Consider the following 576,716-nt stretch of genomic DNA (forward strand, 5'->3'; position numbering starts at 1 on the left):
TCCCCATCCATCGCTGCCTCCCTCCCTGCTTCTGCTTGTCCCTGCAGCAGCCTCCCCGCTGGGCCTGGTTATCTCTAGTCACCGTCTGGACCCCTCTTCCCTGGCTGCCTCTTGATCATGCTGGGGTCTCAGACCAGAGGCCCTTCTTGCTCTGACCCCACCACCAAACCCACTGCGCCACACTCTGCCTCCTCTGTCTCGAATCTTCCACTGTCATGGTCAGCTGCTCACCTGTGAGTTATCCTAAGCCCCTCATCCCTCAGAGAGCAGCTGCCACGTTCTTGCAGAGTCCTGAGCACTTGGAATAAATCTTGACTGGTACGAAATAGATGCTCAATGGACATTTGTTGAGTGAGTGAACCAGTGATTGGAAGCAGGTCTTTTCAGACTATTCTGGTCGGAGACAACAGAATCCTTTCATCTGCACTTAAAGAAGATAGAGATTTCATAGGAGCTGATTGAAGAAGTAAAACCATTTTTTTTTTTTTACCCAGGAAGACTTTCAAAATGTTGTCCAATGCCCAAGGAGGATTTTGCTCACTGCTCTCCCTCTTCAAGGTTACAGAATTCAAGGTAATAGGATTGATTTGCTTTTTAAGAAAATATGCCAGATCTTTTACATCCAGGGCTTCTGGTGTCAGGCTTCTTGGCAGAAATAAGTGACACATATTGACCCAAAGGTCATGGTTGGAAAAGTTTCTGACCAAGCCAGACTGCCTGAAACCTGCTCAAGAATGGAGATGGCTGTCTTTCCTGTTGGAAGGGTCTGGAGGCCCCTGAGCGCCCTTGGAGGACCTGCCTGTGCTGAGCTGGGGGCACCATTCCCTGCCGCTCAGGCCACAGCGCAGGAGCCAGCCAGAAGGTCGGGTGAGCCTGGGTCTCAGGCAGGCAGGACCGAGCTACTCTCTCTTGAATTTGCAAAGGCGCTGCATCTTCACTGTGGAGAGGATTCCTGTCTATAGACATGTGCAAAGTCCATCAAGCAAGCTGTATGTGTCACTGTATGCTTCACTGTGTGTACGTGCACCTTGATAAGCGTTCTAAAAGAGAAAAGAAGACTACTGGGGCAGGCCCAGCTCTCCAAAAGCACAGCACTACTGGGTGCCAGCCAGTTTGAGCCCCCGGGAAGTCCAGTCCTATCTGCTGCCCTACAGCTTTCAGAGCAGAGTGGGGCACATGGAGGACTTGATGACCGGAATCCCAAATCCTGCCTTCCACTGGCATCCCGGGGAAAGTGTGTGCCAGGCTGAGACAAGCAAAAGGAACATTTTGCCCATTGGGGATCTGGACTCAGCGGCAGTGCAGGGCTGCCTGGGGACACGTGTGGGAAGACGCTGAGGGCTGGGAGGCTCTGGGTTCAAAACAATTCCCTGCTCCAGGTCTGGGGAGAAAAGATTCCAAGGAATGGGGGTAGGAAGGCTCTGCTCCCGATAGATACCAGGCCCTCCCTACCTTATGTCACTCTAGGCTCCTGGCTGGGGAGGCCCCTCCCATGGGGACTTCTGACCCCTTTGCTCCAACACCTTGGCACAGGGATGTCCCCATTAAAATGACCCTAAACATGAACTCATGCCTGGGAGGCTGCTCCTTCTCCCTCCCCTAGACAGAAGCCACACCTGTGAGGGGACTGGGCGGCAGTTAGCAGGCTCAGGCAAGACCCAGGACTCTTGGGACAGTGGCATGCGCACAATAGGCCTTGAGGCCAGGTCAAAAGAATGCGCAGGAAGTGCAGGACCAGGGTGCCCACAATGCAGTGAGCCACTGGTGAAGTTGAAATGCCCTGTTTGCTGGAGTGAGACCTGGGCCAATGGATGTAATCCCTCAAGGCGGATTTGGACCAGGTCACAGAGTCACAATCCCCAGAGCACCTGGGACTGTTCTGAGGCTAGGCTGCTGCACAATCCCACTCAGGGCAGACGCTGGCTAGTCCCAGCCTCCCGCTCCTGCTCCGCTGGGCCCTGAGAGGTGACAGGGATGTGGTCAGACGTACACACTCTGGCGGTGGGGCACGGCCTGGCTCCATGCCCAGGCTCTGCCATGCTCTTGGGCAAGTGGCTTAGGTGCTCTGTGACTTGGTTTACCTATCTGGACACTTGGGGTAATGATGGCAGTTACTTCAAAGGGTTCTTTGTTCTGAGGTGAACACTGGTTATGAGATGCTTTGAACAGTGCTTCACACATAGCAAGTACCCAATGGTTAGCTGTCATCACAGGTGCAGTTATAGGGAGACCAGGTGGGGGGTGGGTGAGACACCCCGTGGAGCTGTAGGCCCATCCTTCTCCCTTCTCCACGCTCCTGAAACAGCCTCCTCCCTGGGAATTCCACCAGAGAATTGTGCTGCGGTCTTTCTGCTTCCTGGCTGCGAGATCTGGAAGAACAGAGCCTCCCTAGCATGTCCTACTTCTAAGCATTTTTATGTTCTCATCTGTGCCTGGCATATGGTAGGACCTCAATAAATACTTGGATTAAATTAATTTTTTAAGGAAAATGACCACTTAAACTACTAAAAAAAATCATGGGGTTGCATAAGCTCTCTGATGTCTGCAATGGAATATGACACCTTTATGGTGTATTTTAAGAATGGTGACCCAAGTTTGATCTTGTTTAGCCACTAGATAAGGGGTGATTAGAAGAGCTAATTCTTCCCAAATCTACTTTAAGAGATGAGGTCGAGTGGTTACTATAATTCTGCCTTTCTGGGTCCTTTTCAGTAATACGTGTAATCACTTGATAACATGCCCAGAAACAAGGGCCTTCAACATTCTGATATATTATATCTTATCCTTGGTAATAAATTCTCCTAAGTACTTAGGGCTTGCCTCAGGAAAGATGGAGTTTCTAAGAAAAGGAGAGCAAGTGATAGAAGTTACCCCCCAGAATGAGAGGCCATCCTCTCGCTTTGCTATTTCCCCTTCTGGTCTCACCCAGTGGGGAATTTTCACAGTCAGCCCATCACCTCCACCCTCTGAACTCCTGTTGTTTATAGACAACTTCATGCAACCATTTTATTCAGTCCTGAAAGGTAGGGATGAGTCAGCGTTTTGGCAGCCAGCAACAGAAACAAAGTCTGGCTAATTCAGCTCAAAGAGAACATCCTGTAGGCCTGGGCGCCAGGCTCAGCATCCTGCAGGCAGCCTGGAGACCCGGCCCCATGCGCTGTTGGCCCGGCAGCCGAGTACCACGGCCACGGACACCGACATGCTCCTGCAGCCTCAAGGATGCTGCCCTGCAAAGGGCCCTCCTGGCCTTTCGCTCTATAATCAAAATGCTGGGAAAGAGCTTGGATGGGCTGAGCTTTAGGCCCTGGGCCTGCCCTCAGCTGCAGCACAGAGAGAGGAAGCTTCCAAGGTGGCAGGGGCCGTGGGTGGCAGGCACACAAAGGGAACTGGTGGGGATAAGGGCTGGGGACTGGGTGCTGGACATCCCTCCTCCTGGAAAGGGTGAACAAGGAATGTGCAGGATTTTTAGGAAGAAAAGTCAAGTGTACTAAAAGCATCAAAACCCAAATGTGCTTGGTGGATAAAAACACCACACACCTCAGAAACCATCTAGGAAAAATGACAATTCTTCCTAAACTGATAGATAGTCATTGTAATCCCAAACGAGAACTCCAAATAACTTTTTGGGAAGCTTAAACTAATTCTATGATGCATATAGAAGAGAAAAATGTAGAATAGCCATGGCAATTTTGAAAAATAGGGACAAGAAATTTAAAACATATACAACTATAGTGAGTAAAACAATATAGATTAAAGAACAGGATCAATGGAAGAAGGAAGAGTGGAGAAATAGCCACCTATATGAGAGTGTATTGTCAAAGGGCCATTTCAGGCTGGTGGAGAAAAGATGTCAGGACTGGCTATTACGGGAAAAATTATTAGATTCATACTGTGTATCACTAAAAAAATTAATTTCAAGTGGATTGAGATTTTTAAAACACCAAACTGTAGGGTTACATGAATAAATACAAGAAAATATATTTAAAACTTTTGCATAGTGAAGTCTGGCATCTTAAGATACAAAATACAGAAACCTTTGTAAGAATGACAAATCTGACTTCTGAAATGACAACTTCTACATAAAGTAAACCACACGCAGTTAGAAAATATGCAGCAAAATAAAAACATGTTCACAAAAAAGGCTGTGTATGCTTTGAATACTTGTAGCTGCTTTATTTATCATAGTCTCAAACTGGGAAGAATGCAGGTATCCCTTAGTAACACAATGGACAAAGTGTGGTTTGTTCATACAGCAGAAGACTACTCAGTAAGAAAAAGGAAGAAATTATTGTTGATTGTAACATGGATCTCAAAAATACTATGCTGAGCACTGTATGATTCCATCCCATAAACTTCAGAACCAGGTAAAACATAATTTCATGGAAAAAAATCTCAAAATAGAGGTCACCCCTGGGGGCAGGAGGGGAGGGATTGCCTGAGAAGGAACAGGAGAGAACTTTCTGGGGTGACAGTAATGTTCTTTATCTTGATAAAGGGTTGGGTGACAGCTGTATCCTTGGTCAAAAGATGTGTTTTATTGTATGTAAATTTTATCTTTGAAGAAAAAAAATTATAAAAAGTTAATGAACTCTAAATGATAGGTATGCTGATGCAAAAAATGAGGATTAATGGATGGATATAAAATGCAAGTGTAGCAACACATTAAAGGTAGAAGCTAGGTAGTGAGTATAAAACTCTTTCAACTCTTCTGTACATTTGACATTTTTCATAACAAAGTGTCAGGGGAAAAAGATAAGCAACAGACCAAAGGAAAAATATTTCCAACATGTAAGAGATTTTTGCCCAGAATTTTTAAAAAGCTAATTATCAATAGAAAAACTAAAGACTCAATTGAAATTTAGCAAAGACCTTCCAAAAAAAGGCAAATGCCAAAAATGCCTAAAACCACCATCCTACTCATAAATAGAAAAATTCAAATTAAACCAACACTGCCGCTCACTCCTCACCCACCAGGCTGGCATCAGCATGCAGGTGTCTGACGGTGTTGCAGGGTACGTGGGTTTCCTGCCTGCTGCCGGGGGCTGGGTGAGGTGGAGCAGCCGCTTAGACAGTGCATGTGAGTCTGCTGAAGCTCATCGCCCACTTCCCTCTCCCATGAGCAGGGTACCGGGGAGCAAACACTTACACCCGTGCTCCGGCCCTTGCCACAGTCGTTAGAATGAATTGGAGTCACCATGGCCAGATCTGACCTATTGCTAATTGAGAACCACACATGCAGTTACAGCACTTACAGAAACAGCAAAACTGCCACCGTACAAGTACCCACACATACACTCTGCAGGTGACAGGGTTGGGCAAGATGCAAACTGATATCTTGATGAGGAGGTAGGACTGGGAGTGGCAGCTGGAACAACTTGATTTGAAATGAATATAATTTGAAATAGTGAATTAAATTTACAAGACCATATTCATGTACTGCTCACTTAATTAAAAGCATTAATGTATTACTAGTTTAAAACAAAGCTCAGTCACTTTCCTAGCGCTTAAAGTAGCTAGCTAATTATGTACTTATTAGGATTTTATGGCCTGTATCCCCAAACCAGGACTTCATTTCTCTCAATCATCCCTAAATCAATTCCCATCCCCTGCACACGCTGGGAGCTCAGATCTCCGAGGTCCTTTGTGAGGCTGTCAACATTGGGGCCCACGACCTGTTCCATCCTGAGCAGGTGCTGCAGACAGTCCTTTCTTCTACTGTGAGATGGGTTAGATGGCCGGGCACCTGCCATAATCACTCATCGATACAGTGCAGAACTGGGTCCTAACTCTTCCCACCCACCCACCCAAGAGCTGAGTCATATGGCACTACGTGGGCAGAATACTTTGTCACCAGTCACTTCAAATCTTTAGAGTGGTTTGCTTTTAAGTATACTGCACAGATTCATCTTCAAGCAAGCGTTTACAAGAGCTACTCACAGCTAATACAATCTATGACTGATAAAGACAGATGTGTGCGGGTGTGTATATGGTGTGTGTATGTTTGTATATAACTTCAGCTGCTTCTCTGCCACGCTGTGAAAAGAAATCAAACAGCTCACCAAAACTAGTTGAAAGTTTTATTTATATAAAATTCATTAAGGACATAAAAGATTGAGTTTATTTAAAAAATCTGCAGTTATTTACAGCAGTATTGCACAAGTAAAGTGGCAATTACCCTGTCAAAATTCGTCAGTGCAAAACACAAGTAAGCCAGGGAAATTGCAATACAAATGCTACATATGCTGGGTCCTAGGAAACAGGTTAGTGAAGGATCAGTATACAAACAGATCAGTGCTATTTATAAATGGGTACCTGATGAGTTCTGATACAGTAACTAGTGGTCACAGAACCTGGACATAAAACCTAAGAAAGCTTCTAACGTCTGAAAGTCCCAAATAAAAGTAGTCAAGTTACTTAGCTGGGAGCTTGAGGATGCTTCTTACACACAATGCTGTTTGAACTAGACCCCAAATGATTCAGCGTTGCGTGGGGACAAATCCCGCACACACGTGTGTGCCAGATGACACACACAGGCACCAGGCTAAATCAGCAGGGATGGCACAACCACCCACACGGAACCACTAGGACGTCTCCCTAGAGCTTCCATGAGCTTTCACATCTTGACACCCAGTCCTGGGGTCCCCCAGCCTCTCTGGAAGTGGAGGGCATGGACCTGAAGAAGCAGGCTGACCAAATGCAGTGACCAAATGGGTGGGGAAGGGGATGTACAGTTTATTCCACACCTCAAAGCACAGGGAGCCACACAGCAAGGGCAGGGGGACCCCAACTATCATCAGTTGCCAACAAGGAACTGGTTAGTGGCACGAGGTGGTCTTAGGCAGGAGCCCCCTGACCCACCTTGCCCTGGACAACCAACCCCAAGGCAGCATCTCCAGAGGTGGCACATTTTCATGTCTCTCAACACTGAGCAGTCAGGGATAAATTTTTCAGTGACAAAAATCTTTCCCATTTGCCAATAATACACTTTATAAGATAAGGCCTGGAGTTAGCAAAACTCGCTTCTATGAGAAGCTAGCTGCTCTGAACAAAAGGAAGGTTGCTAGGTATTTCTCCGGCGTGGACTTTTGTAGCCTGCCAGATTGACAGCTTCTCATTGGCATCTAAACACAGACTTTACTAGAGGGGCAGCAAAGCCCAAGAACTGAAACCCATTTGGCTGGAAACACCAGGACCCGAAGCTGGAAGACCACGAGGTCTGCAGGGAGCTCACCAGTCTCCACCTCACGCCTTGGGGTTAAAGCAATCTGTGGGGATGGCGGGGGTGTGGGGGATGGGGATGTCAACACTTTCCAGAACTTAAGACATTAAATAAGCAGAAAATAAATATACAATATTTCTACAAGTTACAGCATTATGAAACAGTAGGACACATTACACAGAAAAAGAATCTACAATATTTACAATCCTCAGTTCTGAAAAAGTTTAGAAAAACAGTGATTTTTACTCATTTATGCTGTACAAAATTTTACAAGAAAAGGTAAAGAAAACACAATTGCACACAGACATCTGGCTCAGTTGATAAGTAAAATATGACAAACTAATCTAATAAATAGTCAAAATATATACAATATTAAGAAGGGGAAACAGCAGAAAACTGTATTCCACTGTGTACTGTTTTTTTTTTTGTTTTTTTTTAACTCAGAAGGAATTTTAAACTAATTTCTCCACATCCCTCTCCCGCCCTCAAATTCTTCATCAACTCGTTTCTGGGAAGGAAATCTGAAGAATCACTCATGAAGTTATTTTGTGTGTGTTTATTGCATTTCGTGTTGAGTCACAGGACACTTTTTACAAACCTCACATGGGGAGAGGTTGTCAAGGCACAAAACCCGCATTAAGTTTTCAAAAAAAGGGATCTAGTTAATTTTTTTTCTACAAAAAACATTAAAAAATTATAATAAAAAATAAAAAGTCAAAGGTATACCCATGGTAGGTAGGCATCCTTTCGGTAAGGGAGGCATCTTGATAAACAGATACATACAGTACAGAGACAGCCAGCCAGCTCTCTAAGTTCCGGTGCCAACATCCCGTCCTTTAATACTTCTTCAATTCATAGAATCTCTTATTTCCTCAGGAGCTGCCTCCACAGCCATCCTGGAGGCCGAGAGGGCTGCTGGGCCAGAGGTAAACAAGCCCTTGGGCACCACCGGCAAGCCGAGCCTCCTGCGGCCGCACCCCGGGCTCCCAGGAGCCCTGGAGCTGAGGGGACAGAGTAAAGTGCTCCGGTCGCAGAGAGACTGGCACATGAGCACGCGGGTCCTGGGGGAGGGCCCAGAACCAAACTCGTCTTTGGTGTGTGTGTCCAGCAGGCCCACAGCTGCCGCTCTCCCACCACTTACAGCCCAGGACGCGGTGTGACCCTACAAGCGGGTTCAAGACACGCCAGGGAACGAGCCGAACAGCTTTACAAATATTCAAAAGCCCAAGGACGATTTTGAGGAAAAGGAAAAATTTTTAAAAAGAATTATCTGGAATCAAATCACCTCTACCCTAAAAGTATATATGCAGTATATATATATATATATATGTATATAAAAATTATGAAGATACAAATGAATAGATTTTTCCACTTAATTTAATGATGTGAAAACACTAGTTTCTCTACGGGGCAAAAGTAAATATGACTGTTGTTGGCACTGCTGACTCATCTGAAAAGTCATGAATTTCTTTTAAAAAGTTGCTTAATGACTGAAAGTTTTCAAAAATTTTAAGAGTTACAGGGCTCACAGAATCCTCTCCCCTTCCTTCTGCAGCTCCCTCATCTGTCTCCTTCCTGGGTCTCCCCCGTGTCTGTCTACCTTTGAAATGACTGACTGGGCTTCCTGCCCACCGCAATCCAAACGGCAGGTACAATCCTAAGGGCAGGTACGAAGAAAAGCGCCCCTGCAGAGGCGGGGGCATGAGTGGCCTGACAAAGCCCAACTAGCCCAAGAAGAATGGAACAAGAGACTTCTGCCCAACGAAATTCTTCTACAGTTGGTGGAAGAGGGATTAAGCCTGTATTTCAAAGTGGGCTGTCAGGAATGGGGACCAAGTGCCAGGCATCACAGGCCAGATAGACTCTGGCCTGTGGAGTAAAAGCCAGGAGGCCTGGCAAGTGGCCATCTGAAGCCCCACCCAGGGACTGTACCAATCCCCACGAGGGCGCGAGCTTGGACACCTGCAGCAGGACTGTGCTGCACGTGGGCATGGTGACCATCTGCAACCTGCTGCTGACAATACATCCTGTGACCACGGGAAAGCCTGCAGCCAGAAAAGCCAACAGCGCAGAGGAGCGTGACACTTGTCTGCTGTTAGGACTGCTATTACCCCTTCAGAATACTTGTGAACGATGCCCCCACCAAAACTGAATGAAAACCAGCACCTGGTGCTTTTGTTAATAATAGACTGATGGATCTGTGTGATACAGGCAAATATTAACTCTTGTTCTGATCCCATTACATTTTATCATGAAAACGCACTGGACCAAATTTGTGCATCTGAGTCCAGACTAGAGGAGCATCACAAAAAGTAGATCAAGAAAGATACACAAAAATAGTCTGAAATTTTGCCACAGATGCAACTGAATTTAAGGAGCTACATATTTACAAAAAGGGAGTGGCATACTAATGCAGGCTGACAACAGACCTTTTGCCCCTTTAATCAATTTCATTTCACAAGAATTCTTTTGGCATTAATAATAATTGAAAAAAAGATGAAAGAGGCAATGGCAGGGAAGAGAGAGGGCATATCATACTTCTCCCTGTTTAAAACTTCTGTAATCTCTAAAAATAAACTAAGGCAGCTTTGTAAATTAGCTGGCTCAGTTTCCACTGCAGGGTTTACATAATCCTCTGAGATTAGGCAATAGGTTCTTAAATTTTTAGTACAAAAATCGTTCATGAGTTGGTTAAAAAGTTTCCATTTCCTTTTTGAAAAACCTGTTCTTATTAAAGAAGGTGGGGGGGGGAAAAACACACCACATGTAAACACCATTCTTGCATAAAATCCTGCTCCAAAGAACCATGGTTTGTACATTTAAAAAAAGAAATCCTCCCTCATTTACATTCACAACTTCCATTAGAAAATTCTGCTGTGTCGAGGAACAGAAAGGTCAAGTTCACATCCAGCTCGATGTCTTCTGACCACGTGGCCCGCCCCTCCGCAGGCCGCCTCCTCTGGGAAAGAACCGCTGGCTGCAGAGGAATGGCACCAAGAGACGGCGGTGCTGGGGCTTGTGGGTTTGAGCGAGTGAAATGTCTGCACGGATCCTGGCTCCGCAAAGAGCTCGTCAATGCCTCCTCCATATCAGGCGGACAATGTAATGTAACAGTCGCAAGATAACCATTTGAGGGTGGTCTTCGTCTGCTTGGTAATTATTCAAAAATACCTGAAACAAAAGAAAAGAAGGCTTTTCTTAGTTTCTCCCTGATTTTGCGGGCAGGGAGGAGAGGGGAGGGTACCCATATTTAAGTGAATGACCAATCCCATCTTAATTGCTATGGAAGGCACCCCTTAAAGAGCAGTGTGTTGTCTAAGTGCAATTCCTCCCCGAGACTGCTACAGGAACTTGTTTCCATCTCCCCTGCAAAGGGAAGATGTCACCATAGAAAGGGCAGGCATACCAAATGATTTTTTTTTTCCTTAAAAATAGAAAGAAAGAAAAAAAAAAAGCAACCAAAAGAACGTTCAGGAAACTCAAAGAGGGACCCTGAATCCCAGTGCTCAGGACGGCAGACTTGGAACAGAGCTGGAGAACAGCCGCCCTCAGTCACTGGAGCTGGTCTGTCATGGAAAGAGGCAGGGCGGGCGCAGAGGGACAGAAGGAAGGACAGGATGCGCTTGGTAGATGTGTAGGAACCATCTTACCACCCAAGTCAGCTGGCATTCAAATATGTTTCAGACTCTCCCCAAGGGTGAATTTCTGGTAGCTGTAATTTATTTGAGACACCAGTGATTTGGGGTAATTTGCCCTAAGAAGCTAAATAAAGTGGTGCAGCAATGCACCACTGCGCCTCTGGCCGCTCAGCTGCGATAAACACTGGGCCCCAGCGGGGTGCCCACCATCACAGACACCCCCACCCTCCCATACTCCAGTGTTGTGGGGGGAAAAGTGCAATTAAGAACAGAAAAAGCCTCTCTGCCAGTGACCACTGTATGTGGATTACAAGCTAAGAAACTGTGCAAAAGGAAATCGCCGGGTTACTCAAAGCTTTCAGAGTCCTCAGGCCTTCCAGAGCACCCACCTTTGGGTTCTAATCCATTTGGTGGGTAAGTGCAAGGTGAGGATTCGGCGTGGCCGAAGAAAGCAGCAGAACACATCTGCCCCAGCGCTATGAGCCACCACCCGTTTCACTGTTCCAGTCTGAGATCTGCCCCGGTCATTTCCTTAATGACTAACCCACACTTAAGACCAGCTGTGTGACTGTCTAGTTCTCCACGAAGTTCTTTCTCGTTCTGGTGGGGGAGGCTTCCAACACACCACTGTGGGAACCACTGACCATGCATCGGGCTGAGACAACCCTCCCCTCGCAGACCCCAAACGGCCCCCACGGACACCAGCTGCAGCGGGAGCTCCCTTCTCTCCACTGTTTACACAAGCTCTCCAGCGCTTGTTTGACAGAACGGGATTGTGATAAGGCCAGGGCATTTCCCCTTTTCCTTCCATAACAAGATTGGAGGAAATCAGCTTTATGTAAGCGATTCCTGTAGAGGCACCCTGTAACCACAGTCTGTGATTTTTATCTGTTTTACACACAAGATTGCTTTGTTTTGATTTAACTTTCAAAATTACTCTGCTGCTTCTGTGTGAGAATAATTTAGGGGAAGGTTAATTTTAGTGTAGACTAATATTAATAGATTGAAAGAGAGGCTTATTCAAAATAAAACCACGACTTACTAAAACGAAGAAAGGGTGTGCTATGATGGGCTAAGTCATCAATCCAAGGTGGGAAGTCTCGTGACAACCTAGCGTCATCGCTGTCCTCAGCGTGTCCCGAGGAGGGGGCTGACTGGGTGTGTACAGTCAAAGTGACACCCACAAGGGGACTACTGGGTCACGGGAAGGCCAGACCCCAATTGCTTACACTTGGCAAGTTTCATGTTCTAGCACAGGCAGCTTCTGAGAGCAGAACTCTCCCACCCACTGTCTGAGGGCAGTAGGCGGCGGTGACCAAGGGTCAGTAAAGTCACCTTCTAGGAGAATCTTACCAAGCTTCTAGAGGTCTGCTTCCTGCTCAGCTTTAAGGGATTCAGAGGTAGTATTCAATGACATGCGGGAGGGGGGAGGGGGGGAGACGGAGGAGATTTTGGCAAAAAGAATGCCCAATCCCTAACCAAGGAGAAGATGCTGCAGCTGTCTGTGGGGGCACCGGGACGCCTGCCCTCTCGGACAGTGGGCCTGACAACACGGCACACGCTGTTAAGCCGACGAGCAATTGCTTTTGGACAGCGTTCAACGGGGGAAGCCATTACCACTGATTCCAAGAGCTGTGCCAGCCCAGAAAGCCCTTGACAGCTGGCACAGCCGGCTGGGGCTGCTGCTGGCGCAGTGCGTACGGCCCGTGCTGCGGAAGACAGCTGGGGGACAGGCAGCTCCTACTCCTGGCAGACTCGCTGCCCTCTAATTCCTGCAGCCATAAAAATTAGCATGGCTTACAGTCTGGGCCTGACGACACTAAACTGGGGCAGGTGGCCCAGAGCCGCACAGAGTGAGGATGCAGAACCCAACACTCAGCACGTGCGGATCGCCGAGGGTGCCGCCAGCTCCAGTGGGAGGTCTCCCTAGGATCCAGACAGAGGAGGAGCTGCTGCTACGATTCAGCTTCTAAACCAGGGCCTTTGGGGTGGTGTAAGGGGTTAGGAGAGAGTTCAAACGCAATTAGAGAAAACCCCTAAGATGAAGCACATTGGTGAGAGGTCAAAGTCAGCATATACCTGGCGGGTTCTAGCCAGAGAAGCACATCCAAGGCAGAATTCAAAAGTCGGATCTAAAAATGACAATGGCAGCATCATGGGGCAGTTATCAGTTGCATGCAAGTGTGACAGTAAGGCTGAGACAAGCACTGTGATTTGCAGTGCCAGTGGTCCCTGACATCTGAAGTGGGGCTAGGACACTCAAAGCACCATAGGAGCAGCAGCGGGGCCACCTGGCCCTCCCTCCCGACACCTGCTGTGTCTGCGGGGCCCGCCCCGCCTGCTGTCCCAGAGTCTGCATCGGCTCCAGTGGTTCTTAATCAGATGGAAGAGGCATCTGTGTATCAAAGGTGCATTTATGTCCTGCCACTCCAAAAGGGGAATATAAAAAAGACAGACTGCCTTTCCTGATTAAAACATTAAAAACAACTAAAATAAGTATAATCAGGAAAGAAGTTCCACCTCCCTCCTGAAACTTCCCCTCTGTGACAGGCTAAACTGCATCCCCCAAACTCATGTGCTACAGTCCTGAGCCCTGTACCTCAGAGCGTGAGTGTACTGGAGGTAGATGGAGTCTTTGATAAGGAGATCAACTGAAAAGGAGGTCACTGGGGTGGGCCCCAATCCAAGCCATCCTCACGAGAAGAGACGGCTGGGACTCAGACACGCACAGAAAGGGAGGCCACGGGAAGACATGGGGAGAAGACAGCATTTACATGCAGATCAAGGAGTGAGGCCTAGAGGAGCGAATGCCCATGCCCAGACCACAGAACCAGCACCCCATAGCCGTGAGCAGACGAGTTTCTGCCATGTGAGGCCAGTCTACGGTGCTGTGCAGGGCGGCCCTAGCAGACTCACACCCCTTTCATTCATGCCTGCCTGTCCTTCTTGGCCCATCGCTCTTTCAGTGAAACTAATACTTCGTAGATCAGACTTTGGCAACTAACAACCTTTGAGTCTAAATTGCAAAAATGCTTTAAAAAGTTATATTACAATGACTCATTCGAGCGAGGGAGATAATTTTAACAAACCAAATGTGCTTCTGGGTACAACTCATGTGATGGTTGTCCAAATTCCGTTCTCCCCTCTCTCAGGTACACGCAATCTCACGTGTACCGGAAGAGGAGGGCCCCGTCCTGCTGGGTCCCATCACCTCCGCGCCCTCAGTAAGGGCTGCATGTGGGCTGGGCCACCTGGGTAGACGACCGCTATGGTCACCCCGCATGCCCACAGATGACTCTCCTCCAGGAGCCGGCTCCCGACAGTCCCTGCCCGTCTGGGCAGAGGCTGCGGCAGCTTGGCCCTGATGCCAGCCTGCGTGAGGGCAGGGCCGGACTCCACGGCCTGACTGTGTACCTAACCAGGCCTGACGGGTGACAGCGGTGTCGCCAGCACATGACAGTAAACAAGACAATACGGCAAGGAGAAGCACCAGCCAGAGAGGTGAGTGGGAGAGCCAGGGCAGGAAGGTGCCAGCGCTAATCCCGGCACTGGGCTCTGAAGGGAAAAGGGAGTGACTCGGAAGGACGAGAGGAGAAAGGGTGCTGCAGGTGGAGAGATGAAGCTGAGCAAAGGCAGGAAGGCTGGGGGCACTGAGTATGAGAACGGGCAAACAGCAAAGAGGACATTCTAAACAGTGAGTGTCTGACTTCACAAAAACCAGAAGGAAAAACTTATGCCAAGTCCCAGGACTGTTCCTATGGACGAGTTCCCTCAGAGTGGAGAGATGCCGCAGGACTCAGTCTCCAAGCTTCCCTGGTGTAGACTTGGCCACTCTAAGGTATCTTTTCGTATCTAGAGATGTGAAAAATCTGAGATGGTGTCTAGTGCACATGGCAGGGAATTCCTGAATAGTTCCTGATACACCCGAGTGACACCAAATGACGCAGACTCACCTGGGTGGCAGCTGGGGAGGGGCTGTGCCAAGGGAAAGCCCTAGCATGGGGTTCCCACCGACTCTCCAGGGTCTGGAGTAGCCCACGCAGCGAGGAACTCTGAGTGCAGGACAGGAGCGTGCAGGCTCTAAACTCCAACCATCACTACCCTGAGCCATGCCACGTGGGGCTAAGGACAGGGCTGGAGGGTGACTAAGCACAGCCACAAGCCACCACCACAGCCTTAGCACTGGGACATCCTCAATTTACACGTGGGACCATCAATCCAGTATTGGGGAATTTAATTACATTTTAGTGCCCAAATAATCACAGCCAAAACAATGCTCTCTTGCTCCGTCCAGGGAAGCAGGTGTTTGGGAAACAGAAGAGGCCCTGACCCCAGGGAATGGATCAGGCTGACCACCAGAATGCAAAATGCAGCTTTGGATTCGGCTTCACCCTCCTGCAGGGAGAGATGAGCCTGGTCTCTAAAAGGCAGCCCGGGACACAATGAGTTGTTGGATTTTGTGTGCCCGAGCTTAGCCATAGGAGAATCATCACCCATAGCCGCCACTGAATAAGACAACTTAGCACATGATTTTCAGTCTTCACGACAACCCCAGGAGCCAGCGTAGCTCTCCCCATGCTGTTTCACAGACAGTGTAACAGGCCAAAGGCCCAGCAACTGGCTGGAGGTAGCAGTACAAGATGGTGGCAGGGCCAGGATGGGTACTCTGGGGCCCACGCTCCCCGCCAAGAAGGCACACACACCCATCACCTAAGACGATATGCAGGCTCCCAAAACAGAGGCGACACTGAATACCTGAGGAAGCTGAATACCTGAGGAAGGACAGAAGTCAAGAGGCATCTCTGGGGCTAACACCTCTTCCTCCTCCTCACAGGTCACATGCCTGAGCCCAGGGAGGGCTCATTGCTCCTCAGACCTGAGGAAAGCCTTGTTTTAGGCTAAGTGAGGTCACAGACAGAGCTTGGGGAATGAAAATCAAGAACGACCACCTGATCCTAGCACAGCAAAGAACGCAGTCCAGATCTAGGCTCCAAAGGCAGGGCCAAAATCCTCCGAGCCAAACAACAATCAATACAATACACACGGACACTCAGCATTACTTGAGGGGGACTTACAATAAAAAACACATGGGCATGTACAACATAATAAAAAAACATTAAGGGAGATCAGAAATGACATCAAGAAAGACAATTATCCTAAGAACTAGGGGTGAGATTTGCTGCAACAGAGCCACACTGTCAGGTAAGAGTTTCCTGACAGGCAAAGTAACAAGGGAAATGTGACATCATCTTCATTGTCATATCAAAGTGAGCTCAATTCCCAATTCTAAGAAACAAATCAAAAAAAAGCAAGGTGTACCTATAGACTCTGAGATTCAGAGGAATTTAACTTGTTCAAAAACCTGCTTCTTATAGAATTTCAAGACTGAATGCTCAAAGATGTCCTGAATTTAAAAAACAAAACACACACCAGATTTATCTCTAAGTGGTAACATGTTATATAGGAGACTGAATTCTGGACTGTGAAACCTGAGAGGACTCTGACAGAAAGATCTCTGCTCCAGGTATGGGCAACTAAGGATGCAATGTAAGTCGGATGGCGTCCGCTCCCCCAGGGACCGTGGGACAGAGAGTTTGGGGGAGACATCCAGGAGCTGAGAACACCCAGGGGCCATCACAGTATCTTCCGTGACAGTGCTGGGCATTGGCATAATCAAAGGTGGTGGGGGGTAGGGGACAGAAGTCACCCCGTGATTCTGAAGGAAGACCACCATCCACACGATGTGCATCTCTTCAGGAAGATCCGGCCTCTCTCCACTTTCAGACCAAGAACCACAGTCGACCAGCAGCTCAGCTCACGCTGCACTGCTGGTGACACTGCTGCTTTTGGGTGTCAGACCAATGCTGCTGCAACACTGCCCAGAGACCAAATTCACTTTCTATTTATCACCAAAGCAACGGGGGCATTTGCATAACTTGTGCCCAATGCGCTCTGATGTCACAACAGCTGGGGACAGGGCGCTGGGGGAGCTCCTCTACCCAGATGCGTGTGGTGCCTCTACCCCCAAACCAGGAAAGCACTCTTCCCCAACACCGCGAAGCCAACAGAGCTGCAGCTAACCTGCTACGGTGACAATGCAGTGCTCAGAAATCACACAAAAACTACATTTGCATGACCCAAACTTATATCCTATCTTCAATGCATCATTTCAAAGAAACTATTAGAGTTCAGGCTTTTGTCGGGACAAATAATCTCTTTCCAGGTTGCTTCCAGGTGGGGCTGCTGTGCATTGTGGTCTTCAGGCCGTAGGACACACACCCCTAACTTGGTGGGTCTCTCGCTTGTCGGAGGCCAGCCTCCAGCGCTGGAGCTGGCTAAGATGAATAACTCCTGACCACCCCCCCTTCTGAAGCCTGTCACTGCTCTATGGCCAACCACAGAGACGACAGACTGTTCTTACATCCCCTGTGTGAGGCACCATGAAATATTGGCTTCAGAACAGGAACACACTGTTCCGAAATGCTCCAGCCTCAGAAAAATGCTAAGTGAGACGTAACGTACTTTAACCACAACTAAAACCTCTCTGCTTTGGTTCAGCTGGTAGAAGTCTAGCGAAGGATGATGCGAGAGGCTTATTATTTTTGTAAGCCTGCAGAAGGGCCAAGCCTTACTTTGTATGCATCTTCATTTCCTCCTCAAGAGATTAAAAAAAAAAAACCCCAGTTAGACTCCTAAGTCCCCTCCAGGCAGCTGCATCTCCTCGAGGCTACGTGTTGATGGTCTCCGCCCCACCAATGCAAGGCAGCCCTGCGGGGTAGGCACCTGCCCGACAGACGGAGCACTCACACGTGGCGTGAATAAACACAAGGCCTCCAGTCCGACACCCACCCAGCCATTCGAACACACCCCCGTGTTCGCCCAGACAGACTCAGCACACATCCGTAGGGGTGAACGCACAACTTGTTTAAAAAGCAGCTCTGCGTATTTAAAAGACAGACTGGTGAACAGTGTTCCTGGCATCTCCCTTTCCAAACTGTGAAGACCAGCTGAGAAACATTTCAATTCTAGTTCAAAGTAAGAGGAAACAGAATTATAGTGACAACAAAAGACAACATTTTCTAGCTCTGTCTCTATAAATGTTCTCTTTAATCTTTACCACACCCCTAAGGGACAGACCAAAGAGCGTCCCCCTAAAGGCTAAGGGGTAGATCTGACTCCGATCTCCTCTAGCTTCTTTGGGACGCATTTTCCCATGAGATGCCAGGGTCCTCAAGCAGCACAGAGAGCCCTCCTTTGGAAAATCAGCCATCCATAGTCGAGATGATCTGAACCACATGCTCTCCCAAAAGCCTCAGAGGAAGAACCAACGGGGCTCACCACCTTCCTGTCATTGCATGTGAGTATGGGAAAGACCTGCCACAAAGCAGGCATGAAAGGCTTCTAAAACCAAAACACTGAACTGCCTCCTCTAACTCTAAGGAAAACAATGGCTGAACCTGAAAACTGTCACTGATAAATGGCGGGTAACAGTTCTTTCAGGCTATTTATGACTGCTTTTGTATGAAAACTGGCATTCTATAAACTCACGTGAGTAAGTGTGGGGGGCAACCCATCATTTCATGAGTTAGGTCTACTTTCGATTTAATATTTTTCACAGACAGTAACAGAAAGCAGCTTATTTTATTAAACTCCAACAATCAATTAATGAAGCCCTCCAAAGAATGCTGAGAACACACATTTCTGGGTGTGTTTTCCATTTGTGCAATTACCAAGCAAGCTATATGATTTAGGCCTCTGCCTTGTATCCTACTTATAGAAGAATGACTATCATTTATAACAACAAGAATGAGACAGCACTGGGTACTTCTTACAGTCACTTCTTACAAAGGAGGGTACATAAAGACTGCAAGTTCATATATAGTACAGAAAACTGTTAATGTATTGATACTTCAACTAAACTTTTGTTTCCATCAAAACCAGTCTGCAGGCCGAGTTCTACTTTTTCCCCCCTATTCTACTCTGTCTGATTCAGGGCTATCCTCTGGTCTACGTGCACTTCAATCAATTCATGCCTGCACATGCCCTGCACAAAGTAGGAAGTAGGCAGTGTAAACAAAGATGCACTGTTTCTCCTGATCAAACTATGAAAGGGTTTTCACTTATCTCTTGCCCCATCTAGAGACTCTGCTGTGGCTTCACGTGCAGCCGTCCACTGTGGTCCACCACTAGGACATGCTCAAGTCACTGATGACCAGGAGCAGTCTACCTGCGCAAGAGTGACAAGCTGGATGGACTGACTGAGAAGCACCTAGAAAGCCACAGCAGGTAAATGATCCCAGCTTTGGTATCAGGAGCGGTCGGTGGGGATGTCAGTTGTAGAAGGGATAAGTTACTCCAAGAGCAAGTGTTTTTATATTCTGAAGGGCCTCACATCTCCTCCAAGGCTCAGACCACAGCCTCAGCCCATGGCCAAGAATCCCACCCAAGCAGATGCCATCGCTCCAGAATTGTGTTCCATACCTGCAGAGGAACTCACCATGACCTACATACAGGTGCTGGCACTGCCTCCCGCAGAGGAACCTGCATGTGCACTCACTCACGCAGTTCCATGAGTGATGGAAGAAACTGGCAAAGGCTGTTCAAGAGCAGTAAGAACCTGGCTGTCTCGTGCTGATGCATGCACCCCATTGGTGAAGAGAAGGTGGAGGCTGTGCCACTCAGCTAAAGGCAGGCTGCTTGCCTTCTTCATTAATTCCAAAATAAAGATTTAGCTTTTCAGAGAACTTCTCTTTCCTCCAGGCCTACTAACATCCCTATGCTACCCAGACTTCACCGACAGCCCTCCCTCTCCTTGCTTTGGAGTCTCCCAAATGTGCCCCCCACAGCAGCGCCTTTCTAAGGGCTTTATCCCACAAAACGTTCTACATATGCCTGTACTACCGAGGCACCAGAGGGCTGCCACGGGCCAAATCTGGACAAACGGGCATCATGGGCCTCCTGAAGTGCAGCACTGACAAGGACAGCTCACTTCTGCAGTATTCTTGCCAGAAATGCAACACTTGACTCCCATCATGCAGAAACATCAGACAAATCAAATCTAGGCAGTCTATAAACCACAACTGCCTTGACCCTTCAAACATGTCATTGTCATAAAAGACAAACAATGAGAAACATTTCCAAATTAATGGAGCCAAAGAAGTAAGACACTTAAATTCAATGCATAATCTTTGATGGGATCTTGGGCCAGAAAATTCCTTTTTTTAAATTTTTTTTTTTTGCTAAGAAGGATATTGTTGGGACAGTTGGTAAAGTCTGAATAACAGCATACATCAGATGATAGTACCATAACACTATTAATTTTCTGATCTTGACAATTACACTCTAGTTATGTAAGATAATATTCTTATTCTTAGGAAATATACACTGAAGTATTTAAGAATAGGTAAAGGGGCATCAAGACTGCAATTTATTCTCAAATCGGTCAGAGAATAATATGTACACGTGTATAAGGAGGGAGAATGTTAAAACAAACATGGTAGATATAACAGGGTGGCTCTTTGTACCATTCTTGCAACATCTATGTAAGTCTGAAATTATTACCAAAAATCCATGTAACTTGTAGTAAAACTCCAGCTGAACCAAGGGGATGGGCCATTCTGTCCAGCAGGGCCATCTGGGAGAGTCACACTGAATCGGAGGAGAAAAGGGGACATGCACCGACACTTAGCGCTCACCTGTGCCTCTCTCACCTGCTCCTTCAAGGACTCAGCCTCCACAGCTCCGTCTCATACGCTTCCCCACTGCCCTTAAGTGGACAGAATACATGACAACTACACGACAACTTCCTCTATTTCTCTAATTGGAAAAATGGGAAAATATCCTGTCAGGCTTCACAAGGCTCATAGTAATAAAAGACTAATACTTTAGAAAAGGCACTGTGTCAGTTTAAGCAAACAAAGACAGTAAATATTTAAGAGGCTAATATCCACCCTAAAGTAGCCTGGCAATGTACACTAGCTCACTAAGAGGTGGTAATTCCCTCATAAAGAGAGCACATAATTTTTTTTTTTTTTTTTTTTTGAGACAGAGTCACACTTTGTTGCCTGGGCTAGAGTGCCGTGGCATCAGCCTAGCTCACAGCAACCTCAAACTCCTGGGCTCAAGTGATCCTTCTACCTCAGCCTCCTGAGTAGCTGGGACTACAGGTATGCGCTACCATGCCTGGCTAATTTTTTCTCTATATATTTTTAGTTGGCCAATTAATTTCTTTCTAATTTTAGTAGAGACGGGGGTCTTGCTCTTGCTCAGGCTGGTTTTGAACTCCTGACCTTGAGCAATCCACCCACCTCCGAATTCCAGAGTGCTAGGATTACAGGTGTGAGCCACCGTGCCAGGCCGAGAACACAAAATTTTAATTCATTATTTTCCAAACTGGGTCCCCATTTCCTCCCCTGATTTCTGCCCCCAATTTTCAACAATGGAACATTAGCATGATTATGGACCATGGACTGATTTTAATCTAATAATGATCTAGACAACATCTGTCTGTGGCTTTCAGGGGTCCCTGTGTCACTAGCCAGAGTTTCATCCAGTGTCTTCAACTATCTATTTATAAAATCTGAAGGCTATGGGGGGGGGGTGGTAAACTCACAACTAATGGACGCAGTGAGCAGTGCAGAGGGGAAGGGCATGCCCATAACCCTCACTTGGGTGAGGCAAAGACATAAAATGTAAACAAAATGTTTGTACCCTCATGATATCCTGAAATAAAAATTAAAAAAAAAAATCTGAGGGCTATATTGGCCTTTGTTTTAGAAAAATGAGGTTACAACCTAGAATCTATTCCCACTTCCCCCCAATATATCTCAGCCCACCAAGAAAGCTAAAGTCCTTTAATTATTAGTGACTGCATTTTTTACATTGGATTATTTTTTAAGATACACAAAATAAGATACACAGTAACACAATCTTGCAAATAATGCAATGAAACTAATAAATTTATTTTACCAAAAATATGGGGAACAGTAAAGTCTCATCTCATCTGAAAAAATGGACACGACCATCTTGAACGCACACTTAAACATTAAACTGTGAAATAACGCTGGGAGAAGAGGAGGGAGGCAGGTTAGGAACTTGGTAGATGCTACTCTCTTGTCCTCAATGGAGAGGCACGGTAACGACGACAACGCAAAGGACCATGTTTCACTTGCACGTGACAAACTACTCATCATGTGACAGCCTTTATGAGAGGACAGCCAGGGACTCAGATGTGCCCCAATCCTCATGCCACTCTGTGCTCATGTCTTATCACTGGCTGCTGTGGAGGTGCATCAACCAGGCCCACCTGGGCAGGCCCACAGGAAAGCCCCTGGAGTCATCCATTCACACTTTGTGGTGTAAAGAGAAATTTTACAAAATATCCTTAAACATATCCAGCTGTGTGGCCCAAGGCTCTGCTATAATCCCTGAGAGTGGAGCACTGTGCTGGTTCATCTCAGCGTCCAGAGTTCCTGGCAGTATGTGGGCTGCCTCCAAGGGCACCAGGGCCCACGGCCTCATCCCTCTCGGGCAGCCCCATCTAAGTCAGATCCAGCCCCAAGCAAAGCCCCTTCCAGACTGGGCAAGAAGACAGGCTGGCAGGACGGGCAGTTCACTGCCTAGGCTGAGAGAGGTCTCCAAGCCCATCAGAAATCATCTTCCCTGCTGGACTCTGGACACAACCCCAGAATCAGGACTCAAATATATTCTCCTGTCCTTCTGAAGGACCTATTTCCTCCCCACCTCCATCCTGAATACACGGAGGTCCTGCTTCTCATAGTTCCCCCCGTCAACCAGGGGATAGCCAAGTCCAGTCACACACACAGCAACACCAGAGTCCCTTTGAGGAATAATAACTTTAGTGACAAATTACAAAATCAACCAACCTTCCAGATGGAGGGTACCAGGCGTTTTGCCAGCTAAAGACAATATCATAAGAAATTCCTAAGCCCATTTATCAATGGGATGCTTCCGATTCAATGACAGCATCATTACTACAGCACACTTCTCGTCAAACACACACACACCCCCCAACCATGGGAAAGTAAAAGTATCTGATGTGTTTTCAGAAAGTTTCTTCACTTCTTATAGAGATTCTATACTGAAAACTAAAAGACTCCTTTGTAATGGGAAAATGTCTCTGCTAAAAAAGAGACTAACTTTTAAAGTGAGATAGTCACTGGGGTGTCCTAAGTACCACCTCCCTCCAGAATAAAAAAGAGATTTAAAAAAATCTTTAAGAAGTACTTATATGAAACAAGAATGTTCAGAAAAAAAAAAAACAGAGCTAGAAGAGAAGTGACTAAAACAAGAGTGAATGAAAATTAACAACCGTTAACACTTTCCACAACATAAGACTAAGTGTCTTCCCTTTGGAAAAATCCACTGAAATATCTTCATATGAGGTGTTTAAAAATGTGTGAACAAGTCAAAATCACATTACATCACACATCTGCTAGTGTACCCCGAAGAGGAGGCAGTCACACATGCTAATGTTCCTAACTCCTGGAGTTAAAGCTTGCACATTTAAAAATACCTCCCGTGTGAAAAATGTGCCCAAATGGTCACTTATATTGCTACCAGGCAAAGCAAATAAACGAACAAACAAAAAATACACAAAGATGATACAGGGCTAAATTTAAAAAAAAAAATCAAGAACACACCTCAAAATTTAAGTAGTACTCAACTACCATTATTTATACACCAAATTACAGGCTATTAATTAGTGGCTTCCTAATACATTTCAATAAATGAATCCCCAAGGACAACAATGGCCCAAGAGTCGGGCAGCGGCTCCAACTCAGGTCACCCGGCAGGTCCCAAGAAAGCCCTTTATATTAGTGCCAGCACTGCACCCTTGGACTGAGTGACGACAGAAATTTTAAAACTTCTTTAACTTTCACCCAAACTGCCTAAAGGGAGTGCAGAAACACCCTATATGGATTGAAAACTTTATTAATAATATTTAGGAGGGAATATTTCAAAGCCGATTTTAGCACCGATGTTTTAAGGTCTGTGCTCACAAAACTCCTTTGCTGCCTCCTACTGTATTTCACTTAATTGCCATCTCTTAAATCCAGCCATAAAACCAATGGAAAATGGGAATGGAGAAACAACGGAAGGCCACACACACAGAGGCAACACCTTTCATTTCTTCATTTCCAGAATTAGCATGGAATTGTGACCCATCTCTTTCTCTCTTTAAAAAATATGGTGTGGAGGGGGAAAGGGTGAGGACAAACAGGGGAAAAGAAAAGATCATTACCCTCCTTGAGTAATAAGCGTTAAACTCATCTCCGATACGCCGCAACTCCTGCGCGATCCATATCTCCGGGCGCATATCTGCAGGTTCAGCCTGAAATTGCCTCATGGAAGCTGCATTAGGAAAAAAAGAAAAAAAATCACATTGCGGTCCATGAAGCACTGAGAGAGTCCCCAAAGTAAGTTTCCAGAAGCAAGCCCATGTCACATACTGTTCCATGTCTCTGGAAGCTCCCTAACTTCAAGAACTACTATCATGCATTAAGGATTACTGTGGCAGAGTCAGCGACGTAACTTTGGCTAAAGAATAATCTCCTTTTTCAAAAGTGGAGATTCAGAGTTGCAAGAATTAAAAACATCATGGCCTAGTCACATATACTTCCATTTCAAGAAGGCACTCATAAAAAAAAAAATGACACAGTAAATATCCCTAAAGAAATATGCTTGAAACATATTAGAACATAAAAATGCAATATGCCAGTAAAATAACCATATTGATTTTATTACAAGGTAAAAATTCCTACGAAAATTTTAAATATCACCAAGGGATATGAGAGGAAATCCCTGTCCCATTCAAAGCAAAGTAGGCGAAAACCTGAGAAACCGGAATGAGTTGGCTCCTACCGAAGTAGTTACAGTGTTACAAACAGCCAGTCTTTAAAAGTGCTACCAAAGGGCCTAATGATAGCGTAATTGCATGTTTTATCTCAATATTAATGCAGCCAATAAAAATGGGTTCAAGTCTGCAAACACCACATGGGGAGAGGAAATGTTTTGGTCTAAGAGCAATGGCATTTTGAAAGGAGAAAAAAGAGGGAGGATCGACCTTTCATTAAGTTGTCACTAACACTCACACCCAGGATATTCATCCGTTTGCTAATGAAACCATTAAAAGCCATGTGCCAGCCAAAACTGAAGGAGAACATAAATGTGAGTTGTCAAGAGAGCCCATCATGCATTAGAAGAATAATATTCTCCACGTACCACAAAAAAAGCATCACACTCAGGGGCCAACAGTTCAGTAACAGGTGTACAGGCAAAGAGGTAAGATTCTTGGATTTCGGCTAATGTTCATGTGCACCCATGTTAACTTACTGTGAAAGGGGGCATGTTTAAAAACGTGTTATGTTGGCCGGGCGCTGTGGCTCACGCCTGTAATCCTAGCTCTTGGGAGGCCGAGGCGGGCGGATTGCTCAAGGTCAGGAGTTCGAAACCAGCCTGAGCAAGAGCGAGACCCCGTCTCTACTATAAATAGAAAGAAATTAATTGGCCAACTGATATATATATAAAAAATTAGCCGGGCATGGTGGCACATGCCTGTAGTCCCAGCTACCCGGGAGGCTGAGGCAGAAGGATCACTCAAGCCCAGGAGTTTGAGGTTGCTGTGAGCTAGGCTGACGCCACGGCACTCACTCTAGCCTGGGCAACAAAGCGAGACTCTGTCTCAAAAAAAAAAAAAAACAAAAACAAAAAACGTGTTATGTTTTAACCAGAGCAAAATATGTAAAAACCTATGATGATTGGACTTTGACATAACATGAATATAGCTTCCTGTTTTGTATTTTTGTAAAAGGTCAATAAAACTGATGCTGATTTATAGCTCTATAAAAGCACTTAGAAGGGAACACTGTGAAGAGCTTTTGACAATCTTTCTCAAAACTCTTGCCCTATCTTCTCTTTCCCCCCATCCCCCATCCAAGTGAATTCAGCAATGATACCACGAAGACTGGGGGCCTGAGAGAGGCAGGGTATCACAGGAACCGGTAGGTGAGGGTGGATGGGTGGGGGGCACATGCAGACCCCCTCCTGAGTTCTCTGTACTCTGCTAACAGGCCAGAGGGAAAGACGCCAAAGGAAGCTGTGGCGGGGAACACAGAGGCTGATGGGGGCAGGGGGGAGACTTTAGGACAAGTCAGGCATGGCCCCTGAATATACACCCAACCATATAAAAAATTACCTTGGCTGTACCTTTGTTGCCCAAATAATCCTAATGTTGATCTGTAAAAGTCTGTTAAAATTACATTTTGAATAATTAAAATGGTAGGAAACAAAATCCCTGGGTAGATGTGAAGCAGGTGACGATGCTGTCATAGGGAATTCATTTCCTTTTCCTGAGTTTACAGCCTTTTAAGAATTTCCTCTGTCACGGGTACCGAATCATAACTCTTCTTTCTACACTCTCAGCCATCAAGTGTTCTGACTCAGAAGCTTTTAAGAAGTTAGTTCACCTTTAAGGGGAGGGAAACGGTCTTTTGTTTTGAGTGTTCACTACACGAAGGTCTCACACAATCCTCCTTAAGGCCCTGGAGGGAGACGCACCTGCCCATGTACTCAGGTGAAGTCCAGCAAGCAGGATGCCGTGTGGTCACTCACAGGCCAGCACTGCCCACCTCTCCCGGGCTTCAGAGCCCACCTGTTTCTCACTGCACATGGTTGAGAAAGAAAACTGCCTTCAACTCAGAGTCAGAAATGAAGAAAACACCAATTATCAAAAGAAAATCTGGGAACTATAGACTGATGCTTTATAAAGTTGGCTGACCGGTAGAAATTACTGGCCAAGTTACTCAATATTTAATAAATCAAAATATTGATTTAATAAATCAAAATAATCTACCCCACAAACATGAATGTCCACAGGCCAGATACTGTTCCAGGAGATCCTCTGGGTAGAGCACCCAAGGAGACCACGTCCTGTCCCCATGGGGCTTATGTTCTTGTGGACTAATTTCAACTAACTGCTCAATTTCTTCTGGACAAGGAAACTTAATATTTTACAATTCTTATAACACAAAACAAAATAACTCCCCCTGTTAATTTCCCCCAGCCCACAGATGAAGCCTACTGAATTCTACTTAACACCCTTACTTCTATGTGTGGTTTAGAAAGTTCCGTCTGGCTCGTGCTTGGGCTAGCAACTTGAAGCACCATCAAAGGAGCCAGTCAACTTATCAAAACTACACCTAGTGAGTGCCTCAACCTAACCAGCCACCAAGAGGAAAATATCCAACTTGTTCATCTTAGAGATAAATGCCCTGCTGATTTTTGGAGAAGCAGATAAACAGATGGCCTGTTTCTTCTATGGAAAGAAAAGTCAACCTGCCAAAACTTATGTTGACATTCCCAGTCTATAAGAAAGCTAAGTTCAAAAGCATAAGTGTTTTATTTTGTTAATCTGCAATGTGTCTGACAACCATAAGTGTTGATACTTAGACATTAAAATTATTCTTTATTTGAAACAAAAGCTCTTATTACTAAGTAGATGCATTTTTATCCACAGAAAATGTAGTTTCAGCATTTAAGAAAGCACTTTATTCCATAAACCTGACACTAAAATGTAAAAACAATAACAACAACAACAAAAACCCCACAACCAAACAAACAAAAAAACCCCAGCACAATGAACTATAAACAGCTCTCAAGGGAAAGCTATTCCAAAACTGTAATCTGCAGTGAAAGCTCCAATCCTACAAAGTACCAGACTGCGCAACAGGGGACTTCCTAGGTCCAGGTTTTCTTTCTCTTCACTCGTAACAAAAGGCGCTAGTCAAAACTTTCGTAATGTAACTTGTCACACACAGGCAATTTCATCAAAAGTGTGTTATGTCAGCTGAATTTTCATTGAAACTCTTAGAAGTAATTTTTTGAAATCCATAACTTACTGGTAACATTATTTCCTATGGAGAATACCATGTGGTATAATCAATCCATTTTTCTTTATCAGTGGGGGTAAGGGAAGGGGCAGAGGAGGGCATTATCCAATGCCAAACAATTTAGTTACTCGAAGACACACATTTCTTAATTAACAGCCTGCTCTGGTTCAGCTATGGAACTATTTTCTAACTCATAAGGTAATCTAAAAATCTTAAAAATTCAGCAATTGAAAAAATGAATACCGTGGTTAAGTGGTTGGTAGCGAAATCAGGCTGGGGCTTTCAGAAAGGGCTTTCTGTAATGCCTCCAGCCAAGGCAGGGGGAAAAAACCAAAACAATATGAGATTGTCAATTCATAATGAGCTCAACATCAGTCAAACTAAACCTTCTGAACTCTTTTAAAGCCCACGAGCTTCCACCCCACTGTAACAAATGGCAGGTGCTCAAAGGAACTGAATTCACATCATGACATTCACCTCATCTTTCTGAACCCAGCGTCCTTCGCTCTGTGACAGTGCTGTGAAATGACATCTAATGCTGGGATGGGCGGGGGATGGGGGCATGTCACACATAAGCATTCTCTACTTATTATCTGGGGATGGGATTGTCACAACCCTTAATGCGTCCCCAAAGGGCAGCCACTGTTTTAGTTCCCACCTTATTAACTGGAGTTTAAAGTACAGCACCAGAAACCAAATTAAAATTCATGGGAGTGCTTCACTCTGTACTGTTTTCAGATGTTCAGTCATCTACAAATACTCGGGCAGAATCGAGATTAGATTTTAAAGTCATTGACATGAATTAAGCTCTGAATCAATATTCAACTCAGAACTGAGAAAAGGATTTCTCAGTCCCCAGAGACATGGAATGTGTGACTTGGAAGAAATGGCTGTGTATTTTAAACACACAGTGGAACACACTTAGCCAAACAAGTGCACACTCATTCAGCACTTGTGGGACCCAAGTCAGGCCCGGCCAGGGACTGAGAGGCTATGAGTGGAAAGAAGGCCCCTCCTTCAGACGGCGCTGTCCATCTTTATTCCCTGAGGACATTCTGATTTAACCACCAAAAGCCATAGGACTATTTCCCTGGGGACTCTGAAATCAGTTTTAAACCAATTCCAAGAGATACTCCAAGAACATTTAGAGGAGACCCTGCCTCTGCCGGTGGCCACCCGGAAGCTCAACATGCCTTTGGAGAAATAAAAATTCTGGGATGTTTATGCAACTCAGCAGTCCCCTTACTTTTTAAAAAATATATTTCAGAAATATCTTTCTCAAGTTATCCACAGCTTACAAGAGGAAGGAAGCCATCAAGCCAGCCCACCAAGGTTTCCTTACAAAACCCACCTGAGTGACCAAGCTGTCGCTATTCCCAGTTAGCCATAGGGCAAAGGAGAATAAATGCCATCACAGTATGTTTTACTTCAGTAAACACTTTCTGCTAGCATCACCTGTTGGAAATCTCCAACTCTGATGGTTTTCAGAAATAAAATGAGCCAGAAACCAATCACACACACACCCTTTTCCAGGTGTCTTTCTCACTTGCGTTATTTTATTTTTTGGCACATCATCTATCAATTCCACTGAGCCACTGGATGAAAATGAAAAACTATTAGAAAGAAAATAAAGCATTAGTATTTAGCATTAGTACTCAGTTTCCTCAATCTGTTTTTCCCCAGCACACATTTGTGTCAAGCCTGGGCAGTCACATGAATTTAAGAGAGCGCTTTAAAAACAGCTGCTAGGATAAAATACCACCAATAATAGTTTATGAGACGAAGCCCGTGTTTTCATACTTACTCTTTCTATGTGTACTGCCCATTCCCATTACGTGGCCATGAGTTAGAAGGTCAAAACAAGCTGCTTTCATCAAGTTCCAGTCTAACCATTTGGAAGCTGCCAGTAAACCAAGGCTGAGAGGTTGGACAAAAGTTGGAAACTAGTTGGAAACAGGTTGGAAACTAGTGTTCTTGTGACTTTCCCTCTTTTACCATTATCTGTTTCTCATAATAAAGTCCAAGGTTAAAGGCATTAAGATTAATGTGCTATGCCTTTTTTCTCATTTCTTATTCATCACCAGAAGATCTAATCATCCATGTCACCTGAGCTGTCCCCAACACACATATTAACATGTTTACTAGAAGCTGAGGACACGCCAGGAGCAAACCCGGACCCTGAGTTGTGATCCCTGTATCCAAGGACATCCCTGGCTGAGTCACAGCAGAAGCCACCGGCTTGTGCTAGGTGGGAGCCCTTAGTGACTCCTGCCCTGTGTGCCCTCTTCCAGGGCAGGTGTGTGCTGAAGGACACTGAGTGCTACAAGGTTACCCCTCACAGGGAAATGTTCCCTTCAAACCCCCACCCTAATCTTGATTCTGCCCCCTGGGACTATAAAGATGCTCTATGGTCCCTCTCAAGCATCACCCTTCTTTTTGTCAAAGAAGCTGCTACCGCATGCCCCAAACATGGTCCTAAGCCAGTCCTTTCCATGTGCCTTTTATGATGTCCCCGCCCCCCACTACCCTGGTCCCCTCCCTGTGCTATTGAAATTGCTACTCTGAAGAGTGTGTGCGGTGGTCTTCGTTCAAGCCAGCTGGGGCAGGACACAGGGTACTACTACTTCTCCCTGACTGACGCTCATCCCACTCAGTCTCTGGACAGATCCATCTCTGTTTCTGTAGACTTGGATTACTTTCAGAGGATTAAAAGGATCTGACTAGGACATCTTATTTTGAAAAACAAAAACTCCAAAACAAAGGACAGTCAAGTGAAGACCAACTCTGAACACGCTTAAGGACACACATATAAACCTCACATCCCTTCTACTGACAGTGTAAGCAACTTCCTACCCAGGCAATTTATTTCACCATTTTCTCCACCCAAACTATAAAAGAAATGCTTTTTAGAGGCCTTTAAAAAGCAAACACACAACTCTATACGTGTTAATTTACTTAAGACTACTCCTTCAAAATGAAGTATTTAAAAATTTGAAGTTACTAGCTTTTGGTAGCTGTAAGTTGCTTCTAACCAAAAATCATGGCTCACGCCTATAATCCTGGCACTCTGGGAGGGCGAGGCGGGCAGATTGCTCAAGGTCAGGAGTTCGAGACCAGCCTGAGCAAGAGCGAGACCTTGTCTCTGCTAAAAAAAAAAATAGAAAGAAATTAATTGGCCAACTAAAAATATATATAAAAAATTAGCTGGGCATGGTGGCACATGCCTGTAGTCCCAGCTACTCAGGAGGCTGAGGCAGAAGGATTGCTTGAGCCCAGGAGTTTGAGTTGCTATGAACTAGGCTGACGCCACGGCACTCTAACCCAGGCAACAGAGTGAGACTCTGTCTCAAAAAAAAAAAAAAAAAAAAAAATCAGATCTTCGTGGTGGTGGTGGTAGGAGAGGGGGAAAGACGAGAATTTAAACTACAAATATCAAAATTTGACTACAGAGTAAGTGTGGCTTCCTCTATGATATTTAACACTGGCAGCAGGAAACAGGTGACAAACATCTTTGCTCCTAAATTCACATTAAAGTCTCAAACATTACTGTGTTTTCATCTCGAAGACAGGGAAGACCAAGACATGGGTAAAAAAACAAGAGCAAAAACAGAATCCTAAACTGCTCCACCTTAAACAGTTTATAAAATAAAACATGAAAAAAGTCTATCAATTTTACTTACACAGCTGAAATTGATAATGGCTATATACAAAGTGAGGTACTAATTTAACACAGATACATGATTATTGATAACACACTGTAAAGATCAGATATAATGAAAACTTCTCACTTAAATTCACAAAAGGCATTTTATCCTATTTGGTATAAAAAGAAAAATTTGTCACTTGATTCCAGATGCTAGTTTACATAATCACAAAGATGTAATCGTTGTGTTTGGACATTTAATGGCTTAAATATTTCTCCTTAAAACCTACGTCTGTCCCAGTTGGGCTGTTTGACTCCTCTCTAGAAAATCCAAAAATCTCGTGTATCCCAAGCAAGCACATCAGGTGCATTTATGCTGAAGGCAGATCCCCCACCACTAAGAGACACAAGCTAACACAAGCCCCACTACAATAAAAAGAAATGTAGTAAGAACTAAACACGGCTTTAAAAATAAGACACTGAAAGGTTAAAGTCAGCAGAGCATCTGGTGGTATAATGGAAAGTCCGCCCAGAAGGCTGGTTTGAGCCGAGCTCCTCTGCCCGCTGACCAGCCTGTGCTGGCCCAAGCATGCACTGAACCCCCGTACAATGGGCAATTCCAAGGGAGGAGCTAGTGGCCGCATCTCTAAACCTTTAAAGTGTCATATAAATAAACTGTGCCATGTTTCACCACATCGGTGACTTCTTTTGTGATAGAAGGAAAAGAACGGAAGGCAGAGTCACCATTAGCAAAAGTCTGAGTTTAAAATGTCTACAATTCTGTGCTGAAAGACCCTGTGGTCTGGTGGTTTTGAGGGTCCAGCTATTCAGGCTCACACTCTTCCTCCTTACCCCTCCAGGGCAGGCATGGCTGCTAGCCCAGATCTGTTGCCTAAGGAGTCTGTATACTAGGGTCAATGTCCATGTTTCTAAGTACGGGGGTACGTACTTAGAAACACACTCTGTGACACAGAGGAAACTGGGGTTGTTCTAACTCAATGCAGGCTGCTCCCCAGTCCCCCAACCTCCTACAGTGCTCTGGCTGCTACCGAATGGCCGCAACACCCTCCGATTCCAGGTGAGGACGCTGCTCCCTGGCCAGGTGGAGGGCCTTGCCCCAGGGCTGTAACAGGTCAGTGGAAGGACCCAGACTGGTATGGGTCACCTGCTGGAACTTTCCACTGCCACACTTCATACCATACCATCAGAAGAGAGGAATGAAGAGAACACAAGGTTGGCTGGCACAGTGCATTGCATATGCTAGGCTTTCTATACAGAGAAAATGGTGCTGAGCTTCAAACTAGCACACTGCTAAAAATCCAAGTAAAAAAAAAAAAGAGAAGGATTTGTTGGCACTCATACATTGCATTAAACATCACTCAGATTTTCTTTAAAGCAACTAATATCTGCACTCCTGCTATGGACCGAACTTTTTTCTTAAGTTGGTGAGTTGTTTTGACTAATTTAGCAGAATTTATGCTCACGTACAAATGAAGTCTAAATTCACATATATATTAACAGTGCATATACCCACAATTCGTTTCTCGACCACTTTGTGTTAAAAAATTTCTCAAGGGACCAAAAAACAGACAAATCAACAAGAAAAGAAACGTTTCGGCCTCTTCTCTAGCACACTTATCCCATGGAAAAGTAACTCACTTAACAAAAGAAGGTTTTCAAGCTGAGCTCATCTCACACACTCTCACACTCATGTTCGTAAGAGAGAAATAGACCCCTCCGCTTAAGCTGGCTTCTTTAACCACTTCAGTACGGCGCTCACCGGCCGCGAAACCTTGCCCACAGCCGGCACTCACAGTCCGCACGACAGTCTGTGCTGTGCATCGACGATGAATCCGTTTTGCTCTTGTGTGATGAGGAAAGCTTTAAAGCACTGAAAGATTGTTTAACTTTACAGGCAGCTTTACTTGTAATGTAAATCAGAATAGGTAACATATACATGTATGTTTTTATTATGTTATTTTTAAATGTTCACACTTTTATTTTGATAAATGGAAAATTAGAAAAGTCAGATCACGGCTGTCGGCTAAAGTCGATGCTCGCTGTGCGTGTTCATCTGTGGCTATCGACTATAGTCGATGCTCGTATGGAAGTGGTTAAAGAAAAGTCTCAAATTAATCATAAAGTCTTCTCTGAATTGCTTATATTACAATGTTTTAGGAGCTGGAATGGGAGGCATGCTCTGGCCCAGAAACATATTTTTTTGGGGGGAAAAAAAGGCTCCAAGGCACTTCAAATAGTTGAGAATCATTACATTGAACTTGTTTTAATTTAACATACATACCCTATTGGATTGAAATGGTCAATTCCATTTTTTCTTTTTTTAAATTTTAGCTTCAAAACCATTTTCATTTCTAAGGAAGGGTAACAAAGCCAAACTAAACCAAGCATTACCTAGTGTGCAGAGGCAGGGGGCTAGTGCCAAAGACCCAAGAGTTCAAGCGCTGGCTGCAACACTAGACATGGCCAAGACCCACGTGCAGACACCCAAGTTCTGCTTCCTCACTCTGAAAATGATGTGAAGTCCCGACTCCCAGGTTTGCAGACACAGCCCATGAGATCGGTTGGCCGGGGCGGCTGTGACTGAAAGGGAGATGCTCCCACAGCCCACCACTCCTCTCCCGTGGGCCACGTGTGAAGGCAGCAACAGGAGGAGGGGGCTGCCGGCCAGCAGCCCTTTCTTGGGGCTCATTCCCCCCATCGCTGTCCGGACAAACCACAACTCTATTTGTGAACCACGCACATCTGGTCCAGGCAGAGAACTGGGAAAATACAAAGTGAATTTGGGTTTCCCAGAGAACACTCGGGATGCCAACTCATTCTAAGCAAACAATTTAAAATCTCAAAGACCTGGCCTCTTACAAAGTGGGGTCAAGCTCATCTACCAGGGAAACACCGTTTACACTGACTGCCAACCTCAGCCACCTCGGTTACCAAGAAGAAGGATCCACAACTCACTCAGAAATACCAAAATCTAAATAAATCATGGCTAACAATCTACGTTATTTTCTCACCAAAGGAGTTTAATTACCTCGGGGAATGGGAATGGGGGGAAAGCAGTTTTAAAATTCTCAATTCTATCCACATGATGATGGGCATTCCTGATGTTAATTCAATGAGCAACCAATGCCACCCCTATTCTGAGAAAAAATTACATAACTTTGGCTTGCAGAAAAAAGTAGTTCAGTCTATGTCTCAAGATCGTTCTTTCTCCAAATACACATGTTGAACTATAATCACGTTTCTGCCAAATCAAATGGGTGGTCTCCAGCAGGTGTCCCCGATTCAGCTCCAGTGCAGACAGAGCCAGGCAGGACGGGGCTTCCAGATGTCTCTCCATGCTCCAAAGATTTGCCAGTGAAGCTACGGTTCTCAGGGTGATGTTCAGGTTCACTGGCAGGTTAGGGGTGATGCAGACCTCCCCTCCCTACCTGGCCAGTGTCTAGAAAAGATTTTCTTCTCTTTTGCTTGTTTGTTAGTTCTGGGACCCTGGGGATGAGAATTCTAGCAGCATTTCGATATGAATTTCACTTCCCCATGAGTTTTCTATACTTCTGAAATGACAGCCGGAGAGAACACTTCATTGCAGTCATGCTTCCTGACCTGTTGGGGCTGTGATGTGCACTGAGGAGCAAGGAGAGGTTGTGGATCAAGTTTCTACCAGACATTTTCTATTGGCTTATTTAAAAACTGCCCATGGCCCTCAGAGATGAGCACTGTGGTCCTCACCCGATGATTATGGGAAAGTGAAGCTCAGACAGACTCACAGATCCACCCAGGTCCCTCGGTGGGTGGAGAAACAGCCAGAATCCCACCCAGCCCTGCTCCGTGGACGAGCAGCCTGCAGGGGGAGTGAGCTACCAAGAGTAGCCCTCGGGTACCAAATCACCCATCTGTGGTCCCACTCGATGGAGACGTTCCACAACAAAATACTCACTGTGCTAAGAGACAAAGGCAGACCCCAGAGGAGTAAATTAGGGGACAAAAGTCCATTTGGAGTACTTCTGGTGACAGACCAAATGGCCAAAATCTCGATCTCACCTGGACGAAATCTTCACCAACACAAAGGAAGTTAATACTGAATCATACAAACAAGACATGCATGTCCACTGACAGGCTGCGGGGTATACAAAAAACTAAGATTAAAACTAAAAGAAAAATGTGCACTACATGTTATTTATTAAATTTGTTCTAATTATAAATACTAGTTATGACAATTTTGCAGATATAGAAAGGTATGCAGAAAAGATCACCTGTACCCTGAATACAATATCTATTAAAAGACTGGTGCATTCTCTTTATCTTACTGTTACGCCCGTGACCTTCTTTGATACCAAACTAGGCTATCATCAACAATTCTGCAGCCTTTTTAAACTTAACATTAGCCAGAAGGATTTCCCATGTCATTATTCTTTTACCAGCACAAGGAAGAGAGCACCACAGTCTGTCAAGGAGATGCAAAATCATTTAGAGATTCTCCCATCTCATTAGAACTGTTGATATAGTTCTTTGGCTGGTATAAATAATGCCGCCACGAACACCTTTGCTTATACACTTCTGCTAGCATTTCCTGCAAAAGAAGGGAATGCCAGGTCCTTTGCTCTATGCCCACAGAGCAGGGTCTGAGGGTATGTGGCCGGCACAGAGCTTACAGCATGGCATAGGACAAGTCCACAAGGTCTCAAGGGACAGATGTTTGCCTTGTGTCAGCAGTGTGATGAGACTTTCATGGAGGAGGAAAACAATCTGAAGTCCTATGTCTCAAAACATGGCACAGCCACTGACCCAGGAAAAGCTCTATAGGACAGTGATCAGAAGGTGGAACAGGCTAGAAATGTCATCACACAGGGGATATTTGGAGAGACGGAGGCTGGCCTAACAGAGCAGTAATGAAGACAACTTTATTCTGGTATGGGAGGTGGCAACAGGGGTACGGAGAGGCAGTGGTCCACAGGATTCCTGTCCCAGCACACGTGGGAGGACCACAGACCAGGGGTGCAAGGAGATGGGGCATTTGCTCTGATTTGATGGCTTTAAAAAAGGTCAAGTGACAAAGCATCAGACTGCCCAGCATCCAACTGGAAAGTATAAGTATCCAAACCTTCCATCACAAAACCCTAAATATACAATGAGTTAGATTAATCTCTTTTTTTCCCTGCCTTATAGCCTAATTATATAGCACTCCCAGGACTTATGACTTTAATAAGAAGTTCCCCTAAGACAAGTAAAATCAGACTTGAGTTACCCACGTGTTTTCAGGAGGGATGTCTGAGAGCAGCACGGAGCACACGCTGTGGGCACACCCCCAGAGCCACGCATGGCGGACTTACAGGACAGACTCGTGTTATCAACTCAAGAAAGTGGCTTGGATTATGGCCCAATCTCTTTCCAACATTAAACATCTATTATTCCATATAGAGTAAAAATAAAGGGTGAAGGAGATGGTTTCTAAAATTTAGAGTAGTCTTTGCAGCCAGAGCCAATCGACGCTACTAAGATCTGAATGTTTATGGTCCCCCTCAAATTCCTATGTTGAAACCTAGCCCTCAAGATGATGACATTAGCAGGTAGGGCCTTTGGGATGAGATTAGTGCTTTTCCAACAGAGACCTCAGAGACACCCTCACCCTTTCCTCCATGTGAGGACACAGCCTGGAGGTGTCATCTATGAACTAGAAGGTGGCCCTCGCCACACACCGAATCTGCCTTGATCTTGGACTTCTCGGCCTCCAGAATTGTAAGAAGTAGATTTCTGTTGTTTGTAAGCTACCTAGTTTATGGTATTCTGTTATAGCGGCCTGAGTGGACTAAGATAAATATCAATCATAAATATTTAAAAGGAAGATATACATCTCTAGTTCCACTAAGGTGGAGAAGCTCTGTTCTTCTATCTCACAGCTAAAAGCCCTGGACAGAACACAATAAGCAAGTCCAGGAAAACTGAAAAGAGGAAAGAGGGTGGGCTGGGGACCTCAGGACTCCACGGAAGACAAGGTGGCGAGTTCTCTGGTTTTCTCACCTCCCATACATCCAGGATGGGGCACTACAGAAGCCTCCAGCTAGGAATTTCCAACAGGCACAGACAGAAAAAACCGTCTGTTCTTCCCGGCCAAGGACCGGGGAAAGGGTGGCCCAACAACAGAAAACCATTTGACAATGCCATGCTCCAGCAAAACAACCACGGAAAAACCACAACAGCCCGACACCTGCCCCAGTTGCAGCGTGGCCATGTGGGGAGCTGGTCTTCCAGCCCAGAGGAAGCAGGAGGAGCTGATTCCACCACCAGATGGTGTCAGCAGGCAGATCTCCCAGCCCCTCCCTGGCAGAAGCAGGCAGAAGCAATCCTACTGCCCTGCTGGAGGGAGCCGTGTTAGTGGGACTGCGTAGGCACCTATCTCATATCCCCTACCACCTGGAAGCTGCTGATGCTCTAATTCCCTTTGTAGGGTAGCATTAGTGGGGTCCAGCAGTGAGCTAAGCCTCCACCCTAACTGAGTAGCAAGAAGAGGGTGCACGGCAGGGGCAGGTAACACCACACTACACTACACTGTTCACTCAATGAGGCCGTGCAAAACAGGGTTCTAGGCCCACCAGCTCGCCCCGCCCCAGCCTTGGATGTCAGTGGGTACCTAGTGGGGACTGAGTCTCCACCCCATCTGGCATTAAGGAGAACTCCCCCACCCAGCATCAAAGTGGGAGAACCAGGTGGCAGGAGGCGGGGCTAGATGACATGCTGCCACCCTTTCCTTGGTGACAATGGGGGAGGGGAAGCTGAGTTTTCACCTCCACCCTGCAGAAACAGGGAGGTGTGAGGCAGCCCTCCACTGCTTCCCCCTTCTAGGTGGCAGCAGCTGCCAGGGGAGCCACACTCACACCCCCAATCAGACACAATGAAGCAGTTCACTCTGTGCCTCACTTTTGCTGGGACAGTATCCACAAGGCCGAGGAGGGAGCTGAACTTCCACTCACCCTGCAGGAGCATGCAGAAATCATAGAATTGAAAAATAAAACTAAACATAATTTTAAAATCTCACTAGATGGGCTCAAGAATAGAGTGGAAATGATAGAGGGCAGAATCAATGAACATGAGGCCAGATAAATAGAACGTACTCAATCTGGAGAGAAAATAGACTGGAAAAAAAAAACGAACAGTCTCAAGAAAGAACACAAATGTACTAACATTCTTATCATCAGAGTTCCAAAAGAAAGAGAGGAAGGGACTGAAAAAGTATTCAAAGACATAATGGTTGAAAACTTCCCAAACTTGGCACAAAACATACAACTAAAGAGTCAAGACGATGAGCAGACCCCCAAAAGATAAAGCCAAAGAAATCCATGATAAGACATGTCATAATTAAACTTCTGAAAACTAACACAGAAAAAAATCTTGAAAGCAGCCACACAGAAGCGACACAACTTATTTGAAAACACCAGTTCAAATGACAGCAGATTTCTCATCTGGAACCACGGAGGTCATCAAGAAGGGCATGTTTTCCATGTACTGATAGAAAACTGTCAACAAGAATTCTATCTCAAATAAAGATATCCATCAGGAAAGAAAGGGGAAATAAAGACATTCTCAGCAGCCAAACTAAGAGGATTTGTTACTAGCGGACCTATTACTAAAGAGTGACTGAGGATGTTCTCTAAACAAAAAAGAAATGGTAAAAGAAGAAAGCTCAGAACTTCAGAAAGAACATTGGAATGGGAAAAATGAGAGTAAATATAATATATTCTACTTCCCATAGTTTTATTAAATCATATTTGACAGCTGAAGCAAAACTTATAACACCAGTTGATATGGTGCTTAATAGAAAGAGAGGAAACACTTTAGACAATTATACTTGAAAAGCAGGGCAGGTAAAGGAAACTAAAGGGAGGTAAGGCTTCTATGCTGCTGTTGAAGTCATAAAGAATTGATCCTAGTAGACTTATAATACATTATGCATATATTATAATACCTAGAGCAACTACTAAGAAAACCATACAGAGTAAAATATTAAAAAGCACTACAAATAATTCAGATGGAATCCTAAGAAATGTTCAAATAACCCACAGTAAGGTTAAAAAAAGAGAGAAAGAGAAATAAGAAACAGAAAACAATAAAATGGCAGACTTCCATAATTACCTTAAATGTAAACGATCTGGATACACCATTTAAAAGGCAAATTTGGCAGAGTAGGTCAAACAATTTTATCTAAAGATATGTTGTCTACAAAAAATTTATTCCAAATACATAATAGGTAGAAAGTAAAAGGACAGAAAAAGATATACCATGTAAACATTAATTTATATTAATTTTAAAAAAGCAGAAGTGGCTACATTACTATCAGATAAAGTAGATTTTACAGCAGTGATAAAAGGATCAAGTCAGCAGGAAGACATGATGAATCTGTTTGGTGTAAACACCAAACAACAGCACTTCAAAATACATGAAGCAAAATCTGATAGAGCTGAAAGGAAATGGACAAACCCACCATTATAGCTGGAGACTTTAACACCACACTCTGAGCAACTGACAGAACTACAAGACAGAAATATCAGCAAAGAGATAAAAGAACTGAACAACACAGTCAACCAATAAGATCTGATTGACAAATACATAATGAACACTCTACCCAAAAGCAGCACAATAAAGAATTTTTACAAGCACCCACGGATAATTCACCAAAATAGACTAAGCTATAACACCAACCTCAACATATTTAAAAGAAGTGAAATTATACAGAGTATGTTCTCTGACCATAATAGAATCAAACAAGAAAACAGTAACAGAACACAGGGCCATCTCTACACACATGGAGATAAAATAGCAGACTTCTAAATAACCAAAGAGTCAAAGAGGACATCTCAAAGGAAATTGAAAAGAAAAAAAAAGAACTCAATGAAAATGAAAACATAATAATATACCACAACATGTGAGATGCAGCTAAAGCAGTGGTGAAAAGGAAATTTCTAGCACTAAATGCTTACATTATAAAAGAAAAAAGGTCTTAAAGCACTATTCCAAGTTTCTATCTCAAAAAACAAGGAAAAGAATATAATAAATACAAAGCAAGCAGAAGAAGGAAATAATTAAGAAAAAAAGTGAAAATAGAAAAAAACAAAAATCAATGGAACAAAACACTGGTTTTAAAAAAAATCAATAGAACTTATAAACTTCTAAAAAACTGATAGAGATAAAAAAAAGATAGAAATTATCAATATCAGATGAAGCAAGATAATAACGGAATATTACAAATACTTTTCATACTCATAAATTCAACAACTTAGAAGAAATGGACCAAAGGCAGAGTCTACCAAAACTCAACCAAGATGAAACAGACAACCTAAATAGTCCTACAAACACTAAAAAATTACATTTGTCACCTAAAAATGTCCCAAAAAGAAATCTCCCAGCCTGGATGGTTTCACTAGAGAATTCTACCAAACTTTTAGAGGAGATTCAATATCATTTTTTTACAATCTCTTCTGGAAAACAGAAGAGAACCCTTCCCAACTTACTGTTAAGATCCTGATATAAATAAAAACCAGAAAGTCCTAAAAGAAAATGACAGATACCTTTCAAGAACTAACTTTGGCACAAATACTCTCAACAAAGTATCAGCAAATTCAATCCAGCAATGTTTGAAAAGAATTACATACCCTGCCCAAGCAGGATTTATCTCAGCCATGTAAGGTAGTTTTAACATTGCAAATCAAAATAATACACCATATCAACAGGCTAACCCTAAGTAAAAAAATATAATCAGATCAAGTGAGACAGAATAAACATTTTATAAAATCTAACACTCATTCTGTTCATGATAAAAACTCTCAGTATGTTTTTTATGTACCGAGTAAAGGTAAAACTTCCTCATGTTTTCAAAGAGTAACTACGAAATACCTGTGGTTAACATCGTATGTAATGGTTAAAGACAGAAGGCTTTCCAACCCTAAGATTCGACACAAGGATATCTGCTCTCAACACTTCTAGTCAACATAAAGTACTGGAGATTCCAGCTGGTGCAAGAAGCCAAGAAAAAAAAAATAAAATGTAAACAGATCTGAAAGAAATGAAACTGCCCCTATTTGCACATTACACAACTACATGTATCTCCCAAGAAATCTACAAACTCCTAGAATTACTGAGTTCAGCAAAGCTGTAGGTTGCAAGATCTACACAAAAAACGTCAATTGTATTTCTCTGTACTAAAAGTGACCACGTGGAAACTGAAAGTAGAAATACAATACCATTAATATTTCCTGATTGTCAGCTGTGTCAGGGTCCTACCAGAACCTGCAAACAACACAGTTGTTCTTCAACAGGTGAATGGTTAAGCAAACTATGGTGTACCCATACTATGGAATACTACTCAGCAACAAAAAACTAGGCTCTTTTGATACACACATCTCAGATGGTTCTCAAGAGAATTATACTAAGTGAAAAAAGCCACTCTCAAAAGGTTACATGTGGTATGCTATTTATACAGCATACTTGAAATGACAAAAGTGCAAGTATGTACATCAGAGTAGGCGTTAGGAAAAGGTAAAGACGTGACTGTGTCTATAAAAGGGTATCCTGAGAAATGCCTGTGATGGAGCTGTTCTTTATCTGGACTGCGGTGGTGGCCACACAAGTCTATACATTTGACAAAATTGCACAGAACACACACTCACAGCCTTACAAAACAGTGCATGTAAAACTGATACAAATATGAATAAAGGTAGGTGGACTACCAGAGTCATTTGTTGGTTGTGACACTGTACTATAGTTACACAAGATGTTACCCTTGTGGGAAACTCAGCAAAGGGAGTACAGGACCTCTTTGTGCAATTTCTTACAAATGCGTGTGAGTTCAGAATTACCAGAAAACAAACAAAAAAACTCTTTCAAGAAGATATAAAACTTAAAACTGGACAACTATCAATTACTAAATTTTGTGTGGAACCAGTGAAGGAAAGTATCATTCTCTTTTGTCACTTTCTATCCCGTTTCTCCTGGTATCCAAACGAGGGACTACGGGGCATGAGGCCCACGTCTGGCCCTCAGCAGAGGCAACTCTCTTGGGAGCCTCCGGGGCAGCAGAACCAAGCTGCTCTGCCTCCCACTTTTCCAAGCCCAGATACACCATAGAGCAGGCCTCCTCAAACTACAGCCCTCGGGCCACATGCGGGTGTTTTTGCTCGTTTGATGTTTTTACTTCAAAATAAGATAGGTGCAGTGTGCATATGAATTTGTTCATAGTTTTTTTTTTTTTTTAAACTGTAGTCCGGCCCTCCAACAGTCTGAGGGACAGTGACCTGGCCCCCTGTTTAAAAAGTTTGAGGACCCCTGCCATAGAGTTTAAAGAGATAAAACAAAACTCCCTGTTTGCCTGGAGAATACAGCTGTTTACAAAGCCCGTTTAATGTTTAAGATGTTCGTAAGATTAGGTTAGCCACTTTCACTCTAAGTCAACACAAACCACCCCAGCAGTGAGTTCCATGGAAACCATGTGCCGAGAGTGAGAAGAATAAGGTCTTGCTTGCTGAAGCTCCACTGCACATTCCAGCTCATCCATCTGCAAGGAAAGCCTGTCCAGTCAAAACAGAACACAAGCCACAGGCCTAATTTTACATTTTGCTGGTAGCTGCACTTAGAGCAAAAAGAAATAGGTAAAATTAATACTATAAATATATTTTATTTAGTAGCTAACCTGCATGTGAAAAGATGCTCATAATTAGGTAAATATAAATCAAAATTGCAATGAGCAATGACCCACATCCATTAGGATGGCTACTTTAAAAACAAAAACAAAGACAAAACAACCACCAAACAAAACAGAAAATAGCGAGTGTCAGTGAGTGAGAACATGGAGTGATTGGAACCTTTGTGCACTACTGATGGAAATGTAAAATGGTGCAGCCTTTATGGAAAACAGCATGGTGGTTCCTCAAAAAATTAAAAATAAAATTACCATATAATCCAGCAATCCCACTTCTGAGTATAAATCCAGAAGTCAAAGCAGAATCTCAAAGTTATGCATTCCCATGTTCATAGCAGCACTATGCACAAAAGCCAAAAAGGCAGAAGCAATCTAAGTGCCCACTGATGGAGGAATGGGTGAACAAGATGTGGTATATATCATGCATATATTGGAACACTGTTCAGCCTCAAAAAGGAAGGAAATTCTGACATGCTACAAGATGAAATGAACCTTGAGGACATTATGCCAAGTGAAATAAGCCAGTCAGCAGAAGACAAATTGTGTCTGATTCTACTTATACAAGGTACTGAAGTAGTCAAACTCAGAGACAGAAAGTAGAATAGTGGCTGTCAGGGGCTGGAGGAAGGAGCAAAAGGGGAGTTGTTTAATGGGCACAGAGTTTCAGTTTTGGAAGATGAAAAAGTTCTAGAGATTGGCTGTACAATAATTGGAATGTACTTAATACTAGGTGAACCACAAACTGAGAAATAAATGGTGAAGATGGTTTTATGGTTTTTTAACTACAATAAAAAATGTATATTTTTATTTAACCCATATGTGTAAAACATCATTTCAACATGCAATCCATATGAAAATGATTGAGATGTCTTTTTGTGTACTCAGTCCTCAAAATCCAGCATGAGCTGACACTGATAGCACATCTCAATTTGGACTGGTCTCATGTCAAGGGCTTAACACACATGTGGCTTCCTCACTGGGCAGTGCTGAGACAGACCTTACTTGCCACCCCTATGTGACAAGCTTACAGCTGGACCCAGGCAATTAAGAGCGGGACAGGAGACAGGGTCTTTACTTGCTACCTGCCTTATCTGTCCTCAGTTAAAAACTGCTCCTTCAAAAGGCTACTAGGATTGACTTTCCTAGTAGGAAAGGAGCTGGACTGACTTTCAACATTTCCTGGGCTCTTCCTCTTTGTCAGGCACTCACTAGGATGTGTAGGAGTTCATACCTCTTCCTCTAAAGGAGAGATCGGACAATTACCAGCTACAAGGGAAGTACCCACAAGACTCTGAGGGGCACAAAGAAGAAAGCAATTTACTTGTGGCAGGGAACAAGTACAAAGTTTAAAACATTTACAAACATGGCATGAGGGAGTTATTAATAACAAGAGTACATCCATATCCTTAACATTCTCAACACGGATTTCCAATTGTACTGACTACACTTTAGAGTATTTGTACAAGATTTAATATATAATTTGCATTATAAACAAATATGGCATAAAAACACTCACCCAAAAAGGGACTTGGTAAACCAACACATGTGGGTAATTTTGATTAGAAGAATCAGTTATTCACAGACAAAGAAATCACTTGTTAAGTTAATCCTCTAAGAGTGTAAGGAGACTAACATTGAGGAAAAGTGTAAAAACTGTATCTATCCCCAGATAAATATAACATTCTTTGAACATGTCTTCAGAAAAAATTAGAGACATGAGGGAAAACATGAAGACATTTCTAGTATAAACACCTAATTGCTGTGCATCCCACATAAGACTTTACTTTCTCATCAGAACAAAGATGCAAGAATAAAACTTCAAGACACACTGTTCTCTACCCCAAGTTGCTGAGAAGAAAACTATTTTGTGGCTGAAGGAGCCCCTAGCTAAGGAGAACCTCTTTATAACCCTCATATTTGTGTTCCACTGGTTCAAACCAATCATAAAGACTTCTTTGTGAAAAATGTATTTTGCAATACATTATTCAAAAGCTTCATTGAAGATCTTAATGGATACGGTTGAGTAAGGAAAACTAAAAAAGGCTAAAAAAGATAAGAGAACCACTTATCAATTCAGCATATTTCAGAGGACTTCAGGCACTGAGCTAAGACTCTGAGAATGGCAGAGAAAAAAGTTAGTTACAGACTACAAAAATTGTAAATTTTATGCTTCAATTTAATAAACTCACATCTGGCTAAGCCCTTTCCTTCCACCAGTAATTCTCCCCTCCCCTGACCCCAACTTGTCCTCTACCAAAACAAATCTCCCAAGAACACTGAAAATTTACCTTGGTACACTAACTTCAAACAAAGCCCTTACAATTTCTCATTTAATCCCATGCATTAAACTCTAAGTTATCACACCAATCTACTGAAATGTAGTTAATACTATAAAATTACACATCAGGATCCATTATTTTACTTCATAGGTATAACCATTAACTTTGCTTAATAATTTAGATTGTGATCTTTAAAGCTGTCATCTCAAGTAACGGTGCATACCTTATAATTATCTTGTTAAACAGTATCTGTCACCAAGAAAAGCATTTGTGCCTCTGTTTACAGTAAAGAATACACTAACTCACTGACTATTCCTAGTTACCAGAAAAGGAGAAGCTACTTCCATGCAGTAAGCCACCACCTGATGTGTATAGGTCTGCAATGAAAAACTGTAATAGCTTCTAGAGGGTCCTTAAAATATCCAGGTTTTTAAGCATACATACCATAAACCCTGTTACTTATTTAGTATAAGCAACAATGCTATAGGTTCATACATATACTGGAACATTTTCACAGATAGAAGAATAGTTACAAGCACCAAGAACTTCCAAGGCTGAAATGAGCTAAGGAGCAACAGTAGTAGCAGTAAGAAGACTTCTAGCTCCTTTCCTTAAGGAAGGGCCATAATAAAGTATCCCCCAGCATTCAGCAGGAGGCATGCAGCCAACACATGTAGCTGTTGGTATTTTTGCCATTTCCCCGGCCATTTTTCAGGTGTGCCCAACTTCTGACAAGCGATCACCCCTCTGACACCCAATTCTGTAACGCGTGACAGGCCTGCCTCATTTACCTCACTGAGGATTACAAAGACATAGCTTTATGGTACTTACAAATGCAAGATCTGTCAGTGTGTTCCAGAATTCAACTGTCTAATCTGCTGACTTTTAGCCTTTGGCATGATAAGTGCGACCTAAATTTTAATAGTCTATACTGGATTTCCTAATCAATAACACTACCAACGTACTTATCTCATTTATGTAGAGCAGGCTAGTCTGGACAAATGATTAGAGTGATTGTGGTGAATACTGATCAAGACATGAACCTTTTCCATCAGCAGGGAACAGCAAGTTGAAGCAACACAGACTAGCACTAACAGAATTATACAAAAAGTCATGTGTGGGAGGCTCAGGTGTCAAATCAAGCCTGCAGATGTTTGTTTGGTTTGTACAATGTTTTCAAAGATCTACATTAATTATCAATGTTCAAATAGGATATTTGGCATCAAAGTCTGCATTCCTGGATTATCTTGCAATACAAGAAAACCTGCCACTCTGAGACCACGTGTCCTCACAACTACAATTAGGGGCAGCGCTAATGCAGAAGGTGCAAATGCTCTCCAACTTGCTACAACCTCCACCAGGTCAGATCCCTCACTGTATTACTACAGGCCTCTCTGGGTACTTAATGTTTGCCACTCTTGATTCAGAACCTGCAACTGTCTTTAATTCCTAAAATAAAAATCTACAACCTAATCTCGTGAGCATTATGTCCAAACCCTCTAAGCAACAAGCCCAAAGAGGAATTTGAGTAGAACACAAACCATTTTCATGGTTCTATGTTAGTATTGTTGACATGAACTAGTCCATTTATCAAAAATTTTTGTCAGTTTTGGAAATAATTAAGTTGTCTAATCTTTCTTCACAATTTTGGTACTGTTATTAAGCTATATTCTGTAACTGACCAGATTCCTTTTAAGCAAAATGACATTAATATGGAAAGGCTAGTGATTAAAACAACACACCATGGTTATTATGCTGTAGCTTAGTGAAGGCAGCTGAGATTCAAGCTGTACCTCCCCAAAGGCTAATGTTTGGACCTCTACTCATCGCTGCCACAAAATTTAATAACATTTACAAAAAATGCTAATTTGATATATTTGACACATCCTCCATTCCCATCAAAAAAATGGAACAAATCAGTTAAGAGACACTAAAAAGGGGGCTTTAAATACTACACAGTTTTTAAACATTCAAAATATTTTTAAATATTCAAACAACCACATGCCAACTGCCTCTTACCGGGGTATTGCTTACCCATTGCACTGAGATAATGGTTGAAGGCCTGGCAAGGAGGACTTGGGGTTTGTGTTGATTTGTCACAACTCATGGGTGCTGGGCTCCTGTCTGTGTCAAAAGAGAAATACCCACTGGAGGATCGAGACAGCAGGGAGGATCTTCTCACAAAGATGAAAAGCGGGGATCTGGTAGCAAAAGGGCCAGGGCTGGCCGGTGGGGCCAGCGGGCCCTGAGGGCTGCCGTGGGGGCAGCGGTCCCCTTCGCCTTCCCGACTGCCTTCGGGATTACCTTGGGGCTCTGTCTGTAGGGAGGTAGGGGCCCCAGGCCTGAGCTGGGGCGGTCTCTCCACAGGTTGCAACTGTCCACCTTCTTGGTCACACTCAGAACCTACATCAGAAGGTTGCTTTGCCATTTGGTCTTTTTTTCTGCAAGTAAAAAAAAAAAAAAACTATTATCTTAGTCAAAATAGTAATTACAAAGAATAAATAAATTTGCTACCTTTCACCTATTAATTAAAAATTCTTAAGAGTTAATCTCAAATACTTTAAAATTAAGTTGCTACATTGTGTATACTTCTCTGACACTCACCCAAATAAGAATAAAAATGCACCTAAAATAACAAACGTATGATTATCTTTTTTGGTGGGGGAGGGGGATGGAACTAAACTTCATACCACCAAACAAAACACGGTAACAATGTCAACTGCTTGTGGAACTGGTGCTTTTACTTACACACACACACAAACACACACACAGACACACGCAAGCTTGCTCTTTGCTCAGGACTGACTGGAATAAGTCAAAAACTCCCAGCGGGCTCTGATTTCCCAGGATCAGATACCGCACTAGAGCACAGGAGCGGGTGCAGATGCAGCGATTGCAGGCGGCTGGCCGCGTTCCCCGCTCTGGCCCCATTGTTTGCTGAAAATGCTGAGGGCAGCAAGTCTGGGGAAGGTTTGGCAGCGGCCGTCAGTCGTAGTAAGTGCGTCACAATAGAGTTTGTAACTCAGACTCGGCTCAGCCTGGCTCTGGCGCTCTGCACCCGCGGTCCCTCCTGCTCTCGGCTCTCGCGCCGCACCGAACCGGACAGAACTTCTCCGAGGTGCAGCTGTACTGTAAGGTGAACAACTCCAAATAAGGGACCCCAGAGGCCGTGCCCTGGCACCTCCTGCAAGGTCCACAACTAGTTCTGCACGGTAGGCGACACCGGCGCGCGCCTCCTTCACCCCAAAGACCCTCCCCTCAGAAGGCAATCACGCCGAAACTCACAGTCCGCCCCTTCCCTTCCGAGCGTACAGTCCAGGCCCGGGTCCCGCGGCGTCCGGCCCGCGCCCTTCGCCGACCGGGCGCCCCCTGAGCGTCCCCAAGAAGGCAGTGCGGGAGACAAAGCCCAGGACTGGGGTTCAGAGTCCCCGGGGCAGCGCAGAGCACGCGCCTTAACGCCCGCCAGCCGCGCTCCGCCGCCGGGCACCCAAGGACTCCGCGCGCCGCGCTTCTGGCCCGCGCCGCCCCGGCCGCCGCCGCCGGGAACATCCTCCGCCTCCTCCCGCTCCTCCCCTCGCGCTCTGCGCCCGCCGCCGCCGGCACCGCCGACCTCCCCGCGCCACTGGCGCCGGGTGCCCGCGCTCCCAATTGGCTCGCGCGCGGTCTCTCCCTAGCCAAGCGGCCAATCGGCAGCCGTGGCGGGGGCGGCGCCTACGGGTCAGGCCGCCAAAGGCGAGGCGATTGTTGACAAACTCGCCTCCGAGCGCTTCTCCGGCCGCAGAGGCGGCGGCGGCAGCGGCGTTGGGGGCCGGGCTGCCCCGCTACCCCGCCCTGTCCCTGGGCTCTGTCGGGACACCGCGCACACCTCAGCAGCTCCGGCCACCCCGGGCAGCCAGTCACCTGGAGACAAGGCAAGACCTGCACTCTGTATGCACCGGCAGGGAGGTCCTCCCTCTGGCCGGTCGGGCTGATACCCCAACAGCCGTCCCCGCCCAGGCTTGCTTATCCTTCTCCAACAACTTCCTCCCCCTTTCTTCCCGTGCACTGCAGACACGCGCCAAATCTGAGCAGCCACCGCCGGCCAAGGACGTTCACATTCGCGACCACGGCGGGCACCAAGCAAATCCACACCCCCAGTGTAGGCGTCCACCCCCCAGCAGCGCCAACCTTGGGATAACAGGCCCCACAGGGCGCGGCGCTGCCAGGCTGCATGGCAAATGGGGCCGGGTGCTCTTGGGCACGCTATAGCCACTAAGACAGCCTGGCCCCACAAACTGTGCAAGTTCTGGCCGCAGCTAGTCCCCTGCATGGCCCCGGTGGTCAGGGGAGGACCTAGGTCTCTTGCTGCCTGTGGACTGTGCAGCTGGCACGGTCCGCAGGACGCCCGCAGACCAAGAAGGGCCCCCAGGCACATCTAAGAGGGCGAATGCAGCAGCGGCCCCGAAACCTCGGCCTAAAAGAGTAAAATGAAAAGCTCAGTCTCGTGAGTTAAACCACTGCCGCAGTTCCGCAAACCCTCTGCAACAAGCCCGCGCGCCCAAGAGCCAAGACATGAAACCCGCTAGCACCGCGCGGCCGCTACTCGGGGTCGCTGGGGCAGGCGGCCCGACTTCCCGGCTGGGCGCTGAGCCCCGTACTGCCGAGCGGCCCCCAACTCCCGGGCCGGTGCCGAGAGCACGCGCCACCTCTTCCATCCCGGCCTGCGACCCTTCACCGGCCCAAGCCGCACTCCGGCCAAGTGCCCACAGCTTCTGCGCCAACAACCCTTCCACAAAGTGGACCTGCCCGGGAGGCAACCGGGCCCACACTGATCGCCACCTCCCGCCAGGCGACAAGCGGGACCAGTACCAGCGTCTCCTCTCGCACGTGCGCGGGAAGCGGGCAGTAGGTGGAGCCGTTCGGGCTCCGGCGCCTGTCTTCCATCCGTCCCCGCCCGCTCCCCGGGATTCGGAGGTATTTACCTTGCGTTTCTCAGTCCGAGAGTCAGAGTCAGACATTGGGGGGACGAGGGCCAGGGGAAGGGCGCCGAGGGGGCGGCGGCGGGAGCGGGGTGAACCGAACAGCCCGAGACGGTGCTGACTGCAGTGTGGCAGGGTTCGCAAGGTGGCTGCAAGAATCTGGCGGCAGTGGCGCTGGACGCAGCGCTGGCTCAAGCTCGAATCCCCGAGGCTGCGCGGAACGAAGTGAAACCTGCACGGCCCTGGAGCCCAGTTCAGGCTGGCGGCCCCGCACCCGCGCCCAATCACCGCGGGCCCCGCCCCCGCTAGGTCCCGCCCCGGCGCGCGGGCTGGTAAGCCCCGCCCCCGCGGCGCCGCGGCTGCGGGCGCGTGCAGGCTCGGACAGGTAAAGGCGCGGGTGTCCTCGCAGGCTTTCCCGCCGCGCGCGCCCCAGTCCCTGGCTTGTTTACTCGGCGAGTGACTCGGCCTGCGGGCGGCTGTGCGCCCGCCCATCCCCCACTCCGAGTGTACCCTCGCCTCGCCCAACCCGGCGGCGGCCGCCGCATGAGCGCACAACAGAGGGGGCGCTCGGAACACACTCCAATCCCGCCGACCGCGGCCGCGGAGGAAAGCCTCCGAGGCGCCCCGCGCCCTGGCTGCGCGCGGACAGTTTCTCAGCCGCTCCAGGGCAGGCGCGGGGACGGGGTTGGCCCTCGAGAAAGCGCGGGTGCAGGGTCTTTGAGCTCTCCTCCCTCCGAGGGTCCGTGGCGCCAGACTTTTAGGCACCCTCTTCCTGCCACCCCTCAGAGGCTCTCCATTTTTTCTGTCGCGCTCGGTCTGCCTAAGAGACGAAGCCCGTGGGGGGAGGAGGAGTCGAGAAAAGGGCAAGGAGCGACCCGGTGAGGGGCGGGATGCGGGTGTGTGTAGAGCAGGTAAAATATGGAAATGAAAAAAGAACTCAAAAAATAAATTCTTTGGGGGAAAAAAAAGACACCAAGGAGAGTCACAGCCTCTAGGTGAGAGACAAGGTTGTGCCTACGCCCGGTTGCGAACCTCGAGATTTGCTGGGCTCCCAAAGAACCGCCCGGGAACCGTCCCCCGAGAGCTGAGGCTAGTGATGGCGGAGCGGCGGAGTGCAGGCTGCCGTGTCGGGGGCGCGATACCTGCCGTCCCTGCAGCCCTCGCGTCTCCATCCCTCTTCCCCTACGCTTCTCCGCGCCCGCTCCGGGGCTCCTCCGAGCCCGCACCCCGACCCGCCCCTCCTGCCCACTCCCCGGGCGCCTCTGTGCTCCAGCCCCGGGCTTTGGCACCACCACAGCAGGGGTGTAGGAGGTTGGGGTGGGGAAATGGGACATCCTGCAGGGGAGGTCAGGCGAGATGGATTAAGGAAAAGCAATTTAGAGACCGCCCTGACCCGCACCCTTGCCGGCAGGGAGAAGGAAGGGGCCTCGGCGTAGAGGAGCAAGCGAGGAGACGTGGTCCCGTCGTCGGGCCACCTTGGCCAGTCTTTAGGTTCATAAGCAGACCTATAGCGTCAGCGTGACACAGCACAGCCCCAGGTCAAAGTCTCCTCAGAGCATTCTCGGGTGAGTCCCGTGCGAGGTAAAGGTTCCCGGGGCTGGAGGACGCGCGCCGAGCCCCGCCCGGTGATTTCGCTGCAAGAGGGAAAGGGCGCGGGCCTTGCCGCGGCGAAGTGAACTCGGACGCCGAAGGTCTGGCCTGAGCGCGGCTCGGAGCTCCTGCTCGAGACCTTCGGTGGCAGCCGCGAGCGAACTGCGCCTTGGCTGCCCCGCATCTCACGCGGGAAAAGCAAGGCGACCTGCTGCGCTGGCCGAGAGCCCCAAACCCACCGCACGGCGGAGTGCTCCACGCTCTCCGCGGGGTCCGGCGACGCAGACGGGGACCGGAAACGGACCACGCAGGCTGAAGAAAGCCCTGTTGTTTGTTCCTGTGCAGCCCCGCCGCCCCCGCGTCTCTCGCTCTCGGGACCCTGTAAACTCTTTGAAAAACAAAGGCGTCGGGGAAAGCAGCTGGCTAAGCGCTCGGATTTGGGGCGTAAAAGGGAATCCGGTGCGAAGGCAGTGGTTCGTGCGTCCGCCGCGACGCAGGGTGTGCTAAGGAGCTTCGACCTGGCGTCCTGCGTCGGGAGAGCGCGAGCGCTTGCGGCCTTCTCCCGCGGCGTCGGGAGGTCCTCCCGGAACAGGGCCGAGCGCGGGGCAAGGGCGGCGTGGGAAGGCCCGCGGGCGTTAGGCCACCGGTCCTGGACGCCGCCCTCGCGGACGCGGGCAGAGCGCTGCCCTTTCCTACCTCTGCCAAGAGATGTGGAGGGAAGGAGAAGAACTGAGAGAAAGAAGAAAGAAATCGGGCTACAGGGACCTGGGAAATGGGAGATCCATGGCCCTTGCCTTGGCCCACAGGCATCGCCTATGTGGTCTCTTCTAGTTCCGAAACCGACTCACTGCGGTGTATTGCCCCAGCCCGCCTCTCCGTCCTCTGCAAGCAGCGGGAGCGCCTTCCACGTCGCTTAGCTTATTAAACTTTGTGTCAGTGCTCTTCTAAAGGACAGATTACCGCTTTATATGGTAAAATGTTTTCCCGCGCGTTGTCTTGCGGCCCGGAAACCGCCGGTCTGGGAGGACAAGCCCTAGTTCTTGCTTGTCGAGAGCAAAACTCCAAGCTCCCACTCCCCTCTCCTCGTCCATGCATTTCCTCGGGGGGAGGGGAGGAGAGGAGACTAGAGGGTCTGATTAACTGGAAAAGCGCCATTTGCTGAAATGAACCTTTTTGCCCGCGCTCAGAAAGAATGGAGCTTTTTTCTTTTGTCTGAGAGTGATTTTTTTTTCACCCAGCACCACAGTTTTTCGAAATCACAGGGGGCGGGTGGGGGGGGCACCAGGGGGATCTGAGTCATCGCTGACCGCAGGAGACCTTTGGCGATACCCGGCTGTGGGGCAAGCTCGCGCGGTTGGGCGGGAGCCCACCCTGATTGTCTGGGGGGATCGGGTGCCCCGAAGCTAGGAAAGGTTGCGCCAGGCCAGGTGAGGTTACAGGGATAGGCTAAAGGGGGCCCCACACAGGGCGCCCGCACGGCTCGCTTTCCCAAGAGTCTGCCGCGCGCCTCTCCAGCCTCGGCGGGACCTCTGCTCCGTGACCAAAATCCCCGAGGGCGGCGGCCCAGCGCGTGCCAGCCCGCCCTCAGCTCCGGCATCAGCGAGGCGAGCGTCGTGGCAGCTGCGCGCGGGCCACTGCACTTCCCGCCGCCACACCCGTTACAGCTTGGCTGCCAGCTCCGGCCTCTGAGAGCGCGCCCCGTCCCGGGCCAGCGGCTGCAGTGGCGCAGGGTAGAAGGCCCAGGCGGCCCGCGGGTTGGGGATTCCGGCGATTGGTGCGTGGAGGTTGGTGTGTGGAATGTTAAAGGCGGAGATCACCCTCAGGGCATCATCTTTCACCGAGTCGCACAAATCCAGCAACTGCAAAACACGACACAAGGGGACAGGTCAGATGTTGGCGCACTCACAGCGATCTGGTGCCAGAGGCTTTCCGCCCACCCCAGGCACCTGCACACCCAGCGGCCACGGAAACTAGTTTCCCTTCGGATTCCAGGAGACCCAGGAGGGTAGAAGCCATTGGTCAAGAATAACCCTCGGTAGCCTTTTCTATCTTAGAAATTGCTGACTCTTGACACCTAGTCCGGTGGAAACTCAGGCTTTTTCCATAAAAGGGTGGGAACTCGAGCCCAAAGTCTGAGAATTTATTAATGTTCCCCTCTCCTCTCCTTCCCTCCTCTCTCCGCCCCACCGCTTTTCTTCCCCTCTCGTCCCCTCCTCTCCACCTCTGGAGTGCCTGGGGTGCCACCCTCTGGTGCTCAGAGGCAACTGAAGAGAAAGAGTCTCAGAACAGGTGAACCAGTGGAGACCTGCTCTAGTCTCCCCAGACTAGCCCCTTCAGATTCCTGGCAGGCCAAAGCCCAGGGTTCTTGAAACCTGGCATGGTGGGACGGGCGGATCAAGGCTAGGATTCCTCACCTTCCACCTGGCTGCTGCAGAAAATCTGTTAATACAAACACCAAGGAACCCCCGCAGATACCCTCAGTTGCTCTGGCATCCGTCGGAAGGCATGGACAAGACATTCACAGCAGAAGGGAGGGGAAGATGCAGGCCAGTGTTTTGGAGAAGCTGGACTGGGTGTATTTTTATTTCATTCTCCATGGTTTAGGTGCTAGTGAATTTTTTTTAATTCACAGAAAAAAGAAAAGTACCAGAATAATAGATTGTTTTTCTAAAACTAAACAAGGGCAGAGGGACTGCTTGTTTTCCTTTCCCCTAAACTGCTACACACTGTACTACTCCGTTCTTTCAGTTTTCAGCCAGTTACAATTTTCTTTTGCTCCCCAAATCACAGAAAACCCCCAGGCTTTCATGGTTTATTTTTATGGTTTTAAAAACATCACTTATATCAGCTCCACCTTTGCCCTCATGTGATGGTCATCACTGAGGTGCACTGATGTTAAGACCACAGTTTTCTTTGCAGCAGTCCAAAATGCCATTTCAGGTGTTCAGAGATGAAGGGGTCCCAAAAATGGGGTGGGAGGAGTAGGGGGTAGAGATAGAGTGGGGAAAGAGCATTAAATGTAATTAATAGTCCAACAATACAGCTTGTTCTCTATAGCATCAGTAATTTCTAATGAAACGCTTCATTCTTCACACACTGTGGTTAAGCATCATCAAATCAGTACTGAAAAGACTTTGATCATATTTGCAAGATACACTAAAATGAACTTTCACTGGCCAAGATTTCAATGTTTGTAACTAATACTTGACAAATCCCTGATTAATCTGTCAACTCTCAATGTCTTTAACCACACAGTTCAAAACCATAAGTTGTGTATACAGCCCCTAAACTTTCCACATATTGCCATATAATTATTCAAGATAATTTCCCCTTTGAGTTTGCATTATGAAACTCAACCAACTTTTGTCATATATTCGCCAGTGGGGGGAAATCCAACGATTTGAATGAGTGTTGTGTAGAAGAGAGTATGGGTTTGATCTGCCTACTGCCAAATACAGAATTATGGGCCAGAGGTAGAAATTACAGGAGGCAGATTTCTATTCAATATAATAAAAACATTTTTTTAAAAAATAAAAAGAAACCCAGTGGCTGGTGAAAAAGAGGTTTTCTTTACTGTAAGTGTTCAGGGAGTGTCTCCTCCAATGACACTCTAAATCTAAAGTTCTGAGACTGTCAAAAATACTCCTTCTAGCTTTCTCCATTCTTCATAGACTGCAACAGGAACCCAAAAACGATTGATGTTTAGAGGGAAGGATCAGGCATCATTCTTGTTACAATGACTGTTTGACTCTGTTTTCAGGTACTCGCCCACCTCTGTTTCTGCCTGTCAGGATAAAGGATGACAGTAGTTGCCATCCTTTTGCTCAAAAAGTATGTAGTGCAGTCCTACCTTGTGTTAGGTACAATGCTGGGCTTTAGAGGTTTAGTGGTGCACACTGCCAGCACAAGTCGCCTACATCATAAGGCTGTTGAGGAGTTTTAATGACTTTTAAAAAATATAATCTCCTTAATACAAAGTAAACTTGAGAAGCTAATGTGCCACTGATTATTATATAGTTATAGTATTTGTATTACCAGGGAGTATTTTTATTTAGGGCTAAGCAAAGTATTATTAATGTTTAGTTTTATTATCAAACATATACATCCATTCTGTAAACATAAAAATGGCACAAATTGGAGGGTTCCCCATGCGCTGCCACTTTGTGACCTACTTGTGCCAAAGTACCCCAAGCCTACCCACATCTTTACAAAGAACATTCACCAGCTTTTGAAAAACACAAATGAAGAAGTGTTCTTTAAAAATAAAAGAACATAAACAAGTTATATGTCCTTGTAAAAAAATGTTAAAAGGGCAGACCTAAACATGAGCACTATTGCTCTACAAACAATAAGTATATAAGATCCATTGGAATAGCCAGTGAGTGAGATTAGAGAATATCTAAAGAAAGCAGAAGTCCATTCAGCCCTCAAGAGATATTGTGTGTGGCTATATTAATATGTGTATTGGGGGGGGGGGACAGGGAAATTTATAGTATCAGCTGGGCTTCTTACCTCCACCTAGTTGCAGTACTCAATTTCTTTTTGTCCTCTTTTTAACTCTCCCTGCATTTTCCTTTTTCCAGTAGGAACAGTAGGATGGCCTAGGGTGGGCAATGACTAAGCTTTGCAGCCTTCTAAGCAAACTCAATTTTTCCAACACAGCATGGTGTTAATTTTGAGAACAGATTCTCAAGGTGTAAAGTGCCCAGTACATTTGCAGTGACACCCCAGCCATTCCTAGGACTCTGTGCAGGGGTTTTTCTGCCTCTTCTCTTATATCCCACCTCTGTTTCCAGCACCAGATGACCTCATGCTGTTCTCTGTATCAAATCCTTTACCCCAACTTGAACTGTCTCTCAATTATCCCCTTTCTTGCTTGGGCACTGTGGCAGAGTCTATTTCTCCATCCCATAAATCTGAGCTGACTTGTAACTTGCTTTGCAAATAAAATGTAGAAACTGTCACTGGGTAAATTCTAGAGCTTAGGCCTTAAGAAACTTTGCAAGCCCCATTCTCAGTCTTCTGTCACCCTGAGACTACTTGCTATGCAGAAGCCCAGTCTAGCCTGCTGGAGGATGAAAGACCATATGGAGAAGGACCAGGGTGCCTTGGCCACCAGCCAGCACACACTGCCGGATATGAGAAGCCATCTTGGACCTCCCAGTCCTTTTGAACTCAGATGGTTGCAGCCACTGGAGTAGTCCCAGGTAAGATTAGCCAAAGAACTATAAAGGCTGCCTACGCATAAAATTCAGTATCAATCACTATTGCTGGTTAAAGCATAGTAATGGAAACTTTTAACCCTACTAAGCAAACAAATAAACTTGCTATAAGGTATCAATGACACCTTGTTTTCAAAAGGAATCTCTATGCAGCCAACTCTCCTTCTAAAGGATTGTTAGATATTAGTGGGCTATTAATATAATTTCATGTTTTGGGTTTTTTTTTAGCTAATGAGTTAAGATTAACTAGATATTGAGCCAGGAACTTTAAAAGAAGAGGAACCTTAAAACAACTAAGCAACATTTAATCGAAAAATGTGATAGATTGGCAAAATGAGGTTTCTGTATTACTTGTAGCTGTCATTTATCCATTTATCACCTTTGTGATAAATGGTGACACATAACCAGCATTATGGCATCTTCTGTGACACATAACCAGCATTTTGGCAGGGGCCTCTGGCCACCTTTGCCTATCTTTAACCTCCCCCATGTTATTTCATGCTTGTGTTGTCCAACCCCAGTCCCTGATCAACAATTCTTAGATTGATATTCCAGCCTTTGCCAAGCATCCAAAGGATCTAGCTCTGCCATGCAGTGTCTGTGATCTCCACGTTCCGTCCCAGATGGCTGTGTAGGTAAAGGTAACAAGGTATAGAAGGGAGCCACTTGGCTGCCCTTGACTAGGCTGCCTGCTGCAACTCCAACATGTCTATAACAATGTCATGCAGCAACAGATGGCACTTTACATACCAAACTAAGATCTTCTGTACTCCACTCCATGCTACCTTGGACTGGCATTTGCTGCACACTATCGTGTGTCAGATTACAAAGGAGGTCTTTTTGTTCACTGTCTGTTTCAATACCCTTACTGACCCCATTTTACAGATGAGGAAACTAAGGCTTAAATAATTTAGCTCCTTGCTCCAAGTCACATACCTCATAACTAGCACAACTAGGGTTTTAATCCAGAGCCTTCTGCTCCCACAGCTCTGTCTACCCATTATGCCTCCATCTTTTCTCCAGTGCTTCACTGTTCCCAGTCACCAGAGGATCTGGGGTGTTGCACTGAGGAAATGCCTCCATCACTGGAGCAGACATGTGACCCTCGATGCTCTCCCTAAGTTGGAATCGGTATTATACATGTGCCCAATGTGCCCAGTCTGGAGAACTTGGGTCTGCCCAGCTGCCCCAGCTCAGATTACCCAAGAGGACCATGGCAGTAATGGGGCCCAAGGGCCTCTATGATGCCGCCAAAGACACTGGCTTCAGAGCCAGCCCCCATGATGCAAAGGGCCAGCTTGATGCTGCAGAAGGACAAGTCTTCAATTCTCCAGAAAATGCAGCCATCCCAACAAGATTCTGATACAAGGGCATTCAAAACACAATGGATTCTCTTCCTGTGGAGGGAGGGCCACTTGCTCTGCAGATTCTCCTTCAAGAAGTTGGGAGGACTCTTCTGCACTTGGTTGACAGGCCCTCCCTGCTCCTCCAGGCCACCACCTTATGTCATCAAACACAATTCAGATCCCTTCAAAAGGGCGACATGCAGACTGCCAAATATGACCAGCGAAAATTGCCATAATCGAGTAATTTGCCTGCAGCTATTCCCACTTCTTGCAGACTTCCAGATTCACTCAACACACAGAGGCCTTGATCTGACTTATCGCCCCCTTGCTCACCTCTCCTGAAGAATTGCTTTCCCTTTAGACGTACATTCCCTAAAGGGCCAGAGTGGTAGTTCTGTGATGGCTCATTTGCCATCCTAGCCCCTAATGCCTGACTAATGGTCAAAGTAAAGAAAAACAAACCTGAAACACTCACTTGTGGCATAATCTCAAACCTCATGTAGTGATTCTATCTGGCTTTACATGACAACCACTGGAAAAGGGACATTCTGTTTTGACTGACCTTGGGCCAGCTCCTCAAGGTAGGGTCAGGCCTTAACTTGCTGGGGTCTCCTGGTCCCAAGGATACATACGTTCTTGTGGTTTTCTCTATGGCCAAGCTTCATTAGCATGAAACTAAACTGTGGTGCTAGTAAATAATCAGGACTCCAGCTTAATAGTTTCTCTGAATCAATTATTATATTTTATGTTGATTAGTTCTTCAGCTGATAAAAAAATATTTAGCATAATCTGAAATGTTAGAATGGAGAAACTGCCTTCATTACCAAAGAAAAACAACAAAATTACTTTCATCTGGCCTAACTAGAGAGTTTTAAGAACAAATTTACCTTCAAAATGTTCTTCCTATTGCAGTTTTTTTTTTTCATAGAGTACACGATTGGGCTATTTGCTAATTATTACTGAAAATGCCCACCTCAGTAGAGGAGTGTGGCTTTGAACCCTGGCATTGCTGCTTCTACACCATAATACCTTCCTTGTCTCTAACATGAAAGGATGAAGTGAGTTTGGCACAGGCTGAGTATATATAAATATTATTGTTATTAATATAGTGAGTTCTCTAGTTAGTAGTAAAGACAATATCTTTATAACTCTGGCATTTTTATGACAAAGTCTGCTTAATCATCACCACCTAAAACAAGAACGCCGAGGCAGAGGCATCCACTTTAACCACTTAATAAGAACATCTGACATTTATTCATACTGCTACTGATTCATAAGAGGAAAAGTTTAAAAAGAAGACAAGTGCATATAGCTTTCCCTTTAGAATACAGGAAACCATATAAAAGTTTTGGCAATGGAATTAAAGTAACCACAATGCCGCTCTTGGTAGCATTTTCTACAGACAAAGACATTTACATGAAACGAGAAAGAATATTCAATTAGGTGGTTATAATAAAACTTCACTATTAGCTTCACACCTTTTCATAAAAAAGAATATGGCTTTTTAATCAACTGATAGTTTAGCTTTATGAGCATAAACACAAATGTGAACATGCCCAAAAAGGAATAATTTTCAGTCAAAAATTTTCTTCAAGAGGCAGAAGTGCCACAAACTGCCGGAACTAAATGTACAATAGATTCCAAGGTTATGGAGCAATTCTATGGCATTGGAGTTTTTTATGGACACAAATGATTTCAAAAGCAATTGGGGAGGGATCCTACTTCTATCTAAAATGTGAAAGGATTCAAGAGAACTGTGCTCCCATGGTAATGAGCAGAAGAACCTGGGCAAAGTAAAAATCAAATGTTTGATGGGGCTCCCGAAAAGCACTATACTTAAGTAAGCATTAATGAAGTGATTTCAGAGAGAAATGAGCTCTTAATAGGTAAGCAAAAGGCCACAGGAGCTTCCACACATGGGGGTAGATGCCCATTATGGGTGCAGGTAGATGGAAGAGTGGGCCTGCCAGAGATGGAGAGATTCTGAAGAGGTAAGAAAAATGGCCAAAGGGACTGGGATGGGGAAGAACACTGAGCACAAAAAAAGCAAACATTTGGCCTAAGGATCCTCAACTCCAACCCAGAATTTTGCTATGAAAAGCAGCAGTTCATGGGGACTGGAAAGCAGAGGAAGGATGCATGGTCCCGTGCATCCTTAGGGTACCTACATCTGGGGCTGCACTGGAGTTGAACTCAAAGGTGAATCAAGATATCTGAGACTACAGCATTCCTGCAGCTCAACCGCTGACAGGATCAAAAAGGCAGTGTGGGTTTGGGTGGGGGTCAACTAAGCACAGTGATCTCAGTTTAATTAAAGCAGCCATTGCTTAACTTGACTCCAAGAGGAATCTTAATAATCAACCCCTCACCCTAACCATCAGACAAAAGAAAAGGAAATAAGCAAAAGAAAATAAAGTCTGTTACAGATAATGTCAGGAGTACAATAAAAAAATTATATAAGACCTACAGAAAAGCAGGAAAATGTGACCTCAAATCTAGAGAAAGCACAACCACTAAAAGCAGGCTTAGAAATGACCAGTTATTCAAATTAGCAAAGATTTTAAAACATTTAAACATATTATAAATGCGTCCAAGAATTTACAAGGAAAAATTGATATAATGGATTAATATGGTATATTTCATGAGATGAATGTAACTCCTATAAGAGAATGAAAGAAAAATTCTATAATAGAACTGAAAAATGAAATATTTGAGATAAAAATTCACTGATGGGTTTAACAGCAGAATAAGCATTGAAGAACATAGATCAGTAGTCTTCAAGACAGATCAGTAGAAATTATTCCAAGTAGAAAAAAAGAAAAACAAAAACAAAAACAGAACATCAGTGTCCTGTGGGATTATATTGCCAAACTAACTAACATACATGCAGTTTGAAATCTCTGCAGTCAGAAAGAATGAGACATAAAATACTTGAAGTTGTAATGATTGAAATGTTTCTAAATTCTATATAATAGAACATCTTCCACAAAAATATTCCTGATAATCTTACTCATAATAACAAGAGTCCATGAACACTCTAAATGTCCATCAACAGGAGAATAAACACATTTTTTTTCACCACAATCAAACTGTGTTGATGCAAGAAAAAAGAAGTATTAAGTCCTCGGTTGTTTTTTCTTCCTGCAGGTGAGTAATAAGACACTGCACCTTAATACCTGCGGAATGATGCAGCTGAGGTCAGCTGGAGGTAACAAGGCCAGTTCCTGGAGACTCTGACCCAGCAAAGTCCTAGAGAGATGAGTATTTGGGAGGGGGAGGGGTTGGATCTATATAAGGAAATACTACCTAGCAAAAAAAAAAAAAAGAATGGACATCTCACAAACATGCTGAACACTTCTATATGTTTTTCCGTTACTATGAAGCCTTGGAGCAGGCACATGAGCTCTTGTGACAATGCCAGAAACTTGGGGGCCAGGGCAAAGGACTGATGGAAAAGTGGTGAGGGACATTTCCTGGGTGATGGGCGCTTTCTTTAACGTGACTGAGGTATGCATTGCTCAGTTTACCATTTGTCAGAACTCACTGAACTGCACCATTAAGATTTGCACACTTCAATGTTTGTAAAATGGACCTCAATTTTTAAAATTAAAAGCAAAATAAAGGGAAAAAAAGCAATTTGGGGGGAACCAACATGTTATTGCCAACTTTTCCTTTTTTTTTTTTTCAAGTAAAAATAACCAAAAAGTACTTTCTACAATCATTATTTTATTTAAAAGGTAATTTTTGGCACCTAAAACATAGGGTGAACATAATAATATAATTTTTAATAAAAATTATTTTGCATTTTGAAGAATACAAATACATTTAATTTCCTCATTTTGTCCTAGGACAACTCTTCCCTTAGGAAATTCCTTGCATGCACTTATGGGAATAAAGATTGTGTGGTTCTTAAGCCAGCAAAGATTGTAAAGGATCCTCCAGATGAAGTTCCGTATTGTCACTAGATGAAAGACTGGCAGGCATTCTCTTTAGCATGAGAACAGGCGGATTGGGGATGGCTCAAGTGAAAGAGACTCGAAAAATGGAGTTCCATGAAGACCACTGATCTAGGACCAGATGAACACAGAAAGCTCTCTGGAAAGCATCCTACCAGATACCATTTTCTTTTCTCAAAAATCATAGTCAAGGTCACTTCTGAGAAGATGGACATGTTTTTCCCTATTCCTCCTACTAAGCACAACTGAAAACCCTGGACATTATATATAAAACAAATCTTACAAGACTCTGAAAAGTGAAGAGAAGAAAAATGCTATCTGAGAATAAAGGAATGACACAGTGGTAAATTTTTTGGGTTTTCTTTTTGCTGCATATATCCCACCCTGGAGCTGAAGAAGCTGGCAACCTGTAAACACCAACAGATGTAGACAAAAATCCCAACAAAAGCCCACCTGTCTACCCAAACACCAGGAAAGGGGCAGCCCAGCAAGACAGAAAGGTTTCAGATAATAATTGCTCTACTCCAGCCAAACATCATAGAAAAAAAATTATGTTCTCCTCCCCCACTCATGGCTCTAAAGGCTGAATAGGGAGCTTAGTCTTCCGTCCTCAGTGGTCGATAGTGAGGTGACCACCATGGTGTCAGTGGAGACCACAGGGCAGCTACAGCCTCTACCTCCACCTGGCAGTGGAGAGGCCCCCTACCTTCTACCAGATGGAGAGCTGCCAGAGGAGGCCTAGCGAGAGTCAGGACTGAACCACCACAAGGCAGTAACAAAGCCACTGCCAGTGTCAGTGGAGACCACTTGGGGAGCAGTAGGGAGGCTGTCCTACCCTTGCCACCAGGGAGGTGTCAGCGGGGGCCTAGTTGGTAACTGAAACTCCCACTTCCACCCAGAAATAGCAAGGAGTCCCCACCCCTTTGGGTGCCAACACAGGCTGAGTAGAGAATCTGTACGGCTGTATGCCTGTGAGGCAGTAATGAGGTCATGTGCCCCTTCTCTCTCCCAGAGCAGTGTTAGAGAAAGCCAGCTAAAACAGAGGTTTGAATAAGATCCAGAGTCTCATGATATGATAACCCAAAACATTCAGGTTTCAATCAAAAGTCACTCATCGTACTAAGAACCAGCAAGATGTCAAACCAAATGAAAAGAGACAATCAATAGATGCCAGCACCAAGATGACAGGGGTGCTGGAGTTATCTGACAGAGATGTTAAGGCAACCTTATGAAAATGGTTCAGTGAGCAATTGTGAATGTGCTTAAAATCAACGAAGAAACCAGTCTCAGCAAAGAAAATGGAGACATAAAAGAGGCCCAGATGGAAATTTTTAGAACTGAAAAATACAATGACTAAAATTAAAAATTCAGTGGGTGGATGGTCTCAACAGCAAAATGGAGGGGACAGAGGGAAGAATCAGTGAGCTGAAAGATAGAACAATAGAAATTAGTAAATCTCAATAATAAAAAATGGACTGGAAAAAATGAAAAGAGGCTCAGGACCTGAGTGATTATTTAGAAAAAAAGATTTAACTTGGGCTGGGCGTGGTGGCTCATGCCTATAATCCTAGCTCTCTGGGATGCCAAGGCAGGAGGATCACTTGAGCTCAGGAGTTCGAGACCAATCTGAACAAGAGCAAGACCCCATTTCTGCTAAAATTAGAAAAGTTAGCTGGGGTGTTGTGGTATGCACCTGTAGTCTCAGCTACTCAGGAGCCTGAGGCAGGAGGATCACTCAAGTACAGGAGTTTGAGGTTGCTATGAGCTAGGCTGATGGCACGGCACTCTAGCCTAGGCAACAGAGTAAGACTCTGTCTCCAAAAAAACCCAAAGATTTAACTTAGGTGTCATCAGTTCTAGAAAGAGGGCAGTACTAAAACGTACTTGAAGAAATGGCTGCAAACTCCCCAAATTTGGCAAAAGGCAGAAACCAACAAATTCAAGAATCTGAGATAACCTGAAACAGGATAAATCCAAAGAAATTTATTCCAAGGTACATCATAAACTTCTGAAAACTGAAGATTTTCTTCTTAAATCTTGAGAGCAGAGAGAGAGAAATGACAATTTATGAGAGAAAAACAATTTGAATGACAGCAGATTTTCATTAGAAACCATGGAGGCCAGAAATGCATTCAAGTGGTAAAAGATAAGAACTGTCAACACAGTATCCTTTAACCAGTGAAATACTGTGTCCCTGTTTGCAGATGATATGTTTGCCTATGTAGAAAATTCCAAGAAATCTATACAAACTTCTAGATTTGCCAAGTAAATTAAGAAAGGTCATTAGATATAAGATCAATATATAAAAGTTAATTATATTTTCCTAAAACAATAATGCACATGTGGGCAATGAATCTAAATATGCAATACCATTTACAAACACTCAAAAGAAATACTTAGATGTAAACCCAACAAAACATATATAGGACTAGGCCTTATCTGCTGAATGCAATAAAGTACTGATGAAAGAAACCAAAGTGGATCTATATAAGTGGAGAGACATACAATAATCATAGACTAGAAGATTCAGCATAGTAAGATGTCATTTCTTAACAAATTGATCTATAAGTTTAATGTTATTCCTATCAAAATCCCAGCAAGATTTCCTGTAAATATAAGCAAGATAATCCTAAAATGTATATGAAAAGGCAAAAGAATTGGAATAGCTAAAACAATTTTGAAAAAGAATAAAGCAGGAGGAATCAAGCTACCATTTTTTAAGACTTAGATAATTACAGTAATTAAGATCAAATGATATTGGCAGAGAAATAGACACATAGATGCATGGGTCAAACAGGAGAATGCAGAAATAGAACCACATAAAGGTGTTAAAGCAATTCAATGGAAGAAAGATAGCGATTTCAACAAATGGTGTTGGAGCAATGGGACATTTGTGGGCTAGTAAACAAAGATGAACCTTAAGTCTCCAACCTTACATAAAAATTAACACTATTCTTAAACCCTAAAGATTTTATCCTGTGAGTTTTTTTTCTAAACGTTTTATACTTTTACATTTTTCATCTAAGTCTATTATCTTGCTTGCGAAATTATCACAACATAAAAACACTCATGTAAACATCACACACATTAAGAAATAAAACACCCACATCCCAAAAGACCCTGTAAAAAATCATACATTTGACATTGGATATTTTTACGTACATTGTCTCAGCAGGAGCCAATTAGGTTAATGGTTTGTCCAAAAAAGGAGGATGCAAAGGAGTCTCAGTTTTCCATAGATGTAGGTTCTCACAAATAAGTCCTGTCCCTTCTCTGTGCCTCAAACTGGGACCACCCTGCCAGGCTGTCATTGTATGGTTACTAAGTACCAAGTGCTATGAGTCCCCCAGAGAAGGGAAGAAGTGGAACAGGCCACAGCAATGTTTTGACTTGAAAATCAAAGGAAAAGCTAACTGATCATCAGAGAAGTGAAAAACAACTACAAGCACATTGTATTTTATAAAAAGTGTTGATTTTTAGCTAGAATATTAATTTATACCCAAATGGATATAGGAGGGATCACTACTGTTTTAAGTTCAGTAATTTATTTAAATTCCCTGGAATCATAATAAAATCCACTTTGTTCTTAATTTCGACTTGGGTCTGGTTGGACTCTGCTGAATTCCATCTCCTGAGATGTCTATTTTGTGTAACACAGATACTCTTAGGTACAAATTTTGCCGGTTGAAAATTCTCACCGTGCATCCTGGATCAAGGATATGAACCCAAAGACACAAAGAAAGTGCCCCAATCGCACAGCACTTTAAGCCTTGCCCTGAGGAGCCCAGGATAATGCAGCTGCCAGAATGCAGAGCCTGGAGCTCAGCAAAGCAATCTGCTTTCTCCTGTGGCTATAACACATTACCCTTGAATGAAGGAAACAGGATCATCCCAGCTCACTCATTCCCCAGATGCACAAAGCTGTCCTATGGGGTGTAGCATGAGGGTTGGCCAGGTGGCTGCCATGCAAAAACCAGGATTGCAGGGGGTGACCACAGCTGTGGTCTCTTTTACTGAAACCAAATCCCATCTATGTGTCCTTCACCTGAGTTGCATGGCCTGCATTTACAGGTTCAACAATGTATTTTATGCCACTGAGTAGCATGTTTGGGTCAGGAGTAGAGGAAAGGAGGAAAGGAAAGGGGGAATTTCCCCCTTTCTCAGCTGCACTCCGTCAATAATAATATTTTCCCCATCCCCCTGTTTTAGAGTCTGGTGCTGGGAATAGAAGATGGACCAGGACACACTCACATTCTGGTTGGTCCCTGCTGTCCCCTGTAGGTGAACCAGGAGTCCTACAGAAGAGCGAGGAGGTTCAACCAATTCTGGAGATGCTTTCAAATCAAAGAGGATTTTAAAATTTGACTCCCTGGAATGATGACTCCATTGCAATGTCATTTTAGTAACACCTCAACTCATTGGCCACAGCCACCAGACAGGGGCTGTCCTTCCCCACCCTTGGACCTAGAATAGGTCCCTATGCTTACGCCCCACCGCAGCTCACCCACTCAGCCTGGAGGACACAGCCAGGGGTCCTCACAGCCTCATCACCTGCTTGCAGCCACGTCAGATGGGCCTTACTGGGTGAGTATGTGGGTGGGGTGGGTTTTTTTTCTCTCTTTCTCTCATATTCCTTACAAATAAAAGCAGGAGTCTGTGGGCAGTAGGTGAGGCTGAGGGACTGAGAAACCCCACCTCCCTTTCCCAGTACAATGAATGTTTTCAACATGCTGTGGATAAAACCTCAGTTCGTGTTCCATTTGATTCTGATATCTGAACATCTGCTAAGCCGCCTTGATCCAGGTGGTTTGGGGAAAGGGAAATAGAAGGATGGGAAGTCTGGGTGTTCATTAAAAAGAAACATTCAGTGCAGCATGAAAAACAGCCAACACTACATTTGCAGGAAGGCCGGGCACATGTATTATCTCTAAGCCTCTTCAGTATGGTTGTGGGATGCCTGCTTTCCCTGAAGTTCAACTTTATCAGGAGAAGGGCTAATAGCCCAGCACCATCTTTCCAGCTTAGAACTCGCCCCTAATTTTCCCCCTGTGTTGTTTCTTCCACCCCAAGCCTTTTTTGCCACTAAGCAATGACTGCATTCTATGCTTAGCTCAAAATAGTAAATGAGTTTAATCCATCTTCTAAATTCAAAGGAACCAAGCTGCATCCTGGCCTTGGGGGCCTGGTGTCTGCCACACTTCTGCACATTCTTATTCCAAGCCTCATCTGCTAAGAATAAAGCAATATACCAATGGCTATCCCTACCCAAAACTATTTAAACAACCCATAGAACAATGGCTCAAATGCTTTTCTTCCTCTATGATTCAACCATTTGATTGACTGAACTGAAACTAAAACTCAAGCTCTACTGGTCCTTTTATGCTTGAGCAGGCACATCCAGAGTTCAGATCACATGCTGGGCTCCTGAGCAGCTCTCACCCCCTCAGGGAGAAAACCAACAGTGCCTTTCACTGGGGCAGATGTAGGCTGCGGGCGTTTGTGTCTGTCCCTGTGTCTACTTAAAGGCAAGGGTGCAAAACAGGACTTGGGTTTGCGCTGGTGAATCTTGGCTTCACCTAGCACACCGGTGGGCACACCCAAATGAAAACAGTTTTATAGGCATGGGAGAAAGGCTCAGGTGGGCTAAAGTGCCAACAGAAACAGTGCATCTAGGAATTGACAGATGAAGACTCAAACAGGACATGAAGGCAACATTTGGGTGAAGAGGTGACAGCTATGGGTAAAAATGTGATCAAATATCGGGGGAGGGTGTCCAGATTTCTTGGTCCTGATTTATTTTCTCTCTTCCTGAATGAATTTTTGGTTTGCTAACACTGCTCTTCTTACAGGCAATTCCCCGTGGCCTCTGGGAGGTGGAGGAGTGGCCGTCCTCCCTGCTGTGCCCGGGCAATGCAGCCGCCACACTTCCCTGCAGGTCCTTCATCACCTGCACGCTCACATGGTTCCATTATTTGAGTTCAGGGCAGGAAATAGAACCTGATTCAACATTTTGCTAAGTATTATTTTCACCACAATGAATAGGGTCCTTTTTTGATCTGTAACCCACAGCTGGGCTGTGGTTCTCTCAACACACACAGACTGAAAAGCTTCCTTCTGCGTTGATTTCTTAGAGTGGGCTGACCACATGTCCACATGTACTCACTGCTTCTCCAAACGTCCCAATGGAGTCACCGTCCCAATGCTGGTGGCTGCTGACAGAGCAGGGCAGGTAGGGCAGCTGTGCCCAGGAGTTCAGGGAGCAAAAGGAGGCCACACTATCTATAACTCCAATCTATTTTAAAGGATGGTGTAAAATCAAGTAAGAGACTAACACAGCCCAGTTTTCATTTGCATTAAAATATACCACTCTAAGAAACTAAGATTCTTATCTTGTTTAATTTTTCCAAAAGCAAAATGAAGTTGGTTTGAATGAGGATACACAATGGTTAACTGTTGTGTTATTTTGAAAGGCTTCCTTCCTTAAAATGAGCCTCAGTTGACGGTTACTCTCTGATGCTGATAATTATCTGAAGCAAAATAAATACAAATGTCTGGGTTAATAAAGACTGAAACAGGACAATGCCTGGACACTAAATTTTGTAAAGAACAAAGAACACAATTGTTCTATACATACCCTTGCAAAAACACAAAAATAATAGTGGACAGGATACGGCAGCCTTGTATACTTAAGAACCTTGTTATGATGGAGCCCCCGGGGCACCACCACTGGACGGACCTCATTCCAGCCAAGTCCCACAGTGGGGACTTCAAGGGAGAGCAGCTCATCCTGCTCCTCAGTCTTGGGGACTCTAGGACACAACCCATAGAACCAAAGACCAAATGATATTGGCAGAGGAATAGACACATAGATGCACGGGTCTAGCACAGCAGTAGAGGGGAGTCTAAGACCTGCCATGGAAGCCTCAGCTCCAGCACTCACTAACTGAGTAGCAAGGAGGCCTCAGCTTCCTAGGGCCTAAAGTGAAGTAAGAGTTGTTGACACGAAAGGATTACATAAGTCAATGCATAATGGACCTGCTTTGTCAACACTGAAGTTCCAGACAAAAGAAAGGCATTAGTTATCATTTCTGAAAGGCTGTGACAGATTGGCTTGAACTTAAAAAAATAAAACAAACCCTAAGCCAACCCTCTCTCTTCTGGGCCTCAGTTGGACAACTGGGCACTTGTGCTACCTTCTGAATATGCAGATGGGTTTTGCGGGTTTGGGGACATCAGGTAGGCCTTTGGGGAAGCACTTGAACTTCTCAGGGCTTTCAGTGCTTGCAGTACTCCAAGCAAACAAGCAAGGCTACAAATGAGTGATGTCTTGGCTTAATCCACCTCCATTGGGGATTAGGAGTTCAGATTGCTATACTCAGCCAGAATCGTGGACAATTGTTTAACTTCTCTGTTTCTTAATTTTACTCATTTGTTGAATGGGGATTATATCAGTTTTATTTACCTTGAAAATCTTTATGAAAATTAAATGAGATAACTTTTTAGTATAAATATATGTATTGCTAATTATCATTAGACAGAAGCTTCAGCATAACTCCCATGTGTTCTGGAAAGTTTTATTATTTACAGTCAGTCTAAGCTGATTGTTATCTCTCTCTGCTGGCTTTCTGTGTTTTTTATAAGCTTTTTATTTTGGAATACTTTTAGATTTGCAGAAAAGTTCCAAAGATCACAGAGAGTTTTCAGAGGACCTTCACCCTGTTTCCCCTAATGTTAACATCTTATGTAACTATGGTCCATTGTAAACACTAAGGATCCAATATTTGTGCATTACTATTAATGAAACTACAGACCTTATTCAGATTTCACCAGTTTTTCTATTACTGTCCTTTTCCTGTTTCAGGACACCACATCGTGTTTAGTCAGCATGTCTCGTGGTATCTTCTGATCCGTGATGGTTTCACAGTCTTTCTCGTCTTTCACGCATTGCCAGTTTTGAGGGGTACTGGTCAGGTAGTGTGCAGAACATTCTTCAGTTTGGCTTTGTCTGATGTTTTCTTCTCAAGATTAGACTTGGGGAAGAGGAAAGTGCCGTTCTCATCACATAACATCAGAGGGTACAGCTATCGCCATGATGTCCCACTGGTGATATTAACCTTAATCACTTGGTTAAGGTGGGATCCAGCAGGTTTCTCCACCGTAAAGTAACGATTTCCCCTTTCCATACTCTATTCTTTAAAATAAAAGCAAATCCACTAAGTCCAACACACACTCAAAGGAAGAGGAATTACATTTCACCTCCTGGAGGGATGAGTATCCACATATGTTATTTGGAATTCTTCTGTAAGGAAGACTTGTCTTTTTCTCCCATTTATTTATTTAATCATTTATATTTATCCTTATGAACTTGTATTTAATTGCTTTATACTTTGAGTCATTATCCAGCACTACTTTATTTATTTGGTTGCTCTACTGGCAGCTCTTTCAGTTAGCTCCTTCCTGCGTCCCTTGGACATACTCCTATTGTTGTGGGTTTTTTGGTGGTTTTTTTTTTTTTTTTCCTTAAGCACTTTCTTACTTTCTGACACTAGAAAAGGCTTCAGGATCATCTGGTTATTCACTGCTCCAGCCCTAGAATTAGCCATTTCTCCAAGGACCCCTGTTCCTTTTATTGGAAGATGGTATCAGAAACCAAGAACCGGGCACTGGGTGTGGTTGCTGTTTTGTTACTGGCTGATGCTGATTTTTATCTAAATAAAATAAATGAAAATGTCTAAAGTCAAAGAGATATGGGTTTTTATTGGCTGCATTAGTTTGGCAAAGTCATTTTGGTCACTTTGGGCCTCATCTATATGTAAGGAAAATGAAAATCATGCCCAGGATTGTTGTGGGGTCGTGTGGAACAACACAGAAAGGACTTTGTGTTTTTCAGAATAGAAGGCTCAGTTATTTATTTATTTTTGACCAACTTTCCTCCTGAAAACAATCAAAACATTTGAAGAAAATATGGGAAACATCTTCAAAACATCAAAAAGTAATAAAGCCAAAATTTAAAGGCAAATGAGGACCTAGAGAAATAAACAAGAAAATTGCATTTGCCCTAAAGACATTTGCCATTTCCAGCAAATTGGAACTTTCACTTTGACAGCTTGATGGAGGTTGTGCAGGGGGTAGAAGATAATGATAGTCAAACATCAGGGATAGAACTAGGCAAGAAATTTAACAGGAGACCCTTGCCATGTTAAGCTGGGATATCAAAGAGCTATAACACTGGGGGAATGTAAAGAAATTGCTACCTTTGTTTTAAGTGTTTGAATCTTCTAGGAAACCTCAAGCCTTGAATTTGGTTTAAGGAGGATCTCAAACTCTGAGTGCTTTCAGAAGCCTTGCAAAGACAGGTACGTTCAATATGGCCTTCATATAAATCTGACACATTGTTTAAAAAAAAATGACCAGCACACAATAAAAGATAACCAGACACATAGCAGAAGCAATGGACAAAAGGAAATAAACCTGAAGAGATTTAAGATGTTGGAATTATTAGCTACACAGATTATAAGAAAGTATGTTTCAATATATAAAAAATAAAAGACAATATTAAATATATCTTTGGGGAACAAGAAACTAAAAAGTAACGTGATATAATGAAGAAAACAAAAAAGAATTTTACAAACAAAAATTAAAAATTAAAAATTTTGAGAATGAACTAACCAGCACATTAGATGTACCTGAAGAAAGAATCTGTAAACTTGAAGAGATAGCATATAAAAACACCTAGACCAATCATCACAGTCTGCTTTATTCTTCTTTGCAAGCACATCCCTATTTAGCACCACCAATTGACCAAGGATCCCAGACATTTTAGTGAAGAAAAAGCTGCTAATATTAACAATTTCTCTAAAGGCTTGAGATCCCTGCAAAGGGATGTAGTGGAAGAGGGAAAGGAAGGAAGCTCCACTCTCTTCTCCCCTTTGGGGACATCAGAAAGGAGTGCTCAGGAATGGCAGCTCAGAGATCTGACAAAGAAAACATGTCCTGTAGTCCTATAGATAAAGCTTGTTCCAAAGTGGCTGGCTCCTCCCTGCTTACCTCCCAGGCTGCTGGGATGGTCCAGTAAGTGAAAAGTATGGAAAGCATGCTGCACTGTAAGAATACCAAAGCACTGCAACGTTGCATATGAAAGTTCATTTCTTTTTTTTTTTTTTTTTTTGAGACAGAGTCTCACTTTGTTGTCCAGGCTAGAGTGAGTGCCGTGGCGTCAGCCTAGCTCACAGCAACCTCAAACTCCTGGGCTCAAGCGATCCTCCTGCCTCAGCCTCCCGAGTAGCTGGGACTACAGGCATGCGCCACCATGCCCGGCTAATTTTTTATATATATATCAGTTGGCCAATTAATTTCTTTCTATTTATAGTAGAGACGGGGTCTCGCTCTTGCTCAGGCTGGTTTTGAACTCCTGACTTTGAGCAATCCGCCCGCCTCGGCCTCCCAAGAGCTAGGATTACAGGCGTGAGCCACAGCGCCCGGCCCGAAAGTTCATTTCTTTTACTCAACATTCCTCTGATGGATTATGTACCTGATGCTACATCACTGAAATACCTGATAGCACAAATTTAAAATCTTTTCTTATGTAGTCTTTTTTTTTTTTTTTTTTTTTTCTCTGTTTCAATTGAAAAGTGTTCCTCCTTCTTCCCAAAGTAAGAATTCTCTTTGTGGAAGGCAGTCTCCAAAGATAGCTGCTATCAATTCTTTCCTTCCCGACATATACATGCTAATCCTCACATCGAGAATGACGTCTCCCCTCCAGCCCTGAGTCTGCGCTGGTGTTGTGACATGCTCTGCTAATAGAATTCAGTAGGAGCAACGCTATGCTGGGTTCTGGGCCTCAACTATAAGAAGACTGGCATCTTCTACTTTCTCCTTCTTGGAAGCCAGCCATCATGTAAAACATCAACCACCCTGAGACTCCCATACTGTGAGTCAGCCCAAACGAGGCTCCCTGGAAAGAAATAGTTGCCCATCTGTTTGAGGTGCCAGCCATGAGGCTGAAGAAGTCACCCTGGATACCTACCCCCAGCAAACACCATGTAGAGGAGAACTATCCAGCTGAGCCCCGTCCAGACTGCAGAATCATGAGAAATGATACTATGAGTTGAACGTGTCCCGCAAAGTTCATGTGTTGGAAACTTAATCCCCAATGCAGCAGTGCTGGTGCTGAAAGGCGGGACCTTTAAGAGGTGATTAGGTCCTAAGGGTTCTGCCTTCCTGAATAGATTAATGTCATTATCACAGAAATGAGTTCCTAATAACTCCCTCTCTTTTCTCTTGCTCTCACCCCCTTTTGCTCTTCCTCTTCCTACCACGGATGCTGCTGCACAAAGAGCCTTGCCAGATGCAGGCCCTTTGACCTTGGACTTTCCTGCTTCCAGAACTATAAGAAATAAATTTCTTTTCTTTATAAATTGCCCACGCTGTGCTATTTTGTTGTAACAGCAAAAAAATGGACAAAGACAAATAATAAGCCGTGGTTGTTTTAAGCCTTAAGTTTGGGGTCATTTGTTAGATAGCAATACATGACTGAAACATTATTACATAAACTTTTCTCCATAATTTCTGTTTCCCTGAAAAGGAAAAAGATTCTTCAAGGTTCTTCAGGGGCCACTGTCGTCTGGCCCCTGCACACTTCTCAAGGTTTTCCATCGGACAGGTGAAGTCTTCATTGTTTCTTACCACGTCTGTCCTGTGTATTCCCAATCTCCGTGGTCATGCTCACCTCATCAACCCTGTCTCTGCAGGTTCAACTGCATTTCCCCTCTCAATTGAACTACCACCTCCACTTTGTGTCTTAATTGTCGGCTCTTCAAGGTCTAGCACAGAATGACATTCACTCCTAAGACATCTGACCTCTGAACTCTGAACTCTCATGGCCAGGTTCATTGGGAAACTTCCACTCTTTGGTGAGGGTATTTGTGTTTTTAACGTTGGTTTTGTGTCCCCAAATATAATGAGCTTCCTTGAATGCAGAAACTGAGCCTGTTTGTTTTTCAGCATCTAACAGAGGACCTGCAAGAGAGGAGGCATTCGGAAACACGTTTTGCTGATGAGTATGCTGTTCACATTCCGTTTCTTTAGCATTTTGGTGGTGATTCACTGGCCCCACCTTCATTTTCAGGTGCGCTGTAGCTATCAGATTGAATTCTCATTGTTACCACTGACATAAAAATACTACAGGTCTTTTTTCTGAATATGAAGAAGTAGAAAAACGAAAATCATTAATACTTTTTTTGGCCAGGACAAGAAAATACTTTGATCCTCTCCTCCACTTTTCATGTCAGAAAGTGCACGTACAGTGAGTCATTCCCTTGTCACTTAAACTCTGAAGCGTAATACGATCATGGTAGGCAATGAAAACATGTATGTGAAGTCCCAGAGGCATAAGAATTCATGAGTGGAAACCACTAAAAGATTGGCAGGACTGTTTTCTAAGAAAGCAAAGAGCCCAAGGCTGATGTTCAAAGGGTTTCTTCCACACCCCAGGGACCCTTACCTGGCTCCGGATCCTCACGCTGGCTGTGGGAGTCAAGTATTTATGTTCTAAATACCAGGCCCGCTCCTGGAACACCAGCCTGGTCCCATACAACAGACAAAACTAAGGGATTGGGGAAGAGGAAAGAAATGGACAAACAGCAATATATTAGAAAACGCAGAACCTAAGGAGGTGAAAAAGACATAACATAATATTACATTTCATACAATCATAACTGTTAATGCTTTCTCAAGGCCAAATGGACATGCAAGTATATGTTTTATTTTTTTAAACCATTCTATGGAAAATTTAAAGCATATGCCAAAGTAGGACAAATAGTATAATGAACTCCCATGTATCCATGCCCCCAACTAAAGAGATATTAACTTGCATTTCACCAATACCCTCGCCTAGTTCTCCTCCACCCCAGGTTATTTACAAGCAAGGTCCACACAGGGTATCTTTTAAAACATACATGTAGGATTTCTGTTTGCCTTCCATCTCAATTCATGGAAGACTGCTCTAAATATACATTCTCATTAATACGATGTTGATACTTCCCATTGAGGATGGTTTGATTAAACCTTCACAAAAAAAAAAAAATAGCATTCCTCATTTACATTTTGTTTCAATACATTTTTCCTATTACTTTTCTGAAACCTGCACGCGGAGTTTCTACATGACATCAGGGGCCCCAAGCAACAATACATGAGTTTTCCTATAGGAAGAAATAACTTTTTATTTACTTTTTTTTAACTTAACTTTTAATTTAATTTTTTTTTTTAAGACACAGCACCTCGCTCAGTTGCCCCAGGCCAGGGTGTGGTGGTAAAATCATAGCTCACTGCAGCCTTAAAATCCTGGGTTTAAGCAATCCTGCTGCCTCAGCCATCCAAGTAGCTGGGACTACAGGTGGACACCACCATGCCTGGGTAATTTATTAAATTTTTTGTATATACAGGGTCTTGCTCTGTTGCCCAGGCTGATCTTGATCTCCTGGCCTCAAGCAATCCTCAGCCTCCCAAAGTGCTGGAATTATAGGTGTGAGCCACAATGCCCAGCCTCACTTAACTTTTGATATCCAATAATTCTAAAATCACACAGAAGTAGAAAGCATAGTATAACAAACCTTCACGTATCCACCACCAGCTTTGATAGTTGCCAGTCTTGTTTTGTGTCTACTCCCACCTATCCCCCTTTTCTGTATCATTGTGGAACAAACCTTCAGGCATATAATTTCATACATAAACATCTCACTGTGTATCCCTAAAGATGTTGATTCTTTAGAAGTAAGATAGTTTCAAAATCAAACTGAGCAACAACAAAACCCTCCTATTTGGAGCAAATGCAGTTGATCTTCAGATGAGAAGGCAATATGTCTTGTATGGACTATCAGAAGTCACGTGGTTCATAGTGATGCAGACAATGCAGTCTGTTCATTCTTTTCTTGAGGTTCTGAGACATCCTGGGAATAGCATCATTATGAGAAGCCTCAACTATTCAGTCTTCCCAGAAAGGGTCACAGTGTGGCTAGCAGCTTTTATTATTACATAAAAGATATTTAAGATTAATTATAGCTCCTTTATGAAATTGCTGGAGTATGGGCAGTCATTGCTTGGCCAGTGTAAGCTTCCTTTGGCTCTTTTATATAACACCAGTAAAGATGTTAGCTGATCCTACAGACCTGGTAAGAGTGACTGAAAAATACTGCCATTCATCCTGAAAACATATATTCTTATAAAAATAAATATCTGTTATGCGATTCAGCTAAATCACATGTCTCACGACGAACTTCATATACACTACAAAAATATTTGCTATGAGTTTCTAGGTGAAGAAAGTTAATCCTCATTGCTCAGGTGTACAAAAATATAAGGTCAGTGATAAGAAATCAAAAACTATAGAAGTATAAAAAAACTCAAAAGTAGATAACTCTTTCTAAAGATACAGACTATGGGTTCTGGGTCTGGGTAACAGGAGAGACGACTTCCTCAATCTCTCTCATTGAATGTAGCCATAACTCCTGAGCAAAGTGCAGGAGAAGTGATTTGAGGACTGAAAAATAAACAGTGGCAGACAGATTGGGGAAGGATATCAGAATTCAAAGTACTGTAAAACTGGCAGCAAATTTAACTCTTTTTCCTCATGCTACTCATGTCCCTGGAGGCATGTGTAGCAGAGAGGGATAACTAAACCCCAGATTTCTGGCTGGAGAATGAAGCAAGGAAGGCCCAGAAAAGCAGAAAGTGCCAGGGAGGTCATGAATAAGGAAGACTTGGGAAAGCAGACTCAATAAAGTTCTTTATGAACTCTTGGGCTCAGCCCCAGTTATGCATGCATGGATTTGATGCTAATTAGCATACAAAAGAGTCTGAGAACTGAACTAGCGGACAGATGAGAATCCAGGTGCCAGAACAGCCAGTGAATGGTGGATGGAATATATCCGAGCAGTGCTGCAAAGGCTTTCAAGACTAAACTGACGTTGGAACCACAGTGAATAGAGGGTACATTGAAACTTGTAGCCCAAACATAACCAAGTACATCACATGCTAAAACAAAAATATCAACATTCGTCATAGGATTTAAACAAGATCCAGAATCTCATAACATAATATTCAAAATGTCTAGGAAATTATCCAAAATTTTTCAGCATATGAAGGAAAAGAGAAATATAACTTGCATGAGCAAAGACAATCAACAGATGCCAACAGCAAAATGACACAGATGTTGGAATTATCTGGCACAAACTTTAAAGCAGCTGTTATAAAAATTCCCAAACAAATAATCATAAACCCTTTTGAAACAAATGATAAAACATCAGGTTTCAGTAAAGAAATAAAAGATATAAAGAAGAAACAAATGAAAATTTTAGAATTAAAAATACAATGATCAAAATAAAAATGAGCTCAACAGAAGAATTGAAAGGACAAAAAACAGAAGCAGTGAAATAGAAGACAGAATAATAGAAATTATCCTATCTGAACAACAGAGATAAAATAGACTGAAAAGAAAAAAGAACATATCCTCAGGGACCTGGGGGACCCATGGGACAATAACCAATGATCTAACCTTCATCACTGGAATCATGGAAGGAGAGGAGAAAGAAGGCAGAGCTGAAAAGTACTTGAAGATATAATAGATGAAAGACTACCCAACTTTGGCATAAAACCAAATGTATAGGTTTCAGAAATTCAGTGAACTCCAAACAGGGTAAACACAAAGAAATCCATGGCCAGACACAATATAATCAACATCTGGAAACTAAAGACAAAGAAAAAATCTTGAAAGCATCTGGAGGAAAAAAATAACATGTTACCTACAGAAGAACAGCAATCTGGATGACTGGATCTCTCATAAGGAACTATGGAGTCCACAAAGAAGTGGTACAACATTTTTCAAGTACTGAAAGTAATAACTGTCAACCCAGAATTCCATATCCAGTAAAAAATATCCTTCAAGAATGAAGGCGAAATAAAGAAATTATCAATGAATAAAAACTGAGGGAATTTGTTGCCAGATCTTCCCAAAAAAATTGTTAAAAGAAGTTCTTTAGTCAGAAGAAAAATGAAAGAAGCAGCAATGAAATGGGAAATATCAATTAGCAATGATGGAAGAGCAAAAGAAAGGGTAAATATCTGCAATATAGAATAAATATGATGCACTATTCTCCTCATGAATTCTTTTAAAATACATTTAATGCTTGTAAGCAAAATTTGTAATATTATCTATTATGGTTTCCAAAGTATATAGATGTGCTTATAAGATGCCTATGACAAAAAATGGGAAAGGAACACTTTGGTGGTAAGATTTCTATGTTCTACTTGAAGAGATAAAAATATTGATTTTAAGTAGACTGTAAAAGTTAAGTATGTAGATTGTAATCCTTAGTGCAACCATTATAAAGAAAAAATATACAAAGGGATTTAAATAGATCAAAATGAAATCCTAAAGAATATTTAAGTAATCCAAAAGAAGGTGTGTATTGTAGGCTGAATAATAGCCATCCAAAGATATGGGTCCTAATTCCTGGAATCTGCAAATATTACTTTATAAGGAAAAAGGGCCTTTACAGATGTGATTAAGTTAAGATGCTTAAAATTGCAAGAGTATTTTGGATTATCCAGTGGGTCCTAAATACAATCATATATATCCTTTTAAGAGAGAGATTTCATAGACAAAAGAGCAGGAAGCAATGTGACCACCAGAGACAGATGTTGGAAGGAGGTGGCCACAAGTCAGGGAATGCCAGTAGCCACCAGGACCAGGAAAATGTAAGAAATAGATTCTCCCTGAGAGCTGCCAAAGGCAGTACAATCCTGCCAACACCAGGATTGATTTTGGCCCAGTGATACTGATTTCAGACTTCTGGTCTATAGAACTGTGAGAGAATAAATTTCTGTTGTTTTAATCCACCAACTTTGTGGTAATTTGTTAGAGCAGCCATGGGAACCTAATACAACATATAAGAGGAAATGCAGGCATGAAAAGCAGAAGAAACAAACAGAAAAAATAATAGATAGACCTAAATGTAAACCTATCAATAATCATATTAAATGTCAATAGTCTAAACAGCTGTTAGAATGTTCCTGCCAAAGACAGGAATTTTAAGAATGAATTTTTTAAAAACCTGAACTGTATACAATAAAATTACTTCAAATACAATATCAGTGGCAAGTTAAAACTAAAATTATTTTAAAAGATTTATAAGCAAAAACTTATCCAAAGAAGCCTGCAGTGGCTATGTTAATATCAGATAAATTAGACATCAGAGAAAAGAAAAATTCCAGAAATAAAGAAGTTATTACATAATGATAAAAAGGTTAACGAAGCACGAAGATGTATAAGGCTAAATGTAAATTCACACACACAGAACTTTTACATGAAGCAAAACCTAGACAGAACTGAGGAACTGGACAAATCCACAGGCATAGTTGGAGATGTCAACATTACTCTCTTAGTAAGAGACAGAACTGAGACAGAATGCTAGTGGACACACTATCAGCAGGATACAGAAAAATCGAACAACATTATCAACCAACTGGATCTAACTGACGTAGCATTCTACCCAAAAATAGCAAACACACTTTTCTTTTCCAAGGGCACATGAGACATTCACCAAGATAGATCATATCATGGGTCATAAAATAAATTTTAACAATTAAAAAATGTAAATGTAAAGCATACCTGGTATGTTCCCTGATTATAATAGAACTAAACTTGGAATCAGTAAAGATAATAGGACAATCTCTAGACACCTGAAATTAAACCACACACTTCTAAATAATTCATGGGTCAAGGAGGGAGTCTCAAGGGAAATTATAAGAGAAGAAAAATGAAACATATAAATAGATGTGGAATGCAGGAAAAGCGTTGCTCAGTGGCAAATTTATAGTAGGAAATGCTTGTTTAAAATAGAAAAGAGAAAAAGTGACAAGTCAATAACATAAGCACTCACCTAAAGAAACCAGAAAAATAAGAGTAACATAAACCCAAAGCAACCAGAAAATAATAGATACATATCAGAACAGAAATCAACAAAATAGGAATATAATAGAGAAAAATAAATGAAAACCAAAGCTTGTTCTTTGAAAAGACAATTGATAAAGTTTTTACAGGTTTACAAAGACAAAATGGAAAGACACAAATTACTAAAATTGGGAACAAAAGAGGGAAAAACACTACAGCCTCTCATAAATCAAAAGGATCAGAGGGAAACTATGATCAGCTTTACTTACATACTTTGATAACTTAGATGAAATGAGGCAATTCCTTGAATACTTCATATCACCAATAATCATACAAGATGGAATAAATAACATGTCTTAATAAAGATTAAAAAAATTGAATTCATAGTTACAAAATGTTATGAAAAAGAGACCTCTAGGCCTCAATGGTTTCACTGGTGAATTCTACCCAACATTTAAATAAAATTAACACCAATTCTACACAATTTCTTCCCGGAAATAGAAGAGGAGGCAATCTTTCCCAATTCATTTTATGACATCAGCATTGACAAGATACCAAGACTAGACAAACGATAGTACATGAAGAAAAAACTGCAGTCCAATATTTCTCATGAGCATAGACACTAAAATCTCCTACAAAATATGAGCAAATTGAATGCAGCAACATATAAAAAGAATAATATACCATGACTAAGTAGACTTTCTCCTGGCAATGCAAGGCCAGTTGCATAATCAAAAATAAATCATTGTAATTCAGCATATTAACAACGTAAAAAGAAAAAAACACCACATAATCTTATCAGTTTATATGACAAAATGTTGACAAAGTTTAACATTCCTTCATATTAAAAAAATACTCTTAGGAAACTAGGAATAGAAGGGAACTATCTTATCCTGATTAAAGACAACTACAGGAGAAAAATACAAACAAACTCCCACAGCAAGTATCATATTTAGTGGCAAAAGGCTGAATGCTTTCTGCCTAAGATCCAGAACAAGGTTAAGATATCAATTCTCATCACTCCTATTCACAGTCATGCTGAAAATCCTAGCCAATGCAATAAGGCCAGAAAAAGGAAACAAGGGCATAGAAATCAGAAAGGAAAAAATGGAACTGTTCCTATTCACAGACAACATGATTTTTTATACAGAAAAAAATCACAAGAAATGTCCTCCAAAGTATCCTCAATCCTCTAGAACTAATAGTGAGCTTAGCAAGGTCACAGGATACAGGGTCAAAACAAAAAACATTAATTATAGTCCTAGATACTAGCAATGTACATTAGAAAGCAAAATTTGAAATAATATACCTTTTACACTAGCTCCCCCCAAATTAATCAGTTATAAATCCACAAAAATGTGTACATCATCTTTACACTGAAATCTAAAAATTCTGGTGGAAAAAAACAAGGAAGAACTAATACAAAGGATTGGAAGTGTTAATATAGTACAATTGTCAATTCTCTCTGACTTGGTGCATACATTTTACATAATTTCAATCAAACTCACAGCAGAATTTTTTGTAAAGACAAACTGATTCTAAAATTTATATGAGAAAAGGAAAGAAACTAGAATAATGTAAACAATTTTCAAAAGAAGAGTAGTCAGAGAAGTCACTTTATTTGATTTTAAGACCTATTTATAGTATAATATAAAGTAATGGTAATCAAGATAGTATAGTCTAGAAATAGACACACACATTAATGGAACAAAATAGAAAACTTAGAAATAGGCACACACAAATATGCCCAAATGATTTTTCACAAAGATGCAAAAGAAATTCAATTAAGAAAAGATAATATTTTCAATAAATGATACTGAAACAATTGGATATCAACAGTCAAAAGATAAGCAAACCTTGATGTAACCTTTACATCTTATATAAAAATTAGCTCAAAATAAATTATAAACCTAAATGTAGAAAAAAATGGGAAAAAATCTTCATGACATATGATTAAACAAGGTTCTTAGGTATGACTCCAAAAACATAATTCATAAAATAGAAAAACTGATAACTTGGACTTCATCAAAATCAAAACTTTTGCTCTGCAAAAGGCACTGTTGGGGGAATGAAAAGACATGCTAGAGACTGGAAGAAAATATTTTCAAATTTCATATCCAAGAAAGAATTTGTATTTAGATTCTATAAGGAACTCTCAAAACTCAACAGTAGGAAAATAAATTGTCTAATTAAAAATGGAAAAATGATTTGAACAGATTTCACTAAAGAGCATATACAGATGGCAAATAAGCACGTAGAAAGATTTTCAAAGTCATCAGCCACTGGGGAAATGCAAGTTAAAACCACAGTGAGATGCCTCTACATTCCTACTGGAATGGCAAAAATAAAAAATACTGATGCCATACCAAGCATTAGCAATGATGTGGAGCAACTGAATCTCTCGTACATTGGGAATAGAAAGTTTCTTACGAAGTTATACACTTCCCATATGATCCGGTAAATCTGCTCTTGGATATTTACCCAAGAGCAGTGGTTCTCAGTCATGGATGATTTTTGCATTTGTCAATGTCAGCCGACCCCCCAACAACAAAGGTGTATCTGGCCCAAAATATCAAGGTTGGTAGCGCCAAGATTGAGAAGCTCTGTTCTTGAGAAATGAAAACTTCCGTTCACATACTATTAATAACTTGTACATGAATATAGCTGCTCTATTCACAATTGTCAAAAATTGTATGTACACAACCCAACTGTCCTTCAGTGAGTGAATGGATAAACAAACTGTTACCTCCATGGGGTGGACTACTACTCAGCAGTGAAAAGGATTAACTGCTGATGCATAAAACGACTTGGCTGAATCTTATGACATCGTGCTGAGTCTTTGGACCCTGAGGAGCCAGGATGGCTCTCTGGTCACCACTGTGTCCTATGGCAGAGGTGCCTGTTTCTGTTGATGGGGGACTAAGTATCCCAGTCAGGTGACGGTGGGCCACGTGCTTATGTCATAGGGGACCAAATATGCAGCCCATCATAGAAGGCAAGATGGGCCACAGACAGCCAGCCCCTAGGCATATCCTGTTTTCTGCCTTATTGAAAAGCCAAGACGCTGCTATATCCTGGCCTCCTCAGACGACAGGAAATGGAAAGTACAGATAATCCGCCTGCAGGAAACAAAATCTACAAGCACAAATGGAGATGGAAGGAAAGCTCTGGGGAAGGTAAGCAAAGACATCTTTTTACTGGTGTGTGGAGTAAGCTTGGACGGAGAGGCCAGTGGAGCCCTGCTGCTTCTGAGCCCTCAGGGCAGGCTGCCAGGGAAATGCGCTTTTCTCCTTGTGGGGGTGGTGGTCATACCGCTGGCTGAGCACCTGTGGTTGACGTGCTCCGGCGAACCCACTCTCCACCTGTTGTGTTGCAGTGCCCTGGCCTTGCCACGTCCAGTGGGAACGAGCCAATTCAGAAAGCTCAGCTTTGCAGGCAGAGATCTCTCCGGGGCTCCTACGTTACCCACTGTGTAGACGGGCTCAGAACGGTACCCCTGCTGCATGCAGAGAGGTTGGGCGACTAAAAGCATTCTTCCAGACTCTTTCCCTGACTTTATTATTATTATTGGAATTGGTTTGATGCCAACTCAACTTTCTACCACCCCCAATTCCCCGTCTGTCCTTGGCCTTGGATTATACCTTTTACTTAGAAAGTTAAAAGCCGTATGTAATGGGCTGAATTGTGCCATCCCCCCAAATGTATATGTTTAAGTCCCACCCCCCCAGAAGTGTTTAAAGATAAGATCTTTAAAGGGGGTTTTAAGTTAAAATGAGGCTGTTAGGGTGGGGCCCTAATCCAGTATGACCGGTGCCCTTGTTAAGAAGAGGGAGCCACACCAGGGCTCACGTGCGCGGAGAGAAGGCCCGGGAGGACACGGAGAGAAAATGGCCATCTGCAAGCCAAGGAGAGGGGCCGTGGGAGAAATCAAACCTGCTGACACCTCGGTCCCAAAGGTCTAGCCTTCAGAATATGACAGGGTAAATTTCTGTCGTGTAAGCCACCCAGTCTGTGGTATTTTGTTATAACAGTCCTAGCAAACTAATATACCATAGGAAGGGCATTAGCGGTCAGGAAGCAAAGACCATGGAACCTTTCCATTTCACAGATCCACTTGTCTTTCAGGCAAATTCAGATGAAATCTCTGTCCCTCGAGCACGGGCCATGTATGTATGTATGTATGTATGTATGTATGTACTCATGCATCCACCCATCTATCCATTCTCGATAATTTTCCCACATCATCAAATACAACAGCAGCTAGGGAGGGAAGGCCAGAATGAGCTGAGAAGACGCTTCTAGATCCTATGGGGAAGTAGAGGAGTCCTGCATTAGTGGTGATGAGGTCAAAAGGAGGTTTCAAGAATTTATAGGTACAAGGAAGCCCTCAGTGACCATCTGGATTAATTGTCAGGAAAGCCTTCTTGAAGGCAGAACTGGAAGAATGTACTGGGTGTGGCCCAGCCATCCAGTCTTCGCTCTGCTGGCTCTAGCTGTGGGGCCACAGGGAGGGGCAGACCAGGGCCTTCTCTGCATCCAGGAGTTTGCCCTTCAGACTCATCCTGAACCTCTGTGGAGCAGCTTAAGATGGTTCATTAATGGACGGTGTCAGGTGCTGAAATTTCCAGGCTCACCTGGTTTACTTTATACCTGTGTATCCGGGAATATTCAGCTGAATCTCATTGACTTTACCACAGCATACGAGGCTCTCTGTGACCCCTCCCACCGGGCCCCCAGGCCACTCCCCTTGCTGCTGTTTTCTCCAGTCACAGAAAACCATGTGGGAGATGCCCAGTGCTCCCCGCTGACTCTTCCTTCATGTCTGCTGCACACGCTGCCCCGCAGCCTGGAACGGGCTCTGCTTCCAGCTCCTCCTTCAGGATCCTGACCCATGCCACCTTCCCAGGAAGCTTTCCTGATGGCCTTAGAGGGCAGCTCCCCATCTGCTGCCAAGAGCAGCTTCCATTTGTGGGGTGTTTTTCAGGCAGGCGCCAGGCTCTGGGGACCACATGACATACATGATTCTTTATCTTCCCAACAGTCCGAGAGGGAAGCGCCAGGGACTGCATTTCACCCTGCTAGGAAACAGAGGTTCAGGAAGGTCCTGGGCTTGATGGGAGAGAAAGAAGTCAGCTGTGAAGGGCAGTGCCATCAACACACTGGGGCCTCTCCCTGCTCCTCCATCCGGCCCCTGGCCACCAGCTCTTATGAACCTGAGGTTTCCTTATTTTCCCCACACCCTCAACTCCCTGAAAGCAGGGCCTTTTCCCCTCCCCTGGATTTCCCAATGTCCTGGCAGTGAACATTCAGTGAATGTTTATTGAATGCACTGGTCTTCGATACTTTATTCCACTGTCATGAAACTCTTAGATTTTCAATTTCTTCCAGCAACTTATATTTTCCTAGAGCAACCACTCATTGCACCCAGCATTCAAATTTTAATTATAAATAGTGCTATAGAACACTCTTCCATGTTGTTTACAAGTTTTTTGGTACCTGTGTTTATTTCTCTCTTTTTGTTTCCACTTCCGGGTTATCTACATGATCTCCCTTTTTCTCTTGACTAAGTGAGCCAGGGGTTGTTTTAGTTCATGGTCTGCTCATTTATTTTCCAGGTAATTAGCTTGGGCTTCTACTCTTTTCTATTTTGTTAGTTTATGTCTTTCATATTTATTATTTCTTTCCATTTTCATAGCACTTATAAAAATGCACTTTAAATTGGATCCTTAATTCATCCTTTCTCATCAAGGTTTAAAGGTGTGTTTTATTTTTCCTTTGTTTCATGTTTCCATTATTAATTTTAGCAATTTAGCCTTTTCAATTTAAATTTCTTCTTTGGTCAAATATTAGTTTCAAAAGAGTGTCTAAATTGGCAAGTGAATAAGCTAGAGTTTTTTGGTTCTATATTATTATTGCTAATGTTATGTTACTGATGTAAAGAATGTTACCCAAATTATCTTTACTTTGTGGAATTTATTGAAGTTTTCATTATAGATTAACATATGATCCATTTTGGTAAAACAAAACAAAACAAAAAAACCTTTCATGAGACATTGTAAAGATGTAATATCTATTGTCAGGAAACAAAATTCAATTTATGTCTGTTAGCTCAACTTTATTGCACTCAAAAGTCTCTTCATGGCTTGGCAAGAGGTGAGTTAAAATTCTCATAACACTCTAGAGTCTCTGCGATTGCTCCTGGATTTTTCTACAGTTATGTCTTATATATATCATTGTATTATTTCATATTGTGCACAAATGTATGATATTTAAATCCCCATTATAGACTCTGACCTTTATAGTATTTTTGTCTATACACAATGGTTTTTATTGCCTTGAATTCAACCTGGAACAGTGTTTAATACTATACCCATACTGTGTTGTTATTATTAGAGTTTGCTTGGTCATTCTTTGTTCTTTTGAGCTTTTCTGAGCCACTTTGTTTTTCATGCATTTTTTTTAGCTTCTGATTTTTTAAAAATTAAATGAAACTTTTTATTTCAAGATAATTATAGATTCACATGAAATTGTAAGACATTATGTAGAGATAATGTCGTATATTTTTTCCCAGTTTCCCCCAGTGGTAACATCTTATAAAACTATAGTACAATGTCACAACCAGCATATTGACATTGATAAAATAAGATCCATCACTGGCCAGGAGCAGTGGTTCATACCTGTAATCCTAGCACTCTCAGAGGTGGAGGCAAGAGGATCCCTTGAGGTCAAGAGTTCCAGACCAGCCTGAGTGACAGTGAGACCCCACCTCTACCAAAAATAGAAAAAATTAGATGGGCATGGTGGCTTCTGCCTGTAGTCCCAGCTACTCAGAGGGCTAAGGCAGGAGGATTGCTTGAACCCAGGAGTTTGGGGTTGTAATAAGCTATAATGATGCCACTACACTCTACCTGGGGCAACAGAGCAAAATTCTGTCTCAGAAAAAAAAAATCCATCACTGCAAAGATCCTTTATATTGCCCTTTTATAGCCACACCTACTTCCTTCCTGTCCCTGCAAACATCTCCCCTTCTTACCACTGGCAGCCACTAATCTGTTCTTCAAGTATTCATATTTTTGTCATGTCAAGAATGTTACATAAACAGAATCACAATATGTAACCTTTTGGTGGTGTTTTTTTTCCACTCAGCAAAATTTTCTAGTGATTCACCCAAATTAATGTATCCATAGTGTATTCCTTCTTATTGCTGAGGACTGTTTCGTGGTATGGGCATACCAGTTTCCTTAACCATTCGCCCAATGAAAGACAATTGGGTGGTTTCCAGTTTTGGATTATTATGAATATAGCTACTATGTATATTAATACATAAGTTGTTGTGTGAATATAAGTTTTCATTTCTCTGGGGTTAAATGCCCAAGAGTGTAATTTCTGGGCTGTATGGTAAGGTTTAGTCTTCTAAGAAACTGCCCTACTCTTTTCCAGAGTAGCTGTATCATTTTATGTTCCCACCAGCAATGTACAAATGTATTATGCATTATGTTTATCACTTTTATTTATTTTAGCCATTTTGATAGGTTAATAGTGGCATCTTATTATAGTTTTAATTTGCGTTTCCCTAATAGGTAATGATGTTGAATGTCTTTTCATGTGCTATTTGCCATCTCTATCTTCATCAGTGGAATGTCTGTTTATAGTTTTTGCCCTTTTCCTAATTGGATTATTTTAACTGTTGAGTTTTGATTATTCTTTGTATATTCTAGGAACTACTTCTTTCCATGATACGTGGTTTGCAAATATATCCTCCCAGACTGTAGCTCATCTTTTCATTATCTTAACATGGTCTTTCACAAAGCAAGTGTTTTTAATTTTGATGAGGTCCAGTTTATTAATTTTTCCTTTATGGATCATGTTTTTGGTGTTGAGCCTAAGAACTCTTTGTCTAACCATAGTTCCAAAGATTTTCTCTTATGTACTTTTTTTAAATAAAAGGTTTTGTAGTTTTACGTTTTATGTACATTTAAGTCCATGATCCATTTTTAAATAAAGTCTGAAACTTAGGTTGAGGTTCTTTTTTTCTTATATTGCCAATGGATGTCCAGTTACTTCAGCACCACTTGCTGAAAAGGCTATCTTTTTCCACTGGAATGCTTTTTGCCACTTCATCAAAAATTGGTTGTGCATATTTGTGCGGGTCTATTTCTTCATTCTGTATTTTGATCTTGATTTATGTGTACATTCATCTGCCAATACCATATCATCTTGATTACAGTAGTTGTATGTCTTGAAATTGGATAGACTGATTCCTCCCACTTTATTCTTTTTCAAAATTGTTCTAACTATTCTAGTTCTTTTACCTTCCCATATACATTTTAAAATAATTTTGTCTATAGCAATAAAAAATTTGGCTTAGATTTCGATAGAAATTGTGTTAAACATATATATCTATGTGGGGAGAAATAACAGCTTTACTATGCTGAATCTTCCAATTGATGAATATGGTATGTCTCTCCATTTCTATAGCTCTACTTTGATTCGTTTCACCAGCATTTTGTAGTTTTTAGCATATATGTCCTATATATGTGTTGTTAGATACCTAGGCATTTGTTATTTTTTGAGAAATTGTACATGATTTTTAAAAATTCTGGTGTCCAGTTTCATAGTACAGCCTGCCTTCCAGTATCCATGGGTTCCATATGCATGGATTCAACCAACTGTGGATCAAAAATATTTGGGGGTGGGGTGGGGAAGATGGCTGCATCTGTTCTGAATGTGTACAGATTTTTTTTCTTGTCACTATTCCCTAAATAATACAATATAACAACTATGTACATAGCATTTACATTGTATTAAGTATTATAAGTAATCTGGAGATTTAAAGTGTACAGGAGGATATATATAGGTTATATGCAAATACTCTACCATTTTATATGAGACTTGAACATTTTGGTGGATTTTGATGTCTGGGGGGGGTTCTGGAATCAATTCCCCCCAGATAACTAGTGACAATTGTATGTAGAAATACAATTAATTCTTTAACATTCACCTTTTATCTGCAACCTTGCTGAACTCACTTATTAGTTCTAGGAATTTCTTTTCCTTTTTGCCTTCTTTCCTTTTCTTTTTCTTCCTTCCTTCCTTCCCTTCCTTTCTCTTTCTCTCTTTCTTTCTCTCTCTCTTTCAACTTTTTTCCTTGTTCCCTTCCTTCCTCCTCCCTCCCTTCATTCTTTCTTTTTCATAGAACCTTGAGATTTTCTACATAAACAATCATGTCCTCTATAAATAGAACTGTTTTTTTTTTCTTCCTTCCTGATCTAAAAGTATATGCGTTTTATTCTGTTTCTTACTGTATTGCACTGGCTGGAAATTCCAGTAATCTATTGAATAGGAATAGTAAGACCAAACATCCTTGGCTTGTTCCTGACATTAAGGGGAAAGCATTCAATCTTTTATCACAAAGTGTGATGTTAGCTATGGGATTTTTGTAGATACTCTTTATCTAGCTGAGGAAGTTCTACTCTCTTCCTATTTGTCTAAAAGTTGTTATTATGAATGAGTGTTAAATTTTGTCACACACTTTTTCTGTATCAGTTGATATGATAATGTGATTTTTTTTCTCTTTTGCCCTTCACTATGAGGAATGAGATTGATTTATTTGTGAAAATTGGACCCACCTTGTATCTTTGGAGTATACCACACTTGGTCACAGTGTATAATTCTTTTTATATGTTGCTGAATTCTATTTATTAATATCTTTAGGGATTTTATATGTATTTATAAAGGATATTGGTCTGTAGTTTTCCTTTTTTATTCTATCTCTGTCTAATTTTGGTAGTATCAGGAGAATACTAACTGCATAAAATAAATTGGTAAGTATTTCTCTCCTCTTCTACTTTCTGGAAAAAATTATGTAGAACTGGTGTTAATTCTTCTGTAAATGTTCAGTGGAATTATCCAGTGAAAGCATCTAGGTCTGGGGTTTTCTTTCTCTGAAATATTTAAATTATGAATTTAATTTACTTAATAGTTATGGGGCTATCTAAATTATCTATTTCATGTTGAGTAAGCTGTGGTAGTAAGTGTTTATGAAGAATTGGTCTACTTCCCCTAAGTTGTTAAATTGTTGTATTAATACAACATTTAACAATACAAGTTGTTAAATGTGTGTATTAACAGAATTTTTCTTAGTATTCTCTTACTATCACTCAGATGTTTTCAGGGTCTATACTGATATCATTCCCTTCATCACTGATCCTGGCAATTTGTGTTTTATCTTTGTTAGTCTTGCTAGAGGGTTATCACTTCCACTGATTTTTATTTAAAGATTCAGCTCTTTATTTCATTGGTTTTCTCTATTTTTTTTTTCCTGTTTTCAATTTTACTAATTCTGGCTCTTATCTATAATTTTTACTTCCTTCTGCTTTCTTTGGATTTACTTTGCTCTTTGTTTTCTAGATTCTTGAGGTGGGAGCTTAGGTTATTGGCTTGAAACATTTCCTTTTGTTCATGCAAGCTGTAAATTCCCCTCTCAACATCGTTTTAGTTGTATTTCACCAATTTGACATATGGTATTTTAATTTTCATTCTGTTCTATGTATTTTTTATTTCCTTTGAAAAGTTTTTGAGCTTTGCTTTATGTACCAAGCTATGGTCTGTGTTGGGTTATGTTCCACGGGCACTTGAAAATAATGTATTGTGCTGTTGTTAGGCAGAGTGTTCCATAAATGTCTATAGATCCTGTGTGTGAATGGTGTTGAGTTTTTCTACATGTTTTGATTTTCTGTCTAGTTCTGTCAGTTGTTGAGAGAGCGGTGTTGAAGTCTCTAACTATGATTGTGGGCTTGCCTATCTCTCCTTTCACTTCTCTCATATCAGTTTTGCTTCATGTATTTTATAGCTGTAATCTTTGGTGCATACATTTAGTGTTGCCATATCTTCCTGGTAGATTGACCCTTTTGTTATAATATATTGTTTTAATCTGTCTCTGATACTTTTCTTTGCTCTGATGTCTACTTTATCTGATACTAATACATCTAACCTTGCTTTCTTTTGATTCATGTTTTTATGATATGTCATTTTCCAGCCCTGTACTTTCAACTTATTTATATTATCCTATTGACAGCATATAATTAATTCATGTTTTCTAATCCACTCTGACCATTTCTATCTTTAAATTCTGCATTTAGATGATCTAAAACTAATATAATTATTGCTATATTAGAACTTCAGGCTGCCATTTTATTTTCTTTTTCTGTTTGTTTCCTGTGTTTTTTCATTTCTGTTTTCTCTTCCTTGCCTGCCTGTGCGTGACCTGGGCCTGTTTTAGCATTTCATTCTGATTTATTTAAAAAGAGTATTTTCGGGTGCATCACTCTGAACAGTGTTTTAGTATTCAGAGCTCTAGGAATTACATTCTGTATATATTACTTATCACAGTCTACCTGTATCAACCATTTGAGTGAAGTGTAAAAGCCTTACCATTCTTTCATCCCGTTATCCTCCCCTGCATACGGTATAATTATCTAAAATATTTTCTCTACATCCATGTAGAATCACAGCAGATAGTGTTATAATCTTCACTTCAGTCGTCAAGCATAATTTAGAAAACTCAAAAGGAGAAGGGAAGCGGGTTGAACTTAGTCCCTTTGTTTACCACATTCTTTCTTCTTTCCTAATTTTCTTGATCCCTTCTTTTATCATGTCTCTTCTGTTTAGATAACTTCTCTTATCCGCTTTTTTAGGGTAGCTATTCTGGTGACAAATTCTCTCAGTTTCCTTGCTCTAAGAATATCTTGATTTCCTCTTAATTCCTAAAGGATATTTGTACTGGATATAGCGTTCGGGTTGACAGTTCTTCCCCCGCCCTAACATTTCAAAAATGTTGTGTCACTTCTTTTTGGCCTCTGTGGTTTCTGACGAGAAGTCTTCTGTCATTTGGATTGGGTTTCCCCTAGAGATAAGGTATTGTTTCTCCAACAACTTTTAAGATTTTATATTTGTATTTAATTTTCAGAATTTTAGTTATGATGCACCTTAAGTTTTTGGATTTATCTTATTTGTCACTCAGCTTCTTGAATCTGTAGGTTTATATGTTTTGCCATATTGGGAGACTTTTCAACTATTATTTCTTGGAGTACTTTTTAGCCCCACCTTCTTTCTTTTTTTTTTTCTGAAACCACAATAATGTAAATTTATATATTTCATCATAATCCCATAGGTCCCCGAGACTCTGTTCTTTTTTTTTTTAAGTCTATTTTCTTCCTGTTGTTCAAATTCAGTAATTTCTATTGTATCTTCCAGTTCACTTATTCTTTCCTCTGTCCCCTCTATTTTATTGTTGAGCCTATCTACTGAAATTTCTATTTCAGTTACTATACTTTTCAATTCTGACATTTCCACTGGGTCGTTTACATTTTCCATTTCCTTACTGAGACGATTTCTTTGGTCATACTTTCTATTGTATTATTTGTTTCAAGCATGCTCATAATTACTCATTGAATCCTTTCTAACAGCTGCTTTAAAGTGTTTTTCACATAATTTTAACATCCTGACATCTTGGTGTTGGTGTCTGTTAATTGTCTTTTTTCATTCAGTTTGAGATTTTCCTGGATCTTGGTATTATGAGTGATTTTTGATTGAAGCTTGCACATTTTGACATTTTGGGTATTCTATGATGAGACGCTGGATCTTATTTAAAGCTTGTCTTAGCTAACTTCCTATGACACTGCCCCTTCAGGGAATGAAGGATGCATTGCAGTCTCTAGCGACACCCAAGGCGGGGAAGTGCTCCTCAGTATGGCTTGGGTGGGGAGGAAGGTCCAGCTCCCCACTGGGCCTCTGCTGCTAGCACCTGGTGGGAGGGCAGGAGTGCCTCCTTTCTGCTCTGCTCAGCTCCACTGACCACCAAGGAGTGGTCTCCTTACCACTGGGTGGTAGTGAATGTCCTGACCCTTTCCATTTGGCTTCCTCTGACACTACCACAGTGGGAGAGGACAGGGCGACTCGTGATTGCTGAGTGGGGGAATAAACCCAGGCTCCTCACGTGGTTTCCAATGACACTGCAGTGGACAGGGTAGAGACCTCGTTAACTGGCAAATAGAGATGAAAACCCCTGCTCGGTGCTAGGCTTCCTTTGACACAGCCCCGGTGGCAGGGCTGCATCGCCTCGTGACAGCCTAGTGAGCGTGGGCGGCTGTGCTTCCCACGTGGCCTCTCCTGGCATGGGCGGACGTGCGGCCACATTCCACGGTGCTGGGCTAGAATAAAGCGTTACCTTCTAAAAATCTTTTGTCTTGCCAGGCTCTGCCCCTTTCCTTTGGCTAAAGTAGGCTTCTTCCTTTTCTTCTTCTTCCTTGTTGTCGTTGTGTTGTTGCTGAGCACATTAGCCTTTTCCTGGTTGCTGGCGTCTGCAGCTCCAACTCTGGAATACGTGGGGCACACAGGAAACCCAGGGGGTCCCCCGCGGTGTCATTCCTCAGGTCCTGAGGCTCCTGGCTGGTCTGCCTTCTAAGCCTCCACCTCTCAGCAGCTTCTTATGCGCGCTCTGATACATAATATCCGGTGTTTCTAGTCCTTGGCAGAAAGGATACGGGTGAGCATGCCCACTCCACCTTCTTGGGAGCAGACATTTGCATTTTTCGTATATGTCATATTGTTGGGTGTCATTTTTCACCCAATCCGAGAGCCTTTCATTTTAGTAGGAGGTTTGTCTTACTTGTCTAATTGGCCCTAATCCTGACATTGAATGATATGTTTTCTGTGAGTTTTTTTCAAAATGCAATACATTAAACAATTATCCACAGGCTATTCTTCCCATCAGGCAAAGGTTTCAGTGACATACCAAGTTGCCCACCCCTATCCCATCTTTTTTACAGCCCTAGAAAGAGAGAAAGGTGGAGAGATTTTCCAGAAGCTGAAAACGTTCCATCAGGAGACCTGAGACGAGGGAGTGACTGGCCGACTGGTGCCCTCGCGCAGGCTGTTCTCCGGGCACTTCATCCACAGCCAATTTCCTCCCTCCTCTTTTTCTCCTTTCCCCTCTTCCCTCCTGTGTGCCAGCCATCTTCCTGGGCTCTGGAGAAGGAAGGAAATAGATCTCACTAATGGTTTTCTTTTCTCCTATTTCAAAGTTGATATGCATAGTGTTTCATGGTGGTTTTTTTTTTTTTAATAGACATTTAGACATTGTAAAATTAACCAAAAAGAGAGCAGCAAAAATTTAGTAAGGCTGAGAGAAAGGGTTAAGCAGGTGCGGAGAGAAGAAATCTTCAAGTGTCATACATCTTCAGTTTTTAGTTAGGGTGCGAATGTGGTTGGTTGTGGGCAGGGAGCTGCCTTGGTATGGGTGCTGGGCTTTGCTGCCGTCCTCAGCCCCATCCGGCATAACTTCCCACAGAACTTTAGCGCTAACGTCCCCTTCACTGTGTGCTGGGAAATCTGGTGTTCCTCCAGCCACTTGGTAATTCTGTTCATGTCTGGTGGCCTGGGTCCATCTCTCAGAAGTCACTGGGTAAGTCACACAAGAGATGTCTCCTGGGCACTTCAGCATCTTGATCTCTATTTAAATGGTGAAATGACAAGTCTGGGCCAGACCCTGTTGTCTCCTCCCACAAACTTTATTCTCCTGGCGCCAAATTTTGCTCTCAGTTTCCTATAAATGACTTCCATCAAATGCTTCTCATTTTCTTTCCTCTAAAGCGATTTCCTCTCCTGCTGTCCTGTCTTCTAAAGAAGCCTGAAATAAAATCTGCCCCCCTGGAATTGTGCACAGAGGAGTTGGAGAACACATGGGCAGACAGCCGCAGAGGCTGTGCCCTCCATGCTCAGGGCAGCCGCTGCTTTTCTGAACACCAGGACTTGTGCTTCCCAGCTGGTTCTCCACTTAGATACTTATTTAGATGCTTGGCAGTGAAGCGTCAGGGCAGAGCAGGTGTAATATCCTCACATACTGCTGCCATCACGTGATCATACACTCCTCTTAGGGGTTCGGGCACAGGAAGAGCTTGCTCCTGATGGCATTTTGGACTGGAAAGACACAGGCCCATTTCTCCTGATGGGAGAGCTTTGTGGAGGAGCTCGATGAAGTGCAGACTGTCAGACAGCAGAGCAAGTCCCCTTGTGGCAAGACAGGAAATCCCTCTGCCTTTCTCCTCCTAACCCCATCTCATCCCTCCCCTTCTTTCCCTCTGGCTCTGGCCCTGGCCCTGGGCCAGACACCATATTTCCAGAACAATTCTAGAGCAACTATTAGCTGATGATGGCTTCTGCTGCATTCCCTCCCAGAGACACCTGACTTTGACAATAACCACTGGAAGACCATAAAATCTTCCAAGCCAAGGAAGGAATACTGAATGCTATAATTTCCAGATAGCTATAGATCAGTTAGAGAAATGTGCACAGCAAGATGGAAGCTTCTGGATACCCCTCCCCTGGAAAGCCAACCATCCGGGCCCCATAGTTTGGTAGTCAGCTCTCAAGGTACGCATCAGCGCATCTGAAACACTCTATAAATGGAGAACTCAGAACACAACTTGTCACATCAACACGACCACTAAGCTCAGTGGAACCCACACAGTTAGTTAAATTTAATTTCCTGAAGAGACATGGAGGCTTTGCTCAAATGCCATCTCCTTGGGGGAGTCTTCCCCAAGCCCACGTTGAGTCGAGTGCCCAGCTAGGTGCTCCTCTGGCTTCCCCAATTCCCCCCTCTCAGCACTTACCCGACCCCAAGGTGCTGAGGTGTCTGTCTCACCTGTGTCTCAGAGAGCTCTCTGAGGGTGAGGACTGGGTCTCAGCAATGTTTGCACCCCCAGAGCCCAGCACAGTGCTGCACACACAGCAGGTACTCCTAAATGTTTCCGGAGAGTGGCTGTGGCAGGTATGTGACTCTTCTGCTGATTTATTACGCAGCCTGACATTCTACCGTTAGATACCTATTATTTCAAAGTAAAGAATTAGTCCTATGCCCCAAAGATCCTTTTCCAAAATTAAAGTATCATTGGAAGAGATAATTGTCACTAATATTTTGAGGGCTTGGTTTGAGCTGAACCCTTCAGAACCTTGGCACAGGCTTGGCATTTGTGGAGGGACCTCCAGGAGTGAAAGCAGAGAGGCATTCCAGGGTCCCAATGGCACAGAGGTGTAGGAATAAGAGAAAACCATTTGTGGCTGGAAAGATAGGTCTGAAATTTGATTTCTATGTCACTAATAGCTCTTTCCCCTTATGAAATATAAAAGCATTAGAATATATTCTTCAAGTGAGTCGGGTACTGGAAAAACAATACCTGGTGCACACTAGGTTCCCGGTAAACATTTGTTGAACAATTTATCTTAGGAACGCTGCCAGCCACACACTCACCCCTTTCTATGTGGCTCTAGCTTGCCAGGAACAGAGAAGAGGGAGGGAAAAGGCCAGGGGACCAGGGCTGGATTCAACACCACAGCCCCTGCCACCCCTCACCACCTGTGGTACAGGAATTCAGACCAGGGACTGGCACTATTTACCCTGGACCGGGTTTGGAAATGCAGTCATGCCCCAAAAGAGAACCACTTTTCCTGCGTGGTCCCATCTCCAGCCGTAGGTGACTGAGTGGGCCATGGGTGTGTATGGTACACCACAGCGGGCAGTCCCCGAGTGCCTGGGCCTGCAGGGCAGAGGGAAGCCCGTGCTGTTTGGGGGCCCAGGGCTCTCTCAAGGGCATGGGGGTGAAGGTGGGGCCCTCGAGCACGACAAGGGCTATCTGCAGAAAGAAGGACATCACAGCTTGCCCTGCGTGTGATAGGAGGTGTCTGTCATTAACCACTGGCTGCTAGATTTGGTGCTCAAACTAGCTACCACCTACACGTGTTGAGAAAAGGAAGAAAGAGCAGTTAGAAAGCAGGAAAGAGGGAAAAACCCCACCTCGCCCACTTGACAGGCTCAAACTGCCACTGCTAGCCGCCCGTGAGGCCGGGACAGTCCCCTGCAAATGCCTGGGTTGCGTGGTGAGCACCCTATGAGAACCGACAGCGCTGAGGCCTTCCTTGAGCACAAAGGCAGACAAAGGGCCCCTGCATGGCCGTGTGGGACCAGTCCCCACGCTGGGCCCTGAATGGCTCAATTACTGTTCCTAGGACCCAAGGGGGGGCATTGAGAGGAGGACTTTGGGAGAAGTGAAGCAGAAAGAATCTTTGTGACAATGACAATTTAAGAAACACTAGACAACCAGCTTGCTGGGGCGCATCTAAACCTTCTGCGGGGAGCGAGGCGGTGGAGCGGCCATGTGGAAAATCCCCTTTCCCCTCGGAGCACGCTGGTCACCACGCTGAGGGAAGGGCATTGTTTCCCTTGTGAAAACCCTCATTCCTGACAGGATCCCATCAGGGTAGAAGAAAACAACGCCTGTTCCTGAGAAGAAGCCGTATTTGGTCAATTTGGAGGACTGAAGGGTGGGGTCGGTCCTTCAGAGATTTCTTTTTTCAAGAAGGCTCAAGTGTGTCTGACATCTTAAAACATCACTGGGCAGAGAAAGAGTTGCATCTGGCCAACCAGGGTGGGAAGGGGGCATGGGAGGGAGACCTGGCGTCCCCCTTCCACACCTGCCCAGGTTCCTCTATGCCCTGGGGGCAGCTTTAACACTTGGCTGGTAAGAAATGCTAAGGAAGCCTCTGGCAGCATTCAGCCCCCCAGGCTCCTGTCCATGGATCCTTCCTGGGGAATCGTCTCTGCAGGTTTGCCTGACCTGGGCCTCGGCCCCCAACCTTGCCCACCTACCCTGATGGGCCGCCGCAGGTACCACTGGGTAGACAGCACATACGCAAACCGCTCTGCGTGTCTCCCCAGACCGAAGCATCCTCCCTCTCACCACCACACGCTGCCCGCCTCAGCCAGCGCTCCACGGAGACCGGGTGGGAGCACTGTGGCTGCTGGCATGTGACAGCCCTGCCACAGGTCTGCAACTTGGGAGCAGAGATCCAAGGTGGTGCTAAAATGGGCCCAGCCGGCTGCTGGTTTATTTACTAATTTTCGTACAGGTGCCTTGGGTTTTGTTACTGCTTTCTGCAGTAAATGTGGTATGATAGCAGATCCCACCTACAGAAAGGCCTGTCTTCACCCTCACATGGTGCCCCTGGACAAATGGCCAAGTGGACCGAGTCAGCCGAGTTGGGGGGCGGCCCAGTGGGGAACATTCCGGGCACCTGCTCAGCATCACTGGAGCGGGAAGCCTTGCTCTGAACCAATCTTTTCCTACTGTCTTGCTCTAGATATGACACATCAGCCAAAGCTCCTTCAATACCAGCTCCTGTCTCCTGACCCGGGGAGCAGCATTTCCAGCAAAGCCGCACACCCAGAGCATCCTGAGGGAGGAAGGGAGGTCCTGCAGGTGGTGGCCTCCAGAAGTTTTAGGCCCACTGAAGACCCTGTCTGGGGCTGCTGTCTCCCACTCAGATTGGAAGCAGCTACTTCCAGGGTGTAAGAAACTCCCAGATGTGTAAGAGCAAAATGAGGAGGTGTGATCGTTTATATTCAGCTTAGGAAATCATGGTCCAAATGCAGATTGGCACCAAGAAACCTGTCTTCCTGCCAATTTCCATCCAAAAAAGAAGGTATAATTTTTAAGACGAGACAATCCTGGGGGGAATGGGTGTAGGGTCAGAGAGAGCAGCCTGCTGAGCAAGGTTGAGCCATGTGGTGGAGGGAGGGGTTTGGACTTGATTAAAAACTAGGCCGACCTGGCATCCTAGAATGCCTGGGACAGTTAGAACTGTGCCTGTCATCCAAGCTGCATTTTTAATGGTACCCCTTTCACTCTCAAGAAAGTCTAGGTTTGGAGGATTTCTGTGATCACCCTATTCCACAGAAGAGAAGCAGTTAGGCTGGAAAGGAATGCAGAGTGACATGTGGAGCCTCAAGAAGGTGCATTTGGCAGCACCTGGAGGGGAGGGACAGGGGGAGAGGGCCAGGCTGGTTCATTGCCAAGAGTATTTAGAACTACAGGTTGTTGGCGATGTCCAGTAATAAATATGCAGAGTATAGATGTTGGAATGGTCTTTGGAGGTCTTCTAATTGATGTCTTTTACCAGAAGAGGACCCTAGGCTAAAAAAGATCAAAGCGACCTTCCCAAAGCAACGCAGTGGTCCCTGGCAGGCTGGGGACTAGAACTTGCCCCTTTGGGATCAAGCCCAGGTGCTCTTTTCTGGGACAGAGGGAGAGGTTGGCTCTGGAAAAGGCTGCAGAGGATGAACAGACGAATGGGTTCCTGAGCAGCAGCGTGGGGACAGGGACACGCCACAGGCTGTCCCCTGGTCCTCATGCTGGGGGTGGGGAGGACAGAGACTGGTGAGGTTTAGACTTGCTGAGTGGAGCTGAGGCTGGGGCTTAGGCGGCACCTGGAGTCCCCGGGGAGTGTAAGTGGAGACAAGGGTGGAGAACGGGTCCCCAGGGCAATGATCACGAGGGACCAAAGAGATTAACTGACAGATAGAACTAAGAAACGGGTAAGGACAGAGCTCAAAAGTGAATGAGGACAGATATATAATGTATGGAATCTAAATATGTTCTAGAGTTCAAATAGTAGTGAAATCTCACCGAAAGGCAACTCTTAATAAAAGCTATCTAACCTCGGGGTACCTCTTCCCTACCTAGCCCTTTCCCCGGGCTGCAGTGGGGTGTGCAAACCTTCAGTTAGTAACAGCCTTGAGCTCTGCTTGGCAGATGGGGAAACTAAGTCACAGAGAAGCTGGCTTTTTCCCATCTTACAGTACTCTTAGCAAGAAGGTGTGATTAACAAGACAGCTGCAACAGTCCTTCTTGTGGTTCCGTCACAGTCTCACCTCCTGTGTGTGCTCTTGTGGTGCAGGGGTGGGGCGGTAGATTTTTCTATGAATTCAGTCACCTGAGTGGACGCCCCAGGAAGAAGCCAAGCCAAGAATCTGGGGACCCTGGTTTTCTGGTCCTAGTTCTATTTCCTGCTAACTAGCTGTGCAATGGTGGCTAGTCACTTCTCTCCCTTTCTCTCCTGCCCTTCCTGGTCACCAGATGAAGGCTCTGGCCTCCACCATCTGCAAAGTCTCACTGTGTCTGTTTTCCTGGGGTATCTGACCTTGGCCCAGTGATATGCTTAGCTGTGTGTTCATCTTTTGCATTTCGTTGGTGGTCAGTGTGCAGAGCACCGTCACAGATTAGAACCAAATATTCCTCTTCAGGTCTCAATTTCCTTTGACTATGTAGGGATGCAGCAATATGCGTGCAAAATATAATTTTTAAAAATAACATATTTGGCCCAGATCTGTATTTTTTTTTTTTTTTTTTTGCCTCCAACCAGTTTTCATGAGGTTAACTAAATCTGTAACTTGACTGCAGATGGTCACCAGAGCAAACACAATCATCTCACCATAGTGGGGAACCTGTGGCCTTCTAATTTCAAGATTGTTCTTTTTAAACACCAGCGGAGGCAAGAACAGCTCCATCTTTCTCTGCTGCACCCCTTTTGATAAAAGGATTCGTTCTGTACAATTTGGATTCAGTCAAAAGGCTGCACTCAAGGATCTAGAATGCACATGTGGCCCCAAGGCTGCAGGTTCTCCACCCCTTTGTGGCAGGCTACACACCACTGTCACACCCACATGGTATCCTCCAATATGCGACATTGAAAAAACCTCAATCTCCTGAAAAATAATTATGAAATAGTTTCAGTATATATGAACTGAGAACACATTTTTATTCAGTGAAACTTCTTTGATGATGCCTGTTCAAATATCTGCAAATATTGAGAAAACACCCACAGACATCCTCGGTTACCGTGGCCACACAGTCTGCAGAAACCAGAAGGGAAGACACCAAATACTAAATGTCACCGAGGACCGTGCAGGGTTCAGGACACCTCAGGCCATCTTAACCTTCCTCTCCCAACCCTAAACTGTTAGTTTCTAACCAGATGTGCTAGACAAGCCAGGACAGCAGGAGTGTGGGCAAGTGGTGAAGCTGTGGAAGGAGGAGAGGGCTTTGGGTGATATATTTTTCCACTTTCTCACTCTAGACATGAAGGGAATCAAAGAGGGGCTGCAGCGTCCCAAGCCGTGGAGGCGGAGGAGAGCTGGAAGCAGGCCTGGAGGTGTGGTTGCCTGGGGCTGGGCTCTGAGATGCCCATGTAACCTCCAGGCAGGGCACAGGGGCTTCACCTCCTGAAAATGGGGGAGTGAAGGATAGTGGGAGAAGAGCAAGAGAGAAGCAAGAAGGAGCAGATGGTAGATGACAGGAGAAAATGCCAGACAGAATGGGGAAAAGAGGCCCTGTGTCCTTGTCACCTTGAACAGTTAGTAGGATAAAGAAGTGTGGGGGACCAAAGAGCAACTTCAGGGTCACAGAAAGCCAGGCTGCACCTGGTAGGAAAGGTCCTTCTGGAATAGAGCTTGGGGCAGGGAATAAAGAATTAAGTGTGCAAAAATAACCTCCAAATACTAAGACAAGCTCAGATGTGCCCAAATCTGTGCCATTCCACGTGAGCGCATCGCACACTCAGGACTGTGGTGAACCAGAGCTCCCAGATGACCCCAGCACTTGGTGTCTACAGCACGTCTTTATCATAAAACTAACATCACTGAAAGCTTAAAAAAAATAAGACAGACCAAAAATATCACATCTTAGGCAAATGAGTTGAAAATCCCTCAGAGTGACACCTATTTTTTCCCACCCATTTCTAAAGTCAGAGGACACCTGCTGAAGAAACTGGTCTCTAGGTAAAGACATGCAATTCCTGGTACAGGTGGTCTCTTGATGGCACAGAATGGAAATGACATCATGGAAACGCTTGTGGCTCAAGGTCAGTCTGCACAGTTTCTAGGTGAGCACAGGAGTCTCAGGCATTGGTGGGAAAGTGTGTGTGTGTGTGTGTGTGTGTGTATGTGTGTGTACCTCTGTGATCTGCTGGCGCCCACTGCTCTCTGCCTTTAAAGACAAGGTTTAATTTAACTCATGTGGCTGCTTGCCAAGTTTTTCTTTTGGCTCACCTAGATGTGCAACCTAAAATGTAGGTTATGCCATTTGGAGACGCCTCTGCTCCTGTCACTTGGAAGGAAATAAAACAATTGTTACTGGGGGGGGGGGGAAGAGTGTGTCTTCCACACAAGGGCAAGGAATCGATGACATAAGATGCTCATTCCAGTGGTTAATATGAGCAGTCTAATTTGTGTAGCATTCCCTATGGTGACAAAAGTAGGAGGTGGCAGACTGGGGACGTATGGAATCCTTTGTCTTAATTAAAAAGTATAGTGGGAGACGTGGAATTTGGCCAAGCCTCATAAATCTGCTAAAAGAATCAAGACTCTTGTCAGATAAGTTTAAATAGAACCAACAGAGCCCTCTGGGGAATTAAATAGATTCCCTGCTAGTAGTTGACACCCACTCTCCTGTCACTTTCCTGCTCTCTGCAGACGGCAGTTGTGCTCATTAACCGGCAACCCTCCTACTCACCGATGACAAGTTTATCCCCATGGAGCACAAAATTCAGAGATGATAAATCTACTCCCGCTTGTAAAAATGAAACTCTCCTTGGGGCAATAAAAATGCTACGAGCCTTTAGGAAATAAGTTCTTTATCTGATAACCTACCTTCATTAACAAAGCCTGGTCCTCTTGGTCGGGACAGCTCTTCACTGCCAGGGAGAACTGCTCCAAGGTAACTGCAAGGGAAGAAATAGAAATGGTGAGCAACCTCACTTCAGACTCTGAGCACCTCCGATACGCAGGAGAACGTTATGGTTATAAGAGATACACGTGGCATGCTGGCCACCCTGCCTCCGGGGGAGGGCGGGAGAGCTTGCCAGCTGTCCCCTGCATGGGTCAGGGCCCTCACACAGTGACTTCTGCACACGATCAGCTGGGACAGTCCCATCAGAGCACAAAGACATTCCTGTCAGCAAAGCTCCCCCCTCAACTGCAGGAGGACCTGGGTTCAGCCCCCAGGTGGGCCATCTTGTCCTCCAAAGACCACGCTGTATCCCTGTTTCCTGTGACGTCCATCCTAAGGACTCCACATGCCTTTGTAAATTTGGCAGAGCTACATTTTCTGTCTCCATCTTCTATCATGATTTCCATGGCTTTGACTTGACTCTTCATGCAGGCATGATATGACCCCAAGCGTTGACTCAAGCAAACCCCACAAACTCCCCAAAATATACCAAGTCGTCTTTCTCCAACCAACCTCCTCCAGTAGAATGGTGGAGAGAAACCCAAGGTTCACAAAAAAATGTCTTAACTATCATTTATATTGGCTAGGAAAGCTCCAGGAATGTTAATGCAGACAATTGACACAAATCACACTCCCCTTCTCCATCTCCGTGGCCAAGCTCCCGCCAAAGACCCACTTGTGTGAGCACCAATTTAGACTGTGGTCTAAGTAAGCACCAAGCCACAGACTGCCTTCCATGCACCCTGTGTTGACAATAGTTTCACTCTTGAACATGCTCCCACAACTCCTTGCCACCCTCAGATTTCAGTCTGACATGCATGAGGGCTTTTACTAAGTTAACCAGTCTAGACTTCAGCCTTTTATTGCTACATTCCAAGTTGCATTCATCCTTCTGTGATAACCCTTCAGTGCTGCCTGCTGGGAGCAGTTCTACCTCTTGCCTTTGAGGAGAGCAGAGCTCAGGCCTCCACCTGAACACCACGGGCCTGCCCATCCCGCCGACCAAAGCCACTGACCTCCGGGGTCCCCAACCTACACAGACCCCACAAGGGTGAGCAGAGCTAAGCCCAGACTCCAGAAGGAGGGACGGTCTGATTCCACAACTTTAACCCCAAGCATGTCTGGATGCCATGTTTATAAATACAGATATTTTAAAGAGAATTATATTAGCAATAAAGAATTTTCATCAAGAAGACATTGGGCAGGGTTTTTGTTTTTGGTCATTTTCAATGTTCCCTATAAAATACAATTCTTGAAACCGTTTTCATCTCTGACGAAATTACTCTGTGTAGTCTCCACTGCTATCAGTCGATAGTATCCTATGCTGATAATTTCCTCCAAGTCTAAATTTTTGCTCTTACCTAGTCAAAACATGTTCAGGATCAATAAAGTGATCAACGTTGCCAGCTTTACACACTCTCTCCATTGCATATATCCATATTAATTACATAGAATATTAATTGCTTCATTACATAGAATCTTCAATTTAACATTTTTTTAAAGACTTAACTTTGTCCCTAAATGGACAAAAACTTGTAGAATGAGGTAGGAGCCCCAGCTATACACAAATGCATTTGTCGTCTCCATTTGGAACACATTAGCCCATGGAAGACCCTGGGAGCAAGACCACTATTCCCCAAGCCTGCTGCCAGCTCCACTGTGGACTTGTGCTGTGGACTGGTTTGGTGTGACAATGTATTGAACTCTGACTATTGGCTGAGGATGAGTGAAGAATAATCTACAAATTCAGGCTAGGTTTTCTTTAGATATTTTTAAAGGTGGTTACTTTACTTGGGAAAGGTATAAGCTCTGACTTAGACTCTTACTTGCTGCACCTGGTGGAAATCAGTGCCCTTGCCCTGGCTTCCTTAGGAGGCTGCTCGATTCTCAGCCTCAGCTCTCTCTTCTCTGGGGGGCCCTCACATTCATGCTCTAATTGCCCATGCACTGGACTCCACTGTGACACTTCTAGTGGTTCACAAGACATGACACCCAGTTGAGGTTACTTTGAACTCCATATGTCTAATCCGCACCAGTAGACTTCCACCCCAAGCCAACCCTTTCCCGCATTTTCCTATTCCAGCCACTGCGGCTCCAAGCCTGCATCTTGGATTCTTCTCTCATGCCACCAAGCCTGCTGATGCTTGCTGCACGGGGTCTCTCGGATGCACTTCTCTCCCATGGTACCTGCACTGTGATTCCTGGAGAACTTTCTAACTCACTCCCCAGCCGTAATGCCCACTGCTGCCACCACACCAAACGTGGCACGGCTAGAGGCCCCAAGCTTGTGGCTGGCATTCCCCTTCACCTCTCTAGGCTTAGCCCCTCTTCCCCACTGCAAACCACCCTCTCTGACAGCCCCCCACCATTCATCCAAGGCTCAGTCCCCGGCCCACGTGATCCCTCCCTGTTTCCCTCTGGTCTGCCCAGATCCCAGCCTTCTCCTTGGCGTACCAGGTGGAGTGGCGGCCGGCACAGGCTCAGAGTCAGACAGAGCTGGCTTTAAATCTTCACTCCGCCACTACTGGGCGCATGACCTTGGACAAGCCACATGTCCTTGCTGGACCTCTAGTTCCTCCTCAGTCCCATGTGAAGCCCAGCGCCTTGTGCTGGAGCGGGCGTGAGGACTAACAGAGGGGACTGCAGGGGGAGGAATGATGGCAGCACCGAGTCAACACTCTGTCTCATGGTCCTGTCTCTTTCTTCTCTTTCCCTGTTTGATGCCTCAGCATGACACGTGATACTTGGGGTTTTACCTTCCCAGTCTCTAGTTCTTAGTTGTAGGTGCCGCCCTGGCCTCAGGACCTATGTCCTAGCCCAGACTCTGTTCTGTCCCCAGCATGTCCAGCGTGCCCAAGGTCCTGACCCTGTTTTGTGGGACGGGACCAAAGTGCATTTGTAGGAACACACAGCCACACGGATGGAGTTCCCCCTAACACTGGCTGAGTTCCACGAGGCTAACACCCCATGACTCTCTCCACACAGACTGCAAAAGCCAGCCTTGGGAACGGAGGTCCGGCAGACGCAGGGTGCACCTGTGCCCCGGCTATCTTTCCCTGACCTCAGGTGCCATTGTGGCGCGGCCCTTATGCCAGCAGTGGGTCCCGCTGGCACCTCACACTGCTCTGGCCCCTACAAATCCCCGCAGAGGACAGGGTGAGCACGGCTAGGCACTTCTCTCTACCAGGTCCGTGCGGCCACTTTCCCTGCCACCTGTTCACTGTTGACTTGTGGGGAGATGCACCATGAGTGACAAGCTGACATTTTAGGTCCCTCCCCCTCCCTGACTTTAAATAGGAAAAAAACTCAAACTGAAAGCATCTGTGGTATCTGCCCTCCTCCACCTCTGTTGCTGATTCAGGGCCCTGACTGCCTGGTGAAAACAAGACACGCAGCAAAGCAAGTGCCAGCAAAGCCAGAGGTCCCACTGGGGACACGATTTTCCCTAGGGGACTCTCAATGGAATCATTTTCTTGCTTCACCATCTACTGATTTAACCGCCAGCATGAGACCAGCATGAAGTGCTTCCCCGTCTGGGTATGTGCTGCCACGGCTTGCAGGAGTCTGACGGCTCAGTGCCGCTGGGCCAGCGCCCTTCTCTGGGAGAAGAGGCTTCAGGAGCTGCGGGTCCCACATCCCCTGCTGGCCTCGCCCTGGGAGCCTCGAGGGTCAGGCTGCCCTAGCGTCCACACCAGAGGCTCCTGGCCAGGGGCCTCGTCACTCAGGACTCCTTTCTCCATCGAATCTGTGGCACAGGGTGGGACACCATGGCCACTGTCTCTCAGCCCTCTCCTGTCACCTGTGTGTGACAGTGGTGCTCTCAGCTCCTTCTGCAGAACTGCCTGTCACTCCAGGCCTCTGAAGTCCCCCACCCACCTCTGCTTCACAGCATAACAGGGAAATGTTGAAAGAGAGAGAAACAAAAGGGCTTCGTTTTGCAGAAAGAGCTCTAGCTTTGTTTTCAAAATCAACACAGAGGATAAGGGGGACCTTCAGCTTCTTGGCAAGTAGCAGTCATGGCGAATCCAGCCTCCTGTGCAGCGAGCCGTGCGAGGGCTGTGGAGCTGGCCCTGGGGGGACCTCTAGGTGAGGGCGAGGGCCCAGCTCACTGCCCTGTACCCCAGCCTGCTCTGCCAGGGCCACTGGCTCACGCCCTCCGTTCCAGAGAGCATGGCGTGTGTGGGCCTCCCTTCTCCACCCCCATGTCTGCGAGCCCACGGGAGCCAGGGGCGCCTGCTCTCCGGCAGAGAAGCCCTCGGCCTATAACCAAGTCTCAACATGTTGTCTGCTCGAGCACTGGGATCTCAGCACTTCCCAAGCACAGCCTCCTCTAGGAGGGAGATGGGCCACTGCTTCTCCAATGCCACCCTCCTTCCAGGCCCCTGCCACCACCTCCTGGCAGGGCTTTGTTCTCTAGCCTGCTGGTCACACTCACTTATTTTAGTCTCCACCCTCCACTCATCCCCACCCTGGGTCTCTTTCTCCAAAGCACATGCCCCCGAGGCCAGGAAAATTCCCCTCTCGGGAGCCAGGGTGTGACGGTCACTCTCCAGCAGAGGCCCCGCTCCCTAAAGTGTCCAGCACGCCCGCAACCCACCCCAGCCTGCTTTTCTGGGCTTGTTCTGGCTTCTCCTCCAAACACTTCCCTTCTGAAGAGGCAGGCCCCTTGCCATCCCCCGAACGAGCCGTCCACTGTGTCACCTCTGCCTCTGTCCAATTGGCAGCCTCTTCCCACCACGCACGGCCATGTCCCAGCTTTGGGATCCCATGCATACTTCAACACCCAGTACCGACGGGTCTTCTGGGAAACCGTCTGGGGCCTGGGCCTGTGCAAGCGCCCTGTACCTCTCACGGGCTCGTCCCAGTCCACGCAGGTGAGGGCACCTGTGTGCACATCTTTATGCCCTCTGCTGATTGAAAGCCACACACAGTTCTGATAACCTAAGCCCTATGTCTTACAGATGGGAGGTACTGAAAACCTAGTAGGTGAATACAAGGTGAATTTCCCCCGCTTCTTTGAAACCCCTAAGAGGGGGGCCATGTTGATTGAGACTCTATTTATCCAGGCAGGCAAAACACCAGCTCAGCCGATCCTGGGATGAGAACAGTGCTGGGTCTCGCTGACATCTTGGAAGCCTTGACCTAGTCTATGCCATGGGAGAGCCACGGGTAACAGCTGCCAAGTCCTCATGGGAGCTGCGCCCAGAGCAGGTGGCATGTCTGCAGGGGCCAGACCCTATCTGCAGGGCTCTGGGCCTGGGGACAAAAGTACCTTCTCTCTCTCCACGTGCCGGGCACGGCACACCGAGACACTCACCCTCCTTCTGAGGGTTCAGTCCTCCAAAGCTGGCTGCTAAAGGAGCGTCCGTGGCCTTTGTCTCAAGCACAAAGTCAGGAGAGGGAGCACGACAGCCACCCCCTTTCCTGGAAGGCAGAGTCCCTTCCACCTGGGGCCAATGTGGCTGTTTGCTCAAGGAGAGTCGGGGGCACAGCTCATCTGGGCCCCTCTCAGGGGCACGTGGACCCTCTGTGCAGGAGGCTGGCCTCCCTCCGGTGGACGGGGCACTGGCTCCCTCATCTGACAGGGCCGCCGCTCACCATGGCTGGCGCTGCTTCCTGGGGCCTGCTCGGGCTCAGCTGCGAGCCAGGCATAGAGCCAGAGGCGACCATTGGCAGAAGCTGCTGCCACTGCATCTTCTGCCTGGTATTGACACCACCCGCCAGCAGGAGATTTCCCCAGGGGACTGCCCCATCCCACCTGCAGGTCCCCACGCGCCTGCCTAGAAAGAAAACTCCAACAGCGGTATTGAGTTGGAGGTCATCTCACCACCACTGTCCCATCAGGGGAACAGAAGTCGACCACTTTTAGAAAACAAGAAGCCGTGGACTCTGGGTGTCACGGTTAAATCGGGAAGTTCAGGGACAGGGTAGCCATGAGAGATTGCCTAGGGCAGCGACTGGTTAGCCGCTCTGCAGGGATTCCCCTTTCACCTTCCAATCTACCAGAACGCTCCTGCTCGGGGCCTGGATATCTCTGGGCCCTGCAGGGTCCTCTGCCACACACCTGCCGTGGTGTCTGCATGTGTGTGTGCCCCTGTCCCGTACCCTGCACACAGCCGGGCGGAGCTGGATCCGGATCTCTCGTCTCCACCGTGGTGCCCAGGACAACCCTGCTCTCATCACTCCTGGCTGTTGCTCCGCCCTTGCCCTTCACAGCCAGCCACCCCAGACGCCCTACAGACTCCTTCAGGTCCATACCTCCAGGGCCCAGCCCCCGCCCGGGCCTGCCGCCCTGGCTTCCCAGTTCACGTCCTCAGAGCACCCCCAATTTACCTGCACCCCACCGTGGGAGCAGCCTTCCCTAAGCCTTCCCCAGAGCCCCCGCTGTGGGTGGGAGGTGACAGTGAACGCCGCCGGCCTTGGCACACAGGCCCCTGGGACTCTGAAGCTCGCCCCCACGTTGGCCCTGCGCACTGGCCACCCCCAACCACAGCCCCTTCCCAAATTGTTCATGCGCATCATGCCTCCCTCCTGGCTCTTCCTTCTGTTTGGAATGCCCTCTCCACCTCCGTGACAGGTAAATTGTACTTGCCCTTCAAAGAGCAAGATCTCAGATGGTGCTTTGACTGGGACTTTGTGGGGAGCCACATGTACCCTGTACACCCTCCCCCTCCCCAGTCTGGCTGATGTCACTTCCATGTTCTCCCAGGGTACCTGGTCCATGGGAGCTCTTGGCCCAGTTCTCACGGGTGCTCCTTGGGAACAGAGGCCATTTCTTACTAGACCTTTTATTCCCAGAGCTTAACATGCTCCCTGGCACACGGTAGGCCTGCAGCGAATGCAGGATGAGAATGGGTGGATAAGGGAGTGAAGGAAGGGTGTTCCACACAGGGACTGTTTCCAGAGGACAACTGAGTTGTCCAGATTGTCCAACCGATCAGTTGTCCAACTGATACCAGATACAAGTGGGGCAGCTCCATAGTCTAAATGCTTCTTCTTCATGCAGCAATAGGAGTCTGAGAGACACAGCAAGTCTCAGTTTCCCCAGGACATCCTGCTGTTTCAGTCCCACAGTTTGAGGCAGTATCTCGATTCCATTCCTTGGGACCAACTCGTGCTTCTTGCAAGAGGAGAGAACAAAGCAGGCTGAGGTCAGCTGCTCACAGCTGCCGCTGGTCCTGTGCAGCTGGGACCCCAGGCACCTCTGGTGCTTAGGACAGAACCTAAAATAGCTTTTCCTAACAATTATCAGAAAAACTCAACTACATGCCCACGGCCAGCTGGAATAGGTTTGCATGAAATTTAATTTGTCTTAAATTACTCAGGACTGAAGAATGATAAAATATGCACAAGGCAAGGAACTCTAATATCCACTGCACCGAGGAACTGTTTTACATACTGGGAAACAGCTATTTTGAATATTTTTAAAAGCCATTTTTTTCCTGCCATGGTATTGACTAACTTAGTTGATTTGCACTTTAATAATCCAGTTTATAGTAAGAATTGGTCAGAAACCCTTTTGCTGCATTCTTGGGTTATCATTATAAACATCTATGAGAATTTCTTATTTTCCAGGCTGCCAATTAATGAGAATTTAATGAGTGATTTTCAGGGGCAAAAGAGAATCACAAAAATCTCTACTTTCACTAATTTAAATAAAATTTCCCCATTAAGTATTCAGTATCCACTTTGATACGCCAGATCAGGGGTTCTACATGTCAGCAGATGAGGGCGAACTACTGGTGAAAACCTCACTTCTGGTTATCTCATGATCTCTTTCCCCATATAACATTCTGTGCCACTTTAAACAGATATCAAAACTTATTAAGCAATTATAGCTCCAAGGATGAATGCTTCTTTTTTTTTTTTTTTCCCCTTTTCGGTTCTCACGTTTCTGAGTAAAAGCCATCATTTTCAAGTTAATAGAGCATTATGTTTTCTCTGCAAATAAAATCTCATAAGTCATAAGCAAAGAGAGAGGTAAATTCATAAAGAGGAGACACAGCACTGTTTTTCCTCCTGGCACTTGGGATCTAAGATAGGTTAAAAATGATGTTTTTATCTATGGTGATTTATCAAACTTGAGATTTCACAAAAGATAAACAGATGCACTGAAGACAGAATACATCATTTTAATGCTTCATTTTGACACTTTTGGTATCTAAAAAGCATGTATCTTAAAGATCTCGCCTCCAAAAACTCAATAATTTTCATGATTTACACATTTAATTCTTGTTTTTAAGACTCACTGAAATGAGAATATGCCAAAGAGGCACCTTTAAAGAAAATGGTCACATTTGAAACATACAGATTATTTATAGACAGAAAACTCAAAGAGCTGAAAGAAAATCTGGTTGTCAACAGACAGTTGCTTTTTCTATGTTTTTTTTTTCTTTCTGCAGTTCATTTTGGTTTTTGTGTGGGTGGCTCATGTGAACTCAAAGGTTATTTGCTAAATGTTTTGTGAGATTAGAACATGTTGTCCTTTAAAACCTAATTTTAAATTTATGTTTATTGCAAATAAGTTCAACTTTACAATATGTGGTATAGAGTAATATTTTTAATCTAAAATTGTACCTGGAATTACTATGATAAATCAAGAGTTCCTATGCTTCTATTTTTATTCATAGTTTAGAAAGTCTTAATCTTATTTCTGGTGGAAAACTCATAATATAGTATAAAGTTACTCAGTGCAAACTCTGTTTTTTTACTTTTTGTGTTACTTTTGTCCCCATTAATTTGAGTACTAATCTAACCTTATTTTGAAACTACTTAACTATTAGAAGATGTGAAGTCAGCATGACTGCAGACCAGATCTTTGCCGTATATCATACAAGATACAATTTTTCAATCACAGGACAGAGAACAAAGGAGCAAAGATACATTTAAAAAGTGGGGAGTGCTTATTTTATTTTATTTGACTTTTTAGCAATGCTGAGCTATCAGATTCAGGTCCAACAAGCACTGTGGGCCCTGCAACGTGGGCAGATAGTCACAGTCTGCTGGGATTTGAATCTTCCTTCTGCCCCTTCTAGCTGTGTGATCATGGGCAACTTCCTTAACCTCTCTGTGCCTCAGTTTCCTCAGATGGAAGTTGGGAAGACAGTGATTCTTTCCCCATTGCCTACTGGAAGATTAGAGTCACCCCATCCATAGCATTCTGCAGCAGAATCTGATACGCTGAGCCCTCCCTGAATGTCAGCTCCCCTTGCAATTATATGGCCTTTCCGCCCATGCTATTTTATTTAATCCTCACAGAAACCCTGTGAGATAGAAGAAAAAAAAAAAAAATAAGAAGCAGCATTACTCAGAGGCAAACCCAGTAAGAGCAGTGAGAAGCGGTACTTAAGAAGGAAAGCCCTTAGGGAATGCGGTGGATGGGGGGGGGGGCTCTGATGCCTGTCTGAGCAAAGCTTTAGGGTCAGCCAGTGCTGGGGCAAAGTCACAATGCCACAACTTATTTGTGTGTGTGACACCAGGCAACTGTCCACCCCTCTGAGCCTCAGCTTCTCAGCCCTCTAGCAAAGACAGCACGATAGCACTTCTTCAGAAAACAGCACTTGGGGTCCTAGGGCCCAGCCGACCCAGACCTCAAGTTCACCTACATGGCCATGGGAGGGTGGCAAGGCTTCGGGGAGGAGCCTCAGCATCCACGGATGGGCACAACCTGCAGGACGTCAGAGAAGAGTTCTTCCCAGACATCCTCTCTTCTCACTCATGTTCCCAGTGGAAGAGCATCCTGGAACGCGGTAGGACGTTGGGCAGTCTATGTCCTTAAACCTTCTCTTTTCCTGTGTCCCCTTGCTGATGAGGCACAAAATTAAAATCCAACTGGCTAAGTTGCATGCTCTGCCAAATGTTTACGACTGCAATGCTTCAGGTTCAGTCAATTTTTTTCCTCATCTTTTTTTTTTGTAAGAGCCATGCTTGGTGTTAGCATGAAATGCCCCCACATTTCTGCTTCCAGCAGTCTCTGTTTCACTAGGGGCCTTTTTCACACTTCCTTGTGACTGCCACCTTCCTCGCTCTAGCCTGAGGCAGTATTGTGCGGGTGTAGTCAGAAGGCAAGTTCTCACTTCTGTTTCCCCTCATAATCTTACCAGCTTCTAGGTTTCCAGACTTCCGGCATCAGAGACCAGGGGTCCCTGGACCCCCTTGACTCTGGCAGAACATGCAAGCTTCCTTCCCACTGCTCCTAGCCACGGTGCACTCTGTGAAAGGTGACCCTCAACTCCCACGTGCACCTGTTGCTCACAGGCACTGCTCAGAGATCTAGGATTCAGCCGTGTGACTAGGATGGAAAAACCAAAGCCAAGGACATTCCTACTCTTCCCCAGTGTTGGGGCCTGCTGCATCTGCCGGTTCTCTGCTCACTAGACCTAGACGGCCTTGCTGGCTTCCACCACCCACACACTTGATGGGTGTGAGACAAAGGGAGTGCCTGGGGCTCCCTCCCTCCCTCAGGCCACCTGCATGGGGCCACACTGAGACTCATCCCTCCAGCAGATGGGTGCCAGTGGGAGAGGAGGAACACAGGTGTCACTATTGACATGGCACCTCTGCTCCTCCCCCTCATGGCCACGTCCCCAGGCCTCCACCTCCAGTAGTATCAGCAAAACATTGCAGAAGCCCATCAGTCAAAGAAGAAGCAGCCCTGACTTGCAACTTCTGGCTCCACCCCAGGTCAGGTCTGCCCTTCTGCTGAGAGGACTCAGGGTTTTAGTTGAGTGTAAGGGGACAAGTATTCAGATTTGCACAGGAACCCTGGTTGATGCTATGGCATTTTCCTTTTCTGAGCTTGCAGAATGTAATGCACATTCAAGGAGGTGGCAAGTATATTCCCATAATTTCCTAGAAGATGAATGCCAAAGTTAAAACTAAATCAAGGTGAATGTCATTTGTATAAAGAATAGCCCCATTAAGAATTGGGAGGAAAATGCTGATCCCTTGAAGAATACTGGAACAAGTGCTAATGGATAAGATACAGAAATAATGCTTTAATAATGCATGTGATCATGTTTTTATTAACAAAGAAAGTCTTGTTCTGAAACAAATACATCCTTGAGAGGAGTCTGAAATTAATCCTCGATAGGCAGAAATCCACACTATTATATATTCTAATTATAATTACAACCTGCTCTTAATGTGAACATTCTAAATTATTAGTCACTTTATTAAGAACCAGAAAAGGGACTTCCTGCTGCATAATGAGAACGACTCACAGGCTTTGAGAATGAGAAAAGAGACAGTTCTGCACAGAGCTGGAAAATGGTGGATGCAATTTATTTAATAAAAGTGCTTAGTTTCTCCCTTTTTGTTTAGGAATTGGGACACCCTTAGGGGTTCAGACAGCACCAAGCTTCAGAACTGCTATTTCTAGGGCAAGATAAAAATGTGTATCACAGAAAAATAACGATTTATCATTGTAATGGTTACATCCCACTACAGAAACCACTAGAGACTACTTAACATTTTTATTTCAAACATGGTTTTCCCTAGTCTTCAGGTGACAAACGAATACAGATGCCAGAAGACTTTTTTTCCATTTGTTCCTAATAAAAATGGCTAGATTCTGAGTTCATTTTCATCTGGGGTGACATTAAGGTCTGTATTTTAACAGACTGATCCTTCTCTTCCTTCCTAGGTGATCTTCCTTTGAAAGTCTCTGAAGGCAACATCTGGGCCCAGTCACCGAAGACAGATGGGCTCCTTCTGCCTCTTCTCCCATCCCCTGGAGACCCCTGCCAGAGGGGTACATGCTATTTGAATGTAATGACACATTGACGAAATTCTTCCTGGCTAGTGTGTGCTCAGTACTTTCTTATCTCAGGGCCCGTCCTGCGTCTGTACAGACCCCCTCGTCATATATGGATTTCTCTATTTCTAAATTCTGTCATTGAACTAATTCTTATTATTTTTTCCTCTGTTACTTTATAAGTCCAAATCCTCTTTACCTGGCATTGAACCTGAAGCCAATTTCCTGAACACAATCACTTTTGCTACTGTGGATATAAACCCATAAAAATGTTCGGAATCAATCTGGACTCCTTTTGTGCTGTGGCAACATTAAATCTTTGATGTTTCCTCCTGGTGTTAAGACCTCCTACATTCAGACTTAACCTGTTTCATCTTCCTCTATTTTTTTCCTTTCAAGGAACAAGGCTCAAAACACTCTACTTTGGCTTTGGGAACTAAGGTTTTCATTGAGTGGTGATTAATTAACAGTAATAATTTTGTTGTTGTTGTTGTTGAATGCTAACAATGAGTCAGATGCTAAAGTAAGAGCTTTGGAGCATTCTCTCATTTAATCCTTCCAATAGCCCCATGAAATAAATAGCATAATATCTACATTTTATAAATGAGGGAGAAACTGAAACTCAGAGAGGTTGAGTAACTCACTCACCGTCACACAGCCGGTAGAGGTAAAGTCAGGATCTGAACCCAGATACCCTGACTCCAGAGCCCACATGTTCAATCCTCACACAAAGCTCCATTATGCTATAAATAAACAGGCTGAGTGGCTTGAGGCTGAACTTTAATGTTTCTTTGACTTCCCGCCCCCCTTCCAACTTAATCACATCTCGGAATGTTTAGAAGCTTTTTACCTGGAGTCCATATGGTTCAGTCTCATGTCCCAGGATGGGTGATATCTGAGGTCAGTACCCAGGGACCCAGAGGAAGGGACCCCAGCACCTGGGCCACGGCACCCCTGAGAGTGAAGCCAGCACAAGTCTACACACAGTGGACGGGAAGGCCTGAGACATGCTCGCCTTCAGAAAGGGTGTCTTGAGTGCTATTTCATGTCCCAGATAAGTTTCAGCGTGATCAAGAAATCCGAAAAAATAACTGACCAACAAAGAGGGCTGGTTCATATAAATTTCTTAAAGTGGTGAGGCTGGTGCTAAGTGCACCAAAATAGTCCAGGGAAGTAGAGGCCCTGTGGACTCCAGGATCTGGAGCAGGTCACAGTGGACACTCAGGTCTCCAGCCAGGCCTGAGGGCACGAGCCGTCCAGACGGTGCGACCTGCTGCAGCCTCCTAATTATAATTGGATTCTATATGGAGAGTTGCCCATAGAAGAGATAGGGCATGTCAGGATAATTCACCTGTTGGATTTTAATTTGTGATGAATAAACTGGCATTCAGATTTATATATTAGCCACTTTTGAGTTTGATTAAGATGAGTCAATTTCCCTGAGCCTGAGACACCGGGGGTGTGCAATAAATTAAAGTTTCTGGATCTGCCAATGAGGGAACCCAATCTTGTACCTAATGATCCCCAGGGGAGGGACCTTCCACTCTGTCACTGATGCTCCTCGTTCCTCTCCTGCATCCCAGAGAGCAGAGGGTGGAGCTCAATCAGAATCAGGAAGGCTGGCTAACGTGGCCACAGTAATTCCGGGGGTTCAGTACAAAGGCTGGTCTCTGGGGTGGTGTTCCTGTGGGGCTCCTGCTTCCTGTCCCCATGAGGAACCTGTGCTCTCAGCACATTCTCACTTACCCAGCCCTTACTCCTGAACCCTATGTTAGGATGCTCACCCAAGGGTGCAAGGTCCCAAGAGCTGGTCCTTAGACAGATGGAAGGGGCCAAGATCTGTCTGTGCTCAAACCACTCAACTCCAATCCAGCTCTCATCTGAGCTCTGGGGAGGGGCCCAGGCATTCCTGCAGCTTTTAATCATGTGGCACTTTGTTCTTTTGGAACTGCCTGGTTGGGGAGGGAGGGTGTGGCCAGGCTGGACAGCTGGGTCAGATGCAGGCATGCCTGGGTTCCTGGCCATAATATTAACATCTACCCTGACCCTTAACAGACCTTATCAAAGAGGCCGTATCCCCACCCCATGAGATGCTACTCAAAGATGCAAGCTGCAGTGGTCACCAAAGCTGGCCCTCTGGGGGTCAGCAGGGACCCTGTGTGATAGAAAACCCACACAGCAAACCAGCTCAGTAAGCACCTGGCCTCCTCTTTTAATACTTTTGCCTCACATAGTAAGGACATGATGATAAATAAAGCAATGATTAAATAACAATTTCAATGATAATCTGTCACGGATCTTACTTGGTTCTCAATGTTTCATTTTGTTGTTTTGGTCTATTGAGGCCAAAATGAATATTCGGGTTTGTCAATCTCAGCATTATTGACATTTTGGGCTGGGGAAGTCTGCCGTGGGGGACCGGCCCGCATACGCTACGGTACTCAGCAGCGTACTCGGCTTCTGCCCGCTACGCACCAGCAGCACGGCCCCTGCCAGCGCGACGACCAAAGATGTCTCCAGACATCGCCATATGTCCCCTGGAGGGCAAAATCGCCCCAGTTGAGGACCACTATTTTAAAAGGCTGACCCAGTTTCTTGCTAACTGGAGGGTTAGGTTTAAGTAGTTCTGGTACTTAAAATTCTTCAGGCTGTGGCCCTATTAAAACACGCCTACTCTATCTGTGTACGCACCTCCCATTTGCTTATTTAGGAATGACGGGCATTGTTGGGCAGAGACAGCCACTTCTGAGAGGCCGGGGTTTTGCCAACTGGCTCCCGTCTGGTGCCATTTGCGACTGTCGGGTTGTATTAAGTGAGCTGTTCCTGACGGGTTTAGCGCCGGGCTTGGCGGCGTCATTCGGTCAGTGTTCCTAGCTAGTTGAGAGTTGATTTGCCACAAGCTTTAAGTCTCTGTAAGTTATCGGGGGCCCTGAATTCAACATGAGGCCTCAGGCTGGTGTGGTGACTGTCCTTTCTCTGCAGAGTTGTGCTTCCCGATGCCCCGCAGGCCCCTGACTCGCTCAATCACAAACATTCAACAGGAGCCACTGACCTCGGTGAGTGTGCGCCAGAGACAGGGAAGCCACGTGGTGCAGGCACGAGTTCCAGGCACTGAAAAAGTCCTCCTTCTTGGTCATCACCTGTCAGATTGACGGAAGAAAAACACCGCTTGGTGATACTCTGAAAGAACTGACCTTAGCAGCAAGACAGATGGCAAATACCCAAGTGTTTAACACCACGTTAAGCACGGGCATGACGGCGCTGGCCTCTGAGAGCGGCAAAAGCAACTTGTTCCGTGAGTAAATGTCACGCACGTACCGCGAGTCCAGTTTCCAAGTTTACACTGATTCCTCACACATATCAAACGCGGGGCTGCCCGTTGCCAATTCCTGAGAGGCGGCAGACATGCGAGGAAACGACATGAAGGGGAAGGCACGAGAACAGAAAAGTGAGGCTGTTCTAACCGGGTCACTCACTGCCCGAAGGATGCAAAATCCCAGAACTAACTACGTGGATCTCACCCCCAACCAACCAGCCCTCCTCCCGTCCTTCCTCCGTTCCATTGTGGCCGTGCTTCCACTTGTTTTCACAGTGTTTCTGGGATGTCTGTTACCTCTCAAGAACTGGCACTGGGTGGTCGCCACGTGTGATTAACGTAGAAACAGAAGCCACAGTAAGGTGACATCATTTGTTCATCTAGCGAACAGCTTTTGTGGGTCTACTCTGTGTGAGATGGGGTCTTCCCATCGCTCTAACAAAGGGAGTCTTTTTTTGTTGTTGTTTTTGCTTTGTGTTTTCTAGTTGGAGGGAAATGAGGAAATAGAACTGGAGTGAAATAAGAATGAAGAGGATACACGGAGAAGAAAAAAGCTGCTGAATCACAAAATTAGTAGTTACAGTCGCTCGGGAGGCTCGAAAGGCAGATTCTTATCTGACCAGAGAAGACAGTTAAATTTGGCTCTTCTGATTTTTCTTTGTTCCTTCTTGCCTTTCTTTGTTTCGAAAACCTAATGGTTTGATATTTAAACGTTTAGTAATTTTTGTGTGTGCTCAAGGAAATAACACTCAAATAGAAAGTTACACTCGATGTCTCTGCTTCCCATTTGTTTTAAACTCACACCCTGGTGAGCCCTCTCAGCTGGAAAGTAACCTGTTTCCCCGTAGCTCTGCAGTTTCTGCAGGGCCTGGAGGACCCGCTGTGTCAAATCCCTCCTGTAACAGAGCGCTTTGTGCTCCAGTGGAAAACAAGCGCTGCAGAAAGCCTCTACCCATGTATAATTCAGGACGATCACCTGGGGCAGCGGGCACGGTTTGGAGGACAATGTCATATGTGCCTTGGGTTCCGCACCTAACCAGGGCATCTCTCGACAGTCGAGAAAGAGGATAATGTCTGCCTCAGTCCCTGCATCCATCTCTCTCTGCATCGGTGCCACAATTACAGCCGAAAAGGTGTAGCAAAGGCATGCGACTCTCAGAGAACAGCCTGTGGAACATCCTTGGCAGGGGGAGGACAGGAGCTGGCCAAACGCTCCTGGAAATTCTGGAAAGATGTGCCAAAACTCTATCTATCACACTGTACAGGATAATGTCAGGAAACCCTGGTGGGCAGGTTCTCCTAATCACACACTGACTGCTCCCCAGCATTGCATGGGAAGCAGAGAAGAATAAAACGCTGTGCAGATGTGGGCAAATAGAATTTAGGGTACTTTTCAATTTTTTTAAAAAAATTCAGTGTGTAGAGTAAATTTTTCACTGGTCTGCTCAGGAGAAAACCAGGGACAGACAACCAGCTGGACAATGCAGAACCTGGCTGAGAAAAGGACTTCATGTGGGAAAACCTTGCAGACAGCCCTTTGCAGAGCGGGCTGTGACTGCACCCCTCAGAAAGTAGGAGGGAAAAAGAAAAAACAAGTTCAAGTGAAGGGGAAAGGCCCCTTGAAGGCCTGCCAGCAGCTCCTAAGTGCTTTTCCTTATATGTCAACATCATGGTGTTGCTGTAGGCTCAGCAACGTCATCCCTGCTGGCAGCAGCCCCCACCCCAGTTCCAGACCCACCCAGACAGGAAGGAGTGCACCCAGGCCTCAGAGCATGTTGATGGAAAGGCAGCTTTCCTGCAACAGATGCCCAGGAAAGCAACTGACTGAGAAGCCTCTGTCCCCTTGAATTAGGATTCAATGGCAGGAAATAATAGGCTGAAGCCACCTGGGGGCTTCACAGGGGTCCATACGCCCACTTAGGCTGACCCAGGAGCAGAGCTGGGGCCACAGTTCATCCCACTGTCAAGTGATCAAAACGAGTACATCAGAAGGTCAAACTCCAGATCGGCCTCCAAGTGTAGAGACAGGGTTAGACTCCACGAGGGTCACTGCCCACAATCATAACCCTATAATTGCCCATGCAATGCACAAGATTTTAAAATTCACTTACTGCACAAACAATATTGTAAAACAGCAGAAATCAACCCTCCCATCTTAAGAAAAACACACACACACACCTTAATATGAGGTTTCAGACCAGAAGATTTTAAAAATGATATGGTTGTGCTTTACTTTGGGCAATAAACCTGCTACTAAGAATCAGTGTGTAAATATAGCCTTATGCAAACTGAGTCCTTCTTAAAATGCACCAGGCAGCAGGCACTGTTTTAAGCACTTAATTCCATTTGCTCATTTAGTCTTCAGAAGCCCCAGAGGTAGGTTTTATTGCTATCTTCATTTTGCAAGTGGGGAACTGTGACGCAGAAAGGTTCAGTAACTTGCCTAAGGTTGCAGAGCTGGGTTCAGACCAGGCGCCCAGGCTCCTAAGCCCACACTCCTAACCACGGGCTACACTGCCTCCCAATGGACTGAGGGTGAGTTAGTTCCCTGGCAAAACCTGCCCCTCCCAAACATACTATTTATAAAGATGTATGATCACACATGGTCACATGTAATGTAAACGACAACCCACACCGAAAGCCTCTACTGAAAAGATATCTCTGTTTCCTAGTAAATCATCACACAGCTAAGAGCTGAACACATGAGGAAACACCTTTCCCATAGTGGATGCCTATATCCACTCCCCCTTCTTTTCTAGAAAAACCTCAAATAGATGTGGGCAGCAATATACCAAGTTAAAAATATTTATTCTCTACATGGGATCTATGAAATACCTCCGCTAACATCATACTCAAAGGCTGAGTGTTTTCCCTAAGTACAAGAAGAAGATAAGGATGTCCATTGTCACCACTTGCTTCAACCTTGAACTGGTTCTAGCCAGGGCAATAAGGCAAGAAAGGGAAATTAAAGCCATAGAGATTAGAACAGAATAAGTAAAACTGATTTCATTCAAAAAGACATGATTGTCTATGTAGAAAAATCCTAAGAAATATATAGTAAAGCTACTAGAACTAATAAGTAAATTAAACAAAAGTCACAAGGTATAAGACTGATATACAAAAATCAGTATTTCTATATACTGATACATAATACAAAAACCTGTACTAATACAGAAGTACAAAAACCTGTATTTCTATATTCTAGCAATGAACTGGAACTCAAAATAAAAATGCCATTTACAATAGCATCAAAAATATGAAATACTTATACATTTTATAAATACATGCAAGAACTATACACGAAAACTAAAAATACATTGCAGAGGGAAATTGAAAGGACCACCCAAACAAAGGGAGAGATATGCTGTGTTCTTAGGTCAGAAAACTCGATATTGCTAAGATGTCACTTTTCCGCACATTGATCCACAGATTTAGCACAATGCCAATCAAAACGAAAGCCAGCAAACTTTCTTTTTGTGTGTGTGTGTGTGTGTGGTAGAAATTTACAAGCTGATTGTAAAATTCGTACGGAAATACGGAGAACCTAGAGTAGTCAGAAGAATTCTGAGAAAAAAAAATTTGGAGGATTCACACTACCCAATTTTAGGACTTACCATACAGGTAAAGATAAAGCTCAGGGCTCCCGCTGATTCTGAATTATGGTGAATTGTATAATCATTTGATTATATATTAATATATATATTAATAATATATATGTGTAATAATAATAGAAATAATGAACAATAAATGTAATGCCCTTGAATCATCCTCAAACCACCTCCTTCAACCTGGTTCCATAGAAAATTGTCTTCCATGAAACCGGTCCCTGGTGCCAAAAAGGTTGGGGACCACTGTTAAATGACTTTTAAACAGAATTTTTTTATTTTTGAGACAGAATCTCACTCTGTTGCCCTGGCTAGAGTGCCGTGGCGTCAGCCTAGCTCACAGCAGCCTCAAACTCCTGGGCTCAAGCAATCCTACTGCCTCAGCCTCCCGAGTAGCTGGGACTACAGGCATGCACCACCATGCCTGGATAATTTTTTCCTATATATTTTTAGTTGTCCTGCTAATTTCTTTCTATTTTTAGCAAAGACGGAGTCTCACTCTTGGTCAGGCTTGTTTTGAACTCCTGACCTTGAGCCATTCTCCTGCTTCAGCTTCCCAGAGTGCTAGGATTACAGGTGTGAGCCACCACACTCAGCCTTTTAAACAGAATTTACAAAGACATCTTATAATTCAATAGTAGGAAAACAGAATCCAGTTTAATAAATGAGCAAAAAAATTGAATAGACACTTCACCAAAGAGGCTACCATGAATGGCAAATAAACACATGAAAAAGATTTGAGAAATGCAAATCAAGACCACACTGAGATACCACCACACACCCACTAGAATGGCTCAAATGAGTAAGACTGGCAAGACCAAGCATTGGGCAGCATGCGGAACAACCAGAAATCGCTACTGGTGGGAATGCAAAACATTACAACTACTCTGGAAACATTTTGGCAACTTCCTATAAAGTGAAATACATACCTACAGTGGAACTCAGCCACTGCACTCCTAGGTATTCACACAAGATAAATAAAAACACATGTCCATGTAAAGACTTGTACGCAAATGTTCACAAAAGCTTTACTCATAATAGCCAAAATGGAAATCAATCCATATATCCATCACCTGGTTAATGGGTAAACAAATCGCATACATCCTTACAAAGGAATACTACTTCACAGTAAAAAGAAACCAACTATTGATGCATACCACAACTTGGATGGATCTTAAAAGCATTTTGTTAAGTGACAGATGACAGATACAAAAGACTGTGTACTGTGTCATTCCATTTATATTAAATTGCAGAAAAGGCAAATCTATAGCAAAAGAAAGGGAAGTGTTTTTCAGGGGCTGGGGTTGGAGGAAGGTATTGACTACAAAGTTGTGTGAAGGAACTTTTTGGGGTGATGGAAATGTTCTATACTTAGACTGTGGTGATGGGTTATATGAGCATATGCATTTGTCAAAATTCATCGATTAACTTTTTGGTGTCATAGGCCCCTTTGTAGACCCGCCTCTCCCAATCACCCTTAATTATCTGCTAAAATGTTTCTTCTCCATAGTGTTTATCATCTGCTAACATATTAATACTATAGCATAGCTGACTTATTTCATGTCCTGCTGACTTTTTTCTCTCCTTCCCCAGCTTTATGGAGGTATACTTGACAAAAATTGCATATATTTAAGGTAAAAAAAAAAAAAGATCCACTGATTGTACACTTGAAATGAGTTAATTTTAATATATGTAAATTATATATATCATGCGTTGATATTATTTATTTATATATATAATCTATATATAATATGCACTAATTTTTTTTTTTTTTAAATGCTCACTTCCCCAGACTCCGCAGCTGTAACCTCCATGGCCCATGAGTGCAGGCAGCTGTCTGCTGGGCAGTGTTTCCATGAAAACTGCTGTTTTCCTGATAACAAGAGATGGCCTGAGCTGGCACGTGCCCTTTTCTCTTTGTCCTTTCCCCGTCTACCTGCCAGGAACTGTGACTGTGAGCCATGCTGTGACTGTGAGAACAGGTGAGAGCTGCACTCTGGGGGTGTGCTGGTTTCCTGGGGCTGCTGTAACAAGTTACCGCAATCCTGGTGGCTAAAAGCAACAGAAATTATTCTCCCACAGTTCTGGAGGCCAGAAGTCTGAAATCAAGGTGGCAGCAGGGCTGTGCTTTCTCCAAACGTTCTTACTGGCTCCTCCCAGCTTCTGATGGTTGCTGGCGACCCTGGGAGTTTTCCAGCTTGCAGCTGCATCACTCTAACTTCGGCTCCACTGCCACAAGGCCTTCCTCCCTGTGTCTCCTCTTTTCTCCTTGTAAGGACACCAGTCACACTGGATTAGAGCCCATCCTACTCCAAAATGACCTTGTCTTAAACTTGAGTTCATCTGCAAAGACCCTATTTCTAGATAACGTCACATTCACAGGTACTGGGGTTAGGACTTAAATATATACTTCTGGCGAACACAATCCAACCCACAATGTGGGGACAGAGGGAAGGGACAGCAAGAACCCTCTGTGGGGACAGAGGGAAGGGACAGCAAGAACCTGGGCCCTGCTTCAGTCACCTAGCCACAGCATGGGCCCTGCCCAGAATAGCAGCCCTTATTTTGTTAGACAACTGTCGTCAAGCACCTTATCTGATGCACTCTCCCTCCTCTAATGTTTAAGGGATATAACAGTCCCTTTTTGACCTATTCAGTGGAAAGACGGGGTGCCCAGCACTAGCATAATGCCAAGCCCCTGGTGGCAGTTGATTGATCATTGCTTGGATCAATGCTTGGATCATTCATGCAAAGTTCTCCCAGCCCAGCCATGTCCTTTTCCACCATCTCAACCCTGAGCTCCTCCTCAGTCTGCTAAGTCTTGTGGTGCCCCTAGGCTTCTCCCCAGCAAGGCATTTTAAGGACCCTGCGGTGAGTTCTCCAACTGCACAGCCTCAGTTTCCCAGTCTGGCCTGTGTCTTCCTCTAGCCCTGGGCTCCGTGCCTGCCATGTTTTCCAGCCACCCTGATGGGCTCAGTGTCCCTCTTGGCAATCACCCTCTGTCCTGCTCTCTACCCAGGCCCACCCGAGGCCTAGCACCATGCTCTTCATCCCACTGTTAATTCCCACAGAAGCCCCTCCTCCCACACGTCCTCATGCCCATCCAGACCCACGGGCATTTCCTGGCCCCTTCCTCATCCAGCCTGCTAGACCCACACCTCTTCCATGGGCTGCAGATGTCCACCTGGACGTGCAATTTTTTTGCTTCAAATAAGACAAGCAGAAACCCAAGCACAGGATCCTCTGTCAAAGGCATCAGGCCTTTTGCATGTCATCACTGCTGTGCTTCCCCCTTCTGAATCCTTCAGGCTCCTGTCTCTGCAGCATTTAAAAATTCCTCCCTGTGTACCCAGCCCCAGATCCATCTGTGTGTCCTTGTGAATTACTGTACTGTGCTTGTTCTGAGATCTGTCCCCTCCCTTTTAATCTCGCTGTGGAAACAGGATGCCACAGAAGGGAAGAAGAGCCCGATCCTGACCAGTAGTAGCACTCACACCTGGCAGAGAGAAGCCCTCACTGAGCTTGGATGTCAGCTTCTGTGACCCCTCAGGGGTCGCACATCTTAAATTACGCCCGTCACATACAGAAGATAGTGCCATATGCAGGTATTTTTAAACATTTTTAAAGATAAGTAAAAGTAGGTCAAACTATGATTTCTTCCCCACTTTTTGCGCTTTGCCCTCAGGAGAGCTTCTCAGGCTGTCTGCAGACTGGTCCAGGGACTGAGCCCTGCCCAGCGACAGCCACTTCGGAAAGTCATGGCAAATACTGCAAATCAAACCTTCCTGGGACACACAGTCCTTTCTCTTTCTCCTTCTCCTTCGCCTTCTTTCTCCTTTCTGTAGCAGCTGTCGCCTGCGGCCTGGGCTTCCAGCCTGGCCTCTCCGGCAGAGCACGAACCTGGCCTCACCTCCACTGCTGCAGACCCCGAGGGCCCTCTGCCTCCCGCTCAGCCCTGGCTGCCAGGCCGGGGCCCCACTGGGTCCTGCCCACATCTCTCTGCGACCACACTGGCCGATGTAGGCAGAACACAAGGCTGACGTCCCCCACAGTCCCCAGGAGTTTGCCTCGGGGGTATCAGATATAATGCCCACCTGCCCAGGCCAGGGCCAGGAAGGGACCCTTCCTCACCTGCTCAGCACCCATCACTGCCTTCCTGTCTCTCTTCCTGTTTGACTTTCCGTCTTTCGAGTGTGTGTGTGTGTGTGGTCTCTATATATTTGTCTGCCTTCCTGTATTTTTCTTTCTATGTCTATTTTTTTCTATTCTATATTTTTTCCTCTCTCTCTCTCTCTCTCTCTCTCTCTCTCTCTCTCTCTCTCTCTCTCGTTTAGATGAGTTCTTCTTTCTGTTTGTCTTTTATTTTTTTCCTGGGCTTACTTAATCCACTTGTTTTCTCTTCTGTATTTTTAATTTTCTGTATTTTCTGCCTTTCTGTATTTTTTTTTTCTGCCTTTTCAGGGTTGTTTTTTTCTCTCTTTATATTTTTATTTCTGTATTTCTATCTCTTTTTTCCTCGCATTGTTCTATCTATTTCCCTGGGTTAATTCAACTGCTTCCTCTTTCATTTCACTCTCATGTGTTTGTGTCCTAAATTATTTCTCCCTTTTCTCTCTAGATTTTTGTCCCCATTAAACTTGGTTTCCTCAGCATGGCTTTGGGAAGAGGGCCCTCCCCGCTCCACCAGTAGCCTCTCCTTCTGAACCCTGCCCTCCCCAAAAGCCTGCACGGAGGGCCAGGTGCTGGGCTGTCCTCAAGGAGAGTCTCCCAGACAGCAGGGGCGGCTGGGTCCAGCAGCTGGAGGCTCACTGGTGGCTTTCTGAACTGGGAATGTGGGATTCTTTGCACCTTTGCCCTAAGCTTTGAACATGAGCTACAATTCCAAGAGAGGGAGATAAACAAACCTCACTCAACATCCTGCTACATATGAAAAAAATATGGGAGAAAGGACACAGAGGGCATCCAATGTCTACAGTTCCAGCTCGTTTCCTATGAGAAGGAGAAGTCAATGTCCTCCCAATGCTCCAGACAGCACTGTGGCCTGCACGTGGGGGCCAGCTGCAGGGCCTTGTCTGGCCTCGGAGGCGCAGGGAGGTGCTTGGGCCCAGGGAGGCCCAGGGTGCTCTCCTCGGCTGCCTCACCTCCCGCCCCCTCTCAGACCCTTGCCTGCCCCCAGCTTTGTACCAGCCTTAACTGTGCCAGAATGTCCCCTCCTTTGGAAGGTGGCAGCTCTACAGAGCAGAGCAGGTGGAACAGCCCTTGTCTGGGGGGATGTGCCCCTGCGGTGCAAGGCTGGAGTTCACAACACATTTTCCTAGAAAAACACGATGCCAAAATTGTGGGTGACATGATAGTATGAAGGGATGCAACAACCAGGACATACTGAGCACGTTCCAAGTGCCAAGCTCCTGCACTGAAGTGCTTGCCCTGAATAAGGAAGAAATCCTGATTTTACAGAGGAGTCTCAGAAGAGTCCAGTAACTGTCCCTGGAACACAGACAGATCTAGCTCCGAAGAATATGATCTGTGGGGTGAACCCCTACTGGCCCTCCTCATTTCTGGGCCCCAGAAGAGCTGGCTCAGCACAGCTGTGTTAGCACACACGCCACTGTTCACACAGAGGTCTCCACTCCCTGACAGCCGGGTCCACAGCAGCAGAAATATGACCTTGCCCAGCGGTGCTTGGTGCAGGGTAGGTTCTCAACAAAAGTGCAATGACACATACGGCTTTTCTTTAACTGTGTCCTGTTCAAGAACACACAGCACCCTTTCTTGCTTTAGGTATTTGCATATGGAATTCTCTCCACCACAATGCCCTCCTCCTCCACCTGGCTCCCTCCTCCTGGTTTCAAGAATGTCACCTCTTCCAGGAAGTCTCCCACCATCTCCACCTCCCCCAGAGTGGTTCAGGTGCCCGCCTCTCGGGGCTCCCGCCAAGCTGGCACACCCACCGTGGAAGCCCTGGCCGTACTGCCAGGGGGGTACTGCTAGGACCAGAGCAGGACTGTGACCACCAGAGCACTCAGCACAGTACTGGGAACCTGCCAGGACCAACAACCACACGAAGGGATCCCCTTCTGCAGATGGGTGGTGGGAGTAGACGTGGATGCACCAGGTGGGAGTGGAAAAGAAACTGGATTCGGAGGGCAGAGAGATAGTGTAAATTCAGGAGAGAGGGTCAACCACTCGCTGCAAGGCAGTCATGGGGTCCACTAGGGCGTCTGCAGCCTCTTCTCTCACCAACACTGTCCTCCAAGGTCTGGTCTTGGGCTCGGCAATGTGAACACACCCCAACGACAGAGTTCATTGCTAGTGAAGACGCGACCATGTTTGTCACACACCGGAGTGCCAGCAGTGGGAATCTGCATGGGCTTGATCTGACCTGTTTCTGAAGCTTTTCCCTGTGGAGGCTTAACTGAAATTGTCAGAACATGAAATCAATAGGGTCTTGGCAAAGGGCTTCTATAATTGAATATATTACTTCCCAATTTCTCGTCCTTTTCCCCTTTCGTGTCAAATGAAGGGCCTGCTTTTCATTACTGAGCCTTTCAGAACAGAAAATGATTGTTGGATGATATATGCTCTTTGGTCATCTAGTGCACATTTGAACTCCATGCTCCTGAAATCGATCTCGATAATTTCCAATAACAATGTTTGATACCTTCTCCCTCTCTTAACAGCTTCCTCATTTTGAAAGTTCCTCCTTAACTGTTCTGGTGGATGGAGGAACAGAAGGGGGAAATCAGAAGGCCTTAAATAGATTTTACAGGCACCAAAGCATGCATTTGGAGTACCGTCAGCTAGAAAGATCTTGTTTCAATAATATGATCTTCGCGTTCAGCTGAAGACTGTGTTATGGAACCTGACTGCCCTTGGTGACTGCTTAAAGCTGACATAAGGCAGAAAAATGGACATTTAATATGGGAAAGAAATTAGTCCTCAAGATCTTTGTTTCCTGAATCTCTGCAGCAGCTCAGCTGGGGCTGGGCCCATGCAGCAGCTGCGGGAGCTTTCCTGGGAAAGGCGCTGGGTACGGCGTGCAGAAAGCCCACCCCACAGGGGACTTGGGGTGAATCAAGTGAAGGGGGCTGGCAAGGAAGACCCTAACACCCACTGCAATTTGGGGCTCCTGAGGGCTCTGAGTTTCCAGGTCCACTAATGGCACCCTGTGTTCCCAGCGTGGAGCCCTGGGTCCCCTTCTCCTCCCCATGGTTCCCCCTCTCAACTTGCCCCAAATCCCACTGACTGCCTCTCTGGCCTCTGCTGCCACCCCGGTTTGGGCTACAGCCTCCCTCTTCCAGCCTTAGTTACTGTGGCCTTCGAACGGGTCACCCCGTCAGCACCGACAGTGGAAAGACCTTCCTGTGACACCCCAGTGATGAGGCCACTGCCCCCTCAGGGAAGGTGGAAGGTCCACAGCCCACGCGGGAGCACAGACAGCCACCCGGGCTCACCAGCCTCTCCGGCGCATGCCAAGGGCTGCCGTCTGGCTTGATGCTCAGGTTGAAAGTGCCAGGCACTCGCTGACGTCCCCAGCCTTCCCTGGGAGGCCGGCCCCACTCCCCGCCTGGGGACGATGGGGCGTGGCTTGCTCTGCCATTTATAATTCAGACTCTCCAGGCTCCAGTCTCACAGCCGGGCCAGCCCCAACCCACAGAACAGGCAGCCAGGGCCCCACACCCTCTCCCTGCACTCCCCCTGCCCAGTGTTCCTGCCTCCCATCCCGCCCACGCCGAGAGCTCCTTGGGGACAGAGACTGTGTCTTCGCCACCCTCACGCCCAGAGCTCACACAGCAAGTCACTGCGGAGCTGCGTTTTTCAAACAAGGACCTAGTGAGTGGAAATAAAAACGTTTACAGGTCTCTTTTTCCTTAATAGTTCATTTAAATATATATATGAAGCTTCAGCTAAGCATTTTTGTTTATCTCACTGTCACTAAGGGGCTTATATTTTTGGCTAAGACTTTAGGAACTCTAAAACCTGCACACATTTCAGAACTTTGGGACAACTCATGAGCTTCTGTGCTCGTGGTAGGGAGGGGATTCGAGATACTTGGAGTGAAGCAATTACCAGGGATTAAGCAGCAACAACTGAACAAGGCTGTCTTAGCTGCCTGAGGTTCTGTCGAGCGCGGAGCAAGGACAGGAGTCTGAGCAGGTCACCCAGGACTGCCCTGTGGGATTCTGGGTCAGTGAGTGGCCCTGGGCCGTGGCCAAGCCACTAAGCTGGAAGGCTGGAGTCCGCAGTGCCCTCAGAGCGGAGCCCTCGACAGGGGCAGGTTTGACTTTCTTCTCTGCACTAATGCTGTGTCCCAAGGCCACATGTCACCCGTGTGCTTGGTCCTAACTGCCTTGTCCCAGATGGGGGCCACTGCCCCAGCTTAGCTTCTGGTTGCAAAAGTTTCCCCACCCTACCGCAGTGCTGGAGGCGGGAGGCTGGCCACCGTGAGCTTTCGCAGAACCAGCGAGGGCAGACGGTCTGACAGCTCTATCAGTTCCCTTTTCTTAGTCCTACAATCAGGTTGCCAGCTGCGCGGCAAGACGCGGTGCTCCGAGTAGCAACTCACCATGGCAGGACCTCAACAAATGCCTGTGATAAAGCTGACCGGGGGAGCCCGCCCACTGGCCTTGTGACAGACAGGATGAAATAGGATAATGGGATCCTTCCTGTGTACCCCAGTACTGCCATCTCTAGAAGTGCCTAGACCCCGGACTAGTCTACTCTCTGATCATGGGGAACTTCAAGAAACTAGCATAGTGTTCAGCCACTTACACTAAGTCAGAGTCACTAACAATCCGTTTACAGTAAGCTAGAAAAATGTCATTCCAACAATATGCTCTTCAATCACCATCCCAGTGTTTGGCGCACATCCCCATAGATTTGCCGTATCTGACACTGCACTCTGTCTTGTCCCCTTTTCCTGTCTGGCAGCTTGCCCACCTGTCCATGACCAGCCCTTCCTCATTGCCTTGCCAGGGCCCTGCTTCCTGGGGTCTGTCCTCCCCGATGAAGAGAGCACACAGACTCTCTAGGGTCTTCCGGGCCAGCCCCTCACAGCTCACCGCTGGCCAGACTTCTGTGACCCTGGCTGCTGGCTCGGACCACCCCCACTGTCTGTCACTGTGCTGCCCCGATTCCACGCTGCTGGCCAGCCTGGCCACCCTCTGCTATATTTTGGTGTGACACTGAGAAGTGCCTAGCATGAAGCCTGGCCCAGAACTGACACGTGGTGAATGTTAGCTGTTGTCATTAACCATTGCTTCGTTCCCCTACTTGGTACATGACGATTCAGCAGCCGAGGCCTCCCGTTCTGGAAGTCTAAGTTTCCAGTTTCTTACATAAAAAGATAAAGTGCCTAACTGCCGTAAGGCACTGCTCAAGTTATATCTTTAAATGTTTCCATTGAAGTATAAAACATATACAGTCAGATGTGTAGCATGTATCAATCTTAAGTTTACAGCCCAAAGATTTTTTACATATACATGTACACCCATGGAACCACCCAGATGAAAATATAGAGCATTTCCCACACCCCTTTATGCCCCCCCAGCAGCACCACCTCTGCCATTCTGACAGTGATCACCATGTTACCATCAGCTAGCCTTGCCCCTCCTTGGATGTCATATAAATGGAATTATATAGTATTAACCCTTTTATGTCAGGTTTCTTTCACTAAGCATGTCTGTATATTTACAATCATTCACATATGTTGTTGCATGTAGTGGTAATTTATTCCTTTTCATTGTTGAGTAGTATTCCATTATGTGAAATATATTACAATTTGTTTATTTAGTCCCATGGTTTTTTGTTTTTTTTTTGAAGTAATTAACGTAACATCAAGATTTTATTGTCTTCATAATAAACAAAAGACGCTTAGAACTGGATCACTTGGCCCTTTCTCTTCTTATCTCCTCCCAGTTCAAAATGCTTGCATCTCTTAATAGCCAGCATTCTCTTAGATCTGCAGTTGGGCTCGACACACTCAAGCCTCAGCACAATTTTCTTTGTAGTTTTAGCCTTTTTCCGGAAAATCGGCTTAGTCTGCCCACCATAGCCACTCTGCTTTCTATCATAACGCTGCTTTCCCTGGGCATACAGAGAATCCTTGCCCTTCTTGTACTGTGTCACTTTGTGGGGTTGGTGCTTGCCACATTTCTTACAGAAAGTCCGGCGGGTTTTAGGAACGTTCACCATGTTTGCGTGCGCGCTATTGGCCTATTTAGTCCCATGTTGATGAACATTTGGTTCACAGCTCCTGGTTTTTGGTTATTATTATATGAATAAAGCTGCTATGAACATTCCTGTACAAGTCTTATTGTGAGCATATATTCTCATTTCTCTTGGCCAAATATCTAGGGAGGGAATTGCTGGGTCATACCTTTAACCTTATCAGAAACTGCCCAACTGTTTTCTAGAGTGGTCATTGCCATTTCGGACTGCCAACAGCAATTGGAAGAGTTTCAGTTGTTCTGTGTCATTGCCAGAACTGAATGCTGTCAATCATTTTAGGTTACCCAGTTTAGTGGGTGTGGTATTTCACAGTGGTATTTCACTGTGGTTTTAATTTCTATTTCCCTGATGACTAATAATATTAAGCAAAGTTTCATGTGCTCATTAGCCATTTTTTAAATCTTCTTTTATGAAATGTATTTTCAAGTCTTTTGAACAATTTTTCATGGATTGTGTCTTTTCATATTATATTGTAGGAGTTTCTTTATACATTCTGGATGGATATGTTTTGTCAGATATGTGTATTTCAAATAATTTCCCCAACGTTATAGTTTGCCTTTGTATGTCCTAAAGGGTGTCTTTTAGCAAACAAAAAGTTTCACTTTTGGAAAAATTCCAATTTATCAATATTTAATTTAATGATTAGTACTTTTTGTGTCTCTCTAAGAAATCTTCCCAAAGATATTCACCTATGTTTTCTTCTGAGAATTTTAAAGTTTTCCCTTTTACATGAGCGTACAATCAGTTTCAAATTAACTGCTATGTATTATGTGGGAAACAGGTCACAGCTCTTTTTTTTTTTTTATTCAGTTATCTGGCTGTTTCCTGCACTATTGAAAAATGATCCTTTAATCATTGAATTTCCTTCGTACCTTTGTCAAAAATCAAGTGAACATATGTGTGGGTTGATGTCTGGACTCTTTAGCGTTCCATTGATCTATCTGTGCATTCTTATGCCAACACCACATGTCTGTACCATTGAAGCATTAGCACAAGCTCTGAAATCAGGTAGCACAAGCCCTCCACATTTCTTCAACATTTTTCAAAGTGGTTTGGACTATTTTAGGCCATCCTCATTTCCATACCAATTGTCAAATCAGCTTGTGAGTTTCTACAAACACTCCTGCTGAGATTTTGACAGAGACGGTGCTGAATGTGCAGACCAATTTGAACACACAGCCATATTGCATCTTCCCATACACACAACATACTCTCCAGTTATTTAGACCTTTTGCTATACCCCACAAAATTTGGTATGGTGTTTTCACTATCATTCAGCTTAAAATATTTTCCATTTTCCCTTGTGATTCCCTCTTTAATTTGCAGGTTATTTAGAAATGTGCTTCTTAATATCCACATATTTGGGAGATTATTGCAGATATGTTTTTGTTATTTACTTATAATTTAATTCCCTTGTCAACAGAGAATATATTCTGCATTGTTTTAATCTTTAAATCTTTCAAAAATCTCTCTGGTTTAATTCAAATGATTTCACAGACACGTTTTTCAGTTGTGCCCAGTGTGTTGTTAATCCCCTCTAATTAATTTTTTTTTAGTAATAGCATTGTATTTCTCAGTTCTAGAATTCCTATTTGATTTTTTTTTTTACAGTTTCCAAAAATCTTCTGAAATTTCCTATCTCCTTATCCATTATATCCATTATATTCATATGTTCCTGACTGTTCTTTAATAAGTTCATCATATTTTTTAAAAAGCCCTTGTCCACTAATTTCAATATTTGGGTCATTTGCAAGTTCTTTTCTATTGAGTGATTTTTCTCTTGACTAAGGATCACATATTCCTATTTTTTCACATATCTGGTAATATTGTATTAGACACTATGATACTAATTCTGTATCCTCTTCTCATCCTCTAAAGAGTGTTGAGTTTTATTCTAGCACACAGTTAAAACACTAGAAGATAAACTTGAATTTGTGGAGGCTTGGTTTTATGCTTGTCAGGAAGAATCTATTTTGGTTCGCCTATAGTCTCTTTTAATTTTATCTTTAGTCCTTAGGTTATCCCTTTTATTGGGCCCTTGGGCCCTTGAAGAAGTCATTAACTTTTTTGATCCTCAGGTTGCCTTTCTGTAAGTGAGTGGGTTGGACTATATGACCCCAGGGTTCCCTTCCAGCTCTCGCATGTATTTTTATCAGGAGTCGAACTTCCTCTTCCTTTCCCTTTCCTTCACTTCCCCTTCCTTCTTTCCTTTCCATTTCCTTCCATAATAGGTTTCCCTAGAAAGAGAATTTAAGAGTGCTATCTGTGAGAGAAAGATGGAAAAAGTTAGAAGTGAAGGAAAAAAGAGGAAAAAGAGAAAATGCAACTCCTAATATTAACTGTTGTCTGGGAAAGGGACCAAGGAAGACAACACGAAACAGGAACATTTCTTACGACCAGCCACACACAACAAGGGGAGAAGTGTCACGCTAAGGCTAGGGAGCAGTGTACACATGGGACATGGGCACAATCCGTGGGGGGAGTCTTCCCACCTGTCCACCCCTGGGTCTCTCCAGAGCACCATCTCTCCCTTCCTGAGCCACCATACCGTGACATCACCTTTTCCCTCTTTCTGTAGTTTCAGGATTTTAAGCCTTATCTCTCACGGAGCAATGGGAATGATCCCTATTACAGGACTTGCAAGCACCACTCCGCAGAGAGCCAGGCTCACTTTTGCACATGGAAGCCTTTACACAGGCAGCCACCCATGCTCTGAAGATGCAGAGAGGGCTCCTCCCCCAGGTGGTCTTCCCAACCCCACCACAGGAGGAAGAAAATGCATTGAGCTTGATGGAAACTACAAATTCAGGAAATTTGGTTTCTAATCCTATTTCCCGTCTTTGATGATCTGTCTCTGGAAGAAAGCTCTTGGCGTTTCTGTGCCATGAGATTTTTAGCAAAATATCTGCCATTTAGGCCACTGTATTGGTTTTTAAAAATCTAACAAACAGGCCGGGCGCGGTGGCTCACGCCTGTAATCCTAGCACTCTGGGAGGCCGAGGCGGGCGGATTGCTCAAGGTCAGGAGTTCAAAACCAGCCTGAGCGAGACCTCGTCTCTACCATAAAAATAGAAAGAAATTAATTGGCCAACTAATATATATAATATAAAAAAAAAAATCAGCCGGGCATGGTGGCTCGTTCCTGTAGTCCCAGCTACTCGGGAGGCTGAGGCAGGAGGATCGCTTGAGCCCAGGAGTTTGAGGTTGCTGTGAGCTAGGCTGACGCTACGGCACTCACTCTAGCCTAGGCAAGAAAGCGAGACTCTGTCTCAAAAAAAAAAAAAAAAAAAAAAAAATTCTAACAAACACTGACCAGCTGCTATCACTCTCTGCTCCCCGTCCCTACCTGCAAACCAGCGCTGGATTTTCTCTCTGGGTTCAAACAATGGCATTTCCCAGCTTCTCTCCTGATCTGCAGCCATCACCTGACCAAAGCTCTTGGAGGCCCCTGATTGATGCACATCCTGTTGGCCTTTTCCCAGGCACTTGCCATCTGTGTGCCATCCAATCACCAACACAGACAGCTTGCATTTTCCACAGATGAGAACTTAGGTGAGATTCCAATCCCTCAGTAGGTAACCTGAGCAAAGACACTGTCAGTCTAAAATTATAACAACCAGAAGAGCAGCAGCATCTGCTAGAAAACCAGCCTTTATAGAAGTACTGTGCTTTTTATCACGACTTGAAGATCTAAATTAACAGCTTTAAAGTCACACACACAAACAGAGTAGTCAGGTTGCACACTGACCACAACAATAAAAACTGTGGGCGACTGTAATTTTTCTATACAGGAAGCTCTAGAAAGTTACATTTCTAATAATCTGACTTCCAGCCTCTACCAATTCTGCATCCAAGTCTCCAATTCTGAATGAGGAAAAAATAATTTAGGATAGTTGTTTCCAAATGAGTTTACTGCCCCTGGACTTTGAGGATAATTCATGATGTTCCTTTGCAAACCACTTCCCTTCTCGTTTAGATTCAGACTTGCGGTGTGCTGGAGGGAAACCTGCGTCAGATTTTCAAAATCCATCTTTTCCAGGTGATTCTTCTATGTTCTGAAGTGGAGGGCATTGGCGTGAAGGAGAATATTACAGGTGATGAGAGACACAACAGGAATTAACTGCTGGAAAGCTGGAATTGTTTTATGCTCATCCTTTTACCTGCCCAATTTTTGTTATGCACATTGGCAATAAACAGTTGTCTGTTAAACATATCGATCACTGAAAGTCTATCTTTTTCTCCATAGATTTACTCCATAGAAAGACAGAAATTCCTAACAGAATATTCTCAGGTGACAAGCCATTGCTTATTGGTTTATTTTTTCTTCCCACTAATGGGGAAATGATGCAGCAACTGTGATGAGCAGCCGTTTGCAACAAGATTTTGGAAAACTGGAGAGTGGAAAATCCAAGGGCTAGGCACCTCCATGACCACCAATGCACCAAGAGGAGGGCATTTGCTGGTTCCATTTTGAGTAAAACTCCAGCTATTCCAAGGAGGGGAATGCATTATCAGCTGACAGCAAAGGGTTATTCTTTCATGAAGACTCGGGGGTCTTCTTCTCAATTCTCTGACTCTGACTCTGAACTACTTAGCCCTTAGCACTAGCTCCAGGGTAAGCGACAGATGGGGTTCCAGTGTGCTGAGAAGGGTTGGCCAAGCATCTCTGATGTGAAATGTGCTTTTGAAGAAAATTAAAAGAACATTACTAAAAAGCTGAGAAGAAAAGCAGATTTCTGAAGCCCACTTGTGTTTTTTCCTCTTTTAAAGATTCCAAGCCAAATCACAGGGTTATTTTTAGGAGATACTGGAATTCTAGATGAAATCATCCTCCCTTGGACACTGTCCAAAGACTATTGTCCAGACTCTGTTTGAGTCAGATGTTCAAGTTGCTGAACAGAATCATCTTATTTTAAGATACAGCAAACTAATGCAGGTAGACAGAAGCCAGCATGCTGCTAGCTGAACAAAAAGCTGGGCCAAAAATACAAGCTAAAATATAGAAGTCCATATTCTTTCCTCTAAGCTAGTAGGCTTTGTTTTAATTGAGCACGTATTTTATTTTGCCTTGGGCTAAAACTGGATGTGGATTTATCCCAAGGCAGGAGTATATCTAAATAATCTTTATGGTCTTCTCATGCCTAGCCCTAGAAAACTATCTGTGTTCAATGAATATGTAATTGAATTGACCATAAAAATGGTTAAATTAATGGTAGCAACTAAAAAATTAAACTTATAATTTTTTAAAAAATGCTTTTTTACATATTCTATCTTATCCCATCCTTGCAACAAGCTTGAAGTATACCCACTCTTATCCCAAATTACAGATGTGGAAGCTGAAGCTCAGAAGTGATAAGACCTTATTATCTGATTCTAAAAACCCTTGTGTTTTTTTTCACCACACCACATGCCTAATATCTGGAAAATGCACTCGTATGTGTAAAGGTTTTCTTCTCTCAAAATTAGAAAATACATATATATACAAAATGAACAATTTGTTCTTCCACAGAAAACAACTATAAGCAAAAAATACTTCTGATACTTTATTATTATTATTACTATTATTTTTTTTCTTGAAACAGGGTCTCCATCACTCTGTCAACCAGGCTAGAGTATAGTGGTGCAATCATAGCTCACTGCAGCCTCAAACTCCTGGGTTTAAGAGAGTCTCCCACCTGGGCCTCCCAAGTAGCTGGGACTACAGGCATGTGACACTGAATGGGGATTTTTTATTTTTTTACTTTTTGTAAAGATGAAGTCTTGCTGTGTTGTCCAGCTGGTCTTGAACTCCTGGCCTCAAGTGATTCTCCCACCTCAGTCTCCCAAAGTGCTGGGATTACAGGCATGAGCTACTGTATCCAGCAACTTTTGAATATTTAAAAAAGTACCAGAGAGCATCTAATATCATGCCAAAAATAAAATTAAATGTAAATATTTTACAGGGGACCTATTTTTCTAACATATGTTGAGCACCCCAATTCCAAAAATCCAAGCTCTGAAATGCTCCCAAATCTGAAACTTTTTGAGTGTTGATGAGATTCTCAGAGAAATGCCCATTCTCTTTTGGATTTCATATTTTCAGATTCAGTATACTCATAATGCAGGTATTCAAAAGTCCAAAAAAAGCTAAATTCAAAATCCAAAACACTTCTAGTCCCAAGTATTTTGGATAAGGGATACTCAACCTATATCAGTAAAATGAAAATATGAGAAGAATATGATAGACTTCTAAACCCTGAAGATAAAAAGATAGAAAGTTGGAGAAATAAAGTGCTAGGAAAAATAAACGTTGAGAAATGTGGACCCTGATACAGTGCGGGGGATGTAGCATTTGGTTCAACATTTGTAGAGCACAATATGTCAGCATATAAAGTCTACAAACTGCACACTATAAAGAATGTTCATTATGGCATTCTCTATGATAACTGAAAAACTAGAAAATCAGGATCTTGTGTGTCCCTGTTCTTACTGACATAGAAAGAATGCCACCCTGTATTACTGAATGGAAATATTGCTTAAATAAGATTATAATCCCTTTTTATATTTTGTTTCAAAAAAGTATGTATTAATGCCCAAACTATTGAACAGTTCTTGCTTTTGGATGCTGTATTAGCTATCCATTGCTGTGCAACAAAGTATCATCAAATTTAGCATCTTAAAACAAGACATCTTTTTGTGATTAAAGTCCAAGATTAGTTAAAAAATTAAAAAAAAGAAGGAAAACAAGAAATCTTTTGTTATCTTACACAGCCTCTGAGGCTGGGGATTTGGACATGTCTCATTAGGGCACTTCTGGCTCAGACTGCCTCATTGGGTTGCAGTCAAGTTGTTGCCTGTTCCAGGCCCTCTGAGGAGCCAACTGGGGCTGCAGAAAACACTTCCAAGTTCATTCACATAGCTTTTGGCAAGAAGTTCTTTGCCACACAGGCTGCTCATGACATGGCTTCCCCCAGAAAAAGAGAGAGAAAGAGAGACAGAGAGAGAGAACATGCAAGACAGGGAGAAACTAAGGCACAAGCCACAGCCTTTTATAACCCAATCTCAGAACAACCTTGATACAATGTGGGCACCATATAAGGGTGTGACCAGCAGGAGGCAGGGACCACTGAAGGCCCCTTAAAGCCTAGCCATCACAGCCCATCTTATGCCCCCAGTGAGTCACATTCCTCTAAAAACATACTCACACCTTCTGGAGGCCTACAAACGTTTTATACCGTTATAGCTTCAGCTCAAAATCTGGAGTCTTGTTGGCTACATTTAGTCTAGGTGCAGCTGAGACTCCGTAGGCGTTGTTCTGTAAGTACAGTTCCTTTCAATTTGAAGGCTGTTAAGTAAGGACACAAGTTATCTGTCCCACACACAGCCAACTTACAATGGTGGGACAGGAGAGGATAACTGCTATATATATTCTTGATCAAAAAAACGAAAATAGGAAAATAGGAGGAACATGGGTGTCAGTGGTCCATATGAATCCTGAAGTCCAGCTGGGCCAGTGTCTGACATTCCTTGATTAGGACTCAGTCTACTCATGCCCAAGCAGTTTTATTCTCCATGGCTCTTGGCTCCACTCTCTGGGTTCTTGGTTCTTCCCTCTGAGGCATCCTTACTTTTTCATGAAAGGTAGCACATGTTTGTAGCTGGGTGGTTTTCTCAGCTTGCTTCCTGACTGTAGAAGCTTGGTGGCTCTATTCATTTTGTGTTGTCTCTGTACCTTTCTGCACAAGCTGAAAGATGTTTGGCTGGTATAATTCTCTTAAAAACTTTGTGCATCTCCTGTGAATCTTATCGGGGATTCGCTCCATTCGACAAAAGCTACACCCACAAATCTCATTGACATAGGCCCATGGGGTGCAGAGAAGGCTGAAGGACAATGCCTTCAAGCTTCCTAGAAGCTCTATAGTTTGATTTGGAGTCTGTGATACATTCCCTTAATCTCTTCAGAAGGTCTTTTGCATGACTAAAGACTCACCTTTGCTCTTTCTCAATTCTTAAAGGATTTTACAGTCACCCCTTGGGCTTTATGCTTAGAGTATGCATTTCCAAGAATATCTTGAATTACATCTTTGCTTCGAAGCCATTTCTTAATATTTTTTAATTTTAGCATTGTTTGCTGCTATGGGTTATATTGTGTCTGCCAAAAGGAAATGTTGAAATACTAACCTCTAGTACTTGTGCATGTGACTTTACTTGGAAATAGGGTCTTTGCAGATGTAATCAAGTTAAGATAAGGTAATTAGGGCAGACACTGATCCCACACGACTGGTGCCCTTATAAGAAGAGAAGACAGAGACACACACGGAAACATCACATACATGCCATGTGATGACACGGGCAGAGAAAGCCACAAGCCCAGGAATGACAAGGATCGCCAGCAATCACCAGACTCTAGGAAGAGGCAAGGAACGATTCTACCAGAGTCTCAAAGGAAACATGGCCCCGCTGCCACCATGGTTTCAGACTTCTACCCTCCTGAACTGTGAGGGAATACATTTCTGTTGTTTTCAGCCACTTTGTTTGTGGTGCTATGCCACAGCAGTCCTAGGAAACTAACACATGTACCCCACGGAGAGCTCGGCAATCTTCAAAACCACATCAAGTCCAAGTCCCTTAATGGTAAACACCCTTCCCTTTAGGCTTTCTCTCTCTTCTCCACGGTACTATAAGCCGCAGTGAGAACACAGGCAGTGTTCCCAGCACTGAGGTTGGAAATCTCCTTAGCTAGATCGCTTAGTTGATTGGGTACATTTTCTACTTTCTGCGGGTAACAGTGTGTTACTACAGTTTTGCTCTACATAACAAGGCTCCTTTTCCTCCCATTTCCAAAAATATTCACCTCACTTTCCTGCAAGTCCTCACCCATAGTTCTATCAAAGACCATAAGACTTCTAGTAACAATTTCTTTAAGGAATTTTGGGTTTCCACTAAATACTCTTCTCCAAGCTCATTGCCCACTTCCAAGTCTTGGATTGTTCTTGCATCAGCAGCCATCTTTCAGGTACCTAAATCCATATTAGTTATCTGTTGCTGTGTAACAAATCGCCCCCAAATTTAGCCAATTAAAATAACAAGCATTCGTTATTCACACAGTTTCTGAAGCCCAGGAATCCAGAAGCTGCTTAGCGGGGTGGTGCTGGCTCCAGGTTCCCAGGTTGCAGCCAGCTGTCAACCGCCCCAGTGTGTTGCCATTTCTGAAGCTTTGGCTGTGGCTGCAGGATGCACTTCCAAGATTACTTGTGTGGTTGGGGACAGGAAGCTTCAGTTCCTTGCCACATAGACCTCTCTATAGCGCACATTTATGACATCGTTTTGCTCAGAGTCAGTAATGAGAGACAGAACGCAAGCAACAGAGTAACCAAGATGGAAACTGCCATGTTTTCCCTGGGACAGTGTGGGACAGAACTACCCAAGCACATGACTATCAGGAGGTGGGATTTGGGGGACCATATTAGAAGCTGAATACTATAGATAATCTGTCTCTTGGCACATACACGTCCATCATTTTGGCTTTGTTTGGTGCTTTTAATTCTATTTTATAAGATTAATATTGCCAACAATTATGGGCTAAATTATATCCCTCTATATTCATACATGGATGTCCCAATCCCCAGTATCTCCAGGTGTGACCATATTTAGAGATGTGGGGTCTTTAAAGAGGTGATTAAGTTAAAATGAGGGTGGTAGGGTGTGGCCCTGATTCAGTATGACTGGTGTCCTTATGAGAAGAAGGGACATCAGAGCTGTGGATGCACAGAAGGATGGTTGTAAGAGGCAGTGCGAGGGTGGCCACCTGCAAGTCAGGGAAAGAGGCCTCAGAGGAAACCACCGCTGCTGGCACCTTGATCTTGGACTTCCAGCCCTCAGAACTGTAAGAAAATAAATTCCTATTGTTTAAGGCACCTAGTCTGTGGTATGTTGCTATGGCAGCCCTAGCTAACTAATATATCAACCATTTTCTAAAAGATACCTGAAAATATCTTGCTGTTGCCTGATATGTATTTATTCATCTTTTTTAAATCAGTTAAAAAATCATTTTTTGTTCTGATGCATATAATTAGATTTGTTTCTATATCAAATGTGCAATCTAATGTAATCTGAGAGTCTATGCTTTTACTAGGGGGATTGAAACCTATTTCATATTGTAGCCCATTTGAAATCTAATCCTCCACCTTCCAGACAGAGGTAGGGGAGCTGGAGGGATTTATGGCCTTCCAAGATGGAAATGTGTCAGAAGCTGCCTCTCTACTGCTTATTGTGGCTGAGTGAAGAAATCACCTTGTAGTAGAAATGTTGTTTTCAAGAAATTATCAGATCAGCTCGGTTCAACATCAAAGCGTTAATCTTCCAGGGAGGAAAGGGGGTCTTGTATTGAACCAAATTAGAAGAGACAAAGGGGTTATCACAATTAATAGGAAGCAGATTTAAGGAAGCAATCCTGGAGAAATTTGCAAACCAAAGAGCAACCTGCAGTTGGGGCTGGTTACTCAGCTCTCCCAGCCTCACTGTGGGTATGCTTAAAGGAATGGCACTGGGGTGTCTTTGAGTCCTCTGAGAACATGCTTTCTGATCTGTTCTTCTTCGGTCTACCTCTGATTACACAAACTTCTGGCCCCTTATTTACCTTCTTTGCTTTGTCTTCTGCAGGGATTTGGAAAACAAGCCTCCTGTATTCATTACTCATGTTAGCTTTCAAATTAACGAAATATATATTTTAACCCATGCTTCTCTAATTATCAAAGTCAGAGCAAAAAAACAAGGTCTTTTTGCCTACCCTGCAATTAAAGTAAGAAATTCAGCATATTTTTACTTCATCTTTCATCTTACCTTAAGAAACAGTACAGACCCAGTCTATTATAGAACCAGTTAGTCAAGTTTTTAAAAAACTGTTTTTTTAAAAAAAAAAAAAAACATGTTTAGCTTCTGTATTTAATTTTGTAAATATTTTTTAAAAACACATATGTATTTATGGGGACCACCAATCTTTTTATATCTTGACTTCCTTATTTTTAAGTTATTCATTTTTATTCTTTTTGGTGTTCTATGAAGTAGGTCTTTGAATAATTTTTTTAAGGAAGGCTGTAGAAGTGAAATTGCTTCTGATTCTTAGATATCTGAAAATACCTTTCCATTGCCTGTTCTCATGAATTAAATTTGGCTTGGAATAGTATGCTTAGATTATGAAGTATTCTCTTTAGAAGAGTACTTACTACTCCATTTGGAGCTAGTGAAAAAGGATAGGACCTAGCCTAACTTTTTCAATTTTTGAATACATTATTATTTTCTATCTGGTTGCTTAAATAATAGTTTCTTTATTCTAGATTTGTAGGCTATGTCCAGGTATGGGACTTTTTTCCCATTAACATCTGGATTTTTTTTTTTTTTTTGTACACTGAGGGAATTCTTCTTCTACTATATCTGTGATTATTATTTCTGCTTCTTTTTTCCCAGCATTTCCAGGAATATTTGTTATGCACAGGTTAGATTTCTATTAATACCATTTCACTCTGCATCTATTATCTTCTCTTGCCATTTCATCTTTAGCTTTTTCTTCTATTATCTTGGCAGACTAGTTCACAGATTGCATTTTCTCCAGTATTAATTCTGTTTTCTACTGCATTTATAGCATTTTCCCCTTTGGTTGCCTTTTTTTCTTATTTTGGCTGGCTCCACATTTGATAAGGGCAGGATACATGGAATGTCTTAGACCTATCCTTAATGTGTTCCTAGGATCTGATAGAGCCTCACCTCAGACCTATGATGGATTGATTTTCACAACCCCTAGCTCAGTTTCCAGCAGGTTCTCATCCAGTGTGGCTCTGTTCCACAAGGGTGGATCCTGACCACTTTCTGTTCCCAGGGCTCTTCTGCCTCCAAAGCATTTCCTAAGAGAAGACCCATCCCCATGTGCCTGCATGGGGATGTTTTCCCTTGTACACTCTGTGCCTCTCCCCACCGGGTGTTGTACTGGGAGACATGATATTGAAATTGATATAAAAAGGGAAGAACTGGAGGGGCAGAGTTGCAGGGGCCCAATTCTGGCTCTCTTGGAACCTAATTCCCATGCAGAAGAAGAGAAGCAGCCTGGATTCTGGTTACAGCAGCCCTGAGCCCCTGGGCTTGGAGGCCGTGTTGGCTATTCCATGTTGGGTCAGAAGATGAAACAGATATTGCTGGGGTGTGTGTGTGGGGGGGTTTCCTCAAACCACCACATTGCCACTGTACTTGGTGGGAATTCCCTCTAGATTTTGATACAAGGTTTTATTATTTTTGTAGAGCTTTGTGGGTATTTTAATAAGAAATAGAGGGCATCTCAGATTAACCCAATGTTAATTTTTACATATGCCTGATGCAGTTCCCCACCCCCAATAATGTATGCATTGCACATTTAAAACAATGAATTTTCAATTCTAATAAAGGCTAAACACTACTCCACTCATTAACTCCCATGGCAGCTAAATGATAGTTGTGGGTGAGATTCTAAAGGACAATATAAAGGGGGTTGAATAGCAGCATCATGGACTCCAGAGCAAGAAACTATGATGCAAAATGGCTGTAAGAACTTTCCAGACGCTTGTAATTAAGTTGACTCATCCTCTACTAAATTTAGCAGAATAGTTCACCAGCAAGCATATGCCTCAAACATATGGCAAAAGGAAAAATATAACACAGCATATCTTTACCTTATGATACATTCTGGCCACCAAACCCCGCTGTAGAACCCTTTCACGAAAATTCACTGCTTTCAACAGAAAGGCGAGACTACCAACTGTGTCCATGTTAAATGCCAGGAAACTGAAGGAAAAACACAATGACCAACATTATTATTTTGGCCTCACCAAAGAACTTCATTTGAAAGAGAGAAGAGGGTTGTTTTTTCAAGAAGAATTTTCTTCCAACAGAAAAATGGTGTAAATACATATAATCTCCCCATCTTATCTCTCACTGGCTGTATTTGTGCTTCTTTTCAGCACTTTCCCGATGAATGCTTGGCTCTAGTTTATTCTATAATATATGGTTGTCCTTGTGGTATAGAGATAATTTGGTTTCCAGCTTTTTCCACTTACTATTGTATTATAAGTAGTGTTCAATATTTTACATAGTCTTTCTTCATGAATAAGAGCTATTAATTTCCATCAAGTGAGTTTGTAATAATTTACTCAATGACTGTTGGAGATTTATCATAGTTATTATAACTGAATATCAATAATCAAATATATCTGTTACAAAGTATTTGCCAATGAATATTATTTATTAAATACCTTACATATCAGGAACTGTGCTAATTATTTTCTATGAATTATTCAATAGTCTCAATAATTCTAGGATACTATAATTATCAAATGTAGAGTTCAAGAAACTGAGGCTCAGCAAGATTCTGTAAATTGCTCAAGGTCACCAGGCAGAACACAGTAAGCTTGGGTTTTGTCTTGGAGGACACCAGTCTTTAAGGGAAGAGGTGCCCCACAAGGCAGTTAGAGCTATGAGAAAGCCCAGGATAGAGTGTGCCACAGACATGGTGACCTACTTCAAAAGGAATAATTTCCACCCACACTGGAAAATGAGGAAATTGAGGCACTGGGGAGTTAAGAGACTTAAGCACGAACAGACTCAGAGCAACCAAGTTTCCTTTAAAGCCCCATTGGCTTTTCATCATGCAACTCTGCCTTTTGTGCTAATTTTATGCCCTTCCACACCATGAAAACTTTAGGTAAACTTGACAAACAGGTAAGGGATTAATTCACACTTAGGGTTTCCCATAGGATACCCACTTCTTGCCTTCTGCTTTCCCCATATCCTGGGGAAGTAAGTTATTATAAGACCCAAATAACTTAGATTTCCATTGATTAAAATTTTTTAAAAACCCAAGTAGTTGTTGTTGCTTAATCAGAAAGCAGGAGAAAAACTTTAAGAAGCAATTGATGTAGTACTCTTGAGAATGCCAAAGTGCTGAATTAATAATTTCCTTCCATTTAGACAGGGAAGAGGGGAGATTATTTACACGCCAATTACCAGGAAATGTAAATGATATGAATGCCCATTCTGAATCTGGGCTGCAGAAGGTTGGGATTCTGCCTCAGTCTATTTAACTAAAGGCAAAAAGAACTCTCCTATTTTATTAAAAAGTATGTTTAGGCATTCCCAGGGCTGCTACTATGAAAACCGGAGATGGCAAATGGAAACAAGCTTTCTTGGGGTGCTGATCATGGAATACTGTCACCCAAGGATGTGGGCTGCACGTGTGCAGGAAACGGACCTCACCCACTCACCCTGCTGTGAGTCACATGTCATCCCCAAATGCACCATGTGGCTCTAGGAACTCACCCAGTGCAGAAAACTGAGCAGACTCTTAAAAATAGGAATATCGCTAGAGACAACCTCCTTGTAATTCCGTATTTTACAAGAAGATCCAAATGGCCATTTTTAAATAAAATTTAGATTAAATTAAAATTCCTATCATTAGTCATCAGGGAAATACAAACAGAAACCACGATGAGGTAGTACCATACATTCACCAGAATGACTAAAATTAAATACACTGACATCAAATGTCACTGAGGATATGGAGAAACCAGAACTCTCATGCTTGTTGATGGGAGTGTAAAACTGTAAAATCACTCTGGAAAAAGTTCCCATAGCTTCTCATAAAACTAAACACATAATCTATGATCAGCAATTCCACTCCTACTATTTGCCTAAGAGAAATAAAAACATATGTTCACAAAAAGGCTTGTATAAGAATGCTCATAGCAGTTCTACTCATAAGAATGAAAAACTGGAAACATCCCAGTCGTCTATCAGTAAGAGAATGAAAAACAAATTCTTACTACATCCATAAAATAAAATAAAATACCACTCGGTAATAAAAGGTAATGACAACATGGATGAATCTCAGAAAGCATCATGCCAAGTTCATAAGCCAGCTACAAAAGAGTATATAGTATGTGGTTCCATTTATATGAAGATCTGTGGTGGAAAAGTATCAGAATAGTGGCTGCATCTGGGTGGTGGTCACAGGGATTGGCCAAGAAAGGAAGTGAGAGACTTTTTGGAGTAATGCCCCACACTTTAATAAGAGTTTTGGCTACACAGGTAAATGCATTTGTTAAAACTCAGTGAATGTACACTTAATATTTGTACATTTCATTGCATGTATATTCTCCATAAGAAGAATAAGAACTATTATCTAACATTAAACTCTAATTAAGGAGGTTCAAGCTTCATTATCTAGAAGTGCTGATGTCTATAGTTTACTTTGAAATGAATCAAAAAGAAAAGGTGAATTTATGGGTGAGTTGACTGATTGACACATCAATATATTTAACAGTGCAATGGCAAGTACGATAACATGTAAATGGTAGAATCTTCACAGTGGGTATGTGAATGCTCACTGTAAAATTCTTTCAACTTTGCTGAATATTTGGAAATTTTCAAATCACAATATGGAAAAACTTTAGAGTGCAAAGCAAAATCTTGCCTTTCTTTCTCCTGACACCCACTGACTCCTAGAGGTCTGTGGGCTGATGAGAGCAGTGAGAGCCCCAGTGGCAGGCTCCCTTTGGGGAGGGAGAGAGGCAGGCCTCGCAGGGACTGGCAAGGGAAGAATGGGACTGTTTGCAGAGCCACTTTCTTCCAGGACTTCTCTCCCGGCCAAGCCCCACCTGCCTCACCTGGTCCCAGGCAGCCTTTTCACTACCATGATCGACTCCTACCAGGTCCAAATGAGGGGTAGTCTCTGGGTGTCTGTACATATGGCTGACCACTGCAGGGGTTTCAGGGTACTGGGAAGTTCTCAGCCCATCTTTCCTCCTGTTCATAAGTACTTCTTTTAGGGTTGTCACTGTGACTGCCGATCTACTGCTCTCTTGGAGCGTAGGCTCCATGAAGGCCAAGTGCCCCAGTCTCTGCTGTGCCACCAATGCACGGAGAGGTGCCCAGTACACAATGAGTGCCGAAAACATGTTGGACGGCAAAGGCTTTTGTTAAACATAAAAGTCAGAGTAAGTAAAATTTGGGGATTTAAGTGGATAAACATAGACAGACTGAATCGAGTAAAACCTGGATGTGTGAAAGAGAAATGTGTACTGTTTTGGAGGTTAATAACCAAGACCAAAATAAATGAACTGGAACTTTCCAAATATTTACAATTGGAATACTGCCTTTGGCACTTCTCAAATCTGTCCTGGAAAATGTGCTAGGAATATAGATTTGCATATGGGTGAGAGCGTATCATGCTTTCAAAATGATGGAAACAAGCCCTGCTCTGCTATCTGGAAAAGAAATGAAAGGGCAGATGATTTGTGGTCAGTTGGGGAACAAGTTTCCTGAAAGGATGGAACTGATTCTGGTGGGGAATTGTACTCTTCTTTCAACTCCTTATATATTGGACAACTTTCAAACTAATAAGTTGAGGGGAAAGCCATTAGTACTATAAAATTCCCACTCAGGGTCTAGAAATATTAAAAAGATGTACTGACAGTCCGGAGTGTGTTAGGAAAAACTGAGACATTAAAACTGAGAGAGACTTCTGTGACATAGTCCTAAAACACGGGAGCTCATGTTTTCGAGCTTTAAGGGAGTGTACAGTTTGAATAAACAGGAACAGGCAGCTGCAATTACAAAAGAAAAAAAGTTCAGATTTCTTAATTTCAGCTCATCCTCATGGTTATAAAAAAGTCCCATACCATCATTTATGGTGTTTTCCAAGTGTTTAATCAGGATCCTGGGATTATATTTTCTAATGAACAGTTTCTTTGAAAATTATTTCAATACATTTGGATTGTGGAGACCAATAATCTCATTCCAAATAAAAACAATTGTTAAAAATATACAAAAGGAAAAAAAAAGCATAGTAAACTCTCCAAAAGTAGAATAAAGGAGATAATACATTTATGAGCATAATTGATGAAGTAGAAAACAAAGGTACAACAGATAGGATCAACAAAAGGAAAAGTTGGTTGTTTAAAAAATAATATTAAGCCAGGAAAACATCTGTGAGCTTGAGCAAGAAGGAAAGGAAAGTGCACAAGAAATGACTTTAGGAATGACAAATGAAACACAACTGTAGATCTGGCAGAAGTCAAAAAGACAATGAGAGAATAGTAAGAAAAACCTTACACCAGTAAATTCAAAACCAAACGGATGAATGGGTAGAAAAACATAATTACTAAAACTAACACAAGAAGAAAAAGCCTACTCCTAAAATAATTAATTAAATAGTTTAAAATATTCTCCCCCCAACCCAGATCATTTCAAATAACGTATTAAATTCTTCCACAGAATAAGAAACCACTCCCCAAATTACTCTATGAGAGCAATAAAACTTAAATATAAATCGAAATCAAGGAAATACAAGAACGGAAAATAAGAAGCCAGTAAGTATACAACCCTCTCCACCATCCCCCAAACACTAATGAGCTAAATCCAAGAAGATAAAAAGATGATAATACGGCATAACAAACTTGAGTGTTTCTTAGCTATACAAGGGTAGTTTAACATTAGAGGATTTGCAAAGATTTTTAATCAAATCAACTAATAAAGAAGAAATATTAGAAGATCATTTCAACAGATGCAAAAAAATCATTCAATAAAATTCAACTAATAATGATAAAAACACTTTAAAAATGTGTGAGCTTCTTTAGGAAGTAAATTATGTCTATCGAAAACTTCAGCAAATGTCATTCATCATAGTGAAATGTTTAACTATTTTTTTTAAAAAAAGAACAGCAATAAGACAAAACAACATCTATGACTGCTTCTGTTTAAATTATATGGGAGTTTCTAGCCCTTGAAGTATGACATGAAAAGAATAAAAGGAGCAGCAACTAGAAAGAAAGAAATAAAAAATTATTACTTGCAAATGGAAAAACCCAAAGAATTTATAGACGCATTTCAATGAAATTTTTTTACAGTCAGATTTATATACAGAAGCCAACTTCATGTATAACAAACTGTTAACAACAAAATAGTTTAAAATATTCTTTTAATAACAAAACTATAAAGTAACTGGTAATAAATCTATGAAAGGATATACTATGTTTGGGAAAAAATTATAAAACACTGGAGGACACTTAGAAGACTAAAATCTTTGTGAGAAATGTATGCTTTATAAATATGTCAAATTTTCTGCAAATCAACAGATCAAATACATCTTTGAAGAAAATTCCAGTAAGTTTTTAAAACTAGGAAAATACACATGACAAAACAGTCACTATTTTAACCAGCTCAATGGTATTCAGTACATTCACACTGTTGCACTGCCATCACCACCATCCATCTCCGGAACTCTTGTGTCATCCCAAACTAAAACTCCGTATCCATTAAACAATAGCTATCCGTTCTCCCCTCCTCTTAGCCTGGCGTAACCAATATTCCACTTTTTATCTCTACAAATTTGACTACTCAAGCTACTTCATATAAGAGAAATCCTACAATATTTGTCCTTTTGTTTTGTTGTTGAGGAACTTGATAAGCTTATTAAAAAACTTACATGAAAGTGCAAAAGACCCAGCATAGCCAATACAATTCTGAATTATATTTCAGATATAATAATATAATACTATAGTAATATTTTATTGTAAAGCCAGAGTGACAGTGTATTGTTCGATCAAGAACATACAAATGGAATAGGAAAAAAACAGGCCCCAAATGGAGTCCCACACATATGGAAATTTAATAAATGCCAGAGGGGGCATTGTAGATCACTAGGGAAGGCGGCCAATTCAGTAAATGGGGCTAGCACAACTGACAATCCCTAAGGGAGAAAAAAAATAGTAGATCCCTTCCCCAAACCACAGACAAAAATTGTCGATGGATTTAAGAATTAAATGTGAAAGGTGAAACTTCCAAACTTTAAAAAATATATATTTCGTGGCCTCAGAGTAGATGATGCAGAAAGTGTTGAATATAAAAGACTGATAAATTCAAATATAATTTAAGAATTTATGTTACTCAAAAGACACCATAAAGAAAGTATAAGAAAAGCCACAGACTTAGAGAATATAATTATAGCACTTAACACTACAAATGACAAAGAGCCCCTAAAAATCAATAAGACACACACACACAGAAAAAGAAAAATGGGCAAAAAACATGAACAGGCATTTTGTATAAGAAGAAATACAAGCTACTCAGAAGGCTGAGGTGGGAGGATTGAGGCTGCAATGAGTTACTGCACTCCAGCCTGGGCGACTGGGCTAGACTCTGTCTCAAAAAAAACAAAAAAGAAGAAGAAGAAATACAAATGGCAAACAAAAACATGAAATCCTGCTCACCCTTAATATCAATAGCAAAAAAGGAAAATGCAGTTTCAAGTCATGGTGAGATCATTTTTTTATATTGTATTGACAAAAAATTAAGAAGTCTGATAACACCAAGTGTTGATAAGGATAGGGTATGGCTCCCCAAGATACATGCTGCTCATAGGGGTGTAAACTTATACAAATGCTTGGAAAAATAAGTTAGCACCATCGAGCTGAACACTAGCACACTTCACAGCATAGCACTTCCACTCCTAAGTTACCTATGTCCTGGAAGAGTGTTTCTCAAACAGATTGCAAATTACTAAAGGGCTATAAAATCAGCTTAAAGTACTGAGATCAGTATTCTTAAAAAAATAAAACTGAAAAATATCAGAGAGCATCACTAGTACTAATACATAGGGTTAAGTGAGCATTGTTTCAGGGAGAGCTTGCTCCAGCTGTGTCCGAGGCGGGGGTGCTATCAATGTCCGGGCATCCACGATGATGGGAAATGTATTTCTTGCTCTAAGTAATGTTACTTGAGTTTGAAAGCCCTGTACAAACACTTGCACACATTTCCCAGAAAACATGTACGAGATTTTTTCATAGTAGCTTTGTGCAAAATATCAAAAAACCAGACACAACCCAAATGTGCACTAATATTGGAGACTGGAATGGGTAAGGAAATTATGGCATATACACAGGATGGAATATTATGAAACATTGTGAAGAACAGTTTTTCATCTGCACATAACAATTTGGATGAATCTTAATATTGAGTGAAAACAGAAAGTTACAGAATTCCACATATTATGCTTTATTTATGAAGCTGAGAGAGAGTACTAAAAGATCAATAAAAACAACCAAAAGCTTAGATTCTGAAGCCACACTGTCTGGGTTCAGACCCCAGCTCTGCCACTCACTAGCCATGTAACCTTGAGCAAAATGCTTAACCACCGTGCCTCAGTTCCTCATATGTGAAATGGAAATTAGAACCTACCTTACGGGGTTTTCAGGGTTAAAACCTGTAAAGTGCTTGGAACAGTGAAAAAGTAATAAGAAAGAACCTAAGTACAAAGAAGAGAAGTAGCAATGTCTTAATTCTTAAGTTTGGTAGTGGGTATGGCATATGAGCATTAATTTTACATATTCATGGATTTTTTTGCATATATCAAATATTTACAATTTCAAGCAAGAGTGAGTTGTGTTATATCAAGGCTCTATAAACTCAGGCTCAATGATAACACCCTGAAGGAAGGTGATGATGGAGGCCTGAGCAATACATACCTGGTTCTCAGCTTGTCACCCACAGACTCAGCCCAGTTTTGGAGCAGGCCAGAGAGTGGCTTTTCTTCATAGTGTTTGGTGCATTGGGTCAGCAGTTCCCGCCCTACAACCTGTGCAAAGAGTTTATCACTCATCAGCCATGACTCAGCAACATAAAAAATGCCAGAGTGTCATCAAATACTGCAGCCAATCAAGACTATTTGCCACTAGCAAACTCCTCGGAAGGAATCAAATATAAGACCCCATCCTTGTGGGGGCAAATGTGGGGAATTTACCACACCACCCTCAATCCCTCCCCATGGCAACTTCGCTAACTACTCTCAGCTCTCTCTCTCCTTGCCTGTATCAGCCTCTAACACTTGTCCTGGGGCCAACTATTTTAGTTGACACTTCAGATGAAACCTGCTTGCCTTCCGTGGACCAGATGGCTGGTCCGTTTTCTTTTTTGCCTCTGGCATTCTCTGGTCAAGTGGGCCTTTGGGAAATAATATTAAAATGCACAAATAAAACAATCTCTATCAATCTCCTCCCTCCATCAGCAGCTCTAACGTTATAATTTGAGCCTAAAATCCTACATACTTTTCCAGGTTTGTTCAAAGAAGACGTCCATGGCTAGCCCACTGCAGGGAAAGGGTCAAGTGACAGCAACAGCTGCTAGATGTGTGAGCGAGGCCACCTTGGACCAGCCTGTCCCCTCCTGGCCCCCATGTGCTGCTGCCACAGCATGAGTGAGCCCAGGCAAGACCAGCTGAAGAACCTCACTGTGTGAGCCCAGCCCAAATTGCAGACCTGCAGAATCATGAGCTAACAAACTGTTGTCTCAAGGCACTAAGTTTTGGGGTGGTTTGTTACAAATCAACAGATAGCCGATTCATTCTCTTTCAACTATCAATTCAGAATATTTCTTCTTTGCTTCATATGCATGCATGTTTTACATGAATCATATAAAATGTTATATATTAATATGATTTCAATCAACAGTATATCACACATGACATTTTTGGTTTGTATTGCTGTATAGGATTCTATTTGTGTGTTTAATGGCTGTATAATTTACTTTGATCAATTGTAGCTAACTACATATTTCCATTTGGCTGAAGATTTAGGTTGTTTCCAATTTTACTGTCATAATAACCTTAATGTCAATATAGTCAGACAAATAGCATCATCCTTTCCTGGATTATCACCTGAGAATCAATCCCCATGAGCTTGCCTGATACAGAGTTTCTTAAAGAGGGCCATCCTACCTACCAGAGGGATGCTGAAAACCTGTCCAGGCATTTTTGCCTGGGGGAGCTTTATTGGCATTGGTTGGTACAGCCAGCTGTGCAATGCTTGGGGCAGTCTCAACCAATGGAGAACTGCACCATGCCCAGTGTCAAATGGCCATGCAGTCAAATGCACGCAGGCCATTGAGTGCCCAGAGCCCAACTCAGTTCCACCAAAGCTTTCAGGTTCTCCCAGTCCCAAGCCCTTGGAAGGAGTAAACTTCCCTGCCTCTTTGAAGTTAGAGGTACAGGTTAGGCCAGTGCATGAATGTCTCAGCCATCCTCTCCTTTCCCATTGCCATGGCAACCTGCAATGTTCCTGGTTGTGAGTCATCCATAAGCCTGGGCCTCAGTCAGCATTCGAAGTTGCCATGGTAATTCTGTGTATAGACGCATGCATGGTTTTGTCTTGCTGTGTTTGTGTTTACTTTATTATAAATTATTTTCCTTTGGTTTCCTCGAAGTATTGTCTTGAATTCTTGAAATTATGTCTCTAGATAGGTTATGAGATCCATGATTTTATCTCTGGTTAGTAAAGGGAGTGTTACAAAATATTTATTGTCAAAAAGAGGGCATTATGTCCGATGGGACTGAAAATCGCTGTATTACAGGTCAGAGAACATGAACATTTTTAAGACTGCTGCTGTAAAAAGTAAGTGTGAAAATCAAACACTGCCAGGATTGGGGAAAATGAGCTAACATTAAGTAGAATTAAAATTAAAATGGTATAGCATTCAAGTTGTTTGAGTAACACAACACTAGGATTAACATTAACATTTTTTGTTTTTGCTAACCAATTAAATTTCTGATGGCTCTGGCTCTGTCTCTTTCTTGCTACAAAAGCAACATCATTCCAAGTATTAACAAATTGCTTTTTCTGATTCCTGCCCCTACATATTTTTCCCTTACTTCATTTTTCTCCATAGCATTTATTGCTACCTGGTGATTACAGAGCACAACAACTTGTTTCCTGGCTTATTAACTTTCTGCAGCCTGGAATAAGAGTGCCTGGAGGTCACAGTGTGTTCATCCTTGTACCATCAGACGTTTAGGACACAGAGTTGGGAGCTGAATGAGTGAATGGATAAACAAATTCTTTTCCTGTTCTCATATCTTATGCAATATGTTCAATTCCTTGATAATCTCTTTTAACTTCTGTCGCTACTTCCGCCTTTTCCATTTAAGCAATTTAAATTGGGAAAATGAACTCACTCTAACTAGAATTAAAATTAGAATGATATAATCATCAAGTTCAGGTGCTAAACTTAAGAGAAAAGGGAGATAAATTGGGTCTTGGCTAATATCACAAAAGCAAATCTCTCATTTCAGATCTTTTCTCCTTTTCTAGGTCATGAGACAAGGAAATATGATTTTAAAAATGAGTTTATTGTCTGCTGTTGATGCCCTATTGGCGAAAGACTAGGTGATTGAAGCTATCAGCTACCGTGGGATTTGGCCATCACTGACTCTAGATTCAGTGCTTTATTTGATAAATTACCAGGGGGAGGTAAAGATAGATCGGTCACCACCTAGAGCAGGCATGCAATGAAGATGTGCCTGTTTCACCTCATGGATGTGTTCCTGAATATATTATGCTAGGTACTGTGTGTGTATATACATATATACATTTTAAAATCTCTGTTTTAAAATAATCATAGACTCACAGAAGTTGCAAAGTTAAAACAGCACAGAGAGGTTCTCTCCAGACATCACCCAGATTCCCCCAAAAGTGATCTCTCACATAACAATAGTGATTATCAAAACCAGGAAATTCAGTAAAATTTTTATTCATTAAATGTTTTAGTTTTTGCAGAGATTTTATTATTTAAAGTGGACCTAGGAGTGGGTCATTTTGTAAAGTGAAACACTATTTTTTGCAATACAAGTGATTACATCCTTATCTAAGCCTGGTGTTTTATTTATACCAGATTTTCTTAAGACAACTTGTGATACTATTTCTTTCTAGGTGATTTTGGGTGGCATTCCTGTGCTTCTTTATATAGCTCGTTTCTACATGTGAATACTCTTAATTTTCTTATATACCTGTTCAGGAGCCCCTTTCTTAACAGAACTGAATAGTCAGAACAACCATGTTCTTTTCCTTTAAAAAAAGATCCCATCTGCAGGAGGAATCAAGTTAATGTACAGCCAACATTTGGAAACTGAGAGTCTCAGCAATTGTGCAGAATGATGACATCATAAACATGCACTTATAATGAATATCATATCCATCACGTAGCACTGATTATGTAACACCAATAAAAGTTATTTTTTAGGTCAAATCGCTTTTCAAGGCATCCACGAAGCCACTAGCATTTCTACACACTAAGTATTTCACTGATTTATGCTAGGTACAGTGAGACTTGGATTAAAAAGTCTAAGAAGTGGGGTTTGCTGCCAAGGCAGAAACACTTAGAGCCAATTAGAATAGAAAAATACAATTCCTAAGGAAAAACCACCAGATATCCATCCTGGATCCAGGCAGCGGGGCCGCACTTGGGTTTGTACCACATGGGGTAATGGATCAGTTCAAAGCGGCAGTATTCACGGCACAGGGTCCCAAATCATGCTCTAAACAGCCCGAGGCAGGACTAGCTACATAATTTGGGGCCTAGTGCAAAATAAAAATGTAGGGCCCCTAGTTCAAAAATTAGTAAGAATTTTAAGATGGTGAGAACAGAGCATTAAACCAAGCCTGAGCCCTTCTGAGTGTGGGGCTTGCACCACTGCACAGGTCTCTCCCCATGAAGCTGGCCCTGGCTCTAGGGGCTCCAACAGGATTGCCAGGTAAAAAAACGACACCCAGTGAATATGTGGACACCCATACCTGCATACTTATACTAAAACACTATTTGCTGTTTACCTGAAATACAAATGCAACTGGGTGTCCTATGTGTCCAGATGTCCTTGCTCCATCTGGCAAACTAGGTTCCCGAGGGACAGTTCAGGGGTCACCCAGAGGTGCAAGGATGAAGAAAAGACCAGGTGGACATGATTCTCCACCAAGCATTTTAACGTTTCACCTCTTTTAGATGCTGGACATCCTGTCAAGGCAGGATTTCTGTAAGGAGAATCTATAAAAATTCCCTGGCTAGATGAAATGAAAGAGATAGAAAGAAGGAGGGAGGCTAGAGGATGGGAGGGGAGGGGAGGAGGGAGAGAAGAGAAGGAGAGGGGAGAAGGGAAGGGCTGGCTGGATGGAAGACAGCAGAGGAGAGGAAGGGCTACTTTAAATTAACACATACACCAACATGTAACATGCTCTGAGTAATCGCTGGGCCTTAAACATGGATTTTAACTTTAAGGAGGATGGATGGATGTGAAGCAGTGATTTAGGCCTGGCGAAAATTCATGCACAGTTCAGTCGAACTTAAGAGTGATTAGGTTTTGTTGTTGTTGTTGTTAGTTAAATCTGAACCCAATTTAACTTTTCTTCTTAGTGTCTCTTCCCAGTTAGAAAATAAAGTGTCTCTTCCCAGTTAGAAAATAAACCTCCTTTGTGGTTTCTCTCCTTCACTCTGCCCACATTTATGGAGCACTTACTGTGTGTAAGGCACCTGCTGTCTACATTGAGGGTGGAGGGCTAACGAGAAGACCAAGATCCAGCTGTCTCGCAGGAGCTTCTGGCCCGACAGAGACGAGCATCTGCACACACGGCTATGTGGCCTCCGTGAGGAACACGCCAGGCACAGAAGCACAGCAACTCAGCGGCAGATCCCCTCCGTGTGAGGACTCGGGAAAGCCTCACGGGGGAGGGAGCTTTTGACCTGAGTCTTAAAGAACGGATGAGTTCCACACGAGTAGAGTTTATAAAAATAAAAAAAAAAAAAAGAACGGATGAGCTTCCTGCATCTGTTCATTCGCTTATTCAGCACTTAATGGTTTATGGTGGCAAGAGCCATGTTCTCTGAGCACCTATCAATACTAAGGGTAAACCCTGTTCCAAACTCTTCATACGGAACAACAAATTTAATTGTCACGACAACTTTGGGTAGTTAACAGAATCACCCCACTGTCCACACAAGGCTACCAAGACCCAGAAAGGTTAAGCCAGTTGCCAGGGTCACACAGCCAGGAAGTGGTGGGGCTGGGGCTTCAACCCAAAGTCCCTGCTCTTAGTAATTCCACACCTAAGCTGTGCCTACTGTATGCCAGGCTCTGTGCTGGCTGCTGGGGATACAAAGATAGTGCAGGGACCCATGGCACGCAGGGGGGCCGGGCAGGAACAGACGACAGCGTGGTATAATGTGATGAGGTGACAGAAGTGAACACAAAGCTAAGTAGGCACAGGCAGGTGATCACACGTGACATAAATTCTGAATCTGAGACAGAGCAGGAGGGGCGGCAAGGACATTCAGGGCTGGAGACAGAGTGCCTTCAGAGGCACAGAGGCAGGGAGAGGCGGGAGCAGGAGGGCTGGGGCAGTGCCGCGGCTGTGGCTGCCCTTATGGGGGAGTGGGGAGCTGGGCGACAGCATCAGCCCCGAAGCCGGTCTGGAGGCCACCAGCGGAGCCATCTCTGCTATCCCCTGTCAGAAGTTCTGGCCCAAGGAGTCCAGGGGCCCAACCAAGTGGTCGGTTTTATGCCGCTTAAATTTGGTGAACTCCCAGGAATGCATTGGCCCAAGGAAGAGAACTCAAAATGCTCGCCCGGCCCTTTTCACTTCTCCCCAGGGACGGACACCAACTCCTTCCATCGCCTCCTAGGGCCATGTTGTCTGGAGTAGAAACGTTCTAGAGTCTGGGGTTAAGGGTCTGCACCTACTGTACACAAGGCTCTGCGGCTCCCCCTACCTCACAGGTGGCCTTTGTTTGACTTGCCCTCTGCTATTTCACATTAAAAACAAATTGTGTGCTTACTTCTGTTGAACACTTGGACGCCCAAACTCACGTTCTCCCAGAGCAACTGTGTGTGGGAGCTGAGGAGCAGCCGCAGCCCCCCTGAGAGGGGTCAAGGGCCTTCTGTGTGCACTGGTCCCCGCAGAGCCCTGGGACTCAGGGGCTTCTGCAGTGGTTCAGGCTCTGCCTGGCCCTGAAGGCAATTGATCTGGTGGCCCTGGTGTGGGCCTGGTCTGAGGATCCCATGCAGCTGGCATGAGGAGCCTGGGATTGTGTCCCTGCCCCACCCCTGCCCTCTTACCGTCACCCTCATCTGGCCCAGTGCACCCTGAACTGTGGAGGCCAGCTGAGGAGCGCCAGCCCCCAAGCCCCACACAGACTTTTCTTTCTGGCTCAAACCTCTCACTAAAGAGGGAGAAATGCCAGCTGCTCACCCCCAGCCTCTCGTGCACCGGGGCACTGGCACCGACCTGGCCAACGGGACCTGAGAGGACCTCAGCTGAAGTCTTCCTCCTAGAACTGTGGCAGCTGTTTGAACACACCACTGAGATGACCGGGCACTGCTCCCGGGCCAGAGGAGCTGAACACAGGAGAGATGCCAGGGATTCAAGGACAGACAGGCCTCTGAGCCAGCCCTGGGGTCACCAAGGAGGATGGCAGGTGTTCTCACGGTTTCAGCCACTTTAGACGGGTAGGGATGACATGCAGACAAAGGTGTCCTGACAGCCTCACTAGCAGCTGGGTCCAGATTGAACTCCTAATGCTAATGTGCTCACCTGCCCCAGTGCAGATGGGGCAGCTGCTGCCATTCCCAGGACATCCCATCACTAAGATGGGATGGGCCTTCCCATCCCCCCTCCTGCCCCTGCCCGCTGCCCCCCGTATCTCCCTCACTGCCAGCAAGTTTCCCCACAGTGCACACACGTGTCACTTCCCTCCTGACACTCAAGCCCTAACAACACTGTCCAGTGTAGCTGGGATGGATGTGAATTGTGAAGTTAACTTTTTTTATTAAAAAGAGAAAGTAACTAAAATCCTAAATCTGCAACAAAATAAATATTTGAATGGCAACCAGGAGAATGTTAAAAAAAAATAAATCTTATTTAGTTTTTTATAACTTGAGTAATATGTAAACCCTTTTGAAGGGAAAAAAAAAATTCTCCTTAACCCCCAATGTTGACTTAAGTTGTTTCAGATTATAATGTTACTTAAACATGTTCAAACATAAAACTAGATATAAACACCGTCTGTTTATAGCTCTTGTTCAACTATAAACTACGAAATTAAATACAAGCAAAACTACAAAACCGATGAGATTCAAATCGACAGCCCTAATAGCATGTGGCGGACTGTGTTTGACAGCATGAACTTGGTCCTTTCTGGCCCGCGCGGGTTCATATGGGGGGATTATACCCGTGAGGGCTGGGGAGAGAGGCCCCTCTCCCCCACTTCTCTCTGTGGCCTGCAAAACCCTCTGCTATGATTTGAATGTGTCCACTCCAAAAGTCAGGTGTGGCCAACATGGTAGCATTAAGAGGTGGGGTCTGTAAGGGGCGATGAGGCCACAAGGGCGGCTCCCCCGTGAATGGGCTCGGCGCCTTGACACAGAGGCTTCGTGAAACATTCCCCTGCTTGCCTTTCCGCTGCCTTCTGCCATGGGAGGACGCTGCATTCAAGGCATTATCATGAAAGCAGAAAGCAGCTCTCACCAGGCAACTTGATCATGGGCTCCCCCAGCTCCAAAACTGCGAGAAATAAATTTCTGCTCTTCACCACTTGCCCAGCAGTATTCTTTTCTAGCAGCACAAATGGATAAGACACCTGTTCAGGCAGCACATCCCCTGGCCCTCGCTAAACACATTCTTTTAATCATAGAAAACCTACATCTGTTCTTTCCTCATTGGTTCCTGGTGATCGAGGCGGTGTTATCTGGTACCAAAGCGCTTACAAATGCAACACAACCCGCCATCTCTGGTTATACGGTTGCTATCCCGATGATCTACATATAGCACTTAGACTATTTCTGTTCAGATGATCGTCAAAATTAAAATGCAAAATTAGCACATTCTTGTCAAGAATTCATAGACCCCAATTTGAAAAACAAACGATAAAATCAAACTTGTTGCAAAACTCAGAATCTGTATAGAAGGCGTGACTTTGGGGAGAGGAGAAGTAAAGATAAACAAGTGGCACAGATTCAGAAGGCCCCTTTCTCCAGAGTCTCACACGGGGAGTCCTTGAGGACAGCTTTAAATATTTAGATGCTGCAACATCTGGTTCTGAAAAAATGAGTGCCAGCTTTGCATACGGGTCAATGGATTTAGAAAGAAAAATACAGAACTCGTCTGTTCAAACTACCTTGGTCAGCTTTTCTAAAATCTTCTCAAAGCCCCTCCAAATTCTAAAAAAATAAACAAAATCAAAACCATCCCAAAGCTTCTCCAACCTCCCCCAAATGAACGATCACATTTTGGAAATGCGTCGTATCAATCCTGTGGCCCAAACAGATCCTCCAGGCCGCCTCCTCACTCCATTTCCAATGGCCCCACCACCCTCCTGCAGACTGAGACATGGGCCCAGGCCCACTCTTGGCCTCCTCCCACCCCGTGGGCTTCAAGGCCATCCCTAGCCAGGCCTCTGCCAGCCTCTCTGGCCCCATTTCATACACCTGTAGCCCTCCTCCAATTTTTTCTGCCATCATCAGAGATGACTCTTTCCCTATCTGTAGGGCTGGGGAAGGTCCTTTGAACCATTTGCCCTTGATTCCGTGTGGCCTCAGCCCTCCCTTGTTTCCTCTCTAGGAAGGCAGCTGATCTGTCAGAGAAGCAGAACTGTCACCCATGACCCTGTCACCCCCGGTACTTGCCACTTCTGGCATCCTTGCTGTTGCCATCAGCTCTCAGGCCCTTTAAGACTGGCACTCCATGGCCATGTGATTGGATGGACCCAACCTTCACCTCTGATTTTAGGAGTATCTGCACTTTCTCCTTCTGGCCTCTCAGAGTCTTCACCTGCTGGCCACTGGGCCTCACCTGCAGCCAGAGGGCTGGGGCGCAGTGAGAATGTTCCTCCAGGTTCACTACATGGATCCTTCCTGGCACAAAAGGAGTTCGAGTTCTTCAGCCCAAGGTCCTGTGCACAGCCACTCCCTAACCTGGACTGGCCCCAGGGTCTCAGTCTAGCACCTAAAGTCCTGCTTATCTGGGGTAAGAATTTGGAATTCTCCTCCTGGTGGGAGTGGGGACAGCAAGCATGCTGAGGGGCCAGGGTGTGCCTGAGCATGCCACACATGGGCCTTTGTTCTCTGGGAAAGGCCTTCCTTTCTTTGTTACTCTTCATTCCTTCTCTTCCCTCCCCTGCTCTTATACTTAAGGGACGAACTATTCTTTTAAAAATAGTTTTAAATATACCGGATTTTTTAAAATTGAAAACCACATTGAATGATCTTAAAAAGTAAAAGTCTCCTACTCAATCCTTTACTTCCAGGCCCTCACTCTAGAAGTAATCATTTTTAAATAGTTTTTGTTCTGCTAGAAGGAGAAAGCTTCCAAGTGTCAAGGTCAAAGAGATTCTCATGTCATGTTTCAGTTTGCTTCGTAGTCGGGGCATGCTTTTCTTGAGTGGTTTTGTTTTTCCTGGAGTCTTAATGGACTTTTCTTTCTCTCGTTTCAAGAAGAAACATGCCTTTTCCATCCTATCACTAAGATCTTCTTGCTTCTTTTTGTTGAACAGAAATCATCTCCTTCTTAAAGTCATTATTTTGATCCCTCTGGCCGCCCGTTCTAATGTGGACTAATTGTTTTTTGGGCTTGCCACGTTGCTAGCATCCATGTGTTTCTTTACACATGCTCCTCTTGGGTCAGTTCCAGGAAGCACACAAGTCTTTGAAATTCTTAATTTCTTTCATGCTTTTCTGCAGTTCACCCACAAGTAACATTTCTCGGAAAAAGCGTGACCAGGTTAATTTATTGTGCATTTGAATGTCTGTCTTTATTTTGCCTCATATTGGATCAATAATTTGGCTAGCTGTAAACCTTTACATTCAAAATAACTTTCTTCAGAATTTGGAAGGCATTGCTCCAAAGACCAGCAGCCACGGCATCACCTAGGAGACCGATGGGAATGCAGAATTCCCCAACCCCGGCATCTGAATTAGAACAAGATCTCCAAGGATGTACGAGCACATTGGAATTGAGAAGCACTGTTCCGTCCTTCAGTCCCGCAGAAAGGTCTGTGGTCAATCTCTTCTCCCACAGTAAGTACTCACACATGTTTGTAGCCTGAGGCTATGAGGCTCTCTCTTCGTCTTGATATTCTGAAATCCTCCAGGCTGTTTTCAGGCTTTTACCTTTTCTGGTGGGTCCTGCCAATCTCAAGACGTTTGTCTTTCTTCAGCTCTAGGGAACTTCCTTCTATTTCTCCAATTGGCCTGCCTCTGTATATTCTCTGCCCCCTCTCTCGGGAACGTTACAGATTTCCTAGACTGATCGCCCATACTTCTTAGTCTTTCTCTTTAATTTCCCATGTTTTAGTCTTTCTGATCTTCATTCTGGGAAGTTTTCTCAAGTTTGTTCTTTAGCCCTTATAGTGGATTTTTTTTATTTTGTAAGAGTATACTTTTAATTTGCCAGGCACTGTTATGGTTCTCTGAGTGCTCCTTTCTCATAGTAGGCTGTTCTGGTTTTAGGGGTACAATGTCACATCACACATCCTTAGGGTAGCTGATTAGTTTTTATTTCTCTGTTTTGCTTCCTCTAGTGTCAGTTATCCTGTTTGTTCATTTTGCTCCTTCTTTTTAATGCTGCTGATTTTTCCTTTTATGTCCGATCATCCTTTTGGATAATATTATGGAATTATTGCTTATTTTCTTAGGTGTGATGACAGTATTGTGGTTTTATAAGAAAAGGTCCTCATAGAAAATGAATGTTGAAGCTTTTAGGGATGAAGTAGCTTGATATCTATAATTTACTTTCAAATGGTTTCATGCACATACATACACACACACGCTCGTTCACTCACACACACAGACAATTAGAGGGTAAAAAAGAAAATATTAATATGGAAAAGTGTTAAAATGTGATGAAACCAGGTGGAGAGTATGTCCAGATGTTCACTGTACTAGTCTTTCTACTTTTGCCTTGAGATTTCTGTCTGAAAAAATTTCATTGTAAAAGTTGGAATCCAGAAAAACAAAACAAAAATATCTGTTAGTGCTTGATTGCTGATTCTCTGAATAACCTTAGGAAAATACACTACAGGGTCCGACATCCCCAAGGAATCAGCTTTCTTATAGGAAAACAAGATGTCTGCTTGGTCTTTGTTTCCTCCCTCAGTTCAAATTTAATAGAAAGTACAAAATATCACCGGGCCGATGCCCCAGCGGTACATGCCCTACATGGCACACATCAGCTGGCCTGCCCCAAAGCACAGCTCAGGCATTCCCCCCAGGGGAAGAAGAGCTGGCCCTCCCAACCCCTGCAGGAAAGCCTGTCCTGTCCCACACCACATCTTGGCTGAGTCTGAGGTTGAGTGTTTTAAGCACAAAAATAGTTTGATTCTCACGGCTGCTCGCTGCAGCCCAGCACTAAAATGAGCCAGCACTTCCTTCTGTTTGGAAAAATATCTTTTGCTCTTTTGGACATTGGGCTTGGTGTTATCACTGCCAGGCTCCCAGTTACTAGGCACACATCTTGCCATCAGCAGTTCCAAGACAGAAGTCTCTGGAACAGAAGCCACCCAGACCACTCAGGAAGAGGAGTCCTTGCTTGGTTTTTAAGCAAGTTAATGGCAGGTCATTTGCATTTTTGCATATTTGCACTGTGGGGCAATGAGCAATATATGCAAAGCTTCTTACTGACATTCTTTAGGAAATCTACCAGAATGGATTAGGAAGGGGCCTGTCTTGGAGTATCTCTAATGAAGCAAAAGAAAGTTATAATGGGATTTCATGGGTGTGGGTAGTAATTGGATTTGGTGGAGGGTATAATCAAATTTCACCAAGAGCCTACAACCTCTGACCCTTGAAATAATGAAAGGGTCAGGAAACCTTCCATCATGTGTAAAGGGAAACATGTAAGGCCTGCAGAAACTCCACAGCACATCTCCTCCGTCATGGAATGACAGCCCCAGCACTTTAGAATCGCAGAGGGGTTTCACCCTCAGGGAGGGACTGAGGGCACAGTAGGTAATGCCAGAATGTTGTGAAACTCATTGGCCAGTTTCCACCCTCTAGTATCCTGAAATTTCCATCTCTGCGTCAGTAAGGAGAATGAAAGCAGAATCCAGCGGGAGAAGGGCGGACTCCCCAAGGTGGGCGGGTCCCAACACGCAAGGATGAGGCCTCGTGGCCCAATGCAGGCAACCAGCACCCCCGCCTGTCATCACGTAGGCATCACCCCGGATGCCCGGCAGCCAGGAACTCTGGGTCCAACCCACAGCGTGTCCACTGACAGGATTCCAGCACAGGGGTGTGTGTTGACCAACGGCAAGCATGCAGGCTGACCCCCCTTCCCCAGCACTAAACCGTGTGCTCAGGGGTCTCGGTCTCTCACCCCTGGGGACCAAGCTCTCCCCACACAGGCGGTTAAGCTTTCTTCCCAGAGCAGGTTTCTGGAGCTGTGGCAGATGCCATTGCTGTGGTCAGGTGCTCTGATTTGGGAAGCTGGCCGTCCCGCTAATAGGCAGACCTTTATGGAAACACCTGACTCTGCCCAAATGCCTCTCCCGCTCCCAGTGCCTGTGACCCAGTGTCCCTCCAGAGCCGTGCAGGAGAAACACGTTCACCCTCTGGCTGTGTCCACTCAGCTTCTGTCTTGGTCAGCTCAGGCTGCTAATAAAATACCTTAAAGTGGCTGGCTTATAAAGAACACAAACTTATTTCTCACGGTTCTGGAAGCTGAGAAGTCCAAGATCAAGGTGCTGGCAGACCCAGTGTCTGGTGAGGGCCCACTTCCCGGTTCACAGATGGCACCTTCTCGCTGTGTCCGCACACGGTGCAAGAGGCCAGGCAGCTCTCTTTCATAAGGCACTAACCCCAGCCGGGAGGGCAGAGCCCTCATGACCTAATCACCTCCCAAAGGCCCCATCTCCTAAGACAATCACCTTGGGGATTAGGTTTCAACACATGAATTGTGGGGGGACACAAACAGTCAGACCACAGCTGGTTAACCCATCCATCTCATCCCAATTTCAGGCCGTGCTTTCCATTCTCCAGAAATTGGTCGTCTGATGGCTCCTCTCCCACTGTCCGTGTCCTTGCAGACTATTCCCTTTTATTATTCCTTCTAGTCATTTCAGTAGGATTTGAAGAGGGAGGAGCATCAGCGTGGGTGCCCACATCGCCACCCTCAACCCGAAGTCCTCCCCTCGGGGTCCAGTCCTACTTGTGCTGCAAGGTCTGCGTGCCCCCTGCTTTCCCTCTAATTCTGGACGCCCTGGCGTTGCTTCCCCGGCAGCCACCACCACGCTTTATCTTCCCTCTGCTTAGCAGCACAGTCAGGAAGGGCACAAGCCTTATCACAGGGCAGCATGTGCACAAAAAAGTTAACACGGCAGGCCCGAGACTGCTCCCCTTGGCTGCCATCCTCCGGAACCGGGATGGGGGGAGGGTTCCCACCACTCCCTCACTGATAAGGTGCTCACTGTGCCCGAACCGTGTGTGCAAGCCAGGTAGTTTGTGCTGAACACCTGCTTTCCTTCTGAAAGTCTGACATCTGATACGTCCCAGGCAGAGGCAGAGGGTGCCTACCTGACCAGCCCCCAGTAAAAACCTTGGATGCTGAGTGTCCACCGAGCATCCCTGGTAAACAACATGTCACGGTATTGTCACAATTTGTTGCTGGGGGGAATTAAGCATGTCCCGCATGGCACCATGGAGAGAGGACTCTTGGAAACTTGCTGTTGGTTTCCTCTAGACTTCAGTCCATGTGCCTTTTCCCTTTGCTGATTTTTCATTTTGTGTTTGTTGGGGGGATAGGGTGGTGAGAGAAAGAGCAATGTGGATGTGTGATGTGTGTGTGTGTGAGTGAGAGAGAGAGAGAAACATACAGAGAGAGAGATGTGTGGGATATGTCTGTATGTATGTATTTTTACATGTGATTTTGCTGTAATAAATAATAGCCAAGAGTGCAACTATATGTCCAGTCCTTTGAGTTCTCCTAGTGAATCATCCATCCTGGGGGTGCTCTTGGTGACCCCCAACACACACCACTTATACAAGAAGTGTTTCCAGCTGCATCATGGTTTAAGGTAGCATTTTTCCAGTATATGTCTGGAAGATAGTTGTCTGGCAAAATGGCCAAACAAGGCTTACACAGTCTGGACTCAAGTCTCTGGTTATCTCCTTAGCAGACTAGGAAACTGGGTCATCCCCTGGTTCCTTCCTCAGCCTCAGCCATGGGGCACCTATATGTGTTCTCAGTGCACTGGGTGCTGCTCCGCTCTTGGTGGTGGTGACCATCCTCCCTGCCAGGCACTCAGGCTCCCTGCAGCCCGGCGTCCCTGCATGCCACTGCTGTCTGTGGTCCAGAGCTCCTACTTCCATTCCCATCTCCTGCTCACATGATACACAGAAGGAGGCCCTGTTTCTCTCCACGCTTCCACTTTTGTTCACAGTTAGAAACTGTGACCACTCCCATCACAAATTAAACAGCCTTTCCATAAAGCCCACAAATGGGAGTTTGCAATTAAAACACTAAATCACAACTTCAGGGTCAAGCGATGTGGAAAAACATGTTGAAGTTTAAAATATACTCCCAACGAGAAAGTTGTCAAAAAAACTTCACACACTTGGATCACCAGCTGAGATGTGAATTAGTGGAATGTGAATTAGTGGAATGTCTAAATTACTAAATATTCTTAAGAAGTGGTTTTGTTACAATATTTAGGCAGGAGGGAGACCAAAGAACAGACAAGTTTTAACCTAGCCCAAGTTAAATTGCAAGTCTTAATTCCCCCCCAAATAATTTGCTTTACTATAGATATCTCTAAAAGCTAGAATAATAAGGAAAGGAGATCTGCCACTGAGTACCACGAAATACTTTACTTCTCAATGGACTGTGCTGATACCTGTAGATTGTTCTTACATGTCTGAATTACTCTTTAGGTAAGCAATTCTTCCATTATAAAAATCAGCCACCCTCATTATAACATATTCTAAAAATACATAAAAATGGAAACACTATTCTTTCACCCAGAGCCCTTACAACATAGAGATACCAATATTTTGCTGTATTTCTTACTAAACTTATACATGCATAGATTTTTGTTTTATTTCCTCTTTTCTAATTTTTTTGATATAATTGTAGATTCATTTGCAAGAATGCAATTGTAATAACGCAGCTGTAAGAAGTAATTTGGAGATCTCATGCACACCCTTTACCCAGTTGCTCCTAGACGTAACACTTCGCGTAACATTTAACAGCATCCCAACCAGGGAAAATGATGTTGGTACAATCCACAGAATTTATTTAGTTTTCACCAGTTTAACATGCAGTCACTTGTGTGTGTAGGCACATGTGTGTGTGTTTAGTTCTATGCAATTTTATCATATGCGTAGATTTGTGTGACCACTGCCACAGTGAGGATGCAGAACAGTTCCTTCACAGGGCCCTGCAGGCTACCTTTTCATGGCCACATCCACTTCCCTCTCTTTTCTGTCCATCACTCCTGGCAACACTGAGCTGATCTCCATTGTTACAATTTTGTCATTTCAAGAATGGTGTATAAATGGAACCCTACAGTATGTAGCCTTTTAAGATTGGTTTCTTTAACTCAATATCCAAGTTGTTGTGGTATCAACAGTTCCTTGTTTTTTACTACTCTGTAGTAGTCTACGGTATGGATGCACCATGGTTTCTTGAAGCATTCACCTACTGAAGGACACTTGGGTTGTTTCCACTTTCAGGCTATTATGAATAAAGGAGCTATGAACATTCGCATGTTTTGTGTGAATGTAACTTTTCATTTCTCAGGGAGTAAATACCCAAGAGTGTAATTGCTGGGCTGTACAGTAAACACATGTTTAGCTTTCTAAGAAATATCTATACTTTTTTCTAGAGTGGCTGTAACATTTTATATATCCAACAGTAATGTATGAGTGATCCAGGTTCTCTCCTTGTCAGCATTATACATTATTAATATTTATTTATTTTAGCCATTCTGATAGGAGTGTAGTGATATCTCGTAGGAGTTTTAATTTGCATTCCCATAATGATTAAAATGACATACATATTTTCACCTGCTTATTTGCCATTAGCTTATCTTCGTTAGTGAAATGTCTGTTCATGTTTTTTGACCACTTTCTAGTTGGATTGTTTTCACTGTTGAGTCTTGATAGTTCTCTATATTCTAGACCCAGGTTCTTTGTTGGAGGTGTCACTTACAAATATTTAATATCTTCTCCCTGTCTGTAGCTTGTCTTCTCATCCTCTTCATAGGTTCTTTCACAAATTTTTAGTTTTGATGAAATCCAGTTTAATCAAGTATTTCTTTTATGAATTAATGCTTTTGATGTCAAGATTAAGAATTTTTCCTTAGCTCTGGGTCTCAAGGTTTTTCTCCTAAGTTCTTTTTTCTAAAAGTTTTATAATTGTATATTTTCCATTTAAGCCAGTAATCTATTTTGAGTTAAATTTTTAATAATGTAGGGAGACTTTGGTTGAGGTTCATTTTATTGCCTGTGGGTGTTCAATTACTCCAGCACTAATTCTTCCATTGAATTGCTTTTTCAACTTCATCAAAAATCAGTAGGGCATATTTGCGTGGGTCCGTTTCTGGGTTTTCTGTTCTGGTCCATTTGCCCATGTGTCTATCTCTTCACCAGTAGCACACTGTACTGATTACCGTAGCCACAGAATGGGCCTTAACATTGGGTGCAGTGACTCCTCTCGCTTGATTCTTCTTTCTCAGAATTTTACTTTAGCTACTCTAGGTCCTGTGCCTTTCCATATAAAATTTAGAATAAGCTTGTCCATGTCTGCACAAAACTTTGCTGTGATTTTCCAGGAATTAAATTAAATCTGTAGGTCAATTAAGGGAGAAGTGACAGCCTTCCTATGCAGAGGCTTCCAGTTCATGCACACAGTACGTCTCTCCATTTGTTTAGGTCTTCTTTGATCTCTTTCATCAGTATTTTATAGTTTTCAGCATGTAGACCCTATACATGCTGTGTTAGATTCACACCTACATATTTTATTTTCTTTTTTTTCTTTTTCTTTTTTCTTTTATTTTTTGAGACAAGTCTCATTCTGTCACCCTGGCTAGAGTGCAGTGGCGCCATTACAACTCATTGCAACCTCAAACTCCTAGGCTTAGGTGATCCTCATGCCTCAGCCTCCCGAGTAGCTATGACTACAGGGGTGTGGCAGCATACCCAGCTAATTTGTGTCTATTTTTTGTAGAGATGGGGCCTCACTCTCACTCAGACTTGTCTTAAACTCCTGACCTCAAGCAATCCTCCTACCTAGGCCTCCCAAAGTGCTCGGATTACAGGTGAGAGCCATCATGCCCAGCCATCTCTTTTTGCAGATTCTTTGAAATTTTTTATGTAGACAAATGTGTAATCTGCAAATAGGGGCAGTTTTTACTTCTTCCTTTCTAATCTCTATCTTTAATTTATTTTTCTTGCCTTACTGCACTGCCGAAACTCCAGCACTATATTGAAAAACAGTGCTGACAGTGCTTTTTTTCCTGATCTTGGGGGAAAAGCATTCGATGTTCCACTATTGAACATGATGTTAGTAATAATCTTTGTAGATGCTCTTTTTTAAGTTGAGAAAATTCCCTTCTTTCCTAGTTTGCTGAGAGTTTTTATCATGAATATTTGTTGGATTTTGTCAAGTGCTTTTTCTGTGTATTTTCATGTGTATTCTGCTATTGTAGGACTGCCTGTTCTATATATGTTAATTAAATCCTGTTGGTTGGTTATATCATTCAGTTCTACCATATCCATCCTGACTTTCTCTCTAGGAGTTCTGGCAACAGCTGAGAGTGATATGTTTAAGTCTCCAACTATAATATGATTGTGTGTGTGTGAGAGTGTGTGTGTGTGTGTGTGTGTGTGTGTGTGTGTGTGTGTGTGTGTGTGTGTTTGAGTCTCGTTCTGTTGCCCAGGCTAGAGTGCTGTGGCATCAGCCTAGCTCACAGCAACCTCAAACTCCTGGGCTCAAACAATCCTCCTGCCTCAGCCTCCTAAGTATAATATGATTGTTGATTTGTCTATTTCTTTTTTCATTTCTATCAGGATTTTTCCCAGTACATCACAATATGATGTTGTATAGTTTTCTTATTTATATATATAAATTGACATATATATATATTTTGTATATATGTCTGTCATCAATCTATATCTACCTATATCTCATCATAGTCAGTGTTATTGATGTTTTGCCACTTTGAGTGAAGTGTAGAAACTTTACTTACATTTAGGTCTCTTCATCTTCCTCACTTTTTAAATATACTTGTCTGAAGTATTTCCTCTACATATGTTGAGCAATATAATTCTCTCCTTATGAGACTGACAATATAAGTGCTAGCTCTTTTGTTATTGTTCCACAGATCCCTGCATTTCTGCTCATTTGTTTTATTCTCTGTTGTTCATATTGGATAAATTCTATTAATCCATCTTCAAATTCACCAATTCCATTCTCTCTCATATCCACTCTATTATTGGGGTCATTATGCAAGTTTGTTATTTCAGTTCTTGTATTTTTCAATTCTATAACTTGCATTTGGTCCCTTTTTATTCCTTTATTTCTTTGCTGATATTTTTCCATTTTTAAACTTTGTTTCAAGAGCATTTGTAATTACCTTTGAAGCACTTTTATGACAGCCACTTTAAAATCCTTGTCAGATAAATCCAACATCTGATTCTCTTGGTGTCAGTATCTATTAATTTTCTCATTTAGGTTGTGATTTTCCTGGTTCTTTTATACAAGTGCTTTTTCTATTGTATCCAGGGTATTTGCATATTATATTATGAGATGCTATTTAATCTTGAAGTATAGCAAAAGGTGGGTATGTGTATGTTCATCTTCCTGCTAAATCCCATCAATATCTCCCCTGGTGAAAAAGGAGCACTGATTCCTTTTTGCAGATGGGTAAGGTATAAGCTCAGCTCCCTCTTGGCTCTGCCGACACCATGGTAGCAGAATGGTGAAGCAGAGTGCCGACTAGCCCTAGTGCCCACCACCTCACTGTGCCTCACTGATGCTGGGTGAGGTGGAGGCTCAGCTCCTCACTGGCTCCTGCTAAAACCAGGGGAGGGGGAAGCAGAGTATTAACTACCCCACCTCATAGCTCTTCATCCTACTGATGCCATGTGAGGTGGAGGCTCAGCTTCCCACCATGTCCACTTTAGGGGTTGAGGGGGCAGGGAGGGGAAGGAGCAAAGTGGCCACTAGCCCTGCTCTGTACTGGACCCACTGACACCAGGGGTGGGGAGAATATAGAGCGGTGACTGGTCCCCACTCACACCTCCCGGTTTAGTCTAATTGATGTCAGGGGACTCAGCTCCTTACCGGACCCCTGCTGACCTCAGGGTGGGTGGCTGAATCATACCGGTAATGACCCCCGCCATACGGCACCTCATTGGTTCTTGTTGCTGCTGGGTGGAGGTGGAGGCTTGGTTCACCCATGGGCCCTGCTGACACTACTCTAATGGAGGAATCTAAGCACCACTTATTTCCACAAGGATGGGGATGAAAGATTAGCTCCCTACTCAACCCAGCCAACATCACCAAGCAGGGCAATGGGAGTGCTACCCTCCGCTTCAGCCTACTTCTTTGGGTCAGGGTCAGGTGGAAGATCAGCTCCCAGCTGGGCCCTGCTGAAACTGTTGGGGGCAGCTGGAGGTTAGGTTTTTCTGTTGTGTCTGATGTAGAATGGATATTGACAAAAAGGTTTTCTCTTGTTAGGCCACCATCATCCTGGTCCTTCGACTAGAGACATTTTTTGTCTGCGCCTGCTAGAGATTTAGAGAGGATACATCCTGTCTGGGGTATATAGGAGGCACCAATAAAGAAATTCAGAGAACTTACTGCTGTTTCACTCCTCAAGTCCGAAAGTCCCTAGGCAGCTGCCTTCCTCGTTCCCCCTTTTAGAGTCTTCCTATGTTTGTCATGTTATGTCCAGACAGTTTAATTATTAAGAGAGTGGATTGGTGAGCAATGGGGCTATCACATCTTGGGAGGCCAAAAGTCCCTATTATTCTTTTTTAAAAACCTAAAATTGTGATCACATTCTATATATGGTGATGAGCTGCATAATGACATTTCAGTGAATAATGGATCGCATATACAGCTGTAGTACCATAAGAGTATAATGAAACTAAAAAATTCGTATCACCTAGTGACATTATAGTGGTTGTAGCCATCGTAACATCACAGTGCAACATATTACTTTTTCTATGCTTAGATATGTTTAGATACACAAATACTTAAATATAAAAATTGTGTTATAATTGCCTAAAGTATTCAGTAAGGTAATATGCTGTACAGGTGTGTATCTAGGAGCAAACAATAGGCTATATACCATATAACCTAGGTGTGTAGTAGGCTGTATCATCTAAGAGGATGTAAGTACACTCTTTGATGTTCACACAATGACAAAATCACCCAACACATTTCTCAGAACTTATCCCTGTCATTAGGCAATGCAAGACTGTATAATCATGTATTATTTTTACTTACCATATCATAAGTTTTAAATTTCTGTTATAAACAGAACTCTTTGCAAGTATAATTGTAAAGGCTATATAATTCCCCACTGACTGGTCAGAATATGATTTATACAGTATAATCATTTTCCTATTGCTGAAAATTTAGATTCCCATATTATTGCTATAATAAATAATGCACTGATGAAATGTTTGTGCCTTAAAGTTTTCTATATTTAAGATTATTACCTTAGGATAGCGTCCTAGAAGTAGAATTACACATGGTCCAACAGCAACATGTAAGAGAACCCCTTGTGCCCTCGCCAACACTGAGACTTCAACATACTTAAACTTTAAACTTCAAGTTTAAGGTTTGAACATGAGCCAATTTGATAGAAAAAAGAAAACAATACTGCAATATGTTCTAATATGCATTTCGTTGATCATCAGTGAGGCTCATCAGCTATCCTCCTTTTGAAAATGGGCTTTTTATGTCTTTTGCCTATTCATATTCTGTATGCTTTACATACTCTTTCAGTAGAAGAAACTGACTATATATGTACAAGTAGTTTCTTAAACCAAAATATAATTCAATGTCAAAGATCAGCTAAGAGGAAAATAATCTAATCCTCCATTCAGCTACTACAAATATCAAGTGCCTAACAAGAAAGTACCTGCCAATTCAATAAAGACATCAGATAAAAATAAAACATTTGGAACACTTCAGCTTTCTGGATAACTCCTGATCTTGCAAATTATGTCGTTTAAAAAGAATAAACATTCCCTGAATCTTACCTGTAGCATAACAACATTGTCACCTTCAAAAGTGACAAACACATCTGTGTCACACTTTAAGCCTGAGATTCGGTTTTCCATCATGTAACCCTATGGCAGAAAAAAAAACACACACACATTTTAAATTTGCAATCCCATCATTATACAGGACTAACATTTTCTTTGAAATTAAAAAAATATACAGAAAATTGAAAAGAAGAAAATAACATATTTCTCCTACCCAGGACAACCACTGTAAGAATTTAGATCCCTCGTATTAGCTTTTGGTCCATAAATATTATTTTGAGTCTTGCCTTCACTAGTAGTAAAAACATTCAGAAATAGTCATGTCATATTTCTCTAAAATATTTCAATGCATTATACTGATTTTTTTTATATCTTTCTTCCAAATCTTATAAATGCTAATAAATGGCAAGATATTAGTGATTATACTTACCATATGCAGGAGAATGATGCCTGCCCCCCCTCCCCACAACCCTTCTGAAAATTAGCAAGTATATCTACAAAAATTCTTGGGAGGTAACACAAAAATCCTAAATTGCCAATTGTCATTCTACATCTTAATATCTTAATATCATCAAATACTCAGCATCATAAATTCACACTCCAGCTAATTTTTTTTCTTTTTTTAACTCTCCGACATCCTTATTCAAATGGCAGTAAGCTGCCGCTCGTTTTCAAAGTGTTGCCAGTGTTGCTGCACAAATGAGAGGATCAGCAGTACAAGGGAAAGCAGGCTCCACCCCAAGCAAAACAGAAGGAAGCAAAGCTTGTTTTTGTTTGGCCCTGGGTCCCTCCCCTCTGAAGGCCCCTGCACCACTCTCCCTCCAGCTCACTGCTCTCCCCACGACATCTCCAGAACCTCTCCCATTGTCCGCATCTACTTCCACAAATCACTCTTGCCTAGAGATCACAAGCAACTGTCCTGTTACTTCTCCCGGGAGTGCTTACAGCTAGCGCCTAAGTTCTGAATGAGAAATGACAAGTTTCACCCCTGTTAAAATTTTCAAACCACATGGGCCGGCGGGGAGTCATACACTCCAATCTCCAGGCCCCTTAATGCCTAGGACAACCTGCTCCATTTCTGAAAATGGCCACAGGAGTCACAGGAACCTGGACTTGCAGAGTCCTGCTGCCTGCAGAGCCTCGCAAACCTTGAGCGTTAGCCCTGCTCCTGCAGGACGGCCTCCCTCTAGGGCCCGGCCGCCTTCCCCTCTTGCCCTCGGCATCACAGCCCACTGGACACTGTTAGCACATAGACGCAAATATATCACCACAAACCCAGCAGAGTCCTGAATTACTTTCATAAGGTTAAAGTGATTTTATTCACAGATAATAAATCAATAACATATCCAAATCGAAGTTCATTTCTCCCAACCCCATCATCACAGAGTTAAACCCACTTCATAGACAAACCACGTGAAATCCGGTTCTGACAGAAACGTATTCATGCCTCAGAGTGCCCTCCACAACGCTATAGCTGACTCACTTTCATCCTTCTAATTCTACCATATATCAAGTGCCCACTACAAGCCAGATACTGTGCTGGGGCTTTATACAAACTTAATTTATCTCACTCAATCCTTTTCATCCTCACAGCAGCCCTGTGAGGTAGGCATTACCCCATTTTATAGATGAAGAAAGTGAGATTCAGGGACTGTGTTGGAATGTTCTTGAATCATCGCTCAAGTTCTGGTGTGGAAAAAACTAAACTAAAACTAATTAACACTAAATACACCACCTCAGTGTTGAGAAGAAGCAGTTAAACCTAGGCAGCACAGCTGCTGAGCACTCAAAATATTATAATAATATTAAAGAAATAAAGCACTTTTTTTCCTGCACATTTTGCTGTGGTCTCTTCCCGTGGGGAAGAGGGCAACAGTTCCTTTTAAACTCGTTCTCACCCTGTGCTGGAAACTACACAGCCAGAGGGATGACGTACTCAAAGGGAAGAACCAGCAAACAGATACTAATAGTCTCTCAGAGAACAGGCAATGGAGTCCTGTGAACATACAGATGTTTCTTCAAATGCAATATAATTTATTTCTCTCCTATGTGGAGAGAAACTCAGAAACTCAGCTTTAAACTCCACTTCTAATTCTAAAGTCAAGTAAAACTGCATGTTGATGCTGGACTCGCCATGGCCCTCGAGAACTAAGGTAACAAGGCTTGCGGCCCTCAAAGAGCTCGCAGGCAACTGAAAATGAAACAGCAACGAGAAAAACCAAAGTCCAATCGTTTCAAGGGTGGTGGGGGGACAGCTGTGGTTGGCAAATTACTTCCCATCTCCTGAAATCACCAAGGATGTATCGACACCCCCTCGTGCCACTCCGGCCTTTAGATGATGCCCAACTTTGACTCTGGAATGCCGCTCAGCCCTGGCCGTGGGGCTCTGCGTTATATCCCATGTCCACCGCATTTGATCTCTGTGTTCCCTCTCAGAGTGCCCACCCAGGACAGGGCTGGTGGTGCGATCCAGGTGGCATGCAATGCTTATCTCCTGGCCTCTCCATTCACTCACATATTCCTCTGTCTGTCCAGCTACCTGCCCGCCTTGCTGAAGAGAAGAGTGCACCTGACTGAGCATTGAGTTAGAGGGCGCAGGGCTTCAACCCCAATCTGCCACTCACGCGCAAGCTGACATCCATTCAGCAGCAAATACTGGACTTTGCTCCTACAGTCCAGGCCCAGTTTTCATGCTGGGGATGCAACAGACAATGGGATAAAGACCATGCCTTCTTGGGCTTACAGTCTAGAAGGGGCAGACAGGCAGTAAAAAAAAATTTTCAAAAGTAGATGATGGCACTGACATATAATTATAGGAGAACGATATGCTAGAAAAAAATAAATCAAGGTAAGAAGACGGAACATGAAGGTGGCTGGTGAGGCAGCCGTTTAAGACACAAGGTTCAGAGCTGCTCCCTGTGCTGGGAATTCTGACCAGAGATAGAATACAGCAAGGAGGGGCCCCACCGAGACCCTGGAGGCAGGGCAGACACAGCCCATGTGGGCTCGCACTCACTCACGGTGCTCTGAAAGCTGGCTGAACACGGCTAACGGCAGCGCAGCCCGGCTGCAGGAAGAGCAGGTGCAGAATGGCTCATGCAAACCCGCCCAGCTCCTGCAGCCTGGGTGCCGTATGGTAGCGGCGCTGCCGGGCAGTGTCCTGGCACCCCTGATTCCCATGGGGAGGGTGGCCCAAACTAGAGGTGGCACAGCTCTCCCAGAGGATGTGGAGGTGGCCAGCCCTCACAAAGACCAGGACAGGCACGGCAGGACAAAGAGTCCCGGGCGAGGGGGAAGGAAGGAGCCTTTCCTGGGCCCTGGCCACAATCAGCGATCAGCTCTTTTCAGGGGGGTGAGGCAGAGGAGGAAACAAGGGACCGAGACTCTGCACCTTCCCTAGGTATCTCGTGGTCAGAAAAAACTCTGCACTTAAAGGGCCTTGAGCAAGTGCCCAGGACACAAGAAGTCAGAGGGCGCCTGCAATAGCTGCATGACACCCAGCGAGCTGGAGTCACAGGGCTGGAGAACATGACCCGGGGGCGCTGGGCGGGAGCTGACAGCCCCCTGCCTGGGGCTCATGGTGCTGGCAGGGCTGTGGCTGCAGGTTCAGAAGAGAAGGCTGAGCAGCAGAGCCATGCTGAGCACCCTGCGATCCTGATCCTTGATTAACTCTCCATCATCTTCTCCAAGCCCTGGGTAAGGCCCTGAGCCAGGCCTGGGTGAGCCAGGATGAGGTGTCTGGACTGAGTCCACTTTTGCCTCAGGTGGAAAAGACCTGTTGGGCCCGGGGCGGGGGAGGGACCATGCTGCAGGGAGTCGTGCGGTTGCCATGCTTTCTCCTCTCGAGTGCATCTCCCCGGAGGGAAACAGCCTCGGTGAGAACCTGCTTCTGCCTCCTTAGTGCCACCGAGTGCCAAGGGACACACCCTTCCCATGGTGTCGTCCAGAGGGAGCTGAAGTATTCTGGGGAAACAACCGTGGCTGCACGTCAAGTTCTCCACTCCCACCCCTGCCGCGGGGCGTTTTCCCTCCCACTGCCAGCCTCGGGCTCCCTCGCTGCCCTGGGATCCGCCTCCTTTCTGGAAGCCTCAGGACGGTCGCGGCTGTAACTGGGGGGCCACAGGTGCCCACTCAGCAGGAAGCGTGCCACCTCACACGCGATTCTCGGGCTTCGGCTCCCCCAAAGCACATGCCCGCCCTCCTCAGCTGAGGTGGCGCTGGTTATGGCGTGAGGGGCTCCAAACAGCCGCGGTTCTTCCAATGGCGACGGACAGCTCTGCTCACCGATGGCCCTAACAGCCAGGACGGCCGGATCTCCCCAGGGCTCTGTTGGGAATCTCTCCACTGCAGGGCCTGGTCAGGTGGCCCTCAGCATAGCTCAAATTAAAACTAAAAGTGTGCTTTGGAGAAGCCTGTACAAACAGCACAGAGAGCATGAGCGCGTATGGTGCAGGCTGGATCGTGTCCCCTCGACGTTCACAGGCTGAAGCCCTAAACCCCAGCACCTCAGGACGTGGCTGTATTGGGAAATAGGCCCTTTAAAGAGGTAATTACGATTAAAGGAGGCAATCAGTGGCCCTAAGCCAATATGACTGATGTCCTTATAATATAAGGAGAGCAGGACACAGACACACGCCGAGGATGACCACTGCAGACACAGGCAGGACACGGCCACCTACAAGCCGAGGAGACAGGCTTCGGAAGGCACCAACCCTGCCGCGCCGTGGTCTCAGACGTCCAGCCTCCAGAGTTGTGGGAACTTTAATTTCCGCTGTTTGAGCCACCCAGTCCACGGCACTTTGTCTGGCAGCCCTGGCGGGCCGATACAGTGCGTGTCTGAGGTGTCCCCTCAAGTCCGGCTTGTTCCTGACCAGAGCAAACCAATGTCAACTGCGTCTCCAACGTGAACGAATCTTTTGGAGTCTGAGGAAATCGTTTTCCACACCATCACCTCCAGGCACTCAACAGCACCTGAGGTTTTTATTACAAAATGAATTTTTTCGTCTTTCCACATTGGACTCCCGAGTGGAGGGGGGGGGGGAGCATGGACTTGTATATTCTTGCTGAGGTGGGGACATGGTAGGGGGAAAGAAACAGGTTTCATCCAGAAAAAAAAGTGAGTAATATTTTCCAGGAGCTGACTTTACTCCTAGGAAAGAAAGTAAGAAAGAAAAGCGGAATAGGCAGAGGGAACTCTACACTCACGCTGCAAAGCCAGCAGGATCCTCTGAGGGCGACACAGCCCAAGTCCAGGATGTGAAGAGGGAGTGAGCTGGGTCCCCGAGTCACTCTGCTCTCTGCCTTCTGCGTTGCATCGAGCCTCTTAGCGACTAATTGTGAGTGTCATTAAGGTCATGTCCCCTTTCAGTGAGATTCCCCACAAAACATGTTTTATGATTCCAACTTTGTACATGGAAAGTTTAATATTTTCCTGCTGTTTTTAACATTGCTGATTTTTTTTTTTACTGTATGATTACATTTAATAAATGTATCAGAACAAATTAGGAACAGGCTTTCTTCCTCCTTTCTAAACAAATTGAGGGCAAATTTTGTTAATGCGAGGAAGAAGAAACAGATGAAAGCAATCTTATTTGTTAGGGGAGGGCCAATTAAAAATATAGACACTAACCCACCGACCAGGAGGGAGTGGGTCTTAGAGCTGTATAAACTTTCTACCTGTGCACCTGCACCTGCCCCAGCCCCGGCGGTGGAGGACCGGATACATGGGGAACTGGGTGTGTAGAGATTCGCTGCAACACCTCCTACAGCAGCCAAGACCTGGGCTGGGTCTTCTCATCCAGAGTTCAGGGTCCAGCAGAAATGATGGACCCTGTTGCTTTCGTGTGACCCCGTTGCTCTTGTCCTGCACTCCCAGGATTTATGACCTGGGGAGAGTGTGTGGGAGGGAATTCCTCATGGATCTTGTCCCCAAATGCACACCACAGCTCCCTACATCTCAGGCACTAACCTGCCCCATGGTGAACCACAGACATGGCCCCATCCTCATGAAAGAGAAATGCACTGGTCAGGTAGACAAAAAAAAACAAAAAAAACAGGTAATTCAAAGTCTATGGCAAGTTCTAGAAAGGAAAAGATTGGGGTTCCTGTGAGAAAAAATAGCAAGAGAGACATCCTCCAACCTGGATGCCACAGAAAGTTTTTAGAAGGACTTGTTTAACTTGGAACCTTAGAGGAGGGAATTTAGCCAAGCTAGGAACGGGGCTGAGGGTGCTGCATGTGCAGACTCCTGAGGCATGGAGGGGCACAGAGCAAGGCTGGGCTGCAGGTGGCGGGGAAGGAGAGTGGCCCAAGAGAAAGCTGGGGGCAGACAGGGGTCAAATCACTTGCAGCTTCAGGAGCATCTTGGGGATTCATTTTATGTTAGTTTAAGTGCAATGTAAAGTTAAAAATAAATTCTAAGCCTTGGGGTAAGATGACTTGTGCTTTTAAAAGATGACTCTAGCTTCTAAACAGAGCACAGACCATAAGTGGTGAGAGAGAGAGAGAGAGAGAGAGAGAGAGAGAGAGAGAAAGAGAGAGAGAAAGAGAGAGAGGGGCCAGCTGGTGGGGTGGGGCTGGGGGTGTGGGTGGAGGGCTGGGCAAGGGGCTGGGTATTCATGCAAAAGAGGGAGGTGGCCTGTGACTAGCAAGTGACAGGGTGGCGTTGGCTGTTTGGAGGGCCCTGTCTATGGAGGAGGAGTCTGTCTATGGGGAAAGATCCAATGTTGACAATCTGTAAATGTCAGGTAGAAGAATGGGGGAAGCATCCCAGCGGGCCAGTCAAAAGGAAAGTTAGATACAAGAATCTGGAGATGTGAGATGTCTGGGATGGAAATAGAAACTACAGCATCCTCACCACAGAGGTAGTATATTTAAAACCTCGGGAAGGGGCAGAGCACTGGAGAAGCACAGATACAGAGGGGAGAGGCCCAGGGTCACGTGCTGGACAGTGCAAACCTGGAGAGACCAGGTGGAAGGACACAGGCAGAGGAGACCATGAAGGCAAGTGGCGAGCAAGAGAAGAGCTGGTGTCCTGAAAGCAGAGCGCAGGCGTGTCCAGGCGGGAACATCTGCAGCAATGCGTGCTGCTGAACGCTCAGGCAGGTGAGGGCCAAGAACAGTCCTGTGCCCTGGGTCACCAGGAACCCGCAGTGACTTGACAAAAGCAGCTCAGGTGGTGTGGAGGAGGGGAGACCAGGTTTGCTTGGGACATCACGCTCTGGCAATATGGAAAATTAGATATTCTTTTTAAAAGAATGAAAATATGCTTTATTAAGTATTCTTTAAAAATCATTTTGAATGTTTACTTAGGCAAACAGAGAAAAATACTCTTGACACCGAACACAATGAGAGACACGGCTTCAAAGAGGTTAATAGGTGTTGAGGCCCGGTAACAAATTATCTGAAGACATCTACATAAACCTGGCCCTCTGAAAAATGATGTCTACTATGGGTGAAATAAGCAAACATCATTACCCACGCAAGAAGGCAATATGAGAAAATTTACTAGTCTCAGCCCCAGCTGGGCAGACGGGGGAAAATATCTCTCTTTAGAATTTCCAACTGTGGCTCTGGGGCCAGAATCCACACTTCCTAGGAGGCCCTTGAACCTCCGAGGAGGGGAGTCAATTTCAAGTGACCCTGGGTGGTAATCTCCAGGTACCTGCAAAGCAAACATAGGCCCTCTCTGGCCTGAAAGAACTACCATAAAATTCCAAAAATAATGAGCTCAAAAAATGAAATGAAATAAAATAAAATAAAATAAAAATCACAAATACAATAGGAAATGAAGGACAATCAGAAGAGATAACAACCAGCAGACTCAAAACTGCACAGGCAGCAGATACTGACATTAGCATAACACACCCAGAAGGAGATAAAGAAGGAACATGGATAAGCAATATTCAAAATGACAATGGTCTAAAACTTTCCAGAATTGTTGAGTGACACCAATCCACACATTCATCAAGTTCAACCAAGCCCAAAGAGGAAAAACAAAACTAAATTCATACTTATACACTTTGTGGTGAAACCACAGATCACCAAAACAAATAAAATATCTTGAAAGAAGCAGAGAGAAAAAAATAGATTGCTATAAAAAATTACAAACAGACAGCTTATTTCTTAGCAATAACAAGAGAATCTGGAGTCATAGTAAAAATGTAAGTGCTAAGAAAAAAACCACAGGCAACTATGAATTCTGTACCTAACAGTACTTAACCTTTCTCTATTGAGCATGAAATGAAGACATTCAGACAAATAGGAATCACAGACCCACACTAAATGGTATTTAGAAGAAAGTACTCCAGGAACAAGGAAAAGGACTAAAGAGATGCAAGAAGGACTTGTGAACAAAGAAATTGGTAAAAGTTGTTAAGTCTGAAGAAACACTGGCTCTATGCAACGATAACACAATGGCTGATCTGTGGGGTTAAAAACACAGTACTGAAGTAGTGGACAAAAGGGTGGGAGCTGGTGAACAGGTAAGGCAATGTGTGCTATTGCATTGTTGGGAGAAAAGAAAGGTGATACCTAACTTTAGACTTTGTAAGTTAAATGTGCATGTTAAAATTGCCAGGGTGACTACAAAAGGAGAGGGACAAATGGAAAGGGGAAAAAACACGATAAATTTGAAAGTTATTAAGTCCAATCAGAGATAAGATGCAACAAATAAAAAAGCATAAGATGGAAGACATGAATTCAAATATATCAGCAATGACAATAAATATTTAGACTAAACAAGTAAAAATCAGGTTGTTGAGGTAAACTGAATTTTAAGAACAAACAAATGTTGTTTACAAGAAAAATAAATGAAACAGAATAAACAGAAAGCTGATAGTATAAGGATGTAACAGGTAAATACCAACCAAGTGGGAATTTTTGTCTTTATATTATTATTGGACAAAATGCATTTTAAGGCATTACTAGAGACAAAAGGAATCATCACATAAGGATCAAAGATTCAGTTCATTAGGGAAATATAACAATTCTAAACTTGCAGACTTCTAATAACAACACAACTGCAAAATAATAAGACTGAAGTTGGTAGAATTACAAGGAGACACTGACAAATCTATAGTTAACAGTGGAAGATTTTGGCACACATCTCTCAATAATTGACAGATCAGAGATACCAAAACCCCAGGAAGAAGAGGGAATATTTGAATAAAGCCATAGATAAACTTGATCTATTGGTCATATTTGAAACACTGCATCTCACATGGAAACTAACGATGCTCTCAGCCACAGGGTAGGCCATAATAGATTTTAAAAAAATCTATATTGTGCTGGCCATTTTCTCTGCCTGTGTTGGAATTAAGTGGAAAAAGCAATATAACAACAACTATTATTATTATAACAACACCATGAACAGTAACTAAAAAGTCAACATTGTACAGTAGTTTTACTCCCTAGCCAAACCACCTGGGTCTGAAGCTTGGCTCTGCCACCTGAGGAACTATGTGATGATCCTGGGTAGACTGCTTAAACCCTTGGTGTCTCATTTTCCACATACAAAATATTGGGGTCAGAACCTACTTTGCAGGGTTGTTGTGAGAATTTGTGTTAATCAATGCAAAGTGTGAAGACTAGTGCCTGACACATAGTAAGAATTCAACAAATGTTGGCTATTATTATTATTATTACTTTAAAATACTAAACATTAGGAAACTGCAAAACACACTAAACTAATTCATGGGTGCAATAAGTGATCATGAAAATTAAAATAAACTTAGAATCAATAAACTAAAAATCTCACATATCAAATCATGGCTGATACAGACAGAGCAGTATTTAAAAAGAAAAGTTACAGCTTTAAATGTTTATAATATAGAAAGAGAAATGGAGAAAATAATAATATTCAAATTAAGATACTATAGGAATGAGCAGGAGAAGAAACCAAAGAAAGTAGAAGGGGACAAGTACTAAAGAGAAAACTCAGTGAAACAGAAAAACCCGGTACAGTGGAAAGGATCAACAGAGCCAAAAGTTTATTATTTGGAAAAAAAAAAAACACAAAAAACAAAAATAGATCAAGAAGTAAGGAGGGTGGGGAAAACAAACAATATCAGAGATGGCAAAGGGGCTACAGATACAGCAGGAATTGAAAAGATAAAAGGGTATCATGAACTTCAGCTGACAAATTTTAAAACTAAGAAGAAATGGACAAATTACTAGAAAAATACAAATTATCAAAATAGACACAAAAAGGAATAGAAAATCTGAATAGTTCAGTTTGTAGAGGCTAAACTGTAAAAAAAAAAAAAAGAAAATCTGAATAGCTTATAAGCACTAAAGAAACAGAATGAATAATTTTAAATGTTCTCAGAAAGAAACTACAAGACCTGTTTAGCCTTACAGTTATTTGTAGCAAATAGTCAAGGAACAGATAATTCAGTTCTGTACAAAATCTTCCAGAGAACAGAAAAAGAAGGAACACCCCCAAGTCATTTAGTGAGGGTGGTACAACTCAGATATCTAAACTAGATATGGGTGGTCCTAGAAAGGCCATCAGCCCTCATCATTGCAGATGGGAAAATATTAAACAAATATCAGCAAACAAAATCAGCAATGTGATAAACACACACACACACACACACACACACACACACACCATGATGAAATTGTATATACCCCCAATTTGTTAATAGTAGAAAATTTGTTAATGTAAATTCACAACATTAACAGATTAAAGGGAAGAAAAGGTACAATTGTCTCAATAAAACAAAACCACATAAATAATTCCATAAAATTCAAATATGTTCAAATTTTAAAACCAACCCAAAAAGATGAACACATGCACACCCAAGACTCTATAACTTAGGGTAAAACAGACTTTCCTTAACATGATAAAGAATGTCTTCAAAATACCCACACCAAATAATATCCTTAACGGTGAAACAGTGAACCACACTCCCTTTAAAGTCAAGAATAAAATACAGGTGCCTGTTATCAACCACTTCTTTGAACCACTGCACTGGAGGTTCTTGCCACTTCAATAATACAGACGAAGAAACAAATGTAAAAAATTGTAAAGGAAACAAAGCTAGCATTTTTCATAGATGATATGACTGTCTTCATAGGAAACCCAAAAAAACTATTATCCAGATTATTAGCATTAATATGAAAATTTAGGCTGGGCGTGGTGGCTCACGCCTGTAATCCTAGCACTCTGGGAGGCCGAGGCGGGTGCATTGCTCAAGGTCGGGAGTTCGAAACCAGCCTGAGCGAGACCCCGTCTCTACTAAAAATAGAAAGAAATTAATTGACCAACTGAAAAATATATATACAAAAAAAATTAGCCGGGCATGGTGGCGCATGCCTGTAGTCCCAGCTACTCAGGAGGCTGAGGCAGTAGGATTGCTCGAGCCCAGGAGTTTGAGGTTGCTGTGAGCCAGGCTGACGCCACGGCACTCACTCTAGCCTGGGCAACAAAGTGAGACTCTGTCTCAAAAAAAAGAAATAATATGAAAATTTAACAAGGTTGTAGGATATAAAACGAACATGCAAAACTAAACTCCATTTTTATACACCAACTACAAAATGCTATTCAGAAAATATTTTAGAAGCTATCTTACATGTCGTCATAGGTACCTGTTCAGCTACTATGCTCCGGGCGCTATCTCAGCACCCAGAGACATGGCACCAGCAGGCATGTTCGCGACGCATGGGCCCAGTCCCTAACCAAAAATGACTGAGTTGGGAAAGACTCCAGCTCAAATCGAGTTGGGAATTCAACATTGGATCCACCAGACACCATCTCAGAGTGTAGCCAGAGAGGAGATGCCATCAATTCCACAGCCAAGGGGCAGTCGCAGATGCAGAGACGAGCAAGGGGAACGGGTGGAAACCAACAGACGCAAAGGCCGAGACCACGGGTCCCAAGAGACGAGACATCTCCAGCAGAGACGCCTGGAATCCAGACCCCTGCCCAGCTCAAGAGACCTCAATTCCAGAACATTCTCCCTCTCTCCCCTTTCTTGGATGGATTTTCCTCCTTTCTGGCTTGAGTAGGTTTATAATGGGCCTTTCTTTATTTGCATCCAAGAGAATCTTAACCAAGCTGATTACAAATTCAGAAGTCCACTTGCGAAGCTTCATCTCCCTCCTCCTCCTTGTTTTCCTTCTGTGATATGGGGCGAATCCTTCTGGAGAGCTATGAACCGTCTCAAGGGAGGGTAAAATGAGAATGATAAACAATATACAGTAGATTCAGAATTTGGCAAATTGGCCCAGGATTGACGCCAGCTCTCTCCATTACTGTCTCACAGATCTGGATGCTGTCCACTGCGTACGAAATTTATAATGGCCTTGTTTATGCCCTTAAGAAGTTTGGGCTGAGACTTCCAAAGGAATTTTGCCAATAAAATAGATTATCCTTGGGTCATTCTGGCAATCTCTCTTTTCTTTATCAGGTCACTGGTAAGGGTCAATTTTACTGCCTGCTACTCTCTCCCACTAATTTGCCTGACAAGATAGGACCTGCTAACATAAGACACTCACAAAGATGACATACAGACTTGCTCACTGGGGAGCAATTTTTTTCCAGGGACCACAGATTAACAGCAGAAGACACAGATTTGTTTAAAAGCCATAGATTATGTTAAATGAGGGTTAAGTGTAGAACATTCATTAAGACAGAACCCAGAGGGCCAGTGAACAAAGTTATCACCCCTAACAGTGCCAAAAAAAAAAAAAGGGCAAGGTCCCAAATTAGGGACAATAGCCTTGCATTTAGAGGCCTGAATTAGAACCTTTGCCTCTGCCTTTTGCTAGATCTGGATAAATTACATCTCACCTCTGGTTTTAGCTCTTCCATCCATGGGAAAGCCATAAAGATAATAATTCCTACTCACAGCACTGTTGTAGGACCTAAGGTGGCAACACGAATAGGCCTCCAGCACTTTATCTAGCAGTGGCTCTGAGAATTGTCAGGGAGTTAGAAATGAAAACTTCTTTCAGAAAATAAGAGCTGATTACTCTAATCTTAGTGCAAAGTTCTTTCAAAGTTGAATCATTTATAGTCACAAGGTCATTGTTATTGTGAGCATAATGCTCAGTGTTATAGCAGCAGAGATGAGGAGAAGCCTAGGTTTTAATCCAGAGCCCAGAATGTTGGGATTCTTCTTGAAGGCCCTCAACCCTTCTAGAAAAATGGATCTCTGACTGATGAGATGGAAAGGGAGGGAATTGGAAAGAAGCCAGGTGGTACCCTAGAAAAATGCACTCGAATGTTTATAGCAGCACAATTCACAATTGCAAAGATGTGGAAACAACCGAAGTGCCCATCAATACATGAGTGGATTAATAAAATGTGGTATATGTATACCATGGAGTACTATTCAGCTATAAGAAACAGCAGGGATATAGCACCTCTTGTATGTTCCTGGATAGAGCTGGAACTCATTCTATTAAGTGAAGTATCCCAAGAATGGAAAAATAAGCACCACATGTACTCACCAGCAAATTGGTATTAATTGATCAACACCTAAGTGGACATACAGGAATAACATCTATCCGGTGTCGGGCAGGTAGTGGGGGAAGGGATGGACATATACATACATAATGAGTATGATGCGCACCAACTGTGGGATGGACACGCTTCAAGCTCTGACTCAAGAGAGGAGAGAGGGCAAGGGAAATATATGTAACCTTAACATTTGTACCCCCATAATATGTTGGGAAAAAAATTAAAAAATAGAACTGAAAAAAAATGAGGATGGAGCTAAGCAAAGAGTCTGGCTGATGACGTTGTCATAGCAACCACTGAGCAGGCCTTTCTACTTAGGGGGGCTATGTCAACCCTTGGGCCCCAGACAGATCCTTCTCAGGAGGTTTTCCAGACCCTGCCTTGGACCTTGAACTCCTTCCGCCTGTCACCGGTTCCTTGGCGTCATGGTGAAGCCCCACTCACCCCTGTCCCACTCACACATGCAACCCCGGCCAGCTGGACTCATTGCTACACATAATGCAGGCACCAGCCAGCATTGTTCTTGGCTCGGTTTCTTCTTAAGATACTGGATGAGGAGCAAAGTGGCCTCTGCCATATCAGATCTGAGTCAGGCTGACCTACTGGACTGTTCTGAAAGATACGTGTCCAGGGCATTGGAGGGAGAAGCTCAGCACTGAAACAGATACCACCTATTTTATTCCAGGGAACAGTCCAGTCTGCAGCATCCAGCAGGGAGAGGTGGCCTTCAAGTGACTGTCCTGGAGGACTCAGTTCTGGATGAGCTTTGAGTCCCCCTCGGGGCTGGGCAGAAGCCCACCACGCTCTGGGATTTCTGAGTCTTGTTTATGTTACAGGTCTTCTTCGGTCCCCAGCACGTGCTCCTGAGTGCTCTCAGCACATCCAGAGTCCCTCTGCCCCTCCTCCGCAGCCACGCGTCAGTGTCAGCAACTCCAGCGGAGGAGGCCAGGCCCCCTCAGGAGTGGGGCAAGGGCTTGCGCTGCAACGCACGGGCTTTGTGACACCTCTCCGGGATTCCCAGAGATCTGTTTTGTTTATTTCAGGCCTTGGCTGTGTTCCGAGGGTTGGCTGATGCCAGATAATCGCGGTAGTGCTGAGTCTCCCCAAGGAATCAGTCCTGGGACTAAGTCCACTGAATAAGCAGGGGCTCTGCATCCCGCCACTTTTTTAAAAAAAAATTTCCAAATGCTTGCGATTGTTTCGGTGCTCTCTTATGCAATCATTGAATGTAATCACTCAGTCATCGCCCAGCTGGATCACATCTCCAAGCAGCAAACAGCGGCTCCCTGGCTCACGTGAAAGGAACTGATAACCTTATCATCGAGCCGGGTCTGGTCGCAGAGCTTTCCTGAGACCTCAGCCTGCTCCAATTTTGTCCAGATATTTCTTTCCTCTGCTTTGGCCAGTTCTGCTTTACTTGGTGGGATTCTGGAACACACTGAGGAGAAATCGAGCAGCCAGGAGCAGAGAGGAGGAGGACAGAGGGCACATCCCTGGCCTGGAGCCTCCAACCTAAGGGACAAGAGACACTGCAGAAGGCCCAAGGCCAGCAGCTGGGCTCCAGCGCCAGCTCTACCCCAGAGGAGGGCAGTGGGAACCACACGGTGTGTCACGGCCCCAGGCCTGCCTCTTCAGACGCTGATGCTTTGGGGCCAGCACTAATGGAGGACATAACTCACCTCCATGGTTCAAAGCTGCACCTTGCAGAGCCCCCAGCCAGGCAGCTCCCACATGTGTCTAATGGGTCACAGTGGGGGAGGGGAGAAGAGAGGAGGAGAGTTGGGATCCTTCAGTGTGATCTGTTATCACATCCAGCAAAGAGGAGGGAGGGAGTAATATTTTAAGATTTCTTTCTTTAAAACGTCACCCTTTTTGGGAATTAAAACCTGCACACCTACAGGAGGCCAGTAACCAAAGGGGCCGGAAAATGTTCTTTGCTATCTGTTTTCTAGCATCTTAAACCACAGGAGATGGCTCTACAGAATTGCCTGGACAGAGGTCTCGAGGTTGTCTTCAGAAGGCCAATGGAAACCACCAACTGTAGTTGAACAATAGCCCGAAGCCAGGACATGTGACACTGGTCACAAAAACCCGAGCCCAACCGCCACCGCCACCACCATCACCACCCCATCTTTTAAAAGCCTGTATTTCTGCTTAAAGGAAGGATGGTAGTCTTTTGAGATGATAGTCTAACATCCTCCTCATTTGCTGGCAAATTAATAAACTTCTCTTTCTTTTTCCTCAAGCCATTCGTCCTCGTTCTTCATTCTCATGGATTTGGCCTTGGGGACAGGTATCACACTTTTGGTAGCAGGAGAAGCAAGTATTTATTGAATGCCTATCACATTCTAGGCCTCAAGAGACAAGGAAACAGAGGCTCCCAGTGGTAAAGTTCAAGGTCACAGAGCCCTGACCATGCGACCTACCCACACCAAACCCAGGGGCACCCCTTCCATGACAAGTCATCTCCCCATCTCTCAGAATGCCCCCTCTCTCTGTGAGGCAGAAACGTGAGATCCAGGGCTATTTCTCCTACTCTTCTCTCCCAGGGAGTTTAGGAAATTCAATCTAGGTTTGATTGAATATGGGGAAAGAGGCAATGTGAAAGCACAGCTAACTATCAACAGTCTTGAGAACTTTCTGGCCCTGTCAATCCTTAGAGCAAGGAGGTGAGAAACAAAGAGAAGCAGCCCAGGCCTGGGTCACGTGGCTCATCGTAGCCAGCAGGCTCGGCTCTCAGCTGAGAACTATGAAGGCAGCATTCCCATGTGGGCAGGTGAAGGGTTTTCATCACATCCAAATGAGGCCAGTTGGGTTCTCCACTTACACACTGAGATTAGAAGCCAAAATGCAGAACATGTGTAAGCATGAAGCACTGGCCACTGGGACTGTCACACGGCTGCGAGCCAAAGCCAGGCTGGGCCTTGCCAACTCCTGTTCCAGTCTCTCTCTGACTCACCAGCGAGGTCTAGGGTGAGTAATCCAACCAAATCCTACCTCACTTCCCTCAGCTGTACAACAGGAGGAAACAGCAGGAAATCATCAGAGGATCTAATAGGATGAGGAAGGGCTTGGTCCTGCCCAGTGACTTCCACCACTCTAAGAAGGTCCAGTCTAACGCTAACCACCAGCAGCTCAGCAGGACACGTCCAGGTACACATGGGTACCTGGAAACTGAGGCTCAGGAAGGGAGGGACCTGCCCAAGTTCACATATTTGTGAAGTCACAGGTTAGACTCAAACTGTCCTCATCCCATTAAGGAGAACTCAGCTATTTTCTGGAGCAGAGAGGGCAGAAGCCAGTATAACCCAATGTGCAAAACGCAGAGTGGTTTGGAACACGAGCTCTAGAGACAGACTTTCTGGGTTCGAAGCCTGGCCCTGGCATTTCTTAGTGCTTGTCCTTGGGCAAGTTATTCAGTCTGTCTGGCCTCAGTTCCCTTTCTGTGTAAAGTAGGGCTAATAACCATATTCACTTAATTTGAGAATTAGATAAGTTGCTCTATGTAAAGCATTTATAAAGGTGCCTGCACATATAGGAAGTGCTTAATGACTATTAAAAAAACAAATAAAAAGCAAAGAGCCCCTGCAGCCCCAGGCCAGGCCATGCTTGGGTCCTGGTCCCTATTGTGTCTGACCTGGGAAATAGCTGCCTTTTCATCAGCACGAAGAATCAGTAGGAAAGGTAAATCCCGGGTATCAGAAGCACAAAGGCCCATGGAGTTTAGCACCTCCTCTTTGGGAGGTTTGGACTTCCTCACATGAAGAGGATCGTAGGACCTGAAGTAGGATCTGTGCACAAATGCAGGGAGCAATTGAGTCTCTTTTACCCGGTGACTTCTGCTCATTCCACACAGGGAAGCCAAGCCACGCCTCCTTGGGGAAGTGTCCCTGGGCACTCCATGCGATTTCCCACTCTCCTCCTCCGGACCTAGCTTCACCACAGCAGCACGTGCTCTGAGGCCAGACAAGTCAGGCTTTGGATCCCTTAGCAATGCGTGGAAGCTCAGGTCTGTCCAACTGCCCAAAGCCTCAGTTTCCCCATCTGTAAATTGGTGATAAAGTAGCCACCTCATAGGTTTGTTATTTGGTCTATAACCATTTAGGATCGTTATATCCTCTTGATGAATTGGTCCCTCTGTCATTATGAAATGACATTATTTGTCCTGGGAAATATTCTTTGTTCTGGAATTTACTTTGTCTGAATAATCACTTTAGCTTTCTTTTGTCTAATGTTAGCATGGTGTCTGTTTTTCCATCCTTTTACTTTTAACCAATTTATGTCTTTATGTCTTTGAAGTGTGTTTCTTCTAAGCATACAGTTGGGTCTTGCTTTTTTATCCTTTCTGACAAACTCTGCCTTTTAATTAGGATATTTACATTTAAAGTGTTTATTAATATGGGCAGGTTTAAACCTATCATCTTGCTATTTATTTTCTATTTGAACAATCTTTACATTATTTCAAATTTCCTCTTTTCTTGCCTTCTTTAGCTTGCCTTAATATTGTTATAAGTTCGTTTCATTAGCTGTAAGTCTTTGTTATATTATTTTATTTATGTATTTTTGCAGCAGTAGCAGTAGCCTCAAAGAACATGGAGTATGTTTTTTTAGAGGTAGCCTTAGGCTTTTTGGTATAAATCTTCAACTTATTACTATCTACTTCCAAGGGATACCATATATTTCACATAGCATACTTCCTTCTCTCCCCTCCTGGCCTTTATGCTGTGGTTGTCATGCATTTCACTGTTACATAGGTTATAAACCTCACACTACATTGCTGTTATTTTTGTTTCAAGAGTTGATTGCCTTTTTTTTTTTTTTTTTTTTGAGACAGAGTCTCACTTTTGTTGCCCTGGCTAGAGTGAGTGCCGTGGCGTCAGCCTAGCTCACAGCAACCTCAAACTCCTGGGCTCAAGCGATCCTCCTGCCTCAGCCTCCCAAGTAGCTGGGACTACAGGCATGCACCACCATGCCCAGCTAATTTTTTGTATATATACTTTTAGTTGGTCAATTAATTTCTTTCTATTTTTAGTAGAGACGGGGTCTCGCTCTTGCTCAGGCTGGTTTCGAACTCCCGACCTCGAGCAATCCTCCCGCCTCGGCCTCCCAGAGTGCCAGGATTACAGGCGTGAGCCACCGCGCCCGGCCAAGAGTTGATTGTCTTTTAAAGAGATTTAAATACTAAGAAAAAAATCACATACTTATCCATACAGTTACTCTTTCTTGGTGCTTTTCATTCCTTTGTATAAATCCATATTCTATCTGCTATCATTTTCCTTCTGCTTGAAAATTTTTCTTTAATATTTCTTATAGTAAAGATCTATTGGTGATGAATTCTTTCAACTTTTGCAAGTCTGAAAAATGTCTTTACTATACCTTTGTTTTTGAAACATACTTTTGTTGGATATAGAATTTTAGATTGATTTTTTTTCCCTTTCAGTACTTTAAAGATGTTGTTCCACTGTCTTCTTACTTGTCTTTTTCTAATGAGAAATCTGCTGTCATCCTTATCTTTGTTCTTTTCTACATAGCATTCCAATTTTGTTCTCAGGCTGTGAGTCTTTTCCCAACTGGCTGGAAAAGGCACTATTCCCAGCCCTGTGTGAACACCAGACACTGTTCCCTATAATCCTTCCGGGTGATTCTTTCCTCATGCTTGAGTTGTTTCCTCACACACATGCACTGATCAGTGCTTGGGTGACATTCAAGTGGGACGAGCTGCAGATCTCTGAGTTCTCGCTCTATCTAGTTCTCTCCTGTCGACTATTCTAGCCTGTGAACTCTGCATGCTTTGATCTCATTGGACTCTCAGCTCCATGTCTTCAACTCAGGGAGTTTGCTGGGCTCTGCCTCAGTTCCCCCTCCTCAGGCATGGCCTGCAAACTCTCTCAAGGCGGTAAACGTGGGAAATTATAGAGTTCACTTGGTTTATTTCCTCTCTTTCAAAGATTACTGTCCTTCATTGCCTGATGTCCAGGGTCTTATAAACTGTTTAGTGCATGTACGTTGTGCATTTTTGGTTGTTTCAGTCAGGAGGGTATCTGCTGCCTGTTCCCTGGCATCTTGGTCAGAAGTCCCCGAATGTTCATTTGGCTGAAATCTCAGGGCATCCCAATTCCGTGCAGTGCCCAGTGCCCCCTCATGTTACCCAGCCTTTGGGGTACCTAGTATATGTTCCACACATAAGGAGAACCTAGCAATACTTAACAATGATTCATAAGCAGCAGTCATCAAGGCTATGAAGTGCTTATATGAACATGAATTATGAAAATTCCAACCTGCATTCATTTTATAATCACATTTTGGAAAAATTTTTCTTCTTTGTGTAAAATCTTTTTTATCCCAGGTTTTATGCCCAAAAAGTGATAGACCATGCTGCAAAGGTAGAGATCATTAGAAACATTAGAGCTCAGAAACAAAGGAGTTAAATAACTAAAATATGATTTAATTCCAAAGTTTCTTTTCTATTTGTATTCTACATTTGCCTACTTCACTGCTAAGAATATTCTTTTTTTTTTTTTTAATTTCAGCATATTACAAGAGTACAAATGTTTAGCTTACATATATTGCCCTTGCCCCACTGGAGTCAGAGCTTCAAGCGTGTCCATCCCCCAGCTAAGAATGTTCTTCAAGCAATAAATTATTACTCTTGCAGCATTAGGACCATCACCCAAAGAAAGCGAAAATTGCCAAGGCTTCTGTAGAAATAGCCAAGCTAACACTTTCTCGTGATTTTCTATACAGGGCAATAATGTTACTAAAGTCAACCAAGTGTTATGGAAACATCGATTTGTGACGCTAAAGAATCTCAGAATGCAAAGGTTTCCACTGAGCAGTTCAACAGCAACACTGTCGGGATCACAAACTGCCCTCGCCCCAGGCCAAACTGAGAAGCTGCTGTGCACATTCATTCCTCCTCCCCATGTCCAAGGTAAGCCAAGCAGGGAGAAAGAACTGATCACTTTTTGTAAGTGCTGTTGCTTAGGAGACATTTAAAGGCTTTTATTTCTGTCCCATTTTCAAATACAAAAGCTTAAGTCCCAAAAAGCCAAATTAGAAGCATTCCAGAGAAAAACTAAATTATCAGAGATTTTGGTCTCAGCAGAGGCCACCCCACAGCCTGGGCTAGAAAACATATTCCCCTGAAACTCCAGCTTCTATAATCACAACAGACACAGTCCGCTGACCTGCAGCTCTCAACTATGTATAGCAAGATGCTTTCTGTTTGATCAGTGAGTCTGTTCTGTGTTTTGCAAACAGTAGAATATGCTACCCTAGGGGGTCATGAAATCAATTTAATGCACCACAGCTACCTTCTCTTAAAATTACATAAATTAAAATGTGAGAATATATCACAATCGTGAGGCCAGTATTGTTTCATGAAATTTCTTTTTTCAATTTTATATGTGTATGTTCGTAAATACTGGGTTGTAATGAAAAGTGTACCTTTTAGTTTGGGTCATGATCAAAAGGATTTGAAAGCCACTGGTCTAGAAACTATTAAGCATTCTGTGTTCAACTGCTGGTGGGAGTAGACATTGGTATAACCTCTGTTAACAATACCAATATTATTTAAATTCTTGTTCCCCAAAAAACAATCACAGGTATACAAAAAACAAATTAGGTACTAAAGTGCTAAAATGTTTTCTATAGTGGCATTTATAATAATGGAAAAAATTGGCATAACTTGAAGGACTGGTTGAATAAATTATGAGACACCTACATGATAAATGGTACCAAGCCATTAAAGCTACTTCAGAGTAAAGTTGTAGGAGAGAGTTGAAGGCATATCCATGTCACCTCTTAGGTGAAAAAGGGAGGTGATAAAATTTTAAATACACCCACACACAATGCATAGAAAGAATATAGTGCAAATACTAACAATCATCTTGAAAAGTATAATTGTATATATTTACTTTCTTTGTGCTTTTCTGTACTTTCAAAAATTCCTACAGTAGATATGCACTACTTTTGTAATTGATAAAAATAATCCAATGAATGCTTTATTCAGCAAAAAGGCAGCTCTCCACATATAATGCTCACTTTAGGCAACAGCAACAGACATTAAAGCTAACAGTTTAGAAAAACAGGATTTCACACGGCTGTATGTTTAGAGTAGAGGCAAAAACATTTAGAGACTAGGTGCACACATATCTGGGTAAATTGTGCAATGATTTCCCATCTTCCCCTCTTCTCAAGTCCCCATGTCCTAAACCAGACACATTGACATCAAAATTTGTCCACAACAAACAGGCTGTCAAGATGGGCCTGTGCAGGTTTTAGTGCTAACAAATATGAACAGCCTGTAGGCAACACCAGTGTTTTTCTCCCCCCAAAAGTAACAAAGTCTGTGTTTAAAAAAAAGTGTTCAGGGTAAAAATATACTAATAATAAAACAAGAAAAAAACCAAAGGGGTCAAGTTTTGTGGATTAACTTCAAGTTCTAAGGGTAAGAAAAACAAACAGATATATATATTTTTCATTAATTCATTCATTCAATGCCTCTGTCCATCAGCCCACCTGTCCATCAGTTTGTTCCTCAATCTGTCAGTCTGTCTGTCCATCAGTCTATCCATCAGTCCGTCAGTTGGTCATCGCTCAGTCCACAGCCACCTGCCAACTACCCCACACGACAGTCAGACTTAGGCTGTCATGATCGAGGACTCGGTCCCTGCCCTCACTGCCTTCATGGTCCAGTCTCAGTTTACTCACCTGTAAAATGGCAATAAATGAGCATAGCTGGCACTGCCTAGTGCTCCATAGGTGCCAGGCACAGTGCCGAGGGCTTAGTCTGTGCACTCAACCAGCTGTACCAATGGGTCAGGCCTGAAGGCACCTTCAGTGCCTGCCATAGGCAGCTGCACAGGACAAGGCTGTCCCTTCTCCCAGGGCTGATTCCAGCTTTCTGTCTTCACTCCTCCCCTGCGCCTCCACTGGGACCCATCCCTTGCTCATCGTGGTGTCCCTCGATGTGCCACACACTCCCACACCCTCATCCTGTGTTCAGGTGTCCCTGCCTGCAGGCCCTCCAACCCCCATCCGGAAGGCCCTTGCACATCCTCTGAGTCGCTAAAATGGCCCTGCTTGGGGACCCCCATATTCTCACCAAGGCCTCCAAGCCCCTGTGTCTGTGCAGGGCCTGCCATGTCCTGCCGGGCTCTGTGGCCACCTGTCCACTTTGTACAATGGCAAGCAAAAGAGACCACATGGCATTTCCTTCTCCAAATCCCCAGGCTAGGCACATGATAGAGACATCAACACCTGCTTCCTGAGTCCAGGTGTAAGGCATTTTACACTCATCGCCTCACATAATTTAACCCTCACAACCTCTGCAAAGGAAGGCTTGTTATCCCACTTCATGTTTGGGAAAGCTGAGGCTAGAGAGGGGAATAACTTGCCCAAGGTCACACCTAGGGTTACCGGCTTCAACGACAGTAAACGTGCATGGAAATACATTTTTCAGAAGCAAGATCTACTTAGCCCTACAGACCACAAAGGAGGTGGTCTTTGGTACCCCCCAGCCACCCCCAGATTCAAGTCCACACTTTACTCTAGAGAGCTCCTGCTTGAAGAAGATGCAGTGAGTGGATTCTGAACTTCAAACAAGCCAAAAATGTTCATGCTTTTCTTTCAACAAATATCCATGTCTCTACCAATAGCCCTGTGCTAGGTGCTGGGTGGACGTGGGGGTGGAAGGAGAAAGGAAGGAACAGAAATGGAAATCAGGGCTGTGGTCCTGTGCGCTCCTAAGAGACATACATTTGGTCTTTGTCCCTGGCTCCTGTCCCAGAGCTCCTGACACAATACAACAGTTACACAGCTGGTCAATGCCCCAGTTCCTGACACAGCTCCTGAACCCCTTGGCATTTCCTGGGTGATGGGAGTATCCTTTGTCCTGCTGAGACTACTCCTTGTGGCCTCCTGGGCAGCTTCAGGGCAGGGACTGGTCACCAGAAAGACCAAGCCATGACGAGAAGCTTGGAACTTTTATCCCCACCCATCCTCCGAGAAGGGAGAGGGGCTAGAGGTGGAGCTACTAACCCATCGCACCTGTGTGATGACGCCTCCATGAAAATCCCTGTTCCGTGTGGACCCCACACAACATCCCCATAGGAACGAAGCCCACACATCACCCCGCCCACCATCAGGGACACATCTCTACGCAGCCCCTTGACAGGACGATCACACTGACTGTCACACAGGCAGACACACTGTTCCCGTGGGAGAGACCCGCAGGACCTGACCACAGTTCACCTCCCTTGAAGGCCCGGCTGCTCCTCGCCCCTCCATGGGGTCCCCCGGCTGTGGCGCAGACAGCAGGGTGTTGGCTCTCCGGAAGCCCATCCTTGCCCTTTCACTTTCCACAGCTGCCCTCGACGCGCTCGGGCCCCCTTCCCCCCTGAGCCGAAACTCCCCATCCTCCCCTTCAGTTTAGCGCTGCTGTTTCGGGGCAAATACTCAACCACGTTCAGCACTAAATTCAGACCAAAGGCCCACCAGGGGCGCCCTTCTTCCCTTCTCCTCGAGGTGTGGTCTGGACGAAACGGCGCAGACAACACCTGCAGTCCTGCCACGCCAGCGTGTCACGAGTCCACCACCCATTGCCCCGGGTGTCCTGCCCTCAGACACCCCACTTGGGTCCCCCTTCTCATGGCCCCCACAAAGGTGCAGAGACCCGCTTAATACTGCAGGCACCTCTGCTCTCAGAGCTGTGTGGACTCCGAGCACAGATCCCAGCTGTTCTCAGAGTCCCCCTTAATTCCCCTCAAGTCATACTGGGATCTCTCACACCTTGTGCTCCTCACTGCACTACCCAGTCTGCGGCCCGGGGCTTGGGACTCGGTGGGCAGCCTCTAAATGCTCTGCCTTCTGCCCCACCCCCACCCCTGGGGGTCATTCCCTGTGTTCTCCCCAGGGGATGAAAACAATGGAGCAGAGCTGCGATCATTAGAACCCACAGTGGCCCTTTCCCACGCAGTCAGCCACCACACCACCAAGCTTAGTGACATTTACTGCGAGCCAAACATTTATAAACATAGTCTATACCAGTCCTTGCAGCACCATATGAGGAGGACAAGCAATGACTACAAGGCAAACAAGTAAGGGACCCAGAGCTACAGGGCGGTCCGAGTTCCATCGGACCCCAAAGCCTGTGCTCCGCCCGCCGCAGGCTGCTCCCCCAGGGCCTGCTGCATCTTGGGGACCCACTGGACCTGCCGGCCTCGGGGCTCACCATGCCTCCGGTGCACTCGCGGCAGTCCTGCAGGCAGCTGATGTTCTCCCAGGTGCTGTAGGCCTTCAACCCAGCCACCAGGGCCTGCAGCGAGCGGCTGTTGACCAGCTCCTTCCCCTGGAAGACATCCTCGTCCAGCAGGGCCCCAGCGTACCTGCGAGACGAAGCAGAGACGTGTGAGGGACGCAAAAGTCAGTGCACACGTGTGGAGAAGCACGCTGAGGCACGTGGGGGTCGGAGGTGGACTGCAAGGCCGGAACCTGCTCCTCCAAGGGCACTGCCAAAGGCTTCATGGGCCCTTCAAAACCATCACCCAGCACCAAGACCATATCCACAACCACGAGTCTCCACTGCACCGTCCTCCCCTTGGAAAACCTGTCCTTTGCTTTCTGTCCCTGTTTACTTTTCTGCCAGTCCATCTGTAGGCCCCATCACTCCATCTGTCCAGGCACTCCTTGACCCAGCACAAGGGACACTATGTTTAAGTCTCTCCCTCTTTTGGTCTACACAGATAGGATCATATTCTGAATTATTTTATTTTATCCACACAAAAAAATTTCATGTCTTTTATATTTGTAATTGTTTAATCCCACTTCCATTGGAAATTCTGCAATGGATTATGTGGTAGGCAGAATAACGACCCCTAAAGATGTCCTAATCCCTAGAACCTGTGAATAGGTTCCCTCACCTGGCAAAAGGGACTTTGCAGATGTGATTAAATTAGAGACCTTGAGATGGGGAAATGATCCTGGATTAAACAGGCGATCCAGTGTAATCATAAGGGTTCTTAGAGCAAGCAGTGGCAAGAAGAGGACATGTGACAATGGGAGCAGTCAGAGGGTACAGCAGGAGAAAGGGTCAGCTGGCCATTTGCAGACAGAAGGAGCCACAAGACAAATGGGGAGGCCACCTACAGCAGCTAGAAAAGGTGGGGAAGTGGGTCCTCCCTAGAGTCTCCAGGAGGAAGACAGCCTTGCTGACACCTTGATTTTAAACCAGTGAAGCCTGTTTTGGATTCCTGACTTCCAGAATGGTAAGGAAATAAATCTGTGCTATTTTAAGCCACCAAGTTGGTAGCAATTTGTTACAGCAGCAATACGAAACTAATACAGATTGTGGCCAACTTCTTCCTTCAAGATGATGTCACCGTTCTCCTTCATTTTTCAGCCACTTGTGGGTATGATCCCTGTGCAGTGTGTAGTGGTATTGTTTGGTCTCCCTCCAGATGTACTCCTCCCCCTCAATAATGAGTTTCATTTTCACCATATTTCAAAACACCATAGTTAAAGGGTCAGCTCACCCTCTGTCTCCCTTCTTTTGAACACCTTCCTATTCATCTTATTTTTAAAGTATTTTTTACAATAAGTTATTGTCTGGATCAACTACTGGGAATAAAAAAGCTTTACTGAACTCTTTTTTTCTCTATGTTCAAACTCCAGAACACAAAAGAAGCCCTAGAACCAAGCATCAAAGTCAAGGGTGGTCAACACACTGAGCTCCTTGGAAGTGCCTCAAACTCCCTGGAGGAATTCGGAGAAGTACCATGAAGTTTGATCTCATGGGAGGCTGGAGATAACAGTGGTGGTGGTTAGAGGTGGTGACTCATGGGTTGTTCTCCACTGCCTGAGTGCCACCTACTGATACGATGTGATTTGCTAACCGTTTGTTCATAAGGAACGTTGGTCTCATAATGTTTTTGTCTGCTTGTTGGTGTCAGGATAATACTCATAAAATGGTTTGAAAAGTTTTCTCTTCTCCTTTATTTTCCAAAAGGGTTTGTGTAAAATTGGTATGTTTTCTTTTCTTAAATATTTAATGGATTTCACTAGTAATGCAAGATAGGGATATTCATATTGCTATTTCTTTTTGAGTCATTTTTGGTAATATGTATCTTTCAAGAAATTTGTCTGTTTCATATATGTTGTCTAATGTATTGGCATTACATTTTTATTTATTTTTTTATTTTTATTTTTATTTTATTTTATTTTTCTTCTCAATTTAATAGTTCTCTATTATCATATTTAGTGTAGTTTTTTTTTTGCATTTCATTATGAAAAATTTCGAACATACAGAAAATTTGAAATATTTGTACAGAGAACCCTCGTATACCCATTAACTAGATTCTAAAGTTGACAACATTTTACTAAAGTTGCTTTATCACGTATCTATCCATCTAGCCATCGGATATAGTTTGGATGTTTGGCCCCTCCAAATCTCACGTTGAAATTTGATCCCCAGTGTTGGAGGGGGGCCTGGTATGTGTTTGAGCCAGTGCCACAGATCATGAATCGCCTGGTGCCCTCCAGATAATAATGAGTAAGTTCTCATTTTATTAGTTCACGTGAGACTGAGACGTGGTTGTTTCTTTTCTTTTCTTTTTTTTTTTTAATTCCCTCCCCTCCCCCATGCCAAGAGGTGGTTGTTTAAAGGAGCCCGTACTACCTCCGCCCTCTCTAGTTCCTGCTCCCTACAGGTGACACACCTGCTGCCCTTGTGAACTGAAATGCTCACCCCCCCACCGGCTGACTGAATGGACACCCTGGTGGCCAAAGGCATATCCTAAAGCAAAATTGCCTGCCAGGAGGAGAGAGGTCAGACATGCCTTATCTCGTCCCCCTCCTTTCTTTGTAACCCATTAACAGGCCTAAGGGTATGCAAGACAATCCTGCAGGTCCTCAATTTATGCAACAAATGGTGGCTTATCTCTGGTAGACAGTTTATGTTAAAACATTCCAAGCCTTTAGACAAAGCTTCATGTCTTTAGCCAATTACAATCCAAAGAATCTTTAAACCCACCTATAAACTGTAAGCCAACTAAAAACATATAGAAATATAATGTCAATAACAATATTTAATTTTATTCTTTCATTGTCTATAAGATCTGTACAGATGTTCTCTCTTACAAATATTGGTAATTTGTAGCTCTTTTTCTTGATCAGTTTATCTAAAGGTCTATTAAATTTAATTACCTAGTGAAAGAAAAAAAATGATTCTTGGCTTCTTTTTTCTGTCTTGTTTAGCCATTTCTAATTGATTTCTTTTCTTCTACTTTGGGCTTAATTTCTTCCTCTTTTTCTAGCTTCTTAAAATAGAAATTTACACTATGGGCTTTTGGCCTTTCTTGTTTTCTAATGTATGCATTTAAAGGTATACATTTTCTTCTGAGCATTGCTTTAGCAAATTTTGATATGCTCTGTTTCATTTTAATTTACTTGAAAATATTTTCTAATTTCTCTTGTGATTTCTTTTTGAATCTATGAATTATGTGCACTTTTTAGTTTCCTAATATTGGGGGATTACTCCAGATATTTTTCTGTTAATTTTTAAATTTAATTCCATTCTAATCAGAAAACATACTTTGTATGATTCCAATCCTTTTAACCCTTTGCACTCGCTTCCTTTTTTCTCAATTCCTTTATTCTACTCGGGATTTAATTTTTTAAATACCCCAGATTTTACAAAGCGCGGCAGTAGAATAAAAAAACTGGAGTTTCTTTTCATGCAAACTTATTTATTTGGATTTTTTTTTATATTTCAAATTACTGATACATTCAAAGAGTAATTTTAATCTCTATAATTTTTGCTAACTGTGTCGAGTCACACTTGACATCCGAGTGCAAAGGGTTAATACATAGTCTGTCTTGATAAATATTCTACGTGCACTTGAAAAGAATGTGTCATCTGCTATTGTTGGGTGTTCTATAAATGTCATTTAAGTCAAGTTCATTAGTAGTGTTGTTCATATATTTTATATCATTACCAATTTCCTGTTTATTATCAATTACTCAAACAAAAGAATTGATACCTGTCACTATCCTTCTGGATTTGTTGATTTCCCTTTTCAGTATTGTCCATTTTCTTCATGTATTTTGGAGCTATATTATTAGTCCATACACATTCAGATTGTTATGTCTTCTTAAGGAGTATTCTGCTTTATCATCAGGAAATGTTCTTCTTTATTTCTGGTAATGTGCCTTTTCCTGAAGTCTGTTTTATCTGATGTTAATATGTCCACTCCAGTTTTCTTATGGTTAGTATTTGCAGGTATAAATTTTTTTATTATTTTTCTTTTAACCTATTTGTCTTTATATTTTAAATAGATTTCTTGTAGAAAGCATCTAGTTGAATCTTGATGTCTTGTAATTCTGTCTGACAACCTCCAAATTTAATAGGACTGTTTAAAACATTTATACCTAATGTAATTATCAGCAAACATGATTGAATTTAAAACTATAATATTATTCTGCAATTTTTTTTCCTAATTTATCCCATATGTTCTTTGTACTCCCATCCCCATGCTCCTGTCATCCTTTGATTAACTGAATAACTTTTAGTATTCCACTGTTAGCTTAACTATGCCACTATTATTTTTCAAGGATCGTTCTAGGGTTTAAAGTAGGCATCTTTGACTTATCACATTCTTCCCTCAAATAGTGTTATACCACTTCACACATAATATAAGAACCTTACAACAATACAATATAGCTCCATTCCACTATCCCAACCATTGTGATACTGTTGAGATTTTATATATGAAAATATATATAATATGCATAGATATAAATATAAACACATATTTTCTACATATGTTACAAACTTCATTGCTATTTTTACTTTAAACACTCTTTTTTCCTAATCAACATTATTGAGGAATGATTTCTTTACAACAGACTACATTCATTCAAATCACACAATCTGAAGAGTTCTGACAACCATACACACCCATGAGAATGACACCACAGTCAAGCTATAGAACATCTCCAAGACCCCCCAAAAATGCCTCATGCCTCTTTGCAGTCCAACCCTTTGTCCATCCCCATCTCAAGGCAACCACTGGCCTGCTCTCTGGCACAATGAATTAGTTGTATGTTTATGTAAATAGGATTAAATAGGATTACACGGTATGTGTTGTGTCTTGCTTCTTTCAATCGGCACATTGTTTTGAGATTCATTCATATCACAGCATGTATTAGTGGCTGTTCCTTATTACTGCTGACTACTACTCCATTCTATGCAATGCACACATCACATTCATTTATGCATTTATTTGTTGATGAACATTTTCGTTGTTTCCAGTTTGGGACTTTTACAAATAAAACTGTTATGAAAATTCATGTATTAATGTAAATTTTAGAGGAGACACATGCCTTCATTTGTCTTGAGTAAATACATAGAGGTGAAATGGCTGGTTCAAATGGTAGATATATTTTTAACTTTTTAAGAAACACCAGAAAATTTTTGAAAGTGGTTATTGAACTTTACATTCCCACCAGCAGTGTATGAGAATTCTTGTTGTTCTTCGTCCCTGCCAACAATCGGCCTTCACAGTCTTTTTAATGTTGGTCATTCCAGTGGGCATGCACTAGTATCTCCTTGTGGTTTGAATCTGCATCTCCCTGATGACCAATGGATTGTGAGCATCTTTCATGTGTCTATTGGCTGACCATTCATATATCTTCTTTTGTTAAATGTCTCTTCAAATCTTTTGCCCATCTTATTTTTAACTGATTGTTTCCTTAATATATTCTGGATATCAACTTTGTCAGATACATGTATTGCAAATACTTCCTCCCATCCCATGACTAAACTTTTCATTTCCTTAATAACAAAAGTCAATTTTGGCTCAAGCTGTTTGCTTTCTTTCATCCATAGTACATTTTCTTATGTCCAAGTATCTTTGTTTCTTCAGTAAAACCTACACATGCAAAACCAACACATGCAAAAGATGTTGCCTTGGACCTTGTCCTACAGCAAAAAGCAAAGGCTGCTATCCAACCTCATAACTAAAATCATTAAGCTAGGGGAAACTGACAAGACATGGAAACCATTATTTGTTTCATTGGCACTTGGATGAGAAGAAACTTGACTGCATTGAGCAACTACTATAAGCAAAGAGCTTATGCATTTATCATCTTGCTTAATCCTTACAACAACCCTATGAAATAGGAAATCATATCTCCATTTTAAAGTTGAGAAAACTGAGGCTCAACTGAGGTGACATACCTAAGTCAAGGTCTCCCATTTGTTAAGGCAGAGCTAGGATTCAAACCCAAGGCTCTCCAGTCCTAAATAAATAATGTGCCTATCAGTGCCCCGAGCAAGTTTATGGCATTTTAATCTATACTATAGTATAGTCAGTCACCCATGCCCTGGGCTATCACTATAATACAATGGTTCTCAGAGAATCCCAGAAATGGTCATTTTAAAAAATGCATATATGATACTCCACTGACCTCTCCAACCACACACACACACACACACACACACACCCCCTCCCCATTCTCCCAGGTGAAAATGATTAGGAAATAAGAAACAAATAGACTTTAAGACAAGAATCCTGACACCACCCAACAGAGATCTGATGAAAGTTCTTGGTAATGCTTGCATGTGATTTTAGTCAACACTGCCAGACAAGGCAGCCTACTGAGCCAACACCTCCGTCTGCCAGATGGAGACATGCACCTGGTGGCTCTGACTCTTTGTCATACCCTTATGTCTGCTTGAAAAGGAAGTCTGAGTAATTCCCCAAGCTTAGTGCATTTCAGAGTATTGGATGAGCATACCTTAAGAAAATCTGATATAAGAAACCCACAGTGGCTGAAAAGACAAATTAAGAAATAACAATTCTTGTAGCAAAATTATCCCTCACTTTTAATACGTTATTTAATACGTTATTTCTTGAGAAATGCAAGGTGTTTGTTTATGGGTTACATTCACACAAAGAATAGATAAAAGAAGAACAAGTATTAGAACTCACCACCCATGGTAAGATTCATGAGAAACTCAGAATATCTCTAAAACCATAATGTCAATGAGAAAGCAGGACTTGATTTACAAAAATTTGTTTTACATAAAAAGACCAAACAAGACTTTTTGGCAATAAGATATTAGAATTATATTTAAAACAGTACAGTGTACCAATAGTAGTGTCCATTTGATGAGGGATGTCTAGGATCCTTAACTATCCTGAACTCCCTTTCTTGACAAAGAAAAGACTAGTTGAGTTTCTGCAAACTGTGAAGTGCTATTCCACCCATTCATTTATTCAACAAATATTAATGAAGTCTTACTTTGTACAAGGCACAGTTCTAGGTGCTATAGAAGCATCAATCAAAAAACAGAGAGAGAAAAATCTCTGTCCTATTGATTTGTCTTGAGACATTAAATGAGTGAGTGTATATAAAATCACAAGACAGTGCCTGGTACATGGCAAGCACTTGACTACATGTTAGCTATTATCTTAATTTTATCATTCTAGGCGTTGTGTAACAAGAGAGTGCCCGAGGGAATGACTGAATCCGGAAGGACAGCAGCACAGACAGTGTTGTGCTCCCTCCTGCCTGGAACCCAGCCTGGACTGCTTGTGCTGCCCATTTGGCCTGGAATAAGCAAGAGGAGAGGCAGACCCAAAACACTCCTTTTGGCTGGTATGCTGCAAATATCATTGGTGTTTCTTTTTTTTTTTCTTTTTTTTTACTTGTTAGTCATTTGCTAAGCTAGGAAATTAATCTTTGTAGCAAATCCTACTAGATGGTTCCAAAGGGAGATATCAGCTGCCAACTTCCCTGGCCAACTACCTCTTGGACTCCTTCACAAAAAGAAACTTTGCTTCAGAGACAACCAAATGATTTAAAAGCAAAGCTCCAACCTAACCCACGGCCAGGTGTGATGTAGTCACACTAGGCAATTTCATCCCATTAGCTGAAGTAACCCATGTGACAGCCAGGCACTACTAGATGTGAAGAGGCCAAATGAGGGATCCACAACTTCTGTGCTCACACAATCTGTAATGGCAAACCAAGATTCATGGTGCAATGACAGGAGGGGCCCAGGACGCTGCTCCAAGAAGCTTATGAGGGGGCTCCTTGTTCCAGGAGAGGCCCCAGGAAGGTGTCTTGAAGATGACAAGCAGAACTTACCAGGGGAAGGAAGGCAAGAGTGTGAGGGGTCACTCACTGGGTGGGGGGTGAAGAGGGCTCGTAAGAAAGGCCACGGCAGAGGGAGTGTGAGCGTAGGATGGGTGTGGAGGCCCATGGGAGAGGGCAGAAGAGCCGACAGGTGAGGGGAGACGGCAGGGCCAGGCAGGGGGAAGGTGCTCCATGGCCATAGGAGGGAGCTTGAGTTTTATCCAGTACAGAAGACACTGGAGGGGCCACAGGAGGGTCCCAGTGGGAAAGTGGGACTTCCGATTTCATTTCAAGTAGAGGGCTGGTGACTCCTGGAGAACAGATTTGAAGAGAGCCAGGCTGGCTGGACTGGGTGTGGGGATGGTGAGGGTCCAGGAGAGATGACAGGGAGGAAGCTTTGAGTGATTTCAGTTTAGCAGGTAAAATCAGCAGGATGTGGTAATTGGTGGGATGGGGGGATGAAAGAGCGTGTAGGATGTGCCCCATCTAAGCACATTCCACACGTGAATTCATTTACTCCCACCATGACCCTCTGAAGTAGATACTGACACTTACACTCTGAGGGTATTCACGTCCAGGAAATTTAAGTAATTGCCCATGTGCCTGGTAAGTGGAGGGGCTGGGATTTGAACCCAGGGCAGTTAGGCAACTGTCCACCCTTCAGTGAGTTCACTCCTGCCCCTCCTGTGAGGCACTCAGCATTGGTCCCTGGGTGGATTCAGAGGGCACAGCGATGCACAGGCCTGGGGGGCACAAGCAAGGGCCGGGTGAGGCCCACTGAGTTTGCAGTGCCGTGGGATGCTCGAGCAGGGGTGTGGAGCAGGCAGGGCTGACCTGAGATGAGGAGATACCAGGTCTTGGAGACTGAGAAGAGGCCCAGGGACGGGAACCAAGTTCCACCCATCTTTAAGGGGTGTCCCAGAAAGACAAGCTCAGGAAAATGGTGACCTGCCACAGGGTCACCACACAAAGGGACTCTGTGGTCACAGTCAGTGAGTCAGAACGCAGAGGGCACCAGCATGTACATCCTGTGAGACCCAGGCGCCAGGTGCCCACTGCTGAGACACTGCAGCTGGCACCCAGCCATGGGAAGCATCCTCAGATGCCACAGGCCCCGTGGAATGAGGCTAAGCAGCTCACCCCAAGCATAGGCACCTATGGCCACAGACAGAAAGCAGGAATCCCACCTGGCAGGATGCCACTCAGGCAGGGCTGCGACCGTGTGGCTGCAGGACCCTCAGGGCCTGAAGAGGCATCCGAGGCCCAAGGGGTGTGATGAAGGCAGGAGGGGAGGGCCACGCCACCTCTGGAGAGGATGGATGGGGAACACCCTGGCTGGCTCCTCGCGGCTGCCCCTAGTGCTGCTCTCCCTGAAGCCCCCAAGAGACAGCCCTCTCCTCACCAAGCTGCACTGCCCAGCACTGAGCAGTCAGTGGCCCCATCGTTTCCGAGGGCAAGCAGGCTCCCAAAGACATCAGGCTCTGTCCTCTTCTTGGCTGAGAGCAAGAGAATATGAGTAGTATGAGGTAGGCCAGGGGTGGGCTCCATGAAGCCCAGCAGGTCCCCCTGTTTCTCGCCCATGGAGGCGGCTGGGGAAGGAATGGGGTAAAACCTCCCCTTGAGCCATGCCTGCCGGCCGACTTGTTACTGTCAGACGCCAGACAGGCATAGTAAGAGCCACGTGGCAAGGTCCACGTCTGACTCAAGCCCCATAAACGGCCAGGGCCTAGCCAGTAGGGCTGCCAGGTTTAATATAAACAGAAGACACCCCACTACATTTGAATTGCAGGGAACCAATGCATGATTTTTAGTTTAAGTATGCTATACATAGACTGAAGCATTATGTGTCGATTACCTGCAATTCAAATATAACTGGGTGTCTGCATTTCACCTGGCAACCCTACTGGCAAGGTGTCGCGCAGTTGCTGAATATAAACACATGCGCACTGAAAGAGCTATGCTCGCTCATGTCTGTTACCTGCCTTTTCACTGCAAAGTGAAGTCTGACTACTCATGTTTTTGTCACATGAAATGGGAGGAGAAGCAGGGGCAGCTGACCTTGGCTGGTGGCCTGTTTCTCCTGCTAATCTAACTCCAGACCCTATACCTAAAGCTCTGGACTCCCCTTTTGCTGGGGCAGGACTGAATGCATTGAATAAACACCTACCCAGTCAAACCTCCAGTTACCCAGACCCTGGACTTTGAAGCCAGGTGACTAGCAGCTTATGTCCATGGGAAATTGGGAGATGGGACCTATAACCAAGGCTTGATCACTTTAGTAGACAGAGAAAAAAAAAAAAAAGGCAAATAAAAGGTGTGTAAGGAGAGGTAGTTAGCATAAAATTTTCTGATTATACAACTAACTTTATGAAGCTGTTTTCTCACAAGCTGGAGGAGAAGCAGCAGGGACAAGAAACCAGAAAGAAACAAGAAACCCAGAATATGTCACAGAAAATGCCAATTTCTCCCTGGACTTGTTTTAAAATGGAGATAACTTCTTCTCCCCACTGCCTTCCTGGGGATTCTTATGACCAGATTTTCCACAGGTTAACTCCCTGATGTGAGGGTAGCTGGAACAGAGGGAAAGAAAGAAGTGGAAGGAAGGGTAGAAGCCACAAAGCTATGTGAGCACACTGAGCTAGGCCAGAGACCATAAGGGCATGGAGGAGGGAAATAGCTAAAAAAATGATGGTTGTTTTCTTACGAGAACCAAGGAATCAAAAAGTCAGTAGAATGACATCTTTAAAGTGCTCAAAGAAAAATAAACTATCAACACAGAATTCTATATTTATTGGCAATGTCTTTTAAAGAAAAAAAAGGAGAAATAAAGACTTTCTCAAAAAAAAAAAACAACTGGGAGGGATTCATTGCTAGCAGATCTATTCCACAAAAAATGTTAAATATGTACAAATATGATATCAGTTAGAAACCTGGATCTACACGAAGAAATTAACAGTGTTGGAAATGGAATGAACTGAGGTAAAATAAAATTCAGTTTTTCTTATGTTTAATTGCTCTAAAACATAACTATGTAAAAGAAAAAGAATAACAATGTATAGTGTTTTGCAGCATATTTAAAAGCAAATTATATGACAACAATAGCACAAAGGTTGGGGGGAAGAACTGGGAAAACACTGTCTAAGGTCCTTACTCCACATGGGAAGAAAAATATAATATTATTTCGAGGTAGTCTCTGATTCATTAAAGGTGTATATTGTAAATCCTGGTTCTACAATTACAATATTTTTAAGAATAAAATAATAAGTCAATAAAAGAGATAAAATGGAATTATAAACTTCAATCTACCCAAGAACAGTTAGGAAAATGGAAAAAAGAAACAAACAGATAGAAAAAATAAAAATCAGGAATCAATATGAAAATTTTAATCCAAACATATCAATTATCACTTCCAATGCAATTGATCTGAACACAACAGCTAAAAGTCAGAGATTGCTAAAATTGGATAAAAAGGCAAGACCCAATTATATGTTGTTTACAAGAAACCCACTTTCATGCTATAGGTAGGTTAAAATAAAAATGTGATGAAACATATACCATGAAAACTACTAAACAAAACAAACCTGTAGTAACTGTATTAATATGAAAAAATAGACTTCAGGACAAGAAATATTTTGAAGGATAAAGAAAGAAAGTACACAATGATAAACAGTTCTCCAAGAAGAAATAACAATTATATGTATGCACCAAAAACTACAACAAAAACCTTCAAAATACCAGTGTTTTTATCATGAAAAGGTATTGGATTATGTCAAACGCTTTTCTTGCATCTATTGAGATGATTATGTGTTTTTAAAATTTATTTTATTAATATGGTGTGTTACATTGTTTGATTTTTTTTGTATGGCAAACCAACCTTATATTCTTGGGATTAATGTCACTTGGATATGAGTATAATCCTTTTTATATGTTTACTAGCATTCAGTTTACTAGCATTTTGTTGAGGATTTTTACATCGATATTCATAAGTGATATTGGTCTACAGTTTTCTTCTAATGTCTTGCCTCATTTCCGTATTGAGTAATGCTGGCCTCAAACAAAAATTTGGGAAGTGTTTTCTCCTCTTCTATGTTTTGAAAAAGTTTGTGGAGGACTGATATTAATTCTTATTTAAAATGTGTAGTAGAATTCACCAATAAAGCTATCTGGACCTGGGCTTTTCTTTGTGGGGAGTTTTAAAATTATTAATCCAATCTCTTTACTTGTTATAGGTTTATTCAAATTTTCTACTTATTCTTTATTAATTTTTGGTAATTTGTTTCTTTCTAGGACTTTATCCATTTTACATATATTACCCAATTTTTGGCATACCATTGCCAATAGTATTCTCTTATATTCCTTTTTATTTCTGTAAAGCCAGAACTACTATCTGATTTCAAGACTTATTATAAAGCTATAATTATAAAAATGTCTTAGAAAAGACACAGAAAGCAATAACCATAAAGGAACAAAAAAGGATAAATTAGGCTTAATCAGTATTAAAGTTTTCTACTCATCAAAAAACACTATTAAGAAAATAAAAAGGCAAAACCTAAACTGGACAACAATATTTTCAATAAGTATATCTGACAAAGAATTTGTTTCTAGAATGTATAAACATCTCTTACGAAACAATCATAAAAAGACAGCCCAATTTAGAAAAATATGTGAGGGATTTAAACACATCCTTCACAAAGAAGACATACAATGGACAATGTGCATGTGAAAAATAGTTCAACATCATTAGTCACCAGGTAGGTATGAATTTAAACTGCAATGTGATACTATTTCACAACTACTAGTCCAAATATAATTAAGAAAGAACTGAAATAAATGTTGGTCGAGGTGTGGAGCAACTGAAACTCTCATACATTGCTTGAGGGAGTGTAAAATGATAGTACCTGTCTGAAAAATTGACAATTTCTTATAAAGTTAGACATTCAATTACCAAATTACCTAGTAAGTCCTCTCTACTTATCTACTCTCAGAAAAACGAAAGACTTGTACAAGGATATTCACTTAGGCTTTTTCATAGTAGTTAGAAGACTGAAAACAATTCAAATGTCCCCCCAGTGGAAGAATAGATAAACTGACTGTGGCTTATTCATTTCATGTTACTATGCAGAAATAAAAACTAAACTATTAACAACATTGAGGAATATCAAGACATTATGTTAAATGAAATAAAATGGATACAAAAGAACACATACCATGTATTAATAATGCCATCTATATCAAGTTCAAGAACAGGCAAAACTAAGCAATGGGAATAAAAATCAGAAAACTGATTGTCTTTGCTATGGCAGTGAGGTAAGGGCCGACCATAAAGGGACCTATGGGAACTTTCTGGGGTTATGGAAATGTTTGATGTTTGGTTTCAGTGTTAGTTACACAAGAGTATATGTGTGTCAAAACTCATTGCACTATACACTAAAATCTGTGCATTTTACTGTATGCAAATGAAACCTCAACAAACATTCAGAAACATTTTAAGTAACAGCTACTGGATGTAAGTGCTTTAACTTTTCTTCTAGGTGGCATGGATTGATCTTGGTGTTCTTACCTGAAGCTCTGCCTGCAAGATTCAGAGTTTGTGCATTGTGGAATACTGACATGCCATCAGCCTGGCCTCAAGTGCAGTAATAACAGCGGTGTACCCACCAACCCTGCCCAGCCAGGCCAAAAATGCGAATTTCCAGGTGCACTTGCTGCTATTCTATTCAATCCCTGACTCCTCCCTGCCCCCCCATAGACACACACACACCCCTTTACCTACCTCTGAAAACTTTACTGTAAATTAGAACCTTTATCGGAAGGTAAAGAAATTTTAATTGTTGGATCTATTACTTTTAGAAACTCTGGAGAAATGCTGGTTGGGTCTTCTCAAATTCTTTGGTTTCCATTTATCTGGCTATACAGACGGTCAAGATTCGGACCTCGTTGTTAACCTGGGCTTTGGATTTAATCACAGACTCTTTCCTAATTACAGTTAGAAGGTGAAGTCCTGTGCCCGCCTCCCCTCTGAATCCTTATTAATGCCAGGGCATCCCACTCACCTTGAGAGAGAGCAAGCCCCGAGAGCCATCTCACCTGCTGGCGAAGGTCAGAGCCAAGGCCGTGGCCAGGTGAGGCATCAGCCGAAGAGTCTGCGTTTGGTGCTCAATGATCTTCACCTCTTCTTTGGCTTTGGGCCCAAACTGCCTCCGGCTAGAGAGAATCAACAGACACAGTGTTTACCAAAATCCAGTCGGCAACTTCATGTCCAGAGCTAAAAGAGCCAGCCAGCCATCTGCCTTTCGAATACCTTGGAACACAGAAACCTGAGTCTCCTACATTGTGGTTAAGACAATAGGATAGCCACAGTGTCTGAAGTTAGCCCAACAGAAAGCTGTTTAGCTCTTCTAGAAATTACCCTTCTCACCATGGAATATTTTTAAAGCAACTTATCTATCTAACACACAGAGTAATTTTTACTCCTTAACATTTACATGACATTTTATAGTTCCAAGTGCCCTATGATCATTAATTATTCGGCTTTACTAAGTTAGTGACATAATTAATAGGATGGGAGCGATACCCTAGAACATATTTCAAAAGGACATTCTCAACAAGGAGGGCGACGGTAACCCGGGAGCTGCTGTCAGATTCACAGGCGGGTCATTACTTTCAGCCACCCAACCCCCCCTGCAAGTCTTCAGGGAAAAGGCGCTCTGCACCTCCTGCCTTAATCCCTGCGCCAGGTAGACAGCAGCTGCACTGCACTTTGAGGCAGCTATGTCAGGTGAACCAAGGCTTTCCTCGGAGCAATTTATAAAGTGGCATGGGATTGTCCCCACAGGCAATGCCCACGGACAAATCCTGCAGAATGCCGGAGCTGCAGACTGCAGAGTCCAGGCCTTTTGTAGAGGTCACCCTCTGCCCCATATAGCGCGATGCTCTACAATCCTGCTTTCGGCGCTATCCTAATTTTGCACAGCTCCGAGTTTAATGTTGATTTCTGAAAGAACATGTCACACACACGTGCACACACACATGCACACATGCATGCACATACATGCACACATGGTGCTGTATTATCAAAAGGGTAGGGCAAACTGTGCTTCGGACACTAGTGGGGTGAGGATACCCATCAACCTCTCAAAGAGAGAGGAAAGGATGAACAACTGTTTTAAAAATTATGTATTTGATAAAGACTTTCTAAAACATAAGTTTATACCTCAATATTGCTTTTATCTGTAATGAATAAAAAGCATCACAATCTTTTTATTGCATAAGACATTCAGGATTCACAACCTGGCCCTGTCTTGTGGGGGTGAGGATATACACAACAAGCACACGCAGGGACAGCTGCTTGCAAGCACTGTGAGCACAGGCTTGTTTTCTAAGAGCACAGACTTGCCCCACACACAGTCTAACCAACCCACAGATGGTTGGGAACGCTACCTCACCCTGCCCTTCAACCACACTCTCCCCTCCATCCTAGTGTACACCCAACCACAGCAGGCCCTGGCTCCAAATGAGAGGCTTGACAGCCTATAGGGAAAACTCTCAGCTTTTGCTTAATCATGGTGAAATTGACAAAAAAAAAAAATCATGGACCCAGTAACAGTGGCATCATAATGTTAGGTAATGGCTATGGGATTTGTGTCCCTCCCAAAATGCATAATAATTTTGAAGCCCTAATCCTCAATGTGACTCTTCGGAGATAAGGCTTTTAAGAGGTAATTAAGGTTAAAAGAAGTCATAAGGATAGGGTCCTGATCTGATAGGATGGGTGACCTTTTAGGAAGAGGAAGAGAGAGTGATTCCTCTCTCTCCACACGCATGCACTGAGGAAAGACCATGTGAGGACACAGCAAGAAGGTGGCCCTCTGCAAGTCAGGAAGTGAGACCTCTCTAGACACTGAACTTGCCAGCAACTTGACTTTGTTTGGACTTGTAGTCTCCAGAACTGTGAGAAATAAATTTCTGTTGTTTTAAGCTACCCAGTCTGTGGTATTTTGGTAGAGTTGCCTGAGCTGATTAATATAGTCATTTTACAACTTCCATTGTTAAATGCTGGGTTATACTGTAGCTTTACCTGTGGTCGTTGTGGCTAAAATCTGATCTACCAAAACCAGACACGGCCACATGCAATCCACTCCTCTGGGGGACATCTGTGTGTCTGCTCTGTACCTGAGTCACACTAGGCGCTGAGTGTCCCCAGGGTCAGGAAGGCCAAGTCCCAGCCTCTGAGCACACGGCCAGGGACATGGAGAAGACCCAGGCAAGGCAGCATGTGCAGAGAGAGCTCTGGGCACAGCCCTGTGCTCCCACCCCCGTCAGTCACCAGCATTTCATCGTGTGCTGCCAGAGCGTCATTTCAGGACACTTTACCCACACAGTGACAGAAGAAATCGATCTCAGCACCTTTTAGGTTTAGTTTTGCTGAAAAATTACTACAATAGCAATACAGTTTTAAATAGCATCCCATCAAATGTGCTGTTTCTGTGAGTGAAGTCTTCACCTTGGCCTAGTACACAGTGACACTCAACATTAGTTGAGTGAATGCAAGAATAGATGAGATTTGCAGACAAGGAAATGCAGATAAAGCACAGCAGAGTGGCCCACTCAAGACCTCAGGGAAGGTCTTTGGATGTCAAATCAGACCCCTGACCTGTTGTGCCTCAGTTCCCTCATGTAGGCACACCATGTAGTAGTCCCATTGTCCCATTTCCTCTTTGACCCTCACAACCCAATTGGGTGAGAGATGCAGAGCAGAAATAGGCCACCAAGGGTCCACACCTCACGGGGCCTTTCACTGTGCTGACAGGAAGGAGTTACCTCCTCCCGATCCACTGCCAAGTTACCAGGCAATTTCACAAGAATCTGAATTTCCAGCCCTAGGAAGATCTGGCAACCCCGGACCTCATTCTCATGATGGGATCTGCCAGAGTGCCGGGGCTTCGTCAAGGCACAGCTGTCCCCTGAGGTCCCCAGAGCCCCTCCACCCGCTGACACTACCTCCTGGCCTGGGAAGCACTGAGTTTTCAACTCCTGCTACAATGTGTGTGTTTTTTTTTTCATCCAGAATAAATTTACATCGGCTTCCTAGCTTGTTAATTATGTTCTGTGACTGTGATGTACAGCCAAGCGCAGGCACGGTGCATGAGTCTATGGATTTATTGGGAGAACTCCTAGGGTGCGCCGCAGCTCTGGCCAGCTCCCAGGGAACACAATCCAAACGCCTCAGCTTGGCAGCCAGCAGCCCACCTCGGCCTGCCTTGAGTGTTCCAGGCGCTTTCCCCGCTAAGCCCCTTCAGACGCTCTTCCCATCCTGGGCGCCCGTCCAAGCAGGACTCTCTGCCTGCAGCCGGCCTCACCCCCGACTGCCAGCGTCTGACTGGACTCATTTTCGGTGGCTCGGCCAACCCCCCCCCCCAATGGAGAGGTCTCTGATGCTCCCCACCCCGGGGCAGGGCCCTGCAGAAACGCACAGCAAACCAGCCAGAGCAACACGCTGGTTCTCCTCGGAGCGCCCCGAGCATTTCATGCTCTCCCTCCCGGGCGGCCCAGCTCCCGTCCCTTTCAGGCTGGCACCTGCAACAGCCACGTGCTTCCGACATTGCCACACCTGGGGGCCTTGCTGACCCTGAAGTGATGGCAGTTCCCGAGGCCTGTTAGTTCCTGAACACAGCAAACAACTCCCCAGTGAGTGCAGTTTTCAAATGCAACCAAATCAATCCAAGGCCCTAGCTGAGGGGAGTACTTTATCTGACTCTTCTATGCGGGGCCTCCGCCCCCTGCCCTAATCTCCCCAGGGCAGGCCCCAGACAACTCAGGGCAGCCCCTTGCCTCAGAGCCTTCTGAAGTTATTCGAATTGGCCAATCCTAAACCCGCTCTCCTGCTGCGTCCATTCCTCCCCGTGGGCCGCAGTAAAGGCTCGTGCCCATGTTTTCTCCTCGCTTCCTCTCTTCCCACCACCCTGCACTTCCCAGTGTGGCCCTGGGTGGCAGATGTGCCCCTCCTCCTGGGAACTGTGAGCAACAAACTATCTTTTTTTCTTTTTAATTTCTGCATATTCTGGGGGTACAAATGTTCAGTTTACGTATGTTCAAGCATGTCCATACCCCAGACGGTGTGCATTACACTCATTATGTATGTATATCCCCAACCCCTCCTCCCCACTCTCTGCCCAATGTCCAATAAATGTTATTCCTATATGTCCACTTAAGTGTTGATCAGTGAGACCGATTTGATGGTGAGTACATGTGGTGTTCATTCTTGGGATACTTCACTTAGTAGAATGGGTTCCAGTTCTAGCCAGGAAAATACAAGAGGTGCTAGGTCTCCATTCAAACTATCTTTTCACTGGCTGTTGTCTCCTAATCTGTCGGCTTCACCATACCTGGGTAATAATGAAGCCTACATTTGAAAACAGCACCTGTCACTGGATTCACAGCTCGCTAAGAGAAAGCCTGCTCCTTCTTCAGGTGCCCCAGCCTGGCCTGGCGTAAGTGCCCAGGAAAGACAGATGGCAGGAGGGCAGATGGATGTCCCGCCAACTCTCAGCAGCTCCACGCCAACCCTCCACCCCCGACCCCCACTCCCTTTGGAGTGTCCGCATGTTACGAGATGCTGAAACAACCCAACTCTCAGGCACCGGCGTGCTGGGTGGGAGTGGGGCAGTAGGACAGGGATGGAAGAGGAAATGAGAGGAAGGTGACCAATCTCCCCTTATGCCCAACAGGCCACACCCCACACCCCACCCCTGCCTTTTTCTCCAGGGACCAGAAGAAACCATGCAGGTGGGCAGAAGGCAGACACCACCCAACTGCTGCCCTCTGGCCCAAGACTCTGGCAGTCCCCAGAGCACTGAGCAGGGAGTTTGCCCTGGCTTATCACCCATCAGATGTGCTCTCCGGCTTCTCCAAGGGGAACCCTGACACTAGGGCTAATGGTGCTTTGCCACCTGGAACACAGCCAGAGGTCGGCCCCGTGACCGCCACCCGTGAGCCTCGGGCTGGCAGCCTGGCAGCAGCAGAGGCAGCAAAGAGAGACTCGAGGCCCAGGGCTCCAAGAGGGCTTGGCCTGTGCAGGACCCTGCCCTGCCACGCTGTGTCACCCTCTCACTTATGCGCACAGGCCCTATCAACTGTACTGAGGGCCACCGCAGTCCAGGCCCGGCCTCTGTCTGCCAGCGTCTTGGCACGCTTCCCTGAACACGGCTCACAGGGCTGCAATCCCTGCAGCCGACCAGCAACGACCACCTGCCAGACGTTTCCATTGTTTCGATTTACAGCCTACATGGGCACAATATTTTTCCTGTCCTTTTCCTACATTGGGTTACTATTTTTCTTTAAAAAACACTTATAAAGTCTATATTTTTTTCTCTGTAAACATAATTTTTATTTTAGTACAAAAAAAAAAAAAAGAACCAAAGTCACTTAGCTCAAATTTCTCATGGTCTTTAAAACAAAAAGTAGTGCGTGTGCACACAACAATACCCGTGTTAAAATAAAGCCCGGGCTTGGAGAGTGCTGTGAATGATGCCATTTAGAATTAGAGATTTGAAAAGCTATTTCTGGATTCCAGCAACTCCTAAGGAATAGAGGAAACATTTATTTTGGGTTGTTTTATTTCATGCCCACTCAATTTCCAATGTGGCTGCTTAAAGCAACATTCGTGGGATGTGACATGGCTATTAATCACCAAGGCAGCTACTGCAGGCGCAGCCTCGGGGGGCCGCGCTCGCCTTCCCTGCTCTCCCTCTGGTCTCTTCTCCCAAAGGAGGCCAGTGACCTACTAAAAAGATAATTACTTCACATGTTTCCTGCTCCGCAGCATCATTGCATCAGTCTGCCGTGAACGGCAGTCACATTGGAAGGAGAGGAGCTTTGGGCTGAGCCTCGGCCCTTGACTGTGACACTTCTTGGGGTGCAAGCTGATTCGCGAGCCCCTGTAGCCAGAGGGTAGGGGACAAACCCTTCTCCTTCACTGTTAAGGTGCTGAGCTCTGCAGACAACAGTGCAGTTCCTTCCTGGGCCCAGGCCACATTCCTGTGTGGCTGCCTTCCTTCATTAGCAACCCGGCCACAGGCTGGATTCCAGGGACCCCGCAAGTGTCCAACAGCTGGACCACGGCACCCTATTCCCAGTAGCCCCTACGAAGACCCTCTGACCCTGCATAGAGTCCATAGCCCATCTATACCTGTTTCTCACCCTTCTCTGGGGCACTCCTGGACATAGAAATTCAGAGAGTAAATTAATGCCACTGGTTGAACTTGGAAGATTTGGCCCAAGAATGCAAAACTCTCGCTTCTTATTATCAAGTGTGTGGGAGTCACACACCCTGACGCTCATCCCCAAGCCTCACCACACCCAACCCCAGCTGACACCACCCTGGGGTCTAGCTTGGGGTGTGGAAGGGGCCAGGCTGCACGCAACTCTGGCTGTTTGTTGGTTTTTGTATTTTTTTTTAAGTTGAACATTTAATGGTTTGCCCTTTGTGCTCTGAGCAATCCTACATGGGAACACCAGGCTCAACATGTTATGTCCACCAAGTTTTAGCTGTCCTTCTTCCAATGGGCAACTTTCAATCCATCTGTAGAGGAGATGGAAGAGCTGTGTGCGTGGGTGTGTACATGCGCATGTGAGAGATATAATGTTTCTTTAACAGTAGGCTTGACTGTGATTAAATATGCAAAACAGTCCCAAGAAAGAGTTCTCAAAGTACCCTATCCTTCGGATCCTGTAGAAATCCCAACAGATAACTTTTGTGCCTTCGAAGCCCCCTTTTTTTCCTCCCAACCCTCAGCAGCCTATCAACCCAACCACCTAAGGATAGAACAGATGATTTACAATAGTTGTGATGAGTTTGATGACAGTGACAATTTTAAAACTTGGGAATATTTCAGATATGGAAAGAAATGAGGGTTTGTTGCCTTGGTGTCAATGTCACAAAGCCTACATAGAGAGCAGGGACAACCTCCCCAAACCTGCAAACACAGACACTAGAGCCCACGTTGCTTGGCCAGAGAGTACAACTCTTCGGAGAAGAAGCCCTTGTCCTTCCTTTTTTGTTCTTTCTCAAAGTTCATGCCAAATCAAAAACCCAGAAACATAAAGACCCTCCCCAACAGGAAGCCCATGGGTCTAAAGTCATGGCCAGGGTCCAGCAGGGACTGACACTCTACTACCCAAGACTGCAAAGACTGTCTACCCTGCCCACTGGCACTGCCAGAGCACTGCTGAATGGAGCAGGCTGAGATGTACAAAGGACTGGGGTCAAGCCACCTCCTCCCACAAGCTGATGAAGGACCCAGGTAGACACCCCAAAAACCCTTCAGGTAAGAGATAACACAACGCAGAATAAGCCTGCAGCACCATCTCCAAATGTCCACTGGGTGGATCATTTCAAACCAGTGTCATAGCCCTGACTGGCAACGACCAGCAGGGTCACCCTGGATCTCAGATTGCCCAAGTCCGGCTTCTCCTTTAAAGGTTCAATTACACAAAGAAGAGTGGGTCTAACCCATCACTCCAAGTTCAAACCTATTGAAAATAAACACTAAGGATCCTGGCTGCCTCTCTACTGCATTTGTCCTTGTCCTCTCTGCTGCCGGATGCTGCCTGTGGGAGACCATCTTGGGACCAAGTCACCACCGGTCCCCACCCACATCACAGGAGGGGTGGCGGAGGATGGGATGGTTAGAAACTTGGGCCGTGGATCAGACACAGCTGGTTTGCACACAGACCCTAACACCTGCCAGTGTGTTATCTTGGGCAAGTCATACAAACTCTCTGAGCCCCGGGTTCCTCAACCATAAACAGGAGCTGATAATGACCAACAGAACAAGTGAGATGTGGCGACTGAGAGACAGCAAGTGTTGAAGGAGAGGCAGGCATCCCTGTCACAGTCATTGCAGTTACTCCCTGAGTCCCCAAGTCCCTACTCATCCTTGATCTAGGAAAGCCACTTTAAATCCCTCCAAAAAAAACACGTTTTTTAACCCAAAGTACTAGCTTACTCTGCATCACTAAAACTGTTGTAAAATGAGTTTCAGGGTGAAGAGGAAAGTCTCTTCTACACAACCTTATTAAAGATAACGAAATTGTCGGGAGAGAAGAAAATAAGTCTACTAACATGTTAGGAAAAATAGTGTGTGTGTGTGTGTGTGTGTGTGTGTGTGTGTGTGTGTGTGTGTGTGTGTTGGAAAGCTTTCTAACAGCACCTGCCTCTTTTATGTACCCCAAAGTATCAGCCAATTTTCTTCTTCCCAAATCCCAGGTAGAGACAAGGTGGGCAAAACAAAGCCAGAAAGGGTGGTGTGGGCAGAGCCTCTCGGCACATGGTGTTGCCATAGAAGCAGCAGGTTCTTTCCAGAGTCAGCCAACCCCAGAGAGGAACCTGAATGTTATTCAGACGGTTCCCACACAAGGGAAATTAACTTACTTTTCAGAATCACAGCCTTCCTTAGCAATACCTGTGAGTGACACAGTGGTTAATGTTAGTCGTCAGGACTGTGATTCCTTGAGATTTTTTTTTTAAAACTGTATACTAATGCATGCAAAACAAAATTATAATGGGAGACGTGGAGCCATAAATTATAGCTCAGGCTGCCTGGGGTGGGTTAATAATTTCACTGTTGCATTATTTTCATATTTCAAAAAATTGTATGGAGAAACATATTCCATCATCAGCACCACTGCGGAGATCTTACAGAAGTCCCAGCCCCTCGGCCATTAGAGTGAGGCAGCAAGAGGGCCAATACCTTTGGGGCCCAGACCTTCTCCCCTCCTTCCCCCCCATACTTCGGCAGGTGCGTGGTGTGTGTGCACTCAGCCTGCTCCGACAGCCAGCCAGAGCCTGCTCTCGTTCCAGAGACAGAGGCCTGACCGCCGTGTGTGTGTGAGCAGTGAGAGGAAGGAGACAACTGCTGGACCCCAGCATTCTCCAGGTTCTCTGCCACTGAGTTTGAGCATCATTGGACAACAGTCAAGTAATGAAGTGCCCTTCAGAGGCAGATCCATGACTTAATGCTTCAGGGTGACTTTAGACTGTTCTTGGCAATGAGAATTGCCCAAAGGGCTTAAGGGCTGGCTGCAGCCTCCACTTCCCCTCTCAATCCAAAGCCTCAAAGGTAAAGGGTGCCCACAGGCCCTCAAAACAATCCAGAAATAGAGTATGTCTCCCCATTTATTTAGATCTTAGATATAAGTCTTACAGGTTTTGTTAAATTTGCATTTCAAATTTTATGACCCATTGTAAATGATATTATATGATTAACTCTGGTACCCTTATGTTCATTGCCAGTATATAAAAATATGATTGATTTTTGTATGTTCATCTTTGCATCCTGTGACCTTGCTGAACTCACTTCTCAGTTCTAAGACATTTTTGTAGATATCTTGGGATTTTTCTACGTAAACAAGCATGTCACATATATCTAGTCTGAATACGTTGTGGTCAGAGAACTTACTCTGTATGACTTCAATTTTTAAAAATTGGTTGCAAGGGTTTTTTTTTTTTTTATGGCATAGGATATGGTGTATCTTGATAATGTTAGGTGAGCACCTGAAAAGAATGCATACTCCACTTTTGCTGCGTGGGGTGTTCCATAAATGTTGATTAGATCCTGTTGGTTGATGGTGGTGTTGAGTTCTTCTGTATCTATGCTGATTTTCTGTCCAGTTGTTCTACCAATTGTTGACAGAGGGATATTGAAGTGTCCTACTATAATTGTGGATTGGTCTATTTCTCCTTTCAGTTCTATTAGTTTTTACTTCACACATTTTGCATCCTGCCTGTGTTTTACATACACATTTAGGATTGCGGTACCTTCTTCATGGATTGACCCTTTTTATCATTATTAAATGTCCTTTCTTGTCTCTGGGAATTTTCTTTGCATAATACATCTTTTCATCCTTTACATTCAACCTGTCTATATTGCTAGATTTGAAGTGAGTTTCTTGTAGACAGCACAGAGTTCAGTCATGTTTTTTAATCCACTTTGTCAAGGTCTTTCAACTGAATTATTTGACTATTTATAATTACTGTAATTATTGATATGTTAGGGCTTAAGTCTGACTTTTTGAAATTGTTCTGTTTTTCATTTCTCTGCTTTATTTTTCTTACCTTCCTTTAGGTAACTGGAACATTTTTAAAAATTTCATTTTGATGTATCTGTAGTGTTTGTGAATGTATCTCTCTGTGTAGCTTTTTTAGTGGTTGCTGTAGGTATTTTATATACGTAACTTATCATACCCTACATGTGTCAGCATTTTAGCAGTTCAAATGAAGTATAGAAAACTTCTCTTATGTCCCTTTACCCTTCCTAAGAATAATATAATTGTCTTAAATATTGCCTGTACTCATTTAGAAACACAACAGACCATGTAACAACTTTTGCTTACTGTCAAATGGAATTTTAAAAACTCAAGAGGAGACGGTTAGTCTATTGTATTTATCTATATTTTTGCTTACTGTGTTTTTTCTTCCTTCCTGATCTTCCAAGTTTATTTCTTTTATTCTAGCTATTCTTTCTGTTTAGAGAAATTTTTTAGCTATTCTTTTAGGATAACTCTGCTGATGATAAATTTTAGTTTTCCTTCATCTGAAAATGTCTTGCTTTCTTTTTCACTCCTGAATAACATTTTTACTAGATATAGCATTCTGATTTGATAGCTCTTTCAGTGCTTGAAAAATGTCATGCCACTTCTTTCTGGCCTCCATGGTTTTGGATAAGAAATCTGCTGTGATTCAAATTATTTCTCTTTCTCTACTATTTTCAAGATTTTTTTCTTTGTCTTAATTTTTAGATGTTTCATTGTGATGTGTGTTGGTATGAATTTCTCTGGGTTTATCCTGTTTAAGATTTGCTCAGCTTCCTGAATTTACAGATAGTGTCTTTCCCAAATTTGGGACATTTTCAGCCATTATTTCTTTGCCTTTTCAGCACTGCTCTTTCTCTTATATTTGTAGGACTTCCAAGGACCCAAATGTTAGATCTTTTGTTATAGTCCCACAGTTTCCTGAGACTCAGAGTTTTCTTTATTTCCAGTCTATCTTCTCTATGTGGTTCAGATTTGGCAATTTTCATTGTTCTATCTTCCAGTTCACTGATTCTTTCCTGTTTTCTTCATTTTGTTGTTGAGATCATCCACTGAGTTTTTTCTTTAGGTTTCTGTATTTTTCCATCCTAAAATTTGCATTTGGTTCTCCTTTATATCTTCCATTTCTTAGACTTTCAATTTTTTTTTTGCTGAGATTTTCTATTTTTTTTGTTTCAGGATGTTTCTAATTTCTCCTTGAATATTTCTATGATGGCAGCTTTAAAATACTTTTCAGATTCCTCTAACATCTCTATCATCTTGGTGCTCACGTCTACTGATTATCGTTTCTCATTCAGTTTGAGATCTTCCTGATTCTTGATGTGAGTGATTTTCATTTGAAACATGTACGTTTTCATGTCATACAGTGGGACTCTGAATCTTATTTAAACCTCTGGCTTTCTCTGACACTACTGTGGCAGGGACAGGCAAAGGCAGCAGTCCAGGTTCCCTGCTTGCCCTCCGTTGACACCCGAGTGATGCAGGTGGACTCCTTATTACTGCTGGGGAGAGGTGGGAGCGCTGGTTCCCCACTGACACAGCAGCACGTGTGGCATCATGACTGCTGGGTGGCAGTGACGGTTCTAACCCTCCACTTGGCCTCCTCTAACATTTCCATAGCAGGAGATGGAAGCAGTTGTCCAGGTAGAGGTAGATGTCCATGCTCCTCACATGGTCTCTGCTCACACCAGAACGGCTAGGGCTTGTTGCCACCTAGCAGGGGGAGCGGGAGGGGGATGCAAGCCCCATCTCCCTGCTTGGCCTTTCTCTGACACCATCCTGGCGATGGAGTTTTGGAGCCTTATTACAGCCTGGGGAAAGCAGAAGTCCAGGCTACCCCCTTGGCTTCTCCTGGTATGGATGGGGGGCTAGGGCCACAGTTCTTTCTGTGCTGTTTGACTGAAGCAGAACATATTAGCTGCAAGTTTTCTGTCTTGGTAGGTGTCCCAGTCCTCTGGCTGGCTAAAGAAAGCAGGATATGTTGTGGCTTTTTGTGTGTGTCTGTTCCTGTTGGTGTTTCTAGGAAGCCGGTTTCACCAGTCTGGGACAGATGACGCAAACAAAAGCCCAGGGAACTCACCACTGCATCATTCTCATGATCCTGGCTGATCTGTCTTCCAGTCTCCACATTTCAAAGGCATCTTAGGTTTGTTTTATATGACGTCCAGGACTTTCAGCTGTCTTTGATAGAAAGAGCAGATAAAAATAAATCTGCTCCATCTTCTTGGAAGTGTAAGTCCTATTGCAAGTTTCTAAACATGACATATTTAGGTATGAATTTTAGAAAGTTCACCTGGAGGAGGTGTGAACTGATAATGACTGATTATTGGCTGATAATGTTAAATTTATTTAGCTTCTATATAATAGAGACAGAGACAGAGAGAAAAAGAGAGGACATCATGCATAGATGTGAATATGTACTACATGTCATATTTTCTCCCTTTTAAATATCTCTTAAAGATGCACCACTGATTTAATAATAATATATCAGAAATAAGGAAGTATTATGTGGTAAATGTGTATAAAATTACAGACACCCCAATGTCAAAAAAGTAAAATAGACAGGTACACATGTTATAATAAGATAATGAATACTTCCAACATACATTAATATATTTGATTATTAATCTATTCAATTATTAATATATTCAATATATCATGGAGAGTTTTATATCTTGCTTTTTTATTTACCTAATGTTTCCTTATATAAAATTTCCCATGTCACTAAATATACTTGAAGTCACAATTTTCATGATTATTTCCTTAGGGTAAATTTCTAGAAAAAAGTATTACTGGATCAAAAACTGTAAACTTTATTTATAGCTTTTGACATATATCACCCCCTCACTTTCCAGAAAGATTATATCAATTTTTATTCCTTCTCCCAGTGTATAAGCTTGTTCCTTCTCCCACTGTATAAGATGTATCCCTAATTAATTTAATGTATCAAAGCTGAGTATTATCCTTTCAAATGGCTTTGCTAATTCAACAAAGTAAAATATTATCTCATTTTAATTTACTTTTCTTTGATTATGAATAATTTATCAAGTATGTTTACATATTTATTAGCCATGCATATGTCTTCTTCAAATTATCTATAGTTTGCCATTTATATACTGTGGTATTAGTATTTTTCTTATTTAGTTACAGAAGCTATTTATATATTAAGGAAATTAAACTACCGCCAGTTATACTTATATAGATATGTCCCTACTGTGTCATGTTTTTAGCTTTGCTTTCAAAATATGTACATTTTAATTTTTATATAAACAATTTAATCTAACACTTTTGCTTTGAAAATTTTTTTTCCTATTAGGAATGTTTTTTAAACATTGTGTGAAAGGATGGCTCACTTTTTTTATTTTGCTATTTTATTTTGTGGTTTGTTTTAACTTTTAAAGATGAGCAGAGGTGAGAGATGTAGGTCTATCCCAGTGGGAAACAGGAATAAATATACCAACATAGTTAACTGTAGCAAGTGCCACTTGGCTGACCCAAGAAGGATCTATGAAGGTGAACAGACTCTTGTTTATATCTGCTTAAAATAGCCATTCCCTCGTCCCAGACAATTCCCTTGATCGTCCTCCTTCCAATCGACTTCACAGACAAGTCCTTGCTTTAACCTCTCTCCTACTTTATTCTCTAATCTACCAGGAAATTAACACAAGTCCTAAAATACTGGGGCTCCTTTCCCCACTCTAGCTCCCACTCATAGAGGAGAAGCTTTTGCCAGGCATCCTTTCATTTTTGATTCTACAATTGAAATAAGTAAAAGCAAACTTTGCTGTTCTATTGACAACAGAATATGTACCTTTGGGGAACAGAAATACTTCTCTAAAGAAAAAAAAAATCTCTGTGGGTGAATCTATTGTAATAACCACCCCTCCCAGCAAAAATCCAAACCCTTCATCCTCCATTTAAAACATTGAAGCTACCCAGTTGTTGGGCTCCATTTATGCACATCATCTGGATGTCAGGTGTTAGATGAACACATCTGTCGCCAAGGCCTAGAGCATAATATTGAAAAGACCCCTCAGTGGGAGTTGGCCAACAGGCCCCCTATTGGTTTGCTGCCCCTCAGCCACAGAGGAACCTGCATGGTGCCTAATACATATGCAGGCTTCCCAGAGATTCATTTTAGGACATTCTTCACTTGCTACTCAGATTTCACTACCACCCTTTGTCTGACTAATTTGTTACCAGGTTCCAACCCTTTCCTGGGCCATTCCAAAGGCAATACCGTCATCTTGGTTATGACAAGCCCATTTCAGTTCTTAGTACTGATGTGTCCTTGCACATAATTGAAAATTAAAAAGAAAATAACCTGACTATTGTTTTCCTTACAAAAGCATTTCCAAAATTAACAATGTATTATGTCTGTGACAAAAATAATTTATCTGCTTTGCAAGGACACCACCTGAGAATAAACTTTTGCAAGATCATTTGAGTTTTTGTGTAAGATCTAAGGATAGCAGAAGTTATCCAAATTATTGAATGCCAAAGAATGCAACATAAGATGGCAGCCGGCGTGAATGCATTTTCAAAGGTTCAGGGAGGCTATGGAAGCTAGTCTATAGAGAACTTGCCAGAGGTCAGGCGGGCAGGGTCCTTGTACCACCTCTGTCATGGACTGGACCTGAGATACAACACTTTTGAGCTTTGCTCTAAAAGGAAACCCAATTTTCATCCCTGCCTGCACTCCACTGCTTTTGCTGACCTGCATACAATTGTGCTGACACAAAGCACTTCTCATCTAATTGTTGAAAATTATTTTTAAAACAATACTTAAGGTCTCTGGAAACTGTCCTAGGGCATACAGAAAGTGGAGAAACATCTATTCAAGAAAATCTAAATTTCAATAAAAATAGTAAGAATTTGTGGAAGTTGAGCCATGACTCACTTATATACACCCCACTCCCACAACAGCTGAGTGCGATGGAAGCTCTACTCTGAGCAGGCCAGGAAGATGAGGCTCCCTCTCCCTTGGCTTTCAGTCCAGAGCTATGGCTTCATCGTGCTAGAAGCAGACCACTGGTATCTCTTATTGACCCTCCTCCCTCACTGCCAGCTCCATACAGAAGTTCTATTCCAGGTACTTACAGCCAAGAGAGCTGGGGCTCCCTTCCCCACACCAAGCCCCCTCTTGTAGGGCAGAAGCTCTCCTCCAGACACAGCATGTCAGGAATACTCCATCCTGAACATCCTGCCCAAGCTTACCAGGGTGGCAATCTTGTACCAGGAAGATAAGCTGAGACAGTCAGGAACTACCATCCCTGTCCAGAGCCCTACTTAGAAAGCAGAGGTGTCACTGCAGGAGAAGCAAGCTCCACCTCCAGCTCTGAAGCAGCAGTACTGAGGTTCTGCTCGGGAAGAGAGACATAAGAAGACTTTGCTCTGTGGGTTTGCCTCAAGAGACTAGCTTTATTTGGAGCAAGCCATATGGAAGATCACGCCTATGAGTGTTGTTACAAATGATGAAGATGGTGATGGTAAGCAATTAAGAGTTGCTAGTAGTTCCATGATTCTTTTAGCAACAAGCTAAAGATGATAGTTCAGCAAAATAGTATATCAGCTAGAGGTTTAACAGAAAAGAAAGAAAAAACAACAGGGAAAGAGACAGCTAGGAAGAGCCCTCTGGGGTGAGAGCAACCTCAAAGACTGGAAATGCTTTGCCTCTACAAAGGGATGCCACCTTAATTGAAACAAAGTATATGTTCCAGGGTAGTGTTAAAAAAAATATAAAGTAACTGCAAGTGATTAATGGGGGCTAAATATTGGTGTGACACCAATAGAGGCAGACCATCCAAAAGTTTATGGGGGAGGTGAGGAAAAGAGATAGTCAAACAGAGCCTAGCTAACACACCAGTCATTCCAGGCACTCAGGGAGACAGTCACATGCTCAAGGTTGTGCCCTCTCAGGAGTGACTCAGAGGCTGAACACTATAGGAAAAATATATTTCATGAAATAGTCCAGCCAAGTCACTAAGTAAATGAACAAGCAGACAACAACAAGCCCCATAAGAGAGGCTCAGTATCCAAAGTTGCTACAATGTGTTATTTAAAATATCTAGTTAAAAAAAATACAAAATATGCAAATAAACAGGTAAACTGTTTTTCCCATAAACAGAAAAAAAAAGCAGGCAATAAACACTGCCTTTAAGGCTACCTGGGTATTGGATTTAGGAAACAAAGACTTCAAAGCCAATTATAAGTATGTTCAAACAAATGAAAGGAAATCATTTTTAAAGATTTAAAGGAGGTATAATAACAATGCTTAATCAAATAAAGAATATCAATAAATAGAAATCATTTAAAAAGAGAAGTTCTGAAGTTGAAAAATAAATAACTGAAATGAAAATTTTCACAAGGAGGGGGAGGATCAAGATGGCGGACGAGAAACACCGCCAGAAAGAGTGTCTCTGCAGAAAAGACAGATTCTAGCAGAAATTAGAAAAAAGAAGCAAGAAGGTGAGCATACAGCAGATGAGGGCCGGAAGGAGGGGTACCAGAGACCCCGGGAGACTCCATGGGAGGAGGCTGCGGAGAACTGGAAGCTGAGACCACCGGAGCAGCCCGGGGACCAGCGGGAAGGGTAGGTAGATAAATCATCTTTCCCCTCCCCTGCATTTGGGACTGCTGGTGGGCTCCCCAGCGGGTGGAGAGACCTGCGGACACCAGCCCAGAGATGGCCGCCGCCAGCTAGCGGTGAGCTTATAGTGGACGCGGCACCAGACTCCCAAATCCATCGGGGCACCTCCGTGTGCACAGACCCAAACCGCGCGTCAGGCGCCATATTGCCTCCTCCTCCCCTCCGCCTACACTACCCGCAGCTGCCCAGAGAGACAATACAGCCACCAGCCCGAGGCACCTCCAGGGAACGGGACCTTCCCTTTTGGGACCCTACAGCTGACTCAGGGGAACTCAGACTGTGAGCTCCCTACCCGCCAGCCCTCCCAGGTGCTGCTGGCATGGTGTCCCAGGAGAACGGTGCCAACTCAGAGGCTGAGAGACATAGACCCAGCTTGGGCTCCCTGTGGGTGAATTGGGACCGGATATCCTCTCCCTGGTGGGGATACAGTTTGAACTCTGGGACCCAGAGGTCGGACCTGCAGACCAGATCCCCTACACCAAGGGCTAGCATTGCCCGGGGCACAGAAGGGTTATACGTGAACAGCCTACTGAGGTGTGTGTGCCTCCAGGGGTGGATCAGCATCCTAGACAACAACCCTCCTCCCAGGAGGAGGCCGTGCACCCAACCCAGGTGGCGTTCCTATACAGGGAACCTCCCTGCCGGCATCACAGTCCGGGGAGGCCTGGTGGCTTGTGGTCTGGCCTGCTGGCAGAGGCCCAGGAGTAGCTGCGGAGTTGGGGAGGGTGGAAAGAAGCGAGGCCTGCTCCAGACTGCGGGTCTCAGACAGCCCCACCCCCACAAGCAGACTTTCTGGCTGAGCGGGACCATTCCAGCCCCGCCCAGACAGCTTTTCCTGGAAGCAGAGAACAGAACTTTGACCCCTGCTAAGGGCATTGGTGGAGCCTGAGGGCAGGCTTTCCCAACCAGCTCCGCCCAGAACAAGAGCTGATAACAGGACACAAAAACAATAGCATAGCTTGTTCCTCCAAGCAAGCGCCACCTACTGAAAGGGACGGCATCCTGCACAGCCTTTTCACGGCACCCACTGACTCATTATACAGGGAGTGGTCGAATCTCACCCACAGACACCACCTAGCGGGTCAGAAACTAAACAAAGCATGTAAATACACAAACAAAAACCTAAAGGAAAGAAACAAAAACTGATTGACATGGGAAGAAATCAGCAAAGGAACTCAGGAAATATGAAGAACCAAACGGAAAACACACCCCCAAAGAGGAGCACCAGCCCCCTAGAAACAGATACCAACCCAAATCAGGCAACCAAAATGACAGAAGAGGAATTCCGTATGTGGATCATAAGAACACTCACCAAGCTGCAACAACAACTCAATAACCAACACAAAGAAACCACAAAAAACCTCCAGGATCTGGAAAAAGAAATTGACACAATGAAGAAAAGTTTAACCGAACTCCTGGAAATGAAGAATCAATTCAGGGAACTACAAAATACAGTGGAAAGTCTCAAGAACAGGGCAGATCAAACAGAAGAAAAAATCTCAGAGCTTGAAGATAACACCCTCCAACTAAATAAAACCATCACAGAGATAGAGCAGAGAAACGAGAGAAAAGAGCAAAGCCTACAAGAGATGTGGGATTATGTGAAGAAACCTAATGTGAGGGTCATAGGGTTACCAGAAGGGGAAGAAGACAACACCCAAGGGTTGGACAAGCTATTTGAAGATATAATAGAGGAAAATTTCCCAGGCCTTGCTCAAAATCTTGATATACAAGTTCAAGAATATCAGAGGACCCCTGGGAGATTCAATGCAAACAGGAAGACGTCACGACATGCAGTCATCAGACTGACCAAAATATCAACTAAAAAGGCCCTTCTAAGAGCTGTAAGATGAAAGAAGCAAGTGACATACAAGGGAAAGCCAATTCGAATAACACCAGACTTCTCTAATGAGACTTTACAAGCAAGGAGAGACTGGGGCCCCATTCTCACTCTTCTGAAACAAAACAATGCCCAGCCTAGAATCTTCTTCCCTGCAAAACTAAGCTTCATATATGAAGGAGAAATAAAGACATTCTCAGACAAGCAAAGTCTCAGAGAATTCACCAAGACAAGACCAGCCCTACAAGAAGTACTCAAGTGCGTACTTCTCAGCCCTACAAGAAGTACTCAAGTTACTCCGTGCATAACACCATAATAAAAACTCACAAATATAAAAACAACCAAAACCCAAAGATTAAAGGCCAGATAATACAATGGCTCAAGAGAGAAATCAAAGCAACAACATCCAACCCAACAGAATGAACAGTAATCTACCTTAACTATCAGTTCTCTCAATAAAGGTGAATGGCTTAAAGTCTTCACTCAAGAGACATAGGCTGGCTGAATGGATAAGAAAATACAGGCCAAGTATATGCTGTCTTCAGGAAACACATCTAACCTGCAAGGATGCATATAGACTAAAAGTAAAAGGGTAGAGATCAGTATTCTAGGCAAATGGAAGCCAGAAGAAGGCTGGCGTGGCAGTTCTAATTTCAGACGATTTAGTATTTAAACCAACAAAAGTAGTGAAAGACAAAGAGGGTCATTATATAATGGTGAAGGGCACAGTTCAACAAGAAGAGATAACAATTTTAAATATATATGCACCCAACTTAGGGGCACCCAGTTTCATAAAGCAAACCTTACTGGATCTAAGCAAATGGATTAATAGCAACTCCATAATCACCGGAGATTTCAACACCCCACTGACGGCACAAGACAGATCCTCCAAACAGAAAATTAATAAAGAAATAATGGACTTAAACAAAACCTTGGAACAACTGGGTCTGACTGACATCTACAGGACATTCTACCCAAAATCCACTGAATATACGTTCTTCTCATCAGCTCACGGGACATTGTCTAAGATTGACCATATCCTAGGACACAAAGTAAATCTCAAGAAATTTAAAAAAATAGAAATCATACCATGTACCTTTTCAGATCACAGTGGAATAAAAGTAGAAATCAACCCTAACAGAAACTCACATTTCTACACAAAAACGTGGAAATTAAACAACCTCCTACTAAATGATTACTTCATAAATGAAGAAATCAAGATGGAAATAAAAAAACTCTATACTCCTACACTGCTGGTAGGACTGCAAATTAGTTCAACCTCTGTGGAAAGCAATATGGAGATAGCTTAAAGCGATACAAGTGAATCTACCATTTGATCCAGCAGTCCCATTGCTAGGCATCTACCCAAAAGATCCAATGACATTCTACAAAAAAAAACCTGCACTCAAATGTTTATAGCAGCACAATTCATAATCGCAAGGCTGTGGAAACAGCCCAAGTGCCCATCAATCCAAGAATGGATTAATAAAATGTGGTATATATATACCATGGAGTACTATTCAGCTCTAAGAAACAATGGTGATATAGCACATCTTATATTTTCCTGGTTAGAGCTGGAACCCATACTATTAAGTGAAGTTTCCCAAGAATGGAAAAACAAGCACCACATATACTCACCAGCAAATTGGTATTAACTGAACAGCACCTAAGTGGTCACATAGGTACAGCAGTAATAGGGTATTGGGCAGGGGGGAGGGGGGCGGGTATATACATACATAATGAGTGAGATGTGCACCATCTGGGGGATGGTCATGCTGGAGACTCAGACTTGTGGGAGGAGGGGGGAAATGAGCATTTATTGAAACCTTAAAATCTGTACCCCCATAATATGCCAAAATAAAAAAAAATTTTTTTTCACAAGATTTGAGCTACTAGAAAAAAAATGAGTAAATTTGAACATAAATCCATAGAGAATATGCCATCTGGAAAACCGAAAGAGAAAAGAATAAAGAAAAGTGAACAGAGCTGCAAAATAATGTGAGACAGCATTAAACATATCAGTATATACATTTATGGGAGTACCAAAAGGAAAGGAAAGAGAAGAAGGAGCAAAAAAAAAAAAAAATTGGAAAAAACAATGGCTGAAAACTTATCAATTCTGATGAAAAACATGATCTGCCCATCCAAGAAGCTTAATTAACTCAAGTAAAATAAGTGCAAGAGATAAGCACACAAACATATAGTAAAAATGTTGAAGATACAGATAAAGAGAAAATCTTAACACAGCAAGAGAGAAATGAATCATCACAGACAAGGGACGACCAAGAAGATTAACAGCAGACTTCTCATCAGAAACAATGGAGGCCCAAGGTCATTCAAAGTGATGCAGGGGGTGGGGAGAGGGACTCATCAAACAAGAATCTTATATCCAGCAAAACTATCTTTTAGAAATTAATAATGACATTCCAAAATAAAAAAAGAAATAATTAATTGCTAACAGACTCACCTCACAAGAAATACTAAGGAAGTTCTTCAAGCTGAAATCAAGTTACAGCAGACAATAATTAAAATCCATACACAAAACAACACGGTGTATTGGTAAAGATAATAATGTAGGCAATGATATAAGAGAGTTTAATTGCATACTTCTCCTTTCTTCTTTTAATTGATTTTTGAAAAGCATTTGAATATAATTGCATTGTGAGGCTATAACATAGAGAAATGTATGTTCCTCCTTCAGTCAGGGAGGAATAGAGGGAAAAAAATGAGGTATAGAAAACAAAAAGCAAAATGGAAGATTTAAATATAATCTCATCCACATGTATATCATAAGTCCTAGAGCAATCAATAGGAAAATAACACAAAAATATAGTTTTTTAATTATTTCAAAATCATTAAAGGTATAAAATGTTATACTAGAAAATATTTACTTAATGCAAAGGAAGGCAGTCAAGGACAAATAGAGTAAAAAAAACCACAAGATATAGAAAACAAAAACCAAAATGAATGGCAGTTTCAAGTTCAACTTCATCAATGAACATTAAATTTGAATGGATTAAACATCCAATAAAAAGGAAGATATTGTCATGCCAGATTTAAAAAACAAGATTGAACTGTGTCTCTCTATAAGTGTTAGAGGCAAGGACCCTCAAAGACCCTCAACTCCCCTATGACTCGACCTACGCACGGGCTTCGCCCTGGAAAATTCCAGCTATAGCTCCAAGAAGAATGCATTCCATGACGTGCTGACCACGGAATGCTCCAGGGAGTGCTGACTGCAATTGTTCCCGACCACCTGCCAGGTTGGGGTTGAGTAATCAGTCACAAACAGCTTCAATACCAATAAGACGCTGATTGGGGCTGATTAGCCCAAACCCAAGACTCATAGTCACCCCACTCTATTTTTCTGTTTCTACTTCCTTGTTTCTGTATGCTTATAAAACCTACAAAGAATCCAAGTAAAGTAGACCTTGACAACCCTTTGCTTGGTCTCATTCCTTTCTCTCGCCCATCTCTTTCAGGCACGGTCCCCCTTGACCCCACAAGTAACAGAAGGTCCCGCGGGCCGGGACAAGTGGCGCCCAACGTGGGGCTCGAGGTACGGACTTTTGTCAGATGCACGCGGTTTACAGACAGTTCTTCGGAGAATCCCTGAAGAGACCTCCTTTCTGCCACTCACAGAATCGACGGTCTGGTGAGTAGATTTTTTACATTGTCATCCCATAGAGATGGGCCAGTCTTTGTCTAAAGAGGCCGTTTTTATCAAGGATCTCAAGGCCTCACTCAGAGAGAGAGGAATTAGAGTTAAGAAAAAGGACCTAATAAAGTTTTTTGTGTTCATTGATCGTGATTGTCCTTGTTTATTGTTGGTGGACCTGAAATTCACCCACGCAAGTGGCAAAAGGTAGGCAGAGATCTAAACAATTTACTTCTGAATCAAGGCCCAGATGCCGCCCCTGTATCCGTTTTCTCGTACTGGGGACTAACTAGAGATATTGTTGAGGGAGCAGATTCAGACCCCAATAAAAAGCAGCTGCTCTCAGTAGCAGAATTCTGCCTCCGACCCGTGTCACGGTCCGCTTCGAGAACGTCTTTAGAGGCGACCAGAGAGTCAACTTCCCCTAATGATCCTGAGAGACCAACATGCCCTTCCCCTTGCCCCTCAGTTTGTATTAATATGCCCCCTCAGGACCCCTCAGCTGAGCTCCAGACATCTAGAGACGAGCCCCCGATTAGTAGGCCAGACACCAAGACCCTCTACCCTCCCTTATCCGAGGGTACAGCCCCTCATGCATTCAATTACCCGGTATTCAAGAAACGACCCCTCCAAGAGTCCCTCGACCCCGCAGAAGAGGCAACCCTCGGAGAAGAAGCGGCCCAATATCACGATCCCAAATGGCCGCCTCCTTACGCACCCAAATTTGCGCACCTTCGTTAATGCCTCCCCTTACAATGCCCTTACTTTGTGCCAAAAAAGACTTAAGTCAAAGGGTTACGCAATTAAAGGATGTCTTACAACTTCAAAAAGAGTTTGCCCAGCTTTCCAAAGACTTGTCCTCCCTCCAAGATACGCTTAAACATTCTGTCTTCATTAGCCACCCACGCCATGAGACCGCCCAGTCATACACCACCTTAGATAAAAAATCCTTAAAGTCCTCCCATAAAGCCCTAGCATTCCCGGTAGTTACCCGGTCTAATAGGCAAGGAGACCTTGCCGCCCCTTCTTCTAGCCAGTCCTCGCCCCAAGATTCAGATAATGAGGATACAGAAGAGAAAGAAAGGGAAAGTGAAAGTGATGACTCCCCGGAGGAGACAGTCCCGGGGCCCACTGCAAAGCCCACTGAATTTCGCAGACTAAAGTTTAAAACCTTAAAAGAACTGAATTCTGCTGTTAGGACGTATGGGCCCAATGCACCCTTCACCTATTCCCTCCTAGAGGCAGCCTCAGGGGGCGGCTACCTGCTCCCCGGAGAATGGGTCAAACTAGTACAGGCGGTCCTTTCTCGCGGGAAGTTCCTCTCTTGGAAGGCCGACTTTCTCTACCGCTGTCAGACCATGGCTGCTAATAATTTAAAAAACCCCAATTCTGCATCTTGGACCTTTGAAAAGCTTAGTGGACAGGGGAGATTTGCCACTGAACAGCGCCAAAGGAGACTTCCAATTGGGCTCTTGTCCCAGACCACCGCAGCCGCCTTCGGCGCTTGGCGAACACTTCCCCCTACAGGATCTGTCCTTACTCCCCTGACAAAAATCACCCAGGGAGCTCAAGAGGGTTTTAGTGAATTTGTGGGCAGGCTTTTAGAGTCTGCTGAACGAACCCTTGGACACAAAGATGAGAATAATAGGCTTATTAAACAATTGGCCTATGAAAATGCCAACAGCACTTGCAGGGCCATCCTCAGGGGTAAACTCAAAAATAAAGACCTTAATGACATGATTAGAATGTGTAACGATTTGACCCCTTTGCCCATAAGGTATCGCAGGCCGTGCAGCTTGTGGTTGGGGCCACCATCCAAGGGACCGCGGCACAGAGGGACTGCTTTAAATGCGGTCAACCAGGGCACTTTGTGAGGCAGTGCCCCCTAGCCGTCTCCTCTGCTGCCCCTAACCTCAGTGAGCCGCCAGGCAGGCCAGCCCAGCCCTCCTCCCTCTGTCCTCGCTGTAAGAGGGGAAAGCATTGGGCCAATCAGTGCCGCTCCAAGACTGATGTCCTTAAAAATCCCTTGCCCCCCATTTTCAGGAAACGGCCTGAGGGGCCAGCCCCGGGCCCCCCGTCCTATTCAATTCCATTCGGCCTCGGGGAACAGCTGACAAGAGAGCCCTCAGACTTTAGACTCCTCCGAGCAACCACAGGGAGCGCAGGAGTGGACTTGTGTGCCTCCTCCGACACAATATTAAGACCTGAGGATGGTGTTCAAATTTTGCCCACTGGCTCCTTTGGACCACCCCCCCCCCCGGCTAATATGTTCTTTTTTATTCTGGGCTGAGCCTCCTCCACTCTTGCAGGGCTCATAGTCCACCCCTCCATAGTAGATAGTGACTTTACCGGGGAAATTAACATCTTAGCCAGTGCGCTTACAGGCCCTGTGTATGTCTCTAAGAGACAGCGCTTAGCTCAGGCATTACCCTAGCCCCTTAATACATCCTTCCCAGCCATCGCCTCTAACTGAGGTGCTTCCTGCCCTGGCTCTTCTGATCTCTATTGGGTCCAAGCTATTACCAAAGAACAGCCCACCCTGCAGCTAAAATTAGATGGTAAACTTTTTGAAGGCCTTCTTGATTCAGGCGCCGATTCCACGGTTATTGCCCAAGATGCCTGGCCCGATTCATGGCCACTGCAGCCCTCCCTTACGCACTTACAAGGTATAGGACAGTCTAGAGATACTCTCCAGAGCTCAAAAATTTTGATATGGGAAGACTCTGAGGGAAACAGAGGTACTACTCAACCCTTTGTAGTCCCGAGCCTACCTGTTAACTTATGGGGGCGTGATATCCTTGCACAAATGAATGTCATTATCTGCAGCCCCAATGAAGTTGTAGCCAGCCAAATGCTTAAACAGGGATTCCTCCCAGGACAAGGTTTAGGCAAAGAGGGTTGGGGACTAAGAGCACCCTTGACCACCCTCCCTAAGTCAGACAGATCAGGACTAGGGTTCAAAGACCATTTTTCATAAGGGCCATTGATCCCCCTGCACTTCAGGCAGATAAAATCACTTGGAAAAGTGACTCACCTGTCTGGATCGATCAGTGGCCCCTCCCATCTAACAAGCTAGCCGCAGCTACAGTGTTGGTGCAGGAACAATTAGCTGCCGGACACATAGAGCCCTCTACTTCACCATGGAACACCCCTATTTTCGTCATTCAAAAAAAGACTGGCAAGTGGCGGCTGCTACAAGACTTACGGGCTGTTAACCAAACAATGGTTCCCATGGGGGCACTCCAGCCTGGTTTGCCTTCGCCCGTAGCTATCCCCAAAGGCTACTATAAAATAGTCATTGACCTAAAAGACTGCTTTTTCTCTATACCATTGCACCTGGATGACTGCAAACGCTTCGCTTTCAGTCTCCCGGTAGTAAACTGTATAGGACCCTCTTCGCACTTCCAATGGCGAGTATTGCCTCAAGGCATGGCCAACAGCCCCACCCTTTGCCAAAAATATGTAGCTCAGACAATTGATTCTTTTAGAATTCAACATCCTCAGCTATATATAATTCATTATATGGATGACATTCTTCTCGCTGGGGCTGACGAGGCAACCTTACATCAAGTTACCATGCAGGTTGTCTCGGCCTTACAAGCTCGAGGCCTCCGCCTGTCCCCTGAAAAAATTCAGGTCTGCCCCCTCACCTGTTCCTAGGCTTTGAATTGTTCCCCAATAAGGTCCTCTCCCAAAAGGTGCAAATCAGAAAAGACTCTCTTCAATGCCTTAATGATTTTCAGCGCCTTCTAGGCGACATTAATTGGCTTCGCCCATATTTGAGACTCACCACAGGACAGTTAAAACCCCTATTTGACATCCTGCAGGGAGATGCCAATCCAACCTCCCCACGCTCCCTAACTAAAGAAGGGCAGCAAGCGAGCAGACCATAAATGCCCAGGCCATTGGCTACTTCTCCCCCGACTCCCCCTTGTACTTCATTGTCCTCCCTACCCCCTTTTCCCCCACGGGACTCTTCTGGCAGGGCGAAGCCCGTGCGTAGGACGAGTCATAGGGGAGTTGAGGGTCTTTGAGGGTCCTTGCCTCTAACATATAAGAGACACATATTAGATTCAAAAATACAAATAAGTTGAAAGTAAAAGGATGAAAATATGAAATATACATACATATAAAAAACCAGCCATAAGAGATGGAGTGAATATATTAATACTGGAAGAAATAGACTTTAAAACAAAAGTATAAGTAGGAATAAAGAAAATACATTTGTAATTATCCTTTAGGTACCGAGAAAGTTTTCTCTGTTTGTTGAAATAATGCTCTGTTTGTGGAATAATGTCTACTTGCAGATAATGTGATGTTGTGCATAGAAAATCCTAAGGAATCTACTAGAAATCTGTTAGAACTAATAAACAAGTTCAGCAAAGTTGCAGGATACAACATAAATATTAATATATAAAAATTAATTTTATTTCTATATGCTAACAATAACAATCCAAAAATGAAATTTAAAAAACAATTTCATTTATAATAGCCCCAAACTAAAATACTTAGAAACAAATTAACAAAAGAAGTATAAGACTTGTACACTACAAACAACAAAATATTGTTGAAAGAAATTAAAGAAGATCTTAATAAATGGAAAGGCATCTCATATTCATGTATTGGGAGATTTAATATTATTAAGATGGCAATACTCCCCAAATTTATCTACAGATTCAATGCAATCCCCACCAGAATCCAAAATGGTCATTTTTCAGATATTGACAAAATGCTTGTAAAATTCACATGGAAATAGAAAGGACTCAAAATAGCCAAAGCATGTTTGTTCTTGAAAACAAAGAATAATGTGGGAAGATTCCCTCTGCTCAATTTGAAAACTTACTACATAGCTACAGTAATGAAGGTAGTGTGATACTGGCATAGGATAGACATGTTTATCAATGGAATAGAATTAAGAGGCTAGAAATAGGCCAGGCACGGTGGCTCACACCTATAATCCTAGCACTCTGAGAGGCCAAGGCAGGCAGATTGCTCGAGGTAAGGAGTTCGAAATCACCCTGAGCAAGAGCGAGACACCGTCTCTACTATAAATACAAAGAAATTAATTGGCCAACTAATATATATATAGAAAAAATTAGCTGGGCATGGTGGCACATGCCTGTAGTCCCAGCTACTCAGGAGGCTGAGGCAGCAGGATTGCTTGAGCTCAGGAGTTTGGGCTCCTGGGCTGTGAGTTACTGTGAGAGCTAGGCTGATGCCACGGCACTCACTCTAGCCTGGGCAACAAAGTGAGACTCTGTCTCAAAAAAAAAAAAAAAAAAAAAAAGAGTCTAGAAATAAATTTTTACATTTATTGACCATTGATTTTTCAACAAGTGTGCCAAGACAAATCAATCGCCACACAAAAAAAGTCTTTCTAACAAATAATACTGAGATGACTGGATATCCACATGCAAAAGAATAAAGTTGGAACCCTTCCTCACACCATACACAAAAACTAACTCAAAATGAATCATAGACCTAAATCTATAAGCTGAAACTGTAACACTCTGAGAAGAAAACATAGGAATAAATCCTCATGACCTTGGATTAGACAATGGTTTCTTAGATATAATACCAAAAGCAAAGGCAACAGAAGAAAAAACAGATAAGCTGGACCTCATTAAAACTAAAAACTTTTGTTCATCAAAGAATATTATCAGGAAAGTGAAAAGACGTCCAATGGAATGGGAGAAAATATTTGCAAATTATATCTCTGAAAAGGGAATGGTATCCAGAATATATAAAGAACTCATGTAACTCACTAATAAAAAGATCAATAACCCAATTTTAAAAATGGATAAAGGACCTGAATAAACATTTCTCCAAAGAAGATATACAAATGGCCAATAAGCACATGAAAAGATGTTTGATATAATTAGTCATTAGGGAAATGCAAATCAAAACCCCAATCAGATTCCATTTCATACTCACTAGGATGGCTATAACAAAAAAAGACAGACAATAGCAAGTGTTGAGGATGTGGAGAAATTGGATATATTCACCTTATATTCTGCTGGTGAAAATATATAATGGTGCAACCACATTGAAAAACAATAGTCTGGTAGTTCATCAAAATGTTAAATGTACAGTTACCATATGACCCAGCAATTCCACTACAAGGCAGAGAAATAAAAACATACACCCACACAAAAATGTGTGCATGACTGTTGATAGCATTATTCACAATAGCCAAAAAGTAGAAGCAATGCAATGTCCATCAATTGATGAATGGATAAATAAAATGTAGTACGTCCACACAAGAAAATATTTGAAATATAAAAAGAATGAAGTTCCAATACATACTATGACATGCATATATCTAGAAAACAGTATGCTAAGTGAATGACATCTGTCGTGAAAGAAAATCATGTATTATATGATTTTATCAATACGAAATGGCCAGAATGGGCAAATCTATAGAGAAAATAGATTAATTATTCCCTAGGGTTGAGGAAAAGGATAATTGCAAGTGAGCACAGGATTTCTTTTAGGAGTTGACAAAAATGTTGCAAAATTAGATTGTGGTGATGATGGTTGCACAACTCAGAAAATATACCAAAAGCCGTTGGGGTATGTACTTTAAATGGGGAAATTTTACAGAATGTGAATTATATCTCAATAAAGCTGTTTTTTATTAAAAAAAAGAAAAAAAAAGCAGTTGGGCAGTTCATTTTACTTCTTGAATTTCCACTTCGACACAACCAGAACCCTGGTGCTGCCGATGGGACGCAGTCTGCGTGCATCATAGATGTATAGACATCCGTGTGCAGCTGTGTGGTAAATGCATAGAGAGCTTGAAGATTCCATAGAGCTGAGTGCAAAAATAGCAATTAAAATGTCCCCAGATGTTCACTTTGATGATAAAATAGAAGACTTCTGAAGTGTAACACAAAACCCACTTCAGGAACACTCCATGCAGAAGGTATGCTAAATTTAGCTGTCCTATTAAGCTAATTTGTTGAACGAAAGCTACTAGGCTGGCATCTTTGGTTTTTCCAGCAATTCTCTTTAGACAGACAGGTTTGCTTTCCTAACTATGAATTTCCTTTTGCTTGTACATTATTCATAAGTTTTAAATGGCACCTTCTGTCACAGTTTTCCCCCAGATACTAAAAACTTCCTTCAAGTTCCATTATAATTTGAATCTGCAATTTCCTCCTCATAAGTAAACCACAAGAGTTACTTATGTTTAAATGAGATTATTGCTCTTTCTCCCTACTCCCTGGCCTGTAAGTGTAGGCATGATTTTAGACAATCACCAGCCCAAGTAATTGGGAAGTAGAAGGATTTAAGGCTCATATAAATTGGAGTCCACGCCAACAACTTCTAGCACTACTGTCAAGACAAATAGTGCAGTACAAACCAAGAGGACTTTTGTGCAGTGCCCCGTGAAAATCTGGGCCCCATTAGCCTGTGGTCCATTGGCTTTTTCTTGGAGTCTAGGAAGAGGGGAGTGAAGAAGATTCTGGTTATTATTGGGTTGTTATGTGTAAGAGCATTGGGGACAAAGAGAGGAAACTAGAATTTATGACGCAATGCCACATGTAGGTACTCTGCTAGGTGCATTCGCAGGGTGACCATAGTTAATCTGCAAAATAATTCTTCAAGGGAGGTATTAGTAAACCCAAATTTTTAGAAGAAACCAAATCCCAGCAAAGCTAAATCATTTTCCTGAGGTCCTAGGACAAGCCAAGATCATGTTGGACCTTGATTTTGAACACATACCATCCCCTCAAGTTCTCTACTAAGGTAATTTTGTGCTGGCACAGGAGCCCTCTGGCCTATGCCCAGGCCAGGGGGGTTGGCTGTGGGTCAGCCATGAGGCCATTTTCTCTGTGAGGAAGCAAATGTCTGAGACTGTATCCACCATAAAAGCCCAGGCTACACAAGAGAGAAAACAGATGCAGTCTAATCATTAAAAGTACACTAAATATTTATCAGCAGGTCATCTTCAGGGAAATCACTTAAAATATTTATTCATTCAAATTATTCAATTGTCTTTCTCTTCACATGAATGTTGGGAATGAATGTGTACTATAAGGAGAAGAAAATAGATGCCCTCCACTGTCAACAAGCAAGTGAGCAATGCTTTCTGTTATGAAAAAATAAAGAAAGAGCAAAACTTAAATATTATCTGAAAGGAGAATGCTGAGCTTTCTACCCAAACTAGAAAAGCAACACACTCTTTTGAAGCAGGAGTACATCAACTCCCCAAGCTGGAATACTAGAACAACCCTGTAGGTTGGATAACACTGAGCTGCGGGCATCCGTGTGCTAGAACAGGCTGTGAGAGGGGGAACACGGTGGGGGCCCAGGGCTGGGTTTTTGCTCTCCGTTCCCATTGAGGAACACGACCAAAAGGATTGGGGGGACTGAGAGTCAGGGACCTGCCCTTTTAGATCAGCAGTCTGGCCCTGCACAAAAGAATTGTGACGCATTGTTTACAAGAAGACAATTTCCACTCCTCATAACAAGATCTGAAAATTCAGACCCTGTTAACAGATTGAACGGTTTCACTTTCAGAGGAAAGTTCGCAGCCCCCCACCCAGATCATCCGTACTACCTGGAGGCAGGCCACCCGCCTGGAGGGACACAGACAGCGGGACCCTGGACACCATGCCAGCCTCTCCCAGACGGCACGCTGCAGACCGCTCACCAAACAACAGTGCTCTCTGGACCGCGGGTCAGGAAACATGGAGGAAAGTTTTGGGGTAACGCACAGACAAGCCAGTAGGAATCTGTCTTGGGGGAAGCCAGCGGCGTAACTGGCTGATTTCATGAGCAAGTATGAGAAACCTTAGCCAAAACCCAGTTTTCAGGAAGCAGACCTGGCCTGCGGGAGGGGCTCAGTGGATCACAGCTCAAAGCTGGGCAGCAGCTCCAGGAGATGACTCTGAGCCTAGAAAGGGGACAGAAAACTGAGATGGCGACAAATTCAGTTCTGCTGCAAGGCTGACTCCCGTCAAATGCTGAGACTCCGCAGTCACAAGGACCTTGGGGAAAGTCCAGAGTCCAGGCCAGGGGTGGGAGCAGAGTGCTGTGATCCACAGGTAGAGGCCATCGGAGAAAATATTTGTTCAGTAACACCGATCCCAGTTGTTTAAAATGCTAAACTAATTTTTAATATTAAAGTTAATATATGCATATGGGCTGGACGCGGTGGCTCACACCTATAATCCTAGCACTCTGGGAGGCCAAGGCCACTTGAGGTTGGGAGATCAAGTCTAGCTTGAGCAAGAGCAAGACCCGTCTCTACTAAAAATACAGAACTTAGGCAGGGGAGGTGGCCAGTGCCTGCAGTCCCAGCTACTCTGGAGGCTGAGGCAGGAGGATCGCTTGAGATCAAGAGTTCAAGACTGCAGTGAGCTATGATGACACCACTGCACTCCAGCCCAGACACCAGAGTGAGACTCTGTCAAAATAAATAAATAAATAAAGTAATATATGCATGTGACTTAAAAGTTCGTATAAAAAGAAAAGACATCCTCCAGAAATTCTCCACACCTGCCCAGCACCCTATAACTAACTACTAGTAACAATCTCTTATATATCCTACCAGATAGCATGTGTGCCCTTCTGTGTGTGTGTGCTTGTGCACACGTATACCCACACTTATATGTGGGTTTGGACCATCATCCCGAATGTTGAAATCCCAAAAGATCAAACTCTTGAAAATATAATTAAAAAAAAATTTTTTTAAAGACATATATTTACATTTTAAGAGGGGGGTTTATTTGAGAAACATAAAAACGTGACGGAACACTTCATAGTTCAATTTACGCAATAAAATAGACAATAATAACATTTTCAAACATACACACTCAGGTATACTAACAATAGCAGTTGCACGGGTAGAGCAGTTATGAGCAGCCAAACCATATTCATAGACATAGCTTGCACAGCTGTGTTCACCTGAAATACCATAAAGGGCAGCTTTCGCTTTATGATGAGATCAATCAAACGCTGGGATGGGTCACTCCCGCACACACAGTCTCCCAGAGAGTCAAGACCCCGAGAAGCTTTATCTCTCACAAACGAGTATGTGCAAAAGGGATGTCTCTTCATTTGTTGAAGAAGCTTCAACTTTTTTACATACAAGCACAATGCTTACGCACACAGCCAACATTGTGATGATGCACTTTTGCAGAGTCACATTTGCAAAAAAAAATGCATAAAATGAATTAGAACTTCCTACAAGTCTTTGCATAAGTTACACTTTCAGTATTGGAAATGCTGCAAAGATGAAATACATAGCATAGTGAAGTGTAAAAAAAATAATGCTGACAATTTAAAATACATCTGAAAACAAAGAAAAACTAAAAAGAAAATTTGGAATATGAAAATGTATTATGGGATAGATTGTGGGCAACTGCACAGAGGTAGTCCATAAGAACTGGCTGACTTTCATGGTCATTAACTATATTTTGAAGTCTTGCATCAAGAGGAATAGCTGCTTTTTTTCTTTTAGGGCATGGCTCTCCTCAGAGAATACATTCACATTCATTTTCTACATGGCACTGCTCTTTTTGAAATTATTTTATAATTCAATATACACTGACACGAGCATTCCCTATTAAATTTTCCCATCTTCTTTGCCATGTGTGGTTTTGGCTACGCAGAGATCCCTTCCCCATGCACACTCATGCAAACCACAAGTTTGGGGAAAACAGCACTGCTGCTGTAGCAGCCTCTCCTACAGTCTCAGAAGGAGTTTAATTGCCAGAGTCTTATGTAGAGCTTTTTGGCAATGTTTAAATTGTTCACACCACTGTATATAGCAGTTCTAGTTCCAGGAATCCATCCTACAGACATAGTCACATACAGGCACAAATATGCACACACAAGGTCATTCACCACAGCGTTGTTTGTGTTATGGTGGAACTACAGCATAAAAACAGAAATGTCTGTCAGTAGAAGGCTGGTTAAATGAATCTCAGTCTATCTAACTATGGAACAATAACATAAACCCTACTGAAACATTTCTAAGCCATACTGCTAGGTTAAAAAAAAAAAAGTAGCAGCACAATCCATACAGTATGGTTAAAAATATAATTTAAGTGCATATATTAATATTTACTGCCCTCTGTGGGAAGCATACTTGCTTCCTATACCTGGGATTATGTTGAAAGGTGTGTTGGGTACAGGAAGAGTACAGGGCAGGTGGGGATTGTTGATTTTCACTCTATTTCTGGATTGCTTCTATCTTGTGCATCTGTTCTTCTTTCCTTTCAATCTATGTCAGCGGTGAGGAACCTTTTCATGTTGGAAGGCCACATTAATTTAGCTGTAGTCAAGTAAGGCCTCATTCAAGAAACTTCAATTTGATATACTTAAAAATGTACAGCATTTTGTAAAAATCTAACTACTACTATGGACTTAATAATTTCAAAAAATGAAAACTATTTGTTAATTTTAAACTTAACTAACTTGTTATTGACTTGGTTTTGTCTGTTTTTTGTTGTAAAGCATTTGAATATTTGGTTGCAGCATGGGGGTCTGCAGTTTCAGTTGGTCCTCTAGATGGGTATCGGTCATTTGTGATCTTAAGTAAAGCTTTCCTTGCATTCTCCAATTAATAGGTCTATAACAGCTGTGTATTTTTCAAATGACTCACATATATCATCCTGTCATCAATGCCCTTTGCTAATTAGGGAAAATGTTCATCTGAAATTTGAAAAAAGATAGCTTTTATCAAAATGCTTGGATTTTTTGGGCACATTTCATATATAGGCTTAGTTTTACCTTGCAAAGAAATATTCGAGTCATTTTGATTTGACATGATATCACATAGAAATGCTGCATTCCTACAGAAATCTTCTTTCAATAATTCATGTTGCTGATTCTGTTCATAAATTTCATAAATTTTAACTTCATAAAATTTAACTATCCATTCTCATAAAGATAAAATTTCAGCTAACACCTGTCCCTGTGATAGCCAAAGCACTTTAGAATGATACAGCAAATCCACACTCATACCTCATGGTTCAACTTTAGCATGCTACAAAACTGACCATGCCATGTTGCATTTGCACAAATACAGCTAACAATAGTTATAACTTGTTACTGAGTGTTACTTAAAATAGCTTTAGCACAGAGGTTTTGCTGATGCAATATAAAATGAAAAGAAATGAGAGTATCTGGATCTGCTAATACTTTTTTTTTTTATCTGTGCAACAAACCCTTCACGTTTTCCTGTCATGGAAGGTGCGCCATCAGTACATACACTCACTACATTTACCAAATTCAGTCTAACCTCATGACATTTATCCTGAAAGTTGTTAAGGATACCTATTCTCTGGGTTCTTTTCCCAAGAGTGCCCAAAGCAAGGAACTCTTCACAGCACAGAAAATCTTCTGTTTTGACCAGAATGAAGTATAAAACTTGTGCTGAGCCAATAGTATCAGTTGATTCACCCAAAGCAATTGAATAATATATTTTTTCCTTTTGAAGTATTGCATGAACTTGCTCTGTTAAGTTGAAGGCTAATTTATGTTGCCAGTCAATTATGGTTCTCCTCCAAAGAGGCAGTTGTCTGCACTTTGAAACGTTGTCCAGGTCCAAGCATCCTACAGCTTTGACGATTCTATCACAATTTCTGCATCACTGAATGGCTTCCCTTCCACCCCACCCCACTCCCACCCCCGCCCCCCAGTATATGAACTACTTTATAAGTTGCTTTCGCGGTCTTATTTCCAAGTCTTATTGCTGCTTGAAAGAGATGTCTTTGCTTGACCTTCATCTTGGCAGCAGTGATCTAAGCCCTGTTGTACTCCTCCACAGTCAGCTGGGGACTGCCCTTGAGTCATTTGTTTAAAATGTGAATTTGTTGCTAACAATTAAGAATTAGAAGATTTCACTTTTTAAAAAAAATATCAGATTTTGGGTTAGCTTTGAAAAGCAATGAGATGGGGCTACTACACAAGGCCTTCTGCAAAATGGGATGTTATGTGTTGTCTAGCAGGTATGTGTTGGCTCCACGTGGCCGTTGAACACTTGAAACATGACCAGCGGGACTCCGGGAAACAGCTCGTGGGGAAGACTCCGCTCTAAATATCCAGAAAAACACATGGGGACAGCCCTAATTTTCCCCCAGGCATAGGAGAACTTGTCCTCTGTCCTCTGTCCCCCTATGTGTTTAAACAGGATGTGAAGGAATTACTCAAGTTTTCTGAAGGGTCCCATGAGACCTGCTTGCTCAGTGCAGCTATTACAAGCCACCTGCCTGAAGGTCACCCTGAAGGGGCTCCACCCAGGCCTTCAATTAGAAAGTTAGTCCATGCAGTGACTTAGGGGAGGTGGGTAGGGGCTATTGGGGTCTAGATACACACAGAAAGAGGTTCCAGCTGCCCCATCTGCTCACCTGGGGACAGTGAGGGGCTAGTGGCAGCTCTGCTAGGTGGCTGAGGGTCAGGAGAGTATAGTGGCTCTCCTGAGTGGCTCAGGAATGAACTCTGGAGACAGACACCCTGGGCTTGAATTACTCACTGGTCATTTGCTCGTGTGGCCAATAAATAAGGGGAGGGTCACTCAGGCAAGCATAGGGCTTGCAAGGACTCCAGTGCAGCACAGAGTCACTCAGACCTAGTCCTGGCCTGGCCCAGCTGGAAGAGACATGAGCCACAATGAGTGCTGGTGTGTCCCCCTGTGGTGGCAGGCCCTGCGGGAAGGAGCAGCAGAACAGAACACAGCCACGCCAGTGAGCTCACCCCTTACACTTTCACCATTGTAGGGAGTTGAAAAAATGGTGGTCTACTCAGTTGATGCCCCCCAAAGAGAAGGTTGATCAAAAGATAAAGATATTTACTTAGCAAGGCTTTTGGGATGACAGAAATGCAGTTTCCTGGAAACTTATGAAAGTTTCCTAGACTGGAAGTGTGTGGCCAGCCCATGCCTTAAATAATACTATCAACCACCACGTTTGCACAGAGTTTACGATACACATAGCCATCCCTGGGATGAGACTGGAGATGTTGAGTATTCACAATGTCAGTGGGCTCCAGGGGCAGGGGCGAGGGCAGCAAGTGAGGGAGAAGCTCTCCATCTCCTGACTGTGTGACCTGGGCCAAGTGTCCTACCCTCTCTGTGCTTCAGTCACCTCAGCAACAGAGTGGGACAATCAGTACCTACTCCCAGGGTTGTTACAATAATAAAAATGAATACTATAGGTGAAGTGCTCAGAGCAGTACCTGGCCCACGGGCAAGAATCCAAGAAATGTCAGCTGCCACCATCACGATGTTACCTCCATGCCCATGGATGGTTTTTCCAGAGGGACCACTTTGGGAAACACACCAGACCTGCCTATATGTGGTGTTGGCAAGATAAGCAACTCCAGCAGAGCCATGGAAGGACAAGTGAGTAAGATGTCTATGTACTAGGAGAAGAGACTGGAAAACAAAGACCAGGTGAGTGAGATCTGAAAACTGACAGCGAGTGAGATTCCTTCCAGGATTCACATGGGCCAGCAGGAAAGAGCATTCATGTCAAAGGAAATCAATCCCTCGTGTGTACTGTTGATGGCGACTTCTTTTCCCAGGAGGGAAAAGATGCTTCCACTAATCTTGAACCAGGAGTGGGGCGCAGCCAGCTCCAGAGAAAATGCGGCAGGGCCACAAATGACAGTCCCTGGAGGAATTCGTCAGGGGAAATGATAAAGCAGGACGGAGCAACCACAAAAAACAAACTTTTAAAATAAGTTTCACTTAGATACTCTCTGAACAGCGTGGTACTCACTTTATGCTTAAAATAATTCTGAAGCTTAAATACTTTTTCTCTGTGGACTACATGAAATTCTTCATACAAAAAGAGAGTCTCCAGAAAACATACCCACGTGTAAATAAATCCACTCCCCAGGACCCTCACTGACACTGCTGTCCGGAGGCCACCACGCCCTGCCAGCCACAAATCAGGTGCCACAGCCTGCCACTGGCTTACACGCTCTAGCCGTGGGTGAGCCTGGCTAAACCCTCCTCCTCACGAATCATTTTCTTTAGTTTTTGCTTCTTTTTTAAAATAGTGCCCACTGCTCTGGAGACAGACTAAAAGATGATTTTATTTTGTCACTGAAACAAAAACTTCACTCAGATACACTGAGAAATACAATCATTTTCTGTCCATCAAGAGGGGACAGGCTGAATAAATCCACCATGAAATACTGGTCAATTTATAAATAAGGCAGATCTTGATTCAACGACATGCAATGGTCCCACATTATTCTGTGGGAACAAGCCAAGTTGTAGAACAATGCACAGATGATGCTATCACTTACATGCAAAAATGCACACACACACACACACACGTGTAAGTGCATACAAATCATCCAGAAAGATACCCACTAAAGTGACAATAGCGCTGACCTCTAGAAAGAGCAGAGTAGAGGCAGCTAAGGAGAGTTCTAAGGTTTATAATAAGAATGTGCTCCATGTGTCACGTGTGCAATTAAAAACAAAATTTAAAAATAGAGTTATCTTGAAATAATCACAAATACTCATTCCTTCAGTGCCTCTTAGGTCGGCTGCTTCTCATCAGGCTTGAAATAAAAGGTGAGTCATCATTCCTCTGAAACATCCTTTTCTTCACAGAATTGAGACCCATGCTCAGTTTCAGAATGTGAAATCAGGCCACAGTTCAAAGATCGAGAAATGCAAAGTTAAGGTAAAGTAAAAACGAAGGGGTTTGGGAGGCGGATCAGAGGCGGCAGCTCTCGGGACCAGCTCCAGGCGACCCCACCCTGCACACAAAGCCACAAGCCCCCCTGCGACCCTCGCCAGCCAGGCAGTGCAGCCCCCAGGCAGCCATGCCCAGCCCTTCCTTCAGCGTTTATAACTGGAAACCAGAAACATTCAATTGCATTTTTATAACAGGCACACTTCGGCTTTTGGATATTGATTCCTCTATTTCTAGTTGACACTTGTTTTCACAGCTACCAGAAAGTACTCTGAAGGTCCTGATTTTAAAAGTCCTTTCAGAAGCATGGAAAACCAGACATCATTCACCATACAGATGTAAGGAATAAAACCATCTGTCAGCTTAGCGGGAAGGCAACTGCTTGCCTGGCCACCTCTCACACCCCGACTGCCCCCACCTGCACATCCACCCACTTGCTAGAAAACCTGCGCCGACAGGTGCCTGATCAGAGTGAGGCCTGTTGGCAAGGAGGCTCCCGTGAGACACAGCCCCAGAACCTGGACAAGAGGCTGCTCGGGATGAAACTGGCAGTCCACCCAACTCAGAGCTCCAAGCAGATGTGCCGACATGTTCTCCAGGCACAGGACCCAGAAGTGGGACTGTATTGCAGTTGATGAAAGCCTGGCTAAGTCCACAGAGCCCCGAAAGCACAGGCAAGCCTGAATCTTGGAGGCAAACATGGGCCGTGCTCTCTCTCCTTGGAGAGACAGTCACAGCTAAAGCAAGGAAGTGTTTGGTCTCCTTGGAAAGGCTGTCCCCTTGTGGGTGTATATTTCCTTAGCTGAGAGGCACTTCTGAAGAACCCAGAACTGAGCAAGTCTGAAAGAGAATTTGACCTCCTAAGAGCATGTCCACAAGAATGGACTGTTCTGGTGGGTCTGACTCTGCCCCCACCCCAGATCACTGGACAGGTAGCTGAATGTAGAGGAATGAATGGCTTTGGCTCCCTATGAGCCTGGTTAAAGCTGAGTCCTGCCCTTGACAGGTGGAGATCCGCTTGTGTTCAGCTCTGGGGACTCCTCCTTCTCAAGGGCCATGGAAACCTTCAGTGAGTATCTCCCATCACACCTCTCCCACTTGTCCTACAGGAAGTCATTCAACAGAAAATGTTCTCCTTCCCATTTTCCCCCAACAGAACAGAATGTTCTGTTCCTATAGGACATGCTCTGAGAAAGTGCAGATTTGAGCAAAGTCACCAAAGCAGTTAGTGACAGGAGTTAGGATGGGGACTTGGGTCTTTGGTTTTTAAGACACTTGCTGAAACATCTACATTTTTTGGTACAAAACCAACAAGTATACTCAGGGGCTCTTCTAAGCATAGTGTAACTTCTCTGCCCCAATGCAGGGATCTGAGTCACTCTGACCTGTCCTCCCTAGTGGAGAAGAAGTAGAAGAGGGAGGAAAAGCAGAAATTGGAGCTCTAGCCTCAGTACACCCCCAAAGAAATATACACACAAGTCACACAAGTTGTGAAACTAGCAGCAATGCCTGCATTGTCTCTAATTTCTACTCGAGGGGCACAGCTGTCTAGTTCTTAAAGATTTCTCATCATAATGAAATTAAAGGAGAAACAAAGGACCCAAATTATATGTACCCACCATAGAGACAATCATCCTCATGTAAAGGACAGGTGCTCTGAGAACCCTGGGGGCCGGAATCCCAGGTGTGCAGCTGGGGAAGTCTGGCCTGAAGGAATGGAAGGAGACCAAACATCTCAGAATCAGGCAACTTGGGTTTGGGTCTTGCCCTGCCATCAACCAGCTGGAGACTCAGGGAAAATCTCCTAATCTCCAGGGCTTCTGTTTCTATGGCCATATAATATTTCATTACAGAAACACATCATAATTTAGTTAACCTTTTCCCACTGTTATGTAGTTTCCAATTTTGTATATTATGAATAACAGAGAGAAACATCTCTGTAGCATGGAACATTTTCTGCATCTTGGATTACTTTATTAGTATAGATTCTAAAGGTCCTTATTATAAATTTACATTTCAGTGTCTCTGAGGGGATTAGAATAAATCAGAGATTTGCAAACTCAAATTCCTGCTGGGGTTAATCGGAGAAACGAGTAGGTAGACTAGGGGTAAGAAAAATAAAAGTACCTAGTGAGAGGAGCCTGTTGAAGGTAGTGGCTGCTTCAGGGCTCCGGCTGGTGGCTGCCCAGGGGGATGAGGGCCAGGGTGCTGCTGGACTGCCCGGTTTTCCAAAGAAGCCAGAGATCCAGGATTGGATTTCTACTAGTGTGTGAACACTGGCAACAGAGGTCCACTTGCCCTTCGAGGCCGGCCACAGCCCCTTCACAGAGAGCAAGTCTTTCCTGGGGGCCTCTGGGGTTTCACTCTGCCATGGGAAGGGTCCCCATCAGGGAGCTAAGGGGGATATAGCGAGTGTCCAGGGGGGTGATTCACTAAGGGCACACACAGGATTTGGTAATTGGCACCAATTTTAAAACTCTCATCATTCCTTCCTTTTGTATTCCACTGGGCTTCTGCCTGGCACGTACAATTCACCTTCTACAAACCTCTAAGTCTCAGCCAGAGCCAGGAAGGCAGCTCACTGCAAATCCCTGTTTTATAAGCAGCGCCAAAGAAGCCCCCTTCTCGCTCTCTTTCTTGGTGACTCTGGCCCTCGCATCTCCAGAAATCAGGTGAAATTCTCATCAAATTAAACCCCGGTGTTCCAGGGCGCTACGTGTCCAGGCGCGAGTGGCTGAGACCTGCAGGCTGTCTTGAGGCTTGGCTGCAGGGACGGGGAGGGACACGGCATGCTGGGGAGCAGGTGTGTGCCGGCACGTGAATGTCCCTGCCTCACAGGCCTCCTATTCTAAATGGGCAACATCGCAGCTCTGTCAGCAGTCACAGAAGTGCCCCAGAATGGAGAGAGGAAAAAAAAAAAAAGATTGTGAGAGCGCAAATCCCCTTTCACAAAGCCCATGGAGGTGCCTTTTATGCCTCCACCATCTGTCATCGCGAAATTCACAACAGCTCCCCCCCATCTCAGGACACGGGCATTTCTGAGGGGGTCACCCGGAGCCTGCAGACACCCTGACAGCAAAACAATGCTCGGCAAGGTGAAGCCCGGTGAGAAAATCCTGCTAAACAAACACAAGGGGTCAACAGCTCAGAGAGCAAGATCCACTGAAACCCACTAATTGGAAATAATTCCGAGTTTTTCAGACATTACGTAGTGACAATAAGGTGCGAACACCGGATTAGTGACCTCCAAAAGACAGAGAGCTTTTGTTCCATCTTTGTAGGAGCATAATTTAACCCCGTGTTTTGAAATTCCCATCAACTACGCTGTGTGAATTTAAGAGTTTGCCATTTAATGACGGAGCCGGGGTTAGATTCTGAGTTTTGCCGTTCCAGGTCAAGAAGCAGAACCTCTGTGCGAGGAGTCCTGGGGGACGGGACAAATAAAGCCCTGGAAGCAGCCAGGGAGCAGCCTTCGTTCTGGCCTTTCCCAGCACTCAGTTAAGCAAATGGTTAAGCGCCTTAAATCTCCGTCCAACTGGGGAGAGCCACATGTATTTCCAGTGCGTTGGGTCTTCGTCGGTGGTTGTTTTTAAGTCAGTCTTTTTTTTTGTTTTGTATTTTTGTTTTTCTTTTTTCTTTTATTGTTTTTATTTCAGCATATTATGAGGGTACAAATGTTAAGGTTAGGTATATTGCCCATGTCCCCCTCCCACCTGCCCGATACCCGATAAATGTTATTCCTATATGTCCACTTAAGTGTTGATGTGTTAATACCAATTTGCTGGTGAGTACATGCGGTGCTTGTTTTTCCATTCTTGAGCTACATCACTTAGTAGAATGGGTTCCAACTCTATCCAGGAATATACAAGAGGTGCTATATCACCATTGTTTCTTAAAAAAAAAATTTGGTTTTTGTTTTTGTTTTTCTTGTTTAAATATGCTATAGAATTGTTTTGATTTGTTTTTGTTTTTCTTTTTTAAATATGCTATAGAATTTCCAATGAGCTATAAAAGCAACAAAAAGAAAGTAAAAGGTTTCTGAAAATGCCTGCTGAGTCTGGAACCTGGTTTGGTTTGGGAGTCATGATTTTGTAAAAGTCGATACTGAAATAAAACTATTAAAAAAAAAATCTTGTGCCGGGCGCGGTGGCTCACGCCTGTAATCCTAGCTCTTGGGAGGCTGAGGCGGGTGGATTGCTCAAGGTCAGGAGTTCAAAACCAGCCTGAGCAAGAGTGAGACCCCGTCTCTACTATAAATACAAAGAAATTAATTGGCCAACTGATATATATATAAAAAATTAGCCGGGCATGGTGGCGCATGCCTGTAGTCCCAGCTACTTGGGAGGCTGAGGCAGAAGGATCGCTCGAGCCCAGGAGTTTGAGGTTGCTGTGAGCTAGGCTGACGCCACGGCACTCACTCTAGCTGGGCAACAAAGCGAGACTCTGTCTCAAAAAAAAAAAATAAATAAAAATAAAAATAAAAAAAAAAAAATCTTGTTACTCCTAGAAGATCTTATAGGATTTATTGTCAACTTTGGCTCAATAGAGTTGCACTCACTTCCGGAACAACTCCCTCCTGGGAGAATAGGGGGACAATGAGGGGGACATTTTAAACAACCAACTCCCTGTGTGGTCCCCAAAATGCAGATAAGCTCGGCTGCCACTTCCTGGGTGCTGTTCTGTGCAAGTGCTTAACTTGCACATTATCACCTAGACCTGAACTCAAGTCTGTTTGTCTCTCCAAAGCTCCTGGTCTTTGCACTGCAGATCTGGGTGGAGTTCTAGCCAAAGAGGAAGGTTTGGGGTACCCCCAGCACTCCATCTTCTGCACCAAGATTCATCTCGGTGAGTTACACACAATCTGAGTTTCTCGAAAGGGCCGGTGAGCAAGGTGGGGACAGCAAGCCATATCTCAGCCCAGGCCAGGCCCAGAGTGGCCACTCTGAAAATCTACAGGCAACCAAGGTGATGCACAGACTCCTCAGCCTCTGACTGCAGCCAAAGTGACTGACCTTTCCCTAGGTCTTTACACAGAATTACAAAAGGGCTGTTCAGTGACAACCTCACCTACACACACAAACGGAAAGCTTCTTATACCCAATAAAAGAACAAAATGTGAAGCAAAATCACAAATAGGAAGCAGAAAGGGAAAGACGGGGTTGGGGGTAGTAGGTAGGTTGTAGGTTGTGTGACATGGACTGGGGTTCCTGGGGCATCCTTGCGGGTGAAGAAGGGCAAGGGAACGGCTTCCCCGGGAATTCCAGAAGCTGCCTCCTCTCTTCCCTCTTCAGTGAGTCTGAGGAATATGTGGGGAGTCCTAGCATGACCCAACAGGTCAGGAACCCTGGGAGCCATCCTCGGATGCAAGGAGAGCATCACCCCCCTTGGCCTGGGGTGCCGCTGGGGGTCCCAAGCACCTGGTGAGCACAGACCCCTCGGCAAATAAGACCTCACGCCTGCCATCCAGCCCTCTTGTTTGCAGACTGCCCTAAAATAAGATTCCACAAGTTGGAAACGGAATCGGGTTTCACCATTGGCAAAGCCCCTGGCCACGTGGCCCAGCCGGGGTCAACAGCAGCTGTGTCTCCTCCGCCCTCCTCCCTGGGCACCCAGTCGGTTTTCCTCCTCCTTCCTCCAGGTGCGCTCTCGCCAGAGCCTGCCCCAATAAGTCTCCCTTTCATAGTGTTCTGATGAATAGATTGTCTGTGTTTTCTTTCACATTCTTTTTAATGGCTTGGACTATCCTCCAGCGACCCAGCTGTGCATGTCAAATAAAATGTATTGGGGTCGGACGGATTCTCACGTAGCACCGAAATGCACAGCGCGAGAAACAAAGGACACCAGCCACAGCTTACACACTCTAGAAAGCTACGGTAAGAAACAGCGTAACTGCTACAAAAGCCACCGGACTACACAAGGGTCGAGTCAAATGGCATCATGTCATGTCATTTCTCCATTCTCTTTTTCTCTTTCTTCTTCTTGTTCTCTCTCTTTTTTTTAAAGATTTCTCAAATATAGTCATGCAAAAGACTTCTGTTTTTAAGCTCACCGTGCAAACGCGAACAGTTTACAAAGCCCGGGCAGATAAAATCAGCTCAGATTCGGTGTATACTGAACACGGAGCTCTAACTGATTCAGCTTTGCAGTGTGACCTTTACTTGCCATATAGAAATGGAGAAGCGCATTTAGAGAAATGGTGAATGTTTTTATGTTATATACAAAGGTACCACCGCCTTGCATGAAGCACACGAGCTCTCTTCAAAGGATTAAATATTTAAAAACTAAAGGAAAATAAGAAGGCAAGCTTCCTGTTTCAGACACCCGGAGGAAGAGGGGTCTTTTAAGCCTGTAATGAAACAGATGGGCTTAAGGAACTCAGAAAACGGTGCGTGGAAATATGCTCTGCCTGACACAGTGATATTTTGAAGAACTAACATTCGTGTTTTGTTCCATAACTAAACGAAGTCAGCTAAAGCCGTGGGGAAAGTACATGTGTCTGCAGCCCAGCCCAGTGCCGATTTGTTACATCTGACTTTCTGTTCTGGTTAAAAACGTCCCTCCCTTTAGCCTGCCGGTGCAGAGACTCTCACAGCTGAGGACAGATGTGGCGAGCAACGCCTTGTGAAACAAATGCCAAGCGGCAGACCGCCACCACGGGCTCACACACCTGCAGCTGACATCACCGGCTCCATCTCAGCCCAGCAATCCATTAACATGCAGAAACAGGTGCCACCAGACCAAAACCCACTCTTAGAAAGCATTCGCTTCAGCAGCCTGAGTCAAAATGACAAACGAGACGCCGAACTTCTACTCGCCTTCCAAATGTCTGTCTGCGGGGGCAGGAAGGATCCCCGGACCCCAGCCCAAACTTCCTAGGACACCTGTTCCCTGTTCTCAAGCACTCCAGATGCAGCCAGAACAAAAGCTTTGGAGAAAACCCCGTTTCCTGGATATCGTGTTTTCCTTTTTTTTCGGGGAATGTTGTTGTCTCTCGAGTAGCAAAAAGTAGCTAGTACAGGTCAGTCTTCACTAACTTCTTGTCCCTGAAACAGCTTTCTTCTTTGGATCTGTGGCCAGGCATACAGGAGGTACTCAGTGTGTTTTCCAGAGCATAGAAAAAAGCAGTGTGTCTGGGATGCAGAAGATGGAGTGCTGGGGGTACCTCAAACCTTCCTCTTTGGCTAGAACTCCACCCATTACAAAAGGGCTGGGATGCACCTTATAACAGGAGATGAAAGGGGAGGGTAGAGATGAACTAAAATTGTCAAAATGTTGACAATTGTAGAAATCAAGATAAGTAATTGAGAATTCACTATGCTACTTCCCCTTGTGTTTGAAATTTTCCATAATAGAAATATTTTTAAAATACGTAGCAACCTTTCCAGCTGTTGGTCCAAGCCTTCCTCCCTCCCTCCTTAGTAATAGAATCCCAAGTTTTTTCATGTAATCTACCCTCCCCCATGACCACTGTGCTTCACCGTGACCCAATCACAGTCATCCCAGTTTTCCTTGCCTGTGATGGCCTTAGGAAGGGACAGATGGGTTTATCTGGCTAATGAGAGATGAAAGGTTTCTGGAAAAAATGTTTCCATGCTGCTAAAAAGTGCCATTTAAGAAGAGATGGGCCCGCCTCTTCTGTTAAATCTTATTACATCTGCATGTGACAGCAAGAACCTCAGCAGCCATTTTGTGGCCATGAGGGAGTCAGTTGAAGACAAAACCAACATGCTGAAAGTTGCAGAGGAGAAAGATCAAAGCAACTCTGGTCCTTGAGGATGTCACTGAGCCACTGAAATAACCACCTTGAAACTGCCTCACTTCAGGAATCATTAAGTGAGAAAGCAATCCGCTTGGAGCTTAAAACAGTTGAGCCAGGGTTTCCTGTTACTCATAGCTAAAGGCATCCTACCTAATACAAAATAACTGCTCAATGAGTGAAGGAAAGAATGCCTGACAATTCTAAAGCACAGAATTATCAGACAGTCTTAGCAGCACCATTTGAATCTTAGTAAAGTCAATGTATTTGTGTTAATAATTCCACCCTTAGCACACAGTGTCTTCTGTCCTTTACTGCCCCCCCCCAACCACAGGGGATATATTCCAAGTTCCCCAGTGGATGCTTGATAGTACTGAACTGACTGTCAATCAGAACACATCTCTGTTCATGTTTCCATGCACAAACGTAATGCCTTTTCCATCTTAACTAAGCACTGTGGCTGTAACTTTTGCGGTTTGAGTTACAACAGCAAAACGAGCAAGAATATTTTTCCTTTTTCACAATTTCTCCGATAAAAGATTTGTTCTTACTGTGGATCTTAGCAAGCTCAGCATATGATTTTTTTTCTTTGCTCATGAAGTTGAGAACTTTCACCTTTTCACTTAAAGGAAGCACATGACAGCTTCTCTTTGGCATGTCCTAATTGCCAGCATCACTGCTCTTGCACCTTGGGGCCATTATGAAATCAATAAGGGTGACTTGAACACAATCACTGCAATGCAGTGACAGTTGATCTGATCCCCAAGACAGCTACTAGGTGACAAAAGGGTGGGAGTGTCAACAGCGTGGACACACTGGACAAAGGGGGGATTACAGTGGACAAAGGGAGGATTCCCATCCAGGATGGGATGGAGGAGTGAAGGATCTCATCACACTACTCAAATGGCACACAATTTAAAACTAGGAAATTGTTTATTTCTGGAATCTTCCACTTAATATGTTTGGACCGAGGTTGGTTAAGGGTAACTGAAACCTCAGAAAGTAAAAAAAAAACAACCCTCAGATAAAAGGGGACTACTGTATTTCACAGTCCATATTGTACATTTTATTTCTTTGGCAAGCATTCAGGTATAGCCTTGTATCTTCTCTTGCAAAGTGGCTCTCTGATTTGTTTAGAGCTTTTCCTCGAATGGCATCTCATATTCACAGCTATGCCCAGGTTAATGGAGATTCCCAGTATACTGGAAAGAGCATGATCTTTATAAAGTGGCTGTGTGGCCTCAGAGAAATTCCTTCACCTCTCTGAGCCTTAATGTCCTTATCTCTAAAACAGAACTAGTAACACCCATCTTAGGGACTGTGACAGTTAAGTGGGGAGGCATTTAAGCACTTGCCATCTAACGTATTTCACATTGATATTTCATACTCATCAAGACTGGTTTTAAGGTCAGAAATAACTGTTGGCAACTGGCAGAATCGCTGTTTTTTTTCTCCTACGCTTGCTTTCGGATATAGAAAAAAAAAGGTAACAAGTATAAAAGAAGCAACAACAGAAGTTCCCTCTTCATGAGTGGTTTTGCCTCCAATTCCTAAGGTTTTCTTTGTTCCATCCCTACTTTTTTCACAAAAGGCATGTGGTTAAAAAGAAGATTCTAAAAGGGTTCCTTTCAAGCAAAAGAGGCTCCCTGGGGTCAGTCAGTCAATTTGTCCACTGGGAGAGTTTCCTGGAGCACAGGTTGGTAGCTTCCTTGCCAGGACCCCCCAGGACCCACACCCTGTCAGGTGTGACAGATCCCGGGGCCTGGCTGAGCAGAGCCATGATCTCTGAATCCCTGGCCCCACACCAGAAGGAGAGGGGCCCTTGTCTCCCTCCCCTTCTGGGGGAGGAAATAGAGACTGGTCCCTCTGAGATCACATGGGGGGGGCACCTCTCCCAGGATATGAACAGGAGCTTTCCACCCTCAATGTTTTCTGCTACATCATCCTACCACCTGAAGTCTCCTCAACACGCTTCCATAAATCTACTCAGTTGTTACTTAAGTAAATTTATTTGAAAAGGAAATGTTCCATCAGCATCGCCTGCCCTTCCAGCTCTGCCACTCTCCAGACATCACTAATCTCCCTGCCGGTGGCCAGCAAATAAGCACCCCTCCCTAGGGGCTGGTGCTGCATCACAGCCCTGAGCCGTAGGAAATCCCCCCCCCCCCCACCTACGGTGCTGTTGGCGACACGCTTTGGGAAACGTATCTTCTGTTGGGCATCAGAGGCCTGAGTTCGAATCTCCAAGTCCCCCTGGTGTGGAACCTGCACATCCTGCCTCCTTCACAGGGAGACAGCAGGGCTCTGCCTTGGCCATCGCACAGAGCTAAAGGCTGGGGCGTCTGGAATTTGTGCCAATACTAATCGTATCCTCTACCCACCGTGTGCCTGCCAGTCTCCTCCACCCGCTCCAGAAGTTGCCACCAGCCCACACAGCGGAGCCTGAAAGGCTGACCACATTCTCCCCATGCGCATGCGCTTAGCGCGTCATGCACTTCCTGTATCACCCTCTGGGTACCATAATCCACCAGGGTGGGAGGCAGACACGGTGTGCTTTTGCCTGTATCTACTCTGTGGCAGGTACTCAAAGAGTACTGTTGAATGAACAAATTAATCTATATTTAATTTGAATTAAAAAAAATTGTCTGGGGTTTTCCTTCTCTTTCCTTTTACTATTCAAAAAAAAAGAAGAGGAGAGAAGAGGACCGGGAACAGGACAGTCAAGGTAAAATAATCAATTACCCTACAGTTATCTATCGCACCTGTGGATTATCAGTGGGGCAGGACTTCCAACCACAGCCAAACCAGGGAAGGCTGCAGGCTGGCCCCAGAGGGTGACAGTGGGTCCTCTGCCCATTTGGGTCTCTATATCATCGCACAGACAACCATAAATGGGTCCTGGGTGATCTGGGTGATTGTGGAGGGCCTACCATTCTGTCCTAGCCATTAGCATGATTAAGAGAAAGCTAATTTATAGTATTTTATATATTTAAACAAGCAAACAAAACAGAAGAAAAATACTTTCAGGGACTACTGGAGAGTATTTTATCGACACAAAAGCCAACACACCACGTGAACCTCTTAATAACAATTGTCAATGTAATTGTGCATTAGAACTCGAGAAACACCCTTCGGGGGGGGAATCTAGAACCGGAAGCCAGGCTTGCAGGTAAGGCCATAGAATATCAGCCTATGAGCCAGGCCCTCGACATATCAGCCTGACCAAAGAGCTTCCCAGTCTCCCACTCAACAAGAACGCAGGGCCTCGGTAAACTCCCCAGACCCCACGAAGTGGGTAAGCACCGGCCACAGGCTCACTGTCACGCAGTCCACTGGGCCACTGGACAAGGGAGGGTGCAGGAGGAAGCAGCGGGTTCCAGCCCTGCTGTAGTGTCCCCTGTGCTTCCCCACGTCCACCTGGGCTGTCATAAACACTGGCCTGGACAGTCGCCCATGGGGACTCCCACCAACAGAGCCAGCCTCCCTGGTCCTGACAGAATGGCAGCTTCTAGAAGCACAGTAAGGAGTGAGCTGAAGTGTCCCTCCGGGCTTGCTCTCCCTCTGCCCTGCCCTCTGCCCAGAGCAGCCACAGCAATCAACCAAGTGGGAACTGGAGCAACACCAGCAACATTCACCTCAGCAGCCAGGACAGAGTAGAGAGCTGCTTTCTCAGTGGTGCGATCTGGAAACAGCTGCACCCCACTCCCTGGATCTCCGGCAGAAGCCAGCAGGTGAATGAGTTTTCCAGATGGTTGAGATGAGCAGCACCTCTTGGAACGTGACCTCGGGCACCTGCACCCACCTCACAGAGAGCCATCATCCCAGTGCCCCTGAGAGCTCCGGAAACCAAGGACTGGAGAGCGGCTCTGACAGCCCCTCTGGTCCAGCAGCCTTGCAGGTGAAGGACAAGGTCTAATCCGATGGCCTCGGGCTGCACTGCCCCAGTGGCAGGGCCTCACTCAAGCACCACTCCCTCCGGAGCGTCCAGGACTGACAAAAGACCTACTGCACCTGTGTTTGCGTGGAGAAAGACCAGCAAGCTAAACAGAGTGCCCTGACAACACATCTCACAACCTGCCTTCATCGAAAATGATAAAGTGAGCTCAACACGAACTCGAGGTCTCAGCGTGGACGTGTAAAACACAGCATAATTCCATGAGAAGAATCCCCCAGACCAGACTCAGGAGCGCTGGGAGAACAGAACCATCAACACGGCTCACACAAGGTGGTCTCACCACACAGCAGCCCAGGAACTTCCCTCTCTTTAATTCAAGTTCACTGAGGTATAAGTTAATTACTGTAAAATTCACCCTTTTTCGGTGTCACAGTTCTATGGGTTTGGGAAAATACATAGTAGTGTCACCACGGCAATAAAGATTTAAAATATGTCTGTCACCCCCAAAAATCCCTCATGCCACTATCTAGTCAGCCCCTTCACCCACCCCAGGCACCCACTAATCTGTTTTCTTCCCTACAGTTTGCCCTTTTCCGGAACGTTCTACGAGTGGAGACACACGACACGTGCTCTTTGGAGTCTGGCTCCTTCCACCCAGCATGACTCCTTTTTATTGCTGAGTAGTGTTTCCCCATATGAGCGTGACATGTTTATCCACTTCTCAGTGGAAGGAGATTTGGGACTGTTTTCAGTTTGGGGCCGTTATGAATAGAGGTGCTAAGAACATTTACACACAAGTCTAGGTTTAGACAAATGTTTTCATTTCCTTGTGTATGTACCTGAGTCGTATGGTGAATGTATGTTTAACATTATGAGAAACTACCAAAATGTTTTCCCAAAGTGACCGTACCATTTTGCTCCCACCAGCAAAGTATAAGTAGTTCCTCCTCATCCTCATCAGCACTTCATATTGTCAGGGTTGGTTTTTAGGGTTTTTTGTTTGTTTGTTTGTTTAGCTTTGGGGGAGGACAGTTTGATGGTGTTGGGTTTTTTTTAAGCCATTGTAATCTATGTGTAATGGTGTAACATTCTAGTCTTAATTTGCATTTGCTCAGTAGCTAATGATGTTGAGCATGTCTTCATGTTCTTATTTGCTATGGAATGTCCGATTTTCTTAACTACTGTTTGACAGTTGATATCTCTGACATTTCACTTTGACACTTCTTTGTTGTTGTTTTTTGTTTTGTTTTATTGTGAAGGTACATCCTCATTCTTTCAAATGCACAGTTTGGCTTGTGATTATCCTTCAAATTTTTTTTAAGAGCAATTTTTGTGAAACCATAGATAAGTCAAAAATTCATGTTATTTTTGAATATGAGCTCTGTCGTGGCACCAATGCAGCGCAGACAGCTTGAAATATCAACAAAGTGTTAGGGAAGGATGTGGCCAATGAACACACAGTATGTCAATGGTTTGAGAAGTTCTGTTCTGGTGATTTTAATCTTGAAAATGAGCCATGTGGGTGACCTGAGACTAAGGTGTAATGATGAGCTGAAAGCTGTAGTGGAAGCGAATCCATCTCAATCTAAATGTGAATTAGCAGAAAGGTTTGACATTATTATCCCAACAGTATTGGACCATTTGAAACAAATGGGCAAGGTAAAGAAGCTGGATAGATGGGTTCCACATGAATTAAATGAGCATCAGAAGAGAAATAGTCTCAAAGCTTGCCTTTCTTTGCCGTCACAACATAAAGGCTAATCATTTCTATACCACATTGTTACGTGTGATGGAAAATGGATTCTTTTTGACAATCACAAAGCGTTTGACACAATGGTTGTACAAAGGTGAAGTGCTGAAACACAGTCCAAAACCAAATAATCATCCAAAAAAAAAGCTAACAATGTGTTTGGTGGTCCAGTGCTGGTATCATCCACTATAGCTTCATGAAACCTGGTCAGTCAATTACGGTAGATGTCTACTGCAACCAGTGAAACAAAATGATGAGGATTCTTGCAATTAAGCAGCTGAGATTGGTCAATAGAGACAGGGCAATCCTCTTGCAAGACCACATGTCAAAAAAACAACACTGCTCAAACTATAGAAGCTGACCTTGGAAATTTTGTCATCCACCGTATTCACCAGACCTTGCATCGACTGACTACCACTTCTTCCAGGCTTTGGACCACTTCTTGCAAGAAAAAATACTCAATTTTCAACAAGCTGTGGAAAATGCCTTTGGCAATTTCATTGCCATTCATTCTCGAGGCTTTTTTGCTTCTGGCATAAACATACCCTTAAACATACCCCAAAACTGTGTCAATAGTTTAGGCACATATTTTGATTAATTGTACTGCTTCTTGTTTGAGGTATAATAAACTAAACTTTTGATTTGAAATCAGACATTTCATATTTAATGACCTAATATCTATCTTATTGGTGAAGTATGAATTCAAATATTTTTGCCCATTTATTAAATTGAGTTGTTTCAATCTCTTGTTAAAGGGCTGTAAGAGTTCTATATATATTTTGGATACAATTCCTTTATCAGATTTGTGTTTTGCAAATATTTTCTGCCAGTTTGTGGCTTTTTTCATTTCTTAGCTGTGCTTTTCAAAGAGCAGATGTTCTTAATTTTGATAAAATCCATTTTTACCAACTTTTCCTTTTATAGTTCATGCTTTCTGTGTCTGAAGAAAGCTTTGCCTAGTCCAAGGTCACAAAGATTTTCTCCTGTGTTTTCTTCCAGAAGGTGTCCAGTATTAAGTTTTACATTTAGGTACATGATCCATCTTTGTTTTTTGTTGTGCATTCTGCAAGGTATATGCTAAGGATTTGGGGGGTTTTGTTATATGGCTGTCGAATTGTTCCAGTACCATTTATTTAGAAGATTATTTTCTTCATTGAATCATCTTAGCACCTTTGTTGAAAATCAATTGATCATTCACGTGTGGGTCTACTTCTGAACTTTCTTATGTCCCGTAGACATATATGTCTGTCCTTTCGCCAATACTACACTGTCCTGATTACTTAGCTTCCTAGCGAGTCTTAAAATGAGATACTACAAGTCTTTCAATGGTGTTCTTTTTCAAGATGGCTTTGGCTACTCCAGGCATTTTGCCTTTACATATAAACTTGTGAATTAGCTTGCCAATATCTACACAAAAGCCTACTGGGATTTTCATTTGATTGCCTTGAATTTCTAGATCAATTTGATTTGGGTGCCTTCGTCTTTTTTTTTTTCTTTTGAGATAGGGTCTCACTTTGTTGCCCAGGCTAGAGTGAGTGCCGTGGCGTCAGCCTAGCTCACAGCAACCTCAAACTCCTGGGCTCAAGCAATCCTACTGCTTCAGCCTCCCGAGTAGCTGGGACTACAGGCATGCACCACCATGCCCGGCTAATTTTTTCTATATATATTTTAGTTGGTCAATTAATTTCTTTCTATTTATAGTAGAGACGGGGTGTCGCTCTTGCTCAGGCTGATTTCAAACTCCTGACCTTGAGCAATCCGCCTCGGCCTCCCAAAGTACTAGGATTACAGGCGTGAGCCACCCCGCCCTGCCGTGATTTGGGTGCCTTAGTCTTTTGAAAGTAAGCGAGGGGTCAAGGCTATCAAAAGCACAACTATCCAAAAGATGGCTTTGCTTTTTAAGATTATACCATTGGGGTTGAATAATTTCTTGGCAACCCTGTGTATGAATCTGGTTAGAGCCTCACTGTGAAGTTTGAAAAAGAGACAGATGGAACAGTCCACCAGAGCACCCCAGTGACAGAAACAACTATTCCTTGGAAGAGGAAAAAAGGGCAGAAAGGCATTTTTGTTTATTTTTACAAAATTTGGAGAACAACAGTCTCCCCCAGCTGTCTCCACAAGATCAAACCAGCTCCAAATAGGAGTCGCTAGGCATTTGCCAACGCTTGAAATCAAAATCCCATAGGCCTGATGGCCCTGTTTCTGGTCTTTTCCTCCCTTTTGTATTTCAAGATGACAATTTCATCTGTTCATTGATGCCGCCCGTCCATTCAATAAGCATTCTGATTCATCTATGAACTTCAAACTCCGCTTCTAATCTAAATCAGAACATAAAAGTACACGACCCCTTCACTTCTTGCTAGGCCATCTGGGCTCATTCAAAACAAAACCACAAACACAGTCTCGGAGTGACTGTTAAATCACCGGGGCTGTGTCTTCGCTGTCAGGGCAGGCCCTGGGCAGTGCAGGTCAGGGACGGTCACCCTGCGTAGCAACTTGCCCGTTTCTCTGCGTCTGATCCCCTGCAGGCTTCCAGCTCTCCCCTTCCCTGCCAGCCCTCGAGGGACACCAAGGCCTGTTAGGAGGTTGGCACCTATAACCCCAATATTAGGTTTGGGCACAGGCCTGAACAGGACACCAAATTTGGCCATTCTTTGGTGAGAAACCAATAGAAAGAAATCACTTGTAGGAAAGAACTACCTTTATGCTTTGCCCCAAAGCCACACCTCTGTGGACCTCCATCTAACTATCACAGAACCAAATGGAAAATTTGGTTCCTTCCTCATTTATTAAAGAAAGATAACAAATAAACAAAGCAAAATCATTCTACTGGGGGGGCTAGTTCTCTGCACTCATGCTCTGCTTTCATGAGCTTTTCTTAGCAATATAGGCGTAAGTGGCACAAGCCAAAATTCCACGCTGTGGGTTCACGTGGTCTCTCCGGAGTCAGAGAAGTGAGGGCCAAAGGTGAGATGCTCACCTCTGGGACCGTTTCCTCTTTCATCTTTGCCCAGGGGTACCCACCAGGAGGGAGGGGGCTTCTTTAGGCTGCTGCACGGGGTTGGGTAGGAAGAGCATCTGAACTCTCTCTCAATCTGGTAGAAAAAGAAAAAAAAACAAAACACCCACACGGTGGGGAACAATTTCCCCACCGTGTGGGTGGCGGGGCCCCAAGAGCTGTTATCTGCAAAGGGCACTTCTGGGGGTTACCCAGCTGTCACCACCGTGTGGATTCCACCCGAAAACCTCAAGCCAAACAGTGGGGAACGAACATCAAGAGGCAATTTTCCACTCTGAGAAAATGACTTGACTTTACAAAGGTAAATTAAAACGCCATGATCATAAACGAAACTTGGGCAGGACCCGTTGTCAAACGCACTGGCTGTCACGGCAGACACCGTCCTTGCTCGGTATGTCCACGCTGTCGGAACGTGACAACGTCTCTCCCCACTTCCCCACCTCTCAGCCCCTACACACACTCCACACACACACACACACACACACACACACACGCAAACACGCATGCAAACGCGCGCGTGCACACACAGGCGCTCCTCTACCACAGACAGAGCTGGAAGAACTGGTCTAGCAGGGATCAGAGGTGTCTAGGGCAGAAGTGGAAGTGGTTGGGAGGGCATGTGTCAGTGTGTGTTAGAGCGTGAGTGCGTGTGTGTGCGTGTGTGCATGTGCATGCTCACATGCAGTGGCAGGGAGGCAGGGGGATTGTTCTTAACCCTGAACACTGTTCATTTGAACAAGGGCAATGTGTAGCTGAAGCACCATGGCACAGGCACGAACACAAACTCAGCCCTCCTTCGGGCCCCAAGCCCTCAGCTGCACACGAGGGCCCCTGTGGCTCTGGGGTGGCTCTCTACCCCACCCCCACCCCGAGTCTGCAGCAGCCTGAGGCGCACTGCCTACTGGCCAAAGGTAGAGGGTTTAGTGACTTCTTTCCCTCGTCCCCACACTCATCTCCTTTAAGACCCCCAAATCCACTCCTCTTTACTGGTGAACCCATCCCCCCCAGTATTGCCATCTTGGAACCACGTTCCCCTGCATTCCACCTGCATCTGCTACAGGGTCTGCTGGGTTTCTCTCCACCGTCTCTCCTGGCCCTGGCCCTCTTGTTAGAAGTTGCAAACAGACCTGGTGATAAAAACCTAAAGTCCCAAATCTCACATCTGAAAGGATCTCTACCCACACAGAGAGGACCTAGGAAGCCCTCAATTCTGGCACCTGGGTTCTAGATAAACGTGCCAAGGGAAATGGGAACCACTTCTTAATAGCAGCCATGAGCCCTGGAAATGACCCAGAGCTGTGTAAGCATAACGTATGACCCCCTTTTAAGAAGTGATCAACAGGGAAATGGTATGGCCATTCCTCAAAACTCAGAATTACCATATGATTCGGGAACTCCACTACTGGACATATACCTAAAAGGACTGAAAGCAGGATGTCAAAGAGATATCTGTACACACAAGTTCATAGCAGCGCTATTCACAATAGCCAAAAGGCAGAAGCAACCCAAGTATCCGTGCTTGTCAACAGATGAATGGATAAACAAAATGTGGACTACACACACAATGGAACACTATTCGGCCTTGGAAAGGAAGGAAATTCTGGTAAATTCTATGACATGCTCAGGGCTGAAGAGAGTGGGGGAGGGGAAAGGGAAGTCATTGTTTAATGGGTATGGAGTTATAGTTTGGGATGATGGAAAAGTTCTGAAAATGGAGAGTGGTGTCGATTGCCCAATAATGTGAATGTATTTAATGCCACCGAACTACACACTTAAAAATGGTTAAAATGGTGCCATGGTTTGAATGTGTCCCCTCCAAAATTCAGGTGTTGAAACTTCATGGCCAATGTTGTTAGAGGCAAGGACCCTCAAAGACCCTCAACTCCCCTATGACTCGTCCTACGCACGGACTTCGCCCTGGAAAATTCCAGCTATAGCTCCAAGAAGAATGCATTCCATAACGTGCTGACCACGGGATGTTCCAGGGAGTGCTGACTGCAATTGTTCCCGACCACCTGCCAGGTTGGAAATGAGTAACCAGTCACAAACAGGATACCGATAAGACGCTGATTGAGGCTGATTAACCCAGACCCAAGCCTCATCGTTGCCCCACTCTATTTTTTGTTTCTACTTCCTTGTTTCTGTATGCTTATAAAACCTACTAAGAATCTAAGTAAAGCAGACCTTGACAACCATTTGCTTGGTCTCGTTCCTTTCTCTCGCTCATCTCTTTCAGGCAAGGTCCCCTTTGACCCCCGCGAGTAACAGAAGGTCCCGCAGGTCGGGACAAATGTGGTAATATTAAGAGGTGGGACCTAACAAGGTAATTAGGCCCCAAGGGCTCCTCCCTCGTGAATGGCATTGAGCCCCTTATTTATAAAAGAGGCTTCACAAAGCATCCAGCTGGCTTGTCCTTCTTCCTCCCACCGAGTGAGGACACGGCACTCCTCCCCTCCAGAGGATGCGCCAAAAAGGTGCACCATGGAAGCAGACAGCAGCCCTCATGAGACTCCGAACCTGGCAGAGCCTTGATCTTGGACTTCCCAGCCCCCAGAACTGTGAGAACATAATTTCTATTTTTACAAGTTATCCAGTCTATGGTATTTAGTTATAACAGCACAAAAAGACTAAGAAAAATGGTCAATTTTATGTTAAGCATATTTTACAAAAAAAAAAATAAAAAATAACCACAAGGATAGAGGTTTCAGCTAGTTCCAATAAGCTAATAGGATATTTAAAAAGAGGACTCAACCAGAAACCCACACCCTTCATCTTTCTCCTCCTGGAAAAGGTAGGTGACAGCACCAGGCATAAGGAGAGGCAGAAGAGCCCCCACAAGGCAAGACAGTGACTTGCAGGCTTCTGCAAGAGAAGAGGCCAATTCCTCCTGTGCCCACTCAGGCCAAAGAGGGAACAAAGAACACGGGAAGGAGCAGCAAGTGGTGCAGGCCCGTCCTACAAATGTCTCTCCAATGACACCTTACTAAATGCCATCGATTCCTGGCAAATGGGGGTGTCCCAAAATATGGGTTTCTTTCCCACCACCAATTGACAAATGTTGTATACTTCCTGGAATTTTAAAATTAGAATTCCTTGTATTTCAGAAATAATTTTTGGAAAACACAACCCTTTGATAATGCCCTCTGTTTCCACAGTGTTGAAGATGCAGGTCCACACACAGGTCAAACTCTCCTCAGTAACTCTCTCCCATCGTGCTTGTCTGAACCAGAAATTTACATTCTATTAGAGGCCCAGCCAAGCCCCAAAAGTCCTCACATTGTTTCTGAGTCACTACAATCACTTCCTTATCACTCCCTCTGCTCCTAAAGTCTTCAGACTCCTATGCAGGTGACCCTTGCTGGTCCTGGGAGTCTCTTGTGAATACTAGTGTCACTGGGCCACCACTCACTACTGGTTCACCAGCCCCCAGGGTAGATGGTGAAGGACCTTGGAACTTGCAAGGGAGTCTCCGCAGATATCTTGGCTTTCCTCTTCTTCGGTCTCATCACTTTTAGGTGTCACATCTCCCACTTATTTAGACATTTGTGTGTTTGTGGCTGCACTTAGGTGAATATTCATGACTCCCTGCTGTGCACAGAACACCTCAGAACCAGAACAGGGCACAGGACAAGCTGAAAGCAAATGGCTCTGGAAACGCAGCACTCGGGGAAGTCACACTTGCCAGGATGTCCCCTGGTCAGAGGACAGAGGGTAGGATGTGTGTCTGTCCTTGAGCCTTCCTCACACAGGCCTATTGTGCACCCCCAGCCAGTAAGTGTCTTTGAGCAAGAACAATGTCATACATGTCTTTTCACAAAGGCTCCAAATGGAGACTCCAACGCTCAGCTGAGTTCTGTGGTGGACTGCGTGTCCCAGAGAGCCCACTCCACACGCTCTTATGACCATGCCACCCTCCTCATGCTGACAGCCGGAGTCTCTGTTCCCTCCTTTGAGCATGAGGATGGGGTTGTGACTACCCCAACCAATGGGACGAGGTGGATGTGATGCTATGTGACTTCCCAGAATGGGGCGCAGAAAGAAGGCAACTCCCACCTGGTTCTCTCTCTCCGCAATATTCACTCTAAGAAGGCAACCACTGTGATGGGAGGAAACCAAAGGGCCCACGTGGCCAGGAGCAGAGGACCCTCGAGAGCCAGCATCTCCCACCAGCCACACACATGAACGAGTCTGCAGAGGCCCAGCCCTCCAGCCTCCCAGCGGAGGCTCCAGACTCTGTGAAGCAGAGACGAGCCACATGCACTGCCTTTTGCATACCCCGGACCCACAGGACACACACGCATGATAGACGGTAGCTTAGTCACACTAGGCAACCATAGGAATGGCAACAGGTCCACAAATGTGGCTACAGGATGAGCCACTCCAAAGCTCCAACCTCTCTAAAACATACTTTTGTCAACAGCCCCACTTCCTTCTTTGTACAGCTGAGACTTGGTGTGGATGGATTCTGGGGCCTGCCCTGGTCTCTTTCCAGAAGCTACTAACGCCCACCAGTGTGGTGGCCACTGCTTTGAAAGTCCCAGCACCTTTACTGCCAGCCTTCTCCATGCCTGGTGCAGGCTTGGGGCTTTCTGCCTGTGATCTGCACTCTTCACAGCAACCCTTACAATAGGTATTTTTAGGTACGCAGTGAGAGAGGATAAAAATGTTAGGGAATTTGCCCAAGACAGATTTGCCAGCTGTTGCAGAGCCCAAGCAAGTGACTTGTCCCAAACCACTCAGCTGCTAAGACACAGAGCTGAAGATGCAAACCACGTGACACTGTACCTGTGACAGCCACTGTCCATCGTCCAGCTGGTTTCTCCACAAAGCATGAAATGCCTTGGCCCAGAGAGAGGCGGAAGCCCACACCATGGACAAGTTTGAGGATTCCGAGGTGAAACTTCTCTCCATCTTCCCAAATTGTAACTCCGAAGAGGCGTCAGGGCCCTCTGTGCTCATTCGAGAGGTGCCCTCCTTACGCCCAGTGGAAATGGACATCCCACCTCTGAAGACACAGGGTCACAGAGGAGAATCTGATCAAATAGACCATGTTTGTTAAGCATCCGCCCCCCTAGTTTATTACCATTAGCTCATACCCGCTTTGTCCAATCATACTTCTCCACAACTGTCCACTTCTCCATCAAACTAGCTTAAAAAATACACAGCTTTCCCTGTTTCTGTGGGCCTTCATATGAAGGCTCCGGTACCATGTAAAACTTACATGAAATAAATGTGCATGCTTTTCTCTTGTTAACCTGTCTTGTGTACGAAGCCTCAGCCATGAACCGAGGGATGGGCTAGGAAAAGACATTTTTCCCCCCTGCACAATTGTGAGCTTCTCTTGAGCAGCTTTCCTCCTCAGGTCTCCAGGAATGTCCCGCACAATCACCTTCCCTTCTACGTGCTCATTCCCAGGGGCTCAAATCCACGCCTGCCCTCATCCTGCTCCCTACAGCTTTCTAGGTCCCAGGGATTGCCTATTATTGCACAACTCAGACTTAAACTGAAACCACATATACCTGTTACAAGCATTGTTACGAGGCCGACTTGTTTTGAAATCAGGTAACTCTGGATTGTTTGTCGAAAGCTGACCCAAATGTCCCCGAGTCCCAAGCATATGTCCAGAGGGTGGCATGTTGGAGATGCTGTGAGCACAGTTCGCATAAGATTGAGGGACCCTGCTTACCACCCCTCCATGGCACTGGTTCCTACTTTAATTAATTTAACATCTCAATGCATCATGACACATGCGAAGTGGAAAAGGCTGATGCTAGCACGAGACACAAACATTATTCATAAACATGATGCCATTGAGTCAAAGGCAGAAATCATGAAGCAAGACAAAAACTGACCTTTTCGCATTGTCAGATGTTGCAGGACAGAAGAGAGAGGCCCCACACGGATCGGGGCCAGGAACCACACAACCAACCCTTGTCCAGGTTTCTCTAACTGGCAGGGACGCAGGACATTCCTGCTTTGGGTTCTCACTCTTGGAAAGCGAAAACATGACCCAGAAGTCACTTCTGTGTCCCTGCCCCAGAGCATCCCATTTTTTTGTTTTAAAAGAAATATGTTCCCTGCCATCACTTTTATGCAAAGACCTTATTTCTCCAAATAGTGATATACACTCTTGCCAATTAAGCAACTAGAACAATTTCATCTGGGACAGTGACATCATGGTAGAGCAGCCACTAAAATTAGGCTCAAAAACCTGAGATTCAAGCAAACCCAAAGCTATAAATTGTAAGGATATTTCTTAAAAGAAAAAAAACGTAAAGTTTTACCTGTGGCTATAGCGAATGGCTATCGTCAACCCAAGCTGTAATTAAAAAGAGAGAGAAGCAAATTAAATAATATCAAGAATATGCTGAATTCATAAGAAAATTAACTTAACATGGTCAATTGTTTTTTAAACATTTCCTAAAATGCCCTCTTGCTACTGCGTCATAAATAACACATTTTAATGACAGATCTTTAGTTTCAACTTAGCTCTAAAAGGATAATCGTATTTTGAAACGGTCTTAAAGAGACATAAAACATTTCATTGTGGATTAGACAGAAGGTGTCCCTCACCAGAAAAGAGTCCAAAACAGGGCTCTTTTAGCTCTTGAGACACAGCCGTGAAAGGATGGGATTGTCATGTGCGGCTGATTCCAAGGCTGGCATTAGGACAACGTAGCCACGCAGCGTCCTGGGAGCCGGTTCCCTCTTTACCCCCACCCCAGGAGCACCAGGTGGACTGGCCACCTGCACCAGAGTCTCCCTGCAGGGATCTGCACAGCCTTCATATGGACCCCGTAAGCTCAGGGCCAGCCAGCCTCAGCTCTGAGGACAGCAAAGAAATAGAGCCTGACATTCACGTGTGACATCAAGAGGTCGTGCACAAGACTGCTGGGCACAGCAACAAGTGGAGGTTGAGATGAAACTGTGATTTCCTCTTTTCTCTGCAGGGTTGTCAGGAAGACCTCTCGGGCATAAGTGGGGGCCTCGGCTGCACATCCTATGATGAATGCAGCCAAGTTCAGCTGCATCAGCAAGGTATTGAAATGCTCGGGGCCTCAATTTTCCCAACTGTAAAATGGTCAAAATAACTATTTTCTCACAGGATTAATGTAAGGATGAAGCAAGTTTTCTATGTTTGTGTATTTGTGTCTGAGTATGTGTATGTATGTGTGTGCCTACTGCCTAGCAGGAAAAACTCTATAAATAACACAGACCACGACTAGCCCTACAGATAGGCAACATCTCATGTAGGACAATGTTGGTACATTCCAAAATTTAATTTCTAAATTCGTTTTGACAACTTTGAAGACATTTCATCGCGTAACAAGCCATGGTTGGCTTCAGGCACGCCTGTGTAAGTCTCATTCACCCACGTGTGCCCGACTAGATGGCGTGACTCGTTTTAAGAGGCTCACAACAGTTAAGAAGCTAAGTGTCATCGATAATATCATCTCAGGTGTGGAAAGTCTGACAAAGTTGCACCTTAAGGTCCCCAAACATCATTTGTGGTTCCCTTGATGTTGGCCCCAGTCGGGTTGGGGGTGGGGAGGTGACTTCCACGGTGCTGTCACAGGTGGTTGCAAGATGACACAAGGGTGGGTCCCCAGGCAGTGGGAGGGTGGAGGCAGTGGGCAAGAGCCAGAGGGAGGGAGAGCTATGAGAAGCAGAACAGTCTGAATAAGAAATCCCAGCGCCGCTGTCCAGCTCGACACACTGCAGAGCCCCCCAGACCTGTTCAAATAGCTGGACTCCAGCATGACGCAGCCGTGTGCCACCACAGCTGGCGTCCGAGTCCAGAACCCACGATGGGGAACCACCAGGAATCAGAGCGGAGAAGGCCCCGGTTCACAAAAAGAATCTCTAAACGTGGAGGCATGAAATGGATAACATCAAGCTGATTTCATATCACACTCACCTGAATTAACCCCATTATCTATCTCAACTCCACTAGGAGTATATTTTCTTTTGAAACTTAAGCAAACAGAAGAGGAAGATGCCTCAGGGATAATTAAGAATTTAAAGAACAAGGAAGAAATTACTTGGGGAAAGAGAGAAAAGCAGCAACTATAGCCAGAAGGTCAGGATGAGCAATTTACGGATTTCACATGCCGGGTAACTTTATATTTCCCGGGATTAAAAAGTTCTGGTTTAGAGTTAGGCTAATCATGAGACAATTTTACTGACTGACGATTGTGATAAGCTTTGGAGCACAGCTGAACTGGTGGCTTTTGCAGTCGAAAGATAAGTCCTTGCTGGAGTAAGGAGAGGAAATGGGGCAGGAGTGAGAACAACAACAACAATAATACACAAACAAAACAAAAAAACTGAGAAAGTGGCTCCACGGCAACTGTTCTGGGTAAAGGAGGCCCCAAAGACGGATCTCTCACAAACGTGAATTTCAATGGAGAGTTTTTATTAGTCTTTTCCTGGCTTCCGAATCAAATACATTTCACTGTCATTCTTAAAAGGACACCCTGGTTAGGGAAGAAAGTGTGAATCACGGAAATGCCAGGGGACAGGGCTGGCTCCCACAGAAGGCCAGGCCAGCCACAGCTCCCTGCAGGCCTCTGCGTGAACAGGCTGCTGGAGGGAACAGGACGGTCAGGACAGATGCAAGATCTCGAACTATGTGAGAACCAACTTAAGGGGTGGACAGGAACAGGGTATTTCAGTCATTGTGGAAACCGGGCCGAATGCACTGGATCCAATTCAGGCAGCCCTGCAAAAGGGCTGGAACCACGTGGAAGAGTTTGTGCAGATCTCACCTTGAAACCCCAGGTTGGAACAGGCCAGTGAGGCAAGGTTGGCAAGTGAGCTGTGTAAGGAGCATCCTTATATAAATACACTCATCCGCACTGAGACAAGTGCATGCACACACACACATGCACTCTCATAGTGCATTGTGTGTGCGCTTATTTACATATGCATGCACATGCATGCACATGCTTGCACAATACTCACATGTGCACATGCGTGCATGTACCACAACATGTGCACACATGTACACATATACACACTCCTACAGATGTGCATACACACACCCACGTGCATGGATACACTTTGGCACTCAGAGAGGCCCAGGGAGCCCCTTAAACAAAGGGAGGCCTCAGACAATTGACCCCTTTGTTGCTGGGCTCAGCAAGGTCCCAGAGGGGAGAGGGGAGGGAGGCCCGAGGGTTGGCCCCTGACCCCAGCCCAGCCAGGCTGAGGCCCAGGGACATGGAGGTCAGCGGGAGTTCTGTGCTGCCCTCCTTGGGGAACACCCCCACAGGACATACTGTAAGTATTGCCAGAACGCACTTAAACTCCATTCCGAGTACTTCTTTTTAGATTTACACAATTTGTTAGTAACAAAATTAAATCACATTTTAATGGCAAGGAAAAAGTAATTCAACATTTTTCAAAACCTCCACCAGCTCCAAAAACCTTTTTCCTGCTGCCTTGGGCCTGAAAATGCTCCTTTTTTGGAACAGCTGAGCGAGGCAGCTGTTTTGTATCAAGTCAGAGGGGTTTCTATATGACCCGGGGAGCTCAGACAACAGGCAGACCTTCCTGCATTAGAGGGTAATCTGAGAATAATTTGCCATAAAACACCCAGAAGTGCGCCAGCTGTAGCCGGATACGCCCTATAAAGCACCACGCAGACTGCATGGATCTTGTAAAATAATAATAATAATTTTTAAAAACACATTTTAAAACACATTATAAATTTAAAAAAAAAAAAAGAGAGAGAGGAATGGTTTACGCTATCTTAGAACGCAGCCGGGAAATTCCCTTACGTGTCTACGGATTGCCACTACGCGAGTCTTCCCGAATGCCCACTCGACCAAGGGTCCCCGTGTCGTTGGGAATCGGTTCTTTACCGTGTGCTGCGCGCTGTGTTTCACGTTTAAGATGTGTTCTCTCACATACACCGCTGCCAGGCGCAAGTGAAGAGGAAGAGTCCGGTAAGCGTGGCCCCAAATCACCCAGCTCTGAGTCTGAGTCCAGAACTTTCTTAACCCGGGGCAGCAGCACACTCTGGGGCCCCCAGCCCGTGCTGGAGGGGCCGACGCCAGGAGCCAGACCCTTTTACGACCAAGCATCCACTGCCTCGGTCACTAACACTCCCGATTCCACAAGGAAAGCTGGAAACCAGGGGTTTTATTATGAGACTCCCACATTTTAAACTAATTTGAATATGTTTCAAATACTATTCAAGCCAAACAAAACATGTCAGTGGGATTTGGCCAGGGGGCCACCCGCCTGCAACCTGCTTCGCACCCTGCCTGCTGCCAAGCTTCCACTCGGGTCCTCACAGTGTCAGGTCGGGATCCACGTGTCGGGGACAAATCAGAAAGCCCTGGGCGTTACTGTGAGGCTTCCCTCCCTCTGCAGTGCTTACGTGCAGCTGTCTCTTTACTTTCTCTTTCTATGGCAAGGGCCTAAAGAATTACAACAGCACAAAATAAACTCAAAAAGGAATTTTATTATTTGTTTTCCTGCTGCATTTTTTTTTTGTTTTACTATTCCTTTTCCCACCTTTTATAGAAAATATGAAGGGAGCAGAGGAGGCATGAAATGGACAGAACGCCGCTCAAACAGAGCCCTGGCACGGAGAGAATCTCGCAGGGACGTTGCCAAGGCGTGGGCAGAATCTCACACAAACAGAGCCCTGACATGCTGGCAGCTAGGCGGGGTGGGCAGGGAGAAAGTGATCCACAGAACAGATTTCTTTAACCTTCCCCCCGCTCTTCTTCTAGCACTGCTCTCCCCTGATAACCACTGGGACCCCATGCTATGTCCACACCCCACCAGGGCTGCTCTTCCCCAAGAATCACCCCAGGTCCTAGTCACTGCCTGACTCTCAAACCCCATGACACCCTCCAGGGCTCCCAGGCTTCTGCCCTGAGGTCTTCCTGGGGCCTTAGCACTTGCTGCTTCCACTGATAAGCTAACTGCACTGAGCTAAGAGACACTCTAGCCAGTAGCCAGAAGCCTTGCAGTCAAATCCCCTGACCTTTGCAGCCGCTGTTTCCTCATTGTGAAGTGGGGATAATGCTACCTACTTCCAGGGTTGTTTTAGGCAGATTAACTTGGATCTCAAAGATGAGGGCCAGTAATGTCAGCCTGCCCTGGGAACCTGTGAGACATGCAAATGGTCAGGCCCTAACCCAGACCCACTGAATCGGCAACTGTGGTATTTCAGCTGGTCCCCCAGGGGTCAAGTTTGAGAATGAGATGTTGTATGGAAAGAACTTAGCAACATGCTTGGCACTGGAGAAGCTTTTATTAACTGCAAGATGATGATGATGATGATGATGATGATCATGCCAATACAGCTCAAAGTGAAACGTTCTGCAATCTTGTCCTCTTAATGTCATTTCAATGTCCTGCACTCAACTTCACGGTCCATGACCACTGTGACTTCAGGACGACTGGCGGGCCCGGTGCAGATGTGGCCTCCTGGTGCTCACCAGAGACCAGACCATCCACCCAGCAGGGAGAGGGGTCCGCACCCTGCTGAGCCCACGGTGCTGTTGACAAACAAGGACGGGGCCAGCGTCATGGAGCCAAGGGCGAGCCTTGGAGCCTCCACAAGCTGCATCCACCCCTCTGTGATCCTGTTGGCCATTCCCACCCAAAGCGGAAAAACACAACAAGACAGGCTGGGGGAAGAAAAACAGCAACGAATTTTTCACTATGGAGTTTATTTTGTGAGGTTACCGGTACTCCCTTGAACCATTAAAATTAAATTTTTTTAGAAAATTAAAGAAAAAGCCATGGTTAAGTTTAGGAAAAGAAAGGGATATATAATATGTAGGCTCTTTCCAGATTTGTCAGAAACCCAGTAATTCCTACGTGAAACTTTCAAAAGCTGATGTACAAGTTTCTAAACCAATGGAAATTAATATAGAACTAACATGAAACCTAAGCAGTGGTGGTTTCACCAACCTAACAACACAGGTTGTTTTAACTCTTTAAGCCGCAGATGACTAAGAATGAAAGTGACCTATCCTGCCGCTATTCCTCACTGCCTGTCCCCAAGAGCCTGACCGGGCACTACCTTTGGGGCAAAAGGCTACAGCCCTGCTGGAAAAGCCTGGGGATTGATTTTCACAAGAACTTGTCTTGTCTCCTGCTCACCCAAACCTGAAAAGTTGTGAGTCCTGAGTTGCTGTCCCCACGGCAACAGCACCTTGGGCCTCTTCTGCTGGGTGTTTTCCAGGGATGGAGTCCCATGAGTCTGGGGGCTTTGGCGGTCGAGGGACCCCTGCTCTCAACTACAGTGTCCTCTCCAGAGAGGTGACACTAACCAGAAGGGCCAGAAGCTGTCAGGCCAGGAGCTGGCAATGCTAAAAGGCTTTGAGACTGGACCGCTGGCTGTCATCTTTGTCATGTTTATCAAGCAGCCATCACCTATGGCAGCAACCTGGGACTGTGGCAGGGCAAGGATGCTCTTTGTGTGCCCATAGCCAGGGCTGGGCGAACAGGGCTGCAGCCAATCAGAGTCAGGATCCTCTGCCACTTACAGCTTGTCTGTGGAGGTATGTTTTAGACTTTACATTTCAAACAGAATAATTGTGAATTTGGGTTCCTTGGCTTATCTGGATCATGAATGGCTGGCCATCTGATAAAATGGAAAAACCACACACTCTGTTTTCCTAGAAAGCTTAACTCCTGTTTAAAAGAAATCACCGTGACAATGAATGTGGATTTCATGTGCTTCCAGTGTCACAAAATAGCTAGCCCTGAAAACTCCAGGACTTTCAGTGGCAAATACCACTTAAGTGAAAACTGTTGATTGTAGGGTCAGGGAAGAGTCAACCAGGGGAGGAGGAAGAGGCCAAAAGGGAAAAAAACGGGTTAACAACCTCAAACGCGGTGAGTAACAAAAGTAGTTTACAGCATTTCGAAGGCGGATTTGGGGCCATTACATACAGGAAAGTTCAAGGCCATTGACAGGCTGTCACAGCAGCTCAGAGACCCCACCACAGCGTGAGCCCCTCTGACCCCAGACTCCCCATCAGAGTCAAGAGTAAAAACCCAGGAAACAAAACCGCTTTTCAATATAAGACACAAAAATACTTTTAAGGAACTTGTTTCAAAGAAAGGCAGAAAAATGCTTTTTCTCCTTTTTAGCTATATCCTTTAGCTATATCCTATAGCTCCTTTCAACTCTATCCTCCTTGATCTAACTCTACAACAACAACTAAATTACACTAAACAAACAAAACAACCCTCTACCCAAGTATATGGGATATGGGCTAACATGAGACAATCCATGAAATACAACAGCAGCTGTTAAAAGGGGCACAGGAGCACCCGGAGAAAAGAAACAACATGTATTTTAAACGGTTTATTATGAGATAATGGTAGATTCACATGCAGGTGTAAGAAATCATACAAAGAAATAATACGAGGAGATCGCATGGACCCTTTACCCAGTTTCTGCCAATGGCAACATCTCACAAAACTATGATACATATCACGGCCAGGCTGCTGCACCGATACAGTCACCTTACTGAACATTTCCACCCCCACAAGGATCCCCCCTGTGCCCTCTGGTAGCCACACCCACACTCCTCCCTCCCCAGCCCCCTGCTTTGTCGCTGGGACCCACTCTTCTGTTCTCCCTTTCTGTAATTTTGTCATTTCAAGAATGTTATATAGATGGAATCATATAGTATGTAAGATCTTTAAGATTGGATTTTTGTCAGTCTGAATAATTTCCTAGAGATTCATCCAGGTCGGCACAATCAGTAATTCATACTTTTTATCGCTGCGTAGTATTCCATGATACAGATGCACCACAGGCTGTTTAACCATTCACCTACTGAAGGGGGCCTGCGTTATGTCCAGTTATGACTTACGAATAAAGCTGCTGTCAACATTCAAGCACAGGTAGTTTTGTAAACATGAATTTTCATTTCTCTGGAATAAATGCTTAGGAGCCCACAATTGCTCAGTCATGTGATAGCTGCATGTCTGATTTTATAAGAAACTGCCAACCTGTTTTCCAAAGTCCTTACAATCTCACCAATATATGGGTGATACAGTTTCTCCACATCCTCACAAGCATTTGGTGTTATCGCTTGTTTAATTTGAGCTATTCTGATACATATATAACAATATCTCATTGTGGCTTTATATTTCCTTAACAGCTAGTGATGTTAAACATCTTTTTGTATGTTTACTTGACATCTGTAAATCCCGTTCAGTGAAATATCTCTTCATGTCTTTGCCCATTTCCTTTTTGGATTGTTAGTTTTTTACTGTTGAGTTCTGAGAGCTCTTTATAAATTCCACATACTAGTCCTTTGTCATATATGTGGTTTATACATATTTTCTCTGAATCTGTGGCTTGTCTTTTCATCCTTGAAACAAGGTATTTCACAGAGCAAAAGCTTTTTATGTTGCTTAAGTCCAACTTAGCAATTTATTCTTTAAGGGATCATGCCTTAGTGTCATGTCTAAGAATTCTTGTGTAGCCCTATGCCCCGATCATTTTCTTCCATTTTTCTTCTAAATGTTTTATAGTTTTACATTTTACTTTCAAGGCTGTGATCTATTTTGAGTTATTTTTGTATAAGGTGTGAGACTTGTGTAATATAAGGTTTATTTTTTTGACATGTGGAAGTCCAATTGCTCCAGCACCATTTGTCGAAAAGACTATCCTTCCTCCATTAAGTCACTTTTGCACCTTTGTAAAGAATGGATTGGGCATATTGGTTTGGGTCTATTTCTGGAGATTTCTATTCTGCTCAACTGATCTATTTGTCTGTCTCTCTGCCAGTAGTACCACATAGTGCTATAGCTATATAATTCATCTGGAAATTAGGTAGACTTATTCTACCTAATTCTTCATCTTCAAAATTGTTTAGCTATTCTTCCTCCTTTGCCCTCCAGTATAAATTTAGAAGTATCCTGGGTATATTTAACAAAAATCTTGCTGAAATTTTGATAGGAATTGCATCTAGCTTATATATCAATTTGAGAAGAATTGACATCTTTACCATGTGGAGTCCTCCAATGTATAAAATATGGCATGTGTCTCCATTTATTTAGATCTTAATTTTTCATCACCATTGTATAATTTTTCAGCACACAAATTTAATACATGATCTGTTAGAGTTACTCCTAAGTATTTTTTTTTGAGCAACTGTATTTTTTGTGTTCATTGTTAATATAAAGAAATGCAATTAATGTTTGTATGTTTATCTTGGGTGTTTATCTGTGACATTGTGAAACTCAGTTATTAGTTTTAAGAGGGTGTATGTGTGTGTGTGTGTGTGTGTGTGTGTAGGTTCCTTGGGTTTTCTATGTAGACACCATCTGCAAATAGGTCAGTTTTATGCCTTCTTTTCTGATCTTTATTCCTTTTATTTCTTTTTCTTGCCTTATTTCCCTGGCTAGAACTCCCAGCACTATGTTGATTAAGAGTAGTGAGAGCAGACATCTTTGCCTTGTTGCCAATCTTAGAAGGAAAGTATTCAGTACTTCACCATTAAGTATAATGTTAGCTGTAGGGTTTTTGTTGATGTTCTCCATCAAGTTTAGGAAGTTGCCATTTATTCCTATCTATCTGAGAGTTTTTACCATGAATGGGTGTTGACTTTTGTCAAATATTTGCTGAAAAACATTTGTCCGCCTTATAGGTAACCTTTACCTTCTCCTCTACCTAGTCTTTATTTTTAAAAATTATACAAAAAAACTGATCCTCTATCCAGGTATATAGAATATAGACTAAGATGAAGCTTTCCATGAAGTATGATCACAGCTGTTTTTAAAAAGTGCAGTAGATCCTCTGTAAAATATAGAAATGGAAATGGAAAAACATACAACATAATTTTAAGCAAAGAAAGAAAGAAAGAGGGGAGGAGGAGGGAAGGAGGGAGAGAAGGGAGGAGCAATCACAGATGCAATGTACATGGGTATAATATGGTTGAGATAATATCTGATGTTGGGTGATTATTTGTGCAATTATATGGACAGAAGTCTGGAAGACTAAATACCAAACTGTTGAGTAAGAGAGGATGAGGTGGAAAAAGACTTTCACTCTTTATCATTTTATTCTCTTCTCTAAATGCTTTAACACAGATGATATTAGTTGGTAATATTTTTAATCTAATAAAAAATATGGGGAAATGTTATATTGCAAAATGCTATGAACCACAGTTTGACTTTTTGCATACCTGAACATAATTTTTCACTTAAGATGCTATCTTTGCCAGCTTAAAACATGAATGCTTTGGCAGGGAGATATTATTAAGACAAGCTCCACCTTCACTCCTATTCACACTGAATAAAAAGGACAAAGACTCAAAAGAGGGGCTCAAGAAAGAAAAAGACAAGGAAGCAATCTCTGTAAAAAATTCTGTTACCCCCCACTCCAAACAAATGCTCGCAAAGGTTTCATTTCATGGTTTGAGTGTTTAGGTCAGTATAATCTAAAGGTGGCGACTTCAGATTTGATGGGAGAGGATTGAATGTGTCTAGCATGATGGATGTAATAGAGGCAGGGACAGATATGTCCACACACACTCACACACACACATACACATACACACACATACACACACACACTCATACACACACACACTCAGCAAAGGGGAATGAAGGATGCCTTTCTCCTTCTTCCCAAGTCTCAGACCAGGTTCACAGCAGAACATAACTAGAAGACAGCCCTACAGAAGAGAGGTCATTGTGAATTAGACAAGAAATAGCTACCTTACAAAGACATTGGAGCAAAAACACCTTGGCTAGTTTACAGACACTGGTATGACCTGTCACTATCTCAGCAGGTGACAGAAGAAACATCCCGAGTTTTCTGTATATTCCCAGGACAATTCTCCAAGGATCTCTTTCTTCCTCTGAAGAGGAAGAGCCAGCTTCCCAAGGAGCTACTCAGTGCAAGAGACACAGCTAAAGGGAGATCAGAACACCCCACAACTACCAGCGAGATGTGAGACCAGTGCTAACCGCCACCTTGACCCAATAAAAACCTGAGGACGCAAACCCACCACCCGAAGTGCATCCTGTTTACACTGTAATGCACTGACAGTCCAAATTGGGGTGGGGATGGGGTGTGACAAGTTTAGCAAATAAAAAACTGCAGACGACATAAAAGGAAAAATCACTAAACAAGGAAATGTAACAAGTATTAAACGTATGAGAAAATATTCAACCTCTCAAAAAAAAACCCAAAAATGGACAATTTTAATGGCAAAACAGCACCAGCTGCTGATTACCTATGCTAAGAGCTCCCCCCCAAAAACCTACCTTACTTCCAACCCCAAGTGCACCATTTCATTACCATGTGACCTAGTGCAAACAACTCAATTTCTCTGTGCCTCAGTTCTAACTTGGGGATTACAATTGCTCCTCACTGGCAGACTTGCTGAGGAAGCTGGGCGAGATGATGTGTGCAACGTGCTCAGCACAGCGTTAACACAGAATGAACACTCAGTATCTGTTAGGCATTGTTTATATCTATAGCAATTCAGCCTAGAAAAAGCATCACAGGGATAGCAAAGCCAGCAAGTGGGAGGAGCCTATTCACAGACTATTGGTGGCATCACAAATTAACACAGCTCTTTTGGAAAATAATTTGGCAAGGCATATTAAGGAGACATGACAGTACTGATATCTTTAGATTGTCCCTAAGGAAACAATTGAAATGAAGGGAAAATCCAAGTATGCATGCTGAAGCCCTATGTATAAAGGTAAAAATTGAAATATTTGAATTGAAATAATGTAAATGTCTACTAATAGTAAGAGAATAACTAACTCAATAATAACACTTTAACTTAATATTTTGTTGTCATTAACAATTACAATTAAAAAGATAATCTAGCAGCATAAAAAAACATGCTTAGGATGTAATATTAAAAAGCCAAAACTTAAGCAATAAGCATTTCCACACTGAGGTTACAACCACATAAAAAAGCAAACCATGTGACTCCCCCCTCTCACCCTCCACCCCGCCCCCCATCCTCGGCTCCCCCCGCCCAACCACTTTCCTTTCTGGGGCAGTCAGTGTCTCCAGCTGAGTTGCCCTGGCCTGTCCCTCCCCATTAGTTAACCCAACTGAGGCCACCTTGAGGGTACTGCCTCCTCCTCTCACAGGAAGTTCGACCAGCGCTTCTTAAGGGGCTGCCTTCCTCCAGCTGAAAACTCTGAGCTGATCTCACTGGATCCCACTGAAAACCCTTCTGGGACTCTCAGTGGCCACATAATGAAGCCAAGACACTAGGGCCACCTCACTGCCCTGCACCCCTCTCACTCCTATCCTGCACACCGCCTCACCCCCAGGTCCCTAAAGGCAGCAACTGTCCCCACTCCCTTCCATGTCGTCCACATGCAATGCCCTTCTCCCTGCATTCACCTTCCAAACTCCTATTCATCTGAAACCCCGGACATCACGACGCTGAGAGGTTGCCATGCCCCGCCCTGATTTTCATCAATGCCTCTCTTCTGGCTACTTCTGCAAGGCCTTTGCAGGTGCTGATACCTGTGTACAGATCTCTTCCCACCACCCTGCCAAGCTCTTGGAGGGTGTGTATTCACCTTCCATCCCACGTCTAGTCCAGTGCCAGAACCACAGCAAGAGCTCAGAGAACGTTGGTTAAAATTAGGGGTTTTGTATTTCTTTCATTTATCTTCTCTAATGTGGTCATGCAGTTGTCTGTGCACATTAAGTCACACGGAGTCTGTATTTTCCCCCTGGACTCGGGCAACAGAACTGCTGTCCCAGAGGCCTCTGTGTTCTGGTGCTGCCACAGGGCAGCCAAGACTGTGTGGCTCCCAGAGCCACATCCACACAGAGGACCTGACTGTGGGAAATGCTTTCCAATAACCTAAAACGAGATTGCAGACGAATGGCACACCAAAGACCCTAATTGCTGTTTTAAAAAAAGAAAGTCAAGAGAGAAAAGAGCAAAACAACATCCCCAAATGTCAGAATAATGCCTAGACATCTTCATGCTTTAATATGACATGTTTCTAATATCAATATGGTCACTGCATTGCAATGGTTCAATGGTCAACAACAACAAAGTGAATTTCCTGAATTTTTTATTGTTGTTGTTGTTTTCCCTGGCTTTTGTCCTGAAATCAAGCCACAGTTGGGGACCAGTACAGTATGGGTGGCTTTCTGGTTGGAGGAACCAGGAAAATAAGCAAAAGCAACCAGAGTGTGAGGAAAAATCCTAGAGAGGAAAGAGTAGAAGAAGGGGTCCCCTAATTCTGTACATGAATCTGGGTGAGTCTGAGACTGACCACTTAAGTAGCATGCACCACACTCAAAGCAGTGCAGCAAAGGCTTAGAGAGCTGAACTGAGACTTTAAATCCACAGAAGATAAGACAAAACTCAAGGTCAGGCTTGAGTCTGGGTTAATTCCCTGCTAAACCAAACCATCAACTTTTTTCAGAAGAATGTAACATAACTCAGAGTCTGCAAAACATAGCAATCACAATGCCCAGGACATAATCCAAAGTTACTCATTTACAAAGAACCAGGAAAATGTGACCCATTCCCCAAAGAAAAGATAATAAATGCCTACCCTAAAATGATCCATATGTTGGAATTATCAGACAAGGGCTTTAAAGCACATATTGTTATCATACTCCATAAGGTCCAAGAAAATATTCTCTGATTAATAAAAAAAATAGAGAATCTCAACAGAGAAATGGGAAATAAAAACAAGAAACAAGCAAAAATTTTAGAATGAAAAAATATAATATCTGAAAACAAAAGTTCACTGGATAGGCTTACTAATAGCAAAATGGAGATGACGAAGGAAAAATTCAGTGAACTTGAAGATAGATTAATATAAATTATCCAAAAGGGAAAGAAAAGAAATTTTAAAAATAAACATCAAAAAAGATATAAATAACTGAAGAAATATTCTGTATTCATGTTTTAGAATAGAGGTCCTCAACCCATGGTGAGTTGCATAATTATTTCATTGTATATTACGATGTAATAATAATATAAACAAAGTGCACAATAAATTTAATGCACTTGAATTATCCTGAAACCATCTCCCCACCTCCCTTGTCTGTGAAAAAATTGTCTTCTATGAAAACAGTCCCTGGTGCCAAAAAGGTTGGAGACCACTGTTAGAAGACTCAATGTTGTTAAGATGTCAATTCTTGGCATCCTAACACAATCCCAGTCAAGTTCCCACCAAGTTATCTTATAGATATTGACAAACTTATTCTAAAATTTATATAAAAGGCAAAAGACCTAGAATATCAGACTGATATTGAAGAACACAGTTGAAAGATCACAATAGATTATTTTAAGACTATAGTAATCAAGACAACATGGTATTAGAGACAGAATAGACACAGAAGTCAATGGAACAGAATAGAGAACCCAGAAATAGTCCCACACAAATATAGTCAACTGAGTTTTGACAAAGGCACAAAAGCAATTCAACCAAGGCAGGATAGTCTTTCTAAATGGTGTTAGAACCACTGGACAGCCTACCTGTTAACTTATGGGGGCGTGATATCCTTGCACAAATGAATGTCATTATGTGTAGCGCCAATGAAGTTGTAGCCAGCCAAATGCTTAAACAGGGATTCCTCCCAGGACAGGGTTTAGGCAAAGAGGGTCAGGGACTAAGAGCACCCCTAACCACCCTCCCTAAGTCAGACAGATCAGGACTAGGGTTCAAAGACCATTTTTCATAAGGGCCATTGATCCCTCTGCACTTCAGGCAGATAAAATCACTTGGAAAAGTGACTCACCTGTCTGGATCGATCAGTGGCCCCTCCCATCTAACAAGCTAGCCGCAGCTACAGTGTTGGTGCAGGAACAATTAGCTGCCGGACACATAGAGCCCTCTACTTCACCATGGAACACCCCCATTTTCATCATTCAAAAAAAGACTGGCAAATGGCGGCTGCTACAAGACTTACGGGCTGTTAACCAAACAATGGTTCCCATGGGAGCACTCCAGCCTGGTTTGCCTTCGCCAGTAGCTATCCCCAAAGGCTACTATAAAATAGTCATTGACCTAAAAGACTGCTTTTTCTCCATACCATTGCACCCAGATGACTGCATATGCTTCGCATTCAGTCTCCCAGTAGTAAACTGTATAGGACCCTCTCCGCGCTTCTAATGGCAAGTATTGCCTCAAGGCATGGCCAACAGCCCCACCCTTTGCCAAAAATATGTAGCTCAGACAATTGATTCTTTTAGAATTCAACATCCTCAGCTATATATAATTCATTATATAGATGACATTCTTCTCGCTGGGGCCGATGAGGCAACCTTACATCAAGTTACCATGCAGGTTGTCTCGGCCTTACAAGCTCGAGGCCTCTGCCTATCCCCTGAAAAAATTCAGGTCTGCCCCCCTCACCTGTTCCTAGGCTTTAAATTGTTCCCCAATAAGGTCCTCTCCCAAAAGGTGCAAATCAGAAAAGACTCTCTTCAATGCCTTAATGATTTTCAGCGCCTTCTAGGCGACATTAATTAGCTTCGCCCATATTTAAAACTCACCACGGGACAGTTAAAACCCCTATTTGACATCCCGCAGGGAGATGCCAATCCAACCTCTCCACGCTCCCTAACTAAAGAAGGGCAGCAAGCGCTTAGTTTGGTAGAGCAGGCCATAAATGCCCAGGCCATTGGCTACTTCTCCCCCAATTCCCCCTTATACTTCATTGTCCTCCCTACCCCCTTTTCACCCACGAGACTCTTCTGGCAGGGCAAGCCCCTTTTTTGGGTTCACCTATCGGCTTCCCCCCCTAAAGTCCTTCCCACCTACCCTTATTTAATAGCTAAGATTATTCACTTGGGGCAAAAAAACTCCCTTAAGCTCTTTAAAAATCCAAATATCATAATACTCCCTTACAATGCTTCCCAAATTCGGTGGCTAATACAAAATGATAATGACTGGGCAATTAACTATACGTCTTTCCAGGGCAAACTAAATAATCATTACCCCCCTGATAAACTAATTCAGTTCCTCTATCAGACACCTGTAATATTTCCCAAAAAAACAAGAGTCTCCCCCATTCCAAGATTATTTACTAACAACACCAGCAAACTCAGATGGGGCCTAGAGACCCATGATGGCCTGACACTCAGCCAAGTCACAGTCCTAGGCCTTTGCCTTCTTAGCCCAAAAATGCTTCCCCCCACACCCTTAAAAAAATATGCAATCAGTCAATTACTGTCGACTCCACCTTTCAGTATATTCAGGCATCTAACACCTCTTATTTTGCTTGTTCTTCCAGCCTTACCCCGTATGTAGTCACTGCAACGTTTCTTGAGCATAGAGAATATTGTATGTTAGTCATGCTTTTCCCCAGACTCACTATACGTCCTGCTGACAAATTGCTCAAATTTTAAGAGCGCGGCACCACAATGCCCCAAAAAAAGAGAGAGCCCATCACGGCCATAACACTGACAGTTGTTCTAGGCCTTGGTGCCACAGGGGCTAGAACAGGCATAGCCTCTCTAGTCACCTCCAACCAGCAATACCTGCAGCTCTCTGCTGCCATCAATAATGATCTCCGAGAGCTACAACAGGGCCTAAAATATCTCAAAAAATCCCTCGCTTCACTTTCTGAGGTAGTGTTACAAAATAAAAGAGGCCTAGACTTAGTGTTCCTCCAAGAAAAAAGTTTATGCGCAGCACTTAAAAAAAAATGTTGCTTCTACGCAGACAAAACAGGTCTAGTAAAAGATAGCATTAAAAGAGTTAGACAGAGCCTAAAAGATAAAAAACAAAAAAAACAAAAAAAAAAACAGAATAAAGCGTGGTATCAAAATTGGTTTTCCACATCCCCCTGGCTATCCACATTGCTTCCCAGTGTCTTAGGGCCACTTATAGGTTTTCTGTTGCTCCTCACCTTTGGGCCTTGGGCATTTAAAAAACTAACTAATTTTGTCAAGTCACAGGTAGACGCAGCCACACAAAAATCGGTCTCCGTGTTTTACCAACGGCTAAAACAAAGAGGCTCCAAAAAAGACCTCCGTAGAGAGTCTCCCAATACACCCACTAAAGGTCTAAATTTCTCAAACCTTGCCTCAGACATAAAATGCAATTGGTTCCAAAGGCTATAAAGATGCCCATGACAAAATTATCGCAATGCCATATACCAAAGGCACACCCTGCCAATAGTAAGGTGACTCCATGACAGAAATATTATAGGTCCATGCCCAGAGGCACACTTCATAATCAAAAGTGCCAAAGCTAAATGCCACCTACATAGCCTAAGACAGAGGCCTCACCTTCACGTTAATCGCCCAATCTTATATTTAGGGTGCTGGTCGCAGAAGCCCATCGCATAGCCTAAGACAGGCTCTCTACCCACCTATATAAATCTTCCTCATATTAATAAAGAGAGGGGGAGATGTTAGAGGCAAGGACCCTCAAAGACCCTCAACTCCCCTATGACTCCTCTTACGCACGGGCTTCGCCCTGGAAAATTCCAGCTATAGCTCCGAGAATAATGCATTCCATGACGTGCTGACCATGGAATTCTCCAGGGTGTGCTAACTGCAATTGTTCCCGACCACCTGCCAGGTTGGGGTTGAGTAATCAGTCACAAACAGCTTCAATACCGATAAGACGCTGATTGGGGCTGATTAACCCAAACCCAAGACTCATCGTCACCCTACTCTATTTTTCTGTTTCTACTTCCTTGTATGCTTATAAAACCTACTTCTGTATGCTTATAAAACCTACTAAAAATCTAAGTAAAGCAGACCTTGACAACCCTTTGCTTAGTCTCGTTCCTTTCTCTCGCCCATCTCTTTCAGGCACGGTCCCCCTTGACCCCACGAGTAACAGAAGGTCCTGTGGGCCGAGACAGGCAATACCAGTAACTGGCAAGGATCCAGAACAATAAGAACTCTCTCATTAATTTCTGGTATAAATACAAAATTATACAGCCATTCTGGGAGACAGTTAGGTAGTTTCTTACAAAGCTAAACATAACTTTATCATATAATCCATCAATAGCATTCCTAGGTATTTAACCAAATGATTTGAAAACTTATGTCTACAAAAAACCTGCACACAAATGTTTATAGAAGCTTTGCTCATAATCATCATAGACTAGAAGCAACCAAGATATCCTTCAATGAGTGACTGGATAGTCAAACTGTAGCACAGTAGACTATACAGTAGACTATACAGTAGACTACTATGCAGCAATGAAAAAGAATGAGCTATCAAGTCATGCAAAAACACAGATGAATCTTTAATGCATATAGCTAATTGGAAGAAGCCAGTCTGAAAAGACCACTTACTGTATGATTCTATTTATATGACATTCTTGAAAAGACAAAACTCTAGAAATGGTAAATAGAGCAGTGATTGCCAAAGGTTTGGGGAGAGAGCAGGATTGAATAGGTGAAACATACGGCATTACATGAGTATGGTGAAACTATTCTGTATGATACTTTAATGGGAGAGTCATGAAACTATGCATTTGTCAAAACCCACAGAATTTTATAGCACAAAGAGTGAAAAATGTATGCAATTAAAAAAAAACATGTAAAAGTTGAGGGGCTCCCAGAATGGAATGCAGACTGTGACCAAAAACTTAACTATATTACAAACGTTTGAAACAACCTCACTGAAGGGAGGTAGGAAATAAAGGTGCTAAACGAAGTAACTTTGGAGCTGAATGTAGCCTGTTGAGACTAAAGGCAAAGTGAACTGTACACAGCACTGTACTCCAGGTGATAAAGTTGTTTCCCGTGGGTAGGAGTTAACAGTTCTGAAACTGGCATACACGTATGCTGGAGCCGAACAATGAAGGAAATAGATGGTGGGAGCTAGATTTCTAACTATCAGAGCAGGTTACTGTAAGAAAGGAGAGAAGTCTAGAATGATCTATGTGGTAATAAACCAAAGTTGAGACATCATTGTGAACGCATGTTTGCCTTCATATAGATACAAATGAATATATATGTATAGATATGTATATACACACAAGTCAGTACACACATATATATTTCCTTGCTCTATCAAGTGGGAAGGTCTACAAGTAACAACATCCCAGTAGCAAAAAAAACACTTAGTACTCAAATCTTGCTTTCTCAAAACATTCTCAAAAAAAAAAAAAAAAAGGAACTAGGGAAATGATTGATCCTAGGGCTGGAGCAGGGAAAATACAAGATGAACCTGGAGTATCTTGTAGTTCCAGAAAGTAAGAAAGGTCACAGTGTGGGTAGAATTGAGCTTATGAGGAATGACAACCATTCTTGCCATAAAGCCTTCCCAGCAGCTGTCACCTCACCGCCACACCCTGTCCTTCTGTGACCCAACTGGTGAATTCTCATTTGGGGCCAACCCAACCATCCTATTTTCCTACCTGTATCCCCAGGTAGAAACCACATCTTTGCATTGCCTGGCACTGCCACAAGTATGAGTGAGACCCAGGCATGCTGTCAAGACCAGGTGTGCAAGGGTTGCCGCGAGCCCTCTTCCTCCTGCCCCTCTCCTCCCCACACTGTCACCCTCGGTGGCTGTGTAGACCGAGCCACCTCTTCCTAAGTTTCCACCCGCCCCTTGCTCCCTCTCCCCTTGACCCCACCTCTGCATTCCTCAGAGGACAGGGGTCATCTGCTGGAACATCCTCAACTCTCTTGCCCCTGCTTGAAAATTCCTCTCTATCTTCTCTTCTCTTCAGGCTTACTGTCCCTCCTGTCTCTGAGGAGGAATTACCTGCTTTGGTTTCAGGGCCGTCCCCCCACCTGTGTTTGATGTGACGTCCTCTGTCCCCCTTTGACCTTTCCTTCAGTCACTTCCACTCCCTGGCAGCATCAGTCTCTTCCTCTCCTTCCTCTTTCCCTCTCCCGTCTGGGCTCAGACATGGTTTTGTCACTCTTCCCTCTAAAACACCACTCCCAACCCCACAGTATCCAGCTCTGGTCCCACATAACCTCCCTTATTGAAGGCACAGGCACAGGCTGTGGTCTCACGCAGACCTGGGTTCAAATCTCAGGCCCGCCTCTTACCAGCCAGGGGACATCAGGAAATAACCAAGACCATGCTGAAGTCTGTGGAGGGGGGCCCGCGTGCCAGGCACTGGGGGAAGGGCTTCACCTAAGATGATACCGTGGCTCACAGAATCCCGCCAACATCCTCGGGAGACGGGGACGTTGTATTTAGTTTAGAGAAGATGAAGGGGGGCTTGGAGAGGCGAAGTGATTTGTACAAGTTCACACAGCGGACGGAGAAGGGCAGAGGTAGAGCCAGGGCAGCCGGCCTGCCTCGCGCCGAAGCCCACCTTCTGTCTTCCACAGTCCCCGAGATGCCCAGCGCTCTCCTCCTCAGCCCCTTCTCTAGAATGTCAATGACACTGCCTCCCTTGTGGAACTCCTGCAAAAATTGGAGGAAATGATGTATGCAGACCACTCAGCATTATGTCCAGCACTCGACAAACGAGCATCCTTCAACCAGTGGGGACGATTACCCTAGGATTACCGACCGGGCGTTCCTGGGATTCTCTCCTCTTGGTTTCCATGAGGCTGTGATCTCCTGGTTTTCCTCTCACCCCTCTGACCTGTCTCTTGCATTCCCTGTCATCCTTTTCGGCTCATCCTTAAAGTGGAGGCTTTTCCCAGAGTCCCTCAGAGCTCCCTCTGCCTGCACAATGCCCACTACTCACCTAGCTCAGCCAGTGCGTCCCAGAGCCTCCAGCCTCCTGTGTGGCACCCGTCCCTGCCCAAACCCGTTCTCCTCTGTGTCCTCCATGTCTAACTAAGCTGTTCCTGCATCACGGGAGACCTCGCTGCTTCCCTCCTTAGAAACCGCCTGCGGCCACCCACCGCCGACAGGACACACTGCAAATCGTTAGCAAGGCAACAGAGTCCCTTCGTCATCTGGTCCAGGCCACCTTCCCAGGGGCCTCCAGCTGCCTCAGCCTACTGGAAAGCTGCTGTCCTCCTCTCCTCCCCACGATCTTCTTTTTTCCCAGCAAAACACCCCAGATGCCGCAGCAGTTCCGGGCACGGCATCATGTCAAATCCCTTTACGTCCTGAGGGTCGTCTCCAACCAAGCTCCATTTGTCAGGGACGCTCTTTAAAAATGAAGCCCAGAAACGAACAGTACTCCAGGCACTGCGTGGAACTACCCCCTGCAGTGTTTTGGAGCCAGTGCCCACACCCTGAGTACCTCACCTGGGACATCCCTGGGGGCAAACATCAAGTTCACCCACGGCCCTGGAGACAGGTTCGAATCCTCCGGATGTCTTATGGGACAGGTCGGCCCACAGGTCACAGGAAGCACGGCTACCCAAACAAGAAGCATGGAAGTTTCCGGAAATCTAAGATGCTGCGCTCTGAGACCCCGACGTGTCCAGCACCCCTTCTTCAACACAGCCTCAAAACAAAGCGTCTTTGACAAGAGTTCGGCGGGGACAGGAGTGGGCACAACACGGCGCTGCCCCCATGAGGTGCTTGCCCCGCCAAGCTGCCTGGCCTCACTTGCACCCCGACAGCGCAGCCCGTCTTCCCGGTGCCGGCCCAACGGGCCCAGCAGGCTGAGCCCAGCTGCAGCACCACAGTCGCGCCAGCTCGGCGGGTCACGGGCTCCCGTGTGCTCCCAGGGCTCCCGCATCGGCGCAGGGCCATTCAGGTCTACACGCCACTTTGCCCATAGGACAGAAAACCCCTACGGGAAGCGACTTCTCTCTATGTCCCATTCTCCAAAGCTTGCAACACCATACGCCTTGAGTCCAGCTGTGGGGAATAAGCCAGGGGATCTGTAAGGTCACAGGTGAAGGTGGGGTCAAGTCAGAGGAAAGGCCATACTTAACAACACCCCCTTCCTTCTAATTCCGCTTCAGAAACAGAGTGCAGGCATAGAGCGCACTCTCATAGTAAATGCCTTTAGAGATTTGGTGCTCAGAATTATGCTTCCACACTGACAGAGGTGCCCTCTGAACTGAGCAGGTATCTGGTGGCAGTAAAAGGGATCCTCGCTGACAAGATCGGTCCTTTTAAAAGAAAAGTCGGGTGTGGGTTGAAACAAAGCCCGGACGAGACAGCAAACATAAGAATGAAACGGAAAGCGCCACAGTGAGCCAGCCCTTAGCACCTTTCGCCACGAGTTATTTATTCAAGCATGAAAACTGGGACATCGTTCTCACAACACTAATTAGACAAAGAAATGAGATATGCAAATATTTTTGAGTCGGTGCTCTCCAGCATTCTTGCCAGATGAAAGTTAATAAAGAGAATACGACCCAACAGGCTCACTCCGCAGCCAATGCCCGCACCCTGGCTACCTGACCTGGGACAGCCCTGGGGGCAAACGTCAAGTTCACCCATGGCCCTAGAGACAGGATTGAACCCTCTGGATGTCTTATGGGACAGGTCAGCCCACAGGTCCCAGGAAGCACAGCTCCCCAAACAAGAAGCATGGAAGTTTCCAGAAATCTAAGATGCTGTGCTTTGAGGTCCCGACATGTCCAGCACTGCTTCTCCAGTGCAGGCTCAAAATGCAGGGTCTTTGACAAGAGCACTCTGTGGGGACAGGTGAGCACAATACGGCCTCCCATGAGGTGTTTGCTCTTCCAAGCTGCCTGGCCTCATGGAGCCTCCGTCTTCTGCACTGTGAAACAGGAGTCCCAGGGGGCTCCTGTTAGCATGGATTGAGAACACCACACACACACACACACACACACACAGTGCCAACAGCCTGGCCCATGGGACACGTCAGCACCTGGTGGCTCCCCTTCCCTCCCCATGGACCTTGTCTGAATAAAGATGCTTGTGGTGGGCTGGGCACAGGGCTGCGTTCAGTCATGGGTATCTACTGAGGGCTCCTACGTGCCTCTGGCAGTGTGCAGTCCCTGCCCCCTAGCAGCTAATGGAGAAGTGGGCAGAGGGTCTGCAAGCAAGGCGCTACAGGAGCTCTGTGCAGGAAGGGCGGCCACAGGGGCAGGGAGGTTTCCTGGGGAAGAAACATCCACACCTAGACACAACCGGTGAGTACGAGAGGAAGGCAGGGAGAGTCACGAGCAGAGGGCCAGCCCGTGCATAGCCCAGAGGTGACTGGGTGGCCAGTTTGAGGAGCTGCAACTGGGTCCATATTGCTAGAGTATGAGATCGATTTCTTTCACTCAGAATTCTCCTCCGCAGTTTGGGCCAGGGCTGCTCTCTGAAGCTTTAATCCTATTACATAGCTGTCTTTAGAGAGCGGGAGACCATCCCCAGACCTGTGCATCATCTGCCCAGAATAGCACACCAGTCATACCGACAATGTCATCAGACCCAGGAGGCTCACCCATGAGCAATCTGCAAGGGTGAGCCAAGGAGCAAGTGAGCACTGCAGGAAACAAACACAAAACGGTCTCTACCCGTATACATACCTGCCTGGACCGAAAATACCCTGGGGTGGGCAAGTCCCAAGGTTATAAAACAAAGGTCTTGCTGTACACATAACAAATGGAAAATAATTGCTTTTTTGTTTTAAAGATTCAGTTCAGGATTCTAGGGCACTTTATACATTTAAAATGCCTCCAAATGACCCCTACCCAGTCGCAACAGAGCTATGATCTGAACTGATTTATTCTCTACCAAAAATGCCTTGTCTTCATCACTATAGTCATTCATCCATCTCTCTATCCACCCATCCATTCATCCATCTCTCCACCTATCTATTCATTCATCCATCCAACCACCCACCCAACCACCCATTCATCCACTCACCCATCCACCCATCTATCCATCCATCCACCCACCTATCCATCCATCCGCTCATCTACCCATCCACCCATTCACTGAGTTCTTATTAAGTACCAGGCCCTGTTCTAAGTCCAGAGGGGACAGTGGAAACCAAGAAGACACAGGTCTTGTCCTCTTGAAGTTGATGTTCCCAATGACTGGCCTTGGCTGTTGGGCACCCCAGGCAAGACCTTCTTACCCCTGAGTCTGCTGAGTAGCAAATAAATGTAGGTCCACAGAAGCCCCTGGCACCCCAATGAATGCATGTTCCTTGGTTTACCTCCTCCTGCTGCAGCCACAGCCTCTCCAAACTCAAGTCAAGCCTAACCCAGAGGGAATTCCCTACAGCGCTGGTAGGACTCTCCCAACCCAAACTGTGTGATAATCTAAAAAAGCCACATAGTCTCACAAGAGCTGGGGACATGGCAGCACATACCTTTTATATATAAGTAATACCCCCTCCTTCTATTGAGGTTTTCAAGACACCCCACCTGGTCCTTGTACAAATGGAGAAATAAAGCAAGGAGCAAAAGATAGAGGCCAAAATAAGACCCTTCTTACTGATGCAAGCCAGGCTTGAGGAGGTGGCTGACAGTCTGTTAGCAGAATGTCTTGCTAATAAGTGTCCATCCTTAGACACACTTGCCCACAAAGCCCTGGAAGGGCTGGACAGGGAGAAGTACTCATGGAAGGAGGCTTCCCTGGGGCCAACCCTCAACACCTGCTCCCTGAGGAACGGGGGAAAGGGACAGCAGGATGACAAAAGCTCAGGTCTTGCTTTCTAACTCCGCAATGAGGTAAGTCACTCCACAGCCATAAGTGGAGTGAGTAAAGGGTGGAGAAAGGCCAGTTGCCTGTTTAAGGACATATCTCTGGGAACAGAGGAGGTACCCCCCCTTCTTAACTCCCTAGATGAGTTCCAGTCACACAGCTACTGAAGACTGGCCTGCTGTCATCTTTGTTCCCTCACGTCCCATTCAGCCCCGGGTTCTCTCCATTCCGGCCCCTGCATATGCATCATACTCTGTCCCCAACCTCTCCACACACACCATGTACTGTGTCCTACTCGAACCCTTGTCACCATCCCAACTGCCTCTGTGCCCTCCGTCCTCACCCTGACTGCCAGGTCAGTCCTGCTCCTGCAGGTGAGCCTTCCTCTGCAGGCTCTCCACAGCTCGGGAGTGCTTGTCTGGTACGGCCCTGCCTCACCTGCCCCCTCACTCAACTTATTCCCACCACGACCTTTCTAGCAGACCATGGACACTCTGCCATGCTAAACCCTCTGATCAGCCACACCAGTTGGATCGCACTGGCTCCTCTGTGTTTTCACATGTGGTCTCTCTTCTGAAGCCTGGAATGTCCTTCCCCCACCAATCTGTTTGCCAACCAACTTTTACTTTGAAGGCAAAACTCAGTGTAAGGTTTTGGGGGACTGTTCTCTTCTTGAGCTAACCTTGGCAGCCCTTGCTCCAGTCCTGGTCAAAGCTCCACCATGGCACTAAACTCGCATGGATGATTGCTAACTTATGTCCCTCTACTGCCCAGCTCTCTCCGTCCCCCAATCAACCCCAGGAAAAGGAGAGATAATTCAGGAGACAGAACTCCAAAAAGCAATCTCCAGTGGATATCTGTACAGAGATTACAGAGCAGGTGCAACCAGAAAACAATAACATACTACTATAGAAAACAAATAGACAAGAGAAAGAGAGGAGCTCTTCCAACATTTCAAATTGTACAAATACAAACATGGATAAAAAAAATTCTAGAATATATGGCAAATCCTGTTGGAAAATGTGGGCAGAAAAATAAGACAATCAAGCTAAAAAGCCAAACCTCCAAATAATTAGAGTTCTGGGAAAACAGAGAAAAATGCAAAAACAAACAAACAAAAATGACCAAAAGAACTAGTAGAAGAAAATTCTTCAAAAATGAAAAGAGATACCAGAAACTGAAAGGGTCCACCACGTGCCAGGCAGAATTAACAAAAACCCAGAACTAGACACATCCTTTAGAAATTTCCACACACCTAAGACAAACACCTTGCAGAGACAACATGTAGGTCTGCTACAGAACCTGTGACCCTCCGTTAGCAGACTTGATGCTAGAAGACAATGGAGCAGCACTTTTTAAGTTTGAGGGAAAATTATTTTCAACTTAGAAGTCTCACCTAAAATAATAATCAAATGTGAGGGCAAAATACTGACCACTTCAGACATACCAAGAGTCAAAATATTAGCAAACATACATCCTTCCAAAGAATTTCCTTGGATATAAACTACAACAAAACCAGAAAAAAATCAACCAAAAAGATAATAAGGGGATCCAAGAGAAAGCTTAACTACTCCCAGAAATCTAGTGAAAAGGAAAACACTTAGATGGTGACTGGTATACATCAGGCTTAGAAACAAGTGATCAAAATTAAAATAAGAAATCAGCGGGCTCCACGAGATCTTCAAGGAGAGTAGTGGAATGGATTCCACACGACAGAGGAAGTGATCAAGAAGCTGGAAGATACCACTACTACGGTGATGAAGGCACAGGTGTCTTCTCCCAACAAGGAAAGCGAAAGGTAATTGGAAACTCCAGGAAAAGCCAAAAACCTTTAGAAATAAAATGTGATTATTAAAATAAATATCAAGCAAGCAAAAATATGACATGATTTTGAATAATTTATAGAGTACAAAAAAGTGATTCCATTTGAACTTGATGCTAGAAATATTGTTGTTCAAATTATGAAAGTATTTTGACATTGGATCTATGGTGAAAGAATATGACCTTCATATACTACATGATTCTACAGTAAACAGTACTTCTTAGCTCCGGTCTTAATAATGTAATCTAAAGTCCAGAAGCCAGGTGATGGTTATAGAAGAAAATGTAAAAAAAAAAAACTGTTCTCAGCCTTGACAATATAAAAGTACTTAGCTGATTAGAAGTGGAGAGTGGATGGAAAGGAGTTAAGAAATTTAGTTGTTAAGATAGGAATGGAGGTTAAAGAGTATTTATAGGTAACCTGATAATCCTTGGGAAAATTAAAAATAATAATGTAAAAATAAAAAATTGTGAAGAAAAAACTGAAAGGGGAGACATGGGTGGGGTGTTGTGTACATGAACTAAACTCTCATCTTTCATCTCTAAGACGTAGAAATAGCTAAAGTTGATAAAGCACAAATATTCCAGTAACCATCATTTCCTTACTCTTCTTTAATACCTATAAGAGCTTGGTGGAGGCAAATTTAAATGGCCCAGTTCACTTTTTAAAATCTATCTAAGGAAGTGGGAACTTTTATTTTTTTGTCTTATTAAATGTCATTGTAGTAGGCAGAGGTATTCAAAATCATTTTGTTGGACTGAGCTAAAAAAAAAAAAAAATTCCACTGGACACACTCAATAAATGTTCATTATAAACAGCCCTTTTCCCCATGAAAGGATGTCAGTGCAAAGGCCAGACCGGCTCCCGCCCCTCCCCACTCCTGCTCCCGGCACACAGATGCTCAGGAGGACAGTGACACGCGGCTGTCAGGCAGAGCCGGCAGTGCTGCTGGAAATTACATCAAGTCCCAGGTCACAGTGGGGAGGGAGGCCTGGATTCCCGCCCAGCCACTAACCATTTGGCATCTGCCAAATCCCAGTCTGGGTGGAATCTCCACATTTTTAAATGTGGACAACAAATGTTTTAAATCTTTGGTTTGGTCGGGTTAACCAAAGCAAATACAACCGTGCACCAAAGTGGTCCAGGAACACCAGAGAGCAGGGCTCCTGCCAGACACCCAGAGAACCTCCCGCTCGACCGAGGACTACAAAAGCCGCGCCGGCGCGGGGTAATGGTTGGAGCCCGGACTGCCGGACTACGAGACCCAGAAAGCTCTGGACGTGCCGTTACATCTTTCCATATCTCAGTTTTCTCATCTGGAAAATGAGAATCATGACAGCACTCATCTCACAGAGTTGCTGTGATGATTAAATGAGCGATTATGTGTGAAATGCTCAAAAACGGTCCCTTAACAAGAAGCACTCAATTCAAGTCAGTCACTATTTGACTGTGGCTTGAGCTATGGCCGCCTTTCTCCACCGGAATCTGCTGAAGGACGGGGCAAAGGAAAGGAATAATGACACAGGGGCGGGGGGTGAGGGAAAGGGACGGGGACCTGTACGAGCACCTGTGCTACACGGAAGATCAAGTTTCAGGTGGAAAAGCACCTAAGGCCAGTCATCCATCATCCATGTCTGACCCTCTGGGTGGCAAGCCCATGCTCCCCCCAGGCGGCCAACAGGACTTCCATGGAGCAGTGAGGGTCCTCCGGCTGCATCCGGGCACCTGTCCTAGGTGAGCAGGCAGCTGGAGCCGAGGAAAACACGCCACCCCCACGCAGGACCCGGGCCGGCGCCCCTGGAAGCGGTCTACACTTGCAACGGCACCACTCTCTCCCCTGAGCTGCCACGGCCACAGCCAGGGTTTGAGGAGGCTGGGGTGGCCCCTGATGACTTAGGTACAGGGCACTCTGCTCCTTGAAATGCTGCCACAGGCACAAACACCTCACGTTCCCAGGCCACATCAAGCGGGGAGGGATGCCCAAGGACTTTCTTCTCCTGCAGCAAAGAAGCACTCCTCGCCCCACTGCGAGCTGTCGGCTGTCCATCTGTGAGTATGACCCAGATTCTCGACCTGAAGGGGAAGGGCTGGGTGCCAACTCCCGAGTGTTTGGGCCAGAGACATAGAGGCCTCGTTTAGAAATATTTCTATCAAAGATATGCGTTGGACCTTGGTCTCTGAGGACCCTTCCAACCATAAAAATCCCACGACTCTCTCGTTGTGACATGTTATTCTCAATGCCCACCACCACCTCTCCCCTCCTGCCACTATAACCCCCGGAGGCTTCCTCGCTTCCTCACAGAGCTGAGTATTTTAGTTACTTGGATACAGCGTGAGAACCTGGGCGGGGCACACACACCTTCCAGGTTATCTCTGTCGCCTCTCAGCACTGCCCACAATGCTAAGAGGAAGGCACTCAATCAACATGTGTTCACAGAAGTGAAGTAAATTCAAAATGGAAATTCTTTCAAATATCCGTTTCAAATATACACATCATGTGCTCCTAATCTCTGGCTCTCTGGTCTTCAGAGAAAGGGGCAGTAGATGTATCTTTCAGAAGACAAATGTTTGAATTTCAGTTGTTGAAATATAAGCTTCTACAGAAACACAGCAAAAAAATTATTTAACTATTTTATACCCACCCAAAATGCTGCAAATATGTTTTTTTAAGACATTCATGAGTCAAATTATATCCTGAAGAGTGATCGAAATAACTCTGTATCCCATTTGCAATCTTGGTACTGAGCCAGGCAATGATTCAGCTGTTGCACCCTGTTCTTATATTGACACTTTTTAAAAATCAACACTCACAGCTGATAAGAAGTTAGACTGATGACAATAGCAAAAACCTGGCTACTTCTTACATAACAAAAGTAAATAATGGGTGATGGACACACTTATAACTTTGACTCAAACTGTACATAAGCAATTCATGTAAGCAAAATGTTTACACCCCAGTAATATTATGATATTAAAAAAAATAAATAAATGTAAACAGAATCTGCAAGTCATTGTTGGTATTTGCCGCCCTCTGGTGGGCAAGCCCAGGAAGTGTCCACATCAGGAAACTGGAAGTGTGTACTTCACAGATGAGATCATCCCAGCTCAAGCCTTCATCCCACAGGACGTCCCCGTAGCAACCAAGTAAGTCCTGATTCTCTGCTCCCCGTGTCTGCGTGTGTGTGTGTGTGTGTGAAGATAAAAGAAAGAATAACGCCAGCCTGAGCAGAACACGATGAGCAACACGACCCTGTTCCACAAAGTACAAGCAACACGTGTGTGAAGACATACAGCAGACATGGATGAGCTGCTGCTTTCAACTCTCCAACGCTGCTCTCCCTGTGAACAGATGACTGAGGACGGGCCACATTACGAAAGCGTCAACAGAATAAGTGTCAGTCGACTTTGCCCCTCAACTTCAATGAAACACACACTTGTGCCATGCATTTTCAGAGCATGACCATAGAGAACCCACGGCCTCCCCACACCCCACCCTCCACCATGCCACCCTGGACAAGGAGCCAGTGGTCTCACTGTGCTCGTCATCAGAGGGTTCCCATTGCTCCCAGTCCCATGCAATTCAGTCCCCACACCGAGCCCTGAGGAATGCAAGACCTTACAGAGATGCTCATTATTCGGTCCTTTACTGCTCTGGAGGATGGTGTATGCCTCTGGTCTCTCCTTACATTCTCCTACCTGGGGAGTTTTTCTAAAATGCAGTGTCCATGAGGTAGGTGACTGCTCTTCTACAAAATATTCCATAGCTCCCCACTAACTACCACTAAATTATACATGAACTGATCACTTTTGAGTTTAGAGTCTTTGTAGTGGGATGAGCACACTTTTGTGCTGGGATGATGGATGGATGGATGATGGGTGGGTGGATGAGTGAGTTGGTAGATAGGTGGATGGGCAGACAGACAGGTGAATGGATAGGTACATATATGAATATATGGGTGGACAGGTGAACGGACAGGTGGGTGGACAGCTAAGTGAATAAACAGATGGAAATATGGAAGGACTGATGGAAGGAGGGATGGAAGAATAAAAAGACTTCCATGGCATTTAGGGCTCTACTAAGCCCTGCGCTAAGACTGACTAAAAAGACACTATCCCTGCCCACTAAATGTTCCATTAGTGATAATAACAATGAGATCAATCCAAGTGACAAGAACAGATGAACATAAAGTGATTCCAGAAAAAAAAAAAAAAAACAGAAGCAAGTGACCTTCTAGCAAGAAGAAAACAGACAAAAACCAGATAGTTTTATAACAGTGGCCCCCAAAATTGAGATTATTAATTTGCGGGGCCTGAGTAACCTTCCATTGGGGAGGAATTGTCATGGCAACTGGTTGTGGTCATCACGACAGGCAGAATGTCCCACCCTGATGCCCACTGACCAGCTCCAGCCTGTGACTAAAGCACGCAGGCATAGTAGTGCAGGGCCAGATGACCAGGAGTCAGACGCCGGGCTGAGGACATTGATAGCAGGGACATTTGTGGGGCCGCATCAGAGCCTGGGCGAAGGGGATGGCAGCAGGAGCATGCAGCCTTCTGTGCTCTGAGCTCACCAACACGGGCAGACCCCAGGACCACGCCCCCCACCCCACCTTGGGAGTCGTGAAGACCACGCTGGCCACTGGCGAGCCCCTGCTGGCCCTGGAGGAGACCCAGATGCCCTCAACCTCCCCTTTGTTGCTCTAATCCCCCATGAGCCCTGACAATCAGAAGGTCACAGAAGGGTCATCTGAGGTCAAACCCCCATCAGCAGGTGGGAGAGACTCTCTTATGGCTTCCTCAGGCCCTTTACTCACGTCCAACAATGCACACCGTCAGAAAAGGTCATGCTCTGGGCAGAGGGGCTACTCAGAGTTAGAGCCAAGAGGCAGCGACATCATCCTTCCCACTCAATGCAGAAACCCACCGGGGGCTTAGGGCGCAGGGGCACAAGACCCAACACGTATGGAGGACTTCCCTTTGCCAAGAGCTATGCCCAGGGCTGCAAATGGGAACCCTGGTCATTCCTCATTCACTCTTTTGGCTGTTTGCCGTGTGCCTACTATGCGCCCCGCACTGTGGGATGCTGAGCCCCCAGCAGAAGGTGAGGCTGCAGGGCCCCGGCTGCAGAGAAGACAGAACCACCTGTTACAGCATTTGTTGTTTAAGTGCTGCAAGCGGGGAGTCCAATGCCTTGGGAACAGGTAACAGAGGGACAACAGGCAGGATGTGGCCTTTCTAAAGAAAGGACAGTTGTATGAGCTCTGAAATGTACATGAAAAATAAACCATGCAAAATGAGGGGACAGCCAAGGCAGCACGGCAGCAGGTGCGAGCCCCGCCCCCTGCCACAGTGGCTCAGGGGAGAGAAGGAGACACCAGTGGGACAGAGGGCTGGCAGTGGCAAGGGGGCAAGATGAGGGGTCATGCGCAGCCCTGGAGGCAGAAGAACTTGGGCCTTCATCCTGGGGACCACAGAGGGGCTGGGACCGGAGTACAACTGTACCTGTCTGTTCTGTGCAGGGCTTCCCAAGGGGCAGTCCCTACCAGCAACAGCATCACCTGGGAACTGGTTAGAAATGTAGATTCTCCAGCCCAGCCCAGAGCTGCTCAATCAGACACTCTGGGGATGGGACCCAGCTACTGTGTAGCACCTAATTTAAAAGATTAGCTTGTCTTATGCTAAAGTATTGCAAAATCAACCCCAAAGGATGTGCTAGACCTCATTTACATTTCTCATTCCCGCCCCCTTTTCTTTTTCTGAAAAGGCTTCCAGCCTCCCTGAGCAGTCTGCAGAGTTCTCTCAACCCCCCACCTCCCATCTTTGTTTCCTATTCCTTGTGTGCTTACTAATCGCTTAATTTGGCCTGGCATTTTGGACACAAATTAGAGGAGGACTATTATGGCAAGCCTTTAAGAGAAAATCTGAAAGTCTTCAGGAAATGAAAGATAACCATGAAAAATAAGACATCTGGGCAAAGTTTAAAAGGAGCGGCCGGCTGGGCATGCTCAGCCTTGAGTGAGTATCACCGTGGGGAGCCGCGGTGACAGTTTTCTAATATATCAGGAATGCACGCAGGAGAAAGGGATCCGTTTTTCCACTCATCAGCCAGAGCAGAACGAGCAGGACCGTCTTAGGTTTCAGCAGGGAAAACATATGTCATGTGTTTGAGCCATAGCACGGGAGGAGCTGCCAAGAGGGCCGGTGAGATCATCCTCACCAGAGGCGCTCGCAATGAGATCACAGCGGCCCGGGTCGCTGTCCGGCAGGGTGCCCGGAGCACGCAAGGTCTGAGCACCCGCCAGCTTCTGTGTGGGGTCTCCCCATTGCCTGGCAACCCCAATGCCTGGCAAGGTCTGGATGGGCAGGGCAGGTGCCAATTCCTGGTGACCGTGGTTTGCTACAGACACCCAGGAATCCAAAGGGCACTATGCACCTCTACACAACATTTCAGAGTGCCTTGCTACCTGGAGGCTGGGATTCCAGGTGCTTGCTTCATGGGAAAGCACATGATAGTCAACTTCCCCATAGTCAACTCCTCTCTTCCCAGCAATGGCAGCAGCAGCAGCAGTAACAACAAACATCACTTCCGGTTACAGCTCCGAGCTACCGCGCATTTTTTCTGTGCCAGCACTGCACACCCATCCCCTCACTCAGGCCTCAGCACCATCGTAAGGCCCATTTTACAGATGAAGAAACTGAGGCTTAGAAGAGGCTAATGACCTGCCCACAGTCCCAGTGCTGCTCGCATGTGGGATGAGACTTGAGCCCAGGGTTTTCTGACTTCAGAGCATATGATCATGATCATGCCTCCATGTTTTTCATACATTTTTAATTTTTTTCTGTTGATACATTCGAGACCATGAAGAACATGCCTCTATGTTGCCAGGAGTGAAGCATGCACATCAGATGCTCAAGAAGGAATTGATGCAAATGTGGCCCCCAAGACCCTCTGGGGCCGGCAGGGGCTGGCCCTTGACAATGTTCAGCAGGAAGGAGACCAGGAGCCTTTTAAAAATCACCCACTGTCTCCTCTCCCAATCCCCACCCCCACACTGCTCCAGATCTGGTGACATTTAAAACCAAGGCCCTCCTGGAAGGTCTCGCCACTGCCCTGTTGGCACCACCCACGCCTTGCCCTGCACACCTCCACGGACTCAGTGAGTGTGCCGGGCTGCTGGCTGCATAGATGTCCTTCACACACCATCACCCATTCCCAAACTCTAAGAGCACAGGGTTCCCGGCAGCACGCCCAGCCCCTTACCCATGCACATCTTTTATAGGTGCCCAGAAATCTCCCCAGACGGCCCCTCGGCCAGCACCGTTTGCAGGCTGCTGCAATTGGAGGGGACATTGTGCAGAGACTGCTGTCACAGCCACAGATAACCCTGGGTCACGTGTTTATCCCAGCTTCTTGTTGAGGCAATTCTAGGCTCCAACTCTAGGCTTTTCTCTTTTCGCCTCTTTCTGGGGTCCTGAATATGGCTGAAATTATTTCTATTCCAGACTTGAAGAACCGGTTTTCCTCAGCACTTGGACACTGTCTATGCCAGTGCCTTCACCGCAAGGCTCTCTGGGGCCTCATGGGTCAGATGGTCTGGCTAAGGGAGCAGCTTGACATGGGACTGCAGACCTGAACGCCCTCCCCACTCTGCTGAAAGAGCCACCGCAAAACAAGCACAGGAACCAGGTGGGGCCAGGGGCAGGCACGAGGTCGCAGGCTCAGGACTGAGCGCACAAATGGACGGTGTCACAGCTGTGCCCCTCTGGGGAAGACCACCGCAAGGGGAAGCTCGGGCCAGGGCAGGCTGCCCGTGAAGCATGGCAGACCCAGTAGGAGCCAGCCAAGACCGATTTTCCTGCTATTCAGACAACTGCGGGCTGATGTCAGGCCTGGAGTCAGGTGAATGAAATTTATTCCTTCTTGATGGAAAAGCTGGACTCAAGCCACAAACATATATTCCTAGGAAGTCTTAATTTTTCTTCCAGCTTCACCAGGCTCAGCGGAGCTTAAAGCAGGCTTTTCCCTCATGCAAAGAGGGCCCCGGGAACAAACAGGGTGGAGCCCTGGGGAGGAGAAGGAGGCCCTTCCAGAGCTTGCCCTCCAGGCGGCTCTTTCCAAACCACTGCGGGGAGGGTGGGGGAAGAGGGCAGGGATGGGGATGGCTTCTGAAGGTCTAGCCTTGTGGACTCCGACCTGCAGTGGTCAGTGTCACGCCCCGAACAGCCATGTAAGAACCCAGATGAGGCATGTGATACAAGCCAGCTCTGTTCCAGCAAATGAGTTTGCTCTGAACAACCCATTCTCCCTGCACCAACTTTTGTGGCTGTGTTACCACACGCCCATCCTCCAGCACCGTGATTCACGCACACATCGGGGATGCAGAAGGATGGGATCTCATCCTAAGGGTGCAGAAATGTCCCCTGCATATGGTCCCCTGGCAGTCCCAGCACCTACCCGGTAACCCTGGCCATATACACCACCTGAGGCTCAGAAGCTCAGCTCCTGGAACTGTTACCCGTCCCTAGCTCATGCAGAGAATTGACAGTGACGTGAATTAAGATCAGAGTCAACTACCTTCATGGCACCCATAGCTTGGAAAGTCAAAGCTAATCTTGAAGGGGTCAGCGCAGCCAGCATCGCGTTGAATCTTGCGCTCTTGTTCTTGATAGGAGAATGGTACTGTCCATCTGGAGCCACAGAACCGAACCTGTGGAAAAGAGGGGTGGGGGCTAGCAAAAGTCGGGGAGCTCCCACGTGCACACACAGGGAAGCACACAGATGTCCCCACCCTGGAACCTCCACCATGAGACAGAAAGAGTGGGAGTCCAGGTGCCTCCCCAGGAGATGCTGAGAAAGGCACTGGCCCACTTTTTTTCTTTTTTTTATTTTTTGAACTTCAAGAGAAGTAAAAGGCCCACTTTTAAAAACTGAGATATAATTCACATCCAATAAAATTCACCCCTTTATAGTATATAATTCAACAGATTTTGGTGTAGTCGCAAACTTGTACAACCATCACCCCATACCATTACCAGTCACGCCGCATTCTCCCCACTCTCCAGCCCCCGGCAACCATAATCTACAACCTCTGTGGATTTGCCTATTCTGGACAAGTCACATAGGGGGACTTGTGGTCTTAATGTGATGTTTTCCAGGTTCATTTATGTCGTAGCATGTATCAGTACTTCATTCCTTTTTATGGCTGAGTAATATCCCACTGTAGGGATTTGCCACATTTTATTTACCCTTTCATCAGCTGATGGACATTTGGGTTGTTTTCACTTTCAGGCTATTATGAATAATTATACTGTGAACCTCTGTGAACAAGTTTTGTGTGGACATGTGTTTTTAACTCTCTTGTGGACGGTGTTTTCATACATTATCTAGGAGTTGGGGAATTGCTGGGTCATATGCTGACTTTTGCAGAACTGCCAAACTGTTTTCACCATTGCTGACACCGTTTTACACCCCCACCAGCAAATGTGTGACTGTTCTAATTTCTCCACATCCTCCCCAACACTTGTTATTGCCTCTTTTATGACAGCATCCTGATGGGTGCAGAATGGTATTACAATTGTGATGTTGATTCTTTTTTTTCGTAATGCCAATGATGTTAAGCACCTTTTCACGTGCTTATTAGCTAATCATATATCTTCTTTGGAGAAATGTCTATTTAGAGTTTCACTCATTTTTAAATTGGGTTATTTGTCTTTCTATTCTTGGCCTATAATAATTGTTTTTATATTCTGGATCCCACACTCTTATGATATATAAGATTTACAAACATTTTCTCCCACTCCGTGGGTTGCCTTTCACTTTCTTCATAGTATACTTCGATGTGCAAAGCTTATTAATTTTGACAAAGTCTAATTTTTCTATCTTTTTCTTTATTTAGTTGTGCTTTTGGTGCCACATCTAATGAATCATTGCTTAAACCAAGGTCACAAAAATTCACATCTATGTTTTCTTCGAGGTCGTACTTCATACCTCTGTATATGGATACCCAGTTGTCCCAGCACCATCTGTTGACAAGACTACTCTTTGCCCCACCAAATTGTCTTGGCACTCGAGATGAGTATTTGTTGATCATAAATGTGAGGACTCATTTCTAGACTCTTCATTCTATACCATTGTCCATACACCTATCCTTACGCAAACACCACTCTATCTTGATTACTGTAGCAATTTTCAAACCACGCATGTGAGTCCTCCTACTTTGTTCCTTATCAAGATTGTTTTGGCTACTCTGAGTTTCTTGCATTTTCACATGAATCTTAGGACCCGTTTCTCAATTTCTGCAAAAAGAAAGGCAGCTGGGATCTGACAGGGATTGCATTGAATCTGCACACCTATCTACTGGCCCACTCTTTGTCAAGTGATAAACCAACACCCCAAAAGTGGAGCTCCTCCGACAAACTTCCAAACCCCTGTGTTGCTCCTACTATTCCATAGTATGGTGCGGGGGTGGGGGTGGGGTGGGGAGGGTAGCTGGGGGGGGCCTTGAATGATGTTGTAATCAAATTTTGCTTCTCAAAGAATGACTCCATATACCCTCATATCTTCTGCAACCAATGTAGCTCACTATCATTTTTCTTTCTCATTGACTCTGACTCTGCAATCTCTAGTGCACTGAATGCATGCTAAGCTGGAAGGTCCAGAACCTGCCAAAGAACTGGCCAAGATCACATTGAGGCGTGGCGGTACAGGGAGTCTCCCATCTGTGGCTTTCCTTGCTTCTTCCCCATCTCCCAGAGTGGAGTGATGCTAACAAGTGACCAGGAAATGTGCAGACACCTCTGGGGAGGGCTAGTGATCCTCAGATCTGCTGTCATGAGCGCTGGTGGCTTCTGAGGGGTCTAGAGGGCTTCAGCACCCACCAAGATAGCTGCAAAGAGGCTTTTGTTGTTTCCATTTTATTTCCTACCAGTCCACAGGAGGAAAAAGTTAAGCAGGGTTTGGTCCATTTTAAGTTTGTTTCCCATACAATTTTCTCAAACTTTTGGCATCTCCTACCACATTTATCTGCTGGCAAGAACTTGCAGGCAACCAAAAGGAGTAAAGCGTTCAAGGAAAATCCGAGGGGAGACGGCTGGTTATGTACTCCCCGACTGCTGGCTTTGTCACAGATTTAAATATGGCTGTGGCTCAGAATTTCTATTGGAGAGTGAAACGCTGCTGAAAGAATTAAAGAAACTTGGTATTTCTTAGCTTCTGCAAAGAGCATCATGAACCTCTGAACACACCTGGAAGATGCCTTAGCTCCTGCCACCCACGAGGGCAGCACTAGCACTGATCTGTTTATAACAGCAAAATAGAAAAAGGAAAACACCTTAAATGCCCAGTAATATAAGGGATTGATTATATAACTTTTATATATAATCATTTGTCTATTATAGTGCTATTAAAAATGATAATGCATATGTGTGTATATTGTTGCATAAATTGCAATGTGTGCATTATTGCATAAAGACATTTGATATATATCATGTTAAATGGAAATGCCAAGTTATTAAAAAAAAACGGAATCTATCAGTAGATCTCAGTTGGTAAAAATCCAGCATCTCTCTCTCTTTAGATATATTGGCATGGAGGAGAGATGTACATTGAGGTATAATAATCATTGTCTGGGCAACAGCATGTTGAATAATTTTAAATTTTTTCTGTTTGCTTATCTACATTTTCCAGTTAGTTGTCAATGATCTCGTAGAGGTGGTTAGGGGAAGACCACCCAAAATGCAGCCAATGAGACTCAAGAACCAGACTGTCTTAGCAGAGCAGAAAGATCATCTGCACCATTGACCCTAGTGAAGGAGAAACTACTCACTTATCCAACAGGTTCTCCCTTGGAATCCGAACCTTGTCAAATATTAAAATCCCATTATCCACACCTTGCAGACCTGGAAAGAACAGAAAGGGGGAAATCCATGCAGCATCCGAAATAGTGTCCCTGCTACTTCCCAGACCTGTCTCCACTAAAATGCAGAGCCCTTTATTTTACTTCCAGAATTGTTGATGCTTTTTTATTGGGGCAGGGGGTAGGGATGTTCTTTGTGTGTTTCCTGTGCCTGTTTCTTCAGCCCACCTCGCCCACTCCTCCCTGACGAGAATGGAGAAGAATGTGCTTTTCCTTCTGGGCAGCCTGCATGCTCCAGGGATCTGGTGGGGGCACCCCTGCTCCGGAGCAGCCGCTGTGACTAAGAAAGAGTTCTAAGCAACTGAAAGGATGGGAGGCTGAAGACAGAAGGCAGGAAAGCCAACTTGGTCTCCCTAGGAATGCAGAGCCCAAGTCCCTCCCCAGTCCCTGAGCCAGTGCTCCCTGCTCAGCACACAGGGCGAGCTGGTAAGAGCAAATGCCCCCAAGACCAGGGAAAATGGGCACAAGGACAGCAGCAGTGGGGGAAGGGAAGGGGGAATCCCGAAATCTGCCAGACCCGTTGCCTAAAGATACCTGTCAAAGTCTGGGGTCTACTCTTTGTTCAGGAACACTTAGGGAGGTTCAATCTAAGGGGGGGGGGTGGAATCTGTCTTTTTTTGTTTTTTTTTTTTTTGAGTCAGAGTCTCACTCTGTTGCCCAGACTAGAGTACCTGCCTAGCTCATAACAACCTCATACTCCTGGGCGCAAGCGATCCTCCTGCCTCAGCCTCCCGAGTAGCTGGGACTACAGGCATTTGCCACCACCCCTGGCTAATTTTTTGTATATATATTTTTAGTTGGTCAATTAATTTCTTTCTATTTATAGTAGAGGTGGGGTCTCGCTCTTGCTCAGGCTGGTTTCAAACACCTGACCTCGAGCAATCTGCCCGCCTCGGCCTCCCAGAGTGTTAGGATTACAGGCATGAGCCACTGCACCCAGCCGAAATCTGCCTTTAGTAAATGTCTTTCTGTAGAACATCCCCCCTTGACAAGGACACAGTTGCACTTAGGAGCTCACGAGGACACCAAAGCAGACTTTCCGCCGTTGCCAGTGTTTTAGGTGCCTGGCACAACTTCACAGAGCTCAGCCTGCCCCTCTGCTCTCAGTGACACTTGACAGGAGAGGCGCTTTCACGGGGCCAGCCCAGCCAGGAACTCATCGCTCCTGGGAGATGCATTTAAAATCCCTGCAGACCCACCTGCAGCCACAGCGGTGATCAGTAACCACTGAGGGGCTGGGATGAGACCACCCCCTCCACCAAATGACTGGCTTCTCCTTCCCTCTTCTCTTCCCACTCTTTCTTCTCTCCTTTTTTCCTTGTCTCCCAGCTCCCTTCTTTGGCTTGGCTTGACCTTGGCCAATGAGGGCCACTGAGGGCCATGGGCATGGCCTAATCTCACTGAGTGTTATGGCTTAAATTGTGTCCTCCCCAAATTCATATGTCGGAGTCCTAACCCCTACAACTGAGTATGTGACCTTATTTGGAGACAGAGTCTTTACAGAGGTAACCAAGTTAACCTTATAAGACACGGAAATAGGGAGGCAGACACGTATGCAAGGAGAACACCAGGTCACCGTGAAGGTGACAATTTATAAGCCATGGGGAGAGTCCCGGGCAGATCCTTCCCTCACTACCCTTGGGAGGAGCCAACCCTGCCAGTATCTTGATCTCGGACTCCCAGCCTCCAGAACTGTGAGACAATAACTTTTTGTTGTTGAAGCCACCCAGTTAGTGGTATGGCAACCCTAGCAAACCAACGCACTGAGTCAACCCTTAGCACTCATAAAGGGCCTCAAGAGCACAGAGCCCAGGCTGGAAGCCAAGGGCCACTGAGGACAGGGCTGCAGCTGCCCTCTGAGAGCCCACCAGTCTGAGAAGGACAGAAAACACAGAGCAGCGTTCAGGGCAAAACTGCCGCATTACTAGGACATTTAAGCATCGGGGAGAAAATGAGACCAACGCACATTCACGAATGGCAACCTGGGACATCCTCTAACAGGCCCACATAAAGACTCTTAAAGAGGCTCCAAAGTCAGAGTCCTCGCTAGGGGAAGTCATCTCTTCCTGCGTTGTCCCCGTGACGTGAGTTAGGTCAGGCTCTCCCTGGGCGGGGTGGGAGCAGGTGGGAGGTGTGAATGAGCCCAGGAGGGGGCCCACCTAGAGACCCACCTTCTTTGTACATCATATCAACAGCTGTCACTCCTGGGTACAAGTTTCCGTTTTCATCCCGGACAGGAACGATGAAACAGTGTGGCCCTGAGGAAGGCATAGAGATCGCCAGTGAGCTGTCCTTTCTAACGACAGGAATGAAGCTTTCTTCATTTCTTGGAACAGAATAAAATTATTTTGATCCCCAAATTCATTCAGGTCTACAACCGTGCAATGCATGTAATAGTGCGTGATGTCAAAATGTAGTGATAAATTTTACCAACGTGTATATTTAGGAGATAAAGTTAGTACTGAATTTTCTTTAAGATAAAAGCAGCCCTGCGTAGCGGGTTTCCACTGGAAAACAGTACCAGGGAAGAGCATGATCCTGGCGGTCTGTGTCGGTGACAAACCTTGAGACCTTCCATTTACGATGAGCTGGGCGAAGACCGCGGCGTAATTCCCGTGCATGGCGTTGCCGATGTACATCTTCTCGGCGTTCTCGCACGGCGTGTCAATGACGAACTCCTGCACAGAAACAGCAGAGCAACAGAGTGTTTCTGTCCCTACCGCTCATTTCAACTGCCTGGCTCACGCAGGAAACGCTGTGAAAGCAGACCCACACGGTGCAGGACGCCGTTTGCAGGTGATTTCACAGCAAAGAGGAGGCAAAGGAAAGGTCACGTGGCTCCACCTGCTGACGCCAGCCCTGCCGTGTGCTATCACCTCTGTGCACGCGTCCCCTCCACCTCAACTCCGAAAATGAGTGGACACTAAAGTGAGTTTTTTCAAGGAAAAATCCAATCAGGGGAATAAGTTGCCAATTTTCAATCGTTCCAAGGTGTTTGTTCACTCTTTCCCGTCTCTCCTCTTTGGAACGGGAGGCTGACGTGGGTGCTGTTTGGCTGCACCCGCCCAGGTTTAATGTGTGCAGTCTTTCTTCAAGTACCAACTTCTTTCTCTCTGACTATTTCACACTGAGGTTTTGACTTTTAAATAATCCAACGGCAAAATCGCTGAAAGCCTTGGTGGCACCTACTCAGTTCTCCACACACCCCTCGCCCCCAAACACCCGACCTGCGAGGTTCTCAGGGAAAGATGGAACATCCAATGGTCTCAGCCCCTAGATGAATTGTTCCAGGGTCCACATTCGTGTGCTTCATTTTGTCTGCTAGTGTTTGCCCCTCCTGGGCAAGTCACTTGGTTCCTCAAGGCCTTTGCCGTTTCCTGGGCCCTGACATCCCTACCTCCATGACACGGGTCTGTTGAAACAGCCACTAGGCAATCTGAGGCCATAACTGGATGCCTGGATGCAGCAAGACTAATAGGCCACCGTGACCCCTTCCTGTCATTGCTTAGAATATCAGCCCAAACAATTTTGGTTTTTATGAAAAGAAATCGGCCATTTAAGCCTTCGGATGATTGCTTCAGAACCTGCCTCTCCATTTTCCTGATCAATGAATGTAATAATTAAAGGTTTCCCCAAAAGGTTCACATGTCCAAGCTCCTAAAACAAAAGTGCTTGTAAATGAGTCTCTATCGTAGGAGGGGACAATCTCAGAATGTGCCATGCAGTTTGTCTCTAAATCTGTCCAAGGATTCCCGCTCAAAACAGTCTGAAACTAACACTGGTCACAAAGAAGCAGGAAGAACATGCAGGGGTTTTTGTTTTCAGTCTCTGTTCAAAACTCTGTCTACTGTTTCCTACTCTCTGGAAGCCAGTACCAGGGTCACATTGGAAATGTTCCCCTTCACTTCTTGGCCCTCCCCAGTCTCGCTTGACACCAGGGTTCCCTTTAAACCCATTGCCAAGGAGGGACTGACCATGCTGCCAGCTCTGAATACAGGGTCCCCGGGACAACTCAGAGAGCCCAGGGGAAATGGCGGAGTTGAAATGCAAATTTAATTGGAGTTGACACTATTGAAGATGTGGCTGAGCTAAACCAACAAGCTATTGATCACACAAAGATTATCTCAGATTTCAGACTATAAAGCATATAGACAATACTTTCCCTCTGGCCAAAAAATACAGTCTTGAAGCCTAAGAAAACATTCTTTGACATATGTTTGCACAAAGAAACTTTTAACATGTGCAAGGGCTTTTCAGAAACATAAATGGACAAGCTGAATCTTTTTAAGAAAAGTCTCTGGAGGCTGCCCTTGTCTTATCAGGCCAGCCAGGACTTCTCAAGGAAAGGAGTTATTTGAGGTTGGGTGCAGTAAAAAACAACAACACAGCCCATGTGGGTGGGGAATGCTTGCACCTGGGGGTGGGGGGTGAGGAGCAGGAAGGGACGTGGCTGAGGGAACACTGGCCTGGCAGAAAAGATCTGGTGGGCCGGGGAGGGGGCGGGAAGCCATCTGTCCCCCGTAAACATCTGCTATGCCCTGGGAAAGGTTTGTCACTTCTGGCAAAACGCTTGATTTGGAAAGTTTGCATCAGCCAAAACCCTGGAGTTAAAGCTGGCTCTACATAACGCACACCATGTGTGTCGGTTACTAGAAGAGTCATTTGTTGGAGGCCAGCAAAATGGTCAGTGCTGTAAGTGCTAGAAAAGATGACTTTAGCCAGAGAGCTTCTAACCTCATTTATTTTTGCTATTTAGCATAAAGTGTAACAATAAAACTCTCTCTTACCTCCAAACTATCCATAACACTACCCTATCCACTCCCCCCCAAAAATAAATACGAAACAACCAACCAGCAGGAATGAATAACCAAAAGAAATGTAAGAGATCCAAACAGTCCTTGAGGGAGCGGACCCTCATTTAATATGCTCTAACAGTTTAAAAGGGAAATGAAGGGGAAAGCAGAGCCCACTGAAGGGAGAAGCCCCTCCCCTGCTATGTCAATTCTCACTCCCACCCCCCGAGGGGCAGAGGGCTCACCAGGGGCTCCCGTCATTATGAATTCAACTTGGCAACTCCCTGCCAGCCCGTGGCAGCTGCTGAGGCGCACCAGGTAGCTAAATCATTTATGCTGTTTGGGGAGAATGGGACCAACACCGGAAATTATTTTTGTGGAAAAAAAATAATAATTGTAAGAAGAAACAAATAAATAAGAATTGCAGGTGGGTTTTTTTTCCCCCCTATCAATGACAGCAAGGTGACCTCAATATCATGGCTGGCTTGGGGAGAGAAAAAAATCAGCCAGCCAAAACCCAAAAGATGCTAGGCCAGCACGCCCACCAGCGGGAAAGCCAGGCTGCTAAGTAAAAAACCACCAGCACCGAACACAGACTCGCTTATTAACTGGGTAGCCAGAGTCTGTTTCTTAGCCTCTGTGAGCCTCAGTTTCCCCATCTGTAAAGTAGGGACAATAATACCTTTCTATAAGACTATGGAACATTTGACAAAATGTTGCGTGCAGAGGGCTTAGCCTGGTGCCCGGGGTATATCTGTGCTCGGTTAACGGGAAAGGCTGACCGTCCTGTTTATGGGATTGTTGTTGGGGGAAACGCAGACACTGCACAGAGGGAGTTTGACACACAGCATGGCACACAGTGGGGGTCAAGAAACAGCAGTGCTTATACTTGTTCTCACTGTGACCTTGGACATCCCCGGCTGCCGCAGAGAACTGACGCCAGGACAAGAGGGAAAGCAGAGCATCCTCTAGCATGACCCTCCTCTGACTCCGTCATTCTGAACTCCGACCACCGCCAACCCGCATTCGAGGGGCAGGAAAGCCTACTGACAAAAACCCAGACTCTAAAGGACAAACTCAGGGAAAGTGAACAGACGAGCAGCCACTCGGCCACCCAGCGCCCACTCCCACACTCAGGCACGTGCTGACACACACGGGTTTGTTTACAAAGCCTCATTTCCAGCAAGCACTTCGAAACGTCTTTATCCCTTTGTCGCTCTTAGGAATACCCGGCATCAGGCAAGAAACTATAAAGGGGAGCGACATAAGTGAAGAGTTGCGTTCTTTGTGCAGGAGGGTGTGGGGGTTGGAGTGACGGCGGCAGTAAGGGCCACAGGGCATGGTGCTCACAGCGCAGGTTGTCGCCCGCCGCGAAGAGAGAGATCAATTCCAAGAGACTTGACCAACATCCTGTTAATTAGTAAGACGGGAAGGGAAAGGAAGAAAAACAAGGAGAAGAAAAAGAAAGAGAAGGGAAGAGAAAAAAAAAAAGGAATGGGGAGGAAAAAGTATCAGAAAAGGGAACAAGAAAAAGTAAGATCGGTGACGCTCTTGTTTCAGTTGTCATGTAAAAGGTCAGTGCGGGTCACCATCGGAACCCTGCATGACACGGTACAGAGGAGTTGGCTTGTGACAAGGAAGCCCCAGGCCAGACAGGGCCCTCCCGCCACACAGCACAGTGCAGGGTGCCTTCCGCTCCTTCACCTGCTACCACTAGGACGGACAACAAAATGGCTTCAGTATTGTTCTCACGCCGTCATGACAAGGGATTAAATCAATGAGCACACGTACAGTGCTCAGAGCACATCACGGGCGCTTTATAACTGCTGGCTGGCGCTGGACTCACGAAGGCTGAGCACGCACACACCTCGACTAAATCGCCCAGACGCTTGCATCTGAGCTCCCCGGGACAGAGAGCACACACAGAGGGCGTGACGCTGAAGGACAGCCTGGCCCTGTGCGTTTCCTGCTGCCCTGAACAGACGGTGGGGGGAGGGACAGATCCTCACCTGTGCAGAGAGGTCAAAGGTGGCTTCCGTCTGGATCCCTCTCACGTTGCTCCCGTGGCCCCTCTCGGTCATCGCAAACATCCCCGTGTATTTCTGCTCCTGGAGTTCACCAGATGTGAGAAGGAATTAGCCGGTCAGATGGGTGCTCTAACCACAGACCTCTCAGCCCATTAAGAATGGTGGTGAGAGAGGGTGATTTGGAGATAACTATAAAAAATTCAGTCTGATGACAAGCTCATGGGATGCTAAGGATGTTTCAGGCTCTCCCTGTAGAAGGCATCTATTGAAGGACGCGCCATACCTGGAGTGGCCGGAACCACTTAGTAACATGTCCGGGGCTTCCGAGATTCCTGACAGCACCACCGAATAGCCAATAGATTATTCCACACTGGAAACAAGCACAACACAAACCGTCATTAGCAACAGCCAACAATTAAATGGCAATTAAATCCACCGGCCAAACTCCATTCAAGGAGCATCTATGATATTTGGGCCGCTCAGCTTCGCCTAAGTCCCCCAGTGGCGAGCTTCCTCCTCCTTCCCCTGCACCGCCTGGCGCTCCACCTCCTCTCTGCACACAAGGCTCACGGGTCACTCTCTCGGAGAGGCCACCCAGCCCCTCAGGAAGTCAGTCCTCCACCCTCAGGGCTGCCCCATCCACCCCATCAAATGACCGCTCTGACACTCGTTCTGCCTGTGTCCGGGGACCGAGCTGAGCGCCTGGCATGTGGCAGCCCTGCAGCAAGGCGTGTGTGCCGTGATCCCAGGCGCTGGGATCTGCCAGGGCGGCCTGCCCTGAGGAGCAGCCAGCAAGCAGGTCGAGGGAAGGGGCGACGCCGCAGAACGAGCAGCACGCAGCCTGGGAGGAGGCGGCCTGGGCGCCAGTCCCGCTTCAGCCCCCGCTGGCTGTGGATCCTGGACAAACGGCACAGCAGCCTCGGCTTCCCCATCTGACAAATGGAGCCAATGAGACGCACGCCCGCTTACTGATCCACACACACAAGCTCGTCGGTGCAGCCCTGTGACGGAAACACCATCGCCCCTGCTGAACAGCTGAGGGTGCGGGGCCAGAGAGGGAAAGCGCCTCGCCCAGGGCCACAACCCGAGAAAGTGGCAAGGGCTGGGCCTCCAACCCAAGCTGCCCACACCCAGCGGTGCTCCGTAAGGTTGCCGTGAGGGTCCACTGAGGGTCGACTGCCGGGAACTCCACCTAGTCTGTAAACTCTGGACAAGTGTTGCTGACAGGGAGGAAGAGGAGGAGGAAAAAGACGAGGAGGGGGAAGAGGCGGAAGGGTGGCTTGAGCAGGGCCATTCGGAAGGGGCAGGGTGACTGACTGCAGAGACTAAAGAACTTGAGCGTGCTGTGTGTGCAGGTCAGCATTTGCTCCCTTCCTGACCACACAGCCCCAGTTTTCCTCCTCCCTGCACCTTTCCTCCCCTAGAGTCAGTCTAAGTGGTTTGTGGGTGATGTCGACCCCATCCCCGGCTTTAGGATAAGTCTGGGCCCCAGGACTGGCTGATCTATGTGGCATCATCCCCCTGGCCATAAGGATGGCTCCGGGAACGGACCTGTGATCTGGGTGGGTCCAAAGGGGCGGCTGGGACACGTGGGTGAGCTACTGCAGAAGGGAAGGGCTCCTTTTCAATGCAGTGGAGCATGCATGTGGCCAGCAGCCACACGGCCACGAGCTGGTGAACGAGGCCGATGCACGGGGCCAGGTCGGGGGGAAGCGGCGGAGCCCCGAGATGAGAGACACGGTCCCGCACACCCACCCCTGAAGCCCGCCACACCCCGGACCCCTAAGTTAAAGCAGCCAATAAGTGCAGTTTTAGCTTAGGCAAGGTTGGACTGGACTGTTTTCCTGGGGTGACTGCATCTAGAGGAGCCCGCTGGCCCCCACATGCACAATCCATCTGGGACTGACTTCGTGAAACGGCACCTGATGCGCTCCAACAGCCCTGAGCAGCCAAATGCTCTGACGTCGGGACGGACGAATTTCACTAATCACATCTGACATATGAAGTGCTTTTCACTTGTCGAATCACCAAGCATCCTGGGAAGATGTTTCATGCCCCGATGACTCAGCCCGCTTCCCCACAGAATCATCGCGGGCACTGCAAACCGCGTTACTAATTCCAACACGGGAATGGAAGCAGTCCAACTAGTACATGTTTTTTCCCTAAACCATCTTGGAAGTCAAGTGAAAAAAAAAATATTTTTCTAACACTAAAACAAGTTGGATTCTCCACCCCTAAATCTCTTTGGCTGGTGGTTAATGTAGTCTTGACAATATATTCCTTTCCTAGATTTTAAATCCTTTCCTCCTCTTTAGGAAGGGGGAAAAAGACCTACAGTGTTTTATCCATATTTTGAAAGCCGCTGTTCACTAAATGTATTAGCAGGAGCCCTGGGCTGTGAGTGTGAACTTGTAGGTTTGCAGAAAACTGCAACAGTTAACAGAGGAAGTGTCTGGGTGACCCCAACTGACACAGGTCAAATGTGGGGTTCTTCTCCCACAAAAGCCACACTCGCTGAGTGGCAGGTAATCCGACAAAGCTGGGCCGAGTGCAAGAAGAGCTCCCGGGGGCTCTAAGCAGATGACTCCCTGGCCTGACACGCTTTCAGCAGGTGCTTCCTGGGAGGGGCGGGGACCCCAGCTAAGCTGGCAGGAGGGAGGCAGGCAGGGGAGAGAAGTAGAGGGACACCGGGTAGATTCTGGAAAAGAGCCGATGGGGTATTGGGGAGGAGAGGGAAAAAGAGGACCCAGCAGACACCTGGGTCTGTGGCCTGAGTCTCTAGGTGGCAGGGCGTCTTGGAGGGGAGCTGGGAGGAGCCAGGAGGAGGGACTGGTGTGTGAAGACAGAGACGCTGAGCCCGATAGGAGATGGGCACCACCCCGTTCTGAGGGAGCAGTGCAAAGAGTCCCCTGAGACGGCACCGTGTCCACTGCTGCCACGCCTGCCCGGTGTCCTGAACGGGACACAGAGAGGTCCACTTGCTCCTGGGAAAGGCAATGGCAAGGAAATAAAAAAGAGCAAGGGAAATCTACCGCAAACTCCAACTTCAAACACACGCCCACTTTGTCTTGCTTGTCTGGGGAAGGCCCCTCTCCTTTCTCACTCCTCTGGAGAAGAAAAAGCAAAGCTGCAACATCGGGTGTGCAAAGTGATGACCACAACTCGCCCAGCAAGGGCTGGCAGCAGCTCCAGGGGCCCCGGCTAGAGATACCTAAGGGCTGGGAGGTGCAGCCAGGACAGGCCACGGGGGCCAAAGGATGGAGCCCTGGCAGGGCCTCTTAGCTTTCAGATGATGGCTGTAAGGAGACACCCCAAAGTGGGAGTGAAATCTGATCGGCTAGACCTGGGAACGTAGGTTGGTTTCACGTCCATCCACCAAAGGAGCTACTAGCTAGAAGACTCTTGGGAGAGGGCCCTGCCCATGTCCCAGCGGGTTACAGTCCCCACCACCCACTGACCTCCTGCTACATGCCAGGATTAGCACAGGGCTCCTTGTTATGAATGTAAGTCTGCACACAGCCTATGAATGGGCATTGGCAATGCCCTCTTTACAGAAGGGAAAACTAAAGTATAGATGTACAAAGAGATGTGCCAGAACCATGACTGGGAAGTCCTAGAGACAGAATGTGAGCCCGCATCGTTCTGACTGTGCCCCTGCCACGGTGGACCAGCGAGGTCGGTCCTGCGAGCAGGAAGTCTGCCGGTGCCTCGGCTTCGATAGAACAGGCCCTTCTACACAACAGCCCAGCAGAGCGTCTCCTAAAGAATCTTCAAGTGCACTCAGGATCTTTTCATTCCAAGAGAAAATGGGATATAAGTGGTTTTTGAGACAATGGTGACCTCAGAAATGGACTCAGAATTGTGCCCCCCCAAATTCATATGTTGAAGCCCTAACCCCCAATGTGATGGTATTTGGATATGGGGACTTTGGGAGGTAATTAGGGTTAGATGAGTTTATAAGGGTGTGGCCCTCATGATGACATTAGTGCCCTTTTAAGATGAGGCAAAGAGGCCAGCACCTCTGCACAAGGGGAGGACGTGGCAAGAAGGCAGCCGTCTGCAAGCCAGGAAAAGAGTCCTCACCAGAACCCGGCCATGCTGATACCCTGATCTTAGACTTCCCAGCCTCCAGAAATGTAGGAAAATAAACTTCTGTTGTTTAAGCCACCCAGTCTGTGGCATTTTGTTACAGCAACCCAAGAAGGCTAAGACAGATGGTAAGATGATTCAAATGAAGAAAAAGAAAACAGCTGTGGGGAAGGAGAAAAGGAAGCACACTGTGGTTTTTTTCAGCATTAGCTTCCTTCCAGATTGCATCCTCATTTTTGGCAGAAGACCTGAGCTAGAGTGGGGATTCAAAGCCCCATAAAAGAGAATCCTTTTTCCTGGCACCTCTCTGGTGTGCCCACCCCTGCCACTGTGATATGTGCTCAGAACCAGCCCCCAGGCCTGCCAGCGCCTGGCTGTGTGAGTCAAATGCATTTGTCCAAAGCACTCAAGGAAATGCAAAGCTCCTGGATAAACATATCCCCGGTGGGAGAGAGAGAAAGGGACTGGACCTGCAGGGCAACACATTGATGCTGACGTCCCCTCCTCAGGTTGGCAGCCAGCTCCTGCAAAAGGCAGGGACCACCAGCTGCTCTTGGGCTAGCAGTGGGATCTGGGGGCCGCTGACCAACTCAGCATTCACAGGAACTATTCCCAGCATGCCACATGCCCTCTTGGACATCCCCCTCCACCACCAACAGAAAAGACAGCCACAGCCCTCTCAGCCAGACTCAGGGGCACAGTGCCTCTAACTGCCTAGGATTTCCAAGCTCAGGAAAAAAAAAAAAAGAATCTCCCACAAAGACTGATGAGTGGGAAAACAAACAGAGTTAATAATAATTTTTAATTGGCATTTTTACTGGGGTAAAATACACATAGCATAAAGTCTGCCATTGTAGCCATTCTAAGTGTATAGTCCAGTGGCATTTAATCCGGTCACAATGTTGTGCGACCATCACTACTATTTCCAAAAATTTTCATCATCCCAAATAGAAACTCTTTACCCATTAAGCAATAACTTCCAATTCTTCCCTCCCTCTAGCCTCTAGTAACCTCTAATCTACCTTCTGTCTCTATGATTTGCTTATTCTAGATATTTCATATAAGTGGACTCATATAATATTTGTCCTTTTGTGTCTGGTTTATTTTACTTAGCATTATGTTTTCAAGGTTCATCCACACTGTAGCATGAGTCAGAACTTCATTCCTTCTCATGGCTGAATAGTATTCCACTGTGTGTATATATACCGCATTTTGTTTATCCATTCATCTGTCCCTGGACACTTGGTTTGTTTCCACCTTTTAGCTCTTGTGAATAATACTGCAATGAACATTGGCATACAAGTATCTTCTTGAGCCCCCACTTTCAATTCTTTGGGGTACATGCCTAGTTTGTGGAATGCTAGGTCATAATAGTAATTCTATGTTTAACCTTCTGGGAAACCGTCATATGGTTTCGGTTCTATGTGTTTATTAAATACTCACATATTGACACCTGCTATGTACCAAGAATGTAGGAGTGATAATTTTCAAGGAGTTGACCTCTAGTGGTGCTAAGAGACATGAAGTAATCATATGAATAAATATATAGATTCAAAATGGGAACATGCAATGACAGGAAACTATAAGGAACAAGGACAGATGGCAATGAGTAGATGGGATTTAAATTGCAAGTTTAGGAGGGGCTTCTTTGAGGGAGGGACATTTCTCCTAGGATCTGAAGAATAAACAAGTGTCAGCCAGGTGACACAGGGGAAAGATCAGTCTAGAGTGGGTGGCAAGAGCGGTTCAAAAGTGGGCAAAAGGAACCAGAAGGAGGCCTAGGGAGCAGAGGAAAGAGGAACAGCATGTGTTTGGAGAGGTGAACAGGGCCACACTCTGCAAGGACTCATGGGCCACATCAAGGATTGGAGGGTTCTTCTAAAGCACAATGGGAAGGAAGGGGTTTTAAGCAGGAGAGTGACATGATCAGAGGAGCATTTTAAAGAGCCATTTCTTTAAATCTATTCCAGCTTCCTTCTAGAATATGCAGGAGTAAAATCTTTAAAAAAAAAATTATGTGAAATTTTAAACAAAACAGAAGGGTACGATGAACTCATCGTCTCCCCCGACCCCCACACACTTTCCCCTCCTACACCCTGGGTCATCCTGATGTCCATCCCAGACATCACACCATGTCTTCCCTAAATATTTCTTACACATCTGAAAAGATAAAGACTCTTTTTTAAAAGCATAACCCTAAAACCATTATCCCACCTAAATATATAATAATCATTCTCTAATGTCATCAAATGTCCAATGTTCAGATCTCCCCAGCTGACATAATTTTTCTTTACAAACAGTTTGTTGTTTGAATCAAGATCTAAATAAGATGCACACATTGCAATTGGTTGAAATGCTTCCTAAGTCCGCTTTAAACCACAGGCTGCCGCTCCCTCATCCATCCAAACATCCCCTGTGCAGCTCCATGCACTAGCCTCAGTGCAAGACCCTGGAGACCACAGGAGAAGGCTCCCTGCTCAGAGCCCTGTCACCCCTTGCAGATGTCCCCATGGCAACAACCCATGGAACCTTTCTAAAGAGAAGGCAGGTGGTGGTGGGAAGAACATTATAGTAAAAGCACAAACTGGGGGTCGTAACTCGGGACCAGGATTCTCCAGCATTTCTGAGAGGGGCTGTATTTGTTGCATCTCAGCTGACTGTTCTTCTCCCTAAAAGCCACAGCCAGGCCATGCATGAGGGAAGAGGCCCTGCCTGGCTGAAATCTCAGGAAGGCCAGTCTTCCTGGAAGGACCTAATGGTGGATGCCCTCACTACAGGATGGCATGCACAGATTTCTTTAAGTCCTGCTCATGGAAAACATCTGCACCAAACAGAAATAACCACCATCTTTGGACTCACCACCAGTGACCTGGCTTCCTGTCTGATCATTCTGTCTTAACATTCTAGTTGTAATTTCTCCCCTTTTGGGGACATCAGGACTGAGTGTTAGAATATGAGGAATTGTTTGAGACCCAGTGGTGGCCAGGGAGGAAAGGAGGACATATGCAGGGCACAAATGACTGTCTACTGGGAGGCTTAGGGAACCAGGAGAGGGTGCGGCAGTCATGCCCATCTGAGCTGTTCCACTCACTACCCTTGGGGAGCTGGGACATGCAAAGCAAGACCACGATGGGTTGTCATTTTATACCCATTTGATTGTCAAAAATAGAGACATCTATGAATTCCAAGCGTGGGTGAGGATGTGAATTCACAGGGTGTAAGTACATGCTGTTGGTGAGAATGTGAATTGAAGTAATAACTTTGGAGAACAAACTGACACTAGCCTTTAAAGTTTAGCATTCATTTATCCTATAAGTAGCAATTCCATTCCTAGTTGAACACCTAAGGGAAGATTTTACCCATATTCAACACCAGACATGGACAAGAGTATTCATAGCCACATTTTTCACATTAGCAAAGACCTAGAAACAACACGAGAAAGTGGACGAACAAAAGCTGTGGAATAGTCACACAAAGGAATATTATGCAGTGGTCAAAAATGAATGAACTTCCGTTTCTGTGCCCTTCCAAAAATGACAAAACTATACAGATGGAGAACAGATTAGTGGTTGCCAAAGGACAGGGGTGGGGTTGGATGCAACTGACAAGAACTAGGTAGCACCATGAAGTTGCTTTTTGATGGTGGAACAGCTCTATATCTGCATTGTGGTGGTGGTTATATGAATCGATATGTGGGGTCAAACTGCGCACACACACACACACACACACACACACACACCTATGTGCATGTAAAAACCAGTGAAATCTGAATAAGGTCTGTATCCTATCTGACAGTGCTGTACTAATGTCAGTTTCCCGGTTTTATATTGCATTACTGCTATATACGATGTCGCCACTAGGGGAGAACAGGTAGAGGTCACATGACTCTATGCACTATTCTCTTGACTTTTTCTGAGCATTATTATTTCAAAATAAAAGGGGTTTTTTAAATAAATAAATAAATAAATAATGAATACAGTGACATGCAACAGTATGGATCAATCTTGGCAACAATATTTAAGTAAAGAAAGTAAATCAAATGATTATGATACTATTTTTATAAAATTAAGATAAGTGATAATAATCGATTGATACAAATGTAATAAAGCTATACAAAAAATAAAAGCAAAGCAAAATCAAAAACAGGATTGGATATAATGGTTAAAGGGGAAGTCAGGGCTGGGTTGTGAGTGTACCATTTTACCTACACCTACTGCAGAAACCAGACTGAGCTCCCAGGGGCAGAGTTCCCACTCCTTGCCATGGAAGCAAGCATGGGGTCGTGCAGATGGCTGCCCGGCGCCCTCACCTTCACTCCTGTGGCCATGTCCGCGATGGAGAGGACTTCTCCTATCACGAGGCTTCGGCTGACAAAATTCTTTGTTTTCTCTGCCTGAAAACACGACAGACCCAATGTCAAGGTTTCCTTGTGGTTTTCTGACCTTTCAAATTCACAGTTTTTAGAATAAAGGCATGTTAACTTTTGTCATTAAAAAAAACACAATAAAAGCAATTTTCAAATTAAAAAATAATCCCATCACTCTACAAAAATAAGCATTTTCATCTTTTTTTCAATGTGTTCTTCTGATCTCTGACCACATGTACATAGTGTTTAAAGACGCTTAGACAACAGAAAGTCAACCGCTTCCACATGGAGGCCAAGGCAGTTGTTGCTCAGGCCTTGCTTTGCCTTCACGAGGTTTGTCCCTCGTGGCTCGCCGGCCTTCCCTCTGCAGCCCTGGCGCCCCACGGTTCTGCCTCACTCCTCAGATGGGCGCCACGGCCCGCAGCCTCTCTGCACTGACACCCGACCAACAGGAACACCTGGCTCAAGTGCCAGCAACATCTTGATGTGAGCCCAGAAGATTGTGGAGGTCTGGGAGCATTTTGGACACAGAAAAAGCAATATTCTTCATTTTCCTTTCTAACCATTTCAGGACTTAAAAATCACAAGACTGCAGTTCCCACTTCTCACTCAACGTACACGACAGCAACAAATCCCAGAGCTACGTGAGCACACTCTCCTCCACCAGTGAGAAATGAGACAGGGCAACGACACTGTCACTCTTTCATTTAAAAAATGCAGAAGTAGTGGCATTTCCTTAGAAGGAAATGGGCCCTTGTGTGGGCAAATGCAATTACCCATTGTTGGAATTAATGCTCATTGTCCTCATTTGCTGGTCTCTTCTGAGACCTGGCCAAGAAAACTGGTGTTTGTTACCCACGTGTGTATGTGTGTGTGCATGTGTCTGTGTGTACATGTGTCCCTGTGTGTTTGTGTGTATATGTGTGTGCCTGTGTGTTTGTGTATGTGTGTGCATGTACACCTGCGTATGTGTCCATGTGTGTGTGTGGGGGGGGGTGTGCACATGTGTATGTGTGTGTACAAGAGTGTGTGTGTGTATGCTGCCCCGCCAGCTGCAGGATGATAGCCGACCTTCCTTGGATGACTTTCAGTTTCCACACTGGCTTAAGCTCTCTCCCCAAACACACTCTCTATTTTCCCCTCCTGTAGATTTTTACAATGTTGCTCTCAAGTGTTATTAATTTTATCAAACAGCAGGCTGTCAAGATTTATGACTCTTATCATGGCTCCAACCCAGTGCATCTTGTATTGATTATTTCCTAAAATATCTCCAGGCTTGAGTATGAACCATTGCATGACTCCGGCTTCAGATCACTCTGGAGAGTGAGTTACCAGCAAATAAGAAGAAAACCAACTGTAGGAGATATTCGCAGACATTTTTTGGAGAGCCCAAGTGTCCTTGTTGCACAAATCCTCACAACAACCCTCCCAAGGCTAAGCATGACAGGAAGGACTGACCCCACGTAACAGGCTCAGGGAGGTCAAGTGACTTGTCCAACCAGAGTCACCTGGTAAGTGGCAGAGCAAGGATCAGAAACCAGATCTTCAAGTTCCTCATCTGGACACCCTGCCACTGCCCTCACTGCTGGAGGACACTTGGGACTCCAGTGGCCCAGCCTCCATCACCGACCCACCCCTATTCTGCACCACCAGCCTTGTCCCCAGAAACCACCTGGCATCAACCTGTCACTGTGCCCTCAGGTCATCTTCCTGAGAGCCACCCTATCCAGAGTCACCACAACAAACCCTTCCTCACCTGAATCCACCTGCTCTGCTTCAGCCAAACCTAAACCGTCAGGAGTAAGTATATCTTTCAGAGTTTCCAACTGTTCACAGTTTTCTTCATATTTCGTTTTCTTTCCGTATATTGTTGATGCAGGAATATGATTTTATCATTAGTGGTATCCAAGTATGGTCACTTTTACTCACCAGTTTGAAATAAATTGCAAGCACATTTGCTGAAGAATCAACCCCAAATGTAGCCATCTTGGAGCATTATAAATTGTTTATGACAATTACTTCCCTTCCCCGTCTTTGCACGAGACAGCAACCTTCGCTATTAGGCCTGATGAGAAACATCGGTTGGAGTGTGCCATTCATTCTCCGATGTGGACGTAAGCATGCATTTGGACTGGTCCATTTCAAGAGGCCAAACCAAAGTTCCAGAACTGAGATTGGGCTTAATATGAATGTCTTATTGGTGTATATTTTTAACATTTTCTTCATACATAAATTCTCTCTTTTCTTCAATTCTTCTTTCTTTTCTGATTGGTTAATTGTTCTTAATTAAAGAATGTTTCGGCCGGGCGCGGTGGCTCACGCCTGTAATCCTAGCTCTCTGGGAGGCCGAGGCGGGCGGATTGCTCGAGGTTGGGAGTTCGAAACCAGCCTGAGCAAGAGCGAGACCCTGTCTCTACTATAAATAGAAAGAAACTAATTGGCCAACTAATATATATATATATATAGAAAAAATTAGCCGGGCATGGTGGCTCATGCCTGTAGTCCCAGCTACTTGGGAGGCTGAGACAGAAGGACCGCTTGAGCCCAGGAGTTTGAGGTTGCTGTGAGCTAGGCTGACGCCACGGCACTCACTCTAGCCTAGGCAACAAAGCAAGACTCTATCTCAAAAAAAAAAAAAAAAAAAGAATGTTTCTCTTCTTATTGAATTGGCAGTGCTAAGTGAATTGTCTATACCGACAAATCAGTCAACAATCAACACATGTTGTTCCGCATGCATTTTTGTAGCATCTCTATTGTATCAGTAGCTGCCTTCACGTACACTTGATATATCCAAACCAAACTCCAGCTCCTTATTGGCATATAAATTTGTGGTAATGGTAAATGATGATAATCCCATAAATGCATGGATAATATACCCAAGTTTAACCAAAATTATAGCCCATGCTCTTTCTATTGCTACTTAATAAATTCCATCTCAAACAGAAGGTAGTTTTTCCTAAAACAAGTCCTTTTCTTTGTAAAGCACTTGATGTAGCAGAACTTTGTGATGTAATATTCTGTTACAAATTCTGCAAAATGTGTATTTTTTGTTTCATAAGCCCAGAGAGTCTCTAAAAGACACACACACACACACACACACACACACACACACACATATATATATATATATAATACTTCCTCAGATAAAAGCAGCATGATTCAGAGCTGGTTGGGTGTGTGCAGTCCGAGCTGCCTTTCCTCTGATGTTAAAAGACCCACATGGCCTCCTTTGCAACCCATCGGCAGCCCAGGTCAGGTGCCCAGCCATGGGGCAGAAAGAGGTTCTGATCTCTGTTTTTTTAATAGCAGTCCCCAAACTGGCATACTTGCTTCTTCTATCATCTGGTTCCAATTTTCAGTTATGTCTTCTCAGCCTTATTGAATACATGTCCTTTGTTCTAATTAACTCCAAGTTATTTTAGAAAGAGAAAGGGTCAGAGTGAAATGCACAAATAAATGGGCTTCAAAGATTCCGTTGTCTGAGCCTCTAAGCAAGACTCTTGCCTGCTGGGCTAACCAGCCCCGCCCTCTCTCCAAAAGCCCCCAAGTCTGGCCACTTCTTCCATCTCCCACCACTCTCTCATGCCTGGACTATTGTCACAGCCTCCCAACTGGCCTGCTGTGTCCACCCTGCCCCAAACTTCAGGCACTATGATCTTTTTATGATTTATTATGAAAGTAAAATTTACATCCAGTGAAATACACAGAGCTTAAGCACATGAGTTCTGGTCATCTACCTGCATAACCATCCTGCCCATCAAGAGCACAGAACATTCCAGTCCCGGCAGTCAGAGCCCTCATGCCCCTCTGCAGTGAGTGCCCGCCCCGACAGGCAACCACTTTCCTCTTTGTATCACTGTCCACTCGCTTTGCCTGTTCTGGAACTTTACAAGTAGAAGAACACAGCATATCCTCTTTGGGGTCTGCCTTTTTTCATGCAAATAAGGCCTCCATGTTGTCGTGTATATGCATAGTTCATTTTTTATGAGTAGTTTCCATCTATAAATATCCCATCATTTGTCTAATCCGTTATTGTTGAACATTTGCATTGTTTCCCAGGTGTGATTCCTATGAACCAAGTTGATATAAACATTTGTGCACAAGTCTTTTTGTGGACATGTGTCCATTTCTCTTCTGTGAATCCTCAGGAATGCAACTGTGGGGTTAGAGCATAGGTTTAGTCTTATGAGGTAACAGCCAGTTTGTGAAAGCGTTTGTACCATTTTACACTCCTACCAACGATGTATGAGAGTTCTAGTTTCTCCACAGCCACACCGGCACTGCCAGTCTTTGCCACTTTTAGCTATCCTGAAGGAGTGTAATGGTTTCTCATTATGGCATAAAGGTGCATTTCTCAGATGACTAGAGATGACAAGCACGTTTTCATATGATTATTGGCCATTTGTACATCTCTATTCAAGTCTTTTGCCCCATTTTAAAAACAGAGTGGCCTTTTTATTATTGAGTTCTAGGAATTCTTTATATAGTCTGGATACAAATCCTTTGTATCTGGACACAAGTGTTTGTCAGATACATGCATTGCAGATATTTTTCCTTAGTTTGTGGATTGCCATTTGTATTCTCTTAATGATGTCTTTTGATGAACAGCAGTTTTTAATTTTAATGAAGACCAATCTATCAGTGATCTGGGGGGTCCTCTCTAAGAAACCTCTGCCTATCCTAAAGTCTATAGGACATTCTCCTCTGTTATTCTACAAACTCTGTAATGTTAGAGTTTATGTTTAGGTGTGTATACACCTCAAATTATTTCTGTGTATAGTGTGAGGTAGGAAGCAAGGTTAACTTTTTCCCTAAATGTTTATCTAGTTGTTCCAGCACATTTGTTGCAAAGACATTTTCCCCCTGGAATTGTCTTGGCAACATTCTCCAAAAAATCAATTGGTCATATATATGTGGGTTTCTTTCAGGACTCTCCGTTCTGCTCCACTGATTTATTTGTCTTTCCTTTTGCCAACACCACATAACCTTGAGTAGCTTTATAATAAATTTTGAAATCATGCAGTGAGAGTCTTCCAACTTGGTCCCTTTTTAGAATTGTTTTAACTTTTCTAGGTCCTTTGCATTTCCATATATGTTTTGGATCAACTTGTAAATTGTGATCAAGGCACTATAACAGTTTAAAAATAAGCATCTTTGCGAGTCAAACAATTTTTTTTAAATAAACATATATGTCCATTTGCGGGGGGGGGTAAAAAATAAATAAATAAAAATAAGCATTATGTCATCCCTCTCTCCTCCTCCCCCACCACAGTGAAAACTTCCAATGACTCCAGTTACCCTTGCAAGAAAATCTAACCTTGTCAACATGGCCTCCATGTCTGGCCTTTCTTATTCCTTGCTGGGTCCTGGGTCCACATAGCAGGACACAGCACAAAGCACTGGGGCTGCTCTGTAACAAAGGCTGTAGCCATGAACTTCTGTTCTTCCCAGGGGCCTTTGACTACTCCAGGAAAGCCCAGTCCAGGAATGATGAAAGATGACAGTCCCATGGCTCTGCCTAAGGACATTTTTCTCTTTTCATGACAACCATATTGCAGGACCCTGACAGTGTAGGATTTTCCAAATTCTTGCCTCAAATCTAATACCTCTTCCCTTCGCAGCACAGGCTTCCTACAAAATTCCCTTGGAAATTTTTCTGATTATTAGTGTAATCACAGAATTGATCAATATTGGCAGCATATAATAATGAATGTGTCTTATGGACATTACGAGCTTGATGCACAAGCTCACTTTTCTGGTAGTAGAAAATGCAGCATTTTACATTAATTTTAATGGAAATTAATGGTTGCTTATAAGTTTTTGCCCATGAGCTAATATTGTTCCTGTTATCCTACATTGTGAGAGATGAACATACCATATAGCTACTTAAAAACTGGATGGTCAAACAATAATACACTGAGCATTCGTTCAGCACTTCATATGTGCCCAAACACTGTCTGAACAATCTAAATCTAATGCAAATTAAGCCATTTGATCCTCTCATCTATTCTTCAAGGTAAGTACTTTTATCACCCACACTGTATGACACTCCTGCCTGCTTGGTGGCCTGTTGGGAGCTTCTGATGGTTGGGGGGTCACATCCCCTATGGCAGGAAGGGAGCCACTGGAAACCACTAATGTTATCCACATGCCATGTTTGGACAGCCCCAAAATAGGACACATGCCCCCACTCCTTAAGCAGTATGGCCTCTCCCCAGGTGCTACCATCACGACAGCCTCCCTCCGCTCCATGTACACACACAAGGTCACTGTGACCTCTGTGCAGCCTCCGTGGCCAGTGTCAACCCTGGCCTGCCCAGGAGGGCTGCCTTTGTGAGTGTCCATTTCTGAGCCACTGCCCTGCGACTGACTCACACTAGCCCCTGGCCCACCAGCCAGCGGGCACTTGGAAGAGCCGCCTCCTATTCATTGAGTTACGAGATTCAATTCTCCCAGGCCTCTGTTCTTGCCCCATCACAGCAGAAAGATCACGTGGGGTGGAGTTGCACCTCGTATGGCTATGGAATCCGCCAGGCCCAGTTTGAATCCTGCCTCTGCTGTTTCTACCATTTAACTTTAGGCAAGTTGCCTTTTCTCTCCACATTTTCGTACCCTGACCTGTAAAACAGGAGTCATATTTACTTCATGGATTTGCCGTGAGAATTTATTGGGATAATGTGCACAACAGCTTGCCAGCCCTCTTCTACTCCTCCCCTGCCTTCCCTCTGCTCCTTCCATCTGCCCTCCAGGCTCCATCCGGGGACCTCCTCCTTTCTGTAAACACTGATGCCGTGGGGATCCATCCAGCCTCAGGGCTCTAAATTCATCTCTATGCTGATGCCTTCCCCATACCTTGCAGCTGGGCATCTCAAACTCCTGATCACGTGCAAAGACAACTCCTGACTTAACCTCACATCTCCTCCAGGCTTCTAGATGTCCAGACCTAGGACCATTGGAAAGAATCATCTTTCTGTTCCTTTCTCTCTCAGGCCATATCTACTTGTCAGTATCTGCTGCTACTCTTCCTTCGGTAGAATCTCTAATTCAGCCACTTCTCCTTGCCTCCATTGTGGCCACCCTGGTCCCAGCTAGCACCACCTCTCTCCCGGGTGACTGCAGAGTCCTCTCAGCCCACCTCCCTGCCAGCAGCCCTGCCCCTCACTTAGTGTCTCTCAAGCCCAGCCGCCAGGGGGTCCTGCTGCACTCAGCCCCTCCAAAGGCCTCCAGTGCTATCCAGTCTGAAGGATCCAGTGAGCCTCCCTCTGCGGCCATCCCTTCCTCTCTCCTCCTCACTCACTCTGCCTCTACCACACTGCGCCTGTGCCATTAACAAGCCCAGGACACTCCCCGCTCAGGCCCTGTGACTGCTGTTCCCTCTGCCTGGATGCTGTTCCCCGACCTCCACCTAGCTCCCTCCCCCAGGTCCTACACATCTGCTCCAATGTCACTCCATCATGAGGACCTCAACTGTCCCCCCAACTGTCCCTGGCACCTTCACATGTTTGAGTATTTTTTAAAATTTTAACACATATTAAATATGTAATATAAAATTTAGTTACTTTTAAGTATACAGTTCTGTGATGCCTTTTAAGTACATTCACAGTGCTCTGCAGCCACCACCACCATCCATCTCCAGAACTTTCACATCTTCCCAAAATGAAAATCTGCACCCATTAAACAAGGATTCCTCACTGCCCCTCTCCCTAGACCCTGGAAATCACCATTCCACCTCTATGCACTGGACTGCTCTAGATACCCCATGTTATCTAGATAGAGTCACAGGGTATTTGTCTGCTGTGACTGGCTTGTTTCCCTCAGCATAATGTCCTCTAGGGTCATCCGTGTTGTAGCCTATCTCAACATTTCCTCCCTTTTTAAGCTGAATAATATTCACTGTATGTACATACGGCATTTTGTTCATCCATTCATCAGTCAATAGACACTTGGTTGTTTCCACCTTTTGGCCTTCATGAATGATGCTGCCATGAACATGGGGGTGCACATATCTGTTTGGGTCCTGCTTTCACATCTTTTGAGTATATAACAAGAAGTGGAATTTTGGAATCATGTGGTAATTCTATGTTTAATTGTCTAAGGCAATGCCATACTGTCTTCCACAGCAGCTGTACCATTTTACATCCCCACCTCAGTACCAGCAATGCACAAGCCTTCCAATTTCTCCAAATATTCTCCAACATTGGTTTTTTCCTGTTTTCTTTTTTTGATAATAGCAATCCTAATGGGTGTGAAGTGGTGTCTCGTTGAGGTTTTGATTCACATTTCCCTAATGATTAGTGATGATGCTGGGCATCTTTCCATGTGTTTAGTGGCCATCTGTATAAAGAAATGTCTTTTCAAGTCCTTTGACCATTTTTTATAATCTAGTTATTTGATTTTTTGTTGTTGTTGTTGAGTTGTTGGAGTTCTTTATATATTCTGGATATCAATCCCTTATCAGATAGAAGATTTGCAAATATTTTCTTCCATTCCACGTGTTGCCTTTTCACCCCTTTTCACTCTTTTGATGCACACACGTTTTTAATTTTGAAATAGCCTAAATTACTTTTAGACAAATTTTTACTAATATGTTTTCTAAAATTTTTTCAAAAGCCTGTTCTTTTGGTGTTCTATCTAAGCATTGCTAAATCCAATGTGGTAAGGCCTTTCCTTCATGTTTTCTTCTCATTGTTTATTAGTGCTACCTCTTACATTTAGGTCTTTTATCCATTTTGAGTTAATTTTTGTATATGATGTAAGGTAAGGTTCCAACTTCATTCTTTTGCACATAGATACCAGTTGTCTCACCACCATTTGTTGACAAGACTGTTCTTGGTCTTGATACCTTTGTCAGAGATCATTGACCACATAAGTGAGATGCCAGCCCCAGCAATATTTTAGGACAGGTTTTTCTATTTCTGTAAAATACATCATTGAGATTTTGATAGCGATTGCACTGAATCTATAGATTGCCTTGGTAGTATTGACATTTTAACAATATAAAGTCTCCCCATCTATGAACACAAGATGCCTTTCCATTTATTTTTGTCTCCTTTCATTCCTTTCAGCAATGTTGTAGTTTTCAATGTACAGGTCCTTCACCTCCTTGGTTAAGTTTATTCCTCAGCATTTTGTTCTTTTCAATGCTATTATAAATAGAATTGTTTTCTCAATTTCCTTATGGCTTCTTCATTATTAGTGTATAGAAATCCAACTGATTTCTGCACATTGATTTTTATCCTGCAACTTTGCTGAATTTGTTTATTAGCTCTAACAAATCTTTTTTGGTAAAATCAGTAGGGTTTTCTACATAAAAGATCATCTCATGTGCCAACAGAGACTGTTCCACTTCTTCCTTTCCAATTTACCATGCTTGATTTTCATCCACAGTGTTCATCACCATCTGACATACCATAAATGTACTGGTGTATTAGTTCATTGCCTGACTCCTCCAAGACTAAAAAGTAAGTTCCATAATGGCAGGTACTTTTTACCTGCTTTTTTCGCTGCCCCTTGAAAGTGCCTGGCTCATAGTAGGTGCTCAACAAATAGTTCTGAAATGAATGAATCACCTCACCTGGCACACAGAAGGGACTTAGCAAATGGTAGCAAAAAATAATAATTATTATTTTTTTACACAGTATTTTACAGCAAGAGTAGTAAGTAAGCCTTAAAATGAAAAGTTTTCATTATGCAGAATGATTGCAGTGTCAAAAAATAAACAGCACCATGACTCCAGCTACACTGGAGTCCCAGGGCAGGCCCCGACTCACTCCCTGGCATGCCCTTTCAAGTAATCCCTGTGGCCATCACAGATGACAACTCAGTTCAGGTGCCAATCTACACAGAAGGACTTCTGTAAACAGGCCACTCTGTCCCGTCATCCCTGGTCAAATCCTCCATGATATCCCATGGGGCCAGGGCTGGCCCAGCCAGAGGGCTGGCCAAGTGGCCAGTGTCCAAAATCTGTGGAGCTGGAGCTGGGACAGGGACTCCTGCCAAAGGCAGCACACAGGACCGAGAGCCAGGGCAGCCTGTCACAGCCCACTAGGAAGAGCCTGGGTTCCAATACAAACAGAAGCCAGAGTGCCGAGGGTGGAGCCAAGGCCAGGGCGACAGAGCCAAGGCTCAAAGTAAGTAGGTCGGTCAGGAGCCAGTACTGGGGGGGTGGGGGAGATGTCACGGTCATGGTCTGCGGGACCAGCCGGGGCTGGCACTGGCATCTGTGCGTAACAGGTGGGGCCCTTGCGGAGCCGACGTATAAGGACCAGGGGCAGAGCAGGCATCCTCAGCGTCTTGGCATATTCCCGGCTCAGCTCCTTTTCTGCAACACCCTTGGCTTAAATATAGCACTTCCTGGGAAAGGCTGTTTCTTCTCTCAGGGGCTAATTAGGAAAGTAACCATGTTCCCCATTCCCAAATGCCTTCTAAGGTGAGCTGACCTTAGAATATTATTCCATTTTAGATCTGATCTCCCACCTGATATTTCTCTAAATACAAAAACACCCTGAACTAAGATTATCTAAAATTCTAATCAAGATAATAATTATAATAAATATATATATATAAAGTGCCAATATTCTGCCAGTTCCCCTTCGAGCCACTAAGATTGGGCTTCCTGAGAAAACAGTGAATGATTTAGATCGAAAGTTCTCAAACTTTAAAGTGCCTGGACCCTTGTACCCTTAAAAATTATTGAAGATTCTTGGCCGGGCGCTGTGGCTCACGCCTGTAATCCTAGCTCTTGGGAGGCCGAGGCGGGCGGATTGCTCGAGGTCAGGAGTTCAAAACCAGCCTGAGCAAGAGCGAGACCCCGTCTCTACTATAAATAGAAAGAAATTAATTGGCCAACTGATATATATATATAAAAAAAAATTAGCCGGGCATGGTGGCACATGCCTGTAGTCCCAGCTACCCGGGAGGCTGAGGCAGAAGGATCACTCGAGCCCAGGAGTTTGAGGTTGCTGTGAGCTAGGCTGACGCCACGGCACTCACTCTAGCCTGGGCAACAAAGTGAGACTCTGTCTCAAAAAAAAAAAAATTATTGAAGATTCCAATGAGCTTTTGTTTATGTAGGTTGTATCTACCAATTTACCGTATTAGTAATTAAAATAGGGAATTTTAAAACTATTTATTCATTTTAAAATAGTAGCAATAAAACCATTACATGTTAATGTAAATAGCATCACTTTTATGAAAAATAATCACAATTCCAAATAAAAATTCCATGTAAAGAATGGCATTGTTTTACATATTAGCAAACTGTTTAAAGATCTGGCGTAATCTGGTTTAAAGATCTGGTTTAGTAAAAGACAGCTGCACTCTCATATCTGCTTTTACGCTGTTGTGATGCGTTGTTTTGGTTGAAGTTCATGATGAAAATCCAGTGTCTCACACACAGGTAGTCGCACACCTACTTTTCAGGTAGCACCTGGAAGGGTCTTGGGGACACCCAGGGTCCTCACACCATGCTTTGAAAATCACCGGTTTGGATAACGATGGTGCCATCACCATTCTTCTCACCCACGTGGACCTTGGAGATGAGGAGAAGCAGGACTCAGGATAGGAGGGAAGATGATTGTGGGGTGAAGGATGCAGAGTAGTCACAGGGTTGGTGCTTCATTCTCCAGATACACTGGCCAAGAGCGGACTGACCCAAGCGGCTCGGCTCCCTCCTGGGGAAAGGCAGTGTTGAGATGGAGTTTCCTGATGAGCCAGCCCTGGACCACAGTTGGTAGGGACCAAATGCTGAAAGGGAACAATTTTGGGGAGACAGGTCCTGGGGAGGGAAGCAGAGTGCAGCAGTACTCACCCCGAGATGCACACTGGATCACCTGGGAGATTGAAGTGCTGATTTGATTGGTCTGAGCAAAAGCCTGAATAGCAGGGGTTTTGAAAGCTCCCCAGGTGGTTCCCATGTGCAGCCAGCGTGAGCACTGAAGTGGGCTCAGGAAGCAGACCACCTGGGTTTGAATCCTTGCTCCACTAGCTATATACACAACTCTCACTAGTTGTATAACTAACCTCAGGCCAATTATTCAGCATCGGTTTACTTATCTGCAAAATGGGAAGGTCATGAGGGATGTTGTGAACGCTCCGTGAGATCACCCATCTAGAGTTCTTGGCGCTGTGACTGGCAGAGTGTGTACTGGGCAGGATGCAGCTGTCACTATTTGTTATGGAGGTGGTCAGAGCAGCTGTCAGCCTCTTCCAGCTTCCATGGCCGAGTGTCTCCGAGGAAGCTGCCCCACACACAGGACAAGGCACTGCCACCAAGTAGATGTACAACGTGGGTCTTCTGTTTCCTCCTCTGGAAATACAGGTATTCATCGACTCCCCCCCGCCAGGATCCAATCCCAGTCTCCAGGGGAACAGCAGAGCTCTTGGCTGAGATGCACAAAGGTGATGTCACTAGAAACAGGTGCAGGAGAAGCCGGCGCAGAGCGCATGACGGTGCTCACGCTGTGTGTGTGTGTGTGTGTGTGTGTGTGTGTGTGTGTGTGTGTGTGCGTACATGCCCCATAGTCAGACTCCGATGCTGTTTTTTCCCTTTAAAATTATTGAAACATCTCAAATCTATTACAGATGGCAGAGAGGAAAACACAAGAGTGGAAATATTTTAATGGCTTATTCTTGGCCTGTGCGCTGTCCAGAGAGACCTGGAACGAATGAGGCTCCCTCCTCATCTGTCCCTGAGAACATCATTATTACACATCACACGCTGCGTTCCGCCTCGGAGCATCCCCGAAAGTGAACAGCCACGGGGCCAGGGCAAGACAGGCGGACCTGGCACGCTCCCTGCACGGGCGGAACGGCCATGACGCCATCGCTTTATTAGGAGGCAGGATGAATCATGCAACACTTCTTCTAGAATTACTGGCTGTGGACAGCTCCTCCAGCTGTTTACAGGGCGGAATCTGAGAGCCTCCAAACACAGATGTGCCGCTGAGTCTCATGACACCCGCACGCCTCGAGATGGGCCCGCCGTGCGGATGGCCGGTGTCATTTCCTTCAGGTTTATTGGCTTTTGTGAATTCACACAGAGAGAGGTGCCAAACAGGCCGAGATAACTAACAGAAATGAACCGGAGGGAGCATCTCGGGCCAATCCTGTGCCTCCTGGAGGAACTATATCTAATCGCCCAGGACACAGAGTTGTCCGGGCTGCCTACGGCCACTAAGGGAGCCAGGGAAACACAGAGATAATTGGATGCAGGGCTCAGCACACTTCATCAGGAGCAAGATTACAGAGGCTAATCCTTCAGACTCAGTGGGTCGGGTGGCAATTAGCAAGCCTCATTAAGGGATCAACCCTCACATCCGGGTCTTGAGGATTGACTCTAAGTTAAGCCGCAGACATGTTGGGCTGATTAAGGGAGCAGGGGGCTGGCCCCATGCCAAGATTTCACCTTCCCAACTGCCCCACAGCGAACGTGTTTGGAGGCCAGACGCTGATAAAATGTTTAGAAGCAAAGAGGGTTGCTTGTTTTTTCATTTTGTTTTTCTTTTTAAATTTTTTTGGTTGTATTCACAGCAATAAATGTATGTTCCATCAAGAGGCAATTAACTAGCTTGAAAATCTCTGCCAAACTGCTCGGTATGAAATGACTTCTTACGCTTTGCGAGCACGCTGCACTCTACCGCGTGGGCGTTTTCCTCTGCCCAGTGAACATCACCCTGGCCATCTCAGCGTGACACTGCGGGGCCCCTGTCGGCATCGAGGGGGCTGCAGCGCCTCAAGTGGAGGTGGTACCAGGCTCTGCCTGTGACTCCTGCCTGAGAAGATGCCGGGTTCTGTACCTGTCTCCTCAGGACAGCCACCAAAGGTGTGGGCGTGGGGGGTGTCTACTCTCAAGCGTGGGTTCCGGGCCCCCACTGGCTCCTGAATGGGGAGGACCCCCACCCCGCAATCCTCAGACCCTCCCTCCACAGACCACGCTGGGCAGCCGGAGGGCCCAGCTCACTGCAGGACGGGGTCACCTCCCCAGCCGGCTGCCACCCCAGTTCCGGCTCCCCCTAGGGGTCTCACCGGGAGGTATTTCTTTTCCTGTGTGCAGTGTCAGGTTAAGAAAGGCAATGAGGCTGAAGGAAATGGAAATGAATTTAAACTTGGCTAAAATCTGTAGTTCCTAATGCTGACATCACAAAGGAACCCGCTAATCACATAGCCTTTCTTCTCATTCTTTCTTGTAAAAGAATGCTTCAGAAGCCTCCAGAATGAGGTGTTTCTATTTCTCAGCTATTTACCTTTATGCCTAAAGTTATATTAGTTTTGTGAACAAATATTTTATTCCTTCTGCTGATTCTGCTATTCTCTAGCCTGTGAGCTTGAGAAGGGAATGTGTGGGCTGAGGGAAGGGGGTCCGATAGGCAGAAAGGGGGGGAAGAAGACACTCCCCTCCACCTCTGATACCTGCTGTCAGCCTGCCAGGGAGATCAACGAGCTTATGCAAGTCACAAAAGCAAACAAAACAAAAAAACCAAAATCAATCTCTCTCTCTCTCTCTCCCCCCCCCCACGCACACACACATACCCCAAAATAACAATGACGCTTACCTGTTCCTGAACTGCACGCTTTAACAGAGGTAGACCCATGGTAAAATTCACTCTCTGAATTGTCAAAGCTCTCATTTCATCCAAATTTAAATCATACCTGTGTGGAACAGACACAAAATAAGACATTGAACCGTTGGTGACAGCGTGGAGGCTCTGGGACGCTTTGAGCCAGGGCTCAGACAGAGCGATGTCTCTGCTGTGTCTCTTGGTGGACACTGCGCACACTGTGCGTGTCACACAGACTGTGTGTTCCACACGGCTGGCCAGGTGGGAGTGGGGACGGAAGGATGTCCTGACAGGAACAGCCTAAGGCCGGGCACGGTGGCTCACGCCTGTAATCCTAGCACTCTGGGATGCCGAGGCGGGCGGATTGCTCGAGGTCAGGAGTTCGAAACCAGCCTGAGCAAGAGCAAGACCCCGTCTCTACTATAAATAAAAAGAAATTAATTGGCCAACTAAAAATATATAGAAAAAATTAGCCGAGCATGATGGCACATGCCTGTAGTGCCAGCTACTCAGGAGGCTGAGGCAGGAGGATCGCTTGAGCCCAGGAGTTTGAGGTTGCTGTGAGCTAGGCTGACGCCACGGCACTCACTTTAGCCTGGGCAACAAAGCGAGACTCTGTCTCAAAAAAAAAAAGAACATCCTAAAACAAGACTGCAGCTCTCCCAATCTGCAGGGCTTCAAAGAATGCAGACACTCGCATGCGCTGGAGATGGCCCAAGAGCAACACTTGTGAGATGCAGGAGAGGGCGTGACCTGCATGTTACAGGGGTGAACTGTGGTGGCCATAAGGAGTGTCACTCAGGGATGCCTTCAAGAACACCCGCCCGCAACTGCTATGACTTTGAGTGAACTGCAGAGGTCACCCCAAGGCTGCTCTTGTCTAGGCTGCTCCCAGCTGAGGATTGAGCACAGTAGGTTCTAGAGTCAGGGCAGGTCTGCCCCATGGGTGACTTCTGCTCCAGGGCCCCTCACTGGCCCATGAAGACTTTGTCACACTGTGCTGTAGTCAGAAGCTTCCCCAAATCCACCCTTTCCTCCCTCTCTCCCTTCACAGGGGCCAGACCTGCTGCCTGCATTCTGGAGAATCTTCCCACCAAGCCAGCTCCCTCCTCTTTTTCCTAGACGAGTGTTTCCCCCAACAAATCTCTTGCACATCTAGCCCCACCTTGGTGTCTACTTCTCAACGAACCTAAACTGTCACAGGAGGACAGGTTCCACCTCTGCCATCTAAGATGTTTCAATACAAAGCACAGCCTGAGCCTGGAAGACCCTCACTCAGGTTTGATTCCCGGCTCTGCCACTAATTATGTGCCCAACATCAAGGGACTTGGGCTCCCACTATCTCCATCCTCTCATCTGTAATGTGGGAGTGATAATTGTACCTAACTCAACAGCAAACTGTCAGGAAAACTCTAAAACTAGGGAGCTATGGAGTTATCAGACAGGAAGATGGGTGCTGAGGCCTCAGTCATTCAAATGGTGCAAAACAGGCAGATAGACCAATGGAATAAAATATAATGTCAAGAAACAGAAACAGGCCGGGCGCTGTGGCTCACGCCTGTAATCCTAGCTCTTGGGAGGCCGAGGCGGGCGGATTGCTCAAGGTCAGGAGTTCAAAACCAGCCTGAGCAAGAGTGAGACCCCATCTCTACTATAAATAGAAAGAAATTAATTGGCCAACTGATATATATATAAAAAATTAGCCGGGCATGGTGGCACATGCCTGTAGTCCCAGCTACTCGGGAGGCTGAGGCAGGAGGATCGCTTGAGCCTAGGAGTTTGAGGTTGCTGTGAGCTAGGCTGACGCCACGGCACTCACTCTAGCCTGGACAACAAAGCGAGACTCTGTCTCAAAAAAAAAAAAAAGAAACAGAAACAGTAAATTTATATGAAAATTTAATATATGTAAGACAAACCTGGTATATCAAATCATGGAAAAAAACAAAACATTATTGAAACATTCCACTTCAGTAGCCAACTGAAAAAAAATTAAATTGGATCCCTATTTCACAACATATACCAGAATAAATTCCAAATAGATCAATGATTTACATGGAGAAAAATAAAACCATATAGTATTAAAATAAAACATGAAATTCTTCATAATCTTAACTCAAAAAAACTTTCTAAATATGATACAATATTTAAAGAAAAGGTTGTAAATTTGACTAATAGCAAAAACTTCTACATAACAAAACACCATAAGAATAGTCAAAAGACAAATGAAAAATGGAGACAAAATATGTGCTACTGATGTCATTGCAAAAGGGCCAATCTTCCTAATTAAGGAGCTCCTACAATTCATTAAAAACAGACCAAATGGACAAATGATTTGGACAGATGGTTCACAGAATAGGAAATTAACGTCACTTAAACATACCTTTAAAATTTCTGCAATAAGAGGAATTTCAAATTCAATAAGAGAAGCACAAATTAAAACTACACTAAGATACCAGTTTTTACCTGTCACATGAACAAAATCCAGACAGTCTGATAACACACTCTGTTGACAAGGTTGTGGGGAACAGATACCCTCATGCACTAGCCCAGGGGAGAGAGGGAAGCAGGGTATAAAGTGGCACAATCTCTACATGTGACAATTAGACAGTGTTTGTCAAAATTACAAATGAACCTGCCTTTTGACTCAGCAATTCCACTTCCAAAAATTTAGCCTTTGAAGAATGGGAGAAGCACGTTTAAGTATGGAGTAAGATATCTCTCTATATATGAACTGTAATATTTAGTAAATTATAAATTCCGTAATTAAAAAAAATGTAGGTCGAGAGAAACCTCAAACTATCAGGACTAGATAGCAAAGCCTATGGGAATGCCAGGACCTGTGTTACAGGCAAGATTCTAGAACACGTGTTATTAGCTACTTTTTTTACATTTCCATTTCAGTAACTTTATTATAAAATTGTTGTTATTCATCTATTTTAAGATCCCCAATGCACATCTATTCTCACATTGTTAAGCTTCCTGATCACACTAGTACCAAGCATCTCATAGATGTCACAACCTAGTAACGATTTTATGCAATCCATGCAGAAAAATAAGACATAACACATGAATACATGAGGACCAATAAAACACACAGTGGAAAAAAGAACTTAAGAGATTATTTAAAACTATAAAATAAACAGACCTCAAGAAAATTGAGTTATTACTAAACAGCTCTCAACTACTAACACCCAAGTTCCTTACATTAAATAAATTTCTCGACAGAGACACATTAGATATTTAATTACAGGTCTATTCTTCCCACCCCCACTCCCAAAATGCCCAAGTAGGGATGAGTATAATGTTATGTGGGCAGAAATAGTTATTCACAATAGCAACAACACTGCAAACGCTAAAAACGTCCACCAATAAAGGAGTGACTGAATAAAATATGGTACATCCGTACAATTACTATACAAAAAGAAAACTCTGTTATGTGCCAATATGGGGCAATTGCCAAGCTATGTGTTTTTAAATGAAAAAAAAAAATCAAGGGGCGAACAAACATATTACTTTTACTGCTGTACTATGTAACAAAGAATGGGTGGAGAAGATTATATTTGCTTGCATATGTGTGATTTTTTAAAAAAATTTCTTTAAGGACACACCAGAAACTAACAACAGTGTTTACCTTTCGTGTACGTGGGATGGAAGTGGGATAAATTGGGCAGATGGAGAACAGCACTCTACTTTTTTATGCTTTCTGATTTGTGGACCATGTTAACATAACACCAATTCAAAAGAATGTTTAAAATTTAAATTGTACACTTAAAAACAACCACTAGATGGTGCTGCCCCCATAACAAATTCATAGTGTAAGCTTGGACACCTGTTTATCATAACAATATCTAAATTTCTAACACTTTTGAAGCTAAAGGTGACAATCTGCAGTAGAAAAATCAGAATTTTAGAAACACTCGAAAGCATTCCACACCCCCAAGTGACATGCATATTTGATTATGTATTTTCTCTCTTTAAATATAAACTTTCGGCTGGGCATGGTGGCTCACGCCTGTAATCCTAGCTCTCTGGGAGGCTGAGGTGAGAGGATTGCTCAAGGTCAGGAGTTCGAGACCAGTCTGAGCAAGAGTGAGACCCCCGTCTCTACTAAAAATAGAAAGAAATTATCTGGACAACTGAAAATATATATATAAAAGGTTAGCCGGGCATGGTGGCGCATGCCTTTAGTTCCAGCTACTCAGGAGGTTGAGGCAGAAGGATTGCTTGAGCCCAGGACTTTGAGGTTGCTGTGAGCTAGGCTGACACCATGGTACTCTAGCCCGGGCAACAGAACCAGACTCTGTCTCAAAAAAAAAAAAAAAAAAAAATATATATATATATATATATATATATATATATATCCACATTTAACAATCTTGTCAGATTACCTCAAATGCTATCTGTATAACAATGGGGTATAAATCATAAATAATTTTTTTTGGTATTTTCTCAGCTATAATTTTTCTGTCTTCTTGGGTCTGTACTATATGAAAATAAGGCAAATATTCTGCCCTTGTGTCTCACACTGCAGACAGAGGCCCTGGGTGGATGGGATTAGTGCTGGGTTTAGGAGTCAGGCCTCACATGCTAAGGGGCATCTGAGGACAGCTGTGGGGGCAGTGACGAGGGTCAAAGAGGGCCCAGCTGTGCCAAGCAGCTCCACTGTCACCTGACTTATCCATTGATGTTCTGTGTAGGGTTTAGCTTGCAAAAAAAATCCCATTACTAAGAACAAGCTAGCAAACCTCTGAGCTAAAGCATGCCGCCAGCAAGAACTGAAGCAAAAGCTGCTAGCTTTGCCCACCGCCAGAGAGGGGGGTGGTGTGAGCATGCAGCACAAGAGAGACACCTCTCCAGGGAAACTGGCACATGGCGCCACGGCCAAACCACACCGTACTAAGCAAAAAAAAAAAAAAACATACTCAAATCATATATAGCTAGTAGAATGACTAAAATAAAAGGTCTGACCATACCAAGTGTTAATGAGGATGCCAAGCAACTGGATCTCTCATTCACTGATGGTGGGAATATAAAATAGTACAGCCACTATGGAAAAGTTTGACAGTTTGTTATGAAGATAAACACACTTTCCATACAACCTTGTGATCCCACTCTTAGGTATAAACCCAAGAGAAAAGAAACCCTTTGTTTACCAAAGAAAACCAAAAATCCTGTACACAAATATTTATAGCAGCTTTATGTGCGATCATCAAAAACTGGAAAAAATCCAAATGTTCCTCAACTGAGGAATGGATAAGCTGTGTCGTATACGTACCACGGGGTACTTCTCAGCAATAAAAAGGAATGAACTACTAGCAAATGCAACAACTTGGATGGATCTCAAGGGCATTGTGTTGAGTGGGGGGGGGGAAGCCCATCTCAAAAACGTTACTGTATGATTCCAATTTGATAACATTCTCAAAATGACAAAATTGTGGGAATGAAGAACATTTCAGTGGCTGCAAAGGCTGTGGGGAGAGTCTGACTCTGAAGGGGAAATACAGAGAGTTGCCCTGATTATGGTAGTGGTCACACAAAACTAGACCTAGATTTCATAGAATTACACAAACACACACACACACACACACACAAATAGATGCCTTCCAAAAGATTTGAACAGAAACTTGGCAAAAGAGGATATACAAATTGGTCCAGTAAGCAAGCAAGAAAGTGCTCAACATCATTAGGTATCACAGAAATACAAATTAAAGGCATAATGAGATAACAGTACACCTCCACCAGAACAGCCAAAATATATTTTTTTTTAATGACAACACCAAATGTTAGCAAGGGCAATTAGAGCTGCCATACCTTGTTGTGAAAATTGTAAATGGCACAACCACTTTGGAAAATGATCCGGCAGATTAAACAACACTAAACATACACCTATCTTATGACCCAACAATTACATTCCGAGATATTTGCCCTAGAGAAATAAAATCATGCGTTCACAAAAATTCTTATAGAATGTTCGTATCAGCTTTAGTCATAATAGCTCCAAACTGGAAACAGCCCAGGTGTCCACAAGTAGAACAGATAAACAAACTATGGCCATTCATAGAATGGAATACTACTTACCGTGTTTCCCCGAAAATAAGACAGGATCTTATATTTATTTTTCCTCAAGAAGACATCCTAGGGCTTATTTTCAGGGGATGTGTTATTTTTTTCAGGCACAGTACAACAATCTACATTTATCCAAATATAGTTAAGTCGTCTTCTTCTGGAACATCATCATAACTCTCCAAACCCTGAATTCCATCCTGAATTTCTTGCGACTCTATTTCCTTTAGAACCATTGGCCCCAATCTCATGTTGAGCAGTAGAGCTCTCATGGGGCAGATGAGAAGGGCTGCTCGTCTTCTTTACCGCTCCGCGACGCAATGCATGGGTTGTGCAGATACGCTGCGTAGCCACGCCCATCACTAAGTCTTATTTTCAGGGTAGGACTTATATTGCACAGATGCTTAGAAATCCTGCTAGAGCTTATTTTATGGGTAGGTCTTATTTTCGGGGAAACACAGTAGCAATAAAAAGAAATGTACTACTGATACGCATAAATGACAAATTAATCTAGACAACATTATACAGAGCTCTCTTGGGTCACTTGCTCTGGAGGAAGCCAAGATTCAAGGACACTCAAGCAGCCTATGAAGAGATCCGCATGGGGAGGAAGTGAAGTCCCTGCCAACAGCCACACCAATGAGCCATTTTAGAAGTGGCTCTTCCAGCCCTAGTTAAGCCCTGGCCAACATCCTGAATTCAACTTTGAAAGATCCTTGGCCCCGTGAGATTCAGCTAAGACTCTTAAATTCCTGACCCACAGACAGTAGATGAGACAGTATGCATTGTTGTCTAAGCTGCTAAATTTTGGGGTAATTTTTTAAGTATCAATAGGTAGCTAATACACACAGTGCTGTCATGCACACACACAAAATTGATGGCCATGAACTAGCGTCTTATTTTAAAAGCACTTTGATAATATACAATACACCAAAAACAAAGAAAGGCACGAGTCATAAATGTACAGCCCAGCGAATTATCACAAAGTAAACCCATCTGTGTAATTCCCACCCAAGCCAAGGAAAATCACATTCACTGCTGCCCAATCCTAGCTGCTATTCTAGCTTGTAACTTCCTAAACTATTTTTTACTTCTTTTGAATATTAAAGAAATGGGATTATTCCACCATAAATTCTTTCATGCCTGGCTTCTTTCACTCAACATGGCTAAGAGAGTCATCTTTACTGTCTATCATAGTCGTATTTCATTCATGTTCTTTGCCATACAGAATTAAATTGAATTAATACACCACCAAGAATAGGTTGCATGACCAAATTGTGTGATTCTGTTCATATTAAATTCTAAAATAGACAAAACTAACCTGTAGTGGGGAAACAACCCGCAATTGTTATTACCTCCAGGAGGGCAGGAACAGGGGTTGACTGGGAAGGGTATGAGAGAACTTTCTGGGATGATGACAATGTTCTATATATTTTGAGTTGCATAGGTGTATGCATTTGTCAAAACTCTGAGAATATATACTTAAGTTTTCTGCATTTCGTTGTAAGAAATTTTACAGCAAATGAAAAATATCTGAACACATATTAAAGTCTTGCTAATGGTCTGCATGCTGCTTTATTTAGGGAGAAGTGTACTTATGTTTGTAATTTTGAAGTGCATCCAAAAATTGGGATTTGGTGAATAACAGGATGGACAGATGGACAAATATGTGACAAAGCAAGTATGGTAATGGCAGAATCTAGGTAGTGAATATACAGACACTCAATGTCAAGATCTTTCAGTTTTACTGTACATCAAAATTTTAAAATATAAAGTGTTGGAAAAAAGTAGATGAGCTGAAAGGGAAACGTGGTAAAGCTGTTGTTTTCTTAAGTAAAAATGAGACCTTTATGCATAAGTCTTGGTTTCTAAATACTATTCTCAAATAAAAGGAACTAGTGCTCATTGGAGAAATGGCTGATTCTAGGACAGAGGCAGGGAAAGCACAAGATGAGCTGGAGCATCTTACAGTGTCTGAAAGTAAGGAATGCTCAACTAACAAAAGAACGAGGTGCAAGTCAAAGGACGTGAGAGCCAACTGAAATGACTCCCACGGCCAAAGCTGGAGCAATTTGAGCAACAAAAATATATTATTGGATTATAACCCAAAACATAAATATACAGGAGTCTACACTGATATAAGTAAGTGACTTAATAAAGAAATACGTGAGGGGAAAAGAGACAAATCTCCTGTAATGAATAACTTGTGTAGCTACTCTCCCCTCCAGAACACGGAGCTTAACTATCTCCCTGCCACCCACCCCGTAGAATGATGGCTGCACTTAGTGACTTACTGCCAAAGGGGGAAAGAGTAACTTTACAGAGGAGAAACCTGACAAGCACTACCTCGGCCAGGTGACGCAGGTTAACACCACCAGTGATAAGCCATGTTGACAGAATGCACCCCAAGGCGATGTGACCAAAAGGGCACTTCCTCTTCTGGTATTCTTCCCAAACCCAGAATCCCAGTCTAGTCTCAAGGAAAATGTAGACAAACATCAAATGAAAGACATTAAATGGAACACCTGACCAGATCAGGTCATGAAAAACACTGAAAGACTGGGGAACCGTCACAGACCAGGGGACACTAAGGAGATGCAACCATAAAACATAATGTGACATCCTGGATGGGATCCTGGGACAGAAATAGGACACTAGTGGGAACACTAAGGAAATTCAAATGAAGTCTAGAGTTTAATTAATAGTAACATGCCAGTGCTGCTTTCTAAGTTTTGACCAATGTGCTGTGGTCGTATAAATGTTGACAATAGGAGAGAGGTGTATAAGAACTCTCTTACTATCTTTGCAACTTTGCTATAAAATGTGTTAACTGAAGAAATAACAAGGTTCATAACTTGGAAAGGAGGGCTTTATTTCTCGTAAAGTTTGCAGCCTGCAGGTGGCCATTCCGACAGGTTGGGAAGCAGAGCCCCAGCCAGGAGCCAGGGACACGTGCTTCAAGACAGGGACAATGGGAACAGGAATTGATGCTGAGCAGGATGGCCAAATATACATACATAACAAGCCATAAGAGGAGTCACGAATATTTATGAAAAGAGAAATATGCACCTGCACAATTGAGCTTTATACCCCTTTATGCAGTCCACGTTCAGAAAATGGCAGCTGTCTGATGTCAAAAGACAAAACAAGGACATGAAAACCCTCTCAGCACGCTCCATAGACTGGTTAAAACCACTTCAGGGTTGGTGGTCTCTTCCCAGGAAAGAATGCTGGTCTGGACCAGGAGATTGGTTTCTGTGTAGCCCTTAGGAAAAAAGCCTGATGGCCATTAGCAATGGAGAGGGTATGATGAGTATGATGAGGCGTGTCTGACCTCCCAGCCTGTCATGGGTTAAGATTTCTCCAGGGTCCCCTTGGCCGAGAGGAGGTCCGTTCAGTTAGCGGGAATCTTAGGATTTTATTTTAGTTCACAAATTGGAAATTATTCCAAAATAAAAAGTTTAATCAGAAAGAGACAATAACCAACACAACAACAACAAAACAACCTTTTGTGCATTTAAAAAAAAAAAACAATGTAAAAAGAAAATCAGAATCTCAGAGCCACCCCAACTCGTTATGCAAAAGGGAAGGTAAAAGGCCCTTCAGACAGACATTCTGGGATGAGGTACTAACATGAACTTCAAAATCACAGCATGCTCCTGCTTTAACAACCTGCCCCTTTTCCCCAGTCCCTTTTGCAATTTTGCTTCAGCAGACGCCGCCAATTCAGCCCATGATAACTCCCTACACCAATCTCTGCTTACTCAAGCAGCAAGAATGAAAAACGCTCTATCTCCATTACAGAGTGAGGTGCACCCACTGCCAAGCACTCCCACAAATAAAAGTGATCATGAAGAGCAAATCCACAAAGGCAGAGACCAAAGAATCCATCTGCCTTCTAGTGAACACCACAGAGACAGTCATAGCTCAGACCCCTGCGCCTGAAGCCTCTACCCCCTACACCCCTCATCCCCTCTATCCCCTCCATCTCTCCACCCCTTACCCCCTCTACCCCCTCCACCCCCACCCCCTCTACCCCCTCCACCCCTCAACCCCTCCATCCCTCACTCCCTCCACCCCCTCCACCCCCTCCACTCCTCACCCCCTCCACCTCTCACCCCCCTATCCCCTCCATCCCTCACCTCCTCCACCCCCTCCACCCCTCAACCCTTCCACCCCCTCCACCCCTTACCCCCACCACCCCCTCCACTCCTCACCGCCTCCATCCCCACTCCCTCTATCCCTCACCCCCTCCACCCCTCACCACCTCCACCCCTCACCCCATCTATCCCCTCCATCCCTCCCCCCTCACCCCCTCACCCCTCACTGCCTCCAACCCCACTCCCTCCACCCCTCACCCCTAAGCCACAGGCACAGCCTGATGCATTGGTCGTGAATGGAAACAGAAACTTTCGAATCATCTTGTGGTAACTGTCAAAGACTGCAGGCCCGGAACCAGCCAGGGGGACAGAAAATGCTAAGGACAGGGTTTTCTAAGTACTGTGGTTTAATTGTAGTTGTGACATCACTCAACCAGGAAGACATACATACAGTTGTTAACTGGCAGAGTCTACAAAGGTCACAGGAACATGAACTTAGGAGACAGAAATGGGAGAAAGAAGAAAAATTCCCTCCCCTAGAGACGAAGCCTGCCAGGAACCCTGGACAGGAGGCACCTCCAATCCACACCTCTGTGTCCTGGGCTCTCCAGCAGAGTGCTGGTGGGGGAGGGATGTTCCCTCTTCCAGCCCTCCTTGTTTCCTTCCCTGAGCTTTCATTAGGCACCTGCACCATGCCAAGCACTAAGAATCCAAGATAAGCTGGGCCATTCCTATCCTCAAAGAGCTCAGACTCATGTGCATGGAAGACAGGAGTGAAGGGTGGGTCCCAATATATATAGCCAGGCACAGAGAGAAGTTTTTCACACTAAACCCCAAGTGGCCAGGGTTGCTGCCACCTCCCCCAGGGGCTGAAAGGGTACTAAGCCCTTGGTTTAGCAACCATCTTTTCTTCGTTCTGTCGGGACGAGCTGGAGCTGCATAGGGGGCCAAGAAGGCAGAGTGAGAACCACATCGCCCTGCTCATGCTGAGATGCGGGCATCTGTGGGCAGGGGAGGAAGTCGCCAGGAGGGGAGGATGGCGCAGGGGGCGGCAAGGTGGGAAAAACTGGAAGGGAGCAGGCGGGAAGCGAAGGGAGAAACAGTGCCCCATGAGCGGAGGATGTGAACAGACACCATCTCCTAAGACAAAAACACAGACTGCAAGCAAACAGGAAAATGACCCTTCACTAGGGGAAAGTCTATTGTGGCCGGCACTGCTGGTGGCTCTTCCCCCTGCCAGAATTCCTACCTAGCTCCATTGACAGCCCCAGGGAGGGCAACTCCTGACTGGTTCAGATCTTGTCACAGGGGCCCCAACCTCCAGGGCAATGATGGCTTAGCAAATGAGACTTCACGCTTGAAGCCAGAGGGGTATTTTTAGGTTGCATTTAGGAGGTGCTGAGGAGGGAATGGCACACGAGAGGCTAGTTGAGAAAACAGAAATGGACTTGCAGCCCCAACCGTTAAATGCATTGGAGTGACGCCCGGTCCTGCGGCAGATGGATGTAACCAGGCCTTCCTGAGGCTGCGCTCTGCCCACGGATGGTCGAGGCTGCTGGCTCGTGGGTGCAAACTAAAAATAAAATCCTAAGCCCTCCGCTAATTGAATGGACCCCTTTCGGCCAAGGGTACCCTACCCCCAAAACACCTTAAAACTGAGTTCCCAGCCATCATGGGATGGGAGAGATACAAAGCACAATTACAAATGCATGATTCCCCTTCATAAATATTCATAACTCCTCCTATAGTTTGTTGAATATGTATATTTAACCACCCACTCAATATAAAATCTTGTTCCTTTTGACTGTCCTTTGAAGAACACATGTCTGGCTTCCGGCCAGGGCTTTGCTTCCCAGCCTATTGGAATAACCTCCCAACAGGCTGCTACCCTTTTTGAAAAATAAAGCTCTCCTCGTTCCAAAGTACAAATGTCGTTAATTTATTTCTTTCTTTCTTTCTTTATTTCTTTCTTTCTTTCTTTCTTTTTTTTTTAGTTAACACAGGGCTCCTTCTTTCCAGCTATGGTATAAGTGTGACCCAATTAGTCACCCAAAGGATGTCCTTGGTGGAACATGACTGTACTCAAATTCTGCAAGGGTCTACAGTGCAAATGCATCATCCTCCACAACAGAGGATGCAAAGAAGAGAACTTAAAAAGAAATGATACTATGGACATTCATTGCAATGAGGTAAATAAAAATAAAACAAAAAATTATGCACATAAATAGGATGTGGCAGGAGAATCTTGACTCCTTTGCAGGAGGAGAATGGGGCAGAGGTGGCTGCACTTCTGGACTGCAGGGCTGGTACCTAAGAGCAGCTCAAAACTTAGTGTCTCTCTACTCTACCTCTGTGAGCCACTTCATCCTAGGGCTGGCTTCCCTCATGGTGACAAAATGGCTGCAGCAGGGCTAGCTTCACATAACTCCACCCTGTTCAAAATGAGACAGGGTGCCCTCCTTCTGACAGATCTCTCAGGTAAGCAAGGAAGTGTCTTTCCTGGGAGCAAGCACCTAACCCCCGCACTCCCACAGTTCACTGATGAAAATCAGATCACATGACTTCCTGAACCAACTCCCACGGCCAGAGGATGGCCATACCTGAGTGGTTTCCTGCCGGACTTATGAGACAGTCCCTGTGGGAGGGGGGTGTCTGGTCAGCTTCTCTTGAATCACACAACCTGTGGCAGAGGGGAGTATGCCCAAATGAAAACCCAGATAAAGTTGGGAAGGGGGCATGAAGTGGGGACAAGCACTTACTTCACTGATGCTGTGCTAATGAGGAAGCAAAAGATGTTATCAACACTGTGCCATCTTCTCTAAGGGAATTTCTCAAATTACGTTAGTGAACATAATTTATAATTACCAAATCCTACAGATCCCATCTCTTAACTATCTTTCCTCCTCTACATTTTTTTTCCAAAATGAGAAACTTTATTATTATCACTTTTAACAGTCAAAAAATTATAAAATATAAAAATAAAATTTAAAAATCATTCTTTGGGCCTAGGGCCCCACGAAGGTGAAGTGGGACCACTGGGTCTCTTGGCTTTTTACAAGCAAGGGCTTTAGTTCATTCACTTGATATCTCTCTCTGTCTCTGTCTCTCTGTCTCTCTGTCTCTCTCTCTCTCTTTCTCTCTCTCTCTCTCTCTCTCTCTCTCTCTCTCTCTCTCTCTCTCCCTCCCCCCCACACACACATACACACCCAAGCAGGTATCAGCCAGAGTTCTTTCGTTGCAGGCCGGGTCGGGAGCAGGAGGCAGACCTGGGAGTGGGACATTCACTGCAGGGTCAGCAACTAAGGCAGCAGCTCAACAGCACCTAGTAGAAGGAGAGTCCCCTAAAACGGCTGGGTGTTTTACCCCCAAGAGGAAACCACAAGCTAGAACAGGAAGTGCTATCTGCTGCCCAGTGTCAGCTCACGGGATTTCCCTGCCAGGAGCAGAGGAGAAGGGATGTGTGGGCACATTCATAAGACATTGACATAAAATGCCCACACTTCCTCCTCATCCCCCAAAGTCCTAGTGTTTCAGAGGAATCCAGAAGAACTGGACCGCAGAGACCTCCTTTCTACCTGATGACCACGCACCTGCCTAGCGGCACCTGGAAACTCACCCCTGGTCCCCCCACCCTCCTGGTGCTTTCGAAGGTTTACAGGGCTCTCTAGTTTTATATTAACAATAACATTTATTCTGCACGTTTGTTTGAAAGAGCATATACATCACAAATAAAGAGTCCTTCTATCTCCACTTTAAGAGAGCAATGGGTATTTCTTTTCTCTTTCAGCTAATGTGACCAAAAGTCTTTCTCAATTGCTAAATTATTGAAGATCTTCACAGAAGGGATATCATCCATGCTCGTTTGTAGTTTGCTGCTACATAGAAGTAGGAAGGAAAAAACCAGTCTGGGTATTACTTATTCCCAATTAATTAGCCATACAGAATCCTGGAAGTAATAAAGGCATTAGAGCTCACTACAGACTCCGTTCCCACCCCTTGAGCACCCAGAGAAGAGAGAGCACAAGTCATCCTCTGGTGACACTGCCACTGCAGAAGCCACCACAAGGGAAAGCAAGAGGGGTGGAATTCAAATGGCTAGGACAATTCTGAGAGCATAGGGCAGAGACACAGAAACTGTGGGTCATCTGCAAAGAAGAGTGCAACGTGCTCTGCGCAGTGCATTGGTCCCTCTGCCCTGCCTCCATCCTGCTCACCCATGGATTTCTGTGACCTACCAGGGGCCAGAGCACCCGCTGACCTCTTTCCAGTCTTCCTCATCAAGTCTCTGGGCGTGGGTTTTATTCCAAACCCTTGTACGCTTATTCCATAATAGAAGTTGGTGGAGAATTAGTAAATTTTTGGAAAAATAAATTAGAACAGTCACAGTGACTATTCAGGAATAAGGAAGATATTCTAGAAGAAGTAGTAGGGGTTCTTCAATAGAGGTCCAGAAGCCAAAACACTTGGCCCCACTGCACCTCCCGACATGGCCTGAGATGAAACAACTGGATGGGACTGCACCTGTATTTTTAAATACAGGAAATTATCTGCCTGATAGATGCATACTGCGCAATACTATTCAACCATAAAAAGAAACAAAGTACTGATATTACAAAGTTGACCGTTGTAGAAGTGCTACAACTTGAAGGAACCTCAAAAACATTACACTAAGCGGAAACAAGCCAGACACAAAGGTAATATATTGTAAACTTTCTTATGAAATGTCCAGAATAGGCAACTCCATGGAGACAGAAAGTATTAATAGCCAGAGGAAGAAAGGAGACTAGGGAGTGGTTAGTTAATGGGTACAGGTTGTTTTTCCAGGGTGATGAAAAAGTTTTGAAATGAAGTGATGGTTGCACAACATTGTGAGCACTCTCAGTGCCACTGAAATGTACACTTCAAAATGGTTGGTCGCATGTTATCTGAACTTCACTTCTTCTAACGAAGAAAGAAGGAAAGCAGGAAGGGAGGGAGGATGGGAGGACAGGAGAGAGAAAGAGACTGTCTGCTTGAAGGTTTATTGCAGGGATGTCATTATGGGGCTCTGAGGCACACCCAGTGTTTCTCGGCATGCCTGCTGGCATTTGGGGCAGGACGGTCTTCATTGAGTGACCACCTCATGCCCATAAGAAGCAGCAAATGCCAGCAGCATCCTCCTTCACAGTGAAAACTCAAACACACTCACACATTGCCACTGCCCTGGGAGGGAGCACTGCCTTCATGGAAGCAGGGCCCCTCAAGGGCCAGGCAGCCCCGAGGTCAGCGCACAAACTCTGGGTCCAGAACACCCCGTTTGGATCTGGTCTCCTCCACCCACCTACTGATGACTTAGGGCAAATCACTCAACATCTGTATGCTTCCATTTCTTCATCTGGAGAACTGGGAAAATGATAGTGTCAACTTCTTAGGGGTGTTGTAAGAACAAAACAGTTAATACACTAGAAAGTATGTCTGGCACAGGGTACATGCTCAATAAATTTTTTAATTGACAAAAACTGTATATATTTATAGTGTACAACATGATGCTTTGATGTATGTACACATTGTGGAGTGACTAAATCAAGCTATTAATAATTACCATATAAATACTTTATGTAGTTATTTTTTATGGTGAGAACATTTAAAATCTACTCTCTTAGCAATTTTCAAGTATACACTACATTATTATTAACTATAGTCACCATGGTATACAGAAGATCTGCTGAACTTATTACTGCTAACTGAAATCTTATAACCTTTGATGAACAACTCCCCAATCTAGCCCCTAGTAACCACCTTCTCTTTGAAGGCTGACTCGTATTCCATTATATATATATCCCACAGTTTCTTTATCCATTCATCCATCAATGAGCACTTAGATTGTTTCCATATCTTGGCCATTGTGAATAATGCTGCAATGAACTTGGGAATGTAAATATCTCTTTGACATACTTATTTCATTTCCTTTGGATATATACTCAGATGTGGGATTGCTGAATCACATGGTACTGTGTTTCCCCGAAAATAAGACCTACCCATAAAATAAGCCCTAGCAGGATTTCTAAGCATCTTTGCAATAGAAGCCCTACCCCAAAAATAAGACCTAGTGATGGGCGTGACTACGCAGCGTATCTGCATAACCCATGCATTTCCTCGCGGAGCGGTAAAGAAGACGAGCAGCCCTTCTCATCTGCCCCATGAGAGCTCTATTGCTCAACATGAGAGATTGAGGCCAATGGTTCTAAAGGAAATAGAGTTGCAAGAAATTCAGGATGGAATTCGGGGTTTGGAGAGTTATGATGATGTTCCAGAAGAAGACAACTCTTAACTATATTTGAATAAATGTAGATTGTTGTACCGTACTTAAAAAAAATAACACATTCCCTGAAAATAAGCCCTAGGGTGTCTTCTTGAGGAAAAATAAATATAAGACCCTGTCTTATTTTCGGGGAAACGTGGTAGTTCTATTTTTAATTCATTGAGGAACCTCCATGCTTATTTCAATAATGGCTATACTAATTTACATTCCACCAACAGTATACAAGGGTTTCCTTTTTCCACATCCTCGATAACACTTGCTATCTCAGCTCTTTGATAGAAGCCATTCTAACAGGTGTAAGGTGACTTCTCATTGTGATTTTAATTTACATTGCCTTGATGGTTAATGACATGAACAGTTCTTCATATATCTGTTGGCCATTTGTGTGTCTTCTTTTGAGAAATGTCTGTTCAGGTTATTTGCTTATTTTTAATTGAGTTATTTGTTTTATTACTGTTGAGTCATTTGAGTCCCTTATATATTTTGGATATTAAACCCTTATTAGAAAATTCACATATATTTTCTCCCATTCCATAAGTTGTCTCTTCACTCTATTGACTGCTTCCTTTGCTGTGCAAAAGTTCTTTAATGTGTACAGAAGCTCTTTTATTTTTTTGTCATTCTGAGACATATATTTGTTCTCATATTTAACATCTCTGAAATTGGAATATATTTTACAATTGATAGAGTACCATGTTTTAATTGGCAGGTTATTTTTTTTCTTTAACTACAGTTGAAGTTTGTTTTTTTAGATTAGACAAATTATTTTTTTATTTCAAAAAACTTAGGGGGTACAGTGTTTTTTGTTATGTGGATAAATTGTATCATGCTGAAGTCAGGTTTTTTAGCACACTCATCATCAGAACAGTATAGCAGTGTACTCTATAGGTAGATTTTTATATCTCACCCCCACCTCCTTGGTTTCCAGTGTCCATTACAGCTTTTTATGACTATATATATATATACATATCTTTCATTTTTATTTTTGTTGCCTGCTTTTGGGGTCATATCCAAAAAATATTTGCCCAAACCAATGTCAAGAATCTTTTCTCCTATGTTTTCTTCTAGTAGATTTATGTGTTAGTCTTTAATCCATTTTGAGTTATCTTTATATGTGTTCAATAAATTTTACAATGCTATTATTTTTGAGAGTACAGGAAAGCCCCAAACCCCAGTGTGATACAAAAGATAATTGGGGCCGGGCGTGGTGGCTCACGCCTGTAATCCTAGCACTTTGGGAGGCCGAGGCGGGCGGATCGCTCAAGGTCAGGAGTTCGAAACCAGCCTGAGCGAGACCCCGTCTCTACCAAAAATAGAAAGAAATTAATTGACCAACTAAAAATATATATACAAAAAATTAGCCGGGCATGGTGGCGCATGCCTGTAGTCCCAGCTACTCGGGAGGCTGAGGCAGTAGGATCGCTGAGCCCAGGAGATTGAGGTTGCTGTGAGCCAGGCTGATGCCACGGCACTCACTCTAGCCTGGGCAACAAAGTGAGACTCTGTCTCAAAAAAAAAAAAAAAAAAAAGATAATTGGGAGCATTCGCAAAACTCACCCATCTTCTGTCCTTCACTTCCCACTGCCCATGCTCTAGAGGTAGTTGGGGCACTAGATGAGTCGGATGAGGAAGGACCCCAGGAGCTCTGTGACTCAAGGGCATCAGGACTCAAGGAACTAGGGGACACCCAAACCTCCCCATCCAGCAACACAAGTAATCCTAACACATCACTCCATAGCTTCTTGCCAAAGAAAGAGGGAAAAAAGGAAAACTTTCCTTGTGCATAGTCAACAATACATTTTCCAGCATACAATTATATATTTTAAGGTTAAGAAAAGTGATCTAAGAGGTTGACAATGCCCTTTAATAAAGTCTCATAATGAACAGGGCACAAAACAGCACTACAGTAATTGTCTCGATGCCTAGACCTGGGAGGAGATACTCTCCGAATATTTAAAAAGCCTTTTCAGAAGCGTCCATATCAAAAACATGCTTTGTTCTTGTGTGACTTTTTAGCGATCCCCATACTGCCATGATTTTAGCTGGTGGATACACATAAGAGAAGACAGCAATAGCTGCCCCCAACCCTGGGACCCTCTCCCCACCTTCCAGGACTGAAAGCCCTGTTTAGTGTCTCTTTATTGCACAGGCAGGGGGCATGGAGTCAGACAAGGACCTGGAAAAATGCTGTCCCTTGCAGGTTTGTGAGACTAATTAGCAAGAAAATGTGTAAGAATCTCCGGCCTCTCTCCTCTCTCACACGTGAAAAACCACCAGCCTGGCTCCCTCACCGTCCTCCTCTGAGCAGGTGTATGCAACAACTTGGAAGGAAATCATGTACAAGAGGTTGCTTAGACTAAATTCCTTAGGCATACCTTCCAGCCCCGAGGGTTCTGATTTCATGCGTCTTCATTCCTGCCCATCTAGTCAGCACACACTCCCTGAGCGCCCACTCGATGACAACCGCTGTGCTGGGCTTGAGGAGCCAGCATTTCCTGAGAGATGACTTTCCGATTCAGGGCAGAGGTGAGGAGTTTCTATTTAAATGTATAAAACTCCATTTTATCCAAACACACACACATGCAAGTTCTCATTCTTACTCTGTGACACTCACTACCTGTTACAGGCTCAATGTGTCCCCACCCAAATTCATATGTTGACATCCTGACCCCCAGCCCTTCAGAATGTGGATTTGGGGACAAGGGCTTTACAGAGGAAAGTCATGAAACTTAGGTCCTTAGGGTGGGCCCTAACCCATTATGACTGGTGTCCTTACGAAAAGGGAAAATTTGAAGATAGACAGGTACATAGGGAAGACCCTGTGAGAGAGAAGACAGCCACCTGCAAGCCCAGGAGAGAGGCCTGGAACAGAATCTCCCTCCCAGCCCTCAGAAGGAACCAGCCCTGCCAATACCTCGATCTTGGACTTCTAGCCTCCAGAACTCTGAGACAATCCATTTCCGTTACTTAAGCCACCTCGTCTGGGGTACTTTGTTACAGCAGCCCTAGTAAACTAACACAGCAGCATTGTACTCCAAAGAAACACACTGAAAATAACTGCTTTAGGAATCAGAAGACAAGAGGTCTTATTCTTGGCTTTGCCAAGCCACTCCATACCCCAAGAATGTCTGAGATGGAGATACAAATACACACACACACACACACATATATATACACACACGGAGAGAGAGAGAGAGAGAGAAATCCTACTATGTTGCCCAGGCTAGTCTCAAACTCCTGGGCTAAAGCAATCCTCCTGCCTCAGCATCCTGAGAAAATGGGGATTATAGGCACATGCCACCAGACCTGGCATATAGATTTTAATAGGATAAAGAGAATGACTCCTGAGCAAGTCAATTCTCTTCAAGCCTTTGTTTCCTCCTTTACAAATGGGCAAGTGGATCTCCAAAGCCCCCTCCCCAAGCCCATCAAAGCCTGAGGGTTTACTGTCAGGAGAGGGTGCAAGAGAGCGACAGTGAGGTCGCACACGGGGAACACTGGGCCAGCGGGAGACCTCCTCCACCAGGGCCCCCACTTACAGTGTGCAGCCATGAGCGGTGGCCTCCACATTGCAGATACCTTTAGACAACTTCCCAGCAGATGGCCTCAAGAGACTTGGTCTAATAAAATCAGGGCATACAACCATTTTCCAGCAAGTGGAAGTCAAATGTCTTAAGAATGGAGCACAGTTTTCTAACCAGCCCCACCATCGTGTTGGGAGGAGCCTGATCACAGTCTCTTTCCCTGTGTGGCTCCAAGATCCCTGGCATTAGGACAAGGACCTGTTCCTCAATCTCCACCCACCCATCTCTCAGGAGACTAAGATGTGTCACTGGAGAAATTAGCCCCGCCCCGAACAAAATGCAAATACTGACCTGCCAAACGAGCTTACTCTGTGATCAAGAAAGTCTGTGCCCTACAAACCCTGTTGTTTGCAATCAGCACTCTACTCATATTACTCATTTTGCTCATATTGTGAACACCCAAGGCTGACTAGACATTTAATGAAAGCCTCAAAATGCAAAAAAAAAGGAAAAAAAAGAAAAGAAAAAAAAACAGAGGTCAAAAGTAAAAAGGGAAAAAAGTAACACAAAGGAAACAAAGCAGAGAACAGAAGGCAAGACTTCAAAAGTTACTATCAAATATTCTAAGAAATAGAGAGATTTTGTAACCAGAAAATAAGAACACACAGTATTAAAAAAGGAACAAAGAACTTAAAAGACGTTTGAAAATTAAAAATATGACAGCAGATTATTTTAAAATAATTCAAGAAGAGCTGGAAGATAAAGTTGAGAAAAATCTCCCCATGCAGTAGAACAAAGAGATAAAGAAATTGAAAATAAGAAAGGAAGGATAAGAAAATTAAAGAACAAGGTGAGGAGGTCCAGCATCTGAGCAAAAGGAGGTCCAGATGAGAGAATGGTGCAGGTAACTGAACATGAGTTCCTGTATCAAAAGGGCCCACTGCATGCCCAACACACTCAAAGAAAAAGAGGCCCACGTTAAGCCACCCCATCATGAAATTCCATAATACCTATGCTAAAAAGAAATTCCTAGAAGCTTCCAGAAGGGAGGAAGAAACCATCATATATAAAGGGTCAGGGCACAGAAGCAGTCAGACTTGTTAATAGCAAGGATACCAGAAAGCAATGGCATGATGCCTTTAAAGTAAGAGGAAAATTTTTTCCAGCCTAGAAGTCTATACCCAAACTTTCAGTCAGTTGGACAAGAAATATTTTCAGACATGAAAATCTCAAAGATCTCAAAAAGTTAATTTCCAGGTACCTTTTTTCAGGAAGCTTTTAATTGAGAGACCATTGTGGTTATCTATGGCTGTGTAAGAATGTGCCCTAAAACTTAGCAGCTTAAAACACGTGTTATTATTCTATGGAATCTGGACAGGGAACAAGTAGGGATGGCTTGTCTCTCTGCTTCCCCGTGTCTGGGATCCCACCTCAGAAGAGCGAGGGGCTGGAGCAGGTGGGAATGTTAGCATCTCTTAACCTCTCCCTGTGTAGCCTCTCCACATGGACCAGCTTGGGCTTCCTCACAGGATGGCAGCCACAGGCTAGTAGAACTTTTTGTTAAATCTATGGAAGCTCAGGGCCTCTAGAGACGGAAAGTGGAGGGCACCAGTCTTTTCAATGGACACTGCACATTGTCACTTCAGCCATACTCTGTTGGCCAAAGCAGTCACAAAGCGTCTCAGATTCAAGAGGAGGGGACACAAACCACACCTCTCAACAGGAGTCGCATTAAAGAAGGTGGTCCTCTCTGAGCCTCTACAAAGGATAACCAAGAAAGAGAAAGCCTGGGGAAAACAGTGACTTGAGCACAGAGGAGACGCAAAGGAAATTTCCAAGATGACGGTGAAAGGACAGGTAGAGAGCCAGTTCCAGACTGAAGCCACGGAAGGAGGCCTCCGGGATGGATGTGTCCATGGGGGGCCAAAAGGAGTGGAACTGCCAATTACCTGACAGGTCTGACACACTGTGTGCAGTGAGACTGTTCCGTCTTGCGATAGACCTAGTCTATCTTGTATCTATCTAGCGTGGAAGTCAGTGAGTGATGGGTTTATAGAAAACTGAGCAAATGAATAAAGGGGACAATTATCTCCAGAGAAATCAAAAAGTTGTAACAGAAAGGAAATGAAATATGGTACACTACGAGGCATAGCTGGGGATAATATTTATATAGTCATAGCAGTGTGAAACTGGATATTGATTTAAATAAAGACAGTGGAACATTGATTTTCAGAGGATAGAAAAGGAAAGCAGTGTTGAGATAAGAAATCTTCATTTTCCATAACAGTAAGCCAGTTTATAACCCGAGAGGTGGCCATTTAAGCATGTTATTAGGCATACAGAGGTGAATAACATAAAAGTCAAGTAAAAGAATTGGGAGTGGTTGCCCATGAGGAAGGGAAATGAGAGATGAAGAGGGGTGAGACATGGGGTGGCTGTTTTTCATTACAAACCTCAAAGTACAATTTTATTAAGTATGTCCATATATTACATCAGTGGAAATAAGAATTAAATTGTTAAAAAAGCAAGCTGTAGAACAAAACACAAAGCAAGATCCTGTTACTACAACAAAATAATGTTCATATGTGTACATGAACTCACAGAAAAGTAGAAAAAGTGTCTATAACCACACTAAAGTAGTAAATGTGGTCGGGGGCTCAAATCTCCATCAACAGAGGAGCGAATAATCAAAATGTGGTCTATATATACAATGAAATATCACTCGGCCTTAAAAAGGGAGGAAATTCTGATACGCGCTACAGCATGGATGAACCTCAAGGACATTATGCTGAGTGAAATAATCCACTCACAAAAAGGCAAATTCTGTGTTCAGTAGTGTGAGGTTCCTAGAGTAGTCAAATCCATAGACACAGAAAATGCAAGGGGGTTGCCAGAGGCTGGAGGAGGGTGGCGAGCAGGGAGCAGTTAGTGTTTAATGGGTGCAGAATTTCAGTTTCGGAGAATAAAAACGTTCTGGAGCTGGGTAGTGGTGATGGTTGCACAACAATGGGAAGGTACTTAATACCACTGAACTGTACACTTGAAAATGGTTAAGATGGTAATTTTTATATTATGTGTATTTTACCACAATAAAAAAAAAAGTGGTTGGAGAAGGAAACGCTTTGGGAAACTTTCAAGATTTCCACGGTATTTGACTCTTCACAATGAGAGTGTGTTCATGAAAGACTTGCATGTATAAATAAGACTGAGGAGGAAAGCTAAAGATATGAAAAAGTTAGGCCCAGAAATGTGCATTGCTCTGAGGAAGTGAAAAAAAAGAAAGGGGGAGGGAAGCAGCCGGGGGCAACAGGCAGGAGCTGGAGAGGGGAGCCTTGTGGAAGGGTGTGAGAAGGTCTTGGGAGAACAGAACCATCTAGAAGGTCTATTTAAGTTGTCTGGCTGAACAATGTGCACCATGCTTGTGCGCAAGCACACCCACTCACCAGCCAGGGAGAGCTCATGAAAGAGCTTCCATTTGCCAATAAATAAACTCAAAAATATTTTAAAAGCTTACCTCCTTTCAGAGGTTGATTTTTAACATTCCCTGCAAGCCCCAGTGAGGAGCCCCAAGTCGCCCAGAATCCTCTGCCAGTCACAGTAAATAGGACACACTATCCGGACAGGGAGGACCCTCTGCAGCCCGTAGCATGCCCAGGGTCTGGGGCACTCCAACAGAGTGAAGACTGAGGACTCCGCCTGGCAAGCGCATCTTTGGGAGAGAGAGGAAACTGCTCTTCATAATGGGGACGTGGGCAGCATGGCTCCTGGGAGCCGATGGCCAGCATTCTGGGGACGAACCCTGGTTCTGAGGAGGGCAGCCACCCATGTGTACATAGGAAATTGCACAAACTCTTTTCTTTTGGAGGAAAACTATGTCCTGAGCTCATCTGTCCTGGGAGTATCTGGCCCTGTACAAACTTCCCACTATACACACACACACAAATTCACACACACACACACACACACACACACACACAGGACCCACAACCATGCTGCACAACCGCTCCCCCAAACACACCCCTACTTTAGCTGCAAGGGCCTGTTTGGAGTAAGGTGGGAACCAGCCGTGGGAGGTCTCACATTGCCTCAGTGAATAGGGAAGTTTTATTTCTGACCTTCTACAAAGCTTTTTTCCATTAGTAGAATGCTAAAACATCCAGAAATGAAGATCACATCTTCTAACATGGGCTAAGATAGAATCTGAGAGTACAATGTGAACTTTCAAATAGATACATATCAGAACCTTTAACCATTTGGTAAAAAAAAATATGTTGTCTGTGCTATTATTACAGCTCTGAAATGATGAAGTAAATAACAAGAACTGGAAAGAATGGAAAAAATGTTTGTTAGAGATTTAATGGGATTTTTGCTTTTTCCTTCTTTTCCTTTTTTGGTGTTTTTGGTGTCCTACCACAACCAGTGTCTACTGAATGCCCACTCAAAAGTTTCTCATTTAAGTTTCACAACAACCCAGCAACACGGATATTATTCTTGCTATGTGAATAAGCAAATGTAAGCTCAGCAAGGGCGCCGGGGGAATTACACAATGGCAGTGACACTGAGACAAACTACTGGGCTGGCTCTCCCATCCTGGCTTGCCTTTCCCACTGTCCCCATGTCCATGACCAAGTGCCTTCTACCTGGCACAAATCAGTAGTTTGGCTATTAGAATTTTGTCCCATATTTTAAACTGCAGTTATCCAAAATGAAAGCAGCAGTTCTCAAACTTATGGGTCTGAGGAACTCTTTGCACTCTTAAAAATCATTCAGATCCCTAAACAGTTTTTATTTGAGTCGGTTATATCTGCTGATATGTATCATATTAGAAATTGTCACAGAAAATTTTTCAAGTAATTATTACTTCATTTAAAAAATAACAGTAACAAATCTATTAAGTGTGTTTTATGAATATAACTGTTTCCAGAACAAATATATATATATATATATATATATATATATATATATATATATATATATAAGAAGAGTAGCATTGTTCTGCATTTTTACAAATCTCTTTAATGTCTGTCTTAATAGAAGACAGCTGAATTCTCATCTCTGCTTCTACTGGAATAATACACATCATATAGTTTCTGGAAACCGACACTGTACATTAGTGAGAGAATGAGAGTGAAAAAACCCAATAACATCTTAGGATCATTATAAAAATAGTTTTGAGGCCGGGCGCGGTGGCTCACGCCTGTAATCCTAGCACTTTGGGAGGCCGAGGCGCGCGGATTGCTCAAGGTCAGGAGTTCGAAACCAGCCTGAGCGAGACCCCGTCTCTACCAAAAAATAGAAATAAATTAATTGACCAACTAAAAATATATATACAAAAAATTAGACGGGCATGGTGGCTCATGCCTGTAGTCCCAGCTACTCGGGAGGCTGAGGCAGTAGGATCGCTGAGCCCAGGAGATTGAGGTTGCTGTGAGCCAGGCTGACGCCACGGCACTCACTCTAGCCTGGGCAACAAAGTGAGACTCTGTCTCAAAAAAAATAAAATAAAATAAAATAAATAAAAATAGTTTTGAATTCATGAACCTTCCGAAATGGTCTTGGTATGCCCAGGGGTCCCTGTACCACAATTTGAGAACCGTGACTTAGATAGAGCTCCATGCATGGGAGAGAGAGTAAGAGAAGTTGAGGGAGACACTCAAGAACACACCCACCATATCCCATACCTGTCCCTCTGCAACTTCCCTAGGCCGGCACGTCCCCATTACGTAACCCCAGTGGGGGAACCCCAGATTTGTCTCCAGACTGCCTGCCTTTCAAGCCATCTCCTTCCCTCTCAGCCCAGCTCAATCTTGAGAGAGAAATTAAACGTGGGCTAACTGGGCACGAGCTAACCGGAGGATACTGGCGTTTTTAATAAGGGCTTTCCTAAGCTCGAACTCCAGAGCACGGCTGGGTTTTTCAGACTGCCTGAAACGGGATCGGCTGCCCCGCAGAGCGCAGGAGAAAGCGCCCCCAGAGAGGCACGAGTGCCGAGCTCTGCTCCTGACTGGCCGGTGCCTGAGACCTTCTCTCCATCTCCGAACTTGAGCTGCACTACCCGTCTGCCTCCTTCTCGGGCTGTCGTGGCGTCAGCTGACGTCGTGAACCTGAGCCCCTCTGGCAACCAAACTGCCCCCTGCTGTCAGCTGCCCACTGGGCAGACCCCTGGGAGTCTGTCCACCGCATGGCGTCCGGACTCACCCTGGGCAGGGCCAGTCCGTGCCTGTACGCACACCCCGCCGGGACTCGACACACTGAGGTTTAGAAGCAAGGCCGATTCTTCCAGCCAGGGCCGTCTCGGCCGAGCACCGCGCGGGGCCACCGCGGAGCCCGCCCCTCAGCCCGGCCCCTCGTGCGGGCGGGCGCTCGGAGGCAGGGGACGCCGTCCCTGCGGACCGGACCGAGGAGGGCGGCTGCGGCGGCTGCGCCCACACGTGTGGAGGAGAGCGCATCCTCTGCGGAGGTGAGGGACCCGCCTGCCTCGCGGGCGCAGCACACCCCCACCTCGCCCTCTCCCGCACCGCCCGGGACGGTGCCCGCAGGGACGCGCAGGGGACCCGGGGGACGTGCCCGGCCGGCCCGAGGCGCGCGCGGGCAGGGGCGGCGGCAGCCGCGCGGTACCTGTGCCGGAAGAGCGGGCAGCCGCCCAGGAGCCTGCGCAGCTCGTTCTTGAGGCTCCAGAAGTCGCCGTCCAGGTAGCGGTGCAGGGACGAGTCCCCGAGCCCCAGGTCAGCCGCCGGCTCCATCGCGCCCCGGCCTCTGGCTCTGCCGCGTGGCTAATGGGTCGGCTTGTGTCCGCGCCTCCCCCGAGCTCCCGCAGGTGGGGCCCAGAGGCACGCCTCTTTATCTCCACCCCGCCAGCCCGGTCTCCTCCCTCCTCACCTTCCTGTCCCCTCCCTCCACGGCCCGCCCTGCGCTGACCCGCCCCCCCTGGGCTGGGCTGAAGCGCTGTCCAGCAAGTCGCGCTCCTACGCAGTCTCCTCTCGCTCTTCTAAGGAACCGCAAACCCTACCCGCTTGCCCTGCTAGCCAGTTGTCCCTTTAGGTTTGTGGGCTACAAGAGGCAAGTATTAGATCCCCAGAGAGTGTGCTGGTCCCAGAGTCGTGAGGGATCCGTGCCAGCCACTTTGCCTGGCTCCCAAGATCCAGGATGACTTGGCTGGCTCTGGCCCCAACTGAGCTGCACTTCAGCTCAAGTCCCTGCCACCCTCAAACTGGGCATTCCAGCGAACTCTAATATCGCTGTGATCTGCAGGTGGCCCAGGCCTACAGGACTAAAGTCCAGGGTAGCTGGGAGCTGCAGACAGAACACAGTAACCAACTGGAATACTAAACTCACTCTCAAGAATCTCCGTTTTTGCTATTGTGCCAGTAGGAAAGGAGTTATAATCTACGTGGAAAATGTTCCTTCCTTTCCTCTAACTCTTATGTACTTTATTGATTCTCCTTTTAAATAGGCAAGGAAATGTTAGTTGCTCTCTAAAGACTACTTTGCTGGGGAGATCACCCTTGTGGGTGTGGTCTGTTGTCATTAGGTTAGCGCACACCATCCCTAGTAGCTTCCTAGGGCTGCTGCAACAAATTACTACAAACTGGGTGGCTTAAGGCAGCACAAATTTTTTCTTTTACAATTCTGGAGATCTAAAGTCCAAAAGGGCTCCACAGGGCTAAAATCAAGATGTTGGCAGAGCTGGGTTCTTTCTGGGGGCTCCAAAAAAAAATTCCTTTTCCTTGTCTTTTCTAGCTTCTACAGGGTGCCTGCGTTTCTTGACTCCTGGCCCTGCCGTCCTCTGTCTTCAAAATGCATGACTTCAACCTCTGCTTCCATTGTTCCTCTTCTTTTGACCTTAAGCTTCTTGCCTCCCTCTTAAAAGTACTTGTTTACATTGGGTGCATCTGGGTAATCCAGGAAAATTCTTAACTTAGTCACATCAGCAATGTCCCTTCTGGCCAAGACAGCACATTCTCAGGTTCTGGGGATTCAAATATAAACATCTCTGGTGGGTCATTATTCTGTCTACCACACCTGTGTGGCTGCAAGTAACAACATCCAACCAAATGCAAAGAATAAGGGCTTTCCTTTCTCACAGAACAGGAAGCATGGAGGTAGGGAGCCCCAAAAGCTAATTCGATGGCTCTACCCTAGGGACCCAGCTTCTTTCTATTTTTCTGTTCCACCATCTGCCATCCTTTCTCAGTGTTACCTTTATCTTTTTTTTTTTTTTTAACTCATCTCCTCCCAGTCATAAGACGGATGCTACAACTCCAAGCACCAGTGTGTGCCAAGCAGAAAGGGAGTGCTTCCTTTTGTATCAGTAAAGCTCCTGGCTGGAAGGGACACATGTAACTTTCACCCACAATTCCCTGGACAAAGCAGCTCACTCCTGACTTTGTGTGAGAGGAAAGTACCATCCTGCACATCCCAGAAGACCAACGCCCAAAGTGTTAATAGCCTGTGAGCAGTGCTAGTGACTACTAAATCTGCCCTTCTGGCCACTCCTTCCCTGCCACAGGCAAAACACACTCTCCACTCCTCCCAGGAGGCAACCAAAGCCCCACACCATCACATCAAGTCCAGGTCCCTGGGACATCAGGTCAGGATGTGGTTCCTCTTGATCCGGAGACCTATAAACTGAAAAGATAAGTTAAATTGCCTTCCAAGTGCATCTAGCTTGAGCGAGGAAAAAAAACCAACTTTGTTATTATGAGCCACTAAGATTTTTTGGAGAATTGTTTATTACCTAGCCTATCATGGAAGATTCTGGAAGAATGTTGCTGATGAAATAAAAAACTAAAATAGGTGCACTGGCCTGGGTGCTAGGAGGAGCAGGGAGGAAGCTGTTGGCCAAAGCTGGATGGAAGGAGGTTCATGTTATGAAGAGGCAAACATTTGACAAACTGTCACCTACAGATGACATACCTAATGAACTCATCACTCCAAAAGAACATGATGAAAACACAAGATTGGCATTGCATGTTGGCTGCTCTTGGCTGTGTTTGACAAAGCATTATAAGAAGGAGATGAGGCCGGGTGCTGTGGCTCACGCCTGTAATCCTAGCTCTTGGGAGGCCGAGGCGGGCGGATTGCTCAAGGTCAGGAGTTCAAAACCAGCCTGAGCAAGAGCGAGACCCCGTCTCTACTATAAATAGAAAGAAATTAATTGGCCAACTGATATATATATAAAAAATTAGCCGGGCATGGTGGCGCATGCCTGTAGTCCCAGCTACTCGGGAGGCTGAGGCAGGAGGATCGCTTGAGCCCAGGAGTTTGAGGTTGCTGTGAGCTAGGCTGACGCCACGGCACTCACTCTAGCCTGGACAACAAAGCGAGACTCTGTCTCAAAAAAAAAAAAAAAAAAAAGAAAGAAAGAAAAAAAAAAAAAAAGAAGGAGATGGGCTTAGAAAAGAAGTGACCAGTTTGCAAGCAGGATAGAAGAGACTAAAAGGTCCAGAAATCCAGGGACTTTTGGGGTTAGAAGAGGCAACTGCTTCCCCATTTCTGTTACTAAAAGATAAATCTGAGAGGTGGTTTTTAGTAAAAAAGGCCAATTAAAACTCAGGAACCTCAAACTCTACTCTCTTGCCCCTTGTGGCAAGGATAGGATCAAGAGTCTGACCTGAACTCTTGTGACAAATGGATTTTGGAGATGCCCAGCAAGCCACCTCCTTACCCCAGGCCCTGTGGATCCAAGCAACTCCCATCTGAAGCATTGCCAGTCACCACATCAGAATACAAGGGAGTGGTTCGAATCATCTGCTGGCTTGTAAAGGTACACCCAGAAGTGATCACTTTGCAAGCAGGGGTGTAAGGGAATAAGGAGTCCACAACCTCAGGGACTTTTAGGGTTGAAAGAGGCAACTGCTTCCCTTGTTATTTGCTCCTAATAACATGAACATTCATTTGAATATCCACAGTACAATGATCAACATCAGAAAATCAACATTGGTACAATAATAGTATATAATCCATCTTTTTTAACTTTCACCAATTGTCCCAATAATGTATTAATCCAATGTGCAGCAAGGTTTGCTACACGGGGGTCTGGCGAGGAGGTGATGCCCACTCCAACTCCCCATCCAGCCACCTCCTGGGGCTTGGTTTTGGCAAACACCTCTCCCACTTCCTTGAATCCTTCCCCAGCCTTTTCCCCAAATGCCTTCCCCCTTGGCAGGCAGCATAATGGGACCAGGACTGCCATCGCCTCCAGAACTGTAGGTTGCCCTATACAGTAATACCCCCAAAAGCATTCTGCTGACATTTTTCCTTCAAGGTCATCAATAGGATATCAGAGGTCAAAGACACAGAGTACATGTGCCAGCTACCTGAGGCCCAGGTTCAAAAGCCCTCCTTGAGCGGAGGCCAGAAGGCAGGCCTGCAGAGCAAGGCTGGGCTAAGCCAGCGTCCCCACAGCTGGACGCAGCAGGGGCTGGAGGAAACCAGCAGTCAAGGGCCTCTGAGAAGGAGGGATGGATCCACAGTGCACTGGGGTGGCATCTGGGTTTGCCCAGGGGCCACCCGGAAGCCCTAGGACCTTACTACAAGAGTGAGGCCATAAACTGCTGCTGACTTCACTCTGTGCTGCTCCTGGACCCTGGGCCCTTGCACGAGAGGCAAACCACTCAGCGAGAACACTTAGAGAGCATTCCCATATGTGGTGGCTCTATGACGTTGCCCCAGCTGTGGGCATCTGGGGTGCAGGTTTCCTTGAAGTTCCTTGCACAGATGAGTAGCCAGCAATGTTAACTGACTTGCCCAAGGGCACGCTGCTCTCAGTGGCAGAGGACCCGGGCCTCTGAAGTCCTATCCAGGGCTCACACTCTTCATCATACCACCCGGACGAGCTTGACCTGGGGGCCTTGGCGAACTTTATGGACGCTGCTTTTATGGAAGCCTGGGGCATGAACATTACAAGCCAGGGCTCAGGGTTCTATGGTGAGGCACAGCCTGTTCTCGGGGACACCTCAGTGTGTTCTGTAGAAATCACAGAACCATAATGTGAGAGCCGGGGGCAACCTGGATCTTGTCCAGCCAATCCCTTCTGCTCAGAGGAGGACACCGAAGGGGCTCGGCCTCTGATGGAGTAGTGTGGCCACTGCACTGGGGTTTGAGGAGGGAGAAATGGGATGATTTGGGAAACTATAGTGTCCCCATGCTCCTCAGTACCCCCCAGGCTGAGTACTTCGGTAGTCACAGAAATAGTGGCAGCTGAGATTTACCTGGCCTGTGCCTTACCTGTCCACGCGGAGCCTTGCTGCCTGACAAGGCCCTCTTCTTATCTCATCGACTCTCCAGGGGCCCTGGGGGCCTCTCCCATATGAGCACAAGAGGTTCTACTGCCTCCCCTGGGCACTGACTCACGCAGAGCCCAGGATGGGAGGGAAAACTGGTGTGTGGGGACAAGAGCCAGGAAACACAGCTTCCCTTTAGGTTGTCAGCTTGGGAACAGGGTCCTAGAGCAGAGTTTGCAATGGGAAAACTCTGGCAACTTTTACTGCCTTCTCTGAGCTCAAGTGCCAGGCACATGTCCAGGGAGAGGGAAGGGCCAAATTCTGAAACAGCTGCCACGTTGTCCTCAGGAATACCCTCCCTGTACATGGCCACAGCTTCCTTCCAGGGTCACCCCAGACATGTCTGCCTCCTTTTCTCCCTGAGAAAATGTCTTCCCACAAGTGGACTCAGATGGGCTCACTCCAGCCTTCACTGACCCCACCGGGCACAAGTGGCCCCTGCTGGGAACACACACGCTCACACTCCCTGATCCCCCAGCAGGCAGGCAGGGGTCAAGGGCTCCCAGGCACACTCCCATGCACACCGTTCTTGAAAACAATCAGGCTGTGAACCGTGGTGCTCCCTGTCCCTGGCTCCAGGGAGCAAGACCAGCCAGTTTTGAGGCCAGCTCAGTTTCCCACATGCCTCCTCCAAGACATAAGTTCCTGGTCCAAAGTAGACCTTCCCAACATAAGGTCCGTGGATCAACCTGTGTCAACCTGTGTCGCACTGAGGATTATCACTGTATGCTGCCATACAGGGATCTCCGAACTCCAGGAGGTACTGTTGTTTAAAATGCAAGTGAAGAATAGTCTGGTATGTCAAAGTTGCTACTTTGGGTGTAAAAGAGAGGACTAATATGTGTGTGTGTCTGTGTGTGTGTGTGTGTGCATTTACTTATGTTTTCAAAACTACACCAGATAGGTCTGGTGCCGTGGTGGCTCACGCCCGTAATCCTAGCACTCTGGGAAACCAAGGTGGGTGGATGGTTTGAGCTTAGGAGTTCGAGACCAGCCTGAGCAAGAGCAAGCCCTTGTCTCTATTAAAATTAGAAAGAAATTATATGGACAACTAAAAATATATAAAGAAAAAATTAGCCAGGCATGGTGGCGCATACCTGTAGTCCCAGCTACTCGGGAGGCTGAGGCAGAAGTATTGCTTGAGCTCAAGAGTTTGAGGTTGCTGTGAGCTGGGCTGATGCCACAGCACTCTAGCCCAGGCAACAGAGTGAGACTCTGTCTCAACAAACAAACAAATAAATAAATGAAAAAGAAAATAAACCAGATAGACCAAAAACTAACTAAAATTGTTACCTATAGGAGGAAGAGGGAATGAGGATGGAAAGCAAACCTCTCTGAATAGACCTTGTTTTAGAATTTTGGCTTTGGAACTAAGTAAATGTTTACATAACCTTAAAAAAAACTAACAGAAAAAAAGCAGTCCTAAAAATCAAAAACAAAATAAAACAAATTACTCAACTCCATTTCAAGTTGGTGGCATAACCACAAGCAAAATAAAAATGTTTCAATTAACTTTAAAGTTCATTTACTTTGATTATATAACCCACCAGAAATATAGCCTAATAAAGAACTACATAGAAATTTTATACTGAGTTCAATAGTGTTATTAGTAGTAGTACTGGTGGTATTATTTTGAAACTATTTTATATATGCTGTAATATAAAGCATATACAGTAATTAAATAAGTGGCATTAGAATCCAAGATTTTTATAGCATGGAGTGGTGGCATACACCTGCAGTCCCAGCTACTCAGGAGGCTGAGGCAGAAGGATCACTTGAGCCCAGGAGTTTGAGGTTGCAGTGAGCTGTGATCGCGCCAATGCACTCCAGCCTGGGCAACAGAGAGAGATGCTGTCTCAAAAAAAAAATAATAATAATTAAGATTTTTAGTATAAGAGTAACAGATATAAAAATCAAAGAAATTAAGACAAAATCTTTAACTTAAATCCTTGTCTTACATTTGGGTTTACAGTCTTACGTGACTGTATGGTTTGTGTCTCACCGACGAGGTATGTCCTAGTTCTAGTCAACGAAAAGGCCTAGAAGCGATATCTCTACCCAGTAGCCATGAGGCCCCGGCACCCAGATTCTATTTTTCCATACTGTTTTCCACTAAATAAACCGGAGTTCCTTAGAAAATGGGCTTATTCTAGGGCTAGTGCAGGAATGTCCAAGGAGAACCTTGGGCATCATTGTTGTGCCCGAACGCAAGGATGTCATCCTAAAAGACTGAGCTTGTATCAAAAGGACACAGGAGGCCTCCATTGTCCAAATGGGACAATTTGAACAACAACAAAGATAGCTATAATGGATTGAAGCACATCGAATATATAAAAACCCAAAATATTTATAACAACAACAAAAAACCACCCACATTAGTCACTATGGAGCTTGCTAGGGAACCCATTCATTATTTTTAAATTTGATAAATAAGGAGAAAGGGTCAGATATTTATCCTTACTTTATTGTTCTTAAGAAACCCACGTATTTGTAGAAGGAAAGCTCTCGATTATAGAATTTCAGCTAATAAATGTGACATGATGACAGTTTAGTAACCATCAGCCTGGCAAACCCTAATGAGATGATGGACTGGGTCCCCACTGGCTGCTAACCCTGCGCAGAGCAGTGCGAGCTTGGTGAGGACTACAGTGGGTAGATCAGGCTGATACCATGCCAACCTGCTAACCATTCTTAATGAGATGAACAAAGGGACAACCAGACATTCTGGCTCCTGCTGTGGTGCAATACAAAGTACAAGGCACCACCTGTTAAATTTCTTGAGGAAAAAAATTGAACATGAATCTAAATCAAGCCTCTAGGTATAGCAGCTAGTGTATAGAAAATACAAGGGAGAGACAAACACGTTTAAAAAAAAAAATGCACAAAGATGAAATTAACCAAACCTCAAAATGTAGAGGATTCATTAGAACAAATGGTCAAGTATTTTCAATAAATAAAAGACATAAGAAAGAAAAGGGAATGCTGTTATAGTTAATATAACAAAAGCAACAAATCAAAAGACTCATTAAACCAATGTGCGGACCTGTTTGAATTAGGTGAAAAGTATTCCACTTGTACCAGCTGTAAAATTTTGAAATTTTGAAAATTGCATGTGAACTGGGTATTTGAAGATATGAAGGAATTGCTGTTAGCGTTTTTTGGTATAATGATGGCATTATGAATGTTTTGCTTTTAGTCCTTTTCTGTTAGAGATACATAAGTGTTTCAGCTGAAATGATACAATGTCTGGGACTTGCTTTAAAATTTGGAAAAACAAAAACAAATGGGGAGGGTGTGATGAATTAAGAGCAGAAGAATGTTGAAATGCAAGATGATAGAATGTGTGCTAATTATATTAATACTAGTCTCTCTACTTTTGTGTATATTTGAACATTTCTGTAATACTTAAATTGATTTTAGAAATGTCACTTCCCTCCATCCCAATCCTCTGCATCAGAATTCCTGAGCAGGGCCTGGGCTCCTGTTTTGCACAAGGATCCCAGGTGATTGTTACATCTGTAGTTTGAAACCACTGGCCTAAAGCAGGGGTCCTCATACAATAGCCCTGGCCAAATTCAGCCCACCATCTACTTTGGTAAGTAAAATTTTATTGGAGCACATGCACGTTTGTTCATTTACATATTGTCCATGTGGCTTTCATGCTACAACAGCAGAGTCAAGTATTTGCAGCAGAGACCACACAGCCTGACAAACCTAAACTATTTGCTATCCACCCTCGGAAAGAAAAGGTTTGCCAACTTTTGGTTTGAAGGATACTTCCTTCCTATAGGCATACTCCTCCTTGTTCTAGCCTCTCTGACTTCATCTTTAACTTCTGTTTCTGGGGTGTCTGGGGGGTGGAAATCAGTCTGGATATGACTATATGAGGGTTGGTTCCCTTAATCCCAACTTGGGGACATTGAGACCTGAAGGTTGAGTACAACTTAACCAAGCAAAACGTGGGCAGAAGAGTGTTCCCAGTAATGGGGTTAGCAGAATCAAAGGTCAGGAGGAGAGCAGGCAGGACCACCATGTACAGTTGTTGGAGTTGTACACTGTGCAGGGCAACACATTTAGAACATACTGTAGTCATTTATAAGGAAGTGCAGAGGTGGGATATGAAATCCTAGTCCTCCTCCTACCACCGATACATAAACCTGCACTGTCAAACATGGCAGTGAACACACTAAGACAGTGTGCACAGGCATGCCAGTGAGCACTCAGCTGCACTCTGTCTTGACTGGTACTTGGGCTGTCCCGAGGTCACTCTGCTCTCTTACTCACCACTTTTAGAGACCAGCTTCCATCCCCATTAGACTCCAAACCCAATAAAGCACCTCCCTGGGAGTGGATGAGGGCAGGTAGAGTGTGCTTGCCTGTGATGAGAGAGACAGAGAGAGAAAGAGAGAGAGAATGTGTGTGTGTGTGTGTGTGTGTGTGTAGACCTTAGGGATTAGGAAATAGAGAGGAATAGCTCTGCTAAGTGACTTGAAAATATGTGCTAGAAAATAGGAGAATGGAAACTAGAAAGGCAAATAGCAAGTGTCCACTATGTCACATAAAGGACATGGCACATATTCAGCTAAGTGGCTATTGGCATTGCCCAGCACAATGCCATCAACACGTGGACCCCCAGACAAAGGGCCACAGTCAGAGCCCTGGCCCCACTGTACCCTATTCGCACAGCCACAGCTGTGTTTTCCCTTCTCTCTTGGACCTCAAAGGGTGAGCAACCCTCCCAGTTTGCCCAGGACTGTTCTAGGGTTGTACACAAAGTCCCACATACCAGAAAATCTCTCAGTTTTGGGAAAAACAGGATGCTTTGGTCAACCTAGAGCCCCCTCCTCCTTTTCCTCAGTTAGTTCCATAAATTGGATGGTGTTAGGAGAATGTACTTGGTCTACCCCTTGGAGCTTCTGCTGAAGCATTCTACTGTGGTAGCCCTAGCAACTATTTATTCAAGGCAGTCTGATCCTCATCTCCTCCGTTGCTAAACCCCCCATTGCATGAAGAGTGGGTTTCACTGAAATAAGCTCTATAGAAAAAGCAAACTGCTTTTCCTATACACTCACTCAACAGCACAGAAGACTTCTGTGACAACATGTGGGACAAGGGCAGGTTTCCCCACACAACAAGCAAGCCATCAATTCTTCAGCAGACACCAGTTGAGTGTCCTCTGTTAGTAATTCAGTTCAATGCTGACACTACCTGGAGATTGCAAAAAATCCTACAGGGGGAGGGCTCAGTCCCCAAGACTGACCTCCCCACAGACTTCAGATGCCAGTGGCAAGCCCCGGGGTGTTTTCCCTGTGCATCTGACCAACTGGCTGTCAATCAGGGTTCCCACAACCCCTCCTTGGGTTTGCTTAATTTGCTAGAGTGGCTCACAAAACTCGGGGAAGCACTTATGTACATTTACTGGCTTAGTATAAAGGATATTACAAAGGATACAGATGAAGAGATGCACAGGGCAAGGCATGTGGGAAGGGACGTGGAACCTCCATGCCTCCCTGGGTACACCCCCCTCCAAGAACCTCCACATGTTCAGCTGTCCAGAAGACTTCCGAAAGCCATCCTTTTTGGGGTTTTATGGAAGTTTCATTGCATAGGGGTGATTGATTACATCATTAGCCATTGATGAGCAACTGAACCTTCGGCTCTTCTCCCTTCCCAGGAGGTTGGTGGGGACGGGTTGGGAAACTCCCAACCCTCTAATCCTGCCTTGGTCTTTCCAGTGACCAGCCCTCAACCTGAAGCTACCTTAGGGCTGCCAGCCACCAGTCAACTTGTTAGCATACAAAAAGATACTCATCACTTGGAAGATTCTAAGAATTTTAGGAATTGTATGCCAAAAATGGGGACAAGACCAAATATATATTTTACAATATCACAAGCACCTTGTTATGTGAGCCCCTGACACTGATGACCAGTTAGTTGGGACAACAAGCCTTACATATCTCCATTGCTCATGAAACACCCTTCATTGCTCATGAAACTGCACTTTGACAGTGCCCTGTCTTCTCATACATCCAGGAGCCTGTGAAGACAGATGTGAGCACATTCTATTTTAGGATTTGGTGATGAAGGAGTCCAACCAAACAGATAATTGAATTATCCTTGACCCCAGAAATAAGATATAAATTATCCCACTTAACTTATAGCCATTGTACAAATATAGATAGGTAGCTAGACAGTTAGATATAGATATCTCAGAGAGGCTGTGTTAGCTGCCAAGGTCACATGGGTAATAAGAAATATAGTCCCCATCCAAAGCTAGGTCTCTCTGACTCCACAGCCCCTGCTTTTTCCAGGATACCACATGATTTAACAGGGAGGAAGTGCTATTTTTAAAAAACATGGATTAATTGCATTAATTTCCTAGGGTTGCCTTAACAAGGTGCTATAAACTGGATTGCTTACAATGACATAAGTGTATTTTCTTTCACAGTTCTTGGTGCCAGAAGTCCAAATCAAGGTCTTGGCAGGATTAGTTTCTTCTTGAAGGTCAGGGGGAGAACTTGCCCCATGCTTCTCTCTCCCAGCTTCTTCTTGTTACTGCAATTCTGACATCCCTTGGCTTGTGGCAGCATAACTCCAACCTCTGCCTCCATCATCATAAGGCGTTCTCCTTGTATGGGGGTCTGCCTCTGTGTCTCCTCTACTCTTCTTATAAGGGCATACGTCATATTGCATTAAGGTCCCACCCTACTCCAGTATGACCTCATCTTAACTAATTATGTCTGCAATCAAGTTCACTTTCCAAGGGTCCAGGAAGGACATGAATTCGGGAAGGGCACTATTTTACACAGCACACCGTTGTTCTTTTCTTCATTTTGTACAGGCAGTGCCTGGGTCACGAGCGACCTGACTTACAGCATTCATACTTATGACCAGTCTCCCCACAAGGGTAACTTACAATTAAATAATTAAATTCGTAATTCAGAAATTAGTTGCTTCCACACATGCAGGCAAACCTGGAAGGAGTACGCAGTTCGTTGGCGCAGCGTCTTTCCCCTGGGAGCTAGTCTCATGGGTAGATAGAGAAGCGGCTGATAGAAACACAAGAACACGAAGAAGATCCAGAAGATCAGAAGATCCAGACCTGAGAATATGCAACAGAGTAGTCACCCCTCCCCCCATAGATAAGGAAGCGTAAAACTGAGAGTGGGGAGTATGTAACAGGGAATGGCCTGAAAAAAATTTAAAATGATTATTTTCTGATTTTTCTGTCTCTTTAAAACTTCCACCACTTTTTTTGGGAACTACAGCTTGCCCTGCATCCATGAAGCAGGTTAAGTCTTTTGTTAAAACTCCCAGGTGGCACCAGCCCCCCAGGTGAGCGGCTGACAGACTTCACAGGCTTTGTCTTTGGCAGAGATGAGACTATTAGAATAGTTAACCACAGTAATTGCCTGAAGCTGAGAACCCTCCCTTTAAACGCTCTGTGTTTCTGCCTATGTTCAGGAAATTTGGATTTCGAGACAAGAAGGTCTACCATATTTCCTCCTTTGCGAAGTAAAATCTCTTTCCTCCTCCCCCATACACTTGTCCTCCTTCTTCTGATTTGGCCTCGTAGAAAGTTCCCAAGTTTTTGGTACCAAAAGTTTATGACAAAGAATTCGCTGAAATCTTTCATCTCATTGAAGCAGGGTTTGGTAAGCTTGATGAGCAAGATCCTAACACTGAGCTGTTTACAAATATTCACCATGCAGTTAGTGAGAGCATCAGCTGCTACAAGGCCAGTTATGATGACAAAAAGAAAAAGGCTGTGCTAACAACCCTAGATACCTTTTTCAAGAAACTGACATCAGTGGTAGACTCCCCTCCTCCAGCAACAGAATCAAATCCTGATTCTCCAGCACCCAGTCCATCCTCTCCAGCCTCATCTCCATCATCATCTTCCCATTAATGTCAGCTACCTTCTTGCCGCAAAAATGCCCCTTCCAGCCGGCGCGGTGGCTCACGCCTGTAATCCTAGCTCTCTGGGAGGCCGAGGCGGGCGGATTGCTCAAGGTCAGGAGTTCAAAACCAGCCTGAGCAAGAGCGAGACCCCGTCTCTACTATAAATAGAAAGAAATTAATTGGCCAACTGATATATATACAAAAAATTAGCCGGGCATGGTGGCGCATGCCTGTAGTCCCAGCTACTTGGGAGGCTGAGGCAGGAGGATTGCTTGAGCCAGGAGTTTGAGGTTGCTGTGAGCTAGGCTGACGCCATGGCACTCACTCTAGCCTGGGCAACAAAGTGAGACTCTGTCTCAAAAAAAAAAAAAAAAAAATGCCCCTTCCAGTGAGCAAGACATTGATGCAACATTAAGTGTTAACTTTTAATACTCTTTTTTGAAATTTCTCCTATTTAAACTGTTTGTATGAGTTTGTTTTTATGTTCTGTTTGTTTGAATTAAAAGAAAGATCACAATAATTTCTGTAACTTATTATTACAGTCCATGGGTATTATTATTATTATATTACACTGTGTTATTACCAAACATGAGCCACTATAGCATTGTTATTATTATTATTTCCATATGTGCATTGTTCATCAGGGATCCTAGTTACATACAAATTCAACCTAAAGACATTCTCAGGAGCGCGTATCTCATCCCTAACCCAGGGACCACCTGTATTCTGAAGTAGTGACTTAGAAAATGATTACTAGACACCTTGCTTTTCCGAGGGGTATTTCACCTGTTCAAATTTCATTTTAGGCCCACAAACATATAGTTTAGGAAGGAAAGGAATAATAGGCAACAATGTTTGCTGTGATGTGAACTAAGGACTTTTCCAGACATTGCAGTGGCTGTTTTCCATGAATGTTCTTGTCGAATCCCACACCCTGGCAATTATTATCCCCAATTTCAGCATAGTCTATTGAGGCTCAGAGAGGTCAGACAACTATGGTGCAATAATCTGGAGTTTAGAAAAGAAAAAGCAGCCCGGTCCTGGACCCGATACTTACACACTCATGTGATTCTGTTCACCTTTCACACACCAGGCCTCCCAACAGAATTGTTTGGCAGGATTCAGGCTTATCATCTGGGAGGAACTTTCCCATCGTCTTGATTCTAGTTCTGGCACAAAGGAAAGGAAAGGAAATTAACTTGAGAATTGGACGATACAATCAATGCCAGTGTGGGGTAAGCAGCATGTTCCTGGCTCAGAAGTTTCTGGTACATTACTGGCACCTACACCAGGACTGATTGACAACCAGACAAACAAGAAGCTCAATCTCCTGATTTCAAATGCTGCTCTTCCTACCCTTTACTTATTTATTCTCTTTATTACCTGGCTTCCTTCCCCTCTAGAACTTAGGGTCTACAAAGGCAGGGATTTTATGCAGGGTTTGTGTGTGTGTGTGTGTGTATGCTATATTCCAAGCTTCTGGAATACTATCTAGTAAGTAGTAGGCACCCAACAAATATTTTCAGAATGGAAATTTGCTATGCATGCTTAAATCAACTCACTTGCTTTACTTAAGTAAATTTGTTTTTGAGAGAAGCTTTCTATTACTACCACAATGGAAAGGAGTATCTATAATGTAACATAAGTAGAATTCAGAAAATTAAATACAACAACAGAACTAGGCAGTTATTTGATTTTAACAATGAAATTCTAAATTGAGGGCTGGGTGCGGTGGCTCACGCCTGTAATCCTAGCACTGTGGGAGGCCGAGTCGGGTGGATCATTTGGTAACTTCAAGATCACCTGCAAATGCTCAAATGCCTTGTGCACCAGGTGAAAGTGTGTTGGAACTGGGTAGAAAGAAGTAAGCTGGAGCCAGCCATTCTGATGCCGGGTTCATTCTGTACCCTGGGTTCCAGGCCTGCTCACTCTATCCCATGGCAGTTCTCCAGGCCACCCCTAGCCCTGAAAAGCATGTGCCATGGAACACCCTGGTGAAAGCAGATAGAGTAAAAGAATGGGTATCTCAAGGATCCCTTCACCATTCTGCTGTCAGTGAAGAAAGCCAGGGAGCCTGACAACACCATCATCCAATCAGCCCATCCGAGGCAGGCAACTGGAGTCCCTGGATTGCCTGATTGGATTAGAAATAGCCCGTACTTGCTCAGAGCCAAGATATGAGGATTCAGAGAAATGTGTGTGCTATAAGCAACAGAGGAGACAAATCAGGTGGGGGTGATCCACGCCTCTGATTAGGACCTTTGGACATGGGGGAAAAGAAACATTTTTTTCTTGCCTGGGTTGAATGGGTGGGCAGGAATGCTTGGTGGGAACTTAATTAGGACTGGGATCTGAGTAGAGAAAGGGGAAGGGCTCATGGAGGAGTAGGCTACTTGGATTAAGAAATGTACACTGCATTATCTGTTCAGTTCAATGTGAGGCTGGCTGCATTTTGCAATTCTTTGCAGGACAAACAGTCCTTTACTACTATTAGCTTCAGATCTGTTGGGGAATGCTCACTTTTCTCTGCTGTGTTCATTGCCTAAGCAATTTTAAGCCCATAGCTTTTTTGTTTTGTGGGGAAATTATAGTAGAAATCAAAGCCATACAGATTATTTTATTTCCAGATATTACAAAAAGATTTGATTTAAAAAAAAACATTATTTCAATTAGGTGCAGAAGAATGGGAGTGTCAAGAGTTGTTTTTATTTCTTGTATAATTGACCAAACAGTGTAGGCTGAACGCTTTTACATTTGTGAGCTAGTTCATGGTGTGAAGTTTAGGATTTGGGGGACTTTTAATTGGGTTCCTGGAGACTTTTAGCTGGGATGCATGGCTGAGCCAGTTTCTATTGCAAAACTTTGCCCTGTGCCTTATAAATGTCTTTGGCATGCAAAACCATTAGTATCTATTTGCCTATAACAATCACTCTAATGCAAGATGCCACAAACTAATTTTTAAATTTAGCAACAGTTACATTGCTGTGTGTTAACATTTTACAGTGGAAAAATTGTTCTCTCAATTATACTCTTGCAACAATTCTGTAAGTTTAGCATATTTTCATTGTCTGAACTGTATATGAGGAAGCTGTTTCACTGAGACTAACTGGATCAGGGCCACACTGCTATTAAGAGGGGAAGTCAAGGCAAAAGTCCCCATTTTTAAAATGCCAGCACTATTTTTAGGTTAGGTAATGCATAGCAATTCAAAAATAAACATGCACAGAGTGGACTTGCATCCCCAAACCAAAGCTATATGGCTAATAAGTGGGGAAACAGATAAAATTTTCTATCATCATCATGTTTTTCAGCAATGTTAGCCCCATAACTACAGAAGATAAGGGTCTCTTTCAGGGAGTACACAGAAGTTTTCAAGTCATTTATGTAATTCAAATCTCTGAGCTCATCCTTTTCTCTCTACACTTTATTCAATGACATGAGCAACCAGCTAATCTCATTATCCTCATTAGTTTAACAAAAATGTTCTATTGGCCGGGTGCAGTGGCTCGCACCTGTAATTCTAGCACTCTGGTAACCTGAGGCAGAAAGATCATTTGAGCTCAGGAATGTAAAGTTTTCCAGTGGTGAAAGAAACAGACACAGAGAAAGAGTGGGGCCAAACAATGTGACTTTACTATGCACTCCTGGGGGAGGTTCGTGGGCCACAAGAGAGAGGGGCCCAGAGAAGTCACGTCCATTTGAAGGGGGTGAGGCCTTTTATACCATTTGGACTGGGCTAGGGACTTTTGGCAGGAAGAGCCAGGATGACCTTTGGTGATCATTGAGAAATGGGAGGGGCTGGCAGCATTTGTGGAATCCAGGAGCCAAAACTTTCTTAGACAGGTGGACATCTGGGTATGGTTCTTCTCAGCAGGGCCTGGCAGTTTGTCCTTTGTGGGTCTGGTCTCGTGAGCCTTTTTACTTTTTGATCTAGGGAGGAGAGGGGCCCCACCACCAGTCTTACATTCCGTCCTTTTAGTTATGATGGGCACCACTCTTTCTGACTACTTTCTGCTAGGAGGGGGCGTAGTTAGGGGTTATAGGCGGGTCAGCTGGTGGAGGGGTGATTGGTAGTGGGGAGTATGGATGAAGAAGTAGTTGGTTTACTGCCACTTGTGACAGCTCTTGTAGGCGGTGCTAGAGGAATTGTAAAAGACAGGGAGCAAAGAGAAAGATTAGGCAGATGATGACAAGGGGTCCTATTAGTGGCAATAGCCAGGTAATCAGAGGGGATCGCATCCAGCCGAAGGCGGATATATCCTGGCGGCGGCAGTTGTGTAGATCTTCACTCAGGTTGGTGAGCTTGTCTATCTTCTGCTACACAAGGCCCGATTTGCCGACATAGCAGCAGCATTCTTCACGAAGAAAAGGCAGATTATTTTTTTTCAACCATCAGCAGATCTAACGCTCTTTGATTTTGGAGAGTAGCGAGCCAGTGACGTTAGTTGTCTTTGTAGTGAGCCCAGCGAGGCAGAAGTGGATTTTTGGGCAACTTGTAGGTGACCTGCAAAATCTCGGGCAGAAATGACACCGTGGCCCAGGGCACTTTCCGCGAGCCCTGAGGCTGCAATGGAAGAGGCCAAGCCGAGACCCACCATGACAGGTAGAAAGATGGCTCATCTCGGCCAGGGCTCTGGGACAAGCCATCTGAATTCAGACTCACCATATAGAGTTAATTGAGGGACTATTTCAGGAGTTTAGGAAGGCGAGGGTATGTTGAATAATATCTAGCCAGGAGGAAAGAGGAGAGTGTTGAGGGCAGGGAGGAAGCTGTCCGGCTAGAGTTTATTTTGCCTTCTGGGAAGTGGTGCTCTCAGGGAGGCGGGAAGCCTCTACAACCTGAGAGATCGAGACAAGGACATAGGCTGCCCAGTGTTTGCCGTCATCAACCACGGACGAGCTGCCATCAACAAACAATGTTAAGGCTGCATCTGAGAGGGGTCGGTCCGAGAGGTCGAGCCTAAAGATGGTGGCAGCATCAACCATCTCAGGGCAGGAGTGAGAGGAAAGGGTTAAGGATGGGATGGGCAGCAAAGTAGTAGGATTTAAAGTAGGAGGCTGTGTTAGGGTGATGTTGGGATTTTTTTATGAATAGGAGATAGAATTCCTGTAATCTAGAGGGATTGAGGAGCACCAAGGAGCAGTGAGTTGGGAGATCTTGAGGGTGATGGGCAGAAAAGACATGAAGGTCCTATAGGAGGGAAAGCTTTAATGCTTCCCTGGCGAGAGAGGCTGCCGCGCTCAGTGCCCTAAGGCAAGGCGGCCAGCCACGGACCGGGGCGTCTAGTTGTTTGGATAAATAAGCCACTGGAGTACAGGTGGGTGGGTTCCAGGAGCCTAAAGGCTGGGCGAGGACACTGAGGGCCAGGCCCTGGTGCTCGTAATGAGCCTTAGGTCCTGGACCAGCCAGCAGGAGCCATTTGGCTTCTTTACTGGGAGAATGGGTGTGTTATAGGGAGAATTAATTGGGACTGGGGTGGAGGTGTCCCAAACCCGAGGATCTACAAGTTCAGGCAGGAGAGGGAACGTCTTGGGAGAGGTGGAGGGTGGGAGTGAGGAATCTGAAGAGAGGGATAGAAGAAGGGCGGATATTTTGGAGGAAAAGTGGAGGGTGGTGCCCAGTTTGGCTAATAAGTCTTCTTTTAATAGTGGAGCAGGACAGGAGGGCATGATGAGGAAGGAATGGGTGATGGGACCGTCATCTATTAGACAGGTTAGGGGACCAGTAGTAGGGGGCTGTGAAGAATTGCCGTCAATACCCATAACCGACACCTGGGAAGAATAAGTAGTGCCTGAAAAAGAAGGCAGGACAGAGTAGGTAGCCCCCATGTCAACCAGAAAGGACACTGTCTTACCCGCTACCTTGATTGTTACCCTGGGCTCAGCGAGGGTGATTGGGGTGGCAGAGCCGGGGCTTCATCAGTGTTCTGCAGCCAAGCCCCAAACTGTCAACAGCAGGTCTGGGGTGGAAGGACTGACCCACAGGACATTTGTCCCAAGGAGCAATCATTCTTCCAGTGTCCCTCTTGACCATAGGTCGGATAAGGTTTAGTGGGAGGATGTGGCTGCAGACACCGGTTGGACCAGTGGCCTTCCTTACCACACTTGAAGCAGGTGCCCAGCGGAGTGTGGCTGGTTGCTTTAGACAAGGTCGATGGCTTTTTGGGCCCCGCCGGCCGCAGGGCTGCAACCAAGGCTTGGGCTTGCAGGTGTGCCTTTTGGTGGACACGGGCTTCGGGCTTCCTTTTGGGCCTCTGCCTGTTCATCTCGGGAATTAAAGATTTTAAATGCCATGTTCACCAGGTCTTGGATGGGGGTCTGAGGGCCTCTTCTGCCTTTTGAAGTTTGTGTCTAATGTCAGAGGAGGACTGGGTGATAAAGTGAGTTGCAAGGACGGTGGCCCCTGCTGGGGAAGTGGGGTCTAAGCAGATATACTGCATGACAGCATCTGTGAGGCGGCTGAGGAAGGCTGCAGGATTTTCATCTGGCTTCTGGGTGATTTCTCCAAGCTTATCATAATTAATGGCCTGATGGGCAACAGCCCGTAGGCCAGCAAGAACGCATTGCAGCATGCGATCTTAGCGGGTTCTACCATCTCAGCCGGCGGGGGTGTCTGGTTGGTATTTCCACTCTGGCTCATTGCGTGGGACAGCCTCAGCCCCAACCAGCATGGTGGGGTCCGTTAGATAGACTTGGTCGGCATGCCCCTGAGCCACCACCCAGACACGTTTTTTTTTCATCAGTACCAAGAGTAAAAGCCAGAATAACAAAAATGTCATGCCAGATCAAATCATATGTTTGTGTAAGATAGCAGAACTCTTTGGTATAGGCTATGGGGTCGTTAGAAAAGGAGCCTAAACGCTTTTTAATCTGAGGGAGATCAGAAAGGGAGAAGGGAACTTGGACCCACCCAGCGCATGACCCCTTCAGCACTGCCTACCTCTTGCAGGGGACAGAGAAGGGTTTGGTCTAAGGGTTGTGCATGGGATCGAGTGTGGTGACTGACAGGGGACATTGGCGGAGAGCCAGCACGAGCGGTAGCAGAGGACAGTGCGGCACTAGGAGGAGGAGGAGGACCCAGATATGGTGGAGGCCGAGCAGGGGAAGAGGTAAGGGAGTCAGGCGGGTGAGAGAAGGCGGAAGACGTTTCTAACGGGTCTTTTGGCTGAGAGGTGGAAGAGGCCAAGGATGGCAGAGGATTCTGTGCAAGGAGGATTTGTGATGGGTCTGACAGAGGGAAGGACAGGAGCACAGGTATAAGAAAGCCTGGACATAAGGGATCTCCCCCCCATTTGCCATTTCAGTGACAAAAGTTATCGAGATCTTGTAAGATTGAAATTGAAATTGAAAGTCCCATTTTCAGACCACTGTGACCTATTGTCTAATTTGTACATTGGCCAGGCAGTGTTACAATAGAAAATGAATCACTTGGGCCAAATATCAGGCTTGAGGCCCAGGGCTGTAAGACTGGCTAAGAGACAGCCCAGAGGCGTACTAGATTTGATTTTGGAGGGTTGACTGCCCATAGTGTCCTAGTCCAATGAGGGAAGGACAAGATCGGGGAGCCGACATCCCAGGTCACTGATCAGGCCTTGGAGAGAAGGCTCTGAGCCTTGGAAAGGACCAACTGAGTGGATCAGGAGTCCCTGAGGCGCTCAGGGCCTTATGGATCATTACAGATGGGAGGACTGACTGAGGGGCTCAGATGTCCCCAAGACACTCAGGTCCTTATGGTAGAGGATCTCTGACTTGGGCCCAAGGTTTTATGGACAGAGACTCTGGAATGGACACATTGGGCTAGGACCGCAAGGACAGAGGGACTTACCCAGGCCAATTAGTCAACTGGTGTCCGGTGGAGGTCCTGGTCCAATGTCAGGAAGACACAAGAGGGGACAGTGTGACCACAGCCCTGAGACAGGCCAGCACGGCCAAGACTCCCATTCCGGATTTTGGCACCAAATGTAAAGTTTTCCAGTGGTGAAAGAAACAGACAGAGAGAGAGAAAGAGTGGGGCCAAACAACGTGGCTTTATTATGCGCTCCTGGATGAGGTTCATGGGCTACAAAGTGGGGGAGAGCCGAGAAGTCACATCCCTTTGAAGGAAGTGAGGTCTTTTATACCATTTGGGCTGGGCTAGGGACTTTTGGTGGGAGGAGCCAGGATGACCTTTGGTGATCATTGAGAAATAGGAGAGGCTGGCAGCATTTGTGGAATCCAGGAGCCAAAACTTTCTTATCCAGGTGGACATCTGGGTGTGGTTCTTCTCAGCGGGGCCTGGCAGTTTGTCCTTGGCGGGTCTGGTCTTGTGAGCCTTTTCTTTTTGATCTAGGGAGGGGAGGGGGCCTGCCACCAACCTTACAAGGAGTTCAAGACCAGCCTGAGCAAGAGAGAGACCCCATCTCTACTAAAAAAAGAAAAAAATAGAAAGAAATTAGCTGGACAACAACATATATATATATATAATTATCCTGGCATGGTGGTGCATGCCTGTAGTCCCAGCTACTCAGGAGGCTGAGGCAGGAGGATCCCTTGAACCCAGGAGTTTGAGGTTGCTGTGAGCTAGGCTGATGCCACGGTGCTCTAGCCTGGGCAACAGAGTAGGACTCTGTCTCAAAAGAAAAAAAAAAGTTCTATGATATCAAATACATGATCACCTATAGTCTTGCCTCTAATGAATATTTGCTTAAGCATAACCAGTAGTGATATTTTACATATCTCTACCATCACATAATACCATGGACTATCAGTATGTAACAGTGGTAAAGGTCTGAAAAAGGACAGAATGTTTTGCCATTTGTCTCTTTAAAACCCCCACCATTTTTGGGAATTAAAACTTGCATTCCTGCTGGAGGCCAGTAATCAAAGGGGCAAGAAAATGTTCTTTGCCGTTTGTTTTCTAGCATCTTAAACCACAGGCAATGGTTTTACAGCAGGAGTCTCCAAACTTTCCAGCACCAGGGACCAGTTTCATGGAAGACAATTTTTCCGCAGACCAGAGAAGGGGGAACAGGTGTAAATACAGATGAAGCTTCACTAGCTCACCCACTGCTCACCTCCTGCTATGTGGCCTCATTTCTAACAGACCATGGACCAGTACCAGTCTGCGGCCTGGGGGTTGGGGACTGCAGTTGTACAGAATTGTCTAGACAAAGGTTGCACGATCGTCTTCATCAAAGATAAGATCAACTGAAACCACCAACTATAATTGGACAATAGTCTGAAGCCATGACCATGTGTGACACTGGTCACATAGGCCTGAGCCCAACCACTGAAGCCCTCCCTCCCCCCTTAAGAGCCCTGTATTTCTGCTGAAAGGGAGATGGCAATCTTTTGGGATGCTTGTCTTCCACCCTCCTCATTTGCAGGCAAATTAGAAAACTTCTCTTTCCTTTTCCTCAAACCACTTGTTCCCATTCTTCATTTTCACTGATTTGGCCTTGGGGGCAAGTACTGAACTTTTCATAACAAAGCTTGGTGTCTCTGGGTGGGCCCATTGGTGCCCTAGTGGAATGGCACCCCTTGATTGACTGCTGCCATGGCTGGAAGAGGTGGAGATCAGCCCCAGGTCAAGCCATGGGTCTTCACCAGTAGGAGCATCATCTTTTCAGGGTGACAGAGTAAGGGAATGTCCCAGAAGTTGCCCAGACCTGTTTAGCTCCAGGGAGCATTCATCTCTCTCTCTCGTCAAATTAAGATGCAACTCCTTGCAGCCTGAACCTCACTGAGGAAGAGGTAACGGATTTGGGAAGTGTTGCTGTGTTTTGCATTGGGAATTCTCCGTTGGCCCTTTTGGTAAGTCCCCCAGCATGCAAACTGTGACCCTTGATTCCACCCATCTGGGGAAGGCTGTGAACCTTCCCGCCCTGTGACAGGGCATTTGCGGCACTGTAGGTGTGGAAGTCATGGTTGAGCAGATTTAGGAACCTGGAGATTCGTTCCCTTTTGGGTTAGGAGAACTCGGGTCTCTTTCATGCAGTTTTCATTTGTTTGACAGGCCTTGGCATTGAGATTGTTTGGCTTGGGAATTCCCTGTACCATCTACTTGTCAACTTGTGTTGTTTGTTGTTGTTTGTGAGTTTTTGTTTCAACATGGGAGGCTCCATTTCTATCCCACCTGAAAGTCCCTTGGGGAGAATCTTGGCTGAATAGCCAACTTATAGTTGTAAGCCTATGTCTAAAAAGAGAATCATGTTTTATTGTGATACTGCTTGGTCAATGTATGTGCTGGAGTGTGAGGAGGCGTGGCCTTTGAAAGGAACCTTAAACTATTATTTGTCGAAGGTCAGGTAAATGGGACGAGATCCCATGTGTACAATCTTTCATGAAATTGCATGATATAGAGGCCAAAAGGCCTAGGATAAAATCGATGTGAGGAAATGGTTCACGAACAGATGTTAGGAGAAAATATCACGATACTAAGCAGTGTAGTCTCAGTGATTCTAACTATGTAAAAGAAGAAATACACTAAATATAAAAAGACAAAGAGGAATCTACTAAAATGTTAATGATTAATATTTCTGAATGGTGAGATTATAAGTGATTTTTACATTTTTATTATTTTCTTCTTTAGCTCCCGACCTCTGTGCTCAGGAAGACCAGGAAGAGAGGCCTACTAGACCCACTCAAAGCCTTGGTGGTCAGCAGGAGAGCTGAGGTCGTTTGTTCATAAGCTATACTGGGGCTCTGTGAGGGACAGAAGGGGCTTATGAGCTACCAAGGACCCTACATTGCATGAAACTCACCAGACAGCTTCAGACAGAAGAAAAAGTTGTGAAATTAACTCATCAGACATTGCCAAGAGATCATAACTCACCAGACATCACCAAGAGATCATAACTCATCAGATAATGCCAAGAAAAAACAAATGCCTTCCTATTCAATACATTCCTTGAGTAGGAAGATAGGCATAGGACTCCCTAGGTAGGCTAAAGTCCCTAATTCTGAAAACCAAAGGGATCTCAGGAAGGATTGCCCAGAGACAGGGGTGTTAGGATCTGGATGGATGTTACCAATAAGACGTTTCAGAAGTGAAATAGACCAACTACGAAAAGCTTACCTGAGCTATGTCCTAGGCACATCCGTGAAACTAGGGCTAGCAATGCTTTCAAACTGTGGCTGAAAACTGAAAGACATTTTAAACACAGAGAACCATGGGATGGGACTAAAGAGGCCAAATTTCAAATATATTACTGGAAAAATAAATTCTTCTTATGATGCTAGAAATATAAGTCAGGAGAGAAAGAAAAACCAGAAAACTGAGAAAAGACAAAAATAGATCAAAAAAGAAAAACAAACAAAACAGAAAAAAAAAAGGAAATCTAGTTGTCAGGTTCTCAGGAGATTTGATTGGTTTCGTGATGGTCGATGATGTGACAGCCATAAATGATGTAATGTTTCAGCCCAAATGAAGGGTGTAACCTCTTTTCAAAGCTTACAAAATCTCAACCTCTTTCCACATTGCAGCTTCTGTCCTACTTTATCATTCTTACGTGAACAATAAGGCAAATAAGATTACATAAAAATCTGATAAGATAAAGAATTCCGGAAAGAACTACACCCTAAATCACAAAAGAACAAAGTGAAAGTGAATGTATGATATTATTTAGGCTGCATGAATCCTAGTTAAAGACAAAAAAGAGCATTAGGAAGACAATCTTACTAGGCCCTATACAGAAAACAAAAAAGGATGAGTATATAGGGCAACTAGATCTAAAATACTCACTGATCTTGGCTCTAATATGGATAGCTTGTATGGCTCTGTTTCCATCTTAGTATATTTCCCCTCAGCATTCTGCGTAACTGATTTTACAGGGTAGATTTTATTCTTTCCACCTAGGAAAGTCTAGAGTTCCTTAGACAAAAGTGCTCAAGTGCCATGAAGCCACTGAAGAACCTGTAGGTACATCTAAGTACTATAGCATGCAGGGAGGAGACTGCCCACCCCATGGGCTTGGATGGCCACTAAGATTCCAAATTCCAACACGATTCTGCACAACCCACAAGAGAAGCCCAGGCTGGACTCTGCAGGACCTGCTGGGTATGCTGCACCCCAAACAAAAGAGACCACAGAGCTACCACATAGCATCCTGAATCTATGTACACAGTGGCACCAGGAACAATGCCACTGGTTTCACTCACACCTCTAGAAGGTCTACTCACCCATGGATCCCTGTTTTGAGACAGATACTGGGGGTAAAGACTCCTGGAACCACATCTAGGTGCAGCTTAAAAAAAATAAATAAAGCTTCTTTGGATAGGCAGCTCTGAAGTTGCTCCCCACGATACCTGTATGATTCTACAAAAGCGTAGTCAGGAAATGCAAGCAGCATTGCAGCCAACCTCTGAAAATCACACCATCTGACAAGTCCCTATCTGGGCGAGGAATGTGTATCAATGCTGACAATAGGTCATATGCCTCTATGGCAGTCCAGGTGAGTCATTTATCAATCCTGCTGCTGTTATGGCAGCACCAGACTGGTTAGGGGGCCCTGTATCCCAGAGAGTGAAATCCTCTGCTCAAAAGGTAGAGCATCTCCTCATAGTTCCCACCTACTCCACTGCAAGACAGATGAGGGGGGGGAAGGGGTGTCAATTTTGTTGGAGAGATAGCAGACCCAGCACAAAGAAAACTAAGCAGACAAGAGACTTTCAAAAGGGGGACATCTCACATGTGCCGCAGGACGCACCAGACCTGAGATAAGGGGAATTTACAAGCAGGAAGCCCGCAGCCACAGCTTAGGGCTGTGAGGCCTGAGTCAAGGTTCTTAACCTCCCCAAAGTTTTCTTTTCTTATCTGAAAACCGGAAGGTAAAGATGGTATACTCAGGATTGTTTTAAGCACTGAAGAAGGTAATTCCTACAAAATACTCAGCAAAGGTTCTGGCATATAACAACTGCTTAATGAGTGTGACTATTATTGTTAGTTCCATGATACAAAGTAATATTAGAGTTGTTCCAGTTAAGACTGTCTATTTCTCAACCCCTTGTAAGAGGGACTTTGGTTGGGGAAGAAACTATATAGGAACTCCTTAGGTTTTATGAAAGTTGGCTGAAGAAGAAGAGCAGAGAGAGTATCTAATATTAGCAAAAGTGACCAAGAAAGGACACACCCTTGGGAAGGAATGGTGACTGGGAGTCTGACCGGGGCCAGAAGCAGAGCAACCTCCAGGGAGGAGGAGGCAGCCACAGCATGTGCATGGTAAGGCAGAGCGCTAGGCACGTACACTGTGAGACAAAGGAGCCCAAATTTACAACCTAAAAAACAATAGACATCTTTTACTTCCCATAGTTTCTGTGCACCAGATATTCAGAGGCAGTATACCTGGGTGGTCCCAGCCTGGGGTCTCTTGTGAGATGGTAATGAAGACGTCAGATTGGGTTGCAGTTATCTGAAGGCTTGACCGGGGCTGGAGGGCCAGCCTCTAAGGTGGCTCACTAAGGTGGCTGGCAAACCAGTCCCAGCTGTTGACTGGAGGCCTCAGTTCCTCCACACCTGGGACCTCCCCCTAGGACTGCTTGAATGTCTTCACGGCATGGCAGAGGGCTCCCTCAGACCGAGTGATATTAAAAGAGTATAACAAAAGCCTCAATATCTTTCATAACCTAGCCCCAAAAGTCACGTACTGTCACTTCTTCAGGATTCTGTTGTTGACACAGGACAGCCATGGGTTAGTGTGGGAGGTGGCCATGCATGGGCATGAACAGCAGGTGGCAGGGGTCACCAGGGGCCGTTGGAAGCTGGCTGCCCACACATAGGTCCCAGAGAGGAGATGTGAGAGCCAGTGAGACCCCCAACAAGCGCGGTGCTCCCTGTGTGAGGGAAGGGGGGACGCAAACCTTCCCCAGATCCTGCCTGGCCCCTTAGAGAGAAAGGGGGAAGGTGGTGGTGACCAGTGGAGATCTTTGACTTTGTCCTTGTGTTCCAGTAGAAGCCAGGGGCAGGAGCCCTGAGATGGATCCAGTGTAGATAGGGGGAAATGGTCATAGCAGTGCTGCTCCTGCAGAGCAGAGAGAGGTGGTTTTTCTCTGAGGGCCCTAGCCTAAGGTGTTAGGGGCTGCATTGTTGACAGGGACACAGAGATGAAGTCTGTCTGGGGTGTGAAGCTGTGCTGCTCTGGCCTAAGGCATGTAAGGTCTGCAAGGACACTGCCCAGCTCCCCTAGCATGAGGGCAGCTGCACCAGGCTCAAGCTGGAGAGCCCCAGAAGGGCCACACCGAGCTTCAGAGTGGACCTGAGACTGCCATCTTCCCATTGTCATCGCTGCCCTGACTTCACCCAGATGATCACAGGAGATTCCTACGGAGCTCAGGCTCTCCCTAGCCTTCCCACTTATTTAGGGATTTCCACCCAGAGGGTCAGAAGCTGGTAGAAAGTCCAGCTTCACTGTGACAAGGGGAAATAGGGATTTTGTAATTTTCTGATAATGGACAACTGGAGTCAGTTGTTTGATGCCTGGAAAATTCATTTGCTAAATCTATACGTGTACATGACTTACTTCGGTATTCAGTTTTCTTTGTTTCAAAGGATAATTGTTTTAGTTATATTTGTATTCCCTTACCCTAATACACACATAGCACACTGCACAACCTTGAACTGCATTTACGTAGGCATTCCATATTCCATTTTTATGGTAACATCTTGCAAGGAAAGAGTTAGTGCAAGTCTGTTTTACTCAATTCTAGCATATCTCTGAGGATGTTCAGAACCAGGCTCTAAGAAATAAATCTTGGAATGTTTTCAAATGATGCCATTCTATGTGCCCAGAGCACTGGGGCAGGGTGTACTAGATCATGGGCATCATTTAAAGTTAGATCAAACATTTCTGAGGTGCATCTGGTGCCCAGCTTGAGGTCCACAGCATGACTGGTCACATAGCAGGTGTGCGCCAGAAATATGACTAAGTGATCAGCTCTTAAGATTACAAGAGAGCACCATGAACAATTTGTATGCCAACAAAATAGATAACATAAATGAAATGAACAAATTCCTAGAAACAAAACTAGCGAAACTGACCCAAGTAAAAACAGACAAGCTGAATAGACCTATAACAAGAGATTGAATTAGTAATTGAAAAAAAAAAACAAAAAAAACCTTACAACAAAGAAAATCCCAAGACCAGATTGCTTCACAGCAGAATTCTACCAAACATTTAAAGAGGAATTGACACCAAACCTTCTTGAATTCTTCCAAAATTTAGAAGAAGAGAGAATACTTCCTAATTCATTCTACAAGTCCAATATTTCCCTGATACTAAAGCTGGGCAAAGGCATTACAAAGATGAAAACTAACAACCAATATCTTTTATGAATATAGTAGCAAAAATCCTGAACAAAATACTACCAAACCATATCCAGCAGCATGTTAAAAGGATCATACACCATGACCAAATGAGATTTTTAGCCCTTGCATGCAAGGATGAGTCAACATATGAAAACCAGCCAAGATAGTACATCATTTTAATAGAATGAAGGAAAAAAACATAATCATCTCAATAGATACAGAAAAGCATTTGAAAAAATTCATTGTGCTTTCATGATAAAAAAAACAGAACAAAATACTCAACAAACTAGGGAATTGTCTCAACCTAATAAAAGGCAGCTGTGAAAACCCCACAGCTAACATCATACTTAATGGTGAAAGACTGAAACTTTTCCCCTAAAATTAGAAATAAGATAAGGATGTCTGCTATCAGTACTGCTATTTAACATTATATTGGAAGTTCTAGCCAGGGCAATTAGGCAAGAAAAAGAAATTAAATACTTCTTCCTTGAAAAGGAAGAAGTAAAACTATTACTCTTTCAGATGATATAAGCTTCCATATAGGAAATATCAAGGAATCAACCACAAAACTATTAGAGCTAATAAACAAATTCAGCAAAGTTTCAGGTTACAAAATCAACATACACTTCTGGACAATAGCCAATCGGCAAGCCACTCACTCCAGTAATGATGCCTTTGAAAGTCAGTAGCTCAACGGCATATTTATTCTAGTGTCCAGGCTGACATATCTGAAGGTCCAACAATCCCTAAACACTCCCACTCTGATAGTCCATGAACCCCTGAATTCCAGGCTCTACAAAACCTTATAAAAGAACAGCTCTATCTTTACTGGGGGAGACTCTGCCTTACAACTACAGCTCTCCTTTGCAGGCAGATGAGAAGTTAATCCTTTTTTGGTATCAGACAGAATTCAATTTAGTGTTAATTAGTTTGCAACCCTATGACACTTGAAAGTTAGGTTCAGATTTGTGACTGACAGATGGACTGATGCAGCCTTGACATGATCAGATTCAATATTTTCAATTCCAGCAGTGGTTCTCACTGTTTTTATTTGAATGCAGATGTCCTTTGATTTATGATGGAGTAAACCCATCATAAGTTAAAAATATGTGTTTAATATTCCTAACCTACCAAACACTCCCTTAAACATGCTCAGAACACTTTACCCTACAGTGGGGCAAAATCATCTAACACAAAGCCTATTTTATAATAAAGTGTTTAATATTTCATGTAATTTATTGGATGCTGTACTGAAAGTGAAAGACAGTATGGTTGTATGGATACTTGACATATGATTTATACTGAATACATAACAGTTTTGCGCCACCGTAAAGTCGAAAAATCGTCCAAGTATTGTAAATTGGGGACCATCTATATATTTAAGCCTTAAAAAGCCAAAATGTGAATGTACACTTTGTGATGAAATTTTCTGAACAATGAACAGGTATTAAGTGAGGAATGAGTTATTTCGAAGCTCTTTGTGCAGATTGTAATTGATCATTCAATATCAAAAATGGTGGAAAGTCATACACAAACCAGCTAAGCAGAGCTAACAGCTAAATGGAGATGTATGATTCCTAGGACCAAAGCAAGTGAAAAAGTAACAAAAGTTTTATTAAGGGAAATTTAGACAAATAATATAAAATAATCACAACAGAAGTTGTAATGGCCTTCTACACGAATATCACCATGAGTTTTGCAGCTTAAATGATGGTTTGAACACTGACAGAAGTATTTTCCAAAACTACAAGCAAATTTTCAAGTGCTAGGACAAAAATCTACTATTAATTCAAAAATTAAAAATGTAGTAGCTCAATTGACTATTACAGAGATTATTACTAAAGATGTAAATGCCTTGCCTCTTTACAGCATTGCCATTAAGCAAAGTCATCACAGCATAGACATTTTCCCTTTTTCTCATGAAGAAGAGAAAAAGGTAAGTTTATTGAGAGTAAAATCTTTCCAAACAAGAGTTTGGAAAAAAAGGTACTGATTTTGGTAGAGATAATACAATAAAACTTTGGTGGATTTTTGTGTAAGGGTGCAAACAATGTTTACTCAAAGCTGAAACAAAGCATGGATGAGGCAATGGAAGATCTTGGCTGTCCTGCCCATATTCCATAATGCTGCTCAAACAGCAGTTGATGTCTTCCTATTGGCATTAAAGTTGCTATCATGAAATTGTTCTCTTCAGCATTTATATGTCCAAACTGAGTGATTGAAAGGTTTTTGTGATGTTGTCAGCATTCAATATTCTTCAACTCTCTTGCATTCAAAAATTGGTTCTCAAGCCGGGCGCGGTGGCTCACGCCTGTAATCCTAGCACTCTGGGAGGCTGAGGCGGGCGGATTGCTCGAGGTCAGGAGTTCGAAACCAGCCTGAGCAAGAGCGAGACCCCGTCTCTACTATAAATAGAAAGAAATTAATTGGCCAACTAATATATATATAAAATTAGCCGGGCATGGTGGCGCATGCCTGTAGTCCCAGCTACTTGGGAGGCTGAGGCAGAAGGATTGCTTGAGCCCAGGAGTTTGAGGTTGCTGTGAGCTAGGCTGACGCCATGGCACTCACTCTAGCCTGGTCAACAAGCGAGACTCTGTCTCAAAAAAAAAAAAAAAAAAAAAAAAATTGGTTCTCTTTAATAAATGCAATTGAGAGAATTCTCAGTTTGAAACACTGAAATCATATTTTAATTCTAAAGGAAAGGCCCTTTCATATCCTTCATGTTTTAAACAATTCATTGAGGGAAACCTACTTATTTCTTATTCATGGTTTTTAATATCTCTTTAATGATAGGATTGTGCAAAGAACAAACTGTTATTAAAGTAGTCAGAGGAACTTTTTGAGTGCATTAAAGAAAGAAGTGTTGAGAAATTTAACTTTTCAAGTGTCTTTAAAGACACATTATTTAGGGCAGGAAAAGAAACTATGACTTAAAGTGGCACTTGCCATGACTAACTTTTGGAATGGATTTCACACCTTAAAGAATTGTTGATTTTTCAACATCCACATTACTGTATACTCTTCCGGCATGGAAACAAGTGAACTAATCATGTGTAGTTTTGAAGAAGAGAATAAAAATGAACAATAGCTTTCATTTTAGAAAGTCATTGATCAAAAAATACAACATAATCCAAAAGAATGGAAAGAAAGCCGTGAAAGATGATTGATTTGACACAACCAGATTTAAAGAGCAATTCTCAGAGTTGTTAACTTTCTGCCTGTACATGTTCAGTGTACTGGTTCATAATGCTCATGTTGAGCATGTTTTCTCATGAGTAGTGTTCAATGAACAAAAGAACAAAATAAGTCGCAGAAGCTAAGTTACAATGTGAATGTAACATAGACTAACTGTAAAGAAATCAGCATTACTTCCTCTCTTGTAAATGAAGAAACACTCAAAGTGGGTGATAAGATTTTATCATTTCCAGTCACAGTGCTCCTTTGTGGATGTTTCTGGACTTTTTTGGGGGGTGATTTCCATCTGCCCTGAAAACAATTTTCTGAATGCCGTTGAGTTCCGCGGTGTCCCTGAAGCCAAGCAGAGTGCAGGACTGGGGTGAGACACAGTGCTGATGGCACTGTGTATAGCCCTGGGACCCAGCTGGGTTGGAATCCGGCTTATCCCTTGGGAAGTCCAGCTGTCTGAGTCAATAAAAATGCCTCATTTTGGCTTAAAAATGAAAGTTGGTAGAGGGAAAATGAAACAAAAAGGAGCTTTTAAAATACAACCACCAGTAGGCAGAGACTGCAATCATCTAAAGAAGTCCTGCCTTAGGTGGCCAGGTATAGGGACCAATCCAGAGGCAGCTCACTGCATGTGGCTCGCAGGGGCTGACTGAGAGCACACTGGGAGCCTGGCAGCAAGAGGCAGCAGGAAGGCAAAGCTGAGTGCCCTAGCACCAAATCTGCACCCTAGAAAGTAACCCCACTCCTGGGGTTAGTGTCAGAAGCTCAGACTGACAGGTAGAACATGTTTGTCCAAAGTTGACAGCCATCTCCAAACAAGGTGCCAGTAACGTGGGAGTAGGGCAGTGGGGGTGAAGATGAAGAAGGAGTAGGGTGCTCCCCAGCCATCAATGCCTCAGGACCTGTGGGGAACCCTGGAAAGCGGACTTGGCAGAAAGGCAGGCTTCTAAGAGCCAGAAAGGGTTCCATGCTTTCGAGAGGGACCTGGGAACCAGTGAGGATGCTATACCAGCACATCAAATGGAGACCAAAGCAGGAGTCCAGTGCTGAATTCGGCATCCTTGGGAGAAGAGCGGCTTGATTCTGAGTATAATACGAATGGGCCCAGTTCAGATAAGCAATGAGGATGATTCACTCTCAGGGCAGAGACACTTGGAAAGCCATGTGCTAGGACCACTCAGATCAGGTAACAATATGAGCTTGTCCGTGTCAGCCTCGCCCACATCAGCCTGGCCTCACATGCCCCCTCTCTGGCCAGTGCCCCACTGAGTTGTCAGCCTCGTTCTGTTGAAAGGATCACTCAACAGGGCAATATTTGAGAGAGTACCATTTTTCCCACAGGGGACCAATACCCTAGTTTTGCAGCACTCAGACTGATGGGGCCTGATCAAAATGGGCTACCCCACCATGGCTGGTGCATTAGGATTTCACAAAATCCGTAAAGAGCATCCAGAAAGCTGTTAGAGCCAACACATGTCAAAGTTACCTTGGGAATAAGGCATTATTTGCTAAGGCACATCCTTGACCTCTTATATTAAAACTTTGTAGGCACCAGAATAGTATTCATTCCATTCTCACAGGAAGCTGAATAAACACATCATAAATTTAAAACTTTAAACAAAGCTCTAATTATCGACAGCTGAAAGGTTTTTTTTTTTATCATGACTATTGCTATTTTGGAAGGGAACCCTCCTCTTCCACCACACTCTATGTTAAGAAATTCCAAATTAAATGAAGAAAGAAAAAATCCAAGGATAATAAAGTTCGTAATTGTTTGCATAATGATAATAAAAATAATAGTCGATGTTGTATGTATTAAACTGCACAAATTGCCCTGGCTAAGATTGGGGGGTCACCTTATTGATTGAAGTATATACAAAACAAAGTCAAAACCCTTGCTAGTGTCTATCAGTCAAAGACAATTAGGAATGAAGTTAGGTTTATCGGCTCATTGCTGCAAGGGAGCTGTCTCCCTATGAAAGTGTTGATGGACTTGTTGTAGGATTTGGGCTTGTGTCAGGTGATTATGTGGGCAGCGTGTGGGGGTTTGAGGCAGCAGGTCTTTGCTCTGGATTGGGTGCTGTCAGGAAGCAGGTGCAAGCCAACGAATGGCCTTGTTTGATGAGGACACTCGTGAAGCTGTTTATGTTAAACAGGAGAACATCACAGCCTAGCTGTGAGTGCCAGGCCAACTCCTGGCACTCCAATTCCTCACTCCAGCTGAGGAGAAATCCTATAAGAGGAAGGGAGTGCTAAGGGAGGGCAAGACCCACACCCTTCCAAAGATCCCCTCTGGTCCAAAATCCTTTGCCCTTCCCAGTCAGCTTCTTTTGGTTTCTGTTGGAAGCCAAGGGACAAGGAGGTGAGAGGAGCTGGGGGTAGTTGTGAACACCAGCCTTCTTCCATAGGCAGCCCCCAACTTCTTTGAGAGATCACTGACTCTCAGCCCCAGCTGAGATACTACTTCCCAGCAGTATCAGCTGGGAAGGTCCAGGGGTCCTGATCTTCTTTCCAGTCCCTGGAAGATGGGGTCCAGCCAAAGTAGGATAATCATCGGTGACCAGGCAGGGTGGGACTGGGGGTCACTGTCTGAAGGGCGGGATCCTGTATTCTTCGGAAGATGGCTGGGAAATTCTTTCCTCCATTGCGTAGAACTTTCTTTCCCTCCTCGGTTGAGGTGCCTAGCTGTCAGGAGTTGCTTTTCTTTCTCCTGCTGGAGAAGCTGAGTTCATAACCAGCAGACGATTTGGCCAGCAGCCCTGCATGCCCTCACAGCTGGGAACCTCTATCAGGTGTCCTGATCTGTCAGACCCTCTTCATCCAACTCAACACTTGGTGTCAGGAAAACAGCTGGCATTTAGCGGTTAGTCCCTAGAGGTAAGGGACTGTGGAGTAAGCAGCTGAGTCCAAGAACTGCTATAACCATCTTGCTGCCATGAAGAAAGACTTCCTGAAGGCAAAGTCAATGAAGAGAGATAGCAGAGCTGAGGGAACCGCAGAGAAAGAGAGCTAGAGTCCTGATCAAACTGCACTTGAAGCCCACATACCTCAGGACTTGACAGTTAAATGAGCCAATAAATTCACTTTATGTTTAAGGTAGCTGGAGTTGGGTTTTTTGTTTATCGCAATTTAAACATAAGGATAGATTTATCAGATTCTCCAAAACATCACTGGTGTTCTTCCAAGTATGTACCAATTACTGTATTGTGACATATTAATTAATGTCCAGGATGAAGGACAGTAATGAAGATGCAGTGTGAATTTCAGAGAAATGAAGAAGACTATCAAGTGGAAATAAAGGAAGGAAAACAGATTTCTGTGAGCTCTGAATTGATTTCAAATTTTCAATGTCATCAGAACCCTTGCCAAGCTAACGGTATAAGCAAGAATCTATAGCACATGTCCAGTGATGTGGAAGCAGCTAAAGAATGAGAAAATGCCAACAATAGCAGAAGCAGTTAGAATTCAAGTCTGGCCTGAAGCTTTTAAGTGGCTACTATAGAAAATATTTCATGCGAATATAGGAAATGGTCGTATAGGGGTCCACTGTTTCTTGGAGAGTTGATCTTCCTACCTCTTACTTCTTCAAGTATATGGACCAAATATAATGGAAAAGTTCTCCCAGAATGCTGGTTGCAAAGCCCAGGTGGACACTGAGGTCCAAAGGTCAGAGATGACCAGGAAGATGAACTGGTCAAGGAAAGTTAATGGTTCAAGTGGATTATCCATTAAGAAGTCAAAATGGGCAACAGGTTCAAAAAGCAGTGGGGTCATCATTTGGGGATCCCCTTAGAAAACCAGAAGCCTCAAGACCTATCAAAAAGAGAAGTAGAAACAGATGTATTTCCCAGGGATCCAGACATCACACGAAAACAGCCCTGTACGGACTAATGCAGCACATGAATTGCAAAGAACAACAAATGCAAAGACAAGACAGTTTTACAAACTAAATGAAAGAATCTCTTTGCGTGCATTGATATACAAAATCAAGGTACTGCAAAAATAAATGGATACAAGATGAAAGTATGAAAGTAATAGCAGCAACAGTAACTACAACAGTAGCAAACAAAAACAGAAAACCTTGTATGATAGAAATGCAACTTAGGTCAATGCTGACAGAGGCTGAGCAGCCATTTAAAAGTGATGGGAACCCCTGAATGTGTGGCTGGCATCTGAAGTAAGGGCAGTCTTGTTGAGGACTGTGCCCTTAAACTGTGGAGTCCGATGCTAACTGTGGGCCAGAATAGAATTGTGTGCACCCAGGTGAGGTAGAAACAGAACACTTGCTGTCAGAATCAAGAGAGGGATTGATCAGTCATTACTCAAGAGAGGTGTGGTGTGGGCAGCTGTCTCTACCTGCATGCCCAAGTCACCACCTTTAAGATAAAGCTGGCCAGGGCCTAGTGGCAGGTGGCTGTTTTTCCTAAGAGCGGGACACTTCCCAGGCATATAATGTAAGTGGTGATATTTCCAGAGAAGCCAGACTCCTCTCTTCCCTAATCTTCTAATCAACCTCAAGGTGGTATTTTGGCCACAAAACTTTTCTGTAGGAAATACCCTCTCTATTTATAACTTCAATTACTACCAGACAATTCAAGGGCAGAAAGTTCCCCCACAAACCTCAAAATGAAGGTACCTTTTCAAATACCTGGTATTTGTGCCCAGTGTTCTATTCTTCAATATAAAATTTTCCAATTATTTATTTTTCCAATAAGGGTGATTTATTATGCTTAGAACTAAATGTGATTTAATTGTTGTAAGAACTTATAAAACAAATTCCCAAATAAGGAAAAATATATATTTCTGGTCTGAGAGGCTTTTGGCTCTGGGGCTAGTTACACAATCTAACTGTTGCCTATCCAAATAGGCTCACTTTTAGGCTCTCTCCTAAAAGTGAGCATGGAATGGTTCTTCAATGGAGGAAAAAAATGATGAAGTGAGATTTACCATCAATTAGCAAAAGAGAAGGAAAAGATTTATGAAAATATATAAAGGGAAAAGGCAGAAAATACAAATTAGGCAACATGTTCTGCACTCTACAAAATGTTTTTAATATATCCATTTTGGCAAACTTTCAAATATACAAAAGCTACTGTTTTTCAGTGATCCAAAGGGAAAATGGTGGGATCTGAAGAGACTGTCTCATCCATCCTATTTTGTAAGTCACAGGAGACAGAAGAGGTGATAGTAGCTGTGAAGAAGAGAAAACAAGCTATATCCTAGATGCCTGGGGCACAGAGGGAGTCTTGAGCACAGCTGTCGGTCTCTGGCATCGATCATAGAAATTATCCACTCAACTAGGATTTGAGGAGCCTAGTTGGAGGGGACCAAGTCCTAGAAATTTAGGCGAATGCCCTTAATGAAGGGAAGTGACATGTCTCATGTATGATTTCAGATCTAAGACTAGAGTTTGCTATATCTGGTTTCCTAAGTATTAGGAGGACGGTTTGCCCCAGAATCCAAGTCAGCCCAACTTAAACAGCAACAAAAGGATCCAATCAGTGTTTAAGAATGGGAGCCAAAGAAGGCTGTGGCTGACAAGAGGGAGGAAGTCTGAAGGTACACAGAGCTGAGGCAAGCCTATTCAGAGAGAATATAAGCAGCGTGATGAACAACTAAGTTTGAAGAATCAAGTTGCTTCCAATAGGAAAAAATAGGAAAGTCAAAGGATTAGGGCCTCTGGTCTCTATTACCATGCTCCAAATGGAAATAACATTTAGGTATCACTGGGCTCTTTTTTTCAAATACCAGCATGGCATGCTGGACTGCACATTGTATTAAGGATTCTTGGGGGACAGGGAGCCAGAATCCTATCCCTCTCTTCCGTCCTTCTTCCCAGGCTGCAGTGATTCATGGGGGACTCTGGGCTTTGGTCCCATAGGCATCTTGTGAAGTCATAAGACGCACTCAGATGAAAAATTTTTTCTAACATGGAGCTATGTATCTCCTTTTCTGCATATAAACGTTATTATTAATATTTTATAGTATCCTAAATCATTCTGCTTTCTGTAACTATTCTAATTATAAATCTCTAATCTTATATGATGTGCTAGGGCACCATAAGCTAGCCACACATCTAATACAGCTATTCCAAATTCCTCTAAATTGCTCAGGGAAAGGAAGATACATGTGTATCTATGATCATTCCCGTAGATCAAACCCTCAGAACCTAGAGAAAAATAATCATTTCCCCTTGTTGAAACATAGTACCAACTTTAATATCATTTAACAAACCAAGAGAGCTCAAGAATTAAGTGGAAAATCTTATGAGGTTACAGGATAGTGAAAGTCAGAGAAACATGAAGACAGGAAGCCAGGTTTCTTTATTCATTTTACAGATCAGGAAACTGACACTCAGGTTGAGAGAGTTTATGTCATTTTCCCATTTGCTTCTTCTTAGGAAAGTCAAAGCTGGAGCTTAGGTACCCTGAGGTGGCCTGGTTTTCCTTCTCCAGTAAGTTTGGAAATTATGATTCTGGAATAACAAGTCCCTGAAAATCCATATATAAATGAAGATACTTTATTGGCCTTCCTAATAATTTAGAGAAATCTATTAGAGCCATTTTTGACAGATGGACATTTGATATTGAAATTAGCTTATAAAGTGAATTAGAGTTGGAAAGGAAGAGAGAGTGATGGCTACACATTTCTGCATTTGATGCAGGACAGGCATACATTAGACATAGCTGTGTCTGCTGCTCTCAGCCAGACCAAGGCATGCCTCCTCTCTCCTACTCCGGGGTGAGTTTGGGAGATAAGGTAACAAAAGCACTAAGGCAACTACAATGCCAAAAATGAAAGGAAGGGATAGATTCATGAAGCAAGCATTATTACTTAACAGATTCCCAGATATCCCATGAAAATTGCCACACTTTCAACTCAAGCCTGAGGGAAAAGGGCAGAGGAGAAGATTAAAGAAAACAAGGATGAGAACTGATGAAAGTTGGAGTACTGTCCATGGCACAAGTTTCCAGTTAGTGAGTTTTTTAAAAATGAGCAATACATTTGCCAGCCCTTTTGTATTTTTTGCTTATATTGATTTATATATATTGTCAGTATTTCTTTTGGCTTTTTACATTTTCTTCAACAAAGTATCAAGCTATTCAGAGGTTCTTCATTTATTCCTGGCATGTAGGGATAATGTGAAGCTCTCAGGAAAAAAAAAATCCTTCCAGCCTTAGGAAATGACGCATGAAACTTCCTTCAACAAGCTTCTGAAATCTGTGAACCACATCTGTCTCTGTCCTCCTTCTCCTGTGTCTAGTCTTACTATGTAGAAGGACAGAGGCCTGGTAGCTCTCCAACTCAACATGTCTAAAACCAAAGTGGCAGCCTTCCCCTAGCTTCAATGGCCTGATTGTGTTAATTCTTGTAGGCCTCCAAATTATCTTTGATTCTTTTCTTATTCTTATGTATTGAGAACATCATTGTGTTATGAGACTTTTCCTTCCATGAGATCTGATTTCCTCCTTTTCCTTCCATTCCCTCTGCCTCCAACTTCAACTCTAGTTTTAATGCTGAAAATTGCTGTTTACTGCCCATCCCTACCCCTCTCCCCAATAAATCCTGAATACTACCAGGTTCAGGATTTAGGTTATTTATAATAAGTTATTAGCTTAATTAACCTAACAGGGGCATTAAGATGAACACATTGTGTGGGAGGATCATTTTAATTCTTCCTCAGAATAAGAATAATGGCAGAGGGAGACTTCCATAAGCGAGGATAAAGGGAAGTCAGGAAATCATTCCTAGAAAACTGTTCAGTTTCTAATCACTGCAGGCAACCCTACTATTTTATTTCTATTATCTTCGGATATACCCATAGTGATTGACATTGGGTCAGTGTGCCTTTCTTAAGGGACATTGTGGAAAAGCACCCAGAATACCTTACCCATAAACAAGCCTCAGGGAGAGGCACTCCTAGTAGCAGAATTGAAGGAGGGTAGAAAAACTCTGTGGCTTTTAGAAAATAGAATATAGCTGAGTATAACTATCATGAGGTCCTATGATCACAACTCTTTTTTTTTTCCCAGTCTCCATAGAGACAGTCAAAAATTGCCAGGGCCAACTATATTGAAAGTTGTCATGGTCGGGTATTGGGAAAAGTTTTTAATTAGCAATAATCATGCCTTGGATAAACTCCATTGGATACGATACTGCCACTGCGCAAAGCTAATCACAACTTTTATGTGCTCCAAAAAGACCCAGTTACTAATGTAATCAAGTGCAAACTCCTTAATCTAGAATTTGAGATTTGACATCAAAATATCAAACCAGTCTTTCAAAAAAGCACCTCCACTACTTATTAAGATGAGTCCTAGGGGATGATGCCCTCCTGTAATCTTGATTTATACCTGGAAGGACCTCTCCTGGCCTCAGCCTCACCTATGTCCACCCCCACCTTCAACCCTAATTCAAGCCCCACCTTCTCCGTGAAGCTTTATTTGACTAACAGGTCCCCATTACCTTACTCCCTCCTCTGGACTCACCTACCAGATACAGTCTGAACTCTCATTTGGCTCATGTGTGTATATATAGATATATGTATACACACACATATGCCACTTTTAAACAAGTCTCTGTGTCTGTATCTTCATGTACCAGGCAAAATCACTAGTTTCTTAAGGACAAATTCTGTGTGAGTTGGACAAGGTTGCAGTTAGCACCTACTTCATGAAGGATCCTCAATCAACATTTCCTAAGTGATTGCTGATTGAGCCACTATCAGAAACAGTTGAAAAATTTAGTCAGTGAGACCAAAAATGTCTTAGTTCCTGGGATGGTTAGCAGAACCTAGCGCTTATCCTGGAGTGAGCAACCTCTGAGTAATAAACCACACAAATTGAATACTCATGTAGATCCAATACCAATCAACACGCTGGAAGAAATTCTGGACTCTGTGAGCACTGGGATTTTCAGAAGCTGCTAAATATTTTTTTAGGCATTTAACTTAAGAAGCTTAAGGGAGCTGAAACATCCACAACCTCTTTCTAAAAGGAATGTAATCACATGAATAGCTCTTTACATTTTACTTGCATTGTCAAGTGGCCCTTGAAATAATCTTGAAAGGCAGAGCGGGAAGTTATTAAAAACCAAGGGGCAGAGAAGGCTAGGCTAGCTCTTTTCCATCTCATTCTTAGGAAGCATCATTACATGTTTCTTAGACATCGGGACTCCTCTTGGGACTCCTCTACAAAGAGGAGTCCTTTTATTTTTGATTTTATGATTCTTAAGAACTTGGTTTCCAGAGTGCCTGGTCCCCAAAAAAGATGTTGAAATTTTTCTCACTGGCATTCTATAATCTACCTAAAACTATTCTGTTCTTATTTTAATTACCATCTGGGTATAGGAACAGCTCCAGGGCACCCACACGCAGCCTATCAGATGAGTTCAATAAAGGTGCAAAGCCCACCAGCCCATGTGCCCTCATATGGTGGGGAGTCACCAAGCCAAAAACCACTTAGGGTTTTCCGTGGGTGTCGATAAATCACTCCCTCTATGCCACAGAATTTTAGAGTCTGGGTAAGACTTTATTGGCTTCAACATCTGGGTTTCCTTACACCAGAGGACACGGAACAGAAAACTGCCGGAAATGGGGAGGAGACCGCAGGTGTCCGCGCAGGGCTGCGCCTTTCTCCCCACCTGCCTAATTCATTACCTAAGTCACAGGCTGGCACTTCCCCCGCGCTCTGCGGCCTTGAGCAACAACGGTCTCGACCCTAAAATTATTTTTGTTCGTTCCATGAACCAGATATAATAATGATTCTAATTTATATATTTAAGCAAAGGGGACAAACTCTCAGGACCCAAGCGCCGGGACACAGTTTTTCCGTCTCATAGACCTCGAGTTTGGCATTTTTTTCCTGCGAAGCCTTCCCTGGGATGATGGCTTAATCGTGTGATTATGTAAATCAGTTACAATTTGGCTTAAATAAAAAAACAAAAAACAGTTCCCTACGCCTGAGCCAAGCTAGCAGTCCCCCAGGTTTGAGTTCAACCTAGAGCTACGGAAGTGGGAGGAGCTGCTGGGGCACGGAGGCGGGACTTGGTCTCCCGGCAACGGCCGTGGCGATTGGCCAGCCCTTCGGCAGCCGAGGCCAATGGCCAGGCGCCCTGAAAACGCTCGGCGCGGCGACTGCGGCTGCGCGCGAGATTCGAATAGGTGGCGGCTCCTCGCTCGCGGCGCAAGAGGGCCGCCGGTGGTCTTCTCGCCATGGATAACCCGGAAAATGTCTTTCAGTAAGTGTCCGTGTGGTGGGTTGGGGGCGCAGAGGGGGCTGGGGCGCCCGGGGTTCTGCCTCCGTTTGCCCCCTCCGCCCTTTGCCTGGGCTTTGGGGTTTACCCCACCCAGCAAGGCCACAGTGGCCGTCTGGTGGGGATTCGGGCAGTTCGTGAGGCCCTCAGAGCTCTTGTTTGTTCTTCTAATGAACCCCCTGTGGACGGTCGCTGTTGTGGGAGAAAAAAGTCCGACCCAACCAAAAACTAAACCTTGTGTTTTATGAGAAATTTTCAAAAGTCACTTATTAAAAAGTTCTACTACCGTAGGGAGAGAATTAAAAATTGCTGTCTTACCCATAATCCCACCGTTACTTTTTAAACGTCCTTGAATGCAGTGCACTTTAAGAAAAAAAAAAAAAAAGCTTTGATTATTGTTGAGTCATTTGTGCCAGCCTGCTCACAGTTTTTAAAGTTCCCACGCGTTTGACTTAAGTGATTTGACTGATTAAAAAGTTTTTTAAAACAATTAGGTCATATGTGGCAGGAAGTGAAACTGGTTAGTTTTATCACTTCTTTGGGATCAGAAGACTGAGGTTGTTACACACAGTCAAAACAAGTATCTATTTGCTTTACTACTTCTTCCTTGGCCTTCAACCTAGCCAGCAACTATGTTCTTTTGGAAGTCCCCCATCCCATTTTTAAAGGGAAATTAGATCATTCTCATCTTTTGTTGACTTTCTAAGATTAATTTGCTTTAATGAACTGGGTGTTTTATCAACTTACAGTGCATTTAGGCCATTTTACTAGGGAAAATTGGTTGCTATTAGAACATGAAATGTTTACCTTGGGAAGGCCTATTACACATATTTTGAGAAAAAGGCTCTGACAGAGATTTATCCCTCTGCTAGAGGCATGAGAGAGATTCAAAATTTAGAAGCAATTTTTTTAATTTTTAAAAGTAATACATTTATATGGTTAAAAAAAGATTTAGAAAAGTATTCATCAAGAACTCTGATACCTGTCTACTCTCCTCCTACCCCTTCATATGTAACCATTTTTCTTTATTGGATTTGTAAATCAATCAATACATAAAGCTCTCTCTCATTCTTTAACAACTGCATACTATTTCATACACCACAATTGATCCAAATAGTCCTCTATTGATGGACACAGGTTGTTGACAATCTTTTGCTATTATAAATAGTACCTCAGTGAAAAATCTTGCACATATGGCATTTTACACATACACTCATATCTGTCTTTTAGATTCTCAAAGGTGATTTTATTGGATCAAAAGCAAATCTGGCTCCTATTTACTGCCAATTGCCTTGGTTGGAATTGAGTGCACTTTCACCTGCAAGCAAGATATGTTAGAGAGCTTGCTTCCTATTGTTGCACCTACACAGTCACAATTCTTATTTTTGCCAATCTGATGGATGAGAAATTGTATCTCAGGTAAATTTATCTTATGAGAGAGGTTGAACATCTTTTCATGTTTGAGAGCCATGTATATTTTTCTGTGAAATGTTTTTTTATGCCCTTTGCTCATTTTTAAAAGTTGGGTTGATGACTTTTCCCTCAATTTCTGGAAGATCTTTTGTTTTTCCAATTTTTCATTTCTCTTTTGACTCGTTTTGTTTGTTTGTTTTGTCAATTTGACTTGTAGAAGCTTTTATTTACATATAGTTGTCTTTAGCTGTTCTTTGAGTCATAAGAAACATTGATTTCATTTGTATATTGATGTGATAACAAGAAGTATTGCTTTTTAAATCATTTTTTTCAAAACCAAAACTTGTAATTTCTCGGAGAACCTAGGAGTCTTCCTGAACTTAATTCTTATACCTGGTATGCAATCTCTTCAGGAAGCCCATTGTATCTTTTCCCAAATTGCTCCCAAGTGCTGTTCCCACCCTGGTCCACCTCACCACCCTGTCTCTGGGACTCCCCAAAGCTTCTGAGCTGGTTTCCCACTTCTCACCCCTCCCCTACTGATGTTTTAAAATGCAAATTAGATCTTGTCATCCCTGTTTTCCATTGCTTATCACACTTAAATCACACTGGTTTTCTTTCTGTTCCTGAAACAGTCCAGTTTCTGAAGTTCTCTCGGCCTTGACCATTTCTCCCAGATAGCTACATGGCTGTCTGGCACTGATCACATGCCATCCCCTCTGAGAGGCAGGCCTTCCCTCACCACCCTATGTAAAAATAGTAACTGTTACTGCTCTGACCCTTCTCATGTTTTGTTTTGCTTTGCTTTGCTTTGTTTTTTAAGTACTTAATGTAAACTGACATTATTTTACATGTTTCCTTTTGTTTGTTTATCCTTCTGGCACCTGAGCTTCCATGGAGATTTTACTTTTCCTGGTTGGTTTTTCTAAGCTGTGCTTGGGTATGTGGAAGTAGGGGAAGCAGAGTTCTCTGGGCACTGTTAGGGGCTGATTTCTCAGCACTGCCATCATGTGTTCTTCCTTAGGGACATTGTATTATACTGAGGCCAGGAAAGCTGTATCTGGAAACTCCAATTTCTGGTACTCTGGGCTTATCTCACACTTCGTTACAACCCCTCTTTAAAAACCCTGTTCCAGCCATGGCTCAGCCATGCTCCTGGGGAGCAAGAGCAGAGGTCTGAGTCAGTGCCACACATGGGTCCCACTATTAGGAGGAGGGGCAGCAAACTTCTGGATGCTGCCCCTTATGGTGATAGTGACATTGGAGATCAGTGAGAGGAGAAGAAGATTCTTGGGGATAGAGCTGGGGACTGACTTTCTTCTGGAAAAACACTGACTACTTCTGAGTTTTCTGACTACTTCTGAGTGAATGCCCTTTAAATTCTATATAGCATTTGGATTGATATTTAAGATGTAATTTATATACCTTAAAATATATATAAATATAAAATATGTATATAAATAAGTTTTACTGTAAGGAATTATCCCTAATATCCCTTGTGTATAATTTTCTTTGTTCTAGAATGTTTGAAGCCCATATGCAGAGCTACAAGGGTGATGACCCACTTGGTGAATGGGAAAGGTTAGCATTTAGTTTATTTTATTCCTTTAAACAAACTATATGCTGCTCTATGGAAAATTAACATTATTCTTATTTTTCTAGCTACATGCAGTGGGTAGAAGAGAATTTTCCTGAGAATAAAGAATACTTGACAACTTTATTAGAACATTTAATGAAGGAGTTTTTAGATAAGAAGAGATACCACAATGACCCAAGATTCATCAATTATTGTTTAAAATTTGTAAGTATACTTTCACATGTATAATTAAATCTATAATCATGTTGTACTTTTGCTTCTTTCCCCTAGATCATAAGATCATTTTAAACTATCTTTTATTTTAATTCTTTGTTTCCAATTCTGAGGATATAAAGAGGAAAAACAAACTTTTTTTCTGTTCTCTTACTCAATAACACAGAAGATTTCTGTGACCTCTGTTCACCAAGAAGTGTGTGGGGATTTCTCCCCACCAGCAACCAATCAATCAGTTCTGCACCAGGCACCAGCAGAATATCCTCCTATTCAATTCTGACACTATCTACCTGGAGATAGTGTCAGATTCCACAGGTTGAGGACTTGGTCCCACAAGACTACTCTGCCAATGCCAGTAGCAGGCCCTGGGTTGTTTTTTGTGTGATTCTGACTGGCTATAAAGCAGGGTTCCCACAGCCCCCTCTTTGGGTTCAATTAATTTGCTTGAGTGGCACATATAACTCAGGGACAGAGACCAAATATATATAGTCATGAATCACAACATGGTGGATACAATCTGAGAAATACATCAATACACCTTTGATGCTGAGGAGAATTCAAATTGGTTTTTATTACAGTCATGCATTGCTTAACAGAGGGGACACATTCTGAGAAATGCATCATTGGGCAGTTTTATTATGTGAACATCATAGTGTACTTACATGAACCTAGGTGGTAAAGCCGACTATACACCTAGGTTTATATGGTATAGCCTGTTGCTCCTAGGGTAAAAACCTGTACAGCAAGTTACTGTACTGAATACTGTAGGCAATTATGTAAGTACTTGTGTATCTGAATATAGAAAAGGTACAGTAAAAATACAGGATAAAAGATAAAAAATGACATACCTGTATAGTGTACTTCATATTAATGGAGTTTATAGGACTAGAAGTTGCTCTAGATGAGTCTGTGAATGTGAAGGCCTAGGACACTAAGGTATACTAGCATAGACTTTAGAAACATTGTATACTTAATCTACACTAAATGTGTAAAAAAATTTCTTTCTTCAGTAATAAACTAACCTTAGCTTACTGTAACATTTTTAGTTTATAAACTTTTTAATCTTTTTAACTTTTTGACTATTTGTAATAAACTTAGCTTAAAACATAGATACATTGTACAGCTGTATAAAAAGTTTCTTTATATCCTATTCTATAAGCTATTATCTATTTAATTTTTTTTTAAACTTTGTTAAAAACTAAGACACAAACTTGCACATTAGCTTAGGCCTACATCCAAGATTATGATCATGATTATCACTGTCTTCTACCTCCACATCTTGTCCCACTGGAAGGTCTTCAAGGGCATGGCCTAACACATGGGCTATCATCTCCTATGATAATAATGCCCTTTTCTGGAATGCCTCCCGAAGGACCTGCCTGAGTTTGTTTTATGGTAACTTTTTTTTTTTTACAAATAGAAAGAATATACTCTAATGATATAAAAGTATAATATAGTAAACCTATAAATAAGTTATATAGTCATTTATTATCAAGTATTCTGTACTACACATAATTATATGTGCTATACCCTTATATGACTGGCAGTGCAGTAAGGTTGTTTACACCAGCACCACCACAAACATGTGATTAATGCATTCAGCTACAACATTAGAACAGCTTTGACATCACTAGACAATAGGAATTTTTCAGCTCCATTATAATCTTATAGGACCCCCCCATCATATATGTGGTCTTTGTTGACCAAAACATTTTTATGCGGCACATGACTATATTTTACAATGTTATACCAGTCATAAAATTTTAAAAGTTGTATGGCCAGTGATCTGTATTTTAGAATCTTTGGCTTCTGTATTGTGCAGTCAGTGATTACATTTTAAAATCTTCCTCTGTGTATCAAATCTGCATATGTTGCAGCACAAGATAGAAACCATTGAATTATAAGAAAGTTTGTGGATGAGAAGTATTTTGGGGGGGGGAGGATAAGCAGGCACTGAGGGTTACTGGGAGTATATTAAATTCATTGTGATTCATTAAGAAAATTTTAACTCTCAGAAACTAAATTTATTACTAAAAGGAAATGACCATCTTAGGTTAGGCTTTAAAAGGTTGGGACTCTTAAATCTGTAAGTAAAGGCACAGGGGCATAATGAAATCAGTGGAGTAGATAAGGTAAATGTGAATTTCTTCTCTAAATTACAAAACAGTTACGATAAGAGGCATTCCATGGAACTTGATGGAGCAATCTCAGATTAAGGCAAATGTAATAATTTACATAATTAGACAATATAGACCCCACCATCTTAGGAAATAGTATGGGTAATAGTGTGGGGACATTGAATGTCAAGGAAATGAATGAGCCTAACTTTTAGGTTTGCCATCAGAGAACCACACATGCCTTCCCTTACACACTATACTGTGAAACCTCCATGAAGACAAAAGGAACATTGAATTCCAGCGGGACTTGGCCAGAGCTAGGCTAGCAATTTTATTGTTTGTATGTCTTTTTGCTTTGGGTTCCTGTAGGCTGAGTACAACAGCGACCTTCATCAGTTTTTTGAGTTTCTGTACAACCATGGGATCGGAACCCAGTCATCCCTTCTGTACATCGCCTGGGCAGAGCATCTAGAAGCTCAGGGAGAGCTGCAGCATGCCAGTGCCGTTTTTCGGAGAGGAATTCAAAACCAAGCTGAACCTAGAGAGCTACTGCAACAACAGTACAGGTAGTTTCAAAACAAAACTCTGCTTTGAAGTATTTCCTGCTTTGAAATATAACTTTTTCTCTTAAAAAGTATATTATCTATTTGTACATGGAAGTCCTCCTCGTTATTGAAAATGTGGATAATACAGTATAGTATAAAGAAAAAGAAACTTCCCAGAGATATTACTACTAACATTTTGGTGTATTTCCTTCTGTTATCTTTTCCTATGTCTATGTGTGTCTTTGTGTTTGTATATTTTAACTATAAATCATACTGTATGTCTCATAATATATATCAAGCTTAATACTTCTCTTAAGTTATGAACTAATTCTGAAGTGGTTATGAAATCTGTCACAGAGTTATGTCATAATTTAACCACTCTCCAACTGGATATTTAAGTTGTTTATAACATTTTGATTTTTGTAAAGAAGACCATGATGAATATTTTAATGAATAACTTGGTGTTCACAATTTTTTACTTTTTCTGTGATTAAATATGCCTCATTTAGAGAATTTTGAAAATTCAGAAAACTAAAGAAGCAAAAGAAACCTTTTCGCAGCTTATTACAGGATTGTAGGCATACTGTAATGTGCAGCATGTGTTTACATATGCAGCTTATGTCAAAGTCTTTTTCCTTTATCATAAAAGTATTTTAAAATATATTTCCTATTTTTATTTAGTTCCTGCTGATAGATTCTCAATTGAAACTGTTCAGTCAACGGATGTATAAAGAGTTTTTAGGGTTGTGGTGCATATAAACCAACTGCCTACTCAAAGGTTATACTACTTTTTTACTTTCACCCTCTCATTAGAATTTGAGACTCATTATCCACTGTACTCCTCGTCAGCCTTTAATATATTCATTTTCAACTTTGCTATAGTACTCATGCTTTTTTTAAAACTCTGTTATGAGAATTTCCAAACATACATTAAAAAGAGAAAAATTAGTATAATGAACCTCCATTTATCGACCACCTACTTTTAATAATTATTAACATTGGGTTATATGTTTTCTATGCTGAGGAATTTTAAAACAAATCCAAAACAGCAAAAATATTTTACCTCAAACACTACCATGAACATCTCTGAAAGCTCATTTCTTATACAACCTTATTCCATAATCACGCTGTTAATGGAAAAAAACCCAAATTCTGCAAAGTAATTTAAAGAGGTTTATTCAGCTAAATATATGCAACCATGGCCTGTAGATCCATGCCCAATGAGCCTTGAGCAAGTGGTCCCACAATGTTTGGGGTACAGTTTGGTTTTATACATTCCAGGGACCCAGGAATTACATGTAAAGTCATAAATCGATATATGGAAGGCATACATTGGCTTGGCCTGAAAAGGCAGAACATTTCAAAACAGGGGCTTACAGGTTGTAGGTGGGTTTAAAGATTCTTTAATTTATAATTGGTTAAAGAAATGAAGCTTTGTCTAAAGGCATGTTTTAAGATAAGGAATGTTTTAAGATAAGGAAGTCTAATCATTGACAAGCCACCAGTCATATACCAAGACTCAAGTGATGTGCTAAATAAATTGATGACCAGTGGGTATGGATTAACCTTTGCCTTACATGGCCCTTAGACTTGTAATGATTTTGTATCTTATTGTTACAAAAAGTAACTCCAAAAAAGACAGGGTGCAACTAGGCATGTCTGATGTCGGACCTCCCTTCTCAGGGCCAGCAACTGAGCTTTAAGGTTTTTCTGGGGTCCCCTTGACCAAGAGGGGTCCATTCAGTTGGTTAGGAGAGGAGGCTTAAGATTTTATTTTACTTTATAACACCTAACAAAATTAACAATAATTTTTAAATATCATCTAATTTTCAATCTTTCCTCATCATGTAAAATTGATTTTTTTTACCATTGGTTTGTTTGAATTGTGAGCCAACAAGGTTTAGCATTTGGTTGTACATCTTTTAGTCTCTTTATAGTGTGCTCTTTGGCTTGTGTCACCTGAAAATGTTAAGCTTGGGAGTTGCACATTACTGGACAGATAGAGTTGATGTGCAAAGGGGCCATGAAATGACATATTTGAGAAGTTCTCACAAAGGGTGAGCAATAATATATCTGCCCATTGAAGCAGTAGTCTAAGTACTTGTATACTTTCACTTCTTTCTTCCGAATATATTCATTATGTCCCAAAGGTATAAAACACCTAAAATAGGAGGTCAAACATCCTACATAAGAACATTTGTAGAACTAGTACATAGAGGAACATTTGTAGAACTAGAGGAAAAGGGTGCATTTATTATATAAATTTGAGAAATACTGACATAAACTAGTCAAGAGGTGGAATTTTTTAAGAGGGTTGTTTAAATAGGAAGATATTTCTAGAATTTTATTTTTTAAATTTTGAAGCAACTCGAAAATTCACCTTCTACATTCTCTCTTGACCTTGGTCTTTACTAGCTTATAATAAGCTGTCTATGGTATTTAGTTTCCATTCTAATGTAGATATGTATTAAACCATAAATTTATAATCTATAGTGATATCCTTTCTGCTATCATTTAGGTTATTTCAGACACGCCTTACTGAAACCCATTTGCCTGCTCAAGGTAAAATAAAGCTTTCTGAAATGTCTAAATTGTTGATAATTTAGTCTTTGATTTGTACTGCTTTTTTTTTTCTTTTAAAAAAAATCCATCTAGTATTTAATGAAAACCAAATTGTACTACTGTCTCAGATAATAGGGAAAGCACTATCATAATCGTAATACCCACTTAGATAGCCCTGGAGAGTAAGGGCTTTGTCTTAGCACTTTAAAAGAGCAAATAGCCAGGCATGGTGGCTCACACCTATAATCCCAGCACTTTGGGAGGCCTAGGGAGGAGGATTGCTTGAGTTCCAGACCAGCCTGGGCAACATAGCAAGAACCTGTCTCTACGAAAAAAATAATAAAATTAGTCAGTCATGGTGGCATGCACCTGTAGTCCCAGACCTTTGGGTGTCTGAGGCAGAATTGCTTAAGCCTGTGTAGGAGTCCAAGGCTTCACTGAACTATGATCATGCCACTGCACTCCAGCCTGGGTTACAGAGTGAGACCCTATCTCAAAAAAACAAATGAATGAACCAATGCAAACAAACCTGTAAGAAAAGCTTGATAATTTCACTGTATTTCTTGGATTAAAAAATATTCAGGAGGCCGAGGCTGGAGGATGCTTGAGCCCAGAAATTCTATGATCGTGTACTACACTCCAGCCTGGGTGACAGAGCAAGACCCTATTTCTAAAAAAAAAAAAAAAAGAAATCAAAATTGCCTAAAACAGAGGACAGTGCTAACTCTGGACTCCATCTGTTTTGAATTGAATCAAATGTGGTTAATGTAACTTTTAAAGGAATGTAGCCATTTTTTTCTTAGAAATAAAAATCACATTTCAGCAATAAACGTTGAATATCCTATTGTGTTGTTTAAAATAACTAGTTAGGTTTTACATTTCTTTTGGGTACTTTCTTGGGCATTTTGAATTGCTAAGAAAATTATCTCTGTAATACTTATCTAAAAAATGTTTTAATGATGGGTGCAGCGGCTCATGCCAGTAATCCTAGCATTTTGGGAGGCCAAGGTAGGAGGATCACTTGAGGCCAGGAGTTTGAGACCAGCCTGAGCAGCATAGCAAGAACCCATCTCTACAAAAAAAAAAAAAAAAAAAAGCCAGGCCTGGTGGCACACACCAGTAGTCCCAGCTACCTGGGAGTCTGAGGCAGGCGGATCACTTTAGCCCAGGAGTTTGAGGTGGTAGTGAGCTGTGATGATGCCATTGCACTCTAGCCAGGCAACAGAGCAAGACCCTATTTCCATAAATAAATAAATAATGTTTTAGTTATAATTTCTGAGAATGTGAATAAGTTGATATATTTCTTATGCTACCTACTGAAAGATCAGGGGACTTTATTATATGAAATAATTTTATTTAATTTGGTTTTACCCTATTTCTTATTTCTTCCTCTCTTCCCTCATAGGTAGAACCTCAGAACCTCTGCATAATGCTCAGGTTTTAAACCAAATAATAACATCAAAATCAAATCCAGGAAACAACTTGGCCTGTGTTTCTAAGAATCAGGTAACAGTGATATCCATTGGTATATGGAAACTGTGAATGGAATTGAACAGCCATCCTGACTTCCCTCTACATGCACTTTGACATCTCATTTCTTTCACTTGTCTCTCATGACTCTAACCTTCATGTCAACCACCTGCTCTGTGGCAACTTCTTGGACCTGTTTTCCTCTCCCACTGCTCACCTCAAATATATCTTGTTGTCTGACCTAGAGACCCCCACCACACAATCTCCTGTCTGCACTGCCCCCAGCAGCTTCTCCTACCAATATCCTTTCCTCTGTTCTGCTGGCCTCTCTGCACAGGTTCAGGAAATCCCTACCTTGGATCACACCCAACTGGAGGCTCCTGAGTCTGCTTAAAAAACTTAGAGCCTCATCCATGTGTGTCATGACCTTAAAAAAAAAAAAAAAAACAAACTTAGAGCCTCAAACATTGGTGGCTGTAACCTCCATTAGAGCTCTGATACTCCCAGGTACTGGGACTTGCTTGCAGTGTCCTAGTTCTCTCTTTATGTTTTATATATCTCTTGTGTTTCCCAGTCCACTCTTTTGTGCCAAGTTATACTGATTTAAAATTTCATTTCACTCTCCTCAAACTTGGGACCTAGCTACTTCTTCTAGCCTTCTATTTTCTCAGGAGCTAGCAAAATACTATTTCAGAAACAGCAGAAGCCAACAGATGACATCTGTCAATTTTCTGCCACCAACCAATAAATTTAACTACATCCTTCTTCCATGCCATTCCAGTGGGAAGAGATAGCCTTCCACCTGTGCTTGTCTTCATTCTCATCAAGATTTTTGCCCTGTTGAGACCTCTTCTGTCCCAGTGGCTTATCAACATGTAAAAATGCTCAAGTCTCTCCTTCCTTCAGCCTCAGGTTTCCCAGCATCTTTTCCCTCATAGTACAGGTGCTCTTTCAGAGTTTGCCAAGGACCTCCCTGGAGCCGAATTCTATGCAAATGCCTCTGTCTTAGTACACACATGCTGGTTTTATTAATGTAACACATTATTAGAAGTAAAATATTCATTTCTAACTTTGATAGATAGTACAAACGGTTCCCATTTACATCATATCCATGTTTGGCAGCCTCGTTGCTTCCTATTGCCCTAAGTTTTTAGATAGCAGAGATGGGTCTTGCTTGTAGTCATATTCCCCAGACCTAGCTCAGGGCATGACATAGAGGAGACCTCGCTCAGTAAATATTTATTTAGTGAATCAATGCTAGCATTGGGAACTCCTGCAGGGGTGGGGAACCTGTGGCCTCAAAGCCACGTGTGGCCCTCTTGATCCCCAAGTGTGGACCCTTGACCAAATACAAACTTCACAGAACAAAAAGATTTGTTCTGTAAAATTTGGGTTCAGTCAAAAGGCTGAACTCAAGGATCCAAAAGGCCACATGTGGCCCCAAGGCCACAGGTTCCCCACCCTGGACAGGGCTCTTCTCTACTACTGAGTAGGGCTTTTTTCCCCCCCACTTTCTTACTGAATTGTTACAATAGTTACTGTAAGGTTAATGATGAAAATTAAAGCTCCAGATATTAACTGATGTAAAGAACATATACAAATCTGGTTGAGATTAAAAGATGTCTATTCTCTCAAGCATTTTCATACTGTTTTGTGAAGTAATTTAGGTGAAAGTTTCTTCTCAGATAAGTGAATGCTCATGTTTGTTTTCTGTCTTTTAGGGTTCAGAACTTTCTGGAGTGATATCTTCAGCTTGTGATAAAGAGTCAAATATGCAAGTACCATCGATATATTAATCTAATACCTAGTTTCCTTCAAGTGCTACTTCAGTACAGTGTTATAAATAAAGTATTTTTCCCTATTATAGAGAACAAAGGGTGATCATGATTTCTAAATCAGAATATTCTGCGCACTCGTCTTTGGCAGCCAAAGCTGATGTTCAGCAGGTTGTTATGTATTGCAAGGAGAAGCTTATTCGTGGAGAGTCAGAATTTTCCTTTGAAGAACTAAGAGCCCAGAAATATAATCAACGGAGAAAGCATGAGCAATGGGGTACTTGCAATCTTATATTTTGAGTTATTCTTATGTCACTTAAAATATCTTCATCTTTTAGTAATTATATTTTTTATCAAATAATTGACTATGCTGAAAGACTGCAAAAAAAAGGCTCCAGCTCAACTTATCAAAAGTCTAGAAACCTTTGTTAAACACTAGTTGTAGCAGCCATGTTTGTCCAAGTACTAAATCGATGTCTTGACTGCAAAGCTCATAGTTGAAAGAGCACTAATGTAAATATCTATACCAGTGTCACCTTAGCTTTGGTGAAATAGATCTGTATATAGTGATTCTAAACCTGTAAGTTATTTGTACTGTAAAAGGATTAAGTTAGGAACTGAAATTCAGACGAGCTTTTCCAAGATCAGCACCAACTATTAATACAAATAAAACATTCAGGAGTTCTCTGGTCAAAGTGCCATGTTATTTGTGGATCAAGTTTTGTTCCTCACAGGGAAAGCCGTGTGCCTTAACACCAGTGTTTGCACTTGGCTTTGCTGTAACAACATGGGCCTTAGAGAGAGGAAAATGAACCTTTGTTCCACTCAGGGCTTTTTAGTCCAAATTATTTGGACTATAGCCACTCTCTGAGCCTTTCTTTTTTATTACTTTTCATATTCATTTGTCAACAGAAAAAACAGTTAACACTCAATGGAGGACCCATTTTGTGCTCGGCCTAGATGCATTTTTCTTTCATACTCTGTGACCTGCAGCCTCTAGCTAGACTCTGAATTGTCTGTGCTATAGTTCTGTTGACCACTTACTGGAAGTGAGGCTGACCACAGTATACTTGATGCCCTGACACTTTAGTACCATTTACTTTTTACAAAGTCCCTAGAAATTTATATCTTTTAAAAACTAAAAGTGAAAAATCATTTTCAAATGATTTACACAGTCATAATTGTTTTACAAGAAGTGTTTAGTATTATACTGTGCTATTACCAAGTATTGTTGATCAACAAATTTTTTTAAATAACTTACATGCCCTGAACTTAATAATAACCATATTGGGGGCAGGTAAAAAATTATAATTAAAAGATAATACAGGCCGGGCGCGGTGGCTCACGCCTGTAATCCTAGCTCTCTGGGAGGCCGAGGCGGGCGGATTGCCCGAGGTCAGGAGTTCGAAACCAGCCTGAGCAAGAGCAAGACCCCGTCTCTACTAGAAATAGAAAGAAATTAATTGGCTAACTAATATATACAAAAAATTAGCCGGGCATGGTGGCGCATGCCTGTAGTCCCAGCTACTTGGGAGGCTGAAGCAGGAGGATTGCTTGAGCCAGGAGTTTGAGGTTGCTGTGAGCTAGGCTGACGCCACGGCACTCACTCTAGCCTGGGCAACAAAGCGAGACTCTGTCTCAAAAAAAAAAAAAAAAAGATAATACAGGTTTCAGTTCTAAAACCTAACACTAATACAAAAAATTGTCCTCTTAAAATATAATCTTTTCTCAATTTTGCATGTATTCCTCTGATTATCCGAATTTAAGTTTTGCATGCAATCCATTCTTTATCTTTCCTAAAGTAAATGAAGATAGACATTATATGAAAAGGAAAGAAGCAAATGCTTTTGAAGAACAACTATTAAAACAGAAAATGGATGAACTTCATAAGAAGTTGCATAAAGTGGTAGAAACATCCCATGAGGACCTGCCTGCTATCCAGGAAAGATCTGAGGTATGTACATGCTCTTCACTGAGGCATCCTATGCCCAGCAACAGTAATTGCAATGTTGATTGCAATTGCAGTGTTCTTTGCACTATTTTTAGAGTTAATTCTGATCTTAATTTAAATAGGAACTTTCTCAAATTTTAACATAATTTGATGCAGGTAAATGTTCAAAATGTGAATGAGAGAAAGGAAGTTACAAAACAGAAAATAGATAAGTGTATATAGTGTACAAGTTTGGGTATTCATATGTTAATTATTTAATAAAGTCTTTTTTCTGTTTTTTTGTACAATAGTGGTGTATTACGTAGTGAAAATTTGAATATAATACTTTCATTAATTTGTCATCTAGATGTATTTTCTGTTTGCCATTTCATGTTGGAAAGAGGGAAAGGTAGTGAGTGTGTTATAGCCACATATATTTTCTTGATTGTTTTACAAGAAGTGTTTAGTGGACGGGGAGATTGGGAATAAATTAATTTAATCTGTGTCATGGTTGCATAATCTTACACATGGTATATGTCTATGACATGGAATACCATGAAGATAAAACATCCTATTTTCTTATATATTTTGATAATTATAAGAACATGTGACTATATGATGGTTTTTAAAAAATTGAGTGAAAGGTGTGTCTATGTATATATAGATGTGTGTATTTGTATATCTTTATTGCTGTTGTTTATATTCTTCCAGATTTTTACTGTGCATGAACATGCATAAATATGAATACAATTGAAGTTTCTGCATAAATAAGACTTATTTTCTGCTTTTTCTACCTAACACATCTTGCAGATCTTTCATTATTATTGCATAGAGATCTAACTCATTCTACTTGCAGTACAGTTTTCTGTCATACCTTATAAAAGGGCATGTATCCAGTAGAAACTATTGCAAATCATGTTACAATGAGGATTCTTGTATATATGAATTATTTCTCTAGAAAAGATAGAAGTAGAATTGCCGCCTTTGAAGTTTATGCACCTAAAATAGTCTGCCCTCTAAAGACTAACCATTGTGCAGTCACATTAATAGCATATAAAATTATCTGTTTCTTTTATGCACTTGACTAACAGTAGATATACTAAATGTTTTCAAGCACTTAACTGTAATTTCTCTAATTACAACTGAATTTGGACTTTTCTTGAATATATGTAGTGGCTGTTTATCTTTTTTTCTTTAAATTGGCTTTGATGGATTTGTCCATTTTTCTATTGGGTCGTTTTATTTATTTGGATTTCTTTTCTTGTATAATTTATGTTTTCCCTGGACAGTTGCAAGAAATTATTAAGAAATTCTCCTTCCTGGTTCCTTCCTCTCCTGTGATATATTCTTGGTTTCCATGCCTTTGTTTCTCCTTACTGTCCCCATTTTGAAGGTGCAGTCTCCAGTGGCTTTTTTTTTTTTTCTTAAAGAAAACTTGTTTGAGGGATTTGTTTTTTGAGATCCGTTGCATGTGTAAAAGCATCTTTATTCTACCTGTACACTTGGTTAATAATTTGGCTGAGCACAGTGTTCTCAGAAGGAACTCGTTCCTTCAGAATATTCGAAGGCACTCCTCCGTTGTCTTTGGCTTCCACTCTTGGTGTGGAGAAGCCCAGTCGTTCTGATTTTTGATTCTTTGAATGTGACTTTGTTGTTTTCTCTGGAGGTGTATAGGATCAGCTTTTCCCCCAGTGTTGTGACATGATATACTTGGTGTTTATCTTTTTTAATCCATTACCCTTAGTACTTGAATGTTCTAGTTTTGCAGTTCTGGAGGATTTTCTTGGGGTTTTGTTTTTTGTTTTTGATAATTTGTTCCCCTACATGTTCTCTGTTAGGCTATCCTGGACTAATCTAATTTTCTTAACTTTTTCACCTTTTTTCTATCTTTGTCTGTTTTTCCCTAAATTTCTAGGAGATTTTCCTTGACTTTTTATTGCCCTCTGATTAACTTTTTTTATTTCTGATATAATTTTAGGATCAGTGACATTGCTTTTTTATTATGTATGTTCATTTCCATAGCTGCCTATTTTTGTTTTGTGAATATAGTATCTTGCCTCTTAGTCTGAGGATATTAGTGTTTTGTTTTTTTTTCCTGTCTCAGAATCCTTGATTTCCTGTTCATATGTGTCATTTGTTTTGGTCTTTGCCCTTCATGTTTAAAGCTTATCATGAGGTGTCTGGTGATCTCTGCTGTATCCTCACCCAAGAGCAGGCTGAGAAGGCTAGTTGGAAGCCGTCAGTGTGTGAATGGGGCTTGGTGACTAGCCAGTTTCACAGGGAGGTGTCTGTTATTTTGGTCAGATAGATTCCCAAGAGCAGAACCTTTTGATATGAGAACATATACCTGGGCTGCTAGCATTTGTGGAGCCAAGCAGAGGGGCCAGAGGTCCCAGTGTTCAGTAAGATGCTTGACTCAGTCTATTTGTTTCTTGTGTAGTATCTATTGCCATCACCCTCAGCCCTAGTCCTGAATCCTTTTGATTGTTTCTCCAGGAAGGAAACCCAGTTTGTTGCTAGGCCAGGTATGGGGAATCACGTCCTGCATGCATCTGTGAGAATGGGTTTCAGAATCTGCTTTTTGGGCAGACTTAACTTTTACCATGTTCCTGTTTTCAGCTCCACCTTTACTTCCATTCTTAGATGTATCTAGTATTGTAGATTTCTGAACTTCTAGAGATAAAGGACACATCATCCCTAGCCTCTTCCACAGCTATTTTAGGTGTTAGTATTCCTTTACTGTCATTTTGGTGAGGTTTTCAGAGGGAGTAGCAGCTAATAAAGCACATGTTTAAGCCGCTGTCTTTGACTAGAAGTCTCCCTTTATGGAACTTATTTCTGTGTATGAGTGGCATAAGGATATATTTTCCAAATGTTTTACCAGTTGTCCCTAAATCATTTATTGACCAGCTTAGTCTTTCCTCATTGATTAAAAATATCTTTACTACATATTAAATTTATATATATATAAAAGATACAATTCTAAAATGTCTATACTTTTGGTCAATAGATCTATTCTTGATCATTCCATATTGTGTGTTTACTTCAACTTTCTTGTATGTTTTGATATCTGGTAGGGAATATCTCTGATTATTGTTCAAAATATTTCTTCAGAATTGATTACTGTGATTATTTTTAATCTTTACTAATTGGATAGGTAAGAAAAAGGTATAGGTCATTTTGAGTTGTCTTTTATGATGATAAGTGAGGATGAACTTTTTATATTTGGTCCATTTTTCTGTGAAATAACTATTATTGCCCTATATATTTGGTATTTATCTTAACAATTTGTAAGAATACTTTCATATGGTGAGGAATTAATTCCTCTATCTTTTAACTTTGTATCATTAATGTATATAATTACAAGCCTACCTAGATGTGAGTAGCAAAGCAAAGATCTCAAATTAAGAGCTTGTCGGCCAGATGCCGTGGTTCATGCCTATAATCCAGCACTCTGGGATCCTGAGGCAGGAAGATTGCTTGAGTTCAGAAGATAGAGGACAGCCATAGCAAGAGTGAGGACATCCGTCTCTACTAAAAGTAGAAAAAAATTAGCCAGGTGTGGTGGCGTGTGCCTGTATTCTCAGCTACCTGGGGTGCTAAGGCAGGAGAATCCCTTGAGCCCAGGAATTTGAGGTTGCTGTGAGCTAGACTGACACCACAGCACTCTAGCCTGGGCGACAAAACGAAACTCAGTCTCAAAAAAATAAAAAAATAAATAAAAAGCTTGTTATTCCTTCCTGTTGTGAGATTGTGAGACATGCTTTTGTGACAGTTATTATTGCAGTTTATATTTGTGTTTCCTATTCTTCAAAGAAAAAATGATCACTGAGGATATTTTAATGGCAGGAACAATATTATGAGCATTTGATAACTTTGATTTGTTGGTCTTTTCCCAAAATTAAGTAAAGAGAAATAATGCAATACCTAAATACTGATACAACTGTAGAAGCTGGTTTTTTCAGTGGTTAGACATATGAGCTGCCAGTTGTGTCTGTGTTTAAGAAGCTACAAGGCATCCATTATGTAGAGTGCTTTTTTTGTCGTTGGCTGTTCATGTCAAAATACCTGAAGAGGGTAAGGGGACACTCTGTGGGGAAAGGAGTCTACTGAAGGCAGATGCTATGCTTTGAAAAGCTATAATGCCTGATTAGTAATGTTCTGGACTTCATGGTTTTGTTTTTATTTGTTTGCTTAATATGAAAGGTTAATCCAGCATGTATGGGGCCAAGCGTAGGCTCCCAGCAGGAACTGAGAGCTCCATGTCTTCCAGCCATCAATCAGCAGAGCTCAATGAACACAAGAGAGAAGCCAATACAGGCACCTCCTGTTGATCCTCTTAAGACAAATGCTATTCCTGTATCTTTGGTGTCCCCAGCCATCAGCCAGAGCATACCTCCTCCTGTTCCTTTCACACCAGCCCAGTCAGTGACAGATTCTGTGTTTGCAGTGGCCAGAAGAGATCCTGGGTAAGCTGAAAGTAGTCCTAGAGATGATAGTGATGTTAATGGCGTCTGTCAGCTTCTTTATATATCCTGTATTATCAAGAGCAGTCTGTGAAAGATGAATAACGCCTGCTTTTTAAAATATTTTTTAGATAGGTATATTGTTGAAAAAGCAAGTTAACAAAACATTGCCCCCAGTCCTTCAGACTTAACTTATTCACTGCTTCTTTTATAGTATTTGTTTTACTTTATACTTTTCTCTCAAAGTAAAAAATTTTAATACCCTGAAACTCAACAATGTGTTTGTAACTGATAAATATACAACTGTTGAACTGAAATTGCCTTTGTTTACTGGCTTTGGCTTAATACCTGCAGGGATTATTATTATACAGGCAGTTAACTTGGTGCGTTTTCTTATATTCCTTCTGTCTTCTTAAGGGAGCAGTTTGGGATTAATACCTATGACTCTATATGCCAAAATTTACCTCTGTACTGCACTAGAGGTTTTCCCCCCAATTTTGAGAGATTTTTCTAGATTTCAGAAATTATAATTAATGTCACATCACTTGATTTATTTGAATTTTTACCTTCAATCACTTCAGCTCTTTTTTAACTCATGTTTTTACAGGAGTTTGTAAAATTAAAAGTGCTTTTCACTTTATACTTTACATCTTAAAAGGGTTCATTAAGGGTAGCGCGGTGGCTCACGCCTGTAATCCTAGCACACTGGGAGGCTGAGGCGGGTGGATTGCTCAAGGTCAGGAGTTCGAAACCGGCCTGAGCAAGAGCAAGACCCCGTCTCTACTATAAATAGAAAGAAATTAATTGTCCAACTAATATATATATATAAAATTAGCCGGGCATGGTGGCACATGCCTGTAGTCCCAGCTACTCGGGAGGAGGCTGAGGCAGAAGGATCGCTTGAGCCCAGGAGTTTGAGGTTGCTGTGAGCTAGGCTGACGCCACGGCACTCACTCTAGTCTGGTCAACAAGCGAGACTCTGTCTCAAAAAAAAGGGTTCATTAAGGGAATTCTAACAATATTAAATAGACACAGGAGGCCCACTACCTCAAGTGTACCTAAAGCAAGCTGTGATATAAATGGTTCATGTGCCATTTTTTCTTTCTTGACAACTATTGTTTTAAAGTCTGGAGGACATTACACTGTGGCTGCTGGCTAATCACCAGAAAGGCGTCCTGCATAGCTGAAGCACAGCAGTGCTTCCCCTATCCCACTCCAGTTAGCTGTGTGTGCCCAGCACCTGGAGCTGAGTTGAACCCTTTAGCTTCTGTAATAAATGTGATCATTTGAATGAGGGAAGCTATTGTCCTGCCTTATTACATATAGAGATGGTTGTTATCTCTGTAATCACTGTGTCACACAAATATTTTAGTACCTAACCTTTCTCTGCGAGAATTTTTTTCTTGAAAAGAAGCTGAAAGGAAAAATAAAACATTTGATTTACATACACTAGAGACCTAAGAAGTTCCATAACTATAGGCTTATAATTTTTGACTGATTTTTTTTCACTATTATTTCTTGAGAATTTGTTAAAAATTCTAATATGTCAGGCATTTTTATTCTTTAGTGTTTCTAAAAAGTTTTCTCTTCCAGATGTGTGAATAAAAGTACTCATGAGTTCAAGCCACAGAGTGGAACAGATATAAAAGAAGGTAATGTTTAATGATAATAAATTTGTTTCTGACCTGTTTGCCAGATTCCTCCAGGTTGTTCAGAGATCTGTTTTTGGCTGTGGTTTATGAAACCTTCAGACCATAATGAGCCTGAATGTTAGCTTTCCTATTTTTATAGTATAGGGGTTATTTAAGCCCTGAAACATTTCAAATAAATGTAGAAATCCACTTGTTAGTTACATCTTACGAGTTTTAGACTCCTTTGAAAACTTAATTTGTGAAAAGTTTTCTATTAAATTTCTCAGCAAATTAATCCAAAATAAAAGTTATCTCTAGTATGTTAGGTAGGAAAGGTGATCCAAAGTTTAATTAGCAGTGTTACACTATTATTTGGTACTTCTTTGTTAGAGGCATTTGCATGGAAGGTAGGTTTTGTAAATAAAATAAAACACAGATTGGGCATTCTCTTCTTCCCCCATGTGACTGTGACATCCTTTCCACTGATATTTTAGTGGGTAGCAGGGCTGTTTGAAACAGATGAAGACTTATTCATTGAACCAAGATGTACTGAGCATGCTCTCTAGGTGCTGAGTACTGTCCTAGATAGTTAGGGATGTATCAAGGACAAAAAACCTCACCCACACAGAGGGGGGAAGAAGTGTTATTAGAGTTGGGGGATTGAAATTTCAGAGAAGGTGATAAGAAGCTACCATGCAGCTAGCATGGGGAACCTGTTTTGGCAGAGGGAACATCAAGATTTGAGCCCTCAGGCAGGAATATCCCTGACATGTTCTAAGCACAGCAAAGAGGCCAGTGCAGGGAGGTGAGCAGGTGGAGGAAGAAGGTGAAGCCTAAGCAAACAGGGCTTGGGCTGTGCAGGGCCTTGTATGCCATGTCTGACTCCAGCTGAGTGAGAGGGAAAGCTGATCTTAAGATTTATATCATGACTATAAACACATAGTGCTTCGGATACAGTGGAGCTAAGAGTGCTATTTATGACAAAGCTGCTAATCTGGTATGATCTAAACACTTAATCTCTTTGAGCCTTCATTTCCTTTTCTATAAAAGGATAATTCTCACCTTACCTACCTCATAGGACTGTTATAAAGATAATAATGAAATTTATGAAAGGACTATAGTGAAGTCCATAGTGATAATTATTGAGAATGACAAAGTGGTTTAATTATAAGTTATTTACACTGTGTGCCTTCTTGATTATTCAGATTTGTCTACTGATACTACGTTTTGTACTCATTTCTTTACTAGGGTGTGAAACACATAAGGTTGCTAACACAAGTTCTTTTCATACTACTCCAAACACATCACTGGGAATGGTTCAGGCAACGCCATCCAAAGGGCAGCCGTCACCCACTGTGCACACAAAAGAAGCATTAGGTAAAGCATTTTATCTGAGTGTGTAGCACCTGATACCAAATTAATGAATGTTCTTTTGCAACCTGTTTACAGCTATTCTTTCTGTTCTTTAAGGTTTCATCATGAATATGTTTCAGGCTCCTACACTTCCTGATATTTCTGATGACAAAGATGAATGGCAATCTCTAGATCAAAATGAAGATGCATTTGAAGCCCAGTTTCAAAGTAATAACAATTTATCTGAAAGCTATTAAATGTATAGCATTGTGGGTGGTTATCACAGGAATAACAAAGATTATACAAGATGTGGCCTGTCTTTGATTAGCTTGTCACAAAAGGGCAGGGAATGCATGAAATAAAAATATGATGGTGCTTGACAAAGTACTCAATATGTGTGATAGATTTGCTTTGTTTAAAAAAAAGAAAAATAGTAAGTGCTAAAGAAGGACAAAATTCCCATGGATAGGAATGGCCAGGAAGGGCTGAATATTTGAGTTGTGACCTGAGACTTTTGGGTAAAGGAATGGCAGAGGCAGAGTGTTGGAGGCAGGCGGCTAGCCCACATTTGTCCAGAAGCAAAAGACCATGATAAAGATAAGTAGGTTTAAGAGAATGATTAATACTGTGCTGATATGTAGGCAGGAACTCACAACCTGAAGCTTGAGGGCTAGACCCTGTGACCTAGGTTAAGTTACTTCATCTCACTACAAAGTGGCTTATTGCCTAGTATTTGAAAAGCTGGTATCAGTTCTTTTCTGTAAGCTGTTATTCCTTTTTCTTATTTGTAGTTGAAGTTTAGCATAAAGGATAGTGTTTTTTTCTAGTATAGTAATTAAATGCTATTTTTTATTCTATTGCAGAAAATGCAAGGTCTTCTGGGGCTTGGGGAGTCAATAAGATTATCTCTTCTTTGTCATCTGCTTTTTCTGTGTTTGAAGATGGAAACAAAGAAAATTATGGGTAAAGAAACAGTAGTTAATGGGATGCTCTCAGGTTCCTCTGGGACTTGGGGTGGTGGGTGGTGGGAAGAGAATGTGGACTGCTGATCAAATGGCCATATGCCTTTTGACCGCATGACCAGGAGTGTGCTGCTGAAGTTATTCTCCAGATCTACAGTGCTGCAGGAGTTCTAAGAGAGTAGACCTCCCATAGCAAAGATATGTGTTGAAAAAGAAAAACTGTGGTTATAAATTAGCAGAGAACTAAAGGATTCCATGGATGTGAAATATTATTAAATGTGAATGAATTCACCAGTACAGGTTTCCTACATGCTCTGTTTATATTTGCAGAACTGATAAAGTAGAAAAGGAAGTGGCTTATATTGGGTAATGCTACAGAGAGAATGTGCTTTTAGGCTGAGGGACATTATATCAGCTGTATCTGGGAGTAGAGTGGTATAGCTGTTTCACTATGAATAGTTTAAACCATGGAAGGAGCAATGTCAGTGTGAATTAAAGGTATCCTGATATGGAAGAAATTCATGTTGAGATAGCAAGGAAAAAGGGCTTGGCCAGCTCCCTGAGAGGAATTATATACCTAGACCAAGTACTGAAAATAAATAAAATATGTTGGCATTCATGCCTTTCTCCTGGCCATGGCCCTAATACTTTTGCTCCTAAAAGTTATAACTCAGTGTAACAGAAATTTCACCCTCACTTAAGTAACGATAGGCCATCTTTTATAATATACAGTCAAGTTAATTCATTTTGCACTCAGTTTTGCTAAAACTGCTATAAAAGGAATATCTATATAAATATTAGCTCACTACATAGAATAAGTAGAGAATTTTTTTAACACTCAATGATAGCATTTACTTCCTCAGTATATTTTACTATTTATAATTTTTCAAATCTTTCCTTAGATTACCGCAGCCTAAAAATAAACCCACAGGAGCCAGAACCTTTGGAGAACGATCTGTCAGCAGATTTCCTTCAAAACCAAATGTAAGCAAATCTCTGTTCATCTGTCAAATGGGTCTTACAACTCTTTCCTCTTCATTTTACCAAGTGAATATGCCAGTCAAGTGATATGGTGTATATAAAACTGCACTGAAAAATACAGTATATGAAAAATGATACTTTCAGAACATTTTTAATAATTACTTAAGAAGAAACAGTATATGCATAGTCTCCAATTGTCTCACCAAAATTATTTAATAATTACTGTGCTGATTTAACATTTATCTATAAATTCTTTGAGTTGGAATTTAATTCATCATCCTTAGAGTGTGTCTAGATTTGGTGACTTGCTTCTAACAAATGGAATAGAGAAAGGAAAAAATAGTTTATAGTGGGGAAACTTGGCAGATTCCTCATAACCAAGTGGGTTAACCTCACCAGGCATAAGTTGTGTTGATAATATGAATTCCCTAATATGATGTAATGAACCTCAGTCTAATTATGAGAAAACATCATATTAGAGGGACATTCTACACAGTTCCTTTCTGAGCAGTATTCAAAAGTGTCAGTGTAAAAAAGACTAGGAAAGACCAATAGACAAAAACAGACTCAAGGAGACTTAAGTAGATGTGGCAAGGAAGAGTAACATGGGATCCTAGATTGGATCCTGGAATAGAAAAGGGACATAACTGGAAAAATGGTGAAATCCAAATAGTAGTATTATTTAATTTTTATAAATGTGCCAGAGTTGACTATATAGAAGAAGCTTGGTGAAGCTGGGAATTCTGTATTACCTTTGTAACCCTTCTGTAAATCTTGGCTTTTTTCAAATTAAAAAAAATATATAAAAATTGAAAACAAAAATGTGGCCCTTATGATACCACTGGTATGTGTTAAAGATGAAGTTTCACCATTCTAGGGAAAAGAGCAGAAGCATTATGTCTTTGGCTGTGTGTTAGCCAGGTTGTCATCTGTTTCTTTTTTAATTCCTTATTTTTTGAATCTTAATGTGTTAATGTGCAAGATTTCATGGACAAAACAGGGAGATTTGCTGCTTTTTTTCAGTTTATCCTCTGTTGTAGGAAGTGCCTCACACTGAAGAGTTTTTGGATGATTCAACTGTATGGGGTGTTCGCTGCAACAAAACCCTGGCACCCAGTCCTAAGAGTGCAGGAGACTTTACACGTGCTGCCCAGCTTGCATCTACACCATTCCACAAACTTCCGGCAGAGTCAGTACACAGTCTAGAAGATAAAGGTGTGTATTACACCATTTTAATGTCTGCCTTTCGCCTACTTTGATTGTTTAGGTATGAGTTTTTGTTTTGAAACTTCTAAATCGGAAGTTTTAAAATCATTAAAGAAGAAACTTAAAATTCATTCATTGTATTTTCACTTATATGTTTTTTTCACAAAATCTGTGTATTTTAAAAATATAATAACTTAGATTATAGGTAGTACATGGGGAAAAATCTATAGAAGCATTTAAAGGCGAATAAAATTCAACCCATTTGTACAGGGTATGTTTATTTTGTCTCACAGCAAACAAAAAGGTACTAGAGACAGATTAAACTATTTGAATGCTAAAAATAATGAACATTTATATTTTCTAATTTAATGAGAGTAACAAATTGCCAATTTTAGTTCTTGATATATGTCTACAAATTTTATAAGTACTATACTCAGAAAGTCTTATTTTTCCATTTTTTTTCCTCATGTCTGACTTCGAGAGTAATGATAAAATCACAAGTAGTCCTTATTTCTACCCCTTTCCAAATCTATCTCCCTATATATATAAAAGATCTTTATATATCAGAATTAAACCCTAATACAGCCGGGCGCAATGGCTCACGCCTATAATCCTAGCACTCTGGAAGGCTGAGGCGGGTGGATTGCTCAAGGTCAGGAGTTCAGAACCAGCCTGAGCAAGACCCCGTTTCTACTAAAAATAGAAAGAAACTAATTGACCAACTAAAAATATATATACAAAAAATTAGCCGGGCATAGTGGCACATGCCTCTAGTCCCAGCTATTCGGGTGGCTGAGGCAGTAGAATCACTTGAGCCCAGGAGATTGAGGTTACTGTGAGCTAGGCTGACGCCACAGCACTCACTCTAGCCTGAGCAACAAAGTGATACTCTGTCTCAAAAAAAAACAAAACCCTAATACATGAAGTTGTTAGCTATTAAGTACCAACCTACAAAATACACAGTTATCTCTTGGTATCCATGGGTATTTGGTTCCTGGAACCCCTGCAGATACTAAACTCTACATGGATGCTCAAGTCCCATAGTTGACCCTACAGAAACTGTGAATATAGAGGGCTGACTGTATACTAAAAATAGCAGTTGTTGGCCAAAACAATAAGGAAGACCTGCCAAAGAATTTAACTTCTCCAGATGGAAGTATATTTTAATGTGAATTCTGAGCCTGTAGACCTAGACATTTTTGACTAAAGATTTCTTTTTTTAGACAGAGTCTTGCTCTGTCACCTGGGCTAGAGTGCCATGGTGTCAGCCTAGTTCACAGCAACCTCAAATTCCTGAGCTTAAGTGATCCTGTCTCAGCCTCCCAGGTAGCTGAGACTACCGGCTAATTTTTTCTATTTTTAGTAGAGACATGGTCTTGCTCTTGTTCAGACTGCTCCTAAACTCCCGACCTCAACCAATCCTCCCAGCTCGGCCTCCCAGAGTGCTGGGATTACAGGCATGAGCGACCACACCTGGTCTCTTGACTAAAGATTTCTTAGAGTGCTAATCTAGTATGTTCAATTTCTTTTCTGAATCTTAAAGGAGAGTTTTGTTGAAACTTGAACAATTGTTAGGCACCATCACAAGCTTGCCACTTCGATTAAAAAAAAAAAAAAGCCTTCTCCATTTGCAAAAGATAGTTTATTTAGTCCCAAGAGTCTTTCAAAGAGTCAATATTGGCTATTCTTAGAGTATTTGCCACTTTGGTTCTATAAACAGAAGCTAATGTTCTAGTGCTAAAAAAAATTAGTACCTGTTTATTGAGGGAATATCTGATAAAATTTAATCCAGTGTAATACTCAGCTGTGTACAGTTCATTCTATATTTCTGCCCTGTCTAGTTTATGCATCTATTTGTAGATAGTTGAAGTTATAGGGAGTGATAAGTTTTGCCAGGTAGCTTTCTGGTTTAAACATGAAATCATTTCAATCAACTAAATGTTAAATGATTGACTGAAACATGTTAAACTGAAAGACACAAAATGTCTGTCCTCTAGAGCGTTACAGCTTTTTACTTTCCATGTCCTTGTCTTTAGGTTCTCCTAAAGCTGGGTGTACCCTGCTATCCATTCCAGTAACCTCTATGGTCTGGTCATCCTGCTCATAGTGGACCTGCCACTCTCTGGACCCCTGTTTTCTTGAAGGATTGTTATGGATTAGACATAGAGTTGAAATGTTCACATATATTAGTAGTAGATTTTTAAAGTGACTTCACCACCCGTCATTTTTTGAATCTTACTACACATTTTACCATGGAACACTATATTGGAATTACAGTGAAGTCAGTGTCAAAAGATATCCCAGATTTTGTAACCATATCAAATGGTGTGTATTATGCACATATGTGCATGCAATTTGTCTGTCTCTAATTTTCTGTATCTTTCAGAAAACGTGGTAGCAAAACAGTGCACCTATGTGACTTTGGATTCTTGTGAAGAAAATGTAGTGGTACCTTCAATGGACAGAAAATTCAGGTATTTTGAGGGTTTATGTGGTTCTGTCATTCTCTTCATTTCTATTCTAGCTTTGTTTTTGTTTTGTTTTTGAGACAGTCTCACTCTGTTGCCTTAGCTAGAGTGCAGTGGTATCATCATAGTTCACTGTAACCTCAAACTCCTGGGCTCAAGGGATCCTCCTGCCTCAGCCTCTCAGGTTGCTGGGACTACAGGTGTACACCACCATGCCCAGCTAAGTTTTCTATTTTTTGTAGAGGTGAGGTCTCACTCTTGTTTAAGCTGGTCTTGAATTTCTGACCTCAAGCGATCCTCCCACCTTAGCTTCCCAGAGTGCGAGGATTACAGGTGTGAGCCACTTTGCCTGGCCTACCTTTGCTTTTTAAACTTTAACAGAATACCTAATTCCAACCCTTAAATGTTGATAAAGTTTTTATGGACTCACAGCTTTAAGTAGAGGTATTCTCTGTGTCTATAAATACAATAGTGAACCCAAGCACTTGATATATCAGGCCAGTACTTTATGAGAAAAACATCAAAGAAACCCAAATTAAAGGTCATTCTACATCATACTTGGCCAGTACTCTTCAAAACTGTAAAGGTTTTGGAAAAACTAAAACACGGATGAGAAAGAAGTAAGGAGACATGAAACTAAATGCAACCTGGTATCCAGGACTTGGATACTGGAGCAAAAGAAGAATAGTAGTGGCAAGAGTGGTCAAGTCTGGATGAAGTCTGCAGGTTAGTTAACAGTAATATAATAATGTTGGTTTGTTAGTTTTGACGCAGGTGCCATTGTAATAGAAGATGATAACATTAGCAGAAATTGGGTAAGAAGTATGTAGGAATTCTTTATTATCTTTGCAACATTTCTTAAAATTATTACAAAAGTTTATTTGAAAAAAATTCACAGGAAGAATGAGAACTGACAGTATCAATGTATGAAAATACATGTATAAATTTATTTGTGTAAAAATATATATTTTGATATTTGTGTGTAGATGGATATAGATGTGGGACTGTGTGTATGTGGAGATATATATAAAGTTGATTCTCATTATTCTCTGTAGTTCTGTTCTATGAAGTCACTGTGAATACTGAATTAGTGAATACTGAACCACTATTCCTAGGGGGAATACAGACTCTGGTTCCTGTGAGCCTTTGGTCACATTTTGTTTAAAGACACCTTATTTAATATATGTTGTTGATTCATTAACATTGAACTCATGTCCAGCAACACTATAATTCATATCTGAATGGAGCGTATCTAATATGTGTGTTCTCTCCATAAGGCATGTCACAGATTATGCTTAGGAACATTAGACAGCACTTAGGCACTCTACTTTTAGGACATATTCAACAGCAAAATCACACCAAAAAAAGCACAATAATGTGAAAAACATGTCACTAAGTATACCGCAAAAGGGACACTTGTTTACATGAGAGCTGAACCAAGAAAGCTGAACATCAGCTTTTCAATCTGAGCTGGGAACATGTTAGGTGACTCAAATTTTTTGTCACTCTGCATATCTGCAGATGAATGCAGAATCACCATGAAAAGTGATATGAGGCTTACAAACAAATTTTAGCATGTGGGTGAATTCACAAATATTAAATCCATGAATACTAAGGATCCACTATGTGTGTGGATAAACATATACACATATGCTTCCATTTATAGTCATGTGTTGCTTAACAATGTGGACACATTCAGAGAAATTCATTGTTAGGTAATTGTATCGTTGTGTGAACATCATAGAGTGTACTTACACAAACAAACCTAGATGGTATAGCCTACTATATATCCGGGCTATATAGTATGGCCTATTGTTCATAGGCTGAAAACCTGTGCATTATGTTACTGTGCTGAATATTGTAGACAGTTGTAACATAATAGTAAATATTTATGTATCCAAACATAGAAAGGGTATGGCAAAAAAATATACAATATAAAAGATAAATTAAAAGATAAATGGAACACCCAATTAGGGCACTGACCATAAGTAGAGGTGAGTCATTGAGCAGTGAGTGAATGTGAAAGTGTAAGACATTACTGTACACTACTGTAGACTTTATAAACACTGTACACATAGGCTACACTAAATTTATTAAAAATGTTATTCTTTCTTCAGTAATAAATTAACCTTAGCTTACTGTAACTTTTTTACTTATAAATTTTTTAATTTTTTTAACTGCTTTACTCTTTTGTAATAATACTTACCTTAAAACACAAACACATTGTACAGCTGTACAAAAATATTTTATCTATATCCTTATTCTAGGAGCATTTTTTCTATTTTTTAAAATTTTTTATTTTTTACTTTTTAAACTTTTTTGTTAAAAACTAAGAAACACACACATTAGTCTAGGCCTGCAGAAGGTCAGGATCATCAAAATGTCACTAGAAAATAGGAATTTTTCCACTCCGTTTTAATTTTACGCAACCACTATTGTATATGCTATTTATTGTTGACCATATAGTCATTGTGTGGCACATGACTGTCTATTTGGAAAGGTACTGAAACGTTAAGTTGTTAGATTGTTGTTGACAGTTTCTGTTTGTTTCAATGTTATAGACGAAAGCCATCTTCAGAATGAAGTTAAGTATTAGGTCTTGAGTATACTAGCGTTGCTTAGATGCAGCTTGGAGAAATAAACTCATTCCTCCCCACATTTCCTACTAAAGAATATCCAATGTATCACCTCACCTATTTAATATATTACCATGTCTTTAATTTTCTTTTTCTATTTATATTGTACTAGATGTATATTTTCATATATTTGTTTGTCTAAAGAAAATGCTTTAATCAACTTTCAGTCCATGAGGCTATTGTGAAATGTTATTCCTGAAATGAAAAGGAATGCCCACTATATTGTGGGACTTCTATGCGACCAAATCCAACAGGCTTCTAATCATGCAGTATTTTTGTTTCCTCTTTATCCCTTTCACACATCCAGTCCAATTCAAGAGAAAAGCCCAGAACAAGCATTTCCCTCTGACATGTATTCAGCATCCTTACTCCATCAGAACCAGCCTGCTGCAGGTGGTGTACTTACCCAAGAGGCAGAGCGAGGCCTTGAGGCTTGTAAACTCACAGACACTGCGATTGCCATTGCAGAGGATCCACCAGATGCTATTGCTGTGCTCCAAGCAGAACGGATGCAGACTGATTCACTTGGGAATGTCGATGCTCCAAGTATGAACAGATGTTTGCCCTTGAATAAGGACAATAGCATGGGAAAAGCTGTTCCATGAAAGAAGCTCAAAGAATGGGGACTTGAATGTCACTGAATAGAACAAATGTCATTGAATTCAGACAAAACTTACATATCTGCATCACAATGTAGTATAACAATAGCATATTTGAAGGGCAAATCAATTCATTTTAGAAGGTATCAAAATAACTACTATTGGAAGAGGGAGTTAGAATTTGAGAGCCTACTATGTGCCAGGCATTTAATCTAATATTGTTATCCCTATATTATAGAAAAGTAAACTAAAGCTTGCTGAAGGCTTAAGAGACAACTTCCCGCCCCCACCCCCAACCCCACCCTTCATGTTACAAACAGTCTTGCATAGTGGTTAAGAAAGTTTACAGACTCTGGCGAGACTGCCTAGGTTCTAATTGTAGCTCCCCTACCTAAGTAGTCATGTGATCTTGCCCAAGATGATTTCAATTGTCTGTAGCACTCTGTCTTTTTCACTAGAGTACAGCTGATGCTGGTACCTACCATAGAGGCTTATTGTAAGAACTGAACAGGTTAATAAACCTAAAGTACTCACAACAGTATACTACACGTTTTTGGCATTAACTAAATGTTAACTATATTGGATTAGTCTTTGCTAATTGCCACTAATAGAATTTTTTTAACATTCTAGATTGGAAAGAACCTTTTTCTTGCCTTTAGAAATTATTTCCTTTTTGTGGACCCAAAGTATATCTCATACATGCAGATTGCACATAGGTAGTATAAGTGTTGTGTGTATATAAGTGGAAAAGCCATGAAAGAATGTGTGTCTATTTGAACACATTAGAAGTAACTGATGTCCAAGTCTGCCCTTACGACACACACCCTGATTGTGTTAAAGACAGAATCTGGCTGTTCCAGGGGAGTGGAACAGATGTGTCTGGTATTGATTCCCTTTCTCACAACTGAATATTGATCCAAATTTGTAGATCTAAAATGGTAAATAATGAACTGTGCATAGCTACCAATTTTGACTTTTGAAAATATTAAATGGTTCTTTATTATTTGAATCAATGCTCTTTAAAGAGTAAGGCTTTTGGAAGCTTATTAAATGAATGTTTCCACTTTATAATTTCTTTGGTAAAATTCTTGAGTACTGAATTCATATTTCTTTTTTTGTTCCCATTCCTTTAAGACTTCACTGTTGAGAACCCATGGGACAATAAACTGATTCTCAAACTTTTATCTGGGCTTTCTAAACCAGTGAATTCCTATACAAATACTTTTGAATGGCAATGTAAACTTCCAGCCATCAAGCCCAAGACTGAATTTCAATTGGGTAAGAAATATTTGTGTAACCTAACTTTAAATCCTTGTTTCTCTATGGCAAATCGATAGCAACTTGTGTGTGTGTGTGTGTGTGTGTGTGTGTGTGTTTCTTCTGCTCACCCCTCCTACCTCCAATGAAGAGTTGTATCTATAGTATTAAGTGGAGAACATTTTGTTAAGCCATGACGCAAGGATTATGGATTATGATTGCTATTTGGACTATAGTTTGTATAACTTATAGAAGGTAATTTGGCAATATCTATCAAAATAAAAAATGCATATACTCTTAGACCCAGCCAGCCACTTTTTTTTTTTTTAGGATCAAGGCATTTTTTAAAAATTCAGCATAGTATGGGGGTGGAAATGTTAAGATTATGTATATTGCCCATGCCCCCCTCCCGCCTAAAGTCAGAGCTTTAAGCGTAACCATCCCCCAAACGTTGCACATCTCACTCATTATGTTTGTATTTACCCACCTCCCCTCCCCCCTCCCCCCTCCCCCCTGCCCAACACCCGATAAATGTTATTCCTATATGTCCACTTAGGTGTTGATCCATTAATACCAATTTGCTGGTGAGTTCCAGCCATCCACTTTTAAGAATTTCCTACATATACTTTGGTACACTTCTATTGTAAAATACTATAGTAAAATTGGTAACAGAACAAGGAAGCTCACTCTGTACTCATAGGGAATGATTTCCAAAACATACTGTACTGTTAAATGAAAAAGGCAAAACTGTGTATATTACATGCCACAATTAAAATTGTGTTAACTGTTAGTGAGCATGGGAAACTGGGTGGATGTAGATAACAATGGGAGCAAGACTTCACAATATGATTTTTAATTTTTTAATTAGTAGACTTTATTTTTTAGAGCAGCTTTAAGTTTACAGAAGAATTCAGGATAAAGTACAGAGTACCCATATAACTGCCTCCCCATATACACACACACACAGAGATTTTCTTATTAACACCTTGCATGAATGCAGTACATTTGTTACAATTAATGAGCCAATATTGATACATTATTATTAACTAAAGTCCATAGCTTACCTTAGGATTCATTCTTTGTGTTGTACATTCTGTAGGGTTTGACAAATGTATAGTGACACATATCTATCATTACAGTATATGGAATAGTTTCACTGCCCTAAAAATCCCCCATGCCTCACCTATTCATCCCTTCCTTATTGTCCCCCAATCCCTGACAACCACTGATCCTTTTACTATCAACACAGTTTCTCCTTTTCCATAATAGCATATAGTTGTAGTTATATAATATGTATTTCAGTTGGCTTCTTTTACTTGGCAACATATATTTAAGGTTCCTCTGTGTCTTTCTGTGATTTGATAGTTCTGTTTTTAAAGCACTGAGTAATTTTTATTGCATGAATGTATCACACAGTTTGTTTATCCATTATCTAATGAAGGACATCATGGTCCAAGGTTTGGCAATCATGAATAAAGTTGCTGTAAACATCTGTATGCAGGTTTTCATGTGGACATAAATTTTCAACTCATTTGAGTAAATATCAGGGAGTGCAATTGCTGTATTATATGATGAGAATATGTTTACTTTTGTAAGAAACTTCTGAACTCTCTTCCAAAGTGGCTGCATAATTTTGTATTCCCACCAACAATGAATGAGAGTTTCTCGTTCTTGCCAGCAATTTGGTGGTATTAGTGTTTTGGGTTTTAGCCATTCTAATAGATATATAGTGATATCTCAGTATTGTTATAAGTTGTAATGCACTGATGGTATATGATAGTGAACATTTTTTCATATATTTACTTGCCACTGTATATCTTCTTCAGTGAGAAGCCTGTCCAGATGTTTTGCCCAATTTTTAATTGGTTGGTTGGTTTCTTATCGTTGAGTTTGAAGACTGACTTCTTTATGCATTTTGGGTAATAGTCCTTTATTAGATATGAATTTCACAAAGACTTTCTGTCAGTCTGTAACTTGTCTTTTTATTTTTCTAACTTAGGTCTTTTGCAGAGCAAAAATTTTTAAAGTCCAGCTTGTCAATTCTTTCTGTCATTAATCATGCCTTTGGTGTTTAATCTAAAAAGTCATCACCCAATGCAAGGTCATCTAGATTTTCTCCTGTGGTATCTTCTAGGAGTTTTATAGTTTTGAATTTTACATTTAGGTCTGTGATCCATTTTGAGCTAACTTTTGTGGAAGGTGGAAGGTCTGTCTAGATTAATTTTTTGCATGTAGATACTATTATGCCAGCACCATCAACTATTCCTTCTCTATTGAATTACATTTGCTCCTTTGTCAAATATCAATTATTATACAGATGCTTCTTGACTTATGATGGGATTATGTCTTGATAAGCCCATTGTAAATTGAAAATACGATAAATTGAAAATGCAAAAATGAAAAGGAAAAAAATGCCTTTGACACACCTAACCTTCTGAATATCATAGCTTAGCCAAGCCTGCCTTAAATACACTCAGACCACTTATGTTAGCCTACAGTTGGGCAAAATCATCTGACACAAAACCTGTTTTGTAACAAAGTATTGAATATCTCATGATTTACTGAATACTGTATTGAGAGTAAAAAACAATGTAATTGTATGAGTTCTCAAATTACAGATTCTACTGAATGGGTATTGCTTTTGCGCCATTGTAAAGTCAGAAAATCCTCAGTTGAGCCATCATAAATCAGGGACTGTGTGTATTAATGTGAATCTATTTCTGGACTCTATTCTGTTCCATTGATCTATTTCTTTTTTTTTTTTTGCCAATACCTTGTCTATTAACTGTATCTTACAGTTAAAGTCAGGTAGTGTTAGTCCTTTGATTTTGTTCTTCTTCACTATTGGATTGACTGGTCTGAGTCCTTAGCCCAGGGGTCCTCAAACTTTAAACAGGGGGCCAGTTCACTGTCCCTCAGGCCATTAGAGAGTGCGCACTGTGGGCCTAGGACGAGTCAGCTGCTAAGCAGGACAGGCAGCTGTAGCAAAAACACACCTCGGGCTGGATAAATGTCCTACGTGGGTGGCATGTGGCCCACAGGCCGTAGTTTGAGGACGCCCGCCTTAGCTGTTTCATATAAACTTTAGAATTGGTTTTTTGATAGCCACAGAATAACTTGCTGAGATTTTGATTGGGACTCCATTAAATCTATGGATCAAGATGGGAAAAACTGACAATATTAAGTCTTCTTGTTTATGTACATGGAATTACTCCATTTATTTAAAACTTCTTGGATTTCTTTGGTCAGAGTTTTTATAGTTTTTCTCGTATAGATCTGGTACATATTTCATTAAATTTACAACTATTTTTACTCTTTTTGGTGTTTATGTGATAGTATTGTTTTTAATTTCAAATTTCAGTTCATTTCTATTACATAGGAAAGCAATTGACTTTTATATATTTGTCTTATATCCTGTAACCTTTTTATAATCACTAATTAGTCATAGATTTTTTTTCTTGTTGATTCTTTGGGATTTTTGACTTAGCCAATCCTGTCATCTGCAAACGAAGACAGTTTTATTTCTTTCTTTCCCAGTCTGTATACTTTTTATTTCCTTTTCTTGTCTCATTGCATTATCCAGGACTTTTAGTACAATGTTGAATAGAAATGGTAAGAGGGGAGTTAATTCCCTTATTCCTGATCTTAGGAGGAAAGCATCTGTATAGTTTATCACCCTGAACTATGATGTTTAGCTATTGGCTTTTTATACATGTTTTTTATCAAGTTGAGGAAGTATCTCTCTAGTTTGCCAAGGTTTTTGGTTTTTTTGTTGTTGTTCATCATAAATGGGCGTTGGATTTTATCAATAAATCCATCGGATTTTGCCATTAAACCCGTCTGGGCCTAGTGCTTTCTGTTTTGGAAGGTTAATTATTTATTAAATTTCTTTAATAGATGTAGGACTGTTCAGATTATCTGTTTCTCCTTTGTGAGCTTTGGTAGATTGTGTCTTTTAAGGAATTGCTACATTTCATCTGGGTTCTCGTGTTTGTGGACATGGCATTTATTATATTCCTTTGTTAACAGTTTAATGTTCATGAGCTCAATAGGCATAGCTCCTCTTTCATTTCTAATATCAGTTACTTATGTCTTCCCTCTTCTTTCTTAGTTAACTTGTTTAGAAGTGTGTTAATTTTATTAGTTTTTCAAAGACCCAGCTTTGGGTTTTGTTGATTTTATCTATCAATTTGTACTATAATACTATTTCTTTTCTTCTGGTTACTATAGATTTGCTCTTTTTTCTAGTTTCCTAAAGTCGCAGCTTAAATTTTTGATTTAGATTTTTCTTCATTTCTAGTATATGTATTTAGTGCTATAAATTTCCCTCTGCTACATTCCACAAATTTTGGTAAATTGTATTTTCATTTTCCTTTGCTTCAAAATAGTTGTTTTTTTTTTATCGTAGCCTTGGAAGGAACCTGGGGCCACAAGTGTGTTTGAAGTGTGGATGATCAATGTGTCATGAAATTCACATTAATTCTCCAGCTAACTTCATTCTTCATCGATGCATGAGCTGCACGAGCTGAGTGATCCACTGTTAAGAGTCGTACAGTCAAAACATTTTTAAATTTCTCTTGAGACTTCTTTGACCCATGTGTTAATCAGAAGTGTGTTTAATCTCCAAGTATTTGGGGGACTTTCCAGCTATCTTTCTGTTATTGATTTCTAGTTTAATTCCATTATGGTCTGAGAGCATACTAGGTATGGTTTTTATTCTTTTAAATTTGGTGAGTTGCGTTTTATGGTCTAGGATGTGGTCTATCATGGTGAATGTTCCATGTGTGCTTGAGGAGACTATATATTCTGTTATTGGGTGAAGTATTCCAATAATGCCAATTAGATCCAGTTGATTAATGGTGCTATTCAGTTCAACCATGTCCTTGTCAATTTTCTGCCTGATTGATCTATCCATTTCTGATGGAAGGGTATTGAAGTCTCCAACTATAATAGTGAATTCATGTACTTCTCCTTCTAGTTCTATCAGTTTTTGCCTCGTGTATTTTGACACTCTCTTGTTAGACATATACACATTATGTCTTCTTGGAGAGTTGACCCCTTTATCTTTATATAATGCCCCTCTTTATCCCTGATCTTTGTTTTTCTCTGAAGAAAAACTGTTTAAAATCAATATAGCTATTACCACTTTCTTTTGATTAGTGTTAGCATGGTAGATCTTTCTGTCCCTTTACTTTTAATGCATCTGTCTTTCATATTTAAAGTATATGTCTTTGTTTTCATTGGTATATTTAGACCATTGATGTTTAAAGTGATTATTGACATAGTTGGATTAATGTTTATTTTTTACTGTTTCTATTCATTGCCCTTGTTCTTTGTTTCTTTTTTGTTTACATTCTCTTTCTGCCTTCTCTGATTTTAATTATTTCATATTATTCTATATTCTCTCCTTAGCATGGCAATTATATTTTTCTTATGTTTTTTGATTTGTTTTGTTTTTTAATGGTTGCCCTAGAGTTCCCACTATACATTCACATCTAATCCAAGTTCATCTTCAAATAACATTGTATCACTTCATGAGTAGTGCCAAGTACCTGATAACAAAGTATTCCTTACAGCAGAGTATTAACAATTCTTATCTCCACCCCCTGTCCTTTATAACATTACTCTCATTCATTTAACTTATCCATAAATATACTCACTGAATACATTATTGCTATTATTTTGAATAAATTTCTTTATTAAATGAATCAAGAATAATAAAAGTCAAATATTTATCTTCATTTATTTCTTCTCTAACACTCTTTCAATGCAAGTTTCTGGCCTATGTCATCTTCCTTTACTCTGAAGAACTTCTTTTAACATTTTTTGCAAGATAGGTCTACTGGTGACATATTCCCTGAGTTTTTGTTCACATAAGAAAGTCTTTATTCTTTACTTTTGAAGGATAATTTTACTGGATACATAATTCTAGTTTGATGGGGTTTTTTCTTTCAATACTTTAAATATTTTACTTTACTCTTCTTGCTTGTATGGTTTCTGGGAAGTCCTATGTAATTCTTACCTTTGCTCCTCAATAGGTAAGGTGTTTTTATTCCTCTGGCTTCTTTCAATATTTTCTCTGTCTTTGATATTCTGCAGTTTGAATATGATATGCCTAGATGTCAATTTGTCGGTGTGTATTCTGTTTGGTGCTCTTTAAGCTTCCTGGATCTGTGGTTTGGGAAATCTGTGGTTAGATTATTAGTTTTGGAAAATTCTCAGCCATTATTACCCCAAATGTTTCTTCTGTTTCTTTATCTCTTTATTCTTCCTTTTGGTATTCCCATTCTGCCTATTGCATATGTTACACCTTTTATAGTTGTTCCACAGTTTTTTTTCTCTTTTTTTTTTTCGGCATATTATGGGGGTACAGATTTTAAGGTTTCAATAAATGCCCTTTGCCCCCCTCCCCCCACAAGTCTGAGTTTCCATCATGACCATCCCCCAGATGGTGCACATCTCACTCATTATGTATCTATATACCCGCCCCCCTCCCCCCTGCCCAATACCCTATTACTGTAGTACCTATGTGTCCACTTAGGTGCTGCTCAGTTAATACCAATTTGTTGGTGAGTATATGTGGTGCTTGTTTTTCCATTCTTGGGATACTTCACTTAGTAGTATGGGTTCCAGCTCTAACCAGGAAAATATAAGATGTGCTATATCACCATTGTTTCTTAGAGCTGAATAAATAGTACTCCATGGTATACATATACCACATTTTATTAATCCATTCTTGGATTGATGGGCACTTGGGCTGTTTACACAGCCTTGCAATTATGAATTGTGCTGCTATAAACATTCGAGTGCAGGTATCTTTTTTGTAGAGTGTCATTGGATCTTTTGGGTAGATGCCCAGCAATGGGATTGCTGGATCAAATGGTAGATTCACTTGTATCACTTTAAGGTATCTCCATATTGCTTTCCACAGAGGTTGAACTAGTTTGCAGTCCCACCAGCAGTGTAGGAGTGTTCCTCTCTCTCCGCATCCACGCCAGCATTTGTTACTTGGAGACTTTTTGATAAAGGCCATTCTCACTAGAGTTAAGTGATATCTCATTATGGTTTTGATTTGCATTTCCCTGATGATTAGAGATGTTGAACATTTATTCATATGTTTGTTGGCCATTCTTCTGTCTTCTTTAGAAAAGTTTCTGTTCAAGTCCTTTGCCCACTTTTTAATAGGGTTATTTGATTTTTTTCTTGCTGATTTTTGTGAATTCTAAGTATATTCTAGTTATCAGCCCCTTATCAGATGTGTAGGATGCAAAAATTTTCTCCCATTCTGTAGGTTGTCTGTTTACTTTCATGACTGTTTCTTTGGCTGTGCAGAAGTTTTTTAGTTTGATCATGTCCCATTTATTTATTTTTGTTGCTGCTGTTATTGCCTTTGGGGGCTTCTTCATAAACTTGTTCCACAGTTTTTAAATATTCTTTTCCATCTTTTTCTTTTTTTCTTCTTTGCTTCTTGTTTTGTTTTTTTTTGCATTTCAGTTTTAGAAGTCTATATTTGTCATATCTTTAAGTTCATTGATTCTTTCCCATATACAGTCTATTGTTGAGCCCATCCAAGGCATTCTTCATTTCTGTTATAGTGGGTTCTTTTTATTTCTAGTATTTTCTTTGGCTCCTTTCTCAGAGTTTCCATTTTTCTGCTTACATTACCTATTTCTTCTTGCCTATTGCCCACTTTTTTCATTAGCACCCACAGCATATTAATCATAATTTTAAAATAATTTCTGATCTGATAATTCTAAAACCTCTGCCATATCTGTGTCTCTTTCTGATGCTTATTCTATCTCTTCAAGCTGTGATTTTTGTCTTTTAGTATGCCTTGTGGTTATTTTTTAAGATCTAGGCCTGATTAGTAGCTAAAAGTAACTGAGATAAATAGGCCTTTAATGTGAAGTTTTATGCTTTTCAGGCTGGAGGTTAGGCTATATTTATCATTTGCTGTCATTGTAAGTAAGTATCAGAGGCTAACATTTTCCTCTGTGTCCTTCTTTTTGTTTCCTCTGTTGTCTTTGGGTTTCCTTAGAGACTTCTTAATAAAGGTCTGGGACGTGCAGTTCTTTCGATTGTGATCCCCCCAATACCAGCGCCAGCAGTGGGTTCTGTTCCTTGGGTTCTCTGGCTAGCTGTGATCCTCTGTACCTGCCTGTCTGTCTCCCCAGTTCGGAGAACAGGAGTTTGTCCTGTGACCTCAATTCTCTAATGGATTTAAGAATTGTTGATTTTCAGTGTTGAGCTTTTTTCTTATTGTGAGAATAGAATGATGCCTTCTAAGCTCTTTTTATATGCTGGATCAGAAACAAAAATTCTACTCTTTTTTATATCTGATTTTGAACATGTGAATTCTTTTTTAAAAATTTAATTTAAAAATCTTCTACAACTTCACCTCTATAGTCTTTCTCCTCAAAACCAGTAGCCCCAAAGTAACCACAAGAAAAATATCAAGCAAACATAATTGGAAGGATGTTCTACAAACATACCTGACTAGTATTTTTTGTAACTGTGAAGGTCATCAAAAACAAGGAACATTTGAGAAACTCACAGCCCAGAGGAGGCTAAGGAGATATGATGACTACATATGATATATCGTGAATCATAAGGAAAAACTAGTGAAATCTGAGTAAAATGTAGAATTTAGTTAATAGGAACTTATTACTGTTGGTTCTTTGTGACAAACGTACCATGCTTATTTAAGAGTTAACAGTAGGAGAAACTGGGCACAGAATATATAGAAACTCTACTCTCTTTGCAACTTCTCTGTAAATTGAAAACTATTCTAAAAGGTTACTTAAGTTAAAAGATTTTAATTGTCTATTACAAAGATTGGTACAGTTATACTTTGCCCTTTTTATTCTATTCTAAAACTCGTTCTTCAAAGAACTTTGTTTAGCGCTATACAGAGGATTTTTTGTTGTTGTTCTTTCTAACATCTCAACAGTCTTGCAAAGAAGGCAGCACAGACATTACCCCTTTAAAATATGAGAACACTGGTAAAGAGACAATAACTGCCCAAGGTCATATAGCCAAGTGACAGGCCAATGCCCAAGGTCACACAGCTAAGTGACAGGCCGGAGCCCAGCAGTGCTGCCATTACTCCCTCACAGATCATCTGGTGAGGGGCTTTTCTGTGGAAGAAATTTAACTTTCATATAAGACTAGAAAAATATTTCCTAAGGGAGCTATATCCATTTTTATTTATTAAAAAAGCAATTTAAGCACCAAGATAATTTTACAATTCTTCATTTTGATAAAGTCCTTAATGTTTTGAGCCTTTTTGTCATTTTGACATATGTTTCTTCTAAGGGTCTATGCAGGTCTACGTACATCACCTTCTTGGAGAAGGGGCTTTTGCCCAGGTCTATGAAGCTACCCAGGGAGATGTGAATGATACTAAAAGTAAACAGAAATTTGTTTTGAAGGTAAATGACTTGAACAGGTTTTTATACAATGTAGAAATGAATTTTAGAACTTGAGTTTTTCTTTTTTAAGATAGTGGTGTCTATCATTTATGTCTATAGTTAGCAATTAAAAAACAAAAACTACAGGGATTCTGAATTGCCTTTCCACTAAAATTATCTTGCAGCAAGCCCTCTTCTGCAGCAACAATTTATAGCTTGTTGTCACTGTCCCACATCTTTTACTAGGGTAGAGGTTGCTTTCTTGCTTTCATTTTTTAGAATGTGAAAATGGGTATGAATGTCATGTACTTGATTTGCAGGTCCAGAAGCCTGCCAATCCATGGGAATTCTACATAGGGACCCAGCTGATGGAGAGACTAAAGCCAGCTATGCAACACATGTTTATCAAATTCTATTCTGCCCACTTCTTCCAGAATGGCAGTGTATTGGTAGGAGATCTCTACAGCTATGGAACATTATTAGTAAGTATATTCATTTTTATAATGGGAACATTAATTTAAAATGTGTTTTTGGCTTGTGCCTTGCATATACCTTTTGTAGTTAGAGCTTTTATTAGAGTAGTGGGCAGGGGGAAAACTTTTAACTGGAAATTTTATTAATTCTGTGCAACTAACTTAGGATTCCACTTTTCATTGTTTCTAGAATGCCATTAACCTCTATAAAAATACCCCTGAGAAAGTGATGCCTCAAGGTCTCGTCATCTCTTTTGCTATGAGAATGCTTTACATGATGGAACAAGTGCATGACTGTGAAATCATTCATGGAGACATTAAGCCAGACAATTTCATACTTGGAAATAGGCAAGTGTTGTGGTTTTACAGGGTTCTTCTGTTACCATTTCCATAACAGCGTTTAATCATTTGTGCTCATGAAGTCTGGCCCTTGTTTGTGTTTAATATAGATTTTTGGAACAGGACGGAGAAGATGATGATTTATCTGCTGGCTTGGCACTGATTGACCTGGGTCAGAGTATAGATATGAAACTTTTTCCAAAAGGAACTACATTCACAGGAAAGTGTGAAACATCTGGTTTTCAATGTATTGAGATGCTCAGTAACAGACCATGGAACTACCAGGTATAAAACTAAAGTGAGAGATTTGGAAATATTTTCCTCTATTGTACTTACCAGATTTTTAAAATGAATTTGGGAATCTAGTTAATTTGAGCTGGTTTCTTGAGCATCAGTTGAAGGAGAGATGAACTTAAGATTTGAGGGGTGGGAGATATACCTGTGAGGCTCTCACAGGCAAGGTAGTGGATTTGACTGTGACAGATGGTGCAGTCAGATTTCTAACTGGATGCATGGCCATATCCAAAAGGTGTTAGGAAAAGATCATTATTATCCTAAAGGAAGGTTTCAGAATTTTCAACAAACTCGAATATTAGATGACCAGGAAAGAGAATACTAGCTGGGATAAATGGAAGCTTTTGAATCTGGGTTAACAAAACCAACTACCTAGTTCCCAGGTGAGAACTGTGTCTTTCCCAGAGTCCATGATAAAGATGCCAAAGGTGGGGGTCTTGTTTCTAGTATGTTGGTATAGACAGTGAAGTCTTAGGAGATGATTATCTTATGTCCTGTGGTTATAGATAGTGCTAGAGTGTTCTTTTCACTTATGAACATATCACACAATGAGAGGCCTTGAAGTATAGTCTGAGAACTATGACCAGAGTCCCAGGGGAGGGAGTTGGGAGGACTTCCAAGTTGTTCATGTGGAAGAGAGATTGGAGTGTAGTGCTTGCCCCATGACAGAATGAAGGACCTGAAAAGGACCCAGTAGTTCAGGAGGACAGAGCTTTTCAAGGGCCTACCTCAGGAGGTAGTGGGTGGTCTGCTGTCCATGGAAGCCTCCAGCAAAGCCTAGATGTTCAGTAGGACATATCAGTGAACAAATGACTTCCAGAATTCTTTAAAATCTTGTGGAGTATTTAGCTTGCTGCCTAAGTTAGAATCTTAACATACTCGTGTAAATGAGTAAATTTCAGTCATATATACCTATATGTTCTTTATAGATTGATTATTTTGGGGTTGCTGCAACAATATATTGTATGCTCTTTGGCACTTACATGAAAGTGAAAAATGAAGGAGGAGTCTGGAAGCCTGAAGGTCTTTTTAGAAGGTAAGTACGAGTATTGGTGCTACAGTGAAAAGAGAATAAATACAATAGAATGTTGAGTTCCATCTGGCAGAGAAAGGATCTCTGCCACCACATGGAAAACCCATGCTTTGGTCAGTATAGTGACAGAATACAATGCTGGGCACTGGGCACAGTGAGGCAGTTCCATAGCTTCCCCACTTCTCTTTCCCCATTAGTGAAAATGAGGCAATTGATGCCCTCATAGAATCATTCAAAGCTCCTGGCCCAGTGGTTGATATCCTGTCACCCTCAAATGTTTCTACCCTTTAGAGGAATCACCAGACGTCACTGAGACTTGTTTGCTTGTTGGTTTTTTGTCAATGTAAATGGGAATAATATTGATCCTACTTTTATCAAATATTATAAGAAGCAAAGGAAATAATGTATGTGACAGTGCTTTGTAAATTATAAAGTGATATGAGAAGGCAGCTGTTACAGGACAGGGTTTTAAGTCCCAACTCTGTGAGACTTTAGTTTCTTAAAGACTGTTTTCTCATCTATAAAATCACAGTGAAAATTCATGAGTAGACAAGAGGTCTTCCTATCAACATGAATGGCTTTCCTAATGTGTGAGCAAACTATTGGTGATGTTTTGTTTAAGCTGAGTATTTGGTTCATGCACATTCTTTATATCACTTAAATGTTAACATTTTTTGATGTATAAAACATACACAGAAAAGGATACTTACCTATGCAGCCTAATACAATTGTACATATGTTTATACCCTCTTGAAAAAATTTAAAATGAGAGTCCTGCGGCCCTCATCCCTTTCCCTCTCCCACCAAAAAAGAAAAGAGCCAGCATGATCCTGTGAAATGTTGTGTGCCATAGGTGAATAAGGTTATTAGATTCAAGCTCTGGAGGAAAACTTATAACAACTATGCTTTATTCTGAATAATGAGCAAATACTTTATTCTTTCTCTTGTTCATAATTGAAGGACCAGAAAGTTTCATCTTTGACGACCAGTGTAGAGAAACTCCTACAGCTAGCCCTCAGCAGGCCTGATCATCACAGGCTGCATTTCTTGTCTGGAATACGATTCAGTTATGCTCAGCTTTCTCTCCTGTGCCTTATCTCTGCATTCTGCAGTTGTGCTGTTAACCTTAACAATGAACTCTTGAGCTCTCTCTTGGGCAGTCCAGCCTGTCTTCTCGGTCCTGGCACACATGCAGTTAGGCTCCGCAGAACCATTTGGCGTATTATCCAATTCTGGCAGGATGGTATATACAGCTAGCAGAAAGCAGATTTTCTTTAAGAGGAAGAAATTTTTTCTACTGAAGAGTTATTGCTAAAAGACTACTTATCTTAAATCTTTTTCTTTTTTGGAACAAGATGCATTTAATATATAGATATTTAATTGAACCCTTAATTTCTCTTATTTATAATAGATTCAACATTTCCATTCTTGCTGCATCAAGCTGTGTTTAGATGAATACAGCTTGGACAGTTCCATGTAACCGTCCAGGCCTGTGGCAGTCAGATGCAGGAGTGGGGTTGCTCTGAATGTTGAAGGCTATATTCTATCCATTATTTGTGCTTTGTCTCTTCAGGCTTCCCCATCTGGATATGTGGAATGAATTTTTTCACATCATGTTGAATATACCAGATTGTCATCATCTTCCATCTGTGGACTTGTTAAGGCAAAAGTTGAAGAAAATATTTCAACAACACTATGCTAACAAGATTAGGGCCCTACGTAATAGGCTAATTGTACTGCTCTTAGAATATAAGCGTTCGCGAAAATAAAATTTGGATATAGACAATCCCTAGAAATCACTTTGTAAATGCTAACCTGCTCACTTTGAACCTTGATTTTTCCCCCCACATTTATTGTTTATGTAAATGCTTGTTAAAAATAAATTCCACAGAATATATCTATGTGACTTAGTTATAAGTTACAAAATACAGCATGGTAAGGTCCCCATGTAGCATGCTGATTGGGCTGCCCTTGGTATGTAAACATTCAGGAGAATCATTTGGAACATAACATTCTCTAGAAATCACTTTTAAACACTGACCTATTTACTTTATGCCAAAAACAAAACAAAGCAAAAATTCCCCAAATATACCCAAGGGACTTCAATTTTTTATTAATGAAGTTAGCCTGTCCTTTATTTTACCTGTTCTTCATTGCTCTCTAGGAAATACAAATCCTAAGCCTATTTTTTTAAAGTACCAAAGGAAAATCTCAGATGTTGAAAATAGTCTTTCTTAGAAGCTGTATAGATCATTAATCAGTTCAAAAGTTATAGCAGCCAACTTAGCATTTACTGACTTTTAAAGCTGCAAGGGCCTTCCTCCATCCCTCCCTATCTTCTTCCTTTAGTGTGTTATGGTAAAAACAAAACCGAGGTGACACACAATTCAGGAGTACAGACTGAATTGCTTCCTCTTACCCTTTATTATCAGCCATCGTGTTCCTCATTCCAGAGGCAACCATGTCCCACTTTTAATGAATCTTTCTAAAAATGATGGTTTGGTATTTCTGTATACTGTATTTTTAACATAACTAGCATAGTTATGCTTTTTTCACTTAATGTGGGACATCAGAGAATATAACTACATATAGAATGGCCTCATTCTTTTTAGTGGCCATGTAATATTTGGTTATACGGTGTATCTGTAGTAGATTAGCCCCCGTGGGATATGTGCCAGCAGCTATACAAGCCCTTGTTCCCCACACCTTCACCAATAGGACAGATCAGTCTCTGACCCTTGCCAGTCTGACAGATGAAAAAATAGCTTCTCCTTACAGTCTTAATTTGCATTTCTCTTATGAATTAGGCTAAATATATTGATATATTTAAGAGCTATGTGTGTTTTCTTTCTCAGTGAACTCTATCCTTTGTCCATTTCTCATTTGGATTGTTCTTTTTATTGTTATTAATAATTTGTAGGAATCCTTTGTATATGAGGCACAAATTTTTGTCCCAATTTGTCATCCCTTTCAACTAGTAAGATTTCTGTTGCCGAGAAGAATAGTAAGAAAAAGTGCCTGTAATAATTTTAAAACTAGTGCTAATTTAAATATTTAGGACCACACTTTTTTGGTTGCCATTTTTAAAGTTTATTTATTAATTTTAAGACAGGGTCTTGCTGTCAACCAGGCTGGAGTACAGTGGTGCTATCATAGCTCACTGCAGCCTCAAACTCCTGGCCTCAAGCGATTCTCTCACCTCAGCCTTTCAAAGTGCTGGGACTATAGGCATGAGCCATCATGCCCAGCCAGTTGCTATTTTAAGTCAGATTTTATTTTTTTCCTATTTCTTTCTAGCTGATAATTTGAATATATGAAGCCAATTGATTTCTATAAAAAGCTTTTCAGTTTATTCTTTTGAAGTTTCCAAATAACCATCATTATGAAAATAATACTTTCATTCCCAACTTTTTTGCTTATGCTACTTCTCTTGTCATTGAATAGTACCTGAGAAAAGGGTTAAATAATGGTAGTATCGGGCACCCTTGTCTTCTGCTGTAGTGGGAGTTCTTCTAGCATTTATCTATTATGCCTAATGATACCAGTTTGAGATAGATATTTTTAATCATTTTAGATATCTGTGGATTTCTTTTTACAAGCAAATGTGAACTATACCATTATTTTACAGTTTTCTTTCTCATCTTTCCATCTGCATTGATCCAGCTGTATACCATTCTCCTATATGAATGTACCATAATTTATTTACCCAACCCCCTATTTAGAGACACTTAATTAGTTTCACAGTTTTATTGCTACAAAACAGTGAGTGCAGGTGCAAATGTGTCTGTAGGATAAATTACTAGAATTGGGATCCCAAAACATGTCTTTATTTTGAAAATTAAAAATGTAACTTACACGGTCAATTACACATACTCAACATGGAAGGAAGTTGAAAGTGATCCAGAGTCAAGCTTCATCAGACAAACTAACATTAAGTTTATTCTTTAAGTATCTCAACAACCAGGCATTGATAAGCAATGCCAGATTTGTGGGGTATTTTTTTTTTCCTTTTGAAAATAGCTATTTTCAAAGTAAACCAAGAAAAGTAAACCAAAAAAGATAAGGATGCTTGTGTATCAAACCAAGAACTTAAATGCACTCATCTATGAAAGGCAGCTGCAGGTGCCTTCAGCCTTCCATGTGGAGGACACTTGGGTTTGGTTTCCAGCCCATTGACTTATCCTGTGTCATTGCCAGCCCGTTTGCTATTACTGGATCTTCACCTTGCATCACACTGACAGACATTCTCCATGTCATGTTCACCTACAACTTGACCACAGGGATGTCTCAGTACTACTGTTGCCCATCTGGTCCTTGAGCTATACCAAGGGCTTCACTTAAATAAAACGGCACAGTCTGATTCCTAGCAACAACCTGTCCCCAGGGTAGGAGGCTCCATCTAAAAGTAAGTTACATTAAGCACTTCAGCCAAGTAGCTTTGTTTTGTTTTTGTCCACCTTATACAAACAATAGCCATCATGTTCATTTTATAAATTAGTAGTCTGGATTATACACACACACTCAGTTTATCTGCACAAGGAAAAAAGCTCTGTGTCTAAAGGGCACCTGAAGTGGATGCAACAGAAGTTACTGTTGGAGGACAAAGAAACCCAGCTCCCTCCACTAGTGAGACTGAAGTTTCCCGGAGGAGGACAGAGCTGGGTGTTGTTCATCTCTGTGTCTTAGGGGCGCAGCTCATCCTAAGTGCTCAATTCATTGGCTGGACTCAGTTCTAGGTTCAGACTTCATAGCTGGGCAGAGGCATTTCCCATTCGTTCTTGGCCAGCTGCTCCACATTCGAAGTTCTAGCTAAGAATAAGGCTGGTTACTCAGGAGTGTCCAAGACTAGATTAGCAGTCAAAGATTGCTTACCAGTGCCTTTCCCCCCTGGATTATATTTATGGTCTAAGGCAATGATTCTAAGATCTGCTTTCCCCCAAGACGTTCATGATGGAAAAGCCCAAGTGTGGCCTGTGCCTATCAGACTAGGAGTTACACAGGTGGGCGCTTGTTACGATACCTAAGCACACCTGCAAATCTCTCACGCCACACCCTTCTCTGCCTCTGACCCTAGGAGCCATCGCCCTTGGTCCTCCTTGTCCCCCAAGTCCATCTGTCCCCCTGGTTCCATCGGAGAATGTTTCGCACAAATCCATTTCTGGGTTGGTTAGGCTGTAGCCGGCCAAGCTGCTGCAACACAGAGAACCCACACGGGGGTTTGGAGAAGACAAGAGTGTGGTGTCTTTCTCCTGTTACAGCCTAGGGGGGAGCGACCTGCCATCCTCACACGAGGCCCCTCCCTGTTCTGTTCCTAACTTGCCGCTTCCTGCGGCTGGAAGTGGAGGCAGAGGGGTGACGGCTCCCCAGGGCTAGACCCGCCAGCTGCGGACCCCAGTCGGGCTCACAGCCCTCGGCCAGATACAGGCGTGTTGCCCCAGTCCCTACCAGGGAGCCTGGGGGACGAAGGGCCTCGCTGGGAGTCCATGCGCCACAACGGGGGAGGGGGCGACCAGTTCTCCCGCAGGCGGAGAAAACCTGGAGAAAGGGGCAGTGCCGCCGCCGCCCGCCCCGCTCTCCCTCCCCGCGAGGCCGTGCGCGATCGCGGGGCGGCGGCGCCCCCTGCTGGCCCCGGCGGAGCACAGCGGTTTGTGGGAACTGGATCCCGCACGCCTGATGCTGAGACGCCTCCTGAAGGGGCTCCTGCACCCCAAAGGAATTTACGCAACAAGGTTTACTCCCTTACTGTTAAACAGAGAACACGTGGAACGACGGACAGGTCCATGAATAGGGGGATTCTTAAATGATGAAACATGGATGCAACAATTACTGGTGAGTAGAAAAAGCCGGTTGTTGAACAATATATATGAAACACGTCATTACATCCCATTTAGGATTTTAAAAAATGCAATTATGTATTAATATATACGATAGACACGACGGTAAGTGGGTAGATTTGGTTCCACTGTTACCACTGGGAAGGGGATGTCAGACTGAGGGGGGAGTACACTGGGAAGGGGAGAGGAGAAGGAATAATAAAGAACAACTTTCAGCGTTTTACTATATTTCTGGATCGAATTCTTTAAATGACTATGGATTATTAAGAAAAGAAATTCCCAATATACCTCAAATTTTTAAAAAATTAAATTGCAACTCAGTACATTTAGTGTAATACTTTAAGTAACAATAGATGTTAGATATGCAAGAAATGTAAAGAAATATAAAGGCAATGTCTGGGAGGATGGCAGCAAGGCTGCAGCTCCTGGGGACCCTCGTGGTGATGGGATTCCAGAGCGCCCACGCTCAACGCCAGGCGTGGGTTTAAGGCAGGAGTAGCCACCCGTCAGAGCAGACTGCCAAGTCTGCGTTGCAGCAGTCCTCAGCCCCCTGGGGCTGGGATCCCCACAGTCTGGGGAGGGAGGTACCATTTGCCCTGAGTTTGCAGATGAGGAAATGGGCAGCAGAGAGGTTCAGTGACATGGTTGGTGGGGATCTGGGTATGAATCAGTTTGGCCCCAGAATCTGTGCCCCAGAGCCCTTGGCTTTGCTGCTGCACGACGCAGCCCAGAGTTCACCTTCAGAACTGAAGAACAGAAGTCCTTCCCAAGCTAGCTTCTGTTGCCACCCTGACACATGACGTGACACACAGCTCAGGTCTCACTGAGACCTCAGGTTATGGGATGTGCTACCGCTGATTCCCCTGCCCTAGAGGCCCAGAAGAAAGGGGCATACCATGGCGACTCTAAAGGATTACATGTGCTCAAAATGCAACTGGGATCGAGAGTCAGCAGATCCATGGAGACAGAAAGTAGACAGGGGAGATGGGGCTGTTTACTGGGTACAGAGTTTCAGTTTTGCAAGATGAAGAGTTCTGAGGTGAGTGGCGGTGATGGATACACAACGTGAGTATGCTCAACACTCTCAAAAACTGCACTCTCAAAAACAGTCAAAATGATAAATTCCATGTGTATTTTACAATTAAAATTTATTAAATTAAATAAGTCCCTTTTAAGTTTCCAGAAGACCCATGTTCTTGTACCGGGAGATTTCCAGCTGGGGAAAGTGATCTCAGAGAGGGACTTTACTCAAAATCTTGCTATAATTATGTTTCATTTAAGAAGCTTTGAGAGCACCCTTGCCCCTCCCCAAAGAAGTAATTGCAACAATTATATTTTCACATTTATATTTTCTTCATTTTGAATAAGCACTGTGTTTAAAAGCTACTTTACTAGAACATATTCCTTTATCATAAATATTCATAATTCATTCATGTGCTGTAACATTGTAGCACAGTATTACTTTACTGGGATAGGAAAATACCATATAAAAGTAAACAAAAAGCTTTTACATACCCACTGAAAAGACCATACATGTACATATATGTGTACGACACATGCTCCTCATGTCTTCATCGGCGTTCCTTGCCTAACCTTTGTGATCAGATCTAAGAATAACCCAGGCGAAGTGCAGCAAGACAGCCTGTGCACACCATTCCACTGGCCACTCGGCACAGGAGAGGCTGATCCACTAGCTTACCAGGACACGAAGGGAATCCAGGCTAGAAAAATCATCTCTGGATAGTACATGCAAAAGGAGATGCTAGCTTATCTTGGTTTCCAGTTGTGGAAACTTGCAAGGCCAGGATCATGCACTAGTCTCAAAATTGGGATTCTTGGGATATATGTCACTGGGTGAGAAGTTCAGAATCACATCCAAGGAAGGGCCTTCATCCTCTGGAGCAATTTCAGACTCGCACATCCGCTGCAGCAAGGTGTCCACAGTCCTGTACTCTAGGAGGAAGGAGAAAGAGGCACATAGAACCTGGATATGTCCAGGGTTCCAGAGAGCACTTGGTCTGGGCAGGCCATGGTTTTCCTGAAGAACAGCCCCTGAGTGGAAGACAGCTCTGGGCACGGCAACCAAGCACTCCTTGAAAGGAAGGTTGCGAAGGTCAGGATCATTTGTCCATGCTGGTGTGACCCCCATGGAGCTCCCCAGACACTGAAGGCCCTGAAGACCAAGGAGAAGGTGCTTCTTGAAGGATGGAGGGGGAAAGCCAGCTCTTAAGGGCCGCCTGCTCAGGCCACCCCTCCTGTAATCTGCGTTGTGTTCCTCAGGCTGAGCTCATTGTAGGGCACCGCAGCCAGAGCTTAAACTGAGATTCAGACGGGTTTGGGTTCACCCAGCCAATTGTTAATTCACTGAGAGTCAATGAAGTAACTAAACAAATAGTTGTGAAGGGCACCTATGTCTCTGGGACATTGTTAGGCCCTGGGGATACCAGGAGAACCAAAAAGACACGCCCCTGCCACCATGGAGCCTGGAGTCTGCAAGGAAGACAGGTGGCAACCAACATTTCTCTGGGAGGTCAAGGGGCTTTCCTGCAGAGGTGACAGTGAGCCCAGGGGAGAAAGCAGCCCCTGCACAGGCACCGGGCAGGGCGGAGCCAGGCGCTGAGGAGCTGAGGGCCTGCAGGACTGAGCAGCAGCAGGGGAGCCTAGGGGAAGGGAGGGAGAGAGGCTGTAATGCTGAAAGGGGCCAGGTGCATGGGCGTCCAAGGCCGTGGTGAGGGGCCTCATCTTTCTCCTTGAGCAATGGGAAGCCACTGAAGGTCAGATGCACACTCCAGAAAGATCCCACTGGCTGCTGTGAGGATTGAAGGAAGATCAGTCAGTTCTAGTTTTATGCTGGGTTGAAACTTACTTCTTGATGGAATTCTGCAATAAAGTCCTTCCAAGGCTTTCCTTTTGTTGTCCCCACGGTCCTTGGTGTCCACATGATCAGTGGGCTTCCCATCTTGCACTTCTTCCCTGCAAGGAGGAAGAGACAACACATGGTCAGGTCCCTCAGCTGAGTCCCACACGGGGCTTCCCAGGCAGGGCCCAGCCACATCCAGGGCCGCTCATCTAGAGAGGCCCCAATGGTGGGCACACAGGCCCAGGCTGGGTGCCCTGGGGCACTGGCAGACCACACATGGGTGGTCTAAGTTTGCGGGTAGTCCAGGGAAGCCACTACTCACTCTTGGATTCCCACTCCCAGCTCTTGAATCTTCTTCTCAATAGCAGTTTCTACTTCACTTTTTTCTAATGAATATGCCACAAAGAATGCCTCCAAGATAAATGCTATGAAAATACTGAGAAAGGGTAAGAGGTAGAGGATGGTTAGATTGATCAGCCATGGTCTATGTGGCAAAGAATCCTGGCCCCAAAGAGTGTTTGAGCCCGAATGAAAAGGCAGCCTAGTGTCGCCAAGAAAATGCAAGACAGGAGGGAGAAATGACAACCGTAAAACTTCTCTGAAGGACTGGACACAACTTCCATTCATCTGCAAAATTATTCTTCCTCTACATCCTACTTAACCAGTGAATATTAAGAAGAAAATACACTTTAAGGGGAAGCTTAGGCCAAATAATTGTTGGAAGTTAGTTCTCCATGAATTTCTCAGGTGTCTGCACAGTCTGAGTCTTCTGTGCAGAAGCTTTTAGAGCCAATTTAGGAATGTTCTAAGGCATTCCAGGGTAGTGAAGTCTCTCTCCCCATGGACAGTCCAGGGTAGCAAAGCTAAAGACTTCACCTCATCTCCCTTCCCAGGAGCTTTGCTTACATTCCAGAGTAAAGAAGATAAAGTGTCTCTCTCTCTCCCTCTCTCTCTCTCTCTCCCCCTCCTTCCCTCCCTCCCTCTCTCTCTCTGAGTCAGTCTCACTCTTGCTCTCTCAGGGAGCTGACACAAAGTGTTGCTCTGGCTACTGCTCTCCCCACAAATAACAAACTCTCTTTGTCTCTGGCCCAAGGTCTCATGTCTTCTGTTAGCATACGCATGGCAGACTAACCCGTCAGCTTGCAAGTAGGGTAAAATCTCAGACTTTTCAGCATTTCTGACTTGACAGATGACAACATACCCCAGGGATGTCATGGCACTCAGAGGCTTTTTAGAGGAGGGTAGAAAAAATCCCTATGTTTTTGCGTGGGCCTATGTCCTCATCTGGGAACCTCTTTATGGGCCTCAGTGAAGCATTTCTCACTTCTGCCTGCCCCATAGTCTGTTCAGGCTGCATAGGACAAGCAGGCCAGCCCAGAGCCACCCACAGGGTCTCCTCCCACCCTCTGCTAGGATACTCCTTGAGGCATTCTTGAACCAGAGTCAGCAGGGTGGTGGAGTGGCCAAGGCAGCCTGATGTGACAAGCAAGGCACTGGTGCTGGGCTGTCACCCCAAGGATTCCAGGCCCAGCTTCTGAGAGGGGTCCTGACACCCAGAAAACGCCTATGGGAGAGAATCACAGTGATCTCAGGGACTCAAAGGCAGGTCACGTGCGGAACAGGGAGCTAGAGTCGAAGGTTCTAGCTGGAAGGAGAGCCCTTCTAAGCGGGGACACGTCATAGCGGCTTTCAAATATTTACTGAATTCTCCCATGGAAAAGGGGTCAGGGCAGACTGGAGCCCATGAAGAGCGTCCCCCAGGGGCACATTCCCATCCCACCTGTTGGAAGTGCCAAGCCCCGGAGCCAGATGCTCGCAGGTTCCCGTGAGCCCTGGCGGGGAACCCATTTAAGCAGAGATGGGCAGCAGCTCTGCAGGGTGCTTCAGAGGTGAGGCAGTCCCAGCAGGGAACGGCAGGGACACCTGCTAGGACTGCAGGTTACTCCTGACCCAAACTACCTGTGAGGCTCTGAGGTGTATAACATATGCTGATGTGCAGAGGCTGGGGAACACTGTGAGGAACACGAATGTGCTCAGTGAGGCCCCTCCCTTCCGGTGGCTTAGCATCTCTTGGGGAGATGACACCCCCACATAACCTACACTAGGTGGCACAAGAAGCGAGGTGCCAGCAGAAGACACTGAAAAAGGAGATCTCAAATTTCCAGCACGGCAGGAGGAAACTCACTTAACAATGATGATGACGACCACGATGTGGAACAGGATGAAGTACAGCTTTGCCGCCTGGTGAGTCACCAGGGCAAAGCCATCTGCGAGGAGTAGGACGCTAAGGAAGCAGACCTTCGAGAAATCTGGGAGGTCCCCCGAGCTCAGAGATGCCGAGATGTAATCCTCCTCTGAGAATTCACTTTCAGCATTTCCTGGCCTCACCCCGGATCACGCGGCCTTGTCAGAAGGATATCGTGCCACTGGTTAACAACCGTGAGCTCCATCAGCACCACGAACGAAGAGGCGAGGTCATTGAAGTTGTTCTTGCAGTACCTGCCTCGGGAAAACGCTGAACCCTTTAAGGCCGGGTTCCCACAAACCAGGGCATCAGGAGCGGTGAAATTCGGGTCAAAGAACTGGACTTTGCCGTGGAACATTTCCATGCCGACGATAGCAAAGGCATAGTAGGCCACCTAGGACGGAGACAGCAGGTCACCAGCAGGTGTCCAAGGCTGCAGAGTCATGGAGCAAGGGGCGGGCAGAAGAAGCCAGAAGAACCACAGACACTAGTCTGTCGCGTTCCCAGCATCCTGCAGAAAGAGTGCTACCCCTATTCCCAGGGACGGTCACCAGGCCCAGCCAAGAGTTCCAGGCAGCTTCAGGAAGAGGGTGGTCAGGGATCAGACACTCGGCCAGTCTGCCAGGGAAGCCAAAGCTATCCATGGAGAGACAGACGACACGGCCAGCTGGACCACACCTTGATCCCCCCAGGCTTCATTTACAAAGTCAAAAATGAGCTGAGGCCAAACATGGTGGCTCACTCCTGTAATCCTAGCACTCTGGGAGGCGAGAGATGGGACGATCGCCTCTTGAGGCCAGGAGTTTGAGACCAGATGAAGATCGAGACTCCATCTCTTCAACAATAGAAAAATTAGCTGAGTATGATGGCATGTGCCTGTAGTCCCAGCTACTCCAGAGGCTGAGGCAGGAGGATCACTTGAGCCCAGGAGTTTGAGGCTACAGTGAGCTGTGATGACACCACTGCACTCTAGCCTGGGCAATAGAGCTAGACTCTATCTCAACAAAACAAAAACAAAAACAAAAATCTAGTTGATAGCATGTTAGTGGGTTGAATACTCAATAAATAATTGTCCTCTAGGGAAAAAGATAATCAGGTTGGATATTTACCTTGTTATTTGTACCAAAGTAAATTCCAACGTGTTAAATGTAAAAAATAAAACCATAAAGATAAAAGGAAAAAACACTGAGTAGAAAAAGGCCTTACTAAGCATGGTATAAAACCTAGAAACCATAAAAGATTAACAAGTATAACTATGTAATACATTTAAATTTTTATACACCCAAAAAACAAAACAAAAAGTCTTTTTATCAAAAAAAAAGTAGCAAAGAAAAATAATTGCTTGTACAGCTTACCAAGGGCCTATTTCCTTAAAAGGCCAAGATTCCTACAAATCATATCAAATATCACAGTTTGGAACCACCCCTGAGCAGGAGGCCCCCAGCCCCCATGTGGCATTGTGTGGCCTCTTTCTCACTACTGGGAAACTCAGGCAGCAGCTGGACTCCAAGGCAGGACATGCACCTGTGTATCCCACACCTGCTCCAAGGCAGAAAGTGCATCCCTGTGGCCTGGGTGCACACGGTGTCCTTGAGAGCCATCTGCTAGCTGGGAATACCCCCTTGCTCCGGGGGTGGGAAGGCCCACTGGATTCTTGGGGTTCACTGAAGCACCAGGGTACCTTAACTAACGTATGCCCAATGTTTCTAGAAACTCGATATTTTATAAGAATGGCTACTAGAAACCAATGAATCTCGCTTACTTATCCTCCCTTTCTTTGTCTCCCTTAAAATGAGTCTTACTGAGAGTTGCTGAGGATGAACATCTCACCACTTATGTTACAGCAAACAGCATCAAGAGCAGCTACTTACGAAGACGTGTCCACCAAACGTCAGCATCGTGGGGCCAATGTTGATTAAAGTGGTCACTATGACCTGGAATCTAGAATAACACAAAGTTCCCACATGAGGTGAAAGGGAAGATGGAAAATAAAACCCACACCCCACCTTCACACCCCTCCCCAGTCCTGAATCCATTCTTTAAATGTGGTCAGGAGTTTGGCTTTGTAATTGTGTCAGAATCTGTCCATCCACCCAGCTGATGGGGGAGTTAACTAGTAGTTTGCCCTGAAGCAGAGCAAGGCAGGCTTGACCAGCCTGAGGCCAGTTATTGCAGAGAACCTCCCTGGGAAGACATGGGTGGGTGTTGAGGCAGGAAAAGCATTCAGCTTCATCTGCTTTTCTCCCCACTTTTTTCTCCGTCAAAATTGAGCTTGTTTTAACCACTTCGGTACGAGCGTCAACTGTAGTCAACAGCCACAGATGAACGCGCACAGCCGAGCAATCGACTTTAGCCAACAGCCATGATATGAAGGTGCACATCCTAGCATCGACTTTAGCCAACAGCCATGATATGAAGGCGCACAGCCGAGCATCGACTTTAGCCGACAGCCGTGATATGACTTTTCTAATTTTTCATTTATCAAAATAAAATTGTGAACATTTTAAAATAACATAATGAAAACATACATGTATATGTTACCTATTCTGATTTACAGTACAAGTAAAGCTGCCTGTAAAGTAAAACAAGCTCTCAGTGCTTTAAAGCTTTCCTCATCACACAGGAGCAAAACGGATGCGTCGTCAATGCACAGCACAGACTATCATTCGGACTGTGAGTGCCGGCTGTGGGCAAGGTTTTGCCGCCGGTGAGCAAAGGCTATCTTGGAGATTGATGTCGGCAACTGAACACTTTCTGGAAGAGCAAGCCAGTCCTCAGATGGAGCCATCTCCTCCCCAGACCTCCCTGAAAGGACACTTGCCTATCAAAACCCCATGGTGAGGTTTATCCAGGCTTTGGGGTCAGATTTTATCCTGCCCTGTCTGCCTCTGTCTAGCTGTGCGCCACGAGGATGGGGGCGCTTAACCTCTCTGAGCTTGAGTGTCATCACCTGTAAACCATCGGTCATGGAAGTCCCCAGGTCAGGGGTTGCTGGCAGGATTTAATAAGACAGTGGTTAGCACACTGGAGTTAGCATCCACTGCCATCAGGACTACTCTCATTCACTCACTGTGCACAAAGACACAATCCACACCCCTCACAGGTCTGGAAATGACTGAGAGAATCCCTGCAGGGTGGGGGGGCTGCCATGTGAGTGCTCTTCACCATCCTCCTCCCTCCCCTACCACTGGAGAACCCCGGGTCCTCTTTACAAGTTACATCCCGGATTCATAGCAGTAGTAGAACATGTTTATAGTATAAAGGCAAACAAAAATCTCAGGACCAGTGATGCAAAAGGGAAGGTCTAGCCTGAAGGCTGAGTCATGCAACACCCCCTTCCAAATGAACAGCTGCTACTGACTTATTCATCAGCCAGATCCCATAAGCAAGGACATGCAAATTCTAACATTGGGTCTGCAGGCCAATGATGAATTGAAACTTTATCTTCTCAGGTGCAGAACAGAAACAAGATAAGATCAAACATTCTTCCACCCACCCAGGGACATCTACATAATTGATGCTTCCTTCACTCCCTTTTTCTCTTCTCACATTCACCTTATGGTATGTAGATTTCCTTGGCCCCACAAGAATCTAACTATTTGCGACCTTCCCCCAACCTTCCTTTAAACACTGAAGTTCCCAAATTTCTCCTTCAGGAAAATAGTCACAGATTTGTCTGTGGTTTGTGTTTTTCCCAGGTGGGTTCTTAAACTTGGCTTAATAAACCTTTGTTGATTGAGGTCTTTGCCTCAGTCCCTTATTTTGGGCTGTCAATATGTCAGGCGGAAGGTGTGCCCCACGTGGGCACCCCCAAGTGCAGCCTCCACACCACTCCCCTGTACCTCTGCACGCTGATGATGACCCTCAGCAGCCGGAGTATTCTCAGTATCAAGATGATATCCAGTATCTGCTGGCTGTTGTATTTACTTGCTAGAAAAGGAACACAGTCATTTAACGTTCCATTTTCTCAGAGTCTCCAGCTTGCACCTTTTATTCAGTGACATCTGAGACTCCGTGGGTACTGGGACCGATGTAGCTTCACTTCAAGAACAAGCAATGGCTCTGAGCAATGAGGAAGCAAGTGCTGCCCTGAATCACTCGCTACCCCTGCAAATCAAAGGCAAGCACCAGTTTTGGATGGATGACCAGGTGAGTGTTTTGTGTGACAGGTGCCTACAAATAAAATCTCTAAAATACAGCCAACACAAACAAAGCCACCATCCCTCTCAAGAACACGCAACATTTTAAATAATTCTCTTGCTTCCCCTTTCCCCCACCTTAAGCATCTTAGTGGTGCACAGTGAATGCTCAACAAAGACTACGGATGGAACTGGAACTCATGATCCTGGGAGGTGGGGAAGCTGGGAGCTGTGGCACTGACCTGACTGAATGGTGGCATTGGCCACAGTGGCCACCAGGGCTGCGATGATGATCATCATGTCAAACCTGATGGTGCAAAAGCAAAATCAGTTATGAATCAAGGGAAAGGCCTGCAAGGTCAGCAGTAATGGATTCCAAGCCCATCCCCAGCCCAGGGAAGAGACGAAGTCCCTTCATCCAGCGAGTTTTCTGACAATGAGACCAGGGAGTGGGCCAAGGGAGCTATGCCTTGTTAGGTATGATGCTCTAAGACTGTGATAATAAGAAATATATATGTATTTGGTCTTTATCCATGGTTCCTGGCCAGAGCTTCTGGAATCCTTGTAAATTCCTAAGTGAAAGAGTGATGAAGGTGAAAGGAGTGTCTTTTGTCATTTATAACAAGCCCCTCTGAACCTCCCCAGAGTTTATGTTGATGAGGTGATCTTTGGAAAGCCCCTGAGGATGGGGGCTGGTTGCCAAGGAAACTAGCCACATGATTGGAGGATTGGAACTTTCAGCCCCACCCCTCAACCCAAGTCCTCAACCTCCATGGAGTGGAAAGGGGCTAAAGGCTGAGTTGATTGATTGCCAATGGCCAATGATGTAATCAATCATGCATACGTAATGCAGCTGCCATAAAAGCCCCAAAGGATGGTGTTCAGAGAGCTCTCAGGTTGGTGAACACGCAGAGGTGCTGGGAAGGTTATGTGCCTGAGAGGGCATGGCAGCGCCACGCCCCTTCTGCCACACCCTGCCCTATCAGTCTCTTTCATCTGGCTGTTCCTGAGCTGCAGCCTCTTACAATAAACCAGAAATCTACCAATTAAACTGTGTTCCTGAGTTCTGTGAGCTGTTCTAGCAAATCGCTGAACAAAACGGAGGGGGTCGTGGGAACCTCTGATTTATAGCTGGTCGGTCAGAAGCACAGGTGACAACCTAGACTTGCACATGGCCTCTGAAGTGGGGGCAGTCACGTGGGACTGAGCCCTTAGGCTGTGTGGTCTGTGCTAACCCCAGGAAGACAGTGTCAGGATTGAACCGAACTGTAGGACACCCAGCTGGTGCCCAGGGAGCTGGACAACTGGTTGGTGTGAGGGAAAAACCCACCTTTGGTGTTACAATGTTGTGAGAGAGTAGGAAGAATGGTTTTGTTTTCCTTTTTTAAAGATCCTTTCCAAATGCAAGATGCCCTGGTCAATGATTCTAATTTTCGCTAGAGCCAATTCAAACTGATATCATAAATAACAACTTTTACTGAACCAGATGTTTCCCCACCCCCAGGATCTCATTATAAGATGCCTCAAAACTAGGCAGAGGGAACTCGGAGAACCGTGGCCATATTCCCCAAATTATGACAGGGAGTTCCCAAATTCCCCCATAATTATATAAATATTTAATTTATTATATATTAATATTAAATATTATATAAATATCCCCCATAAATATTCTCCATATTCCCCCATAATTATGACAGGGAGTCCCCAGATTTCCCTGTATTCCCCCAAATTCCCCCATAGTTCCCCAAATTATGACAAGGAGTCCCCTCTCATCCCCCACGGTCTCCTCCTCCCTCCCGGGGCCACACACACTCACCAGTTCCAGAACTGCTTCCTTCCGAAATAGGCTCTGGGCTCGTATGTGTACAGCTTCAGGAGAATCTCGATGACATAGAGAGAAAGGAAAAGCCACTCTGCATGGGAAATGAATGGGATTTTCTCATCCAGAGCAATGAATATGGCGTTTATTAGAATGATGACATCAAAAACCCAGACAAAAATCCTGGCATGGGAAAAAAGAAAAGAAAGAAATCCTGTCATTGGCATTCCAGGGAAAAGAACATGAGTCTGTTTAGGACTCTGCCCACTCCCCCCTACACACGTACTCCTCAACTACAGAAGGTTCCAGTGAGGCTGGGCCCTGAAGTTCACCTGCCTCCCACTGCCCGGTGCAGCCCCCTGTCCAAGGAGAAAGCGAAGACATAGTGAGGAGAGAGGAGAGAGCCGTGGTCTTCCCAGGTTCCACCTGGGCACAGAGCACCTGAGTCGGATGAACGCTTAGGCAGAATCGAGGGGCAGGGAGAAGGTTTAGGGCCCACCCCCACAGCTCTTCACCCCTGCAATTCTTCCCTGGAAAATTAACATCCTTAACTAAGAAAGCTACTGAAAACGTCTTCACCCCTAACGCACGTAGGTCTTCCAGGGGACTGGCATATTCATCTTCCTCACCAAGTCTAGAGTGAAATGGGTGGAAAAAACATGATAGCTGGGCTCTGACTCAACTTTTCGGTTCCATTGCTCGCTGCCCCAGGTAGCTCAGGTGCCAGTCCCCTGTGACCCAGGGAATCCTGCATATACATGGCCATGGCTCTGGGCAGACAGAGGAGGGACTACCCTAGCATTCTCTGTGGCACCTAGACACTAGGGCTGGGTGCTTGGTGCTATGTGCAGGCACGCTAACATCCACCACGTGAAGCACATCAGGAGTTCAGCATTGGGATTAACCAAAGAAAGCCTCGCCATAAATTAGGGTTTTGATAATACAAAATATAGGCAGCTACAAGGGATATTTGCCAACATCATAGACTGAGCTACTTTCAAGGACTTCTGAACCATTCACTTTCATGAAACATTAAATTCCAAGAATGCAAGAGGCCACCATGGTTAAGAATGAGCCTTTAATGATAGGGGTATTCCTGGCTACAAATATTAAAAACAAGATCTCAAACCAAGATAAATGGGTCTTTCTGGAGGCTATCTACTTGAAAATAAAAGAATTAATTAGTCTTGTTAACAATCATTCAAGCAACTCTAACTCATGGGTTCTTACTATATAAGTCAAAGAAGCAAAGTGTCATGTTTGATGCAACTTCATATTTACTCTGATGGGGCTGGAATCTCCCGAATTCAGAGAGTGGCCAGAGAGCATATTTAGTCTTGAGCACCTTAGCAAACATAATCCAGAAAGAAGCATAATCTAGAAGCCTGTCCTTTTGGCTAAGGTCAAACATAGTGTGTCCAGAGCCCGTTGCCTGCCTCCCTGAAATACCAAAAGCTGAGAGCAGGGGGCTGATTTGTAGCTTCATTGATGAAACACATTTCATCATGGCATTAGCAGGTTCCTGTATTTTTACAGCAACTGGAGAGAAACTGGCCCCATCTCACTTGCCTGTGCCGAACCACCTTCTGAACCAGGAGGCTTGCAGACGACTTGTATATCTGTGGCGCCCAGGCTTCCAGCGGGTGTCTCTTGATGTTGATGGTGACCACCTGGATGTTGAGCAGGTCAGCCAAGCGTAGAAAGTTCATTTTGTCTGCAATGAAAAAGCGACCCCCAAATGCATGGCCACTGTCACACTAAGGTACAAACAGTGAAGCAAATTCAGCACAGACTCTTGACTCTGCATTTCACAGGTAAGGGCCTGAAGCTCCAAAGGGTGAAGGCCCGAGGCCAATGGGCCTGCACACCGCAGAGCCAGCCTGTGACCCAGGCCTCCTGCCTGTCCTTACTCAGACACTCAACGCCATGACATCGAGCCACATGGCTGAGGAGATGCTGCCTGGGGCTCAGGCAAAGGCCTTCCTCTGTCCTGCACTGGAAGATGTTGACGACACCACCCAGTTAACAGCATCTTGCTACACATTTCTGTCTTTTCCCCCTGCACACCAGGTTCAAGTAAGTTCCAGAGAAACTTGTCATCTTCTCATACATGCATGGGGACATAATAAAGCCCATAGCTCTGCTAGACTAGTTTGAGAGTCCTTGTCCCATTTACATTAACAGATGCTTATAATCCCAACATCCTATCAGACCTACCACTCCATTTTGGTGTATATTTTCATGTAGACTTTTTAAAGGACAAACTGGTGAAATGGGAGTTACAGTTGGGGCATATTTTAGTCACCTCACTTTGTCTGTATGGCTGCTTCAGCTTCGTGGTCATTTTTATTGCCATCAAAATTTCTCATTAGGTGCCTATCAGAATTTGCAGCAATTTGGCACAAGAGTAAAAGCAAAAGCCTTAGAGTCAGACGGCCTCTGCCACTCTGCAGTTTCATAGCCTGGGACAAATTACTTATCCTCTCTCAGTTTCAGTTTCCTTGTCGACAAATTAAGATAACACAAATACCTCGATGTGTTTGGGGGAAGATCACACAAGCACAATGCATAGGAAACAAGTGGGACAATGCCTCATGCATGATAAACATGCCACAAATATTACTCATGATGGTTATCAACCTCTAATATGTGACTATTTAGGTTCTTGCCAACTTTTCACATTCAAATACGAAATGCAAGTTAAGTATCTATTTATATAGTGCTTTTCCATGTTTCCATGATTACCTCCCTAAGGGGCGGGACTGCAGAAGTGGAAGGACCATGTGACTAGGTGAGGTCTTTTGGATGGCCGTGACCTGCTGATACTGCCGGTGGCACCGTACACTGGAACAGACTGTCAGAGCCCCGCATGAGAACGCTAACCCCATGGTACGGCTGCCAGCAGGGAGCACCGATACACGTTTTATTTGCTAAAAGTGCTGATGCTTTCCCAACCAGGCTGACAAGCCCTGTTTCGGAGTCACAGGAAAAAGGAAGGTCAGAGGCGAAGGCTTCTTACCCACACGGCCTGTCTGTCCCTCGTCGGAGATCCTTAAAAGGAGCTCCAGGTGGCGGAGGCTCATGTCCGGTGCCACGGTGCGCACCAGCCGTCTCCACTGCGCCTCCTCAACCACGAACTCCGGGCCCACCTTGACTTTCAGAATGTTGAACGCCTCTATCATTTTGTGGCGCTTGAGGTACGCCAGCTTGCGAATCTCATTCTTAAAAAAGCAGAATTGTTTATGTTAAGAGCACGATTCCAGAGAGTGTCACTTCCCTATGCCAACACTGCAAGGTATACGAGGAGCTGGAGGGAAGTCACTGTGGGTTGGCTGACAAGCCGGGAAACAGTCCCTCCCCGACCCCAACTGCATCGACAGAACTCGTCTTACCAAGTTTACGTGAGGCAGCTCGTGAAGGCAAATCTGTGTGGTGAGAGACAGAGGGACAGGAGGCAGACAGCTCCAAAATCCACTCTGCTCAGGAGCAGGGAAGATTCCAGAAAGGAAGGAAGTCGGGTGTGCTGCTGAGGAGAGAGAGAGAGTAGAGAAGGGGGGAAAAGAGACTGACCGCTCAGTCAGTCGAGGAGGAGAGGACGGAGAGAGAAAAGCCAGGGAAGTGAAACTAGGCTAGAACTGTTGGGAGCAGGAAGGACAGCTAGGGCCCGCCTGGAGCTGCCATCTGGCCTGACCATGGGGAATCTTCCAGAAGCAGGGAGACTCAACATCTGTCCTCAGGTTATAATTGGCCATTCAGCTGCCATGCTGCTGTCTCTAGTGCTCCTATAGGTCTGTCACCAATATTGTCATCGTCATTTAATTGATTGCACAGCTAGACTGTGAGTTCTTAAAGGGCCAGGGCCGTGTCTTGATCGTCGTTGATGCTTCAGAACCGTGCATGGCGCTGGGCACATGCAGCACGTCTGGGATATGCTTACTGGCTGGGGCACGCTGCAGATTAATTTCCAAGAGGCGTAGCAACAGTTCTGTCCAGCAGTGAAGGAGGGGAGAGGCCACCAGACCCTCTGCAGTGGCCTCTTTGGCCAGAGAGAGGAAACGGCCAGGGAGGTCTGGCCTTGCAGTCAGGAGGGACAGAGACTGCTCAGGACCTGGACGGGGCCAGACACCTTCAAAGGCCAGACTGGCCAAATCCGGGACCTGGCCCCGAATCCCCTTCTCCTGAACTGAAACATTAAAGTCCTCCTGACTTGCTACTTGCTCCGGGTGGGAACATGCCTAAGCAAGGAAAAATTCAGAACAGAACCAAAAGGTCAAAAGCCAACGGGTTGTGTCTTTCGTAAGGGAAAATCATCCTTTGAAGAAAGGCTTCTCTGTGGGAGTCTTACAATAAAAGAAACAGCCCCCAGAGGGGTGTGAAGGTGGGGGTCAAGGGAAGGGGGCATGGATGAGATGGCTGAGTTGTCCCAGGGGATTCCCAGGTACGAATTAAACTTCCCTCCAGCCCGACCACTCAGAAGCCTCTGCCCACCCAGTGTCTCCAGGAACTCTCCAGACATAAAGCAAGCAGGCAGGCAGGAACCAGGGCAGAAACTGTTGGCTTTAAGAAGTTTCTGCATCTGTTTGAGGGGAGAAAGAAGCCTGGAGAATACCCCCAACCCCCAATCACACTCAGGATGTTTCAAGGAGCCACAGGCTGAGCAAGAGACAAAGCAGCACCTGACACTGCCCAGAAGAGGACTGGTGCCCTGACCAAGCCCTCTGTCAGACCCGTCGCAAAGACTGTGAAGAACTAGCCAATTGAGCAGAAGGGAGCAAGACACCAAATAAGCCTTCAGCTCCACCAAAGCAAACAGATCAAGGACACTTTCCAATATCTAGCAAATGTGCTGCCCACCTTCCCGCCACTGCCCGCCAGGCACCTGCGCCCTACCCCGACTCACGCACGCATGTTACCTTTAGGTGCTTCCTGTAATTGTTGTAGACAACGGCCAGGAAGACAGACATGAAGATGTAGGTATTGATGATGATGTAGGTTATAAAGTACAAAGAATACCACCAGTTGAAGTCATAGGCAGGCATCCTAGAAGGAAATAATCATGTTTCACAATTTCTCATAGCCAAGTTCCACAATGCACATCACTCGGACCTTAGGCAACATCCCAAATGCACAGTCCACGAGCATGAGGCACGAGAAAACCTCCTCCAATGCTCACTCCCCCCATGTGGTGCAGTGGGGCCTCAGAGCCAGCACCACGCCTAATACTAAACAGCTCGCTCTAGCCCCGCCTTCCCAAAATTCTTAGCACCTCCCAGAGTGCCAACTTCCAAAGTGCCTAGGACGTTGGAGATCTCCCAACACAATTCTCCCCCCTCCAAAATGAGGGAATTGAGGCCTAGAAAGGAGAGAGACTTGCCCAGAAATACAGAGGGACTCTGAGTGTGGCTTGGAAGCCAGCTCTGCAGGACACCAGACTACCTTGGCTGAGGGGCCAGATAATCTATCCACCCTGGGACAATGAGGATGAAAGGCACCCTGTTAATAATCGCAGCAGGACAAGAGGCCTAAGTAGGGATGTGTGCTCACTCCACCTTTAATGGGAACTGGACTTTAAGGGGTGCTGGCACAGCTGGCAGCCGGGGTCTGAGGGAAGGACCCAGGAGAACATCAGCAGGGCCAGGGCCAGGCCCAAGAATGAGCACTAACCATGTACAAGTTGATCTGGTGGTCCCACATGCCATGAGATGACAGGAATCCTGCCTCTTCCCCAAAGTGCACTGTTGGAGAAGATGTGGACTGACGTTTGCAGTTAGGCTCTGCCCAGCTCTAGAGCCAAAGAGCTGTCTGCTCAGTGCAGCATCATTTTAATAACTTTACCCCATGCACAAGATAAATCCATAATGAGAAGACAATAGAAAAAAAATCACATAAGGATTTTCCTCCTGAGTAATATCCACATGTGTGGAGAATTAGCATTTTGGGGGGAAGGAGGTAACTACTGAAGTTTACATTTCTTTCCTGTTTCGTGTAGCCAAAAACCCACACCAATGCTTAGGAGAACCAGCCGTGATTCCTTTATGAAGATGGCTTAGGACTTTAAATTCAAGACTCAAAGAAGATCCCAGAATAGAAAGTGGGCTCAGATATTAAGTGTTGCATCTCAAGAGATGTCTCCTGTTGCTTTCAATTGTAAAAGAATTCATTGAAATTTAGTTTTAAATAGAGAAGACAGGCTATTGGTAGTGTGAAAAATTTTATATTCTTCAAAATTTTTACAATGAATAGGACTAAATAGAAAATGTATTTCTCCTCTCTCAGCCTTGTTTGTGTCAGGAGATAGCTGCTTTTAATAATTCTGTTATGGTGACATATCTGTGAACACAGATCAGGAACACATACATGACATCAGGGCTGTTTGCTGTAGTGACCAGCACGTAGAGCTCAAACGCTACTTCCAGAATGTTTTTGAAGTAAGGTGATCCCTCCGCTGTTTTCAGACCCCTAAAGAGGAACCAAAAACACCAAGTGAAAACCACACACATAAATTACGCTGTGGTTTCTGAGATGCTTTTCCCCTTTCGAGAGCACTCCTGGAGTGTTTGAACAAGGAAGACAGTGTCTGGTGACAGATTCTGCCATGAAAAGGCTTAGCCCAAATTTGGGAGAACTCACAGGCAGAAATTGCCAAGAGTGTACTCGCCTGTCTCCAAACAGCTTCAGGGCCATGAGGGAGAAGACCAGCAGGCTGAACGTGAACAAGAGGAAGACGTAGAGGATGTCAGGCAGAGTGTTCCGGATGCTTCGGAAAGCCCTTCGGATCTAAGAAGACAACATGTAGTTTCATTTACAAGAAATCGGCTAATTTTCTGCAAAAACAAAAAAACAGACCATCACATCACATCATATCCTAAATTCTATCCTTACCTGATGACTCTCGGGGAAGTTAATTAGGAAGACTGGCCTCAAGGCCCGTGACCACCTAATGCAGTGGATGTTAACAGCTTCCAGGGACCGGTAGAGAATCAGGTCAACCAAGGTCAGCTGTGAGACACATGGGACAGAGATGTCAGTTCTACGCCGTCAAAGGACAGAGAAAGTATCAATGTGGATGTCTGTTTACCGACCCAGAAGGAAAGTCACAATGTTATGTGAAAAAGCAAGTTTCATAAACAACACAATTTTAATTTTGTCATACAACATTAACAGTAGCTAGTGTTTGAGGTTTTACTACATGTCATGCAGCATAAAAAGCACCTTTTGTTGATCATTTTCTTTTAGCCACACCACACCAGTTAGGTGGGCGCTATTCCTGGATGGAAGGGCTTGAGGTACAGAGAGGGTAGGCACATGGCACCAGTCACACAGCCAGTGAGGCGCAGAACTGGGACTCGAACCTGCACGGTTTAACATCCCAGCCCTTGCTATTAACCCCACTGCCAAGTGCTTCCACACTACAGCCTGGGGACCCTTTCTTCAGTCTGATGTGTAAAAGAGAGGCTGTCTAGCCTAGTAACAGGTGAGAAGATCTAGAATATGGAAAATCTTTATCCTTATTATTATCAGGTTTGTGGGCAAAAGATTAATGTGAGGATGGAGCAAAAAAAAGAACCTAGAGTATTTTAGAAAAACATAAGTAAAAAAGAAGGAGGAGGAACAGCGCCAGAGACATCTTGAGGGGCCCTGGGGAGGCCGGTATGGGAGAGAAGGGAGGGAACCGTGACAGCGAAGACTGGAGCTGGGCGATGGGAGACAGAACCCCAGGAGCAAAGGGAAAGCAGCAAGAAGTCGCTGGGAAGAAGAGGAGGGTTTGGTCCCATTGCACACTAGTTGAAACTCTGCTGTGGGAATGGCCAGCAAGCAGTCGGCCACAGAGTAAGGAAGCTCAGAGGGAAAACCAGTATCAGAGACAGCATGGGGACCTTGACCTACCGGAAGTGTTCATAGAAGCTCTGAGAACAGATGACTTTCAGGGTAGAGTGCCAAGGAGGAAGGACAGAGGCGTGTGGACAGAGCTTCGGGTTAATTGCAAAGAACCACGGCTCTGGCATCTGGTCACGGTGCTGATGTGCCAATTATATTAGAAAGTACCCTCATTGTCTCTAAAGTAGTCTCTGCCCAATACAGGCCCATTTCAGAATGCATTGCCTTGCTTGGTATGTACCCTTCCAGATTTTTCTATGAATATATAACATTTTTTTTCTTTTTAACCAAAATGAGATCCAACTGTATTTGTAACTTTTGACTTAATAGATGGTAAGCGCTCTCCTTGATAATAGACACAGATGTGCCTTTTTCACTATTTTAAAAGGCTGTATCATACTTTGTTTAACACATATCAGTTGTATCTATTGTTAGGAAATTAAATTCTTTCCAATGGTTCAATATTATGAACAAGTCAGTCACCACCAATTTTGTGGCTAAATCTTTGAATGCATCCTGCTTTCTTATAGACAAATTCCCAGGAACAGAAGTCCAGGATTTGAGTATACTCACCTTTAGGGATTTTGAAAAGAACTGCCAAACAGCCCGTTCCAGAAAGATAGCTTTATTCCTCTCCAGTAAGGTGTAAGAGGGTTTGTTTTCTCTCGATCTTGCTGATATTATTTTATAGGCAACACACAGTATTTTATTATTGTTTTATTCTATATTTTTTAATTGGTGAAGTTAAACATCTTTCCTATCAGCCATTTTATGTATTTCTTCTTTATGAGTTGCCTTCACCTGTTTTCAGCACAATTATCTATTGGGGTATCTGTCTTTTTCCCCATTTCATTTGGAAGTGCTCTTAGCATGTTAAAATATTCACACTGTCACATTTGTTCTTTAGTTTGCGGTTTGCTTGCAACTGTGCTTGCGGTGTTTGCTATGTTGAAGTGTTGCTGTTTTTTCCTTCATGGCTTCTGCCTTTAGTCACAAACTCTCATAGGTGCCACACTGAACACTCACCACTATGGTTACCATGATGCAGATGTTTTTTGTATCCTTCCAGAAAACCATTTGAGGAATGATTTTTGCAAAATGTACCAGTCTCCCAAAGAACGCAGTCAGGCAGAGCACTTCTGCTATTGAGGTGGCCTGCAAGGAGGAAACAGAGACTGAGCACGGTGGCCTGCCATCGGGAGGCGCAGGTTTAGTGCTCTTGGTCCCCCCTCTGCCTGCACCCTACCCGTCCTGCCTGGCACACTCTGAGAATTAGCCACGTCCCTTAATTTTACTGAAAGCTGCAGCGAAATTCTCTGCTGGTTGGAATGGTTTCTTCCTCTCAGAAGGAAACCTGCCGCTGAATCATGAATTTCACAACCCATACTGGCAGGACTTCCTGGGAGGGGCTACATCAGCAGGCTGAGGACCAAGAATGCATTCCCCACAATAAGCGGGGTCAGAGGCAGGCATCTTCTGTGCTCTCAAACTTCTCATGTTCAAATTCAGAAGACATCAAGAAGTCCCATTTCTCTAACATAATGTTAAGGAAAATCCCCAAAGATGTGTTTGGAAATAGTGGGTCATTCCTTAAGCATCACTGCAACCCTGCGGCCTGTATTAGGCTGGTTACAGGCAGGCATGGAGCCTTCTGAGATCCAGAACAAAGTCCTGACCGCCTCCCTCCACAGGCTGCGGGACACCAACTCCTAACTCCCTAGCGCTAGTTTGCAGACCGTGACTGCAGCCCAGGATTTGCACAAGATTGCCATGAAGCAGTAATGCCTCCCTAACAAAGTCGCTTGCCTCCATCAATAGGGAGAAGAGGGTGGCAACATGGGGAGAGATGAGGCAAGAAGCAACTTGGCTTAGGCTAGGAAGACGGAAAGGTTGGGTGAGGGCTGGAGGGAAGGGACTCTCAAAGGGACAGGGGAAGGGCCTGAAAGCAGCTGGTGACACAATCATCTGTCCCTTCCCCCAGCCCTCGGTGGCACAGTCTGGGCTGCAGCACCTTGCAAACCTTCTGTCTCTCAACCTGTTCACCCTTGAAGAGCTGCAGAGACCCACTGCCAAGGCCAGGCTTCCAAAAGGGCCAGGAGCAATTCCAGGACATCCCTGCTCAAAACAAGACTTCCTTGGTAATGCTGGAGTGGGGCCAAAGCCCCTATAACACAGTTGACTTTAGAGATTTATAGTACAAATGCTGGCTGAGGGAACACTCTGAAACCCAGGCAGCCGACCCCGAGCTGTAAGTGACCAGTACCACACAGAGGGGTGAGGACTTGAGAAACGAGGCAAATGGCTAAGAAGACAACTCTGTGGGATTCCCATCTTGGCCCGGTGGCCGGGGCTGGAGAGGGACAGACGGCACTCTGTCCAGGTCTGTGAAAGCACAGCTCTGCTTCTTCAGATTTTGTTCTGACAGTCACTGGGCTAAAAGTCTTCTGCCCAGAGGATCCATTCATTGCAGGATCCTTATCACAGGGAGGTTGGTGGATGTCACTGGGGCAGCCCCCATCCAACCACACTTCCGGTTTTCATCCCCCGTGTGGTGTTCTCCTGTGTTGATCTGGGGCTTGGGCATGTGACTGGCTCTGGCCAACAGGGCATCAGCAAGGGTGACGCAAGCAGACATTTGATGGTGCCTATACGCCAGATGCTCCTTTCTGGACCCAGCCACTCACTGGGAGAAGCCTAAGCTGCGTGGAGCAGCTGCATAGAAGGGAGCTGGGACGCTCTGGCCCACAGCTGCAGCCAGCAGCGCCTGCCAGTCACATGAGAGCACCACCGTGTATGTTCTGGGCTCCAGAAATCTATAAAGCTTCCAGATATCTACCACCCCAGCCAACACCACCTGAGCAGAAAATCTGCCCAGACTTAAGCCTCACAGTAACTCCATGAAATGTGCACTGCTGTTATCATCCCCCTTTTAACAGATGAGGACTCTGAGCCTTAGAAAGGCGGTGTAACTTGTCCAAGGTCACGCGGCAACAAGGTTAGAACTAGGCCTCAAGCCCAAGTTTTTAGAGTTAAATTGACAATGTTAATTGTAGCAATAGGAACATTAACAAGTAAGATTTTCATGAACCAACTGCAGGGTTTTGCTTCATGTGGCGCCAGGCTCAAAACTAGCCTGAGTTAAATACAACTCATATGGCAGTCAATGTGTTAAATGGTTAGAAAAAAAGAATATCAATATTCTGGGACACATGAAAATTATGTAAAATTCACATTTTGGTGTCTGCAAAGAGTGTTTTATTGAAACACAGCCATACTTACCACTTATGTATGGTCTCTGGCTGCCTGTAAGCTACAATGACAGAGTTGAGTAGTTGTGACAGTGACCATATGATTTGCAAGGTCTAACATATGTACTCTTTGGCCATTTAACAGAAAGAGTCTACTAACCCCTAGCTTTAAATAACAACAGCCTTTTATTATCTGCCATGATGCAATGGGAGGCTGTTTTAAGTGTTTGTCACACAGCAATAGGTGATTGAAACATGGAAGAATAAGGACGGGTCCGTGTGGTCATTAAAAGCAATAGCCTTGACATCAGACAGACTTGGGCTTGAGGCCTAGTCCTACCCTTGTTGCTAAGTGACCTTGGACAGTTACATCACCTTTGTAAGGCTCAGCATCTGTTAACAAGGGGGATGATAACAGCAGTGTGCATTTCATGGGGTTACCGTGACGCGCAAGGAGCATTCAGAGCAAGTACTTAGAGCACCTAGCAGACAGTAAGCAGGGAGCAAATGACAGCTATTAAGACAGGGGCAAGAGCAGTGATGAGTGGGAAACCAACATGAGCAGCTTATTATTTAGACCCCCCAGGATTAGCTGGTTAACTTGACATATTACTCAAAACACATACGATCAGTTACTAAGCACCAATTATGATTTATGACAATGAAAACTGAAAATGTGTCACATATGAATCGCATGTTACACTACACGAGAACATCGTGTGCTTGGCGTTAAGTAAATATGCTTTTAAAACATCATTTGTACCATCTCTATCTTATTTTTCCTTGTGTGCACAGAAGACCAAAAACTTCCTTTCTACTTAAAATGCCTTATGATTGAAGCATCACCTTGGTAAGTAGACAGAATTCCTCCCACCCCTGGCAAGAAAAATAAAATCTAATTTGTATTTGTTGACACTTGAGAAGAAAAAGGAAGAGGCATGGGGCCCAACTCATCTATGACAAAATCTCATTTGGGATCTTAATTTTAATACTTACCAATAATGGTAGAGGAAACAATGCAGGTTTTTCAAACAGGGCAAGAGAAAGGTGTACAGAAATAAAGAAGTATGTGGCTGCTTGCATTGTCCAGTGGTTATAAAAATAGTAAAGTCTGGAAAGGAAAAAAACAAAGGTGGTTTTGGACAAGGAACAGCACTCAAACTTCCCTTTAAAAAGACTAATAGTAGGTAAAATAAAGAAATTAAGGCTTGGTCATGTTTCCTTTAAATCCTAGGGAACCAGGGGCAGTATTTAATGATCATATAGTACAAAACACTAACAGAAAAAAAAAAAAAAAAGAAAAACAACCCAAGAATATCATCATATCTCAAAGCACATTTCTCAACAGTCTCAAGCTAGGATTAGCACCTTCCTCACGAGGTTGGAGTGACAGCAATAAGAGAACATTTTCAGAGGACTTTCAACAGTGACTGATGCAGAGTAAGCGTTCAGTTAAAGTGAGCTACTATGATATAGCATGGTGGCCTAATCCTTTTTTTTTTTCTTTTTAAAGAGAGAATATCTAGCTTTGTCACCCAGGCTGGAGCGCAGTGGCATGGTTATAGCTCACTGCAACCCTGAACTCCTGGGCTCAAGGGCTCCTCCTGCCTCAGCCTCCTAAGTAGCTGGGACCCAGTCACACAACACCATTCCCAGCTAAGTTTTTAATTTTTTTGTAGAGATGGGGTCTCACTGTGTTGCCCAGATTGGTCTCAGACTTCTGGGCCCAAGTGATCCTCCCACCTCAGCCTCCCAAGTAGATGGGATTATAGGCACATATCACCACTTGATGCTTACCTAACTGGATGTTAAAATGTACATTATCCCATCTTAACATGGTAGACTCAGAAGAGATCTGGTGGTCATGCAGGTCTCTCCCAAGGTGGGGATGGTCCCCCAAACCTGTTCTCAACAGCTTTCAGGGATGAGGCATTGGCTGCTCTGGGAGGCCCTGATGTCCAGCCCTGGTAATAAGTGTTTTCCGTTTACTCTGGTCCAAATATGTGGTCTTAGTTCAACCCTTAGAGGATAACAGGGAAAATGCCAGATTCCCATGAGAAGAACAAACATATGGATTGCATCAAAAGACAACAGAAAGGGAAAAGAAAAAGCCTTCCTTTCACTTGAGGTGGCTCTAAGAAGACAACTATAGTTAGAAGGAAAAGACAATGGCATGTTCTTCCCTTGAATGTCCTAGTTCCTATCCCGGGTATTGTGGATTGACTCATTTATCTGTTCTCAATCCATTTATTGAATACTTCCCTGTAGGTGAGGCACCATGCTGTTATAACTGAAAAAAAAGTATTGGATTTTATCCAAATCTATGCAGCATATCCTATATACTTCTCAAAATACTTGTGTAAACCATGCCTTCAAGAGTATTAAGTCCTGGAGGACAGGTGGTTTTATGTGACAGTTTAACATGTTAGTTACCTGATGGCCCGAGGTGACGTTTTAAACGGAACATTCCTGTTGTACTGGGCATCCGACACATAGGCAGCTGCCAGCAGGAGGTCCTGGTCCCCAAAAAGTAAGGGAGGATGACAATCAGAGTAAGAAAGGACACTTCGCTTTTTCCTTTTAGTTATGTGTGTCAAGTGTAAAAGGAAACTCCCCTTCACCTCTCCCCAAACCTCACCTTCCCCAGAGGTAACTGACATGAACAGCGTAGTATTTACACCTGGGTTGTCCTCCTGGGCACAGAGGACCCTACAGCAGGGCTGAGCCACAGGCATTTTCCAAGTTCTGGAATTCAAATACAGGCTCTCAGAGGAGGAAAAGAAAAGAAGCACTGAATAGAACCTGTACTTGTACTTAAGTGGTATACTTATGCATACACATCTATGGTTACGTACACACACATATAAAAATACATTTACAGTCAAGCACCACATAATGTTTCAGTCGATGATGGACTGCATACACGACTGGGGCCCCGTGAGATTATAATGGAGCTGAAAATTCCTATCGCCTACTGACATCATGACATCATGTGATGCCCTAACATCACAGAACAACAAAATACTCACCGGTTTGCGGTGTAAACAAACCTGTGCTGTCACTTGTATAAAAGCCTAGCACATACAATTATGTACAGTACATAATACTTGATACTGGTAATAAATGACTATGTAACTACAGGCTTATGTATTTACTACACTATATGTTTTATTATTTTAGAGCGTACTCCTTTTACTTATATATAAAAAAAAGAAGTTAACTGAAAAACAGCCTCATGCAGGTCCTTCAGGAGATGTTCCAGAAAAAGGCATTGTTGTCATAGGAGACGACAGCTCCATCAGTGTTATTGCCCCTGAGGGGCTTCCAGTGGGACCAGAAGTGGAGCTGTCTTCCCCCTCCACATCTGATATTAATGATCCTGACCCTGGGTAGGCCTAGGCTAATGCGTGTATTTGTGTCTTAGTTTTTAACAAGAGGTTTAAAAAGTTAAAAAAAATAAGTTTAAAAATAGAAAAAATGTATAGAGTAAGGCCATAAAGAAAGATAATTTTTTGTACAGCTGTACAATGTGTTTGTGTTTTAAACTGTTAATTGCAAAAGAGTTAAAAAGTTTAAAAAAGTCAAAAGTTTATAAAGTAAACAAGTTATAGTAAGCTAAGTTTCATTTATTATTGAAAAAGGACACTTTTGAAAAATAAATTTAGTGTAGCCTAAGTATACAGTGTTTCTAAAGTCTACAGTAGTGTACAGGAATGTCCTAGGGCTTCACATTCACTCCCCACTCACTCACTGACTCACCCAGAGCAACTGTGTGTCCTGCAAGCTCCATTCATGGTAAGTGCCTTAGATAGGGGTACCAGTTTTTATCTTTTATACTATATTTTCACTGTACCTTTTCCATGTTTAGATACACAAATCCTTACCATTATGTTACAGTTGCCTACAGTGTTCAGCACAGTAACATGCTATACAGGTTTGTAGCTTGGGACCAATAGTCTGTACCTTATAGCCTAAATGTGTGGTAGGCTATGCCATCTAGATTTGTGTGAGTACACCCTGTGATTATCACACAATGACACAATTGCCTAATAATGCATTTCTTAGAGGATATCCCTGTTGTTACACAATGCATGACTGTATATACACATATATACATAAATACATAACACAAAATTATATGCTAATACATCACAAAAATTCCTTTTATACTTACAAGTTTTGACACAGGTGTGGATCAACTGCAACTCTCAAATGTAATGGGAAGGAACGAAAAATGGTACATTTACTTTGGAAAACAGTTTGGTAGTTTCTTAAAAAGTTAAAAAAAGTATGATCCAGCCATTCTCCTCCTAAGTGTTTACCCAAAGGAGAGACAGCATATGTCCACACAAAGACTTGTACAACCAACCCAAGAATGTGGCTTGTGTTAGACACCCTGTTCCAAAACTACACTTGTACACAGATGTCCATCACAACTTAACAGGCAAAAAGTATAAATCACCAAAATGTCCACAAGACAGGCAAGTGTATAAACAAAATGTAATATATTTACACAATGGAATACTACTCAGCAATAAAAAGGAATGAACACCTCATAGATGCAACACAATGGATGAATCTCAAACATAATTATGCTGAGTGAAGGAAGCCAACCCTCTCCCCCAAAAGAATGAGCACTGTATGATTGCATCTATTTAAAATCCTAGAAAGTGCAACTAACCTACAGAAACCAGATCAGTGGTTGTGGGGGGACAGGGAGAGGAAGGGATGGAGAGAGGGATAGATTATAAATAGGTAAAAAAAAGAAGCTTTTAGGCATGATGTATATATTCATTGTCCTGATGGTGGTGTTACCAAGACAAGTGTATTCACATACCCAAATTCATCAAACTGTATACTTCAAACAAATGTAGTGCAATGCATACCTATTATAGTTCAATAAAGCTGTTTAAAATGCCTGAAAATAAAGATGAATGCTTGGATGAAAAATTGATGTGGAACAATAATCTCATAGACAATTAACTGCTGTAAGAACCTATCACTTTTTGAGTCACATGCATTCCTCAGGGCTGGTATGGCAATTCTTAATGGCAGGTCATTAAAACCTAAGAAGCACCATATAAATGTGCTTAATGCTTATTATGAATTTTTCTTCTACATACTTATAAAATATTTTAGTTGAAAAGTTATTAATAGCAACTATTTCTTCACTGGTCATCTTTAACATTAAGGAACAGTATAGTTTCCCAGGATATGCTTAGAGATCCATTTTGGGTAGAAAATGCCTAATATCAACAGGAGCTGTTTGGGTTTTTTTGGGTGAACACACACCAAGTTTAAGAAGGTTCCATTAAGCCTCAAAATGATCATCCTGTGACAGCAAGGAATTCTGATACTAGGGCCTTTTTAAAAAGTATTTAAAGCAAAATCTTTTAAGGCCATTGTTGTTTCCTATTTAAAAAGATGATGCTACTAACATTTTTACAGTCCCAGTGAAATGGTTTGTCCACAAGAATAAGGAGTTTGACACTCACAGATTTGAGGTGCCTCTTCCATGAGATGTCACTCAGACTCCAGACATTGAATGATACAAACACCATTTCCCCTTCTCTAATTCCCCCCTCAACCGAACTCCTCCCCGGTATGTTAAAATCTGCTGATATTTTCATAATAGCTAGTTCACACTAACGTTTCAAAGCTTTCCCATTCTCAACAGGTATTGCATTTCTGATCTCTGTCTTATTTTAAAATCTCATCTGCTCTAGCCTCTGGTCCTACTTGTTTTCCCTCCCTCCCATTTGTGTGCCACTGACACGGAAAATGTTGGGCGCCGGGACGTGGCCGCTTGCCGCCTCCCCATCGCTCCGCATCTCTACCATTGCCTGTATCTACTATGAAAATGGCAAAGACTAAATAGCAGAGGTTCTCCCAGATGCTGCAAACCTCAAAACTGCAGCCCCTACTATGGGAGGCACTGGTGACAGTGGGGATTGTGGTTCTCAACTCCTACAGCATATGACAATCATCTCAGGAGCTTTTAAAGACCCCACCATGCCCAGGTTACACCCAGACCAAGTGCCTCAGAATCTCTGGCAGGTGAGACCCAGGATTAATCTCTTAAAGTTTGCAAGTGGTTTGAACATGCAGTCAAGATTGACAACCACTGGTTTAAATGTGGCCATTTTCCTACGGCTTCTCATGTTTTCTATTTTCACTGTGCTATGACAATAATGGACTTCACTTTCTCCTCTTCTCATAGCTCTACATTTCTCTTCCTCTACCCAAGACTTAAAATGTATTTAAGACTTTTGAGTTTTCTCTCCTCTTCCCCAACCCCAACTTTGTAAGCCTTCATTCTGGGGAAGACGAATCCCTTTGAATCCCCCAGAGGGAGAAAAGAGTATGGGAGGGAGGGAAAGATTGATCCCAGAAGCTCTCAGTAGAGAGCACGGAAGTTCCTTCTCCAAGTACCCACCAAACACCTTCTTCAGTCTTAACTGCCATAGGAATAAACCACTGCAAACCCCAAATACCTTCAATTCAATTGACAAGAACGTAGGCAAAACTCAAAGCTGATCATAGAATGTTCTTGAAAATATAGCCAATATGTCTTATTTATATAGATAGGAAAATTAACATAATTAACCATAATTTAAGGTAAAGAGAAGTTCCCACAAATTTGAAGTTAAATTCTTCCCCATCTCCATTTTTCTTTCCCATTCCAATACTCCTTCCATCACCACAAACACTACCCAGTCCCTCCCTTATCTGAGGGGGTACTTTCCAAGACCCTCAGTGGATACCTGAACTGGAGGATAGTAACGAACCCGATAACACTGGTTTTTCGATCTGATAACCCAAACGGCTACTAATTTACTAATGGTGGATGATGGGAGGGTGGGGAGTTGTGTCCACAACACAGATATGAGGGACAAAGGGAGGTTCAGGACAGAGCAGGATGTCTGTAGATTTCATCACGCTACTCAGAACAGTGCACAATTTATAATACATGAATTGTTTATTTCTAGAATTTTCCATGGAATATGTTTGGACTATGGTTGATCTTGGGTAACTGAAACTACAAAGAGCAAAACCACAGATAAAGGAGACTTACCATACCCTCTGTCTGTCTCCCTCTGCCTCCCTCTGTCTTCCCAAAGGTTCCTTCTGCACGCTGACAGAATGGAGTCAATCACTGCTTTCCCCATGCCCCCCCACGCAAAAGCATCCAGTGACTTCTCTTTACCTAGAATGACTCTCCTTTCCTAGACAATCAAGTGCAAAACCCCTGGCTTAGCATTTAGTGGCTGCACAATATTCCCTCTACTCCTCTCTCCATCTTTATCTCCCCCACTTCCCCTACAAGAACACTCTTCTCTGGCCAAAACTGGTGGACTCATTGTCTGCTGTCCTACTGTGGGCCTTGCCTCCACACCTGATTTCATGCTCACTAAAATTAGGAGCATCCTTCCCACTTTCCTTCATTGGAGGCCCACCTCAAATTCACTGACTCCATGAAGACCAGCAATCCCAGAAGCCTCTATTACCATACGAAAAGACTGCCTGGAAAAGCTGGGGTGTACATTGTGGGCATTCCATGCAAAGAAACAGTTGCTAAGGATAAGACAGGGCACAGCAATTGAGGTGGCAATGAGGTGTTTCTATAAATACCTCATGTCGCTCTATGGAGAAAGCTGCAAATCAACAACCAACAGGCCAAGTGCTGTCTAAAGATGTGTTTTGTTTGGCCCAGAGAATGCTTTCTGCATGCTGGCTACCCATTCAAATATTTTAAAAACTGGAGCTTACACAAAAATTTGAACTTCTGGCTTCTCTTTAAAATATCATAACATCTGGTAATGTTGGGATGTATTTTAGAAAGTTTTTGCTATCCACCCTGATTCTTAGTCACCTGAATAAACACATATTATTTTCCCAAATTCTGTGGGTCAGCAGGGCAGTCCCGGTCTGGGCCAAAGTAGCTGATCTCTATGGTCATTGTGGTCTTGGACAGCCTCACTCACGAGTCTTGGCAATGTGCATCCCGCCGCAGGCTAGCCAGGGCTGTCCCACAAGGTGGTGATCAGGGGGTTCCTGAGAACATCAGGAGAGCACGCACCAGGGCTCAGTTGCTTTCACACCTCTGCTGGTGTCACATCTGCTAAAGTCCCATGGCCAAGTCCACATTCAAGGGCTGGAGACGCAGACTCCACCTTTTGAGGAGCTGCAAAGGCACACTGCGGAGATGGCATGTATTTAGCGATAGGAAGATTTTTGGCTATCTTTGCAATCTATGATAGCCCACTGGCCACAGTCAGCTGGAGGTAGGTAGCTGTGGTCTTCTTTGGGAAGGGGACATGCCCTCCAGGTAATCTCAAGGCCCACTCCACTCCTTCACTGAATCATTCCTGCCTAGCCCACTGGCTTTATGTTGTTCTTCAGACCACCTGAGTTAACCAATCTTCTCCCAAGCCCTCCTGGTTACTGCCACGTGCCCCCTGCAAAGAACTGCTCTGCAAATCACTCTAAGGTAACACCAGGGGACCAAGAGCCCAAAGTAGGGTAATCCAAGATCTGCAAGAACAGGTTTAAGAATAAGAACATTTTTTTAAAAGCCCATAAAGTATCAAGAGGTGACCATATAGAACTGACACAAAGAAATGACATAGGACATTATGCTCTCAGCCCTGGCTGTACTTTTGAATCACTGAGTAGCCTTAAAGTTACTATTGCCTAAGCTCAGGGGCAGGGATTGACCAGACACCTTCCTCAAAGCCCCCCAGCTAATTCTAACCAGTGGTAAGACTGGGAATCATTAGCAATGGGTTATCTCTATTTCAAAGCTGAAAGTGTTGGTAAATTCACCAAAGAAGTAGATTGTCATCTTAGAAGCTGCCAAAAACAAAACTCCACGCAAAAACTAGTCCTTGAAACTACTTAAAAGGAGAGAGTGTTATGCATTTCAGGTGACCAGGCAGTTTCTAGCTGTGACCCCCAAACTAATTTTTAAATAAGGTTAACCCAGTCATTTTGGCCACTCCAAGCAAAAAACAGTCTTAAAAAACTACGTGAAAGGAGAGTGTTAATGCATTTCAGGTGACTTAGGCAGTTTCTAGTTACATGACCCAAAAGTAACTTTTAAATAAGGTTAACCCAGTCATACTGGGCACAGAAAGCCCCGGGTCAGACCTGGAGAAGGAAGAAGATCTAGATGCTGTCTCTGGGTTAACACTCAATCAACGCTGTTATCTCAGACAGTGGAGCAAGGTCTGGCTTGGGTCTGAGCTGGGGACCAAGAAACCTTCCCCTCCTCCTCCTCCTTTACCTGCTCCTTTCAGGGGTGAGGGGCGTGGTAGTATCTACCTGTGGGAAGTGACCACGCCCCTTCGGGAGACCAGCAGGCCAGAGAGGGAGGCCAATGCATCGGGAGAGCTTTTAAACCCCACACAGAAGCCTGCCCTGTGGGCCCTCTGGAGCCGGAGCCCACTGGGAAGCAGCAGGGCTGATACTAGCAGCCAGAACTGAAGGGGGCCAGTTCCAGCCCGAGAGAAAGACAGGACTAACACACTCTCCACCTGCCACACACTTGCACAACCCGAAGGCAATGCAGCACGCAGGAATCCACCCCGGCAGGCCTGGAGACAGGCTGTCATTGCGGTGTGCCAGGCAATGTGCCTGTGCCTGACCGACATTGTCACCCATGGTCTTCACGACTCTTCCGAGGTGACTGTGATGTATCATCTCCACCTTACAGAGGCAGAAACCAGAGGCTCTTCGAGATGAGGGCCCGTCAGCCTGTAATTCACGGCTCGGATTTTCTGAATCAGAGTGGGGGCTCCTGTCACTGGAGTCTTGCCTCCGTCTCCACTCTCTGAGCTCTCGTCCAGCGCAAGGCAACAGCCCAAGCAGGGCCGCTCGGAAGCTCCAAGTCTTCCAAAGAAGACGGGGAGCGACTGTGAAACCCATCTGCTCTGTCCTGCAGGCATCAGCATTCCCGGGCCACATCCTGCAGCCTTCTTGCCGGGCGTTTCCCTGCAGTGGGACCCTCAGTTGTTTTCCTGCCGCCCTAGAGCGCAGTGCGGGGCGCACGGGTCGCCAGGACAGGTGGGGGCTGCCCCTCAGTGGCAGGGACTCGGTCCGCAACACTAAGCCTGGGCTCCCATCCGAGGGTGGGAGCTTCTCCTCCGGCGTCACGGGCTTGACAGCTCCCCAAATGACTCCAGCGCGGGAGCTGCGCTCCGGCTGGCGGTGCGCCTCGCCACGGAGCAGCCCGAGAGCCCGCTCCCAGCGCAGACAACGGAGGGAGGCCCCAGTGCAGAGGGGTCCTCGCCCCGCTTTCCCCCATGGGACCCTCATTCCCGACAGCCGGCGCCGGCTTTCAGGGGGTTCACTTTCTCCCGGGGAGCCCCGCAGGCGTCCGACGCTGGGTGGGCAACCTCGGGGCAGGAGGCGCTGGCGTCGGGGCGCCCTCGGAGCGCCGCCCGCGTCCCGTCCTTACCTCCTGGGCTGTCGGCTCCTCTGGGGGCTGCTGGCGCGGGCGGCGCTCCCCAGCGGCTTGGCCAGTCCTGGGCATCGCGGAGCGAGGATGGCTAGCGTCGGGCTGCAGCGGCGGACTCTACCCTTCTCGGGCCGAGGGAGGCCTGGCCTCTGCGCGTGACCGCGGCGGGTCGCCCCAGGGCGTCCCCGAGGACGCAGGACAGGCGGCGCCCAGCGCTGCGGGCCCCGGCTCCTGCTCCTCCCCGGGCGCCCGCAGGGCTGGGAGCGGGGAAGTGGATCTGCGGGGCGGGGAGCGGGACGCGCTGGGGGTGCAGGGGGAAGAGCTCGCCGGCGGTGGCGTGGGTTAGAGGCCACCCTGGCAAATGGCACCAGCTATGTGCCCTGGACGTGAGACTGTGCCTAACTTTCTGGTCAGCGGACTGGGAAGAACACTTTCGTCCCAGGCGTGTTTGGAGAATTAAATGAGCTAATGAACGTGCAGTGTCTGCCCCTGGCCCAGTAAATGTTAGTTCCTTCCCGTCCCTCAAAAGAGCGTGGACCCCTGAGGGGGCTCCTTGGGGCAGATACTTCCATAAGATAGGGGGGCGTGGGCCCTCCCCTCTTCCCATGGGACGCCCCCAATTCCAGCCTGACCGGAACTCAGGGTTGCCAGAACCACTAAATTTTCAAGAGAAAGTGGAAATCTGGCTTTTGAAGAAACTGTTCCTGATTTTTTTTGTTTTGTTTTTGGAGGCAGAGTCTTGCTTTCTGTTGGCTGGACTAGAGTGCTGTGCTGTCAGCCTAGCTCACAGCAACCTCAGATTCCTGGGCTCAAATGATCCTCCTGCCTCAGCCTCCTAAGTGTCTGGAACTACAGGCATGCGCCACTACGCCTGGCTAATTTTTTCTATTTTTTAAGTTGTCTGGCTAATTTCTTTCTATTTTTAGTAGAAACCTGGTTTTGCTGTTGTTAAAGTTGGTTTTGAACTCCTGACCGCAAGCAGTCCTCCAGCCTTGGCCTCCCAGAGTGCTAGGATTATAGGCATGAGCCACCACACCGGATCCTGATTTTTTTTAATGTTGGTCATTTAATGTTGGCCTGATTTTTAAAATGATGGTAAATCCTTGCGAGCCAACTACCAGGTGAGTCCTGGGCTCCTGCACCAACCAACTTTACCCACCACTCCCAGAGGAGAGAGAGGCCTGGAGGGGCTGTGACTGGCAGTGTCAGCTGACAGGAGGCATGGTGTCCTTTTGGGCGGTTCAAGACTTGGGGCTAGTACGGATGGCTGGCAAGTTCTGAGGCAGACAGAATTACAGCCCCCCCAGAGGATTCCACACCCTAATCCCTGGGAGTGTGAATCTGTATATATATATAACATTTTACCTGGCAAAAGAGACTTTGCAGATGTAATTCACGTTTCTAATCAGGTGGCCTTAACATGAGGAGGTTATCCTGGATTATCTAGGTTGGCCCTTAAAAGCTGAAGAGGAAGGCAGAGGGGAGGGGAGGGGAGGGGAGGGGAGGGGAGGGGAGGGGAGGGGAGGGGAGGGGAGGGAGATTGAAGCCCACGAAGGATGCAGTGTACCTGGATGGGATGCTGCTGCCTTGAAGATTTAGGGAACTGCAAGAACTAAATTCTGCTGATGTCCTGAAAGCTTGACAGTGCCTCTAGAAAGGGACACAGTCCTCCTGCTGACACTCTTATTTCAGCCTTGTGAGGCCCTGAGAATCCAGCCACGCTTTGCTGGATTTCTGACATACAGACTGCGAGGTATCGCCTAAATTCGTGGTGATTTGTTATGCAGCATAGAAGACTAATACAGGACACTGGCCCGAATTTCAACACCAGAACGGTGTTCTAGCCGGGAGGTTGACCTGCAGTGAGAACTGCACTCGGCCACAGTTCCTCGCCGGGCGAGCCAGACACCGCATTTCCACCCCCTCCCCTGATGGGTCCCACTCAATTCTGGCATCATGTCCTCTTCGAGCCTTCCTCCCCTTCTCCAGGCCAATGGGTGCTTCCTCTCTGTGGCTGCCACAGTCTCCGTGGAAACAACCTCATGGTGCTTCAGTTACTCTCTGTGCTTATGTTGTCCCGCCCCACCAGGCCACAGCACCTATTGGAGGAAGGGGACAGGGAACCTTCGGCTTTGAGTCCTCAGCTCCTAGCGCAGAGCAGGCATAGGGTAGCTGAAACAGTAAAGCAAAATTCATACCGGTCCCTGTTTATTATGTGGATTGCCATAAAAATCTCTGCATGCTCTTGAGAAAGGACAAATATTTCATCTTAAGTGGTGACTTATGGCAGAGCTGTTTTATGGCTCTTCTTTTTTTTTTGTACAATGTAAATGTGTTCATTATAAAGAGTGGAAGCAACTAATCAAAGATAACCACTGTTAACACATTTTGATAAACAGCCTTCTCCACAGCTCTCTTTACCTGCACACCCTTAAACATGCATGCATGCAGCTCTGTGGAAACGTGATTATATCCCACATTGCAGACACTGTGACCTCTGACCTGCTACCCACCCTGTTTCCCACCCACCCACCCTAGGAGCCCAGACTTTGGTCAAACATTTATCCTGTTTTTCTCTAGAGGAAGATCCTGCTTGGTCTAGGCCAATCCACACGGGGCATTTCCTGACAATGGTTATCTGTCTAAAGGAAGTACATGACTTATGTTGGCTCAGCCTGACGAAAAAGAAGCCATGAGCTTATGGGGAGGGGTTTCCTTCTCTCTTTTCCCTCCCCTTCTCCTACGAATGTAAATTTTAAAAGCTGATATTCCTATCAGCTCCTGCAAACATTTTGCAGCCACCTCAAGCTAAGATGACACTGTGGATGGCAGAGCAGAGAGGTGCCAACAGCCATGTCTCTCATAGCCTCATAGAGAGACTGTCTTTTGCTATCTCCTTCCCTGGAACCATTTGGACTGACCTTTGGACTTAGAACTCTGTGAGCTCAGGAGACAGAAGGAGGCAATCTGTATGGCCAATAGGAAAATATCTGCAAAATATTTAATATCAAACATGGGTGGGAGGTAGTACCCTGCAAAGAGTTTGATTTCTTTGTGTGTGTGTGTGTGTGTGTGTGTGTGTGTGTGTGTGTGTAAAATTTTTAAAGGGTGCATATAATTATATTTTCTGATAAATGTGTAAAATATCTTCCTGGAAAGATCTATAAGTAAGCTGTAAAGATGTGCTCACCTTTGAGCACACCACAGGAGGTAGAGGCATGAAGGGAGAGGGACTCTTTCCTCTTATTTTGTACCTGTCTATAAGGTGTCATTCTTATTTAATAACTATATGCCTTTTTATACTTGATCATAGTTTGAGAGCTTGTTCTACTGCAGCTGGGAACATGCATCTTGGGTGACTCAAAGTTTCTGCCACCCTGTGAAGGTCCACAAATCACTGCAAACGCTCCACAAATATTAAGCACTTTCAGTATTGATTTTGGGGTTATGAATAAATTTTAGCAAGCAGGTGAAGTTGCACATACGAATCTGGGACAATGAGGATCAGGTGTATTTCACAAACCCAGCTCGTTCCTAAGGTAGCTAGGGTGAGCTGGGTCCAAGTAGGCTGTTCCTGAACTAGCCAGGGTCACTCCAATGTGATGTCCAAAGACAAAAGCACTCCATTTTGCACTTTTATGCAACAGTGAGAGGTTAACACAAGTTTCTCTTCTTACCCAAAAGTCTTTCACCATGGTGTGTTTTGTTTCCTGCCCAAGCACAGGGAGGTTTTTGAATAGCCTGGTTATGTTGCTGCCATCTGGGGGTCACTGCTGCTTTATGTTGTCTGCATTTCATTCATAGCAGCCAGCTCAATGCATGTCTCTCAGCTTTACTCTTTCCCAACCATTTATGTGTAGATCAGTCTCTTGGATATGTCTTAGGTGCTCAGAAAAAATGTGCCAGGTTATCAGACACTTACCTCTAAATTGTACAGCTCAACTTGATATGAAATAATATGAAATGCAGGAGAAAGATCAGGTCTTTGGGGTTAGAGGTGGTCGGATGAAATGCTTTAGGCCCTAGCAGGAAAAAGATGTGACACTCCAATTAGGAGGGTTTCATAAAAGGACTACTTATTATACAAAGGGATAGGGGAGATGTAGCAGCTCTAGTACAATCTATAGGGCCAGCAAGCAGAGCTAGCACCACCCTCAGCCCCCTTACTGGGCCAAAAAGAAGTGGAAGAAGCAGCTCCAAGAAGGAAGAGGAGAAGGAGGAGAAAGAGAAGGAAGAGGAGGATGAGAAACTATGGAGAGATGTTGCCTTCAGAGAGGTCCAGCGCAAAAGGAAAAGGTGGGGTCCAAAAAACAGGCAAAAAGTGACATTAAAGGTATCAAAGGGGCTTCCAGCCTGAGGTCGCCATTGTGAGTCACACCAGAGAGCCCTGGTGGAATGAGGCAGGTTATATGTTTGGTTTAGGATGGTGGGACAAAGTGGTTTGAATGTGACGATGCCAATCCCCCTGCATGGGGACATGATATGGAGCTGGCAGGTTTGTGAATAATGTGGCTCCCAGTGTTGGACACATTTGTCAGCCTTTTGTCCTTCTGAGTTTTTGCTAAAATCATCAGAATGCTCCTGCCTTCAAACTTGTCTCATTTTCTGCATGATCAAAATATGTGTGTGTGTATGTGCATATTAATATTATACGACTGCTGTTTGGGAAACGAGAGAAGACAGTGACTCAGAAGTGGAAAGTGGGGAATGAGGAACGTACTGAGCTCATGGTCAACATCCAGTGGCTGACAACCCTCCCACCCAGCCCCAGACACACAGTCCAGAGGCCTCAGAGCTCTCACCACTGGGGACCTGAAGTCATTTCTGCAGACAGGACAATACATCTCACCTACACTGTGTCTGACCATGTTCTCCACACTGTCCCCAACACTTTCCCCCCACACAATTTTCCTCAATGACCCCATACTAACCACACAATTTCCCCAGCATTGTCTTCTACATTGTCTCCACACTGCACCCAAAACTGTCCCTTCACTGCCCTGCATACAGTCGCCAACATAGTTTCTCACACTGTTTCCTACATTTTCTGCTTCAATGTTCTCTCAAACTGAAACCACAATTCTTTTCACACTGTATCCTATACTCTCCCCCACTATGTCCCCAATACAGTTCTCCACAAATGTCCCCTACACTGTCTCTGTTGAAGGTCAATCAACAGGACAACTTCTGTCACTCCCCATTTTTGAGTTCTCCCATCATTAACACATCTGCAGCTCCTCCCTCCCGACCCCTCCCCAGCTTGTGTTGATGTCTCAGGAGAGCAGTGGGTGTTCAGGGGGACTCAGACCCGTTGGGTAGCCATGGCGCATCCACGCCACATGACAGCTGACATGGTCTTTCCTGAGGTCTTCTCTGAGCACTACTTTCCCAAGAGAGCCAATGAAACATGCTCAAACCTCATGCAAAACTGTAGTGATGCTCATTGGGTGCTGGTCAGGTAGGGGGTAGGGGGGCAAACCCACAACTAATGGATGCGGAACACACCGTATGGGGAAAGGACTCGCTTGTACCCCTGGCTTGGGTGTGGCAAACGCATTACATGTAACCAAAATGTTTGTACTCCCATAATATCCTGCATTAAAAATATAAATTAAAAAATCCATGATTATTTTCTTTCAAAAAAAAACAAAAAAAACTCTTGAGCTTTTAGGAAACAGCTATTTTATATTTAAACAATTGGTGTTCTTAAAAAAACAGCTGGCTGGGCGTGGTTGATCACACCTGTAATCCTAGCACTCTGAGAGGCTGAGGCAGGAGGGTGGCTTGAGGTTAGGAGTCTGAGACCAGCTTGAGCAAGAGCATAATGCTGTCTCTACTGAAAAAAAAAAAAAAGAAAAAAAAATCAGAAAAAATTATTTGGGCAACGAAAAATACAAACAAAAAATTAGCCAGGTGTGGTGGCACCTGCCTGTAGTCCTAGCTACTCGGGAGTTTGATTTTGCTGTCAGCTAGGCTGACACCAGGGCACTCACTGTAGCCCAGGCAACAAAGTTAGACTGTCTCAAAAAAAAAAAGAAAAAAACCCAAAATAGCCAATGCCTATATATTCAAATTAATCTAATATCAACACAACACATATCTCTGATGCCGGGCACTTATGGAGAGGAGAAATGAGTTGCTGTGGTTTACCCCAATCCCAGCACTCTCTCAAGCTCCCAGTAATCTCTGGGGCAGCAATAATCTCTGCTTATGTGTGAATGTAAATTTTCCGAACGCATATAATGTGAGTTCTCTCGTGTTTCCTCATCATTCAGTGTAAAATTATCCAGCTAACTTCTCCCATCCAAGTACTAACCAGGCCTGACCCTGCTTAGCTTCTGAGACCAGACACGTTCAGGGTGGTGTGGCAGTAGACCCAGCTAACTTCTTCCTTTCTTCTCTCTTTCCCTACTGAGAATACTTCTTCCTTTGCAAAACTAATCTATAGATGTGTGGTCTTCATTCTTCTGATGGATTATTTCTACCACTTCTTTCCTCATTATTTAGCAATATCCTACCGCTGTAATTTTGATTTCTTCATCTCTTTGCTCCTTCCCCTCCAGCTAAAAACATGCCCAGAAATAAGAGCAAAATAATGCTTTCCCTTGACCCTGCCATGGTGGAACTGTTCTCCCAGGTTCTTCTTTTAGGCTTCTCTATAAGAAAGTTCATACCCTTGCTACTCTTGGAGGTCCAAGGACCAGCAGCATCATCGTCACTTGAGAATGCATTAGAAATGCAGAAATACCGACCTGCTGAATCACCATGTGCGTTTTTAACCAGGTCTCCAGGAGATTTCATAAAGTTTGAAAAGCACCGGTCTCTACTGAGTATACTTCCACATTCCCTTACCTGAACTTACCCTTTTGGAATCTAGCCTCAGCTTCCTCCCTATCACATCCTCCAAATTGAAATGACATTACAAATCATCAAGTTTCTAATGGACTTTTTAGCAGGCTGTAGCTTCCCAGATCTCTCAATAACTAACCCTACTCTCTTCTTTCCAGTTCCCTTATTTTGAAGTACACAATACTACTCAGTAAAGTAACATTGTGTTATATGACATTAAATGATATACATGTATGGCTGACCATGTGTGCTTCAGTTCCTCTATGGTAGATGAAACATAGCTTTACATGATCAGGGACCTCAATCCTTCGTGCCTTCCCAACAGTGAGGAACACAGGAAGAATGCGTAAATTTTGCTCTATGTCTCTGATACATTTTTGTACTGGACTCTCATGTTATATTCTTCCCACCTTTCTAATGCCTTGCCCTACCTTTTTGTTGTTGTTTGTTTTTTGCCTTTTAAAACATTTTTTTTTATTTTAGCATCTTACGGGGGTACAAGTGTTAAAGTTACATATATTGCCCATGCCCCCCTCCCCCCTCGAGTAAGAGCTTCAAGCATGTCCATCCCCCAAACGTTGCACCTCTTACTCATTGTGTTTGTATATACCCATCCCTTCCTCCCCCCTCCCACCCACCCAACACCCGATAAATGTTATTCCTATATGTCCACTTAGGTTGATCTGTTAATACCAATTTTCTGGTGAGTACATGTGGTGCTTGCTTTTCCATTCTTGAGATATTTCACTTAGTAGAATGGGTTCCAGATCTACCCAGGAATACACAAGAGGTGCTATATCACCATTGTTTCTTAAAGCTGAGTAGTACTCCATGGTATACATATACCACATTTTATTAATCCACTCATGAATTGATGGGCACTTGGGTTGTACTCTACCTTTATTAAGAAATTATTTTATTTGATCACCCTGTATTATATACATCTGCTCCTCTTCCCTTTATGTATTCCCTGTAGTCTCTGCCTTACCCATTATTCATTCCCTTTCTTGCTCTTTTCCTCAGGCCTCAAACTATCTTGAAATGGAACAAAAAATTCAGCACTCTCAGTTGTGTCTGTTGCTAATATCTAACAGAACATACAACCTATCACCATTTCACGTCTTTTTCCTTTTCTAGTTTGCATTCTGTAGGTGATTTTCTTTGGCTATGACAATACATCAGTGCACATGATTTTAAATAACTATTCTGTCAAATAACTTTTTCAAAAATATACAGTTGTTACCTTCTCCTTGTTCACTTACTGTAGTTTTTCTTTTTGATTGGCAGCCCCAGATGAATGGGCAAGATCCTTGGCTTTACGATTCTCTGAGAAAATCTGTTAAAATTAATATTAAAACTGAGTTTAAAATAAATGATAATAATAAGTTACATCAAGATTTCCTAATCACTGTCTTCAAAAATATATGAATTTTCTACTGTAAAAGCAATTATAAATAAAAGCATGTACTGAAAACCAAAACATTGAAATAGAGAACGTCATATATTCTCTCTAGATGAAGCTCACATTTCATCTGTATGTCACAATTGACTGTGTAAACCAAGCATGGATGTCAAGCATGGATGTCAAACCAAGCATGGATGTCAAACCAAGCATGGATGTTTATATTCTTTAAAAAATATACTAAATTATATGCACATATCAATGAGAAATTTAATTGAAAATACATAATTCTATTTTACATTCTGCACCCAAAATAAAAGAACATTTTGAAAAATGTATATTGGCTAGAATACTTATAGCAATACATATACTGCTATTTCTAATTCTAGACATAGTTTTAGTGGTAAACTAGATACTTAGCCTAATGGTAATGGCCAGGAGGATGGAGGTGGCACTAACCCTAGGTGTGTGGGTGGCAAATGGGAAGGTTTAGCAGCGAGACGTTTTCTTTGGCTCCCTACCACAGGCCTCCCCATCTTCCCAAGCAATCACACACCTGCTTCAGGATGTCGTGCAATGAAGGGCTCATCACATTTAGCCTGGAAGTGCCAGATTTTATCCCAGAAGGCACACGTGGCTGTGGCCAACAAAATCCCCTCCACGTAATCCATTTCAGGATGCTGATTTTGACTTTTTTCTCCAGGGCCATTGGGAAATGGCATTCTAAAATAAAACAAACAAAAAAATATCAAAATGAGGGCAAATATTTTATTTCAGTTGATGCAGGTGGTTTCAGTGGATATTTTCAGAAACAGCTGTGAAGGAATGTGGACGCTTGTTTGATTTGGGGAAGATTGTGGCTGCCAGGGGGCTAGAAAGGAAATGGCTCACTGGAGGGTGTGTTAGGGTTCTGATTTAACTTGTAGGGCTTCCAGTTGTAGGCAAGGATAAAATTTCCATTTTATCACATGGCCAAGCACAGTGAGAGATGTCGTGAGTGTGTTTATCCTTGGCACACTCTAAATGGCTCACCACGCAACCTGAGGACATATCTCGTTGTGCTGTGATGGACTTGGAATCTGTCTTTCTGTTACTGGATTGGTTGTGTGAGCTTAGGTATGTTTTTCTTTTCCTCCCGTCCTTGCCTGCCACCTCCCTCCCATCTGTCTTCCTCCCTCCTCCCATCCCCACTCCTCTACTTCCTTCTGCTCCCCTTCCTTCCTTCCTTCCTTCCTTCCTTCCTTCCTTCCTTCCTTCCTTCCTTCCTTCCTTCCTTCCTTCCTTCCTTCCTTCCTTCCTTCCTTCCTTCCTTCCTTCCTTCCTTCCTTTCTGTCTTTCTTTCTTTCTTACATTAACCTTCAGTAGTACCTAGTTTTACTGTGGTATATTCCCTTGGGGGGTGTGGAGGGGTCAGGTGATCTGCCTTTCCTCTGTATCTTTGGTATCCTCATTTCAAAATGATCAGCCAGCTTGTACTTTGACGACTGGGAGAGGTGGAAAGAAGGAGCCGGAAAGACGTGCCCAGGAAAAAAGAGGCAGGAGAGGGCAAGGCTGAATGGCCCCCAGGCCAGCCTCTACTCTGCCCCCCAGCTGAGCCACTGACTGGGGGAGCAGAGCAGACCACCAGGTCCCTCACCACGGACACCCGATAGCCTGGCCAGCATCCTCCAGATCCTAGGTCTTTGGCTCCCAGCCACCTCCTTACTCGAGTCTAGTCCCACATCTGGCTTTGAGACCTTGACTATATTTTATCCCTTGGGTCACATATTAGTATATTGCTGTTTATGGAAAATAGTCCTGATGGAGAATCTGTTAGATATCTCAGACCACATTTTCCTTCTCAGAGAGATCTATGGATCTGTCATATTTTACTTGCTGATTTGAGGCTTGATCACCCTGATCTTTCCCTTTTCCCCTTTCTCTTCTCATTAATCTTCAGTGGTACCTAGCATAGCAGGTACTAGAGAAATGTCTTTGCAATTAAAATGATAAAGGTATTCTACAGGTAATGAGTATCCTTTTCTGCAACCTTAAATCTCACCTCCTGCTTTTGTAACTGCATGTCAGAGACTTGGGGGGAGGCCAGCTTTCCACCTTCTTGCCTTAACCCTGAAAGTCTCCAGGCCCTTGGCCTCCCCCTCACTCTCCTACCCACGTCCTCTCTGTACAGTACAGCTGCAGTGGACAGCATTGAAATGCTAGTCTGAGTGTGTCACCGTCCTTCCTGGAGCCACAGTGGACATACTGAAATGTTAGTCTGAGCGCGTCACCATCTTGGAGACTTCAGGGGCTTCTTGCTGCTCCTAGGATAAAGACTAACATCCTGCCCTGACTGACAAGACCCCATGTGGTCCTCCCGCCTCTCTCTTGAGCCTCATTTTGTGGGTCCTCCCTTGAGCTTGCTGCTCCCTCCTCACCGCCCTTCCTTCTGGCCATGAAGCGGGCAATACACACCTGCACCACCAGCCTCTGCCGGGGTCTCCCTCTCTCTGCTCACCTCTCTCCTTGTTAAAGCCAACACCTGCTTCGGCACTTGGGAAGGGGAGGGCCTTCTCCCTGGGGAGAGCTGTCCCTCTGGGGCCAGTAACATTGGATGTGCTGTGTGCTCTTGAAGACTGCAACCGTTCCTCGCGCACGCTCCTCGATTGGTGACCGCGCCTCATGTCTTAACTGATGTCTGTGTCACGCACTAGACTGTAAGATTGTAAGAGAAGGGCTTTGTTCACCACCGTATACATGCAGTGCCTGCCGCACAGCTGGTGTTCAATTGAGAATAAACGAATGGATGGAGGATGGTTACAACTCTTTCTAGGGAAAAAGAAACATCTTAAAATCATTCCTTTTTGGTTGTTAACACGTGCAGGCATGTGAGGGGAGAGGGCATGCTAAGGCCCTCCTCATCTTAGCTTGTTGCATAAACACTGAATCTGCTGGGGGGGGGGAGTGTGGCTTTTTTCCTGGTGTCTCTGCTCCTGTGTGGGTCTCCTTGCACGAGCTGGGAAAGCTGGTCAGGGTGCGTGGTGCTTGACCGCCGCAGGGGCTTTTCATCCTTGACCTTGATGGTGATGTGCTCCAGTTGGCATGTAGTTCCCACTGGTTGTTGGACGCCTGGACATAGACGTGATTTGTTGGCATCTTAAAAACACACAGCCCCATGTAATCTCACAGCATTAAACTTCAAATCCCTTTGAAATACTAAACCTCAAAGTTGGCGTGTTTAGTTCCTAGCTAGTGAAGGAAAAGGAAAGATAAAGAGCTCAAACCAAAATGACAAAGATTGTTTGCTCCATCAAACTTTGTCAGGCTCTTGAAATATCTCCTAAGCCCACCTGTACAGTTGTAAAATACAGTTTTTGCAAGAACCTTGCTAAGGCTGTTTAGCAAGAACTCCCTACCCTCAACATCCGATAAGGGTCCTCATCCCCCACCAGTCCCTAGGTGATGTCTGGTCACCCTGACCTGTCTTCAGCAGGAAGCCTGGTAGGTGTATTTAGCCAGAATCTGCACCCATCTCCTCATCCCTGACATTTCCTCCTCGTAATTTTCTGTCTCCCCATCCCCTCCCCACCCCATGGCTGTGAATTCTTGCACATGCTGTATGGAGAGCCCAATCTCTCTCCTCCACTGCAAGACCCCCTTGCTGTGGTCCCTGCACCTATCAAGATAGTCCTGAATAAAGTCTGCCTCACTGTGCTTTGATAAATGTCATTGAATAATTTTTTTCCTTAACAAAACCAGCCAACCAACCAACCAACAAATCAGAATGCAGTTTGTGAGTTGAGACCATAGCTGGCCCTGGGGTGAACAATTTTTTTATTCGACAAAATTATTTTCAGTATTAATCATTAATAGAGACAACAAATAAAAACAATGGTTACTAAAGAAATGAAGTCAGTGAAACTTTTCTTTTATTCAACTCTGTAGATAGACTTATGTCAGTTAAAAAATCAGAATCAGTCAATTGTAATAAAACTAAAATATCTATAAGAAGTACAAGTTGCACAATTACTAAATTATAGCACTGATGTAATCTTTTATTTTCTTGATTCATTCTTGAGTTTTAAAACAAATAATTAACACTTAGTCAGTAAACTTCAATTTTAAAGTTATTATTCAAAATCAGTCAACTATTTCCTATGTGAACACAACTTTGTACTTACTAAACAAAAATACTATTTTGCAGTTCATACTTTTTAAAATTTTACTGTTTTAAGTTCTGAATAGAAATGAAAACTCTAAATAGTCACAGAGAATGATTGAATTGAGGAAACTCACGTTTTGATTCTCTGACCACTGTGCTATCATCATTTATGCTGAATCTACTGTTGAAAGACAAAATCATTCAAATACTACACGGTTGGAGACACAGGTTGTGCCTGAAGTGAGCTTGAATGATTCTGAATTGTAACGAACTTAACCCTGGCAGGAAGCAAGTATAGCTACATCTGCTTGTTTGGGAATTATAGAGTTGGACTCCATGCCTGGGTTCTCTGAAGTAACTTCCACACAAAGGTGAATAAGACATGGAATTACAACAACAAAGATTCATGATCTAGTGGGGATACAGGCCACTTTTTAAAAACAAATTCCATGGCTAAAAGTCAGTAGTAATCAAGCAATTGTTTAGAACTTGGCATAATAGTAGTTTGGGTTAGTTTCATTTTGTTTCTTTTCTTTTCCTCTCCTCTCCTCTCTTTTCTTTCCTTTCCCTTAAAGTAGTATTTTATCACTGACATTGTTTAGGACTGCCAGTACGTGGTGATAATGAAAAGCAGTCAGTAGTCTAGTTGGCTTAATACACTCTCTGATTACCTGCTCCCAGGGTGAACTGCCCTTACGGCCCTCTGCTTTGGAATGCCACTATTTAGGACTAAAAGAAAGGGGTCAAAGTTGGGAATTTTGTGATTTCCTGTATTCATTCATCCATGCATTTGTTCACTCACAGGACACGTTCTTACTGGGCAGGCCCTGTGTGCCAGGCATTGCATTAGGTACTGGGAATAAACAAGAAATGGAACCGAACCCCAAGGAACTGGCAATCCAGTGGGAGGTATAGATAACAAATTGACAAGTTAATAAGAGCAACAGGGCTACAACTGGGATAAGTATGGGAAGCTGGGAAAGGACGCCTAGCTTGGTTATTAGAGCCTCCCCAGAAGGGATGGAATTGAAGCTGAGACCCAATTATCTGCACACCTGAGTGTCATGCCCAGGCTGACGTTGTTGACATTGGTTCCATTCTACTTTCTGCTTTCACCAAGATACAACTTGGGCTTCCAAAAGGCCAACCTCATGCTTTTGGTTTCCTAACTGACCTAGCACTAGGACTCTTTAAATTAGGTTTCAGTCTTCTGACATCTCCTCTGTGCCTTCCCTTTTATTCTCTACCCACCAGCAAGGGCACTCAGACTACATTTCTTCAGGATCGACTATGCCAGGGTTGCCCTCGAAGTTTCCCTTCTGCTAGTGACCAGGCAGAACTCCAGGATCGAGCCCGGGCCAGAGTTGCCTGAATGGCCAGGACAGATGTCAGAAATTTTGTATTATTAATATAGATATAAGCTATTTGTATAATATTTGTACTTATCTTCAAGGTATTATGTTATCATAGACTAGGAAACTGGGGTACACTTGCCAAAATAAGGGGAATTTAAAAAACCCTTTTAGTATTCAAACTTTACATTTTACATAGTTTATTAAACTATCTTATTTCTTAGTTTGGAAAGAATAGTTGACAAAATAGGCATTAGACACAATCCTTTTTTAGAAATGAATGTGTGACATATAGTTAATAATCACAGAGACAGTTTATACTACATCATATGCATTTACAATATGCTTTCAGAGATTCTTTTGGCTGTGGGTGAAGCATTGACCATAGCATCTGCCGTTCTTGCTGTTCACCTTATTTACATCCTGCTCAGAGTTCTATGCAGAAGTTTATTGAGGTTCCTTCCATCTTTTTCTTGTAGATTTCATCAAATATCTCATTCTGGGCCACAGTGAAGTGGTTTTTCCAATCCCCCACAGTTCCTAGAAGAGAGAAGCCCCCACAGGAATGTCACTCTCTTGTCCAAAGACTTCGTGGCCCTGAGTAAAGCAGTGGATTGTCCATACTGGGCCTGGCCTGACTCCTGACTCACCAACTTCCTCTGCGGTGGCCACCTGTCTACCTGCAGCTCTCTGCTCTGAGACACGGCCCTGGGGAGCTCCGTGCAGGGGCATGTGCTTCTAAATCAGCTGGACAACTGACCTGAGGGAGCTGGTGACCTGGCCCCACCTGTGATATATTCACACAATGGGTTACTACACAGACATAAAAAGGAATGAACTACAGACACAGCCCCATGGAGGAATCTCAAAACATTATGTTGAGCAAAAGACACTGGACACATGAAAGTACAAACTATGTGATTCCATGTATGTGAAGTCCGAGAACAGGCAAAATCAATCTATAGTGACAGAAACTAGAACAGTGTTGTCTCTGGGGGTAGAGATTGACTGAAAAGGGGCATGAGAGGGAACTTTCTGGGATGATGAGAATGTTTGCTATCTTGATTGGGGTGCTGGTAGTATGGGCGTATACATTTATCAAAACTTGTTGAACTATACACTTAAGATCCGTGCATTTTTGGTATGTAGATTATATCTCAGTAGAAAAAGAATTGGGGGAAAATATTAATGAGCTACTACTTTTCACCAAGCAGTAACTTAAAATGAAATATCCTCTGTCCCACTGATGCCTCTCCTGGGAAATTATGCAACAGAAATACAAGCATCGGAAATAATAACTTATGCACAAAGATATTTACTGTAGCATTATTCATAAAGACAAAAATTGAAAACAACAATAACTATCATGTCTATCACTAGGGGAATAGTTGGATGAATTATGATGTGTCCATACTTTGATATAACATGGGACCACAACAGTGAGGGAGGTGAATCTACATGCTTTGCACGGGAGGGTTGTCTCATAGTCTGGTAAGTGAAGGTGTAAAATATGACCACATTTTGTGTTTTAGGGAGCAGGCTTTCATCATGAGATATATATATCTATATCTATCTTTGTGTTTATATTAGCCTGAAGAAGGAGCTTGTGTAGAAAGGTGGGTATGTATGGATCTGAAGAAGGGCTACTTGCCAAATCTTCATCACTGATTATCTGAAGAGAAAAGAGGCAGAATCATTTGTTTTGTTTTATTAGCATGGAATGCTGTGGTAGATTGGAAAATGCAATGAAATAAATCCAATCACACGCAAAAAAAAAAAAAAAAAAGAGGAAGAAGAAAAGATGTTACAAAGCAATATTCCACTGTTGTGAAAAAGGAAAGTATATATTCATAAAACAGAGGATGAAGGGAATTCCATACTGTTGGTGGCTAATTCTTGGGAGTGGAGTTGGTAGAGAGAACTTTTAAAAAAGTATAATTTTATGTCTATTTAATTTTTCACAATGACATGTGTTGCTTCTTAAATCAAAAATGATAAGTTTTTTTTTCCTTAAAAATATTAGCTGGGCCAATTAGAATTCATATTTTGGGAATTGGAAGTAAGAAATATTAAGATGAGGCCATTTTCAGCAAGTATTTGTAGTTGAAAGTCATGATGTAGAGCAGGCTTGGGCCACGGTCAAGATGAAGTGTTGAGCAGAAACTGAGTCAGCAGAAGCTATAAAGCAGGAGAAAGGTGCGCTGGGTGGAGGAAGCTGGTCGGCAGAGGGAGGCACACACATAACAGACATGTGGGAAGCAGCTGAGTCTCATAAGAGCTGGAGCCCTAGAGTGAAGAGCCATAATGTCCTCCTGCTGAGGTCCTGGACCCTTCCGCCCAGGAGCTCCCAGGAGCTCCTAGTTATCCATCAGATTGCATTTCCTAGTTATCCATCAGATTGCATTCCATCAGAGGCCCTTGCACTGGGCCTCCAAAGTTGAGAAACTCTCTGTTCCTTGAAACCAAATATCAGAATAGTACCCTGGAGAACTCTCTGCTACAACAGGATCAAATCCCTAGCCTTACTAGGAACAGATATTAGGGATAGTTGAAATGTGTTGCCTTGCAATTAATAAAACCAAATATCATCTTGATAAGGGGCAGGCAGGATGTTACGAGACACGCTGAGTATTTGATAAAGAAGCTCCACAAACCTTTTCTCATGAAGGGGGAAATGGATTGGTCCAGGATAGATTTGGGAATTGTAGACCGATTCGTCATGGGATTTTCTTTCATTTTCTCAAATGATGTCTCCTGGACAATTATGTCTAGAACTGTTTCATCCAAGTTCTTTCCCATGAACTGCATCACCTTCTGAATTTCATGCTTTGGGTCCTGTGGTGAGGATGACATTGGATTAGAAGGGATAAAGATATCAGAAGGACACACTTCAGTTCTTTGGGACACCCCTCCCGGAAGTACAGCCTTGAAACATCTTTGGGTTTCTCTGCACCTGGGTCTGGCACAGTTCTTCTGAAGGGCCCTTACTCACTCTCTTTATGTCCTCGTAGAAGAGGAAGAGAATCTGGTATCTGTCTTTCATCTCCCACCATCCTTTCACGTGGTCAAACCAGGAACCCCAGCCCACTGTAACAGACACAGGAAACAGAACAGTCCCTACAGAGCTAATACAAAACCTTCTGACAGTTGGGGATTTTATGTACCTGAAGTGCCATGGAGAGAGAGAAAACAAATTCTGTATCAGATATGTCCCTAGGGGTCCTCTGGATGGGGACAGCCTTGTGGTTATTGGCCCCAAAAGTGGATTCATGTTTATTATGCCCTCATATTGGGGAAGGGATACTCTTTGGAATGAGACCCACTGTTTAAAGGCTGTTGAATCAGATGGAAGACGTCGGCTGAGGGCAGTGGGTATGCACGATGAAAGCAGCAGTGTACCCCACCCAGTCCTGGTCTGTGGTAGGACACACCTAACGTGGCCCATGGCATTCCAGGGAATCACAGTGTCAAGCCTGATCCCTAGATTCAGCCTTGCTGAAGTGAGAACACAGGGTGTGAAGGAAGAACTCTCCTTTACCTTTTCCATTGATGAAGGCTTCAAAATAGTCATCCCAGGTGCCAGGATCAGGAAGCATTTGATTCATTCTTTGGAAATGGTAGTAGGAAACCATAGTGTCTTTGGCATTTCGAGCTACATAAAGGAACTTTGGGGTAAGAAGAGAAGTGGGTAAAAGATGGTATGAAACATGGACTTTCAGAGGCTGCACACACTGGCTCAGCTCTGCAGTGCTGGCCATGTGTCTTGGCTTTGTGACCTCTCTCTCCTCTACTTGTCCCTGCTGCCTTGCCGATTCTGCTATCTATTTTGAACTTGGTCCTATTGATTACTTAACCAATTAGCCTTACTCCTCATTGCCCCTTTGGTATTAGGAGTAAAATCTTTCTCTAGAAGCTATGACCTGCCATGCAACTAAAAAATTTCCACCAGCATACTGATGACCTTCTAATACCCTCTTCTTAGGCTCTCAGAGAAGCAGAAGAGCTTTGTGGTTAAGAGTTTAGGCTCTGGAGCAAGAAAATAGCCAGTGTTTTTCTCCCAGCTTCCTCAACTCTAATGATTTCCCTCTCTGATCACTTCAGCTCTGCCCCTACAGACATCCCTTAGGTTCCACTGTGACCACAGCCTCACATCCTTCCACCCTCCCAACCTTTCACTTTGACCAAGCTGTGACTTCTAGTACTCAGTTCACCCTTTAACCAGCATCAATCCTAAAGGGGCCTCTTAACCAGCTGTCTCAGATCCACGGCCAGCTATTTCAATGCTGTGTTGACTTTGGCCTTAAAATAGTGGTTTTCAACTGGGGGTGATTTTGCTCACTAGGGGACATTTGGCAATGTCTGAAGATATTTTTGGTTGTCACAACTGGGAGTGGTGGCGTTACTAGCATCTAATGAGCATGGGCCAAGGATGCTGCTCAATATTCTATTAATACCATGCACAGGACAGCCCCTGCTCCCACCCACGAGAAAGAATGATCTGGCCCAAATGTCAGTAGTGCTGTATTAATCATCTCTTTTATATTCTGTATTCTGATGCTTTGACATCCTGGCGCCTTTGTGACTGTGGAGGGACTGCTCCTCCCAGGGGTAGCTCATTCCTACGTAGAGGCAGTAACTATGCAAACCGACCCATCCAGAGCCCCCACCCCCACAACTGTGTCTGTTATCAGGCTCTCGCACCCCAGGCCCCCACCCACCTGCCCTGACCACCCCAGGCCCAGATCCCAGATACCCAGGCACAGCCGCTGCTCTGGAGCCTGCTGACATGGTTCTCACTGGCCAGTGGGACACTTGCTCACCCCACCTCTCCCACTCCTGCCCGCGGAAACCACAATAAAGGCCCTTGCCTGCGTTTCCCCTCACTCCCTCTGCCTCCCAGCCCAGTGCTCCCACCTGTGGCTCTGTGTGGCTTCCCCCATGACAGTCAACTCCAGTCTGTGCGTCTCACCACACCTGATTCAAGCAAACCCCACATCCCTTTAGAGCAAGCACCGAGGTCGAGCAACACTGCTCCTAAAGGCACTCACTCCATCACTGTGTGCCAAGGCCTCATGCCCGTTCTCTTTTCCCCAACGTACCGAACTGCCAAGTGCCAATGAAGGTTTTTAAAATGTTGATTTTTTAAAAAATCCATCTAAATTCTTGTTCTTTTAAACCCTGAGTTGTCTTTCACTTCATTCCTGCTTGATGATCATTTTATTCGTGTCTCCTTTGCTCCCTCTCGTATTTCTTAGCCCCGGCCACAAGACTCTCCTGTCCTCAGACCTTCTTCCCATTCCCCTGTCCAAGTTCACTAATTTTCCACTCAGCTTTATCTAGTCTGCACTGTGGCTTAATCTTGAGTTTGTAATTGCAATGTATATTTTTTCAGTTGTAGAAATTCCATGTATTTGTTTAATAATTCTGTTCCTAAAAGTAGTATCTCATCTATTTTATTTTTGATTCGATCTTCTATTCCTTCAAACAACTTAAACGTTCTTCTTTCTATATCTGAAAATTGTTATCTGAAGTTCTTGAGGCCTAACTGCCGTTTGTTCGTTCTAAACACTCTCAGGGTGGCTTGTCCTTCTGCGTATTTGCCACGTGGATGGTGAGCTCAAGGGGGCATCTTTTGGGGCCTGAATTGGAGCCATGTCCCTCCTAGGAGAGTATGGGGACACTGGCAGTGGGGCCACCCTGTGCTACTTTCTCAGCCAATAGTGTCTTGGGTAACGCCAGGAGTACAGATTTGAATCTCAAATCCTGAGAGAGGGAGCTGAGCGCCTAGGTCACGACAGTGAGGTCTTGGGTCTGCTGTGGCCTCCTCCACCTGCCCGTTGAGGATGTAGCCCGTCAGTGGTCCAGCTTCGGTTCCTCATTTCTCTGGTTCTCATGCTCTAGGCTGTGACCTTGTCCCTGGGCAGCTATTAACACTCAAGTTGCTGGATTATTCGGGCCATCACATTTCCCCAGGAGAGCTCCAGTCTCAATAGGCCGCTCTGAGTTTCAGTTCCTTCTTCAGTTTTTAAATCTCCCTTACTTTGTTCCGATCTCAGTTATGCACTGAAAAGGAAACTCATGACATGCTATGCAGCATTCCTTGGTGTTTTGTACAGAAGGGTTTCGGGACATCTGGCTGCCGTAATTCTGGAAAAGGAAGTTCTCATCCCCTTATCCGACGTTATAGAAAGGACTGCAGTCATGTGATGTGAGTCTCCCCCAGTCCCCACCGACTGCACTCCTGTCCTTCAGAAATACACCTCTCGTAGCCCTGCGTTCCCTTCCTCCCTAGCTCTGGGAAACAGGGCCCCACTTTCTCACCAAGCTGCCAGCTCAGTTTGTAGCCTTGTGCCCTCTTCCTCCACATCATGCGTCCCTTGTTTATTCACCAAGCACGCTTCTAATATCTTCTATGTGCCAGCCACTTAGTAGGTACTGGGGTACATATAAATAGTCACAGAATAAATAAAACAGGGAACCCAGAGTCTCCCAGAGGCTGAGGCTGAGTGCCCTCAAGAGCGTTGCTCCATCTGTTCCTCTGTTTACGCCTTTGCACCATCTTTAGGTTTTTTTCCTCTTACTCTTCCCTCCCTGGTCTAGTACATGAGCCTTCCCATGGCCTGTAGCCAAGGGCCACCATCCTGTCCCCTTCCTTTCTCAGCCAGACTTACTGAAAGAGCCATCAGCACTCACTGCCTCCCCATGTCTCTAGTTCCCGCCGAAAACTGAGTGTGGCTTCTACCCTCATGTCTTATTTGAAAGTGTTCTGGTGAGTACCCTGCCGAGCTAGAACTTTACACTTTCTGTTGTTGCTGATAAGCTCCAGAGATAGCGGAGAGGTGAACACGACGGTGGATGTTCTCAGTCGGGGTCTGGAGGACTCGCTCTCGGTGGGCTTCCTCTCCCTCCTGTCACCAGGGGAGCCATTGCTGTCTTACCTTGCAGTTGCTTTCCCAGAAAGACGGTGGCAACAGGTGAGTGGGAAGGTGAGTCCTTAGTATCCGTGGAGAGGGCATCGCTTTGGCTTTTTCCACACCTTTAAAATAATTCAAGAGGAAACATCTCCATAGTACACGTGCTGCATAGGAACGTTATGGTCTAGGCTCTGTCTAGAATATCCCATCACCCACCCAACTTCATGCTTGTCTCCTGACTTTCTTTGGGATTCCCCAATGAGATTATTGATAGGATCTTCACTTTGGTAGCACCACACAGCTTGAGAACTGGAAGGGAACTTAGAGTCAATCTACTCTGTCACTTTAATGATGAGGCGATGGAAGCTGAGAATGGGCAAGTGATGTCTTGTTGAAGCAGTCCCAGCAGGACCAGAGAGCAGGCCTCCCCTGCCTCCCTGCCAGCCAGAGCCAACCTCCATGTGCCTGCAACAAGCTGCCCCATGTCACTGGCCTATTTGCAAGCACCCATTTCCCTTCTATAAACATTTACACCTGCTGGCCTGTGAGTCTGATTTCTACCCTCATTTAAAACCTTATTGGGGCCGGGCACGGTGGCTCACGCCTGTAAATCCTAGCACTCTGGGAGGCCGAGGCGGATGGATCGTTTGAGCTCAGGAGTTTGAGACCAGCCTGAGAAGAGCGAGACCCTGTCTCTACCAAAAATAGAAAAAATTAGCCGGGCATGGTGACGCATGCTTGTAGTCCCAGCTACTCAGAAGGCTGAGGCAGGAGGATCGCTTGAGCCCAGAAGTTCGAGGTTGCTGTGAGCTAGGCTGACGCCACAGCACTCTAGCCTGGGCAACAGAATGAGACTCTTTCTCAAAACAAAAACAAAAACACAAACAAAAAACCCTCAATGCCAGGAATGTTACTCTCAGTGCAAGCTCTCCTCCCCCTGCTATAAATTAGGCTCTTGTCTGATCGTTGGGCATTGTGGGGTTGGCTGCTCTCCTGAGGCTGAGGACTTGGGACACTTTCTGCCAGATCCCAGGAAAGAGAGGGAGGACTGCGCTCTTCACCTGGCAGGGACCAGGAACTGGTCTGGAACTGAAGCTGTAGTTACCAAAACCTAGAAATATTAGTGGCCCCAGTGCCTGCCTTCAGATTGCCACTGCTTTTGAGCAGCTTTGATTGTGTGAGTCTTCTGTTTAGAAACCTCGAATGGTCTCCTTACACTCAGTTTTTCACACTTGCTCCCGAAGCTCTGTGTGTGTGTGTGTGTGTGTCTGTGTGTGTGTGTGTGTGTGTGTGTGTAGGGGTTGGGGGTGGTAGTGAGGGGATATATTTTATTCTGATCATCCTTGATATTATTTATTGTATATGCTGGGAATCCCCAATAATTCTTTTTAAAATTGTGGTAAAATACATCTAATCTAAAATTTACTATCTTAACCATTTATAAGGATGCAGTTCAGTTAATTTCTTTGAATTAAGTAAGTAATTACTTTGAATTAAGTAAATTCACATTGTTGTGCAACCATCCGCCTTCATCTATCTCCAGAGCATTATCATCTTCCCAAATGAATACTCTGAACCCATTAAACAATAACTCCACCTTCTCCTCTCCAGCCGCTGGCCACTACCATTCTACTTGCTGTCTCTATGAATTTGACTTTATGTAAGTGGAATCATGCAGTATTTGCCTTTTTGTATCTGGCCCATTTCACTTAGCATAATGTTTGCAGTGTCCACCACGTTGCAGCATGTGTCAGGAATTCCTTCGTTGCTGAGGCTGAGTAACGCTGCATCGTGCGTGTGCCACATCTTGTTTGCCATCATCAGTGGGGGGACACCTGGGCTCTTTCCACCTTTTGGCTACTTCAGATAATGCTGTTCCACAAAATATGTGTAGCAGCTGCTAGGGACCTGGAATAACTTCTTTTGTCTTCTGGTTATCTTTTTGAGCTTCCTTTTACGGTGTGAAGAGAAAAACTTTGAGGTTGAGCATTACCTGAAATAGGCTTCTCTACTGAACAGAAATAATTGGCTCCAAATACACTCTGTCTGTGTGTGTGTGTGTGTGTGTGTGTGTGTGTGTGTGTGTGTGTGTGCGTGCACGGGAATTATCAGGTACTCCCCTGGCTACTGGGCTTTTGTGGAGGTGGGGTATGGAGAGAAGGGGTGTGAGTTGCTTACATAAGTCTTCCACCTTCTCTGTGTGTCCCACAGTTGCACGTGACCAGGGGGAGGGTTTAAGAAGAAAACAAGGCAGGATCTGACCTGAACATAGAACCTTCTTACTTGGTGATTCACTTTGGCAAATAATCTTAGATAATATGTAGACAGAGGAAGAGAGGAAGGTAAAAGGGGAAAGCACATGGCAATAGAAATGAGAGAGCGAGAGAGGAGGTGAGAGATGGAGAAACAGAAGAGAGGGGAGGAGAGAATGGAGACAGCAGCGAGGGAGTCGCTCTCACCAGAGGGCTGGGGTGGCCGTGCCCACTCGATGAAAGGGTGGCGGTGCTGGATGAGGGCTCGCTGGCACTTCTCCACGTCCCCATTCTGTTCAATCATGTCCACAATTTCCTGAATCCATGTTGTCCCTGAGGTCCAGAAGGGAAGGATGAGAGGCAGAAATCTGTTAGTCTTCCCCAAGTGTCCTGAGTAAGGGGACGTGGAGCCTGGTGCTGGTTGGGCAGGATCTTGTTAGCCGTGAGTGATGGGCGTCTATGCGGGACAGACTTCGGATCTCTGGGGGGCAAGCACAGGCGAGGCTCAGCCCACCCAAGAGCGGTGCATGGCAGAGCGCATCAGGCAGGGCCTCAAGCCAGTACGCTGGTCCCTGGGGAATCCCAGGGACACCAGGCACCCTGAGCACAAGCCCCACTGTGGAACAGTAAGAAGGAGCAGGTTTCCTATCGGGAATTCCAGCTTATGTGAGGGTCCATGCCAGCTCTGCAGGTTGGGGTCTGTGCTGTGCCACCTGCCCCACACTCACCTGATTTAGGGTAGGTACAGATGAGCAGATCATCCGGCTTGGCCTGGAAGTTCTGGATCTGGCTCCAGTTGCCCACAGTTGCAGTCTGCAAGAGGATCCCTGCCACCTCTGTCAGCTGTGTCTGCTTCCCCAGCTCTGAGGTCTGGGCCATAGTGTCCTGGGGGTGGGGGGTTCCTATAGGAAGAGGATAGAGGAGACTTTTTAAAAAAATTGTGGTAAAATACACATACCACAAAATTAGCTCTTTTAATCCTTTTTAGGGGCACAGTTCACAGGCATTAAGTACCTTCACATTGTTGTGCAATCATCACCACCATCCAGCTCCAGAACTTCTCATCTTCCCAAGCTGAAGCTCTGTACCCACTGAACGCCAACTCTCCTTTCCCCCCTCCCCAGCCCCTGGCAGCCACCATTCTACTTTCTGTCTGTAGGGACTCTATATACCTTAACATAAGTGGAATCATATAATATTTGTCCTTTTGTGAATGGCCTATTTTACTTAGTTTAATATCTTAAGTTTCACTGCATTATACCATGTGACAGGGTTTCCTTCCTTTTGAAGACTGAATAATAGTCCATTGTATGTATATACTACATTTTGCTTATTCATTCATGGGTAGAACCTTTTGCCTGTTGTGAATAATGCTGCTATGAACATGAGTATGCAAGTATCTCTTTGAGTTACTGCTTTCAATTCCTTTGGGTATACATCCAGAAGTGAAATTGCTAGATCATCTAATAATTCATTGTTTAATTTTTTGAGGAACTACCATACCATTTTCCACAGTGGCTGTACCATTTTGCATTCCTACCAGCAGTGAATATGGGTTCCATTTTTTCTAAATTGTCACCAACACATGTTGTTTTTGTTTGCTTGTTTGTTTTTGCCAGTAGCCATCCTAATGGGTAGAGGTGGTATCTCACTATGGTTTTGATTTGCATTTCCCTAATGATTAATTATGTTGAGCATCTTCTCATGTGTTCGTTGGCCACTTTTTGCTGAAATATCTATTCAAGTCCTTTGTTCATTTGTGCATTTTTTTGTTGTTGTTGTATTGAGAAAAGACTTTTAAAATGCACAAGAAGATAAAGGCAGGAGAAATAGGCTACTGTAACTCAATAATAATTGGTTATTGAGGACCAGAAGACATTTATTACCACTGCTAATAATAAAATAATAGTTAACATTTGTTGAACACTTTAGTTTGCCATGGCTGTGCTAAGTGCCTTATATACATTAACTCATTTTTAACTCTCACATAATATAAGGGATAGAACTTTAGAGCTGAAAGGGTCCTTACAGAAAATGTAACAGTAAATGCTTGCTGGAGTTTAAATAAAAGAATCTGACCCAGATGTTCCATGTAATGGGCGAGAGAACTGGGTACCTAGCTTAGAGAGGCCAGTTTTAAGGGTGGCTTCTGCTCCCAGAATGAGTTACACCCTGTAGGATGGAGACTGCATTTTCAGAAAATGAAAGAAAAATTATTTCTGAAAAAATTTCAAATATAAGAAACAGCTGTATTTACAATATGTCAAAGAAGGTAGAGTTTGAATGATATTGTTGAGAATATGGTGTGGTCAACTCGAGAAGAAGAGGGAAGAAAGACAAGGTCTTTAGAGAGATGATTAAGTTAAAATAAGGTGTTTAAACTGTGCCCTAACCCAATCTTACTGGTGTCTTTATAAAAGGAGGAGATTAAGACACACAAAGAGACACCAGGTATGTGTGTGCACAGGAAAGAAAGACCACCTGAGGGTGCAGTTAGAAGGCAGGTGTCTGCAAGCCACACCAAGAAGCCTCAGGAGAAACCAACCCTGCTGACACCTCGAGCTCAGACTTTCAGTCTCCAGAACTGTGAAAAATAAATTTCAGTTGTTTGTCCCTCTAGTCTGTGGTGTTTTCTTACGGACAGCCCTAGCAAACTAATGCTGATACCTTTGGTTGAAGCTCAGAAACCAATGGCTTCTTTTGAAAACTGGTAAATAAAGTGAAAGAATTAATCATTTGTCTTGGACTTTCCTGTGTTAGTTGTACCTCTTCATAACCAAATAGTAGATGAAGGGATATTTTTATCTATAGAATCATTCCAACAAATAAATGAACAATAAATTATAGAATTGAAATGTTCTTCTGCAGCCCTTGATGAATTAAAGAATCTAGGCATTTAACAGTCATGGCTCCTAACATCACAGAAGGCAAGACAAGTAGACATTTTGTGCCTCTTGATGAAGAACGCATGGCCTATTTAGTGGTCCTGCCAAAAACAATGAATCCAAATCTGTATCAAAATACCAATTTACATGGTCTGAGATAGGGCCTGGGCGCTGCTAATTTTTTTTCTAGAAAATTCTCTGGAATTTTTGTTGAGATTACCATTAATTTATACATTTATTTGGGAAGTACTATTTAACAATGTTTCATTGGCAGCACCATAAATATGTTGTATCTTCCCATTTATAAAAATTTTTACAGCTTTATTGAGGTATGATTGATATTTAATAAAAACTGTATACATATTTAGTCTATACACACACACACACACAAACTTGGACATAGAACTTGGGGAGTCACCATTTAGCCCAGTACAGATGACTTCAAAGTTTCTAAGTCTCAGATTCTATTACTCTGTGATTTAGTAAATGATTTAAATTTTGAATAAGTACCAGAGGAAGCAAGTACTAAAGGAAGCTCCAAGGAGAATTAGCAATTTATTGGATCAATCAGTTAATGTCCCCAGTTTAGAAAAATGAGATATATCCACATATGTGTAAATGTACATGTATATAGAGAGATGATACATCTATATACCAACAAATGCATATATACATGTGCGTGTCTACAGCTATGAGTGTGTATCTATAAACACACATATATTTCTATGTGATTATCTATGTGTATTGGGGTGTGAGATATCAGCAGCTCAGTCTCCACCATATATATGACACTAAAGTAGCATATATAGCAATTCTCCATTCGCCAACAGAAGACAGGAAATATTTTCTCTGCTATCTAATAGAATTTCCATTAGGATCCTTGCATTTTGCCCTTTCATAATCTAATTTTCTGCCTTTTATTTTAAAATGGTGACAGTATCATTAAAGCAGTTTCTTTTTTTTTTTTTTTTTTGCCTTTGTAGTGTCAAGATTAATTGACTATGGCAGAATGTTCAACATATGTAAATATGTGTTCATTTAAATGGCGTTATAGAAAACTGCATATTGGGATACAACACTTTGCATCTTTCTTGATTATTGATGAGTTTCAAATTCCCAGGGGACTTCTAAGAAAGGCTGATGGAACTGGAAGACACATGGGCTAAAGTCCGCCCTATGTATCCCTTTCACTAAACAGCAATGTGAACTTTAGGAGGCCTCAGATCTCTCTTGGCCTCTGTGAAATGGAGATAACATTACCTGTGGAGCTGCCTCAGAGATGTTGGGGAAATCTTATGGAAATATGGCTATCAACAACAACAACAAAAAATAAATAAATGGCATTGTAAACAATTGCAAATCATTAAATAAAGATATTTGTTTGAAATACCGAAAAAAGAATAAGGTATACCAAAAATAGGTCAGTTATATCGGTAAATCAGTATAGCCTGACTGCCCTGCCCACCCTATCTTGCTATCAATTTTGGATTTTTTTATCTAGATCTTTCAGTAATAAAACTTCTAGCATATGAAAAAAATACCAATTTACAGAAAATGCAGAGAAAATAGGAATATGTTAAACTACACCACAGTGATGAAATCAACAAGGAGAAAGTTTATAGGACAATACACTTCCTTCAAATAAAATGCAGGGAATTTTTTTAAAAGTGAAGGGATTTTGACTTGTAATCATGCACTGAGCTGTGTGTTTGCTTTGGTTGGTTTCTGTATTCATGGTATTTTTAGCAGTAAAAACCTGGATTCAGAATATGAAATGTAGAGGGTAGAGTGTGAAGGGGCTGGACCATAGAGACAGAGGGACATGCAGGGGAAGGGCCAGCAGCTCGAGGGAGCAGGGTGTGGTCCAGGTGGACAGTGCCCAGAGCTTGGAGATGTAAGGGAGTGTGCAGTATCTAGAAGTGGGGATGGAGAAATAGGTAGGAAGGCAATTTTGGTGCCTTTAGGGAGTATGCATTTTATCCTAAGGGCAACTGGAAGCCTCCAAAGAGGTTTAAGCTGGAGAGAGCCCAGGAAGCCATCTTATTGGTACTTTAGAAAGGTCACTCTGGGTGGAGGGTGAGGAAGGGCTGGAGCACAGTCCAACGGGAAAGCGTTACAGCAATCCATATGGGCAAGGCCAGGTGGCCGTGGCCTTGCTTAGGAGTGAGGCCGTGGGGACAGAGAGAAGCAAGTAGATTTCAGAGACCTTTGGGAGGTAGAATAGAGTGCCTAAGGATTAATCTGCTGCGAGGTAGGGGAGGCAAAGGAAAATCAAAGCTCAAGTCCAGAGTTCTGGCGTGGGTAACTGGGTAGATGGAGGTGGTGGTTATTTATTTATTTGGATGTGTTGCTTGTTGAGGACGGGAGCACCAGAGGTGAGCAGTTCCCACGTGGGGTGGGGGTGAAGGGGTGGTGAGTCCAATTTGGGGGTGGAGTCTGCGGTACCCGTGGCATGTGCGTTTAGAGCTCCGGCCTGGAGATAATGGTCTGAGAATCATTCCCTGAACTCATGGGCCAACTCTGTGGGAGGTGGTGTGCTCTAGCAGGGAGGTGGTGACGGGGGCCTGGGTGTGGCTGTGAAAATGCACAAGCTGAGAATGTATGGAAGGGCAGCCACTGCTGCCGAGGACCAGAAAGGTGAAGGGCTTGGGCGTCCAGTGTGCTGTGGTTCTCACTGGATCCCTCTGTGTTGGAGGCCTGCACAGGGCGTGTGGACTCCGGGGAAAGCTCTGGAAGGAGGTGCAGTGGGAGAGTCGAGGCAGCGGGATAGTGCGGTGGGAGCAGAGGGATCTGCCAGTTTGCATTGGAGAAATTTCAAGCCCTTTTCACCCTCCTGAAGCCCCTGATTGCTGGACCATGTCAGCACATGGTCTGCCCTTGGAGAGTTGGGCACATAGACACTCAGATTGTCCCCTGAGCAGCCGGCAGGAAGCTTTTTCATCCAAGATCACATATGGCCTCCTTTGTGAAGCTGTTCCTGACTCCATGGACAGAAATAATCACTCCTTCCCATAGGATCCTATAGTATTTTGTGTGCAAATTTTACACTTCTTACTCCACTGTTCTACAATTACTTGCTTATATGTCTAGCCCCCCTGGAACACAGGGACCTTGTCCAGTCCCCTTTGCAGGCCCAGCATATGTCTCAGCCGATGGATGGCTGGAATGAAGGGAGGGCTGTCATGAGCAGAAGAAATACTACTCAAGGCTAGAGAAGTGGAGCTGGCCCTTGGGAAAGGGTCGGGGAGGAGAGTCCTTGGGGAAAAGATGAGGGTGGAAGAGAGAGACGGTATTATGGCAGGGAGAGCTTTTGGAGGTGATTGCCTGGGGTCCTGAATTTCTAAGTATAACATTGTTAGGCTGATATCTATTGGTAGGGAAGGAAACCAAAATATTGATCTCTAAAATACTGAGGATTGTTAAGTTAAAGACACTGAAAACACAGGGAAGCACTCTGCCTCAGCCTCTGTCTGATGGCAGGACGTGAATACTTCCTTACTGAACATGATGCTTGCTTATCGGCCCAGAGAAGGCACCAGCAGGCAGCAGAGAAATGTGGAAACAGACTTTCTCATTTTCCCACATTTCCCTGCCTTTTAAAAGACTGGAATTACTCTCTCCTTTGTCTTGTCACTATACAGGACTTACGGCTTTACTACTTAAGCAAAGCCCCAAAGCCAGTCATGGGCAGAGCACGCCTTAATAAACTTCTGCTTGTTTTTCTTGTGTTAATCTGACTTGTGTTTTCAGGATAGCATCTCAACTAAGAGCCTAAAAGGAAAAGAAAAGAAATTATGTTTTCTCTCTTTCATTTACAGTGCTCTTTTGTGTTACTGTCCAGGTTTCTTAGGATCTTTTCTGGCATGAATAAATCTATCTTTGCAGTAACACCTGTATGGCTAGAATAAAGATTTTTAAAAACTGAATAAATTAAGAACAGAATTTCTTTTAAGCCGCATTCTTACCTTTAAGTTCCAGCTGAAAGCCCGCAACAAAAAGGCCAGACCAAGGGTCACTGGGCATGGAAAGAACATTCCAAGGAAGCAGGGTGGAGTTCCCTGGGTATGGCAATTGCAAAGGCTCAAATTACCATTGCCAGAGATTCAGGGACGCTCAGCAGGCAGCAGGCACTTTGGGAGGCTCTCAGCATCAGCATGGGAACTGGAGCCCTTACTGGAAGATTCACCACCAAACAGAAACAAGCTCCTGACCTGGCCTGGGGGTAGGGTAGGGGGAACTCCTGTTCTCCTGCAGCTCCTTCAATACATTTCAGTGGGGATAAGGTCACTCTAGTGTCAGGTGGGATTTTGGGCAGTTCCCATGTCCCTTTTAGTTAACTGACAGTACTACAGTTACTTTACATGAGAACAGTATTAATTCTGTATTAGATTTTAATCTTGCATCAATGCTTCAATTTTCATCAGAGGTGAGACTTCTCCTGCCCCTTCCCACTCCGAGGCCTAGACTTGGAGAACAGCATGGAATTGGTTCTGCTCTTCGTGTGCACCCCACCTCCGCCCTCACTCACTGCCTGCGGGTGTGGGCCCTCATGTGTGGCCACAGATGAGAAAGGGAAAAGAGGGAAGGGGATAGGAAATTGCTAATATGTGACCTTTGACCTGGCAGATATCTGAAGCTGAGTCTGTCTCTTGTGGGACACTTGAGTGTCCTCTTTGGAGATTCCCAGACCTGCGCGTGCTCAGTGGCCATTCTTGTGCCTTGGATACATGTGTCCCTGCCAGTGGCCGTCCCTTCAGCTCTGTCTCACTGCCAGGCAGCCCCACTGGGGCCTCTCCTGCGTGGCCCACACAGGTCTACGGGAAGCAGCCTGTCGTGCAATGACAACTCCGCAGTCCTGTCCGATTCCCTGGATTTCCCCAATGAGACTGAGAGCCTGGAGTCCACAGGGCCCCCATGGTGCAGAGTACCCCAATCCTCTCCCCCGAAAACCCACACTCTGTGGGCTGGAGATGAAGGAGACAGCATCTCACCCATTCCTCCATCTGCTGGCACAGGGCTGCACAGCACAACCACACTCCTCTCTCTTCCACACCCCAACACCTTTTATTATATTTTTGACCTGAATAAGAGTTCCAAGAAGCAATGAGCAATTTCTCGATGATTTTTTCTTAAATTCTGGGTATGGGAATTCTATCATACCCATTTTGGTAGTTAATATTTATTATATTGGTTCCTAAATCCTAACCAAGGCAAGAACAGTTCTATTTTTAACTCTGTAAATTACAAAAGTGGCAAACACAAGACGTGCAAATAAGAAGGGTACAGCTTCAAGAATTTTCAGAAAATGAATAAGACTCCACAGAAGCACCCAGATCAAGAGATTGGACCCCAGAAGTCTGTCGTGCATTCTCTTAGTCAGTTCCTCCCTTCAAAAGTCACCCTGATCCTGATTACTGGCTGGTGTTGCCTGCCTTTTTTTTCTTCTTCTTCTTCTTTTTTGGTGTTGTCTGTGCTTGAACATTATATTCTATTGAACCAGATGAAATTGCTGGTATTCAACTATTTTTTGCACTTTGAAATGTCAATTTCATCTGGTTCAATCTAATATAAATAAGATGAAATTACACTGTGCCTATATCTGTCTTTTGCTCAGTATTATGTGTATGCAAGTCATTCATGTTGTTACATGTAATGATTTTTGTTTTATTTTTGCATTGTATTGAAAAAGAGTAAAAAATGAGCCCAGGAGATCCGGGTGGAGCTCTGAATTTGTCCATTACAGTACATGTGTAGACATTCAGCTTTAATAGGTACTGCCAATTTTCCAAAGTGGTTGTGCCCATTTACTCACCCATGGTATTATATATACCATCATCAATAGAGAATGAGAGGCCGGGCGCTGTGGCTCACGCCTGTAATCCTAGCTCTTGGGAGGCCGAGGCGGGCGGATTGCTCAAGGTCAGGAGTTCAAAACCAGCCTGAGCAAGAGCGAGACCCCGTCTCTACTATAAATAGAAAGAAATTAATTGGCCAACTGATATATATATAAAAAATTAGCCGGGCATGGTGGCGCATGCCTGTAGTCCCAGCTACTCGGGAGGCTGAGACAGAAGGATCGCTCGAGCCCAGGAGTTTGAGGTTGCTGTGAGCTAGGCTGACGCCACGGCACTCACTCTAGCCTGGACAACAAAGTGAGACTCTGTCTCAAAAAAAAAAAAAAAAAATAGAGATTGAGAATTTAAAAATGATACCACTTATATAATATCATCACAAAGAATCAAATAACTAGTAATAAATCTGACATAGGATGTAGAAGATTGCTATACAAAAAGCTACAAAACCTAAGTGAGAGAAAGTTGAAAATATCCAAATAAATGGAGGGATATAGTATTTTCATACACTGAAAAACTCAATAATATAAAGATGTCAATTCTTTTCAAATTGATCTATAGATTCAATGTAATCCTTATCAGAATCCTAGAAGAATTTTTTTTCTATAATTGAATTGACAAGCTGATTTTAAAAGTTATACTGTTATGCAGAGAGCCAAAAATAGTCAAGATAATCGTGAAGGACAACAAAGCTGGAGAACTTACATTAATACTAGCTTGATATCAAGATTTATTATAAAAGCACAGTGTGGTACTTTTATTATAACAAGGACAGTGTGGTATTTGTGCAAGCGTAGACAAATAGACCAATGAAACAGAGTGGAGAGTCCAGAAACAGACCCATGAGTAAACAGCCACTTGATTTATGATGGCTGTGACACTACAGTGGTGGTGGTGGTGGGGGGGGAAGGGTGGCCTTTCTGATAAACAGTGCTGGATCAATCGGATGTCCAGATGGAAAAAACTGAGTCCTCACCCCATTGTGTGCCATACATAAAAATCACTCGTAGGTGGATTATAGATCTAAATGTGAGAAATAAAACAATAAAACTTTTAGATTTTAGAGGGAAATATAAGAGAACATTTTTATGACCCTTGAGAAGGCCAAGATTTGTTAAACAGGTTAAAATAAGCGCCCGCTATGGAGGAAAGCAATCATAAAATTGGATTAAATTAAAATGAAGAACACTGTTCATCAAAAACAACATTAATAGAGTAAAAAGGGAAGCCACAAAATGAGAGAAGATATTTGTGACACACAAGTTAACCAAAAATTCCTATCTAGATTATATAAAGAACTCCTATAAATCCATGAGAAAAAGACTAGCAACCCAAAAGAAAAGTGGGCAAAAGACATGCACAGGTACTTTGCAAATGACAATAGAGATGCTAACACTAGTAATTATCAGAGAAATAGTTAAATCAATTAATTGAATTTATCAATTTAAACAAATTTGATTCTAAATTAAATTCCAACCCCAAACTACTACCAAACCACCAGAATGTCTAAAATCAAAGTCCAGATATACCAAATGTTGGTGATGATGAGAAGCTGGGATCCAATTACAATTGTTTTTTCTTTTCCTTCTACTTTTCTTTATTTTCCTCATTTCCTACTGAATTTATGTTTCTTTATAATCAGAATACAAGATATTTTTCTCCAGAGCAGATGCGTGTCTCCCTGTTATGATGACACGGAGGTGCTTGTGGGGGAAATACCTTGTTCCAGGCCACGGCAGCAGAGCTGGGATTTGAGCTCCAGCAGGCTGCTTCCTAAAGGCCCCAGGGGTTGAGGCATTTGAACACCACACCTCTCTCCATTTTAAGCCCAGCTTCTATAGCTCTATTTTCTGGTGAATGCAGAATAGTGGTGCCGGAGCCAGCCGGCGACATGCGGCACCTGGAGTTAGGGGGCGAGGCTGAGAAATGAAGAGACAACAAAAAGATGGGGACGGGAGGACGGAGCCCTTGCTGACTGCCGCGCCTCGTTTATTTCAGTTGCTGTATTTATACAGATAAGAACAAAGGAGAAGCAAAATGCATTGGAACAGGTGGTGCATGTCTTCATTAAACCAGAAAACAAAACGATTCTTGTTTCTTTTAACCTTACGTCACTTTGATAGTCCTTTCCTTCGCTTAAGCAGTTTTCTAATCTACAACTTAACTTTTTTCTGATATCAAAAAAGCTACAAATACTCAACTATGATCACTCAGACAGTTCAAGGAAAGAGCACCCAAGCGTAATTAACAATTCTGAGAAAGGAGTGTGCAGGGCCTAGGGGGGCTATAAGCTACCAGGGCTGTGTGCACAGGATTACTTCAGTGACCTTCTATAACTGCTACTGTTATCTCCAGCACCCTCCGTGAGCTAGAAGAAAGGCCAAGAATGTCAGAGCTATGAGTTAAGGCGCCAGGTGCTGTGTCTCTAGGACCCCAGTGTTCCGGGCAGCAACCGCACTTTAACTCTCCCGTGTTCGGGACAGCTCCCAACATAGTGGGATTGGCACCGATATGCAAACTGTGCCTTGCTGGGTCACTTCCCTTGGCCAGACTTCCAGGCTGGATTTCGGGAGGCAAAAGACCTCAGCACAGCCTGCTCTGGAAGCCCCTCCCCACATGCCTGAAGGAGCCCTGGGTCACATCTTTAAAGCAGCTATAACTTATTTTACCCTGTATGGAGATTATTTGCTCATCCTTGGAGTCTCACCTGTGAAGTGCAAAGGGAATTTGATGGTTCAGGGTGTGCAGCAGTAGCAGTTTTTAGAAACTTTTTTTGTAGTCAAGGTCATCTAAAATTTATCCCTGCCTTTTAAGTGGCTAACAATCCCACACGCCTTTCAAAATTAATCACATATTTTATGTTTACTGTTTTAATCGATTTTCATTTAAAGTATTAACTAAAGGAAAAGTTGCAAATACATTTTCTGTCTCTGCAATTACTTACAATTGGCGTTGAAAGGCAAGCGGTGTATCACCAGGCAAAGATGTTGGGGTCCAGGTCCCAGTTTTGTTGAAGGAGACTTTAACCAGCGCCCGCCTTCAGGCTATTTGAGTACCCTGACCCAGGCAGGGTTAACTAGCAGCGTAGACTGGCCCTACCATCCAAGTGTGGGGCCACATCTGGGCAAAGCAGCGGCTCCTACGTTACCATAGCTTTCTTCTCCAATCAATAACTCATTTTCTGGTAACACCCTATCAGCTTCTGATTAATGAGTTTACTTTTGATAGAATTGACCACACCTAGGGACAGAGTCAGGGCTGGATTTCTGCCCTGTGGGGACAAGTGCACAGAGGGTGAATTCCTTCCCCAAAGTGACCCTTCCATGAAGATCAAACCACAGTGAGAGGACCACATGCTCACCTCCATCCCTGGGAGATTGAAGGGGGCCCCTTGAGGATGGTTACTAGTTTAAATATTTGCCTCTGGCATCACGATACAGTGACAGAAGCCAGCAGGTGCTGCAGGCAGATGGGGGGTGGGGGAAGGTGCTGGGAATCTATAAAAAGATGGAGAAGGGCCCAGAGGAATCACCCTTCAGAAATAAGAGAGGGAAGAAAGGGACACTGAGATTTCCATAGTAGACTTGTGAGTGGTATCATTCTGTCAACATTTATTGATCACTAGGCACTGAGAAAACAAAGGAATAAGAGCGTTGTAAGATCTTTATATGGTTTATGGAATTTAGCACTTGTGTATTTTGCTACTTCCCACTTTGTTTACTTATAAAGTAAATTAAAGTGATGAGATACAAAAGTCCTAAAACAAAATCAGCTGTAACCCCAGTCTCAGGGGCAGGCGGAAGTGGAATGCTGGGCAATGTGTCTCTTTGTGCAGTCAGGAGAGTCAAGCAGGGGGTGACAGCTCTGAGGAGGAGAAGGATGTGGACAGCTCTGGGGGCCATGAGAAGAAAGAATACGGTGCAGGGGCAAGCGTGCTCTCTTTGTGTCTCATCCCTCAGATCTACTCTGCAATCAGCAACCAGAGTTACTTATCTAAAAACCTCCAATGGCTTGCCCTGTCCTGACGAGGGACAGCACTCATGTCATCTCCACGGTCCTGATTGGCCCCCTGAGGTGGAAGGTGCCAGCAGGCGTCACCTCCCAGTCTGTGGTGCCCAGAAACCAAGGGGGCCAATGACCCTGAGAAAGAAGATGACTCTGCCAGAAACCAGTCCACATTGCCAACAAAGATTCAGTCCTCAAGGGGGGCTGTAAACCAGAGACAGCTGAGGATCCCCAGTTATCTTAAACCCAGTTGGGGTTCCTCCCTGTGCCTGCTGCCCCCAGGCAATGCCGGGCCCTCCTTGATGAGGAGAGCTCCCGGAGGAGTGTTGCCTCTTCTTCCCAGGGAGGGATTCTGAAACCAAGTGAGAGGCGAGACATTATGACATGCCAGGGGAGCCCAGAAGATGTAGAAATCGGTGAAGGCTCTGCTGGTAGGGGCAGGGCATGAGGGGAGAGAGGACTCGAGGGGCTGTGACATCTGTGCCAGCCTTGCATGGTGGCCTCGGGGAATACTCTGTTCTAGCCACAGCTGGGCTTGAGGTGTTTGTTGGCGTTCATTTGGAAAACCAAATTTGGCTTAACATTTGCTTGACTTTCGGTCCCTTCTTTCTTCCCTTTGCTCTCCCTCCATGGAATAGGGTGGGATAGCCGTGGTTTGGGCGCATGGCCATAGTGCCTGGGTTAACAGGTGACTTCAGGGGCTCTGCCCATAGGGCACACCTGGCTGGGGGCTTCTCCTAAACCAGGGGTCAGCACAGTTTCTGTAAAAGACCAGGTAGTAAATATTTTTGGCTTTGTGGGTCACATATCCTTCTTTGTTGTTGCTATTGTTTGGATAACAATCATTTAAAAATATTAAACAGTTCATTCGTAAGGTAAGGTGATGCCAAATGGCTGGATTTGGCCCATGAGCCACAGTGCCCAATCTCTGTAAGCCTCGACCAGCAACGCATGAGTGGAGAGGGGCACCATGATACGGAAGGACTTGGAGGGCCTTCTCCTTAGAGTGAACCTCTTTGGAGAAGAAAGCTGGTCATCAGATTCCTCTAATATAAACTCTAATTCCATCAAGCTGAAAAAAAAAATGAAGTAGGAGCTGTTAAAAGGTAAACTTTGGCATGTTAAAATTTTAATGTATTTATTTGAGCAGACAAGGGCTCATGAGTCCAGTAGCTCCAAACCAGGGAGCTTTGGCACTTCTCCACCGGAGCACAGGGGGACAGCGTGTGCTAGCAAGGGCAGGGCAGAGGGAAGGTTTGATTTGCTAACGTGGAGCAGGAAGTGGAAAGTCCCTAGTTAGAGGTCAGCTGGTGGTTTCTGATTTTAGTTAAGAGCATTTACGCCGGGTTGGGTTCAGTTTGCTTTTATAGGAACCCAGGGCACTGAGGCACCTCAGTTTACTGGCCTCCCAGGTAATTATTTTAACAGTACCTAAAAAGGTTTAAGAATTTTTTTCCTGTCCTCACCTTCCTATCATTTGTTATTAGCATTCCCCATATTTCAGTTCAGGATATTCAAGTTTATATGGACTAAAATTTGCCTCAGATAGATGTTTTGGTCTGTTAAGGGCTGTTAACAGCAAAACCCACACTGGTTTATTAGGGGTAAAACAGGGACAGAGGCACTGGGCCAGAGACGTTGGTACTGAGTAGGGAGCTCGGTCCACTGAGATGAGGGTGGCCCGTGGGAGGTGCAGTGGGGTCTGGAAGGATGGAGGGGGAGTCCATGGGGTGTCCAGGAATAAGAGAAAGGCCCAACAGACCTATGACAGGGTTGAGGGCAGAGCTGGGCTTCCCTCAATTTTGGGGAGGGGCAGTTTCTGCCCATGGCTCCCTCCTGCTCACGGACATCGCCACAACAAGATTGTCTGATCCAGAGACCCTCTCAGGGAAGAGCTGCCTTTCTAAGTGGGTTCCCACCCAGGCTTTGTTGTTTTGCTTTTTCTAAGCAGGTCATTAGAAAATGTTTGGTATGGATCCATAGAACACTCAAATTGTTCTACGTACTATGAGGAATTAATTCCTAAGTGCAAGATGCAGTCTGAAGAGGAGGCACTTGTATCTATGTGATTCTGACAGTGGGTAGGGGATGGTGCACTAGCCAGGGGCTGGGGGAATCCCAATTTAACTGTGTCCACCTTGACCTGTCTGTGGGAGCCACTGCTCTCTCCCTGGCTCTTGTCTTCTCATCCAAAATGTGAGATTGTTGAATGGTGTGATCTTTCTGATTCCTCTAATTTAAAAAGTCTAGAATCATTCTAACTTCCCATTGCTGCTGTTCTTTCGGACAGAGTGATGCTCTTTTGCCTGGGCTAGAGTGCAGTGGTGTCATCATACATAGCTCACTGCAACCTCAAACTTCTGGGCTCAAGTGATCCTTCTGCCTCAGCCTCCTGAGTAGCTGGGACTACAGGTGCCCACCACCATGCCTGACTAATTTTTAAAGTGTTTTTTGTACAGACAGGTTCTTATTATGTTACCCAGGCTGGTCTCAGAGCTGCTGGCCCCAAGTGATTCTCCCATCTCAGCCTCCCTGAGTGCTAGGGTTACAGCCATGAGCCACTATGCCGAGGAACATGCTGCGTTTTACCTTCTTCTAAGTGAATGGTTCCAAAGTGGGTTACCTATGAACATTTACAATTTGATCTTCTGTGTTTCTGATATATTCAGGAGTCTCTGTGTGTAAATATGTAATATATGGTTAGAACAAATTTCTTTTGAATGTGTCCATGACCATTAAGAATCTTAGCTAATGTAGGATACACAGATGGTTATCTATTCCATCATCTTTATTTTATAGGATGGGGCCAAAGATATTTTAAAATTGAATTAAACCATTAATTCTTCTTCATAGTACTTCAAGTATTGTTTAAAAGGCCATAGCAAAGCTATATAAGAGAAAAGTACAGAAATACTTTCTGTGACTGAAATTTGTGAAGACTATAAGAATGGAATTCATTTTACAATTAAAGTAAAAAAAAATTTCAGTTTATAAAGGAAGAAAGGCAAGTTTTGCCTAGTTGTAAACCCTATATCCATTGCCTGTACTCTTATCCATACCTCCTAAATGCTCAGACCCTATCGTATTCAGAAAGGGAGTTGTTATGTGTTTGCTATCTAAAGCTTTAGGTAGCTCTTGGAATGTGAACATAAGACACTTGGTGTGGGGGTTCACTGGTAAAAATTTATTTGCTATTGAATCACGCTGGTTCAGCTCACCATATCTTTCCTCAGTGCAGCTCAGCACTCTGCATAAATGCTACCCCAGAATACTTATATCATTATTTGTATGTTTATCATAGAAAGTGGAAAGATGGAAGAATGCAAATAGGGCTTATTTTGTTACTGGGTGGAGTAGATAATTTTCTGTATGGTATGGTTTAGTGATACGGAAATCACCCCTCCCGTAGAATGTACATTCCTGACATTTCAAAATAATGCACTGATTCTTTGTATAACTAGTGCAAATGATGGCAAATACTTTCTTCATACAGGTTTTTTAAAAAAGAAGGACTATGTAGCTGAACAACCTGGCAATACTGACAATTTTGCTAGGACTCCTTTTATAAAGAAATAAAAAAAAATTTTTTTTCCCCAGAGATAGATTCACGTTTTTCTTAAAATGCAGAAGGTATTGAATATTTTATTTTATTTTTCTTTGATTTAATTTAAGATTTTTATTCTCTAAGAAATCCATCTGAAAGAAAAAAATCTTTGTTGGCATTCCAGCCTTGTCTTGGCCACAGACGTGGGCTTAGTTCCATGTTCACCTGGGTTCCTCATCACTCACTTCATTGCCCAGATGTGGCCTTTCTCTTTGGTCTTGGGGCCATGTCAGCGTGAGGCCTCCCGAGTGAGACCCAGCTCACCAGGTTCCATTCTTCATGTTCTCCTCCCCATCTCATGATCTGATGTCCAACTGAGTTGGACCACCCTCTGTCTCTCATTCTTCAACGTTAAGAATAAAAACTAATTCCCCTTTCACATTCTCCCTAGTGCTCACTTCTCATCCTCTTTGTTTTTCTTGTTCACTTTCTCTTGTGTTGAAATTCTACTCTTATATATTTCTTTTCATGAATTTTGCCTCTGGGAGGCCAGACTATTATAAACTAGTGATGGAATTAAGTTACTTTTATTTTGCCTTAGGACAGGTGAGTACATTATCATGTGGTATGTGTTTATATGAATGATCATGTAACTTAACTAAAATTTTCTACCCAGAATTTGATTATATTTTGATGAAGTATTATCATCACGGCATAGGCTCCACAGATAGTGTGGAACAGCTTCGATTGCACGAAGGGTGTCTTTGGTTTAAGTGTCCAGGATCAGGAGGCTCAAATGGATAAAATGTAGGACAAAAGTCCACGACAGACTTCCAAATTGCTCTCAGATCTCTGTGCAGAAGGTCAGAGTGCCTCCTGCCATCTTCTGGTAGTCCTTGTCAAATTCTTCATTTTGGGTGACAGTAAAATAGTTCTTTCAGTCCCCGAGCATCCCTGAAACAAGGAAAAATCTCAGTGATTGCTGCGAGAGTACAGGGAGAAGTAAGCACGTACTCTTAGGACCCTAACAAGAATGGGGAGAAACAGGAAGTTTGCCTCTCAAGAATTGTACGGTGGTGTTGCTGGCAAGGATGAATAACAGAGCATGAAACATTTCTGGGAAATCTAAGCAGACCATGGGGACCAGAGAGTCAGATTTGGCATCTTAGGATGTAAGTCTCATCTACCTTTCCTCATCAAAGGGGAGATGGAGTGGCCCATGATGCGGGTGGGCAAAGTGGTATAGTTGGCCACTGGGTTTTGCTTCATAACATCAAAGGAGGTGTGATAGATGCATCCTGAATCTTCTGCCACAAAAAAGAAAGGGGAGCACCTGCATGTCCATTTCGGGTTTTGGTAGAACACATTACGTTCCACACCTGGTGATGGAACATGGCCAGCTATGAGTGTGTCCTGGGGCAGGAAAATGCTCTGCAGCAGAACCATGCTGTGGTGCACACTGCTCTGTCACTTTCTGTAAAACCTACAGACCCCGTGGTGTTGGGACTGTTACTAGTGGTCACAGATGCAGAGGAAGAATCACAACCCAGGCTCTGGCACATCCATGCCACCTGCACTGGGGATTTTCCCCCTTGGAATAGTTCCTGGCGTGCTGCTGTGCTTGGTAGTAGGACCACCTGGCCACAGACATCTGGAATGGGGCACTCTGGGCTGGGTCTGCCCCACTCACCAAGTCTCAGTGAATGGGCCCCACAGCATCCCTTCCTACCTTTGAAGTGGCACATTCAAGTTCAACAAATAAAGGTCTAATACTGTAAATGGTAAAATCTTTTCCCTTGGCAAGCACTTCAAACAGCAGACTCAACAGTGGCAGTTAATGTATCATTCAAAAGACACTCTGGTAATCAGTTAAATTATCCTACTTGACTATGCAGCCTGTTAATCCAAACCTTGTAGCTGGTATACCATTATCAAGTCCACTAAAATGTTCCATTGAAACAATTCACCCAGGGGAAAAATATGAAGTTTTGAGCTGCAGACACACTGGCTCTTTAAAGGGGATTTTAAAGTTTATATCACTGTCTCCTCCTTGGCAGCGCTAGTCTCCCCAATGTCCAGAGTTCCCTCCTGCCAAAATACAGGATTATCCACCAGCTCTGTGTGTCTAGGGTTTTCTCATATTCAAGGCTCCAGTGTACATGATCTGGCTAATTTTAGCAGAACGGCATCTTAGGGATGAGGACAGAAATCTGAGGGAGGTTCTAATTTGCAGTCACAACAGTGGCCCAAGTGTACAACTTCAGACTGCCAAAATGGCTCTTCAAAATGTCTTAGAGCTATTGAGTCATACCCAACCTCTTATTTTACAAACAAGAAAACTGAGATCCAGAGAAATGTAGATTCTTCTGTTCATCCTACTTATCTTTGAAGATTAAGTTCAGCCATCCACTGAGAACCTCTCTCTCTGACCACTCCCCACAGTCATCAATTCCAAATGTTTACTGAGTGTCTGTTATGTGTCAGCCAGCCCCTGTTCTAGGTACTTTGGGATTCACCAGTATAAAATGGCAACACAAATCCCTGCCTTGGAGCAGCTTACGTTCTAGCATGAGGAACAGGCAATGAACAATAAGTGTAACTAATAAGTACATCATACTACATGTGGAAGGCAGCAAGTTCTGGAGGATAATAGAATAGGATCCCAGGAACCAGGAAAGTCTGAGAGTGGGGGCTGATTGGATTTGTAATTTTTAAATAGTCAGGTAGGCCCCATTGAGAAGGTGACAGTTGACAAAAACTTAAAGGAGATGAGGAAGTTAGCCATGAGGTATCTGGGAGAGGAGTTTGCCAGGCAGGGGACCACACGTGCAAATGCCCTAAGGCAGCACCATGCCTGGTGAGCCCCAGAGACAGTGAGTAACCCCTGAGAGGTGACCAGCGGAAAGAACTGTCACACAGAGCACTTGGAACCACTGTGGGGGATTTGGCTACTGCAGAGCTTGAGCAGAAAAGTGTGTTGAAGGCAAATAAAATATAGAGACAAATCTCTGAAGTTAAAACATTTTATTTGGGAAGAAGAATTGCAATTCAGGACATACACACAGACTGGGTGGCCTTGGGTATGTCTTAAGAACAAAGAACAAAGTTGGTTAGAGGCTTTATTAAAAGAAGAGAAATGGGCCAGGTGCAGTGAGTGGCTCATGCTTGTAATCCTAGCACTTTGAGAGGCCAAGAGGGGAGGATCATTTGAGCTCAGGAGTTCAACACTAGGCTAAGCAAGAGCAAGACCCCATCTCTACTAAAAAAAATAGAAAGAAATTAGCTGGACAATGAAAAATATATAGAAAAAATTAGCCAGGCACGGTGGCACATGCCCGTAGTCCCAGCTTTTCAGGAGGCTGAGGCAGGAGGATCTCTTGAGCCCAGGAGTTTGAGGTTGCTATGAGCTAGGCTGATAACATGGCACTCTAGCCTGGGAAACAGAGCGAGACTCTGTCTCAAAAAAAAAACAAAAAAACATATTGCTCCTTGAGACAAAGTTCATAAGCACCGGCAAGTTTTCAGGGAGCTGGCAAGTTTTGATAGGTAAAGTGATGGCAGTGGGTAAAGTTTTTCTTAGACTTTCAGGAGATTGTTTCAGCATCTTCAGATAAAAACGGTTTCAGGTTGAAGCAGGCAGTTTCAGTGGCCAGGCTTGCAGAGAATTACATTTTGGAGCAAGGTTTTGTGTCCTGAGTGCTTTCCCCCTCTGCCCTCTGGACTCTGTTTTAGTTGAGTATAATGAGAATGACCCAATTTGTATGATCAGCTTTCACAAGTAACATGATCCGACTTCTGATTTCCAAGGCCCACTCTGGCTGCTGTGCTGAGAAGAGAATGTGGCCGACAGATATAGAAGCACTGATACCCGATCAGGCTATTGTGTAACTCAGATGAGAGGCGCTAGCAACTTGGACCCAGTGGTAGCAGTAGAGTGGTGAGAAGTGGTTTCATACTGGCTATATTTTAAAAATAGAACAAATAGGATTGGCTGAGAGGCTGGATGAATTTTAAGAGAAAGAATGTTTCTGAGGGGTTTTTTTCCCCTCTTTTTAAAAGCCTAAGCTACATATTTACATACATATTCCAATTCATCACATTGCATCATAGTTCTTTCTTTTCCCGTCTCTTTTACTTTGCACTAGGTTGTCTGAGGGTGTATGTTGGTTTGTATTCATCTTTAAATTACCAATGCCTACTGTAGCATTCAATAAATATTTGTTGAATAAATAAAAATTAAGTGTGGCAGATGTAAATTCACGTTGACCTCAACACTGTCTTTATCATCTCCCTGCTAAGACACCTTTTGCCACAAGTATGAGAGTCTATTCATTAATCTCTGCAGAGGCTAGGTCAGGCCTGCCCCTAGTCTAAGAGTTCAGGATCCACTTGTTGACCTTCCTTCAGGCTGTATTAGTTTTCTATTACTGTGTGTGCTATTACTAAATATATATTTGGTCTTCATCTCTGTTTCCTGGTATACAGCTCCTAAAATCTTCTCCAGGGTAAAAAGAGTGCCTTTTGTATGCTAATGAGATGACTGGTGGCTGGGGGCCCCTAGATACCTTCAGGATAGGGCTGGTCACAGGAGAGACCAAGACATGATTAGGGTTAGGAATTTCAGCCCTGCTGGCCAACTTCCAGGGAGGAGAAAGGGGCTGAAGGTTAAGCCGATCATCAGTGGCCAATGATTTAATCAATCTTGCCTGTGTAATGAAGCTTCCTTTAAAACCCAAAAAGACTAAGTTTGGATGCATTTCTGGATAGGTGAACACATGGAGGTTCCTGGAGGGTCGGGGTCCCAAACCAGACAGAGAAGTTCCATGCCCCTTCCCACAAGCCTTACCCTATCCATCTCTTCCATCTGGCTCTTCATCTGTATTTTTTGTAATATCCTTTACAATAAATGGGTAAAAGTAAGTGAAGTGTTTCCCTGAGTTCTGTGAGCCTCTCTAGAAAATTAACTGATCCCAAGGACGGGGTCGTGGGAATCCCTGATTTATAGCAAGTTCATCAGAAATTGCAGCCTACTACTTGTGTAAGATCCTGGGCTCTAAGGACAATAGACACCTTCCAGCTTCTGTTTACTGCTTGTTTGCTAACCGCAAGGCATTATGAGTATATTATGGGATGCAGAGAAAAAAGACAAGGAGAATAGAAACCTGAGTCTCTCAGCTAGGACCCGGAACAGGTTAGGGCCTATCAGGGGCAGGTTGAAGTGAAAATCACTGTGGGGGTGGATGCATGACTAGTGTGTAAACAACTAAGTTATAAAAGGGGACTAACACACAAAGGAGGGTTCTTGCCTGCGAGAGTGGCCACTGCGGTGGTGCTCTGGGGCTTGGACCCTGGCTAGCCAGAAAATAAACTTCCTCTTGTGTGATTGCATCTTCAATGTCTCTGCTTTTCTGTCCGGTGGGGCTGTGGAAGGTCGGTCCCTAACATTTGGGGGCTCGTCCGGGATTTGCCTTCCCCACAGACTACTGGATAGAATTCAGGGCTGAGGGAGGAGTGTAAAAATCCACCCTGGACTAGTGGGTGTGGTGTTGGGCAAGGGACGTGGAATCCCCTTGCAGGACCCCGGATCATGACGCCGGCACAGGACCTAGGCGGACGCACTGGTGGGTCGCCGGTCGGAGCCAGGCGGAGACGTCCTCTGGCCCCGTTGGGACTCCGGAGCTGACCTTGTAGCCAAGGGCTCGGTCAGGAGGAGACCAGGGAGTAGGTCCAGACCAGGTTAGGTTGTCTGTTTACATCACTGTCCACTTGTCTGTTGTCTGCTTTGTTTGTCGCCGGCTTTCTGTGTGTGTGTGTGAGTGAGTGTGACATCTCTCATTGGCTTGTTGGAGTCTCTGGGTTCTGTGGTTTCAGCCCCAGAACCCATCAGGGTTGCATGGGTTTTCGGGCTGGGGCCATGGAATCAGGGGACCCACGAAAAGATCCGCAGGGGCGACTAGAACCTCCAGGTGAGTATTCTCCTGCATGGGCTGGCAGCGCACAGTGTATCTCCTGCCGCCTGTGCCAGGAGTGGCTAGTGCGGGAGGGGCACGGCCATTACCTCCGTAGGGAGTGTGAAAGGCTAGGGATTCAGATCCTTGTCCCCAGTGCCCCAACTGCAGAATATCGGTTTGCACATCTGCCTATTATCAACTAGCCATGGGACAGGTTCTAACAACGCCGTTGTCCATCCTGGTGAGCCATTTTAAGGATGTCAGGGCAAGGGCACACAACCTGTCCCTAGAGGTCAAGAAGGGAAAGTTTGTTACCCTTCGTGAGGCTGAGTGGCCCACGTTTAGAGTGGGGTGGGCCAGGGAGGGCTCGTTTGATGCCTCCTTGATCGGAAAGGTAAAAGGGGTGGTGTTTGGCCACCACGGCCACCCTGATCAGATCCCCTATATTGTGGTCTGGCAAGACTTGGTTCTAGACCTGCCACCCTGGCTGAAGGCCCTCCTACCTGCCCCGAGGGGAAAGGGGGGAGTTCTGGCAGTTAAAGAGGTCAGAAAGGAGAGGGCACGCAGTCCATGGACCATTGGGACGCCAGTGTTGCCGGCCTCCAATCTCCGAGAATTTGAGAGACCTAATTAATCTTTTAGACTCTGTTCTTTTTACTCATCAGCCCACCTGAGATGATTGCCAGCAGTTGCTTAAGGTGCTCTTCACAACGGAGGGAAAAAAAAGAATTCAGCGGGAGGCACAGAAGCTGCTTCCGGGGGAGAACAGCAGACATACTACAAACCTGCGAACCACCAACCGAACTTTTCCCCTTGAACGGCCGCTTTGGGACTACAATGAGGCTGAAGGTAGGGAGCGTCTCTGGGTCTACCGCCAGACTCTGATGGCCGGTCTCCGTATGGCGGCGCAAAAGCTGACCAATTTGGCCAAGGTAGGAGATGTTCGTCAGGGCCCAGAGAGCCCGGCAGCATACTTAGAGAGGCCTTCCAGCAGTACACCCCCATAGATCCCACAATGGAGGAGAATAAGCCGCTGTTATGATGGCGTTTGCCAATCAGGCGGCCCCCGACATTAGGCGCAAGGTGCAGAGAATAGATAGATTAGGCAAGAAGACTCTGCAGGACCTGTTAAAAGTGGCAGAGAAGGTCTATAACAATAGAGAGACACCAGAAGAGAGGTTAGAGAAGATCAGGATAGAAGATAAAAAAATTCCAAGCTGGGGAAGCATGGAAAGCAAATAGAGAGATGGCTAAAATCCTGCTAGCCGCCACAAGAGGGGGACAGATAGGGTCAGAGGATAGGGAAAGGCCCCGGCGGAAAAGGCTAGGAAAGATCAATGTGCCAATTGCAAGGAGCATGGGCATTGGGCCTGAGAGTGCCCCAAAAGGAAAGGGGGGCGAAGACTTGGAGGTCCTAAAAAAAGTCATGGTTGCAGGACAGGTGACAGACGAATAGAAAAGACGGGGTTCGGTCCCCCTCCCCGAACCTAGGGTAACTTTGCAAGTGGAGAGGGGAACCCAGTCAGCTTCCTCATAGATACAGGAGCAGAACATTTGGTACTAACAGAAGACATAGGAAAATTGTCCAATAAGACCAGTTGGGTGCAGGGGGCAACAGGAGCCAAACTATATCGGTGGACCACACGGCAGAGATTAGATTTGGGTTCAGGACAAGTGAGTCACGCCTTTATGGTCATCCCTGAGTGCTCCACACCACTACTGGGAAGAGACATTCTTACCAAGCTTAAGGCTCAAATTCATTTTGAAGAAGAGGGAGTAATAATAACTGATAAAGGCAATCTCATCAACAGCCCCGGGGTCACTCAGATCCTGACCCTGACACAGGCAGATGAATATAGACTGTACTAGCCCACAAAAAAAAAGCAGAGAGAAAGGCATGGAGCAATGGCTCTGTAAATTTCCCATGGCGTGGGCCGAGACAGGGGGCACAGGATGGGCAAAGCACCGGCCGCCTCTTTACGTTGAGTTAAAACCTGGAGCCGAGCCAGCCTGAGTCAGACAGTACCCCATGTCCCAGGAAGGCAGAGTGGGAATTACGCCCCACATTCAGAGACTCCTGGACAGTGGGATTCTCCAGAAATGCCAGTCAGCCTGGAACACCCCCCTGTTGCTGGTGAAGAAACCGGGGGGGGAGGGGGTAAGGACTATAGGCCTGTGCAAGACCTCAGGGAAGTCAATGCAAGGGCCCTGGATATCCACCCTACAGTCCCTAACCCCTATACTATATTGAGCTCTCTCTCTCCCACGCTGTCTTGGTATACCATCCTAGACCTAAAGGATGCCTTCTTTAGCCTGGCGGTGGCGACGTGCAGCCAGGAGATTTTCGCCTTTGAGTGGCAGGACAACAGAGAGGAATTCCTGGGCAGCTGACGTAGAGGAGACTGCCCCAGGGGTTTAAAAACTCGCCTACCCTGTTCAAGGAGGCCCTCCATGATGACCTTGGGTTTTCGGAAAAGGCTCCACCTCTGTATGAAGGGTGTAGGGTGGGGCGAGCATGGGAGTGGACTGTGCAAATGGAAGATGCTTTTCAGGCCCTGAGGGCAGCCATGCTGGAAGCCCCGGCCCTAGCACTCCCTGATCCTACAAAAAAGTTTCACCTGTTCATAGATGAGAAGAGGGGAATAGCCAAGGGGGTACTCACACAGGCCCTGGGACCCTGGAAGAGACCGGTGGTGTACTTGTCAAAAAAAAAAAAAAAAAAACTAGATCCGGTGGCGGTGGGGTGGCCAGCGTGCTTGTGAATCATCGCAGCCACAGCCCTGTTGGTCAAAGACGCTGATAAGCTCACCCTAGGGCAGCGGCTGCAGATCACCACCCCGCACGCCATAGAGGGGGTTCTGAAGCAGCCACCGGGACGGTGGATCACAAATGCGAGGCTGACTCATTACCAAGGACTTTTGCTGGACGCACCCCGCATCGAGTTCCAGACCCCTGCCGCCTTGAATCCGGCTACGCTTCTGCCAACCCCCGATGCAGCCGCACCTGAACATGATTGCCTCGAGATCCTAGCCGAGACCCAGATGACCCGTAGAGACTTGAAGGATCGCCCCCTTCCAGGTAGCGACCTGACCTGGTTCACGGACGGAAGCAGTTTCATCCGGGACAGACGCAGGTACGCAGGGGTGGCCATAGTAGATGACCAAGGTAAACTTGTCTGGGCAGCACGCCTTCTGCAAGGGACATCTGCTCAGAAGGCAGAACTAATAGCACTGACGGAGGCTCTTAGCCGGGCCCGAGAAAAAAGGCTGATGGTGTACACTGACAGCCGCTATGCCTTTGGGATTGTGCACATACATGGGGCCCTCTACAGGGAAAGGGGCTTCATCATGGCAGACGGAAAAAAAATTAAGCACAAACCTGAAATACTCCACTTACTGGAGGCTGTTTTGTGGCCAAAGGCAATGGCGGTAGTCCATACCCCGGGACACCAGAGCAGGGATTCAGTGGAAGCACGGGGCAATCGGAGAGCAGATGCTGAAGCTAAGAAGGCTGCAGAAGGCACTCCGCAGCCAAACATCCTGCACCTTAGCCTGCCACCCCCCGGGAATGGGACAGTTGCCTCCTCTGCCGGACTATTCCAGTGTAGATGAGGTATGGGCCTCAGAGCAGCTACGTGTAAGCGAAAGTGAAGATGGCTGGTTGCAGGACAAAGGGCATCGCCTAATAGTGCCAAAACTCTTAGGACACCACCTGTTAGAACACCTGCATCAGACCACACATCTAGGGAAGAAAAAGATGCTGCAACTGCTGGACACTGCTCAACTAAGGTTCAAGTCACAAGGACGGGTTCCAGATGACATCGTCAAAAGTTGCCGAGCCTGTCAGGTCATGCAGCCGGGGAGGACCAGAGGGACCCATGCAGGTACAAGGGAAAGGGGGAGGCAGCCAGGACTATTTTGGGAAGTGGATTTCACAGAGGTCAAGCCTAAAAAATACGGGTACCAATATTTACTGGTCATGGTAGATACGTTTTCCAGATGGGTAAAAGCCTTCCCTACGAAAGGAGAAACAGCTTTGACAGTAGCTAAGAAAATAAAAAAAATAGTCCCCAGGTATGGACTGCCGGAAGGGATAAGATCAAATAATAGACCTGCGTTTATCTGTCAGGTTAGTCAAGGGCTGGCCCAGGCTACGGGGATAGATTAAAATTACATTGTGGGGGGGAGGGGGAAAATGGGCATTTATTGAAACCTTAAAATCTGTACCCCCATAATATGCCAAAATAAAAAAAAAATTACAATGTGCATATAACCCCCAGAGCTCTGGGCAGGTAGAGCTAATGAATAGAACAATAAAGGAGACTTTGACTAAATTGGTCCTGGAGACTGGCGGAGACTGGGTGACCCTCCTTCCCTTCGCCCTGTTCCGAGCCCGGAACACCCCTTATCACTTGGGTTTAACCCCTTTTAGAAATTATGTACGGCACACCCCCTCCTGTAGTTCCTAAGATGAGCCCTGAGGCTCTTCCGGGTCATCCCCAAAAAAGTGTTACAAGCAGTGCAGGCTCTGCAACGTGTCCACAGTCAAGTATGGCCGGGCCTCCGTGCTATCTACCGGCCTGAGGAGGAGGGTGCCAGACACCCGTTTCACCCACACCAGCCGGGGGACTGGGTGTGGGTGAAACGGCATAACAGCAGAACCCTCGAGCCAAGGTGGAAGGGCCCCTATCAAATTATTCTTGTTACCCCCACTGCTCTTAAGGTTGATAAAATAAGTAGCGACCTGGATACACCACTCCCACGTGAAACCTGCTAATAGAAAAGACCCTTTCAAGTTGTTCTTGTTACCCCCACTGCTCTTAAAGTTGACAGGGTAGCAACCTGGATCCACCACTCCCACGTGAGACCAGCTGGTAAGGACGAGCAGAAGCGACAGCAAGACGAGTAAAGGACGACAGCAGACCTCACAAATCCACTAAAGACCAGGCTGACCCGTGTGACATCTGCAGAGTAAACAAGACTATTGACTCAGATTCTGGTAGAACTGCCGATTGCCCTTCTAGGACTCGGACTAGGACTAGTTACCCCAAAGATTTGGACTAAGCTGCAAAAATGGGGTTTAATATTGTTCTATGTTTCATATGCAAGTGCATTATAGATATCCTGCTCTTAGACCAAAAGTTTTGCAGTTATAATTAATAATGAGAACCCACATCTGCCATATAAACTTACATAGAAAATAACTTAAAAACCTATGAGGTATATAATAGCACCTCAAAGGCAGAGCCACTAAACACCTGGTGGCCAAATTTATATTTCAACGTAGAAAAAGTCAGTCTCCTAGGAAAGCCGGCACAGACAGTACGATATCCTCGAGAGGCCCTGCTATCTACCTTGTTGGGACCTATAACAGTGCTCGTGCTCATCCTCACCTTTGGGCCATGTATTCTGAACAGGTTAGTCACTTTCATAAAAAAACAAATAAATACTGTGCAGTTACTGGTACTGCAGCAGCAGTACCAAACAGTGAGTCTTAAAGAAAACAGTTTAAAAATAGAAAAAATATAAGACCCTGGATACAAGCAAGAATGCTCGTAAGAACCAAGAGAAAGGGGGGAATGTAAGATCCTGGGCTATAAGGACAATAGACACCTTCCAGCTTCTGTTTACTGCTTGTTTGCTAACCGCAAGGCATTATGAGTATATTATGGGATGCAGAGAAAAAAGACAAAGAGAGCAGAAACCTGAGTCTTTCAGCTAGGACCTGGAACAGGTTAGGGCCTATCAGGGGCAGGCTGAAGTGAAAATCACTGTGGGGATGGATGCATGACCAGTGTGTAAACAACTAAGTTATAAAAGGGGACTAACACACAAAGGAGGGTCCTTGCCTGCGAGAGTGGCCACTGCGGTGGTGCTCTGGGGCTTGGACCCTGGCTAGCCAGAAAATAAACCTCCTCTTGTGTGATTGCATCTTCAATGTCTCTGCTTTTCTGTCCGGTGGGGCTGTGGAAGGTCGGTCCCTAACACTTGTGATGAGCATCAGAAGTAGGAGGCAGTCTTGTAGGACTGAGCCCTCAACCTATGGAATCTGATATAGTCAGGTAGATAAGTGTCAGTATTGAATTGAATGAGAGAACACCCAGCTGGTGTCCTCTGAAGAATTGGTTGGTGTGTAGGAACCCTCTACATGCGCGCGCACACATACACACACACACACACACACACACACACACACACACACACACACACAGACATCTAGTGTCAGAGTATTGAGCATATTGTGTGGTGACCAGAGGTGGTCTATATTGAGAGAATGGGGAAAACACTTTGGTTTTTCCCATATATTACACTGTGTAACACATTATCACAAACTTACCCACTTAAAACAACATACTTTTGTTAACCTCATACTTTCCATGGGTTAGGAGTTCAGGCACAATTAAGCTGGGTCCTCTGTTAGGATCTCATAAGGCTGCAATCAAGTTGCCAGTCTGTGCTCTCATCTGGAGGCTCACATGGGGAAGCGACTGCTTCCAAGCTCATTCATGTCTGGCACAGGTCATTTCCTTATGGTTGTAGGACCGAGGGCTCCAGTTTTTTGCTGGCTGTTGGCTGGAGGCATCCTGCCATTCCTAGAGGCCTTCCTGCAGTTCTTTCCTCTGTGAGCTTCTCCAACACATCCACTTCAGCAAGCCACAAGGAGAGTCTTCAGTCTGCTAAGAACTTGTACATATAACTTAATCACAGGAGTGACAACCATTACCTTTGCTTTATTCTCTTAGTTAGAAGCAAGTCAAGGTCCTGCCCACACCCAATGGGAGGGCATTACCCAAAGGCCTGAACACCAGGAGGTAGAAATCACTCAGGAAGGGAGGGTGAGTCATGATGACTTTTATCATTAGAAACATGTATGTTTGTTTCCTAGCCCAACAATTCTGACTTTGTGTTAATTCTGGCATAGCATGGCCTCTAGACGTGTGCTGTCCAATATGGTAGCTTCTAGTCCCCTATGTGGCGAGTGTGACTGAAGAATCAGACTTTTAATTATTAAAAAAGTTAAATGAATTTAAATTTAATTTAAAAATCGACACCCAACTCAGTTATTGGAAAAATGTGTGTTTGCAACAAATGGGGTACATGAATCTAATGTTTCAACTGTAAATTTTACGAAATCTCGACACTGTTAAGTATCTCCATTGAAAATTCAGTGTTCAAATTGATGTTAGTTGTAAAATATACACCAGATTTCAAGGACTTAATATTGAAAGAAATAAAATACGTCAATAATTTTAAAACTGATTACATGTTGAAATGAAAACATCCTGAACATATTGGGATAAATAAAATATATTATTATAAACAATTACATGTTTCTTATTTATATTTTTACATAGATGGCTTACCAGAAAATTCCAATTTCCACAAACAGCTTGCATTCTATTGCTGAGAGAAAATATTATCAATGGAAAAGGACTCTGTAAAATAATTTTAAAAGGTTTACTCTGAGTCAAATGTGTGTGCCCATGGCCCAAAGAGCCACACCCAAGAGGCCTTGAGCAAGTTGTCCCACTATGGTTGGGTTACAGTTTGGTTTTATACATTTTGAGGAGACAGGAATTACACATAAAATCATAAATCAATACATAGAAGGCGTACATTGGTTTAGCCAGAAAACATAGGACATCTGGAAGGGGGTGGGGGCTTTCAGGTTATAGATGGGTTTAAAGATTCTTTGATTTGTAATTGGTTAAAGAAATGAAGGTTTTGAAATGCTTTAAGTTAAGGATATCTGTTCATCACAGGCAAGCCACCAGACATTTACTCAAACTCAAATGATCTGTTAAGTACATTGACGACCTCCAGGTGTGGTTTACGCTTTGCCTTGCATGGCCTTCGGCCTGGTAATGATTTTGTATCTTATTATTAATAAAGAATAATTCCAAAAGAGGGCGTAAGTAGGCAGGTCTGACTTCCCGTCTCCTCAAGCCAGCAGTTTTAAGGTTTTCCTGGGGCCCCCTTGGCCAAGAGGGGGTCCATTCAGGCTGGGGGAGCTTAAAATTTTACCTTAGTTCACAGTACAAACAGGTGTTGAGTTTACAGCTGAGTAAGACACGCCCCAATGTCAGCTAAAAATGTAAGGCAGTATCTGATTAGTGTCAAACAATAAATGTTGCAGGAGCTCAGAGGTAGGGAAGATGGGACCATCCAAAGGCTGGGAAAGTCTTCAGGAGAAGGCTACAGGGACACCACATTAAGTTTGGAGACCACACACGCGCCCCAGGTGGCACCGGGCGTGCCCTGCCGCCTTTGCGTCCTCTGCGCCCTACGACCCCGCCCCACGCCCCGCCCCGCGCCCCGCGAACACTCTGCGCCGTTTGACCCCGCCGCCGCGCCGTAGGCCGTGCTGCTCGCCGGGTGGCCACAATGGCGGATGTCACCGAGAGGACACTGCAGCTGTCGGTGCTACTAGCCTTCGCCTCCGGCGTGCTAGTGGGATGGCAGGCGAACCGGCTGCGGAGGCGGTATCTGGATTGGAGGAAGCGGAGACTACAGGACAAGCTGTCAGCGACGCAGAAGAAGCTGGATCTGGCTTGAGACGCAGCCCCCGCCGACCTCCGCGTGGCCACCTTGCCATCCCTGCACCGGAGCTCCAGGATGAGCGCCACACACTCCCCGCCTGCTGTGGGGGGCTATTCCCTAACTGCCGGTGAGCAGTACATACAGTGGCTCTCCAAGGGTAGGCTTTGGGATCTAGCGTATATCTTGGGGGCAGCCTTTGGATAGCTTGCAGGAGGTGACTTGTTCCCACAGAAACCAGAACAAGGAGAAAGTTTTTTTCCCCCTACTAGCTTGCTCCTTGGTATCACAGGTGTTTAATGGGAATGCCTCACCGCGTGCAATGTCTTTGCGCCCTGAAAACATTAAACTGCACACTGAAAAATACTGGAAAGAACGGGCCAGGGAGGTGTTCCTGCCACATTCCCCCCCCCTCACCCTCCGCTTATTATTCTTTTTGGTAATATCCTCGGTAGCACCATAGAACATCTTTGCGTTGACAGTTTGTAAACTGCAATCTGAATTCTCCAGTCTGTTGCTGGCAGCCTGATAAGTGCAAAGAGCAGTGGTCTGGAAGTTGGGGGCCCTGCATCTAGTCCTAGCTTTTTCGTCAGAGCTGTGCACCGTAAATTTTCAAGGCCTCAGTTTTCTTGTGTGTAACATCAGGATCTTATAGTTGGTGGTTTATCATCACAATATAATTTGAAGTTAAAGGTTATGTATTCTAATTTTTTTCCTCTTTTCTGTTACCAGCAGCTTGCTGAAGATGGATATGGAGCACAAGAAAGAAATAATTTCTTCTTGCACTTTATGAATCAATTTTATTTTTAAAATAAAAAACTTCAAAATATCTTTGGACCTTTTTTTTCCAAAAGGGAAAGGAGTATTTTGCCTGCCATGCAGTTTACTGCATGAAGAGATCCAGATTCTCACAACTGATACATTAGTGTTTTTGAGCAGAGGACCCTATGCCAGTTCCTTGGTACAGCCACAGGGAGAGTTGTCTGAGGGACTATCATGGGTCATTTTACTGGACCTGTTAGAAAGCAAGGGGCTGTGTAAACATAACAGAGTTAAGGGCGATGTATGTGAAACCTTTGCTCTTCCAAGAGTGGCACCATTCTCCAAGTCAGAGTTTAAGTTTTTACTGGCAAAAATTTTCTTTATGTGTCATTACGGGATGCATATGTGAAGTTGAAACCCTCCTGAATACAGCGTAGTGATAAATCTCAACTATATCTAAAAATCAAGAGTGAGTGAAACAAGTCCCTGGTTATTTTTGATTTGCAAGAGATATTTTCTAGAACACTGCCCTTGCCCATTCCTATTAAGATTAATTTCCTGTCTCAGCTGAATATGGTGGCTCACACCTGTAATCCCAGCACTTTGGGAGGCAGAGGCAGGAGGATTACTTGAGACCAGAAGTTCAAGACCAACCTGGTCAACATAGTGAAACCCTGTCTTTACAAAGAAAATATCAGCTGTGTGTAGTGGTATGCACTTATAGTCCTAGCTACTCAGGAGGCTGAGGTGGGAGGATCAGTTGAGTCCAAGAGTTTGAGCATGCAGCGAGCTATGATCGTGCTGCTGCACTCCAGCCTGGGTGACACATTAAGACCCTATCTCCAAAAAGAAAAAATTTTAAAGTAAAAGTAAAAATTGAATTGTTTATGATTAGATACGTTGAGTTTCAGTTCTACAGTAAGGTCACCCACTGAATATATCCACTAGGGAGTTGAAACCATGAAGCTGGAATTGAAGAAAAGGTTCAAGTAGGCTAGGAGGATCTTAGAGGGGGTCTGCTTGGATGTGCTAGTTAAGCCAGGAGATGACTGGTGTAGTCACAGGAGAGGTCAGAGAAGAGAACCAAGGGCTGAAAAGTTTGAGAAACTTGAGAAAGGCAGCAATAGTAAACATTTGGAAACTTGGTAAACTTTGTATTAGAGAAGCAAGGGAAGGAGAATTTCAAGAGAGGAACCGGCATCATCAAATACTCTGAAGGTAAAATATGAGGATTCAGAAAAAGCTGTAGATATCAATGGCTCTGGAGGATGCTGAGGGCAGATGGTAGCAAGTTAATGGGCAAAATACTTAGGAAGAAAGTGATGAAAAAAAAAAAAAAAAAAAAGAAAGTGATGATGGAACACCTTTAATTGGCAAATGATGGCATCAACTAAAAGCTCCCCACTCCTTTTTCCTGGGAACATGTAACCGTAATACTTCCAACTTTGTTTTCCTTCTGTGAATGCCGTAATTAAGGACTTAAATGTGGATTCTTAGAGCTCCATGCTGTTTGCCTATTCACCAGGCCTCACTGAGGCTCAAAGAGTTGAGGCTCTTTGAGACAAGGTAGGTTTCTTGAGGCATGTGTTGCTCCCACGGTGTTAGAATGTGCCTGGTTAAGCATGGTTATGTCTGCCCACATGGGGCAGAAAAGGAAGGCAGGGAAGGGAAGAAGTGGGCCAAGACAGGTAAATGCTGTGATAAGATAGCAGTGACAGATTGGGGTAGGGACACATATTTCAACAAGTCAACAGTGTGTCATTTCCAGGGTATATGACTGGCATTGTGATTCCTGGCTCCCATCTTTGCATTTCCAATGCTGGCTAACAGAGAAAAAGTGTATACTATCTCCATCTGAGATAGTATTTTCGAGGGAAAAACCCAACTACATTTAAGTAGGGCAAAAGTAAAAGAGCAAAGAGAACAGAGGTACTATCAAGGGGAAATGCCCACCCCAGAGCTGGGGAGCACAGGCACAGCATAAAGAGGCAGTAGGCAGAAGAGGAGATTAGGAATAGCAGAGAGTGGCTGAAGATCCCAAAAGGATATGGAAGGTCCTAGAGAGAGATGCAGAATTCAACCCAGGCCAGAAAGGAGTCAGCCTTGGAAGGGGCCTTGTGCCTTCTCTCCTGATAAAGGAAAGCTAAAGAAATAGAGCTTCATAAACAGTGGTTTTCAACCTTAGCTGAACACCACACTTGCTCCATTCCATATTGCTTCAGCCATATCCAGACCTTGTCATGAGTTCCAACAGGCTTGGAACTCATCATCATATTATACTTGGCATCTTTAGTCTCAGGAGGTAAACCCACCTCTGTAGGATAGCTTACATCCTCCACATCTCCAATAGAACTGCACTCTCTGGAGATCACTGGTTGTCTCACCTTCTCAATCTACCTCATTAGCATCCTGGGCTCCCTGGTCATATGAGAGTCCATCCCAGCTTGTGCATTTACCCTCACCATTGCTTTTGCTCTCCTTTTGGGCCACCAAACTTACCAAAGACAGACACTTCACCTTTCTCACTTGGCCCATTACAAATGGGTTCTATTGGGACTGCATTCTTTTGGTTTCTCAGTAACTAAGAGTTCCTTGAACCCAGTTTATGTTTCTAATTCTATTAGATGGCTCTCAACCACAAGGGAAGATAAAGGCAATGAGGTGGGAAATTCCTCATCTCTCAATAGCTCTGTTTAGAGTATTGGTTTTCAATAGAACTGCATGCTATAATCATCTAGGAGCTTTAACAATACTAATCCCTGCATGGCACTCCCCAGAAATTTTGATCCATGTATTTTGGGATGTGGCCTGGGCACTAGGGTTTTTAAAACTCCCCAGGTGATTGTGGTGCTCAGCTCACAATTTATTTGGCAGGGCATTCTGTCACCAAGTAACATTTCTGTGGTAGTATTTGGTATAATTGCGTGTTTCTGGTCTGTACCATAGTTTGTAAGGTTTTTGAGAGCAGTGTTAAACATCTTGTACCACAGATCTAAGCAGTGCCTTGCACCAACGTGCTCATAAATATTTGTCATTTGTATTTGAGGTGGATTGTTTTAAGACCCTGAAACTGCAAACTTTCTCTATTCTCTTTGCTGTAATCTTTTAGTTCGTTCTGAATCACCTTGTTCCACTAGTTCTTTGTACATTACGAGTCTGTTCTATAAAACAGTTGTATATGTGGAGTGACCCCCAAATGTTGAAGTAGCCCAGAAACCAAAGAAGGAGGCAGACAAATCCAGTTTGTCAGTATGGGATGATTTATTAGAGGGACTTAAAGACAGAAGCAGTCTTGAGCAGTGGCAAAACAGGTAGATCCTCACACCTCAACCCTCCACACCCAGGACTTATATCTGTGGGGAAAAAGTATACGTGCTCTGGAGGGAGTGTATAGGTGGCTGAGAAATTGCTGCTGACATCACAGTGCACCAGCATCAATGTTTGTTTTGGGGGAAAGCTGAAACTTACAGTGAATGGTTCCTATGGTTATATGGTTTCCTATGTAAAGAGTAATGCATCAACTAGACATTTTAGAGGCGTTATCAGACTCAGGGGTAATAAGGTGGATTAGCATTTAAAGTCACTCTTGTCCCCGCAGAGTCTCTTGAAACCCTTAAATTCTGTTGCAGTGAGGAAGCAATACAAAATATCTAATACTCAGTTTAACACACCGATGGAAAGAAATCCTGATGAATTTTATGAAATAGCTTGTTCTCAGGAGAAACATTGGCCATGATTTGCTTCAGGTTTTTTTGGCTACTTCACTGTATATCTTTATTTTTTTAGGTTACATCAATTTCTATAATGGCATCAAGGGATAAGTACAGAGAACCAATGACTTAGTGTTAAGGTGACTGTCCTGAGCATTTAAAGAAGTCAATAGAAATAGAAATTAATGAAAAAGGAGGTAGATGAGATCAGACCTTATGTTGCAGCAGGGCAAGCAAAACGAAGGGCAAAGAAGAGCTTGGCTATGGTCTGCATCCTATTTTATAGTGTCCAGATAGGGACCTTCCTTGTGGTTCAGAGTCACATGACCTGAGCCTTAACTACGCATGTGGGTTCTAGGTCACTTTCTGGACTTTATGGTACCCATGTGGCTTGGCCTGTGGGCTAGAGAGTCTTCTGCATTGTTTTGCAGCTGGCGTGCCAAGTTCTGATTGGCAGATTTGTAGGGTATTCCCTCCTCCCCCAGCTATGGAGAATCAGGGTTGGGCAGGACCAAGATGGGGACAATAGCACCCACTTTCATCCCTAGGAGACCTGGGATACCTCACTACCTAATAAAAGTAAAGACCTGAGGTACAACAAAACAGACAATACCAATGATGTCAAGGAAGTGAAGAACAAAACTCATACACTGCTGCTAAGAGTGTTAATTAGTATAACCACTTTGGGAAACCAGGCAGTATCTACTAAAGCTGAACATAAAACGCCCCGTGACCCATCATTGTGTACATACGTTTGCCAAAAGACATGTACCAAAATGTTCTTATCAGCACTATTTATACTAGCCCTAAACTAGAATGAGTATATTAAAGTATATCACACATGAAATGAAAGAGAGCAATGAGAATGAACAACTACACATAATAGAGATGCATCCCACAAACATGGTGTTTAAAGTACATAAAAAGTCAGTAAACATTGCATGTTTCCATTACATAGTCTAAAAAGAGGCAAAACAAGTTTGTGCTGTTAGAAGTTAGGATAGTATTTACCTTTGGTGTGGGGGTGGCAGGTGGGTAGGGGATAGAAGGAAGGGAAGATTATTAGAGGGCAGGTAATGTTCTGTTTCTAACATGGGGGGTATGTTCAGTGTGAAAATTCAGTGAGCTACGCACTTAATAATTGTCTACTTTTCTCTATATATCATACTTGAAGAAAAAAATACATATATAAACAAATAAGTGACAATTCAGCCTGGCCTGTGGAATCAACTTATGTGTTGTACTAAAGAACACATATTTATATCAATATGCGGTCCATTATTTGGAAGACAAGTTTGTATCATCATCATTCTTATTCAAGTCCACTTTAGGTGTAGTGGAGTTTGGGAATTGGATTTATGGGATGCAGTCCCACATAGGGAAATATCACAACCTCCCTGAGAGTCGATGTAAACTGGCAATCATAATGAGAACTCATTAGTTGATCAGAGACTTGCTATAGAACAGACAGAATCATCATCCTCACAGAATTCAGGATGGACAATGCGCAAAATTAGAATGCAATGAAACTTCAGCAATACCCCAAATGGCAAAGAATTAAAAACTGCCTTTCGAAGTGATAGTATGCCACAGAACCAAGCATCTCATGAAGGCAATAAAGGAAAGTTATCCTTGCAGTCAATGGAAGAGTTTGAGATGCTCAAATTGCGTCTTAAGATTAATTTAGCAAAACCGGCATCCGAAAACAAATGCTATAAAGAGTGCCCCACCAAGAACATCGTGGTACTACTGATGCATTACGGGACATGTAGTTTCGGGCGCAGCGGGGCGTTCCCCAATGCTTAGGAATTTGCCAGGAAAAAATGACTCCCTGGGCAGTGAGCCTGAGCTCAGAGCTCAGATCCTGCGGGGTGGCGGCAGGTGACGACTCGAGATCATCCCCACACTCTCCCCGCGACTGGCCTCCGGGGCCGTTAGGGCTGGTAAGGCGGCGCGCCGGGGTGGCGTCACTGTCCCGCGCCGCCGGCTTGGTTTCCCTGGCGACCGGCGTGAGCTGGACGCCCCTGGGAGGGAGATGCTGCCCAGACGGCCGCGCCATCCCCTCCAGGCCCTGAAGCGCCGCAGTCAGGAACTGAAGCAACAGGTATGGTCAGGCTGTGCAGCAAGGGGCCTGGGCACAGCGAGGTGGCCTGGGCTCTGGGGCGACCGAGAGGTGGGGCGTAGTTGCGCGCGTGGCATGCTCTTCACCGCGACTCTACGCTAATCCTCGGAGCCTGCCCCCAACCCCCTTACCTTCCGGAGTTGGAACGCTCCCCTACCCCGCAACATCCCAGTACTAACCCCTCCTGATCCCAGCCTAACCCCCAGTCCCAGGCGAAACCTCCCAAAGGTCGTGAAGATCTTCTAAAAGGCTCCTTCCCCGCCCGCACTGCCCTAAGCTCAGCCTCCTGCTCCAACAACTCGCTTAACTCGCCTCATTGCTCAATCTAAACTTTTATCAGTAACCATTTCCAGCCCAGCTCCTCTCCTCCACTCTCCAAACCCCTTTCCTTTGAGTCTTCTTCCAGTGGAGGCTGCTATTGCTTCCATGAACTCAAGTGAATTGTTTTAATATGTAAGAAGAAAATTAAGATCCTACAAATGAGCAGAGGATATGAACTAAAGAGTAACTCATAAACAAGTAATTTATAAGAAAGTAACATATAAGAAAAGTTAATTCCCAAGATAATCAAGTAATTGCTAAGGAGATGAAAAGTCATGACATTCAGTCCTGGAGAAGGTCTGATGAAACAAGCACTGAAATTCACTGCTCCAGTGTGTAAGGTACCTATATGGCATTTCTGGAAAGCACCTTGACAAGATGTAGCAACTGTGCATGCTCCTAGATTGGGTAATTACATTTACAGGAATCTGCTCTATGTAATAATTAGAAATTGGGACAGAGATTGATCTTTAAAAGTATACATCCCATTATTACTTAGAATAGAAAAAACTGGACACAACTTGATCAACAATGGGGAACGGATAACTTATGATGGGATATAATACTGTGGTGAAATTTTTGTTGAAGAGATTTTAATGTGTTAGAGAAAATATTTGTGATAAAATGTCAGGTTAGAAAAGAGATATAAAATAGAATATATGGTATTTCCATAAGTTTTAAAATATATAATATACACAGAAAAAAATAGAAGGCAACATGCTAAAATGGTATCTCTGTGTGGTAGAATGTTGATTATTATGTTTTCATACTTTTTATATTAACATTTTTTTAATTCGCTAAATGTATATTACTTTTAAAAATAAGAAAAATGGGCCATGTGCTGTGGCTCACATGTGCTGGGCTGTAATCCCAGCACTTTGGGAGGGCACATGGATTGCTTGAGGCCAGGAGTTTGAGACCAGCCTGGGCAACATAGTGATAACCCATCTCTACAAAAAATAATAAAATTAGCTGGGCCTGGTGGTTGCACTTATAGTCCCAGCTACTGGGGAGGCTGAGGCAGGAGAATAGCTTGAGCCCAGGAGTTGAGGCAATGATTGTGGGGAGATAGAGGGAGACTTTGTCTCAAGAAAAAAAAAAAAAAGGAAAAGAAAAAGTAAATAGCAAATAACAGGTGGTTCATTTTTTTTATTTCACTTTACTAATTTTAATTTTTTAATGTGATCTATTACCAAATATTTTTCCACAAAATAAAATTATTTTATGATCTTTGGCAGATAAGAGATTTATGCTCATATTTTGATAAGAGATTGCTCATGATCTTTGGCAGATAAGAGATTCATGCTCATATTTTGTCCAGCTTTGGACCCTTGTTATAAGTAGAAAGGATTTGGCAGATAAATATTTAAGTGACTCTGTATTGAAATCATAGTGGTATAAAGAAAGTAAAATACCTTCTGGTAGAAATAAAAATAAGATTTGATGGGGCACTGAGTTATGCCGAGCTTTAGTAGACTCGTAATAAGGTTCTTTATTTAATTTTAAATTTAGTGAGACATTAGGAGAACAGGAAAAGTTTTAGAAGTAAACTAAAAAAATAATTATTAAAACAAATTATTATAAGGATTATCTAACCTGGAGAAAAATTGGCTCAGGAGCCTTTTGATACCTTGAGTATCTAGAATGGGCATTTTGATAGTATTAGTTAATTCTTCCCTGTCTCTGCAGAGGATACCTGAAGTAAAAAATGGAACAGGTTTTCAATTTGGTGTCCATGTGACAAGTACTCAGCAGCCTCTCTGGCATATTCCTGTGACTGGTTCTGTCACTGGGTGTGTGACTTTTGTAAATAATATTCAGATGGATGCCAAATAGCAAAAGTAGAGAAGAAGCTAGTGAAATTTTATTTCTCTTTTTCCATCTACTTCATCTTCTCCACATAATCTGTAGAGAAGAGATCAAAGAAGTGTATGTCAAAGTTACACGTGGTGTTTGTAAAATGTTAATACTAAGTCAATGATCATTTCATAGTCTATGCATATACCCCATAAATATATACAAAAATTATGTATCAATTTGAAAAAATTTTAAAAACTAAGTCAAGATAAAATTGTAAATTTAATAGATACTACTCAGTAATAAAAAGGATTAAACCAATGATACACAGAACAATATGGAAGTATCTCAAAAATATGCTGTGTGGAAAGGTTATGTAAGAGTACATATTCTGTGTATAACTATGATATATTAATATCAATTAAAAATACAAACTAGAGCTATGCAAACTTTTAAAAGGAAAAAAGAGTACATACTTTATGAGTCCATATATATAAAAGTTCAAAAGCAAGAAAAACTAATTTGTAGTAGAAAAAAATCAAAACAGATTTGTCTCTGGGGGAATGGGGTAGGGATTTATTGGAAAGGGCATGAGGGAACATTCTAGGGTGATGGCAATTTTCTGTATGTTGATAGGGATCTGGGTTACTCAGGTATATGCTTTTGTGAAAACTCAACAAATGTTTGGGCATTTTACTGTATGTAAATTTTACATCAGATATTGAACTCTAGTTAGCAACACCCAGAGTACCTTGGGGGAAATGTGTATTACTCACTATGATTTACTTTGAAATGCATAAAAAATAAGATGGATTGATGGATAGTTCAAATAAGTATAGTAAAATGTTAATGGTGGAATCTAGATAATTCACTGTAAAAATATTTCATCTTTGATGTTTGTTTAAAAAAGTGTTCATTAGAAAACATTTGACAAAGAAGTAAAATTTTCTTTCCTAAGGCAATGTGATATTTAACAATGTGATGTTTTAAACTGTCTCCGTTTGTCACAGGTTGATAGTTTGCTTTCAGAGAGCCAACTGAAAGGAACTTTAGAACCCAATAAAAGGAGAGATATTTACCAAAGGTAAAATATCCTAAGTTATATAAGCTTTCCAGGAACTGTACTTATATGAATATTATTTAAGGCATAGATTGTTTGAGTCTAGCATTCTTTCCTTTCTTCCTTCCTTTTTCTTTTTGTTAATACTATTTCCAAGAAGACAATGTAATACTGTAATGGGAGATAGTATTGAGGTTAACAGTGTATTGAATTTTCTAAAATGTGCTTAAAAATATTTCTTTTTTTTAATATTGTATATTATTTATTTATATTTCAGCATATTATGGGGGTATAAATGTTAAGGTTACATATATTGCCCTTTCCCACCTTCCCCCTCGAGTCAGAGCTTCATGCGTGTCCATCCCCCAGATGGTGCACATCGCACTCATTATGTATGTATATACCCAACCCCTTCTCCCCCCTCCCATCTGCCAGACACCTGATAAATGTTATTCCTATATGTGCACTTAGGTGTTGATCAATGAAACCAATTTGTCGGTGAGTACATGTGGTGCTTATTTTTTCTATTCTTGGGATACTTCACTTAGTAGAATGGGGTTCCAGCTCTATCCAGGAAAATACAAGAGGTGCTATATCACCATTGTTTCCTACAGCTGAATAGTACTCCATGGTATACATATAATACCGCATTTTATTAATCCACTCATGTATTGATGGGCCCTTGTGTTGTTTCCGCATCTTTGCAATTGTGAATTGTGCTGCTATAAACATTTGAGTGCAGATGTCTTTTTTATAGAATATCTTTTGTTTTTGTGGGTAGATGTCCAGTAATGGGATTGCTGGATCAAATGGTAAATCTACTTGTATCTCTTTATTGTATCTCAATATTGCTTTCCACAGAGGTTGCACTAGTTTGCAGTGCTACCAGCAGTGTATGAGTGTTCCTATCTCTCTGCATCCACACCAACATTTATTGTTTTGGGACTTTTTGATAAAGGCCATTCTTTTTTTTTTTTTTTTTTTTTTTTTTTTTGAGACAGAGTCTCACTTTGTTGTCCAGGCTAGAGTGAGTGCCGTGGCGTCAGCCTAGCTCACAGCAACCTCAAACTCCTGGGCTCAAGCGATCCTCCTGCCTCAGCCTCCCGAGTAGCTGGGACTACAGGCATGTGCCACCATGCCCGGCTTATTTTTTTATATATATATATCAGTTGGCCAATTAATTTCTTTCTATTTATAGTAGAGACGGGGTCTCGCTCTTGCTCAGGCTGGTTTTGAACTCCTGACCTTGAGCAATCCGCCCGCCTCGGCCTCCCAAGAGCTAGGATTACAGGCGTGAGCCACAGCGCCCGGCCAGATAAAGGCCATTCTTACTGGAGATAAGTGATATCTCATTATGGTTTTGATTTGCATTTCCCTGATAATTAGAGATGTTGAGCATCTTTTCATATGTTTGTTGGCCATTATTCTGTCTTCTTTTGAAAAGTTTCTGTTCATGTCCTTTGCCCACATTTTGATAGGGTTGTTTGATTTTTTCTTGCTGATTTTCCTGAATTCTAAATAGATTCTAGTTATCAGCCCCTTATCGGATACGTAACGTGAATATTTTCTCCCATTCTGTAGGTTGTCTGTTTGCTTTCATGACAGTTTCTTTGGCTGTGCAGAAGCTTTTTAGTTTGATCAGGTCCCATTTAATTATTTTTGTTGTCTCTGTGATTGCCTTTGGGGTCTTCTTCATAAATTCTTTGCCTAGGCCAATGTCTAGAAGAGTATTTCCAACATTTTCCTCTAGAATTCTAATAGTTTCACACCTTAGATTTAAATCTGTTACCCAGCGTGAGTTGATTTTTGTGAGAGGTGAAAAGTATGGATCCTGCTTCAGTCTTCTACATGTGGCTATCCAGTTTTCCCAGCACCATTTATTGAATAAGGATTCTTTTCCCCAGTATATGTTTTTGTCTGCTTTGCCAAAGATTAGATGGCTATATGGGGATGGTTTTATATCTGGGTTCTCAGTTCTGTCCCTATTCTTGTGCCAGTACTAAGCTGATTTAATTACTATAACCTTGTAGCATAGTTTGAAATCTGGCAAATTGATGCCTCCTATTTTGTTTTTATTGCCTAGAATTGCTTTTGCTATACGGGTCTTCTCTGGTTCCATATGAAGTGTAAAATCTATCAGGCCTAAATATTATAATGATAAGATTAAATAAGGACTTATAAATGTTAAGAGGGAAGACAATTTACATTCATTTTGTACTATGTGCCAAGCATTGTGCTCTGTACTCTACAAACTTTTACCTAATTAATCTTCACAATAACACTGTGAAACACTTATTAACACAGAGGAGAAAATTAAGTTTCACAGTGATTAGTTAATCTCTAATATTACTTTGCTGTAAGACAAAGTAGGAAGACAATACAATGTTTTAAGACAGCTAAGAAATGGAGAATTTAGTCAAGTGAGGGAAGGCACTTAACTGCAATCTCAAAGGAGGCACAAGCTTTGGATCTTTGGAATCAGATGGAAGAATTATTTAGTGATGTAACTTGAATCTAGAAAGACCCAATCTAAACACTAAACCTGATAGTTGTGGACTTGCTGTTGTGACAGCAGCTATAAAAATTGCTTAGTGTGAACATCATAACTTAGGCAGAATAACCCTAGGCCCTTGCCTCAGATGGTGTGACCTGGTCAGAAATCTGTCTAGAAGCAGTTGGTCCTTGCTTGGCGTGGTGACTTTAACTTCCTTGGGCCGGGCGCGGTGGCTCATGCCTGTAATCCTAGCTTTCTGGGAGGCCGAGGCGGGTGGATCGTTTGAGCTCAGAAGTTCAAGACCAGCCTGAGCAAGAGCGAGACCCTGACTCTACTAAAAATAAAAAATAAAAAGTTAATTGGCCAACTGAAAATGGAAAAAATAAAGGAATAACTTCCTTGAATTAACAAAACTATTCTCTAGGTGGATATTTTTTGTTTTGTTTTTCCTTTCTTTTGGATCCCTGGTAGAGTTTAAAATTAAATAGACATGATGAACTACATTGAATTAAAATTTTAATACATTTAGGACATCATTAAGAATCTATGTGTTTGAGATATTTAAAAGTTTATAACATTGAAAAGAACATGAGATTCATTCTATTAGTTTAAACAATTCATTAGAATTGTTTGGAAAAATTTTACTTAAGTCAACTATTCAAAGTGCTTAAAGACAAAATAAAATACAAATAACTTTTAAAATGTCAAGTGGGATTTAATTTACAATTATTAGTGGGATGGGTTGTTTAAGGAATTTGGTTCAAGTTGAATTAATCAACAATAATGAAAGAAGACTGAAAGTGATTGTATTTGCTTTACTAGATTTAAAAACAGAATAAGATTTATAGGATGAATTTGCAGTCCCAGGGAAAACTAGGTTTTTAAGTTTTATTTTAATAGACTAATAATTATTTTTAAGCTCAAGTAACCATAGTCTTCTCTGTGCATAAAAAGATCCTTTCACTGTCATTTAACAACTCCTGTTGATGTTTGCATGTCTGAAAATATCATTTTGCCCTGATTAATAGTTAGCCAGATATAGTATTTAAAATAATTTCTACTTAAACCTTTTAATACATTGTTCTGTTTTCTTTGTATGCAGTGATACTGATAAGTCTGGTTATCAATTCCTTTATAATTGACCTTTATAATTGATTTGGTCTTTTCTCTTCAGGCTTAGTATTTTAAAATGTCATCACAATATATTTAGGTGTCATTTTTATCTGCTCAACACTCAGTGGGTCTTTTCAGTTTGAAAACTCCTGTCTCTCATGAGTTCTGGGAGATTTTATTCTACAAAAAGAAATTTTCTTTACTTCCATTTGTCTGTGTCTTCCTGAAACACCTTATAGTTACTCTACTATTGGTTAGTTATGTGAACTTGAGCATTTTTTAGAACTCTCCTTTCAGCTGGAGTGAATGTTGTTAGGAGGCTTAAAATGAGGTGATGTTTGTAAACTGCTTAACATTATGGTTGGCACACAATAATTTTAGCTGTTATTATCATTAGTTGTGTCTCTGTGGCTAGTGCCTAGGTTTATGGAATTTTAGAGCTGGAGAAGCATTTTAAAGTCTAGTGTTCTTCCTTATTTTAGAGATAGGAAACATGCCCAGAGTCACTGAAGGTTTCTGAGCCTTGGTTATCATGTCTGTGTACCTTCCAGCTTGGCTGTGAAGATCATTTGAGCTAAGAGGTGGGGAAGCATTTACATGAAAATTTTTTTAATATTGTTCACTCAATAGCTAATTTCCTTGCCTGCTCAAAAACTGTGAATAATTTTCTAACATACCTTTCTGGTTCTGACAATAGAACAATCAATATATTTTTTTTCTTTTTGAAAATTTAGATGTATCCAGTTAAAACAGGCAATAGATGAAAATAAAAATGCTCTTCAAAAATTAAACAAAGTAAGTATTATGGTTAATCATATTATTAAAAAATATTTTATGCAAATATTTTCATTAAGTGGGAATTAATTCAAGTTGGTTAGTTCCTGGGTTTGCATTAGTGATAAAGTCTGTCCACAGTAAGTGCTGACTTGCCCAACAGGCTTGCTAAGTCTGTGCTTCAGCGCAAAAATGCCAGGGCTCCAAATACTGAAAAAGTTCAGTTTTGATGAATTCACCCACTATTGAGGACTCAGACAATGCTGGAAGGAGCTATTTTTATTTTTGCACTTTGTAAGTTTTATTGTTTACAGCTTAGAATTGTTTTAAAATTCATTGTGGGATAGAATACATAATCTGACCCTGAGGGTAAGTGGTAAAGAAGCCTCTCGTCTATCACATACAGGGCAGCTTTGATATCAGTGACTTTAGTGACTCTGCAGAAATAGGAGGAAAGACAATTTACCTTTGACAACGCCTTAAGGATCTTTTTTTCCCCCCATGATCCTGGCCTTCACCTAGGTGTCCAGGGCCTGAGAGCCATGGAGCATTTAAAGTGGAAGACACTTGAAAGTCAGCTCCCTGCCCATGTATTAATCCCTTTTACTGTATCTGAGATACGTGGTCATTAGCATCTCTTCTGAATTTCCCCAGTGACACTAGACTTTTCAACTTAGTGGGCAGACCAACCCTATGTTTAAAAACCTAATTATTCTGTTTTACTAATGAAACTGAAGCTCTCAATGCTAAACAACCATATATCTCTGTTGTCAATAAGTGGCAAAAGGTGGGATTGGCACCTCTCTTCTTGTCTCTAAAGCCAATATTGTGTTAGAAACTATCCCCTACTGTCTATGGAAGGTCTCCAATGCATAGCAAGAAAACAAAACAAAAACAACTGGTATAATTTTACTTTTTATTTGGTTTGCATTCCAACTCAATAGTCTATATTTCTTTTAAATATTATTTCCCTATTGTAGGTATAATTTCACAATATTTACTTTGTCTTATAGAACTTGTTGGAATTTTTGTTATTCTTTTAAAATAAATGCAATAGGAAACTGAAATTAATTTTTCAGTGAAATAGATCTATATTCTCTCATAGGCTGATGAACTTGCACCTATTGGGAACTATAATGAGAGAAAAAAAGAGGAGCATAATCTTTTGGAAAAGCTTACCCACCAGCTGCAAGAACTTGCTGTCACCATAAGTAGAGAAGATACAACTGAGTATGCTTCCTTCCTTTCTTTCTTTTTTAAAAGATACTATTGCGGTGGCTCACACCTGTAATCCCAGCATTCTGGGAGGCCAAGGTGGGCGGATTGCTCAAGGTCGGGAGTTCAAAACCAGCCTGAGCAAGAGCAAGATCCCATTTCAGTGGCCAACTAAAAATATATAGAAAAAATTAGCCAGGCATGGTGGCACATGCCTGTAGTCCAAGCTACTTGGGAGGCTGAGGCAGTAGGATCACTTGAGCCCAGGAGTTTGAGGATGCTGTGAGCTAGGCTAATGCCACGGCACTCTAGCTGGGGCAACAGAGTGAGACTCTGTCTCAAAAAAACACAAAAAAAGATACTATGTCACCAATGATTTTAATGTTTGCCTCAAAATAAGGACATATAACAGTATAGATATAAACAAATGACACTAATAGTATAATCTGTCAACATTTATTTATTGTGTCTAATACAATGTGTTTAACCCCATGAGAGATGTAAAGTGTAAGTGGTAATTTCTGTCCTTGGGTAATTTATAATTTAGTTGAGGAAACAAAACAGAGATCTGAAAAGCTAAATAAACAGATGTTAGCAAATAAAGACAATTCCTTTAATGTCAGTGTTGATATGTGAAAGGAAAATGATTTGGATTATCTATTTGCATAGTTCCCCCTTTCATAAATATTCTTTAAAAATTTGAAGCAGAAACATGCATTGTTTTTTCTGTTGGAATGAATGCTAATAATAGCTTTTGAAACTTACAAAGAAGACTTGAAGATACAGATTGAGAATCCCTTCTCCAAAATGCTTGGGACCATAGTGTTTTGGATTTGGGATTTTTTCACAGTTTGGAATATTTGCATTATACTCACTTGTTGAGCATCCCTAATCTGAGAACCTGAAATTCAAAATGCTCCAATGAGCATTTCTTTTAAGCATCATATGGTGTTGAAAAGTTTTGCATTTTTGGAGCACTGAGGAGCATTTCAGGTTTTGGATTTTTGGATTAGATATACTCACCTTGTATGAACAAATCCAATTTGTGGAAAGCAAAAAAAAAAGTCAGACTCTTCAAATACTCTTCCCCAAATTTTATACTGTATCCTGGGAAGAATGCTAAAGGATGTAGATGCAAGGATTCTAGAATAGCCACTGATTTCCCATACTGAGAATGACAGAGTAGCTGGTGTTGGACTTAGTGTGCCATCATAAATAACTATAAAGTCTGGACAAAATATACAAAACAGCTGTTTGAAGGCACTGTGTATCAACCAAGCAGGGCTGATATTCTGGATAGAGGGAGACACATGAAGCGAGTCCTACATTCACCCAGACTCTCTCCCTGGGGAAAAGTTATGGGCTATGAAATAGGAAAGTGGATCCCAAGCAGGGAACAGCAGTCTCACTGGACTGAAGAGTCGGAGATCACACTTTGAAGTTGCTAGGTTCACTGGGACATGTGGGGCAAGGTGTCATAGAGAGAAGGAAGTTACAGAAAGACAACTCCAGAAATTCGAAGGGCCTCCAAGCATATATAGGGCGTGATTCTGGAAGGCATGGCTAAAAGTGCCTGCTGGGAGATTGAGAGCCTCACAGATTCTGGATGTCACACAATCCTAGAAAAACATTGGAGTTTGTGCCTAGGTAGAATAAAGAGATCTTGGTGAATGCTTCAGGCATTTAGTGGAGATCATAGAAGGCCCATGCCCTAGGATTAAAGAAAACACCTGGAAAGTAACAATGATCTAGGGATAAAGACAAAACTGAAGTAGATCTTTTCTAACAAAGCCTGAGAGCAGACCTAAACAGGAGCAAGATAAATTTAACTGTGTAACATAAACAAATTCAAAACATTTTAAAGGAAGGTAACATAATCCAAAGTCTCTAAATGTGTCCAGTGATGTGTCCATCAAAATATTTTGTAATTTAAAAATTATTCGAAATGCAAAAAAGGCCCAAGCGGACTAGGCCATCGAAGCAAGATGGTGGACTACAGCGTGTAGGACCACATCAAGGTGTCTGACAATGAGAACGAGATGCACTCCAACACTGACACCACCAGCCTCTTCTGCTGGAATTAAGGCCAGGGTGGTGAGTATGTAGCAGTTCCTCAAGGAGAAGGAGGAACTGGACAGAGGCTACCATGAGTGCAAGGACAAGGTGGCCAAGCGCCAGCAGAAGACAAGGGCGCAAGGCAAAGCTGGAACAGCTGCAGACCGAGGCGCACCCATGGCACAAGGAAGAACAGAGCTGGGAGCAAAAGCTGTACATGTGCAGCTTTTGTACATGTACAAGGAGCAGAGCATGCCCTGGATTATGGGCACGCTCGGCAAAGTTGGCTGCTGCAAGACCATGGTCAATACGAAGCTGGAGAAGGCAGAGGAGGACTCAGAGGAGCAGAAACACAAGACATTTGTGGAAAAGTATGAGAAGCAGATCAAACGCTTTGACATGCTCCACTGCTGGGACAACAGCCAAGAGTACCTGTCAGACAATGGTCACCTGGTGTATGAGGAGGCAGCCAATTACCTGGACTTCTGGTGCACTGACCTAGAGGTGGAGGAGAAATGTGCATGCACTCATGGAGCAGGTGGCCCACCAGACTATCAGCATGCAGTGCATCCTGGAGCTGGCCAAGAGACTGAAGGTGGTCCCCTTGCCTGCTTCCCGCAGTTCTTCCTTAAGATTCAGCTGGCTGACTGCCAGTACAAAGAGGGCTTCAATGATGAACTGGATGCTTTCATGGAGCAAGTAGGGGCCACGCCAGGCTGCAAATGGAGAAGGCCATGAAGGAGGACAAAGAGGAAGAGTGCAAGAAGCTGCTGGACTCAGTCAGCCTGGGCCCAGTCGAGGTCAACGAGTCCCTCCCTGAGTAACTCCAGAAGTGCTTCAATGTGAAGGATGTACAGATGCTCCAAGATGCCATCAGCCAGATGGGCCCCACCTATGTGAAGTACCACATGTACCGCTTCATCGAGTCCAGCCTCTGGGTCCCCAACTGCAAGTCCAGCGAGGCCAAGGAGGAGGAGAAGGCGGTCCCAGAAACCTACTTTTAGAAGCCATCCCCAAGCCGGGTGAAGGATATCAGTGCATAAACCGCCTTAGCTGCCACTGCCACCTGCCTGAAGCCCTTGTGCTCCCATTTTCAGAAAACAAAAATAGACACCATCTGCCCAGCTCCTGGCTTCCTCCACTTTTGCTGCTCCCCTTAGCCCAGGGGCCTGCCCAGTCCCTCCTCCTCTGCCTCTGCTCCACTCCCCAGCACTCATCCAAGTCCCTATTTTGAGGAATTACATTAAAACTCAATGACAGAAAAATAATGAGAAATCACAAAATGTTTGCAAATTGTCACACACTTCTGTATAACCCATAGGTCAGAGAGAATATAATGGCAATTAGAAAATATCTTGAATGATAATAAAATGTGACTATTGGTTGCAGCCAAAGTAGTACTTAGAGGGAAATTTGTAGCTTTAAATGAATAGTTTGAAAAAAATTCAAAATCAATTATTGATGTTTTCAGCTGCTTCCTCACCCTAAGTCTCTCCATTCACAGATTGTTAGCTCGGTGATAAAAACCATTAGTTGGATAATACTTCCCCTTATTTATTTGTCAGCTCCAAATATGGGACAATTCTATATGTAGAAGTTATACTTGGTCTATTCTTGTATGTTATTTCCAGTGATTCTAATCACAGAAATGTTTTCTTTAGAGTTGGGGCACTTTCTGAAAAAGAGGAATATGATGATTCTGTTGAGGAAGATGAAGAAGAAAGTGAAAGTGAAGAAAGTGAAGAAAGTGCTAGAGAGGAAGATTCAGAAGAAGAAGAGGAAGAGAAGCAGGAAAATGAATCTCACAAACAGCCAACAAGCAAAGAATACATTTCAATTGGAGATTTTACTGCTCAGCAAGCTGGAGATCTTACATTTAAGGTAGGTAGACTAAAACTGAAACTTAATGTAAGGATAAATATGCATACCTAAGAGAGTAAGAAAACTCTGCCTGTACATCTGTATTACATATTCCTGAAATCGAATTTTATAAGATTTAATCTTTTTAAATAAAATAAGTAATTATGATTTATAAGCAGTAGTAATATGAGATTCTGTTATTAAAGTTAGCTCTTCTAAAGATATTTGAAAGTAGCTTTAATGTTGGTAATTCCTCATTTCAGGGTAAAATTTTATAATTTCTTTTTGAATTTATAGATAGGTGAGTATAAATTTATTCAGGTGAGTTGAGCAGTGTATAATATATAGCTGGGATAGAAGTGGATAGAAGTGCATAACAGCAGATCTTTCCATTGACTTGGATGTGAAAGGAGCTTGCACCCATGCTAGCTTGGCTTGGGCATAAATAAATGGCAGGTGGGATGGAAGAACAAAGTTGTGGTTTTTAAAGGGATTTGAGACTATGCTTTCTACTAGAAAAATGAACCAAAGTAATTTTAATGAATATATGAATCTCGATCCTTATTCATATTAAACTTCAAAGTTTAGTAACTGATTAATAATGAAATATACAAGAATATTATACAACTAGTTATATGGTTTAATTTGCAGATTTTCTTTTTAGATTCCTGGAAAATACCATCAATATTATATAATATATTTAGAGAAAGTCTTTGCTTTTGAATGTCCTCAGCAGTGGAAATTTTTCTTAAAAAATGTGTTATATTTTTACAATGGTTCAGTGTTATTCAAAATATATCTGGTGAATTAGGTGGGTAATTAATTATATCCAGTAAATAGTGTTTTTCCTTCAAAATAGGATTTAACTTTAATAGAGATGATTTTCGTTGGGAATTATATGCTGCTCTGAAAGACATTTTTCCAGACAGATTAAAAAATTCAAAAATATTGTACACAATAATCAAATTGCTAGAATAAGTATAGGGCCCTAAAAATGATTGTGAAAAATGATTCCCATTTGAATATATGGTTCCAATATATGTTAGGTAAACAAAAAGAATGATTCATTATAGTCACATTTATGGTCACAGGTTTAGGGTTAAGGTGGCAGGAAATCTTTTGATAAAAATTAGGATAGGCCGGGTGCGGTGGCTCATGCCTGTAATCCTAGCTCTCTGGGAGGCCGAGGCGGGCGGATTGCTCGAGGTCGGGAGTTCAAAACCAGCCTGAGCAAGAGCGAGACCCCGTCTCTACTATAAATAGAAAGAAACTAATTGGCCAACTAATATATATAGAAAAAATTAGCCGGGCATGGTGGCACATGCCTGTAGTCCCAGCTACTTGGGAGGCTGAGACAGAAGGATCGCTTGAGCCCAGGAGTTTGAGGTTGCTGTGAGCTAGGCTGACGCCACGGCACTCACTCTAGCCTAGGCAACAAAGTGAGACTCTGTCTCAAAAAAAAAAAAAAAAAAAAAAAAAAATGTTTAAAAAAAAAATTAGGATAAATAGTGGTTATGAAAAGATTTTACCTTTTTTCAGCATATATTTTGAAGCATTAGTAATGAAATATACTCATGATTACTGAATTAAAAAAAAATTTGTGTTACTTTGTTTTGCTTTAAGAAAGGGGAAATTCTCCTTATAATTGAAAAAAACCCTGATGGTTGGTGGATAGCTAAAGATGCCAAAGGAAATGAAGGTCTCGTTCCCAGAACCTATTTGGAGGTTAGTGTTTGTTGTTTATGCTTTCCTTTTCTTTCAAAACTTTTTTTTCATTATTTTTATTTGTTATATAGTTTATTTTTTACTTTTCTATTTATTTTTAACATAAATTTTATTGTGTATATTTAAGATATGCAATATGATGTTATGGGATTCATATAGATAGTAAAATGGTTATTATAGTGAAGCAAATGAACATATTCATCACCTCACAGGGCATTTTTATATGGCAAGAGCGTCTAAAATCTACTCACTTAGCCAAAATCCTGAATACAATGTAATATTATTAACTGTATTCCTCATATTATACATTAGATCTCTAGACTTGTTCATCCTACATGTCTGCTACTTTATCCTTTCACCTACATCTCATTTCCTCCCTTCTCCCTTAGCCCCATTACCACTGTTTTATTCTCTATCTCTATATTTTTGACTTTTTTTTTTTTTTACATTTCCCATACAAGTGAGGTTATGTTAATACAATACTTTTCTTTCTGTGTCTGGCTTCTTTCATTTAGTATAATGTCCTCCAGATTCACCCATGCTATGGCAAATGGCAGTATCTTCTTTTTTATAGCTGATAATATTCCATTGTATGTATATATCCCATAGTTTATTTATTCATCTGTCCACAGACACTCAGGTTTTTTCTTTTCATATCTTGGGCGCTACTGTGAATAATGCTACTGTAATGAACATGGGAGTACAGATATCTTTATGAGGTGGTAATGATTTCATTTACTTTGGTTATATACCCAGATGAGGGATTGCTAGGTCATATGGTAGTTCTATTTTTAATTTCTTTAGGAACTTTCATACTGTTTTTCATAATAACTATACCTTGTAATATACTTTATATTTAATTTACTATAGTCTTTGATCAACTGACTAATGAATAATTTGAGATATAGAATTTGCTTTAATTTTAGAGGGATGGGGCATGGAAAAAACATTGTGTATTAATGGTCCTGGGGACCTGTGAAGTACTCTTATGCATGTGAGCCCTAGAAGAGGTTATCTCACAGTGAAGATGCTTTGTGTGTTAATGCTGGTCATAACAATTAATAGGTGTCTATTGTTCATTGTAAAATATAACCACAGTTAACTTTGTGTTAGCTTCTACAAACATATGACTCCCTTCCTAAAATGTGAACATACTATACATGTATGTTTGTAGTCTATTTTTTCTTATTTTATGATATAAGTATAGTTATTTTCTGTGTTAAGAAGTGTAGATATCTGTCTGGATCAGCACTGTGCAACATAAATATAATACAAACCACATGTGCAATTTAAAATTTTCTAGTAACCACATTGATATGTCTTTTTTCTGATACTACTTCTGACACGAAGTGTATAGTTTTTTTCTGACACCAAATATGTGTCATTTTCCACATCAGTTCTCCAACACCAACCCAGGTGTACCACAGTTCAATTCAATTCTGACACTAACTCCTAGAGTTAGCACAAACCCAAAGAGTTAAAGTGCAATCTCATAAGATTGCCCCTACTTAAGATTCTAGTCGCAAGTGCCACTAGTACTTCTGACTGGCTATAAATTCAGGAATTCCTACCAGCCTTCCTCAGGGGTTCAGTAATTCACTAGGATGACTCACAGAACTCAGGAAAACACTTTACTTGCATTTATCAATTTATTATAAAGGATACAACTCAGGAACAGCCAAATGGAAGAGAAAAATAAGGCTAGGTAGTGGTGAGGGGTGGCTTGCGTGCTCTTTGTGAGCATGCCACCTTCTCAGCGCTTCAGTGTGTTTACCAACCTACAAACTCTCCAAACCCCATCATTTAGGGGTTTTACTAATTGCATTAACTAAATAATTGGCCATTGGTGATTAATTCGATCTCTAGTTTCGCTCCCATACCCAAAGGTTGGAAGGTGGAGCTGAAAGTTCCAACCTCTAATCCCAAGGTTGGTTCTTTTGGCAACTGGTCCCCTTCCTGAAGCTGTATAGGGACCTACCTAGACTTGCCTCATTAGCATAAACTCTGGAGTGGTTGAAGGAGAGTCATTATGAATAAGAAAACACACTCCTATCATTCAGGAAATTCCAAGGGGTTAGGAGCTCTATGCCAGGAACCAGGGAAAAAGACCAAATATAAAATTTTTATTATACATTTTTTAAAAAAGTAAAAAGAAACAGGTAGAATTATTTTTAATAATACATATATATTATCCAATCTATCAAAAATATCATTTCAACATATAATCAATATTTTAAAATATTGAGTAGTTTTACTTTCTTTTTTTATATTAAGTTCAAAATCCAATGTGTATTTTACATTTACAGCACATCTCAATTTGGACTAATTTTAAAAGCTCATTAGCCATATAAGGCAAAGGGCTACTGTATTACACAGGAGAGCTCTAGATCATCTTTTTTGATGGCAGCAAATATTTCAATTTCATTTAGATGGACATTTAGCTTATTTCCAACCTATAATCACTATCAATTATGTTGCAAAGAAGATAGGATTAGCTTCCCCTAGGAGTTATAGAAGATCCTAAAAAAGTGACTTAAATAAGATAAAAGCACATTTCTCTCAAGCATGGAAGAAGTCTGGAGAAAGACAATTCAGGATTGAATAAGGCCCTATCTAATATTTCACTCTGTAGTTAGATGTGAAACTTCTAGTCCTGGAGTTAACCTCTTTAGTTTTAAATTGGCTACTGGATCATTTAATGACTCTAACCCCCAAAAAGGGAAAGGGGAAGAAGGAGTCAAAAGACATGAGCTGCTACCTTTTAAGATTTCCTGGAAGTTACAGAAGAAACTTTTAATTATAACTCCCTGGCAATAGCTAGCTGCAAGGAAGGCTTAGAATATGTAGTCTTTTAGCTGGCTTATTGCTAAAACCAAGGATCTTGTTAGAAATGAAGAGGTGGAGAATAGGTTGTAGCCAACCAGCAACCTCTGTTGTGATCAATCTGCACATGTATCTTTGTAGACTTGCCTGATTGTTCCCCTTAGATAAATTCCTAGATGTCCATCACTGGTTGAAAGGGTTTACATCTTTATATTCTGATTTTCCAATCTGTCCCTTAGAAAAGTTATGCCAAGTTATAATCCTACCTCCAACATCTGGGAGTGCTTGTTTCCCCACACATTTGCCCCACATATTTTCTGGCCAACATGACCAGCAAGAAAAGTGTCATTATTGTTTTTATTTGCATTTATTGTACTCCTAATGAGGTTGCGCAGCATTTCATATGTTTTATGACCATTTTTGTCATCTTTGTGAATTCTCTTTTCAGTTCTTTTGGCCATTTTTAAAAGGGAGTTTTAAAAATCTTTTTCTTAATGACTTATAAGAGTTTTTATAATACTTTAATAATAAAGATAATAGCCCTTAGAAATTTGTTAGATATTTTCTTTGTTGACTTTTAGCCATGTTTATTTATTTTTTAGTTAGCTAAATCTGTCAACGTTTCCACTTGGAATTTTTGATTATCATACCATAATTGGAAAGGGCTTTCCCATCTCAAGATCATTTTCTTCTAATGCTTTTATATTTCTATTATTACTATCTTTACTTCTTTTTTTCATTTGAAAAAATTCTCCATTTGGAATTTATTTTTGATTAGGCCTACTATCTACCTTAGTTCTTATAATTTTTTCAAATAGTGAAGTTATCAACCATGTGTTGAAAATTTTTTTCCACTGATTTTTAAGCCCATCATATACTAAATTCCTATCTATGCTTGAGTCTTTTTGAAATTACTGATTGATTTTTGCATTAGTTAAAAAGCATATATTTCAATGATTTTTCAGCCATATAAGAAAGAAGAAGGAGGCCAAGAGTCAAGTGAAGAGGGCACTGAAGAAGATGTTGAGGTAGTGGATGAAACAGCAGATGGAGCAGAAGTTAAGCAAAGGTACAAAGGTGTGACAGAATGTTAAAGTAGGTGTAGGAAACTAGTTTATTTTTTTTCTATTATAAATCAAGAATTTCCTAAAATGGAGACAACTTGCACCTTGAGAGTTTTTCATGTTGTTTGCTTAAATATCATTATTACTTTAATTTTGTAATTCTTTCTAGGATATTTAGTACCATATTGGTTTCATCTAAAAGCTATTAGATTTTCAGAACTTACAATTCCATACATTGTTCTTTGACAAATAAGTTCCCTGAGTGAATGGGTATAACCTATCTCTGCACTCACCTTGCTTTTTTGTCTCCCCAGAACTGATTCCCATTGGAGTGCTGTTCAAAAAGCTATCTCAGAGGTTGGTATCTTCTTTCTTACCAATTATGTCTTGTTTTATTACCTAATAGTTTTGACTGAGTTCAGATGTGGAACCGGACAGGGACTATGGAAGAAGATAGCAGTGCTTCTTAAACAGGCATGGAATGTACATAGCAGAAGACATATATTTCTGGTTTAGTATGCCTGTGCTCCAGATAACATTTCTCATTATATCTTTTATACAGAAAGAGTAGATGATCTCATTCATGTATGATTTGAGGGGTTAGAAACATTCTCATTGATCCTACCTGAAATTTCTATAATTTCAGCTAAAGCTCCTATTAAATTTCAGTTACTATTTGAAAAATTCTGAAAAGCCCAAAAAAGGTAAAAGTTATCTGTAATCTTATAATTTAAAAAAATTACATAGCATAGCAAATTTTATTACATAAAATGAAAATTCTCTCTTTTACCCCCATAAGTAATCACCATAAGCAGTTTAGAAAGTATCCTTTCTGAGCTTTTTCTCTACTTATTACTTATAAAGACATGTTTGTGTGTGTGTGTGTGTACATGTACATATAAAAAAATCCAGTACTTCTTTAATGCAATCAGTTATTAACATAGCATATCAGCTTTTAACTTACAATGGCAGCATCATGTGGAACAAGACAGGAGCAGGTACATTTCAGTAAGCGGTGTACTTGAAGCAGCTCATCTAGAACACAGAGCTCTGTGTTCTGTGCACTGTATGGAGCTTGGGTCCTTGGGAGAGGCCAGGATTCAGCGGTGGAATTGTCTCAGGAATTTGGAATTAAATTGTAGTATTTTTCCACTAAAGTCTGTACATTTATATTTTCATTATTTGGGTTATCGTTGCTGTAGTGCTATAAACAATTATTTGGGTTATAGTTACTAAAGTATTATAGAGGTGAGGAAACATGAGTAAAAACAAGCAAATCAATTTTGTTCTTAATATCTTCAGCAGATAAACACTGTGGATGTGTTAACCGCCATGGGAGCTATTCCTTCAGGGTTCAGACCTTCCACACTCTGCCAGCTTCTGGAGGAAGGTAACACGTGCATATCAGCCCCTGTACTCTTTCAGTTAAGCTGTCAAGATCTACAACTAATTTCTCTATTGTAGGCAAAACAAGTTGTTGAAGGGAATGTTGAGTCTCCCATCTCTTTGATGCTGATCTTTTCCTTGTCCTTCCTATGACAGTGAGGAAGGATCCCTGATCCTATCAGAGGCTAGACTTTTTATTTGTACTGTGAGTTCCAGGCCCTTTCTTTTTTTCAAACACTTAGCTCCTTTAATTATCAGCCTTTTCCTATATCTTTAGCTGGCCCCCTTTCCCCACACTGGTTCATTCCCCCATCTGTAGTACCAGCACACCTAATACCTCCCACCCTGAAGGACTAGCCCTTACAGCCCTATCCCATTCTAGCTGAAGCCTCCTTTTCTCTGCTTCTCTTCCCAGAAAAACGTTTCCAGAGTCATCACCATTTGGCCTTTCTATTTCTTTATTCATTCTTGGATTTCCCTATACTTGGCAACTTTTGTCTATGAGCTCATTTTCAAGAGGAATCATGTTAGGGGGGGTCCAAGGTCTTTTGTACCCTGAGTTGTTGACTATCTATGGAAGAGCTGTTTTGAGATTGTTTCTGCTGGGAAGGCTATTCCAAGCCCTCCCTAAATGCCCAGATTCATCTAATTCTTTGTGTCTTGGTAAATTCCACCTTCCTGGAGATACTGTCCTTGAGTAATGTAGGTTTTCCTTACTCCCATCCATTTATTTGAGTACCCTTACTAGCTCTAAGCCAGTTTTTTATTTATTTATTTATCATTTATTTATTTATTTGCCTGCCTACTTATTTTTTTTAATTGTTTACCCACTGAAGTGTAAGCTAATGAGTACAGGAGACATATCTCTCTGACTCATCTTTGTATTTCTAGCTCCTAGCCTAGTACCTGGCACAGAGGACAGACTCAGAAATTATTTCTTGAATGAATAAATGATGTTGTAATCAGTATTCTCATGACTAGTGTATGGAGGAAGGATATAACAATGCTTTTGTGTAAGAAGTGAAACTAATGATTATGTATTTTTTCTAAAATTTCCAAAAAGTTCTTATAGATTTCTGCATTTTATAAAAATATTTGAATGCATCCTCTCATGGGGCATGTTATTAGCCTAAAAGTCTTTAAGTTATCTTTAAGTTTTGTACTGTTGTTTTTATGTATAAATATATGTTGGTGTATCTGTTTTGCAAAGCAAGTTCCTAGTGAACAGCTTGGCATTTTGGAGATGTCTGTTTCCTAAGTTTATAGCATAATATCATGGACTTGTGGTTTTGAATTTCATTCTTTTTTTTTTTGTAAGAAAATAAAAGAAAAACTTTTTTGCAGGGAATCAATTCCGAGCAAGTTACTTCTTACAACCAGCGCTCACATCTTCACAACTGTCCTTCAGCAATCCCATGTGGGATGCTAAAGCAGGCACTGTAAGTGTGGTTACTATCAGTAAATCTGTAACTTTCCCAGATTTTGTCATGGTTGCAAGTAGACAAATAATATGTCAATTGATACAGCATAGAAAACACAAAGTTATTTCTGTATTATAATTTTACAATAGTGGTATTTTCATAAATGAGGGAACACTTGGACTTGTTACCTTGACTTTGTCTTGTTTAAGTCCATTTCTCTCTTCATCCATTGTTACAAAGGCAATAATACTAGGTTTCTATCTTGATCATGCTTTGCCTCAATTTCTGTACAAAGAGAATAAAAATAATACTTCTAAGATGGAGTTGTGAGAATTACATTATGTGCATAAAGGACAAAAATAATGCCTGGTACATATGAATTCAGTAAATGTTAGCCAGTATCATCATTATTATTAATAGTAGCACTATTATTCTAATGAGGCAGGAATAAGGAAGTTTGAAGTACTTTATGATTATGCCTTTGTGGGTAGTGCTAAGAGGAGAGTATTCCTGGTATTCCAGTATTTGAAGTTGGAAATACTCTCTATATTTAATTCTACTCCTCTCCTTTTTTAGCAGACATAAACCACATTAGAACACATCACTCCCCTTCCTATTTACCTTCTTTTTCTCCCTCCATTCCCCATAGCCTCAAGGGAATAATAAGAGGACAGTGTGGTCAGGTTTTGTGGGGACAGGTGGTGCAGAATTTTAGTGCCCTTTCTCGTTTTAACCCAAGCATTGCCTGAAACCTTCTTAATGTTAGGTATGTTTTTTAAAAAAATTTTTTTTAATTTTATCATTATTATTACTTTTTTTTTTTGAGACAGAGTCTTGCTCTGTCACCCCAATTAGAGTGCAGTGGCTTCATCATAGCTCCTTGCAACCTCAAACTCCTGGGCTCAAGCGAGTCTCCTGCCTCAGCCTCCAGAGTAACTAGGACTGCAAGTACAAGCTACCATGCCTGGCTAGTTTTTTTATTTTTTTAGAGACAAGGACTCACTGTGCTCACGTATAGGTCTGAAAACTCCTGGCCTCAAGCGGTACTCCAGCTTTGGCCTCCCAGAGTGCTAGGATTACAGGCATGAGCCACCGCACCCGGCCAAGTGTTAGGTATCTTTTATTGCAAGTCAACAAAGATGTATTAATATTTGGACTGTTCAGTGTACTAGTACTTGAATAAATGGCATGTAATTTTGTGAACTTGTGCCCAGAGAACTAAATATTCTGCTCTCATTCTTAAATTGGAAAGGTGACAAACTGTTAGATATTATCTTATTTTTTGCTACACTATAAGTTATTTAAATGAAAAGGCCTATGACCATAAAATAGAATGTAAAGTTTAGTTAAAGCTCTTCCTAAAAAATAAAGAAACAGAATGCCAATTTATTTATTCACAATCTGAGCTGTACCTGTGAAGTTGATTTGAATAATCACATCACAGTGCATTCTCTCTGTCAAAATATCTATATAAGAAACCAAAGAATGCTGTAAATCATTGCTTGGAATCAAAGCAAGGAGGAGTTAGCTGGATATTATTAATGCCAGGTGTCATTGGTTATTATGCTGTGGTAACCTTACCCACATTCTGTGGGCATATTCCCACATTCCCACATTTCCAGGGACAAGAATACAGTGATTCTGTGGTCAGATTATACATTTAACTGATAGTACTAACTTTTCTTTTCATCATAATTTTTGTGTATCTAAGAAAAAGTGCAAATACTTCAAATATAACTTTATGAAAATTTTACCTGCAATGACTGGTTTTGATTTTAAGTAAACTTTTAGAGTTTTGAGTAAACTTTTAAAGAGTATTAAAACTTTTCTCATGGGTGTGTATCTGTGCAAAATTTTCTCTTTTCTTCTTTTTTTTTTCTAGCCCTATGTACATTTTATTAAGTTGTATTTACAAAAGATGCTTTGGCAAAGGGTTTGTGTTATAAATCAGAGAAATAAACATTTTATAACTAATTTTTCTTTCAGATTAGGTCAAGTCCTAGTCGTGTTTCATTGATTTTGACCCTATGGAGCTGTAAAATGATTCCTTTTCCAGGAACGAGCATTCAGGTTCTTAGCAGACATGTACGCCTCTGTCTCTCTGATGGTAATAAGGTGAGCTTACTAAGAAATTAAGTCAGTTCACACCAGGATAATGGAAAAACATTTTGTTAATGCCACATATTAATATGTACTCATTAAACATGTACTGTCACCTTCTCTCTCCCTCAGTCACTTGCTCTCTCTTTCTTTCTGTGTATTCACATATACATGTATATGTATGTACATGAATATAAAGTAATATGTGGTAGAGTGGAAAGCACACTGGTTCTGATGATGTGGGTTTAATTCTTGGCTCTTTCAGTTGCCAGGTGTGTGATGTTGGCACATTACAATTAACTCCTCTGAGCCTTAGTTTTTTTCACCTGTGAAAAGGTTCTTATTTTCTAGTGTTCTATACAGTTCAAGTATTAAGTGTAGAATGTTGCATTTTTAACAGATGTACACAGCTGTATAACTAACACCCCAGTCAAGGAATGGAACATTAGCATTACCTTACAGAGTTTCCTTTGTGTCTTTTTCAACTCCTCCCTGGTCCCTGTACCAAACAAAAGTTTGAATGACTGTTTAAAAATTAATTAATTAATTAATTTATTTATTTATTTATTTTTTTTTTTTTGAGACAGAGTCTCGCTTTGTTGTCCAGGCTAGAGTGAGTGCCCGTGGCGTCAGCCTCGCTCACAGCAACCTCAAACTCCTGGGCTCAAGCGATCCTTCTGCCTCAGCCTCCCAAGTAGCTGGGACTACAGGCATGCGCCACCATGCCCAGCTAATTTTTTTTTATATACATATCAGTTGGCCAATTAATTTCTTTCTATTTATAGTAGAGACGGGGTCTCGCTCTTGCTCAGGCTGGTTTCGAACTCCTGACCTTGAGCAATCCGCCCGCCTCGGCCTCCCAGAGAGCTAGGATTACAGGCGTGAGCCACCGTGCCCGGCCTAAAAATTAATTTATTTTTTTATGAAATATAACTTAAATAATGTTTAAATGGAAATTTATAGCTTTAATTGCATGTACTAGAACAGAAGAAAGATTTTTATTTTTTATTTTTGAGTACATGATTACAGCTCTCTGTAACCTTGAATTCCTGGGCTAAAGTGATCCTCCTGCCTTAGCCCACCAAGTAGCTGGGACTATAGGCATGTGCCACCATACCCAGCTAATTTTTTATTTTTTAATTTTTTGTAGACATAGGGTCTCACTGTGTTGCCCAGGCTGGACTTGAATTCCTGGCCTCAAGCAATCCTTCCACCTCAGCCTCCCAAGGTGCTGGAACTACAAGCATGAACCACTGCACCTGGCAGAAGAAAGGTTTAAAATCAGTAATCTAAGCTACCAATTCAAGAGGTTAGAATAAGAGTGAGTTAAACCTGATGAAAGTAGAAGAGGAAATAATAAAGATAAGAGCAGAAATTAATGAAATATAAAACAGATGAACAAAAGAGAAAATCAAAAAAGACAAGAGTTTTATTCTTTGAAGACATTAATAAAATTGAAAGCTAGTAAGACCTAGTAAGACTGATCAAGAAATTTTAAAATTTCTGAAATGGAAATAGAGACATTATAATAGATCCTGCAGACATTAAGAGGACAATAAAAGGATATTATAAACCCTATGCCAGTAAATTTGACAACACTGAAGAAATAGATAAATTCCTAGAAAGCCATAATGTATGGAAACTGGCACAAGAAGAAACTGAAAATTTGAATAGCATCTGTTAAAGAAATTAAAGCTCTTATAAAAAGTCTTTCTACCACAAAAACTGCAGGCCCATATGGCTTCACTAGTGAATTCCTCCAGATATTTAAGGAAGAAATAATACCAATCTTACACAAACTCTTCCAAAGAATAAAGAAGAAATGTTTCTCAACTCATTTCATAAGGCCAGGAAAAACATGATACCAAAACATGTTGAGACATTACAAGAAAGAAAAATTATGAGACCAGTATCCCTTATGAATATAGAAACTAAAATCCTAGACAAAACATTATCAAAATAAATCTAGCAATATATAAAAAGGACAATATATTGTGACCAATTTGAATTCAGAAATTCAAATCTACACAAACAATGTAACCAACATTTAATATTTAAAAAATCATTGTAATTTGCCATATAGAACAAAGAAGAAAAATCGTGACCATCTCAATAGATATAGAAAAAACATTTGACAAATGCTTTTCATAAACACCCATTTATGATATTTAAAAAATTCTCTACAAACTAGGAATAGAAGGGAACTTCCTTAAATTGGTAAAATGCAATAAGAAAAAACTGAAACTAGTGTCATCATACTTTACAGTGAACTATTGAACATTTTTTTCCCTGAGATTAGGAACAAGTCAGGGATGTCCAAGAAATAAAAACATAACTCAATTTCTTTTAAATGAGCAAAAGACTTGAACAGGTACTTCAAAAGATAAAATATATGAAAAACCAATAGGAGTAAAAAAAGATACTCAACATATAAGATATTAAGGCAATGCAAATTTAAAACCACAATGAAAGAGACCCAACTATATGTTATATACAAGAAGCCCACCTTAAATATAATCATATAGGTTGGTTAAAAGTAGAAGAATGGAAAAAGATACACCATTCAAAATATATTAATATCAAAGTGATTTAAAACATGACCTAATGATAAAAGGGATAATTCACCCATATGACAGAACAATTCTAAATCTGTGCACACCTAACATCAGAGCTTTAACACATGAGTAAAAACTGATAGAACTGAAAAGAGAAACAGATAATGCCACAATTATAGTTGGATACTTCTCTCTCAGTAATATAAAACAAGCAGACAGAAAATCAGTAAGAATGTAAAAGAACCGAATAACATATCAACAAATTAGATCTAACTGATATTTTGATAACCCTTTACCAGAAAATAATAAAATGTACAAATGGACTATTCACCAAGATAGATGGTCCTAAGTCAGAAAATGAACCTAAACAAATTTAAAAGAATTAAAATCATACAACATGTGGTCCTTGATCACATCGAATTAAATTAGAAATCAATAACAGAAAAAAAGTGTAAAAATCCCTGAATACATGGAAATTAAACAATAGACTTCTAAATAATCAATGGGTCAAAAGAAAATTTCAAGAGAAATAAAATATTTTGAATTGGACAAAAAATGAAAATGCTACATATC

The 576,716-nt window shown here is 43.7% G+C and overlaps 9 protein-coding genes, 1 long non-coding RNA gene, 1 other non-coding gene and 1 pseudogene across 19 annotated transcripts in view; 6 read left to right on the forward strand and 6 right to left on the reverse strand.

Moving 5' to 3' along the window:
• Positions 1 to 6,063: 6,063 nt before the first annotated feature.
• On the reverse strand, positions 6,064 to 51,516 carry BCL2L11 (BCL2 like 11). 3 transcript variants are annotated; one of them, XM_012742797.3, is made up of 5 exons: positions 50,355 to 51,516; positions 47,698 to 47,834; positions 47,428 to 47,517; positions 24,122 to 24,231; positions 6,064 to 10,390 (listed from the first exon to the last, which is right to left on the reverse strand). In XM_012742797.3, the coding sequence occupies exons 2-5, from the start codon at positions 47,819 to 47,821 to the stop codon at positions 10,292 to 10,294; spliced, it is 423 nt and encodes a 140-aa protein (XP_012598251.1). In that variant the 5' UTR covers positions 47,822 to 47,834; positions 50,355 to 51,516; the 3' UTR covers positions 6,064 to 10,291. The 3 variants fall into 3 exon arrangements, with proteins under 3 accessions (XP_012598251.1, XP_012598242.1, XP_012598245.1); XM_012742788.3 differs by having other exon boundaries at positions 47,428 to 47,834; positions 50,355 to 51,515; XM_012742791.2 differs by lacking the exon at positions 50,355 to 51,516 and adding an exon at positions 48,679 to 48,991 and having other exon boundaries at positions 47,428 to 47,834.
• On the forward strand, positions 18,126 to 19,472 carry LOC142870062 (uncharacterized). The gene is made up of 3 exons (XR_012918599.1): positions 18,126 to 18,214; positions 18,998 to 19,143; positions 19,242 to 19,472. It is a non-coding gene; the product is annotated as an uncharacterized LOC142870062 (long non-coding RNA).
• Positions 51,517 to 52,778: 1,262 nt separating the features above from the next.
• On the reverse strand, positions 52,779 to 367,822 carry ACOXL (acyl-CoA oxidase like). The gene is made up of 19 exons (XM_012742778.3): positions 367,599 to 367,822; positions 340,987 to 341,083; positions 326,378 to 326,461; positions 318,263 to 318,349; positions 317,962 to 318,060; positions 313,723 to 313,837; positions 313,331 to 313,417; positions 311,070 to 311,142; positions 307,820 to 307,952; positions 273,242 to 273,276; positions 212,718 to 212,834; positions 198,724 to 198,877; positions 174,017 to 174,106; positions 152,463 to 152,572; positions 144,618 to 144,729; positions 117,842 to 117,929; positions 102,956 to 103,026; positions 74,968 to 75,069; positions 52,779 to 53,800 (listed from the first exon to the last, which is right to left on the reverse strand). The coding sequence occupies exons 1-19, from the start codon at positions 367,721 to 367,723 to the stop codon at positions 53,600 to 53,602; spliced, it is 1,980 nt and encodes a 659-aa protein (XP_012598232.2). The 5' UTR covers positions 367,724 to 367,822; the 3' UTR covers positions 52,779 to 53,599.
• Positions 131,504 to 131,919, reverse strand: LOC142870060 (large ribosomal subunit protein eL42-like). The gene has a single exon (XM_076000976.1). It carries the CDS (start codon positions 131,902 to 131,904, stop codon positions 131,584 to 131,586), a length of 321 nt encoding a protein of 106 aa, XP_075857091.1. The 5' UTR covers positions 131,905 to 131,919; the 3' UTR covers positions 131,504 to 131,583.
• A 38,847-nt stretch (positions 367,823 to 406,669) lies between the features above and the next one.
• LOC142870246 (U4 spliceosomal RNA) lies at positions 406,670 to 406,810 on the reverse strand. The gene has a single exon (XR_012918683.1). It is a non-coding gene; the product is annotated as a U4 spliceosomal RNA (small nuclear RNA).
• A 1,957-nt stretch (positions 406,811 to 408,767) lies between these two features.
• BUB1 (BUB1 mitotic checkpoint serine/threonine kinase) lies at positions 408,768 to 453,406 on the forward strand. The gene is made up of 25 exons (XM_076000978.1): positions 408,768 to 408,875; positions 411,825 to 411,884; positions 411,966 to 412,104; positions 414,600 to 414,796; positions 417,294 to 417,337; positions 418,743 to 418,843; positions 420,529 to 420,581; positions 420,675 to 420,859; positions 422,385 to 422,536; positions 426,719 to 426,981; positions 428,572 to 428,630; positions 429,858 to 429,986; positions 430,080 to 430,190; positions 430,826 to 430,925; positions 431,827 to 431,908; positions 432,946 to 433,120; positions 435,498 to 435,585; positions 438,523 to 438,761; positions 439,949 to 440,092; positions 449,387 to 449,502; positions 449,802 to 449,963; positions 450,145 to 450,302; positions 450,404 to 450,578; positions 451,517 to 451,623; positions 453,194 to 453,406. Exons 1-25 carry the CDS (start codon positions 408,850 to 408,852, stop codon positions 453,387 to 453,389), a joined length of 3,261 nt encoding a protein of 1,086 aa, XP_075857093.1. The 5' UTR covers positions 408,768 to 408,849; the 3' UTR covers positions 453,390 to 453,406.
• Positions 433,326 to 576,716, forward strand: part of MAL (mal, T cell differentiation protein (MAL blood group)) — a 279,087-nt gene continuing 135,696 nt past the window's right edge. Inside the window, exon 1 of the mRNA XM_076000984.1 lies at positions 433,326 to 433,329. The gene's annotated coding sequence lies outside the window, so the exon portion shown is untranslated. The remainder of the gene's footprint in view (positions 433,330 to 576,716) is intronic.
• Positions 458,615 to 490,177, reverse strand: LOC105859162 (two pore calcium channel protein 1-like). Its single transcript, XM_012742771.2, has 19 exons — positions 490,103 to 490,177; positions 482,077 to 482,159; positions 480,640 to 480,754; positions 477,422 to 477,550; positions 475,400 to 475,516; positions 475,176 to 475,294; positions 474,875 to 474,976; positions 473,431 to 473,557; positions 471,537 to 471,738; positions 470,087 to 470,231; positions 468,515 to 468,700; positions 466,941 to 467,005; positions 466,402 to 466,489; positions 464,431 to 464,500; positions 462,734 to 462,953; positions 462,500 to 462,590; positions 460,637 to 460,750; positions 460,321 to 460,427; positions 458,615 to 459,407 (listed from the first exon to the last, which is right to left on the reverse strand). Exons 1-19 carry the CDS (start codon positions 490,175 to 490,177, stop codon positions 459,262 to 459,264), a joined length of 2,301 nt encoding a protein of 766 aa, XP_012598225.2. The 3' UTR covers positions 458,615 to 459,261.
• On the reverse strand, positions 502,240 to 524,856 carry LOC105859206 (sulfotransferase 1C2). 2 transcript variants are annotated; one of them, XM_012742852.2, is made up of 8 exons: positions 524,694 to 524,856; positions 513,741 to 513,914; positions 513,220 to 513,345; positions 510,785 to 510,882; positions 507,385 to 507,511; positions 506,839 to 506,933; positions 506,501 to 506,681; positions 502,240 to 504,386 (listed from the first exon to the last, which is right to left on the reverse strand). In XM_012742852.2, exons 2-8 carry the CDS (start codon positions 513,889 to 513,891, stop codon positions 504,274 to 504,276), a joined length of 891 nt encoding a protein of 296 aa, XP_012598306.2. In that variant the 5' UTR covers positions 513,892 to 513,914; positions 524,694 to 524,856; the 3' UTR covers positions 502,240 to 504,273. The 2 variants fall into 2 exon arrangements, with proteins under 2 accessions (XP_012598306.2, XP_012598305.2); XM_012742851.2 differs by lacking the exon at positions 524,694 to 524,856 and adding an exon at positions 519,863 to 519,918.
• MTLN (mitoregulin) lies at positions 543,578 to 544,615 on the forward strand. Of its 4 annotated transcripts, none has more exons than XM_076000484.1 (2): positions 543,578 to 543,946; positions 544,519 to 544,615. In XM_076000484.1, exon 1 carries the CDS (start codon positions 543,634 to 543,636, stop codon positions 543,802 to 543,804), a length of 171 nt encoding a protein of 56 aa, XP_075856599.1. In that variant the 5' UTR covers positions 543,578 to 543,633; the 3' UTR covers positions 543,805 to 543,946; positions 544,519 to 544,615. The 4 variants fall into 4 exon arrangements, with proteins under 4 accessions (XP_075856599.1, XP_075856600.1, XP_075856598.1 ...); XM_076000485.1 differs by having other exon boundaries at positions 544,522 to 544,615; XM_076000483.1 differs by having other exon boundaries at positions 543,578 to 543,916.
• NPHP1 (nephrocystin 1) overlaps positions 550,062 to 576,716 on the forward strand; it is a 57,580-nt gene continuing 30,925 nt past the window's right edge. The window contains exons 1-11 of one of the 3 annotated variants that reach the window (XM_012742844.3): positions 550,062 to 550,362; positions 553,509 to 553,582; positions 557,900 to 557,960; positions 559,045 to 559,169; positions 562,871 to 563,090; positions 564,693 to 564,794; positions 568,583 to 568,686; positions 568,996 to 569,038; positions 569,984 to 570,071; positions 571,412 to 571,506; positions 573,475 to 573,603. In XM_012742844.3, coding sequence (XP_012598298.2) covers positions 550,294 to 550,362; positions 553,509 to 553,582; positions 557,900 to 557,960; positions 559,045 to 559,169; positions 562,871 to 563,090; positions 564,693 to 564,794; positions 568,583 to 568,686; positions 568,996 to 569,038; positions 569,984 to 570,071; positions 571,412 to 571,506; positions 573,475 to 573,603 — 1,110 coding nt within the window. In that variant the 5' untranslated portion in view covers positions 550,062 to 550,293. Of the gene's footprint in view, positions 550,363 to 550,769; positions 551,043 to 553,508; positions 553,583 to 557,899; positions 557,961 to 559,044; positions 559,170 to 562,870; positions 563,091 to 564,692; positions 564,795 to 568,582; positions 568,687 to 568,995; positions 569,039 to 569,983; positions 570,072 to 571,411; positions 571,507 to 573,474; positions 573,604 to 576,716 lie in introns of those variants that run through there. The other 2 variants (XM_020286247.2, XM_076000977.1) reach the window with 2 other exon arrangements.
• On the forward strand, positions 561,140 to 562,213 carry LOC105859155 (hsp90 co-chaperone Cdc37 pseudogene; annotated as a pseudogene).

This window comes from Microcebus murinus, chromosome 3 (genome assembly GCF_040939455.1).
Source record: "Microcebus murinus isolate Inina chromosome 3, M.murinus_Inina_mat1.0, whole genome shotgun sequence".
NCBI classification, from domain to species: domain Eukaryota; kingdom Metazoa; phylum Chordata; class Mammalia; order Primates; family Cheirogaleidae; genus Microcebus; species Microcebus murinus.

What these genes read in the sequence shown, in the direction of transcription:
- BCL2L11 (XM_012742788.3), bottom strand. Translation starts at nt 47,821, where the DNA reads ATGGCAAAGCAACCTTCTGATGTAGGTTCTGAGTGTGACCAAGAAGGT. An exon ending in CCATTATCTCAGTGCAATGG is followed by an intron (nt 24,232 to 47,427) that starts GTAAGCAATACC and finishes TTCCTAATGCAG; the next exon opens with CTTCCATGAGGCAATTTCAG. An exon ending in ACGCTTATTACTCAAGGAGG is followed by an intron (nt 10,391 to 24,121) that starts GTAATGATCTTT and finishes CTTTTGTTTCAG; the next exon opens with GTATTTTTGAATAATTACCA.
- LOC142870060 (XM_076000976.1), bottom strand. Translation starts at nt 131,904, where the DNA reads ATGGTGAACGTTCCTAAAACCCGCCGGACTTTCTGTAAGAAATGTGGC.
- ACOXL (XM_012742778.3), bottom strand. Translation starts at nt 367,723, where the DNA reads ATGGAGCCGGCGGCTGACCTGGGGCTCGGGGACTCGTCCCTGCACCGC. An exon ending in ACATGGCCACAGGAGTGAAG is followed by an intron (nt 318,350 to 326,377) that starts GTGAGGGCGCCG and finishes GCTTGTTTCCAG; the next exon opens with TGTGGAATAATCTATTGGCT. An exon ending in GCCATTCGCTATAGCCACAG is followed by an intron (nt 212,835 to 273,241) that starts GTAAAACTTTAC and finishes GATTCTCTCTAG; the next exon opens with CCGGAGGCAGTTTGGGCCCA.
- BUB1 (XM_076000978.1), top strand. Translation starts at nt 408,850, where the DNA reads ATGGATAACCCGGAAAATGTCTTTCA. An exon ending in TCAATTATTGTTTAAAATTT is followed by an intron (nt 412,105 to 414,599) that starts GTAAGTATACTT and finishes GGGTTCCTGTAG; the next exon opens with GCTGAGTACAACAGCGACCT. An exon ending in CCTGTGTTTCTAAGAATCAG is followed by an intron (nt 418,844 to 420,528) that starts GTAACAGTGATA and finishes TCTGTCTTTTAG; the next exon opens with GGTTCAGAACTTTCTGGAGT.
- LOC105859162 (XM_012742771.2), bottom strand. Translation starts at nt 490,177, where the DNA reads ATGCCCAGGACTGGCCAAGCCGCTGGGGAGCGCCGCCCGCGCCAGCAG. An exon ending in TGTTTCCTCTACCATTATTG is followed by an intron (nt 477,551 to 480,639) that starts GTAAGTATTAAA and finishes TCCTCCTTGCAG; the next exon opens with GCCACCTCAATAGCAGAAGT. An exon ending in GCAAACAGCCCTGATGTCAT is followed by an intron (nt 473,558 to 474,874) that starts GTATGTGTTCCT and finishes ATTTCCTTCTAG; the next exon opens with GATGCCTGCCTATGACTTCA.
- LOC105859206 (XM_012742852.2), bottom strand. Translation starts at nt 513,891, where the DNA reads ATGGCCCAGACCTCAGAGCTGGGGAAGCAGACACAGCTGACAGAGGTG. An exon ending in TCTGGGAAAGCAACTGCAAG is followed by an intron (nt 507,512 to 510,784) that starts GTAAGACAGCAA and finishes CTTACCCCAAAG; the next exon opens with TTCCTTTATGTAGCTCGAAA. An exon ending in TTCCCCCTTCATGAGAAAAG is followed by an intron (nt 504,387 to 506,500) that starts GTTTGTGGAGCT and finishes TCTCTCTTCTAG; the next exon opens with GAACTGTGGGGGATTGGAAA.
- MTLN (XM_076000484.1), top strand. Translation starts at nt 543,634, where the DNA reads ATGGCGGATGTCACCGAGAGGACACTGCAGCTGTCGGTGCTACTAGCC.